The 574,554-nt window shown below is 41.2% G+C and overlaps 13 protein-coding genes, 1 long non-coding RNA gene, 10 other non-coding genes and 1 pseudogene across 34 annotated transcripts; 10 read left to right on the forward strand and 15 right to left on the reverse strand.

Annotated features, from left to right (window-relative positions):
• Nucleotides 1-478: 478 nt before the first annotated feature.
• plcb3 (phospholipase C, beta 3 (phosphatidylinositol-specific)) lies at nucleotides 479-54,767 on the reverse strand. 3 transcript variants are annotated; one of them, XM_026161723.1, is made up of 34 exons: nucleotides 54,100-54,767; nucleotides 37,109-37,195; nucleotides 20,168-20,236; nucleotides 18,941-19,078; nucleotides 18,542-18,621; nucleotides 18,398-18,451; nucleotides 18,110-18,182; nucleotides 16,732-16,832; nucleotides 16,467-16,633; nucleotides 15,893-16,039; nucleotides 15,637-15,794; nucleotides 15,348-15,430; nucleotides 14,993-15,077; nucleotides 12,343-12,490; nucleotides 12,091-12,189; nucleotides 11,935-12,008; nucleotides 11,753-11,849; nucleotides 11,472-11,556; nucleotides 10,790-10,914; nucleotides 8,336-8,490; nucleotides 8,089-8,250; nucleotides 7,900-7,999; nucleotides 7,654-7,758; nucleotides 6,696-6,790; nucleotides 6,454-6,589; nucleotides 5,974-6,015; nucleotides 5,717-5,826; nucleotides 5,511-5,611; nucleotides 5,187-5,343; nucleotides 4,388-4,464; nucleotides 3,712-3,801; nucleotides 3,555-3,612; nucleotides 3,312-3,398; nucleotides 479-2,937 (listed from the first exon to the last, which is right to left on the reverse strand). In XM_026161723.1, exons 1-34 carry the CDS (start codon nucleotides 54,196-54,198, stop codon nucleotides 2,626-2,628), a joined length of 3,756 nt encoding a protein of 1,251 aa, XP_026017508.1. In that variant the 5' UTR covers nucleotides 54,199-54,767; the 3' UTR covers nucleotides 479-2,625. The 3 variants fall into 3 exon arrangements, with proteins under 3 accessions (XP_026017508.1, XP_026017507.1, XP_026017510.1); XM_026161722.1 differs by having other exon boundaries at nucleotides 6,687-6,790; XM_026161725.1 differs by lacking the exon at nucleotides 54,100-54,767 and adding an exon at nucleotides 39,938-40,295 and having other exon boundaries at nucleotides 6,687-6,790.
• An 8,040-nt stretch (nucleotides 54,768-62,807) lies between these two features.
• ppp1r14bb (protein phosphatase 1, regulatory (inhibitor) subunit 14Bb) lies at nucleotides 62,808-84,083 on the forward strand. The gene is made up of 4 exons (XM_026161726.1): nucleotides 62,808-63,485; nucleotides 83,384-83,467; nucleotides 83,554-83,586; nucleotides 83,716-84,083. Exons 1-4 carry the CDS (start codon nucleotides 63,285-63,287, stop codon nucleotides 83,782-83,784), a joined length of 387 nt encoding a protein of 128 aa, XP_026017511.1. The 5' UTR covers nucleotides 62,808-63,284; the 3' UTR covers nucleotides 83,785-84,083.
• A 3,783-nt stretch (nucleotides 84,084-87,866) lies between these two features.
• brms1 (BRMS1 transcriptional repressor and anoikis regulator) lies at nucleotides 87,867-93,937 on the forward strand. Its single transcript, XM_026161727.1, has 11 exons — nucleotides 87,867-88,001; nucleotides 88,742-88,830; nucleotides 90,445-90,679; nucleotides 90,799-90,889; nucleotides 90,995-91,122; nucleotides 92,125-92,204; nucleotides 92,314-92,410; nucleotides 92,541-92,630; nucleotides 93,356-93,420; nucleotides 93,550-93,589; nucleotides 93,671-93,937. The coding sequence occupies exons 3-11, from the start codon at nucleotides 90,457-90,459 to the stop codon at nucleotides 93,676-93,678; spliced, it is 822 nt and encodes a 273-aa protein (XP_026017512.1). The 5' UTR covers nucleotides 87,867-88,001; nucleotides 88,742-88,830; nucleotides 90,445-90,456; the 3' UTR covers nucleotides 93,679-93,937.
• Nucleotides 93,938-98,045: 4,108 nt separating this feature from the next.
• Nucleotides 98,046-102,776, reverse strand: tmem179ba (transmembrane protein 179Ba). The gene is made up of 6 exons (XM_026161728.1): nucleotides 102,564-102,776; nucleotides 102,061-102,196; nucleotides 101,128-101,324; nucleotides 100,388-100,525; nucleotides 99,709-99,787; nucleotides 98,046-99,479 (listed from the first exon to the last, which is right to left on the reverse strand). The coding sequence occupies exons 2-6, from the start codon at nucleotides 102,157-102,159 to the stop codon at nucleotides 99,297-99,299; spliced, it is 696 nt and encodes a 231-aa protein (XP_026017513.1). The 5' UTR covers nucleotides 102,160-102,196; nucleotides 102,564-102,776; the 3' UTR covers nucleotides 98,046-99,296.
• On the forward strand, nucleotides 99,023-99,104 carry trnas-gcu (transfer RNA serine (anticodon GCU)). Its single transcript has one exon. It is a non-coding gene; the product is annotated as a tRNA-Ser (tRNA).
• Nucleotides 102,777-103,592: 816 nt separating the features above from the next.
• On the reverse strand, nucleotides 103,593-116,891 carry prox3 (prospero homeobox 3). Its single transcript, XM_026161729.1, has 6 exons — nucleotides 116,517-116,891; nucleotides 110,969-112,845; nucleotides 110,726-110,833; nucleotides 108,262-108,374; nucleotides 107,595-107,700; nucleotides 103,593-106,038 (listed from the first exon to the last, which is right to left on the reverse strand). Exons 1-6 carry the CDS (start codon nucleotides 116,632-116,634, stop codon nucleotides 105,865-105,867), a joined length of 2,496 nt encoding a protein of 831 aa, XP_026017514.1. The 5' UTR covers nucleotides 116,635-116,891; the 3' UTR covers nucleotides 103,593-105,864.
• trnai-aau (transfer RNA isoleucine (anticodon AAU)) lies at nucleotides 108,972-109,045 on the forward strand. The gene has a single exon. It is a non-coding gene; the product is annotated as a tRNA-Ile (tRNA).
• On the forward strand, nucleotides 109,261-109,334 carry trnai-aau (transfer RNA isoleucine (anticodon AAU)). Its single transcript has one exon. It is a non-coding gene; the product is annotated as a tRNA-Ile (tRNA).
• A 5,752-nt stretch (nucleotides 116,892-122,643) lies between the features above and the next one.
• On the reverse strand, nucleotides 122,644-128,844 carry snx15 (sorting nexin 15). Its single transcript, XM_026161730.1, has 7 exons — nucleotides 128,622-128,844; nucleotides 127,906-128,062; nucleotides 126,194-126,309; nucleotides 125,745-126,024; nucleotides 125,488-125,646; nucleotides 124,946-125,143; nucleotides 122,644-123,253 (listed from the first exon to the last, which is right to left on the reverse strand). The coding sequence occupies exons 1-7, from the start codon at nucleotides 128,718-128,720 to the stop codon at nucleotides 123,120-123,122; spliced, it is 1,143 nt and encodes a 380-aa protein (XP_026017515.1). The 5' UTR covers nucleotides 128,721-128,844; the 3' UTR covers nucleotides 122,644-123,119.
• On the reverse strand, nucleotides 123,773-123,855 carry trnal-aag (transfer RNA leucine (anticodon AAG)). The gene has a single exon. It is a non-coding gene; the product is annotated as a tRNA-Leu (tRNA).
• On the reverse strand, nucleotides 124,097-124,178 carry trnal-aag (transfer RNA leucine (anticodon AAG)). The gene has a single exon. It is a non-coding gene; the product is annotated as a tRNA-Leu (tRNA).
• trnal-aag (transfer RNA leucine (anticodon AAG)) lies at nucleotides 126,851-126,932 on the reverse strand. Its single transcript has one exon. It is a non-coding gene; the product is annotated as a tRNA-Leu (tRNA).
• Nucleotides 127,563-127,644, reverse strand: trnal-aag (transfer RNA leucine (anticodon AAG)). Its single transcript has one exon. It is a non-coding gene; the product is annotated as a tRNA-Leu (tRNA).
• A 3,081-nt stretch (nucleotides 128,845-131,925) lies between the features above and the next one.
• Nucleotides 131,926-131,997, reverse strand: trnam-cau (transfer RNA methionine (anticodon CAU)). Its single transcript has one exon. It is a non-coding gene; the product is annotated as a tRNA-Met (tRNA).
• Nucleotides 131,998-136,478: 4,481 nt separating this feature from the next.
• slc3a2a (solute carrier family 3 member 2a) lies at nucleotides 136,479-141,447 on the forward strand. The gene is made up of 10 exons (XM_026161792.1): nucleotides 136,479-136,585; nucleotides 137,651-137,854; nucleotides 137,937-138,121; nucleotides 138,921-139,094; nucleotides 139,252-139,346; nucleotides 139,540-139,676; nucleotides 139,980-140,089; nucleotides 140,203-140,486; nucleotides 140,574-140,793; nucleotides 140,891-141,447. The coding sequence occupies exons 2-10, from the start codon at nucleotides 137,658-137,660 to the stop codon at nucleotides 141,028-141,030; spliced, it is 1,542 nt and encodes a 513-aa protein (XP_026017577.1). The 5' UTR covers nucleotides 136,479-136,585; nucleotides 137,651-137,657; the 3' UTR covers nucleotides 141,031-141,447.
• A 3,817-nt stretch (nucleotides 141,448-145,264) lies between these two features.
• On the forward strand, nucleotides 145,265-165,730 carry LOC113018603 (transcriptional-regulating factor 1). Of its 4 annotated transcripts, none has more exons than XM_026161752.1 (12): nucleotides 145,265-145,453; nucleotides 145,719-145,786; nucleotides 157,719-159,169; nucleotides 160,488-160,735; nucleotides 161,542-161,750; nucleotides 161,981-162,141; nucleotides 162,351-162,454; nucleotides 162,571-162,631; nucleotides 163,651-163,739; nucleotides 164,336-164,461; nucleotides 164,749-164,849; nucleotides 164,990-165,730. In XM_026161752.1, exons 3-12 carry the CDS (start codon nucleotides 157,747-157,749, stop codon nucleotides 165,516-165,518), a joined length of 3,051 nt encoding a protein of 1,016 aa, XP_026017537.1. In that variant the 5' UTR covers nucleotides 145,265-145,453; nucleotides 145,719-145,786; nucleotides 157,719-157,746; the 3' UTR covers nucleotides 165,519-165,730. The 4 variants fall into 4 exon arrangements, with proteins under 4 accessions (XP_026017537.1, XP_026017540.1, XP_026017538.1 ...); XM_026161755.1 differs by having other exon boundaries at nucleotides 160,488-160,693; XM_026161753.1 differs by having other exon boundaries at nucleotides 145,265-145,396.
• Nucleotides 165,731-171,264: 5,534 nt separating this feature from the next.
• pcxb (pyruvate carboxylase b) lies at nucleotides 171,265-462,708 on the forward strand. Of its 4 annotated transcripts, none has more exons than XM_026161745.1 (27): nucleotides 171,265-171,750; nucleotides 184,431-184,567; nucleotides 186,553-186,646; nucleotides 187,259-187,349; nucleotides 189,137-189,302; nucleotides 190,287-190,432; nucleotides 193,919-194,036; nucleotides 196,613-196,680; nucleotides 199,049-199,132; nucleotides 236,251-236,369; nucleotides 270,675-270,837; nucleotides 316,127-316,309; nucleotides 405,883-406,027; nucleotides 406,594-406,683; nucleotides 411,763-411,984; nucleotides 417,076-417,232; nucleotides 420,416-420,656; nucleotides 421,723-421,890; nucleotides 423,484-423,565; nucleotides 433,800-433,957; nucleotides 434,594-434,680; nucleotides 441,737-441,916; nucleotides 446,048-446,222; nucleotides 447,895-447,968; nucleotides 458,562-458,702; nucleotides 459,184-459,285; nucleotides 459,766-462,708. In XM_026161745.1, coding segments are annotated over exons 1-27 (3,543 nt in total). In that variant the 5' UTR covers nucleotides 171,265-171,748; the 3' UTR covers nucleotides 459,916-462,708. The 4 variants fall into 4 exon arrangements, with proteins under 4 accessions (XP_026017530.1, XP_026017531.1, XP_026017533.1 ...); XM_026161746.1 differs by lacking the exon at nucleotides 171,265-171,750 and adding an exon at nucleotides 182,809-183,019; XM_026161748.1 differs by lacking the exon at nucleotides 171,265-171,750 and adding an exon at nucleotides 182,809-183,001.
• On the forward strand, nucleotides 291,723-291,841 carry LOC113019789 (uncharacterized; annotated as a pseudogene).
• Nucleotides 345,451-383,785, reverse strand: LOC113018602 (leucine-rich repeat and fibronectin type-III domain-containing protein 4). 2 transcript variants are annotated; one of them, XM_026161750.1, is made up of 8 exons: nucleotides 382,043-383,785; nucleotides 380,280-381,092; nucleotides 363,833-364,441; nucleotides 363,583-363,745; nucleotides 361,638-361,808; nucleotides 359,730-359,891; nucleotides 358,369-359,103; nucleotides 345,451-348,690 (listed from the first exon to the last, which is right to left on the reverse strand). In XM_026161750.1, exons 3-8 carry the CDS (start codon nucleotides 364,413-364,415, stop codon nucleotides 347,373-347,375), a joined length of 3,132 nt encoding a protein of 1,043 aa, XP_026017535.1. In that variant the 5' UTR covers nucleotides 364,416-364,441; nucleotides 380,280-381,092; nucleotides 382,043-383,785; the 3' UTR covers nucleotides 345,451-347,372. The 2 variants fall into 2 exon arrangements, with proteins under 2 accessions (XP_026017535.1, XP_026017534.1); XM_026161749.1 differs by having other exon boundaries at nucleotides 363,583-364,441.
• Nucleotides 462,709-489,041: 26,333 nt separating the features above from the next.
• LOC113018604 (uncharacterized protein K02A2.6-like) lies at nucleotides 489,042-493,683 on the reverse strand. The gene is made up of 2 exons (XM_026161756.1): nucleotides 490,786-493,683; nucleotides 489,042-490,686 (listed from the first exon to the last, which is right to left on the reverse strand). Exons 1-2 carry the CDS (start codon nucleotides 492,300-492,302, stop codon nucleotides 489,489-489,491), a joined length of 2,715 nt encoding a protein of 904 aa, XP_026017541.1. The 5' UTR covers nucleotides 492,303-493,683; the 3' UTR covers nucleotides 489,042-489,488.
• A 34,893-nt stretch (nucleotides 493,684-528,576) lies between these two features.
• Nucleotides 528,577-530,179, reverse strand: LOC113018625 (uncharacterized). The gene is made up of 3 exons (XR_003271827.1): nucleotides 529,943-530,179; nucleotides 529,283-529,324; nucleotides 528,577-528,906 (listed from the first exon to the last, which is right to left on the reverse strand). It is a non-coding gene; the product is annotated as an uncharacterized LOC113018625 (long non-coding RNA).
• A 2,836-nt stretch (nucleotides 530,180-533,015) lies between these two features.
• On the reverse strand, nucleotides 533,016-550,747 carry LOC113018609 (transmembrane protein 151A). Its single transcript, XM_026161775.1, has 6 exons — nucleotides 550,140-550,747; nucleotides 541,774-542,094; nucleotides 541,012-541,146; nucleotides 540,602-540,741; nucleotides 540,458-540,497; nucleotides 533,016-540,263 (listed from the first exon to the last, which is right to left on the reverse strand). Exons 1-6 carry the CDS (start codon nucleotides 550,206-550,208, stop codon nucleotides 539,055-539,057), a joined length of 1,914 nt encoding a protein of 637 aa, XP_026017560.1. The 5' UTR covers nucleotides 550,209-550,747; the 3' UTR covers nucleotides 533,016-539,054.
• Nucleotides 550,748-551,017: 270 nt separating this feature from the next.
• On the reverse strand, nucleotides 551,018-570,661 carry spag17 (sperm associated antigen 17). 2 transcript variants are annotated; one of them, XM_026161733.1, is made up of 49 exons: nucleotides 570,379-570,661; nucleotides 569,800-569,940; nucleotides 569,257-569,316; nucleotides 568,997-569,125; nucleotides 568,498-568,624; nucleotides 568,179-568,394; nucleotides 567,897-568,051; nucleotides 567,563-567,706; nucleotides 566,927-566,996; nucleotides 566,691-566,809; nucleotides 566,329-566,529; nucleotides 564,742-564,846; nucleotides 564,456-564,606; nucleotides 564,158-564,352; nucleotides 563,999-564,036; nucleotides 563,783-563,899; nucleotides 563,355-563,509; nucleotides 563,071-563,183; nucleotides 562,909-562,979; nucleotides 562,355-562,615; nucleotides 562,107-562,221; nucleotides 561,662-561,802; nucleotides 561,423-561,533; nucleotides 560,266-560,423; nucleotides 560,035-560,137; nucleotides 559,550-559,698; nucleotides 559,285-559,399; nucleotides 558,994-559,148; nucleotides 558,624-558,768; nucleotides 557,996-558,450; nucleotides 557,677-557,862; nucleotides 557,323-557,462; nucleotides 556,805-556,935; nucleotides 556,448-556,581; nucleotides 556,165-556,353; nucleotides 555,929-556,042; nucleotides 555,717-555,768; nucleotides 555,484-555,592; nucleotides 555,338-555,388; nucleotides 554,958-555,051; nucleotides 554,750-554,861; nucleotides 554,539-554,578; nucleotides 554,359-554,423; nucleotides 553,918-554,045; nucleotides 553,281-553,441; nucleotides 553,017-553,077; nucleotides 552,661-552,808; nucleotides 551,231-551,363; nucleotides 551,018-551,150 (listed from the first exon to the last, which is right to left on the reverse strand). In XM_026161733.1, the coding sequence occupies exons 1-49, from the start codon at nucleotides 570,484-570,486 to the stop codon at nucleotides 551,141-551,143; spliced, it is 6,381 nt and encodes a 2,126-aa protein (XP_026017518.1). In that variant the 5' UTR covers nucleotides 570,487-570,661; the 3' UTR covers nucleotides 551,018-551,140. The 2 variants fall into 2 exon arrangements, with proteins under 2 accessions (XP_026017518.1, XP_026017516.1); XM_026161731.1 differs by having other exon boundaries at nucleotides 558,606-558,768.
• Nucleotides 566,157-566,227, reverse strand: trnag-gcc (transfer RNA glycine (anticodon GCC)). Its single transcript has one exon. It is a non-coding gene; the product is annotated as a tRNA-Gly (tRNA).
• trnam-cau (transfer RNA methionine (anticodon CAU)) lies at nucleotides 567,421-567,492 on the forward strand. Its single transcript has one exon. It is a non-coding gene; the product is annotated as a tRNA-Met (tRNA).
• Nucleotides 570,662-574,554: the final 3,893 nt, after the last annotated feature.

Genomic DNA, 574,554 nt, shown 5'->3' on the forward strand with positions numbered 1-574,554 from the left:
AAGTGCTTAACTCTTTGTTTTTTTTTCCCCTTTAAAATATTATAGAGTTTCGATCTTACTATGTAAAGTGCCCTGAGATGACTTGTGCTGTGATTTGGCACTATAAAAAGTAATTGCTTGGACTAAGCTGACCTTTAAAACAGACGACCTGCGAGGAGTATGTTGATATTTTTGGCAAGTAAAATTATTTGAGACTGGTGAGTTTCACCTCTGAGACCAACGTTGGAAATAAAGGCTCAAATCTATAACACACTACACAAATAAGCATGCACATGTAGGTCTACTCTGTGGAGCATGGCACAGAAAATCATCAGAGCCTGTCGCGGCTATCCTACTGTTGACCTATATGAAAAACCAACCAAAGCAAAACTGTTATTAGTTTCAGAGATTCCCTTTTTGAGAACAAAGAACAGCGCCATTAAATCGTCAGATATATTAAAATGCCAAAAAAAAAATAACACACATACTGAGTCTGTGATGGGGGACTTGATATGAAGGGTTTCATTTTTCAGCAGCCTGAATAGACACAGTCTTTCATCAATAAAGACTTGAATCACAATAAAAGACAAAAGGTTGTATAAAATTCAGTTTCAAAAGATGACAGTTTACATGATGTGTGTGAAGGGGGCAATCAGACAGACAATACAGGCAGCCAGTGCTCATCGAAGGATGGACGCAGGAGAGGACAAGACAGGACTCCCAAAACGTCATCCAATAGTTATTTTCTTTGAGAAAACATTTAAATGAAACCCACGTTTCTCTTCTCAGCCGTTTTTGACCTCTCTCACCTCCATCTTTCACCAGCACTTGTGGTCAGTAGTAAAATTCACATACAGCTAAATACCTACACGGTACCCAAAGAAAGTACCATCGTTTCCCCCTTCGATGAGGACGAGAAAAGAAAACAAAGACCGCTGCTGTTAAACTGACAAAAAAGTAAAGAGGAAAAAATCAAAAGCAAAAATCAAAATATATACAGCCAAACAGGGAGCTCTGCTAGAGACAGAAACTGATATTTAACTTAAATGTACCATTCAGTTTGTACATCACAATGCCACACACCATTTTTGGCTATCCAGTACAGTGAAGGAACCGTGTGGGAAGGGCATATTTAAGCTAACATAAAATGTACATGTACCTTATGTCCATTTAAAAAAAAAAAAAGGAAACATGCAAGTGGTATTTTTGAGGCTTTAGTGAAGTTCAAGCAGCATTAAATAATTAATACCACGCTAATAGAAAGCCTTAATTTAAAAAAAAGAAGAAAAATGAGTGCATTTTTACATTAAGATGTCATAGTGCCGCTCTGTGTCATCATCAGACTGTCGTCTACAGTAATGACACTACTTTAGCTTTTGATGTCTTTCTCCAGTCAAACTAACTGCACCAACAGAAGTGCATACACACCAACTTCTCCCCATTTAGTAGGAAGTATTACTGTCCCCACAAGCAGATGCCTCATCAACAGATTAAGTTCTGGCCACACACACATACACACTCGAATTCCCTTGAGTGTCGTAATCTCTGATATTTGGAAAAAATTATTTTGATTTGTCCCTATTGTGCGTTAAATACGCAGCTATGTGGAGCAGATTGGATGGGATGAGGATTTTAGAGACTTTGGGTTTCTGAACTAATAAACTGTGTATATGTGTCGAGAGAGATGCCCACATGTTTTAGAAAGCGAGTGTTGCGTCACCAAAACCCCTCATAATTTGTAGCCAGATGGATGTGCGCTCATGCCCCCTCCCTCCTCTGCTCCTTCCTCATTGGCTGCAATTTCATGGAGGGTTAAAGGGCAGAGGCTTCATCCCCACCGATGACGCGGCAAATCCAGGTGTGCATGTGCAGGCGTGTGTGTTGGGGTACAGTCTAATAGGATTATCAGGCTGCATGCACAGACAGCTCAAATCACCAATTTAAAAAAAATAAAATGGATAAGGCTGTAGCACCACCTGCTGGTCAGCCACTGTCATTACAGCTAAAAGTTCAGCTGTAATGGAATTTTAAAATCACCCTTTTCCCGTTTTATCCGTCCTGATACTCACATGCTCACATCTGGGATGCATTTTTCTAACCTCATAACAACTGGGAAAAATAAAAATCTCCTTTGGTTGTTTCCTTTTCCCCGTCTTTCTCAAGGAGATAAAGCTGTGAAGAAATAAAGCTGATCAAATTTGTAATGAGAAGTACCCCTTTACCATTACTCTCAGCAGCTGGGAGCTACTTATGTGGTTTATAATTATGTTCCCCCCTCTGCACAGGTTAAAGCTTTCCAGAAACGTCCACAAAAGAGGTTAAAGCCATTATAAGCCTGGGAAAAAGATGACTGACCACACAAAACAATAGGAATGACGGGGGGGCGACATTAAAAACAAGACAAGAAAAGAACAATGAAACAAAACAGCTCTGGTTACGATTCTTATGAATTATTCCAACATAATCCACAATGAGTTTTCTGACAAAAACGGCCAAAATAAAAAATAATATAGCTCTGTAGACAAGACCAAAAAAGGTCAGGATTAAAAAGAAAGAATAAAATTAGTAAATATTCTACATCATTACTATCCCACATTACAATCACTATAGACCCCTGTTGTATATTCCTTTGAACGAGTAAAAGTTTTAATTGAACGACATTTCTGCGTCTGACAAGACGGGCGTGGTGGACGACGAAGTGGAATCGGCCAGAGAGACGGTGCTATTGTCCCGGCTCCTGTGCAAAGTGCTCCGACTGGGCGTTGACGAGTTAGAGGGCGTGGAGCAGTTGGAGGGCGGGCCCGAGCCTGTACTGGGACTGCTATGATTGGACAAGGCGGAGAACAGCGCGTTCTTTTGGAGATTTTTGTTTTGCAGCTCGAGCTGTAGGTGCTGGCAGATCTCCTCGGGAAGGCGGTGATACTCCTCTTCCAGTTTCCGATCCAACTGAGACTTAAGCTGCAGACGACACGGAGGCAAAATGTTAACACATTTTCATTTCAGCTACAACAGGAAATGACTGGAATAAAGAAACTGACTGTATATAAAAGATAGCTGTAACCATCAGTAAACAGCCGATCTCCTATTTGCAACCAGTGGTGCCGCCCCCTACTGGTCACTAGAAACAATGCAGGTTTAAAGAACTTCCGCACTGGTTTCATTTTTGTGATCCTAAAGTGAGAGTTTAAAAATAAACCCCTGGGCTTATCTTTGTCATTTTTTTATTTCTATTTATAGAGATGCCAGCATTGTTGCTACATGTATTTCTAACTTTGGACAAGTTGGAGATTTTTTGCAGATCCAACTTTTTTAGTCTCGCTTCTTTTGCTCACCTGTGGAAGCTCCTCGTCTATGCGTTGTAGGACGTCCCGATGCCTCTGCAGCAGCTTGTCGTCTCTCCTGGTCTGCGCTTCCTCCAGCTGGGATACAGAAAGGAATAAAAAATAAAAACAAAAACAAAGACAGAGGAAGTGCTTTGAAGTTGATATCAATAATAGAAATATGAGCTATAAACAAGAAAAATGGACTGCTGGTGATAAAAGATGAAGTGTGTGTGCGCTAGGGCGAGTACTTACCCCACGGATTAGAGAGACAGAATCTTGAATGTGTTTCCTGTTGATCTCATTCAGTTCCCTAAAGAGAAAAATATAAGGATGAAAAGAAGAGTGAGGAATTCAATTCTTTAAGATAAGGCTGACTTTTTCTTTACTAATGCTTAAAAAAAATTATTACGATTCAGCTTTGTCTTTTTCACGGTTCTTGGCTTCACTGATGCTGTTTAGTCGTTTCCTGTCCAGGATCTTCTGGAGTTCTTTCTTCTCCCTGCAGACACAGTGACACACAGATAGTAGGTCCAAACAAGGACTATCAAATCAATCTTGCAGATAAAGCAAAAATGAAATATACCATAGTAGCTAAAAGGAGATTGTCATCCCCCAAACATCTGATACAAATTCCTTCTGACTCAGCTTTTTCCATTTGATCATTCATGTTAAATTATAATAACATAATAAAAACAAAACAAAAACTAGAAATAAATCTAAAAAAGGAGTGTTCTCTTTTTTTGGTTTCAGTAAGACGTCTGGCTGCTGCATTTTACACTTTGTTGACTCAAACAAGTGTATTATAAAAAATTGGTGCAGAGGTTTTTACAATATTGGTGCTCAGATGTGGTGTTTTCAGTTCGGTAGACACATATGACCCATAAGTCACATTTAGCTGCTGTGGCATCCAGCATTTAATATCCATTTAATAGTCCTTTAATGTACTGATTTCAGGAACGTTGGTGGGATTTTAAAACATTTAAAAAGACATACATCTTCGTCCGTCTAGCAGTGAACATTCACACTATGCCTGCATGATTGACACACGCAACATCCCCCCCAGTGGTAGAAATGGACTGACTTACTTCTCGCATAGTTCCTTGACCTTTTTCACCTGAGCTGCTTGGCATTCACTGGCAATCTCCTTCAACTTCTGGTGGGCCTAGAAACACAGCCCAGAAAAGACGACCTGTTAGCAAATCACTGCACTTTTTACAACATTGCTTCAAATCACTGACATTTGTTTATGCACAGCTCTATTAAGGTAACACCACAGCATTTCAACCAGGTTGAGGTCTGGACTTTGATTGGAGCATTGTGACACAACTACTCAGGCACTCTGTTGTAGGTTGTCTGCTGTGCTTGAGCTCAATGACCTGTTTCGTGACCCAGTTTCAGCCAAGCTTTAGCTTTTGGACAGATGTCCTCACTTTTGTCTATAGAATACTTTGGTGTACAAAGGAGTTCATGGTTAGCTCAGTGACTGCAAGGTACCCAGGTCCTATTGCTGCAAAGCAAACCCAAATCATCCCACCTCCACCACCATGCTGGGTGTGAGTCATAAATTTTAACATTTAACACGCTAACTGAGGTCTGCAGAGCCTGAGATGAAGTTTTGGCAGTTTCTCTGAGCATTCCACGGTTTGAAGATCGTGGCATTGTGTTAACACACACGAGAATGCTCCAGCACAGAAAACTGACAAAGCATTCGCTTTTCTGAAGGTTTTCACAGTACCTGATGATAAATAATCAAGTGCGCTTGATTAGCAGCCTGGCATGTGCTTACCAATTACAATTACCCTTTTAAATCTTATGGAAGTACTAGTAGTTCACAGCACTGTACATGCAAGAGCTGTGCGTGTGCGTTTATGAGAGAGAGATTACCTCTTGCAGGTGTGTTTTTTGCTTCTCTCTTTCGATTGCAAAAAGCTCTTCACGTAGTTTTAGGAGTTGCTGCATGTGAATCTCTTTCAGCTGATTCTTCTGCTTCTCCAGATCATCCAAGGCAGCCAACTCGCTCTGCACCAGTTCCTGGGACTCACTGAGGTACAATTTCAGGTAAGCAATTTCAGTATCTCCTTAACACATTTCATTAGCATTCTTTTGAAAAACTATTTTCCATCACTGGTTCCTTTTTTCATATTTTAGGATTTTTCCCCCCAACATCAGGGGAAAAATTGCCCAGTTACCCCCCATGTCCATCCTTACCTTTTCTTGAAACTGCGTTTGAGTTGTTTCTCAATCTGGCTGCGTTTCCTTTGGGTGTCAGACTGAAGCTGGGTTTTCTGGTCCTTACTTAGATTAGACACCTACACAAACCACAAAAACCAATTTATTTTTGCAGCACAAAGGCAACAAGCAACAAACTGATACTTCAATTACTAGTTTCGATAATTAAATCCGTCTGTGCGTACCTTCTTCAGATGTTTCTTGCGCAGCTCTTTGAGTTCTTTTCTTTGTTTTTTAAGGAGCTTTTCATAATGTTTATTCTGCTGCAGCTCCTCTACAGACTGAACCTTGACATCTGACAAACACACAAACCAGCGTAAATATTGCTGTAAACTTGTCATTTCCATCTTGGCCAGCCTGACCACAAAATAATTTTTGCACACTTAGCTGTGTGTGAGATTTCTGTGAAATGAGTGAAATGAATAAGCTGGGATGACCTTACCTGTTAGGACAGTACCTATGAGGTCCTCCTTCTGAGATTGTACTACGCACAAAGAGAAATAAACACAAGAGGAGACACACACACAGGGCGCATGAAATGGATGATGGACAAATGACTCAGATGCAAATAAACAGAACTTGATGCCACTGCTAGAAAAAAAGGACTGTAAAAGTCTTATTTTGAAAAGCCTGACGCTTTAACTTGTGAAAAACTGACATAGCGGACGTGGATGAATTACACACACAGTGAAAGTAGGTCATTTCACAGCTTTATCAAAGACACATATGTGAACATATTTCGTTAGGTAATTTCAACATATAATAGAGTCTTGGACCAAGACTGCACAGTGCTAATACACAGCAATACAGTTTCAAGATATCACAATTTCTATTACGCTATAGATGCAACTATAACAAGCAAACACATGTGCAGGTCTGTAGAATCTATATACTTAATCATTTAGACAAGGTTTGTGACTACCTGGTGCAGGTAACTTGATGACATCAGGAGGATCTTCCTTTGGGGGGGGATGGGGTGTTGGGGAAGGGGAGGGGATTCCAAATCCTGGACTGAGTTCTCTCTTGTTCTCTCCTTCTTTGGGCTGGTTGGTGAGAGGCTGGGTGAAAATGGCATGTAATGAATTAAAACCTACAATAAAAGTGTGCAGGCGAAAGTAAAAGTAGAGTGTGGGGGAACTAATGTGATCAACATACCTGTCTCACCTCACTGTTGTCTTCTAAGAGACTAGCTAGCTGTGTCTCTCTCTTGTGCTTCTCACTGATATGCTTAATAGGGTTGGTGAGAGCTTCTGCATACTCTGAATACACACACAGATATCCATGAAACAATATACAGGTTAGTGTAACTTATTGTGCTGTAAACATGGCTGACAAAATAATAATATGAGAATAGTTTTCATTTTTAGGGTAGATTCATTTTTTAAATCTGTTTGTGGGAGTCATGCTACCCTTTGCCCTCCATTTTGCCATGCTAAGCTAGGCTAGCTGGTTGCTAACTTTGATACCGCTCATGTCTGTAGAGTAAACAGTTTAATTTCAGGAAAACAGTAAATAAGTGAATTTCAAAACTAACCTTAAACTATTAAAATTGTTCCTTTAAAGCCACATGTTGCCATGTATATCATATCATAACAACTAGCCAACAAACAGAGAAGACAAACATGTTAGCTAAAAGTTAGCTAAAGGTAACAATTTCAATTTCTACTTCTGTTTTTTTAGCTAAAAAGGTATGAGACTTAGAGAAGTAAGTATTTCCACAAAAAGTTATTGCTCAACAGATACAATACATATAAAGAAAATGAAAGTAATTAAAAAATAATAATTAAAAAATCCAGATCCAAACACTGAAGCATGGCTTGACCAAATAATAAAACACCTTCATATGCAAGTGGGCTAGAGACAAAACTATACACAAACATGTGCTGGCTAGTGTCATCTTCAGGGTGGTCAGGTGACCACACAGCTAAATCTGCTACTAATTATTGTTTAAAAGTTGCTTCTTTAAAAGTGTTATCTATAAGCTAGGTCGAGGATATATTTGGCAAACGTTGCTGAATGCAAGAAGAAAAGAGAAATGCCTCAAAGGTTTGTGGATGTAGTTTATTTTTAGCCTGTTTGTGTGACATATTAATCCAGAGTGATGCTTGCATGGTGTCATTACCCTGGTGTTCATTAGGGATGTAGTCCTGAGCTTCAGTATAAACCAGAAGTGACGGCAGCATAAGCGGCTGGTTTAGCTCATTCTTCAGGTTGATGTAATGGTAGCCTAGAAGGAGGAAGAAATAAATAACTGACGTTAGTACAGATGGTAAAAGACCATGTACGATGTTCCCACTGAGTGCAAATAAAGTATCAGTGATGGCCTCTGATAGTGACTGTTTGATGCCAAGAGTGTTTATTTCCTTACCCGGCCTAATAGCCGAAACAGGGAGAATCCGGTGTCCAATGAACTTGCCGTTTTCCTCAAACACAGCTATTCTCAGAGAGGCCAGTGTAGGGAGGACCACCTGGAGAGTGTTGACACCACGAGAGAAGTTTAGAGAGCAAGAGATAAAGGTTTAAAAGATATGCGAACCCTGCTCTGTTCGTCTGTTACCTTGTTAAAGACAAACATTTCATCATCCCACACAGGGTCCAGCGAGTTCCCATTAGATGTTTTGGTTCTGTACTTCCTTTTTGTGTCAGCTGGAAGTCCAAAAATGTCCACTTCCACATACACACCAACCTTCTTATCTGTCAGGAACTGGCCTGAGATCACCTGGTAGATGTTGGGTTACAAATTTGTCATTTTTTCACTCACGGGAGCAACGAAATTGCAAATACTGAACTCAGATATGTCTTACTTTAATTTTGACCGTGTTAGCGACTATGCCGTCTACTATGTTTTCTGTGAAAGGGTCAAAGTGTTTGTCTGTCCTTCTCATGAACTCTGGCTTCAACAGGTAACCGCTCAGGCCATTATACTCAAACACACCCATGTTCAGCTGCATAGGAAGGTCTAAGAGTAAGGAAGAACAAAACAGAGCAGATATTGGTATCAACCAGCATCAGAATTCCAACCTTTAATTGACTAAAGACTTTGAAAGACAACCAAATTAAAACAACTTTACAAATACATAAACCACAGTAATGATAAATGCATATTATTCATAGCTATTAATAATTGTTAGAGCGTTTAGATGGTGCCACCAGGTGTTTGCAGGGTTTATTTAGCATCTTTTCACTCAAAGCTTAATTTTAGGCCGGTTGAATTTGTCACCATTAAGGCCAGTAAAAAATGGGTTGCCCATACTCAGGTGCCAGTTCAATCCAAGCAAACACTACGATGGAGTGGCTTCAGCCTGTGCTGGGGGACAATGTTTGTGTGGCATGAAGATTTGTTGTCCACTCTGAGTCCCATTGCATGTAAAGCATGTAAAAGGGTGGACCATTTACATGGATACACCGTAATAAAATGGGAATGGTTGGTGATATTAAAGTCCTGTTTGTGGCACATTAGTATATGTGAGGGGGCAAACTCCTCAAGATGGGTGGTGACCATGGTGGCCATTTAGAAGTCGGCCATCTTGGATAGAACTTTTGTTTTTTCAATAGGAAGAGGACCATGTGGCACATCAAACTTATTGGTAATGTCACAAGAAAAACAATGGTGTGCTTGGTTTCAATGTAACTTTATTCTTTCATGAGTTATTTACAAGTTTCTCTTTGTTCACAGCCATTGACATGTCAAAGAGGTTAACACGTGAGGAGCGGATCGAAATTGTGTCGATATCTGGTGAACGCAGTAACCGGGTCATTGCAGCAGATTTCAATGCAAGACACCCTACGAGACCACCCATCTCCCATGCTACAGTCAGCAAACTGCTTGCCAAGTTTCGTGAAACTGGTTCAGTGTTGGATTTGCCAAAATGTGGACGCAAGAAAACTGTCACTAATGAAGAAACATCAGTGGCTGTCCTAGCTTCATTCAGCAAGAGCCCACAGCGTAGCACTCGCCGCATGTCACTGGAGAGCGGCATTAGTCGAACATCCCTTCGGCAGATATTAGCTACTCACAAATGGCACCCTTACAAACTCCAGCTACTGCAGCATCTCAACGAGGATGACCCAGATCGGTGCACAGAATTTGCAGAATGGGCAAAACAAAAATTGGAACAGGACCCTCAGTTCACGCAGAAGATTTTTTTCAGTGATGAGGCAAACTTTTATGTGAATGGTGAAGTTAACAAACAAAATCACCGCTATTGGTCTGACACTAACCCACATTGGATGGATCCCTCCAAGACTGTTGGACCAACAAAAGTGATGGTTTGGTGTGGTATATGGGGCACAACGATACTGGGTCCATTCTTCATCAATGGAAACCTCAAGGCCACTGGATATTTGAAATTGCTACATGATGATGTGTTTCCCTCTGTATGCACTGAAGCTGGCACGTTCCCCGAGTTTTCCACAATGATGGTGCACCACCACATTATGGTTGCCAGGTCCGAGCATTCCTAGATGAACAGTTTCCTGGAAAGTGGATTGATCATTGTGGGCCAGTTGAATGGCCCCCAAGGTCTCCCGATCTGACCCCCTTAGACTTTTATCTTTGGGGTCATCTGAAGGCAATTGTCTATGGTGTGAAGATACGAGATGTGCAGCACCTGAAACTACGGATACTGGATGCCTGTGCTGGCATTTCTTCTGCAGTGTTGCTATCAGTGTGTGAAGAGTGGGAGAAGAGGGTTGCATTGACAATCCAACACAATGGGCAGCACATTGAACACATTTTATAAGTGGTCAGAAACTTGTAAATAACTCATGAAAGAATAAAGTTACGTTGAAACCAAGCACACCATTGTTTTTCTTGTGACATTACCAATAAGTTTGATGTGTCACATGGCCCTCTTCCTATTGAAAAAAAAACAAAAGTTGTATCCAAGATGGCCGACTTCTAAATGGCCACCATGGTCATCAACCATCTTGAGGAGTTTGCCCCCTCACATATACTAATGCGCCACAAACAGGACTTTAATATCACCAACCATTCCCATTTTATTACGGTGTATCCATATAAATGGCCCACCCTGTATAAAAGTAGCTCCATGTAGAATGAGGGTAGTTTGAAGTTATAGGACATCATCACTATTTTTTGGGTTAGGGTTTGAATACTTGAGTCTTTTTGGTGTTCCAAGTTAGTCCCAATTTGTTCCATGATGTGAATGCAAAGGGTTTGCTGTCTTACAGTTTAGGCTTAACTTTTAAACACATCCAGTTTCTTTATGTCCAAGACTAAAAGTAGCACAACTTACCAAGTGTCTGGAAGTTTAGCGCCACCATCTGGCATCCGACGTTCCAGAAAAGCTGAGGCATGTAGTTGGAGCTGTCTACTCTTGTTCCTTTAGGATAGATTCGGCTCAGCTGGTTCTTATTGTACCTGGAGGAGTCCTGCTAAGGATTAACACTGTATACAGAGGTAGAGTGTTGCACATGTGCAGAAACTATTTATTTATTACACACTGTAAACTGCACCAGAAAAAAAGAGTCACTGGTGTTTGGTCTAAGGTCGAGATCAAAACCAGATGAGACATTTTCCTCCATCAATAATGTCAAAAACTGTTGAGAAGGACTGACAGCGCAGCTGATATTTAGAGAAACACAGTTGTTTGGTTGATTTTCTACAGTCAGATGAGAAAACTGATACTACTTTCAATGTCCGCTAAAACTGAGGCTACAGTCTGATGGGCGGTTAACTTGAAGCACGAACATTAGAAATGAGGGAGAAAAGCTAGCCCGCCTAACTACACAGACAGGAAAGTATGCCTACCAGCAGTTTTTGTGCGTTTAATCTTTATTCCTAAGATTTGAGAAAGTCAGTACACCCAGTAAATAATAATTCAGCAAGTAAATTCTCATGAAACCATAAATTGTACTTTTTAAACCTTGCCCAAATACTTCTTTTTACCACTTTTAAACTTAAGCTTGCAAGGATACTCAACAAACTCTATAGGGAAGCTCTTCAGGGCATCCATGCCTTTGGTTTCAACAAACGATGACATCTCAAAGAACCTCTTCCTCTCTGTTGAAAGAAATGAGAAGCAAAGGGGGAAAAAAACAAGTCAGAATAACCTGTGACAAGATGATGCTACCTGCGAGTGAGTCTGTTTGGCTAATGAGCTACACCATAAACACGGCTGCTCCTCTCACTCGCAGTTTTTGCCTGATAAAGTGAATGCATCCTTCCTTTTCCGTTAAGCACTCACACACACACTTACTAGCTGCCCATTCAAAGGTCTTAAATTTGACGGGTTCAATGTAGTTGACGAGATTTGACATCTCCTCCGTGGCGTTCGCCTCGCTGCTGGCGGTACCCTGCGGGAGGCAGATACCACTAATCCATAAAGCAGCCTAATACCAGCCAGTCAAACAATCCATCAGTCCTCTTGCTGGCACCTACCTCGTCGGAGTTTGGCTTTTTCAGCTCTGCCACCGACTCGTCCTCCTCCTCCTCCTCGCTCTCTCCTTCACCTCCTGGTAGGGTGTGATTAGAAAAAGTAACTTTACATAAGACAACTTCTACAATGTGCTGGGATCCTTTGTTTCTTCAACCCACCAATGGACTTCCGAGGCTCGGAGTCTTTCACCATCCTTTCAGCCAGCTTTTCCTCTCCATTGGACAGGAGTTGGCTTCCCTCTTCTGTCAGAGGGCAGTCTACACACGCAACAGCAAACTATCAGCTTAACAGGAATTCTTTTGATCGTCTACATCAACTTCGTTTTCAGTTACAATCATTTACCACATTACAAAGGCTAAGTTGATGTTATTATCCCAGCAGGGGAGAACGGGTGATTGCCTGCACTTTACCGTTGTGAGGCGAAGACTGCTCCCCTGGCTCTTTGCGCCTTATGCTGCCACTCTCAGAGGGTCGGTGATGGTGATGTTTCTTCTTGTTTTTGATAAGAATCTTCCCCATCAATTCCTGCGGCGAAGGCAGCAGCTGACCTTCGCTCAGCTAAAATCACAAGGATAACACCATGCTGTCAGAGGGAGGAGAATAATGTAGTCGCATTGACGAGCTTCTTGATATTTAAATATGAGAAGAGGTATTTTAGAGCTACACATATTTGACTAGAAAATACGATTTTTGTGCTCCTTCTTTTCTGCAAGTTTTGCCCTTTTTCTTTATCATATTATATCGTTTTGGTTTTCTTTCAAGCTATTCTACTTTACTTCGAGCTGTTCTACGGTTAACGTTATAGGTGATGTAACACAGTAATTTTCTAGCTTTGGGGATAAATAAAGCATCTTTTCTTATCTTTACTTGACTGAATGAGCTGAGCAATAAAAAGAAGCACATGTGCCTTTATCTGAGATGAATAATGAGTCTGCGCTAAAAGAAGCAAAGCAAACAAGGTCACAGTTTTCAACAGTTTGGTAATGTTAAACTGGCCTCTATGACTCTTGAAACTAGAAATGCATAGGCTAAAATAAGTGTTGAAACTCCTCCAATTTTCTAAGTAAATATATCTCTAAAGGTGCTATTGACGTGAAATTCTCACCAGATGTCAGCAAGTGATGCAAGTGTTGAACGCGCTTACTGAAATGTATTTAATACTGAGCAAAAGCCTCCTGTATGGAGAAACTAGTCGCATGCTTTGCTAAGGTGTGATTTTGGCCCATTCATCCACACAAACACTCTTCAAATCCTGATTTTTTAAATTGGATCCGGGTCAGGTGATTGGCCGGGCCGTTCTAGCAGCTTTATTTTCTTTCTCTAAAACAAATTAAGTTTCTTTGGCTGTGTGTTTGGGATCATTGTCTTGCTGCAACATCAATCCTCATTTCATCATCATCATCATCCTAGCAGATGGCAGCAGATTCTTAATCAAGAATGTCTTGGTACATTTTCCATTCACCCATCCTTCCTTGTTAGCTTCCTTTTATCTGAAGCTTGCCAGTGCTGCTTGCTAGAACAGCCACACCACACCGTGATGTTCACATCTCCAAACTTCACTCTTGGTGGGGTGTTTTCGGGGTGAAATGTAGTCCCTTTAACCTTCAGACATGGTGTGACTTATTGCATCCAAATGGTTCAATTTTGGTCTCATCTGACAAGACTATAGACTCCCAGTATTTCACAGGCTTGTCTAAATGTTGTTCAGCAAACTTTAAACATGCTTCTTCAGCCTTGTATGATGAGCGTGCATACAGGGCATGGCGGTTGACTGCATGATTTATGGTTTTCTTTGAAACAATGGTGCCTGCTGACTGCAGGTCTTTCTGTAGATCTTGTGGGGACCACCTGGTCGTTGCTGGTTTATGGTGAAATGATGTCATTTCCACTTCTGGATTATGGCCTCAACAGTGTTTGCTTGAACCTTCAATAGTTTAGAAATTGTTCTGTAACCAGTGCCATTAGTATGTTTTGCAACAATAAGGTTGTGAGAGAGCTCATTGGCTTTACCCATGATGAGATGTTTCTACCTTGGTAATTACATTTTTTTATAGGCCATCGGTTGGGACTGAACCAGCTGATACTTCTTGTTCGTTTGTTTGTGCGTTGTGAAACCAAAAGCCAAGACGGGTCAGGTCACAAGCTGATCGGCATAAGGAGTGCAATCGTATTTGATGGTTTGTAAATTGAGTAACACCGTGACAGACGAGTAAAAAGATATTAGTGTCTTAATAATTTGCCTTGAGGAACAGCAAATGTAATCATTAAAACTAAAAAAAAAACAAAACTTCAAAGTTGTTATATAAATAAAAAGGGACAAATTGTATATTTTTAGAGAAACAGAGAGACTCAGAAAGAGAGAGAAAGAGTGATCATCTAAAACTAGACTGAAAAAACAAACACATGACCTAAACCCCCCACGCATTCACACCACTGAATGTGGAACTACATGAGGGTGCTGCTAATTATCATTTAAAAACTCATTGTAGCCGTGGAAAAACATCAAAAGCCAACTTCTAGCCTATAGCACCATCAAGTGCAGTATATACCAAGATGATGCTCTATCCTTTTTGCTGATTTGCTTTTATCTGAACCCCCTCGCTGAGCTGATTATAAAACAAGTACATGGCTAAAGATTCAAATCTAGGCTGATCATTGGCTACCTGGTATAAATGGAGGTCTTCAAGTCATGCACTAGAGCTATGTTCAGGCTCGTGGGATGTTACCTTTCATTATAAACCCCATTAAAAAGGCTGAGTACACATGAAACAGCTAGAAGCCTGTTATCTGTCTTTGCTAATACACTGTTCACTGAGTGCAGGGTTTAGAAACTTTGGGTTCTATCTGGGTGAACGGGGGGGAAAAAGCTTCAAGTTTTTCAGCCCAGCAGTGACCCGATCTGTTCAGACATCTGGAGTCATTTGGACTTTTACACTTTTAAGATAAGATAAAACTTTATTAATCCCTCGGGTGGGTTCCTCTGGGAAATTCGGTACTTTTACAAGTGTGGCAGCAGCAAATTGAGGGAAAAGTTCAGCATCCACATCAGAGATGACTTACTGGATATTTCTCCAATGGCTCGATGAGCAGCGCATCTCCAAAGATTGTCCTGCAGTACTCTGCCATCTTAGCCTGCTGCTTTGCTCTGAAAGGACAGAGGAAATGGTTGGTTGGTTGGTTTAGTGTCCTAAAAATCATTAACCCAATAAACCCTTCATTGGTTTAGGAATGTTTTGCACTCTGAACACTGCACATGTTACAGAGCGAGCATTTCCTTCAAAGGATTGGATTTGCATCTGGTCTGGTATTAAATAACCTGAACTCAAGCGTGCTGTGCTTATCCCTAATGCAAAGAGTCTGCAGAAGACCAAATCATCTGAATACTCCTGACAAAACACACAGGCGTGCAACTTACGAATCCACGTGGTTTTCAAAGGACAGGATGACGGGGTATGGCGAGGTCTTGAAAGCACTCTCTGCTATGGCTTCAATCACTTCCTGCAGTCAAGACAAGAATGATAAAAACTCAAAACTGGACACAATCCCTCAGCACAGGTTTTGTTTGTTGAAAATTACTCCACATTAAATTTTTTACAAGAGTAAAAAATGACACAAAACTGCAACTGATCAAGCTGATGAAGAGGAAAACAAAAACGTCAAAGAGAGCAGAATTGTGCCTGTGACATTTCTGCAGCAGCTCCCACCTTAAAGGGGATCTCAGTGGTCATGGTGAACCCGTGGGTGATGTAGGGTTCTTCATCTTGTGGTCGGCCCTTCCAGCAGTCCAGCTCAATACAGCGACAACCGGTGAGCAGCACCTGCCTATACATCTCCACCGAAGAATTCCCGGTCAGCTGGCCCACTAAGATACGAGAAGAGCTATGGGTTCAAAAAGCCAAACCAAAAAGCGCCCAGCAAATGAACCATCACGCTTGCATGCATGCCGTTTACATGTCACACCTGTGAGGTACGTGTTGTGTGACGAGTTGATAAAGTAGTGAGAGAGCGGTTGGTTCATGTCGTCGATGATGTCCAGCCTCTCTGGAGGTACGATGGTGTTTTCCTCTCCCCCCAGATACCGACTGAATGCCTGCAAACTGATTTGGTCTGCAAGAAAGAACGCGATGACAGCGTTTCAAAACAGCCGGAAACATCCCAACAGATCAAAGACTGCTGTTCTTAGGAGAGGCATCAACAGGCGCAGAGGGCAGCCAGATGTGATCGCTGCAGCAGGACAGCCAATCATCTCGCAGATCGCGGACTAACATAGTTATGGCTTTGCTGCTAATTTGTTCACAGGTTTATTAATATAATAACACAGATAAAGAACAGCCTTAGTACTTTACCAACGTTTTTTGGCCTGCTATCGCTTCATCAGGGTCATCAAGAACTATAGTGCATACAGCACTTTAAATAACATGCGTGTTTGAGGAGAAAGACATGAAATTGTAATAGGTCAGTTTTAAAAACAACCAATCATATCCACTGATTCAGCTCTGAATAAAAGCCTGATGCCACACAGAGAGTTACAGACCTCTCTCCAGCTGACTGGTGTTGGTCTCGTATTTCTCCATGATCTGTCGGACTTGGTCTCTTTTCAGTGGGGGGTAGAGCACCTCGTTTAGTCTGGAGTCTCTCTGCCTGCGGTTGATGAAGTCCATTAGCTGGTCCAAAGAGATGAACGGCTTCCTCTTGGAGCCACTGGAGCAGAGACAAAATAAGAGTCCGAGTGTATAACATGTACGCAAGAGTTTTACTAGAAATCCTAAGACTATAGCTAGAGCATCCTTAAAGCGCACCTTTCCTCAAAGATGCTCTGGATCTCAGGTCGAAGACATAAGTTGTCCAGAAGCTTCTGGAAGGCATCCCAGGTGATATCATCTGGCTTTATTCCCTCTGACTGAAGCAAAAAGACAGATTTGATTTTATAAACAGGCTCTGCCTCAAGCACACACATTGATAAGTTAATAAACAACAGACAGCATTACATTACACTGCTATGTGCTGTTGTCTAGAGAGAATATTAACAGGCTTTTATAAGCTGCATTGCTCTGAGTACCCAGCAGGAGGCTCCAGAGTACAGCAATCTACAGAGAAATGCTGACAGCACATTTTGCACAATCTGGTATCTCTTCAAGAAAAAAAAAGTCTTGTGACTTCAAACTGATTTTAGGAAAGATTGCACTGACTCATCAAAAATTTTTTTTAAAAATAAATAAATAAAAAACTAATTTTACCTCAAACCCACAGGGCTGAGGTACTGTACACAGCAGATACAAGCAAAGATTAGCAGAAAGTTGTTTTAGAAAGAGTCTTCGTAGAAAGCATGTTACCATGATTAACATTTTAACCGCAGGCACACTGTCGAGAAAACAAGATTCATGGCAATCTTTAGTTTGCTGTGTAAATTGGTTTATTTCCATTGTTGCTAAAATGAACTTCAAGAGGTTTTTATTGGGTGTGAAAGAAAGTACTGTAAGAGAAAGAGTTGCACTTTGTGTAATAATTAAAAAGTTTAGCAAAACACTACGAGCAAGTTGCAGTAATCAAAGCTAGTCAGTTAGCTAGCTATACTATGTTTAGCTAGCTATATGTAGTAGCTGAAGCAGCCAGTTTACCTGTTCATTTATTAGTTCACCTGTATTTTCAGTGCTTTCACCGCATTATTAAACCGTTTCATCAATTTGTATTTTAGTATGCAGTTATTTTATGTACAACAAAGGATTTACATTTGTATGTTAGCTTGCTAGGTGGTTTTTAACTCAGGGTAACATGTGGCTACAGATAAAAGCTAGAAATGTTAGAAGCTGTGTTTAAAAACTGTGAGGCCAATATTATTTGAATACAAACATGCCTCTAAGAGCAGCATGTTAACTGTTGTGTAAGAGTACAGGCAGCAGCTAGCCTCTCTCTGTAACAAAATCCACAAACAAGCATTTCACGTGTTATGTCTTGTCCTGCAACCCACTGAAATCTTACTATTTTCTGTTATTGCTACTCTTCCACAGGCCTGCCAACTTTTGTTGCCTTCCTTGCACTGCAAAGACACACCAAGAACACAACTATATGCAACGCCTCCGCAGTTCAGTTCATTTCAGCCATTCTCGATGCATACACCAGTTCACCAAACCCATATGTCGACTATCCATGTGATCAGTGATTTTATTGAGTGATTACCTTGTTATTAATGAGGCCACACTGCTCCAGAGCTGTCTCCACTCTCTTTTTATCAGAAAACATCTTGATGACACTAAAAGACAAAGTACAAAATCACATTCAGATCAAATGTTTACAGTGACGCGTGCAAGCAAAAAGAGTCAGAAACCTAAGAAGTGATTGTAAACATAAAAAAAATCAGAGTCACTATAAAAGAGCCGAGAGAGAAAGTGGAAGAGAGACAAAGAAGAGGAAAAGAAAGAAGAAGTGAGGAGCAGTTTAAAAGTGGTTGGCGAGGGTGGTACTCACTTCTTCACTGGAATCTTCCCTTCCTGGTTCACTTGAAGCTTTAACTTCGTGTACCTGACAAAGACAAAGAACAGTCAAGTATGAGTATTTTTTAATCATCGAAAATTCGCAGTATTGTAGGACGGCACGCACACAAACTCTTACGCTTTGTAAAGAAAGGTGTTCCGAGATACATTCTGGGAAAGTATGTTTGTGGACAAAGCGAACAGCTCATCTGTCCAAATCTGGAAACACACAGACATGAAAGGGATAAAAGACGGTTGTTTGACTGTTCACCTCATGTTAAACCTTGGTGAAACAGTTACTATATACAGTGTAGCAGACACACACAGGAATTAATCTCTGTTTTTAGCTACTTAACATACGCACGCCTTTATGTCAAAGTAAAGTAAGCAATCAGCTCAAGGCTTGAGGGAATAAAGTCAGCTGTACAGGTAGGAGTGCAGTGGGGGACATGAGGATGGAAAAGAGGAAAAGAAAAGGAGGAAATACATTAAACTATAAATTATTTGGACAGTTAAGCTAGTTAAGAATTGTGGTTACCTTCGCTACATCCTCTTGCATGGCCTGGAAGTTGAGGAAAGAAACGTTGACCAGGTCATTGCCATAGACGACGGTTAACAGCTTCCCTTCTCCGTTCACCTCCTTAGTAAGGCCCAGCACTTCTTTCACCTTTGCGTCCTGGCACACAAAGATATTTATGCTTTTTCAGGATGTTTCATTACACGGACACGATCTAGCAAATTCAACAACGATCTGAACACTGAGCGGACAGATAAAACTCGTCCGTGTCTCCATCTCCTGAGGATATTAAATGTGATGCATGCGGTGTAGCGCCCTGATCTAATTAACCAAACGACTCTTTCCTCCTTTTTAGCCCACCCCTGTGTTCCCTCCACCAACTCTCTCTAACACTCAATGGCTTTCTGTCAATTATAGATCACTCTTGTGACATCATGTCTCTCTTTCATTTCAGTTAAATACATTAGCCAGGAGCACTCTTTATAGACTGTTTATAGGGAATATAGTGCTAAAGAAACACGCAAAATGCTCAAAGACGGCGTCCATACTACCAATGTTCACATATCAACATATGAAAATACAGAATCTGTAGGTAAGGGGCACAAATTCGAGCAGGATTTGGTTGGAAGCAGGTAAATACTTCACATGGAGACCAAATCAGGAAGTCTCACCCCAGATTGTAAATCTCAAAGGTGTCGTACAGTCGCTGACGGTTTCCTAGATTCACAGATGCTAACATGAGAGAGGAAGTGCAACCATGAATTATGAGAAGGCTCTTTAATAACAGAGATATCATCCACTGATTATAGCAGGTTTAGTCAATATTTCTAATGCACTTTTCATACTATAACCACGGTATGACATAAAAAATAAGACTTTATCTTACCATTTCAAGAACCATTTGTAATAAACACTTTAACGTGCAGAATGAACTCGCCACACATCTGTGTTTGAATTGTTTACCACTAATACGCGCCCATATTTCACACTCTGCCTTGGTCAGATCTAGGCTCTTACACAATGACTTCCTCACTAACAGTCGCTGGTTATATCACTTCCTGTCTGATAGTCCATCTGTCATCAGCCTCATTAGCACTCCGTCACCTTTGCACCATCAGCTGAGAGAGGAAACGCACATGAATCGTTTGGCGACAGTCACATTTGAGCATCACGTTTGTGGTCAGGGGACAAAGTAACAGCTTCTCCCCCCTCTTTTCTCCCACACAGGCATAAACAAATATTACCAACCTTTGGCTGTTTGGCATACTTTCCCGTTCTGGTGTCCCTGATGTAACTGATGTCCAAAATCTCGACATCCTACAGGAGAGGAATATCAAAAGATTTGTGTTATCACAAACACTCAGTGAAAGCGTGTGAGAGCAGGACAACTAATCTTTATCAGTCAGCCTATTAAACGGGTGGGGAAAGAGGAAATTGTGAGGTGTAAGTTCATCTGTTTCTACACAGTGTCATGCACACATATATTGTTTCCCTGACTCTGAGGGCTTCTGATGTGATACATGATTATAAATCAAGAAATACTTGATGGACTCATAGAAATAAATAGAGGAAAAACAGATCTAATACACAGGATCCATGCAGCACAAATAAAAGCCCTTACACTCTCTGTGCAGAGAGCTGGACTGATTAAAATAAAGTGCATCCATTCATCAAAGAGAAATTTGGGTGAAATGATCACATGTGTTTCTGGTGGTTCTGAATCTATTTTTATTAGTTATTAGGAGGTTTTGGGGTGTTTTGGATTATCAAAATCTCGATTAGAAAACGTGCTTTAACCAATAACGGTGGCCGAGCCTCCTTACGCACCACCGCTCTCGTGTCACATACGGGTTTTAAACATATTATTTACTGCTGTTAGCAGTTTATGTAAGACGCAGCGAACAGAAATGCTGATAGAGCAAAAGTCTGCTGCTCTTGCATGGAGCAGTGTGGGAGAAAGAGAAAAAACTTGAATAAAAGCCTGTGCAAGAAATTAATTCCTCAGGCAAAAAGCTCATGCGCCGTCTACCTCGTTCCATTAAAACCTCTTTTATTTATCTTTCATCAGACTCCACCGCTTCTCTAGACACAAGACACAAGCAGTGACATATGAATTGTGCGGGTGACGGAAGACAGAAAATGGCAAGGGACTCTGCACACACACAGGGAGGACAGATCTTTGGAGAACATTTGCATGTTTGATGCTGCGGCACAAATATATACACACACATGAACGCATGCACGCACATGCAAACGAGTGAAAAACGGAGACAGAAACGAGTGAAAAAGAGGTACTCTGTAATAGCGACTGGCAACAATTACACCCTTAGCCTCGAGGTGACGAGGGGAGACAAAAATGGAAGGGTCGGACAGGAGGAGGGGAGCGTGGTCGTAAATCCAGCCATAAACACACGTGAGGATGCATGCATCGCCTTGAGTAAATATTTGTTTAGTCCAACACTCGTTCCCCAAAGCTGTTTTTACTTCATCCATGTCACCAAGTCACTTCTTTTTATCCTCGCTTGCCCTTCTGGGTCTGAGCGGCTTTGCTTTAAAAACCTTATGACTCTGCTTTATGATTTCATCAGTGAAAAATATAAAGCATTTGTGTTTTTTTGCACGAGTCTGCACTCGTTTATGTTGTCAAACATGCCATTTTCATTCCTTTTCCGTGTTCTGCTCACACTGTATGCTCTGTCCAACATAACAGCAAAAACATTTCACAGTATTTAAACTCGTCCCTTCCTGATTCCTATGTCATTATTACACTCGGGTTGTGATTTTACCGCCCTGCAGACTGTCTCCTCCCCCGGGATTGGTTGCGAGTATTAAAGGTCAGAAGTGTTGGACCAATTGGATTAAACTCTGTCTCAAACCTTGTCCTCTGATTGGCCTGTGGAGAATAACTTGCTTCCTGGGGGAATAAACCACTTCTGGGTCTGTAGGACACACATTTATGTGCGCACGCACATGTCTTCTCTCCCACAGGCCATGGTTTCATTCTGCCTTTGCCATGGTGACTCCTTGGAGACCACAGAAATGAGTCTACAAGTTGGTCTGCGGACTGTGTGTGCGCGCGTCCTTAACAGTTAACATTTTTGCACTCTAACACACACACGCACTCAACACCAGTGATAATGCACGCAGACATATCCTTGATGTGCAGGTTGCGACTTGTGAAACATCCTGACCTGTTGAGCAAGACAGGGTGTGTATGTGTGAGTGTGCAAGCGCATGTGTGTCTGTGTGTGGAAGAGCCTTGCAAGTCAGTGCACATTGGATACACAGAACGCGAGAAAACCTTCACGCAGGATGAGTACGAATGTGTCAGCATGTGATCGGCAGAATGTGCCAAATGAAATCTGTGTTTTGCCACTAGGTCGTGTTTCCAAGTGCATGACGTGGTGTGTGAGTCTGTGTGAAGGTCGATCTTCTCTGAAAGCACATTCCTGACATATTCCATCCTTCTGCCCATTTGGCGTGTGTGTGCATCCGTGTGCTTCAGTGTGTAATATTTAAGCTAGTAACGGCAGCTGTAGCGCTCCATTCATCTTTTCTGTGCAAAGACCAAACACAGCTCCCTCTATTTATCACTTCAGACTCAGCTGCGGGCTCATTACTGCTCTGAATGACTCGGGTTATGAGTTTTCCAGGAGCCATGTTGTGATAAAGTGCTATAAATTACTTTAATTTACTGTTTTTGCTGGACCCGAGAAATTTTCCTGCCGTGTGCACTTCTGCTTCAGTTAGCGATTTCCTACATTTCCCAGAATGCACACCCGCTCCTTTTACAGCGATTACTGTGAACTTGTTGCACTCTGCTGTGGATTACATAGGCAGGTGGCTGACAGTGTTCCCACCAAAGAAAAGCTGAGGCGCACCCTTCAGAACAATTCATGTTTTATGTATGTTTCCGCGCTGACGCCAAGGAAGTGATACTAAACTGTCGCTCTTTCGATAAGTGAATTATTTTAATAAACCACAAAAGCACTAATGTAACATACTGCTGCGTAATAGTGGGCTATTATCCGCATTTGTTGCGAGCCATTATGTAAACTAGTGTAAAGACTGCACTAAACATGCAGTACGTTAATGTGACACCGCTTCCTCCGCTGTGTGGGTTTGTTTTTGTGTTGTTTTTACAAGCTCAACAATGAACTGTGAAGTTCAAATTTCAGGCCAACATCAACAACACATCATAAACTTAAAGAAATGACAGCTTAGAAATCTACAGGCACCTGCAAATAAGAATCAAACGATATGATCCAGATCTCAATGTTAAATATTAAACGGACCATTATTACGCCAGTTGTTGTTTAAATAATAAACTTTTAGATAATGCTCAGTGTGCCAGGGAAGCAAGAAGAAGGCTTACCCGGCATCTTGAATCTCACACTCCACCCTAGGGCTGGCTAGAGTCCCGCTCACAGCCACACAACTGATGTTTGAAATGATTCATTACATCACAGGAATACAGTCTGATTTTCGCATCTGGGCCCTCCTGAGCTGCGGAGCTGACATGCCAGAGGGTGAGATGGGAAGCTCTGCAGCTTAAATAGATCAACAAAACTGGGAGGCTGTGTTTGGTGTATGACATGATGACAGCGAGGCATGTCAAGAGTGTATAAAGTAGCGTCGCCGAAAGGATTAAATACAAAACTGTGCAAAGCGACCACCCTCCTGATGCAACGCTCCCCATTTAGCCGGACAGTTGGAGTACACCGACTTGTGACAGCTTCCCCCCTCCCCAGCACATTTCTTTCCCCTCATAATCCAAACCATCATGCCACTCCAGTTCAACAATAAAAGACTTATTATATGGCAACAAGAAAAACAATATACTACAAACAAAAAGTGGGCAAGAAAGAAGAAGCACACAAGCTGAACTCGGTCCATCCAGTGTCTCGGATCTCGCAGGTAGAGTCAGGCCTGTTTTTGGAAGAACAACTCTTCCCATTCTTACCTACAGTAAGAGGAGATGAGTAGTTGTCTGTTTTGTCCACGCAATACAATACAAGCAACGCCCAGGAGCCAATCTGACTGGCACAAACACGGGGAGCAACATAACCTGTCTCGTTTAATCAACAGAAAACATGTAAATCTAAAAGCTGATGTTTCTTTCTTAACTAAAAATTAACCAAAAACTCTTAGGCTTCTCACTTTTTTATGTGGATATCGGTATGCGAAATATAACTTTAAAAGGTGGACGTCGGTTGACTTTCCACACAGAGCTGGGTTAATCATCATTCATAGCTATGGGGGGTGGGGGCTGTAGCTCAGGCTGTGTCTTAATGTTTTATTGTTTGCGTGCAGAGGTGAGTTTGATCCAGCAATAACTAGTAGGTCAGTTTATATTTAGTCACTGAAGTGAGTACAGTAAAACGCTGCCGCGTTGCGATTAGGGCCTTGCTCACTTTCACTCCTTTCCTTCATTTCTTTGATTGACTTCCCGCTTCCCCTAGTCTCTCCTGCCTCGCCGCCGTCCCCCATTCATTTTCTCAAGATTAGAATAATATGAAAGGGCAACTAAACAATCAGGGGAGCGCCGCTCCTTTCCTGTGACGCGCCCAAGTGTGTGTTTGAAAGATCACCGCTGCTAAATACGTCTCAAATGACCAATCACAGCTCCTATCAAATGGCACACAATGACGGCATAAAAGGAAACTGATACCTCCTGAGCGCTCATACATGCACACTAGCAGGGACAGTTAGGCCAGGACGGCGTGCGTATCCACCCTAGACTTTTCTGGCTGGGACCCAACGGGCCAATCAGTGCACAGCAGTGGAGAGGTAACAGACAGAAGAGGACTTTAAAGGACACAGAAACAGCAGAGACGTAAAACAAAGAGAGCTTTAAACTGTTTTATGGCTCTGATGGGAGACTTGGCAAGGTGTTTATAGAAGGAGGAGGGGGGAACACTTAATACCCCTGTGAAGCATGGGACAGCTCTATAACTCTGTCATTTTGTTATATTTTTTCTGTCTATACCAGTTTGATCCCACTCTTCCACTCTGCCCGTAATCCTCTATTAACTTGCTTTCTTCCTCACTCAGCTGTTTCATATTTCTGTCGTCTTCAGAGTGAAAATGAAAAGCCGGCAAACATTAGAGCGAGAACGCGAACGTTCACATTTCAGCCACTTAGCAGGAGATCTGATCCAGAGTGATTTATAATGCGTGTTACTGTAAAATCACCAGAGACGGAGAAAAGATGCTGAATAAATGGAAAAATTAAGACTGAGACAAACAATAAAACATGAAAGAGAGCCGAGGTCCGTCCAAATGGAAAACATCATCGTTTATGGAGACGAAAAACAAGACTGAGAGGGGACTTGAACAAAATGAGCACCGCACAGTGTCTCAAAGTGCAAATAAAAACAGGGTGAACCGGGCTGAACACGCACATGAAAACTCGTAAAACACAAGAACAGTTGGACTAATCATGATTGGTCATGAAACACAAACACGCATGGATCAGTGCCAGGTTGAACAAGGCCCTCGTGTGCAGCCACCCGCAGCCCACGACACACACAAACACACACACTTAAAACTGAGTTTGATACTGAAACTGACATTACAGTCACACTCGTATCCTCAGCTAAACCTGAAACTGTAATCAGCATAAATCATTTTCCTGGGTTTGTCTACTTCACAAAATTTATTGTTTGCGTTGTTTCACAATGAAACCAGAACATCAGTGACATAGAAGCGCGTGCAGTTCACAACCCATCACACTTCACAGGCCTGTAAAACAAGAAATTTGAACTGGACGTTTAGCTCAGTTTGGGTGAAGTGACCATCGTGTGCAAATTTGCAACTAAATTCTCAATGCTGTAAAATCTCAAATAAAAATCTCAAGTAGCCTATAAGCGAGACGGCCGGGTTTAACACTGTTAAGCATTGTTCAGGTGTGTGCTGTGACCAATGTCTGAGATATTTTATATTGCAATTTGAAAGTTCTGTATATTAGCTGCCAGGCATGACTACTGAACAAGAAATTGAGGAAGAGGAACTGCTTTCACTTTGGTCCCTTTCATCATTATAATCCTAGCCAAACCGGTTGTTGGCATGCCATCACATTCAGGCAGATACCTTGGTTTCCAAGTAACTGGTTGGGGAGAAATAGGTCTGAGTAGGGGCAATGACAGACTACGATAGAAACGAAGTCAGGCAAGAACTTTGTCGGGCTAAAGTAGCTTAGCTTAGCCTAACTTAAAGCAGCAACTGTTGAATATATATTTAATGTGTTGATTAATAACCTTGCAGGTATATTCAGACAACAAGATTAAGTATAAACATGCAGGCAAGTAGACACAAACACCTGTATGTCTTCTACCAACTTCGAGCCGGTAGTCTGTATGTCGACAAAAGAAGCAAGTCTTTACAGATACTATGCTAATCAAAATGCATATTTGAGTGGTGTCTCTAAAGAAAGAGAAAATTAAGTACATCTTACAGGCTGTAAATGAGCCAGCAGTTTAACCACATTACCAAATCTGTACCTGCAAGTAAAACAGTGACAGATATACCCTGAGTACCCACAACTACAATTAACAAAGAATGAACTAATTGTTTGGGTTGTGAGTCGTGTTTCTATTTGCATGTGTTTAATGTGACATAACTGATTTTTCCTCAAAATTGACATTTTCTTAGTTTTTATTGTTATTAGAACAGTATTAATAAAATTTTGAGCTTGTTTAAAAAAAAAAAAGAAATTGTACTTGGACAAATCAAATCAAATCACTTTTATTGTCACATCACATGTGCAGGTACATTGGTACAGCACATGTGAGTGAAATTCTTGTGTGCGAGCTTCACAAGCAACAGAGTTGTGCAAAATACAGGGTTAAAGGGTAGGTAGTGGTAGGCTGCTGGGGAAAAAAATAGCAGACGTATATATAGAAGACGGGTTGTTTCAGCTTTCATGAAGCAATAGGTGTTAATTTGACCTTGAAGGTTTATGCAATAAAATTCTGCAGGTGTGCAAACATTTGATTACTTACAAATCCCATTTCTGTACAAAGGCTGTGTTGAAACAATCTGGGTTACTATACCCTCTAAATCTTTACTGGGAAAATGCTGTAGTGCAGAAAAAGGTGCTGTGTTTCACTATCAAATGGTGAGAAAGGAGGAGAGATTGGTCGGTTGGCGGTTCATTTTACAGCAAGATAATGATCTAAAACTTCAGAATAAAAGAACCCGACAGTCGGCATCAAATGACCTCGAAACCCCACTAAAGAGTTTTAGGAGGAACTGGACAGAAGAGTGAAAGCTAAGTACAAGTGAAACACATTTATACAAATGTGTTTGCTCAGCTGTTGAGCGGCTCAAAAGTTTATTTTCTATTTAATATTCAGAGATCTATTTTTTTAAAAGGGCCTTTTCATTTTCACTTCAGAGTCTGAAACATTACGCTGCACAATTCAGGAAACTGCAAAAGACTTGAGCAGTAAAGCCACACATACTGATAGACGCAAACACACAGAGACAGGGTGGCAGTCTCATTAGCTACGCCGAGAGAACGACACGTCTGTCAAACAGAAACGCACACATGCACAAGCATCTGCTCACACAATGGATTCGATACCGTGCAGCGTCTCAGTTCTTCTCGCAGAGAAGAACTGAATTTTGACACTGTGCGTGATTTTTGTCTGTGCGTGCGTGTCTGTGTGTGTGCATTAGTGTCACTATGTTTCCGTCTATACAGGAGTTAATGGGAAGACTCGGTCTGCCATGTGCTCGAGCAGATAATGTCAACAGAAAATAAAACACGGGGAGGAAGCTGTCAAAGTATCGGCCGACACGCTCAACTTCCCCTGTGAACCACTGTGTGTGCGCATGTGTGTGTGTAAAGATGATCAAGAGTGTGTTATGCAAGCCCCCCGCTCCAAGTTAATTCCTCTGGGGATGTCCGACTTGAGCAAGGGAGATAATCTCTATTAGATCTCTACTTATACCTGCCAACAGTCATTTTACTGACAATTCAGTTGGTTCATTTACAGACACACACAGAGCTGTGTAGCTGCAAGAGGCTGTTACTATACTTCCTAGCCTGGCATATCCACACGCATGCATGCACTCACTATTACCCGTTCAGTATACGGTTCTGGTTCATTAACGGCAACGTTATTACCAAATGACCTCTTTAAAGAGATACACACTTATTTAAAATCCCATCTCAGCCTCATCCACTGCCTAATGCTTTTTGTCATGTTGGATTTGCATGGTTCGTATCACTTTCACGCCTCCTGGGTGTTTTTTAAAACTCACACCACACACACACACACAATACCTGACATATCGTTGCAGGTTTTTGTTTGTGGTTTGTGTCCTACACGTCAGTCTGGTGAAGGCGTGCAAAATCACCGACCAAACCGGAAGTCTGAGACACAGGTTACATCCCTCAGGGGGCAAATGTTTATAAGCCCAGGTGGTATCGATATGACACCTTAAAGGAAAGAAGGAAGAAATGACAAGTGGAAGGAGGAAGGACAGAACAAGGGGAATTCAAGAAGAGTAGAAGAAGGGAGGAGGGATGAGGGAAGAGGGGGCAAAAAAAAATTCCCCAGAACCCCCATGCCGCGTCTGAACTACTTCCTGCCCACTTTCCCACGCCAAGAGAGAGAGAGAGTGAGAGATTAGAAGTGCTGTTCCCCCCAAAAAACAAAACAAAAAAGACCAAACACTGGTGAGAACATGTATTCATTGATTAAAATCTAGAGGAAGAACAAGGACAGAAAACCTAGACAGCGAGGTGGAATGCTAAAAGAAATGGAGATCAGAGAGGGAGGAAATGTCATCCTTCAGTTTATATTAGAGGAACATCTTTTGCCTTATCCCTCTGATAGCTACCAGCTGCCCCAAGAGGGAGAGCAACATGGGGAAGGGAAACGGCAGGGAGAGAAGGACAAATTGAAGAAGGATTAGAAGTGTAGACAGAGCTGAAGCCAAACGTGTGAAAGAAAGGACAGGCAGTGTAAAACCGAGCAAACGGGAAGATTAGTCATTGGGCGAGGTGCATTTCACCTCAAACCAGGTGACAGCTGAGGCTGCTCTCCACCAGGATCGAAAGTACAGAACTGAATTGAGGTCAGTTTTATTCATTGGAAATGATCATCCGTGCTAGCACTGTCAGGACTGTTACCAAGCGAAAAACACTAAAGATGTGCGTTGCTGGCATTGGTCTTTAAAACCATATGACTCATCACATCCCGCCATATTCGTTTCCCGTTTCTATTCTGTTTAACCCAGACATTTACTCTGCAGTGAAACAAATGGTAGATGGAAGTTGGATTGACAAGAAGAAATGGGAAAATCTCAGCCACGCTCAGTGGTTGATAAATAAATTAAATTAATATAAATAAATAAATGCTAATAAATCAAGTGCTGATTTATTAGCAGGCTAATCCATCACAGCATTTAAATAACCACAGGACATGCAAGGTGCATGGGTCACAAGCAACATATCAGCAGTATCGGTACATCGGCGCTGGCATCTATAGCAGCCTTTATCAGCTGGGCGCTCGTCCCGAGTTAAACTTTTCTCAGCTTTGCAGAAAGAGATGAATGCAAATACCAGCCAAGGACGCCACTGATAGAATATGGAAGGATGGTAAATACATTACAGTGACTGGAACCTTGAATGTCTACTAGTGACTAGCCAGTAGTCACAAAGCGATGTGCAGTGGTTGAACATACTGGCAGATTTACACAGATTTTGGCTGTCAGTTTAGTATAAAAATAGCAATAGAGGGCGACTATAAGAAAAAGGCGAAAACAGGAGTTTAAGGGGAAACTGGCACCCAGCTTCAATAGGCCTCAGTAGGACTGCAATATAAGATTGCAGGTTCAATGTTTTTTTGTCAGCCGTGTGAGTCGGGCTATAAGTGTCCCTTGCTCCCTCTCATAGGATGATTTCTTACAGCAAAAAATAAAAAAATGCATAGAAACTAAAATGGCAAACAATAAACTTTTGACATTTTTATGTACTTATGGCTGTAGTTTAACATCCATCCAAATATGCTCCATTCGCCTCAACCTTACTGTTCTTTTAACTCCAGTAGCATCTGCATGATACCTAATTTAACCTCCTAAGACCCGAACTCTTTCATAGTATGCATTTTCAATTTCTCTTTGCTATTTGGGCTGATTGGGACCTGATGAATGTAAAAACAAAGAATTACCTGATTTTCTTTTCTTTTTTTTTTACTGATTTTTGCTTCTGAGAAAAATGAGATCCAGATATGAGGACATTCGTTTTAAATTTCGATAGAACAGCGGCAGCATAATGTCCTCGTAAGTGGATATCAGGCCCTTTTAGAGCAAAATTTTGTATTTTGGTCTTGACACCTCAAAATGTGATGTCCACATATGTGGACGACAGGTCCTAGGAGGTTAAGACACAAATATAAAGAGGAGGAAAGTTTGGCCAGAGGACAGCAGAAGGACACGCTGCAGAATTAGCAGGAAGTTGCAAGCATATGTTGTAACAGATGTGTGGGTATGGGATGTGCATGTGGATCTTGTGTAACCCGCGACCACTGGCATGCACTCTGCGTTCAGCATTTAGCCACAGCTATTTACTCAAGTGGGGTCTTTGGGAGTTAAGAATTATGGCAGGTCACAAGCCTTTACTGTTACAGATCTGAAGACGAAACGATGACCGAAAGGGTTTTTTTTTTTTTTTTTCCTCGACAGTGCCAAAGTGCTAAGTTTTTGCTTAAGGGTTGGAGGGCTGCAATGCCTCCTAGAAAGCTCCTCCATACTGGGTTCCTATTGGACCATAGCGGTCTGCTACAACATGCCTTAGGTTAGTTAAGTAAGGTCAAAGAAAACTTGTATTTAGGACGGTTACATTTGCAGTGTGTGCTGAGGCATCTCATCCAACAACATGTTACTCATCATAATGTCATGGGAAAACATTTAATGCCTCCATAAATCCTCAGAAATGACAGGCTGATTACCAAAAAAAAGAGCTTATTTGAACCCAAGCCAGGTTTTTTTAAATAACCATAAAAAAATAAACAAATTTAAAGTTTAAATTAGAAACTTTGCTGAGCTGTTATTTGCTCAAAGCAAATCAAGTAATTTGTTTTGAGGCCAAAATAACAAATGAACATGCAAATGATGTATAAATGCAATACCAAAAGAGTGTAAATAGCGGTTGAAGTGAAGTTGTTCTTTGACTAGACAGAGAAAACTCTTGTTACTGGTCATGTTCCTTTATCTCAGAGGCAAAGAAAGGAGCACAGTGAAGTGAAAGACAGGGGGAAAAACAGTGCAGACCAGTGCACGGTGGGGTGTGTCTGCCCACAACCACTGTGTACAGCGCGTGTGTGTTTGTGTTTCTGTCAGCAACAGTTGGTCGTTATCGGCACTAGCAGAGTTGAGAATGGATAAACCCGCACACCAAACACCTCTCGCAGAAGGATTTATTTAATGTGTGATGTTTCCCAGGACAAAGCTCTTCCACAGAACAACGGAAGACTTATGGGACGTTCTGGGCTCTGAGTATACACTCATACGTCAGAGGTCTCATAAGCCGAACCTCTGGACGTTACACAAAGATGGAGAGAGGGCGATAACAAAGAGAAGGAAGGGGGAGGTGCAGAGGAAGAGATGTGAAAGACTGCTGTAGAAGGATGGAGAAAGAAATTATCAGCAGGAAGAAAATCGCCGTGAAGAAAAAGTGTCAGCAAAGAGACGGAGATAAATGAGACCCTGGAAAAAAAGAAGAGAAAAGTAGAGATATATTTAAAGGGAAATGTTAAACAAAGCGAAGATTGAGACAAAGGTGACACAACGCAGATGGAGATAAGACAGGATGAGGAGAGAATTACCTGGTGAAAAAGGTGAAAAGGCTCAAAGCGACTGAGATAAACCAGATTTCATGAGGAAAAGTTATGTGAAAAGGTGAGAAAAAGGAGGCAGGTAATCCAAATAAAGTCAGCGCGGAATAAAAGGAGGGTAATAGAAGGGTGACGGATGAAGGAAGAGGAAAAGGGATGGAAACATGCTTCCCCTGGGCTGCACGTAGGCCAATATTTAAGTGGTTTGTTAGGGATGCTCTTCTCAACACAAGTTTACTTCTTTTCTTTCTTTCTTTTTTCAAATCAATGGCCCCACTGCATCCTGGGTGGTCAGCTCCTCTTCGAGTTATTCACAACAACATCTTTTCATCCACAGAGTAAATTTATTTCATGTTATGACATTACTGTTGAGCTGCAGCGATTAGAAGAACTATATGCTGGGCGGGAAACGGAAGAGAAACTCCGCTCAAAATGAAATCCAGAGGAGGGGTCGAGCTTTCATGCTTGCGTGCCTGTCCTAAATAAAATGCAATGTCACCTTTGTGGTACAACACATCCTCTTAAGTTGTTAGAAAAGTGCTTTTGACATTTTTGGGTTGCGGACTTTTTCGATGTCCTTCCAGGCCTTTGCTGAGATTCTAAAAATGACTCTAGTGAGTGATCCAGTTCCACTCAGTGACCACGGGCACCCTGAATTAAATGAATCAGGTTGATGCAATAGATCTTGATCAAGTCAACTGGGAAGAATCCTCAAATTAAATCCTCATAGATGACTTTGGTGTAAATCTCTGCTCTTTATCATTTAAATGTCAGAGTGGCAAAAATATAAAAATGCACTGGAGAGCCAATATTTTGGGTGGCTCTATTCAGAGAAATGGGTTTCTTCCAGAATACCCTTGTCATCTGTGTAAAAGCGTATTAACTGTTCTCATTAATGATCGCTGGATATCTGTGTTGCAGTGTCCTCTTTCTTTTCAGCTCTGCTTGGAAATCTCCTGGGGAGTCGCAACGCTGAATTGAAGCTTCACTCTGGTATCGTTGAAATGACTACAGCCACTTTAAATTAGGACTTCTGTAAAGCCCGAGTGCATTTTTATACATTCAGGTGCGCCTATTTTCAACAACACGAGCAACAGGACGTTTGCAAGGAAGATTTCCCCGAGCCCGATTCTCATTTGCTGTTCATTCTGAGAAAAGCTGAAGAAACAAATATAACAGCACTGGCCAGTCATTTTCAACATAACATCCAACATAATGAGCAAACACTATTAGTCACTGCCAGTCTGACCCTATCCATGTCAAGGACACCAGTGTTTCCCTGTAATTAGCCTTGGTGGCCTGAAGGTTTTTAAGGATTTTTCGTGGCCGCGGTCATCAGAGAGCTGGATTCCCGCTACTGAAGTAAGAATGGGGACCACAATCGGCCTTAGTCATGCCAACACTAACAAAGACAAAAGGCAGCAATGAAAGAAAAGTCAAACACTGTGGCACACGAGGCAAATGAGGCGGCACTACCAGCGCTTGCTGCTTGCATTTCCAGTAAGGCAGAGGGGAATCTTCCTCGACTTAGGCATTGGTGTAGTGGAAAGATAAAATCTGATATTATGAAAATCCATTGTTTGCATAACTGGGTTCACGCAAGCAAATGGACTGGAGTCGGCTTGACAGACAGTCCACCTAGATTTCTTTCATCACACTCACAGGGATTAAATCTAATCTGGCATTTAGTGCAACTTTATTTCAAAGGAGGCATTAAACTAATGTTCTTCTTATTTCAAAAAATAAAGAAAGAAAGAAACACCACAACGCAAATGATGTAATAACTAATCAGCCTTTTTCCACACATGGCTGGAGTTTCTCTGCTGTAGATCATCACGATTATAAACACCCTGTTGGGTTTGGGTGAGGGCGCTGCCTTGATAGAGCAAGCAGGAGGGAGGGCACATCTACCCAATTACTGCCCGCTCTATTTTAAATGGGTATAAAACAAGCACAACACCAGCTTGGCACTAGAGAATTGGCCAGTAAAAGACTGGAACTGTCCCACCCACTAAACAATCTCACGTGCAGCTGCATGGTGGTGAAGTCTAGAAAAGTTTCAGGACTACGGAGCATGTGTAGAAGTGTTTAGAGTCAAGCAAATAAGGAATCAGCATGTGTGTAACAGACGGCTGTTTATCATGGAAATGTTGTTTAACTCTGTAAAGCCTGGACCACAAAATAACTGCTGGAAAATTAGATTTTTAAAAAAAAAAAAAAAACTGAAGTGTTTTTATTGAACCTTTTGGCAACTTAGGAAGAACAAAAAGAAATGAAATATAAATTAGCCCATATGAGTTTTTATTTGTACATTTCTGGTACTTCTGGCATTTTTATGCAACTTAATGTTTAAAAATTTACTCAACTTATGCAACTTATTCAGGTTTTAAATCACACTGATGATGTAGAGGTCTCAAAAACTCTTCTAAATGAAGCTCAAGCTCGCATTAATTCAATTGATTAGTAATGTGAAACCGGTCTATTTCACTTTGTGACAGAACAACATGGACTCAATACAATCCGGTCTTCAAGCGATAACATATGAACCTTGCTTCCAGGTCCAAACTACTCTGCAATTATTAAGGCTGTTTTTTTAATGGTTTTAATGCTTTGTATCTTGTTATTTAACCTAAACAAACCCCTAAAAAACGTCAGTGGATGGATTATATCAGTGGCTCTGACTGAAGTTTGGTCCGTTTACAGGATCCTGCCATACAATTGCATTTCTCCAAAACCATCAGGAACCCTCACGTTAACTTTTATTGAGTGTAAAAAGGTTAACGTTCATCCTCCAGCGTCACTGTGCTAATGTGTTTATGTCATGCTAACCATAGCTGTGTAGCTAGCCACCACGTAGCATCATATGCCAGCTAGCCAAACGTCAGTAACCCTACAAACGTGACTGCTGTTTAGTTTTCTGTCTGTCAGTTATATATGAAGTTATAGCAGAGCTGTGAATTTTAATTTTTTCAGAAATCTCTCAGTCACAACATAGTATATTATGTTTAGGTTGAAACTAGCGAGCTAACTTCCTGCTAACTTCGACCTCCGTTAAATTTCATAAATCCTGTTTTCACAGACGCCTGTATTTTAAACTTAATTGTTACACCTGGCAGAGCAGCCAAACTGATCATTTTATTAAAGATTGAACAATTTAGACAGTTTAACTCTCAGTGATGCCGCAGTGTTCGTTTGACGTTGGGACCTGAAGCGGAGTTTGGACCCAGAAACAGCTAATGGCGTCAGACTTAAAGACCGGATGATGTTCTTTCAAAGCGCAACATCAAATCAAATCAAATCAAATCAAATCACTTTTATTGTCACATCACATGTGCAGGCACACTGGCACAGCACATGCGAGTGAAATTCTTGTGTGCGAGCCCCACAAGCAACAGAGATGTGCAAACACAACAACACAAACGAGCAAAATACAAGAATGGCCAACCTGAAACTAATAAATATATGTACAATATATAATAGTGTATGCATTTCTGGATGTGTATACTAAATATTTTCCTACGTGTGTGTGTGTGTGTGTGTGTGTGTGTGTGTGTGTGTGTGTGTGTGTGTGTGTGTATACACATTTTTACAAATTAAATAGTAAAAAAAAAATAATAATAAATAAATAATAATAATAATAATAATAAAATATATAAAATCTACAAACATGTGATAAATCTGTGGGTAGGGAAAGAGTGTCCGGTCCACCTCTCACCTCTGCTTCAGTCTATACGGATCTCTGTCCAAACTACTGGTACAATTGTGTTGTGGGTAATTTAGGCATCAAGCTTGCAAAAAGAAAGTGCATAGAGTGTACCTATTTTGATTTTTTTTCTCTAATGACTCCGAGAAAACTAAAGATGTACACTGTTTAATCAGTGACATTGGAAACAATGTGTTGTCCCTTTCCTCTCTTTCCTCAAATGCTGTCTCAAGTCATCTTTTTGTGAAACTATCTTCAGTCACAGTGAGCAGCTTTACCACCTTGTTGAAAACATTCAATGACTGACAATCTGACTCTTTGCTAAACAGTGTCACAGTTGCACCTCAGGCGACAAATGGCCTATTATCCTAATACCCCACACACACACACACACACACACACACACACACACACACACACACACACACACACACACATACATATAAGTAAGACGTCAGGATAGAATGAGTATTTAAAGCTTGTGTCTGTTATGTGAATGCACAAACACATGCTGACACATGTGCAGGCCGACAGCGTGACGTGTGCTCTGGCCCAGTTATGCGCACACATGCAGTGCATACACATACTGCAAAACACGCAGACAGAACCCAGTGATAATATTGCCTATCAACAGGTCATTCCTTACATGCCTTTTGGATAAACAGACAGCCAGAAATAAAGAGGGAGAAGGTTTGTGCATGCAGAAGAAAGGGAAGGAGAAAAACAAAGTCACTGGGAAAGACTTTTGTTTGTGTGTAAGCGCGTGTGGGAGGGAGTTAATTGAGCTGCCCCTGTAATGTCATTTGATCCAGAAAGCCTTATAAAATGTACAGACCAGACCACCATAACCGAGATATACCGGTTATGTGAAGAGATGAGTAAAAGGATAACAGTGAGATATTGCCTATATCTCACTATATAACAGAAGGGCAGCTTTGTTCACAGGATTTGTTTATGGAAATGTTTATCCATGACAGCAGATTACCATATCCATACTCCAATATCAAAGGAATAACTCATTATGATCCCATACATCTACATACATAACCACAGTCAGAATCACCATCATGCTGCCAATTCCCAGTTTATTGCTGAATGCCTAAAATGCAAAATCCAATATTACTAAACTAATGGCTTAAACGTAACCTCTTAAGTCAAGGAGAGGAAGGACGGATGTTGTGAAGCAATAACACATGAATGGGGGGGGGAAAAGAGATGGAGGATTGCTGATAACCACAAAGACTACAGGGATCAGAGTGAACAGGAGAAAACAGGAGACAAACAAGGCCAGGACAAATTGATGAAACCCATTTTGGTTGAACTAATGGGCCGGTAAAACCACAATAAGTGACACAAAGAGCTGAGGAAGAAACAGCAATTTAGAAAGACAGATGAAATATGTAGGAGAAGTGGGAGCGTAGCTATGTAGTGGTGTTAAAGTAGACAAATAACAAGTGTAATATCCATATTAGCACTCATGATGGTACATTAAAAACCCATTATGGTTAGAGTGGCTCATTTGTATTTGATTGTGTCCGAGTACTTCGGAGATGTGCGACAGTCTATTTGGCCGACTTTGAAGGTAATCAGTTTGTATGTGTGTAACTCTGTGTGTGTAAGACATCGAGTACGTCTCACCTGGCCAGCACCTATGGTCCAGTAGAGGAAGAATCCTTCCGGATCAACTTTCAGGTTTATCAGCGTCGGCTGTGTACTGTTAGGCTCCTAGGCGACAACAGAAATGTAGATGTTAAAAAATTGCAAACACAAAATAAAGGTCCAAGAAGAGAAAAAACACAATGTGCAACTCAAAACAGGAGCCAGTGTTTATTACAATGTGGGTCTTACTTTTTATAGATTTGGCCTTGAATTTGATGGGGTATTATGTTGGAACATTATCACAACACACAGTGAATTAAGGTCTCAAACACTCGCTCTCTGTCATTGTTTGCTAGTAAAAAAGTTTAAATCCTTCAAAAAGCTGAACTATCCACAGGGTAAAGACCTCTAAAGTACATTTCTGAAATGAAAAAGTGAGCCACGCCAGCGATGAAAGAGGATACTGGTATTACATCATGAGGCGTCAGCAGGAAGACTGGGAAACAACTATATTCTGTAATCTAAGATAAGCATGTAGCTTGTACTATAGCAGAATATAGATCATTTCAAAAGCTATGATTAATATTAATACGCTTGCAAGTACCTTGCTAACTAACTAGACATAAGCTGATAAAATAAATAACTCAACAGCATTGTAAAATTTGGTATTTTTGGCCAACTACAGCCAGTTTGTTGGAGTTTCAGCCAGCTGTTCCATAACATAAGGCAATCAGGCCCCACCAATATAGGATTTTAATATTGATACCAATACTGATATTTGGCGATTTCTTAATTTGATAAATAAGCTGAATTATTTTTGTCTATGATAGAAAAAAAACAAACAGATTTGACTAACATTTGTTAAGTCTAGTTATTTATGTTAAACCTTAAATCATCGCAGCCAAATGACTATTTTTAAATGACTTTACTTAAAAATATAAATGTAAGTAAGTGTAAAATCTGTACTTGCATAGCAGAGTGTAGTATTTAGGTCAGTCTCAAATTGCTCTGTAGTATTTTTCATTAGTTTGTTTTTGAATTTTAATTTTACTTTAGCTTTTATTAGCTTCCGTGCTATTTATAGTTGTTGTTTTTGTCATAATATGGGTGCCGTTTGTCAGTGGCACATTAAAGACGTTCTAAACGGGGATCGGAATGTGAACGCTTGAGTCAAACAGAGTCCCAGTATCAAACATGTCTACTGATGCATCCTCAGATTGACTAATCAGACTATATTGAAAAGACTGTAGTCTAAAATTAAAGGCATGTTATATATATTTAATTTTGGGGGGTTTTTTTTGTTTAACAGTTTTAATATAGTTGTAGTTAATTATAAAAAAACAAAAAAAAAACAAAAAAACGTAATGTGTGAAAATAGTGAGAGGTATTTACCATTGATAATTAAAAAAAAACAGTGATTAGGTAAAACACCTGAACTTGGGACTGCTTTCACACTTTAATCATTTACATATTTATTTACGAGGAAAATGCTGTAGAAAAGAAAGTCATCGCACATTTCATGGACTACATAACTCATTTGCTTATTGTTGAACCGGGACAGATACGCTTTGCTAACACTTTTCAAGGAAAATCACGACCCATCTGTATAGTAGCAGAAGAAGCACGGACTCAACAGATGGGAAAATCCTAAATGCTCGCTACTGACTGAAAGTTTGTTGTTACCATCAAAATTATGGCCAACCTACAAAAATAATAAGACCCAGTTAGTATAAAACTCTACTTTGTTTAACTTTATGACATTGTAGATGGACAGAAAGACAAAGGAAAGGACACCGTGTGTTTATGTCACATGTTGCTCAACAGCTGTTTTCAAGCTGGAAACCACAAACTTTAACCAGCATGACGATCTCATTCATGTGCAGCATAATGATGGCACAGAAGCCTGAATCAACATATCATTTGCATCATCATTATGGAGTCGTACGCAAGATACGATGACCACATGCACAAACACAGGCACACAAATACACACACACAGAGCTTCTGGCTGCGTAATTACAGTCACACTCTGGTCCAACAGACAAACACATTGCCAAGACCGCCCGGGAAACAGGGATGTTGATTCAAATTGCTATTAAAGTGACAGACTCACAACACCAAAGCATCAACTTAACAATATACTTCTCATAATCGGATTATAAAGAGAGAGAAGGACCTCCTGGTAACCACATAAAACTTTCTCACTATCAACTTAACAAAGGAAAGAAGCTTTATAATTTCATTAATGTGTGGTGAAAAACATATGCAGCTATCATGCGAGTTCAACAAAGCTGAAACATTAATAACTGCAATTTTAACTCAAACACAAAAATGAAGCGAACAGGAAAAAAGCACTAGAAGGCTTCCACACAAAAAACAGAGTGGGTTGATAAAATAAGTGATGGAGGCAACTGGCAAAGACAGGAAAACTTTATGGGACTCCATAAAGGACTGTAGTCCTTAAGTATACTCTTGTATACTTAAAGTACACAATTTTTCTTTACGTCTATAAAACAGTTATAAAACAGCTAACAACGCTAACAGTTTTCATTTATACTTTATATTCAAAAAAAGGGAATAAATGTGCACCATATTAGTTTAGTGTTTTCATTTAAACCCATGAGCTATCCAAACAACACATATCTTGTGATATATTGTTATCTTTCACCATCTGTTACCTTTGGACAGAGCCTGGCTAGTCGTATTTCCTGTTTTAGCTTTTATGCTAAGCAACAAATTTAGCGTCTAATGCTGGGCTTCTCGTGTTACCAACCCTAAGCAAAAATATTCCCAGTGTTTCCCAAACTCTTAAAATGTTCCCTTATAGACTCCTTGCAAAACATACATTACATTTTAAGCTGAACCTACCTTCATTTTAGGCTCCAAGGTTGGCTAACAGAGAGCGCAGGTTAGCAAGAGAGGTAAATAAAGGAGAAAGACAAAGGTTTAAGAACAGGATAGAAGTAGGTGGATGGGAGCAAGAAAAAAATATTATAATAGAAAATAAAACAAAATGTCAGGAGAGGTAGCTGAAGTTAAATCTAATGCTGTATCTTAAATCAGCCTCATTTTTCTAACTTGACCACGCATAATGTCAGCCATTTTATTGTTGCTATAGTGACTAGCAATGACTGAGTAGACAAGGGGGCGATTTTAGACCCATCATCAGGCCTTAATAAGCAGCAATATGTTCTTTTAAAAGTGAGCTGCGTTAGCTTAGTTAGCAAGAAGCAGCTATAACACAAAAACACAGTCTGAAGCTCCAGCCAGCTCTAGAGATACCAGCAGTTACTGCTTCGCTCTGAACAGAAACTCACTGACAGAATAATTTGAATGCAACTTCAAATCGTGAAGTCAAACGTGCGCTTAATCACTGAACTCGTGACCTCTGCTTACTCACTGGTGCAAATGGAATGCTATACATACCCAATTTCACGCTGTGATTACCATCTTAAGGCTGTGACCTGATGTCATGGCCTCTTTTCAGCCGGTGATTGGTCAGAGCAAATGTCTTGCAGTGAAGCTTGCAAATCTCCAGCCTAGCTTTTGTTTGTGTATCTTATGTCTGCAAGACAACAGAACTGAAAACACAAACTAAAACTTCCATTTGGAAAGTCAGATGTTCCTAGTGCTAAATGACAAGCAAATATAATAAAAACCCAAAAACATTCAAACAAAAAAGCCAGTTTTAAAAGATTATACCAATTGTTGCCTTTAAATTAAAGATTTTGCTAAACTAAGGATCTATTCAACCTCACCAGCTAAAAATGATGACGGCAATAAGTGGAACAATATGACAGACCTGACAATGTTACCTCAGCTTCATGCTCTACTGTCCCTGCAAAGCAAGACTGGATATACAGCTAATCATTGCTAGCCTATGTTGTAATAAAACTGCACACATATTGTTAGTTGAAGACAATCCGGTCGTTAAGTCTGACGTCACTAGCCGTGTCTGGGCCTAAACTCCGCTGCAGGTCCATATATCAAACGATCACTATGGCATTACTGAGAGTTGAAAAACTGTCTAAAGTCTTTTATCTTTAATAAAATGATCAGCGTTCTGCTCTACCAGGTGTAAAAATTGAGTTTAACATCCAGGCATCCATGAAAACGGAATTTATGTAATTTAACGGAGTTAGAAGTTAGCAGGAAGTTAGCTCGCTAGCTTCTATCTAAATACAATATAACATGTCCTGACTGCGGGGTTTTGGAAACAAATTAAAACGTACAGCTCTGTTATCACTTCCAACATAAATGAAGACAGAAAACGAAACAGCAGTGACGTTTGTAGGGTTACTGAAGTTTGGCTAGCTGGTATATAATGATGTGCTACGTGACCGCTAGCGACACAGCTATGTTAGAATAATATAAACAAGCTAACTTTTTTCCACTCGATAAAAGTTAACGTGAGTGTTCTCGGTGGTCAGGAACAAATGTAATCGCATGGCAGGATGCTGTAAAAGGACCAAACTTCAGCCAGGAGAACAACTGAGATAATCCATCCACAATACGAGGTTAGTCATTCATATACTGCTGCATGGGCTGGGCTGTAGTTACATCCTAAGGTTTTAAAAACTGAGCTTAAATAAATGATTAGTGGTAATAAAAGCCGAGGGAGGTCAGCAGTGATCACTGACTGTTTTAGGAGCTTTTTGAGATTAAATAGAAGAAAATACAAAACATTAAACATGTTAACAACACAAAAGCCATATTAAACGCAGACTACTTTAGGCCCGGAAGTAGGATTCGTCACGTCATCACTTAACGACCGGATAGAAAGGTTACTACTTAGTACACTGAAGTGACCCTGTTCTCAATGTATACAACTTAGTATTAACAAACTCTATAGCATGACTACTGTGCACCAGGAATATAATGAGCTGAGAAAACACATAACCAATATTAAATAACAGGCAATAATCCATGAATATGGTCAGGTCAGGTCATGTTTAGCAGAGACAAACAGAGACAGAATAATCAGGTTCACACATACACTGCATCTCAACTGCAAGCACACATTTTGTCATTGTGACTACAGTCATTATCAAGTCCGTATGTTTGAGACTGATGAGTCATCTTCGAAGTCAGTAAAAGCTGCAATGTTATTATTCCTCTAATTGTTAAAAACAGTAATAAAGTAGTAATATAATAGTAGTAAAGTAGCAATAATAAAGATATTTTTAAGCCATGTAGGGGCTTATGTGGTTTAGTTCACTGCCTGCTATCTGCAAACTATTCTATGCATTATATTATAAATGTCATATGTTAGTACCTTCTGTGCAACCTTCAGGAACAACTTGAGAAATTTTTCTGGAATTGAATGAAAGACCTGCAGCTGAAAAATAAGCAGCAGCCTGAAAATTAATGCACAATCGTTTCTAGGAAAACTTGATGCTGTATGCAATTCTGACAGGATTTTCTGATTAGGCAGACCCACCCCTTTTGCACCGAGATCCAGAGAGGGTAGGGAATATTTTAAACCATGCTGGAGACACCAGTGCAACAGGATGATGGAAAGCGGATTTCTTTGTTCACACAAAGAAAAGTACAGGTGCTGCTAATTTACATGCATAAGTGAGAGATGTATAAAGAGACCATCTTTGGTTTAAGCTTGGTTCAGATTGTACTGAAATGGGACTAAATATGAGATTAACTCTAAACCTTACTCGGGTTTTCTTGTTGACACTTGACTATCTACTGACTAATATATGCGCGGTATCTGTGTAATCTAGTGGGGGCAGACACGCAAGCACATACACATGATCTTTAGATTCAGATGACCAGAATTATAACAACATCACTATCAAGCCTACATGCAATACTACAAGTACTGGCTGGAGGATGAACCCAAACACACCCACACACACACACCAGTATTGGTCAAATATATTTGCATTTTAACGTCTGCTGGATTTTACATACCTGTTAGTTGCCTTTACAACTTGAAATACACACAGTTTCTTGTTTCTTTCACGGTTCATCCACTCTGACTCCACGTGAAGTCTGAAATACTTTCACTTAATTCTTTTGTTTAGTTGTTTTTTTCCTCCCTATCACTTAAATCAAGCTCGCATGCCAAACATTCTTTGGCCGTAGCCTCAAAAATGTTCGGATTTGACGCTTGGCTTGATATTTTTTAATCAGCGTACACTGAACGTCTTTGGTTTTGGGATTGTTGGATAGATAAAGTCAGTTATTTGCAGGCTGCAGTTAGGAATTTGTAGACCAAAAGATTAACGGTAGTGACAACAATTTGTCATTTATGCCTCTATTCTTTATCTGAAGGTGTTTTTTTATTTTTACAACACAAAGGCAAAGGTATTTTCCACCTGACATTAAGTGTAAAGGTTACAAAACTAACCAGGAAATCATTAGCACACGGGCGTGAATACACAGACACCATGTTTACTGTAAACACCCTATGATGTGTTGGTGTAAGAGGGGGATGGTGGGTCTATAATTGGACCTCACCCACTCCCTAATTAACCGCCATATGTAGGATCCCTCTGAAGTCTTATTTCCCTCTTTGCATTTTCATCGTCTCCGTGTCAATCGCTGCCTCGCTTTACTCGCTAAGCAACGTTTAAAAACATCTCTTCTTCCTTAATTGATTAAAGACCGTGTCTCCTTCTCCAGACTGCCTCCATATGCCCTGACCCAGTGACAAACACCGTCATTACCTGACCATATAATGTCAAACACACACAGAGTGGAGGGACCACCCCTGGAGCCGATGTCTTACACGGACAAGCTAATGAACACCTCTTGAAAAATCACAATGTGTAACAGCTCAGATGTAGAAAGCCAAATACACGTTATACTGCCTTCACCACAAATTATTGTGTGTGTGTGTAATGCCAGTCAGGAGAAAGCCATTAGTTGGAAACTGATAAAAGTGGCTTCTCCGGCTGCACCTTTGGTCACTGCAACTCTGTGTGTGTGTTTTGTAATAGCTTACGGGAGTGGTGTGTGAAAGAGGGCCAGCGTGCACTTAGTGCGAGTGTGTTTCAGCAGCTGCTTTGGCAACATGGTAAAAGTTGATGACAGTAGGTAACCTTTGGACTCAAGACATAGGAGAGCGAGGAGGGAGAAGTGAAGCCAGAGATGTGAAAGTATGCCATAGGATTAAATATGGAAGGAATGAAATAAGCGGGTCTGTGAAGATTTATTTAGTGTAGGTGTAGATGGCGTCTGATGGGCATACACACATACTAGATCTAAACACTAGATCTTCTCTTGAAGTCTTTTTAATATTTTGGTTAGTGCTACCTTCTTGCACATGCTCAGTACTTTTACGAGCACCGTTTTTCCTGTTTGCAGGTGCTGCACCATTTCATTTCCACGGGGTTCATTTAACTCTCATCTGATTGGGCTGTATAGGCAGCAAATGAACCACTAACCCTTCCGACGACAGAGGCACATTCTGCATACTGAACAATACCCAAGTGTGCACAGGTTTCACTCAGCTAAATAAAGTGCCAAGATCCGTTTTTGTGATTTCCCCCCCTACTGGCACACACACAGGACTGGCACTCTGTAGCAGTTTAATGTTCACTAAAAGAGAAAATTGTTGTTTGAAAGGCACTTGTCTGATCAAAGTGCCCTATGAGAGTAAAGACAAAAGTGTTTGTCGTCGTCAGGAACGACTACAGTCCAGTCTGTGGCACAAAAAAAATTCTTGTTTCTCCTGCAAATGCTCTCCGCTCGACTCGACGGACCTACCGAGCTGAACTGTTTCTCTGCAGAGAACTTGCTTTTAACGCAAGCGCAAAGAATTAAGAGCAACACGAGAAAGCCAACTCCTGCGCTGAACAGATGACAGGCGTCTACATTCAGGGAGCTGATCGGACATGTGCCACAAATACAAAAGCGGCTGAATAATCTGAATGTGGAACAATCACCAGATTTGCACATCACACTATTCAGATTAATGTGCATCAGAGCATAAACAGTTACACCCTCGGCAGTCTTCAATCAGCCAATGTCCATCTCTTTGAATCATCCCTATAACCTGATCCAATTTCAACAGTCTGCTTGTCACAGTGATTTCTAACAGCGCTACGCGGGCCAAGTGTATTTCTATTCCTCGATGAAAACAGCCAAGAAACCTTGCTGCGCAGTAAAATGGTATCACATAGTGATGCTCAACTTTCCTGAAGACTAACATTGATTGGTCAGTTCATCTACAGGAAAGATCCATAGTGGTGATACAAAGTTTTCACATTACAGTGGTTCTAGTACTTTATGTGCTTTATGAGATAAAGGCCATCTAGGACCAAAAACTAATGGTGGACGATTGGATACGGCATGACATCTGACCAGACTCAAAACTCACAAGACACAAGACAGAAAGAGGGAAATACAAGAGGAGGGCAAAGGGGAGACTCGTCTGAAAATTAAGGAAGAGCTTAGGCAAAAGACAGGAAGAAGATAGATGAATAGGAGGAGGAAGAAAGATGGCAATGACAAATGTGCAAGAGATTACATACAAGATAAGAGACGGCAGAAAATGAAGGTAAAATTCGTAACAGAGTCAAAGAGGAGAAGGAGACGAGATGCAGAGTTCAGATGGCGGTCCCAACACTTCACATGTGGCTGTGGTTGACCTTCCACCTTTCTCTCTCCCTCTCCATCCGGCCCTTGTTTCTCACCACTCTGTCAGGATGTCAGCAGCGTTTGTCGACACTGTGTCGGGCCCTTCCCGCGATTCTGCGCATCCGTTCCTCCACTTCTACTCCTTCGCTCCTGCCTTCACTCTAATCTCCCAAACATCTGTCTCATAACGGCAATTTGTGGCGCGCCGCTTCCGCGCATCAATCGAGAGCCAAACCAAGATATCCACTTTGTGAAAATACTGGCACACAGGAGCAATTGGCACAATAGTGAAGCTCATTGTGCTCTCCTATAAAAGGACAGGACGACTCTGCTCGTGAGAGAGATCGGTTTTTCTGGTCTGAAATGTGTTCATTTTAAACACGGCCTTTCACAAACATGTCATTGTGAAACCCTGGTTTGCATCTCCAGCATCGTTAGAATTCAGCGTTGAGACATGAACAGCAAAGGGTCTATTTGAAAACGGAAAGGAAGCGTGGCTCGACAATATCTGATCTTGTTTTCAGAAAGCAAAGATCACCCTAGAATGCTGTGGCAGATATTTCCTATCAGAGCTGCAGCGTGCGACTGGATACGGTCAGGCTGAAATGCAAACCTTTACAAGAAGGTTCAGCTGATAACAGTTTTACTTTCATTTAACATGCTAATACATTTCTTGCTTAATAGATTATGAGTAATGAGCAATTCAGGATACATTAAAAACTAAACTATAAAAACTTCTCTTATCCAACGCAATGGATGCACACTGATTGGGACAATTATTTAGGAAAATGATGGTTGTGTGTTGAAAAAGGTTGACTTTCATTGGCTATAAGGTGAAATTCAAATAAGCCAAAGTGCAGACTATGTGCATTTCTCTTCATTTTTTAAGCTGAAAATACAACTCAGTACTACAAATAGACATCCCATCCCCCCAGTAAGCAACTGAATATCGTCTTGGAGGCAATACCCCCCCTCAGTCACTTCCAATATTGTCTCCATTTGGCACGATCAGCCGTACTGGCATTAGCATATACGAACTTCGCAAAAAAACTCAAACTGTTAGAGCAATTTTTCAGACATTTTTGAAAACGCTTTGATTCCTGATGTTTTGATACAACAGGTTCCAAGTATTTAAAAACTACTCATGTGACATTTCTCACAATATTGTTTTACATGGGTGTTTTACATGGGAGTTCCGCAAGGAAACGTTTTCGGTCAACTGCCTTTTTTTTTTTCTAAAGTTTTTAAGTACTTAAAACCTGAGTAAGTAATTGTTTTATATGTTTTTGATGCAGTGACTTTTTTCTTCTAAAACACACCCTGTTCTTTAGACCTTTAGCAACACAAGTGTTAGAACTCTAATCCCTTGAAAATTATGAACAAAATTTTAAAAAGGAACTCAAAAAACATCTATAACAACATGTCACAACATCTCACCCAGCCTCTGTTAGTTATATAGATGCAACAAATTCCTCCTGCCTCCCATTTTGGTGTCTGGCCTCAAAGGAACTCACTAAACCACTACAGGAGTGTGATTACACCGAGCTCACCTTCCTTCCTCCTCTCTGCCTTTGCTGACTTCCTGTAACATGTCTTGGCATGCTACCACCACCTGCACTACAGCGAAATAGTTTGATGTAATAACCAAAATATGAATCAATCATGCCTGAATCAGTTTTCAGGCATGAACTCCAGGGGAGGGGTGAGACTCGGGCTTGGATGGTGTCCATAGCTGCCCATTTTTCACATGTAGAGCACAACAGAAGACATTCTCACTCCTGGAAATGATATGTAGGGTAGGGCATGCCGGGGGGCAGGACACATGATACTGTCTTGGTTGCTGTGAAATCTCTGGATGATTAGCTGCTCTATCCTCACATGTGCAACTGGACATCATCCAGACTATAGGTAGCTGGCAGCTTGAAGATCAGTCCTTCAGAATGCATCAAAAGTGTGTATTCACACATGCAATCTCTGTTGGGCTATCTCTAAAAAAAAAAAAACCTCAGGAGGGCCACAGTGCATGGATGATTGCAGCTATATAAAAACAGCTCGATAGAGCTAATGGAGGCCAAAAACTTTAAAGTGGTTCTGTTATATTATTTTTTTTATTTTGTCATGTATAGACTAATGTCTGATGTCTAATTAAAAAAAGACTAATGACTATGTCTTTTTTTTTTTTTAAATCCATTTCTTTGTACATAATTTTAATCTCTTGGAAAATCCAGTTGATTGATTGGTCGGTTGATTGGTCTTAGTCAGTGGTAAGATTCATGATTTGATTATCAAATAAAAATGCACTCGACTGCACTCTCAAGCCAGTGGTGTCAGAGCACAAAAAACAGTGCGAGTGCAACATTGGCATGAGTGCCACCGTGCGTCATCCTGGATGCTGCCGCGCATGTTTGAGCTGTTGATGTTGTCTTGGACATCCATGAGCGCATCATGTCTGGTCTGATAGGCTTCTGTGAATATCTGACTGGACAGAGGCAATGTGATGAGGTGCTCCAGCATGTACACCGAACACTATGCCCGTTTCACCAGCACAATGGCCAACGATCAGGAGTTTATCCAGATGATTGCTTGGCCAGCATTTAGTCTCAGTAGGTTTTCTGTTGAACACGCCAGAACATGCTGGGTCATAACCAAGTTTTAGGCTGCACTTATCCAGGAATGGAGAGCAATGCTTCAACAACAGATCCAGACAGTTTTGCAGTCCACGTGCTATCGTCACATGCATAAGAGCCCATGCCTCACATTAAACTTATAGTGTTGGTCTATAAAATCTATTTAAAACACAAACTACAGTTTTCTTTTGACTAGCACATACTGTTGCCATGGTGGGTGCTTATATTAAGCACTTATAGGGGGAGGAATCTACAATGGCTTGTTTCAGACAAAGGACGAGGGGGCTGCACCAAGGTTTCATAGTTTTGCACGAGTAGAAAAACTTTTATTTCGTCAACAAATAAAAATGAGATGAAAACATTCCAGAGAGACGAGATCCAATCTCTCACCAGTAAACCTTTACACTTTATATTTTAGTCAGATGAATCGACTTTAGATCAAGTCTACTATAATTTTATGATATTTAGTTGAGTAAAAATGTAAAATTTAAACAGTTAAATTATGACTGAAACACAATAACATTACAGTCAAAAGACTATGACTTAAAAAATATATAATTATAGTCGGAATTAACACAGATAAGCATTATTTTAAACAACGAATCATGCAAAGCTACTCTGAGAGGTTATTATAATCAGACCAACGCCATTTTCAGTTGATTTTCTAAACTAAGCACTAAACAGCCTGCAGATATGATGGAGGTATTGAGCTCTTGGCAAGTAAGCAAATAAGAATATTTCCAGAATTCAAACTATTGCTTTAACAACCTGAACGGGAATGGGGTATTATAACTGAGCAGACCACGGAGTCATTAAAATTAAACAGACTCACAATCATCCAAATATCATATTTGGCTTTTGATATGATGTTTAACTTTCATGACTTTATCCAAAGCACACAGAAGTGTACTTCAAACTAGATTAGAGTAATGGCAACCGCAGAAAGAAACGCCTAGATGGAATTTCTGAATTGTGAACAAGTGCTGGCTGTCAGTTTGGTTTGCCAGCACGGTCCTGATAAACACAGAGGACAACAGCAGCTTTAAGTTTCTTCAGCTGTCACCAAGATTATAGTTCTGCGCCCCTATAAGTGAACTGCTGTGCAGTATTTCAAGTCTGACAAAATAATCCCAACCAGATTGTGGGAAATGAGCCCAAAAAGCAAGCATTTTATGGTCCAGCGTGCTTCACTCAATTTACAGGGTTTTGAAATGGAGCCAAAACCTGTAATCCCAAAATGATGCCAGGTTCCCAAACCTCTGTACAATTAATGAGCAACTTGTGATTCCATGGGACTTTGTTTACAAGCCCAAGTCTGCTTGTAATTATGCAACGTGAATATAAACAAGTCCACAAATTTCGGAAAAAGTCTACTTGGCCTATTCATTTTGGTAATGACCAAAGCGAACATGGAAGCGTGTGCTCTAAAAACAAGACAGAAAAAAAAAAGAAAAATCGATTGAATGAAACGTGCAAACACTCTGCATAAGAGGCAAATGTTAATGCTGTTAAAGTTATTTCTTTTTTTTCTTTTTTTAATTGACTCTTAAGATTCATATCAGCACACTGACAGCGATCCAAGCAACTCTGTGGACAAACTGTCTGTCTCTGTTTGTTTAATTGGCTGTTTAGGAGGAATTTTAACCAAATTCCAGTTGGAATTTGTCTAAATTGAATTGTGGCCAGGCTGCAGAGGGCAGAGCAGCTGCAATGGTACAGTCAACAGACGGACCAAGGGAGAGTGAAGGAAAATGGTTTGGCTCTGGAGCCTTTACAACAAGCTCAAACAGGAAGTCATTCAACACAAAACGCACACCCATGACAAAACAACCACGCGTGCACACAGAGCACGTGCGCTTGTGTGTGTGCGGACGAGCCCGATCGCAGACGAAAGAGGATCAGTTTGGAACACATTCCTTCCTCCCCCGAGCATGAGTCAGTATTTGTGTGTGTGTGTGTGTGTGTCATTTGATGTGCCTACAGCAGACTTCCTAAAGGCCATTCAGAAACAGAGCTAAAGAAATCTAAAAACAATAAAAGTGGAAGAGAATACAGCAGCTGAATGGGTGACGTGTGTGAAATACAAGAGAGATGAATTAACGGAGGAAAGAAAGAGAGCGAGGCTGAAGCTTGAAGGGATGGTGAGGGAAGAACAGGATAAAAATCAGAGACATGTTGGGGAGGGACAAAGTAATGAGGAAGAGAGGAAAAGAGGGGGGTCGAATGAGGGTTTTTCATATAAACAAACTGTACCGCCCTCAGGCACTTTCTGTATATGTGTGTGTTTCCTAATGCTTATCTCAGTTTGCTAAGTACTTAAAGGAATACACCAAGTCTGTGACAGAGCTGGCTTAAAACTTTGGCGAACATCACTCTGAGAAGAGAAAAATCACATTCAATATTCTTAAATATCGCAGTTAATAAATGACAAGCAACCACCAACAGTTACAAAACTACTGGCTCGCTATTATTTTGGATTCACGCTCAATTTAAAGCAGATGACGTCCAGTTTAAACACACCTCTGAGGCTTTAAATCTGGAAAGCTGCATCGTTCTGTTTCTGTGTCGGAAAAGCAAAAAAACCAACTTTTAAATCAAACACAATCAAATCAAAGCCGCACGCCTACATTTTCTTGTTTCCATTCCTAAACTTTGAAATATATTAATTATCTGACTGAAAATGATTTTTATATTAGTACAATCAGGATGACTGTGTGTTGGGTGGGTCATTTTTGCCTGATTAAATGTTCAAAGACGCTGTGACAAAAGACTTTAAAGCCTTTTTGTTATTTCCCAGTAAAGATGAGGGCGGCTCTTTGTGCGAAAACAAAACATAACAAAAGAAAAAAAGAAGGGAAAATAATTCAACAAAAATACTGATATTTCAAACATTAATTGAAATATCAGTGTCGACTCATAAGCGGTGCATTTCTTCATTTTTTAAAAAGTGTAACCACAGGAAAACTTTGGGGCAACTGCGCCCCGAAGACCTTACTAATCGGAAGGTCGGTGGTTCATTTCCCGGCTCCTCCGGCGTCTGCATGTTGAAGTGTCCCGGGGCAAGTTAATGAACCTCAAATTGCCCCATTGAATCCTTCAGAGTGTGTGTTAGGAAGTACTTAAAGGCATAGAGTACAGCGCAGTGGGAATGGGCTTTGAGCGGTCGGTCAGTGCAGGATTCTGCAGACCTCAGCTGGGCTGCCATGTTCTTTTTAGAGAGAATAAGCTTTCTCCTGGCAACCCTTCCAAACAAAACACACTTCTTCAGTCTTTTTCTAATTGTACTGTAGTGAGCTTTGAACATTTGTAATGCTAACTGAGGCCTGTAGACTCTGAGATGTAACAGAGTTTCTGCATTGCACTGCACAGTCTGACCTTGGGGTGAATTTGCTGGGATGTAGTTTCCTGTGGAGACTGTGTTACCCTTAACGCACACCTAAATGCTCCAGATCACTAAACTGCCAAAGCATCTGCTTTTATTCAAATGAAAATACCACTCCACTAACCATTTTGTCATTTACTAGTCCAAATATGCAAAATGTGCTTCTTCTTGAAGAGTTTCTTGCAATGGATAAATAAAACTCATCTTATCTTGTGTCTGGGACAAATAAAGGCATCAATTTGGAGACAACTGAAAGAAAATGAATGCTGACTAACTGCTTTAAAACTGGTAACCTTCGTTTTTCCAGCTGTTTATTCTCTAAAACATTAGCGAACCGGCGTGTGTGTTATCTGTCCACTCAAGATGCCCATTTTGTCCCACTCGTACGGCAACGATGCCCAATGTACAATAACAGGCAGCTTCAAATCCTGTCATCGTAAAGCTGACACCAGATAATGTTTATATGTTGATTTTGGTGAAATAACTTGCTATAAAACGGCTGTTTGCTTTAGCCCTATATTAAAACGAGAGGAAGGTGCAGCAGCGCAAAACACACACTAACTCTTCGTGTTTTGTTAGAGAACGAACGGAAATCAAAGGGAGTAAGTTCAACAGCAGTTTGTCAGCCTTGAAGTTATTGCTGAAAGAATGCGGAGCTGAAAATATGCACAAAAAATACCAAACTTTTACTTGCTTTAACGCAGCATTTATCGTGCTGTGTGGAAAGGGAGGAAACTGAGATGCTCGTTGACTCTCTGCTGGCTAATTAGAAGCATCTTTTTCACTCACAGTCTGACTGTGTGAAAGAAGCCGACCCGTGTTCCTGAATAAAAGCACCGAGTCTCTCGCTTTCTTTAAATATTAATTCAGTCTGTTTCATGTCTAAGAACCTTTCTGGACACCGACTAGCCGGAGGCTTTAATCTCCAAACTCTCAACCACAGTCTCACTTCGCGATGCCGATTTTAATCCTCAGAGCAAACGTGCAGAGCACTCCTCTGCACGTTTTAGTAGCAACAGGCCCTCTTGCGTCGCCGTAACTCACTTGTTGACAGCGAAGGGAAAAAAAACGGAAAACAGAGAGGAGCGAGAGACAGACAATATTTTTAAGTGTTCACACACTTAATAAGCGGTATAACCATTTCCTGGGAATTCCCTTTGAGAGACAGAGAAACAGAAAGCTAGTGTGTGAGAGAAGGGAAGGAAATCAAAGGGAGTTCAATGTGTTGCGTGACGAGACACTTTCCATGAAGGCCTGAAACATACACACACCATTTTATTGTGATGACATGTTGGGCTGTGTTGCTTATAAGTTGTCTTACTTTCAAACACTCTTGTGGTTCTTTTTCTTTTTTTTCACCCTGTTAAATTGCACTTGGCTGAAAGTTTCTCTGCGTCTTGTGTGTCAACACAACTGCACCATGTCTGCAAAGTGCTGCTATGATAACGGCTTTATTGGAGCTACACACCTGCCCGGCAGCGAGATTGTTGATGACCTGCACCGCACATGGATAAACACACTGTAGTGTACACAGTGCGAGCAGCTGTAATATAAATCCAACACACAGGGCCTGCAGACTGAGCCCTTCAGTCAGCCACTCCGTTAATCATTGATGGACGCCCAGACACATGGACACCCCCCCACCCCACACACACACACACACACAGGTCAGTGACACAGGCTGGTGTGTGTTTAGGTTTCCCCGTACACACTTCAGAAACAAGCAGAAACCAGAGGGGAGAATTAATCACAGAAAGAAAGAAACAAAAACAACATTGATTCCAAATAGATGCAAGTCCTGCAGAGACAGGTGCCTTCTTCCTTAATCCCCTGGGAAAAGGAGGGAAGGTGGTGCAGAGGTGGGAAGGAAGAAGAGGGAGGGGAGTGTGTGTGTGTGTGTGTGTGTGTGTGTGTGTGTGTGTGTGTGTGTGTGTGTGTGTGTGTGTGTGAGAGAGAGAGAGAGAGAGAGAGAGAGAGAGAGAGAGAAGTCTGAGCTGAACCGGAGCCCAGGGGGAAACCGGCTTGACAAGAATTCAGCACAACACTCACATTCAAGCACAGATGCCTGCTGGCGACTACATGGGGAACTTTTTTTTGGCTGGAGTATCTGATTAACGCACACATTTGCAAATAAAGTGCGCTGCTGTGTTGAGCACAGACTGTGCACATACACCTGTAAATACATTATTACATCTGTGTCTACATCTCAGCCACACACGCGCGCACGCACAGGCACGCGCGACAGTGGGCCTACTGTCAAAACTGTCATGTTGTCCCTTGTCGTGTCTTTTTAGTCAAAGCGTGCCGCATCAGGACGGCCGATCGCGCTCGTGTCGCTTCAAGGTCTTTTGCGACACGCAAACATAAATGGCACACTATTATGCGTTTGCTCTGAAGGAAACTTTCAGACATTTCATTCTCACCTCGTCCCACTTGACGAATTTGCCGCCCTTCTTCAGCTCTTCGTGGACGGCCACGGGTTTCAGCTGCAGCGCGTGGACTCCCGGCTTGGCCCCGGCCATGACAAGGGACTCCCAGCCCGGGTGCCAACGCCTAAACCCCGGCTACGGCGACTTGGAACTCCTCGGAAGGAACAGAAGGCTCTTCCTTCCTGCACTTCCAGCCCCAGAGCTTCTTTTACTGTTCTTCTTCTTCTTCTTTTTCCGGGGAGAGGGTTAATTGAAACACCGAGCGAGGAAGGCAGGGAGGGAGGTTCTTAAAAGTCAGGCACTGTCCTTAAAAGTTAGCGAGCCTCCCCGAGAGTTTGAAGAACATGAGTAAAATCCAGACTAAAGACAGGACTCGGGTTGTTTCAGTGCGCACCGCCGCCGCCGTGTCTTGTCCGCGTCCACGCAAAGCGGTGACGCGCCTATAATTCCACTTTTTAAAAATTATAAGCTTTGATTCATATATTTGTTTATTTGTGCAGAATCCTTTAATCACGCACTTGAGCCCTTGGAGAGATCCTTTCCTTCCTTCCTTCCTTCCATCTGGTCGACCCCTCTCTCCTCTCCCTCTCGTTCCACTACCAACTTTCTCTGCTTCCTCTCTCTCTCCCTTGTCGCCTCCGACGCGTTTTTCTTTCTTCTTCTCTCCTCCTCCTCTCCTCCCTGCATGTTTTCTGTAGGAAAAAAAAGAGAGGATTTTTGAGAGGAGAGAGGGACGGCGTCAGATAGCGCTGAGTGAATGAGAATGGGGTGGAGGGAGGGGGGGTGTAGTAAAATGGGTGTGTTTTAATTCAGTTCCTCTGCCTGCTTCTCTGTCTCCTCTGTGCAGCATGCATGCAACAAAAGCTCAGAGAACACGGTCCAGCATATCACATATATGCACGATTGTTCCTGTTCCATGATTCAGCATCTCCAAATCTCCCCAACTCCATTCAATCCTAACTCTGCTTCCATTACACTGGGAGACCTGGAAGTGTCATATTTAAAAAATAATGACCCTTTTTTAGACAGTTTGGTCCCTTATTTGAAGTAAATCTACAAACTTCCCATCGTGCAAATTCAAACTGTCTTCCGTTAACGTTATGCTTTTCCCTACATTTACCTCTAAGTTCATATAAAACATTGCCAAGGTCACGGTAAGGTCATCTCAGGCTCTTCTTGCTTTGAGCAAAGAAGCTCCGCCCAGCTAATGTTCCAAGTTTCTTTTTGCTAGGCTAGGGTAAACCAATCAGAACCCCCAAACCAACCACAGGCAGATGGCCGCCCCTCCCTGAGTCTAGTTTTGCCAGAGGGTTCTCCTTGTTAAAAGGAAGTTTTTCCTTCCCACTGTTGCCAAGTACTTGTTCATAGGGGGTCATTTGGGAGTTTCTCTGTATTACTGTAGGAACGTCTGTTTAGCACTTTGGCTGACACCCTATGTCTTTTAAATGTGCTATACAATTAAAGTTGACTTGATTTGACACTGTGTTGTTAGTGTTTAATGCCGAGCGGAAGACCACACCTATGGCCAATTTAGAATCACCAATTAAAATAGCATGCATGCCTTCAGAGTGTGAGACCGGAGTGATTCGGAAACTTCCCACACAGAAACACGCTAGCCAACCAGCAGCCCAGAATCTTCACCATACGTCACGCCATTCTGCTAATCTTTAAAAATCCTCCAAATAAAACAACATAAAGGGAAAAGAAATCCCTCTTGTTTTCTCCGTGCGTACAGAGAGGACACAAACATTTTCTCTTTTGAGCAAAGACAGAAGAGTGACACAAACTATTGCTCTGAGGCACGGGGCAAGGAAAGCTGGGTACTGACGTAAGAGGAATAAAATATTGTGTAAGGCCGTTTTTCATTAAATATCACAGGCGCACGTAGGTCCCCCATGAAAATATTAGAGACATTTCCTGTAGTTCACTGCAGGGTGCAAAAGCAATCACCAAGTTCTTTTCATTCTGAATTACTCTCGCCTTCGAGTGCTTTAAGTCTGCTTCTTTGTTGACACTGATAGATTGCCTGCACAGTCAGCAGTGTTATTAAAAGACAGTATCACTGTTATTGGAAATGCATAGTAATCAGCTTAAGAGGTGATTTTGGAGCAATGAGTGGTCCTGTAACTCAGGAAGTTGGAATGCGCCATTAAGGACGGGCTCAAGATAACAAATCTGCGTTCCAGAAACAGGAAATAAATCCGAGGACTGGCAGGTGAGGTAACTGAAGATCTTTTCCCCCCTCCCCTCCTCCAGATCAGTGGCAGCGTATCATGTTTAAAGAAGCATGAGAGCAACGGAGGTGGCACAGTTAGAGCACGGGCCTGTCCAAATCCTGCTGCCAAGCAACGTTTGGCTCCTCATAAAAAAGTGCTCCAGAGCAACTGATGTTTTTTAAAATTGTTTCTTTTTTTTGGCAACTATTGACATTTTCAACTCCTCTAACTACGCTGGGCAAGAATGTGAGATATGCTGCAGCTTGCTGACTGACAGCAATTGAGTCTTGTGTGTGCGTTTCCTTGAAATCAAAAATCATGACCCTGAATGAGGCACACTTTCTGTACAGCATCTTGCATGACACCACACAAACACAGGGAGGATTGATGCATGTGCATTCTTTCTGCAGTGCAGCACGCATGCATGAGCACGGGGCCGTGGCACATCTTCTGTGGGTTCACGCAAACAATGTTGGGTTGAGTCCTGCATTTGAAGCGTGGGCACCTGTGCTGTCAATAGGCCTCTCTCCACCTCCCACTCTCTGTTTCACCCAGTTCTCTTCCTCTGGCTGCCCTATCTTCTCCCTGCTAAACAAACTCCCTCTCTCCTCCTCACTATCTCATCTCTCATTCCAACAGGTGTCGCGCTCCCATTGGCTGCTGAGGCTTATCTGCAAAGAAAAAAAAATTAGGTAATGGAATTAGGTAACAAAACATGATAAAAGAGTGAATGCAGACGCTTACTTACATGCTTACATTGCATGTTTTCAAACTGTACCTGGAGTAAGATCAAGATCCTGGAGGGTGCTTCAGCCCTCAGGTCTCTGAAACAAAATCTCTCATGACCTAAAAACCACAAATAATGTGTGTATTGTGTATGAAGTGTGTGTGCGTGTGTCTAAGGTGAGACTAAACCTTAAACCTTTTCCTGTTAAAAGGGTGTTTTTCCTTCCCACTGTCACCATCTGCTTTCACATAGGGGTCACTGTTGGTCTTTATCTTGAGGCAACTGCCGTTGTGATTTGGCGTTATATAAATAAAACTGAAATTAAATTAAATTGCCCATCAACTACTTTAGAGGAAGAATAAAGGAAATTATGCAAAGGAGGACAGGCAAAGCACAAGGAAGTATCATTTGCTAAGAAGCGTGAAAAGGAAGGCGCAGAAATAGTGCGCATTGACTGGAAACGTAACTGCAGTGAGTCCGAGATCTAATCACGCTCAGGCATTTAGTTTTCATGCAACAAGGAAGTCGAAATCTTTATTCTTCCTTACTGTTTGGTTTACCCACAGTTAAACAAAAGAAAGCAAAGTTGAATATTTAGAGAGAAGGAAAATAAAGAAAGTGAAAGATGATCAAAATAGCTTCCTGATAAAGAGGGTTAAGAAAAGAGACCAAAAAAAGGCAACAGGAACAAAATAAGGGACGCATAGAAGAGATGTGGAGAACGGGAAGACCCCACCACCACCACCCAGATCTTTTCCCCTCTCAGTCTAGTAACAGCCAGATCTTTCTCTCCAACGCAAAGCAAAGAACTCACAAAGACACATTGTGCAAAGACACACAGGCATATTCACTGTCTCTCCGCACAGAAGCATATACAGTGCACAGACTAGCTTTAATGGGAAAGGCCTGACTCAGTCAACGGTAGCAGAGAAAACTTGATCAGATTACTGTTAACAGTGTAGCAGAGATTTTGGCCTGAAGATGCTGACGGTTCACTGGAGGCCGGACCCATCTGTCTCCACCACACCGCGGGGTTATTGTCAATGTGTTCTCGAGAAAAGCTATCATGTGGGCGTGTAGGCGATGTGCTGATTACAGTCCCGCCCCCCAACACCCCAAGAGGCATTCAGACATAATGCAGATTCACATTACAAGAACTTTGATTTACCTGTGGTGCAGCTCCATTCATTTGAGTCTACTCTTTCCAAATGAGATGAGAGCTCCCCAATGCCCCCAAGAGCTCCCTATGGGGGAATCCACTCATTTATTATAGATTACTGATCGCGAAGCCCATTTACAACTGCGATCTGATCTTATGATGCCATCTAGTGGCTGCACAGCAACACTACTGTCTCTTTTTGTTCATTGCAAGATTGATTGTGCAATAATTAGGAATGTGGACGTACTAGATCCAGCTATGCCTCACTTGTTAAGAGGATACAGGGCTGATACCTACCTGTGCACACCTCAATCACAGTAGCCTGTGTTAAGCACAGGCGTATTTGCACAGGTGAGTCAACACTGTGTACACAGCATACAGTAGAGGTTGCAAGGTTCTGCTTTGATTTATTACTTTGGCGGAGAGAGAAAAGGGAAAAGAGAGCAAGACTACTCCACAAAATTGCGGCAGTTATTGAAATAAATAGAAAAGCACCTTTTTTGTCGAATATTTATTTATTCAGGCAGTTAGTAAACCCAAAGGAGCTGGTCTGGGACATGTGCATTAAAACAAATAAGTCTTCTTAACCAGAGAGTTTCTCCCTGTGTCTGTCTCTGTGTTGCATCACAAAGCTGACCACACAGGAAAGAGCACGTCAACAGCTCCCCCACGTGGATGTCCTCTTTCAGAATCAGAATCAGAATCAGAAAGGGTTTTATTGCCAAATGTTGAGCAGGTTTACAACATTAGGAAATTGCTGCGGTGCTTAGTGCAAACATACTGTCATAAATAACGCTTAAATAGACATGAGAAAAAAAAATAAGAATAAGAATTAAAAGTGCTAAGTAGATAGATATATACATGAGTGCAGGTGGTGATCAGTGCCAAACATGGAATGATGCAGTGAACACAGCGTAGGGTCATGTGTTAGTGGCGGGGACAGTCATATGGTTATTGTTCATGTGTCCAACAGCAGAGGGGAAGAAACTGTTCTTATGGCGAGAGGTTCTGGTGCGAATGGACCGGAGCCTCCTGCCTGAGGGGAGCAGGTCAAACAGACTGTGTCCAGGGTGAGAAGGGTCAGCTGAGATCCGAGCTGCACGCCCCAGTGTCCTGGAGGTGTACAGGTCCTGCAGAGATGGGAGTCTGCAGCCAATCACCTTCTCAGCAGAGCGCACAACACGCTGCAGTCTCTGTTTGTCCCTGATAGTGGCTCCAGTGTACCACACGGTGATGGAGGAGGTGAGGATGGACTCGATGATTGCAGTGTAGAATTGCATCATCGTCCGTGTTGGCAGGTTGAATTTCTTCAGCTGCCTCAGGAAGTACATCCTCTGCTGGGCTTTCTTGATGACGGAGGTGATGGTGGGCTCCCACTTCAGGTCCTGGGTGATGGTGGTACCCAGGAAGCGGAATGAGTCCACAGAGGTGATGGGGGAGTCAGTCAGGATGATGGTGGGGAGTGGGGCTGTGTGCTTCCACAATAATCTCCACTGTCTTCTGGGCATTCAGCACCAGCTTGTTGTGGCTGCACCAGGACCCCAAACGTTCAACCTCCCTCCTGTAGGCAGACTCATCCCCGTCCGAGATGAGTCCAATAACGGTGGTGTCATCTGCAAACTTGATTAGCTTGACAGACTGGTGGGTGGAGGTGCAGCAGTTAGTATACAGGGAGAAGAGCAGAGGAGAAAGAACACAGCCCTGAGGGGAGCCGGTGCTGATGGTCCGGGAGTCCGAGACATTCTTTCCCAGCCTCACATGCTGCTTCCTGTCCGTCAGGAAGTCAGTGATCCACCGGCAGATGGGATCAGGCACATTCATCTGGGAAAGCTTGCCTCGGAGATGGTCTGGAAGGATGGTGTTGAAGGCAGAGCTGAAGTCCACAAACAGGATCCTGGCGTAGGTTCCTGGGGAGTCCAGATGCTGCAGGATGAAGTGTAGAGCCATGTTGATGGCGTCATCTACAGACCTGTTGGCTCTGTATGCAAACTGCAGGGGGTCCAGGAGGGGGGCCGTGAGGGTCTTGAGATAGGAGAGAACCAGGCGCTCAAATGACTTGATGACCACAGATGTCAGAGCCACAGGTCTGTAGTCATTTAGTCCAGTGATCCTAGGTTTCTTGGGGACAGGGATTATGGTAGAGGACTTGAAGCAGGCAGGCGCATGACATGCCTGCAGTGAGGAGTTGAAAATGCCAGAAAACACTGGGGCCAGCTCGTTTGCACAGTGTCTGAGGGTGGCAGGAGACACACCGTCTGGGCCGGGAGCTTTTCAAGCATTCAGATTCTTAAACTGCTTCCTCACATCTGCTTCATGAATATGAAGAGTTGTGGTGGGAGGAGGTGGTGTGAAATCCTCCTTTGTGTGGGGTGAGGAGGGGGGTGTTGTAGGTGAAGTGTTTGATGGTGGTGATGGCTCTATGGAGGGGGGAGAGGTGGGGGAATGAGTGTCCAAAGTGTCTCTATTGTTGGGGCCGTTGGAGGTGTGAAGGCTGCCTGATGGCTCGTCAAAACGGCAGTAAACAAAGAAACAAAGAAACAAAGCAGATGGCACTGCCTTTCTGGGTGAATTTCTGACTAAATAAGTATAGTTTCAGCTAAAACGTTGCAGCATGTCATTAATTTGTAGTCCTGCATGGAAACATACAGTGGATTTATCTATGTACTTATTTTTTATCACCAGAGTATATGCATATATTCTCTGAGTTGTATCAGATATTGACCTTATGAGACTTTTAATACAGAGCATCAGTATCGGGAACTGTGAAGGTAGGAAAATGTAAAGACATCAGCCTTTAATCTTTTAGCTGCAAACTAATGAACAACCAGGTCAAATTCAGGACGCAAACCAAGTTTAAATCCACCAGCTTGGTTTGTATGCTTGTTATTAGTTCCTGTCATGTTTTTAATGTAAAACAGAAAAGTAACTAAAGGAGACAAAACTGCAATAAAGTGAAAAATTACATTTAATTTACTGAATTAGAATAGAATTAGTATAAAGTTAAGGAAAAACTAAAATACTCAAGTAGCACGTGTACTTCAGGTTTGGAGGTTGTGCAGCCATGGACTGGACGTGACAAAATAATAATAAATAGTGTTGGACAACAAATCTGGGATCCACTGTGAAACACACACACATCCACAGGCCATAATTTTCCACACTTTCCTCTCATTTCAGAAGCTCCTGATCTTTGCAAGTTTGAGATTTGTAGGCCGAATATATAAGGTTTTAACATATTTGTCACACTTTTCACTCTCACCAGTGCAGGCAGAGCTGTAACATTACATACTACGTCATGCTGACCTCCATCTCCACTGGTCTGTTTAACTGGAAGTCATAAAAAGCCATATTTCCCAGCCAGCTTCTACAACTCCAGTTAGCTGGTGTACTGGCGCTCACGCACACAGATAGTTTGGAAATGGATTTTGCTCTTTGACCTGTTGTAGCTCTATTGTTTCCTTCTATAAAAGTGACTGGTGTTTTTCACATGTAAGCGCACATGGATGTTCATGTTAGTGTGTGTACCGTACACGAGCGTGTACGGGCCTGCCTGTGCTTACTCAACTGTAAGTTTCAGACATGCTCGCTGAATAATTCAGGTTTTTCTACGTCTCGTTGCCATGGCTGTCTGTAAAATAGCTGCACACACACGCACGCACATAAACACACTGATGTGAACATGTTGACAGATGTGAACACCCCCATAGTCACACCAACAGAGCAAGCCGGAGACATTATGAATTCGCTCTCCCTCTCCTTACCTCCCCCTTTCACTTCGCGCTCCTGTTATTATTAAAACTCTTGTTATTAAGCAGCCTAGCCAGGGTGTAGGGTTCCCTGCTGTTACGGCACAATGGGCACACTGTGAAGAAATCTGACTGCACTGCGTTCCTATTCGTGGATCACATTCACCAAGTTGATCAGAGATGAAGTTAAATTGCAAAAGCAAACAAGAAGATCCAGCTGCGTTTTGCCCGTGGCACTGATTGCACTCTTGCAAGGGGGAGAAAGTGCATTTTGCAAACATGGGATACAATTATAATTTGCGTGTTGTGAAATAAAAGCTTCTTATTTTCACAAAGAGTGAGGTGTAGGCGTGAAAATGTACCCATATAGCCTAGATTTCACAGATTCTAGAGGAGATATTCTAACAGTTGTGAAGAAACTGAAAAAGGAAGTGTTTGAAGGGAAAAAAATACATTTGTGTGAATGTTTTTTTGTATTGGTTCAACACAATGCATGTGTCCCTACCCTACTGAGAATGCACACAACGATGGAGAACAGGCGATTTAAAAAAGGGCAAACAGGTTGTCAAAAGTTGGGCTGTGGGAGAAATCTTAACAGATCACGTGGGTAAATAACATAAGTCTTTGAAATTGTGAGGAGCACTTATACGGGCATTTTGAAGCGATTTAATAAAAGGAATGTGGACTCCGGGGGATGGGTGGTCACGTGGTAAAGTTGGGAAATACGTTTTAAAAGGAAAAGAAATAAAGTTTAAAAAGTTGGCTGCTTTTGAAAGCGTATGGTAATTAACGTCTCTTTTCTTTATCCGCTTTTTTTTTTTGTTTTTTTTCCCCTGGTACGTCGGATGCGCTCGAGTCCGGTCAGAGAGCGCGCACGCACTCCTCGTGGGGACAGAGAGAAAGAGAGATAGAGGGGGAGAGAGAGAGACGTGTGATTTCTCTTTGTACTGAATGAAGAGTTGAGGCCGGCTCTGCTTCTTCTGCCGTCTCTTTTTATATAAGCGGAGTTTGCATGCTGTAAATAGCCCAGTAAGCCGGTTAGCCTTTACGTTTCTCCGTGGCCGTCGGTCCCCTTTGTGTGGTGGAAGCGAGCAGCCGCTGCGAATGTCCCTTTGAGCGATTTTTGACAACAAAAGCATCAGGTCCATCGTCCGTCCTTCTTCTTCTTCGGGGGATTTTTTTCCAAGTCACAAATTCACCAGCCGGGATTTTTCGTTGCGGAAAAGCGACGAGCCGCACGTCCACAGACCGTTTTCTGCCTTCTTTCTGTCGCTCACTTCACACTTCTGTAGCTCCGGGGGCATTTTTTCTCTTTCCCAAACCAGGCGACAATGGCAGCTGTAACAAGCCCGGAGACGAGCCCTCAACCCCGGGTATATTTCCAGACACCGGCCGGTACCACGGAGGAGCCGGAGACACCAGTTCGGAAGCAGGGACGCGTTACCGTCAAATATGACCGCAAAGAGCTGAGGAAGAGACTGAACCTGGAGGAGTGGATTATCGACCAGCTAACGGACCTCTACGACTGTGAGGTAAAGACCCCAAACAATAACCGGCCTCCAAACCGATCGAAGGTATCGATTAGGCGGCTCTGTTAAGTAATAGGGCTCCGCGGTGTAGCGTAACGGGGGAAAGTCTGTGTGTCTGTCTAATCCAAAGGCAAACTGTTGATAAAGAAACATTAACGGGCCCTTTGTCGGTGCTTTTGGCCTAGCTCCGCTTGTTCTATAGCCCAGAGTATCACGGACACATGTGGATCAGTATGTAAAATAAGGAAGAGCCTCACAGATTAATGTCATACATTTATTAAATCAGCCATGTGGGCAAACTTCATGTTCTCACCCACATGTAGGGCTATAAGTAGCACATGCACTTTTATAGCCTCGTCGCGAAATCGACGGCCGCTGCTCTTTGTTCTGATTGGCTGAAGCGGATTTAAAGCACACCTGTGAATTAATTTAATCCGCTATTAATGTCCGACCGGAAGTAGCGCCAATTCTCCTATTTCATGCCTTTGGTGTGAAATAAACCGTGTAGCTGCTTTTTGGGGACAGTTTTACTTTGAATAAATAAAAGCCACCAGTTTATAAGAATAAAACAGAGGGAAAACTTATTTTTGACCAGCAGTCTCTGGTTTTTATCCACCCAATTTTATTGTCATTCAGACAATAAAGTTTATTTTGTCCTACAACTTTTTAAGTAAGGCAAAACGAGTTTGATCAGGCACAAATAGTGATGGTAAACCAGAGACAGATGAGATGAAAATGTCTGGTTGGTCAAATATCCCATCATGGAGGACCATTTTAATGATTTCCCTGGCCTTAGCGATGCCTGAGTGTAACCATGTATATATCAAACCTGCGGTCATGGTGTCACATGGAGAGTTATAATGTAACTTGCCGGCAGCTGTGGTGTAGCTCTTGGCGGCAGTAGTTGGTAAGCTCATGTCAGCTCACTGAGCTGGCATTGACCCACATTCTATTCCTGGTGTGAGGAATACAGGGACTTAACAGGTTTGCAGAATTCCTAGTAGTAGCTAGCAAGAGGATGGGTAAGAGGTGTAGTAGGCGGATTCAGAAGTTCCCTTCCAGACTTTTTTAAACCAGGAAAACTGGTTCTTTTTATAGTTTGTATTACTGAAGCTTCTCCACCATTGCATAATGTCGCTGTAATGGTTGTTTAGCCATTAAGACTCAAGTGAGCGAAAGGCGTCTGGCTGTTTACAACTGGAAGCCAAAAATCCATTCTTCTGGGAATACATGACTCTAAATAGATATTATACTAAGCCCCAGTTAACCATGAAGATAAATGCACTCAGGGAAAGCCATAAATAGACGAGTCTGTTATTCATTTGATGTCAGAAAACCAGATAGTCCAGCACACCTTTGTTTCCACTACATTATCTCATCCTGTTAACAGAGGATCTCTCATGATGCACACTGTGGCCGGGATATCCTGACACTACAAAGTTACCAAAGCCCGCTGAGGTGATTAACGGACCTAGACGGGATTTTAAAATCAATTTGCTTTGATTGTCTGCCAATAACGGATTAATATGTTATGTGTAGTCATCGCAGAGTCCAAAAAGTCTGAACAAATGAGCTCAGGGGTAAAGCTTTTCAGCACTTTGGTCTAGTGTTACTTTTATAATTAAAACAAAGTGGTTTTTGTGGCTTAGAATCGCCTTAATTTTTAATCCATTATTTGGCCACTATTACGTGGATCACTGCGACCGATACCCAGACAGTCTGTTCAAAGTTAGTAACACCTATTTGTCTTTCTGTGATTCACTCCTTCATTCGCTTATCCCAGTCCATCTTTCATCCCCTAATCCGCTCAGTCATGCATGTTTTAATGCCCTGATGATTCACAGTTAGTCTGCTTTTCAGCTGTAAGTGGGGTCCAAAAAATACACAAATGGATGCACACTGACTTTATCTGTTGTTGTTCATAGTAAAACCTGAGCTCGGTGGAGATTTATTACGCTCAGGTCACAGGCAGATCGTGTTACAGTCACTTAAATGGGACATAAATGATTTAGTTCACATTTCTGGACGCACATCCATCGTTCGTCTCTAATGACGATGCTTATTTTTGGCTTTCGTCCACTGAATTCCTCTCTTTTCATTGTCCTAATCGAGTCCCTGTCTAGGCTGTTAGACAACAAAGAGATTAATTTACAGTCGGTTCACTGATGGAAACACATTGGGCTCATTTAGATGGGTAGATGTGAAGCACGTGCTGCTAAGCAGTGTAACTGGAGAGGCAGCTTTAGCCGGTCAGGGAGCAGAGCGGACACGGGGAGAACCCTCTTCACTGACAAAGGCAGAGAGCATGCTTGGGATTTTCTTCTTTTACCCTAACCTCGCTGTGCCTCCTATTTCCTATAATCCGCATTTTGCCTTTCACCCATCATTATGTCCTATCAATCAACCTCCCCTCTCCTCCTCCTCCTTTTTATTTATGCCCATTTCGACTTTTAATAAAACAGCGTGGAGTTTGTTCAGCAGGGAATTCATTATGAGCTATTTTCCCATTAACATAATCCCTTTAAACATGCTACAAGCAATCAGCCAGTCATTGCTGCCAGCCAGTCTGTCAGATATTCATCCAGCCGCTTAGTCAGCCTATCAGTTAAAGTTGCTATGGGTAATAGAGAGGAGCTGAGCCTTAGTATGATTCCATGGCAACAAGCCTTGTTAAATGTTTATGTTGGTTAACCACACTGTGGAAAAAGGGGCGCCCGTTTAGTCAAATTAAATCCTGTATGAAGAAAAGTCTGTGTTTTTCATTCTTGCATGATATTCACAGGGCTTTGGTGAATACCTGCAGCCGATGTTAATGTGGCATTTGCTTTGCCCAAGAAGTACTCCCTGGTTTTGTTACCCAATAGCGCAGTCCCTCCCAAACATGGCTACTAATACACATTTTTGCATTTGCAAGCGGCTACAGGAAAAGACTGTGACGTCATCTGTTTTACTCAGACTGAAGCTATAAGGACAGCAGTCACACATCTTTACTTTCTTTAATTGAAAATGAAATGATGAAACAAGTGACTATTTCCCCGCCAGTGAGGTTATAAATTAACCACATGATTCAGTGTTTGGGGATTTTTGCTTGACAAAACTTTTGACTGTTTGCTGTTGATTACTAGACTAGGAAGAGACGCCAGTATGTGGCCAACGTCTCTGGGAGGTGTGGCATATGCTAATGTTACGCTGCTCAGCTTTCGCTTTAAGACGCTTGTATTTTATAGGCACGTGCAGCCTTCCAAAGGCAGGACCATCTGTTTGATACTAGTTTGATTTGCAGCTGTTTTTGACGTTGATCTTTTATTACGCATGTTCTGGATGTTGTGTTCGCTTAGTTGTAATGAGCCCCAGTTGCATTTTGTGTGGTTATCTTCAATTATCTCCTGCCTTCTTCTCCAGGTCGCTTTTAGAAAAGACATTTTTAATCTCAAGGAGATTCCCAAGATAAATAAATGATGATATAGAAAAATAGTTACATTATCAGCTTTTACATGTGCTACTTTGACAGCAGTCACCTGTTTTTACTGTAACTGCCGAGCTATAAATATGTGTTGCTAAGAAATTTCCTCAGTAATATTTAAACCTTCATACATGCTTACCAATGGAGCAGTTAACATTTGCTAATATTGCCTGGCCACCTATGAAAAGCAGATTAATAAAATGTCGAAGGGGTTAGGGTTACTTTGTAAACATTTCAGCTTTATTGTTACTTTTTCTGTAACAATAAACTGGGAAAAAATGGAGCTAATTGGTCCACCAATGATTGATAGCACACGCCGGTGGTGATGCTATGGTCTGCCAGTAAAAGACACCAATTGCAGTTTCTTTAATGATGATAATAATAATAAATAAAATTCACATCTGGTTTATTTGTAGTCGATTTAAATTTAACCAGCTAGTTTCATGGTTGATTAGCAAATGTTTGAAGAGGAAACATGGCTGTCTTTTCCACTTGTGCTTTACTGCAAAATTTTCATCTAATTCCTAATAAAATAAAAATATTATGGACGAACGTGTGCACGTCCTTAACACTTATTAGAGAGCAGTGGACTATATTAATGTCAGTGACACTGGTTGATCGTTGTAGCATCAATATATGCCTCAACCCACCTAAAACAACTATGGAGTGATGTGTGTTGGTGCGTGGAGTACTGAAAAAAGCTACCTAGGCCCAAAACAAGACAGAACTTGAAATAATTCAATGTTTTGTAATCAGACAAACGTAGAACAGAGCACTGAAAGTGCATTAAAGTTAGAAGAGAAATATCAACAGCTGGGTAAGACTAATGGTTAAAGAAGTTTGGCTAACATTAACTGAAACACAACAATTTAAAGCATCATGCAGGTTAAAGTCAGTTAAACTTCTCTGGATAATATCAGATTCAGTTGATAAAGCGGACCTAGAGGCCATGTGGTGAGGGCTATGATGGTATGTCCAAAGCGGGGGAAAGGGTGGCAACAGCTGCAACAGTGCCTCCAAATCCCATAACACCCCCGTCACACAGTTTATATTTTAAACTGTGGCAGTCTGAAAGTACAAACCCTTCACTGGGAGTAAAAGTTAGGGTGTCGAGGAGTGTTTCTTCAAACGTTGGTGGTTTTAAACATGGTCTACACTTTCTCAGTTGTTACCGAGTCTTCACTCTATTAATGGCTTTGTGTATATAGTGCTAAGTGAGTTTGAGCGTACTCCGGGGAAAAGAAAAGAGTGGGAACACCAAGAAGGTCCACAGCCCCGCTTTTAGTAAAATAATCAAATTTCACTCCAGCTTTGCTATCATTTCCATGGTAACTGGCCTGTTAACATTTTATTTGTCAATAAAGACTCATTTTCTCTCCTTTTGCGGCGTTATCCCTTTAAATCACAGCGTGGCTGACCAGTCGTTACATGGTTAACACTGGAGCGAGTGGGCGGACCAACCCCCAAACTGCAGGGTCCTACGTGGCTGGCCACACAGATACAAACACACACTCACACACACACAAATACAGATGGGAATACTAGCGGGAACAGAGGCAGGATTGGTGAGCAGGAATGCAATAAACGGGGGAAGAGAAGGGGAAAAAAAGTAGAGGGGATGGCAAACGGAGAAGGAAAATGTAGTAGGAGTGGGCAGGGAAGCTGGAGAATGAGAAAGTGCTTTTGGAACATGTATCCACTGCTACTGCATGATGTATACACTGACAAAAAGCAATGGTTTGTAGTCTCACTGCAGTTTAGATGGGTTTGTCAGGCACTAAAACAGCAGTGCCTGCAGTCACTCCAAATTAAAAGTGCTGGGAAGCAGGAAATGAGTTTATGTAAGTCCTAAGGTAATGCTTATGAATCAGAGAGGAGGGTTCTGAGTTTTTATATTCTGCTTTTATGTTTATTATTGCTTATACTGCACAGCCCAGGGCCACATTTATCACTTCTATCAAGTGATGCGAGCGAGTGGAGCATACACACCCTTTAAAAGCATCTGGTTTTAGTTTGTCGCTTGTAAGCCTATTAGCTGACTACCAGTCAACCTGCTCAGTCCTTAAATCTGACTATATCAGATGAAAATAATTTTGAAGTCATGCTCGAGCATGCAGTTTTTCTAGCTCAGTCTGATGAAATGTAACATTAGGCAATTTTAGGCAGATTTGCCTCTGCTTGCAAACAACATGTAGATTATGTGTTGTGGTGCACGCTAGAAAAAGAGCGCATCCCTTTAATTAAAAGGGATGCATGCAAAAAATATTAAAGTGTTCCAGTTCCATGCGTTCAAGGTAATGACTCTGTGTAAACTGTAAAGCGAAAATACTCGGAAATAAACAAGTCACATGTGACTCTCTTCACATAAAAGTGAACAACAAAAAAGGAAATGCTACCAGCTGACACTTAACTCACCACAATAGTTTCAGTTCTTCCTGTTTCCCTTTTTCTTTAAATAGGTAAAGTCAAAGTTGAAATGCATTTACATGAAAAGAAATCGCACTTTCTGAAATACAGGAATCACTGGTGTTTGTGTGCCCTTCAAAATAAAAGTACCTCTAAAATTTTAATATAGATGTACAGACATTTAAATAACCTCGTGCTTTATTGAGCACAGAAATTGTATATATTGTATCACAAATACATATTATTAGCTATGTTTTCTTTGTTTATTATTTCCTTATTTTGTTAGCTAATTTTCACTTTGAGCGTGTTGTGGTCTCGAACGTGAAAAAAAGTGAGAAGTGAAGGTTGGAGTTAGTTCCAGAAATACACAAAAAAGTGTGTGTGTATGCCCGTGCGTGCGCCTGTGTGTGTGTGTGTCTGCAGGAGAACACTTGTCAGGGAAAGCCAACCTCTTTTATAGCTTTTCCAGTCACGGATTAATTCGGCCTCTTTGACTGACTTCCGACTGTAAAAGGAAACGCACTCGTGCACACAAACACACCCAAAGAGTAGCATCAAACATTTTCTTACACTGTTAACTTGTAAGGTTTGAATACCAATCAGCATTACCCTGTTTCACTCTGTGCAAGAGAGTGACTACAAAGAGTGGTTGTTACACAGCATGAATGAAAGACTCCACTGTGTCATTGTGCCCACTCTCCCACACCAGTGCTCACGTGCACACACATCTGCACAGAGACGGACATACACACATCTACTTATACGTCACACCTGGTTCTACATGTTGAGGAGACTCTGCTTTTCCTAGCGGATATGAGGTGAGTCAGCGTGTGCCGTAGCCTGACCCACTGACTGACTCTGTGGATGTTTTTAAAACGGCAAAGGAACAAATCAGCAGAGTTGGAGAGGTGGAAGAATGCAAAGAATATTGTGAGTGAGGGAGATTAAACGTGTGTTTTGGTTAGTGGGTGAGTACGGTCGGAAGGAAGTTGAGAAAACCGAACGAGGCGTGGATGAAGGAGGAGAGGAATGGAGGGAAAAGAACAAGGGATGTGAGTCATTTAGAGGAATGTTTATATGTTGTCACAGGAAGTGTGAGACAAACTGTGTGTGGAAAAAATAACCAGATTACTTACCACTTTCCCTTTGAAGAAAAAAACCCTGTTTATCTCAGTTTCTCAACAAATTGGGTCTTATAAGAATTGTGTGTGTGTGTGTGTGTGTGTGTGTGTGTGTGTGTGTGTGTGTGTGTGTGTGTGTGTGTGTGTGTGTGTGTGTGTAATACCCTGACTGTATTTGTGTAATAGATGTAAAGTATAGTTTTTGTTATGAAGAATGTCCTTTGAATGTTATCTGCTTGTCTTCTCAGTGTCTCTGAGGTTCAGGTGAGAGTTGAGTTATCACAGTTAACTCAGACAGGACTGCAACAACAGTGTGACTAAGAAATCTAAATACTGTTGAAGTTACAGCGACTTTAGTGCCCGCGCTTCTAAGCGACATCTTTTTTTCTTCAGCGCTCACGTAGCCATCGTTGTTCCCCCAACTAAGAGAACTATTATGTGTGTTTCCAGTTCAGTATTTTTGTTCTTGTGGGATTTTACAGTTCAAAATCATCTTGAATTATCTCATACTGAGCCTTGATGCAGTTCCTGTGTTCAGCCACTGTGCGAAACGAGCTGTTTCGGCTCCCTTCCCCCTCCCTCTGAACTTTCTTATGATTTGTGACACTTGCCAACAGAAGGTTTGAACAGCATGTAGGTGGAGCACTTGGGATGACCATATTAGATATGTATGCTCTCACTGACATCATCCAGAGAAAAGAGGAGAAAAAACTGTCTAAAATGCAGTGATTAGAGTAGCCTAAACTTTTGGATCGCAGGGATTATTTGCACATGCCTCATTTCTTAAAACTTTGGCCATGTTTAAACTGTATTAGGGTAAATATGAAGGATGGCGGGGAAGCACAGTAGCTCCCTTTTAGATACAAACTTCAAAGAATATCTTTACCATGTAATTTAATCAGTATGCCAAAGATTTCTAAGCATCTTGTTAGCACGTGTCAGCTAGAGTAGCCTCTGCATACTGACTAACACCTCTTCAACATTTAAACCCTTAAGCATAGGTAATATAGGTTGGATTTTACCAACCAGTTGCTTGTTTATTGTCGTGAAACAACATAAAAAGATGTAAGATCGTTTTCCATGAACGTCTTTGTGCTATACAAGTGATTGTGTTTCAGATTGTATTTAATAGGCATATCTAAATAGGCTACTCAAGCAGTTAACGTCTTAATAATGAAGCACACGTTGACTTTCCTGCACTTTATTTTAAATGATCTCCAGTGTGCAGTATCAGACACTTTGCTCCTATTGGTCCTTACTAAACTGCTGCTTGCACTTATAGCCTCTTAAGTCTGTAGCTGTTTTGTGAAAGCTCTTGCACCCTTGAGGAGGCTTTTTTTTTAAAGTGAGCATAATGGTGATGGTGCACAGACCTCTGTTATTGCTGTATGTGGCTCCAGAGTGTTGTTTTTACAATAGTGCCTTTTTATTTTTTTGCGGGGGTGATGTGCGTTTATTGGCCTCCGCGCTGAAACTGTATTAAAACAATGGCACAACCAAGACACTGCTCTAACATTTAACAGCAGGGGCTGGGCCTGGCATTGGATGATTTGTTTGGAGCCAGAATCCTCATGAGGTTTCTCCGTGCACAGGTTGAGTGAGGTAACGCAGATCCACTCAGGAGGGTTTTTTAATCCCGGGAGGTGCGTTAGAGCAGACGCCTTTTGAGCTGTTGTTCGGCAGCGCAGAAGAAGCTTTATTATTCACCGTCGCTGACGGTGTATGTGCATAATGTGCATGCACGTGCCTGTTTCATGCCAGTATCCGACTGTGCAGGAGCGCTTCATGTGTGAGGCTTGGGCTTGTGGTTGCACCGTGTCGACATTACCTGACACCTCCTGACCTGTTGTCAGTCTCAGGCAGGCGGCTAGTGATTTCTGCCAAGGTCAGACCGCAGGTGTCGTCCTGACTTCCTCTGTGATGTCACCGCTGTGAAACTCGAACACTTGCGATAATCTGGAGGACAGGTCTGTGACGAGATGGGCTCTGGTTCGGATGTCTTTGGGAACGAATGAAGCAAAGATGTGCGCTCGGATCGACAGACAGGGAAAACAGAGAGATGGTGTTATCAGTCATTTCTGTTACATTATTATTACATAATGGCAAAATTCAGATGCACATATTGGTGTTTCTATAGTATATTACCTTAGTGTGTGCTTTTTGTTGGAGTTTGCTTCAGCAGGAAGGAACAACAGACCATATTTGGTCAGTGTGTTTACAAGTTGCTTATTAACCAGGAAGGGAGACGGCCATATTTGGTTGGATTCCTTTGATGCTCATAGATCATTATTCAGTGCTCACCTGTTTAGGTTACTCATTCTAACACCTGACATGCAACAACAGTTAAAAGTAGTAGAAGAACAAATACATGTAGTGACTTATAGTTGCAGTTATGGGCACCTGTCTGTGACATTATTAAACCCAGAATAGAAACAAGCTCCTTTTGAGGCAACAGAGTAAAAGTTTGCTTGGTTGACGTTGCTTTCTGTACGTTCTGAAACTGATATGGTCAGAGTAACACAATCTTGACGTGACAATCTGGAGACAAACATTGTGTGTTTCACTCGGTAAGCAAAAGCGTCTTTCAAGCTGCTGACTAAAGAGCATCAGGCTGTGCAGCGGACAGTCAGAGCGACAGCTTTGGCGTCTGCCTCTTACTCATTCTTTCCTCTAATGTTTCATCTTAGTGCGTCTCTGGTTATTACAGTCACTCAGGATGCAGCGAGAGGTCACAGAGTTGTACAGTAAGACGTCCTTGTTAAGTAAGACAAAAGTGGAGATACAGCGATACAGCTCCTAGTTTTTGCAGTTTCAGTCTGTTTGTTTTTGGTTCTGCTGCGATAATCTGTTGGAATCGCCTGCGTTGTGAGTTTTTCTCCTGTATCTGATTGAATATGGAAATGAACCAAAGCATTAGCTGATTAGATTACCCACTCTGTTGGCAGCGTTTGAGAGGTCAGAGACTCTGATGACTGATCTGCATAAAAGAATAATAATGTTCCGCAGCTCACTTTGATATCCATATGGATTATATCTCAATATTGGGGCAATGAATCGAGAGGCTTTGCAGATAAACACAGCAGCTCGTGAGCAAAAGTGAATTAAAACTGCAGAAGAGGGGCGGATATTTAAACTGGACCTCCGTGACTTTGAAGTGTACTCATTGTGCTACAAACTAAAACAAAAAAAAAGAACAAGTTACTCAGTGAATGACATGGCAAATGAGCAAGTAAATTCAAAGCCCTTTAGTTTTGTTAGTAGTACTTGCCAACAGTGACATAATGATAATCTGCTGTAATCCTTGTTTGTATGCATTCTTATTTTAATCTGCGCATAATCTCCTCTTTTAGTCCCGTCGTTGTGGTAGTGACTCTTTCGCCTGGTTGAAGAGTTGTGTGTATTTTTGTTTGACACTTGTACGCACACACAGAGCAGGGACTCTCCTAGTATCCATGGGTTTATACGGGACCGTGCTCAGTGCAGCAGAGAGGTGGGCACTTGAGAGTTTTCGGTTCCCTTACTTCTGATGAGGGATTTAGTAATTAGTCAAAGCTGAAGAGGAGAGATGGATGATCTTTGTGTGTTGTGACAGAGAGAAGCTGCGTGAAAATTGCATTTGAAAGTTGAAAGGTTATTTATGAACTTCCTGTCATTCCCAAACTGTCAGCTTTCTCATATTTTCTTTTTTTTTATTTCTACCTAGCTGACAGATGAAGCTTAAATTTGCATAATTTTTTAACACCGCAAGTAACACTTCCCTCTTGATAGTAATGCTGATTTGACAGTTGGTCAATCAGCCTCTTTTGCATGCTATCGTTAACATTATACTGCCTAACCAGAGTCCGTGCACTGCACTTACTGTGATGTTTTCTATTTTTAGGCAACGTTAATGTTTCTGTAGCTTTAGATATAACGACGGTAACACAAAGCAGTCACGGGCAACCTACTGTGACAGCATTGAGTCATGTGTTACTCTGCGATTCCTGCTCCTATATCGAAAAGGCACTTAAACACTTGATGTATTAGTGTGAGCAGATTCATGAATCCACAGGTTAAATCACTCCTGATGCACTGCGTTAAGCAGATGAGCATTGATGTAATTATTTGGGTGGTTTTTTTTTATGTTATTATTATAAAAGAGGTTTGATTTGTAAGGCAGTAGATCTAAACAGCAGTGACAAACTGTGCCCTCGTGTAGTCGTTAGAAAGGGTTACACGGCAGCATAGTTACCAATACAAGTCTACCCGGGGCTGGTTGTGACCCCGAGGGTCCAGCAGACTGTCTCCCTGGAAAAACCGCAACACAGACGTGTTCAGTCAACACACAGAAACCACTGAACCGTTTCAGTCAGGCCAAACAAGCTGACGGGGGAATCATTCAACCGAACAGCGATCAGACATGACTATGGGCAGCTTTTGGGGGGTCAGGTTTGGATGACCTTCTGCACATTCACTGTACAAATAGATTTTTTTTTTTTTGGTGTGTGTGCGTGGGTGTTTAGTCTAAAATGAGAGCTTTACAGTTGAACCAAAGGTTGGCTGGGTGTTAGTTTTGACACGCTATCACAATCCGCTTGTCAAATTATGATAGTGGACAAAAATACAGATTAGTTTGCAGGCATGTTACAAGCGACGATATACAGGAAAATATTCCTTATGTGAAAGCTAAATGGTACGATCCACGTTTTATAGCCATTCCCTTCCCGCTCTTTATTCCATACTACAGTATCTGTCTGTCTTTCTGTTAATGCGACCTCTGTTACCTAATTGCAGTTACAGTGAATACTGCTGTGCCGAAGTCCTAATTATAGCGATGAATGTTTCTTGGCTTCATGTGAGGATTTGTTCTGTGCACTCGGAGCCCGTTTGGTTTGGCTTCCTCCTGCAAAAAAAATCTGAAACAACCCACACAGCACCGGGACTCACATTAGCATGCCCACATCTCTACCACCAGACTCTGGAGGCTCTGCTTCTTTTTACTTTGCATGACAGATCCGTTTGCATTTTATCTGTAGTGAGATAGCAGGAAAAGGCTGACAGGGCTGCAGAGTTAAAGCAGATGGAGGCGCTGGTAGTGCGTGCTAAATGAGGGCTGCGTGTTGTTTTTAGAGTTTTTATAGAACAGTATCATTAAGAAGCTACATGTGTCCTTGCTTCCTAGAGATGCATGCAGCGAAGCGTTAAAGTTTTGTTTTTTTTGTTTTTTTTACATTTATTCTCTTTGTGATACTGTCCTTTATCGGGAGGAGGAAACTGCACTTCCCTGTTTGCAAACTTCTACACGGGGCGAGGAAGAGCAAAGCAAACCCGACTGATGAAATAATATAATCTAGTCTGTGTCCTGGCAGGCTGGGTTATAAACAGGCTTCAGTTGATCTGTGCTGCCTGCAGCTCTTTCTTTCTGCTTTTCATATGATTCAAAACAGGACATCATTTTCTTCCTGAGAGGAAGTACATCCAACTGATTAGACCCGCAATAGAGATGAAAATCAGGCACGCACGGGAAAGTGCACAATAACACACACTTTCGAGATCTTAGGCTGGGTTAAGTATTTTGCATCGATTAGGGACTGCTGTGGTTTATAGTTCAGCAGTCATGTGTGAGGCCACACATTCATTACAACAGCCACTCAGTACTTAAATTAAGTGGACAGACACAAACAGACTTGTGTTTGTGAGTTTGCCCTCTTTAAAGTCTAAGGGATACCCAGCATAGAAACTTCCAACAGATATCTCTACACCTTCCCTTCCCCCAATATCTCCCAAGGTCACATGCTCAAACAGGAAGTGGTTGGCTGCCTTTGTGGTAAAGAAGAGACCCTCAGATGGAAAGCTTTGTGTGTGTGTGTTTTGTTTTTTTTGTTTTTTTTGGTGCAAGAGCGGCGATCCTAAAAAGGAAGTTGACTATAGTACTGTTCTTGTTATTGTTAGACCTGGAGATTCCTGATAAGCAACCATAAGGGTGAGACAGACTCAGATAGTAGGGAGATGGAAAGGAGCAGGCGATGACTGACACAATGCATCCCTAACCACCCCACCCACCCCTCAGTACACCCTCGCTGACCTCTTGTTGACTCCCTCCTCTCTCTTTCTCTCATAAGTGGTTTCATGCCCACAGCAAGATGGCCCGAATGCTACGAACTGGCCAATTACAAACGCGCCAAGGGTGACTCTCTCTGTGTGAGAGCAGGGCAGAGCGGTGATACCAACTCGAGGGGAAGGGCATCAAAGGAGACGTAAAGATAAACGGACGGCGGGAGAGAGTAAGGCAGGAAGCAGGTTGAAGCCCAGTGTTTTTCCGCTCTTCAGATCCTGGCCTCATCCTGTCTGCGTGCGTCTGTTTGTAGTAATCAGATGACCCTAGACAAAATTACCAGATCGGTCACAAGGGTGTCATGAATTACCACCTCAAGACAGCTTCCAGGCAACTTTTTAGCTTGCTTGTTTTCTCTTCTTTTGTAAGTAAGGCTGTACTAACGCCGGTTGCGGCCTTGTTTCTGAATAGGCCAGTTAGTCATGTTGCAATGGCCAGATCGACACACTGGAATTATCCGCATTTACTTCCCCATTATCTGCCAGGATAACCTTAAATTCTCCACTTGACGATTTGTCATTTCCCAGGAACCTAATGTTATGCTCTGGGAGCAAAGAGTGTTTTTATCCCTAGTTTCTGTGTTATACTTTCTGTGTTTGATATTCGTTAGACCCCAGTTCTATTGCATATCCTTCCTTGCTTAATCCTGCAGTGTTTGTTTTACACACACGCCCGCACATGCATACAATATGAGAGTTTGAAGTTGTACTCACCAGTGCATGTGTGGTGCTCTGTGAGCTGTGGTTGCCTGGCAAACCCACTTCCGTAGATCCACAGTTAAATATAATTTAGTAATTAAGCTTCAGTCATTATCCATAACAATGATGGTGTCGAACAATACCGGGTTTCAGCCATTTTACTCCTAGCGCTTCACAATAGACTAAAAGACAAAAGATGACATCACCCATTGTTTTGTGAACTTGCATTTTAAGGCTTGAAGTTTAGCATTGTGGCTGCCACCATTTATTTTTATTGAAGCTAAAAGTGGATCAGCTAATGCTTAAAAGAGTGACTAGAAAAGGGCATCCATATAATCGACAGTCTTCTATTAACATATAGATACAGTAACCAGAACTAGACCATAGACCTTCAACTACCTGCCATTTAAAGCAACCGCACCCCCAATAATGCAGAACTGGAAGCCTTAATGTGTAATAAACTGGTGAATCATAAAAGCATTCACCTCCTGTGGTTTTATTGTTAGAGGTGGGAAGCATCAGACACCACATGATACAATATTATCACAAAACTTCAATCACAATCCAATATTATTGTGACTTTTAGTATTTTGCATATGCTGAGTATTACAAAAACTTATTACAATTTAGCACAGTTGGTATCTGTTTTCTCCAATGAAATAAAGTTATCTCACTTTTTTTTTTTTTTTTGTGCATAATGAGATTGTCAAACATACCAACAAACCTGCCACGAATGTTCCCGTAAGACAGTCACGCTATCAGAGAGCAGCTGAATGGGATCAAGTTGACAATTAAACACAGTCTGTTTCTGATAATAGAGCAATTACTGTGATAAATAATTGAAAATATCATACCTGTTGCTGTTTACATAGAGAGAAATTTACATTTAACAGAAATTCGGGTTTAGCCATTACATGTATGCTCAGCAATCTTCCTGTTCTGTAGGAATATAACAGTAATAATGCTCCTGGCTGTAAAACATTTGCACGTCGGATTCAGTAAAAGCACCTTGCACATCATATCCCACCTATATTTTGCATTTTTTGGCTTTTCAAGCCCAGAGTTTCTGCTTCATCTTGCCCAGTTGATCCTTATTAACTAAAGCTGCTCCGTTAGCAGTGCAGATCTGAGGGTATGGATACCATCTCCTCTCATCTGTGACAACCAAAACACACAGTAGCAGTGAAAGCATTTCAGCGGCCGTGCTCTCATCGCCAACACGAGTGCCTGGAACTCATCACTGTCAGCATTCACACACACGTTTTATACCTGTGTCACCATGCCAAGTCAGGGTAATAGTTTTAATGGAGTGCCACTCTCTTAATGCAAATATACAGTGCGATTTAGTCTGATTTATTACCTTGTGATGGATGCATAAAGTGTGCGTTTGCCAGACAGGTCGCAAAGAAACTGCAGCGGGTGTCATTGTTTACTGCCACGCGGCCTACTTTTCCTACTTCTTCCCTTCCCTCCTTCCTCCATCCCAGCCTCTGTTTTCAACTTCCTTTTTCCGTCTGTCTCTCTTTCCCGTATCATACGCGGCCAAAAACATTGTTTGTGTGTTTTGTAGCAGAATGGGCTGTTGGCCATCCCCGGTTATTTTTATCCTGGTTTGTTACTGAGGCACTAGAAGAGCAAAAGTGGCTGTCTGTTCTGCCTACGTCTTTACATTTTCAGTGATACATAATCACTCTGTCTTCTTTGTTGTTGTTTCTTTCCGCTCTCAGTTTGCCCACATCCTATCAAAGGAATCAGTTACTTTATGCATGAAGTTGTCAAACAAGCCCGTGATAAACATCTACACCGACGTGAAGCTTTCCACGTCGATAAGACATCGACTAGCATCTGCTTTTGCTGCCGTGTCATTATTTCACCCGCTGTATTTCCAGTAGCAATGACGGGCCTTTTTGTTGTTATAATACAAGGACACTGACCCACTTGTAGGTCGTGTTTATGCGAGTGTGCGTGGTACGTTTTTTTTCCAGTGAGGTAGCCTCATACTGTCACATCTCGTTGCGTTGTGAAGGAAGCCTCCAGATGATCTGCGTCTCTCTCGTTTCACCTCGTGGGACTCATATTCGCGAGCTTGTCAGGAAGAGTGTAATTAAGTTTCAAGAACCACGTGTTTGCGGTGTTTTCCCCAGTGATGCTGGTGATATGGGTGGCAAGTAGGGGTGTGGCTAAAGGGAGGTCTAGGGTAGCACAGCCCTACTACAGTATATGATGTTAAAGGAAATAAATTGAAAGCTATTTTTACGTTTTGAAAACTGGACCCCCCTCATTTGCCTCAAAGTGGTCCAAGCCTGCCGTTTCCTAACTCCATTTCCACCAGTTGCCCACTATAGTGTCATGGGGCAGTACCTGTCTATGTTTCTCAGGTGGATTTTTATTCTGAAATATTTTTTGACTTCCTCTTTAAAAATATCCTGGAAACATCGCTTGTTGAGTTATGTTGCTGTTGCGTGTTAGTTGTACATCGTATCCAGTGTTGGGAAGGTTACTTTTAAAATGTATTCCATTACAGAATACATGCCCTAAAATGTATTCTGTAACGTATTCCGTTACGTTACTCAATGACAGTAACGTATTCTGAATACTTTGGATTACTTAATATATTATCATGCTTTTTACAGCAACGTGAATGTATTATTGCTGTGTGATTTATTACTATTACTGAAGGTCCGCGACTCCGAACTGTAGTAAAGGGACCTCTGACTGATACGGCGGGGTCCCTGTCGGCTTGTAGCCAAAAAATAGCTTTACTTTGTTGTGTGGGTCAACTTTTCTTGCGAGAGACAGAGAGAGGAGTTGAAAGGCTGCTTAATGTTTCGGAGGAAAACACGAACACGGTGTACAGTCGAGTCTTAATAGCTTACTTACAACTGGGCTCGTCAGGCACTCTTCTTGGCTGCAGTGGTTATTATTATATTTACATGTTTCCAGCTCCCGTTTTTCCTCGACGACAACTCGTACCTTTCCACTCGCCTTTTTCTCCCTCCTCGCGCTCACAGACCCATAACGTGTATGACAGTCCATTCTCCCTGCAACACGGACTACACTGCCCATGATGCAACATTCTTTAGAGCTATGCTTGTAGCATTCTGCCTGTTAGCTTAGCACAACAACAAGGAAAAGGCGCTCTCTCACCCAGGAAACACACAGCCGCAGAGAGAGAGCGTGTCGCCCTGTAACCATGGCAACCGTAACGCTGCCGCCTGGAACAACAGAACGTAGCTGTCAAACAAAACCCAAACAGTCCTGACCCGCGACAAAATGAAACAGGAAAGTACCGCAGTGTAATCCATTTATTTCAACAAAGTAACTGTATTCTGAATACCACCTTTTTAAACGGTAACTGTAACGGAATACAGTTACTCATATTTTGTATTTTAAATACGTAACGGCGGTACATGTATTCCGTTACTCCCCAACACTGATCGTATCCGAGTGCATGAACCTGTAGGAGACTTTGGAACAACATGTTAGAGCTGCAGGTACCCACGAGTATTGATGCTCTTCTGAAGGCTCGTCAGAATAAAGCAGGCCCTCCTTCCTTTACCTGCACTCTTCTCTGCTCTGCTTTGTTTATAAACCTTCAGTGCTTGTCAATATCTTGTAATCAGCTTTTATTCCACTCCACATCTTCTGCAGCCAGCAGTAAAAAAACAAAAACCTCCAGACTAGTTCAGTAAGTCAGTCTGGAGGATTGTTTTGGAAATCCTCCCTCGTGATTCCCCGCTTTCTTTGTGTCTCCTCTCAGAAGCCTGTCTTCCGGCGTTTTTCAACATCTCCCTCACTCCTTCTCTCTCCCTCCTCGGCTTCTCTCTTTCAGTCTGCTCCACTCAGCTGCTCCCTCGTCTCGATATGCTCCTTAACCTCTTACCTTCCTTCCTCTCGGCGTTCCCTCCCCCCCTCCCCTCTCAGATTTAACAGCGTCTGTTAAATCTTTTTCCATTAAGCCGTATGAAACATTTATGCTTTTCTCCACCTCGTCCTTTACGCTCACCTCACGAGTGTCTCACACAGATACAGAGTTAACAAAAAGGGAGGAAAAGAAAAGACTCATTTAGAAGCACATGGGGGCCACATGTTGTGCAGATCAGTCTTTGTGTCAGACCTTTATGTATGTGTGTGTGTGTGTGTGTGTGTGTGTGTGTGTGTGTGTCTGTCTGCACTGGTGCTTGCAGGATATCTGCATGCTGGTCTGTGTGTCAGTGTGTGTGCGGTTGTGTTGCTCTGCTGACAGTAAGTCTAGCTGTCACCTACAGTCTCTATCTCACACACACAGACTGCCCCAAATTAAATCCTTATACAGCCCCTTTTTATACACACACACACACACACGCGCACTTCAGCTCAGACTTATTAATGCCCTTCCTATAATTCTTTAATCGGTGTGTGCAAGGTGTGTGCGGGACGTTGAGCCATTTTCACTGCCAAAAGAAAACCTACCGCTTTGTTAATGTGCCCACACAGCATGTTTTGCCTGTCCATGTGTGGTTGTGCGTCTGACTGACTTGTGTGTGTTTTGTGTGACGGGATAAGGGGCAGTCAGGCAGGTGCAGAGACAGCTGGTGTGGGCAACTCTAACCGAGGGGGAGGACGAGAGCGAGGGAGAGATTCCTAGAGAACGACATGAATATAGGGGCAGCAATTGAGCTGCAAAAGAGCTCGGGGGGGGCACAGAGTGTTTGTACGAGTGTGCGTGCCTGTGTTCTTGTCGCCAGCGGTGAAGAGCTTGGCTGGAGCACACTGAGCCAGTGTGTGCGAGCGAGGCAGATGGAGAGACGGGGACTAATAAAGCTTTTTAATAGTGCGACAGATTAATCGGAAGAAAGAATTGATTGGATAAGGAGAAACTGAGACGAAGATGAACTCGCCGCGAACTGCTTTCTTTATCCTGAAGACTAATTCGACGTTAGGTGTGAGCCTGATGAAGCTGGGCGATGACTGATTGGCTTATATTAGGTGTATAAATGTGTATTTTAATTTATGTGTTACTTTACTTTAAAGTACAAGTATTCTAAATGTGAATGCAGCTGTAAAAATTACCGATTCAAAGGAGCAGATTTCCCACTTTCAACTGGTTTTTACATGAATACAACATGGGTGGCCATCAGCAGTTAGCACCCTAGCTTTCAGTAATGAGCTGTCTGTAAATAGTAATTATTCTAAAATAAATGTTTCCAGTTTTGCACAACAGATTTGAAGGAGGACTCTTTAAAGACCTGTTAGAAACAGGAACTCGTCTGGATCCTGTGTCTGTAACTGTCTTTCTTCTCAGGTGTCAGCTTTAGGACATGCACCTGTTCTTACTCGATCTCAAACATCCAAGCTATAGATGGATGGATAGCTTTGTTTTGCCCACGTAAACCTGAGAAATGATGGGAAATGAGCTAGCTCGGCCCTCTCCACAGACAATAAAACACTGCAGCGCCTCGCCTTTGTGAATCTTGACACAGTGGACACATGAGATGCCACCTCCTCCTCGCTGTGTTTTTGCTAAACTGAGCTAAATAGCTGGTAGACGAGCACCCCTGTCTCCTCGTGTAACTCGTGGGATGAAAGCCAACTACAAACGTCAGTCCATTCATTTTAATAATTTTGTGTGGCAAAAAGTAAAATACCTTCGCACTGGTGCTTCTAGCCCCCAAACGGTATCATTGCTCTCTGTGTAACAGCAACTAAGCACAGCTTTTAACCAGATTATTAATTCTTTTATTTTTTTAGTTTTCCAACCTTGAAAATAAACTATTTTTTCATTCAAGAAGATTTAAAAAAAAAAAAAATGAAACCTGTCTGTGCTGTTTTTCTTCTCTCTTTGTCTCTCTCTGCCATGTGCTTTGGGCTGATGGAAGCACGCCGCCCTCTAGTGTCCACAGCCGGACACTCATCAATAACTGTACCACGTCATACAGAGAGAGAAATGCTTACGCTTGCTGGTCTATTTGCAGACAACCACATAATATAAACACAGGCACTAAGAATAGACAGGATGAGGATTTCTTTCCATGTGTTCGTGGAAAGAGGTTCTCTAGCATTTTTATAAGGAAGCCTGGTGGATGTTTGGTCTCTGATGGTGCTCTGCTTCTCTCCTTCTTTTGTTACATGTGCTATAGGAAGAGGCCATCCCTGAGCTGGAGATAGATGTGGATGAACTGCTCGACATGCCCAGTGATGTTGAACGGGCAGCCAGGGTCAAGGTAGGACACACGTGCGCACCTGTTTCAGAGCATGAAAGATGGCTGAAAACAGCAGTTATTTCATCCTGTTTTTCCCTGTTTTGTAGGATTTGCTGGTTGACTGTTTTAAACCTACTGAGGTAAAACACAGTCCTTCTTCACTCCCCTGCTCATAAACTCCCTCTGCCTCTTCAAGTGAACGTTTCTGATGTGCATATTTGTCATTCTGAGTCCCCGCATGTGTTTCTGTCCTTGCCCTCTCCCCGTAGGACTTCGTCTCAGAGCTGCTCGACAAGATCCGAGGGATGCAGAAGCTCTCCACGCCTCAGAAGAAATGATGGCATCCTTCCTCCCTCCATCCGACATATTCCCCTCCACCTCAGCCCTCACCTCTCGTCTTCCTACCACAGCTCACGCTATTTTTTTAAAAATCTTTTTTGTCTGTTTTCTTCCATTAAAGTTCATGAAATGTTGCAACTTGTTTCTGCTTCTAGTTAGACCCTCTCTTGTTGTTGCCTGGATCCAGCCCCATATGTCGCTTTTCTCTTTTGTTGTCATGTTGTTGGACTTTCTTCATAAAAACCATCAGCCAAGAAGGGGAGAAAAAAGACAAATTAAAGAGTGAATTAATTCAAAAGCGACTCATTGGTCTTAATCCAGGCATTCTCCTTCCTCCTCTTTTCCTACTCCTACCCCTCTCTCCACCTTTTTTTTTTCTTTTTTTGGCTCTGCTACCCGTTCCCATCCAGCTCTACTTCCTCCCCACCCACTCCTACACCATCTTCCATCTGTCTGAGGAGGAAGAGGAGACGAGTCCCCTAATTACTGCGAGCAGAGTGACCGAGATCGAGAAGAAGAACGAGAGAGCGCAGATGCCAAAAAGACAGCGGAAGGGTGAACGAGGAGGAGGGTTAGAGGAAGGAAGAAGCCAATCAACTCGCTTCTGTCTCACCAATCTTTACGTTGCTGTTTTTGAGGGTTTTAAAGTTGACCCAGCCGCCCATTATAATTCTTTCCATACTTCCCGGTTCAATTTGAGGGCTTCACTTTAGTTTTTTTTAATTAACTCTTTCGGGGATCAGTACAGTCTTTTGCTAGTTATCCCCCTCAATCAGAGGCATTGCTGCAGTGGTGCATTTAGAGACTGTCTTTTTTTTTTGTGCGTGTGTGCGCATATGTGTTTTTGTGTGTTTGAGAAGTCTGCACTATGTCATTTTGAGGGGAAGAAAAATCGGAACCACAAAGAATAATTTATAGTGTATCTTTAGCACGGCAAAGAGGGGAAATTTGAAGCCTGGAAAGGGTCACTGGCTTGTTTTTGGTGGTCACGGGCTTAAAAACACTGATCCTTTGGAAGCAAGTTCTCTTTAGGCTGGATGTCAAAGTAGAAAGTTTCTTTTTCCTCAAATGCGTAGAACAGTCACGAGAGGCTCCTCAGAAGCCGCTGCACATACAAACGTATGTCTGTGTCGCTAAATGCTACGTGTGTGTTGCTACATAATGTACAGCAACATTTGTCATAGGAGTGTTTTTGGGCCTGTATATTCTGCTGTTCTGTATGACAGATTAGATTTTTAGTATAGGACTGGTTCCTGTTTCGTTTGGGGGTTGGGGGGGTTCTGTTTTTGTTTCCTGGATGCATTTTTTTGTCACACGGACACACACTGACAGTCCAACAAGGGGTCCCAAAACAAAGCTGCCTTTTTTTAAATCACTGCCCCTAACCCTTCCATCTCATTCTCACAATTTCTCCTTTTTTCTAAAACATTAGACTAAACCATTATACTTTTTTGAGGGGGGGCGTTCAGAGCAGCCACATCTCTGACATTTGTCCTCTGCCTGACATGCCAGTGGAATCACCGCTAACATTGCTCAAATCAAAGCATGCATTTTCCTTTCTCTGTCACACACACGCACACAGCTTCTCGGGGCGGAGGAAGCGGAAACGCATCGGCAAACACAGCTGCCTCTAGCACAGATGTGCACACACACAAACACCAGGCACAGTCAGAGAGAGAGGGAGACGAGGCCATAGTCCACCGCTGCCCCCCTCCATCCTCCCGGTGCAGCTACCAATCCTCTCAGAGAATAAGCCATCTGTTTCTGATCCTGGGCCAATCAGATCAGAGACCGAAGCCCATTGGTTAACAAGAGAAGCAGCGAGATTTCGCTGTGGTTCCTGTGACCGATTGCTAACACCTGCAGTGACAGCAGACCTTCGCTGTCTGCCTCTTTCTCTGGTAGAGCCAAAAGGCACATGTGTACACACATCCCCCACTTTTCTCTTTTGCCTTCCCTCATCCCATCATCCCACAGTCACCCTTCTCTCCTCCCTCCCTTTTTCCTTTCTTTTTCATTTTTTGTTTTTTTATAAAGAGATGTTGCCTTAGGTATTATTTATGTTACACAAACCAAATAAACAGGAGACATTTTTCTTTTAAAGGGTAATGCAAGCTGCTCCCATGTGTGAGCAGACCTGCAGTGTGTGGGGAAAAATCTTGAATCTTCTGTTGGTCCTTATATACTCTTTCTTCTTTTTCTGGAAAACAAACTGAGATTCTGTTTTTTGATTTGTTGTTTTTTTTAAAGAAGTGAGTGTTTAATACTTAGGCCTTGATACAGTGATTTTTGTTTAGGTAAAAGATGTTCTTTGCATTTACCATTTGAATACTGCTCTGTTTCTATCGTGATCATGACACTTCTTGACACCCGGCCTTGGATTAACACGTAGTTGAACAAAAAGAAAAAATCCACTCAGATGCATTTTGGTGCGATTGCTTTTGCCTTCCCTGCTGGGACATTTTTGATCGGTCAGATTTTACCAGGCAAGTCCAATCAGTAGTTGAAATTTGAGTGGATTTTCATTGCTAAATCCAGGTTTGGATTATTATACCTTCGTAGACTGTTATTGACAAGTCTGTTTTGTGTTTTTTTTTTTTTTTACTGTTGGGGAAAATTGCAAAAAACAATATATATACTGATTATTTTCATTGAGGCTAAATACAAGAGCTAAACCATGCCATTTGGAGGAGTGGTGTTCTTTAGATTTTTTTTTTTTTTTTAAGACTGATTAGACCAACAAACCAACCAACAAATGTAGCAATATCAACAACAGGTCTTGTTTTTGTCCAATTTTGTTACACTTTTATGCAACTTTAATAAAAACATGTAAAATGGACATTTTTCTCTGTGTGGTATTTTATTATAGTACTTGGTACTGTTTGTTAATCCTTCTTCTAGAGCCCTTCTGCCTCACTTTGATGCCATCTTGTGGTTACTTGGTATAACAGCTACATCGTCCACCTGCTGAGAAGGTGAGGATGTCTGGGGATACCTGCAGGAATACCATCATACTTGGAGGATGGTTAATATAAGTTAAGTGAACGAGTGCATCATGCCATTCATAACTTTTCACCAAAGGTTCAGGGAACAACGAGAGCAATGAACAGAACAGGATAAATGATTTGATGTTTTAAACATTGCAAGGACGTTAGGACAGACGTTTAGTTCACGGCTCCAACATTACCCCACCAGCAAAAAAAGGAGAACTTTGGGGAAGAAATTGGGATCCTTCTCCTATGTATGGGGTTTATTTACACCATCACACCCCTGAATTACAGCGTCTTACAAATGCAAACCCAGCCTATTTGACCACACTACCATAATTAAGTATAGGGGTGCCAGAGCAGCTGCACAGTGCTGGCAGTGGAAGAGCAATTGAAAAAGAATAACAAATGGATCGTACAGTACTGCGCCCTGTACACACTATGCTAAGCTACATGTCTATAAGTATTTTATAATTAAATATTTGTCTTAGATCTCGGACTTTAAATTGTATTATCAGATTTGCGCTTCGTGAATGAAAATAAGTTCAATTATAAACCGCATTTTTAGAATCATATATGTAAAATTTTGATTATTTTTTATTTTGTTTTATATTTTAAAAAGCAATTTTCTCCAGTTGTAGCATTAGGTTTTTATATTATATTATATTATATTATATTATATTATATTATATTATATTATATTATATTATATTATATTAAAGCAAAGTCTTAGGTCAAACAGCTCCAAATCCTTGTTGCAAACAACGGGTATGCTGAATTCTATAGTATTCATGAAGAAATATGTTTGTCTTCCTTAAGTGTCCTCTTTAAATAATTACATCTATCTTCATGAAGTTGTACCAAAACACCTTATATCACCGAGACAATGTGTTTCTCACTATTATACGCACTCGCAGTGGGTTATAAGCCATCTTTCTCGCCCAAAGATAAACATTTCTTCATTTTGTGAATAATAAGGAAGACAAACTGGATTATAATTGGCTTACTGGATCTGGTTGCGTATTTCTGATTGGACAAGAGACCTTCGGGTTGATCGCTGCTATTGGACAGTTTAGTGCTCGGTCTCCGCGCTCATTGGCTGAACTTCCGGGCTTCAGAGTCCGGCAAAGTGTGGAACTAAAGAAGACTGGGACGAAGAGGAAGTACTTTTTAAAATGGAAATACAGTAAATCATACTTGAACTTTTCGCAGCGGAACAACAGGACGCGGTGAGCGAGCTTTTCTCTTGACTGTCACATTTATGGAAAGAAGGGTTATTTGTTTACAAACAGCATCGCCTACATCTGTGGACGGATAACGTTATTTGTTAATCCGTACGCTGTAGGAAGGTAGGGTCAGTATGGAAGCCCCTCCGGCGATGCTTCATTGAGTTTGATGGTTGTTTTTCTTCTACGAACCGGCACACACTCTAAGAGAAAACACTTGGCCATTAAATAAGATGAGTATTCGGACAATGTGATGAACAGGCAGTCATTCCGTCGCTGCGGGGTTTCAATTGTTAGCTAGTGTTGCACTTGACTTGTCCGTGGTGTAGTTCCCGCTAATTTTAAAAGAAAATGCAACAAAGGCGTCTCTGTTATTTTGAGGGGAATTACAATTAATTTCGCGTTCAATACAATAGGTTTCAGGCTAATTTGGGCATTTTATTTTACTCTATGCACCGCCGTAGCTGTTATAACGTACACGGTTTTACTTTGACATCCCGGAAGCTAAAAGATCAAGTTAGACCGATTGAGATGGGACTTCCGGTAAGGTAACAAATAAGACCCCCATTAATTGTTGAAGCCAAATTGTGGAGCAACTTTAAAGTGATATTTCAGTTATAAACTTTTTTCTGAAGGTCTGTTTTATGAGGGATAAGCAAGACTGCGTTATTTTAGCTTGTTGTTGCCTGTATGTCTGTGAGGCCGGTCATGTCATTTCCGGTGTTGTGTTGTGTTTTTTGCAGTTCACTTGCAGGTTATGGAGGCCGTACAGTAGCTCGGGGGTCCCACGTCCTCAGTCTGCTGTTAAACCTTATTCCACTCCGTCTACTGAGTAAGCAAAATTTCACTGTTATTAATCCACGGGCAGGTCTTAGTTTTAACAGCACAATGTTTTGCCTTGTTTTATTTTTTACAGACTGTAAAATATGAAATCTGACCCCTGACAATTGATGTTATTTTCAGATGTATTCGTTGTTGTAAACATCCCAGTCAGTGTTTTATATTTTTGAGTTTAATGTTGTTGGGACATTAATTGTGTGCTTATGCAGCTTTTTACATATAATTTATAACATAATTGAATTGTCCACCATATTTTCTGGACAAAAATATGTTTTTGAAGTGTGATTCTTTATAAAGTCTATATTTAGGATGTGCCCTTTGGAGTTGTGTGTAGCGTAAGTCAAGAATAATTCAAACACGGATGTCAATGAAATAAAGTTTAACAGACACTTTGGTAATATATCATTATTACTATTTTCATTATTATTATTTACTTATTTATACAACTTTTTTAGAAAAATTATATATGCACCCAACAAGTAAGACTTAGCTTACATGAAGCATAATTTTCTGGGTTAAATTGCAGTACTTGTAAACGAGCTGGTATTTATAGTGGCTTTCAGCTCAATTAATTTTCTACTGCAAGTCTCATTCATCCAATCACACACACACATTCATACAGTACTTTTCTCTAGCGACTTTCCAATTGGTAGACAACCCGCTCTGCCACCTGAGCCACAGCTGCCCCCACCTACCTGAATGTTTGTTTGTTATGCCGCTTAACACTGACCTATGAATTATTCAAGAAAATTAACCTAACTCAGTTGATGAACCAGTGGTGTGTCTACACATAACAGGAAGCAGGCAAATTTGAATTTTGTTTTGGCTCAAACTGCCTTTATCTTCGAGAGAGGTACAACACCGAGTATGCAGCTGTCTATAAAGCACAGTGGAAATGCGAACACAAAAAGTAGCTTCAGATTTTCAACATTATCCCAATTTTAAAAAAGGTAGCTAAAAGACCTCCAACAAAGCACAATATGCAAGAAAACTGTTTTCCAGCTAAATGTAGAAATAACAGACTTGTTTCATCACTTGAGGCAAAAACACATCATCGAGTACACCCAGGCTACGAGGGAGGAGATACTAGCAGCTGGTGGTGTGTGACCCAAATGTAAGCAAATGACTCCACCGAGCGCAGCTGGAGCACTCGCTGGTCGCACTCCACATGACAGGAAGAGCAAACTGTGGATGGAAATTACAGATGCAGCTACATGTGGCAGAGAAGGGTTTTAAGCAACAGGTTAAAAACTTTGGCCCAACGTACAACATCGCAGGCTGAATGTATTCTTTCATTTTATTATGTGACAATACTGTGCTATATTGTTGAGGCCATATTGCCCACCTCTTCTGCTAATGCAGTACAAACATATCTGGATAGAATTGGCTGTGTTGAGGAATAAATGTGGTCATACTAAATATTTACTTTCAAGCTTGTTAGAATTGTATAAATTCGATTTTTGCACATTTTTTTAAAATAAATCGTTGCATCTATGGGCTCTGGGCTCAAGTTAAACTGCTCTGATGCCAAACTGCATTGCACCTGAATGCTTTAACACAAACAGTCTTTAGTTTTATGTGATATTTTTATTAATGCCGAACATAGTTTCCGGCTTCCATGCCCGCCCAACCCCCTGTGAAGGAGCCGGAGGAGGAGATGGAGGCAGAGGGTGAGTCGCAGCTCCCCGAGGCCAACGGAGAGGTGGAAGAACCCAGAGAGAATGAAGGAACAAGAGGGGGAGGAGCCGAGGAGACCATGGAGGAAAGTACGGAGGAGAGGGAGACCGACTTGGAAGATAGTGACGAGGAGGAAGAGGAGGAAGAGGAAGAAGAGAGCTCAGGTAAAAAATAAAAAAAAAAACAACTCAAAATGCTCCACTAACGTTTATACTGCTTATATAAAAAGAGAGACGCAATGTAATCGACGCCACCTTTTCTTTTTTCTCTTTGTCCTATGTAGAGATGGATGATGAAGACTGCGAGAGGAGAAGAGGAGAATGTCTGGATGAGATGATGGATCTGGAGAAACAATTCCAGGAGCTGAAAGAGAAGTAATTTTTGAAGCAGGGGGAAAAAGGGATTCAACACTTTATCCTTCTCTTTTTTCGATGCCTGAGCCGCCTGTTGTTGAGGCTGATTTCACCGTGTGATTGCAGGTTGTTTCGGGAACGGCTAAACCAGGTGAAAGTCAAGCTGGACGAGGTGCTGACGGGAAAGGCCGGCGAATACAGAGAACCGCTGGCTGCACTACAGAACAGCATGCAGATACGGACACAAGTGGCTGGTACAGAAAAATAAATAGAAAAATAAATAAATAAAATCCTAATCAAGTCCAATACCACTGTAGTGCAAACAACCTTGGCTGCCATTTGTCTGTAGTGAGTGTAGGCTGTCAGGATGCTGTTTACCTAACGATATAACTGACGATATAATTGTGGAAATTGGCCGACATATCCTCAGCATAACCATGTATAATATCCACAAAACTTGAAAAGAGGTTAAAACACACACACACACACACACAACACGGTAATATTATGTTGAAGCACAGTACGTATCACTCCGCGAGGCTAGCAGTAGTGATACGGCCCAGCCCTAAGTAGAGCTAACATTTGTGGACTCGGACACTTGGCGAATAAACTTTCATACAGTGTGATGTGTGATTTTTATAGCAGACTCGAGCCTAACCTTAGATGGCATGATGTTAGTGTCTAATGTCTAATCTGCTGATAATAAGGAATTGCACCAACATCGGGAATAATCAAGAGTGTTTATGCTAGTTTTCATGTGTTTGTGAGTCCTGACTTCCTTTGTGTTCTCACTTTTTTGGTGAAGGCGACACCTGCTCAGATGAAAAGACAGACATTATTCTTGAGTCTGAAGCCATGAATGACACAAAGCTCGTTCCTGTGGATTTTTAGTGGATTTTCATCATTTTAAGTTTTGGATCAGTTCCAGCATCAATTTGTTGGAAGACTTAATTTCACACAAATCAGTGTATATTTATGAGTAATTAATTTTTCCTATTAAATAACCTAAAAAAACAACAACTGACCGTACCTTTAAATCAATAAGGAAAAAGTGTGATGCCTCAAGGTAGTTGTTTACCCAGAATGCATTTCTGGTTCAGGGTCCTATTAAATATTTAGATTGTTTTGGACCCTCCAAATGCAGCACTTACTTATAGAGCATTGCTAATGTGTGTTTAACCAAACAGTAATGGAGTAGCAGTGCACATAATGCCAGTATGACCTCCTCAGACACCTTTGGCTGTCTCTTTGTGCAGGAGTGTACAGGGAGCTGTGTCTGCAGGTCATCAAACACAAGCATGAATGTGAAGTGCAAGGAGCGAGGCAGCACCTGGAGGTAGCGCGCACGTGCACTCTCAACCGCATTCTGCTTTCCTACTGGAGACTTAATATTCTCAACTAAAAGAGAACTAACACGCTTGTTTGTATCTACACGTGTTTTACAGAGTGAGCGAACGCTGCTGTTTGACGCCATGAAGGGCGAGCTACTGGAAAAGATAAGGAGGCTGGAGGAGGACAGGCAGAATATAGACCTCACCTCAGGTACGTGTCAATCGCAAAGCTGTTACGTACACATAAAGTACGCAAAGGTTATAAAACTGAAGTACTGAGTGAAAGTGTTCAAAACAATTCATTTTAGTGGAGTTGTATAAGGTGGATTCTGTCTGTCCAGAGTGGAGCGATGAGCTGAGGGGCAAGAAGTGCAAAAGAAAGAACCTGCTGGGTCGATCTGAGAAGAAAAAGAAAGTAGCTTTGGTTTCAGGTAAGCACCACGTGTGAGGAGCCTCACCAGCGCTGATGTGTACATATACAGATGAGGAGATGAGCTCCCGTCTTATTGTTTAAGTGCTGCTAAACAGAGCGATATATATATTTTTTAACAGTTTTCCATAGCTAGTTTTTACCCAGATTTACTTTTCACATAGAAATTTCACGAGAACTATTATTACTTTATTATTATCTGTTTGTTGTTGTGCTGGAAGCCAAAGCAAAGACTCAGTTTTGCTGCGGACTGCTTGAGGTTTTGCTTCCACTTTGATGAGATTCCCAGTTCCAGACACAGAAGCATCCCCACAGCATAATACTTCCACCACCATGCTTCACTGTGGGGACGGGGTTCTTTGGGTTGTACTTCCTGTTTCCGCCAAAGTGCAGACATTTTTATATGGTGTGTAAATTGGAAGTTAACCCTTTATTACACAATTAAAACATATCGTCGCAGAGCAGTGGTCTGTGCTATAGCTTGATGAAAAGGTCATTTACTTGCAAGCCATTTTTGTCAGATATTTCCATTGGAAATCCTACAGAAGGCAAGAACACAACAACTACGATCAAAAGGCAGAATCATAGTTATTATTATTGGTTATATATCATTTTATATATTGTTTTTAAATTAAGCTTAGATTCAATTAGTTTCCAGAGTGTGTTTTCTTGTTTCTGTTTAGTTTTCAGTCTCAGTCTCTCAATATGACTGCCTCTGTCTCACAGGGCCTTTCATCGTCTACATGCTGAGAGACATCGACATCCTTGAAGACTGGACTGCTATCAAGAAGGTCAGAAATCACTTGTAAAAGTTCCCTTTGACTTCCCAGATTCTTCAGCTGTCAGTCGATAAAGATGCAGCTTCAGGGTGTGTACACCAGCCTGCGTCCGATCGTGTAAACAGCGTCTCTGTTTTTCAGGCGAAAGCAGCTCTGTCGCCACTAAAAAAGAAAGTTGAAAGTAAGTCTGCTCCAATCGTCTTTTATTAACGCAGCAAACTGAAAAGGTTTGGTCTCTAAACGATCCTGTTTTGTCTTTCAGAGCGGTGATGAAAGGCGGATCTGTGCAACAGCGACACCAAACTTAACACACACTCACGTTCCCAGCTATTTCCAGTTCAGGTTTTGTCTCGTTGAAGCCCAGCAGACTGTTGAGTTGTTTTTCTGCGCTTTTGATCCCACCTGCCTACCACCCTACTGCTTGTTTGTTATCTATTGCTATTTAAAAGACGTTCTTAACGATATGACAACCATGTATTTATAGAATGATTTATAATGCTGATTGAAAATCTAATCTTTTAGCACACAACCTTTTTGTCTGTCTTTTTTTTGTGTGTCTGTCGGTGTGAGTCAGAATCACTGAGACATACTCGGCTGTCTTGGATATGTTTGATCATATTGTGTTGTTGCAGTTGTGTGTTGTCTTGCACAAAAGTTGCTGACTGCCTGGAAGCTGGTGGGAGAGGAAGGAAAAGAAGCTTCTGATAAGCAATGTTCACATTGGACACCCAGCGACTGTGCAGAAAACACGCGTATCTGATCAAATGACATGAAACTCACTATCATCACGTGTTAATTACACCAATTAACAAATTCTAAGAGTTCATGAGCAGGACCGAATACACAGGCTGAACCATGTTTTCAGCCATCCTGACCACCGGCACATCTTTACACCATAGAAAAGGTGGCTAAGCAAACTTAAAAACGTCCAGCAGGTGGCAGAATTTATCTTTATTTTTAAAAATCTGATCAGGATCGTGACTGATTGTGAAATAAATAAATAAACTGGTTCTTATGCAGGTGGAAAATCAACATGTTTGAATGTTTCTGCTGAGCATCACCACAGGTGAGCAATTTATGTGAATGAATGCTGGGCAGCCCAGTGTGCATGAGGTTGGATTAATGCAGCTTTAAAATGTCCTCAGTTTGTTTTGGGGGGGGTTTGGAGGAGAAGCAGCAGGAACAGTGGAGAGTCAGCTACAGGTCACTGAAATGGCAGCTCCTGTGGAGGGAGACAGAAGGTTAACTAGCCACAAAACGCACTCAAAGACCAACGGCCTCCTCTCAGACCGCTACTTGCTCCTGCGTGTTCTGGGTTCAGTCTCTCTGGAAATAAAGGATCTTTTGATCTGTAATTACAAGAAGTGCAACTAAAAATAATCTTCAGATTAGTTTCAGCTGATCTTTAGGGCACCAGAGGAAATAAAAGGTGGTGACAGTGAGAAAGCTCACGATGGTGTGGTTGGGGGCAGCAGCCTAAGCAAAAAAGCCCAGAGCTCCCTCTCTGCCTCCGGGTCAGCTGAGACATCTCTCCGGGGTGTCCTGGGTCTATGACCCGACCTGAAGCACCTCAACTCAACTAGTGAATTTTAAAGCGAATACACAAGAAAATCATAAGTTCAAATCATAAATAGCTGGCACATGTAAATGTGCATCGCTTTGAGAAGTCAGTAAGGTGATAGTGAGCTAAAGCATGAGAGAGGTGGCAGGAACCCAGGCTGACCAGGTAAATATGTCCACATTTGAAACAAATACCCAAAACCCTGTTATAAAACGAAACATCTACCAACAAAGAAGAATCTGAGGAGTCAAATATTCACATCCTGGTCTGTGTACAGATCTTTAAAACTATGTCAAAAACATTTCACCTATAAAGAAAATTTTATCTTTCCTCAGTTTTCTGTCGATTCAATACAGACAAAATAATGTTACATAAACTTTCTAAGAAATCGAACTAACATGCTCGTCCATACGTTGTTCCTACTCGTGTCCCTTTGCCTGATCGCAGTCTCTAGATCGAGGGTGTCACAGTGTACTGATGTGAAGTACAACTGGTGCCGGGCTTCATATTCACCTCTGCCCACTGAAATAGGATCATTTCAAATGATCTTTGCTGAAGGTGTGCCGTTCTTTGTCTTCACTCTCAGTCTAATTAACCTAACCTGCACATTTATATGCAGGTTAGTAGATCAAAGAGTTTGCATGAAGCTGAAAAAAACGCTCTAAAGGAGACATGTGGAGACCAGTGTGTCTGGGAATCATTTATTTGATGTGAGAGGAGTGAAGTTCAATTATGTGTTTACAAGGTAAAGACAGAGCTGTAGATAATGACAAAGTGCTTTCCCCCTCTTTCACTAAACTCCAGGTTAAAATCTTTCTTTGTCCTCTGGATTACATTTTTAAGGGTAGCTGTCATAAACATGGGTCTGCTTGAAGTTATACTCTCGGGTTTGTGGGAGATGGATTCAAGTTCCATCTCATTCCTTCATTTTTCCCTTCATTGTCTTGCTGATCCTTTTATCTCTCTCCTTCTTTCTTTTGTCAGACCTTCCTTCCTTTATCTAAGCTGCTGATCGGTTACTTTAAATGGGATGTTGCATCACAGTTCATGACTTCAGCATCTTCCACCTTCCCTCGTTTTTCTCACAGCTGCTTGCTGAGTTTACGCGCCTGCCTCTCCCTTGCTTCAAAGGCAGCCTTGGTGTCTTTCAGCTCTTCCAGCTGCCGGCGGATTAGAGCCATGTCGAGCTGGGTGGCCTCGCACTGCTCCCTCAGGGCGGCCGACTCCGTCCTCAGCTGCACGGCGGCGACGGAGAGCTGCTCGCTGCGTTCACGGCACTGCATCTGCATCCTCTTGGCGTCAGTGAGGAGGGACTCCACGCTCACCGCCACCGAATCGCACTGGTCGCGAGACATGTCCTGAGCGGGGATAGAGGGATGGATGGAGGTCAGGGGTCAAACCTGAATGGATCTGAGTGACGGTAAAGCTGGCGGTTGAAGGGCTCGCTCCTATTTAAATCTGAGATTTAAGGACTCAGCTCTGTTTTACAGATTTTGTGCCGTCTGATTTGGCAGGGGGCTGGAGCTTTCCTGCCAAAAACACAGATAAAGTGAATCAATAGCTGGCTGTTAAAAGTCCAGCACAGATCAACAGGTTTAAAACAGAACATTTGATCTGTGGAAAGTGAAGTAGCTTAAAGAGGCTTATCATGGCTTAGCCTGCAGTGTCCACTGCTCCTCTCTCTGTTTCTCTTTTATCCTTACCCATCTCCAAAACTCGTGCCACTGTTTTGCTCTTTACAAAAACACTGATTTCTAAAATCACAGGTTGTTTTTTCTAATTAGCAGCCAAAGAGTAACAGCAAAGCAACATGTGACGATGTCTTACCACAGACTCCAAAATCAGCTTTATCTCGACCCTTGTGGTTTTCTTCTGAGACTCAGGTTGCAGGCAGGGCTCGCCGTCCTCCAGGGTGCTCTATCCTTCGCTCTTTTTTTGCTGTCAATTACAGATACTTTAAAGAAACCTCCAGCAGACCCTGCTATAGGTGCAGATGGTGGAAGTGGCTGTAGAAGCTCGTTTAACAGGACCACTGGTGATTCTTTTTCCCCTTTGAAATGCCAGTACGCTCTTCACGTCCTTCAGTTTCTGACCTGTGTCCGTCTCTCCAGTGTCTTCCTCCTCTCTTCAGTGAGGATTAGCTGTTACCTCAGGCTCAAGTAAGGTCAGGCAATCCAGAGATTAGATAGTTCAGGGTGACGTGTTGTAAGAGCAGCTCATTGGGTCTATTTTGATCAGGGAAGGGGAAAGTAGCTCATTTAGACGCTCAGCCTGGAATATCAGTTCAAGTTATGCTTTAGTCGGCTGTTGCAAGTCACCAGGAATGATTAGTTTGAGCAGTATTGATAGAATAATGCACTTTTTGAAGGTTTGTATAAAACTAGCTTTTTCAGACAATAAATATTCCCCACAGTGGTCTTAAATGTATGTTTCAGGTCTCTTCTGGATGACTGCCCAGTTTTGTTTTGACACTGATCGAACACAGCCGAGACTTTTCACTGGACCGCTGCTTTACAGAGCCGCTAGCTAGAAATCTTGGAAATGGTTTTGCAGACTTTTAAAATCTGACAGCCGGCTTATGAATCTGCGGGTAGCAACAACCAGGCTGTAGGTTGTACACAGAAACACAAAAACACTATAAACATATCCCTGATAGTGAGAACAGGCGAGATGGTAAAAATGGTAAATGGCCTGTATTTATATAGCGCTTTACTAGTCCCTAAGGACCCCAAAGTGCTTTACATATCCAGTCATCCACCCATTCACACACACATTCACACACTGAGATCATTGGAGCCTCTCTTCCCTCCATCACAGACACCGATCACACCGGCTGCATCTGGAAAGCCACCAGCGTCGTAGAGGACCCCACACACCCCTCACACACACTCTTCACCCTGCTGCCAAGAGATACTGGAGCATCCGGGCCAGACTGTGAAAGTTTGTTTCCCCCAAGCCGTCAAACTCCTCTTGTGTTGATTTTCTGTGACATGTAGCACCATGATCTTGGAGGAGCGCTGTCTCGCTTCACTGTGTACTGTACCACTGCACACGGTTGACAATAAAGCCACATGACTTGGTGCAAGTGAATCTTTATTTATTATTAGCCACTAGAGGGAGACATTATTCAACGTTTCCATATGCCTGTTCCCCACGACAAACATGAGCATGTCCAGAAATGTCACAAATAAAGCGCAGCATTGCAAACACACAGTCAGATGTAAGAAGCACACCTCACTGAACGTCAGGCCCGAGCTTAGAAAAGGTTAGAATTTCAATTTTTTAACGTCTAAACGTTATTTCCAGTGTTCAGCTGCAGCGTGTTTCATCAGACGGTGGCACTGTAAGCTAACTACCTGTGGTCACCAACAAATGTTTCAAGTCAAATCAAAATAATTCATCAAAAAGAAGCATACTGAATCAGTGTGGATGAACCCAGCAGCAGATTTCAGCAGAACAGCCTCAGACGCTTCTTTGGTTAAAGGTTGTAAAAGTCAGTGTCACACAACAATCAACAATCAAAAAACAAACAAACAGTGAAACGTCTTCCTGTTTTTCTTTTTATTTCTTTTTAGTTTCTAATGACATAATCACCACACAGATCAATACTAAGCGATCTTTAAAGCCACGTGTTGACACCTTAAACTTGAAGACAATGCAGTGTTTTAGGATTTTACAGTCAACAAAAATAAAATGTGTTAAAAAAAAGTCTATGGCAGATTCCGGTTTTGTGAAATCAGTAAAAAGAAAAAAGTGTTTTATGTAGAAAATTCTTAGTCTTACTCGTCAAAAGTACATCTGAGCACAGTTAAATTATAAAATCAAACCTTGTGATAAACACCCTCCCGTTCGTTGGCTGTGTAAACAAACCCAACACAAGCTCGCTCTGAATAAAAAACAGATAAGTTTCTGTGGAGTCCACAGACGTAGATGTGACGCGGCGGGTGAGATGTGGGAAATGGGTAAATTCAGTACCAGCGCCTGACAGCGCTTCAGTGTTTCCAGTGTGTCCTGACACAGACAGACAGGCTCTGCATGCTTGTGCATTCAGGTGACGAGGTGGCCGAGTGGTTAAGGCGATGGACTGCTAATCCATTGTGCTCTGCACGCATGGGTTCAAATCCCATCCTCGTCGAGCGGAGTTTTGGTTTTGTGGTGCTTTATACATACTGTTAAACCCAAAATCTAATATCTGCAAAACCTTCCACGTGCATTCTCAAAATGTTGTTCACTGAAATCCTTAAAACACTTCATTTAACCTTTTTCCACACCCGCTCCCACTATTTGGTCTTATGTGCTTTTATAACCCCCTCGCTCACACCCGTTCTCACTGGGGCCTTCCAGGACGGTTGAAAAACGGCTCAGTCTCTTCGGGCGTCACACCCGTCTCCCCGAAAAGGCTTCCAGTTGGTGCGGCTCCAATCAGCTTGGACGCTGAGCCCCGACGCCTCTGGATGATCACCAAAACCCCGATGATGAGCCAGAAGAAGAAGTTGATCCACACTGCCGTCTGAGAAGGAAACAACATGACACGCAAGATGTACTGGAGGCTCTTTTACCTAAATCTGAACACATATGCTATGCTAACTTTGACTACATCTCTTTATTCGTGGGTTTTTGTAGTGTTGCAGGACTCCAGTTCATAATAATGCTTCTTTATGTTAAGCATTACAGGAGCTAGTATGTGTGGACCATGTGACTCCAGCCAAAAGCATAAAATAAGTGAATGAAGTACCGACCTCGGCTTTATGTAGACTGCTGTAGAACCTCTCTCCATCAAGTGGGCTGGCCCATTTTTCAGACTGGGCTTTTTCACAACTTTGCACACAGAAAAACATTGAGCATTAGACAGTTTAAAAGAAATCCGGGGTTATGATTTAATTCATTTTGGATTTGTCTTATATGAATTTAGTCTTGATTATTGGTCACTGATTCTATGAACAAATAGAAAAACTGCAGGCAGTTTTGTCAGAGGAAGCAGTGGAAAGCTGCAGTTACATAACATCAAAGTAAGTGGAGCTCAAAACAAGCAATTAAAAACTAACAACACCATGCACGTCTTTGCTTCTCTTTTAAGTGCTCGCCCTTTCAGAGGATTACAGTGTAGCCAAGGATGAAAAACTGTGTGCTGATGACATTTTTAAAAGGAAAAAGGGCATCCTGAAAGACAGACAAAGGCCAAGAGTAAAATAACTAGATGGTTATAACTAAATCTACCTTCATATGGCTTCATATAGAGCTCTAAGAGAACGTGGGCGGGTGGGTAAAGTGAAGCTTTGGAAAGGAGAAAAAGGGGGAAAAAACAGAAAACACACAAAGTGACGCTCCCTAGCTTTCAAATGTTATTTTCATTTTCATATGCGAGTGTTGACGAAAGCGTTTGGTCCTGTGCCAGGTGTGGATGAGTGCAGGTGTCACCTGGTAGTGTTGGGGACGTTTTTCGTGACAGACGAGCAGAGCGTGTCGCGCCCGATCTTCAACATGCAGCCCGTGACGAGCAGGAAGAACAGGAAAACGCCGGAGACGGCAATAATCACGTTCATCCACACATTCTCCCTGTGAAGGAGGAGAAAAAACAAGCAGATAAGAGCGGGAGAACAGCACTGTGCTCTTTAAAGTGAGGCAAAACAGAAGAAGGATGTCAAACTACAAAATGCAAGCTAATGTGTGATTGTGTCGCCATGCCGTGGTATGGCACATGCATTTCTGCTTCTCTGTATCAGCTCTGCAGCTTATTCTGTGCTACATCGCTACAACTTTAAGTTCAGCTTCAGGAGCTACTTAAATGATGCCAGTTTAAACCTCTGACAAAAATTCAACTTTTTCTAAGTGTATTTGTAGCTTCTTTTGCTTATGTTGGCTACAGAGAACAATGTTTACATGCACACTTATTTTCCTGGGTAATCAATCAGTTTAAACTAAAGAAATCAGCCTAAAAGTGCACGCAGACATCTGTTAAATTCTGTCTACGAGATGCTTAAAATATCCTTTCTTGCAGCTGGCAAATCAAGCTCAAAAGAACGACACAATGACAGAGCAGGCCAGCATTTATGCAATATTTGAAGGAAAACACTGACGATTAAAATTGTTTTTAAACCCACACAAACACTGCAACTCTGTACTTTGTCGTGAAAAACACACACACAGCATGTGGTCACCTTTTGAGTTCCCCTTCGCTGCAGAAAGTGTACACCCAGTACACAGACAGAGAGAAACACACCACTGCCACCATGATTGATATGGCCGACACAAAGTAACACAAAGAGGAGGATGTGGACGACTGGACTCCGATGAGCTTGGACGTGGCGTTATAGCTGACCGCTCCGTACAGCATACAGTGACCTCCGAAATTACCCTGAGTAAAAAAGAGAGACAGAGGTTGGGAGGGGGTCACTAAAAAGCTTGAGTTCCGCTTCACCGTTTCAAGCGCTTTGCAGGATGCTACAATAAGCGCATCAACGGTTGCATCTGACGTCTATAAATGAGCAGCAGGGAGCCAAATTGGGCACGATAGGCGTCTGGGTCACATGATGAGCAAAGCATCGAGGTACAGTTAAAAACCTGCGCGCGCACACGCACGTTCACAATTTCACGTGCATATCACGCATTTCCGAGCGTCTGTTAAGCTAACACAACGAACAGTTGTTGACACACAACAATGCTCGTGTGACACTTCGCTAAAAGTTTGTGGTACATTTTTCGAGAAGTAACTTCTCCGATGTCTAGAGTCCAAAAACATTAAAAATATGGAGAAATTAGAGTTGAAATGCCGAAGGCAATGACAGAGTGGGCAGAACTGGACTGAAAGTGGAAGCGCGTGTCAGTTTTTTAATCCCTCGCGCTGCTTTTAATTACCGTGTAACTGCGCAGCTGTACGAAAACAATTATAGTAGCTTGAAAATATAAATCTGTAACACTGTATGATGAATTATGTTTAAAGGATTTTTCTTCAAAAAATAAAATAAGAAGTTTGTTTCTTTTTTGCTAAACTTTCTGGGATAGACAAACGCACTACAAAGTAAGTCCACCCGGAAGAGGACGCGTACAACATGTAATATATGGAGCAGGTTAGTAAAACTTAGAAAAGTCACCTGGACGATGGTGACAGACGCTGCGGTAACAATCCCGCAGACAAAACAGCTGATGTAGAGACCCCACTCCAGCAACAGTAGCCCCGCTAACGCCATCATCCAGCAGCAGCTTAGTCCGCGTCTGCAGAGAAAAGAGCTGCCGTGAAGGTAGCAATAAAAAGGCAAACAACTTCCGGTTAGTTCCTTCACAATAAAATACCAAGCCTCCAGCAACCACGATTCGCAAATATTAAGAAGACAGTGAGTTGATTAAAAACATGGCAAGGCTAAGTAGTAAACGTGTCCGGGTTAATCAATAAAAAATACATGAAAATGTTTTCCATTAAGATTAACACGTGTCAGTTGTTTGTTTAAATAGACTGTACTCGTATTTAACCGCAGACTCCTAGAACATTGTGGAAAAAATGAATCAAGAAATAAAGAAATGTCTCATATATTTGTCACGACCTTGCCACACGTCTCAAAAACATGATTTAAAATGTTTTAAGCCTGACTTAACTTACCCGTGTGTTCTTCAGCTGGGTTATATTCTGGAGGTCAAACAGTTTGATTTCCGGTGATATTGTATGTTTTTTATTACCTTCACCCGCAGTCAAACAGTCCAAAGTGAAAATCGTACGTCCAAACTCTCTTCTCGATATTAGTTCGAGCAGCAATAGAAGCTTCCTCGGAGTTTCACCGCAGCGCGTGAATGCGTAAAAAACAGCTTACTTGTCACACGTGGACACTGCTTGTCATACAGGCCCTAGATCGTTTCTCTTCGCTCAATCAGTTGGTTTCATCTGATGACCCAGAAAGATAAACTGAAAGTCTACAGCTAGATATATGTGTTAATTCACTCATGTTAACGCCTATATTTATGCAATAATTATTTTTATTATACGGAAGCAAATACTGCATGTTTGCATTGTCTCAAATATGTAGATGGTTCAAGTTAGTCAAAGTCTGAGCTTCTCGAGGGTTATGAGGTATGAAATGCTAGAGTTAGACACGGTGTGTGTTTGTGTGTGTGTGTGTTGCTTCCTTCCCAGAATGCTTAATGAAACCTTGTGACTTTGTGTCCTGTGACCATGTCATTTTTATAGGGTATATGTCAAACATTTTAAGCCTGTCAGATTCACCTCTGCACTAATAATAAGCTTACTAATTCCTGACACATAGCCAGTGTTACATCATTCAAGGCTGACTAGAAATAACTGTTTTCTGTAATAACACGCCACACAATTTCTAATGATATGTCATTAGAAAGGAGCTTCAAAATTATGAATCAGCGCTGTTAGCTTTCATAGGAATTGTTTATGTGATTTACACCACTGGGTTACAAAAGTAAGTAGAAAAACAAATGGTATGTTGCAGAAGGTAATACAAGACAGAAGGTAATAAACTGATGAATGGATTGATAAATAGAAAGAAGTGAGGATTTTTCACAAATAATTCTTAAATGTGGACAAAGAAAGTCTTGCAAAAATACCAAAATAATACTACTATGTTGAGAATGTAACTTCACTTAACTAGGTGACTGGACTCATTGTTGGGGAAAAAAAAAAAGTAGACATGCCAGTGTGAGTTTGTGTGTGTGTGCTGCTGTCTCAGGAGGCGAGACTAAGTGGTGGGCAGAGCCATCACAAAGTATTAGTGTCAGTGAGCATGTGAAGGTGTTTTTAGATTGAAGCCTTAATGCATGCTGGCACAAATGTTGGACCCCAAGACCCAAACACTAGAAAGCTTCCGTTTGTCTATGTGTGTATCCACAAATCATCACACAAGCCTTGTATCTCTTTAATTCATGATAAGTTTAAACATCAAAATTCACCAAAGTCTGAACGAGGCACAGATCTACAGTAAAGAATACACTATGTACAATATAAAATAGAGGGACATAAAAGATTACAACGCAAAACGGAAATGTAGGAAACATGCACTTGATAACACGTCACGGATAGGTCGAGGCTGTCGGTCGACATTTTCTTGAAGAGAAACCCATCTTTCCTCGAGATAAAAGTCATGATATAGAGCGGAGAGAGTGAAAGTTTCCCCCTTTTGGAAAACAAATGTTGATATATACTGTATATAATTATATATACTTATTGTGCAAGTGAACTATTTAGATTAGCAACACTTTAAAAAGAATTCAAAAACATACGTAAATATATCAGCAATAAGAGCACATCAAGGAAAGAACAAAACATTAATTATACTGTTTTAAATTCAATATAATGTCCCTCTTGAAAGAACAGCTGTTTTGATTTGACTGCATGTACAAAAGCTTGATAATAATTTAATACTGAACAGAGAGATGAGAGGCATACACAAGCAGCAGAAACAAAAAAAACCCCAAAACCCACCGACCAGATCGTGCTGTGAAACAAGATCAACTTCATTTTGAAAATCTTAATCTTTTGAACTTCGGATGAAACGTGACGGTACGATGTTGTTGGAGAGAAAATAAAAATGAAAGATAAAATCCTGATGGAGAAGCCCACACACAAGGCAGCGTTAAAAGGTCATTTCATGATGAACGCCCCCTGAGGGAGGGCAGCCCTGAAATGTTTGAGTGTGATTGTTAAGTACTGTTTGTGCGAGATTGTTAATCATCGCACAGCAACATCGCTGCTTTATATTTAAAATGTTTAGCAGCGATTTTCCGAGTAGGAACACTGCTCATTAGTGATGAAGCCAGAGGAGCCGGTTACCTAATCGTAAAAGGTGATGCGCGTTCGGACTGTGTGTCAGAGCGAATCTGAAGCTTTGACTTTTCTGGTTTCCAGCAGTAAGAACAGCATTCTTGCTCAAATTTGGATGTAAAGGTTGTCATTTTTTTTAATGAGACTTTAAAACGTTGTTTTAAACGTAAATATTATTTATGGCAGCATCCTAGAAAGTGGTTCTGGCCCTTAAACCAAACCAACCGGAGATAATTTATCTGAGCGTAACCGCACCTCCAGTTCTCTGTCTATATGTGACCCCCCCATTGCAACTACAAGCTGTTTGTTCTTGTTTTCTTCACTTCTCATTAGTACAGCGGGATTTGCCCGGCCCACGGGTCACTGTCAGTCCCCTCTGAGGCCTTCTCCAAACCACAGCCTCAATTCATCCTCAAGCCATGTTCCATTATCTACCAGAAATGGTGTCAAACCTAAAATGAGGATGTGGTCCCAGCTAATGAAACAGCAACTGAAAAATCAGCGGGGAAAGCAGTGCTGAATTTGAACCCTAACCCTCTTCAGTGAAACTGAAGCTTACGCCAACAACAGACCTGAAGCGTCTTATCATGTACGTTGGTGCTCTTGGAAACTGGAAGCTTTGCTATGTGACTGACTTTTGCGTCAATGTCCACACTAAAAAAAGAAAAGAGTCAATTTGTTCCCATGAACGTGAAGTTCAAAAATTGTATTTTGTGTCTATTTCACAAAACTACTGTGAGAGTGTGCTTTTAATAATAGCTTTAGATTTCATGCAAGCAGCTGGCTGCTGAAGAATGTTTGGAGAAGGAATTCCTGCTCTGTCCATTTTAATTCAATGGTATGGTCACGTTCCTTGATAAGTGCGGTCACAAGACTGCAGCACTGGGGGATTGCTGTTGAGCCTGTATACAAAACCTGCCTGTCAGTATGAGAAAGTGTATGTATTCCTCTGCAAGTCAGTCGAAATTCTGTAATAGTTCTAAATGATCTTTTGGATGGTTACATATCAGTTTGCGATGTCTGAAATGTACCAGTTTCTGAATGATTTATGCCTTGTTTTAGTCAAATTATGTCTGAGCATGCATTTGTGCACACGGACCAGATAAAAGCTGTGCAATCATTAGCCAACTGGACAACCTGGCAGCCTGAATGCATCTGGTAGAGGACTGTCAAGTTTACAGATAATTTTGTATATTCCTTTCTTCCAGCAGGGGTCGCTGTCTCTCCCCGTCCAAATGGCTGAGTAAAACTCTCTCAGAGCCACTTCAGACACCTCGATGAACCTCTCTGGAACCTGCATACAAAAATATGATGTCAAGGAGGAAATGTTTATTAGGAAGTCTTCTGGAAGAGAAAAATCCATTTTCGCTTTAGTTTAGTATCTGAATCTGTCAGTCACATATCTATCTACCTTATCTAAAGGGATTTAAAACTGAGAAACTTGTGTTTTTCAGAGAATGTGAGGTTTTGATTGTCTCTGTACTTTCTAAAAATCTCATAAGCGTTGTTGAGCAGTGAATAGTTTCACAGGAAGAACATTAGAATACCTGTTATTATAATGTGCATTCAGTGCACCCTCACAGGTGTTTTCACCCACTTTGGTAAAATACAGACTGTGACTTTGATTGTCTCTGATTCCACTGTTTGTCTGAACGCGTCTGTCAAAGCAGACAGCTTTATCACAGCACGTAGAGACTTCTCATTGATTATTGTTAATAAGTGGACCTATTCTTTCGCCGCTATGACGGAAAACACGTTAGAAGCGAACACGATCTATTCACAGCTGAACCGCACATAGCTTTAAGCCGAGCTGAGGCTCAATCAAATAATAAACTCACAAAAATTTGTGTATGCGAGAGTGACTTTTCAGACTCGAGCAACCTTGTGACTTTGTTTTTACGATCACAGAGGTGATTCGGTTTTTCAGCGCTGCCTGAACGTTTCCCGGGATACATTGTAGCCATAGTAGTTTTCGCGTTCTCAATACCTTTTTAAATCCAATGACGTCTGACAAATAACAGATCACCTTGGGTGATAAAATTAATCATCATCTGTAGAATTGGAAACTAATGTGCGATGATTGTTTTATGATAGTGTGTGTCCTTCAGCAGGTCAGTGAGATATAACAGTGCTTCATTTTCTGTTTCCTTTTCATGCACAAACTCATACAAGTAAAATAATTTCTCTGCTCACTAAAGGTAATAGCACATTACACGAAATAATAACCCCAAGCTCCAGTGCTTTTCATTTCAGCGGTGTAGTATCTTTTTATTGTATATCTTCATCTTTATGCTATACATGATTTATTGAGGTTTATTTCCTCTTTAGACTTATCGTCTGCTCTGAGCTTACCAATTAATATCAGATCAGGACCTCATTCAGAGTCCAAGCAGCAGCCATATCTGGCACTTTATTGACCTCTGAAGGACAAAACAGCTTGAGTCTTGCCATCCTCACCTGGTTTGCACAAAGTGGGACTTTTATTTGATTTTCAATAAGAATGGCTCAGTACACGCATTAAATGTTTTTAAGAACTGTTTGCTCAAGAAAATCAGCAACGGCTTGCGTTAGGCATGTATGTGAACCTTGAAAAGCATTCCAGATGACAATCTATAAAAGACATCAAAAACAGAGTGCAAGTTATCCTTCAATACATGACCCAAGACCGTGACACTGTAGACAGCACTTTAACTTGATTGGTATTTACTTTTAAACACAGGGGCACTGCATAAAGATCCATAATCCATTAGCGATGTACTTAGGGCTGAGGAGTATTCACATCCCCACCCAAGGACTGAGTCCAGTCGTACAACGGGTAGGCTGAAAGCTGCAACTAGAGCGTCTCCTCACCTGGTAGATGTTGCTTTTATTGTAGTGCATGTTCAGTATGCGGTAAAGCTCCGTATCACGTCCCACTCGCAGCTGACTCTCTCGGCTAATACGAGGCGCACCATCCCTGTGTTACAGAGACAAACAAACTCATTTAAATACACTCACAATAAAAAACAGATAAGAGAACCATGTATAATTTACATAAATGATATTCAGCTTCAGTTTGTTTCTGACTTTTTGCAGTCATGTTTTATGCCCATTGCTATTTGTTTTACTCGCTACCATCATGAGTTCACATCAACATGGCCACAGTGTCTAAACACCTGAGCACTCGCAGAAAAAAAAAATCTATATTTTTATCAATAAGCCTTTCCGACCTCTTAAATCAAGCGATATAAAAAATGCAGACATCTATTTCTCAGCTGCAATGGTTCGTTTGATTATAGCAGAACTGAATATCTGTCATGGAGGAAACCATGATGCTTCATGCGGTTCCAAAGTCAATCATGCGATGTGTGATTCTCTATTTCTAAAAAAGTTATATATGATGTCTGATGTATAAATCAGACTTTACTTCAGCTCGTCTAACAGGAGCAACATGTTCACACTCATAAGGCTCACTGAAACAATGAAAGTACTGCAAATAAAATGAGTTTAACATGAACCAGTGCCAACCCAAACCGACCGGGTGAGAGCCTCGCGGACAGCCTGGCGTGCAAAGCGCTCCATCTGGATGTAGAAGAACTCTCTGAAGTTACTGAACCATTTAATCATCTGGGAGGTCACACAGCGATTAAACTAGACCATGGATGACAGGAGAGGAAGTGAGCAGGTGAGGACAGCAAGAGAACAGTGCTTTTTTAAACACTTACAATGATATGCTAAATTAACCTGACTTGAGCTAACTTAATTGCACTTTGTTTGTTATGTCAAATTACATTCAAAAGACATTGTATGCCCCCCCCCTTTCCCCACCCCTTAGTGGTCATTAAAGTAAATGACCTAATCTAAGGTTTTCTGTTGACACAGACTCCAAGAGGAGAAATAATCTCTGCAACTCCACACTGTTTATGCTTCTAAATCACTGTAAACTTGCAGATTGTATCAGATAATACCACCTTATTAAGAGATACCCTGTAATAATAATTTATCGCAGCATATGCATTTTTAAGTGCAGCATGGATGTGAATTAAAATAGCATTTGTTTTATTCATTGAAACATTTTACTCATATGGAGAAGTAGTTGTAACCAGTAGGTTAGTTAATATTATCATTACGTCAGTAAATGGGGTATCTGCAATCTAACTTCCAGTCTTTTGGAACTTGATTGAAATATGGAAACAAAAACGTCTGGGATGCTGTCGGCAATATGTGACAGTTTTGGCGTTTGCGCATGGCCGGTTAGCTCAGTTGGTTAGAGCGTGGTGCTAATAACGCCAAGGTCGCGGGTTCGATCCCCGTACGGGCCATGTACGTTTTCAAGCAGTTGAGCACCTTTAAACAACTGATTTTCGCTTTATTTGCAGAAGAAAATCTCATTAAAATGAAATGAAAAACACCTTGAGCTTTGAGACCCGACATGTCCAACAGTGACATCAGCTTTTTAACTTATCCACAAAATTTCCAAAAATAACTCGTGAGCTGTGCAGCTCTGGCCGTGCTCCACTAACATACACTGCGACATGGCCGGTTAGCTCAGTTGGTTAGAGCGTGGTGCTAATAACGCCAAGGTCGCGGGTTCGATCCCCGTACGGGCCAGTTCCGGATTTGATGAAGCACCAACCACTACATACGTATAATACACATGTTAGCGCTTGGACATTTTTTCAGAGTAAATATTATATGGACTCTACTGCATCTATACTGATATAATACATCAAATCAAACCACAGCAATATGGGTACATTGGCTACAAGATTCAAGCACTTTTATATACATGTTACACCATCAGTAGTGAGCAGGTTTTTTTTTACTTTGTGTCTCTGTATTATCACTGAAGATTTTATTATATCTGAATACTTGGAGTGCACAAATGTCCTGGTTTCCCCCAGTATATCACTGGTTATTAGGTGATTTAGGTGATGGCCTTACAATAATTGCAGTCTTACAGTCAATTTAAATTTTTTTAGAAGATTGTTCAAACTGTATTTGTTTAGGCTACAGTATGTCTCAAAAGTCATTCAAGGACTACTCATTTCCTTGAAACTCCTAAAAGACCTCACAACTATAACACAACTGAACTTATGTAGTAATGAAAGATTTGAATAAATTCAAGATTCTTCGAAGCAGCAGCATTTGAATACTTTTGGGGGATTCGTGTTATCTGAAGCAGCGCTGCATCATTTCAAATCAAGACCTTAAAGATGTGCCTCATTGTCTTGTTAAAAGAAAACAATGTAGCTACGAAGTGCAAAACAAACACTCGTTAAGTGCTGTCTTCAATTATAAATGAATTGCTAACAGCGTAATCTGAAAACCCCACGTGGTAGCAACCGCACGCACACATCATCTATTCATCTTAGACAAAGGAATTGAGGTTGGAACCCACCACTATCAAATTTGGACTCACCAGACCACAGCCCAGATATCCACTAGTCTAATGCTCATCCTTTGTTATGCTTACTTAATACTAAATTGTAAAAAAAAAATTAAGAAGTACAAAATTCTTTCAGCAATTTGACCCAAACGCCTGATAATTTCCTCAAAACAGCTAATCTTAAGATTCTAGGAAGCAGTGTGGTGGGCACTAATTTTAGGGCTGTTAACTGGAGATTTCAGAAGCTTTTAAGTCTCTGCAGCAGTAATAACTTCTGGTCCTTCTTCCCTCAGTTGTAAACACCACGCCTGTTCGAAGAAACCTTTAAAGTCTTTGTAATATATGGACTCACATTCATGTCTTAAAGAAATGCTGGACAGTCAATTCTCCTTCCTTAGTCATAATATCCAATACTACAGCAGCCAAACTGGCCTAATTGGCATTTCATAGCTGTGACGTCGTCCGTATTGTTTTAACAATGTAGAAAAACCTTCAGTGAGCAGGCGTGTAAAACGCAGTGGCTGATATACTGCCGTGTGACTTTGAGGTGTGTTAAAAAATAATCACTTTGAAGTGAAATTGTCGTTCCAGCACTGAGCTGGTGTACACACACCTTGACATCAGGGAAATATGTCTTGAGCGTGTTGGAGCTGGGATAGCGAGTGTAGAAGAACATGAGCTTGGCTTTCTTCAGATGGCAGGGTGACAAGCCCTCCTGGGTGTACATATGAGGTGAGTTAAGGAGATACATGCACACACACACACACACACACACACACACACACACACACACACACACACACAAACCAACACAGCTCTCATCCTCATTCTTTCAAGCACACTGACAAAAGGATATCCCCCCAGCAGTCAGGTAGAGCTCTCCTCCATCCATCCCTCCTCCTCGCATGCCCCCATCTCCCCTCATCACTCGCTCCCTCTCTCTCCCCCCGTGCGTGTGGCGTGCAAGCGACGGGTCCAGGTGGCCGAGCAAGGGGAGCGGGGGGAAGGAGGGGTGAGACGATGGGTGGGAAGAGAACTCCAAGAAAGGGTCAGAGTTCAGGTAGTCTTTGCGGGATGACGGGAGGTGGGGGAGCTGAGGGTGGTGGAGTGAGCGGGAGAAAAGCTGCTGCATTGAATAGTGGAGCAAGGGGAGAGGGAGAGGAGGGGGCGGAGGCGGGGGAGGAGGGGGAGGCGCAGGGAAAGAAGATGAGGAAGAAGAGGAGGAGGTTGAAGACGGGTGGAAAGAGGAGGAGGAGGAGGGATCCTTGGGCTGAGAGGCTGGAGGCAAGAGGGGAGGGTGAGAAAGGGGAGGAGGACGAGGCAAAGAAGGGTGGTGCAGGGAGAGGTTTGGGTGAGAGGGATTGAGGTGAGTGGGGAGAGGTGGGCCAAGGAGTGGGTAGGCCTTTCGCGTGTCAGGTGACCTTTGAAGAGTCAGTGGCATCGCTAAATCGGACGGTTCAGTCCGACGGGGTGGTCGGGGGGGCAGGGCGCTCCCGTTGCTCATCTTGTGGAGCTGCTTCTCTCTTTCTCCGTCCTGCCCTCTTGTTTTGTCCTCCTTATCGCTCATTGTTTCTTCTCTTCTTCCTCTCGTTAACAGCCCCATCCACACTGCCTTCTCCTTCCCTCCGTCGCTTCCCGGATCAGATGGGAGAAAAGAGATGGCAGCGGGAGGAGAGGAAGGAGCGAAATCGGTCATCTCGGTGTAAAGGCGGAGAACTCGGTCGATGACCCGGGCCACAGCGCTGCCCAACTCCAGCTTCAGCGCCGCGGCAAACTTCTGCCCTCCCTCCTCACTCTCGTCATCTATCCCGCCATCCCAGTCTCCTCTGACCAAACCTCCGCAGTCCAGCCACAACCCCGATCCCTCCATCACACCCTCCAAGTGCAACCCTCCTCCTCCTCTTCCTCTCTCCATCCTTCTTTCTCGGTCTTTTTGCAGCTCCTCTTTCCGTTTGTGGAAGCTGTCGAAAGGGGACTCGGAAAGCAGGGAAAATGATTCCTTTTCCATCTCTCCGCCATCAGTGTCTTCCTCATCGTACATCCCTTCTGTCATGTCCTCCTCCTCTATTAGCCCTACATCCTCTTCTCTCCCATCAACTCCACCGCTGCTTCCGTTTCTGCGCTTCCTTTTCTTCTCATCCTCGGCCATGTGCTTTTCCCCAAAAGCTCTCCACACTTTCTCCTGCAAAGCCTGCAGTCTCTCCCTTGCCTCCTCCAGCTGTTCTTTCAGCTCTTCCCTTTCCCTTCTCCTCTCTTCCCTCCCTCCTTGTTTGCCTCCCTCATCGGCCTCTCCATCCCTCTGTCGGTTCTCCAGCTTCATCCTCTTCACTTTCAGGATGTCTTGATTCCATTCGACTGCGAGAGCCGCGTCATTGTGCCTCTTCTTAACCCCGAGCAAGTCGTCCTTTCCCTCTATCGCCCCCTCATCTCCCCCTTCCATTCTTTGCTCCACGTGTCCATCCCTCTCTCCTTCATCTTCCTCCACATTTCTGTCCTCCAGGTGTCTGTGTGTGCTCAGGCTTGTGTTCAGCAGCCCTCCGATCCTCCTGGGGCCTCCACCCGGCTGGAGGAGATGGTGGATCAGTGGAAAGCCGGGGGGTCTAAAGGCAGGAGTAAGGCGGCCAGCATTAGGCTGAGGATGGATTCCAGCAAGATCTGTGGAGTTGAGAGTTGGAGCAAATGTATGTATCTGGGGAGCAGAATCATCAAAAAGATCTGTGGGTGAATCCATGGCTGTAGAGAGGCAGAAGGGACACAAAGAGACACAATAAGGATTATAATTGCTGCATTTGTGATATTTTGAGTAGTAGCAAGTGTTTTGCAGCCAAATGAAGTTACATACATGAGGTTAAATTTCATACCAATAATTAAGATGACCATAGGTTTGTGTGTAGTGCTCAAAGTGCTACATGCTTTAGTATTTAATTTAATATTTAAAGCTCAAAACAGAAAAGAAACAGTTTTTAATCAGAGTACAGCATTAAATCAGTCAACCTTATTGGATAATGATATTGATTATAGTGGAAATAATAAGATAACCAGCAAAACCAAATCCAGGAGACAGGTAGTTACTCTAGAAGAGCTGGACAGTGCCCTAGAAGGTCTTTAACCCATCTGCAGGACCGGTATCTGCTCCTTTGTGCAAGGAGGAAAAAGATGAGGACTATGAGTACTGCAAGAACTACAAAATGACCTCCAGCAGGCCACTGGTGTGAATCTCTCTGACCACACAATCAGAAACAGACATCACGAGGGTGACCTGAGGGCCTGACATCCTGTAGTGGGCCCTGTGCTCGCTGCCTGGCAGCTTGGAGCTCAATCGTCATTTCCAATAGAATACCAGAATTAGCAGGGCGCCCTGTGGTTTTCACAGATGAGAGCAGATTCACCCTGAGTGTAGGTGATAGATGTGAAAGGGTCTGAAAAGCCGTGGGGAACATTATGCTGCCTGTAACATCATTCAGCATGACGAGTTTGGTGGTGGGTCAGTGATGATCTGGGGAGGCATATCAATGGAGGGATGCAAAGACCTCTGCAGGCTAGGCAACAGCACCCTGACTGCCATTGGGCATGGGGATAAATCCCACAAGCACATGGGGGCCATACAAATGAATTCAGTACTCCGTAGGTTGATCATTTTCACTTACGTCAAACATGGCATCATTCATTTCTAACACATTACCCAGTCGATAACAGTATAGGTATACAGCACGATTGTTTTTGAGCAGTGTACAATTGTGCTGGCGGGGTGTGGTTTCTGGGCTCAGTCACAAGAGGGAGAGTTGAAGCAGTGTGTTTGGGGGAGTAGTGTCTGATGAAGAGAGCAGCAAACCTGTTGGGCATGTCTAATTAACCTCTCCTCTGACAGTAATTGTGGGGCCGGAGACGAGAAAACACAAAACTGTTAGCAGTGAACCCGAGAGGCACACAGAGAGCCAAAGATCGAGTATAAAAAGTGTGTGAATAAAACCGTGTATAAAACACACCTTTCTCGCCCGTCCTTACTGGGGACCCTGTCACCAAAATTTTTACTGTATAAAGACGAAACAGGTCTTACTAAAAAGGTTTGTAGGGCTTTTTTATGTGGATTATCTGCTCTGGTTGCTTTTCATGTTTTTTCCAATGTCATTTTTAGTTCCATTCAATTGTAGCACACTGCAGTAAGGGCAAAAATCTCAGAGGCTGTTTTGGTTGCATAAATATCTGCTAGATAGCAAATGTTTCTGTTTATCTGTGACTACACTTGGTTGACAGTGAATGAGTGCCCATCGCAACAATATGGCTGGAACGTTACCTGGACAGCAAAACAGGTCACTGGTCTATTGCAGGACACAATCACTTTCACTTTAATAGCAAAAAGAAACAACTCCAATGTATTTGTATAGAGCTAAACGTTCATTGTGGCAGTGTTAAAGAGAGTACATTTAGCTAGAAAGCACAGAAAAGATCAGTTTCATCAGTGAGGGAAGCGACATCCTGTGGCACCAACTAAGACCTAATGGAAGGGTTAACATCTGGCTCATGATCTTTGTCACATATCGCCCTCCTCTCTTCAGGCTGTCCTTCCTGTTGTGCTTGAACGTGTGTTGTCTTAGACAGTGCAAGTATCAAAGAAGACTATATGTGAGAAAACTGAGGAAGATAAATGCACATAGATGTGGATCACGCACAATAACAGAAGTTTGGAAAAAAAATACAAAACACTGTATGGTGGAAAATTTAGGTGCTTATTACACTCCCAGGCTAATGCTATATGGCTTGCCTAGAATTCCTGGAAAAGGTTGTAAAGCAGAGACCAGTGAATGCCAGGCTTATAAACGACAGTACATCTCACTGTTTAATCAAGATCAAAAACACACATCCCAGTTCCTATTTTATATCACTGTGTAACCTCATTTCTGCCCCGATACCCCTTTTCCTTCCTCTCCATTCCTCTCTCATCCTCTCTTCCTCCTCTCTCTGTTATCAGTTCAGGCAGCTTGTTAAGCACTGTTTGATCAGAGTGTTTACCGTCAAACACACACATGAACACACAGACACACACACACACTTTTGCACAAAAGCAAAAGAGGCTTGAGAGAGGGCTAACAATGGTCAATGGTCCTTGTGGAGTGAAATAGAGTGAGAGCAGCATGTACGTAGTGTGTGTGCATATGCAAGTGTGTGTGTGTGTGTGCATGTGTGTGTCTGTGTGCCTACGTGTGCATGAGCAGTAGTCCTACTTAGCTTTGATAACACCGCTAATCCACTTCAGATGGATACACTACAGCTCACTGAACAGATGTAAGGACTGACAGAGGTACAGGAAAATACAGAAAATATGAACACACACACAAGGATGCACAAACACACACATCACAAAAAACAATAGCTAGACAAAACAGATAGATAGATAGATAGATAGATAGATAGATAGATAGATAGATAGATAGATAGATAGATAGATAGATAGATAGATAGATAGATAGATAGATAGATAGATAGATAGATAGATGGTGAAACATGAAGAGAATAATCCTCCTATAAATAGCTAAATATCAATTATTCAAATGCCCTCTCCTCTCTACTATAATACAGCCCAGATGGCAAGCCAACCAATGGGCTTATAACAGGGACAGATTAGCTTTTCAAAGCCAGTGCAAGCTGCACAAAATATGAGCAATGACTATGAAAGCCATTAACCACTAGATTAGGCTTAAGAATGGTGCTCTTGGACTGCCGGAGCTGTCACTGGGTAGACTGACAAGAGCGAAAACACACATGAAACAAAGCACAGATAACGCACTGGTATTATATGATCCATTTAAGTATGTTATATTGGAAAATTACATTCAAAAAGTTCATTTTCTAACATTGGAAAATAATAACATATTGGTTACTAAAATGTTCCTAATACTGGGTTGCAACCATACTTGTCGAATGAAATTTCTTTTAATTAGCGTATTTTTAAGCAGAGCTGGATAAATGTAACTCATAACTATGGATTTATAACATACACAATCAAAAATATTAGCTAAGGACTTTTTTATGTTATAAATTATTTGGGTCAGTCATTTTTCGGGGCCATTTCTTTCCCCCGTTCACATAGGTTATATTCTATCTATCTATTTGCGGCGTAATTATATCACTTTGAATAATTAATAGAGTGTTTAAAGCCTCCGCGTGGCAACATCTGCTTTGGCGATTCTGACGCACGAGCGGTCAGTTTGTGCGGGTGCGCGCGCGCGCGTTGTGCGTCCTGTGACTAATTGGCAGCGGCGGACTAATGTCGCAGTATGAAAGAAAATATAAACAGAGCGAGATAGAGGCGAGCAGCTCGAGCAGACGCTGACCTTCGTAGCTCTTTAAACGCCGTAAAATGTCAAATATGTAAGGCAGAGGTTTGAAGTTTAAAATGAACTTACTCTCAGTCACAGAGAAGAGCTCCAGCGGTTCCCCGAAGCCTTCCAACCCCAACGGCCGTTTCTGTGCGCTCTGTCTCGGTTGGTTGTCTCCTGCTGTCACCGGACGGGCCTTGGACATCGGTGCGGGCAGACAGGAACCAGTCAGCAGGAGGATTCCTGCTTTTTCCCGCTTCCCTCTTCTCTGGATTTGTTCCGTAACTCTCTCAGTTTTCCCTCACTCGTCAAACGCCTCCTCTTTACTCTAGTTGTGTCACTGTGCAGGTTTTTCCTCCCTCGCCAATCCATCTATCTCTGGCTGGCATCAACCTCACGCGCTGCACCCGGTGTGGAGTGGCGCGCGGTGGGCGGGCAAGCGGGCTCGAGAGCTGTCCACTTGACAGTCCGGTCCCTCCCATGTTGGCAAGACCCCCAGTATGCACACACATACACACACACATACACGCACTGTGCTGTATTAAATCGTCGCTTCATTTGAAATTAATTGGCTTTTATATAATTCACGTAGCAGTTTGTGACAGAAGGCTACTTATCCACAGACGAGCCCATAAACATGTTAAGGGGAAATTACTCTGACCAAAAACCGAGAAGCATTTTTTCAGTTTGTGTTACAGTAGTGATGCCACAGACCTTCAGCAGCACATTCTCTGCACTGCGAAGGTTTTATTTACCGCCGACTGTCACCCGGTCAGTCATTAACAGTTTTATCTGACCACAGGAATCTGTCTGTGAGATCCAGCACCCCTGAGCATAAAGACAAACACAGCAGAGTATCTAAAGACTCTCTGTCTAAATGCATTCATTTTTAACATGTGGCAGCTTTAATCCGATTTTACACTAATTATGTGAATTTAACAGTGTAAATGTGGATTTATAGGATGCCTTTAAAATGCATAGGTATAATATTTGGAAGCAGCAGTGCAAAGGTACCCATGTTCAGTGGACCATAATGGTCTGTTTTTTTTACAGATGTCCTTGCTCTACTTCAGCTTGCCTGCTTTAATTACACAGACACCCTGATAGCAGGGAAACATTTTGCTTTAACTTCAGCAGCACTTAGTAACCTGTTGCTGGGAATGTCACCCACCCAAACCCACCACTAAACTGTTCGCAGGCTCTCCCAATGAGACCAGGGTCCGCTTTCAAACTGCAATTTTTTTGTGTTAATTTTGTATTTTTTCTTTTCACGGATCACCTAAATCACGCCCCCCCCCCCCCCCCTTACCCCAACACCTCTGCCTCATCCCATCTCTTCCTTTCTCTACTTCTGATTAAAACTGGTTATGCACTGAGTGAAAGGTCGCAGTTGTTATGGAAACAAGGCTTGTAACAAAAGCTGGACACATGGGTGCAGAGGGAGAGAAAGAGGGGAGAAAGATGGAGAGAAAAAGAGGGAGACATATCTGAATAAACATAAACGCACGGAGAGGAGGAGAGGGCAGGAAAGAGAGGTAGGGAGAGGTCTGAATAAATAAAAACATATGCAGAGGGAGGAGGAACGAGAGATGGCGAGGTCATGAAATAATGGCTCCATCTGCAATAATAAATAACAAAAGATAATGCTGGGTTTTTGTCATTCTAGGAAGGCGTTTGAGGAACAAAGGTGTGTGTGTGTGTGTGTGTGTGCTGTGAATGTGCGACCGTGTGTGTGTGTGTGTTTGGACAGAGTGGGAGAATGCAATTGATAGATAACACATGGATCTGGTGCACAAGCTGGAGAATACTAAAAAGCACAAATTGTTCACAGAAAAGCGTACCAAAAAGCCTAAAATTGTGTGTCTGTCTGTGTGTGAGTGCCTGAACGTCATCTCTCTGAGGGCTCATATTATGTTAACCACTTAGACTAACATCAAACACTCTCTCTCACTCTCTCTTACACACACACACACACACACACACACACACACACACACACACACACACACACACTCTGGTAGGAGCGTGAAGGTGCCAGCCATATAAATAGGATATCCCAGAGCGAGAGATAAAAAGGAGAAGAGATTGACAGAGAGAGAGGGATAGAGATTATATATTCAAAGGGGAGAAAGAAAGTGGTGAAAAAAAGGATGGTGGGGGGGAAAGAGTGAGAGAAACGGAGAGGGCAAGAGCAGGAGGGGGTGAGGATAGATAGATACGAAAAGATCAATAAATGGCATAAAGTGTATGTTCATTGATTTAGTCGGAGTGAAAGAGTGATGGCGGGGAGAGACGAAATTAGAGGACAGAAAATGCTGGGAGCAGAGAGGAGGGCAGCGAGTGGGTGGTGAAGGGAGAAATAGATATAAAAATCTAATTAAAGTTGCATTAATCGATACTTTCATGTCAACAGTGGGTCAGATGAGTATTTTCAGCGCAAGAGAAAACCAATCATAGTGACAAAGTAGCAGAAAATGATCACCCAACGCTGCGGCTGCACATCCATTCATTCTCTATCTATCTATCTATCTATCTATCTATCTATCTATCTATCTTGGCGACAGTAGGAAAGAAAAACTCCCTTTTAACAGGTGGGTCAGCAGATATTGCAGAACTCAATATCACTCCTTCTTCACCTTTAAAAAGCCTCAAGGTGCAAATTGGATCATTCTCCTGTTAATAACTTCAGACAGTGTTCCAGCTAACTGGCTGGTAACTCCACTGAATGCACTGACAGCAAAGGTAACACTGGGACTTTGTTTCCTGCAGGGCTGTCCTCATGAGAGACGTTTCATTGTAGCCTTTGATGGTTTTCGGTGCTGCGGTGTGTGTGCGACATGCTTTAAAGTCTGATCGTGTCACTGGGTTGCTTGGTTTTCATAGATTACACCTATTTCTGAAGTAAGCACACATACTAGACTGAATCCTACATTTCCCATAATGCAACTCAATGACATATTTCAATTAAACCCTTCCTGGACGTCCATGCCTTCTTTGCAGTCTGAAGGCAGGCTTTTGGCTCCCCTTGGCTTCTTGGAAACAGAAACAGTTATCACCGGGTGTTATGAGATTCATCAGGATGAAGAAAACTGAATTTTCTGTCTAAAATTGGTGGAGTTGTGCTCAAATGTTGAAACTCTTTCTGCATGCTTTTAGTGATACGCTTTGTCTGACGTTCAGGCTCTGGGTCAAATTGAAAGAGACACAGAGAGGCTGTTAACATATGTCAAGACAGGCATAAACAGAGAGACAGGCAGGCTGGAAAGGGTGAGAGTGAAGCAGACAGACAGAAAGAGAACAAATGGTTGTGCGTGCATGTGTGTGTGTGAGAGAGAGGGAGACAGAGAGAGGAGAGGGAGAACGAGAGGCAGAAGTGTACTCAAATAGCTTAGGGCAAGGTGACAGAGAGAAACGAATGGACAGAAGAATAACAAGCTCACAGAGGGGGGTTAGTGTGTATGTGTGTGTTAGGGAACAAGAGAGAAAAAGGAAGACACAGAGGGCGGAAGGGAAGCGCAATAGAGGAAGTTGAGAGAGCAAAAATAAAAACAGTCAGAGAAAGTGTGTGTGCGTCGTGTGTGTGTGTGTGTGTGTGTGTATAGACACCCAAAGGTGTCACAGTGTGCAGTTTGGCTTGATGATGACCCACTGGGCATGTAGGTCATAACGGTTTGTCTCTCAGAGGCATGACTGTATGCCTGCATGCATCCATTAGTGTGAGCCAGTGCGAGAGAGTGTGTGTAAATAGAAACTCGGCAGACGCGCACACACATGCAAAGTGGGTCTCTTAGAGTGCGCTTAAGAGTGTGTTTGGTCAGGGGTTGGAGAAGCAGTTTTTCTAGTCGCCAGGACTCAAAAAGATACTTAAACATACACACTCATGTCACCCACACATGCTGCAAATCCAGAATGGGTACACACACGCATAGCTGCCCTTTATGTCATACATGCACACGTAATGTACCATGCATGGCACTAAATTATGCACAAATACACACAGGCGCACACCGACACACACATCTCTTTCTTTTGATCTCTCGTGATAACGCACACACACGCACAGGGGGAAGCTATTATGCTCTCAGGCTGGAGTGTTTTGATGGTATAATTGCAGTGACCAGTGAGGAGAAAGAGACGGAGTGAGGGATGGGGATGGAGGGAGAGAGAGAGAGAAAAAAAGAGGAGAGTGCTGACACTCTCAGCATGCTAATGTTGTGAGGCTCTACCCCCCCTGTGATTTCAAACCTCCCACCCTCCCTCCATCTCTTTGTCTCTCCATCTTCCTATCTCACATCCTCTACATTTCACAGGTGGAGCACTAGAACGAGGGGGAGATGGAGAGAAAGGTAGAGAGGTGGAGAGATGAGAGGAAAAGAGGGATGTATAACAGGATGGAGCAATGTTATCTCTTGCTTTCTCTTGCCATCCCTCCATCCACTTCAAGCTCACTACAATGGTCAAAACAAAGCATGCAAAAAGAAAAAAGAGGAGGTATGGTGGAGGGGAGGAAAATAGAGGAAGAGGGAGGGTCCTTTTTTCCCATCCCTTTAACAATGGAGGGATGATCTCTGCTTATCCTCTAATCTCATCCCGTCTTTTTTCCCCTCTCCTCCGTCCTTTCTGTCATGTCTCACACTCTGCAACCCCTCGATGTGGTGGGAGAAAGGGTAGCCTTTTCCTCTCGTTGGCCTCCCTTTTTTTTGTCACCTCTCCATCTGTTTGTCCTTCCAGCGCTCACTCAATCCCTCTCTCCTCTCCAGAGAAGGGATTCTGGTGCTGGCTGTGATCTTTTTTTCTCTTTTCCATCTTTTTTTTTTTTGGCATTTCATCTCTTTCCTCTTAGTCAAACATCCAAAATATCCCCTAACAAAAAGGTAGTCGGTGCGTATCGTGGTTTAGCTTCATTTACATACTTGGTCACAAAAATGCATGAAAAATTGATTTGACTGATCAAGTATATGCAGATATAGTCACAATATTTTTTGGACCATCTTGCCGTTTTTTAAACATCCAACTCGGCATGCAAAAAAGCAAAACCTGTAGCATCAATTTTTCATTAAGTAGTATAGCTGAAGGCAGAAGAGTTCGGCTACAAGTAGGTTTCAGTTTCCTCCCCAGTTCACTGCTTTGTGCTCAAAATTGTTCATCTGGGAAAAACAAATATGACATTTACCTTGATTTTAACATGAACAGGGAGCATGAGTTTCTGCACTACAGCGTTTGTTAGTGATTATAATCCAATAAGTCAACAGTGCCTCTCAGAGGTAATGCCTTGCTACTGCAGACCCACATGCAACGCGATTGTGAGGGACACTGGGAATAGTCTCATTCCTCCAAATAGAAACAGGATGAAGTGAATGCCCTCATAGTCCAAATGCTCAGTATGACCCACCCCCTATGCAGTGCGACAGATAAAACCTTCAGTATCTATGCCTGCAACAGGGAGACACCTGTTTTACAGGTATGACCAGTACTTTTTTGTCACACTGGTCTTAATCATCCAAGCTTACTTAGTTTGAATCAGTGTTTTCAAGGTGGCATGGTTAGCATGACTCCTGGTCAGGCTCCTGCTCCAGCTAGCACATGACGTTACACAGCAGTTGTTGGAACAGTTCCTGAGCCAAACAGTGAAATCAAAGCAGACCACGCAAAACTATTATTCAGCATTTGTAGTTCAAAATGGGCACACTTTTATTTATCTGCTGCTTATATTGAACCGAAAAGACAAATATAAGACCATGAAAGGCCTAAAGACAACATAATCCCCTTAATAATTTATTTGTGTGCCCTTATTAGATTAGATAATAAAAGACAGTTGGATCTGTTAAGGGGCAAAATGATTATTTGCATCTTTACTGAGGAAAACAACCATTCTTTAGGGAGATTTAATGTACTTTTTATATGTTGCCATCGTTTTCAAAATCGGATTTATTCATGTGACTACTGCAATTATGTCACGTGTACTCATTTCAAACAGGTAATTAGAAGATAGAGCTCAGTTTAATTTATTAAAAAATGAGTGATTTATTCCAAATAGCACAAAGGTGTTGACACTGTTTGCACTTTTACTACTTACCTGTAGTAAAACCACATTTATTTTGAATTGATTGACTGATTGTGGACAGCTGTAGTTACAGACTTGGTAACACTGTTGGCTGAAGCAGTGAAGCCAGTGTTTCAAAATGTAGCGAAGAAGCGAAGGAATCTTACTCACTTAAATTAAAATCATATTTATTAACAAAAGATTGTGCAAAAATGTAAATCACTGATACACTTATACATTATTGTGCTCAAGAAGAGGACAATGTAAAGGAAAGACAAAAAGAAGAAGAGATGCATTAATCCAATAAGTTAACAGCTACGTTCAGTTTCTGTATATGTAGATTTTGTGAGTCACAAGTTTTTCAAAACAAAGGCAACTAAAGATCCAGTTTGTACTGTAGTGTGTACCTCAGACGTGTGGGTCTGTATGTTTGTGCCATGTTGTTTCATTTCCACGTGGATGCGGTTGTATTTGGGAATGCCACGGTCCAAATGTCCGTATGTGCACGTATCCGTGAAACTGTTTATCTCTACTTTTCGTCAGTATGCCTTTGCGTGACATGTCCGTGTATGCCACGACCCTGAGCTCCATTGTGTTCCAGCTTCTCTCATATATTGTACATTGTGCGTCAATACACGAACGTGCATCTAGTGGTCCTCTGCATGTGCAGGTGTGTGAGTGTGAGAGGGTGAGGAGTGCCTTTCGACCAACATCTCAGCGTGCTTCAGGTACTGCGCCGTCCTTCGCATCACAGACTCCCTGCGTACTGGATCAGTGTCTCCTGCATAGACACAGTGATAAAAATGATTAGTGTATAATATTGTACATGTGGAGGGTTTATCTGAAAAGTGTAACAGAACAGAGGAGACTGACAAAGACAACAAAAGGGACACGTTATGCTCATTCTTAACTTCGCATTCTTGGACTCAACTAGAATATATGAAAATAATCCTTATTTATTTGTTTGAGACAAGCTATTACAGCTTCCCAACCTCTCCTTTTAATACAGCTTTCTTCTGATTGGCTCCCCCCTCGTAAACAAAAGGCAGAACTCTATGTCTGAGGTGTCCATAACAGGCACAACCAACCTGATGGACATCATACAGAGCTAAGTGTTGGAAACATAGTGTTTGCAGCAGTCTGAGTCCATGAGTCTAAACATGCACTGACCTCATTATCATTTAATATGACCATCTACCATTATATTGCTGTTTGTATGAGAGATAGCATAAAAAAGCATAATACAAATCATTATCAGTGCTTTACAATATACAGATGATTAGGAAAAGGAAAACAACCCTGGCAGCAGTGGGATTCGAACCCACGCCCCCCGAAAAGTCTGGAGCCTTAATCCAGCGCCTTAGACCACTCGGCCACGCTACCTTGCAAAAAACACACCAGCCCACTGTCAGAAGGTTAGCAGAGTTTACCCTCCTGACCACTTGACCACACAGACATGAAAAAGATACAGTACAGCATCTTTGCATTTAAAGAGGTAAGAGCCACAATGGGCACAAATTAGTTCTCACACACTAACCAAAGCTTTGCAAAAAAGAGCAACTCTAAACACAGTTCTTCTTATGAAGCTACTGAACTGTACTTTCCACACCTGAAAAGGTTAAAGTGGCAGTGGTGGGATTTGAACCCACGCCTCCGAAGAGACTGGAGCCTTAATCCAGCGCCTTAGACCGCTCGGCCACACTACCTGCACATCAGGACACACGGTGCGTGTCGACATGCTGAAAGTTGATTCTGGTCCTCTAGACATTGGGGAGCGTCCCCCAGGAGGGTCATAGACCCCCTAATGATCCTCTACACGAGCCAAGGTGTGAAAATGGGTGTAGGTCACAATCCACGCTCCTTAGACCAAGAGTAGAACTGTTGCAAGTGCAACATTTCCCTTTGGCCATAAAGAAACGCACAATTCACCATAGACAACTGATGTCAGAACTTACTTGTCAGTAACACAACAGCTTATAGCAAAATAACAGCTAACGCAGGAGAGTAAAGTTGTTAACGGCGCATTTATCGGCGCGGTAGCAGCACATCGGACAAAGTGCTTGAATATGGTCGGTGAGGCGTCACAGCTGTAAACCTAACCGCACAATTTATTTTTCATTTGGACACGGTGCACCGTCTGGCATTCTGCAGGTTCTGCAGTTGACGAACTGATTTCATGGTCTATTGCCATAGCAACAAAGCTGTTTTAATAATTGACGCAGAAATAGACATGACAGAGAGCATTCGAGTAAAATGCTCCATGTGAAAAAAACATAAAAGGTTTTTGTTGAACTCAGAATGCTCACAGCAGATTAGTAATTCTAATTTTCCACCACTGCGACAACCACCTAGTAGTAGTAGTAAGTAGTAGTAACCACCTCCTCGGCTCCTTCATCAGTATTTTTACCTCTTACAGGAGTATCTCTCTCTTTCTCCACCCACCCACTGATACTTTTGTACACTGAGGGCTCACCTTGTACTCCAGTGATCAGAATATCCACTGCCATCCTGTATCCACAAATGGCAGAACTAATTTCTCCCTCCTTCTCCCTCTCCATGGCAGCTGTCAGCTCCTTGGCAGCTTGGTTTAAGTAACCCCCGTCCTCTCCGTCCACACTGTTTGATGGTAGTGAGAATAACTCTGAGTGGTCGGTGGAAGAATTGGATCTATCTGTAAATCAAAGAAAAAGAGATATTGTAGTAGTAGTGATATTGTCTTTAGTGAACTATGTCTTATGTTTTATTTGTTAGGTTTTAAAAAGTCACTATCTAAAATAAATCACTGATTGTGATGCTTTTAACCAGAAACAGCAGTTAAGTCCTAATAGAGCTCCAGCATAAATGTATAAAGACATTTACACTAGTATATGTTATCAGGAAGCCTCAAAAAACACTGATCACAGACATCTTCTTATCCACTGACACAGTAAGTAAAAGCGTTAATGGATAAGACACATATTCGGGAAGATTAAAATCAGCTTTATATGATTAAATTCACATTTATTTTGGCATCACCTTGTTTATAGCAGGGATCAAAAACAGCCAAGTCATTATCAGATAGTGGAGGAGGAACTTCTTCCTTTGGGGATGGGAGTCCTTCAGCCACAGAGTCAAACAGTGAGTCGAATTCTTCCTGGGTCTCTTTTGATTCGGGGTCCGTGAATGGAGATGGGACTGGAGGGAAAACACGGATCAAAAAAGTGAGAACAACTGTAAGAATATAAGAATTAAATGAGGACATAACAGACCATCACACATTGTGAGATTTCTACCTCGGTCATCCAGCTCTGTGTCGCTAAGCTCCTCTTGCTCTTCTTCTGTTGGAGATCCTCCGATCTCATTGTAGGCTTCAGCTGCCACTTCTGGTTCTCCCACTTCTAAGCTCAGGTTATTGCCCAGATCCTGGGGCAAGGTGGGAGCCTCCCTGCCCTCCTCTTCCTCAGCAGGCTCACAGTCTGATGCCCTACGGTTGGGGAGGGGGATGAGAGGAGGAGGCAGAGGCCCCGCAGAAGAGAGAGGTGTGGCATCCAGAGGCCTTGTTACCTCACCACCCTGAGTAAGGGAAGGGATAGACTGGCAGCATTAGAGAAAAGGGGTCTGGTAATATAACGAATGTTAACCTGGCACACGTTTCGTTTTTCTGTTCTGTCTTTTAATGTTTGTTGAAATTTGAGTAATGGTTGATTTTGATTGTAAGAGTGCCTCTCTGAGTGTGTCTTACTCTGAAGAACTCCTTCAGCTGTGGGCTGTTATACAGAGCAGGAATGCTGGTAGTAAACTGAAGCATGGCCTCTGCTGCTTTTCTCCTTTCCTCTATCACAGCCCCATCAAACCTTCCTAAAGTTACAAGAGACAAAAGGGAAGTGTTACAATTTCTTTTTCACTTCTGAAGCTGCCGTTAGTGTTAGTGTTAAGTAATCGCCATTTGTCGAGGTTAAAACTGCTGCCATCATATTAAGCAGGGCATGAAAAGTTGAATGAACTCATGAATCATGACTGTTTATAGGTATGGCTCAACTGATTTGCTGCGTTTGCAGTTTGATTTTAGTAACCACTGAAAAATGAAGCCAGTTCAGCTCTTTGTGTACCATAACTTTGCTCTTCTCTTCAGCTGGCTGACGGACCAGCATGAGAATGAGGAACAGCGGACCACAGACTGAGTTACCTGACACTGTCTCCATCGACAACAAAACTCTCTGCAGGGAGTCGCACCATTCCCGGAATGTGCTGCTCCTGCTGAACCATATTTACACTTGAGTTTTTACACACAATGTTTCGCAAGGAGGCCAACCCTAAACATGATGCTTCTAATAAAGACAAATAGAGGTGTGTCTTAAACTTCCTTTTTTCTCTCCACTGCCAAATGAAAATGTTTACATGGCAGTGGTGGGATTCGAACCCACGCCCCCGAAGAGACTGGAGCCTTAATCCAGCGCCTTAGACCGCTCGGCCACACTACCTGCTGAAAGGCTACGACTCACTATCCTACCTCATTTTAGCTTTCTCAGAATACATTTGAAGGGAGGACTGTACTCCACAGTTCTGACATGCTAACTGTGAAATTAACTTTGATTGGTCGATGTTGCTGTACACATCACAACAAGGTCCAAAGAGAGTTCAGGTTTGCATAATTGCCACACTACCACAAAACTGCCCACCTCCCATTCAGACTTTTCTCATCAGCATGATCTGATAAAAAATACAGCACAGCTGCTTTTCATTTTCAACACTCATGCAAATAGAGTGCAGGAGGAAGGCAAAGCATCTCTAGAGAACACATACACATGCTCCCCTCGAATGCTTTCAGGAAGGGTCACATTAAAACAAATGGAGCTACCTGCTATAAATAATGAAATTTTAAAAGAGCATATCCAATGCATCTCATTATAACAAATTTAGCACATATAGCACATTTTTGGAAAGGTCTGATCCAACATTTTGAACAGTTCTCAGATAATTAGTTTCATGAGTCACTTCAAGATATTTAAATAGAGACACAAATCCCTCTGGGGTTCTGTCAGGAAGAGTCAGATTAAAATAAATGGCGCTACCTGCTGTAAATAATGACATTTTAAAAGAGCACCTCATGCTGGCAGTGGTGGGATTTGAACCCACGCCTCCGAAGAGACTGGAGCCTTAATCCAGCGCCTTAGACCGCTCGGCCACACTACCACAAGACAACCCTCAGTTCATCAGCAAAAACATACAACACAGCTGCTTTAAAGTAAAGCCCACGATGGGCAAAACTCACAAACCAAAGCAAAAAGACCGACCCTAAACATGTCACTTCTCATAAAGACAAGGAAATCTGACAGGAAATGTCACAAGAATTGTGACGAAAGTCTCAAAACAGGAATGAAAGACATTAAGCACAACAATTGCATGAAAGGCTCCGCAGGAATCTAAAGCATAACACAATCTTTACTCATGTACCAAAAAGTTGTGCTCGGGGAAAAGGTGGAAACTCCTCCTCTCTTCTGAAAAGGTTCCTGTGTGTGTAGGCCAACTCCCCATGGAGCTTCTTCAGCTCTGAGAACCTCCTCCACACAACCACCTCCTTCACATCTTCTGGGTGACGCTTGGACACAAACTGCAGATGATAGAATATAAAGTAAAACTCGCTTAACTGGCTGCATGTTTAACAATGAGACACAGCAAGTTTGCTTTTTGGCAACACTGCAGAGGCCACGATTTAAATGATAAATTTAAGGGAGAGCCATGAGTGCTTGATCCTCTTTGACTTTATACGCATGCCTCTGTAGTCATGCGGGTGCTCATGAACTGGATCACAAGTTCTCTCTGTTTCATTGGGCTGCTCATTGTGCACCACTGCCTCAAATAAAAGGCCCGTTGTATAGTTATTTGTTTATTTATATGAGCTAGCTGCGGGCGCCTGTCACTCTACTTCGTTAGAAATGAACACTACTTATAATAATACCAAGTCACTTACTTTTAACTGATGTAAAAGACCAAAGAGAACAGCGCTAAGCTAACACCTTTGTGCTACGCATTTCAAGTTAAAATACGTTTTGTCAAGTAATAAGCAAAACAGCTAACCACGTAGTCATTAAGCATGATTACACCCGACTCTACGATAGGTTTCAATTAATGACGCTGTAGCTAAGGAGAGATAAACAGTGTAAACTCACCCTCGCCGTCACTTTGTACTCGGTGTGGCCCTTCTCGTGTGTGCGTGGGTCGGCAACGGAGAAAAACCGATAATAGTCTTCTTTGAGTTTCCGTGACATATTTGCTCTCGTCAATAAAAGAAAAACGGCGCTGTGGTTTTAGCGGCACAAAACGCGAACGGTCAAAGGCTCTGTTGTGATTCTTTCGCCCCTCCTCTCCGTGGATGTACTCATTTCCTGGTTGGTGACGTGTACGAATGCGTGATTACGTAGGAGAGACGAGACGTCAAACTATTCAGTTTAATGTTAAACAATTTATTTCCTCCAGTAGGTACATGAAAATAAATTAAACATTTAAAAAAATACTTTTAAAAAATGAGTCCATGGTTTTTACGTACTTTTTTCTTTATTTCTTTGTTATATAAATTAAATCTAAGAAGCTATAATGGATCCAGTCACAGGGATAACACATACAGACAACCATTCACACTCGCATTCACACCTATAGGCAATTTAGAGTTACCAACTAACTTAACCCCACTAACTGCATGTCTTTGGACGGTGGGAGGAAGCCGGAGCACCCAGAGAGACCCCACGCAAACACGGGGCGAACATGCAAACTACACAAAGAAAGGCTCTGGCCATTCAATATGTGGTAGTTTTTTCAAATGTTGTTAAAACTGGAATAGTAAGATGAAATAATATATTAAAAGTATATATAGATATATAAATTTATGTAGCAATAATTTTATGAATATATGAAGATAACAGGACTGGGCCAACCGTATCCATATCCACTGTAACCATAATGTTACTCACTTTACCTTTCTCTGATTTTAATATTGTTGTCGATCAGTCACCGTTGATTAGTCACATTGTCACAGTCATAAAAATGCCCTCCAACTTGTATTAAACATGTAATTATCAGGGAAATACTCCAGGGGGTGCTCTAATGTTTCGTAGTTTTCAACACAGCATAGACACTTAATTTAAACATTTTAAATTAAGATATTCATTTTTATTTGTATGACTTGTTGTGTTTTTCCTCATATAAACCCCCCAAAACTGTGTTTGTGATGCTAAAAGGAAACATATTCTCCATCAAAGATGACGCTAAAAGAAAAAAAAGGCACATAAAAGTGTTGGACATACCCTTTTTGAGACAATAGAACAAAGTGAACAACAACAGACGGTACTGAGGAAGCTCCAGCTGTGCATATTGTCTAACATCCCCTACCACTGTATTCCTAAGCTTTTATCTGTTTCCCATAGGATATAAATGTAATGATCAGAGGCATGTTTAGTTGCTATATCTGATTCACCTATTTACAGCAACACAAAGGCTTTGAAATTGTCAAAATATCCTGAAGATCCTCATATTCAATGGTCCAAAGCCTTCCTCTCAAAGCTTTGAACAAGATTCTGAGTTTAGGCTGACGCTCACAGGTCCGTTGTCATCTTTATTGGTTCTGCTTGTCTCTCTGGCAAATTACCAGCTAAACTATAAGAAAAATGTTTAGCATACCAAATGACAGACTAAGAAACTCAGCTCAGCAGGCTGTAGTCATGCTGCAATGTCATATTCAGGTCCATATAGATCACCTGCATGTCCATTCTGGACGATCTGATATCCTCGTGTTGGCGTTGTTCCCACATCATCATAATTAATGTTTTTCCAGGGTCCACATTACAAGTGACCAATCACCTTCTTGTGACGTCATACTTTTGCGACTTCGAAAAATACCCGCCTTCAAAAACAAATGTTGTTCGAGAAACCGCCTTTTGTCCGCCGATCCAGCAATTTGAATTCCACTCAAGACACTTTTCTTTAATAAACAGTAAGCATTATACATATATTTTCCTTGAAATGGCTGAAATGGATAGCTGTTTGTTTGCTAGTGATAGGCTACTTGCGAACCAGTGTTCTCCAGAGAACTGCGTGTCAATGTATTATAATATATAATAAATGTACAGGTGAATATAGCTGTCATAAAAATGTTGTCAGGCAACATTGCAGTAGCTTCCCTGATCATTTTACAAACATAAGTGAATAGAATTTGAACTAAAAGGCCTAGACTAATGGTTGTGTGAATCAAAATATCACCTGGAAACATAATTAACTGGTCCATAGCTGTGAAACTGGACATGAGTTCTTGATTCCATGGAGATTAACAGTAATCCAGAAATTTACAAATTTGTCCTGGGCCATCGTGTTAATGTTTTAATTACACAGTCTCCCAGGGACAACAATTACACGGTGTCCCTGCAATTTTGCCTGACCCAACCCCCGGGCCACGAAACACCAAAAAAGTTGGGGAACGCTGGTCTAGAGAACACTGGTTAGCTAATGCTGTCGTCAAGTAGCGTATCACTAGCAAACAAACAGCAAGCCAAGTGAGGAACATATGTATAATGCATATAGTTAGGGCTGAAGCAGGTGACCCTGAATCCTCCCTTAGTTATGCTGCAATAGACGTAGGCTGCCGGGGGATTCCCATGATGCATTGAGTTTTTCCTTTCCAGTCACCTTTCTCACTCACTATGTATTAACAGACCTCTCTGCATTGAATCATATCTGTTATTAACCTCTGTCTCTCTTCCACAGCATGTCTTTTATCCTGTCTTCCTTCTCTCACCCCAACCGGTCGCAGCAGATGGCCCCGCCCCTCCCTGAGCCTGGTTCTGCCGGAGGTTTCTTCCTGTTAAAAGGGAGTTTTTCCTTCCCACTGTCGCCAAAGTGCTTGCTCATAGGGGGTCATATGATTGTTGGGTTTTTCTCTGTACCTATGAAGCGCCTTGAGGCGACTTTTGTTGTGATTTGGCGCTATATAAATAAAATTGAATTGAATTGAATTACCGTTTGAAACGTATCCTAAAAGGACTACAAATTCGGCGGACAGGCGGCGGTTTCTCGCAAGTGAAGCGGAGCGCTGGATTGACAGACAGAGGCGGGCACAAGTGAAGAAAAAAAAAAAATATTTTTTTAAACCTTTAATTAAACATCAGTACAATACAAATGGAATTAAACAGTACTACAATAATGGTGTTGTACTTACAAAAGAATTGTATGCATAGATAAACAAATACAAGAACAGTATTCAGAAACAACAATATAAATATGCTAGGGGGAAGAAAATTTGTTTTAATGTGGGTATTTCGAAGTCGCAGAAGGGTGACGTCACAAGAAGGTGATTGGTCACTTGCAATGTTGAACTTGGAACAACATTTATTATGATGATGTGGGAACAACGCCAACACGAGGATATCAGATCGTCCGTGCGGAGTGCAGGATGTCTAATCTCTGTTTGGGTGGAACGAGTAAAAATAGCAGAGGATGGTTTCGATCCATCGACCTCTGGGTTATGGGCCCAGCACGCTTCCGCTGCGCCACTCTGCTCACACAGGAGAAGCTGTCGCAAAGCTCTTCACATGGCTCAGCTGTTTTGCATTCTTATCACAGAAAGGGGGCCTTCTTACATAATTTGCAACCACTGTTTCCTGCTGACAAGAGGAGGTGGTTAGTTATATAGAGAGGGGCTCAACAGAGGGGAGAGGGTTTAGAGAACCGGGCAGAAAAATGCTGTAATGGCAGAGAAGGTGATGGGAATACAAAGGAAGGAATTCTTTTAAATATGTCAAGTATATTTTTCACAGAGCTTAAAAGCAGAAGTCGTGTGTATGTTACAGTATTGTGTGCTCTGTGATTTCAGCAGTGTGTCCCGCATCTGTGTGAGGTGTATTATATTCGATCGTTTATATATATATTTTTTTCTTAATGGTGCATTTTTAAGGAGAACTGACTAATTATCTCCATTCATGCAAAATTAAAGAGAGGGAGGCTTTCCAAACCGAACAGGCTACTCTTTGTCTGTGAGAGGAAACTAGGTCATTCATTCTCATTGTCAGAGGAAGAAGCAGGAGGCGCTGCTTAATGGGCAGAAAAACAATCAGAAGAAGAGAGAGTGTACAAGCAGAAAAGTTACGAAATGTACAGTCGGCAAGATCAGATATCCCCGCTGAGGGACAATATATTAGTTGCATAACTGAGCGCGCTAACGTTAAACAATATGGCTCAAAGTCCACGTGCAGTCTGATTAATTGTATGTTTCGCTCTGTAAGTCATTCTCTGTATCACCAGTGCAGCACATTGGTGGATTCTTCCTTTCCCCTCTATCCAGGACACAAAATGTAGCCGCGCGTGTTCTGTTGGCTGTAGATCCAAAAGACAAACATGCTCATGTTTGTTGAAGAGGTGAACAAATCAATCTGTGAATACACCTTTGCACTTTTTAGATGAGATTAAAGCAGCATTTCCCCGAACTTCATTCGTTCGGTGTGAACTTTGAATGCGAGAGCTCACTGCAGGGAACTTGAAACAATGAGATGAAAGCGTAAGCTCTCGGCCAGACTGGTCTGAACTGGTCTGAACTGCTGATTATTTTCCTTTTTTTCCCTCTCCTCCCAAGCACATGCTGTCTTACTAAATAAACTCTCTCACGGGGATCAGACGATTCTTGGTGTAGCCATATATGTGTGTGTGCATGAATGACTGCATTCAGTGAGATGGTCACTCGAGCCCTGACTGACTGACACTAATCTAAACTTTAAAAATCTAAGCAAGAAGTTTTCACATAGTGCTTCTAATCAGCTCCTAATTTGCCCTACTTTGATCTTGTTACACAATCAGTTACTATGGTAATGTGAACTGTGACCTTGAACCACAGGTACTGTACAGTAATCCCTGTGTTCTTCCCCCCTCCACTGAAAAAACAAACTATGCAGCAACTTTGGCCCTCTTTCCTCTCTGTTATTATGCTGTGGGGGTCTGTGTGCTGGCTTATAGACTCCAGCAGAACATCCCCTCCTCCTCTGCCAAAGGCATAAACAAAGAAGACAAGTCTAGGAGTGAATCAGTCCCTCCGTGTCCTCTGTGAACTTGTTGTGATGATGGCTAATGTTCTTTCGTTCTTGTTTTATTGCCAAGTTGGGATTGATTCGGTTTTCCGAGGATTCAGACGCTGCTTAGGTTTTGACCAATTTATCCTGTAAACTCTGTTTAAGCAGAACTGAAAACCTCACAGGGCTGAGACAACATGTGTGAAAAGGACACTAACTAACACTAACTGACACTAACTCTGTCGCTCTAGGCTTTGCTTCCATTAATACCCCGAGCTGTGCTCCGCTCCAAATTTTTGTTCCAATATATTCCTCACCCTCAGCTCAAAAACATGTTTACACATCCCTGCCCTCTCTCTGCCTGTCTGCTCTTTCCCCTCATTCCTAGTTCTCCTCCCTCCTCCAGTCTCCTGTTTCCTGATCTACTCACTCCTCCTCCCAGTTTTCCCCACATGTTCTGCTGATTTTACAGAAAAACAGAGCATATTCCGCAACTTTTCCTTGTATCCTCAATACTTCCCAGCTGGAAAGCACAGTGTGTCCACATCAGCCAATGCTCAGCAGCTCTGTTACAACCTGACTCTGCCACTTACGCACACATGATCAACAGGCCGAGATAAAAACAGAAACAGATGGCGTGTGTTTGACTTTGATGAAATAGGAGAAGTGAGCATGAGTGCGTCATGTAGATATGCAGCTGCCAAACACTGGTTATAAAGTTAGATTTTATTCTTGGGCATATTTAAATAGTCAGCAGAAGACATTTAGAAAGGTTTTAAAATTAGCGACATCAGGTAGCAAAAGCCTGGCACAATGACTAAGCTGAATAACAGCAGAGTATAAATAGATTTAATGTCACACATCCTAAATTAGACACCCCTCCCTACCACTGGTTAAGGTTTGACGGAGGCATATCCACATGGAGAAGAACATGTACCAGTGGTGAAGTCTGAAAATTAAATAAACAGGCACCACACTGTTTCTGGAAGACATAAAATAGTCCCTGAAGACAAATATGGCATATAAGAAGATCATGGCCTGATCTATAACACAAAAATCTTCTGTATATCTTTCTTTATGTTTTCACTCATATTCGATCTACTTTTTAATGCCGATCATAAAGGCTTTCCGCTTGCCAACAGATAGTCACCACTCTAGTTTATCTTTTGTCTGACTGTATATATTCCAAAGTGGCCTCTTGAACAGGACACAGAGTTCACTGAACTCAAATGATCTCCACAGTCACCAAATCTAAATCCAACAGAGCTCCTTTTGGATGTGGTGGAAAGAGAAACGTATCATGCACGTGCAGCTGACAAATCTGCAGCAACTGAGTGATGCTATCATGTCGATATTGAGCAAAATCTCTGAGGAAAGTTTGTAGCGCCTTGCTGAATCTATATTGCATAGAATTAATGCAGCTCTGAACCCAAAAGGGGGTCCCAACCCAAAACTAGCCAGGTGTACATAAATACTAGTAAGGGTTGCAGTAACGTCACAGGACTCTGAAAGCCCGAGCTGTTGGAGTCAGTGGACTATACTGGACGTATCACTACAAAAAAAACTGATTAAGTAGTCAGATAAAAAAAAGTTTGAAATTAAGTGCCGTAACATGTCACATCTGTGAAGGCAACAAGCACGGAACAAGCATACACATGCAGGGGTTCAGTCACATGAAAATGTTACTAACTGTTTCTGCAGTTACCTGTCACTGCAAGTTGTTTACTTGAACCTGCTTAGCAGAGACAGAAAGAAACAGCACCAGGGTCGTGTAAAGGGCAAAAACACTGTGCAGACATGGAGGAGTAGAGAGCAACAAGCAGCCTGAGAAGACACAGATAACACATCTATCTCACAGACAGCCAGCAAGGTTCTTTGTTATAGTTACACTGTAAGAGCAGAGGGAGAATTGCAAAGTGTAAAATCAAAGTTTGCACCATTGCACTACATGAAACACACACGAGTATGATTCATTTATGCAAACATTTACGGCAACTATAAATCCAAGCATTCTGCCTTCATTCTGTCTAACTTGTATGTCATAATAAATCACATCAGTGTACAGCAAACTGGACAATTAGGGTGAAAAACATGCCCCCACACACATACTCTCTTCCTAGAAGTCTACTGTTACTTCTAGGAAGTAAATTCTGTAGGGTTTGTTTGTAACTTCTCTTACTGTAACTCGATGAAGGTCAACAACAGCTGGAGAAAGATTTAGAGCTCCATCTGGGACAGGAGGATGTTAGTTTTTAGATTGGCTGCGCCCAAATATTGTCTCCAACAGAGATATACATTGTTAGACCTGGCATGAAATAATCTGTCATCGGCATGAGTGTGACCAGCTTTAACCCAGAATCGACACAGAAAATAAAGTCACGGCAGCACGAACCTGACATTTTCAACCAGGCTCCAACAACATATTTTATACCTTTACAGAGAAAAGATGCTCAGTTTTAATCTGTTGCTCAGCTCCCAGGAGAAGCATTGCAAGTACAATTCAACTCAAATGGGATTTTGCTGATTTTGTTGTTTTGGTACTGTAGAGTCAGCGTGATCACAGGAGACTAAGTGGTCAGCTGTTTACACTTAAACACTGCAAACAAGGTCTATATGGTAAAACAAAAACAAGAAGGCGACAGAAAGGCCCTCAGGAGTGAAATTAGATCAGTGAAACACAGAGTGGCAATCTCCACTGATCAGAAGAAGATAATCACATTACCAATCATCTTGCCTGTGAAGCAAACTGGATTATCTTCAGTTTGTATAATAACTGATAAGTGAACAGCATTTTGTAGAGCGCTTCATTTACACCATTATGAAGGAACAGAACAAAGTTTTCTTAGTTTGGAGCATGGAGTTCAGTTTGTTTATTAGTTTGTTTCTTAGGTTTTTTCTTGGAAGAAAGAGAGACAGCAAGCGAAGGAGGGGGAGGGAGAGAGAGGGAGGGATTACCGGCTCCCCCAGTAGGCGGAGAAACGGGCGGGTACAAATACGCGCTCTGATCCTCTCTACGCGCTTAGTAGAGAACAAGGAGTAATCGGCTGTAAACTAAAAGCCAAACCGGGACTATACATTGTATTTTACAGGTAATTTTGATTTACTTCATCAACTTTTCTGCCACTCTGTAACTTCAGACCTGCCGTGTTATCGGCGGGAGTAGTGTTCAGCTCACAGCCGGAGAGACTGCCTCGTGTAGGAGCACATGACGCTAGGGATGGGTTTGATTTCATCATCTTAAAGGAAGATGGAATTATACGATATCACACAGCTTTTGGAGTTGTTATTGCTACCGGGTCGATTTTAACTTGTGTTCGGTGAAAGTTTCATAGACATTTACGGTGTACTTGTTTGAAGAGGTTTTATTTAATGACTGTTGAAGCGAACTGGAACAAACCGGTCAACTACTAAATTTCCGCTTTACACCCCTTTAATCTTAAAGCCATGTGTGTATTATGTTATATTAGACTGTCAGAGAGCTACTTGTTGGGGTTTTTTTGTTTGTTTTTTAACTAACAAATGTTCACTGTCGTTTACTCGTGACATTTGTTTAAATCGTTTTCTTAATAAGTCTATGCTTGCTATTGTTATGCTCTTATTATGAAGGGTAGCTGCAGTATTTCCGTAACTCGAGGCTGACTGCTTAACGTAAGAAGTAGTAATTGTTTCATCAGACACCGGTGGAACATATGAATGGGTCTCAAGAATGGGTCTTCCGTTTATTTGAATGTATTTTTTTACAGCTGATATTTTTGTTGCTAGCGTTTTGAGTGGGTTTTGAAGTGTGACTGACATGAACTAGTTTGTTTGTTTGTAGTTTTTAATGAGCGCTTTGTAAGGAAAAACAAACAAGAGCTTGTGTCTATTTAAGTAGGGAACCGCACCGCCACTCCTGTTTAATTCCTACATAAAAACTGGGTTACCTTAATGAATCTAGTCGTTGCCTGTATGTCCTGTGTAGGGGGGGGATGTGTTACATAAGGGTGGACAAAAGGCGAGGGGATGAGACTTGGCCGGTGCTGCCTTAAAAAAAAACAAAAACTCTACTCCTTTTGGTGGTCTTGTTTTTATTTAGCTCTTGGGTGTTAGCCAATGAGAGTGCTTTTGCAGATACAGTTATTAATTCATAATTTTCCTTTGTGCTCCACCTCCAGTTAAACCATGAATAAAGACACAGAGCTCGACATGAAAGAAGTGGAGCTCAACGAGCTCGACCCAGAGAAGCAGCCCATGACGGGGGACGGTCAGGCTCCAGGCGGGGAGAAAAACGGCAGCGTCAAGCTGAAAGTTCCCGATGATGAGGTTACCTTCACCGGGCTGTCCAAAGAGGAGCTGATGAAGGTTGCTGGCACTCCAGGGTAAGAGCTGCAGCTAAGAGCTGTCTTCCTCTGTGGGCGTTAAAATAAGTGGACATTTTTACATTATTATTTTCTTCCACAGATGGGTGAGGACCCGCTGGGTTCTTCTCGTCCTCTTTTGGTTGGGCTGGATTGGTATGCTTGCTGGAGCCATTGTAATCATAGTCCAGGCTCCTCGCTGCAAGGCTATTCCTGAGATGAACTGGTGGAATGAAGGGCCTGTCTACCAGATCACTGACCTTGAAGCGTTCTCTAGAGGATTGAAAGGTAGACTATTTGTGGAGAGCTTATCAAGCTGATCAAGTGGTTTTATTCTTGCAAGTTAAAAAAAAAAAAAAATTTTTTTTTTTTTTTTTATTGCGCTGCCATGTTTATTCCCAAAATGAGAGTTGGAGGTTGCACTTAAAGTGCCCCAGTCTTGAGTTGGGTAACATGCTCTGACTTGCATGGATAACGTCTTGTGACAGTCTCTTGGCTTTCATTAGTTCTCTGTGGCCTGTGTCAGCTGTCTAGATATCAAATTGCTGACTAGACTGCCAAAGTCTGACTAAAGGTCTTAAGACCATTTAAAAGAAGAAGAAAAAATGAACACGTCATCTGTTTCATATCTCTATTCAGATATGGCCGAGTTGAGCAGCTCTGGAATATATCAAGATGTCGTGATCTGTACATACCAAAAAAAAAATGTTTACTGCAGGCTTTTAAAATCGGGAAGGAAGAACAGTGCTTACTACTGTTCATAAAGTGAACTGGTGGGGAGCACTTGGTTTTAACAGGCTTTGGGTGGAATTCCAAAAACTCCATGTGACTCAGTTTTGTTCTCTTTATCAAAGCCACCCTTGTGCTCAGGCTTCACATGGGCAGCAGAGGGAGTGGCTGGGATCCTTCACATAGTCTTGCAAGCACTGCGGTGCTACAGTCTGAACTATCAACATGTGTCTAAAGCTGTCTGTCCTTTGTCCCTAACCTGCTCACACCCTTGTTTTTCTGCCTTATGTGAAATTTACACTGACCCAGCATTTTATTTACTACCTTTTTTTTTTCTTCTTCTTATTTTTTCTTTCAGGTGTTGAAGAAAAGTTGGATGACATTAACCAGCTAAAGGTGAAAAGCCTGGTAATCGGACCTCTTCATACTGTCCAGGCCAACCAGATGACTGGTCTGAACCTTCAAGAAATTAGTGCAGAGCTTGGAAAAGCTGAAGATCTCGACAGCTTGTTGAAGGCGGCCCACAAAAAGGGTACGTAATTGTCTGATTTCAGATCAGTTACTTGCTAAATCGTTCACACTAAAAGAGTAACTGGTGCTCTGTTCTTTCATTAAGAGTGGTTTCTATTTATTGCTGGATTCTGTACTCTTGAGGGCCAGATGTGAGCAAACATTGCTGTTTCTTTCAGGCATTTCTGTGGTGCTTGACCTGACTCCAAACTACAAAGGAAATCCTGTGTGGTTTGATAAAACAGACCTTACAGAAATAATGGAAAAAGTCAAGGTAAGCACACAGATTTAATTATTTGCAGTAAGAAGGCATATTAAGCAACATCACTATCTTTACATGTGATAAACAAATGGCACATTTTTGACTTTTTGCCCCATGGACAGATGATTAAATTGGACATTATATACTGTGGTGTAGATTCGGGTCTTGCTGCCACTGTAGTTAATTTGAATCGGTTCTCTTCCAGACTGCAGCTGAGTTCTGGCTGAGTAAGGGTGTTGATGGCATCAAGATATCTGACCTTGGCATTGCCTCCATCAGTCCTGAATGGGCCAAACTGCGGATGGCGGTCCAGGGAAATGGCACTGATGACACCAAGAAGAGGTTTGTGTGGCTGCTATGTTCTGACCTTTGATTCAGCACAAGTAAACAATGTTGACCACTAAACGGGGTATTTTATTTTAGATTCTTAACTTTAGCTATTATCCACACAGATAACAAAGTTGTAGGGCTTATCTGTCCTGGAAAAGTCATTTTAAAAGCATCAGTAAAATATCAGGTACAGGATACTTTGTTCTGAGAGAACATGGACATGAAAAATAGTCCCATCAACATTCAAGGAAGTGTTTCAAGATGTATAACAAGTACAAGTTCTAGACTGACCTGATCCTGTTCTCTTTTCTTTAGGGCTCTGATGGGTGTGGTCAACAATATTTCAGCTAATGAGGTGTCTCAGCTAGTCAATGTCTCTGGTGTCGATCTAATCTTGTCTGACCTGCTCAGTAGAAACACGGAAGGTAGGCTGCTACTGTTTGCATAGTAGTGATTATTATTATTATCAGTGACAATAATCCTAAGTAAATGTCAAAAAGGTGCATTGTAGATGATTATGGTACCTGAATATCCGCAGGTAAAGAGCGCATTGAGGTCCTGAAGACCCTCCACTCTGAGCAGAGAAAAATAGGCTGGGGTCTCGGTGCTGCTCAGAAGGACCATCTGTCTAAACGGGCAACGACTTGGGGCCTAATTCGTCTCTACCAGCTTCTGCTCTTCACCTTGCCTGGAACCCCTGTGTTTACCTACGGAGATGAAATTGGCCTTCAGGCAAATCAGATGAGCAACAAAGCAAACCAGACCAGAGAAGCTCCGAAGATGGTTTGGAATGTAGAGAAGGAAGAAACTGACGGTGCTAAGGTAAGTGTGGGTGTGTTCAGTCTGTCACTGATCAAGCGTTTGTTTGCTTTAAGTGCAGTAAAGCATTTTCTTGAATTTCATTTACAGTCTAACCATACTGAATACGCTGAAATAAGGAAGTGGTTCAGATCCCTCAGTGACCTGCGAGGCAAAGAGCGCTCCCTCCTGCACGGCGACTACTATGGTCTCTACAGCTCTGCCAAGTCTCTCTCTTTCCTTCGTGTGTGGGATCAGAGCGAGAGATACATAACAGCTGTAAACTGGGGAGATGGTCTCGAGGAGCTGAAATTAAATCTGGAACCCACAGGCAAGTTACAGTTCAACGGACATGTCTACTGACGATATCTAGCAATATCTATTAACTCTGCTATTTATTTTAAACTTGACGACCTTTGTTTGTGCAGAGGGGGTAGAGCTACCAGAAACGGCCAAGGTGAAGCTGTCAACTGACAAAGACTTTGAGGTGGACTCGACTGTAAACCTGAAAGACCTCAAGCTCAACGCCGGACAAGCACTGCTTCTGCAGTTCCCCTACACGGGCTAAAGATGGCGCCAAAGGATAGGAAAGCTGCATACTGATTAGTGTTGCTCTTAATGCAGTTTCTGAATACATTCTTATGGATTAAAACTGCATTAAGTAGATACATTTCAGTCTGACAGAACATAAATTTAGTGGGTTAAATGAAACATGCAGTTTAAAAATGTTTAAAACATTAGCTAGTGCAATAACACTACATTGTTCAAATGTGTGAAAGACATTCCATTCCTGGTTCTTTGAGCATTTTTCTTAAAGGTTGTGTTGTTTATGGTTTTTAGAAATCTTACATTTTCCTTTTTAGTGACTTTATGAATTTTTGGGGGAGAGTTTTTGTAACTCGCACAGGAAAAAGAAGTAAAGTTTGGATGCATGATGTTCGAGTCTGTCAAGTGAAAAGAATAAACGGCGTTCTGCTCAACCGCATATTCGTGTTTTTGTGTTTGTCTGCAAGGCGCCTTTAAGAGTTGTGTTTACGCTGATAATATCACATAAGATGTTGACGGTGTTTATGCAGGAGATAATATCAAATGAGACGTTCATTGTTTTCACTGCATTACAGGTGTGTATGTGTGAAAGTGTGTCACAGATGTGAACGGAGGAAGTGTTTATTTTATCAACGCCTTGAGATGGGTTTTTATAGACTCAGCAGACACACCTAGGAGTCTCACTAAAGGGGTCACACACCTGTCCATGGCTCTCTTAAAGTAACTATGGACAAAATCCTCTACATTACAGTACACACAGCTTCACATGTGGCAGGCAGATGAAATAACTGGCAGAAATTCAGCAACAAAGAGTTCCTAGTACAGCATGTTTCACGATGGGCTTTGAAATTCATCTTCTAAATAAAGTGGCTTTATGAGCCATTATCTTCCTGATAAATGAATCAGCGATTGATAAAATCAGCTAGACAAATGAGTAGTTGGTTACAAATGTCTACTGTCTGTACGTGCCCCACAGTTATAAACTTATGAAGTCTCATGTAAGTTTAGAGGGGGAAAAAAGTTATAAGTGACTTTTTTTTTTTTAAAGGAACATTTAAGTTATTTCGCTAGAGACTGTAATTCCAAATTCACGAGGCTCATGTTTAGACGGCTTCAATGGGATGAACTTTTTCTTTTCTTTTTTTTGCCCGACCAAATATCAAGTTTAAGCATTGACCTGTCTGATTAGGAAGAATATGTAATATTTATATATTTGTTACCCATTTAATTTATTGATCTTCAACAACAGTCTGTGGTTTCGCCATTTACACTGACATTCATCGTTTGCCTTTTTTTAAAACCACGTTTTCTTGTTACTTGTATATAAAAATATATAACAGCTATAATTAATCCCTTAACTCTGCAGTGTACGATCTGATGTCAGTCCTGAAACCTCCCAAATAGAAAATGTAGGTTTTTAAAAAATTGAAATACAAGAATTAATTATAAAGAGGATTTCATCAGCCAACACAATAGCACATAAAAACAGCTACTATTACTACTAAGCACTGTACTCATGTACACTTATATATATGCACATCTGTGAATATGTTGCTGATAAATGGCAGCGATGTAGCTCAGAGCTTTTATACCAATGATACCAATTTATATCCCGACATGTAGTTAATGTATGAGTACAATGATGTTCTACAATTTCATACATTATATTACTATCTTATTAATACAAACATCTTTTTGTTTGAATATATATTTTACTCTAGTTAACATTTAATTGAATTAATACTATACAATACATATTTATGTCTGTTTCATTTTGTTGCATTAACATATTTTGTTGAATAACCAGTAACTGTGACTGTATGATATGTGAGGTGGGTAAAGACTGCAACATTTGTCTCCACAATGGAGTAAATTAAAAACTTTAAATTAGTACAAATGAATCAAAATGACCTTAAAGTGGTGGCGCTTTTAGTCCAGCACTTAAATGAATGCATAGCTCTATATTGCCGATTATACCTCCGTGCTATAGTTTGAGCAGCAAACTTGAGCCGTTGACGTTTTCTTCTACTCGAATATTTCTCCATAAGGGGTTTTGCTCGTAACTAATTTTACACCAAAACAATGTTGATTCTGTAATGATCCATCTGAAAAACAACAATCACTTTCATATTCTTAAAATCGTCCTATAAATATCACTTTTATCTTAGTTAGAATCATCATAATCCATTGTATGTACGTAATTTTGATCCTTCAGATAGTTACTGAAGCTATTTTAAGATTCAGAGGGGGGGGAAAAAGTCTAGTTTTTGATGTTCAATCATGTTTTGCATTTATCTTTGGGACTGTCAAAATGCTGTGCTTGGTACAAAATCCACATTTGAAAAGCTCAAAATGATGCAGGCTAACTGCACACACTGGCAGTCTGGCTTTCTTTGATATACTGAAAAGCATGAAAAGTGTGCTTTATGAATGGAGAAGCCTTGCTTTGTAATACAATGCCATAAAACGTGTCAATTTCTCATTTAAAAACACTGCTTTAAGCCCACTCTTTTGATAAAAATGTCAAACAATTCCTCTGACACGTGAAACTAAACTCAGTAGAGTTTCGGGGTCTTGATACAATACAGGGCCGCCGTGCTGTGGTATCACAGGGGAGGTTTGAAGATGATGATACCGGGAATCAGAGCCCGTGTCGCACCTATGCTTGCACCCCACGCCGCTGCGAAACCAAACCACCACCATGCACACTCATGACTGACTCTCAGTCTGAGTCTGACAGATACAGATGCACCTTTTACATCACAGTGTCATGAAGATACATGACCTTTCTTCAGCTTTCATGGAACACTGCAGCTAGTGAAATACAGTACTGTAATTTAGTTAGAGTGGAAAGCCAGAAAGCAAAGTGAGTACAAGATATTCTCGTTTCACACAGCAATTACAAAGCCAGTCGCTAATTTATACTAATGAACAATTGAATACACCTCTTGTTTTGGTAATATTCATTCGTATATACAAGAGGATTTATTGCCTAGATATACACACGTTTTAAACTTGTTCCCAGTAAAGACTTTGTGTAAAACAAAGGTGTAAAACTCCTTTTAGTTCATGGGACACATACAGCCCCATTTCACCTGTAAAATCAATACATCACAAACGCCCCTCCAAAATTTCCAATGACTTCAGGTGTAAAGACGTAGATTCTTTAACTCCGACTTGTCCATCGCCAAGATTTTAAAAAGGTATTAAATAATTTTTCTCATTTAATGACCATTTATGAAATGATCCACTGCCTCTCATTTAATGATCACTGAAGATATCTTCAGGGTTTTAAACTGATTTTCAACACACTGATTCTACCATCAACACATACGCATCACAGGTCACAGTGGAAAGATGCAGAACCGTCACACCTATAGATTTTGTAGATAAAGAATACTGGTATTTCACACCTTTATGATTCATCTTATTCTGACCTAAAAATAGTAGTAATTTTCCAAAGGTTTTAACTGGTATTAATGAGCCTGGACAGCATTTTTTAAAGCCATCCAGTGAGCTGAATATGATCTTTTGGCAGGTAGTTCTGGCCCTCTGGCCACAAGTTTCACACTGCTGTTGTAATCACTTTCACTCCATACTTACAGTGAGCCAGGTCACCATATCACCATATATTAGTATAGGAGCAAGAATTTTATTAGAATACAGTAAACTTGTTACATAGTTTAATGCATTTGTTAACACTTTCTAAATATTTGGTACTATTCACCCTGGAGAAGTGAAGTCTTAATTTATTGATGGTAGCTATAGATACAGTGTGTGAAAAGTAACGCTTAGTAAAGTACAAAAACATCCACTCACCAGCCATTTGATTAGTTAGTAGAGTTCGGTAGGAGGGGTTGGACGCCTATTTACCTTCAGACTTGTTTTAATTCTTCATGTCACAGATTAAAAAGGGTGCTGCAAAATTCCCTCTGAGATTTGTCTGTTGTACATCCATGATACTCAACTCCCGTTCCACCAAAAGATGCTCTACTGGATCCAGTTACAGGAGTGTCACGTGGTGTGGTCTTCCGCTGCTGTAGCCCGTTAGCTTTATGTGCTGCTTGACCAGAGATGCCCTTCTGTAAGGATTTTTGCCTTCATGTCACCTCAAAGCAATTTGGCTATTCTCCTCTGACCTCTGACATCAACCAGATAGTCTCACCCAGAGAACTGCCGCTCATTGATATTTTCTCTTTTTTTTTTTAGCGCATCCTCTGTAAACCCTAGAGATGGTTGTGTGGGAAAATCCCAGTACATCAGCAGTTTCTGAAATACTCAGATCAACCTGTCTTGCACCAATAACTACATCACGTTTAAAGTCATTAAATCACTTTTCTCAGCTTGAACGTGTCTTGAACGTGTCTGCGGGCATAACTGCACTTGGTGTGAGTGGCTGATAAGATTTATTTTTTAAGGAGGAATTGTACATAACGAAGTGGCCGGTGAGTGTGTTGTGCATTGTCTTTATTTAGATAAACAGATAAAAACACTGATACCAAACCTATTTCTACAGCAAGCCAGAAGCTAAAGCCAGAAGCTAAATAACTTCAAGTTAACTTAAGCTTAAAACAAAAGTTAAAAATCTCTGTTAAGCTAACAAAGCTCACACAGAACATTTTTTTTCCATTAATAAATACTCTGAGTTTCTCTCCTATTCACTGTTTTTTATCCTTTCCCTTTCTTGTCTTTTTTTCTTCTCTGAGTCAGATTTTATGCCAGCCCTACCTCTCCTGCTAACACCGTTCCCCACTGTGCGGCCTTGAAGCCCGAACAAGGTACGTTCAAGTCAAAAAATATCTAAATATACATTTCTCTTGGAATTGGTAAAAACTTCTTAAAGAAATGTGTGTTCACCCTTTTTTGTTGTGAGACAGAGAACTTTAATACAAACAACAAATAGGTCCGAAAAAATAAATAAATAAAATGCTAGCTTGACTTATTGCCGAGGTAACAAACTAGCTTGCAGCACCTTAGCTAATTAAAATGCTGCATCATCACGGTCTAATTTATCTTATGGCGATATGAACATATTTAGGCGGGTTTTGAATGTCAATCCAAGCTTTATTAGTTTTTTTTTAGCTGATATTTTATCCTATTAATGACAGAAAGATGATTCGCCTTTTTCAAAATGCTTGTAATAAGGCAAAATTACATAATAAGTTCATAATTAAATTGCCATTTATGAGCAACATTACTGATTCCAGGCTTCAATTGTTTCAAATCAGTTTCACAGAAGTAAAGTTTATTAGCCAGGCTATAATTGCACTACTAGGTTCACCTGCAAATCAATTTTGTGTATTTATTAAAGCACTTTTATTTACGTTGTTAGCTTTAGAGGCGCCAATAAGTAGAATTTAGTTCCCTAAGATCTAGCTGCTGCTCCGTGTTCCCGTACTCACTCACTGCTGGCTGCAGACGGCCCATTCATCATAAATGTATGAGAGTTGTTGTGATCTTCTCAGTTAACTGATGGCAAGAGAACAAACAAGCATGTTTCCTCTAATGTATTTAACTTTCCCTTTCGCTTAAACTGAACACCACACCAACATTGATTTTAACTTCCTTGTCTGAGAAAACAAGAGAAACACCATATATTCTGTTGTAATGGCAAATACTTTGACCATACACAGATCGGACCTGGACTCTCTACCAGACTGCAGTATTTAAAAGCTGATTATTCAGTGCATTTGGGTTTCTCTGGGGTCCTGCTTGTGTTTTAGGGTGTGTGTGTTTGGGTGTGTGGCCCTTTAAAAACAAACAGACCAAAAGAAGACCATAAGAAAAAATGAGGGATGAGAGAGGAGAAAAAACACCCACTCAAACTGAAAGTGTGCATATGTATGCATGTATATGTATGTGTGTGTGTGTGAGGTTAAAGCCACACGCCGGGGTGTTTTTTCTTCTCTTTCCAGCATCACTATGACACAGCTCGTAATACACACACACACAGAAATGCATGCACACATACACACACACACATACACGCACGGTGGCGTTATGACAAGGTTGATCAAAGACTGAAAGAGCGACAGGCCGATCATCTTTGGTGAAACTACGTTTCTCTCGCTCACCGTGTCACTCTCCACCCCTTTTCTCACACACATGTCTACCTACCAGCAGACCATACACACATGCATTTCACTGCCACTGGGACAGCTCTCCTCGTGATGACAACTTAACAGGTAAAAAGACGGTTTTTGTTCTAATTTCAGTGTTTTTGTTTCTTTAAACAAAGCACTGTGGGGCAGGACTGTTTTTCAGAATACATTTAGAGAAGATTTAACGGTAAAACCCTGGGTCCCAGCATTAGCACAGTTAGCATACTCACACAGAAATGAAACACACCTGTCCTGTCCAGTCTTAGCTATCATCATTTACCAGTTAATTTAAATTCAGCAAAATTTAAATTCAAGGTGGACTTTTTTTTCTTTTTTTTTTTAAACGATTAGATATTTGTAGATTATGTCTAATCTAGTTCAGTCTAAATTCAAACATACAACATTTATCCATGAAGAATAGGATATATATTCGCAGGAATATGCATTTTATACATTATAAAAGCTGCAAGTCAGTATTAGAAGTGATTCATAATATGTTTGTACAGCTCTTAAACTTTGAGTAATGACCTAAATATGCAGGCGCGTCTCCTCCTTTCGCATTACTTGGACTGTTTTAATAAAAGCATCACTTTTATGCTTCCACTTAATCTCCTGAAAGTCTGACTGGTAGGTTCTGCGTGCATTAAATGTTTTGAGCAGCTGAAAAAGTAACTAGAAAATTCTTTTCTTCTTTTATTTTTTTTCTTTTTATATTTTTCAAGTGACAAACTGCACACTGCTAAGTCTCAACATTACTTGTAGCATTTCAGTGTTGTTAGCCACAACATGTTGGTGTTTACACCAAACATGCTCTTATAGAGAGAGGCTTAAAACCACAAGCTTGACTTTGTTCATTGTGAACATTGTTAAGATGAAATCTGGGCCTCTGCTTATCGCTGACCAGTTACATATAAAGTTGTTGTAGTGTAGGTATTAGCCAGACAAACAGCTGCGTGTATTATGAAGTATTTATTGAATGTGGCATTGTGGGGTAACGGTGTGAAACGGCTCTTAGTCAGCTTTTTAATGTTTCGACGATATTTGTTGAAGCCGTTAACATCGAGGTGTTGGAACTTTTGGATTCTGTACTTTTCTGTTTTAGGAATATTTCGGCGATGTTAATCGTCTCCCAGTTGATTTAAATGAGGTGGACCAAACTTTAGATGAAGAGTTTTCCTTGTTGTTGCTATTTTTGTCTTCCTCCGCTTTTGTGACCTTCTTTGACATCTGCAGACAGAACGGGGGCAACAACTGCCTCTTGTGTTGTTTTTTTTAAAGTTAGGAAGTAAGGCTTCAGCGCCTGTGGCAATGATTAAAAAACATATATACAGAACTTTTTTAAATGCTCGGCTTTAAAACCCGTAGTTGCGAAACCACAATTAAGTAAAGTTATTATCTTTAAATGACTTAATTAACATTACTCTGGCCTTTTACACTCTTTCTAGAAGAGGAGGTGAAATGAGGAAGCCAAAGAAGCTGCAGTACATGCTACTTTCACCCACAGACATAAGGTGTAAAAGGCAAGGACGATTTCCAGAAAAATTCTATCATTTGTTCATATAAGTTCAGGCCACGGTAGGTATTCAAAGCTACCGAGTGAAGTAAAAGACAAAACGAAATTATTGCGCAAGAATACACCGCCGCCGCGTTTAAATGCAGTAAAGTCGCAGACTTTAAAGTCTTATCGTACTCTGTCAACTTTAAGCATTTCGATGCATTCTTACCCCAGTCGGCTTTGCAAAAAGAGCTCATGTCGGGCCTGTGAGTGAACACTGACATTCAATCTTGCAGCACATTTTAGATATGCTCAGTCTTGGCCTCTGCCCTCCACTTACTCTTGACACTGACTTTTTAAATCAGGGAGCGTAGGGTTTTTTTGCTTTGTCGATTTCCCCTTCAAGTATCAAACGCTTTCCAATACTTGCTGCAGAGTCACCTTCCTGAAGCACCATGCTGCTGCTGCACAACTCCGGGTAGGAGCGTGTTGCGTGTTTTTAGTGCGTCTGCCGTAGATTTTAGTCGAACAACCAAAAAGCCCAAATTTGGTTCAGTGACTGAATTTTCTTTCACTTTATTTCCCACACGTGTTCTTACCTGCCATGTGATGTTTTTTTCGACAGCGGTTTTCACTTTGCCATAAAGCTGTGGCAGGTGAAGCATCCGGAAGGCAGTTTTTGTAAGTACAGTGTCTCCCTTCTCAACCATGGAAACCTGTATCTCCCTCTCAGTTGTTGCGGTGGCCTCTCTTACAGTCTGCCTCGCAGGATAACTTGGCCTACGGAAGATTTGCACTTCGCCCTAACAGTTGATTTTACGGAGTCTGATAATCATCACCCATTTTCACATTTCCATATCCTGATTGGTACTTTGTTCAAAGTAACGTATTTGTAAATTGCTATGACTCAGGGTGGGCTGGGTCATCTGCTGATCAGAAGCTTTGTGGGTCAATCGCTGACTTCTCCAGTTCAAACCCTGAAATTTGCAAGATATAGAACCCTAAACTTCGATTGCGAGTACTCATAGTTAAAAAGCGCTTAAAGGCACAGATTAATGTGATATGTGAATTTATATGGGTGAAAACACGATACGTTTGTATCAGTCCAGCTACCAGATTCATTCTTCTTTAGCTGCAAACCTGCTGCAGGAATTACGATAAAGGTGGCGAATACTACAATTCATTATTTTGTTTTATACTAGAAAATAATGTGAATGTGGCCCATTTGGAGAGACTTGTTTTCACCTTGAGTATTTTCTTACAATTTGTTGCGAAAAATTCTAAATTTTTTGCATTCATTTCGTAAAAAAACAAAAGAATAAGACGTGAAAGATTCTGGGCGCCCAAATATTTCTCTCTCATTTAGAGCTGTGTTTTTTGCTCTGCTGCTGTTATTGTATTCATACAGACATCAAAGTCACTGTGTAGCGTAAAACAGGTGTTAGGAATGCTAAAGAGGTGCACAATGAGGATAACAAACAAATAAATTCATCATTTAAGAACAAAGAAACACATCAATACAATTAGCAGCAGAGAGAACATAGGTAGATGCAAGCACAAGGTGCTTTTACTCTCTCATAGTTGATGCTATCTAATATGAATGCACCAGTTACTGCCTAACCACTGCTTGTGACCAGTTTCCAGTGGCCTAGCTGATAATCATCTACAGTTCTTCTCATCGGAGGTACTGTGTGGTTGCACTCATATCCTTTAGTACATAAGGGCACCTTTTTAAGTAGTGGATGACATGATACTCTTAACACCTTTTAAAAATCCTTATGAGCTGTAATTTGTTTCCTCTTAACTGTGTCACAGAAAAGTTTTAAAATTCTTTGTCCACTAGGTTATAGTGTAATATATTACATAGAAAACTGATGATAATGTCAGTGTAATTTGTTTTATTGTGATTGTTTAAAAAAAAAATCTTTTAATATTGTTACATAGTACCACTTTCTTTAATGAAAGCTTAGTTATACTAGGTTATCTTAATGATAATAGTAGATTTAGCATGGGTAAATTAAGGACATTTTATTAAGCATTTCTAGAACTGCAAATCAAAGCCCATTATGAGTTTGATATCTTCAGAGCTCTGTGACAGCTTTCCGCCCTATCCTGAAGGGTAGTTTATAGGAACTGGGCTATACTGGATATTAAAATGCAACCTACACCCATTTCTCCGAGGTATATATTTCAGTCGCATCAGATTTGGTAAAGTTGCAATTTTGTTTGTGGGGGTTCAGTAAGATTAATGTTGAGTCACTGGTAATGTACGAGTTCGGTTAGCCGATGTAAAAGTGTCAGTTTTGTCTTTCTTTTTGGTTTAGTGTTTCAGCTCTCGCTATTACCTGCAATTAGGAAACTGAAGCCGTTTTCACACACAAACTTTTCTAGAGAATTGCAAAATGTTCCGCCTGCGTTGAACGATCGGACATTCAGCTGCAAAACCCGTGCGGTATCTAATGGCTCCGATTTGAGAATAGCTCTGGTGAATTTACAGCTGTTGATGGGTGGTCCCGTGTCCTGCAGTCCGCACGGTCAACAGCAATGTTCGGCTGGGGGGTACATTTGAGAAGAAAGAAGAAAAAAATAATAACAATTTGGACAGCGTCCCTACTTGACCTTCACATTTTCAGCGGTTGTTGTGCGACTTCAGCGTTACTGGTTTTCCAGATTTTCCCGAGAATCGACTATCCACAGATTCCAGCTTTTTAAAATTGACAGTACATTTGTAAAGCTGTACATATAAAAATAAAAAAATTAAATAAAAAAAAACACATTTTTTAAAATGTGCATATGTGAAGACTATGGCTTCCGGTCTAGATCTGGCCTATTGCAAATTTTGATTTGGTCCACATTTGAATTTATGCTTTTTGGCCTGCCTACCTATAGCTGTAACAAATCGGTCTCCACTGCACCTGAAAGCTTACAAACCGGCTGACAAGTTCACGTTAAAGGGCGACAACATTAAGAGAGGTTAGAAATTGAATACTTACCTACGGAGCATCCATTGGCCGATGACGCGTCGATCTCTCTGGCCCAAATCTTGATGGAGCTGTAGAGGCTTCATCGATCAAAGATCTTTGACTTTTAATGAAATTTCCCACACAGCTTGTCACGGTTAGGCTTGTGAAACCAGCGGTGTGAGACTCGAATATCCAAGAACAAAACTAAAGATTCCTTATTTCACTTTAAGTATTTGATTTTAAATGCCATGTACTTAGCAGGAATAACAAGGCTTGTGAAACAGGTCGCTTCCTTGCACAACTGTATTCAGACTTTATTATTTTGATTGACTATGGTAGGTAAGCAGGTTATTTGATGATGTAAGATGGCCATGATGAGACATGCAATCCACAGTTAATCCAAGCCTGTCAAGAAACACTGTCTGCGACTGTGAAACCGTTTGCTTTCACTACTTAAGTTAGAAGTTAAGGGGATAAATTCTTGTATGTTCTGCATTACGTCGATTCTTCTGCTACAGCATCAGTTGACCCCTGTGACCTTCATGCAAATGGATGTAATTTAAAACGGAGAGCTTTGCAGCTGTGTGCTAAATAGGTTTGAGTCATGATTGTTACTAGCTATGATAGTGTAGCTGGTCTCATTTTTTTACCCGGTGACTCGTGTGTGTGTGTGTGTGTGTGTCATGTAGTCCCGGAGACATCGTCTGTAACAGGAACTACCACAAAGCCGCTTGTGAGTACTTTCGCAGGTGTCTGTGCATCTTGATATTGATATTTTGTCAACGATATAGTGTCACAGCAGTGCAAAATGAAGTTACTAAACTTTACAGGTATGCAGCTGAGCTCCTTGCTGAAGCTGGATGTAGTTCAACTCGAGAATACTGAGGACTTGTGTGGCAAAAGTAGTAAATACCACTGATTACTGGCCCAGAAAGCCAAGGTGTTAACAGAAGTTGCAGCTTGTGTTACTAAATGGCTTCTTATTGGAGATTTTATCCAATATCCATGCGTGGGGATAAGACTTTAAATGATTATATTATTTGGATCAAATTAAAGCTCCACATTTAAATATCTATTCACCAGCTCGGCCTTCAGCGAGCATGACCGTAACGTTGTCGTCTGCCTGCACCTATGTACATAAAACATCATGCAGCAGAAAACTCGACGGTTTGAAAAATCTTTCATCATATTCAAACAGGTTTCATGACTTCTGCAGCTTCTGAAAGGCCGAAACAATCTAATGGGAGATTTCTCAACAGTTTTAGGCAGTGTTAGTTTATTAGAGCTCTCCATTAATAAAAAATATTTTCATTTAAACGTTTTTAAATGAAAATAACTTGTCACTTTTATACCAGGCTAAAACCTTTTGCGCTTTCTTTTAAGTCGTTAACTTGTGAAGAAGACGAAGAATCACAAATTTTACATGAAAGAGGTCTGTAGCACCTCGAGTACATTTGCACGCAGCGGGGTCTCTGAACATTTTCTCTTCTGCCCTGTGATCTTGTTTTTAAGTAATAAGCTTCTTTTTTTCCCCTAGTTTGGGGAATGACTAACACACGAAGAGGAAAATATGCCATATTTCCAGCCTTAGAGGTTTTTGCATGAAATACATCAGTTTTCAGTGTAGTGGTTTTAGAACTTTCCTTCCACTCGCTTTACATTTCAACCAAAGCTGTAGACGTCTGGTGTTTCTGCATTCGTATTGCGAGAATAAACATAGTTGCACATATAAATCACTGGTTAGGACCCCAAAGATAGAGCGTCACTGCGCTGGTTCTTAAGTGTGCAACTAATACTTTAAAAATAACAACTTTCTGTCAACACTTCAGCTTTTTGTTATAAGAGTCTAATGTAGGTTTGACATTGTTGTCGATGCGGTGTGTTTCTAAATTGTTAATGAAAGGGAAGCTCTCGACTTACACTTTCTGTACAGAAAATATCTTCTGGTTATTCCGAGACGCTCTCTGCGCATCTTATTATATACTTTAATAAAGGAACGCGTTCCTGTTTTGAAAAACAATCTGTCTCACCTGCTAGTTGTATGCTGAGCAGTTTGGTAGCAGTTTCATTATATACACTGTATGACTTTTTAGGCGATGTTAGATTTTGTCGTAGTAGCACAGAAGATCGACAAGGTTAGTGAGAGGCGCTGTTCAAACGGCATTTTTTTTGTGTGAAATTGTCTGCTTCGTGTTTGTTTCAAGTTCTCTAATCCATTACGTTCCTCTCTTCCCGCTAGTCATCGCTCTTTTTTTTTTTTATAAGTGACGGAAGACAGACAGAGATACGACTCGGAGAGAAAACACGAGAAAAAAAAAGTCCAGAAGTGCTCGACTCTTTCCCCCTCCTCTGCTCCCGCAGGTTTTCAGGGTGAATTCAAGAGAAAACTAGAGAAACGTCTCCCCCGTACATCCTCCTCCGCACTCCCCTTTTATCCTTTCACATTCTTTCATTCACACTTTTTTTTTTTAAATCCGGCTGTTTTCTCAAGGTGAATTTATTTATGCAAACACTCGTTTGCATCAGATTCAGACACAACATAAGAAATCTCTGTAATTAAAGGGTCTTTAGAGCAGTTGAGGTTTTTAAGCCCTGAACGTAATACGTTAGTGAGGTGAAGAACAATTTTAAATTGTAATAATAACAGTAATAATAAAGCTTTTAGTTTACTGCCCTTTTTAATATTGAAATACATGATTCCATACAACTATAATTTTATGTTGGCATGATCATCAAAGTAGTAATGTTAGGTTAGAGATAAAGAGCCTGAGAAACCCACTGTGGTGATTCAAGTTCATCTTTACAAGTAAACTCTGGAGGAGAAGACTCTCCGTGCCAGTTACCAGTTCACTGTACTGCATTTGGTCTTTTGGTATTTGAAAGGCGTCAAAGACAAACATTGAAAAAGATAAAAGATAAAAACAAATAGGGACAGCAATCTCTCAGCACTGTTAGAGAACAGACAGCGTGTGTCGTATTTAAAATCGAGTGTTTAAAATCTGATGAAATGTTTCACTCTGGCCACCACGAAGCCTTGAAAGAACACCTTGTAATTTATAGAAATAAAATATGGGCATTTAACATATATGCTAATGTTGAGGTTGATCTGTCAGACAGTTGAGTAGTTACTGCATTATCTATTATGGATGTTAATACTGAGGTTTCCAGTGTGTAATCGCAGTGTACAAGTGACCTCAGCATTAACATGACCACCTACACACTCAGATACTGATTTTGATTGTTGCTGGATTATTGGATCATTCAATACTTATAACAATTCTTCATTTATTACAAAGTCACCCACCTCTCTAAGGACTGGACTTGAAATATTTCCAAATGTGAGCAGTTGGACAGTAAATGTCCCGGCTAGTGTGGCTATTAATCAAACAGGCATCCCAATTTAACTGTCTAGGATACTTTGATAATGCTCAGTTTGTTCAACTTTGTTTTTGTTCATTTAATATGTAGAAAGAAACTCATGCACCTGAAAAATATGCATGAGTTTAATGTTTACACAGATATTTAAAGTAAGAGAGCACATTGGCACAGGTTATATGTGTACAGCTGGTTCCAGTTTTATGAGCTGTATATAATTGTATATACATGTGACTGCTGACTGTATACACTGTACAGATCTTATATACTTATACTACATGTGTAAATATATATTAGTTCACTACTTTTTTGTCTTGTTGTTTTTAACTGCTCATACTTCCAACCCTTATGTTTTTTATACCAACCACAAAGTATTTTATACCTTAGCACTGCCAGTCAGTTAACCACATAGTATATTTAGATCCTTGGCGGTGATGCAGAAGGCTCATTTTAATTTCACTGTAATATATTTAGGGACTCGAGTCCCTCATGGTCTCGTGTGTGTTAATATGACCGTGTGTGTGTGCGTCTTTGTGGCAAACGTTGCAGCTCACAGAATTGTGGACCTGCCGGTGGTTGTGTCTGAGGTCGTGAGTTGGTGTTTTAAGGTGACTACATGACATAACAAAGGCAGAAAATGACAGATTAGCAGTTAAAGGTGCATACTATGTATGTGTGTGTGTGTGTGTGTGTGGCTGGTGAGTGGGTGGGTAAGTGGGTGGGGCTGCAGTGTTTAGAGGGTTCCCTGAACCTCATCGTTTGTCGCCGTCTTCCTTCCTGTTTCATTCTTTCTCACTTCCTGTCAGCTGACTCAGCCGGAGAATCTTGATCTGGTAAACATGTATGCTACCGCCTCTGCACACGCACTCCTTCTATATCACACGCACACACACACATAAAGTGTACTGTAGCTAGACAATGCATGTACATCCATATATACTGAACCACACCATGTGTACCGGAAAGAAACACAAGTACTTTTAGCACTTGTTACATGGTCAGAGTTGGTTACTGAGCCGTAGAAATAGAGCCCATGTAGCAAACATATAGCTATATGTATATAACATTAAAAACTGTTATTACTCCAGAGTCTGTGATGAACTGCTTTTGAACACACCTCCCCCCTCAAAAAACCCCCAGCATAAACTAAAAAGCTGACAACAAATGAAGGGATAGAAAGAAAAGAAGAGGCAGAGATTAAAAAAAAGGTGGCGAAAGAAGAAAGACGGCATGAGAGACAACAAAGTTGGGCGCTCAGTGAGAAAAGAGAAACAAAAGAGATAAGGCCAGGCGAAGAGGCGGAAAGAGACACAGAGAGATGGAGGAGGGGGGCAGAGAGATAAAGATAGCTGAAAGGAGGGAGATCCGTCAGCGTTTGTTTCCTCAGGATGTGGTTACCACGACGACGAAAAGGCAGCGAGGCAACATCACTACCCCGCTGGTCCTCTTTGACACCTGCAAGTGTGTGTGAGTGTGAAAGGCAGAGTGTGTGCGCGAGTGCGTGTGTGTACATCTGTTTTCAGTGAGTAAGTAAGTCGGTAAATGAGTGTATCGCTGTGAAAAAGACAGACTATAAGAGCTGTCCATTTTGCTTCAAGTGTGACAGACAGTGTGTGCGTGCATGCGTTAATGTATGTGTGTACTGTCAAAGGATGCACAGTAAGGGGAGAGAGAGAGGTAGTAGGAAGGACTGTGTGAGAGGTCGAAAATCTGAAAGGGGAAATAATTAGACGAGCAGTCGAGACGGTGGAGAGGCAGAACGAATGATGACAGCAGTAAGAAGAACAATAAGAATCCGAAAAAATGAACAACAGAAGACAAACTTCTGTGAAAAGGAAATTAAGCGCCAAAGACTGGTAAAAAAAAAAGAAAAGAAAAAAAACCTCAATACGTATACAGTGTATTTGTCGCTTCATCTCATCTTACTTGGTTCTTTCTCTGTCTGACTCACTCAGTGTCCTATTTAGAGCAGAGTGTGGTTTCAAGAAAGAAAGAAGAAAAACCAATGAAGACTTAAAGATTTAATCCAATGTAAATATCTGTACTTGAACAGTATAATGTCAATCACAGTATCAGAAAGAAAAGTGACTGTCATGAAACTGAAGGAGCGTATTAATTTTTCTTTTCAACAGAGCACCGACTGGTAGGAAAATGACTTTCTCTTCAGTCACTTCTCTGGTTTTCGTGCAGCGTTCGTGCATTTTTCTTTAGACTATGTTGCGGACATTTACTATCTCATTGATGATCTGATTAAATAAGGTGCAAAACTGTGTTAGTGTAAATGCTCAACAGGAATGTGAATGATTAGAAAAATGAAAATGGACATTTAAAAGACGTCTCTAATAGTTAAGAACTGCAGCAGTTTGTGTCACGGCGTGAGACTACCGTTGGCTGATTCACGATGCTTTGTTTTAGAAACAGTAGAGTAAGAAATCATCAGGCCATTTAAAAATAAAGTTAAATAACATGTTGCTAGCTTGATGCTGTGGTTACTAAGTTGATGCATGTGTGAGTCTGTAGGCCTGTTTGAATGACCCTGCTATGTTAGTGCTGCTTGCTTGGTTGTTTTGATTGTAACAAGAACACATGTGGCTTTTAGCTAGCTCAGATTTTGATGTCGGCAAAGATAGAAAGCATAACAATACATGGCACAACTGATCTTTCCTATAGGTTAGTTATCACCACACAAGTCATCTACTTTGCACAGACGGCTAATTGGATACTTGTTTATCAAATTTATGTTTTCATACTTAAACTCTGTTTTTGTTACCTTCAGGCACTCTAGCAAAATCCAGAGGCCCATTATGGAGGATCGTTCATCGTCCACCCAGTCTTTCTCCAACCTCAACCACCACCGCCACCGTCCATCATTTTCTCTCACCTTTGCCAACTGCCAAGGCTCTGAAGCGGGATATCTGTCATCTCAGCCTGGCCAGGATCCTCTGGAGCAGTACGAGTGTAGAGGGGAAGAATCCACTGCTTCGTTCCTGACATCAAACGCCTCCTCTGTGACGAGGAAGACGAGTACTGGGGGGGACAGAGTGTTCCTAAGCACGAGTGCCAGCAGTTTGGATGGAGATGCTAGTTTTGGCCACCTTGATGGAGACGGTGCCTTAGGCAGCCATTTTGACGACTCTTGGTATGGCAAAAAGGAAGCTTGGGAGGATAAGGATAGTTGTGAAAGCACCACAGATGGGAAAGGTGATTGTTACAGTAACACAAATGATGTTTTTTACACGATAAACTGTCCGAGTGAGGAAGGAGCGAGGCGTAGAGTCAGAGCACCCTATAATAATTATGCTCACGTAAAGAGTGAGCCTAAAAGTGACACTGTGGTTTACAACAGGGAGGGTAACGTTAGCCACTTTCCTAAACAAACTCCGTCTTGCAACAGAACTGGTACAGTCAGCTTTAATGACAGCAGCGTAGATTATTGTATGATGGACGCAAGAACAAGTGATAATTATTTAGGGAGAGACGACAATTATGGGCCCAGTTGTGGCTCAGGTGAGGTTCAGTTTCAGCCAGCAGAGGCTGAGGGACATTGGCTTAATGTCTCTCCCTCAAGTCAGGGAGAGGCGAGGTGGAGAGCATCAGCGGTCAACCACGCGCTGGCCTCAGGGGCCCTCCCGCAGAGATCGCTTATCGGCATGAACAGCAGGACATACACTCAGAAACTGGATTCCTTCTCTGAGGCCTTTCTCTCCCAGCGAAAGAGAAGATTTCCTGTGATACCCGGTGGAGATCCCTCTGGACAAATCTGGGAATTTGGAGTAGGGAGAGGTGAAACCCCAGGACTGGTCAAGTCAAGGCAAAGCTGTGCTTTTGACTCAGACTCCTATCTGCCTCCCTCTTCCTCTTCTTCTTCTTCCCCTGCTCACCCCTCCTCTCTTCCATCTTTCCCCTCTCCTCCCACATCCTCTCACTTCATGCCTTCTGTTCTTAGCCCTCCTCCCACACCTTTACCTCCTCCACCCCACTCGCCCTCCAAAATGGACTCGCCCAGTGGATACGGGGGCACCGGACATTCAGTCTCTCAGGGAGAATCACTTAGTATGCTCCAGTTTTTTGCCTCCCGCATCTCATCCGCACCTTCTGTCCACTCTTCTGGGATGATATGGAAGCTTCCACTGCTGTCGCACAGCTTTCCACAGTCATCTGGTGACCCCGGCAACATTGAATGCAACGTAAGAGCCTCCCATGGTGACGACTATGGCAACATGACAGGTATCGTATAGCTTTTTTTTTTTTTTTTTTTAATGAAATAATGAAGTAAGAATCCAGAAGAATATATTTCAAGCTTGAAGGATAAAGACCACCCGCAGGGTAAGAGGGGGATTTTTATTATAGTTTATTTGACTGTTTGAGAAAAAAGAATCAGGTTTTTTCCCCTGTAGAGGTCAATTTTTAAGATTTTGTTTTATTTCACTTCTTTAACTTTCAGACTAAAATAAAATATCAAATACACATAATTTTTTAACATTTGTACTTTTGGATATTTATGCAAATTAATGCATATTAAATAAGATAGTGTCTAATTTGCATATATAAACATACAGTTTTAGGAAAAAAACTACTATTAGCTTTGACTTTAAATACTAGTTTTACACTAATATGAAATTTTACAGCACATATATTTAAAAGAAGCTTTTTTAAATTACATTTTTCAGTAGAACTGACTGAATTTTTAGGAGAATTTACTTTAAATTAATTTTCCACTTGTATTCAAGTCTGTAAGGTTTCTATTTAAAATAAGCTGTACACATTCACAGCCTGTTTTATAAAGCATCCTTTTCCCAAGAACTGGCAGGCTGCTGACAGTATTACTGTAGTACTGATTTACTAATTGATAAATGATAAACAAAATCCCCTTAGTCAATACGTTTGAGTCTAATATGACAATGAAATGAACAAACAAAGACCAACTTTTAATCTGGCTTCATATTATGTTCAGACTTGTGTTGTGGAAGGTGGTGTATTTTTAGAAACACAAAGAAAAATTGCCTGAGTCTAAGTAAACAGCGATTTTGTTTTTTTTACCTTCTTCCCATGTTGTGTCCCCTTTAATTACCTTTATTTTCCCCACTTATCAAAAACCACAGGTTAATGCCCACATGTAAATTTACGGGACATGTGGGTTTTTGTAGGTGTGCGTGTTAAGTTTCCCATTTCCCTTATGCAAATCAGGGTTTCACTTTTCACATTTTCACAACCAGAACCATTCGTAATAGATGCATTTCATACATACATTTGAAAACATGCTCGTCAAAAATGAGCAGAGCGAAAATGCGGGTTTTTCTTGAAACTCGATCGTTGTTTTTCTGCGTAACAGAGAGACTTTAGTGTGACTTTCTCACTTTTTTCTCGCTTTTGTTGGTGCACAGATATAATGACTTTTTGATGATTTTGTTTGTGTGTCTGCTTGCCTTGGAATTAGACAGTCAGACAAATCAGTAAATAATAAAGCCCTGGCAGCCTCATTATTTGCGTGCACACCCACTGCACTCCCTTTACTAATTTCTTCCTCCCGATTATGTTTTTCTAGCCGCACGCGACATTCTTCAGTCTCCTGAATCAACCCTGCTTACGCCCTCTTCCCATCGTTTATCCCTTCACCAATCCAGAGCCCTATGCTCCTCCAGTGGTCCATCCCCCAATTCCCCTTTCCATCTTCCCTCTCATCCCCATCATCCGTCTGGGGAACATCACGAGACATCAGAAAAGACGTCTCCTCATGTTCTCACCCAGAAAGTAAGGAATGGACCCGCCAGTCTAAACCAGTCAAATCTGCAGGTATAGCACACTTACCAGTACGTGAAATAATTAGAGACGTTTTAAACTTATGCATTGATACTCAGGGAAATTGTTTCGTTCAGTTTGCTGGGTTTCAGACAACAAAAGCAATATCAGCTTTGTCTTCACATATCCAGGACTGTGAGGTCCAGCTTTGGTCTGCATTAAGACTAATCAGGTTCTCAGGTTGTAGGATTGCATAAAAGATAAAACCTCAGATGATGGATAACCTACATTAGAATATATAATTTTATATATGTTGCTAAATCATACTTGAGAACATCTTTGCATGCATCCGTTACTCTTCCATGGCCCAAACTCAGGAGATCAGTTAGCGAGGAGGCAGGCGAGACTCGCTACAGCTGGAGAGGCGTCGCAGTCAAAGTGGGCGGATGCCTAAATGCTTCTTTGTCAAGAAATTACGTTAGCTCCAACTGCATTACTGCTTCTAAAACCACAGCTTTTTATTTTTAGACATGTTGAGTAGATAAACTGTGTAAACGAGACAGACATGGAAATGGTGATAGGCCTGTTGTTCGCTTTAAGTTAGAGTAGGCTGTTGCTCGGGCACCCTTCATATTTGTCTCGGCGTACATGAGAACACACGTGATCATTCAGCATGCATGTTATAAATTTGATGTTGGCCTTTTCTCTGTATTTGTAGCACAGAAGTATCTCTGATCCCGTCAGCTCTTACACTTAGACCACTGTGCAGATGTTTCTAAAGTCTCGCCCCAAAATGTTAGATTATCGTGCCTTATATCATCAAGGATATCAGTCTCATTTTTTTCCTTGTGTTCTCAAAGCAACAAGACAAGCCAGTCTACACTGGAAAGCCTTTCCCCAGCCTGCTTCGCTCCTGCAGAGGACTGAAGAGGATTTGTTACACTCCTTATCCGCTCCTCAATCCTGCCCGCAGAGGAACTGGGCTCTTCTCCTCCATTTCAGGTCTCCATCACAGAGAGGAAGGAACAGTGTGTGAAGAAGAGGGCGAAGAGGAGTGCAGCGTGTTTCGGTAAGTGCTAAATATCAGAAGACTAGTGGCAGCAACACAACAGTTGTTACTGTACTGCTGGCTAGGATAATAGTTATAGAGAATCAGAGCTACAGATGTTTTGTTAATGAGAAAGCATTAACACATCAACGGATATATATTTAGGTACCTTAAAGTTTATATGGTTGTCTTTTATGTCTGTTTTCATATTTGCGCTCCGTTTGTTTCTCTTTTTGTTCCCCTGCTTCCAGATTTGTCAATGTGGGTCCAGATTTCCAGGCTAATCTTCCTCCATGCTTAGCCGATGGCAAACAGTCAGGGCTGCGGTCACCAGACGAAGAGTCCCTTACGGAACAGTTACTCTGGAAACCATTGGACAAGAAAGAAGAAACTGGTGACTTACCAGGTCAAGGTAAGCAGCACACAAAAATACAGTCCAGCTCAGGACAGTGACTGCACTTTAAAATTTTGTGGAATTCAAGGACTTTCAACATTTTAGGGAAGCTAAAATGTCAGGGCTGAACTCAAAACAAGTTGATATAAGTGAGCAAAATAATAAAGTGTCTCTAAAATGAACTGGTACTGAACTGATTAAAATTTACTGGGTTTATCTGTGCTCAGTGGAGAAGCTGCTGTCCATGTGCAGTTCCAGCTGCCTACCAGGGGGAGGCAGTAACTCCGAGCTGGCTCTGCACTGTCTGCACTCTTGCCAGGGAGACACAATGGTAGGAAGTCTTTCTTCCTTTTCTTTATCCTTTTCTTTTTTCTTTCTTTCTTTCTTGGCAATGTTGCATCCCTCATTTTTTGTTCTCTCCATCTTCCGCCACTCCCTCCTATGCAGGCAACACTGGAGATGCTGTTGTTCTCACAGCCGTCACCAGCAGGAGACTACCATTACTCTGGTAACCTTTGACCTCAGTTTAACTCACCTGCTTACATGACTCTTTGGATTGACAGTGTCTAGTTACCCAGAAAACAGTCGTTTCTCAGAAAAAAATACCATTTACATGGACTAAGCATACCTACTTGTAACATTAAAAACAATAGTTTTTGGTTTTATGAAAATGATATGTTAGTATCATGCTGGCATAAAACTATGGACATTTTAATTGGATCTCCATAAAGTCATGTTGCATGACTTTTTATTCTGTCCACCACTACTCCAACCCAACTTTTTACTTGACGATGATGACGATGATCATTACTATTATTATTAAAAATATTATTGTTTTGCTGTTATGCATATAAAAATGTTCTTGTTGGTGAATGCTTGCCTCTGAGGAAAACAAAAATTGTCTTTGCAACAGCAAAGTCCAATAGTGGTATTACTTGTAGGGGTTTGATTGGAGGGGTTAATGTGTCTATAGCCATCTATATCAGAAGATTAAAAGAAGTCACATGATCTGGACATGGGTCTGTGTTCAGATGGGATACAGTTTTTCTAACTAACTATCTAAATAACAAGGTAACAGCAAAAAGCGGTGAAGCAAAACTAGCTAAAACATGTTGTGATCGTAGGCATTTACCTCTTGTGTTTCTCTGAAACACTAAGCAATGTGAGACAGCAAAGGCGGAACAATTCTCACTGTGCGTACAATGAAGGCATTGTAGCAGCTTAGACTTCTCTCTACCTCAATCACATACCACAGCCCCTCCCCCTTGCCTGGTGCTTTTAAATCCACTAAGAACCATGTAAAGTACAGAATGGACATTGTTTTGCATGGTAGTACCCATGTGTTCCTGTAAATGCAGGCAGTACTGTTCACAGAGACAGACTGCAGATTTATTGTTCATCTATTTGTCTTTCACTGTCAAGTTACTACATGTGGTAGCATTGCTTAATATGTTACTGTGACCCTGTAGTGTTTCCTTTGATTTCTCATGCACCTTTTGTCCCTTCACACTCTCTTGTTGTGCGTAGGCTGTGATCTTTGGACAGATACTGAAAAGACTCTCTTCAGTGACGCTCTCGGGACTTATGGAAAAGACTTTTCACTCATACAGAAAATGGTAAAACACAACAAATGGTTGTTGTTTGTGCAACACGATGACACACGGCACCATAATCAGCCAGCAGTTTACTGAGATAAAAATAATTATTTGTGGGTCAAATCAGCGCATAGAATGAAAAACAGAACATCAGCACCACAAGTATTCTGCTGGTTACTTCAGGGTGAAACAGTATGTTCCTCAGATGCAATTTTCTTCTTCTTCTTGCCTAAACCTGTTCAGTTTTTGGTGTCTCACCACGCATATTACTGGACTGCATCGTCTTCCCCAAAGGGCCTTTTGGCACTTCAAGGATCAAATTACTAACCTTGCTGTTCATACACAAAAGGCAGTGGCTTCACCGCCCGAGCCATCAGCGAGCCAAGTACATGTTGCAACTCGATTCACAAGAGCAGCAGTTTGCACACGAAAAGTCTGGAAGAAATATCTGAATGTGTCAGGTGATTTTTTGCTTCCTGACACATGTCAGTTCATAGGGCCTTTTTAGCCATATTTACAGCTGAAGCATAGACTGATTTTATATTCCTGTGTCACGGTGTAAGACATATGTTATGTGGCAATAAATCGAGATTGGTATGTGTGTGTGTGTGTTTCAGGTGAGGACTAAGACAGTGTGTCAATGTGTCGAGTTTTACTACCTGAGCAAAAAGCTGCAGGACAAGCAGAAGAAACAAAAGGAGGAGGACGAGCGACGAGATGTAGAGCTGGATCAGCAGAAAAGTGTAAGAAACATTAAAAGAAGCCACGAGGAACTTAAAATTGCATTTTTTTCCCCCTTTTGTCAACATGTTCTGTTTATTTCTTTTGCATTTGAATGCCCCGTGTCCAGCTTTCTTTCTCCCTGTTGTTAGTTCCTGTGGTGGTTTGTCTGTTCTCATGATATTATAGATTAGAAGCTAATAGGATACAGGGTATTTGGACTATTCGTGTCGTCTAACATTAAATGCGTCACATAAATGGAGCTCACAAATCAGAGAACGCTAACTCTTAAGTGCTCCTGTTACTTTAGGTGACGCCCATGTGTCAGCCAGTGGACAAACAGTTTGCTCTGGAGGGGGCTGTTCCTGTGACCCCATTGGCTAGCTTCTTTCCCTGCAAGTTGTGTGGCAAGTAAGTAGCACCAGTCATAAGAAAGGAAGCTTGCAACAAACTTTTTTCTGTGTTTGGCATCAGGGCAAACAAACAGATGGTTTTCATTGTCAAGCATTCTTTTAAATTCCGTCGTTCCCTCCCCTCCTTGTTTGCTCCAGAATGTTCTACAAAATCAAGTCCCGTAACGCTCACATGAAGATCCATCGCCAGCCTCAGGAGGACTGGACCGACAGGCGGCTGCAGCACCAGCTCCTCACCCAGCGTCTGGCCCTCAGTCGTCCCACCAACCTCATGCCCACCCCAGCTAGTAATCTGCTCCCAGCCCAAGCTCCGGCTCCAGCATTTACCTCCTCTGATTTTGCCGGAACGAGCAGCAACAGTATTGTAGACAGCGTCCACAATTCTGTGACCAATAACAACCCCGGCGTTCCCAGCAACGCTAACGTCCTAGATCCCAGCACGGTTGTATCTTATAGCAGCATTGCTCCTCCAGACTCTCATGGGATCGCCAGTATTGATGGCAGAGACTCAAATCAAAGCGAGCCCACCACTGTCTTACCCTTCCATCAGTCATGGGGCTCCTTCGGACATCCTCCAGACCAAAGTGCCTTCTACTGCAACACAGGGGGTAAGGAGGATGTTGGAGCTGAGACAGTGGGGGGGAAACAGACAACTAACTGGCAGTAGTGGTCAACTATCCCACAAGCATTACCACCACTAAAGTCTGAAACGTATTCAAACTTTGTGTTTAAGTTCAAACATCGTGTTTTATTCAAACTTAAGTGCTTTTATGAAACATTATCAAAAGATACATTTTTGCTGTAAATCCTGTACTTAAAGGTGTTACATATTTAATTGTTTGATAAGCATTTGATGTTTCAATAAATGTTTAAATTGAGGATTGTTTTTTAATCATTCTGTATTTGTTTAAATGGAATAAATGAAACCTTTTTTTTAGGTGTAAATTTTTATTCTTTTATTCTACAACGGTTTGTCTTATATTGGTACAGTCAGTTGTTAAGCTCCTTGGCGCCTCTCTCGAGACCACCTTTCTGCTGATTGACTGCTCCACATAAAAGGCAGCAGGTGTGTGAAGCTGTGTGCATGAGATGACCACATTAGTGTTATTTTTCTTTCTGACATTATCCAAAACCGAGACCAGAAAATAATTTATTTAGAGTATTGTCAGGTAATTCATCACGTGTCCTTGAGCCACAGTGACTCTCCCCTTATTTCAAAAATACCTTAGATTTGAAGGTTTAAAATTCAAGCAGGGACTGCAAAGGTAGACGTTAGCGAACACAACCACAGACACACAAACACACACACAGAGCACGTTGAAAGGGTTTGATATAACACCATAATGGGCTAATATTGACCTTGAGAGACCATCTTCTCTCTTACAGCCGTCTGAGTGCACACAATTGTCCCGCTGATGGTTAACTACAGTGACTCTGTGTGCATAAGTGTGTGTTTGTGAGGGAGAGAGTGCATGTTGTTTTTCATAGAAACTGACAGGAAAAGAGAAACTGTGCGAGGGTTAAGGATGATATTAAAACTCCTCCATCCAAGGCTGTCTTTTTTGAAAACTGCACAAAAAGACAACTCGGAAAAAGCAGATTTTCATATTTCTTTTCTCTGGCCTCGTGTTTATTTCTCAAGCGACTGGGTCAGCTTTGGTCCACCAGGTGCTGAGTTTTCTTTGGTCCGCTATCTTAGTGAGAACTATTACCATCAACAGAGCGATTAGTGTGTTTACAAAGGGTCCCTGTTTGTTTGTTCGTGGATATATCATTCTGTCCTTCTAGGTGCACTTGTTTAAAACACTTGGGAGCAGGTATTCAGTGATACTGAATATCTTTGTTTTGTTTTTCATGTATTCGTATTGGAGCATTCCATGCTTGACCCTGTTTTTGCCCCTGATAATAGTTAACAAAGGCCTTTGAAGTGAAACGCTCCCTCCTCCTGACAAAAGTCTAACATCTCTGGCACATTTTTGTCTGCCCTTCTTTTGGCATAATGACGTCTAACTACTTTTGGAGTGTGAGCTGCTTCTGCAAGCAGGGTTCTCCTTTCTGTATCTTTTGCACATATCCTCCTGCAGAGACAAAGCATTATCATCGTATTTCTAACATGAAACAGGTTCATATTAAGCTGGGGAGACAAAATGAGCCTTTCGTTCACTCTTATGTCGAGAGGAAGGGGAAGCAGGAGCAACAGTGTTGGCCTTTTTCAATGAGTAAGAGAAAGTGAGAGTGCACAGGCTTGTAGATAATGGGGAGAGGGGGAGCAGACCAATGAGGAGAGAGAAGTGGGACTGAGGAGAGAATAAACAAGTTTCTGAGCAGTATCCATTCACCTATTCATAGCGAGCAGCCCCCACCACGTCGCAGCCGTTCCAGCTTTCTCTCATGTGGCGTGCTTCTATTTTTCCCAGGCCACAATGGAAACGGTGAATAAAAAACAACTTGTTCAGTCACTTTGCTGTTGTGACAGGCATAGAAATGCCTCAGCACTAAAACTGCACGACGTTTCTCATCATACACAGTCTTGTTGACAATCAAGGTGCCAACAATACCAACAGTGTTGGGCAAGTTACTTTGAAAAAGTAATTAATTATAGTTACTAGTTACTTCTTCAAAAAGTAACTGAGTTGGTAACTGAGTTACAAGATTCTAAAAGTAATTAATTACTTGAAAAGTAACTATTGCGTTACTTAAAAAAAAAAAAGTTTAAACCCTCTGGGGTCCAGGATATAATTGGCCATTTTTAACTACTTTTGATGTTTCCTCTACATTTCACCTTTAAAACTTTATTTGCCTTGTTTGGTATCATTCTTTTCAGCACAACGTCACGTGTCTGAATTTACAGTTATGTTTTCATTTTGACAGACTGTATTAACACAATTGATCTAAAATCAAACAAAAAAACATAAAATCTGAGTAGAAAAGGTTATATTTTTTACTGTAATAACCGCAAACATGTTTAATGAATCATATTTCATAACTTTAAATGCAAATATAAATTGTCAATTTTAAAATCCTATGCACAAGTTTTGTAAACAACAAAGTTATTTGCATCCATTTACCTTTTACCCTTTTTTAACCAACCATTCAAACTATTTACAGAACAATCAGCTGTTCTGCATTCAATAAGATGCCACACAAATTATTTGTGCCACTCCAAAGAAATAATTTCTGTCCACTATAAAGGAGAACATCACAGCCTGATACCTGCAGGTCTGACAGCAGCAGGTGTATCACTCCTGTTTCTGCCTGGAGACAGCAGTCCCCTCATTGTTCTGACACACAACACAAAACTATCCACAACAATACACACTAACTACACAAGACAACGCATTAACTACACACTCCAAGCACGCTAAACGTCACAAATCTCTCACATCTCAAAACTCGCTCTCCCTCTTTCTGCTGTCTTTATCTCTCTCGCCGTCACTTCTAAAACTTCCCCCTCTTCCTAAACAATCAGATATCATGTTGCCATATCATTTTTTGATTGGTCGATGGTGCATTTTTCCACCAAAATGAACGGGCTGGTTTTTTTTGGGTTTTTTTTTTTTAATGTTTTGGTCATAAGCAGAGAGTGCTTGCTAGCGCTGTCCTTAGACAGTAAACATGACGAAACTATTGAGGAAAAAACATATTGTTTATCATGACTCTGGTTTTACCTGGCCTATCAACACAATTTAAAAACTGGCATATATCACCACTTTGGACTCGTGAGTGCATTTGAGAAGAAAGATTTAAATAATAAAGTTTTATCACAAGATACAACATGGATGTGCACTCTGTCACTGACACAGTTGGAAAGGGGACTCTATTATGTATTAGCTGGCACAAGCATCACTTTGTAATTAGAAAACCTTCTATTTTACTGTATCAGCTTCTGGCACCACAGGCCTGTCTGTCCTGCAGTGTAACAGTAGGCTGCACCCTCAGCTAACATTTAACATGTTTTACTTTAATCTTTACTTTCTTTATCTGTGGTTGTTTGAATCACTCTGAATAGTTAGCAGCACAAAGTGTAGTAGCTGTCCACCCGGGCTAAAATATCACTTGGATAGTAAGTACTGACACCCTTCATCTGTTCTCTGGCATTTAGGGAAGCTCACAAGTCCACAACATGGCAATAAAATTCATCAAGACCCTTTTATCCCAGAAAAGGACCCCATAAACATTCCTTTGGCTTGGCCCAGTGTGGCCTAGCTACAGCGGCGCTGGTGCTGTTACACTTTGGCTTGCTGTGGTTGCCCAACTTGGAATATCTAAGAGGTGGAGCTCTGTTTGTAAAGGAGATATGATATTAATCACAAACATTAAGAGACTGGCAGAGAGCGGAGATAGAGAGCCCAACAAAACCTGGAATAAATGAAGGATGATCTGTGAGCAGGAATTCTTCAGTATTTACTTCTCTACAGTCCTTTAATGAAATCATTGCTTTGCCCCGCCATAACTCTGGTGGAGTTGTGTGCGTCCTGTCAGGAATGTCATTGACACAGACTCTGTTATCTGAGGCCGATAACAGAGCAAACAAATGTTGAGAAACAAACACGTATGTAATTGCGTCTGTTGTGTGTGTGTGTGTGTGTCTCAACTCCCGTCCTCACATCGATACATGCAAATGCAGACAGGCACAGAAAATCCAACAAATTACAAACTTGTCCTTGAAGAACACATGAAATTGCTATTTTATTCTCATTTTTAGCTAAAGCAATCATTGATATGTCAAGATATCAAAATATCTGTCTTTTAAATTAAGATCAAGGTTTAGATATACTCAGGGTCATAAGTACTGGTACCATTACTTTTGAGACACTGAAAAGGCGATTATGCATAATAACGGCTGTAAATCCTAAACAGCTGATGCTATACTTTTGATGAACACATTTAATTAAAGCTGAAAGTCTGCATTTTAATCAAATCTTGATTATTTGATTTGCAATCCACTGTGGTGCTGTACAGATGCCCTAAAACCACGTTTCATTGCCTAAATATTGCACAAGTCCTGTCTGTGCGTAGTGCATGATGATTGGGATAAAAGCATAGAGGTCTATTGTCCAGTTTATAAAGCAGGAGTACAAAGAACCATTTGGAGAAGCTGTAATCAAATCCGGTCCTTTTCAGCTCTTTCCTCATTCACAAGTTCCCTCCTTACAGGCCAGGTAAGCTCGATCTTTAGAGATCTTTAAAGTCACATAGTGTTTTACACAACTCAAACATACATGTAGTTACTCAGATAATGATGGAAGTTAAACAAAATGTGTAAGCAAAGAACAAACTGGAAATGTCTCAATATAAATTTAGCACAGAAAGTGGAAAGTAAACTTTGTTTGGTTGATTGTTTCTTTCTTGTAACAATGCTTCTTGGAAATAATCTTATAACATTGGAAAACCTTTTTATTTCCCCTTAAATGCTGCCACATTTGTAAAATAACAAATAAAAACAAACACCTTTGAGGGTAGAGCAGCAGAGTTGAGTATGTGTGTTGCACCCATGACTCTCTGCCTCGCCAAACAGGTTATTCTGGTTCTGAACTCGAACTGGAGTAGATGTTTGAAGTCATTTTTCCAGTGAGGGCGAAGTCGCTGCACACCCTCACACTGCCTCCACCAAAACCTGTTATCTTATCAGTGCAGCAGTCTGCACAGTATTCTATGCATCTCCTGCACACTTTAACCCTCAGATCCATTTGCTGTAGACAGAATCTGGACACATCAGGGTCCATACTGGTGTTGCTAATTGGGCACCTAATTGTCAGCTCCTGGGGAACCAGAAACTCAAATTAGCAGAATAAGCTGTTTGGCATTGGCCGAAAAATGCCTGGGGTTTGATAACTAAAGTTCCCACCCTAAAACGGGTGGATTAGATTGAAATCTCTGATTATTCACTCTGAATTACTCTCTACTGCAATAGGTCATCCAATTAATTAGGTTGCTTTAGAGTGTAACATTGTAATGTGTATCTAACTGAATTTAGGTTTGCAAACAGCATATCCCATTAATATTAATTGCTCGGCACTGCTGACATGATCAGGAGCTGAGCCCCCCTAAGAGTCTGAACCTAGAATCGCCCCTGCAGCAAAGAAATAATCGACCAAACAAAAAAAGTCATTACTTTTTGTGCTAAGTTTATATCCTTTGCCCATTATTTATACTCGACCTACTCTCCATTTGCCCAAACTTGAAACTTGTGGCTGCATTCTCCTTTCCTAACACATGAGCTATTCCTGCGTTGATGAGCTGTAAGGGTGCAACGCTGACAGCCCCTTCGTAATTACGTAACCTTACGTAGGGGTCTCCCGGTCTGAGCTCTTTAAACCCTGCCGCTCACTGCGTGCTGTCATATTCCCCTCTGTGATTGGCTGAGAGCAGAGGGGGGCGCGCCTGGTTGCGTCATGTGAAAGAGAGGGATGAACGCTTATGGAAGAGAGAGAGAGGAGAGAGAGGGAGATTAACGGCAGAAGGCAGGCGCAGTAGCAGACTCCATATATCCGCTAGTCGGAGACGGACGGTGTCAGCTGCTAGCTAAGTTAGCTTCAGTAAGCAGTTAGCAACTAGCTTCAGAGTCCTAGCTTCTTCACTACACATAAGAGCCAGTGTGTGTGTGTGTGTGTGAGAGTGTGTATCTAAACGCTTTGAGCGCCAGCTCGGCTGCCCCAAAGTGACTCTGTGTTTGCGTGTGCGGTGCCAGTCTGTGTGTACACACAAGCCAGCCTCTCTGCTCACTCTCTTTCGAGTAGCAGCAGCAGTGTGTCTGTAACTGTGTGAGAGAGGTTAGCACGCAAAGAAGCAGACGCACAACCATAAACACTCTCTGATAGTCGACTGTTTACAGTTGGTGTCCGGTTACTCAGCTGCGGATTCACATCATTTCACTGACACCGTCTGAACGCCAGCATGTGAGTACTGATGGGTTAAAGCGTGTGTGTGAGAGAGAGTATGAATGAGTCTTGTTTGTTCGGCTGTCATTGATTGATTGCATTTGACTTGAGATTGATCGAGAGTGACTGAATGGCCTAATTTTTAAAGTAACTTAAGCGTGGCACGTGTTGCAAGCGTGGTTTAAACCACGGTCTTAGCTGCACAGTTGTGACACAGGTACATGCGCAAGGTGTGCGTGTTTACCTGAAACAGAACATGAAGTACCAACTGCGTTTACGTTTTAATCAGGAGCTTTCTGTTAGTTACACACAGTCACACACTCATAGCTGACTTATAACCGACTCAAATGTGCACACAGAAACTTCAGGCTTGAGATTTCGTTTCACTGGACAGTTGCAGTAGGCGTAGAAAAGTCATCACTGCTAGCATTGCATAGACAGTATAATATAAAACTGCAGGAGTCCTTTAGCAGATGGAGTTCTGTGTAAAGAAAAGAGTAGACATCTGTGTACATGCTGAAACTTGCAGCTTGCACAATGTGTTTGTTTTCGTGTAAGCCACACATAAATGGGAGCTCTGACTTTTTTTCCCTCACAGATTCTGTAATGCAGAAATTTGTTCCCCGTCATATTTGACCTTTGATCCCGTGGATGTTGGACTGTTTGTTCATCCTCAAAACAACCTTTACTCTGCGTCACACTGTGGTACATGCCAACAGCTGTCCCATCCCAGAGCTCAGGGAGACCCAGCAGGAAGTCAGCTAGTTTGATTAGTCATAAGCAGGAAATGCTGTACATCCTTCAGAAGGAACAAATTTCACCTTGATGGTAGTTTTTGGAGCAGTAAAGACAGAGCAACGGGAGGAAAGTGATCCAGAATTTTAAAGTAGCGCATATCTAAATCTTTAAGAACTCTGTTTATAGTTCTTATCTTCCTCCAATAACTGACACCTCCAGCTTCTCAAAAAGACAATTTTGCAGTAAATTGTAGCAACACAGAACCTTTAGAGCTGTTGTGAGTGCAATAAACTGAAAAGGCATGCTACAAAGTCATCTTAGCCCCTTTTGATGAAGACATGCACTTTAGACAACTGTGCCAGCTGACACTCCTGCTTTAACTGTGCTGCGGTGACGGATTTAGGTGATATTTGGAGGTCTCGGATGATCACAGGAGATTATATTTCCAGACGTAAGTCTTTACTGATATGTCGTAGGTATAAGGAGCCTTTTTAAGTACTCTTTTCTGAAATGCTTTCTAATAAATTAAATGGTTCACGAGGAAAAGTGCAGCGAAGACTCAAGCACTTTGCAAAGTGGCATCAACATTCTTCTGTCTCACAGTACATGTTTGTCTACTTCCAGGTTACACAACTGCAATTTGTATTAAATATATTTTTATTGTTGCCATTTTTGCACTGTTGCTTCACAGCATGACAGCCCTGGGTTGCTGGTGACTCTGTGTGGAGTATGTTCTCCCTCCTTCAGTCCACAGTAGGGCTGCCACAAACGATTATTTTGATAGTCGACTAGTCACCGATTATTTTTGCGATTAGTCGACTAATCAGATCCATTGGACATAAAACTACAGCTTATTGCACCAGCAGCATCTGCTCTTATATAACTATCATTAGCTTACAGCTTTAAGTGTTTAAGGTCTGTGCTAACTAAAAATAAAGACAAGATGATAGTTTATTAAATTTTAATGAAATTTGCAGATTGTTTCGGTGAAGTTTAATAAACTCCTTGCTATCTAAAATATACCCCAGAATATGCTCCAGAATATACCCCAGGACACTGGGGTATATTCTGGAGCATCTCACACTTCTGATAATCAGCTGTCTGCTTGAGTTTATTCAGCTGTGTAAAAACTATAACTTTAATCTCAGACAAACTGATTTACTCAGGAACAAATAAAATACAAAAAAAAGCCAAACAATAACATTTTAAGTTATCTAAGTGACTCATATATATTTAACCTGAGTAGCGAAAGACGGTGGTGGGTTTGAAAACGATTTGCGGGGAGTCCGGTGTTCTCGCGGTGCTAGTGAGCCTAGCCCCCAGCTCGCTAACGAGCTAGTGGGTAACAGATGTCTCCGAAAACGTCGGAGCGCTTTTGAAAATATGTGGTGTCCTGATAAACTGAGCAGATATTTGAGGTTTACACAGCTACATTCTCGCCTGAAAATATGTTAAACGTTTATTTTGTGACCCAGAAAGAATAATAAGAGTAACATTAAAACTAACTAGCTGCCGCCATTGTTGGAAACTGCGCTGGGCCGCGCTATGAATTCTGGGACACAGCTGCTTCTTCTTCTTCTTCGGGGTTTAACGGCAGCTGGCATCCTTGTATATGCAATGCTGCCATCTTCTGTTTCAGTCCGTTATTACACTCTTAAATCCTGCCACTTATTCCTGCGTCTTTTGTGATCTTACAAAGCTTCAAACGACGCTTCGACTATTAAATCAGTCGTCGACGATTTTGATAGTCGACGTAATCGTGACTAGTCGACAAATCGTGGCAGCCCTAGTCCACAGGCATGCATGTTTAGTTGAAAGGCAATTCTAAAGACTTACACTTGCACATAGGTGTGAATTTTGGTGTGAATAGTTGTTGCGAGCTGTGGCGAGCTGTCCAAATCGTATTCAACTTTCACCCTATTACAGCTTTGATAGGCTCCAGCCCTAAACTGTAAGTGGAAGAGAATGGATGGGTGGGTAAATATATAAATTGTCAACGTAAATTTTGATGCATTTATAAATTCAAGTGACAATGGATGGGTATTTTTAATGTATGCTGGAAACATGGACACACTTGTGTATTTCAGTATGCATGTGTGCTGACCTGCCTTATCCTCCACACAAGTTTTTCAAGCAGCTAATTGGAGTGCTGACCTGTTGTTGGGGTTTCCATGTAATTGCGAATGGATAACTTGTATTATTCTTATAAAAATACTGGACTTTCTCCTTTAATTGCCGCCAAGGCATCATCCAGTCATTTGCACTTAGCTGAGTCAACAAGCGGTGCCATTAAACTGGCAATCAAAAACTGCCACTCTACAATTTACCCTCTTAGGGAAGTGATATAAAGATGATTTTGTGTGCTTGTTAAAGTTTTCAGTTGTGTTTTGACTGAGCAGATGTGCACAATCACCTGTTGTCTCTCTCTGTGTGAGAAAGAACAACTTCAGACAGTGTCTCAACCTGATCCTCTTGACATTGTCTGGACTTTATGCATGAAAATGGCCATGGAGAGCTTTCATCTAACATTTCTTATTTTGGTTGGTGAGTGTGAAACAGGACTTTGCATAAAAGGGACTTTTTAAAATGGATAGTATGCAGCCTATAGGTTACATCACACTTGACTAGTGTAATATAACCTATAGGCTGTTTTTTACACACTGCCTCTCTACAATTCGAGAGCTTTCTCCTTTGCAGTGTTCATCATTGCTCCCACTGCATCACAGATACCTTTCTTGAGAATAAAATCGACATATAAATGAGAAGTCAGTCCTGAAAAAGCTGAAAATAAATGGCAGGTTCTCAAAAGAGCGTCTAAATTGATCAGTGAAAGTAACGTGAAAATTTAGGATTTATGTGAGAGATCATGTTTCACCAGTACATCGTAGGTCTTCACGGGGCAGCGTGTAGCAGCGGGGGGTCGGACCATCCTGTTGACTCAGCTGGTAAAGTGTCTGAAAGTAAAATGCAGCAGGTTCACATAGCTCACAAGTCTTTTCAGTGCACCACATGTTATACCGTCCATTCTCTTCCGCTTATACTTGTCAGGGTCGCAGGGGGATAACCCAGGGCACACCCTGGACAGGTCGCCACTCTGTCGCAGGGCTAACACATACCCTCGCATTAACACCTATGGCTAATTTAGAGTTACCAATTAACCTAACCCCACTAACCGCATGTATTTGGACTGTGGGAGGAAGCCAGAGTACCCACACAAACACAGGGAAAACATACAAAAACCTTCTTGCTGTGAAGCAACAGTGCTTCATTCAAGTTCGTGTCCTTGATTACACTTTAGCTAAATGTCTGCTTAGTAGTTAATTTAAAGAAGCTTTATGCAGCATTAAAACAAGTTCCAGGTCCACTTAAATGATCACAGGTGTTTCTTGTATCCCAAACTACTTGCGAATTCAAACCCATGATTTACTTTTCCACAAGTTCAGTAATCTAACCTTTATGGTATGAGCCCCACAGAGTCAAACCTTAAGCTTGTTCCTGCTGCGTGACGCTCACGTTGCTGACAATAACTTTGAAGCCTGGTTTACGAGGGCTTGCTGCTCTGATACAGCTGATCTTTATTCTGTGTTATTCTGTCTTGTAAACATTCTTGTTTAAAGAGCCCGGATATGGTTTGTCCCAGTTTACACAAACAGAGTAATCACTTCTGCCTATCAGGTCAGAGGCAGGTGGGGCAGAGATGGAGACTGCCGGGGTGGAAGAAGGAAGAGAGGAGGGAAGGGAGTGCGGTTGAATGCACATCCATTTTCCATTCGGTGTGCATTCTGCCTCTCTCCATCGCGGCTAATGAAAAATAACTTTTTCAGGAATCGTTGGATCGAAGTGAATCTGCTTTATGTCTTCGGGGAAAGATTTGTGTATGTGTGTGTGTGTGTGGGTGTGAGAAAATGTTCTGTTAAAACTTGTTTAGTTCAGTTGTAGCTCACATGATGAAGATGTTGATTGCAGACTGTAAAATAGGTGTTTTTCAGGTGCATTTCAACACAACAGCCTGCAGCTGATTTATTTGTATTAAGCTGGATTCCCGCATATGTTCACACAGCACATCGTGCTTTGTATAAAATATTAAATTCCTGTAAGTAAACAGAATAATTAACTATTGCCTTTTCTTTACATCAGTAAGCTTACTGAGCTGGATTCACATCAGATCAGACATCTAAACACATTCTGACATTAAGTTGTGTTTGGAGGCACACATGCAATAACATGAGGCGCCTGATAAAGAAAGTCTAAATGTATAAAAGCACATCACGACTTGTTATACAAAGTTACAACCATACACACATAGTAGGCTGATAAAGGCATGTATACAGTGCAAAAGTCTTTGATAGCAGAGTAAACAAAAAAGGAGAGACTCTTTCTCAAGGTGGAGAAGTGGATTAACAAACTCGCCACACACTGGGACAGTTTGGGTCGTCGACTGTGAGTGCAGAATACTCCAACTTTATTTTCAGTTTTGGAGTGCTTGGTTTTAGAAGGAGCAGAATAAACTGAAGATTGACCTCCTTTTAGCTCCAAAGAGACATATGGGGGGGGGGGGGGGGGGCTTCCCAAAGTCTGACATGCACATGCCCCAGAATCAGTGTCCTCCTCAGTCACGCTGCTGCTATTGGATTTAACTTGGTGGTTACTGGAGTAACTTATCGGCCATGTGCGTGTTTCACTTTTTCATGACCGAATTGGTGGATTTAATATTTATAACATTTGTAGAAGTATTTATAGCTGATAGCTGAGGGGGACACATCGACCCCATTAAATTTACCTCATAAGTTTGATGCTGGAGCTCAATTTCATAATTGAGTGTGTTTTAGTAGTAAAGTTGGAAAAAGCAAGAATAATTTTTCTGCTTAGGAAGGTAAGGTGTCGGTGGGCTTTACTCCGACTTGGAAGTGGCGTTCCAGCTCAGAGTTCTGACTTGCAGTTCTGAAATTCCGACTTTCGTGGAATGCAACAGTAGAAATGAAACTGGTCAGAGCAGTTTGAAACCTGAGCTTTTGTCTCAGAGAGATTATTTGTACCTGCAGTGACCGAAATATTTTAAATTTAGCCATATTTTTACAGAAAAGAAAAAAGTCTCTTTTGGTAATTACTTAGAATATATCTGGTGACTAAATGCTTATTTTTATGCCTTTCTAACCAGTTTTCATTAGTAGAACTATTAAACTTTCTCCTTGCTGATAGTTTGTAAGTTTCACTGCTAATCAGTTAGCCGCAGCCAATCTTCTGTTCTGCCTGCTGGTTCACTCGTTGCACTGCTTGTTATCAATGCTTCCCAGGGAGTTTCTCACCTCAGAGTTGGATGTACTCCAATTCAACCATCTCGGGCTGCAACTGGTTATCTGCTCTGGAGATCCACTACGATAGCCACTCAAACCTTGCAGGAGGTGGAAAATGGGTTTGCGCGCCACTATGCCGAGCACACTGAGGCTACCTGCTCTGGATTTGAGGAAGGCTCACCGAAAAAGCAGCTGATGCTTTTGCTCAGTTATGTTTATCACAAAGTGCTAAAAAAAGAAAAGAAAACGCAGCTATTTAATATTTATTTAACCTTCTCAAGGCAGGCGTTGCAGATTTGCAACAGTTAAAAGCTAACAACCTGATTACCCCACATACATATTTTATGAGTTTTTTTACTCAGAAGTACCACTGCAGGTATTCTTTTGTGCATTAGCAACAAAAACTTAATTGGAGCCCGAGAGGGTTAAGCGCTGTGAAAGAAGACGCATGGTCATGCATGCCACTTCAGCAGCTGCACATGTACGCACTTTCATTGAGCTTTTTTGATAGTCCTGTTTTTTTTTTTTTGATGAGCCCACAACAGCCAGTGAACATCAACAGAAGTCCATCACGTACAGCACATCCTTTTCTTCTAACGATAACCCTGAATGCTGTAAGCGCCGAAAGGTAGACTGTTTGTTATTGCCCAATTTCTGTTGGATAGCTAGCTCTATGTATTTGCCCCTCGATTACCCAAGCAGGGCAAAGTCGAAACTAGTTATGTGTGTCTGTGTGTCACAACATCACAGACAAGACAGAGCTGAACTTTGATCTCCAAGAAGTTAATGTACGAACCAGAAGTCGCTGCGGTGCTTTAAGCTGCCTAGCACCCAAAGGTTTCACTCAGTAGCCATATAACCTTTCTCTGAGGACAGGATGATGCATGCATGTGGCAACACATTTTTCTTGAACTTATTTTTCTGGGTTTTCCAATATAAAAATTTAAGACCACGTTAGCTATTGACGATGTTTGTGCTTGTGCCTTTTTTTGCTGCTGTAACTACTGAGAGGAAGAGACACAGAGAGAGTTGGAGACTTACAATAGAGAGAAAGAGGTCATGGAGTACATTTGGCATGAAGCTATTATTCCACTTTGGCTTTCCAGCTGGGATTTCTTTTTTTCAGTACTTGTATACGGTCGGGGTTGAGTTAGGGAAAACGTTGATGCTAGAGTTGTTTCAGATGATGTCATACTGCTGTAATGCATCGTGTTTCATCGTGAGGTGTGCTGAATGAAATCAGGAAAAGACAGGAAGCACGTGATACACCTGGAAGAAACCAGCACCATTAAACGCGCTCGATCCGCCTAGATGAAGTGTCTCGTAATGAATGTAGTTCCTCTAACTTGACACAATAAATCCTTTGATGGTTTTTCGCTGCTTTATTTGCAACTTTTCACTGACTGTGTTTTTAGTTTTTGTACTACAGACATTCATACCATAGCAGTCTGCAGGAGTGAGAGGCCTGCAGCTCGTTTGGAGCCTCCACAATGAAACAGCATGCAGAGTTTTGCTTTAAAAATTCTTTGAACCTTGCTCATATCTGAAACTAAAACAATCCCGTGCATTTTTTTTGACTTAGTGAAAGGCGAAGGTCACATTCCTTTGTCTGTGCGCCTGTTAGAGGGCCAGTGGAAAGGGATCTGTTTTTCTTTCTCAGGTATGCTATGAATATTATATTGAAATTACATTTAGAATAATTGAAAATGTAATATTTTTGTATGATTTAAAAAAAAAAAAAAAAAAAGCATTTCTTAATGATATCTAGTACTTTATAAACTGCAAAACAAGATGTATCTGATGTGTCAGTGTTTTGTTAATGTAAGCAGGTTTTTTCCCTGGATAACATGAGTGGTTCTGATCTCTGACTTGGTCGCTATTTACTACAAAAAGGGATCTTGAAAAAAGTTAGCTTTGTATATAAATAAATAGGAAAAAGGGGAAGATACCAGAATGTATGGTTTTTTTTTTTTTGGATCTTCTGTTTTTTGCCCTTCCAGTAGAGTGGAAATTGTAGCTTCTTCAAAACACTTATATGCCGTTTAATCCTGTAAAAGCTCCTGTTGATAAAGCGGATTTTGCCTGGATTCCCTCAGTTAAAGTCATGCGTCAAAGTGCTCTTATTTTGTCCACCTGTTGTGTGTGTATGCACGTCTTGAAGTAGGCGCCATGTTTTGGTCGTTATCATACAAAAATCCATAACAGTCTTTCAGAATATTACATTTCTGAGAGTTAGCTCAACTCCTTCACCTCCTTGAGGCTTTGTCCCTTTCAGGCTTTAGAAGATTGAGCCCACGACAGCAGACTTTGGCCAGTCACGTGCCTCTTTAAACCTGATCAGGTGTTTCGCATAAAGAGTGAAAAAGTCCATGGGGGAAATAAGATGGGGTGGTGTTCTGTGTTAAGTAGGAGAGTTTCAACCTGGGTGAGCTTGGTTAAAATAAACACCCATGTTTGTGTTGTAGAACGTGGCAGAATTTTAAGGCTGATACCAATACTGATATTTGGGGATTGAAAAATCGAATAATCTGATATTAGAGCTGAGAGCTCTAATATTTGTGCAGCTACTTATCCGCTCAGATCAGAATAGAGAGAGGAGAGCTGCAGGAAGACGGCTGTTTATTTTCATACTCTGTAGATGGAGAGGAGCAGCAGAAGTATGCAGAACAACTATACTGATGGTCCTGATTATAAACACTCTATTACACAGTACTATCATGACACTTAATTCATGATACAATGTTATTACAGATAATAATTATGTATTCAATAATAACTGCACATAGACTTATGTCACAAGTTAGCATAACCCTTTCTCTGGTACTCAAACGTCCCTCAACTTGTGCCTCAGCAGAGCCTGGGTACGGCCCTGTCTATGGGGAACCATACCTGGGTTTCACTGCCTCCAATCTGTGACAGACCCTCATTACCCACAGGATTTAATGGGGGTCTTTGGAAGCTTTGTCAAGCTAAGTGTGTCTAATCTTCAGTACTTTTTTTGGTTGAGCGAGAAACTAACAAGCCCGAGCGAGTCATTGCTTTGCCATCATCGGATGGTGGCGTGTGACACTGGCGCTCATGTTCGTAGTATTCCACGACGGTCCTTACAAATCCCGTGAGTCATATCTGTCCCCCGTTGACCTTGTTAAGAAATCCAAAAAGTCCCTGTTTGTCTGTGTTTGACTAGGAAAGAAAACTCATTAGAAGAACCTCGCAGACCATACTAGAAAAAAGGAGCGCCATCCGGTGGATTGAAAGAGAATTTGATTTTATTCTTCTCGTACTAAAAAGTTCATCATTTTTACAGTTGAAATAATAGGATACGTATTTGGTGTAGCAGTGTTGTTACAAAATATTGGATAATATTGCGATACACTGTGTTGAACTGGCTATTCCTTCGTTCTGTCCAGCACAAATTCAGGGGTTTTGTCTTTTATCAGTTTTTGTCTTTTCCAGCTTTAAGTTGTCATGTTTGAGTATAAGGTGGGGTTTGGGTTTCTCAGCACTTCATGATAAAGCAATGCCTGATTGCTGTGTTTCAGACAGTAAGATGGACCGTGATCACACCTCATAATGTTACATCATCTGCTCTTTATATTAGTGCTGACGGATCAAAGAAACGTAGCTAGAGTTGTCTCATAGAGCGCTCGTGCAGCTGTATTTACCCTCATTGTATTCCTTTCTCCAAACACTGCTGCCGAGTGTGTAGCCGGTGAGAACATGCAATGTCTGTGCTGCAAAGACAGCATTTATGAAAAGCTTTGCAAGTTTCAGGAAAAGTACACGTCTGTGCTTTTCCTTTCAGTTTTTTGTTGTGTTTAACTTTGATTCGGGCCTCAGAGTGAACCAAGATTTCCAGCTGTGAGTTCCCACATCCCGGGAACACGAAGCCCCCGGTTTTATTTACCTGCTCATCTTACATTTTTTTAGTATGAACCCAAAGCACCCTTCATAGCACGGACAACTGTATCTGAGTCAGCCTCTGAGCCAAAAATAGCAATATAATTCACGCTCTCCAAAAACCGAAATTGCACTCAGATTTAGTGCGACTGCCGGACTGTCCCAGTATCTCCTCGTCATACCACAGCGCACTTTCTGGGACACATTTGCCATTGTTGGCTGCGTGATCTATTAGTGGAGTGAGATGGGAAGACGGAGAAGTGCAAAGCAGTTTAATAACACCACAGTGGAAAGTTCACGTAATATGACGTCTTTATATATGTTCCCCTGACTAGCTTCATTTTCACAGTCACAGCCTGTTTTCATTGGCTGCTTCCGGTCCATGGTGATGGTTGTCATTAAGGCTTATTTATGGCGTTTAAAGAATTAAAATCTAAAGTTCAAGACTACCTAGAGGTACTACTACAAGGTTCAAGGAAAGGATCCAGTTTTTTTTCAGTCTGTTGTTGTTAGGCCCGCTCAGTATTCAGGGCTTGGGAAACTGAATCTGTTTCTTCAGGTGTGCCTGTTGTTTTTGTGTAGATGCAGTATTTGGTTTCAGGCTGAGTTTCCACTGCATGGTGTCTACAGACGGCTTCAAGACATTAACTTATTGAACGATTCTTGTCTCATTTATTCCTTTTCTAATTCGGCTAAATGCTAATTATTTATAGTGTGTGATAAAAGTATTTCCAAAACAGTAGAACGTGAGTAGAAAACGACTTTTTAAATCTTTATCCAGATCTGTATCTTGGTGCTCTAGTGTCTCAGCACTTTGTCTACATAAGTAGTGCAGTGTGAGAAATGGCATCATATATCTCAGCAGAAACAAACAATTGTCCACAGTAAAGCAGGAAATAACTGTGTAGTGGCATGTGGCTCTGATATGTTTATTGTCAATGCAAAGTTGAATTTTAAGAAATTTTTTATTGAAGATATTTGGATTCACATACAAATAATATTATGGCTTAGGACAAATATGAGACTTGAAGGATGCATTTAAGTCATTACATAATCAGTGCATTTAATAATCAAATGCAGTGATTATTCCCTTTAGTTTGGTTTATTGTTTCATTGGCAAATTGATACTTGTTCTTTCAAGGGGACCTAATTGACTGTAGTTCCGACGTTTGACCACAGTGTGGCAGCAAAGGACTTTTAGTGAAGTGGAGGCTGAGGTCTGGCCTAAAGAAGAAGCCTGGCTGCCTCACTAGCGTTGAACTTCTTCTGCCTGTCTCCTCACATGAACGAGAAGCTCTTCATCAAGCTCTTCATCAAGCTCAGGGAGCTGTGACACGGTTTGCACCTTCACGCACGTGCGTATGGGCGCCTGTGCCATGTGGCGCTCACGCGGCTGTTGTGCTGCTAAACGTTCGTAACAGTCAGTAGCTTAATGCCCATTTAGTTGTGACGACTAGTGGGTTTGTCAGGTTGTGTGTTTGTTACCGGCTGTTAGCTCAGAGGGAACAAAGCTACAAAGCTATAATTATCTTTGTAAGAAATCTTTTGACTTTTTTATATATATATATATATATATATATATATATATATATATATTTTTTTTTTTTTTTTTTTTTTTAAAAATGGGCAGAAAAAGGGAGATCTGTGTGTCTGGTACAAAACATAGTTTATATGGTTGTACTTTTCTAGGTAATTAGTCTTCATCTTTATTGCTGTAATTTGGTAGAGAAACTGCACAAACGCACCAGAAACTCATTGTCGTTAATTGGACACTAGCAGTTGATTGGCTGCTGGCAAGCAGAGCAGCAGCTGATTGGCTTTCCCGCCTCCTCAATTTCCTTTTTTAATGACAGTCTGGCTTCCTGGACGAAGTTATGCTGTAACTAATCAACTAGAGCTTATCCTTTGAGGCTTGTTTTTTTTGTTGTTGTTTTTTTTAAAAATTGTTATTAGTATATATCGATTTGCTTCCGTTTATCCAATTCAGGGTCGCAGGGAGCTAAGGCGAGAAGCACGGTGCAGCCTGGAGTCACGAGGCTAAGGCAGAGCGCCAGGCATCGTCAATTTTTAAATCGCCAGTTAGCTGAACCCCACTAACTGCATGTTTTTTGGACTGTGGGAGGCAGCCAGAGTACCCAAAGCGAGCTTGCACAGTTACAGGGAGCAGAAAGGTCCCAGACTGGAGTTGAACCTCACCCATAGAGGCCATAACCTAACCATGGGCACCACTGTGTCATCCATTATTTGTACTAAAATGGTTACTGTGTCATTGTACAATTCCAAAATATGTTTTAAACATTAAAAAAATGGTCTAGCTTCCATTAAAAATACTGGTCTATCCATTATGTTCTCAGCCACCTTTCCCCAGCAACAGCCATCACATTCACAGGCCTCAACCATTTGCTCATTGTACAGCCTTTCTTTTTTTTTTTTTCCCCTTCCTGAATCCTTCAATAATCCAGGACTGTTTGTAAATATTAGTTCAAGGACAATTTAACACTTCTGAATAAAATGCCATGTTGTGGAGGCTCAGCAGTAGCTTAAGAGGGAGCTTCTGATTTAATTTCTCCAAATGTGGTTCACACATCCTTTGGTGAGAACCACAGATCTCCAAAATACTGTTGTTGTTTTTTTTGTTTTTTTACATTTAAAAAGAGCCTTGTTTCATTGTTCATGTGTTAGATTTATCTTAATATTTTACTCCTGTCTTCTTACTTTGCATTTGTTTTGTTTGTGTAGTTGAACAGTTGTTTTTTTTCCTCTCAGGATGTTTAGGTACACTTTAGCCCGGAGTGGCTTTGGTGTGTTGGCTTTCCGGAGGGCTTATGTTCTCACCCGATTTGCTCACTCTGCCCCGAAGAATGAGTATCGACCAATCAAGAAAGTGATGGTGGCCAATAGAGGTAAGACTGCTTTTCTTTTCTTTCTTTTTTTTTCTTCATACCAGTTATAATTTCCCACTGAAGAAGACAAGCAATTGAAAGCACTGTTAAATTAACTACAGTTTAATGCAGTTTCATTTATAATGTAAGAAAAAAGTTATGACATTTACAGTCTCCCTGAGGCGAGAACAGACTCTTGGATCTGTTAATTTTTAATGCCCAGCATTTAGTTTGCCTTGGCGTATGCTAATATTTAAGCACACATTGTATGTGGGTGGCTGTTGAAGCTAGCTTTGTTTGCTTTAACCTAAAAAAATATTGGATATGAATGTGGAGCTGCTGCCACAGCCGTCATTACTCGGAAGTTGTGCTGTGTACTGGGTCTATGTATTAAAGTGTTTTTGAATTTTCTGCTCTACATACTGTCACAGAGGTACTGTCACTGCCGTTCAAAGCTCAACTAAAATAGACATGAAAGTAAAAAAAAATAATAAAAAAATAAAAATGATCCCGCTCTGGTATCTGAGGTCTGAATAGAAATGTAATTATAGGGAAAACCCGAGTTTCCTGAACACAAAGCAGTCCACAGTACGGTTGTTACAGGCGGGATAAACATCATTGATGTGCTTTGAGAGGCGGCCAGCGTGCAATTAGTTGCTCTGTCAGGTGATGAAGAGTGTTTGAGTGATTAAATAAATAGATTCATGCTTTTTATTCGAATTGCTTTTATTATATTCATTCCTGCAGTCACATTTAAAATGCTTGATTTGCTTCATTGTTTCATTATTCCAGTTTTATTGGTGCATGGGTTTTCAGTACTGTTGGAGGTCTTGAAAGCACGTGGCGCTCTATAGGCCCCCTGTTGCATGCATACATCTCACAAAGGCTCTGTTTAGCTGCTGGAATACATCCATGTGATTCAAATGAGTTGTGGTCTGTCCTTCATGCTCGAACACAGCGGGGCTTTCCGTCCATCCCCCCCCTGCTTCACATCAGCCTGACGCGATAGCAACACCACATAAGATCACATTCTTCACACTGGAGCGCATCGGGCCGTTCTTGGCTGCAGTGTGCGCGCGCCTATGTGGCGATAAGGGCACACCATCATATCATATCAGCCCAGATTCCACTTCACCAAACATATCTCGTCTCTGCCATAGCCTCTCTGCTCTTCTAGCAACTCCTCTCCTTTCTTTTCATTTCTGTTCCCCACTTCCTGTCACAGCGTTTCGTCCTCAAGACAAGCTCGAGTGCCTTTTTTCTTTTTTGCATTGTTCTTTTAAAGTTAACTACATTTTGATCTGTCAGTTTTCCATACATCTCGTCCTCTTCTCTTATCCCTCACGCTTTCATCCCTTTCATGTTCATGCTGTTGCTCTTCTCCAGAAGTTACTCCTTTCATGCTCGTCTACTCTCCTCATATTTTATTTTCTTTTTTTTAAAAGCCGTGCAAATGTTTGAACGCTGTCCTCGCCTTCAAGCAAGAACAACACAGCTTACTTGTTTTCAGCGACTTAACTTTCTCCCTCTAAATGCGTGTTGCTTGAAAAAGTATTTGGCTTTTGTGACAGCAAGATAAAAGTCAGGCAGCGTTTTGCTTGTCTGAAGCTGAGATTTTACGCTGTTCTCTCAAACTTGAGTTAAAAACTGTTGACTTGTTGCAGTGTCTGACGTTTTTTTTTTTTGCATAGGTCTTGTTTTCATGCAATACATTACAAAGTTTGGGCTTCTTTTCTCAGCTGAGGCATTAGATGCAAAACGCTACAGGATGTTGATAAAATGCTATAAAGTCTGTGCTTATAAAACCTAGATGATGAAAGAACTACAGCCTCCCTCTACACACAGTCTCCTAAAAAATAAAGAAACATTTGCATAATAAAGGGAATATATTAAAAGAAAACACAGAGAGGAAGGGAACAGATGGAGCTGGGAGAATGAGATGTGGCAAAGCTAAACCAAACCGCCTTCTGCATTGAGTCATCTCATGTGTTCCTCTCGTCTTTCAGGTGAGATCGCCATCCGTGTGTTCAGAGCCTGCACCGAGCTGGGGATTCGAACCGTGGCCGTGTATTCAGAGCAGGACACTGGACAAATGCACAGGTATTAGTGTGTGCTACATTAGAGTGAGCCGTAGTGTTTTAAATAAAGATGGCTTCTAAATGTCTCGCCTGCCACTGCTGGATATTGATTACAGAATGCTAACAGCTGATTAGAGGTAATAGCAATTGAAAAGGAGTCTTGGGAGCATTTTTCTCCGCTCCAGCGCTTTGGGTGGGTTCTTTGTTTTGCAGTTGATGTTAAGTGGGGACATAAGTATAATTGTATTGACATTACAAACATTCAGGTAATCTCGCAGCTTAGTTTACATGCACACAAACTATTTTGGCTCTTTGTGAGCTTCAAATATAACACGGATACTTTTCTACCTGTTCCTGTTTTTCCTTCCTAATGCGTTTGCTTTTATTCGGCTCCACTTTTATTCCATCATTTTCTATTTCACTCTTTATATGCAGCATTGTACCCAATAAACCCTGATCATGGTAATGTTTTAAGTGTTTATAGTTTACCTGATTTACTGAAGTGCTCCTGTCCAGTATTTATTGAAAGCTGGTGCATATTTGTACATGCAGCCTGATTTTTATACATTTATATTTTGAGCTGGCCACCTTCCGTCTCACTAATGCACGTCTTTGCGTGTTCTCGTCTTCACAGGCAGAAGGCGGATGAGGCTTACCTGATTGGGAAAGGCCTGCCACCTGTTGCAGCATACCTGCACATTCCAGACATCATCAAAGTCGCCAAGGTAACGAGTTTTCACCTTCACAAAAGTAACTCTTCCACTTCACCTGTATGGTGGTTCACATGTCTCAAGAGAAACTTGGAAGAGCTAACAAAGACATAATAAAGCCACTGGGAAGTACAGCTATGTGATAATCAGATTTTTTTTTCACTTATTATTTTGGCTCTCGGTGGAGTTAAATAAACAAAATGAGGCAATTCAGATAAAACGGTTTATTTTCAGATTGATGTTCTGACCAAAATGAAAGCAGTTCAATCGTTTGCCCCTGATTTAAGACCAGCATACTCCATTTCCTTACAGCGCTGTCATGTACAGTGCCCATACGCATCTTAACGGTCCCCTAAATGAAGAATTTGATAAAGCGCTGCTGGCGAGTTATTAATTTTTGTATTGACTGTAATTGAATTTTTGCCTTTGACTGAAATGAAAATCCATGCTATGCAAGTCTCATCTCTTGCTGTCAGTAGTGGAGGAAAAAAAGCTTCTAGCTGGAGACCGGACATGGACTGGAATATGATTCTTTTCTGTTCACTGTGTTACTTGCACAAGAAAAGGGAATATTGTATTACTCTACTCGCACACCCCTGCCCTGTTGTTTTCCTTCGTGGTCAGTATCCGTGTCTAGTGTCCACAGTTTCTTGTTTCTTCCTTTCCTTGCTTCCTTTTCACTTTCATTTCCCATCTCCCTTCCTCTCCTCTTCCCTGTGCCACTTATCTCTGTGTAGATCATATCGGCTCTTTGTTGCATCTTTCCCATCCTCTCTCCACTCCTCCAGGATATGCTGTCAGTTTATTATCATTTTTCTGATCAATCTCTCATGTTTTATACTCTTCTGCGTGGGCATGTGGTCAGCCAGCCAAGTTGGGGAGCCTTTGGCATCAAACTGATTTCTCTAAAATCCGTCTGGCTATCTGAGAGCTCAGCCAGCCCATGCCAGCATTGTGTGTTCCTGTTTTCACCCTTTCATATTTAGTTTGTTTACCTCTTGTTCACAATGTATCTTCACTTAGCCGCTAACAAGCTGATGATTTTCTTTCTTAAAATTGTCCAACATGACAATTAAAACAGTTGTGTTGGACGTGAATGCGTGAGCCCACACGTGCACCCTACTGTATCGTATTAACCTCTGTTAATCTTCATCTGCTGTCCACGTCTTGTTAAATTTGTGGGTTTCTTTCTGTCTTCTTTTACCTGCTTGTGTGCATGCATGGCACTTGCTATGTTTCTGTGTGGCTCAGTGCCTCTTTTGGCCTGCCAGTAACAGCTCCCTTAACAACGGGACAGCCCATAATTATAGTCCGCCTTGTATCCGAGAGCAGATGGCACATACTGATCCAGAGATGGCTCTATCTGTCAGCCTCGGCAGCTACTGTATCTGTCTGCTACCCTTTGGTGTGTGTGTGTGTGTGTGTGTGTGTGTGTACACTTACTCGATACCTTCCCGCTGACCCTCAAATTATCTACGCCTGTCTGTTCACTCAGTCTCCTACTGGTGTCCATTATGATGATGATTAAGGTAATGGTAACTAAGATAAAATGAGAATAAAATGAACTCAGAACCATTTTTAAGTAACACAAATTCTTTGCACTACCATGAGATTGCATGTGTTAAAGCATTTAGGTTAGTGTGTGACACCTCTTTGTTTCTCTCACTATTAGACATCCAAGTGCTAACTGAGGCCCCCAGTGGCTCTCTGTTTAACACAACTCATGCAGCTTAGCTGAGCTATATTTACTTTCTCTGGGATGGGTGAATTTAAAAAAAGTCTATCCATCTGTGCCTACTTAGGACAACGGTGTGGATGCTATCCATCCTGGCTATGGCTTCCTGTCTGAGCGGGCAGAATTTGCTCAGGCCTGTTCGGATGCCGGGGTGATGTTTGTCGGACCATCTCCAGAAACGGTGCGCAAGATGGGTGACAAGGTGGAGGCTCGTTCCTTGGCTATGAATGCAGGTATGATATGACCACCCCAAAATGATGCTCGGTTGCATGTAGGTTTGAGGCTTTTGAGGCTTGCTCATGATAGTGGACCTGTTGTGTTTTTTCTAGATATAGGTGTCTGAAATAATGAAGTCAGTACAGGAAATTTCTATGAGCCAATATCTCAGGCTTCAGACTCCTCCAAATGCCCCTTTCCTGACAGCTTCTTGTAAATATTCCTGGCTTTTAAAAATGGCAAATGTGCTTAATTTGGTCATCTCAGGTGAGCACAGCAGCCTCACAACCCTGCTATTCAAGCCTTCATTCTGCAAGGGCCAGCAAATCAGAAGAAAGTTGGCTCGAAGGGAGAATTGAAACGGCTTGTATCAGAGGATGAACTGAAGCACCAAGGCCCTGCAAAATATGAAGATTGTTTTGAACCTTGAGTCATACAAGGCTGTTGGAGTAAAGAGAAAATATGGAATTGGAAACGTGTATAATAGATTCGTATTATGTGATGGTAGTAGTTGTATACTTACTATGATAAAATGGAAGCGTAGCTGACTGGCAGTGTGCATGTAAAGCTTGTGACGCTATTAGTAATAGTGTGGTTTAAATTTAAATCACTCTGCAAGATGACTCACACCTCCATCTACCTTTCACTCTGCCTTTGCATTTGCTGTCGCTTTAATGCGTGTATTAAATTTGTATTCACTGAGGTGATGAATATTTTAAGAGCATGCTCTTTTTCTTTTATGCAACTGTAGGAAATCTAACAAGCTCTATTTCTATTAATGGGATGCTTTTGTCATTTTGAGCCACTAAATAATTTAGTATTTCAAGACCAAGTGAATCTTAGATTGCGCTGCTGTCTTTAATGGCTGCCAACCTTCTTTGATTATATCAGTAACTGTCATAATTATGGTCCTAGAGTTTTTATTTTCCTTTTTTCCCCTCCTCTGTAACATTTGACATCCTTTTTAAAGTAATGTTTGTCACAAACCCAACCCTGTGTAGGAGTACCTGTGGTCCCAGGAACAGATGCTCCCATCTCAAGTCTGCAGGAGGCGCAGGCGTTTGCCCAGACATACGGCTTCCCCATTATCTTCAAAGCAGCCTATGGTGGAGGTGGTCGTGGCATGAGGGTGGTCAGAGAATATGAGGTGAGCGCTTGTATGGTGTCAGAGGAAGCTGTTTAAACTGCGTCTTGACCGACCAACCTAATGACACTTTTTTTTTTTTCGTTTTTATTCATTCGGTTTGCTTTGAATCGAGTTGAAATTACTTGAAAATCTCAAACTGGGCACCAATCACTCTGGATGTATTGGAATCTGTGCCCTGAAAGTGGCTCGGTCACTTAGTGAAGGAGTCTGAGTGATTTATGTTTGGCTCTTTCTCTTTTCTTTTAAGTGAGTATAATTGGAGGCTGTCCAGCAGGCACAGTTAAAGTATTCTCACGGTTTAAGATAAAAACAGTGATTTCATGCATCTTACCTTTTTGATTTTTTTTTTAAATGATTTTTTTTTTTTTTTGGTCCATAACAGTAAAATGTCTCAACATGTCCTTGATACTAATAACTGAAATATAAACAGTATATAAATAGCAGAAGATTGTCAAAATAGGTAGCATAATCTTATTGTAGGCCCATATTACAAGAGTTGGAATTTTAGATTCATCTGTTGGCTCAAAAGTGTTATCTGGATATAAAATGTAAGATTGGCCGACAGATCGTTTGTTTTTCAGCAAGACTGTATGTAAAACAATGACGCAATCAGGAACAACTGGACTTCCCAATATTTCTGTTTATTATCCCAACTTTAGTGCCTGCAAGTATGTTTCAAAACTCTTGCCACATTCAGAAAAACCCTTTGGCTATGGAGGTGGAAACCTCCGCTCAGTGCAGCCACATGTGCCTGTGCGACCTAGCCAGTTAGCTCAGCAAAATTTGCTCATTTAGTGATGCTGGCGGCTTTTCCCTCCTCAAGCCTGTGGCGATAATGCTGTGTGGTTTCTCATAGGCCTGGTGGAATTTGTATTTGTTTTTTTTTTACCCGGGGCATTTTTGCCTTCATGTGACTGGACAGTGTAAACTTTCTAGAGGGGACAGTTTCTAGACAAACCCAGGCTGCTATATCTCTGGCTTGTTTTGCACTCAGTTGTGCAAAAGTGTTGTCATAATCACCCAGATTTAAACTAAATGTCAAACGTGTCGTCTTTTGTTTAGCGATGTAAAACTCTCACATAACCAAGACTCTGAATCCGAGTCATTGTCGTCACTGACCGAGGTCTGGGATCAGATTTCTCTTTGAATATCCGAATTATCCCAAGCTCCAGCAGTCTGAGCCCGACATGACACAAAATGACCCACAGTGCAGTGATGGCCTGCGTAAATGGTGCTTCTGCAGTTTTATTTCATCTATATTGAGTATGGTGAGCATCTTTTTTTATAACGGTGCTGGTTACAGACCGTTAACCTCGCAAGAGTCCCTTAAAATACATTCATTAAGCTTTTTGGCGTCGCTTGGCTGATGTTTGGTGTTTTGGGAAATGCTTGTGGAGGAGAAAAAATCAGGATAGCTGTACTTTAACCTCATAACCTCAGTTGATTGCTATTGGCGACTTGGCCAAGCGGAGACAGTACAGTTTATCTTGACACTGTTCAATATGAGGGGAATTGTGTTAAGTCATTATTTCTGTTTTATTACATAACATTAGAAATTATAGAGGGTTAAAAAGAAGCCAGAGATGTGATTTTTATTTTACCCTTTACAATTATATATATATTTTTTCTCAAAATGTGTCCCTCAAAGGGGCTTTTATGCCTTTAAACACCAGGAAGTGTCAAGTTATCACCCCTATTTTAGTGCATGCCTCGAGGTTGCTTTGTTTCTAGCGTTAGCAATATCAGGACAGCGGAGGGAGCGTCATTGCTGCCCCTAGATTATAATAATATTCCCTGATGACCCTTTGAGCACTGTAATGTTATCCTTTAAACTGCATTTCTCAAGAATGAGTACCATAAATGGTTTAACGTGTTTACTTGGCCCTCAGATTAACCAGATCGCGCTCTCCTACTTGTATCGTATCATGTCGTTGGGCGGATGTGCTGCCCGAAACATTTACTAAAGCCTGGATCGAGAAACACAAGTTACACTGACAAGTGTCAGTTTAAATGTAAGCCCCGCTTTATTCACTGGCACTATGCTATAGTTTCTGATCTACATGAGTGGTGGCAGTGTTGCGTCCTACTGTAGTCATGCAAGTCGGCAACATATTGGAAAGTGTGACCTTTTCTGAGTCGTACCCCAGTCTAATTAATTAGTTGTTGACATTTCTAGTTATTCAGTTGAGTCACAAGGGCCTCAGCAACTCCAGCAGATACGATGTGAGGAAATTGTAAAGAGGTTTCTCTGTACTGTTGGGACCGCCAGGCAACAATGCGTAGGTTGACTTTTTATTCCATTAAGGCCGGCTCGTAGGTTATTTGTATGCTGAATTAACAGACAGAAGCTAATATTCTCAACATGTTGTAGGATGAGATGTGTATGTTTACTGATAAGCAAGGCTAAGATAAGCTAGTCTGCTAGATTTTAGTATTTCCACCCCTCTAGGATTGATGTGATATGCTTTCCAAAAGAAGTGAAAGAGGACGAGGGAATGGCAAGCGTCAAAGCTCCAGTGGCCAGAGCTGACGATGCACTGAGAAGATGTGGAAGGAGTACAAATGCGATCTTCATAAGTTTCCCAGTCTTTCAAAAGTCCTCTTGCACCTACAGGCTCGTGAATGACAATGTAATTGAGCAACTTTGAAGCATTTTTTTCCCCCCCAAAGTGTTGCATTCAGTCAGACTTGGGAGTCCCTGACAGTAACTAGCAGGTTTTTCTGGTTTCTCAGTTGTGTTAAGTTTGCAGGAATGATGACTGGATGAGATGTAGACGTACTAGCAAAGCAGCTGTTCTTCCTGTGCTCGTAGCACTCGCTTCAGTCCATGATCACCTGATTAAGGGGTGACAAAGCCAGTTGGTGAATACTTGGTTCTAAATCATTTGATTGTCCCCTTATTGGTAGCCGGTGAGTCTGATCAGATATTTAAAGGCTTATTTATGTATTAGTTGTATAATTTCCTGTTCTTTGAAAGTTGTGGCTTCCTTTTGTGCCATCTCTGCCCTTTTCTTTGACACACTGCTTTTAGCAGCGCTGATGACATCTGCAGTTCCCTTGAATGTTGTAGTTGTGCCTCCAAATGCATTTTTTTGTCAAGGCTATGAGATGACAGCTGAGGATGGACTCGAGTTTCCTTTCCTGAGGCTCAGGGGAAGGGCGCGTGGTTGTGATTTGTGTCTTTCCTCCATAGAGGAGACTGAATTGGCTGGCAGAGTTTTGCAGACTGACAAACACAGATGGAGTCGTGACCTTGAACATGGTGGACTGTGATCTTCCAGAGATATTGTGTCCCGTCTTACTCTCTAGGGGAATGTAAACATTTCTGTCGGGACAAATAAAATATTATGTGCAAAAGGGGAACAGCAGTTGTCTAAATAACACGAATAATACCACTCCATACATTTGAAAAGCATTAGTTTGCTGGGACTGTCTCTTGAACGGTTGAACTAACTTGGACATGTATGGATTTCTCTTGTTTGTCAGGAACTTGAGGAGAATTACCAGCGGGCCTACTCTGAAGCCCTGACGGCTTTTGGGAACGGAGCCTTGTTTGTCGAGAAATTTATTGAAAAGCCGAGGCACATCGAAGTACAGATCCTTGGTAAGTGCACTCTGACTTCATTTACGTTTGCCTTTTAACTATTTATCTGGTTTATGTTTATCTGAGTTTCATTAAGAAGGCAAACTGCATTGTAGCCCTTGAAATCTAAGAGTGCTAAGGGAGGAGGTGAAGCAGATGAACAAGGAGAGGGAAGATGATTTATTCTCCAGCCATTACATCTTCTCATTTTAGTGCATGTAACTCTGCAAGCACTCTATTACAGTACTGAAATCCGACACCAACACTTGCAGGAAGTGCCTGTACTGCACAGAGGTGTCTGCATGTTTCCATGGCCACACATACACAAGGTGGCATTCAGAATTTGCCATAGCTAATCACGTGTGCATGCGTGTGCATGTTCACTCTGATTAATTGCTCTCTTTAGGGCTTGCAAAGGATTTTGTGAATTTTCTGAATTACCTGCTAACAGCCATGTCTTTGCCAGCCCTCTGAATTCTGGCAGTCCTTCAGTCTCCACTTTCCTCTCTGGGTCTCCCTTTAATATTCTCTCCTTTTTTCTTGTCTCCTCCCTTTGCCATCCAGTTTCATTTCTTCTTGTATTTATTTTGCGTTTTCTGCCCAGCTTCCATCAATCCTCGCTTCTGTTAGATTGTAAGAACTATTTCAGAGGTATATAACGTTAACTAGTGCGGTTAAACTGTGATAGTTTGTAGTTATTGGACTGTTTTAACTCAACAAATGGCGGTTCGCATGTTTGCTCGTATTCTATTCTGCAAGTTGATTGTGATGACTAACAGTTTAAATGATTATTTGGAAAAGTTGATCTGAAAGGGTTTTGATGGTCCATTAACTGCAGTAATTTTCAGTAAAATTGTTACAGATGAAGAGCTGTAACAACAAAATGGTTCACAACCGTGAGCCACTGAATAGCTTTGGATTTTGAATCATTTGAATAAAAGGAGAAATTTGAAGAAGTCAAATTAAAAAATGTCACTGTTATTGAAGAGAAAAGGACCAATCTAAAAAGTGTTTGGGGAATAAATAAGTGAAGAAAAAGGGCTCTACTGTCTTGACTGCATTGTCTTTTAATGAACTCTTGCACATCAAACCATTTAAGTAGGGCTGTTCGATATAACGATATATATCGGATGACGATATAAAAACGGCTATCGTTTCATTTTACGCTATCGTTTGTTTCATGGTGTCGCAAAATAAACTGTTTACAGTAATTTTTCATCGTTTTGATGGTCACTGTAGTGGCTATATTAATTTCTTAAAGTTCTCTTTCTCTTATATTTTATATAACCACACTATGGACAGACAAGCGGCTGTTTTTATGAGTTGTGGTTAGCAACAACGACGGTAACAGCATCGCGTGTCCGCTTGTTTATGTTCCACATAAACCTTTCAAGCTCAAGATCCTGTTGAGACTTTTCAAAATAAACTGAATCACGTGAAAGAGCAGATTATTTACGGATGAGAAGTAAAAAAGAGCCGCCAGGTGCTAAAAAATAAACCTCAGACTCAAACGTCAGAACAGGCTTTTCCTCGCAGCACGCTGTGTAATAAATACTCACAAAGAAAACGGCGGCCGTTACAACTTATGTCTAAAAATGTAGAGTTTCATGCATCGGTTAAAACACTCGACTCCAGCTACATGATGCGCATCTGGAAACACTTCCCGCAAGACGAGCCACCCGAGATTCACAGAATTTACAGAAAATGTTACATTTTTGTGATTTATATCGTTATCAGGACGATAGAATTCTTATATCGGGATATGAGATTTTGGTCATATCGCACAGCCCTACATTTAAGTAAAATCTGTGGAATTTCATTTAGTTTGCTTCTCAACTATCAGTCTTATCTTTTAGTCCTGTTAAGTAATAATGCCACTAAAAGAAGCCTTGTGTTGTCACATTGACATAAAATGTCTTACTCATCATTTCATGTCATATTCAGTTGTTTAAAAGCTCTTATCTGCAGTAGCAATCGATCAAATCTGATGCTGTAATTGCAGCAAAAAGCTGTTTGTGGTCACTCTAAAGCAGCGGTCCCCAACCTTTTTTTGCAGCACGGACCAGTTTAATGTCCGACAATATTTTCACGGACTCCTTTAAGGTGTTGTGGATAAATACAACAAAATAGCGGTATTGTGTAAATATAATGATAAATGCGAATTCACTGTAATTAGCTTTATTAGCGGTATCCTCTTGAAATGCTCCAACAACATTGAGCGTAACATCCTCCTCTCTGCCCCTTAATGCTCTCTGGTCGCTATGGTAATGTGAAAATATTTTATTTTATTTTTTTTCCAAAATAAGACGCACAACTTCAACATGGCAGAAAGACCCAGGGAAACAGAGTTAATGATGAAAACCATAAATTTTACTCTGGTGGGCCGGTACCAAACGACTCGGTGGGTTGGGGACCGACTCTCGTGCTCCAAAATTGGGTTTGCCTCACGTAGCATCAAGAAAATGTCCTGTCCTTGAACGCAGCCACACTCTTTACACTGCTCTTTGTCCTCATACTGCTGCTTATCTACTTTTTTTTTTATATATACAAATTGCTTCCTCTGTTATTTCCTCACTTGCATCTTTGTCTTTCCTCAGGCGATAAATATGGTAATGTCATCCACCTCTACGAGAGAGACTGCTCCATTCAGCGGAGACACCAGAAGGTGATGCCCTCTTTTTCGTCTTTGTTTTCATTTAAGATTTTATTTGCGGCGTTGCTTCATTAAGTAGATTAATATGAAGTGCCTGATAATGGTGGGTGGGCCTGAAATAAGTCATAAGCATGGATTGGGTGTGCATGCATTGCTGAGAAAATTTACAATAGACTGTAGTGTTTAGTTGTCCTTTTATTTGAGGAAATGGGCTAATTTAGTGGCGTACTCTGTGTGACGTTAATAATCCTTTATAATGGTTAATATAGCACAGGTGGCCCTGAGTGTCATAGAAAGCTCCAAGCTGCAGGGGGTAAGAGGATCTTACTCCAATAAAAATTATCCACTGTTAATCCTGCGTGAATGGGAGTCTTGGCAGTAACTGCATAATCCTCCGACAAATCAACTTGGATCAACAAAAGCAGTTTCTTTGAGAACGTTTAAATTCATTCATATTAATCAGGCGGGCATTCATCGGACAGTTACTGGAGAGAAATGAGGTATTACGCCATCACCTGATTATTAAATTAACAAAAATGACTGAATATCAGATGAAAGGGGGAATAGAAATAGAAATTGCCATCTAATCATTCAATGTAGCAGTGCTTTCATCAGAGGAAGCTGATTAACATGTGTAATATTTCATTACATATTGTCACCTCAGAGCAGTTTTAATCATGTGTTTTCATCACTTTCTTCCTTTCCCCTCTAATCAAATTACAGATGATAATCATATTAGTGGCTCTGTTCATGCTAGAGCTGCTGGTCTTTGATTCTGGCAGCCTTAATCTGCCTTTGCCCTTAATCTAAGATCTCTTTCAATCTCAGAAACAAGAATAGTCGCTTGTTGAAGTAGATTTGGGTTGGCAGAGCGCAGCTGGGATATTTTTAGTTTTCTTTATGTCGCAGAAGTGCTACTCTTACTTGGAGAGAGGCTTCTTTATGGCATTAAGATTTGATAGAGATTTTGAGTTCTAGGGGTTTCACTTTAAAATTTGTGACTGGTCACGTTGCCTTGAACTGAGCTGCCCTGATGGGTTGACTTGTTTGACGCAGTGAAAAGAAATGGATCAGGCTCCAGCGTAGTGATCCCCAGCCACCCAGCAGCCACACTAAACACAAGGCTGTGCATAACCAAGACAATCTGCTCACTCTGTCTCACTAACGCTTAAATGACAAACTATCAAGCGGGGAAAATAAAAAAAACAAATTATAGTGTTGACTAAATGGGTGAAGTAGGTTTATTAGTTTGTCTTATAGTGAAATACAGTGAAATCTGGGGCTTTGGGAGCACTTTTGTAAGCACTATAGAAAAAGCACCATTCCTTATAAACAATAGATTACATTTCTGTGTTACGGGTAAACAGCCACTTCTAGTAATGAACCAATAGACAATTATCTGCCAACTCTGCAGTACCCAGCAGCTCTCTGGAGCATTTAAGCATCTTTAAGCTCATTGTTCTGATTCATCACCCACAGCTTTACTCTCATCAACGCTGTTTACCATGAAAATAAGCCTGCTACACGCTGCCTATCCACCCAAAAAAAGGCTTACAAAGCAGGTCAACATACTGGATGATGATGTGCAGTTATCGTGTTTCATATTTCTAATTTTTAATTATTATTTTTTTAAATGTGGGTACTAGTTGTAGATCCCCCTCAAATAGTGTAAAGTCATCACCATGGCTAATTACTCAGTCATACAACCTTGGTAAGGTTTTAAATTGCTCGTGTCTTTCAGCGCTTCGTTAATAAAGCCATTTGCTTTCGGGCTTATCGAATGCACCACTAATGTCTAAGAGAATTAAGAGGCAAATTTTTATCCTCTGTGTTGGGCTAAATGAATCAGAACTGAGTGTTGTGATTTAGTTGAATCCAGATTCCTCCAGAAGTGTCAGAATGAATTATTAGCATCCGTGTCTCTCAGTGCCTCAAGGGCTGCTAATCTACTAATAATCGAGGTCTACTACAGGCAGTGGATACATCCAGACCCCGCCTCCAGTCCTGTTGTCTTTGTCTGGTGACTGCTCACCTGAGGGTTTAACCCCTGCTTTACATTGGGTTTCTGTCACGCTCCCTTGGTAACGGCTGCCTTTTGTCAATCGGGTTTTCTGCAGTTTCTCCGGATGATTCACTGTCCTACATTTCTGTGGGGAAAGTTATTAATAGATGCTGGGAAAACAAAAGTGCTATCCTCTGTGTGTTTTGAGCCTTCATTTATCCCAGGAGGTTTCAGATTGTGTCATGAAAGCTAGGCTTACAGGGGTCCAATTTAAAGATGCACAATATAGCCAGTACACACTGCAGTCATCATTTACTTTAGATGTTCATTTTCCTCCTGATGTTGGTAATATTGATGGTCCTATTGATTGATTTGAAGGTTGTGGAGATTGCACCGGCGTTCCAGCTGGACCCTCATCTCAGAGATCGTCTTCACGCGGATGCTGTCAACCTTGCCAGACAGGTAAGGATGCTTTACCCATACAGCCCCCCCCCCCCCCCCCGTTGCAGTTGTGTCCTGATGTGAAGACGGCTTCTACATTTGGACGCGCTGTTTGCTCCGCAGACTGTGAAAGCAGGTTTCAGTGTGTCGAATGTGCAGCGTTAAGTTTAGAACACTTGTTATGAAAAGTTGGCAGCCTGGGGAAGAAATGGCTCACTGAAACTGAAAAGGCTTTCCTGGTGAGTACTGTCAACCATCGGGTTGTTTTTAAGAAGCCTGAGCAAATTCCCCATACAATTCACTTTCCTGTCTATAATTGGTCTGCAAGACCACGGGATACTGCCCAAGAATTTTAATGTGCCGACTACCTGTGATTTTTAGAAGGGGATGTTGACGCTTTACCTAACTGTGAAATTGTAATTTGAAAATGGGTGGAAATGGATGTCAGCAGTGTAGACTGAGGATGCAATTGTGAATATGAGTGTTTGAACAGTTTGAGAGCATCTCACCTTGTCTTTAGCCTTCTTTTTTTTTTAAAAAAATCATTGAAAAGTTGGCTCAACTATGACTAAGTCGAGCCTCATCTCTCAGGAGAGATTTCAAGAAATGGCCTTTTCGGGTAATGGTCTAGTTGAGGAATGGATAGGAGCGATGAGGGAGGAGGTTGGAGACGGGGATGGTGATTTGCTGAAGAATGATCTTTGTTACTGATCGTTATGTAAGACAGACTTAGACGGGTGATGTGACCTTGCTCTAGCAGTGAGTTTTTTTTCTCCTTCTCCAGTAATCGTATCAACATCACCCAGCTCGTCTGCCTAAAGTGACAAACCATGTCTCCTTGTGTGTTTAAGAGCAGCAGCGGCGAGCTCTTGACTGCATATTACAGCTTGAAATGAGAGTGATGTCGCTCTGGTGTGAGGATGACAGGTGCCAACAAGAGTACTGCATGCATGCATGCATGCATGCTCATGCACATACCCGTTTTTTTTTGTTTTGTTTTTTTTGTTCCCAGCTGACTTAAATACGACGAAATGTAGTGTCTTCACTCGTCAGTGCAGAAATAGAAATAACCGTAAAATACAAATGGTAAAAAAAGTGTGACAACGTCAATAAAATATATTATATTGCTTTCTCTTTCAATATGTTAGTGATACGCTGGCGCCAAATATATTTTTAGTCAAACAGCAGGTTCTCCTGCCAGTTTACCTCTCCAGAGTCAATACTTTGTCTCCCCACGGTGGCACTTAGAAAATGATTAGGAGACTGGCGACTGATTGGACGTCAGGGCAGGGAAAAAGTCAGTAATCTAATTATTTGATACGTCGTTACAGTTGAAGAATATAATCTATACCAGTGGTCCCTAACCTTTTTTGCCCCACAGACCGGTGTATGTCCGACAATATTTTCAAGGACTGGCCTTGAAGGGGTCGCGGATAAATACAACAAAATAAAACCAGTACCGGTACCAAAAAAGATTTATTCATAACATATGGGAAAAGACCCAGGGAAACAGAGTTAATGATAAAAACGATTAAAAAACAAACAAACAAAAGAAACCGCTAAAACCCCTCAAAACCATAAATTTCACAGCCGAGCCTCAACTCTTGTGGTCCGGTACCAAACGACTCAGTCCGTGGTTGGGGACCGCTGATCTACAGTTTAAGACCTCAGTTACAGGTAATGGTCTTGGTCATAGATGACTTATCTGCAGTGTATCCAGAATTGCTGTATTATGATAGCTTTGGTTGGTGCCTGTCATTGTTGCTGATCTCCTTAAGCTTGTAATAAAGGGATGAGGCATATTGTATTGCTGATTTTTAAAAATGTAACTGGTTAACTTGACAAGATGAACATGTTGTGCTTTTTGTGGGACAGCGGTTGGCACTGATGTCTCACAGCAGGAAGCCTTGAATCTGCTGGCCAGCTGTGGCCTTTACGGTGGATATTGCACGTTCTTCCTGTGCTGGCATGACTTCTCTGTTCTCTACTCAAACTTGCAACCACAGTCCAAATATGACTGCTAGGTTAATTGGTAACTTGAAATTGGCCTTTAGTGTACTGGTCTGTGTCCCCCTCCCCTTCTTCCTCTCTGGGTTCAGGCCAGGTAAGAGGCAACAGGCTCTTTTTAAAAAGATTATTTTACGTTCTTTACTAGTTAAAGTTGTAACAGTAGTCGTATAAATGTTTGGATTTTACCTCTTCTGTTTATTGCATACAGAGCTTGAGTTCTCATCCAGCTTAGTTTTTTGCAAAGTAGAACAAAGGTGAATAGAAAGTCTCACAGACCTGCAGCCTTTGCAGATTATCACCAGGGGTCTCACTTTCTCTCTGCATCACCTTTCATTTTCTTCCTTCCACACTTGCTCCCCCTCCCCCACCACTGTTCTTGCATTTTTCTGCTATGTGTTGTGACTGCATTTCACTTTAAGTCAGTCTCCACAGTGAAGCTTCCACTTCAGAGCTGAGCCCTGCTCTCACCTCGGGTATTGAAACACCCCCTTAGCAATGCTGAGGATGCACTCTGGTGCTTACTTCAGAATTATTAATGGGTGTGTGCATGTGTCACAGCCTGTGCATGCATGTGTGTGAAAGTAAGGTGATGCAAGCTCTTATAACCCACACTGGAATACTCATATTATTTCTACATACCCATGCTTGATTATACTTTCTTTCAGTTCTGGCCTGGAAAGGTAGACATCTTGGTTTCAGTTTTCATTTTGATTGATGTTTTTTCATTTTAATGAGGAACTCACTGAATTTAATAGCATTTTGTATGAGACATTACATTGTTGTTATTATGTCTGTCCTCCTCATTCCTCCTACTCCCAATATCTGGCCAAAAATGCCAAACACACTGTTGTAAACCGTAGTTGGTAGTATAAAGATGTGCTCAGTAAAACCAATTCATCCTCTTGCCGACTCAAACAAGCTCACACATGCAAATCTGATTCTGTGAAAAAGTATAACAGTTTGATTTGTTTACTTTTTGTTTGTGTCAAATCTTCAAACAACTTTTTTTTATTTTTATTTTTTTTATGTGCACATCTGATCAAATGTGAAAATGGAGCCACACATCAAATAACTTCTGGATAGTTTTATTTGTTGTGACATTTCAGAACTTCAAAAAAGGCATAGAGAGCAAGCACAAAGTTTGTAAAATTGAAACGCAAGAGTGTAATTTTTGGCTTGGACAAAATTACAAAGGGCATATTCTTAAAATATGTAAGAAAAGGAGGATTATTAAGCTCTTTGTATGTCTCTAGGGACACATGTCTATGATTAAGGACGATAATAAACCTTCCTGGATGTGATTGTCTGAAATTCTCCAATAGTAAGATGTTAAAGTCGGGCGCCTCTTAGTCAAGACCTGAAATCTGAGGTTTGAAATATCTGAGCGACACTTGCCAAAACTTCAGTCGATGTAAGAACTGAGGTGAAGAACACTGTTAACCCAGTAGGCTGCTGTCACGATACATCTTGATGATGCTCAAACCTTTCAGCAGAGTGCTCTTTCAACCGAGTGGAATGTTAAATTGTCTTGAAATTCCACAAACTCAGACATTATACCGAAGTTAAGCGCACATGTGGCAGCGTTGCTGGGATACTTTGGCTGCTTCAGGGGAAGGTGAAGTGCCACACCTGAGGGGGTAACCTGAATTCTGCTCTACTAGAAAATTCAGAATGAGAATGAAGTTGAGTTGAAGCTGAAGTTAACGGTTGTGAGCGAGAGTTAAAATTAGAATTTGTCAGTGGCCTGCTCAAGATGTGGGTTCAAGAAAGGAACTCTGCAGTGAAGAGTGGGCTGAAATTCCACCACGACATAGTCGGGCAGGCTGATCTGCTATAACCGAAGAGCTTGACTCTAGTTACAGCAACAACTATAGTCAAACTAGCAATGAAGTGTAGGGGGATTATTAGCAGTTAGACTTGCTGTAACTTCAGTGGACTTTACGCTTCCTGAGGGGAAATTTGTGCAAAGTGCCACAATCTGTTTCTGTGTATAAGAATGAGATCATAAAAGCTGCAATCATAAAACCATACATAAAAGAAGAACATTAAAAAGTATTGTCCTCTAACTACACTGTGTGTGTCTATAAAACTACATTCACCAGCCACTTCATTGCTTACACCCTTCTAGCTCTGGCTTGGACCCTGTTTTGCCCTTTAGAGCTGCCTTAATTCTTTGTGCCACAGATTAAACTAGGTGGTTATGGTCCACACTGACATGATGGTATCACATAGATTTGTCACACACATCCATGATGAAAATCTCCCATTTAACCACATACCAAAGGTGTGCTCTAAAGTGGCATTTGTGTACAGTGAACTCATTTTCATGTTCAAGAAATCGGTTAGAGGATATAGAGATGGATGCATGCTTTCATGTTGCGCACACCAATTTCTGACCCTGGGATGGTGCTGTAACTGAATGCTGTAACTCGAGAATGAGGCGACGTGGGATTTTAAATTGATACAATAGTTTTGAGATGTATTTGAGATTTGTAGTCTGTCCTGTTCTTAGCTGTTTTGAAGTGACGTCCAGTGTTGCGTTTATGCTACTGTAGCACATCTGCGTCAGTATTCAAGGTGTGCTCAGAAATGCTCTTCTGCATGACTTGGTTATGACAACTAGGTATGTGTTACTGTTCCCTTATAACTTCAAAGCAGTCTGGCTGTTCTCCTCTGACCTGCGGCTTCAACAAGTAATTTTTGCCCAGAGAGCTGCTGCTCACTGGATGTTTTCTTTTTCCCTGGACATGGTTGTGCAGGAAAATCCTAGCAGATAAGCGGTTTCTCAAATTCTCTGATCAGCCTGTGTCGCACCAACAAACATGGCACGCTCAGAGCCAATTAAATCACCTTTCTTCCCCATTCTTATGCTCTGTTTGAACTTCATCACATAGTCTTGACCATGTCTACATGCTGAAAACAATCAATTTGCGTCAGTCTGATTTGCTGACTGGATAATTGCATTTAGAGTAGCAGAATAGGCGTACTTAATGAAGTATCTGAGTGTATATCCATACATTAATAAAAACACTATTAGGGCTAGAGACACAAAAGCTAAAATCAGTTCAGTCTTTAGTGAGTTCTTGGTTTAATGGAGGCTTGAACAAATGAGGTGATGGTACATATTCAAAGGAGAAGGGATGTTCAGCCATCATTTTGATTGCATGTTTAACTACCTGCTTGAACAGTCCTTGTATGGGCTTGTATTCCTTTAGTCTCTGTATGTACTAGATGCCTGCTTTCTTAGATTTCTGCCAAATTATGCAGCAATACCAGATTTGATGTGGTCTCATTTTTAGTATGACATCAAGAAGAAAGCATCTGACTCGTTGGTCAATCCAGCCTCAACTATTTCTATTGACATGTTTTGATTTTTTTTGTTTTTTGATTTGGGCATTTTATGCTTTCTTGCTTCAACAAGCAGCATTATTTAATTCTTGTATTTACTCTGGATATTTGATGTAACATTTTAGTGGATATGTGACAGTTTAATATCAGATTCCACAATATAAACTCTGAGGATTTGAATCCTAGTTCATAGCATTGTATAAATATTTATCTTTTTTCCCCATTCTCATTCACACACCTGCTGTTTCTCTCTTATCTGGTTTTAATGGTGGCTCCATAGTGTTGCTTTTATATATTTTATTTTATTTTCCCCCTCCCATCATTTTTCCATCTGTACATATCACACATCTTCCATTATCAGCAGCCTCCATCAGTCTTTCAGAGAAACTGTGCAGTCTTTGAACTCGATACAGGTCACATTTCCTGATAGAATGTGCTGGAGAACAAAGTTGCCTGGCAACACTGAGCTCAAACCCTTGTGCTGAGAGCTGGAGTAACTTCCTGCAGCCATTAGAGTCAGGTCTCACAAGAAAATCAGATGTTGTCAAACCATGCCTCTGTGCTCTTATGTGTTATCTGCTGTTCAAACAGCTGATTTTTGTATACGCCTGGAAAAGGATTGGGGGGAGGGGTTCTGGCTTCTGATGTTTTGTCTGTGTTTCAGTGAAAGGTCTACAGCTGACATTTCTTTTTACCCGCCCATGTATATCCCAGCCAGTCCTGATTAGATCTGAGTGATGTGTCTCACTATAGCAGTGTGAGATTTTAATAATCAGTGATGGGCCCACTGATTGGGTGCATCATTGCTCGCTCATTCATCCATGTACTGCTTGGCTTATTTATTTATTTTTTATTTTTTAATACCTCTTGATATGTGATGTGCAGCAGTAGTGTCCTATATCGCTTACTTCTGCAATGAGTTAATAGAGTACAAAATTCCCAGTTTGACCATGAAGTTTTTCGGTTCTTGCAAGTGTGGAACATCTGTGCGCTGATGGGCTGTGGTTTATTGCACATATGCTCGACAGTCCTGTGATAAGTAGACAGACATAAAGTAACATGTCTCAGACACTGCACATTACATTTGACAAATTCTGTTACACTCTAGCATTTCCGGAGCTGCAACGACTGCCCGAAGAGATCTGACTTATTGAGTATAGACTAAGTGGTTGTTGCTGACTGGCTGTGCATAAATCATCTGTTAGATTTACTGTGTTTGACAACAGATTAATTCTGATCTGTTTTTGCTGCATTAATGAACAGTACTGAATATCCTCTCCTTCAAATGTTCAGAAGAGCAGCAGTGTCACGTAAAACAAGAGTGTGGCTCTGTGTAGTGTACGGCAGCGCTGCTTGATTGGGGAAAAACATAGTTCTCATTATTTTGGTCCAGTAACTGTAATCTTGATATCAATGTGACTTTATTATTATATCTTTTTTTTTTTTTTTTTTTTTTTTTTTTGGGAAGAGGAATTTCCCTTAACTTTAACTTTTTTTTTCTTAAATAAAATGTGAAAAACATGAGGTGTTTGAGATGAAACCTGTCTCTGCCAGATGTTTGAAGGTGCAGATGTGGACATGAAGAGGTGAAATGCATCACATCAGTGCAGGGAGTGTCTGTGTCAAACACACATGCACATAGGGTTGTTTCAACAGGTTCTCCTGCAGAAACACTCTTGTTTAGATTTTTTTCTGACTGGCTTTGTTTTAAAAAAATAAAATAAAAGCTCTTCCTGACATCATGGCTCAAGCTGAACAAAACTAAAAGGGAAACTCAGAGGTGCTCTGAATATGAAGGATAGGGTTGTTTGACCACAAAATGAGAGCGCCTAAAATAAATGCAAAATGTTGCAGTTCTTAGACAAATAAGACGAGCTTGAATTTCTGAACTTAAAATCACAACACCAGATATACTGAAAAAAACCAAACCTATTTAAGCTTTGAACTGTCTGACTGATAACCTACTTAGTTACACTTTCCTCATTTTCTACACTGGTACCATCATGGTGGTACTCTCCCCGGTCTGACACCCTGTCATCAAGCTGTTTACAGCCTTTCAGCTTCATGAGATATTGACTGAAAATGAATAACTCCACTCTTGGAGCAGCTATATGATAGTTTTTAGGTGAGACTTGGCTGGGATGTTGCCACCAGACTCTTGGTATTATAAATTACTTTTTGATATCTGGTTTCTATGCATTTTTTTTTTAACCTGTTTTCTTTGGCAGCTATAATTCACCAAGTACTCTTTATTGTAATGATTCTCTTTTATGCTTGTATGTTAAATGAGCTCATTATATTGATCATCCTATATTAAAATGTGATGGTATGAGTAGTCATATGTTGAGGTTTATTGATGTCTGTGTTGTTCTCTTATGGGGAAGTTTGTTTTTCTCTCTTACTGTCCAGATATCTCGATATAACTACATCTGATACACGCTTAATGTTTTCTCTGTATTGTGCTCAGTTGGTTCACCCACACTTTGGGCCTCTTCCAGTGAACTCTTCGAACTGTCTTTGTTACAGTTTGGCAGCAATATCCAACTTTCTTTTCAAACCTCTATATCATGATTGGAATTTGGCAGAGGTAGCTGTTATGAAGGAGCGTAAGCAATGAGAACACAAGCCTATGATCTGCAATGATATTGCATTTTAAGCTGCTGTAATGAATTTGGTTCACTTGATTCCACAGTTTGCCTCGAGACACTGGTGCATTTAGCAGTCAAACTCAGAGTGTGAAGGACAAAACACATCTTGTGTGTTTCAAAATGAGCTGCAGCTAACTGTATAATATGCACACCTGATGTTACTATGCACAGGAGCTCACCATGGGTATCTGTGAGCAACAGAACTGCCTAATTAGCTTAACTGTTGTGGTGGTGGTGGTGAGGAAAAGCAAACAGGTGTGCCTTTGTAGGTAACTTTAATGCCAGCAAAACCTCAGTGCCTGACATTTTTGTTTCATGGTATATTTATCAGTTTAATCTGAAGGCAGAAGGCAAAGTTGCTGTCATACGCTGCATTTTGTGCAGCTGTTTTAGGGAATTCAATTCTGGTACTCGTGTGGTGTGATGATGATGATTGAGGCTGTTGCATTTTAAACTCTGATTCAATCTGTTTTGTTTGGTTTAGTGGCAGGTGGGGGGGGGGGGGGGTTTACTCCCCCCCCCCCCCTCTGCAGAAATGAAGCAGTATTGATTTTTATTTGTACACGAGTGGAAGACGGCAGAAAATTAAAATTTGTTGCAGTGTTTTTTAAGTGTGATGGAGAGAGGAGAACAGGAGCTTGAAATCTGTGTGCATGATGACATGAGAAAAATAATTTAAGTGTAGTGGAGAGAAGGAGAAATAATTTATTTCTATTTAGTATTGTGCCTGTTTGCCTACTCGTCTTTCTGCTGTCTCTTGAGAGAACTGCTGCTCACAATCAAGTATGTCCACAGCTCATCAGCGCCAATCGGGGTAGCCAGCAGGGCTGTATCATACCACTGTAACTTGATGTGATTAAAAATGTAATACTGTGATATAGTGATGCACTGTTTACATACCCTAGTGTCGCAACAAACTAACTTGTTCAACACTTGAAGCACAAACACTCAGCCGAGTCCTACCAGGCTGTGAAGGCGGAGGAAATACTAGAGCCGGTGATGTGCGACTCAAATGTAAACAAATGACTCGAGCGAGTATCGCTGGAGAGCTCGCTAATTGCGCTCCATGTGACAGGAAGAGCAAACGGTGGGTGGAAATTACAGATGCAGGTACACGGTAAAAAAGTGTGGCTTTAAGCTAATGGATAAAAAGCTCGACCCGAGGTACAACATACCAGCTACAAGACTTATTTCAAATTGAGTTTTAATATGCGGCTGTTGTTTAGTTGCTAAAGAGTTAGAAGGTTAAGGTACTTTAGTTATTGTTAAACTCAGGTGTTGTATTTAAAGTTTCTTGGAAAAACACTGCAGGAGCCACTTTTGCGCTAACATTTGATGTTTGCTCTTCCTGTCATTTGGGGTGCAATTAGCGAGCTCTGCAGCGATGCTCTGTCGAGTCATTTGTTTACTTTTGGGTTGCACATCACCAGCTGCTAGGATCTTTTTATAGGCTGGTTAGATTGAACTTAATTTTCTTTCCCTTCTAGTAGTGAAAAGGTTTTCCACATTTAGTTGGATGTTTTCCAAAGTATTGAGTTGTTGGAGGTCTACCCTAGGGCTGCTCAATTAATCGAATTTTAATCACGATTACGATCTGGGCTTTCAACGATCATTAAAAATGACTGAGCCGATTATTAGCCCCTCCCTCATTTATCCGTGACACCTTAAAGGCCGGTCTGTGAAAATATTGTCGGGCATAAACCGGTCCGTGGCGCAAAAAAGGTTGGAGACCGCTGATTAAGAGGACCCGAGGGAAGCTCGGAAAGCTAAGCAGAAGTTATTTGGAGAGTGACTGCCGTTGGTTGAAAAGAGTTAAAAAAAAAAAACTTCAGTGGTGTTGCACACTATTTTATATTATTTTTTTAAAGTCATTGTTAACCCTTTAAAGCCGGTCAGAGCAGCACGCTCCGTTTTGCGTAACTATTGTTAAATCCCTGTAGAACCTGAACCGTGTAAGCTAGCGCAATAATTTGTTTTGCATATGAAACTGGAGGAGTTGTACTTACATCTGATGCCATCAGCTTGTCCTCGGTCACGGTTTCGTTCCACATATAGCTTTGCAAAAATTGCATAAAAAGCGCTTGCAGGAACAAAAACATAATATTCCAGAAACACGCTTTGCCGTTCCTATCAGCTGTTCGTAACACTTCCCACAGTGAAATGATGCACATGCTGTTTTCTTTGCAAATTTGCATCATAGGATTGTTTTTTGTTTTTCCTGCAGTATATAAAAATTGCTGTATCTCCAAAATAAAACTATGAAGACACTCAAAATAAATTTCCTGTGGTGGGAAACTATTTTTTGCAACTTTATTGTATTTAAAGTTTTGAGGGATAAACCTCTTAAATTTCTCCAAGTAGAAATATATGTAAACAAAACAAAAGCGATTTTCAATTTTTTTTTGTAGTTTATTGCACTTTTTTGCAATTTATGTAATTACTATGGATTTAATGCATACATATTATTAAAATATGGGCTATAACAGTTGTATTGATGTATAGCAACTTGAAATGCTCCCAAAAATGGCACTACAGCATGTAAAAAAAAATAATATAAGCTCTGGTGGACTTGGTTCTATAGTAGGTCTTAAAGGGTTAAATAAATATCGTCAAATAATCGTGATCTCAATTTCAGTGAAAATAATCGTGATTATCATTTTTGCCATAATCGAGCAGCCCTAGTCTACCCTGTGCTGAAACCCCTTTCATGCTGCTGGAGTGGCTTCCTTTGTCATCGGAGGCTGACATGCTACGCTCGCTGTCAGACATTTGGGCTTTATGATTTTGTTTTGTGAGCTAGAGAACATAAATGCACAGCCCATCTATATCACAGATGTCTCAATATAACACTTGGACTTCGCTGGTAGCCTATCAGGAGTGGGTGTAGCTCATTGGGAGAGGAGGAAAAATGCCCCTAATTTTGTTTGCACTAATACATGCTGCTGTCTGTAAGCACCATTTCTTTTCTATATCATCATTATCACAAGTTTCTTTGAGTTATTGATATTTTGAAGCTATATCACCCATGACTAATGGCCTCTATGGTTTGTATTATGAAATGTGGAGATAAAGACATCAAAACACTACTATTTTCCCCTCCTTCTTCTTTCCCCAGTGCCTTTTGTCTCCTTTACTCCCCAAGAGCATTGTTTATATCGGTGGTTAGATAAATATGCAAGTGGCTTACACATTTGTGTAGCACAGTTTCACATAACAGCTGGGCGCACTGGTGTTTGTCAAATATTATTCAAATTGGTTAATTGTGGATTTGTTTGCTTTTCAGGGAAAAATTATTGCGCTTACGAGACTGTTTTTAGGTCATTTCACTTTGTTGTGATATGGTACAATAAACTGTTCTCCTGTTACTGAAGTTGAAAACATGATAGTTACAAAGATATTACTGAAGCTCCAAATCAGAACTGTCATGTCGAGGCGCTCTGTAGTGTAGGATAAAAACCTACAGATGTATGCAGAATACATGTTCACTGTAATAAAGGAACACGGAGAACAGAAATGCTGAACAGCAGGTGTGCTTGAAACATCACTGGATGCAATGATTAAAGAATCTGGAGCTCTGCAGTGTGCAAACCATTATTTCTAATAAAGAACACAGAGCAGGATAAACCAGGGTGACTGTGGCACATAGTCTTAGTTTATATGCACAGAAAATGCTTGTTAGTGGTAGTGCTGTAGCTGAACGTTACCCATTTGACTTCATACATATTTATTTGGATTTTATTGAAAGAAAATTTAAGTTTTATATTTCATCCTAAAAACAAGTACGTAGTAAAAGAATTGTAGATGCATATCTTTCACTGTACAGTTTAGTGTTAGGTGGGCAGCAAAAGTCGGATACAATGTGCACGATTGAGGTTTATTGTGTTGCTCCTAACTTGTTGCGCTATTGTGGCACAGCTGTTAAACGACTATCGAATTTCAGAAGTTAAAGTGTTCAATGGTGTAAAGAAGTGATTTACAATAATTTATCCTTGTGCTGACACAAACAGGATGAAGGGAAAAACTGCACAATGAAGCTTTTTTTCCCCTTTGCATCTGTGTAACTGTATTCATGGATGTAATAAACAACCAGAACCACTAGTTTGTAGTAAGATATCATTCTAGTCCATGATTTTGTTTCCTATCAGTCAGAAGAACTAAAGAAAAGAACTGATGTCCTAAAAATAAGAGCAGGTGTTTGTCTGTTGGATGCCAGTTCATTTAAGGAGAAGAAAGGATTCCCATTTCTCCCTCTTTGGTCTTTGTCTTGGATTTTTGGACTCTCAGTGATACTAGTATGCCGCCATTCTTAAATGGCAGCACCTGCTGTGTTTTTTTTCCAAGGATTTAAGGCGGTCTTTTTAGTGACCGATGTTTCGAGTGTCTCTGCCATCTCCTGTGGTTTTTCAGGCCCTTTCCCCTGCCTGTCCTTCTGTAAAGCTGTTTGTGTGTACACACGTCTGTCAATCCAGGGTGTTAAATGCAGAATTAGTTCTGCTGTCAATCACCATGGCGACGGTGAGCGAAGAGACGATGCGCTCTAGCCGAGACGATTCATGTTCCCCGTCGACACGTACGGGAGGGGGCTCGCAAATTCAGACTGACACTTTGTCTCTGGAGCTGGTCAGTGGATTGTAAACATTTTCTCTACCCGCAGACCCACCAACAGTCTGTCAGCATGCTTCTGTGTGTTTACACCCATTTGTGGCTTCAAAACCTTTTTGTCCTCAAAAGCCTGAAAGCATTCTGAAATATTCAACTAGAAAACCCCACCGTGTTTTTCCTTTGTTTTGGTGCTCTTCCGCTCTCTAACCAAAGTTTTTACACCCGATAACCTGCGAGTTCTGCTAGATTATGATCCGGATGAGCTACAGTGTCAGTTCTTTAGCAGTACACGCATTAATGCTGTTAACTTCTTAAAATGGTATAACTAGGCCAACACAATGTTTTGTGTGTGAACTAGAGATGGCACGATACCACTTTTTTATGTCCGATACCGATATCATAAATTTGGATATCTGCCGATACCGATATGAATCCGATATAGTGTTTTTTAATCAACAAAACTGTTTTTTAAATATCTTGCTGCATTTTGTATAAGTTCATACTCAAGTTTAAAACAACAACTACACTAAAGCTATTCTGTTATACCTGTATGCAAAAAAAAAAAAAAAAAATTTCATAGTTCAGCAATACTGATCAATCTAATAAACTCAAACCTACACCATCCTCCCTATTCTGGTATTTTAAAGAGTACTTAGCGTAAATATTAAGCAACCTAACTAATAGGGTTCCAACTCCCAGCAACAACAAAAATAAATAAATAAAAAATAGGGAACCACCCCTCACGCTCCACCTCATGATGCTTAATCGATGTAATCAACCTTAATTTGATGCAGTGTGAAAAAAAATGCACAGAAATCAATTATTTTTCAAGAAATATTAAATAGATTCAACATCTTTCTTCAACAAAATTGCAGACTGCACAGATGGTACCTTCCCAAAGGAAAAAGTACTATAGCTTACTAGGGTATATTAGACTTAACAGTTACTATATGCAGTAATGGACTTCTATACATTTTACATCAGATTAAAACTTTGGGTGTAAGATTCAGATAATTATTTATTAAAAGCTCGACATTTTAAATGAGAATAAGAAAGAAAAGTATGTCTTTGTGCCCCCCTTTTCCCTGTTAATGCCCTATCGGCCCCCGTGGCTAAACTTTGCTAGATCCGCCCCTGCACAGTTACCAGCGTCAGCTACGTAGAAAAAGATCCTCGAGTAGAAAGTAATATTAAATAAATTCTAACAACAGCTGATCAAGCTTAAACGTGCTGCTGTTGTTCAGCCGCTGGTTTCCTCTTTCTGGTGCAACGTGGGCCAAAAGCAAACAAGAGACACGGACTCGCGACAGAAAAGCCGATCAGCTGATCATTAAGCAGTTTCATGATTGAAGTAGCAGCAGGAGAGGCAGTCGCTCGTTAAGCTTAACGCAGGAATGCTTTACAAACATTCAGAGATGGACTTACACACTTGCTTTACTTCTCTCGGGGATAACTTTGTCGGAGATGAAATGCCAGGTTGCTAGCGAAGCTCCAAATGCTATCCAGACCACCGACAGGTTCCGCATGCCACAGCCGCTCTATCACGTGATGCATACTGCTCTGACGTGCTAACGTTCTGAGGTGAGTTACGGCGTGTTGCAAGTTTTGTGAGGTGCTTTCGTGATATTTAATGGATCGGATTACATTTTTTATTTTTCTCCGATATCCGATCCAGTAATTTAGGTCAGTATCGGACCGATACAGATATGTAATATCGGATCGGTCCATCTCTAGTGTGAACCAAATCAAACTATCAGCAACCAAACAAATGGAATAAAAAAAACTTTTATATTTATCCCATATTGTCTCAAGTAATCAAATTAACAATTATAAGTAAATAAACTTGTTCTGCTCATTTCTCTCATTTCCCAGTTATTCAATCTCTGATGAACGATGCTGTAAATGCAGTGTTTAGAAACACTACTCATTGTTTTTAAAAAAAAAAAAAATAATAATGATAGTAAAACTAAATTTCAGAGACTCCCTCCAATAAAATGTTAAAGTAGCACCTGCTCGTTGATTAAGGAGTCTGAATGAAGCGCTCTGCAGAAACACAACAGCATTGATGAAACAAAAGGAAGATAATTGGATGTCTAAGAAGGTGGCTGTAACGACAAGCTAATCTCACGTTTATTGTAAGCACCAATAAGCGGTAAATAATTACTTTCTCTTCTTTCATCCTTTACCACCTCCGTTCGTTCTTTCTTTTTTTCCTTCTCTCTTTCAGTTTGGTCAATAGTTTGTGTGCACAGTGTGCAGAAAGCACAGATGGATTCTGCTGCGGTCTGTGAAATGTAGGATGCATAAAGTGGTGCAGGAGTCTTCCATGTCAGGGTGACATTGGCACTTGTGATTGGATGGGTGCTATTTTGAGTATCGGTGGCTGGCATGTACGTGCAGCAGACCGTGCATGTCTGTGTGGACTGCATGAATTTGTACATTTAAGCTCTGTGTGAGACGGGCAGGGTTGTTTTTGTTGCTGATTAAGAATGGAAGTGTTTTTGTGTTAAGACGAGCATAAAAAGCTTTTTGGAAGTAGAGTCCCACAGAGTTGGCGATCTGAGACATTCTGGGGAGGATAGAAAAATTTGGGAGGGAAGAAGACTTTGGGGCGGGGAGGTGGGGGGGCTTAAGTGAGGTGTTGGGACTGAGACTAGAGGAAGAGAGGTGCTATTGATTGTTTCTGCCAGCTGGGGGGGGGGGATGTTGGGGGGACTCTTGCCAACTGCTTTCTGAAATTACAGCCAAGGGAAAGTTGGATGAATGTCATGGAGGGCGCACTAGAAAATGGTGGGTGAGGGGAGACAATTAGTCATAATGTTCAGTAACGGTGGTTTAAACAAGGCAAACAATAAATGGCCGTGTGTGTGTGTGTGTGTGTGTGTGTGTGGGGGGGGGTACAGAGGCAGAATAACTATTCTGAAACTGCTAAATGAAGCAGCTCTTTAATTTTGCCTTCAGTTGTCAAACCTCTCACCTTGGACCATCTAAACAACAACAAAATGCATCAGATGCTGAACAAAGACATGATTGCAGGTGTTGCAGCAGTGCGTTTGCTCTGTGGTTGGCTCTGACGCCTAAAGCCTGGAAGGGGGAATTCTGAGTTTGGATTTGTGCTTGTATCATAGGCCAGGATCCTCTTTTGTGACGAGAGGCTCTAAATTTGAAGTGTTCCAGATGTGTTTTTTTTTTTTTTTTTTTCCTTGTTTAAAACAAAGTAATATTGATCTAAAGCAGTCTTTAGACTATCCCACCTGTTAATGTTTTAATGCAGTACAGTTGTTATTATCACTTTACACATCCTGTTTATGACAGTTAAGTTAAATAACATTCATATAAAAAATACAATTGTCCTGTATAAACTCTGGTGATAAATAGGCCTATACTACTGCACTTTAATGTCGGTCATAAGGGTGGTACTCCTTGTGAAAAGTTTGAGAACCACTGATGTAGAGCTGGGCGATATGAGATTTTTTCATATCACGATATGTTTTTTTCATTTCAGGCGATAACGATATCTATCACGATATAAGCCAAATAACTATATTTGTAAGATTTAAATGTGCCGTTGCTCACAAGTAAAATGTGAAATAATCAGCAGCTTGTTTTTATTTAAATATTTATTTCCCATAATAAGTTCAGAGTAGATGTATTTAAGGAACACGAGACTTTTTCAGATAAATAAAGGCAAATATTGCAAACTACACAAAAGGCAGCCGCTAAAGCGTTTAAGTTTCAAAATAGAACAAACGAAACAGACTAAATTGTCAATTCCACTTAGAAACAAAATATTAATTCTAAAAATAAATCTTAGTTTGTTTTACAGAAGAACAGACAAAACTGACTAACTTTTGTCAATATCAAATAAACTGAGAACTAAAAGGAAATTCTCAATCTCTCCTTGTTGTATAGCTGAGCTTTTCAAACAGTTTTAACAGTTACTTTAGTCTGACAAAAGCCGAATGACGAATTAGCGCTTCCAGTCAGAGACTGAGGCTACGTCCACACGTACACGGGTATTTTTGAAAACGGAGATTTTCCGTTTTCGTTTTAAAAAATAATCCCGTCCACACATAAAGGCAGAAATGAAGGAAAACGCTGCTAGGAACATGCCAAAGCAGCAGGTGGCGCTAGATTCCTAACCGTGCAGAAATGTTGGCCAATCAGAAGTCTAGAAGCCTCGGTGGGAAAAAGTAAACAAAGCTGCGGCATAGAAGCAGAACCGAGTCGTATGTGTGGAGGGACAGTAACTTTGTGTATATGTAAGCATTTAAACACTGCAGAGAGTAGAATTAACAGTAACAGTATTGTAGAAATTCATTTCACTGAAACAATAACGTGGCGCACAGTGTGACGCATGCACCAGTTTATTGTATTTCCAGACTTGCTTTCGGCACAATTTACAGTGCAGCTACTCTGTTTTTTGTCAGACTTGAAATAGCCGAAATACCTTCACACTACGGAACTTCTATGGCTCTTCCGTTCGACAATCTCTCCGGCGTTGGAACCATCATCTGTTTTCTCTTCGGTCACGCTCGGTTGATTTTTCTAGTCGGCACACTCATTTCCTCCATTACGCGCTGGCTCCATTACCCGCTGGCTGCTTCCCAAACAAACACGTGCGGCTTGGCACTTGTGCTGTACGTAACAAGTCACGCGACGTGACGCTGCGGCTGTGATTGGTTCGGCTCTGCCCTACTTAGTTTGGATTGGCTGACCTTTTATTTATTTATTTATTTATTTATTTATTTATTTATTTATATTTTAAGAGGACAAGAGCGGCGAGGTCTATCGCGATAGCTTAATTTCTCTATCGAGTAAAAGTTATATCGCGATACATATCGTTATCGTTCTATCGCCCAGCTCTACACTGATGTAAAGTATAGAGAAAGAGACCCACATTTTTTTTTTTTTTAAATGTTATTTTATTGCTGCCAAAAACATAATGTGGTTTTATTTTTGGCAGAGTGTGCGTGTCACCATTTTGTCTGGAAACATGATAGTTTGAGAAGTTTTGGATGATTTCTCATAAAACTTTGTAGGGGTGAAGCGGGGTCACGTTCAACAATCCATTAAAATTTGGCTCAACTCCAACTAGGTCTTCAAGGTCAACTTAATGATTTTATTTGTGGAAGATTTGACAGTTTATAATTTAGAAACTGATTCGTACAATAGAAAGTATTGTATAAAGATTTAATATGTCACATTTAACCTTGGACCTCTTCAAGGTCAATAGATTGTGGTGAAGGTCAAAGTGATAATAAGCCTACATAGAGCTATTTAAAACCATTTGTTGCAAATACAAACAATAACGTATAGACATAGATGGATTGCTATATGACAGGGGTAGGCAACTCCAGGTCCTGCAGGTTTTAGATATCATGCTGGGTCAACACACCTGAATCAAATAGTGAGTTCATTACCAGCCTCTGGAGAGCTTCAAGACACGTTGAGGTAATTTAGCCATTTAAACCAGCTGTATTGGATCAAGGACACATCTAAAACCTGCAGGACACCGGCCCTCGAGGCCTGGAGTTGCCTACCCTTGATATGAGGAGTCAAAATATCACATTTATCACTTTGTACATCACAGGAATAACTTTAAACATAAGTGCATTTCCTTGTCATGTAGAAGCGCTGGTCGATACTCATATTAAACATGACATTTGAAGAGAAGTTTCAAATGTCATCATATGTACAAGTAAACCCTTGGAACCAAAACTCAGACGAAAAAATCAAATATGCTCAACGTATCACGAGTTTTTCCACGTAGGGTTGTTAAAATGGCTTTAACGTAACTGGGCTGCCACGATTAGCCGACTAGTCATGACTATCAATATTGTCGACGACTAAATTAATAATTACATCGTTTGAAGCTTTGTAAGATCCTGAGAGATGCAGGAATAAGTAGTAGGATTCAAGAGTGTTAAATTAACCAGCTGTGATACCTGTGACTGTTCTTGGTCAGTTTTTAGTAGCTAAGTAGACTTTTGTTTCTTTAATTTGAGGTCATCACATTTTTATGTTATAAGCAAAAATGGGCCTTTTGTTTTGAAAAACCTCTGTGTGCAACTTATGATTAAAAAAAAAAAAAAAAAAAAAAAAAAGGTTAAAAATAAACATTTCATTCATGGTTGATTTTAATGAGTATACCAGTGCAGGTTTTAGGCACTATATGGTTAAAAATAACATTTGTTTTTGGAGGTTATTTAAACACGCAGCCAAAACGTATTGCAACATTAGATTTTCCTCATACCGCTCAACCCTACGCCAACACCTGGTATAAAATCTCCTTTAATCCAGCTGCGTGTGACATACTGTTTGACATTAAACTGCGTAGTCGGCAAAGTTTGACTATTTTCTATTTGAACTAATGAGGGAAACCTTCCTCCAGAAACACATTAATCCCTCATTTTTGGGCAGAAGCTCCTAAATTACACTTGAGCTTCTAATGAAATCATCAGTCACATTTTGGTGTTTCCTGTTGGGTCTCATTTGGCAGCCCTGATGAGTTTACATTAAATTATTTCTTTGCATCCTAGTAATGCACAGTGTGTCTAAAATGTCTACTGCAGTGCAAAACCACCAGCTTTAATTCCCGTCAGCTCTTATGAGGACTTGAGGAAGAAATGTGAACAATGCACGCAGTCATAATGTGGTGCCACATGCAGTAAAAGCTAAAATCTCTCTCAGAGGTGGAGGAAAAGTAATTTACCTTTGGGAAAATTTAATTTGAAAGATGAGTAGACGTTTCAGTTATTTGAATGAAGAGACGACTATCATTTCACCCCTGCTCTCTTCTTAAGAAAGGCACAGGGCCTTTGGTGCAAACTGGCTGAAGAATGAATGTGGAAATTGTAACCCCTTATAATGGACTGTGGACTATATAATGAAATATGCATGGTTATTGCTCTGCTTCCCCCTTAGTCCTTTTAACTTCTGTTAGTAAGCAAGAACTCGTAATAAAATGAGATTAGACACATGCTCGTTCATACTAGCAGCATCAGCAGTTCAGTGTTTCTTGGTTATGCGTGTTGGATTATGTATTTAAGTCTTGAGTGACCTTGCGTGACCTTCCTGTCTTTGTCTTTTTTTTTTAAATCCTTTACTTGAGTTATAATTTTTTTCCCATCCCCACTATACCATGTCATTGCTCCCCCTGGGGTCTGACTTTTTCTTATTTACATTCTGGGTTTTCTTGCTTTCTTCACCTTATCATTTTTTTAACAGCTTTCTCTGCTGTTTAAACTGTTGTTTTCAGCAGCATTGTAAAGACCCATAAAGTATGCATCCATTTACTAACACCCTCGAGTCTATCCCAGCAGATAACGAGCCAGAGGATTTTCTAGTCAATTAAACTGCTTATTTAAATTAAACTAGTGCAGAGACAATATAGGAAATGTCAAAATTGTGCTTTGTGGAAAAATATATATTTTATATATATTATTTATAGGGCAGATTACTGCCAGCAATGGCACTGACTGTTATTGAGACGAAGGATGAGAGGTGAGTTGGTTTAGACCAGTCATTAGTAATCGTGGTGTCTGTGAATGCCAGTTTAGATGGGTGTATAATGAAAGTTTGAATTTAAGTCAATGCCAGGTAGTTCTACTACGTTATTTATACAAAGCCGAATCACAATAACAAGTGCCTCAAGGCCCTTAAAATCATACCCCGAAACCACAACAAACACATGACCCTCTATGAGCTAGCACTAGAATAGAATGGCCTTTTATTGTCATTGTGTACATGTACTGTAAGGTTGCTTCACACCAGCTGTGCAAGAATATAATATAAATGGCAGACGATAGGAATAAATAACAAACAGGAGAAATGTGTACAGTCAAGGATGTACACAAAAAAGACAGGCACACATTAGAGAGCAGTTGCAAAGTGGTGCAAAGGAAAAAAAGACTTGGCCTGAGTCAGTGTGTGAGGGCCTGAGTGATGAGGGTTACTCAGACCGTGGCTCAGATTGGTGAGGTGAGTGGGCAGGGGTGGGGGGAATAGTCTGAATGGCCCTGGTAAAGAAGCCTTTTGTGTTTGGTGTGGGACCTGATTAACTAGAGAGCAGCTTGTCAAACAGGTGGGGGGGTGCAAGGGGTCACCTGTGATGGCCCTTGTTCTCCTGAGACAAGAGGATCTAACGATGGTCTCCAGGGGTGGCAGAGGGCAGCCAGTGATTTTTATTTTTTTTAATTTTATTTAATTTTTTTTTGGGTTGGTCTTAATTACCCTCTGTGCAGCCTTCCTGTTCTCGGTTGTAACCACTGTGCACCAAATACTCAGGAAGTAGGAGAGTACGCTCTGTACTGAGGAGCGGTAGAAGGCCAACAGCAGCTTCAAGTGGGAAGGAAAAATCCCTTTTAAGAGGAAGTAAGTCCCAGTAGAACTGAGGGAGGGCAAATGTGGGTGATTTTAGCGATTCCTCTGCTCTTCATAGAATTGGGTCATCTATCACTCATTCTCATTAGACATTGTTAATCATGAGACTATTCTACAAATTTGTCTCTGTTGGCTGCAGCAGTAATGGTGACCAAGAATCATTGATTAATACTTTAACTCTCTTGCAGTGCTAGGTGAAGATTCAGCATTTAGACTGGCTCGAGTGGGAAGCCGTTATTTGCTTTATATCCTTTATCTATATGCTGTAAAGTTTGTAGATGGGGACATTGATACTGTGACCATACACTGATCACTCATAACTACACAACTGACAATATGGGAAGAAGGCAAGTGGGTGGAGGCAGTGCGACGCTTTGGGCAATGTTCTGCTGGGAAACTTTGTGTCCTGCCATCCATGTGGATGTTACTTTGACACGTAACGCCTACCTAAGCATTGCTGCACACCGTGTACCTGCACTCATGGAAATGGTATTCCCCGATCTCTGTGGCCTCTTTCAGGAGGATAATGTGCCCTGTGTCATGGTCACTGAACCACTTTGTCTATGTGCGTAAAACATTAATTTTGCATCACTCTAGGCTCAATTGGAGAACTGTGCCACACACACGAGGTGCAAGATATGTGTGTGGTATTACCTGGACAGCTCTGGGCTCACTAGGCAAATGACCGTGCCTCCACTCGCTCAGTCTTTACTTAGGGGGATTTGGGCTAGCTCACGCAGTCTGGTCTTGAGTTGCGGTTTCTCACCCCGTGCTGTGGACAGGTCAGTATTTCATTGACATAAAAATGATCATTTCCAAATAAACAAAAGGAAAGCAAAACACTCAGAGATGCTTAAGTGTCTGCTTACTCAAAACACTTGCATCTCACACCTGCCCAAGTCATTATATTGAGGGCAATTTAGTACACTCTGCCTTTTTACCCACATCCCTCACATCCCAGTGGCCAAATCCTTGAGTGGATGGTACTGTGACACCTGCCACAAAGCAAAAATGAGCCAGGAATACTTTGAGCACAACAACAAGTATTGACTTGGGCTCCAAATTCCCCAAATCTAAATCCAATCCTGCATTTAAGGGATGTTCTGGACAAATGGGTCCAATGCATGGAGGCCCCACGTCGCAACTTACAGGACTTAAAGTATCTGTTGCTAACATCTTGGTGCAAGATACCACAGCACACCTTCAGAGGTGTAGTGCATGCCTCAGTGGGTCAGGACTGTTTTGGCATCAAGAGTGAACAACACACTATTTGTCAAGTGCTCATAATTCTGTACCGATCAGTGCACATCCTACATTTTGCTGACACTAATTGTGATGCATAAAACGTATCAGATTGACACGACACACACGTAGAGCTGGCAGCAAACGATAACAAACCCCCTTCGCTCCTATTTTTCTTGCCGCTGCAGTTTCCTTGTTTCCTGTTTCTTTCCGGTTCACCTCCCTTCAGCTGTGTCAGATGCTGTAGTGTGGGTGTTGTCATCCAGACTACAGCCAAATCTTAGGCTCGCACACAAATGCAGCTGCACTCAGGAGTGTGCACAGAACTGCATCTTTAGGGAGTTGAAAACCCATTTCTGTGTGAGACTGAGGGAGTGGAGAGGAGGAAGGAGTGGGGAAGCAAGTGGATATTAGGGGAAAAATAGTGTTTTAGCCTGAGTTTTCGGTTGCTAAGTTGCTAAACATGCATTTCTGCTGAGAATGGATTGTTTCTGTCTGATTCAGGCCACACGCCAGTCTACATTAGTAAACATTACTCTGTTTGCAGCAGTGTGTTCACTCCGCTTGTATTAGTGTATAGCCATGTGTGTTTGTGCCCTCCTTTGGTCCGGCCTTGTTCTGTTCCCTACCCTTTGATCATTAGACAGCTGCATTCATTCCCACTTCTCATCATTTTATAGACAACAAGCTCATTATGCTTCCATTAACTGCTGACAGAGCGAAGGGTGATTGAGGGCAGAGTGAGAGACAAAGGGGAGTGACTGAGAAATAAAAGCAAAGTGGAAGAGAGGGAGGAGGCGCTAGCTGACCTAACAAAAATGAGAAATGATGCACAACATTAAGATGTGAGGAGAGGCTGACTCAAGAAAGAGGGGAGGTTTGGTGAGGTGAAATGAATGGGGAGCAGTGAAGAAAAATGCAAAGTCTTCAACTTTAGCAGGGTGCAAAACATGAGAAGTGGGATTTGAGGAAAATCTTGTGCGTTCAGTTGAAGGGGTAACAGGAGACTTTGAGAATAAGACTGAACATCTTTGTCCTGCAGTGTGTACCACCATTTGAATTCAGCACACACTCTCACATGCTCTTTTTTTGCTATATAACGCTTAATCTTTTCAAGGTCTGAGGGGATTTCTTCATCCCAGCAAAATCAACATTTAGCAAGCACGATTGGAAATCATTACTGTCAAAATGTGTTTTTACCTTCTGATTGTGTGACTTGATGTCGGTACTTTCTACTTCCCCACTTTAAAAATTTAATTCCAGGTTGAAATGGAGGATATTCTTACCCTGAGGTTTGAAGCAATCTGCTTTTCACTGCAAACATTTGATCGTATTGCAGCTGTAATTAATAACGAACCAAAGCTGCGCGCTATTGAGCTTTGACAGGTCCTTGGCTCTTTCTCTGTGCATGCTGCTCGACTTGCTGCTCGACTTGCTGCCCGTATATCAGAGATTCTTGCAATGTGACTGACCGGTGATGTAAAACGGTTACACGTATACTATGAAAATAATAACTTATTGAAGGCTTAAATGTTTGTATTTGGAGAATTTTTATTAGATTGCTCTTAGACCATCATCATATATTAAACATTAATAATAAAACGATTAAATGCAAACCAAGTAATGGAAGTCGAGATCAAAAACTGCTGATTGTATAAGTCAGTGTCTGCAGTGTAATGTAGCATTTTTCTCCATAAGTTTGTCCTACTGACTGCAAGGATGACTGATTTTGGCTTGACTGCTTACAGTTACAGTGAAGTGATTTGGATGTATACCTGGAACACACATTGATTCTGGTATCTACATACCAGGGGTATGAGTTGCAATCTGAAAAGCAGTCTTCAATTTGCATTCAGCTTTAAACAGTCCCCTCACAAACGGACACAAATGTTAAGAAAAAGGCACTGAGTGCGGGACTAACGGCTCAGCTTTTCCAGGGTGATATGTTTTCATTAGCGTCTTGTATCGTAATGGCATTAAAATACACTTAAAACATCACATTTGCCCTTCAACTTCTCCTATCTTTTCGAGTGTCTATTCTTTCACACGTCTAGCTGACCTATGCTGGTCTCGTCATAATGAGACATCAAGGCTGTGAAAAATAGAAACGTGACCTCTTTTAGGTTTCCTGGTATAAGAGAGTTAAAGCACTGCCTTTTAGAAATGTCATGTTTGGTACAGGGCGCCAAATGGAAGAAAGCTGCATGTCGAATAAAGGTCTCCTATTTTCCTCACGCCCTTGCTGGACCATATTTTGAAACCAGTCCTCCTCTGAAATATGCACTTCCCCACCTGAGAGATGAGAGGAGGGTATACCAGATTTATACCAGATATCAGTGATGTTTCTGAGCGAGTGTTTTTCTGTTTTTCTTTTCAGCTTTTTTTTAAACCTTTTTTTTTTTTTTAGCTTAGAAGAATATAAATAAATTTGATGGGAGGTTTAGTGCTGGTGCTTTCTCATATTCACCTAAGCCAGACTTTCCCAAAGTCTGGGGCCCGCCCCCTAGGGGGGGGGGTGCAGAGCCATTGCAGGGGGGGCGCGGAATGAAAAGGAAAAAAAACCCCAAAACAAAACGCTTGGACACTGCTGGCACGGGGCGCCTCCATAAACGCAAAGCAGGAGATGAAGCATCGCTGAAAAAAACAACTACATGTAAAATAATTACACCATGAGGCCTCTGCCTTTGTAAATGGAGGGACAGTAACTGCGTGTGTAAGCCTGTAAAACCTGAAGATAGTCAGATTAACAGTATTTTGTCTCTATCTGCCATTCTGCAATTCATCTCATGTAAACGATAACGTGGCGCACAGCGTGACGTGAAAAAAAGGCACATACCTTTGACGTTGCATGACGAACTCTGTATTCTTCCTCCACACGTAAAGGCAAAAAAGGAGTTTTTAAAAAATCTGTTTTCGGTGATTGGAAACGCCGTTTACGTTTGGACGACACAGCTGCGTTTTGAAAAATACCTGTGTAGGTGCGGACGTAGCGTAAAAGACTTAGTAGTTTATTTTCTTACTACCTTAATTTATTGCAGATTACTTGTATTTGCTTAATTGTTTACTAAATGTTTGAGGTGTGAAATAAACCGCAGTGGAGCAAAATATGGGTGTGTGTGGTTGGAGGATGTGCGCGCGAACATTTTTCTTGTAAAACAAAGTGGGCCTAGCAAAAAAAGTTTGGGAACCACTGACCTAAGCTGTGGGCGTCTGTCGAAGTAAAGAAGTGCAGAATGCAACTGTGCAGAGCAGTGATGCGATTTCATGTCTGGGGAATTGGAGTCCTCACCTTTCGTAGTGTAGAAATGGCATTCAGTCTAAGTTTTATCTTCATGCATGTATGTTTGGCTTTTCAGAAAGTTAGAATCCATCTTTGAAGGTGAGCTTTTGCTGTTGGATTTTTGGAGTAAGTCTGAAAAGCACTTTTTTAAAATTTTTTTATTTTTATATTTTTTTTTATAACTGTGTTCGTGTACACTCGATTGCTTGGTTTCTTTTCTGTTTAGATTTTGTGCATTAGTTTTTTTTCTAAGCTTGTTGCCAAGAAAGTGCCAGCAGATGTCTTTTAGCGTCTTGTTCATCATAAGTGAGCATTGAGTTTTTCGTCAAATTACCTGCATCAGAGCTTAGACTGTGGACCAGGTATGGTGATGTCTTTTTGAGAAACACTGGGCTGTGTACATTGATATGAGCATGAGAGCAGCACTCGTCTAAAAACTGGCAGAATAAGCAGTGGAAAGAGGAGTAGATTGAGGCAGCGGGGAGGAGACAGATTGAGAGGAGGCCTTTAGAAATAGGGCAGAGGATCAGAAAGACCTGTATAAAATGTTATGGCCTCATATATATTGCAGGCTTCAGCAAGATGGGGGAGAATGCAAGGAAGAAAAATTGAATGGAGAGGGAGCTGGTAGATGTCTTGAGATTAAGGTTCTTTGTTGTTTAAAATAAATATTTTAATATCTATAAATGGGTCTTTGGGTATTATATGGCACCTTACTGTTAATTCCAAGCTGTAGGTTAATCCGATTTTTAGTTATGTTGTATGTTTTCAATAAGATGTATAAAAGTTGGCTGCCTAACATTTTCTAAGGGCCAAAGTTGACGCCATTAGATTTCTACAGGAAAAGATGATCCCCTAGCACATACACATGGTGTAAGATGTATAAAATAGCCTCTCTCTTTTTCTGTATAGCGGTTTATTTTTTGGTGTCATAAAATGTGACAGTGTGTTGCCTTGCTGTCAGCGAATCAGCCTGTAGAATCTTTCTCTGAACCATGCAGTGTTATTTTAGGATGAGTCTGGATTTCTGTGTCTCTGCAGTACAAGTAAAGTTATGGTTATAGTTGGCCTTTTTTTCTTTTTTAAATTAATTGATAGTAAACATCAGGTTTTATGAGCCCACAATGCTGTGTGTCCACCACATGTGGACTGTAAATTCCTGTTAGGTATTGTCTGTAGCTATACTGATTTAAAATCTGTGTGCATTTCTCTCCCTCTTTAAATCCCTTCTTTCTGTGTGCACTTTTTATGAGTCCGTTGCTTCCAGTCTCTGTACACCTCCTATTACACTGTTGGCTGATGGTCTTGCAGCTTCTGCTCTGTTCACACGATCTCGCATTAATGTGAGGGAATATCAAAGGATCAATTTTTATATATTTTTCGTCAACATCATTGATGTGTCATGACTGTGAAATCTGAAAGTTTTTCTGCAGCTACAGAATGACTTTTGTTTATGCAATAGCTACTTGAAAGCACAGAAATAATGCAGGTTGAACAATCTTTCCACATCTTTTAATAAGTGCATCTAAATTCAGTTGTCGTCATATTCACCTCAGCTTTGATTTGTCTCATATCATCATAGGATTTCTTATATTGTCACAACATCCAGCTGTGTGTCATACAGCATCTTTTCTTTTTCTTTTTCCATTCTTCTCTTGGGGGAGCTGCAGGCTATTACAAATTGGGCATAAGAATAAAAAATAGGTCAAAAAAATACGGTAAAGGAAGCATGTGACACGTCCTTTATGCTGTTTATTGAGGCTTCATTGGAGCAGTGCTTTAATCTGCTACTGCTGTAGAAAGCTTTTATAGACTGTCTTACCTAGTCTATGTCCATAAGCAGTGTTTGCACAGTAGTAGCATGTATGTACTTGCAACTTCCAGCCTTTTTGCTTTGCTCATCCCCATAGCCTTTCCTTTCATCAGGCTTATACCACACATTTCAATCGTTATTCATCCCCAAGCCTCTCATTAACACCCTGCCAGGGTCTCTTCCAGCAGATCTACAGGTGTTTAGGCAAAGACGTTGTGAGCAAAATCTGTCTTTAGCTGCATCATTTTTCTCTTACTGTCTGTTCATTGTCCAGCCATCTGCTCCATTCAACATCTACCTTCCCTCATCGCTTCAATACTTTGTTTTTGTGTCCTGTTCATGGTTCTTCTGCCATCTGTCTCCTCCCATAATCACTGACACTTGCTCCGTTTTTTCCCTCTTTCTTATAAAGTAAAGTTTTGTTTCATTTTTGGGATCGTGAAGACTTAATTTCTGAAAGCTTGATAAGCATAAAGGGAAAGGAAAGAGATGAAAGTGGACCACATAGGGGGAGATGATGGTGGGGCAAGTAATGTCTTTTGACTTGTTGCCAAGTAAAGGAAAAGAAAGATGAAGGGAGAAAAGCAAAGGCAGTGATCAGAAGGCAGTGGACAGTGGGGGGGCTGCCAGTGCAAGAGAGTTTACACTTAAGAGAAAAGGAGTTTTATGTACCTGACTTAACTGCCTCTTTCCTTTTTTTCTCCATCCATCCCTAATATTTCTGCTTTTAATTATACATGGGCTGTTTGCCAGCCATCTTCTGATGGCCTGAAGAGTATAAAAAAATCAGAATAATCCATGTTTTCAACAGATGTTTCCATTATTTGTTTAATGTATTATCTCTGAGTCTGCCATTTGTGCGACATTTAATGGCAGGTAATCAAATCTTTGAGGCATTTCATGTCTAAACACCTTTAAAAATCCAGCAGTTTGGTGATTACTGCTAATTAGTAAATGTTGGGATGCAACTGTGGCTGATTGTGGCAAAACAATTGGATCTACTGAACATGATCACAGGAGAGGAGTTTGTCACATAAGACCACAGTAGCAAACAACTCCAAAATAACTGCTACTTCAGTTACAGAGAAATCCCCAGAAAACCCTCTAAACAGAGCAATTGCTATGAGTTTCAGATTTAGCCATTCTTGTATTTTGCCTGTTTATGTTATTGTATTTTGCACAACTCTGTTGCTTGTGAAGCTCGCACACAAAAATTTCCCTCGCATGTGCTGTACCAATGTACCTGCACATGTGATGTGACAATAAAAGTGATTTGATTTGATTTGAGTTTTACTCTTTCATCCCTGCTTTACATATCTGTGACAGTGTTTATACCCACGATACTCTTCCTGAAGTCTGTTTGGTTTTCTGTTGAAGACCAAACAAGTTGTTCGCTTCATGTCTTGCAAATGCCTTGGCATAAAAATGAAGCTGCAAGTGGTTGAAAATGGCTATTGAGAAGATGCGAGAATGATCTGAATCTTAATTACACAAGCGAAGAGTAGAAGTGAGAGTATAGACGGGCATCACTGAGAGAGAAAGAAATAACGAGCAGCTGGAATGAAGGGATGAATTCATGATTTGTAAATGGATGGAGGGCTTCTGGTCAAGCTCCTTTCATTACAGCTGGGATGAATATAAATGTGTGTGCATACAGGGATCTGTTCATTATGTTTTTAGCTTTTTTTTGTGTGTTACTATGTGTTGGTGCCTATGTGTGCTTTTAGGCTGTGCATTGTTTTGGGAGGGTGAGCTGCACCGCTTTGGTAGCTGTCTGCAGCAAAGGGATTAGAGAGGTGGCACCACTGAAATGTAGCTGATCTATTTGAGCGCATGTGCATGTTGGTGTTTTTCTGTGGTTGTATCAGCTGTGAATTGTGTGTGTTGCAAGTCTGAAAGGGAATTGGATCAGATTACAAAAAGTCTTGGCACCAGATTAACTCCAATCCCCACAAGAGAAGAGGGGAAAAATGAGCTGTAGTTAAAGCGAACAGCATAGCGATGTTTAGATGAGGTGTAGAGTGTGACGTATTGTACGATTCATGTAATATTTGCTCCGTGAATCAACTGTGCATTGAAGGTTTGCGTGTCAGCTTATTTTCACATTTTGATTCCCTCATATTATACAAAATGCTGAAAGTGTAGCCTGTATGAGCTTTCATGACATCGACTGTTTCACTGCTTTCAAAATGAGCCTGATGGCAGGACACCTGGGGTTTACTGAAAATTAAGATCAGTGTCATTTAGGAAACAAACCAGTGTTTTACGCCTTTTGCCGTTTAGCAAGTGCTGGACGCTTAGCATATATTTCTGAGAAGAGAACACTTCAGTGCTGCTCCGTAGCGTTACAAGTTTGAAATTTCCAGACCTCCCAAATATTTAAACGCAGTAGATTATGCTCATTATGTTGGATGTTTTACATCAGAGTTGACTTCTGAATAACCGAACTACAGTACATTTTCTCAAATCTTTTCTTTTGCATCTTTTAGCAAACCTATGTGTATTTATAGTTTATTTACTTTTATTTTATTAACTGTGCTGTATTTTATGATTTTAATCTGCGGAATGAACAATGGACGTGAGTGTATTTGTATGCTACTGAAACATAAGCTCTGATTCAGTTTCACTTTACAATGTTAAGTACACCGAATATAAAGGAATCAATCTTTTCTATTCAGGAAAGTTCTGTTCAGGACGTCGACTAAACGTAACGCTAGTACGCTAGTTTTATCCTTTATTTGATGGAACAGTGGAAAAAAGGAAAGCTCAGACTGGGGAAACATACTCTGCGTTAGCTTTACGGCATATGGTCATATGGCTCCCATTCGCAACCCTTTGAACTAAACTGCAGCCCCTGAATTAATCCCACTACTTGTCAGTAAATTTACGAGCAATACACAACAATGTCACCAGACTCACCCATTTAAAGAATCAGTACCATCGATTGTGTGATTGATTTGTTTTGCTAGCTTTGCAATGTACTGCACATCACACATGCAGCTTAGGAGCTTTGTAGCACATTACTATGACTGTCCCTGGGCATTTCATGACCCAGCATGTGTCGATGTCAGTCTGGTGGTTATGGAACATTGGGAGATGGCAGGGGATTGGAAGGATTTGTGTGCAGTGAATTATCAATATTGTTCCTCTGAGGATTTGCATGTTGAGACAGCAATCTGGCAGTGACAACCTTGAGACAATCATTTCTTGTTTTTTAGTCTGAGTGAGTCTGCAGACCTGGTGACAGTGGAGAGTGTTTGTGTGTATATGTTGTGGTGGAATTTAGGAGGATTTTTTTTACTTTTTTCAGGCTGAGTTTGAGGGCTTAATGTAATTGAAAATCTAAGAAATAAATCTTGAAAGCTCTCTTTCTCTATCCCTTCTCTCCATGACTAATCCTAAGCTAGGTTCCTGATTTTTAGTTCAAAGATGAACAGTATTGTTATGCCTTGCACCAGCCTTCATCTGCCAGCATTTTTGTGTGCATGTGCCTGCGCGTTCGTGCGCGTGCATGTCCTTGCAGAAATCAAACGGCAGTAGGCTTCAAAATAAAGTGGGGGCACCACACATAATAGACATTTCTGAAGAGACGTATTTTCTTTTTTTTCCTTTTTTTGATGAGACCAGCTGAACCCAATATTTCTTGGATATGTCAAAAAAAAACCTTCCTGAAAATTGGCAGTGTGCAGTAGATTTGCAGGATTTGGTGCTAGAAACAGTCTCTTTGCAAGTGCCTATTTTGTTCAACAGCTACAATAGTATTTTGACACAAATCTTTGTTTTAATTAGGAATTTGGATATTAACAGTCCCATACACACTGACGATAGCCCCCCCCCCCCCCCCCCCTTTTTTTTTTTTCTGCTGTTGGGATACTGGCAGCCTAGTGAGCCTTTCTGATAAGTGACAGACCATTTATGCTGTTGTCGTAAGCAAATATAAAAATAAACCTAACAAAGTACTTTAGATGTGTAAACCTAGCGAAATGCACACAGAAGCAGACACAATCTGTGAGAAAAGCAAAGTACCTGGACGGGTCTTGACGTCGTCATAGTGGAATCATTTGTACTGCCTCCCAGTTCATGTTTAACTGTTCGTATCGTCCATTCAGGAGTGAATCGGGTGATAACTGTTTAGCAGCATGCAGAGGTGGTGGCAGTGTTCAAAGAACCGATATAAAGGAAAAACACAACTGATTGCGACCGTTTAGTCGGCTGATGAAGTCCTTCGATCGGGTTTGTTTATTCTACACAAAGTGAGCGCTGAACTCAGCCACCCTGTGTGGACTAGAAAAGTTAATAACAAATTGCTCAAAGATAAATTGGTTTCAAAAACAAGAGATCAGTGACATCACCTCTAAATAAAGCTTAGAGGCAGAAGGTAAAAGATGAGTCGGCGTGCAGGGCCATCAGAAGACACGTGACTGTGAAAAAGTACTGTACCAAGCAAACATAACAGCTGATCTGAAAGCTGTTGACTTTTTGGGGTTACAGAAGATGATCATTAAAAACTGTGTTGTGCAAAAGTCTTAATCCAGCCCGCCTTCTGTTTCTAAGGAGACAGACTTTCTTCTAATATTTCTGGCTTTCTGAAGGTTTTTTTTCTTGAACTTTGGCTGCTGCTTCTCTCATTTTCAGTCCAGTCCTCGCATCTGACCATTTATAGAGGAAGTTTTTTCTTTCCTTTTTTAAAGCCACTTAACACTGACCTGTGAATCATTCAGACATAAAACGGCATTTAACTCTAGCCAAACCAGTGCTGTCTCTACACACAACAAATTTTAAATGATATCTTTAGGTACTTTGTTACGTGCATTTTGTCACAAAAACAGTTCATTAAGTGTTGTCCCCATTAAATTAATCTTAAACTTAAGAACGTACGTGTGTCTGTGTGTATTGTCGTTTAATAAAAAAGACTGTTCAAGTGGAGGACAAATGTGTCACGACTTAAAAACAACTCTTTACAACAGATGAGCAGTTTCTGGAAGTCATGTCCTTAAGAAACAGGAAAAAGTCAAACTGCCAGGTAATATAGTTTATCGTCTACTGTTGACAAGTTTCATCGGAAGTGCTCTTAATAGGATGACTGCCAAGAAGCCTTTATTAAGAGAAACGAGGAGAGGATGAGGTATGCCAAATTGCACAAGCACTGCAATGAAAAGCTAGCTGTCATCATTGGAGGAAGATATGTTGAGTTTTTGTCACAATCATTATTGTAAGACATGGAAAAAGTGAGATTCAACTAGAAAAACATGGATAAAGATAAAGCGATGCTAATGATTGTGACCACTGTTTATTTTCTAGAGTTTGTTGGGCTTATAGATCACCAGCAGACTGTGTCCTATAATATATTCCATGGAAATATTTGCCATATTTTACTGTTAAGTGGTTTTATTAAAATAAGGTGGCTTTAGCAATTAGTCATTGTATTGTATCAAGCAGCCGTTCCCAATCCCGGGCCATGGCTGGTACTGGTCCGTGAGTGGTTTGGTGTCGGGCCGCGAGATTTGAGGCTCGGGTGTAAAATTTATGGTTTTTGGGGTTTTTATCCTTTTATCCTTTTCCTGGCTCTCTTCCCGTGTTGTAGTAGTCTTATTTTGAAAGAAATATTTACGCGTTACCATGGCGACCATAGAGGAATAAGGGGCAGAGAGGAGGCTCTTGGCGCATTTCAGGAGGACGCTGCTAATAAAGTTACACAATTACACTAAATTCATGTTTATTGTATTTACCAAATACCACAGTTTGTCTAGGCCGTCATGGTTTGGTGTGTAACTGGTAAAGGTCGAGCTGCTTCTTTCACGATATTGGTTTCATTTTTTACTTTTTTGCCCCCCTTGGATATGATCAAGGTGTTTGGGGCTTCAGTGGGTACTGTGCGTCTGCCAAAGATGACAAGTTCCTGCTGAGTTTAAATTTTGACTTCTTGTTACCAAGTTGTAAATGATTTCAAGGTAAAGTATGTGTAGAGAGGGTAACCAGGGATACGGGCCTCCATCATTTAAGTTTTCTGCTATTTTACCTCTGAATACTTCCTCTAATCTACTTTCACTCTGTCCTGTTTCCACCGTCTCTGAACACTTCCCCCGTCTGTCTTTGTCCTCATTTGATCATCCATCAGTTTTAACTCCAACTCCCCTCCCTCCTTCATCCATTGACACTCAGCACCACGAATCGTTCTTAATGCATTTTGTTTCACACGCTGACTCCGTCTACCTCGTACAATACCTGCTATCCATCTCTGTCACTTTTTATTCAAAGCTATACACCAGTGTCCATTCATCAGTGCTGGGATCATTTAAGCAGAATCAAACACTTGCAGCAGGGAGCTAAATGTGTAAATGCTCCTTATGCTTTTTACAGATGCTTAAAGAAATGTGTGCGCATGCTTTCATGTGCATGCTGGTGACCTCTCCTTGTGCAGTTCATTGACTTGGCTGCCAGACCTTATAAAACGGTGACCGCTCAATCTGTTACATTGGCTGCTACTTCACTGACTCACTGTGTGAGCGCAGGGGGGAAAAAAACACCAGTGCAATATGGAGTCACACACACTGGTACAGTACATGTGGGAATCTGTGTGCACTTGAAGTCAATGGAGGTGTGTGTTTACATGTCTGTTTGAAGGCTGCAGTGTGCTTTCTCATCTCTTTCCATGAGAATTCATCTATTAAGTCTTGGATCAAATAACTGGCTTCATGCAGGAGGTTGAAGCAAAGGTGAATAAAGCTAAAAAATGGCATTCTGGCAATGTGTGTCCACAAAGTAGCCCAGCAGTTGTGCCATCACCAGAGATCAGGACATATAGCTAGTATGCACACATGTTTGCATGTGTTTAACATTGTAAGTTTTCTCTGTGCTTGTGAATGCTTTGAGTCAGTTTTTTGGTAGGATTTGCAAGGTACTTTCATAAATAGGTCTTTTTTTTTTTCTTTGAGAAGAAATCACTACTTTCTGAATTTTGTATTTTTATTTTATTTTTTTTCAGTCAGTATTTGATGCATGAATTTGCATGTGAGTCTGCATATTATACACCTGATCTGTTTACTTGTGAGATGAGTTTTCTGGGGGCTGATGCAACTCTACAAGTTTTGGGATTAATAAGACATTTTAAGCAGGTGTTATTTTACTCAAATGGACAGTTTGATTACAGACCCATGTGCTAGCCTGGTTTTATTTTTCACTCTAACTGCGTTTCCACAACAGCGATGCTCTGTTCAAGTCTTATTTAGTTGCCAGAGTCTAATTGCTGCAATTTAGCTTAGGGCCATCTTTGTCTCTGCAATCAATCTCCGTCTTTTCCTCTGCCCGTTTGAATGTCTTAACATTTATGATCGCCAAATGGAAAGCAAAGCAATCCTAAAGGCATTAAGCTGGTTTAACAATTAAGAACTAAACAAGCATGTTTGTTTAAATACAGGAGAGAAGCAATTTAGGTCCTTAATTTCTCTTGGTGAATTCATCCTAGTCTGATTTAAATAAAAAGCTCAACACTACAAAACAAGATTTGCTTTTCTCTGGTTTGTTTGGACATTTGATTACTTGTGGCCTTTAAATTTTATTCTAACATTTGCGTTTTGCTTTTTACGTTTCTCAAATGCGGTAGATTTCAAATAATGACAAAGCTTTGATTATAGGAATAATCACTGAGATGTTATCTGGGGAACTTGGGCTGGTCTGATTGTTGGTGTACCAACCAATCACATTGCTTTGCTCACATCAGGATTGTAATTTGTGTAAATCTGCCCAGTCTTGAAATTATGGGCACGATAATAAAGGTTATTTATGTAGCATTTATATTCCAATTACACTCTGTATGCAGCTCCCACTGGGTGAAATTAAACTGGTGCTGAGACAATCCAAAGTGGGAGTTTGAAAGATGAATGAATGGAAAGCGCTCGTATTGGCCTGCTAACATGCTAATTTCCATCAGAGGTGTGTTACTCTGAGAGCAGCGATGTACAGCTTTGAGCAGGAAAGCATTTGGAGTCGTGCAATTTCAAAGAATACCAATTACACAAGGTGATTATATAGTTAGATTTTGTTTGGGACAGTTACGATCGGGTGCCAGACTAGTTTCTTTTAGACAGTCATTCCAAAAACTCTAAGGAAGAAACATGAACTATAATAAACAACTAGTTCAAAAAACTGCAAATCCTGCTTGACATTAAAATCAAAGTGGAAATTGAAAAGAACCAGTTGGTGATTCTCCTTAGTGCCTTTTGTTTTCTGGAAAATAAGGTTAAAATGCAATTTTCCATAAAACAAAGCAATTTTATATGGTGGATTTCATAGTTCTGATTAATAGAACATCATAACTGTGCCAAAAAGAGAATATTTGTTGGCTGACTATGTGGAAGTCGTGAGATGTAGTTTGCACTTTCTTTTTCTTTTTTTTTTGAAGGCTGTTGTTAGAAAGTGAGTCACATTAAGACGAAATGTCAAAACCTATTCATCATTAATGACCTATGTGCCTCCAAGGTGCAGTATAAAATCAACATGTTTGTGATCTGCTGAACTGGTAGCTCCATTGTTATACTTTTGCTTCCATGCACTGCACAGGGTTGACTCCACCTGATGTGCACTGTTGTGTGTTCGTTGGTGACGCTACTTCGATGTAGCAGGGGTCTAGCCCTTCAGAACATTGAGACCCACAACGACTAATCAGAAATGGCTTTGCAACACAACAAAAAACAACAAAAACCCAGGGTGTTAAATCATCCTTAGGACTTCTCAGTTTCCAATCTGTTCAGCTGTCAGTGGTATATGCCAGAAGAAGCCCAGCTCGGGGCGGCACTATGGTGCCCACAGGACCCAAAGGTGTCCCTCCAGGTGCTAAACACAACAGGACAATTACTAGATTGCTTGACCATAGCCTGTAGGGTCAGACTTGTGTGAGTGTGAGAGATTTTAGATGCGTAGCTGTATTAGATCCTGGTCTTTTACACTTCTTATTTAACCATCATCCCTTATTTTCTTCATATAAACTTCTCAGACATCTTAATTGAAGATCCCCTTTCCAGTAGAAAGTAGTGATGGGAAAGCAAACTTAATACATTGGCAGTGAGCAGTTATCTGACCCAATGCACAACCAATATTTGTGGAGCTTTTGATGCTATATGTCTCTCTCTATGGATCCCATCTATCATTTTGGGTGTGGAGGTGTTAATATGTAATAAGCCCAGGGTGGAGTCTGTAATTAGCTCACAGTTTGTCATTTGCCCGTTCACATGCAAATGTTGGATCGGCTATAAAAGGAGACACGAGTTTCCCTGCTATGCCCAAGGGCGCTTGGAATAGAGTATGTGGGCAGTACCTGAGCCACAGCTACCCCTTTGTCCACCCCTATTATGCTCTGTTTATGTTTTCCTTGTGGCACTTCTACACTGTGCACATCATTTAAAGGACATTTCAAGATCTCATCCCCAACAGCATCGACACATTGTCGGTATAAAGTACACGACAAGGGTTGTGATTATAATTACAGTGTAGTAGATGAAAGGTGGTAGAGAAAATGGTGTTTGAGATTGAAATAAATCCCTCTTGATTAATGACCTGATTTTGCATTAAGGAAAGATGAAAACTGCCCTAACTTACTTGTTACACTCTAAACAAGTAATGAGGCTGATTCTTTGTGCTTTTATGTAGTCATGTTTGCCTGAAGAGAGTAAGAAGGCCTTTTGTTTTTCTCCTTCATGGCTCAACAGGATGAGTGGGTTTACCTGCTTGATTGTTTACACAACTAATGCTACCAGTACAACTTGGATAATTAAGAGCTATAAAATTGCTCTGATGTGATCTTTTCTTGCTGCAGGTTGGATACGAGAATGCAGGAACTGTGGAGTTCTTGGTGGATAAACACGGCAAACACTACTTCATAGAGGTGAACTCCAGACTGCAGGTTGAACATACGGTCACCGAAGAAATCACAGAGTGAGTAGAAGTTCACCTTTTGTAGATGCTGGGGTCGTTGCATTTTGCATGTGTTTCTTTGGGGTGATTGGTCCATAGACGGGGATTCTCTAGGACCTGCCGATATGCTAAAAAAATCAGGTTGTTGGTTGTGTTTTCTTAATTGTTGAAAAATAAATAAATCAGTGGCTGTCTTGCAAGCTGCACAGAATGCAAAGCTGGGTCACTACTTCAGTCTAGACCTACATCTGTTTAGATAAAGAGAGAAAGTCTTGGTGCTTAATAAATGTACAGTCATGAAAAAATAATTCTCAGTCCTGTAAGAAGCTAAATATACTCTTACTGCTTCTGTAGGTATTAAGAGGGTGAGCAGCAGCGAGGTTCTACTAATTAACTGCTCTTGATTAACTGATCAGCAGCAGGTGTGAGCACACCTATAAAAGCAGGTTTTGGCAGTTTGCTGGGGTGTAAACTCGATGTCAATATCTTCTCACGGGTAAATGTCCCAGCACCCTAAGATCAGACCATTCAATCCTTAAAAATTAAAATAAATTAATCAATTCTTAATGGCATGTTTGGTAAAAAACAAACACCTCAAACTGTCAAGCACGGTTGTGGAAGGGTGGTACTTTTGGCTTGTTTGCAGCTATAGGACCTGGGCAGCTTGCAGTCAATGAGCCAGCTTCTCTGTGTATCAAAGTATTCAAGAGTCACATATGAGGCAATCTAATAGCTACTGTAACTGGGTATTTCAATAGAACAGTGAGCATAGCAGCAAATAAGAATGGCTGTACAGTCAAGGCGTTGCTGTGGTCCAGACCGCGAGCTGCTTAAAATGCTGTGGTAAGAAAAAAACATATGTTGTGCATATGTTATATAAGTAGGTAATAATAATAATAATAATAATACTACATCATGTGAGCATCCAAATATTTAAAGAATGTTTAATCTTCGTCAGGTTTTTTTGTAGGAATAATCAAGCTTCACTTTTGGCAGCATCAATGTAAAAAGCTTCCTGCTCTGAAAATTGTCTCAGGTAAAGGCAGTGAATGTTAGAGGTACATGGAAGAGGAGTGGAGTTTTAAGTACATGAGGAGGCAAAAATGGTCAAAAAGCAAGAAAGAGGGTGAAATGGACAAGACAGAGAAAGAGGAGATTGACAGAAAGCTGACAAGTACAAAGAGATGGCTGCAAGACAGAGGTGATTAAGAAAGAAGAGGACCTGAGCAGGTGGAAGCAGTGAAGAGAGAAGCTGCAAGATGAGGTCAGAGGAGGGTCGAGAGACAACAAGTTTAAATGGGACAGGAGAGAACGAGAGGATAATGAAAGCTATAAATAGCATTCTGCTCTACTGATGACCTGTGAGATTTGCTCAGCTGAAACAACACAGATGAGACACAACATAAGACACAAATGCCAGATAGGTACAGATCCATTGGCACTGGAGTTGCACAAAGACTGACAAATCTTGGTTTTAGCACTAATGTGTGTACACACAGAAAACCACAATTAGACTAATTAATGTAGGATTTTCTGCCTAATTTGCTGCATTAATAAACGGAGCTGACACACTAACCAGTGCTAGTAACACTAAGTTATTGGCAGATGGTGGAAACAAAACATCTGCTGCACATGGCAAACACATGACTGACAACTTGATTTCTTTCTTCTTAATCAGTTTCCACACTCTTGTCTTGCATTAGCTTTTCTTTCTGTTGGTCTTGTTTTTTCTTAAAGGATTGAGGGATTTGCATTGCAGCACAGTTAATAAGCTCTGAGTGGAGGAAAAACATCAATAAATATTTGCTATGGTGATAATTTAGTCAAAGAACTACTAGCATTGGAAAGGTCTTCTGAAACCATTCATTACTCTGCGTTTAAGTGTGTGCCCTTAAATTGTAGGTAATTGCACTAATTATTCGAAAGACGACATTTAAGGTTCGGCATTTCTTATCAGTCCAGATTTTGGTCGTTTAAAGAGAAGTTTGCGTTCAGGGTTGTCTGACTAGGTGAGAGCTTGCTTTATTCAAACCAGAAATGTATCAAGAAGTCTTGTGCCTAAAACTTGGAGCCAGAAAGACTTGAAAGCCACTTTATTAGGTACAAGTTGATAGTTGTACCTAAAAGACGGTCCACTTTCAGTGGTGCTTTATCTTGCTGGAAATCAACAGATGTGTACACTGTATTAAAGGGATCGATGTGATCAGCAACACGTGTGCAGTTTTTGGTGAGCCTGTATTATATCCTTAGTTTCTTGTTCGAGCAAACAGGAGTGGCACCTGGTGTGGGCTTCTGCTGCTGAAGGCCATCAGCTTTAAGGTTTAACGTTTGTTCGGAGATGGCCTACGGGCTTCCAATCAGCTTGAAGCAGTCTGGCCATTCTCCTCTGATTTCTGGCATCAAAAAGGCATTTCTACAGAACTGCTGCTCTCTAGATATTCCCTCGTTTTCTGACCATTCTCTGTAAATCATAGAGCGATTTGTTTAGAAAAATCCCAGTAAAGTCAGTCAGCAGCTGCTGCTCAGTGAAATTCAGAAGGCCATCACGACTGTGTCAACATGCCTAAATGCATTGAGTTGCTGCCATGTGATTGGCTGATTAGATATTTGCTTTAACGAGGAGTTGAACAGGTGTTCCTGGAAAAAGTGGCTGAGTGTATTGCCTTGCCAGTGCCCCTAAGAGGTACAGTTTATTGATTTAAGCCCCTGGATATCCCGTGCCCACACATGCAACATGTTTCGATATTCTTCCATGGACTTGAAGTGGGCCATGTAGTTTTCAAACCCTGTGTGTGTGCAGATTGTTCATCATTAAGTCCTATCAAAAATGTCAAATAGTTTATTTTCAAAAGCGCTTTGCTTTTTTCTTTCCCCCCCTTCCCTGCCTTGGCTAAGCTTAATAGTTTATAGTGTTGTAAATAACTGTAATTGTGCGAAACAAAGGCAGTAACCTTCAGAGGTAAAAAATGAAGCCGCTGTGGAATAGCCATGTCCTTAAATATTCAGTGAGTCATTTCCCAGGCTCTCACATTAAAAATGCCAAGTGTAACAACAGAATTAAATGTTCCATGTATAGCTTTTAAGAGGTTTTGGTCTCCAGCTAGCTTCTCTCTGCATTCACAGCTTTATGGTGGGTCATTTTATGACTCTGGTGTTTTTAAATGGTTTATTATGTGCTTGTTATTGCCCTTATATTTGCATTATTAGGGGTGCAGATGCTTTGGCTTTGCACACGTTGGTAATTTGAGTTACTGAACTGGGCACGTTGGCGGTGTTGGTGTCTTTTGGACTTGAAGTGCAGAGATGTGGTTAGTGTGTCAATAATTGAAACGATTCGTTTGCAGCATGTACATACCAGAAAGAAAAGATGGCAAACATGGGTCTGCTCATAAGAACACTGAAACAAAAACTGCTCAACATAAGACTGATGCACTAATATTAGAAACATTCCTACTGTGCAAAAGGCACCAAAAACCTTTGAGTTTACATAAACATATCTTTAATGTGTTATCTTTTTAAACAAACCAATTCTTAGATCCTGATCTGCTTTTTTCTCCTTTAGTCATGTCGCCGTATGAATGATAGAAACTAAGCAGAGCTATACTGGGATAGTCTTTAGGAAGCAATAATGTTAGAATAAGATGGCATGTATATAATAAGTCGTGCATTTCATATTTGAGGAGCAGATATTGCCGTGATGTAAACACGTACTGCTGTACTGCTATTGAGTGCCGTGCCAAGTCCAATATATTTGAAACTGGAAAGGGACGCCAAAGAACTGTGGCAATATCATACTAACATTTCATCTGCTTTCAACTCAACAAGGACGTCTGTATTATTGCATCATTCTGCATTATTTGTGAACACCAGATATGAGCAATACTTCTACATTGTATATCCATGTTTTTTTTTTTTATCCCGTTATTTCACTGCAGCCTCATCCACCTGTCCCCTGCTTGTATCAGCAAGACAGTAAACTGACACAGTCATTCTCATGTATTACGGATCCCCTCTTATCCGTCCTTGCAGCAGTTTGTCATATTTTGTTCATCCTGCAGAGAAAACCCCATATAGCTGAGGTAATTTGACATTTTGGGGAATTGGGGTCATTTGAATTGGCAGGAGTGCAGTAATTACTTGAATCTGGGCAGCTCTCCCTGTGAAACGTGTTTGAAAGTTTCAGCTGTCACACGCACAGCTTTCATTTCAGGTTTAGCTCAAAGCAGCCAGGGTAGGGTTACTCCCGATGACGGCTGGAAAGAGAACAGTGCCTGAAAAGGTGAAGTTCAGTGTATATTCGTCTTAATTGTAGAGGAAATGTACTTTTGAGACTAACATTGCATTTGCGTGCAAACGACAAGTGAAAACTGTATTAGGGCTTTACTGCGTCCATTCATCTTTGAGCTCTCCGTTTCACTTGACTGCACTTCCAACCTGAGGTGTGAGCACATTAGTTCTTGTTTTCATGTGAAATGCACTCTTATTAACAGACTTGTCAGGGAAATATTTTACCAAGTTCTGAAACTCTCTGCTGAACTCGCCGTTCATTCCCCCGCGCTCTTCCAACATTGTTTTTCACCACTTTAATATCTTCAGTTTAATTCATTCTGTATTCTCTGTTCAATTTAGCTTTCTCCAACCTGGCTGCAGCGGAGTCCTAGTTTAATTTTATACCTTAATCCTCCCTCTGCACGCTCATTCAAAACATTTATGTACGTCCGATGGTCACCATGCCAGTAAGCCCTACAATCATGTAATTGGATTATCTCCCTTAAATTAGTCATTCTTACTCCACATCTTTATTCCTTATCTCTTCTATGTTTGATGTCTGTCACTTTTTGGGTTTTCTAGTTTTCCTCTTTCTGTCGTGTATGTGTGGATTACTGGATGTCCATTATCACCTGTAATCCTTGGCAGGCTTTGCAGGAGTTGATGCTTCATGTAATGGTGCTCATATCATTTCCACTTAAAAACGGCAACATAAGTCCACAGGTGTGGGTTTCTCTTCGTGTATGTAGCTGGATAATGTGGAGAGTTGACAGGAGAGCAGGGTCAAAGAAGTGGCCTGGGGCTGGCTAAAACACAGGCTGCTGCAGTGTCCTTTTGGACTATGCTTCACCCTCAACCATTTGAACTCTTGTCATCCAGTGTAGTTGAAATTTGGCACCAAAAGTACAAGTAGAGTCAGTGGCTTCGAACAAAACAATAACTCTCCCGTGAATCTCTAGAGGTCTCCAAATGTTGGCTTTATCTTGCCTGAACCATCTAGCAGTAAAAATGTTTGTTGACATGAGGTTTGGAGCAGATTTTTCCTCTGTTGCCAGCAGCTATTTAAGAATTTTGGTTCTCAACATTGGGCTGATGTGGAGCTGGGTATTTGTATTTTGATTTTTAAATGTATGAAAACAGTCCCACAAGGCATACTGTGCCCAAATAACAGAGGGAGGCGGGGCTCACAAAAATCCACCTGAACACGGTGCTCCTCAAAGCCCACTCACTCCTCTTTAAAGGAAAAAAAGTACAACCTGCACATGTACATTTCTTATCTTCACTTTCCATCCACACGGGGATACTGGATAAGTAGAGTGCCACTACTTCACCTGACTGCAAACAGGAGTGATCAAACGTTATGCAGATCCCTTATTTCTATACATGTTAGTGTCTCCAGTGAGAAGCTAAGCTGGTAGTAATAGGATGCTATCTGCAGCGAGGGTTAATATAATACGTATACTTTCATGTATCAAAGTTGCCTCCATCTCTCTCTTTAATCCTCCATCGCCTCTTCCTCCATACCATTCTGCCTCTTCTGTCGCTCCTCCCTCAGGCTGTTCCCTTCATCTGTCTTTCCTCAACCAACTTGGCGCATTTATTTCTTGACCTCTGCCCATTTCTCCAGCCCTCCCTTCTCTTTGTCACACCATTGCCTCCTGTTCGCTCTTCCCGTCTCCCTGCACCATCCTTTCAGCCCTGTCAGTTCCTCCCTCCGTATCTACCGCTCTCTGTCAGAGCCGTGACTCCTTCTCTACCCCTCTCCTTGCTCTCCTCCCCCATATCCATCTCTTCTCTGTCATCCTCTCCTCTCATTCGTATTCACCTCAACATCCATTTTCATTCATCTCTCACCATCTCTGTCCTTAAGTTCACCTTTGCCTCATCCATTCTTTGTCCCTTTATGAACTTCTCCTTTTTTTTTTTTGTCCTCAGTCTCTCAGTCTGCTCTCTTATCCTGCTGTCTCATCACTCTGTACCTGCCTGTCTTTCTGGCTCCATTCATTCATGTACTAGTGCAGGCAGCAGACAACATGAAAGATGGTTAAAGAATAGCTTTGAAGTAATGAAGTGACATTGCAAAGGCAGCTTCACACATGATATACTAAGATGCAGCAGTTAACCTGGTATAAATGGCTGAAATCAGGCCTACACAGATGTCTTAAGCATCTTTTATTAAGTGTCCACAGATCTCAAGTCCAATGGAGGAAAAAAAACTTCCTGACCTCGAAAGTCAAAATCTCCAGTCTCATTTTGACTTTCACCTGGACAGACGTGCCACCAGGAAGCACTGATGAGCTGACCTCATACATCGTAGTTATGTGTGAATTTAGAAGTTTGCCAATAAAGGAAGGCGCCTGACATGAAGAGCTGTGGAAGTTGTAATCAGAATCTTCAATTTGACACTGAACTTTATGAGGAGGTGCTGTGGAGAGGACATAATTGCTCTCACATGCGACCTTTGGAAGAATGTTTAAAAGTCACTGGTTAAAATTTGGGCACACTCTTGCTCCCATATTCATAAAGCAGGTCATATATTGGGTGATTATCTATACTGTTTCGTGGGTCAGTGGTTTAGTTAATGCTACATAACTCCATGACAAATATTATGTAGTTAGTCAAGAAACTGAAGAAGTAAGGCCAGGGTTATATCTGCGGACACTACAGATGAATTGTTCTTCTACTCGGGCAGGAGTTTGCTAGCAGGGAAGAATCACTTGAGACCCATTAGCACATAGACCTCACATTGCAGGATGCCTTAACCAATCCAGTGAGACCAGCCCGAGTTCTGTCTCAGTACAAATGAGTGTAAAGACGTTTGCATTAAATAAGCAGTTCTGTACTGTGAGTTTCTTTTCCTGCATTGTCCACTTCCGATAAATCTGTGCAGGTGCAAACACAGTAAGTCTGTAAAGACAAATGGCAATGACACATCTGCTGATATCGCCACAAACCTTAGATTTTTCTTCTTAAACATTCTTCCTATGTTTCCATATGTCCTCCCGCTTGCTCTCCCATAACAGATGCTCTTTTCACTTCTCCTCCACCTTCTCTCCACATTGCTCTGATAGTAGTTGTCTTTTTTGGTTTTCCACAGCTCTGGCGTCTTGACAGGGTGGTGTCTTTTTGACTGAGAAGGCATCCTCTAACTTTTCGCTGCTGCTTTTGCTTTGCTCTTTCTCTCAGCAGTGGTAATGAGCACGTACACAAGTGTCAGTGAGGAGGCGGAATACCACAATCTGTAATCGGAATGAACACACTCGCTCACTTGCACCTCACTCTCATTCATAGATGCACACACAAATACGCCCCCGTAATGAAAGATTTTCAAGTCCAAAGGCATCAACGAAGATGTGCGCACACTCAGAAATACACAGGGAACATTGTGCAAATACCTATTCATCTGTGTTCCTGCTTTCCCGAATTCTTCAACAATGGAGGCAGTTCTGTCTGGGGTGTCTGCGTATGCGACAGACAAAATGTGAGATAAATGTAAGATACATTTTGCCTGGGAGGTATACCCTGTGTGTGAGAGACGCTCGTCTGTCTGAAAGGCACAAGTGTGTTTGTGAAAGACTGCGAGACCGCCTCTGCATTCAGCTCCAGCTCTGTCTTTGAACTTCTCCTCTCTCAAGGTTCAATTTGTCTGTAATTTAGCTGTAAATGATCTTTCCTTTGTACGTTCAGTGTGTGTTTCTGAGTGACTGTGTGCACCAAGTCAGGGTGTATGTGTGTGAGTGTCCACATGCTGTCAAGGGACCCTGCACATTCGGTTGATTGGTGGACAGGAGTCCTTTAGATCCTAAAGTGATATAATTATACCCCCAGGCTCATGCTGGGCTCTGTGTATTCTAAAGAGACAGTGAGCGATTGTGTGGCTGTTGTGGAAAAAGGGGTTTTTAAATTAAATTTTAAATCTTCATACGTCTTCATATAGGCCTCGCAAAGAGTGCACACGAGTTCCTGAACTAGTACATATGTAGTGATGGAAATCGAGAACCAGTTGTAGAAAAGCGGTTCTCAGTCAAATTTCTTGGACTTGTTAGTCTGCCCATCGATCCCGCTTATCGGTTCTTGGACTCTCGCTACAATCAGCTTTCAGTTTGCATGTCAGGGGAAAACGGCGACGTCGTCTACAGCGCGGATATGGACGTTTGTTTTTATTGCACAAAAGGCTGGATGTTTGCAAATGCAAGTCTGCCACTGCTTCTCTTTGTTGTGGAGTACCGCAGGGTTCTGTGTTGGGCCTCATTACGGTTTGCCTTGTACATGTTACCCCTGGGTTCCATCTTTGACAAGTATAGAATGTCCTGTCACTTTTATGCTGATGACATTCAAATCTATTTCAAATTGTCTGATGACCTGCCAGCTCCTTTGAATCACCTGTCTGACTGCTTGAAAGAGGTCAGAGTGGCTGTCGGACAACTCTCTCATTTTAAATGAGAAGAAAACTGAGATCATGTTATTTGATAGTCATACTCCATATGATCAGCTAGCTGCTGGATTTGGTCCTTTTGCTAGCTTTATTACAGACAGTGTAAGTAATCTAGATGTACTCCCAGATAGTTGATTTAAGCTGGAAAAACGGGTTTCCTCTGTGGTTGGTTCTGGCTTTTTTCAATCGCGCCAAATTTCTAAGGTCAAACGGTTAATACTGCGCAAAGACCTTGAAAAAATTATCCATGCCTTCCTGACCCCCAGACTTTATTATTGTAACTCTCTACACTGGACTCCAACTCATTCACCTCCAACAATTTCAACTTGTCCAGAATGCTGCAACTCTCCTCCTAACTGGAACTAGTAAATTCGCCTCCATTACCCCTGTGCTTTCTGATTTACATTGGCTGCCAATTAAATTTCGTATCGATTTCAAAGTACTGTTGCTTACGTTCAAATGCCTATACAGCCTCGTACCAGACTATCTTACTGACCTACTCAGTCTTTATACTAACGGGCGTTCATTGTGATCATCTGGACAGTTACTCCTGGCTCAACCCAGGCAAAGTCTAAAGACTAGTGGCGACCGTCAGGTTGCCTCTCTTGCACCTTACCTCTGGAATAGTCTCCCTGTTACCATTCGTGCCTCTGACTCCATTCAATCCTTTAAAGCACGCTGGAAAAATTACCTATTTAACCTTTTTCCCCTTGTTAATTCTGATTCTTAATCGCTGCATCTTTCCCTAGATTATTATGTATTCTCCCTATCTCTAATCACTAAGGATTTTGTTCTTCGTTTTACTGTTTTTAATTTTTTATTGCTCAGTGTAATCATTTGTCATTTGCTTTGTGAAACACTTTGTGTAACCTGGTTTTAAACGTGCTATATAAATACATTTGTATTGTACTGTATGCTAAGCTAGCTGTTAACCCAGAGTGAAAGCAGCCAGATCCTGAACTTCAACAGGTAACAAGCAGATAAGCATTTAGTCTGCAGCCTCCCCTTTTTGTGCTTGTTTTTATCTTTGCTTTGTGTGGTCAGCTTTGTATTCTAAGTGAAAGAGCTTAGATGTGCATCCTCATTAGCAGTTTCTGTTGGTGTTTGGGGTTGTAGCCTCAGGTTTATGTTAAATGGGGATTATGAGACTGTTTCAGCTATTTTTACAGAGTAACAGAAAAGTAATGTAACGAGTAGTATAACAAATTACTTTCTCCTGGGAATAATTAAGAAACGTACTACATTACTTTAACGAAAAGTGTTCGGTGTAATATATGTAGTAATGACTTTTGAGTGGAGACTCCAAAACTTACCACAACAAAGACGGGAAATGCTTCAACAGACATTTGAACCGATCGTGAATCACTAAATCATCAATTTCCATTCCTACACATGTGTCAAGTCGATATTCAGTTCAGAATAAGAAAGAAATAAGGAAATCGCAATAAGAAATTCTAACAGTTCATTTACAGTTAGCAGAATATTTCCAGTGTGGAAATTGTCCTAACAAATGAAGCTGCTCCACCTTCCAACCATAAATGTTTCTCAGTCAGTGCCTACATCCTCTGTTTGAGTCACCCCATCAAGCTCCATCAATTCAAATCCCTGAAAACAATCACAGGTACACCTCATGTGAACCATATCTCACCTTCAACACTAAAGACGAACAGTCTGATATATGGTACAGAAAGCTCTGGCTTCAGCGTCATATCTGGAAAAACTGCTTTTAGTTATTGTTGCTAGCTTATAAATGACAAATGCAAAATGACTCAGCATTTATTGCTTTGGTAATACCATTAATTATTTTTAATTAACAAACCTCACAAACATGTGAGAGTGGTGGTGTTTGAATGCTAATTTGTTGTAGCACAGGATAAAAGTTGTGGTCAGTAAGGCAAAGTTGCAACAGTTGACTATATGCAGTAATTGTTTAAAGTACAGGTTGAGACTCTATCCTGTCAAAATTCACATACAAAACAAGTATAAATGTCATATAAAGGAAAGTATCTGCTTCATGACAGCCTCTGCAGCTGCTGCGTTTTTTAGATTCTATAAATAGAATGCAAAAAATCTAATATGTGCTCATGTGTATTAAGTTTCAAATGAGTGACATGGCCAGATCTACAAACATGCAGTCCATGCAATATCTGCAGCAGACTTGGACTAAAGAGGGTTTTTTTTCTTGAGTAATAACAGAACTTTGGGAGGAAGCCATTATATTTTGTGCAGCATCTTCATTTCATCGTTGTCTTGCCAGTTGTTTTCCATTCTTGGCAGGAAAAAATGAAGCTTTCCAGGCAGCTTTTAACCCACAAGAAAAGACAGTTAAACCTGTTGTATTGCAAGATGGAAATAAACAACCTGTTGCCACCAACAGTCGGTGTTATGTTGAAAATAAATTTTGCATGGTTACTTAACAAAATCCATCAAATTCATCACTGACATAGCCAATCGACGATTTTTAAACAGTAGCTTGCATGTGAGCTGTACTGACTGTGCGATGTGCTTTTGTGTCACAGTGAAACTGATAAACACGTTCTTGCATTGCTGTGTTCGATGTTAAGTCTAACATTTCAGTTGTTTGGAGTTCTTGCACTGATTAATCTGTGCGGTGATAGAATAGGGTAGGGGTGGGGAATCGTCCAAATGGCCCAGGGGAAGAAGCTGTTAAGTCTGGAGGCGTGGGACCTGAATGACCTGAGTGCTCTGACCAGAGGGTAGCGGATCAAACCAGGTGGTGGTCGGGGTACAAGGGGTCACCTGTGATGGCCCTTGTTTTACTGAGAAGGGAGGATGTGGTGATGGCCTTCAGGAGTGGCAGAGGGCAGCCAATTAGTTTATTGTTACTCTCTGCACAGCCTTCCTGTTCTCAGTTCTGGCCCCTGCATACCAAACACCCAGGAAGTGGGAGAGCACGCTCTCCACTGAGGAGCGGTAGAAGGCCAGAAGCAGCAATCTGGTCCAGGTTGTTCTTCCTGAGGACACGCAAATGCAGCTGCTGCTGAGCCTTCTTTACCAAGGTGATGGTGCTGTGGGTCCAGGTGAGACCAGCTGAGATATGAGTGGCCAGAAAAGGTGGAGACAGGTTTCACCCATTCTCCCTTTATAGGGGAGTGGTCCTGTCTGTGTCTCCTGAAGTCCATTATTAGATTTAAGTATGTTCAGCTTCAGCAACGGTGGGAGCCCAACCATGTTTGTGTCATGGGTTGGTGTGCATACATGTGTATAGGACGTATAGTAGGGGGCTGAGAACGCAGCCCTGTGGGGATCTGGTGCTGAGTGACAGTGGGGGGGGGAGAGGTGAGGCTAGTTGGTGAGGGTAATCTCTTAAAGCTGGTGGTGGTATTTTTTTTATTTTTAAATCCATAATCGTGAGGATTGGCCGTACTAAATGAGTCTTGTATAGTTACATGTGTTGTGATGTGGAGTAACCAGTATCTGCTGTACGATGTTAAGTGTTAATGAGGAAATCAGAACCTGATGTTATCTAATACTTCATGTTTGAGGACTACGGTTTATGACAGTTGAGAAAAAACGAGTACGACTACATAAATGGCCCGCTGTGCCGTTTTGCTCTTTGAAATGGTGAGAGAGACAATAAGAGGCAGTGTTTGAGAGAAATGCCTTCATTACATTTAGCTCTTAATGCAGCAACAGGATGAGCAGATGAAGAGGCTGCCATGGAATATGGCCTTTTTAGAAGTGCTGCAACAAGATTATGATTGTCTATCGAGCAAAAACAAAAGTGTTCTCATGCTTTTATTGCTTCTATTTTGTCAAATTTCCAGACAAAGTTGCAGGAAATTGGATCCTGTGTGTCAGACAAACTGAGTTAACATTATTTTGGGCTTTATTGCTTTTGGTTATGTGTGTGTTCATGTGTACTTGAGAGAAAGTACAGCACCCTTCTTCTAGCCTCTAAATACGTGGATATGCGTGCATGCATTAATATAGCGGCGCTTGAGAGAAAATGTGTGTGCTGCACCTGGTTATTTGTCTGTCTAGGCTTGCTAATTAGTCTGAAATGACCACTCTCAATCATCATCAGGCTGAGAAAGCGTTAGTAGGGAGTAAGAAAGACAGAAAGTAACAAAGCCTCACATCATTTGACAAGAGTCTGACAAACGAGGGGTGGAACTGGAAAAGGGAAAAGGACGCGAGGTGAATTAAAAGACGAATTGAGTGACCCAGAGCCTCTGTAAGAATAAAGCGCAGCAGCCTGCTGGACCAGAGTTCAAAGTCTGCGTCGGTTAGATATGTCTGAGTCTAGAGAATTCCTGCATGAATATGTTTTACTGTAACGCTCTTTGCCATGATGCATAATAACGCCTTTTATCTACCCTTCATTTTCTCGTCAAGCCTCTTTTTCCCTCTTTTTGCTTGTCTTTCATTCTCTCTTTTTTTTTTTAATCGTCTATCTTCCTTTTGTTCTGTCCTTCTTTTTAATTTCCTCCTCATTGAATATTCAGTTCAGCAGCCAGCATCTCCAGCTCTCTGCTCTTGGCTTTGATTTCCTTTCTCAACGTGGGAGTTGAAGAAGTTGCTGCCACATCAGCAATTATCCCCCTCCCTCTTCAGTTCTCTCAACTCTTTGCCTTTCTCGTGTTTCTTGGCACATTAACTATATTAAGATATTAGAGGAAAGGTCAATTCAAAGTCACTGTGCATTTATTTTTAATTAAGATCTCATAAACTACATACAGCCATGCAGTTGACCGCACTGAATTCATTTCCCTCGCTCCATCTGCTGATCAAATTACCTTGATTAAAAAAATATATAAAATATAAAATATATTTTTTAATTGTTCCAGTCATTGCTTCCTCTTGCACTTCCTAACTGAACCACTTTCTTTTGCTTTCTGCTCCCTTCCTCGTTGTTTACGCTTGCCTGTCTCTGTGGTCCTCGGCACCACAAACACACGCCGCAGTAAACAATCCACCTCTTCTCCTCTGGCCACGCAGGGTTTGTTGCGTGCGTGTCCGTAAAATAACCACTGGCAGGCAAATACTACTAAGCAGTGCAGAGGACATGCTTTCCCTTGTAATATGGCAGGTAATGATTGTAGTAATTGTCAGGGTGTGCATGTGTTCTGATAAAACGTGTGTATGTTTATAGTACAGTATGCTTTGGTGTTGGTGTAAAGAATGTGTCTAAGCGGCACATTTTCCAACTGAATCTAGCCATTTTGTGCTGTGTGTGTGATGAAGTGTACTCGTGAGTGTGTGTGTGTGCATGCACTCTGAGGAGTTTGGTTTGGTTTTGTGAGCACGTCATAAAATAATTTTAAGGTGATTATAATTGTGCAGCGAAGCATACAGTGAGTGATTGAGAAGTAAGCATATGAATAAGAATGAGGGATGTAGCTGTGTGTGTGAACGCCAGGGGAGAATCTCATTCATGTGAGTGGGAGAGTGAGTGGAGGCTATTTATGATAACAGGAAGTAAGCTTATCATGATAATCATGACAGCTGCCATTTTTATTTCAGTTTTTATGTACACTAAGGACTGAGGTCTCTGAATAATTTTCTATATTTAGTCAAGTCATCCTGTCTAATAAAAATATATGGATGAGAACATGAAAGCGTTTGGTTATTAATTATGAATGGAGCTGTTGGTAGTAGCCATTAGCATCGAGGCTGTAAGGAGGTGCAAGACAAAAAGGCTTGAGCTTAAAATGTGCCTTACAGGCAGAGTCGCTTCATCACTTACTCAGGCATGTTTGTTTTCATCCCTGTTGTGTTCTTCATATTTTTGTTGTTCATCCGATGTTTACGAATCTGGTAGATCCACTACATTACTGTGCCATTAAACGAATTTATGTCAAAATACTTAACAGACGTGCCAAATGTGGTGGGGTTTTTTTTTTCTGCTACGCATCAATTTGCATATGTACTTTGTGCGCTGATGCTTTTATGCTGTGTCACACGTTGCAGTTGTTTTTGTTGCTACAGGGTTTAGAAGAGAGGTCAGCTCGGGGAACACGTCCTATTACAGATGCATTTTCTAAGACTGCATCAGCAGTGAAAAGTTGAGTCATTTTTGTGTAAGATTAACTGTTATAGCACGACGTGTAGGAGTGAAGGGGCACAGCACCTCCACGCTTTTATGACCCATTGGTCCAGTGGACTGGATGCCACATGTGTGATAAGAATGTGTAGCCGGGTTTAGTGTGAAATCACTTAAAATGTGTTTGTATTTGATATGTTCTTCACAGAAAATGAGCGAGAGGCAAAGGATTTTGCTCATCAACTTACCTTTATGCGTTTGCTTCCATCCTCCCCACAACTCAGACACATAAGCAGATTGTGGGCATATTTCATATTTAGTTGGATCCTAAAAAGAATCTGCTGCTTATATTCTCACTATTAAACTTTACCCGCATATACTAAATGGATATGGATGTAGACTACAATATTAGCAGTTATATGCTATCGGTTTGTATCTTAAAGTAATGCCTGCTTTTGTGTCCTTGTGGTGTTTGTCATGGTTTCTGTCTTTAGATTTTCTTGTTCACATTTAAGAGACAAATTAGAAGTTGCGCTACACTTCCTGCACTATATCACTGTCCTCTACATGTATGAGGACTGCACAGCCATATGAGCGCCACCATTTAAACCCAAGGCTGGAATTATTAGAACTGTATTTGCATGAATTACCATAGCTTAAATGATAAATTAAACTGTAATTTCCATACATTTTGTCCAGTAATCCCCTTTGGATTCATCCAAAGCCTTTCCCCGGGGCTCAGGGCTTCTGAACAAAGTCTTCTAAAACACGTGATGAAGACCAGAGGAGTGCGCATCAGAGGGAGGCATTTAGTGGTTAGGCCTTGGGACAGACATGCGTCTGGGGGATGGGAGCGGGTGGGGACCTGGGGGCCATACGTCAGTCTTCCCCCTAAGCTGGAGATGCAAGTGACTGCTTTTTCTTTCTCCTTGGCTTTAAATGTTGTCTGCCACCAAAGAGGAGCAGCAAAAGCGGCTTGGCTCTCGCTGAAGACTTACTAATGAAGATGTCAGTTTCATTTCTGACTTCACTGCGCAGTCATGAACCACAAGGGATTTGTCAAGCACTGATTCACTTTGTGTGACATACTGTACATTCGACCCGCTGATGCTTGTGTGAAAAGGTGCTGGAGCGTTGTCTGTTTGAACCAGCCAATCGCAGGTCATGTTTGTCAATATTGTTAGGTTGTCACACCCACACACCGACTAGCAAAATAGATGCCAAGCTCTGCTGCTTGCATTCAAATGATTCACCAGCTTGTTAGGCAGAGATCTGTGAGTGGAATATAATGGGCTGAAATGACAGATGAAATCCCTTTCAGCTACACGTAAAGGAAGCTTTGCTGCCTCGCTGTGCTGTCTGGCATACAGCAGGCCTAGCTACTGAGCAGATCATATATTTAATCAGCTTCCACATAAATTGTCTCAAATGCCTCTGCTTGTGTCAAGAAAGATATTTCTTACACGCGAACACAAGAAACATAAATGTCCATACATTAAAAGGAAATTGAGTGTGCTCTGAGCAGTGGGTTTAATTAGAAATATTTCCCTTTTCGCTTCGGTATAGAGAGGAATCCCCTGAGACTTTGTGCGACTGGATTTCATCCTTGATTTGTCTAAAGAAAATTCCACCAGTAAGGTTACCGAATTTCACAAAAATGTCACAGGTCCCTGAATGCATCGATGTATGCGTCTGAGAACCATGTGTGCTTTCTTATTTTTCTGCAGAACTAAAATAATTAGCTGTGGCACTGACGGTAATAACACGAGCTGTATATTAAAAGGATAAGACCAGTGATGCTCCTTTATTCTAAAGACGGACCAAAGGACGTCATTGACAGATCCATCTGATCAGCTTTACCTGTGACATCACTGTTTGCTATAGACATCAATTTGTCAACAAGTAAAATCACATCAGAGAGGAAAATGTTGCGCTGACGTGCTCCTTTGTGATGAGTGTGGACAGTGTAGCTTTGAGTAGCTGCTGTATGCAGCGGCCTGCTTCAATAAACGCTCAGTAGATAATCAAATGCATTTTAATCTGCAGCTCAATAAGAAGAAAGTCTCACGTCTTCATGAGTAAACTCTGGGTTGAGCTTGACTTTTCTTAGTTTTTAGTTAAACCGACCTTTGTTTCTTGTGCTTTCTAAAATTCTCCTTCTAGTCACCATCCTTTTCTTTCCTCATCCTTTTTTGTGACCCTATTGCCTCCGTTTGCTTCTCTGAATGTGCTGCTCACCATTAACTCATCTGCACATAATTCATTTTGTTCTTTCTCTGCCCCGCTCTCCTCATTCTTCTCTTTCACGCTGTATTTATTGCATATCGTTTTTCTAGCCTTTGTACTCTCTCCTTATTGTTGTTGCCTCCATTTTATTCTGCCAAAGCTCATATTTTATACTTATCACGTTATCTGGCTGGTCTGACTCATGGCCCCGTGTCTCGGTGTATATCTATCTCTTTGTCTGTTTGTACGGTTTCATAACTCTGTTTACATGCGCCGTTTGCTCGCTTCCTCTTGGATATCTTTGAGTGTGACACACATGATGGATTTTTAACTACATGTGTATTTAGTATGTTGACTTGCATAGCTGTGGCTGTGATTGCGTGGGTGTTTGAGGGAGGTGGGTTATTTATCTGCGTCTTTCCTCCCTGTCTCGATTTGTGACTTCAACTGTGCAATTTTCCGAGTGAGGGAACTTGGATTGCCTTTTATCAGCCCTGTATGGACTTCTGCATTTTTGTGGTGTTTTTCGTGTGTCTGCTGGTGTGGTTGTGTTGTTTTCCATGTACATCTTTGGAGACTTTAAGAGAAATTTAATTTAAATTTAAGTTCAACCCCTTGAAATGCACTATTCCAGTTTCTTTCTTTTTTTCTTCTTTTTTTTCTTCCTAGGCAGGTAGATATATAATTATATTTTCACCATAATTCTGCAGGGTAGCAGGATACAATTAGGTTGCTGAGCAACTCAAAAGGTGTTAATTGTATAATTTTCATCTATCTAGAAGAAGCTGATTATAGGTGATCCAATATCAAAATATGTTTCTAAATTCCATTAATTAAAACCCCCCAAAAGTGCTTGAAAGTCAGGTTTCATCCATGTCATATTGACGGACTGACTAATTGTACTTGGAAAAATAAGAGTAGAAGACTAGGTTTAACTTTCAAAGGTCTCAAAACACATGTTGCATGATTGCCTTTTGCTTTGAGACGAGGTACCTGGAATACAGATAAGAGTGAAGCACACAGGATAAACATGTTCGAGTGTTGCGTAGGTGTATGAGGGATTTTTCAGGGTTCATGGGGGCTTGTGGGACTTTAGAGGTTTTTTTTGCTGTTTTACCTTCAGGCTCAGTTTTGGGCCCAGTTCAAAGGGAATTTTGCAACTGGCAGAAGCCTACTTGATGATTTCATTGCAGCTTGTGCACTCATTGTAGACCTTGTTGATGGTGATATTTACTTAATGTCACCTTATTTAATGTTTAAGGGTTATTTTAGGATGCAGATTTGCAAATTGAGAGCTTAAAATAAAATTTAGGTCTGCGGGTAGGTTTCATTTCAAACCAGCAGTGTTGAGTTAATATTAAGCTGTGGACACAGACATCAGGTCAATATCCAAGTCTAATCACCTCCACAGTGTCTCAGAGCAGATCAATTTTACACATGAGTCTAGATCTTATGCTCAGAGCTCTTACTCCTGTTAGATCCCGTGAAAGCCTTGAAATGTAGCGCAGTGCAAATATAAAGTTGAGATACAAGTCAAGTGTAAATGAGGACTTGCATGAGTCCATGAGTCTGCTGCTTCCATGCTGTCTCAGAGTTTTAATGATCAGTGATTTCAGATCAGTCTTTGGATAGCTCATGGGTCAAGCAGTAAGATCATGTTGAGTTCATCTTAAGTTAATAAAGCATGTTGTAAGGACAAAGCTGCCATCCCAGCCGTGTTTGTTAGAGATGTTGGATTTCTTGTAGTTAAAAGGGAAACGAAGGAATGTCTGTCTGTTTGCCTTCAAGGCAAAACATCTGCTTGGGCCTGCATAACATTTCATGCATACAATTCAGCAATATAAGCTGTGCAGGCTGACTGTAGTTGGGGGTTGACCTGACTGTTCAGTTTCTCAACTGCAGATACATTAACAACGATTCATTTCATAAAGTGTTAGCTCTTTTCAAAACCTCTGCCATAAGGTGCTGTTTTTAAACTATTTGAATCCACTTTTATTGCTTGCTTTTCCTTTTCATAAAAATGATCCATTTTTCTTTTTCATTGCCGTTTACACAACTCCCTCTTTGACTGAATTACTTCTTGCTTTGTGTAATTAAAAATAAATATATAAATGTCCTGCGGCTTGCCTGGTACAATAATCATATGGACTTTATAAAAAACGACACAAAGCTTGATGACTAAAAGTGAAAATCTCAATCTTGCCTATAACCAGCCACGACATTACGCTGTGTGTCCAACTGTGTGACTGTCGGGGTTGCAGACTAATAAATGAGATGTGGGTGACATTGTTTTCTCAGAGGAATGGGGGAAATAAAAAAACAAAAACAAATTGCTAACAGTATTTGTGATTTATACTTGGGGAGCCTGTTCAAATATAGTCTCTGTGGAAATACTCGTGACAAACTTGACACTCCATTATCGAGACTGACAGTAATCATTACACTCAGTATATCTAACATCGCCAGTTTCCTATTTGCATTATGATGCATGTTTATTTTGTTCTACCTGCACAGGATGGACAGTCTGTTTGCATGACTGAGTTTTGGTGAAAGTAGCCGATGTCTTATTGTTACACCTGTGATGACGCTATTGTGCTGCTCTGGTGATTGAATGGAAGAAGCTAGTGTCATAGGTAGATGGTTGAAGACCATATTGTAGACTGTCTGAAAAAAGCTTTTTAAAAATGTTTTGTTGGCACTTTTGTGTATTTGTTTCTCCCTGTGCCTGTCCTGTGTTTGCAGTTTCTCCCTTTGTCCCTTCTGTTTCTCTCCCCCCCCCCTCCTCTCTCTCCTTTTGGCTTTTCTCCTCTTGCTCCTCGCTGCCTTCTGGACACTAGTTAGTTTGCATTCCCCTCCTCACACTTCCATCTGCTTCATAACAAGGAAAGCAGGAATTAATTAATAGGCTCATAGTGAGACTTGAGAAGGGGGGGAGGGGGTGGTGGTGTATCTAATCAGTCTGGGTGTATTTTATGTGCGGGTGTATGCCATAGCAGCATGTTTGTCCATATTTTGACTCCTTGCCTTATCCTGCTCCACAAACTACATCTTTCTTTTTTCAGTCTCTCCCCTCCTCATTTTTCCTCTTCCTGCATTATTGTGCAATATTTCCTCCCTCTTCCGTGTCCAGCCATGTTGATTGCATTTGAACTGGTCATTTTCTTTCAAAAAACTGCCAGTCAAATTAATGCCAAAACTGCATCCTCCCACCACAGGATTCAAATTCCTCATTTCTTGATCCCCCTCATCTCCTCATTGCTCCTGTCTGTCCATTTCTCACCTCCTGTACTCGAGCTCCGTGTTCTTTTCTTGTTTGCCGTCTAAAAATGTCTAATGAAAATCATACAAACCAAGATGGGAGGCTTGGTGGCTTCATTTCCCTCCTTTTCTGTCTCTTGCTCTTGTTTGCTTTTCTTTGATATTCTCTCTCGCTCCATTTACCTCATCTTTATTGTCCCTTCCATCAGTCCTTCATACTTTTCTCTCTTTGTCCTCATCTTTCTCTCTGTGGATCTCCTTTTCTTTCACGTCCTATTCGTCTTTTCCCCTCCTGATTTCTCTTGTTTCCTTTGTTTGTGTTTATCCCTCGGTCTATTCCCCTGCCATCCATTGCTAACACTTTATCTGTTACACTGTTTTTCAACATTTTTATTCCTGCAGGCCCCACTTGGAAGAATTTTACAGATTTTTTCCCCAGTCATTTAGACATGAGTTGAGGTGTGTGTGTGTTGACAATGTATGCGCATTTAGTAGTCAAGAGTCTGTATTAGTTTTCCTGAAATGAGAAATATATTTCTTGATTTGCGTGTTTTTTAACCGCTTGCCCTGAAGCCATCTTGAAAAATGAATTTACCGGAGACGTGGTTTGTGTGAACATGAACAGATATGCCTAGGAAACATGTGAGTACACCCTGAAATGGTGTGGACAAAAGCTCAGTTTGGCAATGTTTGCTTCAAAAGGGGCAAATGTTTTGCATGTGGCCACATGTGGGAAGGGAAGGGGCAAAAGACAAGAGGATAAAAGAACAGGACAGAAGATGGAAGCAGAAAATTACATCTAAAATATGTTCTATAAAAATGGCAGGATAGTGACGCAGTGGTTGGCACTGCTAAGACACAGCAAGAAGACAATGTGGTCAAATCAACCATCGTTCTGTGGAGTGTTTGTGGATTGTCTCCGGGTACTCCGGCTTCCTCCAACAGGTCAAAGACAGATTTAGTGGGGTTAAGTCAATTGGTGATTTTTGAATTGGCACCAGGCATAAATGAGTATGAATGGTTGTGTGTCTGTATAGCCCTGTGACAGATTGGTGACCTGTCCAAGTTGTGTACCCCACCCCGCCTTCTTGGTATGTAGTATAGGCAGTGCAGTTACCTTTAACAACAATACAAGAACACAAGGGAAATATGGGCCAGATCACAGGTTCTAGATTGTAGGCGCCAACGTTGTCTGACAACAGGGCTCGCACACAATAGGTGTGAACAACAAAAAAGCCTTTATTAACAGTTATCAAAGTTTAGTAGATTGTGCACAGTTAACCAAAAGTGGAGCGCGTTCTTGTAAATAAAATAAACCCACAAATAGTTGAGCCAAGGATTAGGGATGGGTATTGATAAGATTTTCACGATGTCGGTTCTGTTTAACGATTCGATTCTTTAGATTCTTTTTAAAAAAGGAGAACACTAAGGTCGATTAGCTTAGAACTTTGTTTTATATCTTCTCTTTGAACAAGATAGAAATTTAGGAGTAACATGGCCTTACAAACCCAACAGTGAGATCTTAAGAGATCCACAGCCTACGGCTCTTCAATGGGGTGTCGCAGGGTCCCCGGGGAAAAAAATTGTAAATGTAAAATAGTAAAATAAATATTCTTCTGTAGCAATAACAAAGTATAACATAAATTATTCTGTAGCAATTACACAAGAATATCCAGTAATGTCCCTGCCTACAATCGAACACATTCACTTACCGAAAATCAGGGGCATCTGCTGTGGCAAATGGGTGCAAGCCTTTGACCACAAACTTAGACGAATGTCACCGAGCAGTGACTATCCTGGCCTGAAAGGAGATGCTACCGGTAGACTGCAGCGAGAACTGCCAGCATCTGAGCCAGACTCTGTCTGTCTCTCTCATCATGGTCGCCTAAATGCACAGTAATGGCAGGTTTTGTAATAAGGCAGATCGCGCTAACATAATATGCACTGTTAGTTGATTATTTACCTGCCGCATTAACGGGAGAGGACGTGCAAACGTTACCGCTGCTGCTGGGCTGAGATTCATGAGTCCGGAGCGGAATTAAAAACTTCATTTAAGGGTATCACGTGTTTTGTGAGCAAATGCTTTTGCATAGTCGTAGTGTTTCTTCCCTTAAATGAAATATCTACTTTGCAAGTATTGCAAGTTGCCCTGTTGTCATCCGTTCTCGTAAAGTATAACCAAACTTTTGAGCGTTTGAGCCGCTCAGGCACCGTGTTTCCTGCCAGGTAAATGACGCTCCGCAACGTGGCGACTGGAATCGATAAGGGAATCGTTTGCAAAAATGGCAAACAATTCCAAGGAATTGAAACAGTGGGAACCGGTTCTCAACAAGAACCGGGTTTCGATACCCATCCCTACCAAGGATATATTGTCTTTTGTGTCCTTTAAAAGTCAATTTCAGTCTGTCAGTGTTCAATAGTCAGTCTGTGTGTTTGTAACCAGTCGGGTTATAAATCTACCAGTTCATCCGGCTCTTTGGGCTGGGCTCGCCATCCAGTACTGGAAAACGGATCCTCGATTCTTCTCAGGTCCTCGAAACCAATCCAATCCAAATAAGCAAAGGGAAAAAACCTGACCACGTGAAGCAACAAATGCTACACGGGGCTTCACAGTGCTCACGTTGGCTCACGGCCTTCGGAATACACTATCATTATTTCACTGAAAAAGGACTTTTACTATCCAGTTAGCTGCTTCACCGCACGGGTAACGGATCTTTCACCGTCTCTGTCTATGCGTATCTGACTGCTACGCGAAGGCGCACACAGGTGTCTGAGCAGCGCACACAGATTCAGACCAGCCAATGATTGGTTGCTCAGTGGATCTAACGAAAACACTCCGCACCTTTTTTATCCACATATTAGTTAATCTTATGTTTACATGCTTTTTATCAGTATTTATTATATTTAAATGCTTTTATCAATATTTATTCCCATTATGAAATGAGTATTTTAATCAAGAGTTTTAATATTTATGCTTTTAATCCCGTTTTTAACGCTGGGTTGCAGTAGATAATAGGACTCATTTCCTTTCTTACTGTGAATAGATTGCTGCCATTTATCTGTTATGTGTGTAACTGTAGCTCAGAGACCGAGCATAAAGAAACAGCTAGCTTGGTTGATCCCAAATCTGCCAAAGAGCTCCCCAAAGCTAATTTAAATGCTATGTTTGTTTAGTTAGTGTAAGGCAAGGCAAGGCAAATTTATTTGTATAGCACAATTCAACAACAAGGTGATTCAAAGTGCTTTACAGAGACATTAGAAACAAAAACAAATAAAAAGCATGATTTAAAATTGATTAAAGCAAGCAAACAAACAAACAAACTAATTAACAAACAAACAAACAAAACAGTATATAAAATCAAAACAGATAAAATCAGAACAATAGATAAAATCAGTAGTTAAAATGTTAGTTTTGAAATTTAAGCTTAAAAGTGTGGATTTGGTGCTTTATTCAAATGCAGCTGAGAACAGGTGAGTCTTCAACCTGGATTTAAATAAACTGAGTGTTTCAGCTGATCTGAGGCTTTCTGGGAGTTTGTTCCAGATATAAGGAGCATAAAAGCTGAATGCAGCTTCTCCGTGTCTGGTTCTGACTCTGGGAACTGATAAAAGACCGGATCCAGATGACCTGAGGGATCTGGAAGGTTCATACTGGGTCAGGAGGTCACTGATGTATTTTGGTCCTAAACCATTCAGAGCTTTATAGACCAGCATCAGAACTTTAAAGTCTATCTTCTGATGGACAGGCAGCCAGTGTAAAGACCTCAGAGCTGGACTGATGTGGTCCACGTTTTTGGCCTTAGTGAGGACTCGAGCAGCAGAGTAGTTGTCTGACTGATTTTTTAGGTAGACCTGTAAAGATGCTGTTACAGTAATCAAGCCTACTAAAGATGAATGCATGGACTAGTTTTTCCAGGTCCTGTTGAGACATCAGATCTTTTATCCTTGATATAATCTTGAGGTGATAGTAAGCTGACTTTGTTATTGTCTTAATGTGTTTTTCTAAGTTTAGGTCTGCATCCATCACTACACCCAAATTTCTCGCCTGGTTTGTGGTTTTTAGGTGTATAGATTGAAGTTCTCTGGTGACCTGTAATCGTTTTTCTTTGGCGCCAAAGACTATTACCTCAGTTTTGTTTTTGTTTAGCTGGAGAAAATTGTGGCACAACCAGTCATTGATTTCCTCAATGCATTTACCAAGAGCCTGTACAGGGCCTCGGTCTCCTGGTGACATTGTGATATATATTTGTGTGTCATCTGCATAGCTGTGATAGTTTATTTTGTTGTTGTTTATAATCTGTGCCAGTGGGAGCATGTAAGTTTCATATGACCAGACTAGCCGTTTCTCCTTGTTGCTAGGTATGTACGTTGGATGTAAGGGCTGCTGAGCAAACAGACATTACGATGATATAAATCCTTTCCTCTTACACTCGGCTGGAAAACTAATGTATATTTACCTGAAAGTCAAATAATTTAAGCTCGTTTCTTATTTTTCTGCCATGCTTTGATTTTGCAACAAATTCTTTATTAAAGCTTTCCTGCCTTATGCACTGCCACCTCCTCTTTTCCTCCCTGTCTTATCTCCTTCCCTGTTTTACCATTATCTATCCCTCACCCTGAGTCATTCCATTTTACTCACTCCCTCGCTCCCTTCTCAATTCGACATGGACATCCTCCTTCTTATCCCACTCGTTCCACACTCTAATTTATCCATCTTATCCCTCTATCCTTCCTTCCCTCTCCAGTCCCAACTGCCCCCCCCCCCCTACTCCCTCTGCCACCTTCACGTCCTTCCACCTCCTCTTTGCCTTCATTCCTTTTCTTTTGAGCAAGGCCAAATCCAATCTTTTCCACACTCCCACTTTTCCCACTCGTTCTTTCAGTCTTAGTATCCAGCTTTTTATCCTTTACCATACTCCCACTCTTTCTCCTTCCACTCGCTTCATTTCTCACCCTCCTGCCTTAAACATTAGAAATATAGCTGTCATTTTGTCTGGTTTTTAATTTCTTCCATCCGTATGGTTCTTCAGAGTGAAGTTGTGCATTTTCTTTGCCTTTTACTTCCTTGTATTGCTCCTTCCCCGTTTTCTGGTCTCCTATGGCCACAACAAACTGCTTCATCCTCTCGCTATACTATATTCTTTCTATCTTCCACTTTTATTTCCGGGCGCACAGCCACCCCTTTCTCCCCTGCTAACGAGCTCTGAGTGAAGCGACTGAAAATGATATGCAATTAGTACTCAGCCTTCATGGCCTCTGTGTGCGCGCGTGCACATGTGACAGATTGAGACGAAGTTCTCCGCGCTTGCAGCTCGATGCCGTGCTCTCAGGTACAAGAATGAGGCTAATGTACTTTCCACGTGCAATGTGATGATGTAGGAATGTGTTTGGTAAAGGTAAGTAATATGAGTGTGTCCATAATAACAAAAGGGAAAGGCAGAAAAATAATCATATGCTGGCAATGTCCATATAGATTATGAACATATTTAAGAATTTAATGGGGAGAAGTGGGTTTGTCTGTCACAGGTCAGTACATTATACATCCTCTATGATCTCGCTGCACCTTGGCACTGTAACAGAGTGTAACTCAGAGCAGACGTGATGATTCATTTTAATAGAATTACATTTTAATGAAACCTTCATTGTACTCTTGACTCTGGAGATGACCTGCAGTAATTTTAGGATGATATTTAGGATGAGTTTCACGGGAACAAATGTAACAAAACAAATGGCAAAGCAGCCAGATGCATGTAGTTGTGGTGTAACACTAGTAGTGGCATGTAGGACCCGTTAGCGCTACTTTGTGCCTTCTTTGGCACAAAGGGGTGCATGCATAAAAACTGGTCCTTCGTTACGGTCTTTCGCTTCCTCTTTCTACCACCTTAAACTTGAAATTGAAGATAGGAAATGAGTCCTATGTCTACTTTCTTACTGTGAAAAGATTGCTGCCATTGATCTCTGTATAATTACCTTTAACTACAGTAGGAGGCCAGAAGGAAAATATGGGATCAGATGGGTTCTAGATTCGTAGGAGCCAACGGTGTCTGACAACAGAGGACTTGTACACAATAGGAATGGAAAATTCCACAGTATATCAGGTATATATTAGCCTACAGCTATGGCTTGTTAAAGGCTCTAGATCCAAAGTACCAGGCAAATTAATTTAGTCATGTGTCATGAAAACAGGTTAAACTAAATAATTGGGATTTGTTAGTACATAATCTAAAAGTTTCCTGAACCCTTTTATAAGATGTACATGGCCATACTGCACTGATTCAGCATTTCCAGTGCAGGATATCTTGAGGAAAGGAACTGGCTCCATTGTCTTTGAGAATATTTTACTCCATCAAACATGACGTTTAGATAAAAAGACGTTAAAGTCGACTCGGTTAACGGTGATGTCTTGTTAGGCTGCAGCTCTCAGGTTGAGTGTGTTGGACTGATAAGACGTGAGCTAGCTTGGATAAACAATATGCGCACAGTCTTGACCTCGACTTCAGATGAAAGGGTTTACCTCATCTTTGAAGTTTCTCGGAGGGAGACATGGTAAGTTCAATTGGAGTTTAGACTTTTTGCGAAGACTGCAAGAGCCGATTTGTCTTGGTGTCTTTAATGTAGAGCTTTAACGCCGGAGTGTAGAATGCGGATTTGGCTATCAGGACTTTTCCTTCCAAACATAAGGCCAGTGACTCTTTAAAAGTCAATGCTTAGATTCCACAAGAAAATGTGCGTTTAGCCATCAAAGCTGAAATATAACACGGTATGAAGACAGACCTCCATACTTCAGATATTTCTTGGGTGTCTTTGTCCTGGTGAAACACGGTTTATGCTGCTGGTCCCCAAAAAAGCTTTTGTTATACTGAAATCTGACTTGCACTTTGTGATAGTAGCAGTCATTAATGAATCCAGCTAATGCTGGAAATGCCCTATGATTGAACCTTTATGTTGTTCCATAGTTGATAAAGTGTGTGTCTTATTTATATCTCTAGTAGACTGGTGTTTCAGAGTTGGTCTAAGTGTTTACAGGCAACTTAAGTAGCCTTAAGTGAGGTTGTTGCACAATCGTAGAAGTAAAGGCCAAGTAATGTATTTGGCATTTGGGTTCTGACAGCATTTAAAAAAAACAAAAGGCAATTCTGGCAGGGATGATAAATAAACTTGTCAGCTGAAACGGAGCAGAACAGATCCAATATTGGACTGGGTATGTTGAAGGATTTATACATTCTTGGTGTTTTCAGGACAAAAAATATTGGATGTATTGAAGGTATGGCCTTGAAGTCAGAATAATCCGTACTCCAGAATTATTGAAAGAGTTGAGTACAAATAACCATTTAGTAAAAATCTGTGAAAATATTCATGTTTTTAGATGCAAAAATGTACCACGTACACAGATAGTTTGTTATTAATAAAGGTGGAAAGGACTTGCATTTCTACAGCTACAAAGTTTGCTCAAGGTAGAGTTCGTTCCCTCTCGTTGGCTTAGTGTATAAAAGAAAAGAGCAGGCAGCTTTGTATTGCATTGCATTTGTTGTAATCATTTGCTAAACTGGGGAATATGCTGTACTACACCTAAAAACAATTGACAAGTGCCTTAAGGCAGGTGGTGAATAATGTCTGAATGCAGTCTAAAGTTGTTGTACTGTGGTGGGTTCGAGTCTGAACCTTGTCATCATTTTCAGTTTGTTGTGCTTACTTGAAACGAAATAATTTAATCAAATTTCCACCATCTAATTGACAAAGAACAAACCGCAGGGTAGTGCTGCAACTCAGGAGTACCTAGTTTGGTGGGCTCTAGGCGAAATATAATTAAACTGCTATTTGTAGCCTGCCTGCTGTGCTCGGTGCATGAAGAGTACTTGCATTGGAGAGTGCACACACAATATGCAGAAAAGAGGGCGTAGAGGTCAACCACTTGTGTTTTTTTTCTTTCTTTCTTTCTTTTTTTTCTTTTTTAAATTGGCAGACTTTTATAAAATTACATGTTGGCCATGGGTAAATGGATCTGGTCACTTTTTGGCAAAGTTTGCAGTCTTACTAAGCCGAATGTAGTAAAAATGAGTAGATGTGTGAAAAGGCAGTGGCAGCTATCCTTGGCACAGCTGCATTAGTGCAACACATAATACACACGTCACATTAAAGAGAAACGGTCTGAATTTTGCGCTGTCAAAGTATCAGACTTTTGTTTGACAGATAAATTTGTAGAACTTTAAAATATTTATTTTACATGATACATTCATTGTCAATTAGTTTAAAAAAAGATTAGCACCGTAGTGAAGTCGTGCTCCGAGGACGAACAGCAGCATCTCCTGGGCTTCGCTCAAATACCTCAACTGTACTAGTGTGAGTAACTTTTAAAGTGTGTATGTGAGGGGAGGGGGGAGTAGCTGCAGTGTCAGAAAAGTAAATGCTTTTAGTGGCTGTTACCTTACTTTACACTTAGACCCCCGGAGAGCAGTCATTTTGCGTTTCTACCTTTAAAAGCCGGAGAGCAGTCAGTCAAATGCTGGAGTCATTCATATGTATATTAGGTCGTTACCTAGGAATTCTGGAGGGAGGGGAGTGGGGGTGACTGATTGAGGGGGTGGGGGAGTGGAGTGTTTCAGTTTGGTGTGGAGTGGCATACCTGAGTGGTGAATTCATTGCGATCTGTCTGTCTAGTGGATTGAGGAATTTCCCTGCGAATCTTGTTGACTGTGCCGAGGATGGTGGTTTTCCGTCCAAGAAGTTTTTGCACAAGTGAAAGCGATGTGAAGAAATTGTCCGTGGTAACATTTCTGCCCTTGTCTAGGAATGGTTCCATCAGCCTCATTACTACATTTTCAGAAAGTCTCTCCCCAGTGGGACGATTGGGGTCCTTGCCAAGATATGGGAAGACATTGCAAATGTACTTGGATTTTAGGTCGCAGGCCACCCAAAACTTGATCCCAAACTTGTCCGGTTTACTTGCAATATACTGCAGGAAACAGCACCGAGTCTTTGATGGGAAAAGCTGTTCATCAACGGTGATATGTAGACCAGGGTTGTAGCACGTGATGCAGTTGGTGACAAATGATCCCCACACACTGGAAATTGCAGCGAACTTATCAGTCTTTGCTCGATCACTGCGGGTGGACTTGTCATCAAAGCGTAGGTGTTGCATGATGTCTTGGAAGCGGTTTCGTGCCATAGTTCCAATTATCTGTGGGTTTCCCAGGTTTGCTGACCAGCAGTCATTTACCGATGGAACCCTGTAAACCCCCCGCAAGATGACAATTGCAATAAATGCCATTAGTTCAGGGAGGTCCATGAACCAATGAACATGCTCCGTTTGCTGTGCATGTTGAATAGTCCATTCTTGAATGCTATGAAGCATGTCAAGAGTGATGAAACACAGGAAGCTCTGAAGGCGACTCGAGATACTTCTCCTGGCCTTAGCCGTTGGCTCTCCATCTGCAGCGTACGCTTCTATTGGGGTGAAAGGTAGTGTAAATGACTGCTGGTCAGCAAACCTGGGAAACCCACAGATAATTGGAACTACAGGGAGTGCAGAATTATTAGGCAAGTTGTATTTCTGAGGAATAATTTTATTATTGAACAACAACCATGTTCTCAATGAACCCAAAAAACTCATTAATATCAAAGCTGAATGTTTTTGGAAGTAGTTTGTAGTTTGTTTTTAGTTTTAGCTATTTTAGGGGGATATCTGTGTGTGCAGGTGACTATTACTGTGCAGAATTATTAGGCAACTTAACAAAAAACAAATATATACCCATTTCAATTATTTATTTTTAGCAGTGACACCAATATAACATCTCCACATTCACAAATATACATTTCTGACATTCAAAAACAAATCAGCGACCAATATAGCCACCTTTCTTTGCAAGGACACTCAAAAGCCTGCCATCCATGGATTCTGTCAGTGTTTTGATCTGTTCACCATCAACATTGCGTGCAGCAGCAACCACAGCCTCCCAGACACTGTTCAAAGAGGTGTACTGTTTTCCCTCCTTGTAAATCTCACATTTGATGATGGACCACAGGTTTTCAATGGGGTTCAGATCAGGTGAACAAGGCGGCCATGTCATTAGTTTTTCTTCTTTTATACCCTTTCTTGCCAGCCACACTGTGGAGTACTTGGACGCGTGTGATGGAGCATTGTCCTGCATGAAAATCATGTTTTTCTTGAAGGATGCAGACTTCTTCCAGCTCTGAAATATGGCCAAACTGGTGGCAAGTGGCATCTTGGCAGCTGCATGCTTGACTTTTCTCAGTTCATGGGCAGTTATTTTGCGCCTTGGTTTTTCCACACGCTTCTTGCGACCCTGTTGACTATTTTGAATGAAACGCTTGATTGTTCGATGATCACGCTTCAGAAGCTTTGCAATTTTGAGACTGCTGCATCCCTCTGCATCCCCTTCTCATTACAGAGATGCACATCACCTAATATGCTTAGTTGGTAGTAGGCTTTCGAGCCTATACAGCTCCTAGACAAGGGCAGAAATGTTACCACGGACAATTTCTTCACATCGCTTTCACTTGTGCAAAAACTTCTTGGACGGAAAACCACCATCCTCGGCACAGTCAACAAGATTCGCAGGGAAATTCCTCAATCCACTAGACAGACAGATCGCAATGAATTCACCACTCAGGTATGCCACTCCACACCGAGCCCTGGAAAAAGGGCCACGTGTCAGGTCAAACACAGATGCAAAAAAAATCAGGCCACTGTGCGATGTGTTCACTGCTACAGGTACACATGTGGTAAATGCAGACGACAGATACCGTGGCAGTGCCAGGATTGTGAGTGATTGCTGAAAATGTTGAAATGTACTCACTCACTTTTTATCATTATTTGTAAATATGTGTACAAATGGTTGGTTTTTTGTACTGTTTTCATCAATAAATGTCAGCAACAAAGGACATACAAAGGACATGTGTTGATTTCTCCCTAAGATGTCAAACTGAAACACTCCACTCCCCCACCCCCTCAATCACTCACCCCCACTCCCCTCCCTCCAGAATTCCTAGGTAACGACCTAATATACATATGAATGACTAGCCAATTTAGCTTCCACTTCCAGCATTTGACTGCTCTCCGGCTTTTAAAGGTAGAACGGTAGAAGCCTGGAAATCCCAGTGTTTAGCCATGAAGTGTGTCAGTGTAATCTGAGGCTACGCTAAAGTATCAGGTGTAGAAGCAGAGAGCTGCGACGGGCAGCAGAGTGTGTAACCGGGCTGCTTAAGTAGCAGGTCAATTTTTAAACTTTATAATTTTGTTGATGCTGCAATTTCTGGGCTCCGCATACTTTTAGTTGTGTATATAGGAACAGAACATTACTGTACAGAGAACTTCCAGATTATATTTCTCGCATTGAACCATAAAGCACAAACGATGAGATTGAGGAATATTAATAATCCATTTATTAATTATGCATACCCATAACCCATATTTTTTCCAGTTACAAAGTATATATTCAACCTGATTTTATGTCCTAGGCTTGCAAATGAGTCCTGCATTATATATGTAGCATGTATATTATAGTAAAGATGGTTATGAGATTCTTAAACAAGAGAGAAGAGAGAAAGGACACAAAACATCAAATAGTGACGTTTAGACAAACAGCATTTCCATTTGGATATTTCTTGATCTTTCACTCCCTGCTTTAGTCTTATTACCGCAGGTCATTCTCAGACCGTGAGATTATTTGAAAGTGTGGAAATGTGGATCTGTAATCTATTTGAGTCGGAGCTTTCAGGACATATTATACAGCTAGCTGCATCATTCCTAACCTGAAGTTCTTAGCTATCAAACTCTCGTCCCTGCTTATAGTATCCAACTTTGTTTCCGTACAGATGTTTCAGGTCAGTCCTAATAAGTGTGGTTAATCCTGTGTTCTCTACTTTGCCAGAAGTTACAACATGTAGCATTTACTGTCCTCACATTTTTATTGTAGCCGAGCAACAGCTCTTAGGCTGTAGCGCGGCATTTACTTCACTGAAGGCAAATCACCTTCATCCCCTTCTTGCATAGTTGGGCCACATTGTGTAACTTGCTAATGATCCAAATGACTTTTATTCTGTAAATGACTGCGCTGAGGGACAGATGTTGCTGCAGGCGCTTTAATTTGTCGGAGTCAAATTAGTATACAATGAATTTCATAAACCTTCAAGGCGCTTCACTCAATCAGAATAGCCTTATGTTTTCCAGATAAATTATGTACAGAAGGAAATCTAGGTCAGACTTGATCTGTGCAATAAAAAAAGCCAAGCGTTTGACTCTCAACTGAGAAAATGTTTTGTCATCTCGTTTGTCATTGAAATATTTATTTGCATAACACTAAAGAAGTTCAGTAGGAACACAATTTCCATTTTCCATCTCATAAGCCGTATATTAGAATTTCAATAGTTGTCCTTTTGGGTTTGTTTGTTCTTTTTTTCCTTTCTTTTTCTTCTGCATTACTTTTAATGAATATCTGAATGCTCTGCAGATGTCAGTGTGTTTATGTTAAGTGAGCAAGTTGAACTGCTGACAGAAGGCGTTACTGTCAAAATAAATTTGTCTTCACCAATTATTATATGTATTATAGTTTTATCTCAATTATTAGCCTTAATAAAATTGTACACAACACAAGAGAGAGAATAAAAATCCCTGTTCCTGTGTACTGTCGGGCAAAGCTCTATAGCCCTCAGAGGCTAACAGTGTGGATACATAGTGACCAGTTTTTGTTGGTAGTATTCTCAGTCTGGTTTCGAATCTGTATCCTAATTAAAAATAAAATAAAATGCAGAGAAACCGAGAAATTTCCATAACTGCTGTTGGGGGCATATCCCAGTGTGTCTCATTTCATCTTGTTCTTTTGTTATTGGAAGATTTGAGTGGAGCTGTCTAACTTCAAAGTTCCAACTTATTCATGAAAGTGGAACAAAGACATGATGTTGGCGCCTGTCCAACTTATCAAGAGAGAGTTGGTGTCTTCCACCAACACATTTCACAGCAGGCTGATGCATAATCGTCCTTCTGTTTAGCCAGGATGTGGATGCAACAGAAATGAGACATAAAGGAGATGAAAGCCAAAACAGTGACCATGATCTAAGCTTGTGTGCCAAGATGTTTCTCATTCATCCTTCAAGCTGGAGAGGTTGTGTAGTTGTTTGTCTTGGGCAGTGGGTGGGCTGTGTAAGGAATTACATCTCCCCTCACCCACACACTGTGTCTGTCCACAGCTGCATTTAAAATGTGCCCCCATTAAAATAAACAGGAAGAAGTATTTTTATACATTTGGTTGTGTGTTTGACTGCACAAGGTCATGAAGCTTAACCTAGAACACCTCATTGGAGCTTTACATTTAAATAAATGCATTCAGATGAGCCAAAATTGATGTTAAGGGTTACAGCTCATGGAAATGGGAGAAACTCTGTCCCTCTTGCATTTAAATTCCTTCTTATATTGAATAATCACTGAATACAGATTTACATAATGTACTGCTGTTTGTGTGCATGCACTTGCCCCTGAGTGATGATGCATTTCTAGAGTTGTGAATAAAGTGTTTTGCATATGTAAAACAATTTGTATACTTTACGTTTCTGATGTTGTTTGACATGTAACATAATACACAGAGCTGAATGAAACACATGCTGTGAGCATCTACATCTGTGATTGACACATTCAAATTTAATAAATCAAAATAGTAGTGATCTATTCATCTTTGTAGCACCTTAGTATGCCTAAATAATCTCTAATGAACACAAGTTATGTTACCTGTTTATCACTTGGTTAGATTATGTTAAATTGGATTTACTGTGCCCAGCTTGTTTACCCCTCTCTCACTGTCCTGGAGTTATTGTTTCAGCAGCATTAAATTAGTAGTAGGCTATCAAATGCATTGTTTGCTTGTCAAACACTCCAGATTCATTTCCTCAAGTGAGAAATTAAACCCATTTTATCTCCAGACCCTCTCTGCCCCAATTTTATGCCAAGAATAGCTAAAAAAATCTTACATTAAGGGAAAAGTGGTCTTTCTGCTCCCATAAGTCTTGTAAGTGTGGGAAAAAATGTTCTCCACAGTGACATCAAGGGAAATTAAGGGCTATTCAAACCATACTCAGGTTGTCCATAATTCACCTCATCGCCTCTCTCTCTCTGCCACAGCGTGGACCTGGTGCATGCTCAGCTCCATGTGTGCGAGGGCCGCAGCCTGCCAGAACTCGGCCTCAAACAAGACAAGATCAGGGTGAATGGCTGCGCAATCCAGTGTAGAGTGACAACCGAGGACCCATCCAGAGGCTTCCAGCCAGACACGGGAAGGATTGAGGTAGGCTTTATCTACAAGTGCCCTCATTGTGTTCATTTGCTGGTGTAGTGAAGCTATTTGTCTACTAAGAAACCTAATGAAGGTGGCAAAGGCCAAAAGAGGCCAGCTGATTTTACAAAATCAAAAAGCTTTTTTGTGGCGGTTCAGATGGTGTGAACAAGACTGCAAGAGTTAAAAGGTTCTTTCTTTTTGGCCAAAAATGCAGGAATAATATTTAAAATTTCACGTGTACATTTTCCACCAGTATCCTGCGATCTCTAAATTCACTAAATCTGCCAGAGGAGTTGAGTGCACTCTATCAAAAGCCAGTGTTTGCGGCATATCAAATTATTTTAACCTTGTTAGTTTATACTCAAACAATAAGAGCCTTGGAGCCGACCATGCGTGCACCTGCATCGTGATCTTGATTTCTGAAAATAGAGCCAGTGATTCCAAACGAGAACTATTCCCATAGTGATATGATATAATTTTCCTGTTTTAATGAGAGAGGAGTATTCACATCCAGCACGGCCTGGGTGAGGCTGCTGCTACTGACAGGAACTAGAAATGTGAAAGCTTTCACTGATGGGTGCATTTAAACTGTTAGACTGAGTGGGTTCATCATTGTCTGGAGGTGGGGGTGTTGAAAACATTTCTTTTGGTTTACAAGTACTCACCACATTTTGATTAAAAAGAAATGGATTACCAATGACTTCCTGGTCTTACCAATTAATTCTGTTAAAAAGGGGTGAACTAGAAGTTGTTTTGCATATAGATTTAAATTTAATTTGTCATTTCATTTGGCTCCAAGGGGTTTTAGTTTATTAGCGGGATACGTGGCTCAATGATCAGAGTTAATTTAACCTGGACATATCAGCGCATTAAAGGAGCCATCTCAGAATTTTCTTAATTTTAAGTTGTATTATAGTAAGCAGCACATATTCCAGGATCACCTTTAAATTGGCCTTGCAGGACCAAACATCGAATCTGTTTTTAAATACCATCCTCATTAGATGGCATTCTCACGTTCATTACTATTCACCGTGAAAATTATGTGAGAAGAGTGGCCATGAAGGGGCTTGTGACCTTTCCATTTCAAGGACTTTCCACCTTGTTTCTACTCCATATTTTTCCTCTTCAGCTTCCCCCTGCAATTCTCAGAAACCGTCCTCCAACCTACCACTCAGCTTAACAATAATGTACATATTTCACATACCCAGATTCCTTCTTCATAGAGCGCTCACTCTTCTTTTCAGCCATTTTATTAATTTCCTTCTCCATTGGGTTTATTTTGGTCTCTTTACCCGTCATCCTGCACCATTTACCTGTGATTTTGAATGCGGAAACATGATGGACAATAGAGGGAGGCCTCACCACCACCATGCAAGGTGAATGAAATAAACACAATCAATAAAGATGGAGGAATGGGACACCAGGCACTTAATAAATTATTGCTGGATGGCCGTGACTGGTCGGAGGCGGAGCAACAAAGTAAAAGGTGAAGGGCACGAGGATGAAAGTTATAGGTTGTAATTCACTTGAGGTGTCCGAGGAAAGTCGAGTAATTGTCTTTGAGAAATAACGACACTGAAACTTCTGCGCAGGGTCGGATCAGATACAGATAACCCTTCAAACACGATGCTCCGAATATTTGAAACCCACGTGGTTGTAGCACAGAAGGTGATGGATTTTCAGCAGTGCTGTGTTTCAGGAGGAAAGGACTGGAGCCACACACTACTTCCATAAAGCACCAAAATAACTGTCCTTTACTTGGATTAGAAAAAACTTCACGTTAGAACAGCATAAAAATCTGCAAAAATAAAGGTGGGATATTTGATGTTGGAGGTAAAAAGGGAACAGCACCACATCAGAGGCTATTTTTATATCTCATCTGTATGTGAAGAGCAAAGTGATGCAAAATAAAGGTAAATACTTGGCTCACATTTGCAGTGCTGTTCCTTAGTTTTCTGGGGCTGTTCACTGTGCGCGTGTGCGCTAAAGCAAACAAAACAGGGAGGAAAAATTGAACTTTGATAATAGATAGCAAGATTTGAACCTGAACTTCAAAATCAATAGGCAATGTTTTATTTATTATAGGAATGAAGTCATTACTGAGTTTTTCTGGGGCTTCTAGTTACTTTTCTCACCAGTATGGTGCCATACTTGCACCAACACATTCACCCCCAGGCAAGTTTCTGCCCTGAATAGATTTAATAGATGTGTTGCCAGGGAATAATGGATATGTTATATAATGTTAAAACAAATCGCACCCAGAACTACCACAGCTGCATTTTCATTGCAAAAAGTTAAAAAATTATATTGGTACATTTTTTAATAACAGTTAAGTAAATTATGCCTTTTTAGACTTTTTGGAAAACAACAATGAAGTTAAATTTGCTTAAAAACAACTGAATTTCAGTAAATCTTTACAATATTAACCAGCTTCATGCAACACAGCAAGGTTGGTGTTTAATTGGCACAGCGTGGATATACCACAGAGGTCTGCATACACTGAGTGATATTAAAATCTCACAAGTTTGACTTGTATATTTCATGTCTGCTCTTAAATAGGAATTTCCTTAAGGTGTTGACTACCTGCAATATATACAGTTTCCCTAAACTACTGTTTTCTCTTCTTCTCTCGGTTCATATTTTCCATAAGATGCTTTGCTTATGCACCATTAAAACATTGGAGGAAGCAGAATGAAAAATATGCTAATGCCTTAGCTTTAGGGGAGCGTAGCCTGGAGCAAGTAAAATGGTGTTTAGGCATAGGAGGCACAGAGGAGAGGTTCATAGAGGGAGAAATAAAGTAAGGTGTGAGCGAGGGATGAGGAGTGATGGATGCCGTAGTGCAAGCACGGCAGCAGCCCCGTCGACAGAATGACTGGGAGGAATGGACTGCCTGCTTTGGAAGGCGAAGGGCGGAGAGTATTAAAGCAGCACCATGACATTTTGTATTTTAATCTATTTTTCTTCAGAAGCTCTTCACATTCGGTGTGTTTGCGAGTCTTTTGGCACGTAAACGCTGTGATCAGTTTAGCTTTGTGAGATATGAAGGTGATTCTAAGAAGCACAAGTGGAAAAACCTTTACTCCCATAGTGTGATAAGTGGATGATGAAAGACTATTTACTGAACCCTGAAATCACGTTACGGCAGTAAAATAAAGATGGTGGAAATATGGTTTTGTTGTTCACAGCGGGGGAAACAGTGGGGGTGAGTTTGAGCTTGCTTCATAGTATGCTGAGGTATTGAAGCGAATGATTAACATGTGATCTAAGGGAGCAGCGATCACCCTTTTTTCATCTCGTTTATCTGCTGATCCATCTTCAGAGTTGCTCCAATGTGCTCATTTCTTCCTTTCCTCTTAACTCTGTCCTCCTCTCTCCTTGTCAACGGTGCCCTTTTCTCCCAGTTTCCCATTGTTTCCACATTTGCTCTCAATCCATTACATCCAACTATCAATCTTCCCTCATCCTTTCACCTTTAACATCCCTTAACCTTTAACATTACCAACAATCTCTTATCCAATCCTTTTCTCACATTTGTCTTTCCCAGCTTCGTCTCTGCAAGGCCAAGTCCTGCTGTTCTCCTCTCCTCCCAGTGTTCATTTTATTCAACCTCCTTCTCTGTTACTCAGAAACTCATTTTACATCTTCCTTTTCCTCTCACTCACTCTGCCTCCACTCTGTCCTTCCTTCCTCCCTTCCTGCTGTCATGTCCTGCTCGGCGTACTAAACCAGGGGAACAGAAAACCCTTACTGGAGCAATACCAGACTACTTCATCTTCTCCTCCTTCATTCATTGTCCCATTAGTCATAATGTGACGATCAGATGAGGATTTAACTGTCCTCCCATACATCACTTGTCTTTTCTCTTCAACGTGTCAACCAGCATTACTCACATCTGTGTCTCCACTTCCACCCCCCCAACAGCATCCTTCTCTTGTTTGTTTCTTTTAATGGAACACATTTGCATGCGTCACTCAGCGTATTTGATGTGTTTGAAAATGCTTGTGCACGGGTCTGCAGGCCTGTGTGTGCCGGTATGTGTGCATCGTTCATCCGAGGAGCAGTCTTGAGTTTGAAAACAGGTGGAGTCCTAATTAGAGGAAGTGTATTTGTCTTGCCTATCATCATAAAAACACCTTCAGCTGCACACCATAAACAGACCGGCTCGATCTTATTGGCAGTTTCATCACTGGTATCTTTCATTTTCTTCCCTGCCATTAACAGAGCCGCCAGTCAGCGGTGTAATCAACTGGTGACTGAACTTGGTCTGTTATAAGTTTGAACTCCTGCTTAAAAGTTTTGACTGTTGATCGATTTCCTATGTGCTGTTTTTGTTTATTTTTGTGATTTAGGGTTTTTAAAAAGTGGTTAACATAAGAGGAATTTTGACAGTATGTTTTCAAAACTGTGGTCCTGCATTACACTGTGAAAGAAGCTCAGAGTTGGGTCTTTAAAAATGCAGGTATCTCATTGGGTCATCTCATGATGCCTGCTACCATTACCTGCAGTACTGTGAAAGTCTTGGGCAAATGGATGCAGTGAGTTTATTTGAGCATGTAGAAACACAAACGAATACAAGGCAAAAACTCAAAAATTCAAAGTCAATATTTGGTACGACCACCTGCATTCTTCAGGAATGGCTCTACATGCTTGTTGGACATTCAGAGCTCCCCTTTCGATGCTGGGTGCCTTTTTGTTCTGTTCTGTCAGATAATCCACACTCATTCAATAAAGCTGACATTTTAAGGTTTCAGCACCTCATCAGACCTGTTGCCACTGATTGTCAGTCCAGTTCTTGTGTAATTTGGCCCCCTCAGCCTTTTCTCCCTGTTTCCCTGCCTCAAGAATGGCTTCCCGACAGCCACACGTCCACTGAGACGGTTTCTGATGAGGCTTTAGTGAACAGTGGCTGGATCAACTGAAGGGCCAAATGCCTCTCCAGGTCCTGTGTCAAGTCTTTATTGGATTTTTTTCCCCCTTGTTTCTTATGAAAATGACTTAAAGATGCTGTAGATGGCTGGGGTTGTCACTCGCAGGGAACACTGTACCGCTTGCCAGGTTTTGAGTTAATAGATGAATACTTTTATTTTAAGCTTTTGTCTCTAAATTCAGCTAAAGAAATGGAAACAAATGTCATTGTGACAGGCTTTTAGTAACAAAGTGCCTTAAGGTGCAACACTAGTTAATCTCTTGAGTTGGATGCCTTTCATGCTTGAATGAGTCATTGGTCAGTAGCTTATCAAACGAGTAAAAACAAACACTGAAAATGGTCAGCTACAAGGACTGGACTGCACATGTGTGAAGAAGTAGTCAATGTCCAAAGGAACCCTTTGCACAGACTTTTGCACAATACTGTATTCAGACCAACCAGTAGATGTGCATTCAGGAAAACCCAGATGAGTTTTTCGAGAAAAAGCTGCCGTTGAAGAGAACAAGCAAAGGAAATGTGGCTGTTTGTCATAGCTATTTATTAATACTGTGCAGTTAATGTTATTATCGCGCAGTCTATATATGCGTACGCCTGATTTTTGCATCCTTGTTTATTGGATCCAGTGTAGCTTGTATTAAACTTCTGAGACTTCATAATCTTTAGATGCCTTAAGGATGCTATAATGTAATTTCAGCTAGTTTGAAAGTTATTAGTCCAAGTCTGGTGTAGGGCTTTGCAGTCTACTTGTGGCGTGAAAGAAAAACGGACCAATCACAAGGCTGTGTGAGTAAATTAGATTAAACTGCTAAACTAATACCCACAGTGACACGTAATGATGTAACCTTGGCGGTCTGTGCGCTCATAACTCAAGGACTAGCAGTATTTTCCATAATGGTAGTAAAAAGTGTCGAGGTCAGCATTTGTCTATAAAAAGCGGTTTGTCACCATTACTGGTAATGATAATGGTAACCTTATTATTTTATACGCAGATTAAAGTCGTTCCCTCGCAGAGAGACTAACACATTCGGTGCAGTAAACCGTGTCATGCACTTATTAGTCAGCAGGATGTGATTTTCCCACACATACAGTATGTAGATGTGGTGATCTTGCATCATCACATCTACAATCTACTGTCCAGTGCCTTCACGAGAGGAAACATCTCTTTTGGTTTCCGATAGCACTATACAAGGATTACACATAAAGCAAGAAAACGGAGTGAGGGGCACGTTCACATTGCCCCTTGTTAACACCCCCGACCCCTGACCAGAACACCAGACCTGCAGGAGGGCAAACCAGCAGTACTGTGGCTACAGACACACATGCAGTCCTACAAGATGTGATTTCCCAAGAAAAAGGGTTTGACCTTGAAGGTCGTGGGTGGGGTGATTCCTCCCGTGTGAGCAAGGCGGAGTTTGTTGAATCGCTGTGTGAGGAATATGTTTTTATCATATTTATGCTTTTTTTTTTTTTTTACCCTGTTTTTGTATCTCATGCATTGAATGCAGCATTTTCCCATCTTTGCCTCTCATCACCATGGTAATTATAGGCCCATACCAGCCTGTATTTTTACAAAGTGACATTTCTCCCGTTCCTTTATTAGTTTACCCTCGACTGAATTGTCTGCTCATCCATTTGGTGTGCCTCACTCTGCGTTCCTACCTCTTTCTCATCTCTCCTCTTTCCATTTGTATTTTTCACTGCTAATTTTTGTTCATCAAAGCCAAATATTTGCTTATAATGTGCACGGAAATGATCGTGTTTGCAAATCCTTTTAATGATTTGATAAAAACGACTATGGAACATGTTGAGAGACCGTCGGTGTTTGTGTTGAGTCAAGAAAGTCTCAGTGAGCAAAGTTTCTTACTTGGTTGCTGTAGCTCATTCAGGAGAAATCTATTTTCATTCAGAGACCAAAGCTTATTGAAATTGGGGAAATATGCATGAGTGAACATCGTGAAATGCTTTGTCTCCCAATTTTCACTTCAACTGCTCCAGATTCCAGGTGTCAAAGAAAATCCCGACTGTTATGGATAGTCGATGGCATAGATTTTTTTTTTTCTTTTTTTTTTTCTTTTTTTGGAAATCGTTGCCGTTCTTCGGTAGTCTTCAATTTCCAGCGACACAACTCCTCCCAGCAATAAGAGCATTTGTGATTATCTGGTTCTTTTTTAAAATGTTACAATGAGACAAATTGAATAATTCTTGTTAGCAAATTGGTCTGCCGACGAAGTGAGGAGTAAGTGGATACATCTCGGAGGAATAAAAGAAGCAACAAAACAAATGAGTTTTCAGGCATAACTCCCACCACTCAGACATCATTAGGAGTGATGAGAAAACAAAGCACGAATTAAATGCTCAACAAAAGGTGTAGTTTATCAGCAGAGGAATGCACATCTACAAGCTGTTGCCCCTGCTATGCACACAGTGTATTCTAAAAATATTCGGACTTGAGACATGTTGTAGATTTAATTATTGAAACATAAAATTACAATCTTTGCGTCAGTCTTCACTCTGGAGGAGCCCAGGAAGACGAGCTGCTGCCTTTTTATTGTAGCTGTTGGGGATAATGAAGAATTGATAACTGTGAAAACATGTTTTTTTTTGTTTTTTTAAAAGAAAGTTAGTTTTATACGAAGACTCACCAGACACTTCATTAGGTGCGCCTTGCTTGTGCTGGACTGGACACTGTTTTGCCTCATCCCACAGGTGTTTATAGGAGTGAGATCTGTGGAGACTGTATAGAAGCCGTATTGAGTACCGTGAAGTCATTGTCATGTTCAAGAAACCAGTTTGAGATGATTTAGTGTGACTGTAAAGGGATGAACACAGTCAGCAAGAGTACTGAAAGGCTGTGGCATCTCAGCAATGCTCACCTGGTACTAAGATTTAAGTTTTAGCCCATCTTCACATTATGAAGGTATAACACATCAAATCTGCTCCAAGGTTTGTGTTCAGAGATGCTCTTCTACATACCCTGATTGTAATAAGTGGTTACTTGAGTAGGGGTCAAGCCTTCTATCAGCTTGAAGCAGTCTAGCTGTTTTCCTTTGACCTCTGACATTAACAAGACATTTTCTTCCTGCTGCTTACTGAATATTTTCCTTTTCCCCCTGATCATTCTCTGTAACCACAGAGTTGCTCATGTGGGAAAATCCCAGTAGATCAGCAGTTTCTCGAATATTCAGACCAACGCGTTTGGCACCAACAATCATGCCACGTTCAAAGTTAAATCACCTTTCCTGCTGATTCTGATGCTCTGTTTTAACAGGTTGTATTAGCCATGTCTACGTGTCTACATGCATTGACTTGCTGCTATGTGATTTCCCTAATTAGACATTTGCATTAATGAACAGTTGAGCAGGTGTACCTAACAAAATGTCAGGTGAGTGTGTATCCTAACAGAAACCCCAGCTACATTTCTCTCCATATTTTCGACCAGTGTGGTAGTTGCCATCTTTTTCTCCCTTATACTGCATCTTTCTCTGCTCCCACTGTATCTTTTCCCTTCTATTATCCCTTTCACCCTCTCCTGGATCCATTTCCATCTGCCTTCCTCACTTCCCGCTGTCACTATCAGTTTCCCCCTGTTTTCTGCCTCTGTGTTTATGTATGTGATCTAGACTGTACATGCAGGTGTGTGGGAGTGTTGGTGTGCAGCACGTTCAGACGTAGATGTGCTGCATGCACACAGGTGTGTTGTGTCTATAATTGAAATTCCCTGCTGTTGACAAGCCTTCTTGCTGTCTCATATTCCTGTCGTTTATGTTGTTTTTCCAGCTGATCCTCCCTCTCTCCAACTCTCATTTATCATTCCTCCTGTTTTCTATCTACTCTCGCTATCACCCTCCCATCTCCTCTCTTCAGTTTCATATTTATATTTCTTTCTAGTTATTATTCACCCGTTCTCTGTCATTTCTCATTTCCCCCCCTGTGCACCTGCTTCGTGTCTTTTGCTCTTCTGTTAGTTGATTTTTGCAGTTTCATATTTCTTTCAATGTTTTCTTTCACCTTGTCACATTGGTCCCCATCTATTTTTGCCTCTTCCTCTCTCATACCTGATTTCCACCGCCTATTCTTTCTTTTGCACCTCACTGTCATGTCACTCGTTAGTTTTTGCAGATTTCCCCCAGTTTCATCTAATTTTTAAATGCTCGTTCTGTTTATTTTCTTATCCCCCTCTTTTAATTTATTTCTACATCTTTTAAACACTTCTCCTTTCTCTATGCTTCCACTCATTCTCCCTCCTTTCATCCCCTCTATGGAAAGCTTTTCCTTATTTGTCACTTAGTCCCCCGCGCCTCCATCTTGCTTCCTCCTCCTTTACTCGTTTGTCTAAATCGGATTCCTCCCTTTTCTCCCTCCTGCTTTTGTGCACACCTGGTCTCCCATTCACTCTATTCACAGTATACTTCATCTCTTTGCTCTTTAACGCTGCACTATTTGTCATTTTGTTTTTCTTCTCATACCTGGCTGTCATTTTCTCTCTCCTCCTTTTGTTTTCAATGTCTTACTTTGTCTCTGCACCCTGTGTATTCACAGCTCTTATCTGTGTTCTTTCTGTCTTACATTTTCTATGGAGGATGCTTGCATGTGTTCACACATCTAGTATTAATATAATACAATACTGCATGGTTACATCGAGTGCCATGTCTGTACTGCATTATTGAATCAATGCTTCAGGGAATACTTACAGGAAATCAGTACATTAGGAAAGGCTTACCTTTATATTTTTGCTACACAGTGTGCATATTGAAAGTGTTTAATTTGGCAACAAAAATTCGTTTCTCTTTAGTACTTTCCCTTTTTGCGTCGGCTGCGAGGGGATTGGAGTAACTGAAGTACTCTGGAAGTAGTTTTTTGAGATTATTGTTCAGGCACTTTCTCCTGTAGAACTTCGTAATGTTCGAGCTTTCTGATGCTTAACTTCATCTTGTTATTTATTCATTAAAAAAACAGAGTTCCCACAATTTGATGTAATTTGTTCTTTAATCTTCCTGCTGTTACCGTGTAATTGAAAGGCAGATCTGTTTGTTGATTTCAGACAAGCTCATTTGTTTGTGCAGATGAAACATTACTGAAGGATGCTCGAGTTCATTGGGACTAAATTTGAGGAAGTTTCCATTTTTACCGAAAAAGTTGCGACTGACCCTGTAAAAGATGTTTGTTTAAAGACAGATGGAGGCAGTTGAGTTTTTAATGTCTAAAATGGCATCAAATGAGAAATTACACCTACACTCTGTTTTTCAGTGATTATCCATTTCAAATGAGCGTTTCTAGCACCTCAGAAGAAAAGAGGGGCATTAATGTTTCTTTAAGACAGCAATGACCTGAAACTTGAGCTTTTCATTAGAGGATTTTGAAGCTGTATAATGATAAAATACCCAGTCTCCTTCTGAAACATGACTGTTTCTGTCAGTTTTAAATGACAATAAAATCAAGATTGTTCATTTCTTGAGTGCGTAAGAGGTAAAGACAGCTATCAGCTTCAAGTGTGGTGAAGCACATTTATTCATGTTTTGACTGGGGATGCACGGAACAAGTAAAGCAGGTGTCTTCACTAGTCATTTATCACAATGCCTACTTTCAGTTTTCACAGTGGGTCCACATTCACTAAGGCTACGTTCACACTGCAGGTCTTAATGCTCAATTCCCATTTTTTGATCAAATCCGATTTTTTTTGTCTGCTCGTTCACACTACAAATAAAATGCGACAGCAAACGCGCTCTAGTGTGAACGCTCAAAGCGGCCCGCATGCGCAAAAGAAGACGTCACACACAACGAGCTCTGTTTAGATCCAGAGCAAACAGTATTGTTTGACTGGTGGCTCTTAATATAATGACTTTGGACTTCACGTTTCCCAATTTTTGCTTAAAGTTATTTTGTTATTTACATAACAATGTAGATAACCTAATAATGATCCTTATTGCTGTTTTAGAGAGGAGCGGTGCTTCAAAGGATAGTTGCAGATTTCTGTCAGAATCTGCAGATTATACAGTACAAATAAAATGTTCACGTTTCTCCAACGTTGTCTTCCCAACAGTTTCACTAACATCTACACTGGATGGCCAGGAAGCGTTCGCAGTGTCTTCTCCGGCGCTGATAATTGGCGTCTGTGTTGTGTCAGTGACGTAAAAAACGGATTTAATGCGACATGACCGTTCAAACAGCAGTCGCTTTCTAAAACATCAGATATGTATCGGATTCAGTACCACATACGAAAGTGACCCAGATCGGATTTGAAAATATCGGATTTGTGCCGTTCACACTGTCAGACCATGATCGGATATGGGTCGCATAGGGTAAAAAAAAATTGGATTTGATGCGCTTTCACCTGCAGTGTGAACGTAGCCTAATATGTGGATGAAAAAGTTCTTTATGCAAAAAGAAGTGCATGCAAAAAATGACCATAAGTCGTGAAACGTATGTTGGTGAATACCAATCATTAGAAATCAACAGACTTATATGTGCGCACCATTTCTCTATGTAAGGAAGTAAGCCAGGGGTGCCCAATCCCGGTCCTCGAGAGCTACTATCCTGCAGCTTTTAGATGCATCCCTACTCCAACACAGCTGAATCAAATGGTTTGATTACCTCTTCAGCATGCCATCATGTTTGGCAAAGGCCTGATAACAAGCCATTCATTTGATTCAGGTGTGTGGGAACAAGGATGCATCTAAAAGCTGCAGGACGATAGCTGAAGGCACCCCTGAAGTAAGCTAACCGCACAACGCAAATATTGTAAGAGAATCCCAAAAAACAAAAACATGAGAAAGTCCAGCTGAGGAAACGGAAATGGAGGTTTCTGAGGAGGAATGAGCGAGGAGACACGAGACGAGACGGGCTGAAATAACAGACGTTGAACGTTGTTTAACCTTCGATGCTCAAGTGAAAATAGAAAAACTTTGTACATCAAAGCTGATATAATGAAAAGGGATAAGAAGAAACAGGTGGAGGAACAGAACCACCTGATCTGTCAGCCCAAGATAAGAAACTCGAGGCATTATTGGAAAACAACCATATCCTCCAGCATCAGTGGGATTGGAAATGAAAAGCTAGACTTTGTGTGATTATAATAAAGAACAATGGTCATATTTATAAATGAGATAATGCCTGCTAGTGTGTGTTGAAGCCTACATTATGCTTTTGAGGCTGATTTAAAAAAAGATTTTTCTGAAACTGATGAGCAACCAAAAAGAAATCAGAGTATGAACAAATTCTGATAAGATGATATTGATGGACCTCAGGTTTGTACATAACTCACTGTTTGTGAATGAGGCCCAATATTAATCTGACCTCATTTTCTTGGGCAAAGTCACAACTTTTAATTGGTATTGTTGACAGCAGCTGCTTCCTCTGAGAGCGTGGCTACTGAGTTGGACTGGCAGACAAGTGATTCTTTGCATGCTAATTGCAAAGCAGAACAACTGAAGAAGGCTCTCAGGATTATTTTCTCTGGTAGCCATCCTGAAAGTCCCCTGTGTCCTCCAGTGGCCCTGCATTAGCATGACAGGAGTCTGAGCACGCCTTTGTTTCTCAAACATTGAAATGAGCTGGCATATTATAATGCAGAGCCAGTGTCTGTCAGTGCACTGGCTTGCACATCATTCAGTTGCCTTTTCTTTTTTGGGGGCTGAAAAGGAGAATTGCACTGAAATAACGGCGTGTATGTGAGTAGTTGAAGCATGAAACTTCCTCCAGTTAGCTGGAACTGAAATATACCACCGATTTCCCAGAACACATGACATGATTATCACATATCGCTCAGCTTGATTATGAAGATGCTATCTATTAATAATGAATAGATGAGTGTACTGAGTATAGATGTGCATATGTTACTAATGAGCGTAGTTGAATTTTCAGTTCCTCGGACACCAAAACGCTTGAGCTGATCCAGCCATGTAAATCTGGTACAGCAGCTTTTCTTCAGTGTATCCCAGATATCAGATTTGGATGTGCCGACCATCCCGTCAACACCCCCCCTTTCTCTTTACATAATCTGCCCTGCAGGCTGTTCATATCTACTTCTTATATTCATCCCACCTCTCCCACTTGCTGCATTTTTGTCCCCCACTCTTGTTCAGCTTTGCTCTCTTCACACATCCCCATCCTTAGAGTTACTCAAATTCTAGTCCGGTCTTTACTCCACAGCTCTCACCCTGTAGATTTTGAACTTAAAGCATTTACTTTCAGGTCTTTGATTTCTCTGGGCTTATTTTATTCCTCTCCCTCTTGACATGCAGAATATGCGCTAGACTTTTCAGCGCACGTGTCCTACATAACTGCTGCCTGGCTGTTGTCGGTTTGTACACGTCGTCTTGTCGGATGTTGTTTGCTTTTTCCCTTTCCTTTGTGTTCAGTGGAGTGCCAGTGTGTGTGTGCACTCGCAGGTTTAGTGATGCATCAACATCCCTGTATGAGTTTCTCCTTGTTTCTGCATCGGTATGTATGTCTGCGTGTGTGTGCGGGTGGTTTTATCAGCTCTTGCAGATGGCCCCAGTCTCTCATCCATCGTTCCACTGAAATGAAGAGCCCTCTGAAGAGTAAAGGCGGAGAAGAAAGGAATGGACAGACAGACATGGAAAGAGTGAGGGGGCGATGACGCATGGAGTTAGCGGGCGGAATGGTGGAGTGGGGGTGGGGGGGAAACATGTTGAAACAGCAAGAGGTGGAAATGAGAAGAGGATGATCAAAAGATGGACAGATTTGGAGAAGTAATGCAGAGAGTTGGATCACCAGAAGTGGCCATTTACACACCCTACAGTGCTTTGTGTAAAGTGAACATCTAAGAGCGTGTGGTGGTGTGTGTGAGAGCTTATAACATGACTGCATGGATGTGAGTTGTACCCAACTTATTTGATACTGCACCAACAGACTCGTTTGCTTCAAGCTGCATGCGTCTTGGTTTTTTTCCTTCGTGTGGGCCTTTGGAAGTGAATTTTTACTGCCGCTAATGTACAGCTCGCTGTAAAGGCTTGGTCACATAGCTAGAGGTGTGCGTGCACATTTCTGTGTGACAGTTGGCTTGCATTAAAAAGAGGCTCTTGAAATCGCCACGGGGTAAGCAGTGTTTATGATGCGCTACCCGCAGGAGAGAAAATAAACAGAAAAGAGACGGAAAGCCAAGAATAAATAGAATAAACACGCGAGGAGAGATGAGGTGAAGGAAGTGAGTTTGTGCTGCACCGAGAAGCGTGCGGCAAGCATTTGGAAAAGGTGAGCGAGGGACAAAGTCTAAGTCTGGAAACAGACTTTAAAGAGCTTGAAAGAAAAGCAAACAGACTCCAGGGTGGTGAGAGGGGGAAAGAAGCCACAGAAGTGAGGGGAAGGATTGTTGACAGGTCGAGCAAAGAGGTAGTCAAAGGAAGGAATTTTGACCTAGAAGCACAAGGATTATTTTTACTTTTATTTTTATTTTTTGTAAATCGCTTAAGGAACTAACAAGCAAAAGGGGAAAAGAGTAGGAGGTCTGTGTTAGTATGTTGTCCTTTTTTGATTGTTTCTCCCTGTTGGGCTGTGAAATGTCATTCCCGGCAGACCTCCATTTTTATTGGAGAAAAAGACGGCAGTAGCATGCAGAGATGGAGGAAAAGAATATAACAGAATAGAAACAGCCATGAAATACAGAAACAAAACTGAGTATTTTGAAACCCAAGGGTTCTTTCTGAAAGGCATACAAATATGTCTTGTTTTTGGTTTTTTGTTCAAGGTCTTTATCAATTAATATGGCTAGTTTGAGGATTACCAGGAGTAAAGAAAATACCTTCACAAATAAAGCTCCCCTTTGGGTTGGGCTGTTCTTACTTAATGAAATATGAAATACAGACATCTAAGAGGAGATTTATTTTTAAAAGTAGCGTTAGGACAACAATAAAAGCTTCGAACGGTATTAAAATTGGAATAAACGATTTACAGTAATTTTAAGTTAAAGATGTTTGTTGGTGAATATTGAAACTGACGGGGGGGGACATTAAAGACAGAAATCGAATTTAAAAAGATGAAAACATACGGGAGCATTAGTGTTGTAACACATGAAGAACGTCTGACACTATTAAAGGGATGTGGTGCTGATTGAAATTCAACATAGTGAGTTTTTAGAAGAGCAGAGATCAGGTCCTGTACTATGAACAAGTTCAGCATACCCAAAGCAGTTTTTGGGCGTAGCAGCCACATGAAGCTGGTTATCAACTCTAAGGTATTCCACAGTTTCCTCCTGTGCATTCATATGAGGGATGGTGCTGGCAGCATCTGACCAACCACAAAGATGGACTGGTGTGCTTGCAGCAGAGTGGGTGAGTTTTATAAAGGCTGATGAAACTGTAATATTAGAAAAATAAACATTGCATTAATGTGCGCACTTTAGGTGCTGTTGTCACTACACTGGACTAGATCTCTCTTTTTTTAGCCACAGGAGTATCTGATGGATTATCTGGTACGGTGGTGTGGGGAAAAAATCTTTGACCCCTTCCTGATGTCAAATGTGTCATCAATCATCAAATGCAGTTTCTAAATTAAGGTGTTTGTTCTTAAAGGGAAAAAATCCAAACCTGCGCCGCCTTCTGTGGAAAAAATGATTGCTGCAGATATTTGTCCTTTAATAAAAACTGCTGTCCATGCACACAGGGATCTTCCAGAAATAGTGATGCCATTTTCTAGAGAACCAATTGGTCAGTAGGAGATGATTTCATACCTGTTGATCTCTTCTCTCAAACATAACCTGCTCTGGAGGAGCATTAGATGCTGTTGCGATTTACCCCAGTAAAAAACCATCCATAAAACAGTTACCCTGATGTTACATGGGCATCACTGCTTCATAGTGCAGGGCTCTGTCCAGCAGTGGCATGTGCTGACTTGTACAGAAAGGCAAGCAGAGCAGTGAGTGTACTGACTGCATACCTGTGCAGAGCATGCTGCAAAGAAATTGAATATAACTTCTTGCTGCTTTTCCAGTGTTACTTTTAAGCCTTATTGAACTCATAGAAGACTGTGGCCAGTGTGTTTTGACACAAACTTTATACCTTTTCCCTCTATATACAGAAAATGATACCCCTGACTGAAATTGGATTTGCCGTGCCTTAACATAAAAAGCTAAAATATTTCTGCGCTGCTAGCGGATTATATGGTGTAAAATGCTAAATTCACAAGGACTTTGGGAGCTCCTGTAATCTAGGCCAGTTATACCAGTATAAGTAGTATATTGCAGAAGGCAAGCAGTCGTTGTGTATGACAGAAAAGGGGGGAATTAATGGGGAAAATGGAAGATGCTGTAAGAAAAGAGGAATAAAAATAATCTATGAAATGACACATAATCTAACTCATTTTCCATCCCTGTTTGGCTGATCCACAGACGCCACCAGTGGCTGGGCTCTATTAGTTGGACGTAATGAGCGAAAATGTACAGCACTGGCGGGAATGTAATAATTTGTTTCACAGCTGTGGATTAGGACTGTTCATGCTGGTTAAACAGATTTTTCTTTGAATATCGCTGGGATAAAAGCAATTAAATTAAAATTTGACCGAACATTAGCAATTGGGCAAGAATTGGATTGTGACTAAAGCTCTTATCTAGTCCATATGCTATACGTGAAACCATCCGTGTTAATGTGACGTGTAATATGAGAGACTGGGCTAAAGCCAGTGATCCTCATTTAATTCACTGCCACGTACAATGTGCATAAATATACACTCGGCGATCTCGCGTCGTTCCTGTTTTGAGAGCTGCCGTCTGTTCTTGTTTATATGCTGCATTTGTGGTTAAATCCCTCTAACTCATTTTGAATTATGGGCTGTTGCTCCAGGCTCCAGCAAAACCATTGATCAGGCACTTTAAATGTCAGCAATAATGAACTTTACCTGTTGACGCCAGATTAACTCTTCTGTCAGTTAGCCGACATAGGAAATGAGGTTCCTTTTTTAAATTGGGAGATACACACACTCCTACACTCACTGTTCATCTTTTAGTCTTTTTTTATTATTTAGTTAAATAACGTTTAATAAGCCTCCTTGGTTTGAGCTATGTATTCTGTCAGGTAGTTTCGAGTTCACCAAACCCTCTGTGAACCAGACAAGAACTCGATAACAAAATAAAATCGTGTCCTTGTTGAATAGATAGCTGCAGGATTTGGCTCCAGCCCTGCAGCTCGACCATTTCTTCTATTTCCATATTATCCCCATTAGCTCCCATTCACATTCTTGTCTCTACCTGTCTCTGCCAGGTTTGCCTGGATAATGTACTTGCTTCAGGCTCACAGGTTGCAAAGTGTCCATTCCTCATCCCACAGATGTTTTCACTACTTTTCTGGTGTGCCTGTGAAGTAGCGAACTCCCGCTCTTGTTTCGGTGTTTTCTCAGCCTGTGTTTGTGTGATACTTCCCTAGGTCATGTATGAAATGAATGAAACACTTCCACACCTTCTGCAAATGCTTTTCTCGGAAGCCGTTGGAGCCGACGTGCTTTACAGGGTGGTATTTGTAAGCGATAAACCAAATGGAGCCTGATGTTAGGTCATGCTGAAAGCAGCCGATACCTGTGCAGCAGAGGTTTATGGGTAATGCACACAGTAATGGCTGAACGCTGACACGTTACTGCCATGTCGCTGCTTTCATCCAGGAATGAAGTCTGTAAACTGAAAATGTTCCAGCGTTAAATGAACGACGGATTATGGCCGAGAAATGCCGCATTTAGCAGGGTGTTGTTTAATTTCCTTGTTTGCACATTAAAAACTACCAGAATGCTGGAGGTGATGATGTCACATGGGCATTTCTTATTGACATATTTAGGTTGCATAATTTAGCCAATATTAACAGATATAGCTATAGGTTGATATCATGTGAACCTAACTTTTGTTTGGTTTATAATTAGAAACGTTTCCTGCCATAGCATAATTTCGGTTTGAGTCCAGCCAGGTTCTTTTGCCAAAATCCTAAAAATCGACGAGGTGTACTTTGTCCACCAACATGTATTTGGTCTCTTCGTTTCAGTGACATCATTCCCTTTCCTCGCTACTCTTTGCTCTATAGTCTTTTTTTGTTTTGTTTTGTTTAAGAAACTCAGCAGGGAGAGAGGACCTCAGCAGAGACATTATTCTTCAATAAAAATTTCTCTGACCTTTCATTTTTACAATAAAGTAAAACCTCAAGACACCTGAGTTTGCTCAGTGCCCTGTAAGCCCAAAGCCAAAGTGAAGTCGGCTTGATGTCTCTGGTGTGCTGTGACAGTGTGTGGTGCTGAGCTGAATGATGGTGATACTCAGGATAAAAAAAATATATCTTTTTAACTTTTTGAAAAGCCGAGACTCAATCTGAGGTTTCACAATTGTGTTGTTTTAACCAAAGGAAGCTGCGTTCCTCCTCATAGGAATACTGTTACTTTTTAAAACCTGCTTTGCATTTCCATATTTTGTCTAAAAATAATTGCAGGTGAGGGTGACTCAGCAGTAGGCCAGTGCATTTTCTCTTTGGTACGACCACATCATTACCCTTCTCTGATTATTTACTCCTGCTTCATAATTGTGGATAGGGTTGTGCAGGGTTGTGAGTTTAATGGAGAGAGTGTTTGCAGATTTATAAGTTTGATTTGAGCATGTTGCTGATGTGTGGGCTGACATCCTTTGATCTGATTAGAGAGCAAGATTACCTGTGTGCATGGGTTTGTTTGAGCGTTTCATGAAAGAGAATAAATGGAGCTAATGTCATTAATGCCGGTCATGTCGACCCCTCGTGAAGACGGCATGTCTCTGAAAGCCACTCATAAATCTCGCATGCTGCAGAGAGGGAGAGGAGTTGGGGTCAGCGGAGACCAGTGGGGACAGAGGGCAATAAAAGCGTAGAGAGAGAGAAGAGAGAAAATGCGAGATGGATGCTGAGCAGACAGAGGACAGCTTTCCTCTTCTCCCTTTTTCTCCCCAGTGTGGCCATCTGTACAGAGTGTGATTAATCATCCCGTATCCCCAGACATGGCAAGCCGATGCTGTGACACTCAAAGTCTGTGCGTGTGTGTCAGTATTGCACTTGTGTGTCTGTGTGCTTTGTTGTTGTGCGTTTTAATTCTCTCGCCAAGAATTTGCCTGTATGCACATGCCTGTTATATGTTAACAACCATGTTTGTGGCCTGCTCGAGTGCGTTTGCTTGCCAGTGTGTTGGTGCGTGCGAGGAGGGGGGGGAGCCACAGACAACTGGTGTCTGTGTGTGACATTTATGACACATTCTATTTGTTTATCGTTGTGCTGCCACCAGTTACGACTAGTCCCCGTGGCAACCAAGCATCCTTGGTGTTAATTAGCGACATGTCCCAAATGGTCTGCTTGAGAGGAAAGGGAGAGAGACTAATGGAAGTGGTGAAGGTGTGAGAATTTAGGATAGAAGAAAGCATAAAAACAAATGATTTAAAGGAAATGTAATCGTGTCCCCACTACATTTTGTTTTTAAATAAAGATGATAAACAAAAATATTACAAACATCCCATCTGGGTGCAGCTTGTGTTCTGTACACGATCTGCTCCTGGCACACACAGTAATTGTTTTTGCATTTAGGCAAAGAACACTTGGATACAGTTATCAATTATCAATAGCAACTTGCATGCAATCATTATGTGAACTGCTGATAAATATTCTATAAATATGTAATTGAAGCCACAATGTCTGACGCTTAATATAAGCCTGGTAGTGGGTTAATCCAAAATGGGACTTATGGTGCTCCCACAAAACACAAAGCAAAGTTTTGGCATTATACATTTATTTAGACATGTCTCTGTGACGAAGTTATTTGACACCACATTGTACTTGATGTGCAACTTAAATTTTGCGCACGTTCAACATGGGAGAAAAAAATTGATTCATGCAGTTTTTGCAAAATCCCATCATCAGGGGGTCCTGCAGGAAATTTGTGTCATGACTTACAACATTTCCAGAATCCTCTTTTAACCCTACGCCATAACCTTCCACACCAGGTGGCCACTTTGGGTGGCTGTAGCTCAGGAGGTAGAGCAGGCCATCTATTGATCGGACAATTGGTGGTTCAATCCTAGTCTGCATGCCAAGTATCCTTGGGCAAGATATTCACCTATTCACACGAGCACTTTCTATGATTTTAAGTGCTAACTAACATTCACACATTGATTGGAGAGCAATGTAGGGTTAATATGACATGTTGTATTAAGTGCTTAGTAGTATAAGAATCCATTCAGTTACTGTGGGCTGCATCAACCTGATGTGTAGTTTGAACTTTTGAGGGTAGCTGTAACTTTAAGACGGGAAACACAGAGCACTTGGAACAAAGTGAGAGATACTTAAAGTTGGGAGAATGTTTCTGCGTCTTGCTTCCATGTTTCCTGTGGGATTGTATTCAAGTCTAATAACACGAGACAAAGCTTCACTTAAATTCAGCATGGACCACAGTGGCTACATATGCTGTGATATGGGGCGGGAGCTCCACTAATTTTAGCTCCACTCTACATATGCATGCTTCCTGGTCTGGGAGAAAAGATTATTTGATGTGAATATTGGTGAGCAGTGGGTAGACTTGGAGAGGAGGCAGGTTAGTCATAATTAACTATGAGGAATGGTATGATGAAATGGAAAAGAGATAGGGCAGAGGAGAAGAGGGTAATGGAATGGGGAAGTAGTGAAGGATGATGGACAACGAGGAGTAGGCGCCATGGTGAAATGGGCAGAGCAAACATGCTTTGGATGGATAGCGAGTCAAACACATTCAAAGACATAATGTACTTAATTTTGTCTGACCAAAAGAATAAAACCAAATATGTAAACATGACAATACTACTAATAAAGGCCGCAAATGAAAAAAAGGGAAAGAGCATATGGAGAAAACCAAAACATCTAAAGATAAAGATTGGACATAGCGTGCACAGGTTTAGGTTTTGAAGCTAGATCGAAAAGAAATGTATATATATTTTTTTAAAAATAGCTATGCTGTCATGTATAGGCAAAGACTAAAACCTTGGACAGCAGGTTAGGACGATACCACCCTGGTTATGACCGATCTTATCTGAACTTGGAAGCTAAGCAGGGTAGGGCCTGGTCACTACTTGGATGGGAGACCACCTGGGAATACCAGGTGCTGTAAGCCTTTCCTTTCCCTGGCTGTAGCTTTGGAGGTCATCTACTAATCGGAAGGTTGCTGCTCCAGTCGGCAAGATGCTAACCTCAAATTGCTCCCTGCACACTCTGTGTGAATGTTGGATAGAAAGTACTTAAGTGTAGAAAGTGCTGGTATAAATGGGTGTGAATGGGTGAATGACACATGTCATGTCGAATGACACATGTAAAGCGCTTCGAGTGCTCAGAGTAGAAAAATGCTATATAAGAACCAGTCCATTCACCATTTACAAATATTATTCAGGCACTACTAACCCTTTGAGGTCAGAATATGGCAGAGCAGTTACTTTTAGCTGTAACCTGTAGGACAAATGATTCTCTTAACCCTTTAAGACCTACCATAGAACCAACTCCGCCAGAGCTTTTACTTATTTCTACATGCTGTGGAGCCATTTTTGGGAGCATTTCAAGTTGATATACATCAATACAACCATTATAGGCCAAATTTTAATAATATGTATGCATTAAGTGTATAGTAATTACATACATTGCAAAAAAGTGCAATAAACTACAAAAAAATTGAAAATCATTTTTGTTTTTTAACATATATTTCTAGTTAGAGAAATTTAAGAGGCTTATCCCTCAAAACTGTAAATACAAAAAAGTTGCACAAAATAGTTTCCCACCACAGGAAATTTATTTTTAGTGTCTTCATAGTTTTATTTTTGGAATACACCAATTTTTATGTACTGCAGCAAAAACAAAAATATTCTAATGCAAATTTGCAAAAAACGGCATGTGCATCAAAATAAACATAATATGCACTGTTGATTATTTACCTGCCGCATTAACGCGAGAGGACGTGCTGCTGGGTTGAGATTCACGAGTCCGGAGCGGAATTAAAAACACGACATTCATTTAAAATTATCGGGTGTTTTTTGCATATTCGTAGTGTTTCCTCCCTTAAATGAAATATCTACTTTGCAAGTATTGCAAGTTGCCCCGTTGTCATCTGTTCTCATAAAGTATAACCAAACTTTTGAGCGTTTGAGCTGTTTAGGCGCCGTGTTTCCTGCCAGGTAAATGACGTGGTGACGTCATTCGGGGTGACTGGAATCGATAAGGGAATTGTTTGCAAAAATGGCAAACAATTCCAAGGAACTGAAACAGTGGGAACCGGTTCTCAACAAGAACCGGGTTTCGATACCCATCCCCACTCATTAAGGCCCTGATGGTAAAAAACTACATTTCCGCAAAATGACGTCACTTCCGGTTTCGGCAGGTCATGGTGGACATGCGATAGTTCGTGCTGATAGACGTAGGAAGTGTTACAAACAGCTGATCGGATCGGCAAAGCCTGTTTCTGGAATATTATGTTTTTGTTGCTGCAAGTGCTTTTTATGCAATTTTTGCAAAGCTATATGTGGAAGGAAACCGTGACCTAGGACAAGCTGATGGCATAAGATGTAAGTACAACTTCTCTGGTTTTATATGCAAAAAAATTATTGCGCTAGCTTACACGGTTGCAGTGATACCGGCATTTAAAAATAGTTACGCAAACGGAGCATGCCCGCTCCGACCGGCTTTAAAGGGTTAATCTCCCAGAGAAAGTGTCACCGTGTCACTTTTACATCTACTGAAATGGAAAAATAGAAAAACAAGGATATCTTGGCGAGATGGAGACAGTGAAAATGAGCAATGATTGAAATTCATGGAGGAAATGAGATGGTGAAGAAACCAAGTATTATGATGATTACAATGCAAAAAAGAATCAAGCAGGCATTTAAGAACCAGGGTTGAACAAATGGAGCCACAAAAAACTAAAAAATAAACAAAAACTTTTTATAACAGTATAAAGCAGTTGTGACTGTGCGGGTTAGCTGGTGAGGAAGGGGAAAGGCAGAGGAGCCGCAGGAGGCTAAAGAGATATTTTAGGGGTGAATAGAGAAAAGAATCACAAAGGTTTGTCCAATGTCACAAAGATGGCACGGAAAAAAGGACAAGAGGGTGCAACAACAAGAGAGGGAGAAGTGGCAGCAAGGGCGGGATCCGCAGCAACTCACGAGTATCACAATGTTTTTCAACAGCAAAATAGCTCAGGCTGTTATAGCATTAACAAAAGGAAAGAGCACTTGCAAGGACAGAAGTACTTCCATCAACAGATGGATTTCAAATGGGGGGGAAAAGAATGAGCAGAAACTCTTGGGGATAGATGGAGGTGAAAAGAGGCTGGAGTATTTGAGGAAAGAAGAAAACGAGGCCAACGGAGTGATCCTGGAGAGGATGGTGAAGTGGTACCCAGACTAAAAGTGCATGATAGAGGAGGCCTGTGAACTGGAGCTTTCTGGCAAAACTCAAAAGTTGAAGATGAGCTTTACGTTAGATTATAGTTATCTCAAGTAAACTTGAGGGCAAGAATAACTCTTAATATAATGTCTCGTCTTGCCTCGAACGTATTAACAAGGCAGAGGACGGGGCAGCGATTGAGATGGGATGACAGCAACGGATGATGGAAGAAATTGCTTGGATGGTGGAATGATGCTGTGCAGACTGTGAGGGAGATGGTCTGATGAGAGCTCACACTGTTAAATCAGACGCGTGGCAGTTGTGACACTATCTTCAGCCGCTGGCTGAGAGAGACGAGCACGATGAGGAGAGGATGGTAATGAGGATTTGGAGCGTTTGGGAGGAACTAGGAGCCAGAGTGAATGTTTGTCATAATGTCAAGCATTCAAACAGCCATCCTCCTCATGTTGGCACAGAGGAATACAGGTTGGGCTAAGGAGGTGGAGAAGGGAACTGTGGGCAGACATCTTACAGGGATCCGTGGCCTGTTTATGTTTGTGCCCCACATATTAGTACTAATATATTTTAATCAGTCTGAGCCCTGGGGTGTCAGAATACATTTGCTCAGTTTGAGTCTGGGTACAAGACGAATACTAATATATTTTAACGATCCTAAGCCTCGGGGTATTAAGACTGAATTTACTCAATTTGGGGGCTAACTTAACACCCATATATTCCAAGGGACACCTGACATAACAGTTTATTAAACAGAAGCCATGCACTAATACAATTTGTGGCATTGCTATCTATGCTGCAAACATCGGAGCATCCCGGATTGTCCTCAGTTCAGTTTTTAGGTGTTGATTTGTTTTGAATATCAGGGCACCATAAGCATTTTGTGCAACAAAGGTGCACGTTGTGTGTAGTTGTAGAGTAGTGCAAAGATCCCGCAGCGCACAAGTTGGATGTTATATCAGTATTAAAGCAATAAAAAAAGAAAAATCTGGTGTTTTCTGCCACTGTGGTTCCAGAGTCATGTTCACATTGTTCTCTTTAAGGACTTCAGCCTAAACATAGTCATGCTCTTATAATGTCCTTGTTTTGTGCACAGGTGTAACTTGGAAGTATTATGATTTAACACTGTAACACACCAATGTTTACCAGTTTTACTTTTTTTGTAAATTTTTAATCTTATGAGGAAATGAAATGTTTTCATAAAACTTGAAAGTGACATTTTGATGTAGGTATTAAAAATGCCGACAGAATCCCCTAAAATATGTCTACAGCTTAAACACTAATCAGCTAATTAACCTGAATGGGGTAATTGTACTATATTGAGAGGCCATTTGGACCATCTGGACTCTTAGACTTTGTTGCCATCCTAAGTCGGTCTAGCACAAAAGTTCAGCATGCTCGTGTGACCCGTGCCACAAGCTGTCACAGACTAAAATGAGTCATAGCGTGGCAGCAGTGCTAGAGTATAATTTTGAGTTTAAATCCCAGTGTGTCCAGATCTGTACTTACTTTAGATCCCCCACAGTGAGAGCCTCCGTAAGAGCTGTCAACGGTCAGTGAGGCCAGCATTCATTGGATGAGAGCAGTAGCATGTTTTCAAAAAGCTGGCTCCCAGGCTGTCAGAGTGACTGTGTGGCTTAGGTCTCCATGTAACATAAGTATTGTTTTTAATGAATCTGGCCTCCAGAGAGCAACACAATTAACTGTATTTCCAGTCAGCTCATACAGAAATATGCATTTGAACTGAAAGTACTGTCTGAGACTTGGTAATACCAATGGCAGCAACAACTACAAGCATTACAGAAGATGGAGAGGGAGAGGACAAGATAAGTACTGGATAACACACAGGACAGCAGATGTAATCTATGGGATTGTAATCCACTAATGATTTTACAGATGAGTACTCTTTGTAGTTTCAATTTGATTGGTTAACGAAAACAAATGAAGGGACAAATTTTGTGTGGTACCCTTTATCTCTAGATGTTGAAAATGTGTATAAAGTAGCTAATCCAGTCCCTGCAGCTGACATTTTCAGAGGAATGTTTTCTTTTGTTTTTTGGTTTGAGTGCTAAACCACTTAACACTGACCTTTAAATCATTCAAGAATAAAAAAGGCACCTCAATCACGGGATCAGCCAGTGTTTTCTAATCATTTGATTACAACTTTCAAAACAATTTTAAGTTGTGCTGTAGGCGCTTTATTGCAAAGATCCTGCCGCAAAAACACGATTTGCTCAGATTTCTTTAACTGAATGTACAAAAAAGTGTCAGGTCAGAAGCAGAGGTACATCTACAGGCCATCTGTAAAACATGGTGGAGGAGCTGTGATGTTTTGAGGTTGCAGGTCAGATCTTGTTAAAATTGATAGATTTATGAACCAGAAATTTATAGTCAGATTTTGGTCCAACGTAAGGGGCAGAATTACAGTTACAAACCTCACAGCTGCATGTGGATTTGTTTTGTTGCTTCATATATGATTATAAATATTGCTGACAAGTCTCATGCAATATACAATACATTGGACTGACTTGGTCAGAACTAGAGGAATGGATCCGTTTGCAGTTTTGATTAGAGAAAGAAATGCTGCAGAGACTGAGGAAGTCAAAGATAAGGGTGTGTGTGATGCATGATGCATTACTGCAGGGGTAGATCAAGGCTTGGGCATAATAATCAAAGTGCTTTTGTCCTTGTTAGACAAAAAAGACATGCCCACACAGTAAAGACATGCGCACAGACTCGTGCAGAATGACTGCTTTATACTGGTGCTTTTACATTGCAGCACGAATAGCCACTCTTTTCACACACACAAACACACTTTGATTATATTATGCATATCCAGTTTCCTGTTAATCTGTCAGAGTAATTCATCAGTTTCAATGATAAAAATGTAGCTCATTAATTCATTGGTCTTTGTAAAAAGATGGCATGTGAGGGAGAGAGAGAGATGAGGCAGACAGAGGGGTCATAAACAAAATAAGACAGAATGAAAATTAATTTGGATTGCACGTATGCATGCATATAAAGATGGGACGCTTAATAGTTTTCAATTTCAACTGAATATTCTGCTGCGTTTGTGTCCTTTTAAAGGAGGGCAGATGGAAACAGGTCTGCGATGGAGCGTTAGCAGATATTAAAATCCCAATTTTACAGTTGAGCACAAAGCGTGGGTAAGGATATTTAAATAGTACACACCACATACACCTATCAGCTGTGGCGTGTATTTAAAAACTATATTTGCAGTAAGAAACAAACTTGGTTTCAGGCAGAGTTCAAGCTGAAAAAGATGTTGGAGGAATAGACTGAAAGGGCAAGTTGGGAGTGTATTGAGGCAAAAGTCAAAGAAATGGCAAGACCTCACCAGAAGGTTTTGGATGAGAAAGATATAGTGAGTAAAGGAGTTCAGATGAGGGTGGATTAGGAGGGATAAAGCTGTACCTGAGGAGATGGACACAATGGAAAGGGAAATGCCGGATAAAGATGGAACGTGGATGTGAATTTGAGACGTAGGAAAGATTAAAATGTATTTGAACAGTTAGATTTTCCTCTGTTTTCCTCACTTATCTCCATCCTCTTTTCATAAAAACAAATATTTATGCAAGTATTTGCAATATTTTTGTGATGATTTTTGTATTTTAATACCGTTGCAATATATGTTGAATAAGGAAGCTTTGTAGAAACGGCTGTTTGATATGTAGCTTCACCTATTAGGTAGTTGGACAGTTGACTAAAAAGTTGTTTAGGTATAGGTCGTTTGCCTGTTAAATCTTCTCAGAACGATCCTTAATGATGCCATTCTTTTTTTAATTCAATTTTATTTATACAGCACCAAATCACAACATCAGTCGCCTCAGGGTCTACCTGTATGGCAGGGTAGACCCTACAATAATACATGCAGAGTAAAACCCAACTACAACCCTATGAGCAAGCACTTGCTTGTGACAGTGGGAAGAAAAAACTCCCTTTTAAGCAGAACCAGGCTCAGGGAGGGGCGGGGCCATCTGCCGTGACTGGTTGGGATGAGCAAAGGAAGACAGGATAAAAAGACATGCTTTGGAAGAGAGCCAGAGATTAATAACAAGTATGATTCAATGCGGAGAGGTCTGTTAACACATAGTGAGTGAGAAAGGTGACTGAAGAAGAAACACCCAGTGCATCGTGGGAATCCCCCAGCAGCCTACGCCTATTGCAGCATAACTAGGGGAGGATTCGGGGTCACCTGATCCGGCCCTAACTGTACGCTTTATTAAAAAGTTAAGTTTTAAGCCAAATCTTAGGAGACAGACACTATCTGTACTTTTGAGTCCAAACTGGAAGCCCATAGAAGAGGGGCCTCCCATTCAACTTTTAAGTACTCCAGGAGCAACAACTAAGCCTGCAGTGCGAAAGCAAAGTAGTGGAGGCAATGTGATGCATAGGATCCAGTTGCGACAAAAGACAGGAGCAGTTGGATGAATGGTGAAGCGTGCAGGGACATACTGCCCGCTCTAATTTAGTCAAATGCAGCAAGTTCATTGTGACTTTGAAGAATACTTTCACTTTTACATTCAGTCTCTCACTTCATCTTAACCTCCCTATTCTTGAGTTTACTACTGCATATAACACTAAAGGCTAAAAGATCCACCATCTTTTTGATTGGCAGCTGCAAACATGATAAAGGAGGAAATCTATTCTGTTGTCCGTGCTTTCCAACCTTAGTTGTCATGGTCTGACGGGACTTGATGGAAAATTATGCATTTTATTTAAGATTATTTGAAAGACAGGAACGGGTATGCAGTTTGTTGTAAACCCACAGTTGGGTTATTGCTATATTTTTCTTCAAACCCCTTAAATTAATGCTTGGTGTCTGCACTTCACTTGGATGTTGACTGTTTAATTTCAGATCTGATGTTGTGTCATACAGAGAGAAGGTACAGAAAAGTTGTGACTGTCCAAATATTTGTCAAACTCTTTATGTGCTTAGAGATTCAAATGTCTGTGTATATATCTGAATAGTTTTAGGCAACTAAGATAATTTGTTTCCTCAAATTGATGATTTAATTTAATGTTGGTGTTTGTTTGTTTTTTTTAAGTGCAATTTGACTTTAACTGATTTCTACTTTCTTTTGTTGAGCTCTGTGCTGCTGATGCGTTCCTTTACTGTCATTTGCTTTTGTGCCTGGTGTTAGGGAGCTGCAGTGTTTTGTTTCTCTCAGGTTAACGCTTGTAGGCTGAAAGTAATAATTTTTTATTTTATTTTATTTATTTATTTATTTATTTATTTTTGAGCATCTATCTGCATCTCCCTGCTGAACACCGATGTTCTTCTTCACTTTCTGTGACACAGTATGTACAATGCAGGTTTAAAAGTGGTGTTAAAAATAAATCTAGGAGATGGTCTTTTGGCTCAAAGCCCCTGAAGGTTCTTTGGTGAGTCAGGATTGGAAAAAGTTCTCTGCTTCTGAACTTTGCTCTTGATCTATATTTTTCACCAGCTGCTGCTACACCGATTGAACGAAGGACCTGGCAGCCCACCCAAATGTTTTCCCATAAAACTGGCTAACTAATAATCCCTCTTTCCCTCCCTTTTTTAATATCTAGCATTATAACTTCACTTCCCTTAACCTTGGCTTGTCATACCTTAGTTCTTAAGCGGCATCCACACAGGGAGGGCTGTGATTAGTGACCAGAGACGATGTAAAGTCCATGAAATTTAGCAGTTTGAAGCAACGACTGGTTGAGTAACAGTCGGCTCCATGAAGTGACCTGAATTAAACTCAACTATGAGCAGCAGTTGAAGCCACTAACATTGAAAGTAAAGTGCTGATTAATATGATGTCATGGTAAAGACATGAGGTTACCTCATGTCCACCAGTGATCAACCGTGGGCTGAAGAGTGATGCACAGCGAGCACTTTAAGTCGATGAAGCTTCACTTTCACGTTTGTTTTTTTTCTTTTATCATTTAATTGAAATTTGCGTAGCAGCTTTACCTTAATCTCTGGCATTTTCCTCAGCACTCCTGATACTCCCTCTTGCTCTCACCCCACTTCACTCCCACTTTTGCTTCCTAAGCTCCCACTGTTTGCGTTTGACTCGGCTACATCGCACTCTGGCTTTGCCTTCTTTGTCAATTCCCCTTACAGCTCTCCTCCCTCAACTTTGCTCTTTTTCTCTGTCTATCTGTCATGTATTTTTAATGCCTTTGAGACCTTCAAGTCTTTGCTAGTTCAGCTTGACTTCAAAATAAAACAGTTGAGTTCTGTATGTGTTGGATGGGAGGGGATGATGAGAAGGGAAGGTCTGCAATGCATGAGGTGACAGGACCAGGCCTTTATTTTAGACGTGTGGGGTGTTTTTGAGAGAGTGAGGGGAAAAAAGACACGGAGCAGACGATTCATATGAACATTCAGCAGATCATCAAGTACATGAACCAGTTAATGACACAAATATCAGCCTGTACACAAACCTACAGTTTTCTGGTAAACAGAGACCAGTGTATAACACAGTCGATCACATTGGAAGCATTTCAGGAAATAAAAGGGATGGATAGTCTGTGTATTGCTTTTTCTATCTGATAATTTCTTTGTAACAGATGAATTGATGAGTTTTAATTTGTTGACTCATTCTAAATATTATAAAACCAGCTGCTATTTGTTTACCAGATTCCTTATCTTAGAAAGGGCTAATATTCTTTCCTCTTGTTTGGACTAGCTAGCAGTCTACGGTGATGCTCTTGTCTTGTATTTGCTGTAGCATTTAGTGCAACCAGTGCTAATCTCTTATTTGTATGCTTTGAACACACAAGTAGGTCCACTTCATGAATATGTTGTTATTGTTGCATATATAAAATATAAAAGTGACAGAATAATAGCTGAATTCATCTTAAGAATTGGCTGAAAGTTGAATGACTGTAGGAACAAAGTTGGAGCTGGTGGAGAAATGGAGTGAAAATCAGGATGGTGCAATGTAGGGAGGGAAGAAGTAGTTTAAAGTGACCTGCTTAGCAAGAATCAGATGCTTTTTGTTATACTGTATAGAGAGCGTGAGGATAAGAGAGAGAAGTGATTGCCAGTGAATTTTGGATTGTGTTGTTGCTTTGTTGCTATGGTGTTGCATTTCCTAATGCAGACATGAAAATGAAAATGGAGACAGAAACCACACAAAGTAGTCTGTGATCAAATTTTTCTCTTCCATTGAATTTTATCTTATATTTGTCCCTCGGCCATAGAAGGCTGTTGGGGTATTGTCGTCGCCCTGCTGGGCAGGCGCAGTCGGGCAGGCGCAGTCGGGCAGGCGCAGACGGGCAGGCGCAGACGGGCAGGCGCAGACGGGCAGGCGCAGTCGGGCAGGCGCAGTCGGGCAGGCAACGTAGACACGAACGAAGCGACCTAAGAGTTTGAAATTGATACCCTAATCGTATCTACTAAAAATCACAGATGGATTTGAATCTCAGTGATGTTGACTTCTGAAAGTGTTGTGAACATGATAACTTGAAGGAAGTGACCTAGGATTTTGAAATTCATACCATAGGTTGTATCTACTAGGAGGCTGAGGGTTGCCACTGACTGGCGCCAGGATTTTTCTCCCATCAAAGTGCCTTTTCCTCCCTCCTCTCTCTCTCTACATTGTTCCTCAGTTGCCATATTTTCCACCCCCCTCTGTTTTTGTCACATGATTAAAAAGATAAATGTGCAAAAGGTTTCGTAATGTGTTATTGGCACACAGCAGCTTCCTTTTAATCTGTCATCTGTATGTGTTTGCTGATGGTGCTGATTGCATCTGTGACCAGGAACATCATCTTGTGATTTCTGGGTGTTGCTACAGGAATAAAATTTGGATCATAATGTGGGTTTTTTTGGTTTATTTTCTTCTTTTTTTCCTCTTTTTTTTTTTTTTTTTCCTGTCTTGGGTTGCTGCAAAAAGTTTTAAAATTTATCTCTACGCTGCATGGCAGGGTGGCACTGTATAATTTTAGAAAAGAACAAATTGAGATTGATTGTATTGAAGCACACAGAACAGATAAAGGCTGACAAACTGCTCGTGTCTGCAGCTGTCGGTGTTTAATATATAAATAAAATCCACTGTGAATAACATTTATAAAGCAATAAGTGCACAGATACTATTTTAAAAGTTAAATGCAATTTAGCAATGGAAACTGCATTTTGCAGTTTTTTCTTTGTTTGGTGAAATGTTTGCGTGTTATTAAAAGTAGCATTTCATGTCAAATTTGACGTTGAACCACGTAGCAATCTGAGTTAAAAAAAAAAGCACCTTTAACTGTTGTTCTGGTTGTTAATGAACTCTTTATTTGCTGCATAAAAAATACTGCTTTCTGTAACTTTGACAGTTCTATAACAAAATCTCAATGAAAGCCTTTAATTTATTGGACATACTTGCATACACAGAGGAACTTTATATGAAACGCAGGGGTGGCCGATTAATGTGCTGAATTACTCATGTGTCCCTCGGTTTCACACAACTACTGAACATGGACGATTCCTTTTCTTCTTCTTCTTCTTTTTTTTTTTTTACTGTAAAAGAGTACAGAAAAACATATCGGTGTATGTGATAGATTTAAAAAAAAAAAAAAAAAAATGTAGCCGACTTTATGAACCTAAACAGCATGATCCTGCAGGCGCAAGAAATACGTAGCATTGAAGCAACAAGTACATCAAAGATCTGTTGAAGTTGGAATTGACGAGGAAGCACTTGGATATTAGGATGGTATAGGCATAGCCTTAAGATGTGTTCGGCGCCGTCACAGTGAGGAAGATGGGCAGCGCAGATGAAAGCTGATAGATGGTTTGAACTTTTGGGTGAGCCAGAAGAAGATGAGAGAAGTCTCGACAAGCCTGAGTGCCACATGCACACGGAGGGAAAAAAATCCTTTAATATTGCACTAGCAATCAAAAGTAAAGCACACTGGTAGAAAATCCAAATACCTTGACTGGGGATGATGGCGTTTCACATAAAGGTCCCCAACTGTGTTGAGCAGAGCAAGATTTTTAAATCCTGATAAGTTGTGTGTCCAACTAAAACAGCCACAATGAGGTAGTCTTTCATTTGACTTTTACTCAATGTTGCAAAAGACACATTCAGTGGGAACAAGTCGTCATGGATCTTATAGGAGTCAATTATCACCTCAAGGTCAGACCATGCAGTGCTCAAAATAATCAAAGACCTACCTCTCACTCTAACTAGCTAAATGAAGCCTACAAAGTTCATGATGGTACAATCCGAAAAAGACTGAACAAGTGTGGCTTCTTTGGAAGGGCCAGTAGAAAGCCTCTACTCTTTAAAAGAACATGGCAGCACAGCTTAGATTCAAGATTCAAGAGCTTTATTGTCAATACAACAGTATACATGGTATACAGTGTACCCAAATTCTGTTTCACCCCAAGCCCCCCATGGTGCATTATAAGTATATAAAATATATATTTCCAAGAGATATCAAACTAGAAATTACAAATAAATAATGTGCTAAACTTCAGTAAAATTAAGGGATAAAAGGAACTAATTACTAACTAAACAATACTATAATGATAACTATACATTACTAACTGTATGATAAAGACATGACAGACGATACGAAGTGGATTGTGCAGCGGTATTGAATACCAGGTTCAAGTTATGGTCAGGATATTATAGACGAGACATGACAAAGACATGTGCAAATGTAGCATAGTTTAGCTTTACAAAGTTGGAACTTTTTACTGAAAATCGAATTCAGCATATCAGCACAAACACTACATACAAACTGTGAAACACGGCGGTGGAGGGGTGGGCTTGTTTTACAGTCACTAAGACAACCACAGTCCTCTGTATATTAAGGTCTCGTAGAGTCAAATGTGAGGTCATGTGACAGTGACCCAGTGGACCCCATTTAAATCTATAAAGTCATGCTGTTATTTTGACTAACAATTCAGTAATAAACCATTAAACCGGTGCAAACAGTGCAGCTTAGCCAAGAATGAGAACATGCCAACATGTAGCTTCTATGAGCATAAACTGCAATAAAATTTAGGTTGAAAGTAAGGGCAACCTTAATGCTCAGGTTGTAATTGAGCTTTAGATTTGCTTAAATGTAAAAAAGCAGAGAGACACTAGAAAACATTAAGGTGGAATCACACAGGACAGATGTGAACTTTGAAGGTGTTTTCTGAGGACACTCAACAAGATTTCCATATTTAAACATTAGGACCTAAAATCCAACAGCTTCCCTGAGCTGATGAAACTTTGATGGGTCTTGTCTAGGCTGTTGAATTACTATGTTTGAATTTATTCTCCTCAGACACTGTTTGTTTTTATTTTTTGAGTATAAACTTAGACATCACTAGCTCTCTTCAGAATCTCATAGGCATTGACAGGTGGAAACTGTATGTGCAAGATCTGAGGATTTATTTCCATGCAGTACATACGCGTGTAAACATGCATCTTCATAGCAGAAGTCTGCATCTCCTCCTGAACCAACTTATATCTACTGTGGCTGCAAGTCTGTGTAAGTGTGAACTGCTAGTAATTCAAATAAGTGTGTTTGTGTCCATTGAACCTCCGTCCAAACCCCCAAACAGCTTGTAGTGCTGTCAGAGACATCTGGTTGCCACTGACTCTAATGGTCACACGGATGTTAAATACTACATGAGGTGTGTGTGTGTGTGTGTGTGTGTGTGTGTGTGGCATCAAGCATCTCTGCCCCAGTATTTCTTCCTGAGGTTATGCTGGGAGTCACTTTGTTTGGATTTTTGCTTGGTGTTGGACAAAATGTGGACATTTATGGGTACATTTTTAAGGAGCTGTGCGTGATTTTTATTTTTCATATTTTCTCCTCATGATGGTAGTGAGGAATCATGGAACAGTTACTACTGTATGTAATTAGGTGATTAATGGCAATTTTTAATAGAGGAATATATGAAGGAGGGAGGGACGAAATTGTGAAGAGATTAAGAAGGAAGAGGGTTCAAGCAAGGAAGATGGCAGTCGAAGTGAAGTGCTGGGCCACGGGTGTGTGGGGTGGAGCGAAGATGGGAATTACACAGGAGTAGAAAGGAAATAAAAGGAGGAAAGGGGTGAAAATGAGAGGGAGGATGATGAGAATATGAAGAGAGGGGGAAATTAATGTGTTCTGAGGAGTAGAAGCAAGGCAGAATGGGTGATAATTGACAGAAGATTCAGAGCTAAAAAGGGAGAAAATGAAAAGGAAGAAAAACTGTGAAGAAGCAGTCTTCTATTGCTTATTAGGGTCATTACACCTCCGTCTGGAACACACACTCTGAGAGGATTGAAAGGAGAAAGCAGTTCAGTATGAGTATCAAAAAATGGGCTTTTGATAAATGGCAACAAGAATCTGAAAGCAGGGCATGTGTGCTCTGCAGTGTGCACAAACATTTACTGTCAAATTAGTTAGTACTTGGCTATAAATATGTTTTTATTATGAAGGACACAAACACATCTTTGGACTTGGCCTAAAAATGTATCGATGCTGCTGTGAAGTGGTAAATAGAGGGAAACGGAAGGCAGGAGGAAAAATAAACACTGAAAGTCAGAGCAGGGAAGAAAGGAAGAAAAGATTTTAAATGAAGTAAAAGAGGATAAATAAAGCCAGTGATACCCCAGGGAGACATACAGGGAGGAAAGTGAGGTAGGTAATGGTTTTGTGAGATGGTATAAAATAGAACCTGTACTGTACAGGACAGGAAATGAAGGTGAAATTGAAAATATAGGAGTAAAAGTGAAATAAAGTATCGGAGTAGATGTACTTTAAATTCATGCACTTGTACAGCAGCTGTGGATTACAGCCACAGATAATGAAAAATATGCACTAAAAGATTTTCCATTGACAGTGTGACTGGATTATTTGCAGTAGAAGGATCCTCGTGCATGTAAGAGATGACCAGTGCAGGTTTTTTCTTTTCCAAAATTCAAAAATAATTTCAGTGAAAGAAAATGATTTTACAAAAGGCTCCTTTCATGCATCACTGAAAGTCTCCAGTTAACTTTCTGTTAATGAAATGAGAATGTTCATGTCTCCCTGGTTTCAGACTTTGCTAATAACTTGTGAAAGACTGTAGAAAATGCAGAGTAACTTTTAATTGAAGCAAGGAGAAATTGCTTTGCTGTCGTTAGAGTAGCCATGATTCAGCCGAGTCGGATTTATGTAACCAGTGCAGCCATTAATTCTGTGAAAAGGTCTCTGTTTAAAATAAATAAACCTCTAGTGTTTGTCCCTTTGTGTTATAGTGAAGTGTGAGAGGTCCCGCTTATTATCAACATAGGCATTTAAGTTCTCCAGTCAGTGGAGTTCGGTATTAAAGCAGACCAGCGTAAAGCACCTGTAGCTAAAGGCCAGTAGCATCACATGGATGTACTACATACACATAGAACACCATCAATTTAATTTGTAGCAATTTTTTTGCCAAATTTGTTACCCTTCTGTCATTAGCTCTTCGGAATATTAAATACCATAACCATTATGGTGTCAGTGGAGACTGAGCTTATGGCATCTGCCCACTTTCAAAAGTTAACATTTCCCTTGGAATTTCTTTAATTTAGGCTTAAGTGAAATAAAAGGTCAATATTTTAATTGAAAACTGTGGTAAACATACTGGCTCGGGGGGCTTGTGACAGCATACCAAGTGCACATTTTAATTTGGCACGTTGCAGTTACATGATGCAGAAGCTGTGACAGCGAGACACCCAGTTATGAAGGACATCAGTAATTAAATTCAGGAGATGGCCAGATTTTTCCAGGGCTGCACATAAACTGTCACCAAATTCCTTGGGAGTCAACCCACTTACGCATTTAGCAAAAAGAAGAGAAAAGTAGAAAGATGCTTTAGAGACATCGAGTCTTTAAAACTGGTGACAAAGTTGTGAAGTTTGTTTCTGTGTCAAGTGATTGAAAGCTGGATTTATTTCCCCCCTTTGAAGTTGGTGTTCATTTCTGACCTCCCCACAAACTTTGTATAGAGAATTAATTAAAAAGGGTCTTTTTAGGGGTCGTGAAGGACCCTCCGGCCTCATCTGGTAATGCTTGGACACACGATGCAATTCTTAAAACATGTTTGTCTTTTGTTTTGTTTCTTTGAAGTATTGAAATAGGTGTTGGCGAATGACCTTGTTTTTACTTCACTTCCCCCTGTCTCACTTCTTTCCGTCTTCATTCATCCATGCAGCTTGACTTCAAACATTAACATGGAAGATACATTTTCATCTCTCCCCAACTCCATGTGTTATTCTGTCTCGTTCCCTTCATTGCTCTCCTTACCTCTCTGTGTTTCTGCCTCTCCATCTGCTCCTCTCCAACTCTAATTGGTACAATATCAGTTGGAGCTCAGATATTGCCTTCACTTTTGGTCTGTTTCTGGCAGGCAGTGTTGTCTCAATGTTTCCTCTCCATAGATCAGATTCAGGTGCGTTCGTGCTGACTTATAAGTCTATATGTAAGCCTAGGCTGCCAAAATGCAAAAGAGTTTAACCAGGTAGCAGCAGGACTGAGTTTGACGAAGGTGATGAAAGGTTTGAGGTGAAGGGGCTGTGAGTGAGCCTCGGTTGAGGAGTCTGTAAAGTGGGAATTGAGAGTAGAGTGGATAAAAGGGAAAACGGACTTAATGGTAAATGGTTTGGAGAGTGTTTTGAAGAGGTTTCATTGTTATCACAAAAGCAAGCTAACTGTGAAATCTGGAATAGGGTCCACTTACGGAGGCTAAGAAATTGAACCATTTCTGTGTTAAAATCCCTAAATGAGTTGAAGGTATCAAGGATCTTGTTCAGTTGTTTGTTTGAAACTAAGGCCCAAAATCAAAGTCATTTCACGTCTGTTTCTGCACTTTACACTCCCCTGCTGCAATGTACCACGTCTTTAAAAACACAGTATTGTCAACAGCGGGAAGCTGACCAACCGATATTAGTTTATATTACTTTCAATTTTAAAGGAACAGTCGGCCGATTTTGTATTTTTACTTGAAAGTTAGAAGTTGCACTTTTAATTAGTGTGTAAGTATGTCTTCCAACAATCGATGCATTGTTATAAACTCAAAATTAAGCAATTAAAAATGCACAGGTGCGAACGCAGATTTTTTTTGAAGCCGCCATTTGCCCCACCGTCTTTACTTCAGGGGCAGAGGTTCGGCCAGTTGTGTTTATATATGTGGCCACATCCATAGCACTCCTGCTGCGGAGGCAAATGTGAGCTTGGGAGCTACGATTGATCAAACCTGTGACTTTGTTTCCTTTACCAAAGAAGTGAAAACACATTAAATCATGTTTCTGCTTTGGCACTTTTTATAATTAAAATTGTTATTGCTGAAAAAAAAGAGAGCTGTGCAACACAAATGTTTGATGAATATGCTCTTTTTGTATAGTAAAGTGTCTTTTTGTTGTTATTGCTTGAGAGGGATTTCTCCAGTCTCTGAGTTCAGTGGTGTAAAGCTTGTCCACATGATAAATTGCAAAGCTCTCACACTGAAACTCTGTGATCTCCCAACAGTTGGATAAAACCATTTCAGTAAAACCACTGATGTGTTGTTATAGGTGTAGACGTCTTAAATCAATGTTCAAATGGGCTCTCTGGACTCATTTTTTTCGTGCTCTTCACTTATTACTGTTTTAAGGTGGCATATCGACTTGGTCAAGTGAAACTTTTCAGCTCATTTGTTTGTGCCAACCGCACTGTAGTTTTATGACTCAGTTCTCTACAATCTTTACATAAGCTATTGTTGCAATTGAAGAGAAATATACCATTGATCTATGCTTCAGAGTGAATGGAGGATAATCTGAGAGAGGCACTTTGAGCATTTGGAAAAGAAGGTAGAGATCACATTAAAGGATACTTTCTTTCAGAGTTTGCAGTAACGACTGAACAAATTGTGAGGGTAAAAGGAGGGAAGATGGTGAAAAGTGGCATTGTTTGATTGTGGAAATATTATAAGGAAGATAGTATTAAGCAGAAAGCCTTCATTTTAGCTTGTGTGCACATGTGCATTTACTGATTAACAGGAATCCCAAGGAAAACAGGAGGATAAAGCTGGATTATTGCATAAGGAACAAGATGACAGCCCACACAAGTGTACAAGACAACAGAGAACCGTGTGTGTGTGTGTGTGTGTGAGTGAAACCATTTAAGCACTTAAATTATTTGTATGTCTTGTGTGCATCAAAGAAAACGAGTTAAGATGGAGATAAAATGACGTGGTGAAAGAGTGAGAGAATTTTTCCTGTTGTACAGCGCCCTGAGCTGAAAGAAGCTGCCACCTTCGGTTTAATTATTTATGTGGTACTTGGCCTTCCATTCAAATCTGCCTGTATAGTCTCTCATACTTTTTCTTTTTCTGGCTGCAAAATCTTTAGAGATGCTGTTTTTGTTCGAGCCCATGCTGAGCAAGTGGATGGTCTCTGTGGCATTTTGCTTTGGCAAAATTCTGCTGATATTGAAATGCTTGAAGCCACCGTCAATGCAGTGATCACATACTGCGTCTTCATATATTGACAAAGGCACAGCGCGAGAGTTCACAAGCCCTCGTTAACAGATAGCAGACAAAAGTAAATATAGAAATGCCACTACACTGGTTTAATTTGGGAAGGGGGTGGGGGGGCGCAGAGTGGAAATGTTTTGTTTCTGATAGTGTCCTGGAATTTATATTTCCTTTTTTTTTTTCCCCTCTCCCATTTGTATTTTCCCATTTAAACTACTTGCCTGACTGGTTCCAATATCCACTGAGTCGTTTGGCTTCCAGTCCAACTACATATCCCATGTATATATATTTGTTCAGTAAAGTGTAACGGTAAGCATCTGTCTTCCTGCCCATTTGATTAGTCTCCTGACACAGGCAGCGTAGAGTTGTTTACAGTTAAAAAAAAATCTATTTCAAAACAATATTGGTATCAGATTTCTCTGCATGAATGTGTGTTTTTATAGCCGCATTTCTTATTGCTGTCCAGCATATATTAAAGCCTGTAGCAAAGATTTATGTATTCAAACATAAATCTTTTATTAAATACATCAGTGTTTCTTTGTGTGGGTCCAGTTAAGTGAGACTGTGCAGGCAGTCTCCAGTGTTGCAGGAGGCTGCAGCTGTATGGCAAGATTGTTATGACAAATATGTGGTATAATGCTGTGAGGTTACGTGTCTGAACTGGAGAAAATGAACACAGGCAAAGTGTGTAGGTTTGCATGTGAGGCAAAACTGTTTTTAATCTAACTTCCACTTTGATATCCAATCTGGATTTGATGACAATCTGTTGGGGATTTGACCTACTTTGGTACAAATTAAATTGACAGTATCCGAAAAGGGAATTTTGTTGCAGGTGCTGACCAGACCGTTGCCCTCCTTTTCCCTCCTGGTGGCGTTTCGTCCAGGATGGCACATCCGTATGTGGTGTTGCAAGGAGTTTTGATGTGTCTCAAGAGTGTGGAAGAGATGCTGTGAGATGGGCTCTTACATTATGAGAGAGAGAGCGAGACGACTCAGCAGGATGGCCAGTATCTGCTCCTCTTTGTGAGGAGGAACAGAGGGTCCCAGCATGTTTCTGACCACACTATGAGAACTGGACTCCATGAGGTGGCGTGAGGGCCCGGCATCCTGTTGTGGGATCTTAGTTCTGAATTTGCCAGAAAACGCCAAAACTGGCAGGCTCACTACAGGTGCCTCGTTCTCTTCGGAGATCAGAGCAGATTCACACTGAGCATGTATGATAGATGTGAAGGAGTCTGAAGAAGCAGAGTGTGGCTAAAGTCGTGTTATCATCCAGCATGACTGGTTTTGACAGAGGGTTAGAGAGAGCCTGGTGAAGCATATACTTGGAGGATCAAGGACGGTAGCCTGCGTGCTGTTAGGTACCAGGATGAAATTGGAGCTTATGCCGGTTCAAAGGCTTTGGCTTGTGGTGCGCAGAAATATGGTCAGCGTGTATAGGCAGCTCCTGGATGATTACATTGATGTCACTGACTGGCTCTCATGTACCTCTAAGGGGAACCCAAGAATTAGCCTATACAACGTATTGTATCAGTGGACCTGATATTAAAAATCACTGCAGACTGTTAGAGCTCTCTGATGCTCTGATCCAGGTCTGGGAGGAGAGATCCCAGGACACACTCTCACCAGGAGTGTGCTCAGACGTTGAGTGCATACATACTACTGAGCCATATTATGACACAACCTATTTCAGTGTGTGTGTTAATTTTTAAGTTTTTTTGAAGTCTTCTTAGACTCATGTCTTCCCTTTTTCTATTCCAGGAATGTTTAAAAATGGGTTTTAACTTCTGTTTGGACTGGTGCTCTTTGTTGGTACTCGGTAGCTACAGATAAATCTTTTCTTGTGCCAGATTTCTTATGAATCACTTGTATTGTCACTACATGTCATGAGTCTCACTTTGCAGAAAATTACTCCTTCTACTCTTGATCATATTGATATACTGTAGCAGCAAAAACATTGTAACATGCATATGGAGTATTTGCAGTCCTAGTTATCAGAGCTGCATCACCTCTGTGTTTGAGTCATAGCTGTAGTTTGAAAATACATTTTTTTTAATTTTTTTTTTATTCCATGTGCACAAGATTTCGGCTACTTAACAGTTCAGTGGTTTTGGTCCTTAATTCATCAAAATGTTTATGTGGGTGAGCAGTCTGCAGCACTCTTGCATTGCAGCCATGGTATTGTAATATGTGTTGAATGTGTTTTGGGATTGTCTTGCTGAATAAGCAACATTGTCCTTGAAGAAAACTCCACGTGCTCCGTATCTTGCACAGTGCACCAGGCACTGTTACGGGCTGCTCCTACATATAGCTGTCAAATCATCAGATCCTGCTTTTAGATTTAATCCAGTGTGATTTCAGTGGTGGTGCCCTCCTGTGCCTCCTCCTTGGAGATGTCCGTGGTCATCCTGAGATCAGGTTCATCAGCACATGTTGATCCAAATGTGAGACTGTATCGCTGTTCGGTGGCCCTAATAGTTTCAGAAACTTTGAGGTTTTTGCATGCCAACAACAAAGCCAGGATGTCAGGAACAGAATTGGCTTCGAGCTAATTACTGATCCGTCTCCCTCCTTTTCATCTTTTCAACCTCTGTATAAAAGAGTTCGCCAAGTACCGTTCTCATTATGCAGTGGGGTGTTGCTGAAACAGGCCCAGATGCCCAGTGAACCTCTGTGAAGACTATAGCCTGAATAAATCAAAAAGCAGCATCAGTTTGAGCATAAGCAATGCTAAGCGCTTTACTTGCCTCTGGGAGATCTAGCTTTTTGATATTAAATAACAGCGTGCAAGAAAAACCTGGACAGTTATCAGACAGCCAGTCACTTGAACATAGCACTCAGTGCAAACAACTGCATTTGTCTTGTGTGTGTGTGTGTGTGTGTGTGTGTGTGTGTATGCTTGGCCTGCAGCTTTATAGGATGACAGAACAATTTTAAAATATAGCCAGTCCACAATAAGGAAAGATTTAATGAGTAGTGGAAAAGTAAACAGATTGTAGATTTTCCCAGGGGTATTTGCACAGATGAGAGCTGGCAACGGCCTCAAGATGACTGTGGAAACAAACTGCCCTAGAGCCCCATTGGCAATACCGATAAGCCACAGTTGGCAGAGTACAGCCCATCAACAGAACTGTGGGATGGTTTTCTTTTTTCTCTTTGTGAGCAGCAGAAAAAGAAACCTAAGATATATTTGGGTTCGCTTTATTTCTGACTTTCTTTGTCATTTCAATTAGCAGAAAACATCACTGTTCCTGCTTTTTGTGCTTCAGTAAAATATTTCATTTACCACTCACTTTTTTTATTTTTTATTTGGGGGGGGGTAAACAATGCAAACAACACTGTAGAGATTGGACAATTTCAAGTAGATATTCCACGTCTTAATTTATCAGGCACTATTGAGAAGATTTGATCAACTTTTTACACAAGCATGGTTGAAACTTGGTCTAATATGTGCAGAGTAGCTTGTAAATTGTAAAATAAAAGTCTAAACATTTGAGATCTACTTGAGCAACACTTGAAGTGCTGATGACCAGCCCCATATCAAAGGGGAGATCCTTGAAATAGGATATTGCTCTCTGCAGGCAGTCGTTCTCCACTTGGTCTCCAGTTGAGTTGAAACAAATCAAAACTCCTCCTTGGTGGAGGACATCCAATGAATAAGTCATTCTTTGAAATATTAAATTCAAATTGAAAAATGCATCAATACTCATGGTATTTATTTAGTATTCAGCTTGATGATCAGATGTATTGATGTCTAAATTGCAGTTTCACATCTTTTACTTCCCTGCTGCGGCACTTAACTTGGCTTAAATGTTGCTTCTACATGTGCTCATTTGGGCTGATTTGGCTTTTTTTCAGTTTTGACACAGATACTGTGGGTTCTTGTCTGTCTTTCTAAGACGCCGTCCAGTTTATAGTGAACCTGCCTACAACCACAATTTCCATCATCGCCAACTTGTCCTTTTTTTTTTTCTTTTCTTTTTTTTTTAAACTGTTAAATCCATCAAGTGCAAAAATACTTGCACCAAAATGTGCAGTCCTAATTATTCTAGCTGCATCACCTCTTGTGCCAACTCTCATAACGCTTTGTTAGCACTCCTCTTAGCAAATTCTGCAGCGATTAAATGGTTAACTTTGTTCTACCACAAGTCACTGGTAAAGAAATGGCGTACAGATGTGTTGAGACACCCCTCGTTACTTTATATTTTGCTTCCAAGAAGCGTTAGATTTTTTTTAAAAATTTTTTTGTAAGCGAACAGTGCTCAAATTTTCCGAAGGCCTTTCAAAGTTTTTCTTTGAATTTTTAGTTTTCTGTTTATCCACGTAACACTGGAACCTTGTTCATGGGATGAACAGGTCTTGTGTTTATGCATACTACAATTTAATAAAGAGCCAATGTGAAATTCTGTCCTTGGATACACATGATTTGTTCCCATTTCTTTAGTCAAATCTGTAAAAATTGCTATAGCCAATAGTTTTTTAATGCATAAAATAGTATTTTTGCACCAACAGGGTGATTCCCAAAGAACCATTTGCCTAAAAAATGGCACATTTGAACAGACAAACCAGACAAATAGAAGACAAAGTAAGACGTGCCAGGCCTAAAACAAACTATCTACAGCAGATGAAGAGTATCTAAAAGTCACATCCTTGAGAAATGGACACGCCACAGACCTGACACAGGATCTGAGAGCTGCATCAGGCCCGTTAGTTTATCCTTCTGCTGTTCAGTGAAGCCTCAGAAATTGTCTCGGTGGAAGTGTGGCTGTGGAGAAGACTAAAAATTAGTGGCAACAGGTCTTATGGAGCGAGGAATCCAAATTTGAAAGATTTGGTTGAAATCATCATCGGCATGTATGGAGTAGGTCAGGAGGGAGGCACATCAGTGAGGGTCTACAGCCATCTTTAAGACATAGTGGGGGTCAGATGTTCCACCATGCAATATAGTCTAGAAAGGTTAAATGCAGAGAGGATTTTCCCCACAGGGATCAATAAAGTATACATATTACATTATTATTTAAATGCCATCAGTCATGGGTCGACCACCGCAGAGCCCGGACCTCAACATTAGTCTCTGGACAGAGAACAGAAGAAAAGGGAGCCACAGCCTACGAAGAGTTCTGAATGTCCTTTAAGAAGCCTGGAGAACTTTGACTAAAAGCTGCCTAAGAGCTCAGGCCATGTTGAATAAAGATGGTCATACTAAATACTGACTTTCAAGCTTTTCATTATGTTCTGTATTTATGTGTTTGCACATTAAATTGCTGCTCTGATTTTCCACTTCCCATGAAAAACAGAGATGAGGCTTGGCTTGATTTTTTTTTTTTTTTAAACATTACTATCACAAATTTATTTAGTTTTGTTTTTTTTAATGTGGCAGCGAGTTGTTTCACAGGAGAGGGGTCATACTAGATGAAATGTCGAGTTGTGGTGCAAATGATTAATGAAAAAATGTTATTATGAATGTTGACAGCTCTGCACTTCATCTGTTAATATTAGCAGCAGATCACCAGTGTGGCAAAACATTGTTATAATTATAATTTCGACTCCTCTTTCTCCTCCAGCCCTCAAGGGGCTCCATATGCTGTAGTGTTGGACACTCCTCATTCTCCTCTTCACTTCGCCTTCCTCTCTGCTCTCTTGCCAAGTGGTTTGGAACAGTTCAGCCTTTCTCACTCATCTCATGCTCGTTTTCTTCACTCTCATCTCGTTATTTTCCTCTTCTTGTATATCTGGCCTCCATTATTTTCAGTGTATGTTACGTTATGCTGAGGTTTTAGGCACCTGGTAGATGTGATGCTTCAATGTCTGTTGTTTAAATGACAGCCCTGTCAGAAGGAGCAGAATGTTTTAGCTTTTGGTCTTTTAAAGTTAACTTTTATATTTTAAATGAGGGAGTGATGAGAGACATGTGACTAAGCTTGAAAGGCTTCATTTGAATCTAACACACTGTTACATTTCAGTGCACTGAGACACCAGGATACTTTTTCTGCCTGGCTCCTTAATATGCTTTTTTTCAGGGTCTGAATAGATGTGCCTGCACTGGTCATTGATCCCAGCTCAAACAGTGATTGCAGGGACATATACCAGTATTGTCTGTTTCCAAAGTAGTGAAAATACAACCAGTTAATAGCAGTTTCAATAGCAGAAATAACACAAATGTTAGTGCTTCCTGTAAAATATATCGAAGAGGAATAGCTGGGGGGGGAAATGCATTCAGTAGCATTACTAGACCTTGCAGGGTAATACAATAATATCCCTAATGAGAACACTAAATCTTGTATTGGCAAATTATCCAAGTGTATTATCTTGCCAACTGCAGAAAAATCCAATGTAATGAAATCCACAAAAATACTGTGCATATATTGTTTTGCACATTTGTTTATTGTTAATGAACAAATCAGAAATTGCAGAAATTGAGAATTTGTCCTGAGTGTACAGAAAATGTGTTATATATTGATAACAGACTATCAATAATGACCTTTTTTCTATATTAAATGTCTCTCTTGTGCAATGACAGACATTTTCCTTCAAAAATATTAACCTGTGCCGTGTTCTTCCTGCCAGGTCTTCCGAAGCGGCGAGGGCATGGGCATCCGTCTGGACAGCGCCTCAGCCTTCCAGGGTGCCGTCATTTCTCCACACTATGACTCATTACTAGTGAAAGTCATCGCCAGCGGAAAGGACCTGAACACAGCAGCTTCCAAGATGAGCCGAGCTCTGGCTGAGTTCAGAGTGAGAGGGGTTAAGGTAGGACATTCGGCCAAGTGCGCTCCAAAGGGTTCCAACTTTGTGCATGTTTTTCCTGGTTTAATTTGCTTTTCTAGCTGTTGTTTGGCTAGTTGAGCTGATGAGGAAACTCGGGAACTAATGAACATTTTGGCATGGGGATTGATTCTTTCACAGCTCGGATATAAATTGAATTCTACTCTGTGTATTGGTGGCTGGCATGGTAAGAGCCCGTCTAAAACTACTCAGGGTAGTTTAGATTAATGGTGTGATGCATTTAAAGCTGAAAGAGAGCGAGTGTGTACTCAGTTGCTGCAGAGTGCCACAGCTAAGAAGTGGTGCGCTTAGTCTTGGACACTTAGCCTGTGTGACCTTTCTGGCTGATTACATGGTTTATGTTGCTCTTTATTTCTTGGCTTTCCGACTGAAAACACACTCTGCCTGTGTCAGAAGGTGCCAGTTGTTGTTGGCTTATAGCAGTTTTGTCACAACAACTTGCACTTGTTAAGGTAGTGCTATCCACCTTTCATAACACTGCAGCCCATACACAGAAACACAAGTGCATTACTGCTGCTGGTGAGGGAGAAACACAAGCCTGGGAGTTTATTTCCCACTTGCAGAACAAAGAGAAAGATGTAAACGATGTGGGGCGATCGTGGCTCAAAAGTTGGCAGTTTGTCTCGTAATCGGAAGGTTGCTGGTTCGAGCCCCGGCTTGGACGGTCTCGGTCGTTGTGTCCTTGGGCAAGACACTTCACCTGTTGCCTACTGGTGGTGGTCAGAGGGCCCGGTGGCGCTAGTCTCCGGCAGCCTCGTCTCTGTCAGTGCGCCCCAGGGTGGCTGTGGCTACAATGTAGCTTGCCATCGTGTGTGTGTGTGTGTGTGTGTGTGTGGATGACAGGATGTGTAAAGCGCTTTGGGGTCCTTAGGGACTAGTAAAGCGCTATACGGGCTCTTATAGCGCTGTGTGTTTGCATGTGCGCCTCACACGTTTTTATTAAACCGCGGTGAAACAGATGAAATGTGTTTTTAATCCAATTATGACAACTTGCATTTTATTCATTAATAAGAAAACAATTTAAACCCCCTCAATCCATGTGACTGTGATCAGTAACTGCTGAGACGACCATCAAAACATTCCTGTTAAACTTTGTACAATGTTACATTGATAAATGGAAACCTCTATATTTTTTTTATTTATGTGCCAGCATAATAACATTTAGCATTTTATAAACACTAAAAATGGCTAACATGTTATAAAACCAATTAATAGTTGAATTAGACAAGCACAAGATTTTTATTTTTTTTTGTAATTTGGATTTCCTGTTGCTGTCATCATTCACACATTTCACAGCACATTTAAATGTGCAATTTTCTCTCCTCAATTAAAAATTAACACGATGAGTCTAATCCAACATATACATGCAGCTCAAAACATGTGCCTTTTTCTCCACTGAGAGGTAAATGGTGTTTTTAATCTTTAATCTGGCAACAATGTATAACAGTGTATCAGAGAGCCAAGTCTCTGATGTTTTTGTTGTAAGATTAGGTCGGGCAATAGATGCAAATATTCACTGAAGTGAAAAACTTGATTTGAAATCTTTAGGGTTTTGGTAAGTAGACAAAGTCAGCTTCGTGAATAATTCAGTATCAAAATATCTGATCTTAAGCTGTGGGTAAGAGAAAAGATGCTTTCCAGTTTATTTAAGTTAACATAAACAGAAAATGTCATTAATGATTTCAAAGCAAAAAAGGTTGCAAAGTTTCATTACATCCATAAATCCTCTCTGTGGTCTTTTTCCACCGTACAATGAACATGGCTAAATGCAACAAAAGGTTGAAAATAGGTGACTTATTTTAGGATAACAAAGTCTACAAGTTTACATTTTATGAAATTTAAATTGGTTCAAGCAAAAAACAAAAACAAAAATGAAAAATCAATTGTAGTTTGTAATTAACCTGGTTGGAAGACAAAGTGCAGCCTTGCTTTTGTGTAACAGTTAGAAAAGTTGCATCAGCTGTGGAAGATGTAGATGAAGCTGTTGGAGCAGCTGGGTAATGGAAAGATTGCAGAAGTTGTTTGGATATACAGAGATGGGCTGGAGATAAATTTATTTTTGTCATCTTATCCTTGAGTAGTCTCTCTTTCCAAGGTTGAATTCATGCGATGGCTGAAATGCAGAATGTTTCGGAGAGGGTTTCAGACATGCATGTGGCCAATCGGTGGATTTGCTCATGCTGAGGTCTTCAGTATTTCATATTTTGAATCATACTTGAAAAAAATCACTTTTTTCGTGTGTGTGTAAAAGGGTTTAATGGAGGGAAATGTGCAATGCTTAGGAATAGTGTATCTGAGCATGTATATCACACATACTTTGAGGTTTGTCCATTTTGGGTTGTTATACTGAGTATAAGACTGAAGTGCTGATACCTGTGTGTGTTGCAAAAAAGGTGATCTGAATGTACAGGTTGGACCTAGAGCAGGGCGATATGACCACAACTATTTATCACGATATACATTTGAAAATTTGTGATAAAGATATAACTGACGATATAATTGACACTAGAAAAAACACTTTACAACTCCACAACTTTGTTTTTGTTTATTTTGCACTAATAATGTGTTTTCACTTAAACAAGCAGCTGTTTTTTTTTATGTGCATTAAAGTCGCTGACAGTTTAACCAAAAGGCATTTTCAGTGGAAATCGGCCGACATATCCTCAGCATAACCATGTATAATATCCACAAAACTTAAAGAGGTTATACACACGCACAACACGGTAATATTATGTTGAAGCACAGTACGTATCACTCCGCGAGGCTCCTGCCTATGGTAGCCTTAATGCTCTGACAATCCATCAAGCGGTGCGGCTTCGTAGGTTAGCAAAGTCGTACTAAAACATTTGATAGATTTTCGAGCGCCGTGTACGACATAAAATCATTTCGAGGTCAGTAAACACAACCAGAATTCATACATAAGGCACACGGGATTATAAGGGGCACTGTCGATTTTCAGAAAAATCAAAGGATTGATTTTAAGTGTGCCATATTTTCCAAACAACACTTTAATAACGACGGCCCGCTAGCATGTGCTACCAAAAATAGAGCTTTGTTGTGTATCTGACGGACAAAAGCTAAACCAGTTCCACACCACTGAAGTTGCAGCATTTTTACAAACTAATTCTGGTTCATTCGTTTTATTCAACGATCCGCTTTCGCCCTTTTCATTCTCCGTCGCCGCCATACTTTTTCAGCCACGTGCGTATGAACACAAAGGCACCGCGCCTACGTGCTTTACCCATATTCTATTGCGATATTTTGTTTTCTTATCCAACATTATATCGGTATTACCGTGAACGGTATGATATGGCCCAGCCCTAGTTGGACCCCTGGCACAGTGGTGCAGCCAAGTGTGTAAAGTCTTAGGATTGAAACGCTGAATCTGCTGTTAATGCTGGACTGTTTTTGTTATTCCATCTTTCAAGTGGTCCAGTGAAGCCAGAGCTGTGTGGAAATGCCGTTTCTTATGCAGGAATGCCACACATTGATAATAACTCTTATTTATTTATTTAATTTAAGTAATTGTTTGAAAACGGTGCCCAAAACATGCACATAAAAATAAATTATTATGAACAAAAGCTTGGAGTAAATGAAAGCAACACTGAAGCTTGAAGCTTTAGCTTGTTATACTGAGTGTTTAACCTACTTTCAATGGCGATACTTTTTTATAACTAACTTTGATGTAAAACAGAAACAAGGTTATCGGTGTGCAAAGGCTTTTTCTTATGTTGTTAAGAGCTGATGAGGATGGTGTGCGCCACACGTCAGCTACCCAGTGTGACCTTGCTCAGTGCCTTTTACATCTGAGGAGGAATAGCCTTCTTTCTGTTCTGTATCAGCATACTCCTGTAAAAGCTCTGAGCCTCATGGACACCGGCAGAGAATGGGACATTGAACATCACGTAACAAGGCCTGAAATTAAAATTGTTCGTGTAAAGAATGCTGGTGGCGGGCAGGAAACCATGACAACAGTTTTCGTAGAGGTTTTTTGAGGAGAACTGGCAGCTTGCTTTTGCTACCGTTCAGTTTTAGGTTTGCTTGCATGGGTGTTTATGTCCCAGGGTTGAAGAATTCAAGGACTCGTTCCTTTAATTATTTCACAAACAAAAACATTCTTCACCAAAGTGTGAACAAAGACTTGCTTTTTCTTCCATACATTGCTTTTACCTGCGTTTAAGACACTGGTTGTCATTTCTCTGATCTGTGTTTTAGCTGCTGCAGGCTCAAATTGTTCTGCTGTGCCATGTTATCAAGGACTCTTCAAATCTTGCTCTTTGCTGATTTCTAAATCACCTTCTGCAATGACCTCTGTTCTATTTATCCTTCATCCTCTTTTCTAGTTTCATACTGGTGAGTGAAATCACCTTGAATTTTTTTTCTCTTAACATGAAACACACTCACACATGCACAGCCCACATGCTGCAGCAGCACCCACCTGATACCACAAGTACTAATCTGTCTTCATATAGACTTTTACAGTAAAAAACAGCAGCGCTTCAATTCCTGTGAATCTGGGTACTCCACTGTTGTGGTTACAGTAGGTCTCAGCGTAACCGCAGCTATGGCAGTCATAGTAGAGTCTCAGCATGTTAAGAGCACTTTTACCTTGGAAATAAAAGTTAAAACTAGAGAGTGCACTCAACAACAAAGTTTGAGCTGCTCAGTTGAAGCGGCTGCCTGCTGTGCTGCGTTGTGTAGAATTGTGTTTGACATTTCAGATGTGTTTACCTTCTGTTTCTCTATACAGTATGCGTCCACATGTGCGCATGTCTATCAGCATCTCTGTGTATGTGCAATGATTGCGAGCACACAGCTCCCCAAAGAAGAATACGTGTGTTAGGCAGGGAAATGTCACGCATTCAGCGTCAAAAAGGCAAGAGACGGGAAGAAAGATGGATGAAAGCAACAGGACATGAGGCAGGAGGTTGAGGGTGGATGGATAGGAGGAAACATTAAAAGGCCAATCAAGATGGAAAGAGTGCAACATACATTTGGTAAGCTGGGGTCTGTGGACACCCGTGTACTCTGCTAGTCAGTGTCGAGAAGATTTATGGAAAAGTTAAAACCTGTTGCTTTAACCTAACTGTTTGACAACACATTTATTTAAAATTAATTAGGTTTGCGGATTAGTCTATTTATTTTTTAAAGAAAACTTTGAAGGATGCTAACTACAAAAATCTCATCAGTAAAATTAATTCTACCCGTGCTGAAACAGTGCACAGGATTGCAGGAAAGCAGCACATCTTACTGTAATGCACCAAATCTGTCAGTAAACCTCAGCCTTTGAGCAGCAGGAGAGCTTGGGTCTAAAGATGTAAAATGACCCATTTTTAGCATTTATACACTTAAATCACTTGCACTTAATCAATGCATATGAAGTTGGATAGAAATTGGATGTTAGCATTGTGAAATTATCTCCACTATAGTTGAAAATTATAACGTTTGGATATTAGTCATACCAATTTCTCACTCTGAACCAGTGCTTCCCAGCCTTTTGTAACCACAGCACATATTGCACATTAGAGAAATCACCCAGCACACTACCAAACAAAAATGTCACCAAAACAATGTTGATCATTTTTCCCTGCGCACCAGGTATAGCAGAATTGGCTCTGTTCGTCCCCAGTATACCTTTGTTGCTTTTTTTCTGACCACTACTCAAGCTAGGGCCTTCATCTGGATCGTAATTTTCTCCAGGACTCGGGTCAGGATGGCTACTTTATCTATTGCTATTATGTGCTGCATTGTCTAACTCACAGCATGATTATTATGTAATTTCTTCTTCGTCTTCTTCTGTTTTACTGGCAGTTAGCAACCTATTTAATTAGAGCAGGTAGTAGTACTGCCCTCTAGTGGAAGAGAACGTAATTGTTCAGCCAGTACTCACGCCAGTCGCTTAAAGCAGCGGTCCCCAACCTTTTTTGCGCCACGGACCGGTTTATCCGCGACAATATTTTCATGGACCGGCCTTTAAGGTGTCGCGGATAAATACAACAAAATAAAACCAGTACCGGTACCGAAAAAAAGGTTTATTCATAACACACGTGAAAAGACCCAGGAAAACAGAGTAAACGATAAAGACGATGACAAAATAACGCTGAAAACCGATAAAAACCCTGAAAACCATACATTTCACACCTGAGCCTCAACTCTCGCGGCCCGGTACCAAATGACTCACGGACCGGTACCGGTCCGAGGCCCGGGGGTTGGGGACCACTGGCTTAAAGTACTAATCAGGTGGAACCAGATAATCTTGCACGGCACACCTGATCGTTTCTCACGGCACACCTATGTGCCGCAACACAGTGGTTGGGAAACACTGCTCCAAAGTGTAATGGCAAATTTTATTCTATGTATTGATCACATATTTCAACAGTATCACTTTATTAATAGTAAAATCAATTTGTCACTAGTTCTATGCATGTAGGATTTTATCACACCTTCACAGTGGGGCCATTGTATGTGGGTTAGAGACATTCAGGCGCCGTGGGTAAGGGAGGTGATGGTTGGTCGTAATTCTCCTTTGGGGGAGGATGAGCTGATCTGGGAGGTATAGAGCTACGTGATGTACTTTGCAATTTTCTTTGAGTTTGGTCAGGTTGCATAAAAGAGATCAGGGCGGCGGCCATCGTCAGAGACCACTTTGGCGTTTCTCCATGTTGCAACATATTATTAAACCCACCTTAAAAGATGTTCACTGGCATTTGCAGTTTCCACAGCAGAACTTAATGATGACATCAGTGATTTCAGAAGCAAATACACTTTTTTTTTTTTAATGGTTTCTGCGCATGTTCTTGCTAATTCCTGTGTTTTCTGTGACAAAAATTATTACCTAAAGGAGGAGAAAAATAATAGTTAGGGTCAAGTCTGATCTCCAACAATCCAATCAGTCAAGTTTTGTAACTGTGGGGATTTCAATATTGTAAAATTTTCCACTTCTGTTCTTTGGAGGTGACTTTTTTTTTTTTGCCTTTCACAGGTGGTTTTATATCAGTTGATGTTTAACCATGCTCTGTAAGGGTGAGATGACCTCAGTTTCTTGCATCGTTTGTGAGAGACGGATGGAAACTGTTGGGGCAGAACAGTGGGGTTTCTATTCAGAGAGGCTCTTTGAAGAATTTAGTAATGTTTCGCTTCATTATAGTCTGAGAGATCACAGGCTTCATCTCAAGATTGCCTCTGACTTTTCCCTCTGTTCCTTATTTGAATGAAATCTTTAGTTTTGACTTTGTTTTGCATAGATTAGATGGAGTTACTGCAGAATTTTTCACATAAAAACGTGATATACAATATAAAAAACCTTTAACTGGAGTGTTCAAGTGAATTATGGCTACTGTGAATGTCAATGCTCACACTATGCAGTTATCAGTGGAGCAGTTGGCGTGGAGAAATGATAGAAATGAACCAAAACTGTCGTCGTACCTTTCATGTTGACACTGTTTTTCCCCTTTTTTGTGGAGGTTGCTGATAGTGTTGTAGTGACACAGGTTAATTTTAGATATCAGAACACCAGTAATCCATCCTGAAACTGTTTTGTTTCCACGCTGGTTTCATTTTCGCCAGTCTGATCTGTGTGTCGGGGTTTACACAGCATTTCCCAGGGCTTATTCTTTCATATCTTCCTGTTTTATCATACACTTCTTTCTCTGCTTGTAAACAGTCCTTTCACACTTTATTTTATTCTCTTCTGTGATGCTCTCCCCCCTTCTACAACCGTTTGACCTCAGCCTGCTTTCAAGAGCAAACTTATCTTCTTTAGTTTCAGAGTGCTGAGCCTCATAACGGTTCACCGAGTCGGTCACATGAGTTGTTCTTTTTTCCCCCCACATGAGCTTTTGTTTTCTCATATCTCCATTTATTTCTTATACCTTTAGTCTGTCCTCCAAAACCCAAACATTAACCCTTTTTTGTTAGTTATACCGATGAATTGTGACTAGGGCTGAACGATTATGGAAAATAATCTAATTGCGATTTTTTGCCCCAATATTGCGATTGCGATGCGATATGCGATTATTTTTTAAGGTATTTGTCTTCTGTATTATTAAACAAAGACAAGCAATACATCATATAGTATGGCCAATACTATATTACATTAATTTTAAACTGTTCTTTCCTGGAAGACAGACCTCTGTTATGATGACATGAGGTGATGCATGAATTGATGACTGACATTTTTATTTAACTTCTTCAATCACAACAGTATATTTGAACATACACAATAGTTTATTTTTAGCTTACAAACATCTGAGCATAAAGTGCTGACAAGGAACCCTGGTGTAAACATTAAAATGAAAGTCAGTACAATGTGCAGATTGCAGAAATATACATAAAAAAAATCAGTGGCTTTACCACACTCAGTTTTTCGACATCTGTGAACTACTAGACAGTCATTCAATTAAAAAATAATATTAAATAAATAAAACTAATAAATAAAAAATACACACATCTTACTGATCTCTGCAGTCAGTAACATTACACATAAAGTGCAAACATAATAGCAATTGTATAAACACACACACAAACACGCCTTTAAAGTTTAAAGGCGTGAAATTGGACGGTCTAGTTCTGATTAGCGTCACCGCTGTCTCGGTGGAGTTTAATAAACTCGGCCGTCTGCTTCTTGCTATCTAAAATATAACCAGACACTGGCGTAAATTCTCGACTGTCTCATATTTCTGTTTAATAAGTTTTCTGTTTGACGTTTAGTCAGCTGTGTGAAAACCAAGGAGGAACCCACCCGGGGGATTAATAAAGTTTTATTTTATCTAATCTAATAACTTTAATCTCAGCCAAACCGATTTACTCACGAACAAACAAAACACTGAAAAAAGCCCAACAATAACATTTTTAGGTTGTCTAAGTGACATATATTACGTTTAACCCGAGCAGCGAAACTCCGCGGTGATCTGAAAATGATGTGCCGGGAGTTGTGCCGTTCTCGGCCGCATCAGTAACCCTCGAGCTCCCGGCTAGCTGTCGAGCTGGTGGGTAGCAGACGCCTCTGAAAACGTCGAAGCACTTTTGCAAATATGGGATATCTTGATAAACCGAGCAGATATTTGATGTTTACACAACTACTTTCTCGCCTGAAAATATGTTAAAAGTTTATTTTGTGACCCAGAAAGATTAGTATGAGTAATTTTAAAACTTAGTAGCGGCCGCCATTGCTGGAAACTGGAGTTTGGCTGGGCCGCGCTATGAATTCTGGGATATGGTAGTAATTTGGACAGCCTTCGGCGCGTCGCTGTGACGTAATCGGTCTACAAATGCGGCCTCAGGAGGATGCAGCCCATGAATTGTATAATATAATCGCAGTATAATCGCAGCCTTTGCGGTTAGAAAATTGCACTTGATCATGTCGCGATATTATCGCAAATGCGATATATCGTTCAGCCCTAATTGTGACAGATAAAACCCAAATATAGAACTGCAACCTTTGAGCTCATATAAATCAGTAGTCTGGGCTTTTTATGTATAGCAGGTTTTTTTTTACTTCTGAGTTTCAGTGTGCCGCACCATAAATGTAGACGTAAATCCTCTCATATCAAAAGTGTTAAGACCTTTTTTTAAATGAGCATCATGTACAAATGTAAGCATCTCTGTGTGGCTACGTGTTATAAACTACTGGTGAATATATAGCCTGAAAAGTAAAAAAGTAAATACAAATAAGCATTGGAAAGACTGAGATCCCTGTACCAGATAATTTTTCCTATTTATCAGTTATCTCTTCTTTCTTTGCTTTCATGCTGCTGTTTTAGTAGCCTGAAGATCATGTTGACCAGGTAACAGGATGATCCTTTCTTCCATCTGTTGTGGCCCGAAGTTCCTCCAACAACTACACTTCTTTATTTTTTATTTTTTTGATCCGGGATAATTTAAATAGCATCTACGAAGAGCAGAGAGACAGGAAATCCATCTCATCTGACTTTTCAGTAGGAGGAATAAGTGGTTTAGATTCACTGTGAAACACAAACACACACGCTTGCTTTTTGTCACACACAGTCATGCACTCTAAATCTCATATGAAATAACACAGTGTCTCCAGGGGCTGGGTTATCTGTCTATCTCCTCTTCATTTCACACCTCTAAACAACCACTTGCACGGTACTTAATCACATGAATAGCTTTGTAATTGTGTGTGTGTCTTAAACAGCGTGCCTTTCATGTTTTTGTGAATCTTGAACACACTTTTGTTTTATAATTAAGCGCTAGTCCTGAAAAGCCTAATTTGAGGAAATTCAACAAAAGGTCAAGAACATTGAAATCCAATTACTGCATGGGAATAAAGTCGTGGGGAATGTGGGAATGCTGGATGACTTTAAAGATACTGAGAAAAATATTAAATATATTAAAAAATATAAAAGGCCGTGATGGAAAAGAAAAGTGGACACGTGAAACATTTTTAGTGGTTTGACAAAGTGAAAAAGTCTCCAAACAACTTTAAATCCAACTTTCTCTCATTTTACCTGTTTAATGCTATCTATATATTTAAAATCTTTTAAAGGTCGGACGCACAAATCACTTTGAGCATGCTGGACATGGACATATTAAAGAATCTACCGGCAAAGTTGCTAAAGCTGGCCAGAGTTTGGAGCCAGCTGCAAATCAGCAGTGTTGATTTGAGCAAAGGATCACAGCAGTTAGGATGGAGATGAGCGAACGAGAGGTTCTATGTCCTCTTATCTGAATATATAGACAAGCACCTGACATTTGTTATTATTTATAACTCTTTCCAGTAGCAGAGCGCCTCCTTTTAACTTGTTTCAATGAGAGAAAATCCTGTAACTTACTGCAGTTTTGGCGAAATTGGAGGTTGAATAATTTCTCTTATTATGAAAGAAGCATAGTTGATTTTTGTTTGTATTTGTTTGGTCAGTTATAGCTCTTAAAGGATGAGAATCGTCGAAATTTGTATCAACAGGTCACACTCGGTGCATCTCTACTAGCATGTAAACATTGCAGTCCTTTAATAAATCACACCACTACTGTGTAGTTCTTCGGTGGTCATTCAGAAACAAGATAAATGCACCTTCAGTGTAGTAAGTGAAAGCTCTAAGCTGCCTTCTCTCGATTTACAAAGCATAACTACATATTGAGATTATATGCTCGCTAAAACAGCGTTTCAGTTCCAACAGCTAATTAAACAACAGACATGAAACAGATGTGTTTGTAGCCAGAACCCGCATCTTGCTGCCACTCGCCAATATACATCACAGTAAGTTTGAACTGGGTGCTGTCAGCTGGGACTTTGAAGGCGTAACCAGGATTAAACGGCTGGAAATTGGCTGTGACAAAAGGAGAGAAGCATGGTAGGGCTGGAAAGGGAGGAATAACATGGGGCTTTTGCTTCCTTTGATTTTCTCCGCCATTTGTTTTAAAGATGGTAGATGATGGTAGAGTGGTTAACAGAGGTTGTGGGTTTAAACCTACTGTGTGTGGAGACGTTTTCTAGTTTCCTGCCACAATAATTGATGATTCTAAATTAGTCATAGGCGGTCAGATCAATTTGTGCTGGTGCTGCGATGGACTCGCCCGCTTGTCCGGGATTTACTGCACTTCTTGCCTGGCTATTGCATCCTGCGACCCTAGCTGGATGTTGTTAGCAGTAAGAAAACGGATGGATGTTGCTCCATCGCCATTCCCCTGTCACTTTTTCTTTTTCCCTTTTCCCTGTTTGCCTTCCACCGCCTGCTCTTCCTTAACATCACAGCGCACGTTTATCAGCATTCATTTAAAAGAACAAAAACACTTCCTTGATCTTGCTCCCTGCGGTGGTCTGGTCGACTGAATGTTAATTTGTGATAAGAGCGACCGATGAACACTCAAAGAGAAAAGGCAGGAATGACCTTACTGAAGGTGACACTTGATTACACGGGTTAGTAATGTACTCTGGCAGGACACGGGCCGTCTGTCACGGCGTCCGTGGTTTGAGGCAACTTGTTGCAGCATATGTAATTATGTGTTCAGTTCACTAGCACAGAACAAAGGTAAATACTCACAAACTTCGTCTAGCTGTAAATCACTGTGTGTAGGCAGACGGTGAACTGTTCTGGCAGCTGCTGTTCAGCTGTTTTCCAGCGTAACACCTTGAATGGCAAAGAAAGTAGTTATGAATGAGGAGCAATGAATTATAAAGTGTCAATGTGGGCAGTGAGTACAAATGAAAACCAAAGAGCAATTAAAGGCTTGGATTGAGAGTGGGCAGCCGAGCTTCTAAATAGCCGTGCAGACGATGAATATATTCATATGTGGACGGAACATGTTATTTTCACTATGTTTCAAAAGCCTCTGTTGATTGAGCATTGTTTCTAAACTGTTTTTGGTCCCATTAACCTTAGACGCATTCAAAATGTTCATGTTTTTGAGACGAATAAAAGAAAGTGTGTTAGCGGTGTGTCTTTAAAGGTTAGACTTGTGCTGTCAGTGTTTCGCTGACTGAAACCTTTAGAGACGTATTCAGGAGTTTAAATCACACAAGTGTATTTGTGTGCGTTCCCATGCATAGTCATGAATAGTGAGACTTGGTAGAGGTGGCGTGAATATAAATGCGCACACGAGTGGGGTCTAAGTAGTTTTAATTAAGGGTCGGTACACACACTGATGTTTTTACTCTCACACACTTTCAGGAAGCTTTTAGGGTTTAATGATCTATTACTCATACACAAACTCCAGAATCTACTCAACACTCAAGCATAAGTTCCCATTGTATGTAAATCCAACTGATTTATGCATTGCAATAAAGGGTCATATATATATATATATATATCCTTTAAGACTTTGGCATCTTCATTCTTGTGGCACAGGTGCCTCTGATAGCATTAATTGGAAGTAAACATACGGAGTTATCAATCCTCACTGATGTAATCATTGTCCAAGCGCTGCGTTCTAGATGTTTTTCCCTTCGGCTTTTAATTACAAGTTTCTGGAACACAGGGAAGACGTCAGGAGCTCCAGGTTCATTTGTCATCGGATTGGACTCGACGTCATTGGTTTCCTCACATGCTTTCACTGGCACGCAGCCTCGATTTCACAAAAATCGTTGTCATACAATTTTAGCCGCAGTGGCCATGCATCTGTCTCCCTGTCCTTTTCCCAGGGGCTTCTCTTCTTTCCTCAGAAATTTCCAGCTCTAATTGAAAAGGCATAATGGAACACAGAACTCGATTACTCTCGACCGGCTGGGCGCCTGATTATTCCAGCCACACTGACGAAGAGAATGAAATGCTTTCGTTTCATCTTGAGGGCAGCATTAAACGCAGCAGTAGTTTATTTGCAGGGAAATGTGACAACTGCACCTGCGAATGCACGTCTTTATATTTCTTAAATATGTTTGAGAACCTGAAAAACAAACCCCATCCTTCATAAATGTCAGTTTTGCTAATTCTACACAGAACTGCTTTAAAAAAAGAAACAAAACCCCATAATCTAGAAATCTGCTTTTACATTAAGTGTTGGCACATCTCTTTTGGTTTTCTGAGTTATTTAACAGCTGGGTTTGCTTGTTTCCGTTGCAACATCTGGCAGCCCAGTGGCTCTGAGTGTTTTTTTTAAAGAATGAGCCTGCAGTGTACCTGCTCTGTTCTCTCCCTAATATAAAATTCTGTTACAAGGCTGCACTCGCTCAGCGTTGGTTTGAAAGTATCTGTTGTTCCCGTAAAGCTGAATGGTTTGTCTTGCTAACCGTTCAGCACAGTTCATCAATACGTTCTATAAAATTTACCTCTGACCACATCTTCCTTTGTTGTTTTGATCTTTGTGTTTTTGTGCTAAGTGCCGAGTTGAGCTCCACATTACAATTACCCTTTTTCAAAATTGCACTGTGTCCATACAATAGTGTGTATGCACACTCATTGGTCAAATTATAGCGTTGCTCAGGCCTTACCCTTCAATTCCACTTAGACATGGGGAAAAAAAGGACTGCGGACTTCAGGTGCACTTGATTGCAAGATTTGAGACAAAGTAGCGTGTAATGTTCTTGTTGGCTGTAAAACTAGCCTTGCCCTTAACAGTCCTCCAGTTGAGACATTTACAAAAGGCCTTGTTGAGGCCATACAGAGCCAGAAGGCTGGCAGAGGTGACATGTTTACAGCTGTCTTGGACAAAAACCTTTCACAGTGGCATTTCATCACAAAGTCGACACTTCTAGGGGGATCGATACGGAAGGAGAGGGGGAAGAAAGAGCGGGGGGAAAGCCCAAAGCTTTGGTTGCTGTCCTGTGAGACTGCATTATTCATTAAGCTTGGATTTTTAGTGTTGGGAAGAAGAAACAAAATATTGATTAAAAGTTAGCATTTTAAAGCAAGTTGAAGCTGAATATGTGAAGCTTCAGCTTGATGCAAAGGCCACGTGCCACAGAATAGTTTTTAATTTTTTATATATATATATATATATATATATGTATGTATGTATGTATGTATGTATGTATGTATGTATATATGTGTGTATATATATATATGTATATATATATATATATATATATATATATATATATATATATATATATATGGCAAATATTACATTTGCTCCACTTCTACCATTAGATAATACCAGACTCGTTTTTTTAATTACCACATTTAATTACTAGTGAACACAACTAGAGAATTTAGTTATGGTGGTGCTACAGAAAATGTAAAAAGGAGGTCATCAAAAGCATAAGGACTGCTATTCTAGTAGGTGTGAAAAGTCACAGTAATCTATTCTGTAGTATACCATAAATTTGCTGTGCTTTCATTTTTGCCTGCTGTGCAAATGGGCTGTTCTGAGCAGAGGAAATGAGTACCAGTCTGCATTTCACACAGCAGCCCCTTGATCAAAGAACATATTTGCTGAAAGTTGGCGTATTCCTCGGAGGCTTGGGGAAGCTATGTTATGGTAAAGTAAATGTGACAGTCCAGCACAGAGTTTGGCATGGGATTATTTACAATTAGGAATTTCAGGGGGTTTTACACACAGGAAGCCCGTGGGCCACAATGAATCAGCGCAAAAAGTGGAATAACTTTGCAACCGGTCAGAAAGGTACGGTCCTTCCCCGTCCTCGGTAATAAGCTGAAAACCCATTTCTTCCCACATCACCTTCTGTGCACTGAATCATATTCCCTCTGCACATCTGCTGCCTCTAATTTGGTCTTAAGTTAAAAAAAAATTCTCTTATACCTCCATTTCGAAAAACCTTTATCCCCATAATGTTGGTGATCTAAGAACTGAGATTTATTCTACCATTGCCTTCACTCCTAAGTGGCTCTGGGTAAGAGCATCAAATAAATGCCTAAAACATGAAATGAAAAATGTTCCCCAAAATGGTCTGAGGCATCCTTTTACTTTTTTTTCCCCGGTCCAAAGAACCTGCCAGATAGCTGTCAAATAACTAAAATCATCCTTATGTACATAATTGGATAAGTTTCTTGCTCTCCTGAAAGAAAATGATTTAATGGCCTGATTTGATCTCATTAAGTCTGGTAGCAACGGTGCATTTCAGTTATCAGACCTTTCTTTGGGCTTTTATCCTAAGTAATAGTAGTTTACGATGTGTCAAATAAATACACAATACTGAAAAAACTGAAAGATTTTCATCAAGAAACAGTTTTGCATGAATAGAGGAGGATTTGTTTGCCACACACACAAAAAAGAAAAATGGCCATCTGTCGGTTGGGTTTGCCAGTGGCCGTCGAGTGTTTGAACCATAAAACAAGGCTCCTCACCCTGAGAAGAACAAATGGAAAAACACTAAAATCTTGCACTTCTAAACTCATCAGATACACAATGTGTTTCTGTACCGCAGAGCGTTGGTTGCTTGTTGAACTATTTCAGAAGTGAAAAGCCCAACATTAGAAAGAAATGGAGTCCAAAAATCCCGAAAGGTTACAAACAGATTTGCTTGTCTGGAAAAGATGTTGGACTTGAACTCTGTGGAAGAAATTTCCAAAAGCCCATCTGTCCAGTAATTGGAAGAACGGAAATAGAATGAAGTAGAAAGTTGAGGGAAATATCGGAAAAGTGTTAAACCTTGAGGAATACGAGGCGGGGAGGAGAAGCGTTATTAAGAAGCTTGGTAAAAGATTTGAAGTGCTACAGGAGAGGGAGGGGTGGGGAAAGAGAAATTACTTTGGGAAAGCGCCTGGTGTTTTGGCTGCTTTAATGACTGATTGAGAACAAAAGTCTTTTCTAATTCTAATGAGTTTAATTATGGCTTGCCCTTAGCCAGGTGTTTGGATCAGCTAATGTCTGGATTCATTAATTGTCAATTAAAACAGAATCAGGCGCTTGCTCCCAATCTCAGCCACCTCTCACAACAAACATTAAAAAGTAGAATAACTGTTTGCTGTGTTCAGCCATCTGATGACTGTCCAAAATCAGATAAGCCTGGTTGGTAAAGTTCTGATAGGAAATGAAGATATTTAGGATATGCCACTCTCCCCCTTGAAGGAAAATGGCATTTTCTTATCGGTGTTTTCTCTGATGATTTTGGATTGGCACTTTGGATTCTGTAATACAGAATGAGGGAGGGGCTGAGGAAGGATAAAAGGAAGGATGCATGAATAGGCTTTCAGATCGATAGAGGAGCCAGGAGGGAGTGTTAAGAATACAGGCTTTTCCTTCTCGAAGGTTTAAGTAATAAGGTGTGTGTGTTTCCGTGTCTTTGTTTTCACATGTGTGCAGGGCTCGGTGTGCTCTTGTGAGAGAATGCGGAGATTTGTTTCATTTTGAGTAGACAATGCGTTTAAGCTTAATGCTCGGGGCTGCTGCTGAGAAAACAAATGCTTTCAATTCAGGATAGCAATAAGGTATGGTTGGTAGGGGGTTGCAATAAGTAGGCTTAGAGATGAGTGTTAAGTGCAGGCTGCACTTTTTGTTTTTCAGTCATGATCATTTTTTTCTCACCTGCCTTTTCATGTCTTCACTTCCTCTGACACGTCTTAGATTTCTGTCTGGACTGTGCAAAAGCTGAGCATTAAAACGTTCACCAATGTTGGATTTACTGCAGGCCAGCTGCATTACTTTAACTGTGTTCACTCATTCTGACAGCTGAGGGTAATTTGTAATGTGAACATGCCACCCAAACTAGAATTAACTGAGTCTAGAGCGCACCAAGACGCTTAAATGATCACTGCTCTGCATTGTTAAAGAATTTTCACCTGACAGCATTCAAAATGCATCTTAAGTTATGAAATCACCGATTTACTGACACTTTGTAGCAGTTGTTTGTTTATTGCATCTGCAGTAATATTTTCTTACGTTGGATTAAGAAGAGAGGTTAAAGAGCATGTTAAACTTGCTTTTAGGGTGTTGATGGAGAAGTTTGGTGCAACTTCTGAACTTTTCTGTCTTTGTGGATCTAGATTAGGGGTTTCAAATTCGTGACCACTGGCGGCCCACGCCGTATGTTGATGTGAAGAAATATAATGTAATTTGGCACTTGAAGTTACTTTTTTGTTAGGCAGGATTTGTTTGAGTGTAATTTTAAAATAAGTTGTTTAAAAAGCAAAAATAAATACATTTCAATTTTATTTGATAGCCACAGAGAAGAAAGGAAAGGGAAGCGAGGACGGATAGAAGGGGGAAGACATGTGGCAAAGGGTCGCGCCTGAGGCTCGAACCCAAACCCGGGCCCTGAGCTAAACTGGCGCCCATGGATGAGGATGCTTTCAGACTACATTGTGATTTGTAGTGAGAGCAGGTGGAAGAGAGCCTGCAGAGATGGAGGTATGATGTGGAGAGGAGAGGAATGAAAGTCAGTAAAAGCGAAAGAGAATGTGTGTGTGAATGAGAGGGAGACGGGTGTGACAGCGGAGATGCAAGGAGGAGACGTAGTGAAGGTGGACGAGTTCCCATCCTGGGGTCAACCTTTCAAAGCAATAGAAAGTGCGCAAAAGAGGTGAAGAAGTGAGTACAGGCAGGGTGGAGAATGAGTGTCAGGGGTGATATGACACTGATGGTAGTGACCTGTGTGGTTTGGAGATGGTGGCTCTGACAAAAAGACAGCAGGCAAAGGTGGAGATGTTAAGTTTCACTGGGAGTGAGGAGGATGGAGAAGATGGTTTGGACATTTGCAGAAGAAGCATAGTGGATATATTGGACGAAAGATGCTGAGGATTGAGCTGCCAGGCAGGAGGTAAAGAGGATGATGAGGAAAGGAGAAGTAGTAGCCATATTTCAAAGTTATGAGCCGCCACACCAAACAAGTGTGAGGCAGCACTGTAATGTGTTAGGGAGCTGGGAATGCTGTAGGTACGGGTAAAATTTCCTTCTGTTTTTCTGCTGTGTATATATGAGGCTTTTAAAGTGACTATTTTGTTCCAGCAGGACTTTTAAGTGTCCCAGAATAGTGGTGGACTGTGTAAAGAAATGTCAAGCAGTGATACTTGTTTCAAAGGCCAGTGTTAGTTTAGTTTGAGTCTTTTTCTTTTCTTTAAAAGCTTTGTAACCCTGCTGTTCTTATTCTCATGCTTTAAGATTTTCTTTCCCCTTTTATTTACCTTGGCATATCTGTTTTTCACTTCCTTGTTTATTTTTCCTTTATTAGTAAAGGTACTGTGTTTTTTACCACTAAGATTTGCTTGTAACTATGTTTTGTTTTGTTAATATGCAGGTTTGCAAGTGTGTGTGCAGGGTAGTGGTGTTGAGCTTGGTTGACTTGCATGTGTGGCTGAGGTCATGTTGTTTGCATCTTGCACAATTTTATTTGTTTACAATTATGTAAATATCATAGCTTAATTTTGTGTATTCATGTACAGTTCCCTGACAGTGTGTACGCTCTTGCAGAGTATGAAAGCAACAGAGTTGTAAGTGTGGCCGTAAGAGTCCATTATGTTAAGTAAGACTTGCTGCCAGAATTCAAAACCAGCAGAAAGGACGGGGTCATCGGCTTTGCAGGCGTATAACAGTGCCTTCAAGGCTTTGAAACTGAAGCACAAGTGTGGAACTTGTTATTGCCTTGTAAAGAAATAAGCTCCCTGAAGATGTTTGGTGCCCAGCAGTCTCAATTTCTGCATTGTGCAGTAATCATGGCATAACTAGGAGAGGTCATCAGGCCATGGGCGTGCTAGGGTTAAATCTTATTCTGTTTCTTTCTGAGAAATGATCAATGGAGGCAAAGCAGAGGGTGGCAACGGATTCATCTGGAAGCTTTGTGTTTGAGCACAAACATGGCTATCGTAACGTTCTTGTTCCCTTATGGTTCTGTGCAGGTTCTCAGTTATCCAGGTCATTACTGGTGACTCTAGTGACCCGAATCTTTTTCATATGTTGACTTGTAGCACCTCTCACTTAATAGCGAGTTAAAAGTGCTCAGGAACATCTGCTGGGGAACACCCCCCCCTTTAAAGGTTAAATACTAGGTACTAGAGTTCCCCTATGGGCTACACATTTAAGGAAAAATAGAAACTGAACTGAGTCCTTAATTCTTTAGGATAATTTCGGTAAACATCCACTTTTTTGTATTAAAGTTAGAAATGTGATCAATAAGAAAATGGCGAGCATCTTTCACTGCGTCTGGATAGAGTCGTTACCTGTTCCACGCACTGGAGGAAGCTCTAACATCTGTTTTCAGTCACTGCATAAATATTTAATTATTCACATCTTGTCTGAACAATTGCCCACAATAGAACACTGATTAAAGCTCACCCTTTGCTGAACTTTGCATTGGTTTTACAGAATAATCAGTTGGTGTTCATGTAGGTGACTGACCTGAACCTTTTATGCTTTAAATTGTGCTGCTGTCTTTATGACGTTCAATCCAGCCTGTGCATAATAACTAAGAACGCATGAGACCGCTGCAGAATGACTTCATGATTCATTATTTCTTTGCCCACAGACACGAGCGGAGTCATCATTGACAAATTATAGCTGGAGGCTGGTGCCATTTTCTCTCAAATAAAACCATGATCGGAGAAAGTTTTTTAATATCTCAGAGTCCGCTCAAATGGTGATCAATGCCTTAATCTTTTTTAAATAGGTAGCTCTTTTACTGGAGCAAATAAATGTGTTTGATGATCAAATGCTCCAGTGCATATTTTCAAGTGGAGGAAGGGCTGCACATTTGTTTTCTCTCTGTGGTATTAGTGCTTTGTTCCTTCGTTTTGAAATAGATTTTGTGATTCTGTGTTTTTCAAATGCTTCAAAGGTGTTTGTATAACAATGGGAGACTTTTTTTTTTTTTCTTTCTCATCGTCTTAAAGACACTTCATGTCCCAAGACTTCCTCACATTTTCTTATTCCCCCGTCTCAGAAAGTGCTATGAGCGCAGCAGAGCAACATGTCTACGTCTGACATCTCTGTATGCAGTTAAACTGCATTTTCCATGGCAATAATACACTTTCTGCAGTGTCCTCTGCACTGTTGCTCGCAAGCATTTGGGGATATTGTTAAAGCTTCGCTGTTTTCTGTTTATTTCCTTCCAGATGGAACAAAGATTTTAGTAGACAGCGCACCAAGCTCTGTAAAACACTTTCAGTATCTTAAAATAATCATGTCCTGCAACATTGGGCCTTTAGGCACGGGTAGATAAGGGGCAAGGTTAAATGACTTACTGGTTGCTAAGATGCAAAGTCAAAGGACACTTTGAGCCCACTTTCAGCAGTTTAGGTGCTAAAGTTGCAAGTCAGTGTTTGAGGGTATAAGACAATGTTCTTCAATCAGGTCGGTCAGTTTATTATAGTTTATTCTGTGAGTGACTGATTTGGTTACAAGCTGAACGTGGCAGCCGAGAACAGTGCAAGTAAAAGTTGTTGCCTCTGAGAGAAACTCGGCCTGTCACATGTGTCTTTTTATCTACCAGCCCCACCTATTCCACTACTTTCTGTAATATTTCAAACTATGCACTGTTAAAAAAATACAAAAACGATTTTTTGTGGATGCGTTTGCATTGGTGCAAACATGCACATATTTCCATTCCGACTCTTGTTGAATGCTTACAAGCAAATGTTTGGTTTTCATTAGCATCAGTGCAGCATTTATTCTAGGAGTGTTGCCACAGATAGAAATGTTGCATTACCATCAGGCCCTGTGACCATTTCCCAGATGACTTGATTTTTCTTTCTTTCCTAGTCCTTTTTATTGGTTTAACAAAGTTTCTTGGTTTCTAGATGAGGGCTAAAGAAACCTAAAACTTTCCACAGAATCTGTCTTATATTGGCTCTCAGACACAAAGAAATCCTACTGTCAACATCACAGAAAAGAAACTACAGAAGGTCCCAAGATGAGTTTTTACTGCATCTTTCTGATCATGAGTATGAAGGAAACCTGATGTGTCAGAAGAGTAGGTGGTGGCATCGCCATATGGAGGACAAAAGAGACTGAACAGTGGGAAAAATGATGAAGAGAGGCCAGGAAGCTCCCCTTTCATCCTTTGTTCTGGGGAAAAGTGGTGAAGAGATGGGCAGTGGGTGGCATGTTGAGAGATAATGATGAGCTGAGTTCCTGTGGTGAAGCAAGGAAACGGAGGAATGTCGCATCAGGGGCAACGTATGAGAAGATTGTTCAGAAATAAAAGCATACTGAAAGGAAACGCAGAGAAGTTGAGAAACATCAGTGAAGAGGCGTAGTGGTAAACAGAGAAGACGTTGTGGAGACGTAGAGAATAAAACCTACTCCTATTTTTAAGGTACCAGTGAAATGGCACCCTCCTCTAGTTGCAGCAGCGGTCAATCAAACAGGAAGGTGCGGAGATGAAAGAAGGATGGAAGTGAGAGGAAATGGCTGCAACAGCAAGCACTGCTCTGATGAAAGTGGGGGGAAAATGGGACAAACTGAATAAATGGCAAGTTTGAGACTGACTGAAGGTAGTGACCAAGAAAGGGGGTGAGAGGGGAAAGAGGGGGAGGCTGGCAAGATGCAACCAGTAAAATTTAAGGAAAAGAAAGAATCTTACTTGGTTTAGATAAGAAATCAATTATCAAAAATGAAAACTTAGTAGGTGTCCCAGTTTTCTCATTTTAATCTTTATCAAGTACAGTATAGATTCAAATCACTGTTTCCTATTACACTGATTTACAGCCAAAATAAACTTTAAAATCTGGTGAAATTACTAAGTTGTAATATCTGAAATTCAATGTATTGTGTGAAATTGTTATCTGATATGCTATTTGGGCATTTCTAAGAGTGAGTGTCTTCACTGAAACCAGGAATGACCTGAATACTCTTGAACCGTGAAGTTTAAACTGGGTTGGATGCTTATTTTAAATACGACCGCTCTTCCTAAACTATTCATCCAGTTGTATGCTCGTATGCAACACAATTGTCAAATTTTAAATTTGACGATCCCAGTAGCAGGAAATGCTGCAAAAGTTGTTTAAACTTGTTAAAAACATTTAATCTGGGTTTTTCTTTGTGTAAAACTTTTTTAATGTATTGAGGGGGAAAGTGATCCAACAGCTGTTTAAACTGTTATATTGTTGTTGCATGTTACAACTTCAAAAATATTGTCAACTAGTGTTGTACACAGACAATATGGTGTTAAGTGGCTCTGCAGTCTTTAGAGCTTTGTGCAAATTACAAGTTAAAATTCATGGCGACCGTGGCAAACTGAACGGCGACAAAATTTGCAAGGGCGAAGCAGCTAAATGAGAGCGTGTGTAACATTTGACTAAGCTGCTAAAGTACCACGCTGATTTCTGGGTTAATTTTCTTTTCTGCTTTTTAGAGTTTTTGAAACTCCGATTGTGCCGTAATCCAGGGAAAATTCCACATTCAGGGTTTAGTTCTTAATTTAACCTTGAAACATCCTCAGATCTTTATACCCAGTTACCTTTTGCTGTATGTTGCCATACTAAAGTAACCTATTACTACTTTGTTTTTTCTTTTTTAAAGAATGAATAAAGGGGATATTGAGAAATGCAGGCAAATGTGGGAAATGATGCAGAAAATGAACCATAAAGGGAAAACTGAGAGACAAGGACAGAGGGGCAAACATGAAATGCCACAATGTATTTAGGTGAGATAAAAACTGAATGGAGCCGACTATTGTTTTAGCAGTGCAGTACTGCTATAACAATGAAAACTGAGGACCAATAAAAGACTCAAACACTCAGTAGTAGGGCTGAGAATGAGGCAGAGAATATTGTCTTACAGTGAGGAGAACATATTAAAATGAGTGAAAGATTGCCAAAGTGAACTGGCAAAACAATAGAAGAGCCAAGCGATGGCGTAGAAGAGAGCAGGGAGGTCAGAGAGAAGTGGAGATTACGAGTGAATGCAGTGAACAAAGGATTGAATGAGAAGTCAGTGAAGGTGAAGGAGAGCAAATTAGATAGAAGGCTAAATTAAAGATTGTGGAGAGTGTGAGAGAAAGAAGAGAGGAAATGATGCATGAAGGTAACGCCGTGCAGGAGGCTCTGTCTTATATCATTTTAGCACCTCTCTACTTCCAGCATTGGCTCCACTCCTCTTTCCTACCGTTGCCTTCTTTCTCCACGCCTGCTCTTGTATGCTGTGTAGCATAAACTGCTAACTTGATGGAATTAAACACGCCATATGTTTGCCTCATTATCGATGTTTTGCACATTGCCTATCAGCGCTTACATTTGGGTAACACTTTTATTCTATTCGGATGCTCAGCTATCTGTAAGTGTCTAAATAAGGGACTAAGAATGAAATCTGGTTCGCTGTGTCATGCATGGTCAATTAATCTTTCTCCTCCCGATTTGCTACAATACAGGAGGTCTCCTCTACGCTCTCTCCCTTGATCTGTATCTTTCTTTTCTGCAACAACGTCTTCGAGGCTTGCTAATGATATTGTGATTGCAGTAAATGCAAGGGTAAGACTGTTAATACTTTAAATCGGTGCATAAATATTGTCAAGGTTCCTTTAGATATGACTGTAAGGTAATATTTACATGCACGTTCATCAACCTTTGTCATTAGATGTCTCGACAACCTGTATTTATCATTCAGACTGCATTTCCCCTTAGCCTTGTTAACCGTGATTGGAAAATGATTCAATGCTAGACAGAAACGGTGATTAGTGTCTGGCTGGTTTCTATATGTTGAAGGCTCAGGATAGCGTTTTAATTTGAAGAACCAATGAGTAGTGCAGCTTAAAATGGTAAAATTACATCTTTTCACACAGATGAGGATTTTAGGTTTACTGGAAAGGTATTTTTAAGCCATGTTTTTACAAAAATCAGCTTGACTGAACAGCATGATTAAAGTCTACTCACAATAATATGACATGCAGGTGTGGTGAACGAACCATCGTCAGACTGTAGAGCAAAAATTTAGTTAAATCAACTTTGCTTAAATATTTTCAGTGGGGGAAATCATTTGATCCCCTGCTGGATTTGTACATTTGCTCACTTACAAAGTGATGAACAGTTTCTAATTTATGTAGTAGTTTCATCTTAATGGGGAGAGACAAAATATCAACTGTAGATCCTGGAAACCCAGTGAGTTTTATAAAAGATTTAAAAGATGACTTGAAAGAGATGCATGTCATTGATTGAAATATCTATCCTCAAGCAAAAAATAACTCTGTACAGAAACCCCTGTTTGCAAGCCCAGCCGTGTAGTTGGTCACCAGGTTTCTGTACATCTCAGGTGGGATTTAGGCTCTCTGCTCTTTAGCCCTTCAGCTCTCTTCGCAGCTTTTCTACAGGACTGAGGTCACTCCATGACGTTAATGGGCTTCTTCATCAGCCTCACTCTCATGCTGAAAGGCTCATCCACAACCCTTGCGGCACACAGTCCCGTTCATCGGCTGCTCAAGTCCCCAAGTCATGTTGACGCCAGGGAGTTTGATATTGGTTTCGTCCGATCCACACTTTTCTCCCAAGCCGCCTCTGAATCGTTCAGATGATGATCATCCTCACTCCATGAGGCAAGATCTGGCACGGAGCTCAGACTGAGGGCAATTGATGAATTTTATATTTCTTCAAATTTCCGACTAATCATGCAGTTGTCACCTTCTCGTCAAAGCTTATCGCTGATGGTCTTTTAGCCCAGACGATGCAATGTTGTCCCTGATATCCTTTCACAGTTCTTTGGTCTTGCCCATGGTGGTGCACTGATTCTGTGAACAGGTGTTTTATACACAAATCAGATGGCTTAAAGGTGATCAAATACTAGTTCATTCTGTGACATGCAAATCAGTTTATAACTTTTACGTTTTTCTAGATTTCTTTCTTAGACATTTTCTCTCCATTTAAAGGAAAAGATCATGAAAATTAGAGGCTGTTCATTTCTTTGTGAGCAAACTTACAATGATTATTCTGCCAAGTGAGCTTAAGAGAAACAATGCTTTTCTTGTGGACGTTACTTATCGCTGTAAATTAAACTCTCAATCTCACACTTATAGCCACTGTATCCTGTTGACACTTGACGTAAAAGTGACTAATTAGGTGAGAAGCCCCGTGTGATTTCTGCTGCTGCTCCGTACTGCATTCACTGAACGGTGATTTAAAAATGTATTATACTCGTAGGTAAAGCGCAGTATCTGAGAGTAGGGCTGCTCGATTATGGCAAAAATGATAATCACGATTATTTTCACTGAAATTGAGATCACGATTATTTGACGATATTTATTTAACCCTTTAAGACCTACCATAGAACCAAGTCCGCCAGAGCTTATATTATTATTTTTTTTACATGTTGTAGTGCCATTTGTGGGAGCATTTCAAGTTGCTATACATCAATACAACTGTTATAGCCCATATTTTAATAATATGTATGCATTAAGTCCATAGTAATTACATAAATTGCAAAAAAGTGCAATAAACTACAAAAAAAATTGAAAATCGCTTTTGTTTTGTTTACATATATTTCTACTTGGAGAAATTTAAGAGACTTATCCCTCAAAACTTTAAATACAATAAAGTTGCAAAAAATAGTTTCCCACCACAGGAAATTTATTTTGAGTGTCTTCATAGTTTTATTTTGGAGATACAGCAATTTTTATATACTGCAGGAAAAACAAAAAACAATCCTATGATGCAAATTTGCAAAGAAAACAGCATGTGCATCATTTCACTGTGGGAAGTGTTACGAACAGCTGATCGGAACGGCAAAGCGTGTTTCTGGAATATTATGTTTTTGTTCCTGCAAGCACTTTTTATGCAATTTTTGCAAAGCTATATGTGGAACGAAACCGTGACCGAGGACAAGCTGATGGCATGAGATGTAAGTACAACTCCTCCGGTTTCATATGCAAAACAAATTATTGCGCTAGCTTACACGGTTCAGGTTCTACAGGGATTTAACAATAGTTACGCAAAACGGAGCATGCTGCTCTGACCGGCTTTAAAGGGTTAACAATGACTTTAAAATAATAATATAAAATAGTGTGCAACACCACTGAAGTTTTTTTTTTTTTTTAAACTCTCTTTTCAACCAACGGCAGTCACTCTCCAAATAACTTCTGCTTAGCTTTCCGAGCTTCCCTCGGGTCCTCTTAATCAGCGGTCTCCACCCTTTTTTGCGCCACGGACCGGTTTATGCCCGACAATATTTTCACGGACCGGCCTTTAAGGTGTCGCGGATAAATGAGGGAGGGGCTAATAATCGGCTCAGTCATTTTTAATGATCGTTGAAAGCCCAGATCGTAATCGTGATTAAAATTCGATTAATTGAGCAGCCCTATCTGAGAGGGGTTTCCTGTGTGCATATTCTTCTTCATATTTGTAATCTCCAGCTTTACTTAGAACCTCATTTTCAATAGCTTTGTGTAGTCATTTGTCATAATTTCAGGCTGGTGAGACAGCTGCGTAGCACTCATGGAGTGTTGCGGTTGGTAATAACGTTTTCTCAGATGTTCATGGGATGTTTGTCCATTAGACAGATGTCTTGTCTGCTCCTTTTTTGTCAAGGTGTACACTTCAGTATGTTCTATAACTGGTCCAACTGGTATCTAGCACGTTAGCTGCTGACTCTTAAAGCATCCTGAGTAAGCAGTTAGTCAGCACACTGCAGGGAAATGCATCATACCTTTATCATAACTGCAAATGTCAGAGGAAGTTTGGCTGCTGGCAGACACAACCTTTCGGGATGCACCAATAAGACGTGCACACAGAAACATGCAAACGCTGCCAGAAGGTTATCTCGCAGTGCACAGACACACGTTTGTTTGCTGAAAGGTAATTTTGTCTGTGGCTGTGAATGTTTGAATGTAACTCAGCCTTTTTTTTTAAATTGTGTGAAATTGGGACAGGTTTTTGCCATCGGCAAAAAAAAGCCAGGGGGAGAGTTGTGCTGCATTGTTGCTCTTACCTGTCACACTTAAGTGCACCCATGTACATGCAGGCAGACACGCAGTTTTTAAAGGTGACTGTAGCAAAGACTCTGGCCACATTAAAAGGAAGACTCTTATGAGTTTTAAATCAAAACCGTTTTACTCCCCCCTGTCACTGTTGATGGTTTCATATTCGAACACAGTCTGCCACTCTAGCATTGCCTGGTGTCTGATGCTCAAAGCACAAGAGGGAAAAAGACCCTTTTTACCCCATCCCTGACAATTTGCATTACAAAAATAACACACACAGACTTATCACACTGTTTGATTTCGATCTCTTCCTCAAACAGATTTAAAAAAGTGTCTTACTTATGGGCATACTGTGGACACTGAGAGGCACGCAGTGAAAGCCAAACTTCTATCTCTATTTCCTTCACTTTTCCTTATCGTAGTCTGTCTCCAGGTGTTTCAGTAGTCTCTCAGCCGCACCCCTCCCTCCATATCTACATTTTGGCAGCATCTGCATAGGACTCAACAGAAAGTGGAGACAGGAATTTAAAAAAAAAACAAAAATTCATGAAATATAAGACTTTATTCTCAGGTGGGCTGAAAGACTAATTGGAGTAAATATTAAACTGAAGTAAAATAAACAGTTGTGCAGCCCTGTGCAGGAATCAGTTCATTTCAGCTAGGGATGCAATGAATCACAATCTCACTAATGGTTCATGTTGGTTTTTCCTTTCCCCATTTCTATTTTTTGTCTTTGTTTTTTGCCAGGGACACACAGAAATCTTCAAGTCTTAATGCCCTTCATCACAACAACATTTAGCTACTGCATTATTGCTGCGATACAACATTGCCACTGTTGATCTTATTGTCGATGTTTAGTGATGCACCAAATTCAGCCCACTGTTGAAGTGTTTTCTCAGCAACAAAGTGAAATAAGTACGAGAAACTCGGATTGTGCTGGTGGGATAGTTTTCCCCCATCTAACCTCAGAAAACCTCAGAAAAGGGCAGAGACGACTAGATCCGTTCTACCTCCGCTTCAGCTTTTTCCGCTATGACCTGAAAGATGTAAATAATTAACAGAAATGATGTTTTGGTTTGATAGTTCATGTTTGACACTTTTCTTCTTCTCGTATGTTTAAAAGTTTAATTAGTTCTGCTCAGATGCAGATTGCTGCCAGCTCGCTTCGTTTCCAAGTGAGTGTTGATCTCAGCTGCAGATAGCATTGAAAGGAGCTTGTAATGTCTTATATTGAAATACAGAGCCTGTCTGAAACCAGCTAATATTGTTGATAATAACAGAGCATCGGTTTCAGGATCCATTAGCCTGACGTTCTGTCTGTCTGTTGTCACATCAGCGCTCTTTCCTATTCTGTGTCATATCCAATCTGTCCTTTGAAATCTTGTTTACACCTTTTTTCCTTCTAAACCCATTTCTGTCTGTTCCTGAGCTCATTGATCTCCCTTCTCCTACCAGTTTGCTTCTTTTTATGTTCTCTTTTCCTCATGTTTTTTTCTTTACTGTAAGAAATGTTTTTAATTACCATAAGAAATGTTACTTCACCCTTACCTCCTAATCAGCTCCACTGACTGACAAGTAAACAGCTTCATTTTCGCCCCACAGATGTGCGTGTGCGCTGCAGCTTCTTTGACTCACAAGTTTGCCTGGAGCTCAAAACATTTTCACGAGGACTGACTCATCTTCACAATTCTGTCCAAGTGCAAACTAAACCAAAGCAGCATTGGCACTTTTTTTTAAATTAAACTATATCCAATCTAATTTTGCAATAGATTTAAATATAACACTGAAATCTGCTGTTGTAGATGCACCAAAATACACACGATTAATATTCAGATGCAGTGCTTCTTTCTTTTTTCCCCCCACGCATACACAATGTACTTAAGTAGTCAAGCGCACAAACATGACACATGGCCACGCGTTAATGACTCAGTCTCAGTTCCATACATGTAAATTTTATTATTTATATCAAGTCAAGAGAACAATATTGACTTTGGCAAAATGAAATGAGAACAGAAAGGAAACAACACTGATTGTTATTATTGGAATTGGCTTTGTTTAATAGGCATCTGTGTGTGTGTGCTTGCCAGTTTGTGTTTTGTGCTGTGCGCTTATTCTTGTTGTTGTTGTTGTTGTGGTAGTTAATTTAACTGCCTAGTCATAATCATGTTCTTTCCTACTCACGAAGATTTCTTGTCTAAAACAAAAAAATCACACTTTTCATAGTTTGCGTTCGATCCTAGAATCACTCCCCAGAAAACTTTGAAAAACAAACACATGGTGCGACAAGTAACATTATTTTATTTATATACTATATATGTATGTGTTTGTGTGTCTCTCTCTCATAGAGGTTTTTAAGAGTCTTCCAACAGATTTTATAGCGTTTAGTGGCTTCTGCAGCAGTTTGATTCATTTACTGTTTTGTTTTTATTTTTTTTTAAACTGCTTCCTTTCTGAGAACATTCGATTTGGATTTACCATGAACCCATGTGGCACAAAGGAGTTTGAAGTCACACAAATGAATTTGAAATTTTAATTCCCATTTAACAGTTTCCGCTTTCTCACCATGCTACACTGCTGAAAATAAGTTGTACTGGTTGTGGCGTATTTAAACATTTCGCTCTGCTTTCACTCTCAGTGGAGCTCAAGGACGCCTCTCACCTTAATTTTTAGGGGTTTTTTTTTCCTTTCTTTTTTACAGCATATCCAGAAAGCACTAAACATTTTTGAAACATGGAGTCTACTTCACCGGCTCGCCCCCCACCCCACCCCACGAACATTCATATACACACAGGCACACAAATGCATCCTGTCCCTGATCCATAGACGCATGCACACTTGCGCATCCATTAGCATTATTCATCTGTTTGGTCCATTATCATCTGACATCCAATACGATCTCGTCTTTTACAAATGCACACGCTTACACGTTCCATTGTGCACTCCCGTCTCCATTTTGTAATCCATATCAACTCCATTGTAATTCCAGTGTCTTTCTTTTAATAATGTCTGGGCCCCCCTCGCTGTTTCCAGCCTGTATCGATTGATCATGTCCAATGCACCCAGCTCTGTATTTATACTCCCATAATCCGCAGGCGCAGCGAGCCAAAATCATTGTCCAGACACAGAGGACACATAAAAGTCACATTCAGAAAAGAGCTTCAAAATGGCCGGCTGCGTGAAAGCCAAAACAACAGAGTGGCATCCAGACCTTTTCACTGATGCATTTCTGTCACAAGTATTTCTCCAGTATTAACAGTGGTGGTGTTCTTGATCCGGTGTAAAGCCTCATGGTGGTGTGGGAGCTGAGACTGGAGAATTGAGTGGTTGTGTTAGTGTGATCCACACAGGTCACAACATCTCCTCCTCCTCTGCTGTAACCCTTGTTCTGTTTCCTTACTGCTGTTTTCCCTCATTATTTCCTTAATTTACATCCCCCCATGTCCCTCTCACATATTTGTTTTTTCCTTTCACTGCGATGATTGTACTTTCTCTTTCCCCGTTGCCTTGAATTTTTAAAGATTTTTTTTTTTTATTAATTTTTTTTTTGGTCACATTTCTCTGCCATCACTTTCGAGGTTCCTCGAAGAGCCTCTTACAAATCCTGACCTCACTTCTTGGTATCCTCCCTCCTCTCAGCTCACAGGGCAAATCAAGAAGCTGCATTAGTGACACTTGAGTCACCTGCTCTCCTTCCTTCCTCTGAACTGGAAGTTTTTCATCTAAAACAGTTTTGCTTTTGTAATCCCTCCTCACCTCTTTGGCCTTCTTAAATCAGCATCTCATTCAAACTGTCCTCGTACAGAACCCTTTATCCCCCTCCACTTTTTGTAATCCGTGCCCCTATACGACGCTTTCCTCCAGTTCTTCCGCGCTCTTTCCATCCTTTCCTTTTTCCCTACTCCTGTCTTTTCCATTATTTGCTTTCCCGGGAGTAATCCCAGTGTTAGAGTTGGAGTTGGTGGCGTTATAAGCATGAATATATCCCCTTTGGAAATCACAGTGACCCCCGAACCCGCCGCTGCTTTCGCACTCGTCGCTCGTGGTCGACGACGCTGTGCTTGCTGTCGAAGCGCACTGCACCAGCATTCCATGCAGCGACTGGCTCCGCCTTGTCCAGATGACGCTTAGCCGCTTGGCATAACTGACAGCGCCGTAGCGCCTGGCGACACTCGCTGCGGCATCAGTCGCTAGCGCGACCGAGGAGCCCATATCGAGCGAGTGCCTCCGTTTGCTAACTGTTCCACAGGCGGGGCTCAGAGGGGAAACTGGGCTCTGATAAGCCTGTGAGGAGTTCCATTTGTCCCTGCCTCTGGGTGCGACTCTCCAGTCCAACAGCTCCGAGTCTCTCAGGGGTGCCGCGAGAGAAAAACTAGCACGATTGGTCAGCTCTCGCTCCAGTCGGGGCCTTGGGCGCTCCCTCTGACGCGACTGACGGGGAAGGGTTGAGGGGGGAGAAGGGGAGTAGTAGAGGGGCGTTCTGTCACTTTCTGAGGTGTACGGTGGCGCCTTGTCCAACTTTCGCTGTCTCACCACCAGTGCCATCTCACTTCCTGCCCCTGTCGTTGTGGAAACCACGCCTCCAGCTGAAAGAAACTGCTCCAGGTTGACTTTAGGTTTCGGCCTGGGCTTAGGAGGCAGTTTTGGAGGCACAGAAGAGGCTGAATCGGCCTCTTTTTCCTTTTCATTGTCCTTCTCTCCTCCTCTCTTAGAAGGCAGACCATTGGGCAGGACCACCATCATCATGTCTCCAGAACCATTGGATTGGTAGCATCCGCTACCGTTTCCTCCTTTGTCCCCACCTCCTACACTCCCCTGACAGCAGGCCCCGCCTCCTGCCTCGGTATTGCTGCTGTGACACATTATATGGTCCCCGTGATTGCAAACGCGGTGGCGAACCATGAGTGCCACAGTAAACACAAGTAAAGTGACAACAACAACGCCGCCAACCAGTATGGTGAGTGTCCCGCCCAGAAAGTGGGCTTGCAGAGAGCGACATGCAGGGTAAACATCCTTGGTGGAGAAGGTTGTGCAGCCCAGAACCTTTGTCGCAGCTAAAGATGTGATTGTGTCATCAAAAATGGCCAACACGCACAGATTATAGTCCACACCGGAAACCAGGTTCTTCAGCAGGAATCGATCACTGGTTGACGGTAAGATTCTAAAGAGGGAATAAAGGGAAAAGAACATGGGTCAGTTACATAAACATGGACGGTGCACAGAAATGCATAGCGTCTGCTGTAATTTGAAACCTGACCTCGATATTTTGACTAATCCGACCGAATTTAAGAAATAAACGGTTGAAGATTGGGAATACAGGCGGAGGAAATGGGTGTAAAGGGAGGGCTAGAAATGGCACCGGAGTAAATACTGCAGTAGGGGAGTGAGGGGAAAATGAGGCTATTGATGGGGAGCGCGCCTAGGGAACATGAAAAGAGAACTCTGTCTGCTCATTTGGAGAGCAGGAGCGTGTCTACGTATGTGGGGATGTATTCGCATCTTTGCGGGAAGCAAACATCACAGCAAAACTCTACACATTTGGTCGTTTTAGGTTTAATTTCTGAATTAAAGTTAAAGTATAGTTGATGTTTGCTTTTCAGCAGAAGTTATGAAATTAAGACGTGTATATAATCTGGCTTTGGTCTTTTAGAGTGCAGATGTTTTCCTGTGTGTCTGTAATGAGTGAGAGCTTGCGTGGGATAATAAAGAGAGAAGTGCTTTGAATGTGTCCTCATTTTAAGTGTTCGAGCAGCCGTTATAATATATATATAACAAATGGGCGAGAGGTGAACAATAGAGGGATACTGGGGGGTAAAGATGGTGAATCGAGGGAGCAGACGTTACATAAGTTGCATGTGATTTTTTATTTTTTCTGTGTTTGCACCTGGATCTATGTTTGTATTTATGGGATGAGGGAATAAACGTGTGTTTTGATGCCAGTGGGTTTGTGTATGTGACATGCCAGGGTAAAGTGTGTGTGGGAGACTGAAGCGCACCTCAAGTGTCGCTGATGGGTATGACTCTGCCCTCTGCATTTCCAAACCTCTTGTGTGGGCAAGTATGTATTGTAGTTTTGTTTTGCTAACCAGAGTATTTTGTCAGTAGTTCCTTTGTTTTTCCTCTGCATCACGCTGTCCAAGTCCTTTTTTTTCCTCCATTCGCTTTCACGCTACATCAAAGGGCTTATTTGTATCCTACGTTACTAACCATTTCAGCTCCCCTCAGACCTGAGCTACATCCTATAAATGCCATCTAGGATGACTCAGACATCCAGGGAGCTGCTGCAGAAGTCCCCTAACCTTACTCAGTATGTAATGCCTTCAAAATGGAGACCCAGAGACGGCAGCGGTTTGGTCTTGTTTTTCTTCAGTTTTAAATTGGGGATAATTGGCGCCTGTTATATAATGAAGTTTTTCAAATAAAACCAATCTGATAATTCTCACAGCCGTAGTTATATCGATGTTGGTGTAAAGATGGGATTAGTCGTCTTGAATAATGCAGTGCTAGCTGGGAAATGAGAGGGGCCTTCTTGAGGCAAGCTACAGTCCAGAGCAGTGGATCTGGGTTATGGCAAGTAGGAATATTGATCATTTTCATCACCTCCTCAAGGCTTTAAAAGTTAACAAAACCAAATGTTTTCTACAGATGTCCACAATATCAACTTTTGCACTCGTATAATTTAAAAGAAAATTTTTTTTTTTCTTCCTCTCTCTCTTTGCGAATAACAATGTTTCAAACGGTTGCACCGTTTTAGCAAATTGCCTGGGGTGATTTGAATAGCAAGGAAATGCTTCCAAACTTCTAATTTTCAGCAGAAGCTCGGTATGAATTTAACAAGAAATTACAACGTACTGTGTGACACTCCAGGTTCCCAGATAATCTGAGTAGACACATGGGGCATCGTCATTAAAGTCGTCCTCATCCGGCGGTCATTAGGTCGCTATAAAGTCCCTTCTAACACAGTTACAAATCTGCCCGTTAACTCGTGCTGTGCGGTGGAGCAGCTTGGGTTCCAGGTGTATGTTTCCATGGCAAAGGCTCATTATTTGACTCAGCAGTGTAGTAATTATACTAAGAGTACCTCGTCTTCTGATATCCACTCACTAAGCACTCGGGACCAATCAACTTTCCTAGCTTCATTTCCCAGGATATTAGTCATGTCTTATTTTCTGAGAATTGACATAAAATTGCCAAATTTTTCCATAGCAACATCATAAGCACAGCATAAGCTTGAGAGATGCCAATTACAAAAATAAAGCTGTACTTTGATACGCTAAGAAATGTGTATGCTGAAGCTAATTTAATCTTTCTCACAGAACTGTAAAGAAGTGTCAGAGATCTCTGAACTCATGGATATAAACTACAGTGGACAACCTAAACATCAGCAGTAACCAGCACTGACATAAAAAGATGAGAGGTTTTGATTAAGGAGTTTTCATATTCCTACAGCAAAAAGACATCCAGAGAGTGAAAGTGAAACCGAGGATTATGACCAAATATCTCAGGGATGAAAGCTCAAAATAAAACCTCTTGTGCAATCAGTCAAGTCAGAGAATTGTGAATAACTCCTGTGAAGTCCAGTAGTAAAGACAGGGGGTGCTCAATCAGATTTCTAACATGAAATATACAAGAGGCATCGCTCGCTATGCTTCTGTTTCTGAATAAAAAGCCTTTGTCATAGTATAGGCTTATCAAAGCCCCCGAGATTTATCGCAATGGTGTCAGTTCATCCACAGCCTTTATGCATCTATATATAATTGATAGATCCCACAAGACAGCGCGACTTGACCATCATTGGAGTGATTCATGTACTCCAGTGAGTTGCTGCTTCTGTCTATCACAGGCTAATACCCAAATCTCTTTTCTTACTTTGATTCATATTAGTGCATACTGGTTCAGAGTTAGTGTGTTGCTGGATACTGAAAAAGAATGCCTAAATCTTATAAGATGATATTCTAGACCAGCATATTTGCATCTGTCTGGATTAGCCTAACACAACTAAGCTTTCTGGATGAGTCTTTGATTTGGTCCTCCATTGTGACCATGCCTCACACAGTCATGCACACCTTTAGTCATTTTTCTAATCCTACTATTCAGACTCCTCCCTTTTTATTCACTCTGTCCTCCATTCTTCCCTCTATATACTCCTGTAAAGCTCTTTATCAGTCCTCCACCGTCAATGCGGCCAACTTATTTTATTATTTTCCTCCATCAGTCTTACATGACCAGATTTCCTCCGTTTGGGTGATCAGGCTCTCTTATCTCCTCATATCCTATGAGCTTTTCATTGCGGTGCAATCACCCATCCCTCTTTTTCCTTAGCCTAAATCTGCAGTGATGCAGTCATCTTTGGTTCAACCTCTTTTACAACTTCACTCTCCTCCTCTGGTCTAATCCTGTGTATCTTTTACCTCATCTGCTTGCCTCAAATCCTTTGGTATTTTCCACCAGGCTCTACCTGATCTCCCAGCCTCTCTTCCTTTTCAGTCACTCCACTACATCTCTATTAGCCACACCAATAACCATGTACCATGATTGAGCATCCAAGGTCACTCTTCCTCCCCTCTCATCTACCCCTATCTCCTCTGCCATCTCCTTTTTAGGTACCACTGCTCCTCCCTCATCCTCTTACCGCCTCTTTTCCTTTTCACTACCCACCTCACCATTTGTATCCTATATTTCTTTTCCTCTTCCTCTTGCCCACCACCCCTCTCAGTCGTCTTTCCCACCCCGCCACTGCTTCCTCCCTTATGAGATTGTGAATCACCTCTCTAGTTGTTTTTGCTACACTGGGAGCGACAAAAATAGGCAAGCAAATTCACTAAAATATACATGGAAGACCCAGACACATTCACAAACGCATGCATCTTTGATATGCTGATTCGCTAGCACTCGCTGCATTATTCATTTTTTTACCCGTATTTAGCTATGTGGTGTGGGTACACATGAAATAATATCCGGCTAAAACCTCTGCTCGAGACATTATGTTCATGAATACAAAGTGCATCTCGTGTAACTCGGACTGATCGTCGTGGACTACGAAAATTGATTGATTAAACGGCCGTGGTGTTGTCTGTATTTGCGCCGACTCGATCTTTGTGGGCCGGCTTCTAACATACCAAGAGAATTTGCTCCATCCCTGTGCTTCTAATTATGGTTAAAGCCTGCAAAGGCGTGCACATCCACAGATGCAGGAAGAAAGTAATCGAGACAAGGGAGTGCTTTGTTCAAGCCGGTGACACAGAAACGAGTAATTATTAGTACCCGTGAGAGTAAGGCGGAGAGGAAAAGAGAGTGATGGAGGGAATCAAGGAGTGGTGGAGCCCAATTTTTTTTCTTTCTTCTCATCGTACTTCCTGTCTTCTCTTGTTATTCTCGCCGCCTCACGTCTTGCTCCTCTCTGTCAGAGTTACCAAGTCTGGTGGTCTGACACCAGACAAGATTGGGCACAGAGAGAAAGAAAGATGAAGAGGAACAACAAAGCAATTATCTCCTTCTGGCTGACATCTATCCAGCTCTCCTCACCCCCCCCACCCCATGTCCACTCTTTCCTACATACATTTTTAGCCTTGATTCGTCAGACTGTTTATTGCCTTGTTATCTGTCTCTCTCAATTTTGTCTGCTTTCTTCAGTTTTCCATGATCACCCCACCCTCCCCTGTTTTGCTTTCCTTTATCTGGCTTTTCACTTAACTCTTCCTTATTCGGTCTGATTTTATTTTTCCCCCCTCGATGCCTGATTCGGTTGCTTTCTTTCATTATGCGACCTTCTCCTTGTCGTCCTCATCGTTGCTCCCCCTTTCTTCACTTTAACCACCTAGATATTTATAGGAAATTCCCTGTCCATCCTTTGCTACCTGCTTAGCCCGTCCTTTTCCTTCATGTGACTCTACAGAATAATATAACGTGACATATGTATTGAGTGCTGACCCTGTTCTCTTCCCCTTCCTTTTGAAGCCTCTGATATGAGCTGACGCATGTATTGACACAGTAGTTTAACACTTAATTAGCTCTTCCCGTGGGGTAAAACTCTTCACTTCATTTTACCTCATCTCCTTTTCGCTTCCCTCCCTGCCCTCTAACCGCTCAGCTGTCCGGGTCCTTGTTTGTTCATCTTGCTTTCCTCTTTTTCCATCTTTGAAGCCGCATGCCTCGGCATGCCCTGCTCCCTGCCACATCTCTTATTACATCCTTATCAATCCCAGCCTCAGCATTTGCACATATCTTCTTGCTTTTATGATTATTTTTTTTTGTGTTGTAATATGTTGTAATATGACAAAGTGAAACCATGTGAAGATTTTGATGGATTTCTGATTGGACCAGTGGGGAAAATCATTTGCACAGCTCAGTGTGTTGTTTGTTTTTTCCTGTTTTTGTTGGCTGAACACACTGTAGTTTAGATTCTTGTCACTTTTGCTAAGCACATTTAGTTTACATGTAATGAAATATGCTGTATAAATAAAACTGACACATAGTTTGGTGTAGCTATAGTCAGTGCCCTGGGTGAACATTTATAAATACATCCATAGCACAATTCAGTGTTTTCAAATATTAGTCAGATATGGTGGGTAATTTGCAACAGGAAAAATCTTTAATGCCAACACCTAATTTTCAGGATTTTTTATTAAAGCCCTCTCCTTTTGTGACTCATTAGCCGTGTTCTCAGCTCGGTTTCTCAGCACGCTCCTTTCCTGCGGCTTTCAACCTCTCGCTCTGTACTTTTTAACAGTGCGGCCTTTTCTTAGACACAACTTTCATTATTCTCATTATTTCTCAAACTCTGCGTGATTTTTTTCTCCAATGTACTCCCATTGCTCTCCCTGTGATCGTTACTGTTCCCATTAAGTCTTAGCCGAACTTGGCACTTTGAGTGCCCGGCAGAAAGGTCGATCATGTGGTGACTGGGGTGCAATTGTGAAAATTGTCAAAGCCACTCTACGCCTTCCTGCGCACTTTAAAGACTGTTGTTAAACCTAATGAGAAACTTTTGGCTCAGACATATACAAGTGTCATACAGATGCTCTCTCTGACATACCGTATATAGCAGTGATTCATAACTAATTCCCAACTGCTTGCCAGAGGCTAAAAATAGATGGATTTACACGTAAAAAAAATCATGAAGCACAGTGAAACGGCAGATATCTTGTATAATTCTTAGTGAATAATGGATTATACAGAGGTTGGGCTCAGTGAGACTTGTGCTGAACATGGAATCTGTTTCCTGTAAAATGTCTATTTACTACATGTCAGGTAGATTCTGACTGGTAGCGAGGTCATTGTTTACAATCCCAGCTAATTAAATGCTTCTTTCAGCTTTGTGTTCCTGCATACAGTACATGGAATATGTCAATGTGTTAATTCAGTATCACAGCTGCCATTAAAGTTGACGTGCTTCTGATTAAGACGCGACCGAAAAAGCTCCACAAAGCTGTAGTGCCGGCCGATGAGGGTTGACAGCCTTAAACTGTCTATGACTGCATGTTCTTTGTGACTTGCAAGTGCTGACGAAAACGCGCTTTTGAACAGATGGTGCTCCATCGGTTGCTTTAAAGTGCTGGCTCATTAACATGGACTCGTGCTTTCCTGTCCTGTTCTTTGTCCTTCAGGTAGGCCAGTCCCATGCGTGGGCAAAGAACTCATGGTAATTGCTCACATTTACCGGCAACAAGGAAATCTTTGGCAGTTCTTTCGCTGTGCTTTTCAGAATCTGGGTTTCATGTCACACTGAAGGATCAGTGACCGTGTGGTGCTGTTAAAGGGTAGCAGAGCTCCGGGAAGGAAGCTGGCTTAATGTTGTGAGGGAGCACAGCTCAAAGGAAGCCACATCCATGACATTGTACTTGGTACTCTCACAGATGCCAGCAGAATTACAAAGCATGCTAAAATGGAGGTCGGTGTTGTCTAACATACGACTGACCTTTTAAAGGATACAGTGCAGTCTGCTGTTCTCTTGTCTGTATACCACCATCTTACGATGCATTTATTTCTTGTCATTTCTCAACGATTCCTCTTTTCCTGTGTTTCTGTCTTCATTTCTGAATGCCCCTCGTCTCCCCCTCTTCCCATCTTTTGCCCAATTCAGCGAGTGGCTGGTGTTTCCTCCTCCCAAATTCAGCAATAGAATACGAACACAAATCCCAGATAAAAAACCTGAAATCTCACTGACCTGGTCTCACCTTTTGAGTTTCTAAGCCAGACTTGCTTTGGTTGATTCCTTTTTTTCTCGTGTGAAACTTTAGTTGGCACTAGCTCATTGATAGCATGATGGGAAGCCATACTGGAAATGCTCGACAGCGTTGTAGTATGCTGCTTTCCTCCTTCTGTCCTGAGAGACTGAGGGTTGTGCCTCCAGACTTGTCTCCTATTTCAACCTGTTTTCCACACTGACCTGTTAAAATGGCCACTACCCTACTCTGAACAAATCACACCACCAGGAAAACAGAGGGCTGTATGTGTCACAATCTGGCAAAACCTCAGATCGCTTACTCTCCTGTGATCCCAGCTGGTCTGTGACTCATTCTTTCATGCTTATCTCTTCTGTTTTCTTTTGTTTCTCTCACAGCTGAGTGTTTAAGAAAAGCATTTTACTGGTGTCAACCTTTTGCCTTAAAGAGCTACGTTTAGGTGCCCAAAGAAGTCTGTATTTTTATAAAACCACCCTTGAGAAAATACACTTAAATTTTGAGTCAAATTTAATCGAGAAACTAATTAACCTGGTATTGTGTTGTTTGATATCTCTTAGTTTGTGGAGAGTATCTTCTCTTAACCTTTGTTACTAGAGATAACCAGCTTGCTCCCCTGATCTCAGATTATTATCCACTGAGAAATTAACACTAGTGATCAACAAGGAACTCGAGATCTCAGTGAGCTCATTTTAGGTATAACAAGCGTGTCGTGGGAGTCTAAAGAATCTGCATGTTATTTGTTTTGATGTTGCATTCCTGTTGGACATCTCTTTATCTCCATCCTTTCAACTGCACAACCTCCTTTTCAGCAGAGGAGCACTTTGCTTTCACAAAATTGCCTCGTCTCTATTTCTAAACGTTCCTGCTCCCTTGTCACATTATTCCTGTTTGCTTGTTTTTTTTTTCTCGCTGTCTTACGTTTCCGTGGGCTCCATTTTCTCCTTTCTCCCTTATTGCATCAGTTCCCCCAACCTCCCCCTTTCTTTCATACCCAGGTGTATATCTGTGTACACGGTCTTTCTATTTCAGTTATGGATTTAAATACCTTCCCTCCCTCTCTCCACCCTCGGTTCCTTTTTTTGTTTTTGTCTTCCTTTTCCCACGTGGGCCTTCTACTCTCTTGTCCTCCTTACTGTCAGTCTGCTTTCACACATCCTGCTTTTATCTCAATCTCACCTCAAGGTGATTTGGGTAGAACCCATCTTCTCAGTCTCTACAGGTCTCAGTCCACATGTCTAAATTCATCCGCTTTCCCCTTCTAACTGTATCCTTCACTCATAGTATTGCTTTTTACCTCCCCATCCACCCTTTTGCAAACAGCTCAGGTTCCTACTATTTTTACTTTGCTCTCAAACTTTCAGATTATAGCTTTTTTTCTTCACAATCATATTTCCATCTCTGTTCTCTACAGTCTTTGTCATACGAGTTGCTCTACCCCTTACGATACACTTACAGCTTAATCCCTTCTTTATAATACCTGAGGGAAGCCACATTGAACCCCAGCATTACTGCCAGCTAAAATAAAAACCCCACACAAATAATAGCACAGTGGCAGCCCTTGCTCAGCCAGCCCAGTGTCTTATCCCATCTTCCTCACTGTTTCAGCCACTGTAGCAATAACCCCACGCATAATGTCTCATCAGTCTACGCTCATAAATTCAAAAACAGTAAACTTTGACTGTGTACCGCTATAATTCATGAACAGCACCATAGTATTGTACATGTAAGCACACCAAGTAGCTAAAAAAAGCCACACTGTTTTATATTGAAAGACATTAGTCTCGTCCTTTAGCTTTGTTTAGACTGTTTTCTCTCATGGATTCTTATGCAAGCCCAATATTTTAGAAATGCAAATAAAAAAGATGCGATTTTTCAGGATATTGTTTTTGGTCTTCCTTATGTAGAACTTATCTTGTATAGCCACAGCTACATTAGATCTTTGAGGGGGAAAAAGCGGAATTTTCAAATACTTGCAGATGTTTGTTTTTTAGTTTTACCTCCATGTTTTCCAGATCTGTACCCTGTACTTGTATGCCATGGCGTAAATAAGAGCTTTGAATCCTTTAACTACAAATCAACTTTCTAAGTGGTTATTTATCTCCCTCTTAGACTATGATGAGTCATACACTGACATAACTTATGAAAATTAGTGTATTTAGATTAAATACATGTTGCATCACTGTTATCGTGCATTTTTAGATGGACACCGTGGCCTCTTGATGTTTATGTTACGCAGCTCGGTTCAGAAACATCCCCCTCCTTCAAATCCTTTTCCACGTTATCCACATATCCTCCCATTCTGCACTCACCCATATGCACTGGCTACTGCCTATTGAGATTAAGTGTCATAGTGATGGAGATAAATTATTAACACTCTCTCGTCCACTATCCCTTTATTCCGCTCCCCGTTCACTTTTCCCTTAAGCTATCCGCACATCAATATGCAAGATGAACAGTTCGACTACTGAGGTGTCATATTGTAATGGATAAATATTTAAAATGATTAGCATGAAAGAAAAGGGTGGGCATGACCCTGCAAAAATACCTTCTGGAGGAGAAGCTGAGAAAGCAATCATATGGCAAGTGTCTAAGTTTGCCATTAGATAAGCGACAAAAGCTTCTATTATTTGCATTGTGAGTAAAGTTGAACTGACCTGTAAACGAGCGTCTCATCGGCGGTGCAGTTGTACTGTATCTGATACATCCAGACAACGTAAGCTCCAGACAAACGCCCCAAATCCCATCGGACCTGAGCCGATGTCGATGTTACTCCCTGTACGCCAATCATCCTTCCTTCCTCTTCGTCCCCTTCTTCTTCCTCCATGCTTCCTCCATCAGTCCTCTCTCCTTCAGATGCCCTACCGCCGTCACCCTCTTCGTCATCCCCTCCAACTCTTTTCCCATCCTCTGGCTCTCCTCCGCGTCCACCGCCATTGTTAATCCCTCCATTTTTGGCCGTGCTAATATCCGACGAGCCCGGATCGGTCCGTAAAATTCCATTGGTCACGTTCCTGTTGTTCTTGGTGTTAACACTGTTGCTCCCAGCGTTTCCACCTACTCCACCCCGGTGAGGCAGGGGGATTATTTTGAGATCCACAGTGGCAGTTGCTTCACCTGCTGCGTTTATTGCGATACATGTATATGCCCCGTCATCACGGGCTACTGTTACCAAGATATCCAAGGTCCCGTTGCTAAAGGAGCTGGTCCGGGATGAGTTTGCGATGATGCGATCATCTGGTGAAACCCAGTGGACTACTGGCTCGGGGTCACCAATGGCACGGCACTTTAGCGTGGCTCGCTGGCCCTCCAGCACCCACAGCTTGTGCGTGTGGCGAGTGATGAGAGGTGGTTCACATGTGAACTCCTCCTCAGGAATTGACCAGAAATATCTGCAGGCACAGAAAAGAGACAGTGAGAGAGGTGGAGGGAGATGGGTGGAGCAGATTAATTTTGCTATTCTCCACAAATCCCAAATGATCAATTAACCAGATAGCATCTTGCAATGAGTCACGCAAGAATCATATGTGGGACAGGAGCTTAAAATGCGAAGACCAACAGCTTCCTTCTATCAAAGCCTATCATGTTAACATCTGTCCGCATACATATTCAAACTAAGAGACACCAGGATCCTATGATGACAAACTCAAAAATGCTGAAAATGTGAATAATAGCAGACTGATGAGGACAGCAACTCCTTTTCCTCATAAATGCTTCATTTTCAGTGTGGTTTTGACTAGAGTTAGACTAGAAATTTAGAAAAGAGTGATGTAGGAAGTAGAGGTAGTTCAGAGTATCTAATTAGGGGCAAAATATCACGCCAGTGTTCTTAAAACTGGCTGCATGGCGTACCTGTCCTCATGAGTTTGAGCTTGATCTCATTAAGGTAAGAATTAGGTCATTTTAATTCAAAACATTGTTCAGCCTGTAACTTATTACATTGTTGCCCTATGATAGAGGAAACCTTTACTAGTTACAAGAATCAGAATAATCCGTTGACCAGCTGACGATGATTTACCTTCCAGCAAGGTGAGCAGGAGTGGCACACGTCTCCATGTCATCTCCACGGATGAGGCGCCTTAACCACAGCAGTTCACAATTGCAGTGCAGTGGGTTCCCTCCAAAATTTAGGCTTATGACAGCATTGTATGGGGTAGGACTTATTGCACCTGTCTGAGACCTGAATATAATAAAAGAAAAGCAGTCAGTCCATTCACTTAATGATGCCTTGCTGGACTTCGAGGTTATTTAAATGCAGTATTCATAATTGTCTTTTCTCTCATTTTGAAACGAGTACCTGTAGTGAATACAAAAGAGCCTTAAAACTCATGAAGATAATCAATTTGCATTTGGTTAAATTTTTATAAATGATTTACTTTGAACATCTCTCTCTAAGAACAACTTTAGGACGTCTTTCATGAACTTGTCCTTAGACAGGTTGAAGTCAATTTGGTGCAAACCAAATGTGAACATGGTATCTTCACATTTGAACATACCATGTTCAACCTCTCTGCTATTTGCTCCTGACAGAAATCTGAGCTTTGCATGCATCACTGAGTAAAACTTGTCAGTTATACAGTGTGAACGGCTGGTAGATGAGGCTGTCTTTGCTCACCACAAATTTTTAGCTTTGATTCTCATTCTGACAAATGGTTTGGAGACCACTACTTGTTTTCTGAGACCTCTAATGGGCACCGTTGCACAAGTGTTGCAATTTTTGTTTAACAAATTCTTTTGAAGTTAATTGGACAAAGCTTGATAGACGAGGCTCAGCTGTCTGATTGTGTCACTCTATTTTCTGCTTTTAATGTACTTTATACTGATCTGCTCCCGCAAAGCATTTTACAGTTCACAGCCGTTTTTAGAAAAGGGTTAACTGTGACTGTACGTTGATTTATGTGAACATCAAATCCACCTTTGCGTTATCTGAACACATGGATCAGTGGAAGGGAAGCAATTCGTGGAGTTCATTTATTGTGCAAATGTCTGCAATTGTAAAAAATTTTGTTGTGCCATAACTTATTTTCAAATGTTTCTAAAACCTTAAACTTGATAATTGTTCCCAAGTTTCCATTTTAATACCAAGCTGTTATAAGTAATTTTATATGGCATTTAATGACTGGTGTGATCTGTAGAGGGTATGGGAACATGTGAAACTGCAGAATAAACTGGCTGTGTATAGCATGGCTATGTGAGAAGCTCTATTTAGTACAATCAGACTGAACTTTATGTTAAAATATAAAAGATTTAAACACTGGATTGCATAAACTATAGAAGAATACAACTTGTTGTGCAAGCATTCAGGTTTCCCTTTTAAATCTGGATGCAGTTACAGGGGAAGTTATGATTAAAGAGATCATTTTAACTTGTTATTAAAAGGTGGCCTGAGCTGAAATGTCTCTATTACTAATCAAAGCACTGGTCAGTTGTTATGATCTTGCACACTATGGTCTGTCATAGCGTGCAACGTAGTCCTTAGACAGGCGAGTTAGAAATCGTGTCAGTGCAACACCTCATACGGTTGATTTGACAAAAATGTCAGTCCCACTGAGTTCCAGTTGACCAAAGCTGTGTCACAGCTGGACTTTGATTTCCACATTAGTTGGAGCACAGCTGACAGCTTTACAATGAGTGCGTACTTCTATTTATAACCGTCATATAACTCGCCATCACTATTTCAAAACTTGAAATATGTTTGAGTCAGCGAAGTGGTGAGAATTTGTGGTGGCACATAAATAGCATAAAAGTAAATGTTGACTAAAGAATTTACCGAATGCCAGCACACCAGCATTGTCTTTCTTCTTTTTCTGTGCCAGAAAGCACCCTGCTAAAAACACACACACTGGTAGCTTTGTGGCGTCTGCAACAGGATATTTCTACTAAGCTACTTCTGAGGGAAACATAAAAGTTGAAGCTTAAGAGCTACCTTGCAAAGAGAGGATCAGGAGGCAGGGTTCGGAGCCTGTTGGAGGTCATATCCAGCCTTGCAAGCTTATACAGCTCTCCAAAGACTCCTTCCGCTATGTGATCTATCAGGTTATGGTCCAGGTTTAGTGTGTGCAGACTGGCCATGTTCTGAATGGACTCCCATGGTACCCTGTAGATATAAAAAAGAACAACGGCTAATGTGAGATTTATTGAATTGGTAAACTTTGTAGTGAGATTGATCATGCAGTGTGAAGATGGAGTAACAGCAGCTCTAAAGACAGATCCACCTCTTGAGACCACTTTATTAAAGGATGTGATTGTAGCACCGATAGATCCACAGTTCATTTGTTGTTCTCTGGGTAATTTCTTCTTACTCGTCAGAGAACAAATATGCAACGATGAATTAATAGTGACAACAATGGCAGACAACAACAACAGATGCTTGTTTTCCTTCTGAATCTTTTGCTCTATCTGGGTTTCCCCAAGTCCCATCTGTGACCCATTGCTGTAGTCATTTAGTATTCCATTAGTGCTGTCATTCCCTGTTTTGGACCAATTAGTGAATCCAAATGAAATGTCTGGAACTAGCAAAATAGGAAAAATACGAAGCATTTATTTTTTGGCGTCAGTCACACCAGCCCTGCTGATTTTAACCTTTTTTTGTGTCCAGGTTCACCGAACTGAACTTTACAATCACCTTGCTGTTGAGTAATAAAGTTCATTGGGTGCAAAGCATGCTTTTCTTTTTGTAGTTGACTAAATAAACGTATTCAGTGATTTTAATCAGTTACAAAAACAATTTGGTAAACATTGATGGTTACAGCAGGTGGCCTCCATTTATCTGTACAATAGTTTGATTAGACAAAAGGCCTGAAAGAGGAAAGAAGTGCCAGGCATAGTTAATTAGACCATGTTTATGGTTTAGATTATGGTTTTAGAGGTTGGAGAAAGGCCAACGAGCTGCTTTAGAGGAGACAAATGAAACATCTTAATCAGAACTGACAGCCCAATGCTGCTGAATTTATCAGCACAGAGGGACACTAGGAAGAGAATAGAGGTCTAAAAGAGAATATCGTCATTGTTCTGACTTATCATTTAGACCAGAGGAATGGAAAGTAACCCTGAATCCCTATTGTCCTAAATAGACACGAGAAGAATACTGCACCCTGCACTCAGCTGTATAGAGCAGCTATAACAGTGTACACGGTGGCAGTGGAGTGAGCTCAGACCAAGTGAAAGAAAATTAGAACCTCATCAAAATTGACTTTCATTTTTCTTTCCCTTTCTTCTCCTCGTTGCCTCATATGTCAAGTGTTTTCATTGTGCATTTGTGTGTAAATTTTGTGTGCAGGATACACTGACAGAGACGGATGTGTCAGTGTATGCTGGCTCATGAATTAAATTGAGTTTGACACAAAGGATGTCAAACTCAATTTAGTTCATGGGCCACGTTCAGTCCACTGTATGCAGCCTAAGAAAAACAACAGTATATGGTTCTTTTCCCCTTTAAGTTGTGTAGCACAAGGTGTTTTCCTAAAACTTAAACTTGTAACCATAAAGCCATGTGAGATATGTCTTCAAAATGTGCAAAATAAAGTATTCTTGTTAAATACTATCTATTTAAGAATGACCTATTTACAAGGAGGATGAACATCCTGAAATATTGCAAGAAAAATAATCTCATAGTTTATTTTTCTTAATTCATTGAGTTTACCGTCATATGAACAATTGAGAGATCAGTGGAAAGGCACAAAACCTTCACACGTACAAGTTTTTGGAGTAATTTAGTGAGAAACTCTATCAACAACGGACTTCACTGCCGTTTTTAAACGTTGCAAGTCTGGCTCCAGGCCCCATTTTTGATGATTTCTGCTTAAAGAACAATGTCTGTGGCTTGGATGTGCTGTGCACGTGGGTGATACCCAACAAAAGCAAAAACTCACCTCCTGAGGTTATTGTAAGATAAGTCGAGGTCTTCCAGTGTGAGCAAGAAGTCATCGAAAGCCTGCACGGAGACCTTGATCAGCTGGTTGTTGTTGACAATCAGGTGCTGCAGATTGACCAAACCTGCAAGGTCTCTAGGTCCGAGTATTGTCAAGCGATTACCTGGATAAAACAATAAACGGGTAAAAACACGTTTAAGTAGTGTATTTGATTCAAGTCTTGAACACTGAGAATAAAATAACTGCTCACCATCCAGATGCAGAGAGCGTAGACTCTCCAGGTCAGCAAAGGCCATTGGTCTAATAAGGTGGATGGTGTTCCTTGACAGTGTCAGATCAACCAATCCGGTCATGTTGACAAAATCATTTCCGCCCACTTCTGTTATAAAGTTATCGGCCAGTCGCAGCTCAACTGTCCGCCGGTCAACATGCGGTGGGACGAACAGGAGGCCTTTGTCGGCACAGAGCGTGCTCAGTGACTCCGAAAGGTTTCGACACACGCAGTGGAAAGGACAGGCCGAGACCACACCCCACGTCTCCCCTGCTCCAATTAGAGAAGGAAGCAGGCAGCATGTGACCAAAGTCAGCCAGTGAAAGACTGGGAAAGGGACAGAGTTCGGGAGGGTTCTCTTTGCAGTCCTGGGACAGGCGCAGTGGATGAGATGGGAGGAAGTTGACAGAGATGAAACAAAAAGAGGGGACAGAAGAGAGACGGACAGACTGGGCAGAGGGAAGAGGGAGGGGAAGTCGGAGCCCTCTGCTCTGTCTTCGGGGTGGTGTGTGTGGGGTAGGTGTTTTTGTCTGCGGGGATTGAAGGGTGGGGGGACAGGCATGGTAGAACGCCTGGCTGTTCACAGACCTGGAGAGAAAAAGAGAACAGATGGGGGGGAAAAGATTAGACATAGTTTTTAAACTCATACAGTTGGTCGTATTTCTATGTGTGTGTCTGGTTTTTTTGTCTTCCACCTACTCTGACTAGACAGAAGTGAAGCAAGGGCTTGCTTTACACACATCCATACCTGTGTGGGTCAAGGCCTCTTCTAAACAAGTACCACTTCACACTAGTGCCTACATGGTGCTTTGTAGCATTAAAAAAATCTGTATTGAAAAATAGTTGCCTCCCTTGCTGTGTGCTTTTTTTTTTTTTTTTTTTTTTTTTTTTAATTGGCTTACATGTATATTCTGTCCTGTCTACCTCTTTGCCACTGTAGCTTATTGCCTAGCAACAGCATCCCAAAAGACTGAACACAGCCAGTCCCCATAGTAACAGTTACCTAGAAACATGTTAGAGTGGATTATTGTTATATCATAGGACCCTTTCTTAACACTATGGGTCAGGGAATCAAATTGGGTCAGCAGCCCATCAGCCTGGATTCCACAGCAAAGCTCAAATAAAGCACAATGCAGGTGTTGGTAAGCCTGGCATAGTACTAAACACACCAGGGTCCCATTGTAAGTCTCACACATACAGTATGTATGGCAGTACAGTCGTACTAGAAGCAAGTCGTTCTACTCTGCAGCCTTGTTTTTTTTAAATGTATGGAGAGGATCCATAATTCAGTCACTATTTTAAAGCAAAAAAAACCCCAACAAGCTCTGATTCATCAGGTTACACTTGGGCACACACTGTTACAAATACTTGCAAACATGATAAGCATCTCTGGAAAACCCTATCAGAACATATAAACAAATGTCATGCTAATTCTGGTTATTTGTGAATAAAGGCACTCAAAACGTATACACTGTGTCTCTGACATCTGTCAGTGTAACATTATTGGCTCAAATGACTCCCCGTTTGGCTGTTAATTGGCTTTTTGGTTGTAGGGGCGGGTCAGCTGTTTTGTTCGGTGTTAAAAATCTCACTTCTGTTTGTGTTGTGGCTTTGAAATGGCATCCCTCTGCCTTTATCTTGCCAGTAAATGCACACATTGTGGCTTAGTGATAAGGTATAGGAGTGAGTCACAGCCGCTGATTGCCATGCCTAATAGTTGTTATAGCAACTGTAGCCTAGATGCAGAAAGAGTGACAGAGATGGTTGATAACAGTCAGAGATGCGATGAGGGGAGATGAGATGGTGAGTCACGGACGGACACAAAAACATCACTGAAGAACGATGGGGATATTTTCATATGAAGCAATCTGTAAACTGACAGTGCAGAAACTAGAGTGTGATGATTACACGGTGATATACAGTATGTGCAACCCAATACTTTGAGTAATGACCAGGCATAACTATGCATCACGATGGCTTTACAGGTTGACGCAAATTGCGGCTCAATATTTTCCATTAGATTCTGGCTTTACTCTTTCTGCCTGAAACTAGAGGAGCGTTTGCAGTCTAGCTCGGATAGCAAGACTGCTACATGGTAGTTTTGGTCTGCTTCCAAAATGTGAGCTCTATATTAGACCAGGCTACACTGTCTCCTTTTTGAATGATAACTTTGTATTGAGTAAATGAGAAGATGAGAACTCTAGTGCCTGAAATGAATATACTTTTTTTTTTTTTTTAATCTTGGGATCTCAAATGTTCTCGGTAAAAGCTGAGGGGAAGGAATGAAAAAGGTGGTATAGATCACGCAAGAACTACTTTTTTGCTTTATTGAATGGTTCCATTGCTGCTTTAATATCCTGCGTTTCCTGTTGAAGCATGATGCTTGGGCAGCACATTAAACCAATGAGATATTAGTTATCAAGAGCAATGCAGTTTGGGCATGAGCCCGGTTTTCTGCCCATCCCATCAAGCCGTTCAGTTGTACGTCAATAGACTGCAGAGTTAGAAAACATTGCTTTTTGCTACTTGAGTGCCTCTTGGTTGTTCTGGGAAGCTGCAATGACTACCAGGAACTCTGTACCGTTTTCAACCCAGCCTAAAAATAAAACTCCCAAGATGCTCTCCAGCTTAGCAATGATATCAGGGATTGTTATTTCCTTATGTCTAGTGTCATCATTTTCAAAAAAAAGAAAAGGAAGGATGAAAATGCTTGCAGCAGGAGAGAGTGGGATGGTGGGAGTGTGGGGAGGAGGACAAAGGCACGGAAGCCTGCAGTGACAGCCAGTCCCTGGGGCAGGTTGATGCTGGAAGTCGACTGCTCCTGCACTCCTGTGGAGCCATGCATACTAAAATGTGACAATACTCTGGCAAAGTGTAATACTGCATAAAAATGTGTCTTCTCCGCCATGTTCCCTGAAAAGCCCTAATGTCAGGTGGTGTCTTCATACGATCGGCGCTAAACCAGCTTTACCCCACGCTTTGCTAACACTTGGTTTGCCTGCGGCATGCTGAATGTCAGTAATGCTCGTGCAGTCCTCTGTTGTGCGTCCTGCATCTGTCTCCACACCGTCATTTGACCTTTGTCTGTCTCATTCATTTTTTCCTCCTCTACTCTCGTTGCTTAGCTCTTCTCAGTCATCTAATAACTCTCCTGGCCTTACTCTCACTCTGTTTTTAATTTCCACCTTCTGTCTCCTCTTCTCCTTGTGAAAGCCTTCTCCTCGTGTCCTCCCTGCCCACACTGTCCACTCCCACACCTCTCTCTTACTGTACCGCTCCTCTTCTTTCTCTATTTCCAGGGATCGGGCTTTGTTTCCTCATCTTCTATCCTCTCCCTGCAGTTGTCTTCCTTGTTATCTTTGCCTATCCTGTTTCTGCATCCTTGCTCACCTTCCATCTTTCTGCCTCTGGCTATTCTGTAAATTACCACATTTTCTTTCTTTATGTCTCATTCCCTCTTTTTCTTTCTCTCCGTCTTGTCTGCCCTTGAGGCAACCCAAGTACGACAATGTTGTCAGTCACAGCACTACCTCACCACCTTCTCCGGCAGCACTTCCTCTGTCATTTTGTCTCGTCTCCCTATCGCTTGCTGATTCTGCTGCCCTCCATGTCTCCTTGCCAGTGCTGCTCTAACTTTCAGTCACAAACTATCCACACATGCAAACACACACCCTCTGATCCTGCAAACCACACATGATTATATGCTGCACCCTGCCTGTCTCAGAGGCTCCCTCCCTCCCTCCTCGCTATTTCTCTCCTCCCTCCCTTCATTTATCTAACTTTCCCACTCATCTCTTCTCTCCATCTGCTTTCTCTTGATTTCTTTCTTCCCCTCCCAAACTGTCATTTCTCTTTCTTCTTACTCACTCAGCGTCTCACTCTCTCCTTCATTTGGTGCTCTTCCTCTGTTATGGAGGAGATCTCATTTACAACCAGAGCAGTGCAGTATTGAAGCTTTCTGGCACACAAGTTGGATGTAACTGATCTGCTCAGCTGCTGATCGATCAGAGCCAAAGAGATAGATAGCACCCTGTCCCATTCATTTACTCTCGCTCTTTTTCTTTCACTCTTTTCTTCTTCCATGCTCTCATTGCATCTTTTTCCCTCTTTAACAGTGATAAAGATGCAAGTAGTAAACATGTTAATCCAATAAGTAAATACTTTAAGTTTTTTAAATTGTGAGGAGTTTTCTTTAAATTTCATATTTATGCAAAAAATAAAGAGTGACACAGCAGTATGCCTGATGCACTATGGCATTTAATAGCTGCTTCCAGCCTAGGATGAGTGTTTCTTCTGATTCATGTGTTCCCTTTAGTGACAGTCGGTGTAGGACATACAGTTGACTGTATTTGAGAAAGTCTCCTTTGGACCTTAGCCAGTACACCTCTGGTGACCCATTCTTATTTGTGATTCCAAAATCTGCACACAAAAAGGTACCCAGATTACATCTTCAGATGTGAAACTCAACAAATCCTCTTGTTTGAAATGATACAACTCAGATGTTTGCCACAGCTTATAAATCCCTCAAATCAACTTCCTACATTTCTAATCTTACCTGGTTCTATCGGGTAACTGTCACTTGCGTATAATGTAACCTACAGCAATGCCTTAACCTTAACTTTTTCAGTTTTTAACCACTAGTTGAAAATAGCTTTTGCCTGATATTTATCTCTGTTCATCTGTTATACAAATATATAGCTTTTTTTGATTCCAGTTCTTCCCCCCTCTTATCTTTCCTTGTCTCTTTGGTCTGTGTGTGTGACACTCTTGTAACACTGGATTTTCCCCTCTGGGAATCAATAAATTCTTATCTAACGCTTTGTACCGATGCCTCAGAAAGCTATAGTACGGCATGTGTGCGCGTGCAGTAACTGAAATAAGCTAGGTAAGTATCTGCACTTGCTATATACGGTTGTAGACATGAACTCCCACCATGCTTGTCTAGTGCGTGTTCCTGTTTGTGAATTAATGTGACACTTGTCTGCACTTAGGAAGTCTTCTTGTGCTCTTAAGAGTTTGCTGCTGAATTTGCAATAAGCCGGGGACACACTTATGTGTGTCAACACAAACACACCCACACTTTTTTGCACTCTCGCTCAGGCACACGTGCACAGAGAACAAGACATCGCAGTATATAGCAATAAGGACAAAAGCCCACTGGGACAAAGCCTACTTGACACTTTTTGGGACAAAAAAAAAAAGTCAAGGAGGTCAGTCGATAAAAGATTAATGATTAAGAAATAAATCACAGAGAAGAGCACAAAAATGCGCCGGAAACTAGACAAAGAGGAGTATGAACAACAGACTATTAATATGAAGGTACATGTGTATTTGCTAGCTCATCCAAGCTCTTAGGCTTGTGTACCATATCTGTTGTTTGCAGGTGTTTTTGTTTTGTTTTTTTACTCTATTTTGGGAAATCTCTTCTTGCACGACCCTGCGTGAACCCATAGCTGTCCAGAGAGCAGGAAACAGACTGTTGACGAGAGCAAAAAAGGCTGCATAAAGTGAGAGTGAGAACATGAGCTAAAAGCATCTATGGAAGGATCTACTCTGTACCCTCTGCTCTGGAGCACAACTCGGTGCCAAGAGACTGAACCTGACCTCACCCCAACTCCAGCAAGCTTCAGTTTTAACACCCACCACAAGCCCTGGAGGGTGCCGCTTCTCTTAGTGAGGACAAACACTGCTGAATGCGTTGCCACTAATGGCTTTAAAATGATGAATTTTCATTAAGTGTTTTTTCTGTGATACTGTTGAACCCGAACCCATGCAAATTAAAATAAGCTTAAGGCATGACTTGTGGTAAAAGCTCTAATGCGTCTGTTTGAAGTTTGTTTTTCACATGTTGGACCTAATGCACTTGGTCCATTGTTGTCCTTGGTTTCTGTGGATCATTATTAATGTCGGGGCCTTTTAAATGCCAGCCACTATTAATAATGTTAATAAAATCCATGTGTGTCTGTGTGTTTGCACATGTAGGTTTGTGATTATATTTCCAAATCTGCAGATTGGCGTGTGTGCGCGAATCCACTTTGGCACTCGCAAATGCCATTAGCCCATAATCGACTTAGGGAATGTTGCAATGTTTATAAACAAGGGGATTTGTATTTGCTCTCAGAAGCCACTTATCACAAGCACGGTAATCCACAGATCTTATTGGGCTGTGAATAGGTGTCCCAACAGGCTTCAGTCAGAAATCACTGACAGCCAGACATCGCGTTGCCACTAAGCAGTTAATGCTGGACTGCAAGGCGTTTAGTTTGGAGGTAGAAATGAATGGAAAGTTTTAAAGCGGCATCATTTGACTGTCTATTCATATGGCTGGCATGCACTTGAGCTCTGCTGCATTGTTTGATGTTACAGTACGCAAAAGCTCCGCTAGCATAAATGCAGAGATCAAATATGGAGGCAGCCTTTCATTCGCTCGCATTCAAATTCTTTTTCGGTTACACTAAGGCTTTCTAGCATGCACTCTTACTCATAATCCAGGCCCTTCATATTAGGTGAGCACTTGCATACAGAAACAACTGCGAGCATACCAAAACAGTCTTCCCACACAATCATAATTATAGGGAGGCCGACACATAGACACACACTCTCTCTAGGCAAGGAACAAAAGAACACCCACGTAGCCTCTTCTTGCAGCAGTCGTGTGTACTGTAAGCCCACTCATCCTTTTGATACTATCGCTCCTCTGTCGTACTTGGTCCTCTTTAGTATGTATAGAAAGCACAGGGACGGGGTAACGGTATTGGATATGGAAAAAAACAACAAATGCAGAGGTAAGGAGAGACTAAAGCATGAAATACAGTGAAAGTGGGAAGCAAAAAAAAAATGGAGTACATAAGATGGAGGAGGGAAGGGTGCAAGATGGGATAAAATGAAGCCAGTTGTGTGACGAGCGGAGGAAAAGTGGGATGGAAGAGGAGAGTTTGAGGAAAATGGAGAGAAAGGGGGATGAAGTCATTGTGTGTGAATGCGTGTCGTTAAGCGGATGGGCAGAGAAATATGTAAAGGCGATAAACGGGTGAAGGCCGCCATCCATCGCTGTCAGAGAGAGGGATGAGGGAGGGAAGACGGGATTTGATTAGAGGAAGGGAGAGCTGCTAAAAACGACTCTGTATGTCATCGCCGTCACGATAGTGGTGGGAGAAGTGGGAGTGAAAGGCGATGAGGTAAGGAGGAGTGGCGAGGTTAGTGGTCAAGAAAATTACAGATAAGTTGGGATGGGACATTTAAAGCACCACATCTTGAGGTCAGAAAATTAAAAGTAAAGGCCAAGTATGTGAAAGTAGTCTTTTTGTTTCCTCTCTAAATGCTGTTTTGTTGTTGTAGGAGTAGAATTTAGTAACCCAACTAAGCAAACTACGGGCTGCTGTCCCAAAAGAAAATGAGATGATTACAAACGCTCCAACTTTAGATTTGTTTCAGGTCTTTGGCTGACTGAGAAGTGTGAAGATCATTATCTTTCAAACAGGAGTTACAGTGTAATCCTAATCTTTGTGTCAAGCATGGGCCTCTCAAGAAAGAACAAAAACATGCTCGTTTGTGTGGAGTCCTTTTTCGGTCTTTTCATCTTTTTGCCATACAGATGGGGGTACTGATGGGGAGGAAAGAAAGCTCACAGAACCCCTGAGGTAAATAGTAGGAGTGAAAGAAGTGAAGTGTGTTCTCTTTAAAATAAAAAGACTGCAGTCTCTTCACAGTGGCACTCCAAAATAATACACTTCTTATGAAATACTCGACTCAACTAATTCCTCCCAAGCCTCTGTTGTATTTGAAAGAGGAAGAAATGAATGTGTGTGTACGTACTCGTATATTCATCTGTATGCAATACCCACTCTCACTAATTCCTGTTGGAATCCTTCCTGTTTGGAAGATTTCAATAATTGTTTCTATTCCTGGAACGTCTCATAGCCAGATATTTAACGTGTTTTCATTTGGGTTTTTGGTTCAATTATTTGTTTTTTCATTCCTGTGAAATTTCCCATCAGTTTATGTACTAAGTGGCTCATATATTATCCTTGTTTTTGTCTCACTGAGGCACATTTCACAGTTCTTGCATGAAGATCATAAAAACTCTGGTGGTTTTGGCGATTTTTCTTAAGCAGTCTGAAGAGCTTTTACTCTTATTTGTACAAAATTTGAAGACACGAGTGTTTGATCTGAGAGATTCTAGCGTTGTAGGGTGCTTTTGGCTACTGTACCTTATGAAAAGCCAGGAGCTCTTGAAACTATCTAATCTTTAAACATGGCAACACTTAAGAGAAAGCAACCCACTCTGCTTGTTCTCCGCTCACTGTGTTTGGAGTAGGAAAAAAAATGGCAATATTGATGGAGTCTTTGAAGTTTGGCTTTATAAAAGCTGCCACTTCGCATCAGCTTTGCATAGATAAGCAACCCAGTCTTTAATGAACTTGGAGTGGCTTGTTAAAAACTGCTTAAAAAGTCATAAAAGTTGAACCACCTCGGTTACCTGTGATTCTTTTTGAAGTGTGGCTGTCACAGTGGCCAGACCTCCCTTCGTGCAATATGTGGAAGCGCTCGGCTGCAGGATGTGCCAGACATCCCAAAAACCAGGTGTTAACCCTGCTGTTCTGATTTGGCGCTGGCTGTGAATTGGTGAACCACGGAGAGGCTGAGCAGGAAAACCTGACGTGATGAACCACAGCAACGAGTAGGCCTCTACTTGGTGTCACGGCTCACATATGTGCACCTCCATCTGGCTATTTTGTTCCTCATCAATCAAATGAACATATAGCTTTGGAGGCTTTCTTTCCAGTTCTCTAACAGTGTCATTACCATTAAGGTTGTTATAACTGTGGCAGCCAATAACCCATTATTTGCTGAGGGTTTGTAATTTAGTTTCCTCCCCTTGGAAAGCCCACACAACTGCACAGCTTGGGGATTATATTTTCTGGGAGGTAAATTGAATTGGCAAACAACAGAGGTGACAGTGATTTTCTTTGGCACTTCATTGGCACAGAGGGACGGGGAGTGGTGCCGTTATGATTTGTTATGTAACTCTCGTATACACCGCCTGAACTTTCTTCCTACTGGTATTTGTGGCCATTATAGAAGTGTACCAGCACAGCTTGTGTTGTGTGTGCATTTCTTTTCGCCGGGAAGCTTTTCTTAATCGTTGTAATGCTTCATTGTCACTCAGAATGCAAAGCAGGACTTCAACATTATGTTTTGAACATCCTTTTGTAAATGCTAGCAGTCTCTTTCTATACATCTTACAGATGGATTCAGCAGCTGGATCACGGGGACAGCTGAGCAAATAAGGGACATAAAGCACTGAAAATAACTTGGTTACATTGCTGTGCCAGAGTGTCTTTTCTACTTGGAGAGTAATAATTTTTCATTGTGGAGGATAGCTGTCATACTGCTGATAGGGGGAAGCAGCTCAATGCTTTTCTCTTTTGATGACTTCTTACTCCAGATGGCAATAGCATAGTAGGATCTAATTAAATTCCACAATGACAATAAGTAAGCCAATAAAATCATGTAATTAATAGCTGACGCTCTCTGTGTTTCCACATGCTCATTGATGCTATTCCATATTGCGCTGATTGTGAAGGAAATTGTGTTTGCATCAGTTGGCATCCACGAGCCATTCTTTAAGACTTCTCCGTGATTGAATCACACGGACTGCGGGGCGGACACGGTTCTTGTAGCAGAGTGGGTTGGCCACTAATTGCACAGTTGGTTGTTTGAGACATGGCCACATACGCTTTGACAAATGTGACCTTGGGCAAGGCACTGAACTTCAAGATGCATGGAGGTGGGTGAAAGAGAAACGCACTGCAAAGCACTTTGTGCGAGCGTGCCGAGGTTAAAACAAGTGCAGGCTGCTGATGTCACATGACATCAGTGGGGTCGTTAGGGGAAAGGATGGATTAAATGGCTGCATGATGTCAAGAGCCTCGAGCTCAACACATGTGAAACTTGAAAATTAAAGCAGGAGGTTGTGAAATCTTTGCTTTGTTCTGCAGCGACCAAGTTGTCACTTTTAAAGTTCAGAAAGGTGTTTTTAAGGTCTGAAAAACAACATACTGTTCACGTATGTTCACAGGGACGTGAACATACGCATGTTCCTCATTCAACACCTTATTGTAGATGAAAGCAAGTTAAAGATTCTTCAAATTTATTGTGCTCATCTGGCTATCTGCTTCTAAAAAATGCTCCCATATTCTAATTGTGATGTGCTGTTAAATATTAGTGACTTAACCTGTGGTGTGACACCTATTACCCTTAAGTCTGGTACCAGTAGATATTCTCTTTCTTGATTTGTAAGATTTTAGTGAAGGTTGATTGTGTGCATTTGAGTTTGCAGACAGAGGGGTCACCCAGGAGAAACTCTTGCTTCAGTTTCTAATCCTAGTTTATTTTTCTTCAGTCACATTCTTGAACTTCTAAACTTGCACCCACTTAAATATGGTTATGTTTACATCCACAAATTTGCCTGCAGACACACAGTAATGTAAGTGGTGTAAAATAGCTGACCTGCCACTCACCGTGAACATAATGTGCTTGCATTTTCCTGTCCTGTTTTTATTTTTTTTAATCCTTCTGATGCTCTTTCTTCATCTTCGTCTCTCTAACTTTCAAGCTCAGCTTCATTGTCCCTTATTGACCTGTTTTGGCGCTTATTTCTCTATAAGCAGATGACTGCTCGTTATCTGATTGCCTTTCCATCCGAACTCCAACCTAATGTCAGCCTTTCAGCACCATATTATCAATGGATGCTTTTGTGCGTGTGCACCTGTGCGTGTTTACGTCGATAAGGCTAATCAACCACAAATTCAGTACAAATACAAGTCTACAAATGATGTGCCAACACACCACTGCTGATCTGTCAACATCCCCACCAGTCAGACACCCTGCAGCGCCAATTATATGGACCCTGATTGGCTGACGCCACGGGATGCAGCTTGGTGGAAAAGCGCGCGCGCGTGTGTGTATGCATGTGGCAGTTTGGTGATTCAGCAGGCTTTTCAGCTCAGTGAGGGGAAATCCTGAGTAAGAGAACAGTTACCCAATCAGCGTTCTGCATCCAGCACAGTAGGTCAGTGACATGCCAGCCAGGCCTCTGCATCACAGTGATGGATGTATTGATTAATGCTGCACAGACGGGCGCACACACACTTCCACACAGGCGCACACTTCTATAAAAAATAAACTGTCTTCACTAATGTGTTTGTTCCTTTTTCTACCCTTTTTCTATTTTATGTCATTCGATTTTCTATATTGCTCTAGTGGTCACCCATCTTTCTCATGGCCCTCTCTGAACCAAGGGAACTTAAATGAGGAAAGACAAAAGGCCAGTGATAAGAGATGGGTAGCACAAGTAGAATCAGAAGGAGGCATAAATGTAGCATGTAGCATATAAGCGATTCCTTGCTCGAGTCTCGTTAGCATCAGGCGCGTTTGATCTGAAGCCACTTTTAGCTGTTATGAATCACAACTTGCAATGTAACTCACCACAAAGAGCTTTTTTCCCCCCAGTGTGTGATACTAATGCAGACAAAACAAGGCTGCACTGCAATGAGCCTGCAGGGGAAACTGGTTTCCCTTGAGTTTGTTGATTACTGCGTCTCATATTCTAATGCTTAGCAGTGCTGATACATGCAGAAATGCTGCGTGCTTTGCTGTGAGACTTAAGTGTTTCCAACTAAGTACAAGCCGGTTCCTTCTGATAGTCATCACCCACGCTGCATTCTGCACCATGATTCACTTGAACATCTACAACCAACTGCATCTGTTGGTGATATTTGTAATGCAGACAAACACATGTGAACTGAAGACGTAGTGCTGGTTTGGCAGGAAGCTGTTCCCAGCGTGTTTGGCAGAATTGTGGGACATACTTCCAAACTGATGGTCATGATGTTTGCCTTTGTCGGGCTTGGATTTAAACTCGATGTGAAGAATGTGCATCTCAGCAGTCTAAAAGACTCTGACGGTGCTTTAAAAGCCCAGACTTTCTTTTTCAGTTCTTGGTTTTAAACTCATGAAAAGCCTAAAATCAATCATCGAAGAGTAAATGCACCCAGAATATCAGTCAGTGGACCTGACAGATTGAAGGGCACCTTTGATTTGTCTTGGTATGGTATAGTGCTGGGACAATCAACAGTCATTTATCCAGCAAGAATGCCAAACCGCTTAGGCTTTGGAAGTATGACCCCATATTTCCTACTCTTTTTCTGCCTTTTTACAGACTGAACATGCGATAAAAGGTTTAAATGGGGTCATAACATCTTGCATTTTAGGCTCGTTGGAGAAAAGTTTTGATGGGATTGAACACATCAAAGTTTTGTGCTGTTCCTGTAAATCCATCTGCTCTCTTCCTCCATCTCTAGAGGGGGTTTTCACAAAGCAGGATTAGCAAGTTAGCCTGATAAGTTTAAAAGTACTCTGTGAAATTTTGTTAGCAATTCTCAGTCTGCATAGCTGAATCACATTACATAAACCTAATTTTCTCATTTAGTTTCATAGATTTGGATCAGTATTAGCTAGAGTGGACTAATCTTTCACAGATATGCGGGTTAATTCCTAATCTTAATTTGCAAAATTCTGCTGGGACTCATTGGATCTAGTTCTAGGTGTTTATAAAACGCTGCAGAAACCATAAATTTTATTATTGTTTTCTAATTCGTGTTTCTCCTTTGTGTGTGTCCTTTATGTGATTTTTGAGCTGACCCTTCTCTTTGTTGCTCACTGTTTTGGTCAGGACTAAATGGGTCAGGCCTGATGGAGCTTGTTGGAGCACACTGACACTGACCATCTTATATTTGCAGTGTGTTTTGCCACTACAAAGGACATCAAGTTCAGCGTAGCTGCTTTTTGATAATGGAGGTGTGCTCATCATGTTCTCTAATCTCTAGAAGGATAAGAGATCGTTCTGTGGCAGAATAAAACACAGAACTGGATGAAGAGAGCACAGATAACAGTGTTCGTCTCTAGCTGTAGTTTCTACTTCTCTTTAAATACGATTGCTGCGTGAAGTCTTAATTTCCACCACATCTCCGACCCCACACTTAACCCCTCCCCCAAGTTTCCTCACGTTCACACTCGACTTTCCCCCATTTCTCCCATCTCCTGGATATCTCCGTCCCCAAAACCCACCCCTCCATCTGTCTCCAGTGGTTGCCGTGGTTACGGTTTGTTCTGCTCATCAGGCACCTGCTGTGCCTAAACAGACTGTCAACAGTTTAATTACTCATACTTTCATCCCCGTGTCTTTCCTTACTTTCTGTACAGCACGTTTGCTCGCTCCTTCCACCTCTTTACGGGTAACCTCTTGGTAACTTTCTTTTGCTCCTTCAATCATTCTCTACTTTTATCTTCACACTTCCTTCCGTCATTTGACATCTTTTGACTTTCATCCTTTTTTTTTGTCATCCTTTCGTTGCTATCATTACATCCTACAAATCTACGTTCGACTACCAACTGTCTAATTACTCAATCTTTTATCATTCAGTCCCATCGGATTGATTCCATTCGTTCACACACACCCCCTCCTCCTTGTGTCTCTGTTTTATTAGTGCAGTTTTTCTTCTCAGACATTGTTATTCCTCTATTCCCTTATCCCCACGCTCTCTTATCATCCACCTCTCAAGTGTCATCGCTCGCCTTTTCATTCTTCATTACTCAGTCTCTCTACATCCTCCGAGTGTTCCTCCCTATCTTAAACAGTGTTGTAATTACGCCTCTTCATCACACTATCGTTCTGTACCTCTCTGTCCATCATCTGCCGCTCTGATCCCTGATCCCGACAGCGGCCTGATGCCTCATCCTTTGATCCTCCCACTATTCCTTAACAGCTCAGCTTTTCACGTCTCTCCCTTCACCGTTTGTCTTCCCCTCTTTCGTCCATTCATCCATCAAGTGCCATCCTCCTGACAGTAACCGTGTTTCCCTTGTTTCAGGGTTTCAAACTTTCCACTTCTCTCCTTGATGGAAAGTTGGTTAAATCAAGCAGGTGTGGGACATCCTACATCCATCATAGGTTATGATCTTTGATGTTTAATCGTGCCTTTTTTTTTTTTGTTTCATGTAATTATCATTAATGTTCATGACTTTTCCACTTATTTGGGTCCCTCATCCTCCTTTTGGCTCTTTGTTCATTAATCAGCTGTTCAGTGAGGCCTCGCCCCGCGACCAGCTACTGTCCTGTCACCATAACCAAGTTTGACTTTTTGCTATATTGAAGTGGTGTGCATAAGTATTTAGTAATGGGCTCTAATCTACGTTTAGCTGGCTTTTCTGGGGTATTTTTACCATTTCTAAAGATTAAAAAATGCATGAGAGCAAGTTTAATGTAATTATTAGCAAATCAGACTTGTAGTATGCTAGTATAATTATAATCACCCAGCCTAGTCTTAATTCACAGGCCAGATGCAGTTCATACTGCAAAAATGTCTGGATTTGCATGTTGTTTGAGCTAGATCACACTAACTAGCACACAACCAACACTGCCCGGTAACCCATCAGTTAATAAATATATATAATATAATATATACACACATTTGGTTTGTTTATCTTGGCAAGTCTTGTATTTTGAACAGCAAGTGCCCCATCTGTTCACCTGCCTTACTGTTGCCTGAGAATGACGGGCAGGCACCATCGGTAACAAGAAGCCACGTGGAGCATTAACAACATAATTGAGAAATTGTTCTTTTATTCTGCTTTTATTTCACTGTTTGAGTCAAATGACACTCACCTGCTCTGTATTCTTATGAAACTCAGTAGCAGGAGAGCAGAGCCAATTATAGATTGATGATTTGCTTAATAGAAACCAAACAGCCTCTTTGTTGCACTTCAAAAGGAGTTAGTCGTCATTTCTTCTGCATTAGCTGTGCCCCCGTTCAAAGCGGGAGTCAAAACTGTAAACTATCAACGGAGCAAATAATGAGCCCTGTCTTGGTTATTCAGAAAGCTTATTGTTCACATGTGCCGTATTGTTTTAAGCTGAATCTCGTTTGTTTCTGGGATAATTAATGTTCCTCTAAGGTAGATTTTTCACTTCCTATAAGCCGGTACTCGATAATTGGCTCGTCTTTTTACATGGAAAAGCCCTATGGTACGTTGTATTCCCCTCCTAGTTATATCTCCAAATAGTTCATTACTGGTGTTAGTGATCTTTAACAGAGTTTTTGGGGCCATGCAAGGCTAATTGTAGCCAATGGTAACAGTAGAAAGCAACATAATGATGACCATCTGTCACTGTTAATTATTTCTTCTCATCTGTTTTTCTATTTTTAATTCCTACCCAGTCAATCCTCATTCATGTATTCTAGCCTGGATGTGTCTCTTTCTAACTTTATTATCTAGTCACTCATCTCAGGTCTTTTTTCCCCCCACTGCCTTCATTTTAATGTAGTTTCTTGCTTCTGAAATCTCGATTATACAACACTGTGCTCATCTTGATCCTTCCATTTCTTTGCTTTTTCACTGTTACCATAAGACCTTCATCACGTCACTGTGTATCCTTCCCTACTTCTTCCACTCATTGTTTTTTCCTTGTCACATGACAGTCTGTCACTGATTATAACTCACCCTCTGCCATCCTTCCATCTGACCTCTCTTAGCCTTCAATACCCACCACCACTATCATGTGCCACCCCTCCCTTTCCTTTTTCCATCTCCGCACATCACTATTTACCCTCTCTCCCTTCTCCGTTTCTTTCTCATCGCCCTCTTATCCTTGTCTGTCCAGTCTGTCTGATCTCCCGTGTCAGTGTGCCAAATCTGCGCGTTTGTGTGCGCACGCAGGCAAAGCTTACGTAAAAAGCCCCAAACGAAGGGAGGTTAGTACGGATCTGTGCTGCTTAGGCTGCTGCTGCTGACACCACAGACACACAGTCAACCCCACAGACACACACAGCACGCCAGGTGAGATTACATAAAGGCAAGGTGATGAAAGCCAAGCTGAGACACACCTAGTAGGTAATGTGATGCAAGACGGCTGGCTGACACTCAGACACACACAGATTCTCAATGGGAGGGTAGAGTGAAAAAGGATGTGAAAAGAATACAAGGATGATAAGAAAAGTTTAAAATTGGTGCCAAGTGGTAGATTTGACACTACTTCTAACTTCTGAATGCACTTTTGTTCATTTTGTAGTCGTGTGTGTGTGTGTGTGTGTGTGTGTGTGTGTGTGTGTGTGTGTGTGTGTGTGTGTGTGTGTGTGTGTGTGTGTGTGTGTGTGTGTGTGTGTGTGTGTGTGTGTGTGTGTGTGTGTGTGTGTGTGTGTGTGTGTGTGTGTGAGAGGGGCACAGAGCTCTGAGTTCCCAGTTCAGTGAGTGCTGGTGTGCACTGCATTGATTTACTCAATGATTCAGCACAAGAGAGCTGGCCATGCAGATATAGATTTTCCGTGTGTGTGTGTGTGTGTGTGTGGAATTGCATGGACATTACCTTTTCCGTCTGTGCGGCTCTATAATCCGAATCAGCTCCACATGTTATCCTGGTTTGAGGGTGTGTGTGTGTTTGTGTGTGTGTATGTTGCACAGATCTTGCCCCAGGTGTTTCTACTTATTCTGAGCCAGCACAGGGGGGTGGGAGGTTATTGTGTGCTTGCACTGAAACCTGTCCTACTCCACTCCACACTCACACATCCCCACACACATCAAAAGGAGACGGATATAGGTCAGTGTCAGACAACCAGAGAGTTGGAGAAATTCCAATCCCACGATATCCTCTTAGGCTTCTATAGATGAAGAAAACCTGGGAAATCCTGAATTACTCGCTCAATCCTGGCGCGGTATTCCGAAAAAGAGACTCGGGTTTGGAAAAAAATCCAGGAATCCACTTTGCTTAAAATCCTATTTATGGCATCTTGATACGATTTCCTCATGGCTGGGTTCAACTTTTCTGTCTCAAGCAGTTCAGTCAAGTAAGAATCCAAGCAGTAGTCTTCACCTCCCCTTCTCACCACCTCTCTCCTCCATCACCCTCCCTTTGCTCCTTTTTTTGCCTCCACTCTCAGCTCCCCTTTTCTTTTATTCATTCATCTGGTCCTTTCTTCGTTCTTGTACACGCTCGGTTTTGATTCTTTTCACGCCTTCCTCTTGTCCCTCACTTCCCGGAGCGGTCTCCGGTGTGTCTCGGGGCTCTTCTACACTCGCTGCTGCATTTGTTCTCCCACGCTGAATTAGCCGTTTGTTGATGACCTTGGAGGCAAGTGCAGAAAAGGTGGTTTGGGAGTAACCTGGGAGATGGCTGGAAAACCTAAAACGAGAGAGACGTAGTGTAAATGCAGTGTGTACTGTGCATGTGCTCCATTTTGAAAACTCCTTTTGTGTGCATCATAAATTATAAATCAGCCTTTCGCTGCTCCACCCTGCTGACCTCCCTTTTCCCTCTGATGCCTCCACACCTCCCTGTTTCCACAACTTCTGTCACTCACCCCTCTCTTACGGCCCCCTCCTCAACTTGCCACCCCTCATTTCTTTCTCCCTCGGTTTCCCACACTCCCTCTCTATCTCTCACCTGTCAGTCAGAGGGAATCGATAGCTCCGAGACCCTCTTAGCACTTCTCGGTAGGCTGCAATGGATGATTTTTGCGCTCACAAATGCACTCAGCACGCACACAGTCGTGCAACACATTTACACATGCTGGCGCACGCATCCAAGTAGCCATGCAGCGATACTCTCTGCAAGCACGCACAGCCTCTGCATCTCTCCGTTCACTTGCTCTGTCTTCGAATCTCACGCACAGACACACACTGAGCCTAATAAAACAACTGGTCTATTGATCAGTGGCACGAATGTCAGACGGTTCAAAAGTCCACCCGCCTCCACTCTCTGGCCTGTCAATCAAACCGGCACCTTTTAAGAAAGCAATCTCATTATCGTGCTTTAAATCTTTGCACTCTGTCAGTGTCTCTCGGCGAGTGTGTTCCTTTCAGTGTGCATCTATATGTTAGTGCCGCAGCTACATGTATGTTACAAGCCCACTGGATTTTTTTTTTTTTTTTACATTTAATTTTTATTATCTGCAATTCATTTCTTTTCGTTCCAGTTTCTCCCTCTTCTCCTCCTGTGCGCACTTTGCTACTTCAAAAGCACAGTAGAGCTATTTTTCTGTTTTTCGAGTCGTCTCATTGTTCTTTCATCTTCATCTAGCATCTTTCACCCCTGTTTTGCCCTCTGTGAGAAAAAAAGATGTATTTACTAACCTCGTTTTCCGGATCATTCCACCACCATGACTCCTGAAGCCGTCACATTTCTCCGTCTCCGCGGCTTTCGCTCTCTCAGCTCCGTGGAAAAACACCCATCTCTCTCTCTCTCTCTCTCTCTCTCGTCGGTATCTCTCTCTTCGTCTGCCTCTCTCTCTCCCGTTGGTCGTCCCCTCACTCGGTCGACAGCTGCAGCGCTCTGTCTGCCTCCTCTGTCGCTCTTCCGTCAGGGCTGTAGGCTGATTGAATTTTAAGTCATGTTAATCCCACAGAACAGGTACTGAATGAAGGAGGGGACAAAGAAGGGAGAGAGAAAATAACAGAATGCAGAGAGTAAGCTGGCTTGTATTTTTAGAAATCTCCTCTCTCCTCAGGAAGGGATCTTTCTTTTACTTGTCCTGCTTCCACAGAGTCACTTGACTCTTGATTTTGTTTTTTCCCATTTGTCTGCATCTCATCTTCTTTTCTTTTGTCCTTATCTGGGGAAGAAGTGTGGGTTTCTCATCGAGCAGCAAAGGAAAGCGCTGTGATCGGTCTCCGGCAGCGTCAAGCATCAGACTGAGAGAGTGTGTGCACAAGAGAGAGGCATGTAGATGAGGAGCAGGACAAATACAGGGCTGAGGTGTAGAGGGGTGGGGGGAGAGGAAGGAGGAAAAGAGACGGAAGATGTGCTATAGGAGGAGGAAGAGCCAAGATGAGGAGTTGGGGATGGAGAATGTGGGAGACTAACAATGAGGAAGAAGAGTGATGACAACGACCTACACTGGCTCAATGTAGTTAATTTAAAATAAGTAAAAGGATGCACTTTCAGAAAAATGTGTGCTCAGATGTAGATGTGGCACCGTGTTGTTTTTAGTCCATTGGTGGGATTTGTTATTCTATATATAGGAAATGCACAGAATAAGGATTTGGCACGCATTGCCCCCTCCCACCAGTTAGGTATCTGTACTGGACCCCGTCTTTGTTATAAAGCCAAAGGTCAAAGAGCACTAATGAGGCGGTTTACTACTAATATGATTAAAATTGAGATACTTTAATATTAGTCTTCTGTTTCATTACATTTCACAGAGTTGGAGTTTACTGGCCCCATTGTTCCTTTATAGCTGCCCAATTCTTCACAGCTTAGATTTTTAAAAAAGTGCTGGAAACGTCCCTCAGAGATTTTACGTCTATATTGACATGATGACATCACACAGTAGCTGCAGATTTGTCAGCTGCACATCCATGTTGGGGAATCTCCAGCTCCAGTTTTAGATGACTTGAGTTTGTGACCGTGTCTCTTCCTACTGGGAGCGGCGTCAGAAGATAGGTGCACTGATCATAAGGGATGGACATGATCAGCAAAGGTACTCAGGTGGGCTGTAGTGTTTAAACAATGCTCAGTTACAGCAGCAGCCTGAACCGCTGGTACAAAGCAGGATGGATCCATGCTTTTCTTTCTGTTTATGTCCAAGTGTGACCCGACCATCCAAATGTCACAGCTGATTGAGGCTCATGAACATTTTTACACTCTTTTGTTGTCCAATTTTGGTGAGTCCATGTAAATAATAGCCTCAATTTCCTGTTCTCACCTTAAGAGTGTCGCCCATCGTCGTTTTTTTGCTGCTGCTTTAGCCGATCTGCTTCAACCTTCCACATGTTGTGTTCAGAGACGCTCTTCTGCATTTGTTATGCTTGTTTACAGCCTTGGTTATAATGAGCTGATACTTAAGTTACTGTTGCCTTCTCATCAGCTAAGATAGTCTGGCCATTCTCCTCTGACCTCTGGAATCAACAAGGCATTTTTGCCCAGAGAACTGCTGCTCACCGGATATTTTCTCCTTTTCCGACCATCCTCCGTAAATCCTAGAGATGGTTGTGTGGGGAAAATCCCAGTAGTTCAGCAGTTTCTGAAATCCTCAGACCAACCTGTCTGGCACCAGCACTATGGCACACTGATAGCCACTTAAATCACATTTCTTCCTCATTCTGACGCTCGGGTTGAACTTGATCAGCTCTTCATGTTCACATTTTCTAAATGCATTCAGCTGCTATCATGGGATTAGATATTTCACATACCTTTAGATATTTGCATTAGCGAGTGAATGTACACAGACAGACGGAGATGTATCGAGATATTTCTCTCTCGATATATCTGTCATAGATATCTATAGATAGAGCTCTATTTATCTATAGATATCTCGATATATATCTATATACAGAGAGATGGATATCGAGATATTGATACAGAGAGATGGACATCGAGATATTGCGATATCTAATGCATGTTATCTACTCTCACATTTACATTTCTACATGCAAGCCTAGAAAACCTTTTTCTCTATATCTCACTTCAGCATGCTGGAAAGAATAAGGAGAAGTTCTCCCAGGTTTCTCTTTTCCACAGTGTGCACAGTTATTCATTTTGGCCTTCCAGGTATGAAGCTCTTACTGAGTTCCGGGATTTTTTTTTTTTATTTCTTTTTAATATATTTTTTTTTTTACTTTGCAAAATTGAGAAAAAAGTAGCCATGGGGTTAAACTAACTACATGCAGGTGTGTTTGCAAAGTGTTTCTTGCTGAGAAAGGAAATACAAGGAGTGAATTGCACAAATGGGGGCAATAATGCACATTTTCAGATGGTCTCCATGCAAATGCAAGCATAATTAGCACTTAATTGTATACATAAAAGTGACATAAGTAGTTGTGTGACAAAATAAGAGACCTTAGGAGAGAAGCTAAGGTTCCGCATGCTGCGTCTCTTTGGTTTGCTATAGATTGAAGCATACAATGAGGCCCGATCACCTTCTGTTAAAAAACAGGCCTGAAAGATTGTGGTGCAGTCATATATAGAGAAGTACTGATAAAACATATTTCGGATATAATATCTCCAAACTGCAATTGCAGGATTTCGTAGTTGTAGGGGTATTTTTACACAAAATGTGATGGAGGGTTGGGTGGACAGAAGGAAGGAGAGATGGAGGAGGGGGAGGAAAAAAAGACGGCTGGTGTGACAAGGGGAAGCGAAGTTTTTACCGCCTCGAGCAATTCTCAGTCGGACCAGGATGAGAGCGGGAGCAGACGATGATGATTAAGAGAGAGAGGACGGGGACGTAGGGAAGGGGCCAAAGATCTCTGAGGGCATAAAGGAGATAAGTGAGGAAGAGAGGGGTTACTGAGAGATAGAAGAGAGGGCTGGATGGAGTGATAGGAAGGCGATAGGAGAGAGTGCAGCTGATACTACTTCAAACGGTGGTCGAGGGCTTGATTTCCCTGCCGCGCTGATAGCTGCTGGGAACGGCCGTGAAATGGAAACCATCTTCGGGCGCGTGTATGTGTGTCTGTGTGTGTCCCATTACTAAGGCAGGACCTAAAACATCAGAGCTATTGGATGTTGGAATTAAGTCACTCCCAAATTTCACATAAGCGCAGTTCTGTTTTGCAACAAAATCTCACACTGGAGATGAAACTTCAGAGAGAGATGGTAGGAACGAGATGAGGGATGGAGATGTGGTTCTGTTATGGGTGAATTGGTTTTTCGTGTATCTAAATTTCAACCCAAGACTCAATTTTTTTGTTCATCTTTTCACAATTTATGGCCCCCTTCTTGTTTATCTCCTTTCTTCATTTCCATTTCAAGCATTTGACTCCCCATCATTCATTTTTTTTCTTTCTTATATCTGTCGCTCCTTGATCTCTCCCTCTTGACTTTTTATTTATTTTTTTTCCCTGCTGCTTTGGGCCAACATATTTTTAACTTTGTAAGCCAAACCTCCCTCAAAGGAAGGTCCAGCAAGGGGATGTTTGATATATTATTTCATCCAGTCATTTAGAGCGGCCAGTTGATGGCCCGTTGATTCACAATTAATCAAACCTCTAGTGTTGTAGCACCCAGTTCTCTTCCCGGAGCGAGCGACCTTGCTGAACGAAATAAATGACATGACCTAATGCTGGCTAACGGATCAAGTGAGTCAGGAGAAACTCTCATTACTGGCACAGAAGTTGGTTTATATACATCCCACAATCAGTGCACTTATGAATAAAATACAATGCATTTTCACATAAAGTAGGGCGAAGGTGCATCCTAAGCAGATCATCTGCTTCTACAGCTCAATCTGGTTAAAGTAAAGCACACAAGGGGAAAGTCTTTTTTTCCTTCGGACTGAGAACTAAGCAGAAAGATTGGCAGGATGTGAAGTTCACTCTGAGTAGCACTGCACTTAATCAGAAAGAGGCCAGACCTGTTCTGGTTTGGTCAGGCCAAATTAGCCCTCAAAGTGAAAACGGTTGCAGGGGAGTCGGCCTACTGACCCGCCGCTGAACACATCCATCGATGTCTCGCTTTTGGTTCAGTGGTCAACTCACTAGTGGTGTGTGCCATCAGTTGCATATTTGTTTCTGACGGGAAATTAAAGCAGCATGTTGGATTTAGCAAAGGAGTTTGTATTTGAACATCCACACCTCTCCAAAATTGACAGAAAGCAATGAGCTGTGAAGAAGACGAACAAAATCTAATGTAGATGCGAGCACCATAAAGCTAAATAAGACTTTCCTGTTTTTACTTTCTGCTCTTTTCCTGTGTTCAAAGATTTGGTCAGTACTTCTCACAGTGCAATAAAAAAAAAAAAACAGAGCAGTGTCCCTGCCTAGAGGTTATGCATATTCGTGCTTGCTACCATCTCTTTATAGAGATGAGCAAGTAGCTGCCACTGCTGACTCAGAGCAGCCCACAGTCTTTGCTGTTTTCAGAGATGCGACTGCCATCTGACCACAATGATTTCTCCCTTGTAAAGGTTGCTCAGGTCCCCATCTGCTAATTCATCCTGCATCCAAATACACAGAGTGTTAGAACAGACTTAAAAGGATTTTGCTGAATGGCTCTTCTTAAACAATTGAGTAGATGTGGGCTACCATCAAAGAGAAAAGGTGAAGTTTGGTCAGCACTGTGCAGCTTGAATCAAATATGGAACCTTGACAGCAGCTGCAGAACACGTCCTTGCCGGCAGCAAGTATATAGGTGTGTTTTTGAATGAGATGGGGGGGGGGGGAACTGAAAGCCATTTTCACCCTTGATGATTTAGATTTTGTAGTATTTCACACTATGGTGCAAAGGTTTTATGCATTTCACATGTTTAGGTTCTTTTTCTCAATGCAGCCTTAAGTCTTAAATACATTCTTCTGTAGACTGTGAGTCATACTGCCGGCATTCTTAAGCACTTTAAAATAAGCTGGATCTAAGCGATCTGTTCCTCTACAGGACACAGCAGCAGGAAATTGCTCATCATTTTGCCTGGACAGCAAGGAGTGGCAGCACTGTAATGCAAAGAGCCTGTCAGAGGCGCACACAGTGGCTGAGATGAGGCAAAGCGAGAGGAACTAGGAAGTTCATTTTGCTCTTTCAGGTTATTCCACTGAGAGAGTACTGAAACATGCTTGACTTGACTCGTATGCAGCATTGACAGATCCCTTACTACAATCTGTAATTATTGGACACAAGTGGACAGATCAGGTAAACGGGTAACATGTTAATAAATTGTAATATCTCAAAAAATCAGTGTTTCTTAGGCCAGCTTGAAATACCTGCGGTGATTGCCTTATCAGTGCACCCACCGCCAATCCAGTCAATTCAAGATGCTTGTGTCTTTTCTTCCAGGTCAACAAATATGCCACCACATATATTGTGGATTTCACATACTTGTACTTAATCCTCTTATTAAATAAGTTCAGGAATTTTTCTTTAAATCAGCTCCTGCTTTCTGCTTGTGATACACACTGAAAATTGTGAGACACAGTGACTAAATATACGCAGCACTGAAACCCACAAACGAGTGCGCTCATTGAGCACCACTGTGCACAAACATGTCGCGCATAATCACCAGTGTGGTAAATGCTTCTGTTCACACACACAAGCGTTGCACCTACATCCAGAGAACATCCGTGACTGAATGCACACCTTCACCCACAGATTGAAATGACCGTGCGATATCACAACACACAAACGGACTCTGTGGCAAACACAGCATTGGTGTTAGACACACACACCTCTCACAAGGCTAAATGAAACATGCACACAGAAACCCACATGGCACACTTGCTCAGCTGTGATGTGAGGGTAAATGGTGTAGAGGTTTAGATCGAAGGGCAAGATCCCCTCTATTTGTCTCAATCTGGGGATAATGAGAGAGAAGGACAGATCCATACACACACACACACACACACACACACACACACACACACACACACACACAGTCGCACAACATCATCTTCTAATTTTGCTCTGGAGCCGTTTGCATGTCATTTTTCTTTTATTTATTTCACCTGCATTAGTAATAGTGTCTCCAAATGATTTCCAAGTTGCTCCTGGTCGACAGTTTACCAGCAATGAGCCGCAGTAAATGCAGTGTGAGGGAGGAAAAACATGCTGGTCCTCATTTGTCTATAATGCTTCATGCGTACAACCCTGACAAATGCACTCAGACGTACAGGCACAGGACAGAAATGACTTTAGGAACGAATTGGTGAGAGAAAAGAATCGCACATTCGAGCTGAATATTTCCAAGAGTGTGTTGCTTTAATGAAGTGTGCTGCTGCAGTTTACAAGTGGAAATTACAAACTGTGGTTAAGAGGCAACTATTAACTTTGTGTGTGCGGGGGAACTACACAAATGGGTCTGTACAGAAATGCAGCGAGCTGTTAGAAAAGGCTGTTAAATGTCAAAATACAAAGCTGGGAGGTGCAAATGAAAATAATGCAAATGAGATTTTGTTTGTTGATTGTTTCCCCTGAAATAAGCTGCAGTTTCTTGGCATTAGTTCTGTGTTAGAAACGTAGGCGCGTGTGTGTGTGTGTCTGAGTGTATTGTGGATACATTTGTGAACCCCTTGGACTCATTAAATGCTGCGTGATTGTCTCCTATGTCACAGTTATAGGCAAACGCCATCTAAAATAGGAACACAACAGTAGACTTTTCATGTCTTTACTGAACACATGCCGTAATTACCCAGCGCTGGCTGGATAAGGTCATCTCTTCAATTAAATGACTCGCAGCACTTCCTTCATCAGCATCAGCCACAACATAAGATGTCTCCTGTAGATGTTTGCACTGAATCTTGGAAGAGTTTTAGATGATTTCTCCCTACAAAACAAGTTGGAGTTCATCAGTATTTCTGGGACGTCTTGAACAGTCTGCCTCAGGTCATGCCACAGCATCTGAATTCGTTTGGGGTCACAACTCTTACTTAGCCATTCCAAAACATGAACTTTATTTTTTTTTTAATATATCAACTATTCTGTTCAGCTGAGCCGCTGCTCGACACTCTCCTGTAGTAGCTGTTGTGATTTGGAATCCATTGTTCTCTCAATGGTGGCAAGACATCCAGGCCCCAAGCTGTGGTACTCCCTGTACCTCTGTTAGTGTGCAGCACAGCCTTTTCCCCCCAAAGAAATTGTGTATTTGTGTCTAAAAGTCATCTCCACAGTGTGGTGGTTTACACATTCGCCTAACGAGCAAAAGATCCCCGGGTTGATCCATGTAGGTGGGTTTGTGTCAGGGAGTGCATCTGGTGTATGTATAAATAAATAGAAATAAAATAAATACTATTAATAAAAAAATCTGCTAAATCATATGTGGAGCTACCCACTGTGGCGGGCCTTTGTGAAAAAGAGAGCAGCCCAAAGTATTTTTGTCAGAAAGTTTGACTTTGGTAAGTATTGTAACTTAAGAGTGCTCGAGTGTGTTCTTGGAGAAATGGGTTCATCATCTACCTTTTTACACGTTTTACAAGGTCTCTCGCTGTTACCATTTAGTTCTTTTAACCTGTTTGAGGATTGCACATTGTTCTCTTTGTGTAGTCTTTGAAGGATGCCCCTTCCTAGGGAGAATACCAATAGCAGCCTAATTTCCTTCATTTGTAGACAATTTGTCTAAATGTGGATTGATGGACATTCAAGTCTTTAGAAATGCTTTGTAGCTTTTTCCCAGAGCTTCTATGTCTTCCATTTTTCTTTTTTCCTGTTTATTCAGATCATAGTTTGGTCCATGCATGGCGTAGATAAATCATAAGTAGTGAGGTAGACGTAATGATAAGTCATTACTTCTATTGGATTTATACAGTGGGGCAAAACAGTATTTAGTCAGCCACCGATTGTGCGAGTTCCCCCACCTAAAATGATGACAGAGGTCAGTAATTTGCACCAGAGGTACACTTCAACTGTGAGAGACAGAATGTGAAAAAAAAAATCCATGAATCCACATGGTAGGATTTGTAAAGAATTTATTCGTAAATCAGGGTGGAAAATAAGTATTTGGTCAATAACAAAAATACAACTCAATACTTTGTAACATAACCTTTGTTGGCAATAACAGAGGTCAAACGTTTACTATAGGTCTTTACCAGGTTTGCACACACAGTAGCTGGTATTTTGGCCCATTCCTCCATGCAGATCTTCTCGAGAGCAGTGATGTTTTGGGGCTGTCGCCGAGCAACACGGACTTTCAACTCCCGCCACAGATTTTCTATGGGGTTGAGGTCTGGAGACTGGCTAGGCCACTCCAGGACTTTCAAATGCTTCTTACGGAGCCACTCCTTTGTTGCCCGGGCGGTGTGTTTTGGATCATTGTCATGTTGGAAGACCCAGCCTCGTTTCATCTTCAAAGTTCTCACTGATGGAAGGAGGCTTTGGCTCAAAATCTCACGATACATGGCCCCATTCATTCTGTCCTTAACACGGATCAGTCGTCCTGTCCCCTTGGCAGAAAAACAGCCCCATAGCATGATGTTTCCACCCCCATGCTTCACAGTAGGTATGGTGTTCTTGGGATGCAACTCAGTATTCTTCTTCCTCCAAACACGACGAGTTGAGTTTATACCAAAAAGTTCTACTTTGGTTTCACCACATGACATTCTCCCAATCCTCTGCTGTATCATCCATGTGCTCTCTGGCAAACTTCAGACGGGCCTGGACATGCACTGGCTTCAGCAGCGGAACACGTCTGGCACTGCGGGATTTGATTCCCTGCCGTTGTAGTGTGTTACTGATGGTGACCTTTGTTACTTTGGTCCCAGCTCTCTGCAGGTCATTCACCAGGTCCCCCCGTGTGGTTCTGGGATCTTTGCTCACCGTTCTCATGATCATTTTGACCCCACGGGATGAGATCTTGCGTGGAGCCCCAGATGGAGGGAGATTATCAGTGGTCTTGTATGTCTTCCATTTTCTGATGATTGCTCCCACAGTTGATTTTTTTCACACCAAGCTGCTTGCCTATCGTAGATTCACTCTTCCCAGTCTGGTGCAGGTCTACAATACTTTTCCTGGTGTCCTTCGAAAGCTCTTTGGTCTTGGCCATGGCAGAGTTTGGAGTCTGACTGTTTGAGGCTGTGGACAGGTGTCTTTTATACAGATGAGTTCACACAGGTGCCATTCATACAGGTAACGAGTGGGGGACAGAAAAGCTTCTTACAGAAGACGTTACAGGTCTGTGAGAGCCAGAGATTTTCCTTGTTTGAGGTGACCAAATACTTATTTTCCACCCTGATTTACGAATAAATTCTTTACAAATCCTACCATGTGGATTCATGGATTTTTTTTTTTCACATTCTGTCTCTCACAGTTGGAGTGTACCTCTGGTGCAAATTACTGACCTCTGTCATCATTTTAAGTGGGGGAACTTGCACAATCGGTGGCTGACTAAATACTTTTTTGCCCCACTGTATAACCACATGTTAATCACAGCGTACAGTAACATGTTCCATTTATAGTTATCACATTGTGGCACAAAATCACTAAAGTATTAAGAAAAATCCTGATAAATTGTTTAACCCTTTCACGCATAGTGGTCACTACAGTGGGCAGCTATTCAAAGGCGGTTGTCTTGTGTTTGTGTCAGTGTTGATGGTTTACTTGCAGATAAACAACAACATTGGACACTGATGTGTCACTCGATACCAAATTCATAAGTCAAAAAAACTCTTTGAAAAGTACATGTTTTAAAAAAATTAAGTTCAAAAATCTTTTTTCATGCCTAAAGATGAATAAAAATACGTAAGAAAAAAAATCCTGATTGAGGTTGTCATAATTCATGCATGAAAGGGTTACTGCTCTTATTTGTGTGCTACTTGGGTTAACACTGTGATTACACCTGTGGCTGGTAAATGTACTGCACCAGTCCTAGTGTTTACAGGGCGTGGCTACATTATTATTACAGTCTTAGTTTGTGAGATGATGACATTTCGGCTTTTTTTTATTACCATGTTTTAGTGGTAAAGCTCTCCTTTTTTAGATGTGCTCACCAAAGAATGAAGCACTGAGGGTTTCTTTGACTCGGTGAATGCCTCAAGATAATAAACTGAAGGAAAAATGCAGTTAAGCCTCCAGTACAGAGTCAAAGTTTGATTAAGATATTTACATTTTTTAAACTCATTTTTTAAATATTGAAGCTAAAACTGCACATAACTTCTGATTATGAGAATATATCAGCGTTTAGGAAAAGCAGAGCGTTGTTGTTTACATGGGCTCTACCTCAGCCGCATTACAGGATTAATCACATTATGATTGGTTTATTGGCTGTGCAAGTAAACATTACTAATAGACTTTTCTCACAGTAGGACATTTTGATTTGTTAAATGCTTGTGTAACTAATAACATTAATAAATGTCTGCACAGAGTTTAGCGCTGCCACTGCCAGAGCCCTGTTGTTGTTCCTGCTGGCTCACTAGCACAGCTAAATAAAACAGATCCATGTTTCACCTGTGCCTCCCCTGCTGTTCAGGCTAATAAAAGTCTGTAACTTTGCGAGTTACTGCTGCCAGAAAGCCATTTCAGAACCACGGTCAGTGCACATGAGCTGTACACACACTCTGATAACAACACACACACCTGTGTGTGTAGTCACAGGAACTAAAGGAAGAGGAAGGAGCTCGGCTTTAAAAAAAACTGAAGACCCAAATGTCAAAACCTATAAATACTAACTAGAAAATCCAGCAACCATGATAAGGCTATAAAAATATTCAAATAAATAATGTGTGATGTTCTGTGCTGAGGAAAAACTAGACTGTTATAGTACATTCTGTAAATAAGAGGCGGCTGTTAGTCATTTGGTGTTCTGGGCTCCCCTAGTCCCTCAAAATAGAGACTGTGAATGTTGTAGCATTAAAGGCAGCATGCTGAGCAGTAGATGAAGAGGAAGGACTAAATATGGGCTTGACTGTTGAGTCAAGAATTTCCATTTTGGTTTGTTTTTATTTTAAAATAAAAGTCCTGCTCTGACAGCTTAATATTTATTAGTGCAGAAACTCGATGACTCACTATCACTACTGACAGGAGTCATCAATACAGGTCCACATGAAATGGGAGGCATTACTCCCAGCAGTACAATACTGAGGCTTCTTTGGGATAGGGGAGATGCATATTGCTTTACTTTGATCTCTAGAAAGCGACGTGCGACTCACTGAATCCTGTTTTCCGTGCTCTTGCTGTCTTAGTCTGTCGCTGTAATTATAACACATCGTCTGCTGTTATGGAAGTTGATGAAGTGGTGGGATAGTAACGACATCAAACACATGACTGCTGAATTGGGGTTCCACGAAGTGCACAATAAATTGTGGGCCTAACTAGTTATTTCTCATTCAATTATATGTATGTGCTTTCATGGCATACTTGGAACTGCTTTCTAAGAATGTACTCGGGTTTCTATGATTAATTGTTATCAGTTACCTTGGAGACACTCATGAGTCACTTGATGGATACTTTGTAGTCTGGACAGCTTGAACCTGACGTGGAAATGGGTTTGAAGCGATACAATGTATCACCTGAGTGTTCAGTCATTACTCACTAATTAGACTGTTAAAGGTGGTTCAGTGTTCAGCTACAGTATTTCTTTGGGATTTGAAATTGAAGGTCACAACTTAATAACTTCAATACTGTTGCAAACAAGTATGAGGGAAGTATAATCTGTGTACATATCATTTTTCAGGAAATTCCTAGCACTAATTTAATGTTTTATACATGTAAACCTAAAAGTTGTGTAAAAAAAAAGTATTTTGTGGATCTAAGTGTTCATTGTAGCATTATTCTCTAAATGAGTGGTCACTGCTGCTTTTAATATTGACTGAGTGGAATTGAAATGGGCAATTATTTCAAATGAAATGATGGTTAAGTGAAGTAAAAACATTTTGTTTCAGGTTTTCCTTAACAAGACACATTTGGGTGTTATGCAGCCCTGGGACTGCACACGCCGAAGTCTCACAGCAAGACTTCAAATTTAATGTTTCAGTCTGACATTTGGGAAGAATTACAAAAACTTTAATCTGTCCAAGCGTGCTGTGAACTTGTTCATTATAAACACGTTAACATTCGGGGCACAGCGTCGAAGCCTTCTGAGCTGGTACTAGAGAAGATGTTAAATTACACATCAACCTTAAAAGAAAGACTACATCTCGCTTCTGACAGGTCAACAAGATTCACTGACATGTGCAGAAGTCTACCAACAGAGCTACCATCAGAAGGTGCTTTCATCAAAACCCCAGTGCCTGAAACTGCTGGCTGTAATCTAAAATAGTGGACAAAAATGATTCAACATGTATATCCAAATTAAATTCATCACACTGCCAGTAGTTTAGAGGCTGAAAGTGCTTCTCACCCTGTTAAGATAATCTGCTCTTTGGTTCAGCTTTCATGCCTGCAGGGGCCAAGAGCTCAGAGTCTAAACTTCAATACAGCTGCGAACCCAATGATAGAATCCTAAAGTCATTAAAGGCAATTCTTTTAACACAATCACTTTTAGCGTTACTGTGTTAAAAGGTCCTGACGTAGTTATGCTGGCTACTGTAGATGCTCTGCTGGCTCTAATTTAAAACAACTGTCATATAAAATTAGTAGGCACCATTATTGTGTATGGAACTGAGGTTGCCAAATAAACACAAGTATAGCAGTTACTGAGTCTTTGCAGTACAATATCTATTTACACTTTACCTTTAGCCATATAGGCTCCAATTCTGCTACTGCTGGCTCCCTATGTGAGACGGTTTGTAATGAGTTTTATTGAGCTAGGATCCCAGGGTGAAACTATGAATTTCTGATGTTTTCTACAGGCACTAAAAGATCCCTGCTGCTTTATGTTATATCAAAACTCTCGGAAGGGGCCGCGGTTCAGTGGACAGGAGTGTTTGAGGGGAGTTGTTAATTTTTATAAACATTAAATTGACATAAGAGGTGTATGTGTACATTTTTTGTCATTTTAGTTAGGGCCACCTTTTTTTTTCCTTCTCTGTTTGAAGGGATCATGAGATAATCATTCCCACGTTCAAGTATAATTAACACAAAAGGCCAGACACCTGCTGGCAGAGTCTGAGACAACATGCCCTGTGGGTTTGAAGTACATCATGAGTCTTTCGGTGCGTCACAGACTGCTTAAGGATTCCCAAAATACCACTAAGCGGCAATCTGTTTTAATAAACTTGCGTCTCAGAGTGTCTGAAAGAGTTTAAGAAGTCATTCTTTTAGCCAGTTCAGCACTTCATTTTTTTTATACCGGATGAGCCACGCCGCTTAAGGAAAACTCACCAGATATTATTTATAATTCTTGGCGAATATGGTTTTCCCTGGTGGTCGTGAATTGGTCATCCTGCATGATTACTTTAGGAATGTTTCAAAACTCATGTGTAGGAAATTTGTGATGTCCAGACGCATTCACTGGGTTGTTTTGTGTCCGTTATTAGCTTTTGCTGTATCAGCCTTCACCATCTCATCTGTTTTAGCCTGTAATTTCCTGCATTTGCCAGAATCACTATTACTGTCGCTCAAAAAAGAAAAAGGGAAACAAACAGCTGTAAATTTGCTGTGATTGATGTGCAAGTTTGTAAATATCGAGCGAACTGATAAGCTCGTGTTTTGATAGTAATTCATCCTCTGTGTGGGCTTGAACACTGTCACAGAACACAACTTAGGCAGCGTATTGTCGTCTGCAGAAGTTTTCACTTGGATTTTAAACTTGTTGTTTATGCCACTGTAGGGAGATCCTAAGAACAAAAGCGCAATAGCTCTTACCCAATTTTGTCCAGGATGCCTGTGATTTCAGCACCACGGATAGCTGCAATTTCAGCACTATGGACAAGAGCGTCTCAGAGAGGCAGCCAACACACTGTATTAGGAATAAGTTGAAAATAAACCAGCATGTGTCAGATCCATCTGTAAGCTTTAGATTACTTTTCCTCCTCCTTTTACGTAGTTCTATGAAGTGTTCAGCCGCTTCATAAAGCCTCAGGTACACAAATGATCACAGATGCCCACGGAAAACTTTAATCCTAGAAATAACCATTCTCTATCTGTTTATTTATTCATATTTTGGTAGATTATTTCCCCCCCCCCATACCCCATGGGCTGATTTACAGTGGAGATATTTCTGTCGTCATCTCCTCCTGTGACTACAAAGTAAAAATTGCTCTGCCGTGACGTGGTGATAGGGTTTATTACTGGAAAGATCGCCAATCAGACTTTTTATTTCACTGAGGAAAGAGCCTCATAGCAAATGTCAAATGCAGATTCTAGATTTAATTTGTAGATATGGCCATGAAAATGGTCATGAACAAATTTGTTAGCTTGACAGGGGTGAGGAGTGTGTGTGTGTGTGACTGCAGACTGCTCCTTTTTTCTTTAATATTTTTAGAGGATATTTCAGGGCTGTAAAGGATGCTGGATTTGGATAAGGATGCTTGGCCTGATGAACATTTACTGATTACTTTTAGCACGAAGACAAGATGTGAGAAATAGGATGGATGTAAAGAGGAAATGGAGGGCAGAGCATTAAGGCATCGCTATTGAGTTAAAGAAGTAGAGGGGGGGAGGGCATGGACACAGAATGTGCCCATCAGTGTGGAGTTAATGACAAGAATAAGAGCTAACACATGCATCTGACCTTTTACACACCAGTCAGAATATGTCATCAGCAGCACGGGGAGTTTCTGGTAGCACTTTTCTCCCCTTTCGTCCACCTGCATGTCACTGTAACTGTAAATATTTGCTTAATGTCGTGGGTCCTTGTTGGATTCTTTAAAAGCCAGAGCTCTGTGTGTGTGTGTTTTGTTTGTCTTGACTGCTTGAGTAAATCTGTAGCGCGTGTGTGGGGTCCTCTTCGTGTCTGTGTAAGCGTGCACGTCGACTCCTCGAGGGTGTGTGTGTTGATCTTGTTTATGTGTCCAGGCCAGTGGTTAAGGCATGACGGATGGGGATAGGGGAGACAGAGGAGGAGAGGAGAGGAAAGACGAATGACCTGACAGCTCCCCTATTCAACTCCTAATCACTGCATGAGCATGGAGGCTGTCTATGACAGGGGGAGCCGGTGTACGCGTTGGGAGAAGACAGAGATGAGGTGTCTGTGTTGTGCATTTGGTTGAAATGCAGAGCGCAGTTTTAAATTTTTAAAAGTCTGCACCAGTAGTGTCTTTGATACTTTGTCGTTGCAGTTTTTGCATAAATTTCCTCAGTTTGTCACAAAACATGAACCGATTTACTCTGAAGGTCTTACTGCTGTCTACTTTATGTAAAAGACAAAATATTTGGCAAGTTTTCCAAAGTAGGAAACATTATGTGGTGTGAAATATTTAAAGCGTAATGGTGTCGGCTCAGTTGCGTTTTTAAAAAGCAGGTTTGTAGTCTGTAATTAGAGATGCCCATAGTCTGATGTTCACAAGGTCTTTTTTTTTTTTTTTTGCTTGTGTCCCTGCCTCAAAACTGAATTTCACAGAGCTAAATCTTGACTTTATAGCTGAACACTGGAATTTGAAAACAAATGCATGCTGATTAAGGGACTCAGTGGAGCAAGTGACATTTCAAATTTGTGGCTTCAATTAGACAAGTGTGCCATATTTATCGCATCTCTGTGGATGCTTCGGCTTGTAGTTGTGGTGATCTGTGACTAATGCAAAGAGGAGTGCCTCAAAACAAGAAGCTAACTAGCGAATGAACTTTGTAGTTTGCATTTAACTGGCATTTTTGTTTGTTTGGATACAGCGCTGCACTGTTTAGTTGTTTAAACTTGTATTGATTAAGTGAGTTAACACAGGACGTTTGCCACCCGGAGGCTCTTTTAAGTTCATCTGTCTGAAGAACTAATGAGCTCATCCACACTTCATAAGAGTCGCCACTCCTTCTAGATGAGTTGGTCATTTAATACAACTTAGACACAATGATCACCAAATGAGTCTTAACCCAAAGTGGGCTGAAGGTCAGAATTATCATTTTACTGGAATTAACTTGTGAATTTGGATCCTGAGCTGGATGAGCAGCTATGTCACTGGTTTCATGTTGCAGGTAAATGCCTCGGAGGCAGAGTAACCTTTCTGCTTTGTCTTAGTTCTTCAAGCGAATGTCAAGCCAGTTTTATTTATGTAGCACATTTAAAACAACAGAAGTTGACCCATTGTGGTTTCCAGGCAAACTCATTTACATTCCCAGGTCTCCAACAAAACCAATTTTCAAAACACAAACCTCACATGGTCAAACAACACTGTTAAAAATGAAAATAGAGCAAAAACTACAAGAATGGTAGAAATATAAATAAAATAGTATTTAAAAACTATAAAAAGGAGTCAAAAATCAGATAATTTTTAAATGAGATTTTACATCAGAAACACCAGCTAAAATTCACAGTGGACCAAACCTTGTGGCACCTCAGATTTGATGAAAACAAACAGAAAATAGGTTGTTGGGGGGTTTTTTTTGGTTTGTTTTTTTCTGTTGGATGGCAGATTATTCCACAACCTGCAAAATAATAGGGGTGGGGGAAAAAATCGATACTGTGTAGTATCGTGATATTTTGTTTGCTAATAATGTATCGATACAGGGACAGCAGAAATTGATATTTTGTTACAAAAAAAGTTTTTGTGGACTGGAACTCTGACTTCAGAACATTTTGATCCTTTTTCTGAGCAAGAATCCTGACATTCCTTCACTGTCCAAATGTGTTTAACTTTCTTTTTGGCAGCAATAAACATGACAGTTTACTTATTTTAATTTAAGACATGTTTTATTTTAATTAAGTTTAAAACTTTTTTATTTAATGTAAAATTATATTTTGTTTTAATTTACTGTCAAATTCTTCAGTTGCTGAATGGGCTGCATAGTTTTCATAAATTGCATAGTTCAGAATAGCTATAATTGTACCAGATGGTTGCATTCAGTTAAGTTGGACTAGACTGTAATACAAACCGTTCACTTTGTCAACAATAAAACTGACTGAAATGAGAGAAAGACTGAGTGCGAGACTTTGATATTAGATAAAATGAATATTGATAAAGTTTAACTTTATGTGCAGAATAATATCGTATCGTGCGTTAAGTATCGTGATAATATTGTATCGTGGGATATATGGTGATTCCCACCTCTACAAAATAACGGATTAAAATATCTGATACCAATGATGTGTAGCCAACGTAGGGATTTAAAAAAAACATACGGTACTTAAATTTGACATTTCACAGGTTTTATCTAAAACTGAAGTGGGTCGTTGTGCCAGCTAGAAGTCAAGCAGCTGCATTTTGAATCTTCGGTGTTATAATGGTCAACCAAGATGTGATAAAAGCATGGATGAATGTTTAAGTCCTTTAGAGACCAAATTAGCTTTCATTTAGCAATAGATTGTAGTTGGTAAAGCTGCTGTTTATAACACTGATTTAATTGTTAAAAATCAATGAGCTATCCATTAAAAACACCAAGATTTCAAATGGAATTTGAACATAAGTGAGGATATTTGTGGAGCTTAAGGGGGACCAAATAAAATATTTTTCAGTTCTAGTTGAAGTTTTTTCCCCATCCAGGTTTTTGGATGATTCACTGTCTCTTTGTAGGAGTCCTTAGCAAGTAGATAAAACTAAGTGTCATCCACATAGCAGTGATATGAGTTTCTGAATGATGGTGATGCGGTGGGTCATTATATAATTACATTTGCTGACATTTTAAAAACATCTGGAGCACAAAGCTGTTTTGCAGAGTCAAGTTTCACACTGGTTTTCCTGCATCTGAAAGACAACCTTTACTGCCCAAGAAAAGGAAACCATTCTTCATCTCTAGGTCTAATAAATGTGGCATCCCTCAAGGACCCAGTTTAGGTCCTGTTCAGTGTCAAATAGCTGCACTGAGATCCAAAAATCAAATCAAATCAAATCACTTTTATTGTCACATCACATGTTCAGGTACATTGGTACAGCACATGTGAGTGAAATTCTTGTGTGCGAGCTTCACAAGCAACAGAGTTGTGCAAAATACAATAATGTAAACAAGCAAAATACAAGAATGGCTACATCTGAAACTAATAAATATATGTACAATATATAATAGTATATGCATTTCTGGATGTGTATACTAAATATTTTTCTGTGTGTGTGTGTGTGTGTGCACATATTTTACAAATTAAATAGAGTAAACAATAAATAAAATATATAAAAATATACAGAGTTGAGACATGTGCAAAACAGTGGCGTTACTGTACAGTATGGAGTGCATAATGTTAAAGTTCCAGTAGTGAAGCTGAGGTGTCTATGACGTGTTCAGCAGTCTGATGGCCTGGTGGAAGAAGCTGTCTCTCAGTCTGCTGGTACGGGACCGGATGCTGCAGAACCTCCTTCCTGATGGAAGCAGTCTGAACAGTTTATGGCTGGGGTGACTGGAGTCCTTGATGATCCTCCCCGCTTTCCTCAGGCAGCGCTTCCTGTAGATGTCTTGGAGGGAGGGAAGCTCACCTCCAATTATCCGTTCAGAGCACCACACTACTCGCTGGAGAGCTTTGCAGTTGTAGGCAGTGCTGTTGCCATACCAGGTGGTGATGCATCCAGTGAGGATGCTCTCAATGGCACAGCGATAGAAGGTCCTGAGGATGCGGGGGCTCATGCCGAATCTTTTCAGTCTCCTGAGAAAGAAGAGGCGCTGCTGTGCCTTCTTCACTGTTTTGTGTGTACTGACCACGTAAGATCCTCAGCCAGATGTACACCAAGGAACCGGAAGCTGCTCACTCTCTCCACAGCAGCGCCGTTGATGGTGATGGGGGTGTGTACTTCTCTGCACCTCCGGAAGTCCACTATCAACTCCTTTGTCTTTGCGACGTTGAGGGTGAGATGGTTGTCTTGACACCAGTGGGTCAGGGCGCTGACCTCCTCCCTGTAAGCTGTCTCATCACCATTGGTGATAAGACCCACCACTGTAGTGTCGTCCGCAAACTTCACAATGATGTTGGTGTTGTTAGTGGCTGTGCAAGACTAGAAGGGTGACAGGAACCAGAATCAACAGATAAAATGATATCACTTTACACATTTAACAGAGCAGGTTTTATACTTTGCAGGTGTCTGTTTCAGTTGGTATTTTAGCAAACGTAGGACCGCATAATACAGCAGACGTCTCTTGCAACCTGTTGGATTCTTTTGTTTCACCCAGAAATTGATGTCAGCATAACTAATTCTCAGTTTGCTAATATGATTAAAATATTTTTAAAATCATCTAAAAAAAAAAAAACATCTAGGGAATCTGTGAGGAAATGGGAAAGAGCTGGCTCTATCTCGGGTGTTCGTTGCAGGAGTATAAGGCAACAGGACAGCTTTGTCTAAATAGATTACTGTCTGTTTACTTTAGGCTTGAATATAAACAAGGCAATAACACAAGTAGACATGTGACTCCCAAAAATATGATTTTTACCATGATGGTGAAAAAATGTCAGCTGCAAATTGCACTCCGAATATGATCTGATCTGTGAAAACACCTTTGCATTATTGTCACTGATTCTTTCTCCATCTATGTGTAAACACCATCCCTTCTGTGTGACCCCCTGCTATTTTACAGTTATAAATTATTTATAGGATATAAATAAGGAGCAGTCTGGACTGTAACACTGTAACACCTGCATTTTTTTCCCCTCACTCCACCTACTCACCTGCTAGTGAAAAATGACATCCAATCTTGGTGCAGACAGATTGCAGACAACGAGAATGCATAAACTAGCAGGTGATACGATTTATTTTCCTCCCTGAGATATCCAGACTGCATTTTACCGTCACGTCTAAATTATATCTGGATTAACATATGGCTTCTCCTCATTCATTATGAGGCAAATAATTGCAAGAAAGGTACATTGCCATATTTTCTCCAAAAATCTAAGTTAAATTGGTAATAACTGAACGTTATGTTTAGCCTACGGAAAAGTGTTGCAAAGTAGTGATGGAGCTGACTTGTGTGCAGTTGTGCCAACAGGCTGCGACGTCAATACTTGGCTCACAATGCTGCTTTGACAATCACCGGTAAAGCTGATTGCAACAAGAGTAATAACGACGGGCTGTGAGCAGAGTAGCAATAAAACAGACACTCTTGTGGTGATAAACAAAGCGCTCCAAGGGTAAAAGTTGGGCGAGGACGCAGCCAGATGTCATCTTTTGCCGGGGGGAAAAGTGCCTGTTATTTAGTATGTAGCCAAAAAAAAGGCAGGGATTTCTTTTTTGGTTTTTCCTCAGGAGGCATGTATGTGAGAGTTTAAGTATTCCATGTTGGAGGGAGCCTGAATTCAACATGAATTCAGCTCTACAGTACATGTGTTCACTAAAAACTAATACTGTACTCAAAGGTGTGTGTGTGTGTGTGTGTGTGTGTGTGTGTGTGTGTGTGTGTGTGTGTGTGTGTGTGTGTGTGTGTGTGTGCGCTAAAGAATATGCAAAGCATTTGGGAACTCAAGCCGCTATCATCACTTGCAGGAAAGTGTGTGTGAGCACTCGTGTTTTGCATGCTGTGCGCATAGCTCTGAAAGCTGGAGCTCAGCGGTTGTGTCGGGGCATCCAAATCAGGAAGGGGCCTCTGAGTGTTTGTGTGAGACGTTACTGAGATGAAGACGTGTTGAAAAGGAGACAAAGTGGTAGGTAGGGAGAGCCCAAGTGTTTGTGTGTTTTGTCCTTTTTCTTTTTTTTTTGAGTGTGCATTAAAAATCATTAGGGGAAATGGAGTGAAGGGACTGCTTGTGCATCTGTGTGTGTGAGTGAGTGTGATGGCCACAGGCATACTGAGCAGCCTCATAATGAACACATTGATCTAGTACAGCAGAGGAAAAGGACGACCCTCCATGCATTAATAGTGACGTTAATCTTCTCCTCCATTATTTCCGAGTCTTTCATTAGATACGACCGTTGGTGTTATTTCTCTCGTGTCTCTGCCTCGTCACATTTCTTTTTTTTATTTCAACTTTTTGATTGCACCCTCCACCTATTAAGTTTGTTTACACGTATAAATAATAGATGTGGATGTCGAGAAAATATTCTAAACTTGTCCAGGTGAAACAAAAATATCCCAAGGCCCTTTATTTAAAAAAAATAAAAGACGACTCCTGTGTACTAATAAAATCCTGCTTGTCATAAACTGAGTTTAGATTCTAAACATAAGATGATATTTTTAGTTTTAGAGTAAAAGTAATAATTGGGAAAACGGTTTATTTTTTCTTTTTTGGCCAAAATTGGATGACATGTTTGTAACAGAAAATGAAGATTCAAATAGATGGCCAGTGAGACTGACTGGAAATTGAGGGAAATGTTTTTCTGCCCCTTTAAAGTAAATCAAGATTAGACAAACCCCGCAGGTGTGGAGTTGGTTTTAGGTCAGGGGTGGGCAACTCCAGGCCTCGAGGGCCGGTGTCCTGCAGGTTTTAGATGTGTCCTTGAACCAACACAGCTGATGTAAATGGCTAAATTAGCTCCTCAACATGTCCTGAAGTTCTCCAGAGGCTTGGTAACGAACTAATCATGTGATTCAGGTGTGTTGACCCAGGGTGAGATCTAAAACCTGCTGGAATTGCGTCACAGTTACAAGTGTTACTAAACTGCCTAGATGTGAGTTTCTCCTGTTTTACCTTTCTGCTAAGCTGCTACTGATGGTAGCATCGTAACGTACCATCTGCACTTTCCCAAAGTGAACCCTTTAATGGCGTGAAACACATCGCTTCTTTAGCTAATATGTTTTGTTTTTAATCAAACGCACTGGGTTTGCCAGTCTTCATTTGGCTGGCCTGTAGCTTTGATTTTGATCCAATAAAAATGTATTACATAACCATATCCAGCTTTCGCAAAGCTGCTTGGAGACTGGTATGTGAGGCAGCAGCATATGATCTAGTTTAATGCAGTTATTGTTGGCAGATTCTGTAAATGGAAGAGGAAAAAAAGGTCCACAGGTTTTTGAAGTCTTACTGCAGCGATAGCATTGGGCAAAAATCCCTTTTTGTTTTGGTCCACAGCTTGTAGCCCAAGGCTTGGCAGTGCAGCACAGCCATGTGAATCCTACAGCTCCTGTCGCTTTTGCTCTCCAGCTCCTCTCCCAGTAGTAGACGGCTAAGACTGCAGTGTCATCTTGTGTTTGTGCCCGTATCCCTCGGAAAACAAACCCTCTTTTCCCCTCACTAGGGATGTGATCAATGGGCAAACGTGGAGTTTTCCCACATTTTCACTTCGTATTTTGAAAGAACTAACGGTCTCATTCATAGAATTATTTAAAAAAAACTAGTTTTTGCTTTTTCTCTTGCATTCAACTCCATCTTTGCCTTTTATTAGTATGACTAGCATGAGCTTTAATATGCCCAGGCACATTGATCTCTCCCCTACATCCCTCCTCTCTCTCAGCACTGCATGTGGGGCATGCATCTGTGTGTGTTTATTCCCCAACTGCCTTCTCCCAATTACATGATTTCTGAGTAATTGTGCTGTTGCAATCATTTGAAGTCAATCTGGTTTTGACCGTCATCCAAATGCCCAAATTATGGTTGGTTGTTAGGTCAATTGGGTCCATATGTGGGTTACGTTTAATGGGGGCATATGCTTAAAGGTAGTTTGCCTACGTGTGTGTGAGACGGAGACATTCATCTATAAACTGCAGAGATAACTGAGTGGATCGGACATTTATGGGCTCAAGTTTCGTCACACAGAATACTGGGGTGGTCCTCTGGGGTTCAGTTTGCGTGTGTTGGTTCTGTATACTTGTGTGGATGAGGTTTTCTTTTTAAATGTCACTTCAGAGTCCACATCGGGCTGCATGCAAAGACACTTTTGACAGACTTGGAGAAATTCTTTCACACAGTTTATACCCCACCGCCCTTCCTTTGGGACATTAAACAGTGATGAACACATTTAAAGCTGCTTCAAGAATATATTAACGCATACTTTCACTCAGTCCCTCCAACTCTCTGCTCTTTTGTGCTTTTCCTTCTACTAATCGCTCTCCTATTCCTCCCCCCCATCACTTTCTGTGGCTCCTACAACAATTCAAAGCAGTCTAGTCACATTAAGTCAGGCTTGCAACAGTGGAGGGAAAAACAGGCAACAAATCAAGTAATGAAATCAACTCCAACAATTAAATATTTCTCCTGTATGTTCTCCCTTGTTCACGCTCCCTCTCTTGGCTAATTTAGAGAGCTTAATTGGCGCTGTAATACGTTGGAGGCAGGCAAACACCAGCAACATAGAAATAAAATGTAATTAGTTTTACAGTTGACTTTTCTCCCTGTTCCTCACACACGTGTGCTTATCTATTGAAGCTGGGACTGTTTGAAGTACTGCGTTATTAAAATTTTGAGTTTTTTGTGACATTACAACTTGTTTACTGATGTGACGGTAGCGCGTATGCTTTGTATCCTTAACTGTTTAACACTGAGCTCTTACTCGAGACGCTTTCTTCAAAAAAGCTGGAGCTTTTTTTTTTTCTTCAAGTGATTAAATTGCAGAACAGAGCGGCAGCATGATTGTGGTCTTGACTCGCTTGCTTTCATATACTGTGTGTGAGTTTGTGAAAACGAAGCCTTTGTTAATTCAGCGTTTTTACTGACACACGTTCTCCTTTTTTTTCTCTCCATCTCTAGACCAACATCCCGTTCCTCCAGAACGTTCTGTCCAACCACCAGTTCCTGCACTCCACAGTGGACACCCAGTTCATTGACGAGAACCAAGAGCTCTTCAACCTCAAACCCACTCAGAACAGAGCCCAGAAACTCCTGCACTACCTTGGTCAGTGCAGAAACGATACATTGTAACACTTAAAGGTGGAAAACAAATCAATTTACATGATCCATACTGACTGAGCACTGTCACCATTGATTGTTGGGCTTAGGTTTATTGCCCATCAAAACTGTAGCACTTTTCCACAAAGCTAAGCTTATCTAAGACGAGGCTATTAAGAAAGATTAATAGCTTGGCAACCAACTATATCGAGCAGAGCTGCTTGTTTCTGTAGCTACTAAGAGTTGGGAAAATGATAACATTTCAGGTGCTAAAGACCTTTAGATTAGGTGCTACTCTACGAAGGAGGTCCAACTTACTGATAAGACCAGTAAAGTTAAATATTCTTATCTCAGGCTTTCACCAAACCTTGGGTTTAAAAAGACAAAGCTCAATTCTGTGCAAAAGGGAGATAACCTGGATGTCTAATGTGCAGAAAACCTCTCGCACACAAATGTAGCAGGACACATGTGACACACAAGTCCTATAATCCATACCCTCTTGTTTTTCAGGTTTGCTGGATGTCTTCTAGGCTCAATCTGATTTGTATTCTCTATTTTTATGCTCGTATCCAGGTCATGTGATGGTGAATGGACCAACAACACCCATCCCAGTCAAAGCTAAGCCCTCTTCCACAGACCCCGTCGTTCCTCCCGTCACCATGGGTACGTCAATCCAAAGGCAGTTTCACCAGTCATTGCACACAGTTTTCCCTCACAAATTATTCAGTAAACTCCGATGGCAGCTCGCCCTCCCAGTCAAAAATCAATAACACATTGTCCCAAACCGTAAAAGCATTTGGCTTAACGAAGCTTGGGCCTGAGCTTCAGTCAACAAAATGTTATAAGGAAAAAAAAAAGTTAAAATAAAAGACAGGTTGTGACCCACAAGACGAGTGTCCAGGACTGTTATCATAAAAATATCAAAATGCATCATCCCACATTGAATTTATTACATTTGGACTCATTTAGCAAGGTACTGCCACAGCAAGTGTCACAGGTTCCTCTTTCTCCTGGGGCAGCGTTGCTAAAAATGTAAACACTTGTGTATCCATAGGGCACTTTGGATAAAAGCACCTGCCGAATGACGAATGGTCTGTCGAACGCTCTGATAGCTGTAGGCGGAAAGGCCTTCCTAAATGGCTCCGTTTAGCACTTGGGGAGGTAAAGGGTTTTAGCCCAGAGTGCTCTGCTGAGCTGTGAGTACAGTCGGGGAGAGGTGCAGCTCATTGTTTCTGAAAGCAGAAGTTCTCCGCTTCTCACCCCGCTGTGTGCACGACTCCCTTGTTAGTCTTAAAGGAAAGGCCAAGGGCCAAGCTGGGCTCTTTGATGAGCTGCTTTGGGTCTCTGGAGTGAAGCCACCCCCTTCCCCCCTCAAGGCTAACTACAGTGTTAAAGTACATTTTGTGAAGAACAACAAGGCTGTTTAAATATGTATTTTTAAAGTTACGTGTTCTTAGTTTTACTCCTAAATATGTCTTAAAGTTATTGAAACAAAGGACTTATGCGAATTAATCTGGTCTCCGGGGTCATTTTGCAGTGGTTTGCTTTTTCTCCTTTCTCACTTCTCTGTCAGGTGTAAATGTATTCCATGCACAAACCGCATGAATTTATGCAGCTGTTCCCTTTTGACAGCAACGAAATAGTCAGCCGTAATAATCTGACATGTTTATCAGCACCCCGTTCTGCCTCAGCACATACCACAGCATGCCTAGTAAACATGAATTTATAGCAAAATAATGTGAATATTACGAATCATAATGAGGCATAACTAATCAAATCTGACATCTAAAACCCGTGCACAGTGGAACGGAATGGAGCAGAATAGGAGCGAATGATCTGCGGCGTTTGTGCACGTCTGAGTGTGCATTTCCCCATGCATGCCCTCCACTGTTTTCATTTAGGCAAATTTTCTGTTGAAGGCCATCATTGCCTGTCTCTTGTTGCAGGAGAGCAAACACACATGCACATGTGCATTAAATCACACAAACCTGACATATGCTGCACCAAATGCTGCAGACAGAGTCCCTTTGTGTACACACACTGCACATACCTACTGTAAGCAGCTGATGAGATAGGTGCATGCAGCACAGGGACGCACAGAGGCATACCTAAAGCCTAGTAATGAGATTTGTAATGTGCTTATATCCTTTCTTTCATTCAACAGAGGGATTGAGAGAAGAGAGGGATTAGGCCTGTATTATCACACTCTGTGGAGAGAGGGATGGAGGGAGTGACAGGGCTATGGAAGGAGAAAGGGGTTATGAAAGGAGGACAGAAGGCTCGGGCAGCATATAATCCCTGTATATGGAGAAAATGGTCAAACGGGTGTGGTGACAGGTGAGACACAGATAAATTGATCAAGATATTGGCGAGAAGGGACAATGGGGAAGATATTTAAAGGATTATTGCTATGTAACACTCTCTGATAAGAGAAAAGCAAAGGTCAGTCACATTGGGATATCTCAATTTCACTTTTAAAGATAAGCAGTAAGCAGTTTGGGTCCCACCACACTGAGGAAAGATGGGATGGAAAGTATTCCTGAAAGACATGGCGAGGGTGTTCTGACAGAGCCTGTTAAGTACTCAGAGGCCATTATTTTCTAATTAGGATTTGTAGTCTGAAACGTTCCTTCTGAAGGCTGATTGCTGGTGGTTCATCCATGTTGTAGAAGTACACCTTGTTCCAATTATTATCTGGATTTATTTAATGGAGGACATCTAGAGGTTAATGACCAGATGCCTGTGAGCCCGCTCTAGGAAGGATGACTAATAAAAATGACAGACTATTTTCAAACTCCCCATCGTGCACTGTATTTCCATTTTTGGAATAAAGTGTAGAAGTAGTTTGTTGTACAATATTGTGTTATAGTATACAGGAAAAAACAGAAACATGGGCTTAAATCCTTAAAATCCCCTTTTTGTTTTCCTCTGCTTGTTTTTTAACCCGTTTTTATTACCAATCTTCAAACAAAAATGGCTTTCGCTGCTTTTGCTTCTGTTTTAGAGCATTATAATTGGTCTTTGTGAAATTTGAAGATACCTTAGGTGTTGTGTGTATATAGCAAAGTAACTTTATTCACTGGCCATGCAGCTGGTTTTAGGGGGGAAAATGCTTTTCCTGAACTTTACTTCCAGTCAAGTTTTTAACCAGGCTGTGTGTTTATGAATTATTTATAGACAATAATTTGACAGTTACAGCATACCTGACTTTAGTAAAGCACTAATTAGTAGTCCCACCGGATCTGTCAATTAAAATGTTCCGAAACGCAAACAAACACACACAACAGATTTTTTTTTTGTAGAGAGATGTCAACTTGGAACAAAGGTATGGCATACTGGTTTTATTTTAATTAGGTAATAGTGATGCTCGGGGCACTGTAGCTCAGTCTTATCAGGTCATATTAGCTGCTGTTGTGGAGCAGGAGAAGAATATAAAGGGTACGAGGTATGAAATAACATCAGCCTGAGCAACAGAGAAGGCAAGAAAGCCGGGAACCAGGAGTGAGGTGTTTTCAGTGCAGATGACTGGGTATGTTCGTGTGCAGATTGGTCAAAATCAAGCACAGCAACCCGGGAATTGTATCTCTCTAATAGTTTTTGCACTTGTGTGTGTGTGTGTGTGTGTGTGTGTGTGTGTGTGTGTGTGTAAAATCTACTCCAGAGCCAAATGTTTTCTAGGAAACTGTGGCATGCTATAAGCTCTGCAGTCCCAGAGCACACGCCCTCATTTTCTCACTGTTCTTTAGATGCGAGGACGTCACAGGTGGTTAAAAACAAAGTTTCTAAGATTTCATTTTTTGTGACAAATGCAACTTTGACAATGAATCATCCAGGCTCCCTTATTCATAGATCTTGATCAGTTCAAACGTCTGTTTTCTGCTTCAGCAGCATGACTTCACAGAGCTCGTCTACTCTGCCAGTGTGAGCTCATTTTGTGTTTCTACGTTAATGTGTTGCTGTGCGTGTGAACAAATGTATTTGTGCTGCTGTGTGTGCATGTGTGTTGCCCATTTTACTTGTGCAGGCCTTAGAGACAATTATAGCACAGATCATTTGTTTTCGGAGATGAGGTACAACAATAAAAGGTCAAGAGCAAGGATAGAGTGAGAGTGAGAGAAGCAAGGTTGGAGGACATCTAAGCTGGCAGAAAGTACCTCATTAACGAGTGTTTTTGATTGATGATTGTACACAGCACAGCAAAAATAGGTCCAAATTGTGCTTCCAGTATTTTAATACCTTGGGTTGTGCCTGTGTTTAATTGCAAAGCAAAGAGAAAAAGATTAGGATAGAAGGTTGGTTATAGCGGCGTAGAGCCAGGGCTATGTGATGTTTGTTTTGAGGACCACTAAGCTGTAATAAACTGGAAATGCCAGCATTTGTCTGGGGGATTCCACATCAATTTTTATCTCTCCTTGTGGATGATTTTAGCAGTTGTGTTATGTTTCAATGCTGTATGTGACATTATAGTCTTGTGAGCTAACCAGAAACACTTAAACACTGCCAGCATGTCCAACAGTCTTCATCTCGGGTCCCTCTGGGATTAGACCGTGCAAGATTTAAAAAGCACTCTTAATGGATGTGATGCTGTTTTCCTGTTAAGAGTTCATCTGTTAGCTGGAATTTCTGTGTCCCGAAAGACTGAAATATCTCAGTTAATAGATGAGTCACCATCAAAGTCATTGGTGGTACCAAGAGAAGTATACAAACCAAAATTAACCTCAAACTCATTTATGAACACATACTAATTACAAACTGTTAGATGCTCACAAACAAGCCTCAGGCATTAAACATGGTACACGATATACTTGTTAAACATTTATAGCTATTTAGCAAGTATATTGTGGCAGGGAGACACGGTACAGCCTGTACAGGCTGCAAGTCAGGGCTAAATATTGACTGCATTGTCAAATTTGCAAAAGCAGAATTTGCTTTTTTGATCCGAGACCTAAAATCAGGGGCACATTCCAGAAAACGAAGGACTGAGAAGGAGGAGACGTGACGGGCAAACTAGGAACCATCCTAGAAGTTAACTCTAAGCTGGCAGCATGTTGTACGAAGCTCTGTCACTTCTGTTTTACTTAAGGTAGCATCTTAGTTTCTATATAAAACCATAGCCGTAGGAATCACTGTCAGCAAGAGCAAACCATTTTCACAAATTGGTGGGTGGTGTGTCTAATAAGCCAGCTGCTGAGCTTATATTCGTGAATTCTTTTATAGCTGATCTCCTGAGCTGTGGGTGATAGGCGCAGCATTGAGAGATGCCATTACCTCATTAGTAGACGTTATGACAACTGCCAGACCTGCTAATGGCACAACTTAAGAGAAAACTCCATGTTCATAGAGTACATGTGCAAACTGTTTACTTGTTAAACGGGTGTAAATCTGTTAACTTGCCACATACTGTCTGTTTTTTTAAAGTCGATACACAAAGACTAAAAAGGGGTGCTTACACGTTGTGTCTTTACCCTGTTTGAATCAAATGAAACCCTCTTTGCTCTGCACTGCTATAAGTGCAACCCTGTGATGTGTAAATAATTTTTATTTTACATTTTTCATTACATCAATCCATTTTCAGTTCATAGACGTATTTGCACGACCTTGTGTGGTGGAATAAAAAAAATCTTCAAACATCTGATTAATATTCATCACATAGAGCTATATTATCATTAAAGCTTTTCCTTTTGCCTTCTCTTCAGTGTTGCTCTCCTCATTAACGTGCTCTTTCCCTTTCCCCACTATCAGGTGACCCTCCTGTAGGTTTCCGTGACGTGCTGTTGCGTGATGGTCCTGAAGGATTTGCCAAGGCTGTCCGTGCCCACAAAGGCCTCCTGCTGATGGACACCACATTCAGGGACGCTCACCAGTCTCTCCTGGCTACCAGGGTTCGGACCCATGACCTGAAGAAGATCTCGCCATTTGTCAGCCACAACTTTAGCAACCTTTTTAGCTTGGAGAACTGGGGAGGTAAGCTTCCTGGTCGTCACGTTACGATAAACTCGTCCACTTTTGTTGCCCTTTTCGCCCCTAAAAATGTCCTTTGTATGACGCTGAATGAAGTTAAAAATAACTGAGCTGTAATGTTTGATCTCCCATAGGCAGTAGTGGTTTGCTGGCTATCTAGTTAAACAAAACCTTTCGACCTGCTATTTTATTGCATCTCGTCATCAGTGCCTCTCCTTTCTATTCTCCCCGCACTCCTGCTGTGATCGTCATTCATTGCGTCTCGTACTTTTTCCGGTTTGACCTGTGAAACTTGTGTCACTGAAAACAATCTAATTCTTCCACCTGTTCTTCCAAAACGGAGTCCCCAGCAAGTTCCCTCAATAGACAGTGATTGTACCTTTTGCCTACTCTTCAATGAATAGAGAAAATCACACGTTATTGAAACTTCTTGAAGCGTGCGCAGTCCAATAGTGTCCCTGTATAATATGCAATTACTCTGAAATTGAAGCAAAAATGCGAGCAGCATGTTTGAACAGCTGGCTACATGACCAATTATCAGCACTTCTTGATAACGGTCCTGTGTGAAGTGCAATTGTTACGAACTGGTTTCAAAGAGTACATTCACCCGTTAGAACACTTAGGGCACACACATTCACAGGAAGGATATGCCCAGAGAAGCTCTCGAGGTTGAAACATTCAATTTAATGCTAAATTATATAGAAAACGACCGTGATTGAGGAGATCAGAAGAACAAAGAAGTAAACAACAAATGCCTTTCGCTATTTCAGGTCCTGTTTTAGTGGCCGGTTGGCTAAATGCTGGTTGAACAGAATGAGGTGGGAAAAAAAGACATGAAAGAGTCTCTGGTGAAAACTCTTTGGAGTTATAAACCCTTTCTGAGATTAAATTCCTCTTGGAAACTGATCATGGTGCACCAGTTAAGGGAAAAGCAATATATTTCATTACTGTGGGAGAGCGCTTTGAGCTGATCTCACATTAAGCAACTGTCTACTTACTTCATGTTTGGACAGATAAAAAGGCTATAGCAAAAGTCAATTACTGAGTAGATATTTCAATAAAAAGGGCTTAAATGCTTCCTGGCTTCCATCACCCGGAATATTGTGGTGTTATTATGAGACTGACCGAAGAAAGAGGATATAAATTCAGTTTGGCTGTGTTTGAGCGGCGCGTTAAACCAAATCTTTAAACAGACTCTGGAAGCTTGTAGCAAACTTGGTTTTTCACTGTGAAGCAAATTGTTGGATAGGTGCCAGAGAAGCCTCCTGTCTGCATGTGTCTCATTACACGGTGAAGCTGCTCTTGTGAAGGCACGTAACAACCTTCTTTTTTTTTCTTTATTTAATGTCATTTTTCTGTATTTGGCAACTCAAAGTACATCCACGTTTCCAGCAGAGGCCGTACAAAAATGCTTTTGAGCATCATTTGCAAACATAGCTTTGCTTCTGATGATCCCAACACTATAATGCAGTCGGTTTCTCACTGTGGTTGTGCACAGCCTCGTGGGGCAGTTGTCAAGCCTTTCAGAAGCTCTGGTAAATCCTTTTTTTTAGAAATGGCTTGGACGCGTCTGCACAGAACGTTTCGTGTTCCAGAAATGAGGACGATGTCAAACAGTTGAAAAGAGAAAAGACACAGCATGCTTTGAGGCCATTTTTATGGTCAAACATCGAAGAGAACATCCTTTTCTGAGCAGACAGTTAATGTGGGCTTTAAAAGTCTAAAACATTGACCCATTGGACTGTTTCAAAGCAAGCTGAAGAGCGGAAAGTCTTTGTATAGGTTGAATAGTGTGATGTACATTTAAAAAAGGCCTGGCTACAGCAGTGGCAATTCAAACAATATAGTAAGATCATATAAAGATGTCATTTCCATTTTACACATTGGTTTATTTAGAATGTAGTGATTCTTAAAGGTAGAGTGTGTAATTATGTCTTCCATAAATTAATGCATTCTCATAAATTTAGAATAAATCAGTTAAAAATGCACACAGCAGCAAATCACATCAACAGTTGGCTCTATTATAAGGTAAAGCCCCTACAAAACAGAGAAAACCCCAACAATCAGACGACCCCCTTTGAGGAAGTGCTTTGGCGACAGGGGGAAGGAAAAACTCCCTTTTAACAGGAAGAAACCTCAAACCACAGATCTGTAATAGCAGATCGCTGAAGTCGGAGGTTGAATGTGGGCTGGGAAAGTTTACACAACTACTGATATTCTGTCAATAAGCTGATATTATGAGCTGAGGAGCGTAAGATTGATTTCTCTCTGTTAAGAAAACTTTTGGCAATCACGTGAATTGGAAGAGAAAGGTAATCTGCTAGTGGGTCCTCTTGAGGCCTCAGTGCTTCCTGCGTGATATGGTTATGAGTCAGAGAAAACTGCACGGTACTTTCTCATAATTATTTAAACACTTAAAGGCAGATTTCATTCTAAAAAGAGACACTCCCCTGAAAGCTTCCTGTAACTTCACCGAGTGTCATCTTCTCCATATTAATTAATGTTGATTAAGCCAGTTTTGCAGTAACGACACAGCATTTAGAGCGCAATGAAGAATCCGTCACCAAATATTTTGACACAAGATGTTCAGTTTGGTGCTTTTGCTCGAGAGGGGTCAGTGTTGGTTTCAAACCCAACATCAGGATCTTTATTTTTTATTTATTTATTAATTTTTTTCCCCACAGCTTTTCGTTTGAATGCCTCTAAAAATGTGAAACCTCAAAACAAACCTTAAACTGCAGTGATATTTTACTGAGAATTAAGCGACGACTTTACAACCACCTTCGACCACAGCGCTCCTTTTTCGTAGTCAGTCTCATCTTTTGCCATTGAAACCTTTTTCTGATTTGGGGCGGCGATGCCATCCTTTATATGTGCGAGAGGAAAGCAGCGGTAAGACGGCAGCTAGGTGAAAGCTTTCAGGATGGTATCCTCTACCCACCCGTTCATGAAAGGGCGGATACTTCCCAGGACACAGCAGTACAACAAAATACAAATGACTACAGATGGCAATAACAATCCTGTTTTAGCTAAAGTGGTCCTGACTGAAAAGATCTCTGAGGTCACATAAGACTTTATAGAAGCAAGTCACTCACAGGCCAAAGTAGTGCGTGCCAAGATGAGTGGATTTCTCTTCAGATAAAATATGTTGCACCTTTTCATCCTCACTGTTTTTAAAATCCAAAGTTCCCAGACTGACTAGTTGCCAGCCTTGTTTCCTCACCTCATATCGATTTAGGGTGGAAAACAAATTGGACTACGTGCAGTTAAAAGGTTGGCTCTAGCACCCACCATCCCACAGCGGCCGCTTGTAAAAGTACCTCTAAACAGCTCCTCGTAAATCACTTAATAACCACTGGAGAAATGACGACCAGGCCTGCCTTAAGAAGGCGTCCCTGTACAGTGCACTTTTGTTACAGAGAGATCAGAGGTGAAAAATATTACTCATCTATGCTAAAGCGAGACGATCGTGTGAATATTGAATTCTCTTACCCTTACTTAATGTCCCTATGTAGGAATGTTTTTGTTTTTTTTAACACAGTGGTCTTAGATGGGGAATATTGCTTTCACATGTTTCAGCTGCTTAGAGGCAGAATGAATCATTGAAGAGATTAAGCCTGTGAAAGCCCTTTGAGGATTAAGTCCTTTCCTGATATAGCGTTCCTCCCCACACCAGCAAAGATGCAGTAAAATGAACTGGGTCACATAATGCGTCTATATGGTTTCCTCAACTATTTTACACTTGGGAAATTTATCAGATGGGGACACAAAAAAGTAGATTCTTAATTGCTCTATGCCATCATGCTGCTATTTGGATCTTGTTCATTACACAAGCAGTTGTGTAATCAGGCGTCTCGCAGGTTTTCAGGTATGCAAGCAGTTTGTCGGTACGAGCGGGAGAGAGTTGACTGCACAAAGGTGGCTCGAGCAAACTACAGTAACAAAGTGGAATCTCAGAGGACGTAAAAACTGAATCAATGTTACATCAAGGCCGTATTGCGCGCGCAGGCAAAAACGATAAATGCTGACATTGGTTTATGTAACTCAGTAATTCACATGGATATTAATCATCCTTATGTATAGTTGGATCTATTGGTATTTAAACAATGGTACTTTATTTCCTCTGTATGCCACCACAGTGGATTTTAAATCAGACAATGAAGAAGTGATTGAAGTGCAGACTTTCAGCTTTAATTCAGGGTACTGTAGTACTACAAGAATTTTGATAGAGGGCTTTTTTCTATCTTTTTTTTTTGTTTGTTTTTGTTTGGTTTTTTTGGGCACACATTCAACTCTGAGTGAAAGCCTTTCTTTCCAAAATACAACCCAAAACAGGCAGGCTGCAACATTTTCCTGCCTAACGTCCTGCGTGTGAGACCAGCTGTCAGTCTTCATTTGCGTTATCAAATTATCAGAGTACATTCTGCCGTCCCAGATGAATTGCTCACCCAGCATCATGTCTTGCTATCTCACGTGCAATGAAACATTCATACTAGTATGTTTAACATCACAGGATTGCTTGAAGTCATTTCCACTCCAAGCTATTGGTTTAAGAGATGCTGACATTGGTTAAAATCCCCCCCCATCCCAAATCTCTTTAAAAATTATGAAGAGGCGGGTTTTTCCTTGGCAATCCTTACATCTTAGAGTAAGGAACAAGCAGTTATACTTGGTATTCTCTCCGTGTCTAAACATATGAGTGTTCAGAAAATGAAATTTAATGATGACAGTGTTGGATCAGCAGAATATCACTGGAGGCTTCAATATTTCTGGCTGATATGATAAACGGGTATGAGATTCGCTAATCTACTCCCCCAGAAAGGGAAATGAGCGGATTGCTATCTCTCCTTTTTGCGTCTACCACTGCAACATTTCTTAGATTTTTAAAGTGACTTAAAAAAAAATGAATATGTTTGAATGAACAGTATGTGAAGCTATCATCGGATATTTCATCTGAGCAGCCATTACTGTTTTAAATCTGCATGTGTTTGTGGGTAATGGGAGAAGTTTGAAATATAATTTTTTTGATTTTGAGATCAAAGTCGGGGTGAAAGATGAGAGCTGACGTAAAGTGTAACCTGTGCGTGTCTGTAGGTGCTACCTTTGACGTGGCCATGCGATTCCTATCGGAGTGTCCCTGGAAGAGGCTGCAGGAGCTGAGGGCTTTGATCCCAAATGTCCCGTTTCAGATGCTGCTGAGAGGAGCCAACGCCGTGGGCTACACCAACTACCCTGACAACGCGGTCTTTAAGTGAGTGACGTGCACATTTTCAGATTATTCAGGTTTACTATGAATATGTGTATTCTGAATCCAAATATGTCCATTAATCCAGTGATGAATGCCCCCGACATGCACGCATGTCCAGCTTAAGTTGCATTGCCAAAGAGATCTAATGACTATTACAAACCACTGGTGTAGTTTTCAGTATTCAGTCAGTATCCGGTCATCCAGCTTTGGACAGCTCAGCTGACACTTCGTAACACTGGAGCGGCTTTATCGTTTTCCCCATCTGGCTTTTTTTGTTTCTTTCAGCTGTGTTGGAAACTGTTTTTATTGATTTGTTGAAAAACATGAATTTAATCAGATTTTCTTAAAGCCACCTGCTGCTCCTTCTGCTTTGTCTGTCATTGTGACATTATTTCAGAAATTTTCTGTCGTTTCTATGGGAACAACATTGTTAACTGTCAGGTTCATGCATGCACTTTTTGTTAAATTATTGAAAATGAAATGTATTGTTGTTCTTGAATAATATCACGCGGAGGTGTTTATTTCTAAGCAAAAAGTACAGCAGAAAGCATTTCTACTCCAGACTTCAAATTTGGATTAAACCCTCCGTCAGACCTGTTCTCACTGATTGTTCAGTGGCATACGTCAGCCTTTTCTTACAGTTTCCCTTCCTTAAGAATGGCTTCTTGACAGCTGCCCTTCCTTTAAGACCATTTCTGTTGAGGCTTCATCAAAAAGTCATTTGACAAACTGATGCGTGTCTCGGTCTTGTCAGGTCTTTGCTGGATTCTTTCCCCCAGTTCTTCAGGACATGACTCTCACATGTTCAGTTGCTGTAGACGATCTTTTAGGAGACTTATTCTTATGCTGTCTGCTTATCCAGTTTCATTAAAATTTTTAAGGCAAGGTGTGCAGACACAACACCAGTTCCTCCCTAAAGTTCCTGTGAAATGGTACGGTCCGAAGACTGAACTGAAAATAAGTAAAAAATCAAAACGATGTCCAACGACAAACTTTCAAAGACCTTCAAAAAGGCTGGAGAAATATTATTAAAGAACATTTTAGAAAGGTGTCTGCTTCTTTGGAGGAAGACATTTTAATCATATTCACATATTTTTCATTCTTTTCTGCTCATGATGTAGTTTGGAATTGAGAAATGATTTCAAAATAACAAAATGTGTTTTCTGTAAACCTTTTGTGAGTTTTGGTTACATCCTTTTGTTACAGAATCATCTTTGTAGATTTTGTTTTGTACACTTGCACAGCCTTTTCCACTCTTTTCCACCTCTGAAAAGTGAATATACTCCCCAATGCTCATATAAAATTTGCACAGCACTCTTACACCACATTGGCTTTTTAAATTTTTAAGAACAGTTGCCTAAGTGTCATATATAATTTAGATTTCCCATATCGATAAAAATTAATCAACATACGATGACACTGTTTCTGACAGCTTTATGAGACGAGCTTCATATTTCATGCTGTTTTCCAACCTTTTCAGCAGTTAGCTTCTTGAAGCTCAAGTTAATGACATTAGGGATGTTTTATAGCTACTTGTGTTTGTAATAATTATGTTATAGCATCTACCCAGCAGTAGTGCGCCTACAAAATAAAAGCTGGACATGTCCAACCTAGCCTTCCAGCACAGTTGCTTCTCCTCTTGATATATCTAATTAGATGCACCGTACGGTGGCTAGCCACAAACCACACAATTTACTCACATTTAATCAGGTCAGTTGGTTGATGTGTTCCTGTTGTCTCTCGGCATGCTTACCGAGGTACACATCATTGATACAGCTGTATATTAGTAATGCACTTAGGGCCATGAATATTGCACTACCTCCACACATGCACCGACACGCCTGCAGTTCTTTTCCAGATGGATTGACAAGCTTACTTTGTTGATGTGCATGAGTAATATATATACAAGCTTACACACCTGCAGTGCATACACAAATATTAGAGCCTGGATCACACAACTACCCTATCCTTACACATCTACTCTAACCCTCCTTTCCATACACCAATCATTTATCCCCACTCATAACTCCCATTTTTATGCTTCCATTCGTCTCCCTGCATAATACACTTCTTACCTTCCTTTTAACTCCCCCTTTCTTTCTGTTCCTCCTGGTCCTCGTCTCCCTCTTCAGTCTGCGTCCCATAGGGAGAGTGCCATCGAAAATTTGCACATCATTGTGATTAATGACTTTGATCTGTTTGCCCGGCTCCCTTTCCATCCCGCTTACACGCTCACTCCCTCACCCGCAATGTTTTCAGTGCAGCGGCTAACAGCCAAGTGACCTAAGCGTCTTCATTAGCTAAATCAAATCAAAAGAGTAATTCCGTTCTATTTAATTGATTTAAATTCTTTTACAGGGTCATAGTACACTTTGGAGGGAGAGGGATGTGAAATGTTTGCGGCCTAAAGAAATGAAGGGGTCATATGATTGCTTACTAGATTAGGACTTTATGAACTTCTTAACAACAAAACTTATCCTCCTGCATTGCATGAATGATGATCACTTCAGCTCTGAGTTGGATATCTAGGGCAATGCAGTGTTTTTTTTCCATTTGGTGCCAGATAGCATAGACTAGACAGCGCTTGTATACATTGTACTGTATTTCTAAATAAAGACTGGACACAGACGTTTGACAGCTAATCCTCTTGTGGCACAAATGAACACACAATGCGTATTTGTTTATTTGCCAAAATAAAAGCTCTCAGTCTGTGTAAATACTGCATTCACAGTAGCACAGCTACAGTACGTACTCACCCCGTTTATGAAAAACCTGATTAAGATACCGAGGCCAAGGCAATAATAGGAGGGATTTACCACTAGCAGCTCGGATAATGAGGCGGCTATACATTTCTCTCCAGTCATTGTGAGCTCCTGTGGGCTGTGTAAGCGTACTTTTAATGAAAATAGTGGGAATATTGTATTTACTCAGGTACAGCAATATTTATGAGTGCCGATATGGAGACGGATATAAACAGCTTATCCCTACCCGGATGTGCACCATTATCTGGAGTACACTGTGCATGAAGACGAACTCATTATGTACGTGTGAGTGAGACTGTGTGATAATCTCACCGTGTACAGGCAGTCCTGACAGCATCCATGACCTGATTACAATTAACATTTAAAAACACTACAGTTTGTGTGGGTCGACTAACACGATCGCCTCTCCCGCTCCCACCATAAGGTTCTGCGAGGTGGCCAAGGAGAACGGCATGGACATCTTCCGTGTCTTCGATTCTCTGAACTACCTGCCTAACATGGTGCTGGGTATGGAGGCTGCTGGAGCAGCAGGTGGCGTAGTTGAAGCTGCCATCTCCTACACAGGTGACGTGTCTGACCCAATGAGGCAGAAGTACTCTCTGGAATACTATGTCAAACTGGCAGATGAGCTTGTCAAAGCTGGAACTCACATCCTATCTATCAAGGTAAGTAAATAAAAATAAAAAAAAGACCTGGGAGCGGTTTAGTGCTACTCAACTTTGGCAGCTGCACAGGCCATCTTTTCCTTCCCTCTGGAAAATCTAAAGTTTTTGGAACTTGCTTTGCTCCTGTGTGGAAATCCTTGCCAGTTTGCTTCCAGACATAAATAACATAAATAGTATCAGGTGAAGAGCTTTTATGAAGGCTTTCATCTTCAGATGCACACATGCTCTCTTCTTACACCAGCAGTTGTATGTGTAAGTTCTGTACATCATGATTGGAGCTTAAACTACAAACTAAACCTTGTCTAGCTGTATAACATGGGTGGTGTACAGTTCAACTAGCACTTGAATGCAAATATCTTTTGTGTTAATGGTAAAGCTCCTTTGGCTTGACTAATTCGAGAACTTGAAAACTGACCAATATTTCATCATGTGAGCAAACTGTAATATTCTGCATCTACAGTACTGATCTTTTTCTGATGCTGTTACATTTGGTGCCATTAGTATGGAAATTAATGTTTAATATCCAGCCATCAATAACCAGTGTCCACGGCATACACACCTCGCACATGGATTTAAAGTGACACATTGAGTTACTCTCACAAGTGAACTGTTGAACGCAGCTGAAGGTTTTCAGCTTGCTTCAATTAAATTAACTTGTATATTTGAGCTTCTTATCTAAATGAATAGACTGATAATGCTCACAATGAATTAATTTCTTCATTCAGGCATGACCGAATATTTTTAAACGTGAAATGATAAACTCGCACTCTGCCACAGTGTGCACCATCACACGCAGCTGTGACAATCTCATAAAAAGCTGGCAGAGCTAATGAGGTTAACTTTTAAAGGAGGAAACCGGCATGTATAATAATTTCTTGAAGTGCAATGATCATCAAAGGGAGCACAACTAAACATCTAAGCTCTGCCTGCGATTTGTATTAATATCAGTTATAATTTAAACTTCATAATGAGTGTAGAAAATGTGACTCTTCGTTCTGTTGTGCTAATGAGTGCGTTGCATGTATTCCTCAGACCTATAACCTTTCTCCCCTCCATCTCCCACCAGGATATGGCCGGCCTGCTGAAGCCAGAAGCCAGTAAGCTTCTGATCAGCGCTCTGAGGGACCGCTTCCCAGACGTACCCATCCATGTGCACACGCACGACACAGCTGGAGCTGGTGTTGCTGCCATGCTGGCCTGCGCTGAAGCTGGTGCTGATGTAGTTGATGTGGCGGTACGTATTTAACGTGTTTCTTCTATGAGACTTAATAAAGTGGGACTTCTCCATAACTTTGATTTAAAATTGATATCAGGGTCATTATAGGATGCTTGCCATATGGCGAGTGCTAACTGCTATTCGACAAATAATGAGAAAATAATTATTTCAGTCTACACGCCAGTTATCCTCACAACATGAACAAACATTAATTTTCTACCAGTTCCTGCAGTTTGCATTGTGAAATGTCACTGAAATTAAGATGGAACTGTTGCTGAAGCCAGGATCATTTTCCTTACTGCGATCACTGACGCATGCTGCCAGCATGGGCAGATTCATTATAACAATTGGCTACTATTTGCTGTTTGTGCTGTTCAGTTCTTTGTAACACCGTATGCAACAACTGATTGCCCACCATGGATCGGTTAAACGCCCACTCAGCATTTGTATTCATTGGTTTATCTGTCAATTGCAATAAAGTGTGCTAAAATTACTTTTTCTTTGTGCTTTCATCAGGCATAACGTTTTGACCACTGATAGGGGAAGTGAATAAATCTGATTATCTCTTCATTACGGCCACTGTAGGTGGATGGAATATATTACAGAACAAGTGAAAATTTTTTCCTCTAAGTTGATGTTAGAAGCATAAAAAATGGACAAGCATAAGGAGTTGATTTAGTTTGACAAGGACTGAAGTGTGATGGCTAGACTGGGTGTTGACTCGGTCAGAGCATCTCCAAAACTGCAGCTCTTGTGGGATGGTCCCGGTCTGCAGTTGTTAGTATCTATCAGAAAGGAAGCAACTGTGGTGACGGACGGTCAAGGCTTAGTGATGCACGTGGGGATTGGCCCATGTGGTTCGATCCAACAGATGAGCTCAAAGTGCTGAAGAAGTTAATGTTGGTTCTGATAGAAATGTAGAATACAACATGAGCAGAGGAGCATCAGTACTGTACCATGGAGCAATGAAACGGTTTGGTTTAATGACTCGCGTTTTCTTTTACATCACATGGATGGACCCGGTGCTTGTGTCACTTACATGGGGAACACCTGACACCAGGATAGACTATGGGAAGAAGTCAAGCTGGCAGTGTGATGCTTCAGGCAATATTCACATGGAAAACTTTTGGTCCAGCCATTCATTATGGATCTTACTTTGATACATGCAACCTAGCTAAGTGTTGCTGTAGGCATGTACACCCTGATGGCTGAGGCTAATGTGCACTGCTGCAAAGCAAAAAATGGTTCGGCAACAGTTTGAGGAGTACAACAGAGTTTGAGGCGTTGACTTGGCCTCCAAATTCTCAAGATCTCAGTCCAGTCGAGCATCTGTGGGATGTGCTGGACAAACTAGTCCAATCCATAGAGGCTTGACAGCTTACACGACCACAGCACACCTTCAGAGGTCCAGTGGAGTCCGTGCCTCAACAGCTCAGGGCTGTTTTGGCAGCAAAACTGGGGTCAATACAATATTGGTCAGGTGGCCATAACGCTGCCTGGTCAGTGTAATTAGCTGAAGACTTTGGGAAGGACTACATGTACAGGCGATCTACAAAGGTCATGAATTAGGTTTTCGGTCAAACAGTATTCATATTGATTGTTTCTCTCTAGGTTGACTCCATGGCTGGGATGACCTCCCAGCCCAGCATGGGAGCCATGGTTGCCTGCACCAAGGGGACCAAGCTTGACACTGGTATGTCACACACTCATTAGCCTCTCAGGTCAGTTGTTTAAAAAAAAATAAAGTCATATAAAGAATTACAATTATTTTTGGCCAAAGGAGCACTAGTAAGTATTGCGATGAGTAACTAAATGTTTAAAACTACACCTGCAGCTTGGAATTGTTAATGAGATCAAGCTCAGAATACATTTTTGAGTGTCCTGCTTCAGAGGAGGAAAGGCATTGATCAACAAATCGATGCATGAGTCAAAGTCAGGCAGACCTGTGTGTTCTGCTCAGTGATAATGTACAGTACACAGTCGATTGTTAGAGGGCGATGTGAAGAAAAGGAGACAGCAAATAGAAGGAAACCACTGTGGTCAATAAAAAACTCCTCCTCTGATCCATAAGATAAATGGTTCACATGGTTTCATAAACAATATCAGCAGTAGCCATTATTAAGGTGGTCGTATTTCATAAGTTTGCTAAAAGTTGAAACCTGATGTGCAGCACAAGCACATCAGGAGCATCCTTGGAGCGTTTCAAGGGTTTAAGGTTCTCTGAAAATGTCTTAATGTCACACTTAGTGACTGATTTGCTTTCCCAAACAGCATCGTACCAGATATCTTGTTGTTGGCCTTTGTATTGTGCATTATGTTATATTCTCCCACACCTCTGATCAGCGACTGGGCTCGGTGACCTCCCACAGCGAGGGCAGCAGAAAAGATGTGTTAGCGCACTCAGTCGTAAAACTTCTGTTTAAAAATTGAAGGGAAACGAATCGGGTTAAAGGAATTAAAAGTGATATGGAGTTTGCTGCTCAGTTATGTGGAGTAATGCTGTTGGGAATACTGACTCAGCTCTGCTAACCAGATGTGATAGCTCATTTCCATTACTCAGAACCTTAAAATGCCCAGCTAATTTTGTTTACATGATATGCATACTGCACACTGTCAGCTGTCCTTAACATAAGAAGTTTGGCACTGTAGGGTAAATTATTGGCGATTATGTTTTAAATAGACTGGCGTAGTCGCCCTGATATTCTGTGACACACTATTTTCTATCGCCTGTTTTTTGCCGTGTGGTGATTGTCCTTAGTTTTATCATTGATCGCTTGGCATAGACTCTTATGTAGCCCCATTGCAGTTATCCTCAAGCACAGACTCCTCAGTCTGTGGTGATACACACATGTGCATCCCTGCTTTGCATATTTATTGGTGTATTCTATTCTCAGACGTGGTCTGAAGAGGGTTCTGCAGTTCCTGTCGTGAATAAAATCACTTTTTGTTAAACTGATGCAGAATCTAGCAAGCCTTAGTTTGTTTTACATGGTTACATCAGTGCTTAACATTTAAAGTAATTAACCCGTACATGAGAAAAATCCCACCTTAAACTGTTAGTTTAGAAAATGTATTAGACCATATCATAAAACCATGAAAGCATAAATATAGAAAAATAGTTTAAAACTTAAAAACATATTATTTATTAGGGCAATAACAGGCTTGGTTCACATTTTTACACCCAAACTCGAGTCGGCACGCTGGACCTTAATCAAGCATAACATTTACTAAAGCACATTTTTCTTATTTTTCTATTGAGAAATGCAAGTAAATGACTGTCACTTGGCATCTTAATCAGAAGTAGTAATGTGCTTTTTCCATTTTTTCCATTTTAGAAATTTGTAACACATTTTGAAAACTGATAGAAAACAATAATTATAATAATTTCAGCCATAAAAATATAATTTCAGTTAACGAACTTGCACATTCTGGTGGATTAACCATTAGAGAAACATCAAAAACTAAATTTGTATATCGTGGTGATATCACATCACAGTACTTCTGTAGTGCTGGGCAGATTAGGCTGGGTTAAAGCACAAGTCATTTCCACTTTTGAGAGACTAAAAAACGTCTTAAGCGTAATTACAGTGCAGCTGCAGTGGTTTCAGAAAATGATGGTGAACCACGGGTGTTGGTGGTGTTTGTACCTGAAGGAGTCCTTCAAAGTGAATGAGCTGCTTTGCTTGGCTTATTGTTTCTGCAGCAAAATGCAACGATCACTCACATTTAAAACCCTTTCATAGAAGAGGAAGTGATTTTTGTTCATAAAGCAACGTAGTAGCAGAGCCATTTGGACGTGCTGTGTTCGCAGCATAATGTGTGGCTTGAGCCATGAAGGAAAATCTGTTTGCATCGTTGCTGCTCACTCAGTACTCATTTAACCCACAGCTGGATGCAACAGGTTCTTGGACTCGAGTAGGAAACATTGTAGAGCACGACATAAATGTTTCAGTGAAAGAAATTTTGTTGCAGTCCGGTTTAATGACACAATATCAATTTGTGAGCATAAAGTACCAAAAAAATGGGAACAGAAAGACAAGGTCATTACTCAAAAGCCAGAATTTTTCAAGTCTCTCAGGTTATTCATGGAATTTCAATTTGCAGACTGTCTCACACACATTTGTGCATACTTGTGCTCTATCCTGTATCCTGGGGTGACCCTGGTAAATGCATTATGCATACAGCTCCCTCTCACATCCAGCTTCTTTTATACCTGTCATCTTGGCCTCGTGTCTTCTTTTCATCACCGCGTGATTTTTGTGCCTCTCTCCCTTTCCCTCTCTGTTTGCCCATCTTACTACATTTGTAATCAAGAAAAGCACTGTCTGACACTTCCATACCTCACTGACCCTAGTCTGTTTACTGCTTCTCTCCCAGCTTTCTTCCATCTCTCTTTCAAAGCAATAATCAGTGCAGTGTAGTGTGCGCTGCCTATTCGATCTCCCACCCTCTCTCTGCTCTTATGCCTTTTCCTATTACTCCCCCTGCTTTTACATTGTCTTCCCTCGTCATCCTCCTCTTCCTTCTTTCTCAATCTGCGACAAACCAATTAACTGCACTTTCCATGCCTCCAACTCCCCCTCTGCTTGTCCTTTCCCTTTGTCTCCCTCAAAATCTCTCTTGGTATCTCCTTCTCCCAGAGAAATGGCAAAGCATTGGCTCTGTGGTTAATTTGTTTGTCTTCATGCTGTCTCTTTGTTTATGCAGTAAGCCGTGACGTGCGTACATACCCATGCGTTTTAAAAGTCATACATATTCACACATAGTTATGCAGCTGAATGATGACACATATTAAAATAGTCCTCATGTTTATTTGACACTGCATTTACTGCCTTCTCTTGTGCATCATGCTTGGATTTAATTGATAAAATATTTAGTAACAAATGACAGACGCTCTGCTCAGAGGTTATACGTTAACTGTGTAGACGGTCAAACCCTACACACTCACAGCTGAACCCAGACAAACGTTTGAGCAGAGGCATTAAATGTATCCAACCTGTTACATCTACCCTTGTATTTGGGTTTTTTCTCCCACAATGTTATTGTGTCTTCGTCTCATCAGCCTCTGGTGTGTGCGTGCTACAACTGTATATGTGTGTCAGTCTACAAAACGTGTGTATAGATTAATGAAAGCAGAAGTATGCGTCTGTCTGTTTGTATCCTCTGTTAGTGATTTTGTGCTGCTAATGAGCTGAATATTGATGGCAGTTCGTCACTACCAAGCAGCCATCTGTGTGAGTGATCTATGGACATGTGTGTTCCCATGGGTGCCTAAAAGGGGGGAACAAGTGAAGCAAACGAGTCCACACTATTCAATTATGGAAAAAGCTTGTCCTATCATCCTTTGTGTTCTAATTATAGATTTATCGTCATACGGTTGCGTGTGTGTCGGATTTATTTACAAGGATCTGTGTACAAAAGGAGCAAGGGGTGAGCAGATGAAGATTTGTGTCTGATTCTCAGTTTACTATTGAATAAAATTAATTGCAAAGTTAATCTTAGATTGAATGTTTATTATTTCAGACTAATTCAAAGTCATTTAGACTTTCAGACCATTTTTTTTCCTTAATTGTCTTTAGAGTACCAGGGGCATTAGTTTGATCATACGGCAGCTGAAGCTGGTTGTTTGCTTGCTATTGAAGTCGCAGGCTGGCTTGAGTTAGAGCACCTCTCTCCAGGTTAGGCAGTCATCATTGGGACTTTTACTGGGAATGAAGCACATCTGCAGATTTCAATTTGTAGGGGTCTTTTAGACAGTCTGGCTGGAGTCGACTGAGCAGGTTCTGCAGGACAGAGACAGATGATGTTGGCACACAGCAGGAAGCAGCTGCTGCTGCTGTTGATTTAGACTCCGAATTGTTTTATTTGAACTACACCAGGCTTCAGAAATGTAACTTATTCCAAAATACACAAAAGATTTAGGTGCCGCATTAAGCAAAAATTAAACTAGATGAAGAAATCTTGATTAACTTAAACCTGGTAAGTCCAAATAAAGTCAATTGTGTGAATAAAATGCTTTAAAGTAGTTGAAGAAAAATGGTATTACTATGGGAAGAAGGCAAGCTGGCTAAAGTATTAACAGTAAAAGCGAGAGAGTGCGAAGTAGGAGCTAAGATAACAAAAGAATAATATGATATAAGAGAGGGAGCAAGTCGGTCGTGATCAATTGTTTTATCACACCGGTCTGGTTGAAGTGTGTTTCAAATCAAATCAAATCAAATCACTTTTTATTGTCACATCACATGTGCAGGCACACTGGCACAGCACATGCGAGTGAAATTCTTGTGTGCGAGCCCCACAAGCAACAGAGATGTGCAAACACAACAACACAAACGAGCAAAATACAAGAATGGCCAACCTGAAACTAATAAATATATGTACAATATATAATAGTGTATGCATTTCTGGATGTGTATACTAAATATTTTCCTGTGTGTGTGTGTGTGTGTGTGTGTGTGTGTGTATACACATTTTTACAAATTAAATAGTAAAAAAAAAAAAAATAATAATAATAATAAAATATATAAAATATACAGAGTTGAATATGTGCAAAACAAGTGGCATTTATATACAGTGTGGAGTGCATAATGTTAAAGTTCCAGTAGTGAAGCTGAGGTGTCTATGAAGTGTTCAGCAGTCTGATGGCCTGGTGGAAGAAGCTGTCTCTCAGTCTGCTGGTACGGGACCGGATGCTGCAGAACCTCCTTCCTGATGGAAGTAGTCTGAACAGTTTATGGCTGGGGTGACTGGAGTCCTTGATGATCCTCCCCGCTTTCCTCAGGCACCGCTTCCTGTAGATGTCTTGGAGGGAGGGAAGCTCACCTCCAATTATCCGTTCAGAGCACCGCACTACTCGCTGGAGAGCTTTGCGGTTGTAGGCGGTGCTGTTGCCATACCAGGTGGTGATGCATCCAGTGAGGATGCTCTCAATGGCACAGTGATAGAAGGTCCTGAGGATGCGGGGGCTCATGCCGAATCTTTTCAGTCTCCTGAGAAAGAAGAGGCGCTGCTGGGCCTTCTTCACTGTTTTGTTTGTGTGTACTGACCACGTAAGATCCTCAGCCAGATGTACACCAAGGAACCGGAAGCTGCTCACTCTCTCCACAGCAGCGCCGTTGATGGTGATGGGGGTGTGTACTTCTCTGCACCTCCGGAAGTCCACTATCAACTCCTTTGTCTTTGCGACGTTGAGGGTGAGATGGTTGTCTTGACACCAGTGGGTCAGGGTGCTGACCTCCTCCCTGTAAGCCGTCTCATCACCGTTGGTGATAAGACCCACCACTGTAGTGTCGTCCGCAAACTTCACAATGATGTTGGAGTTGTTAGTGGCTGTGCAGTCGTAGGTGTAGAGTGAGTACAGGAGAGGGCTCAGTACACACCCCTGTGGAGCACCAGTGTTCAGTGTGATGGGGGATGAGGTGATGCTGCCCAGTCTGACCACCTGGCGTCTGTCAGACAGGAAGCTAAGGATCCAGCTGCAGAGGGAGCTGCTCAGTCCTAGATCCTGCAGTTTCCTGTCCAGCTTCGAGGGAACGATGGTATTGAATGCTGAGCTGTAATCTACAAACAGCATCCTCACATACGTGTCTCTCTTCTCCAGGTGTGACAGGGCAGTGTGTAGTGTCAGGGCTATGGCATCATCAGTGGACCTGTTGTGGCGGTATGCAAACTGTAGAGGGTCCAGTGAGTCGGGTAGTGCAGAGCAGATGAAGTCCCTGACCAGCTTCTCGAAGCATTTGCTTACGATGGGGGTCAGGGCTACAGGTCGCCAGTCGTTCAATGAGGAGATGGTGGAGGATTTGGGTACAGGGACGACGGTGGCCATTTTGAAGCAGGCTGGGACTACAGACGGAGAGAGGGAAAGGTTGAAGATGTGCGTGAACACTCCAGCCAGCTGAGCCGCGCATGACCTGAGGACGCGGCCGGGAATCCCGTCCGGACCAGGGGTTTTGCACCGTTGTTGGACTTGACACCCTGAATCCTTTCAGAAATATCTTTTTTTTTCTATTATTAGTTTAATTCTGTTTAGAATAAACCACAGTGTTGACCAAAGAAACTGAAAGGCCAGTGACATAGTGTAATTCAGTCATTGTGTTACTTACTGACTGAATGTGTCATGCAATGTGTCATGTAATGTGTCATGTGTTCAGCTGTGGCTCGCCAGTCGGCCTTGTTAGACCATTTAATAATTTGTGAGCTCCTGTTCCTTACAAATAAATATAGAGGGACAACAGAAGAGCAATCAAATCATCATAGTTTTGTCAATGTGGAAATGAGTTTCCTCAGATATGGCAGACCGTTGTCCTTTTTTTGCACACAGCTTCGGTTTATCTTATTCCAAGATTATAAGACTGAACACCTTCCGCAGTCTTTCACTTAATGGACATGACCTCTTGTGCATGAGTAAATTTTTTTTAAAGTCGCTGATGATATGTTTTGTTTTGGATATGTTTAATTAAAGACGGGACTCATCACACCATTTATTAAAACCATCAAGGACTGGGCCATGGGTGGTCTCGTTATCCTGAAGCTGTCTAACAATAACAGTCATGTGCATACTTTTAAAAGGGTCCCGTTTTCATACCTTTTAGGCAAGCAAATGGTTACAGATGCCAAATTAACCGCTTTTATAGGAAAATTAGCGTTTTCTTCAGTAAAGTAAATGCAGGTTTATGGCAGCGGGGTGAGAGAGGGGGGTGTGTGAGAGTGAGACAAAGACGTGTAGAAGATCTTCAAAACATCTCCAGAGTTGTTGAAGATGTTTTCAAGAACTGTAGAAATGACACACAAGATTCTCTTATATTGAATGGTTCATTCTCGTTGAATATGACGCCACTAAGATGTTCTTAGTTCTTTAAATGTTTTGCAACAAACGGTGTCATTGTTCAACTCTTACTGCAGATTATCTTCATCCCCCCCCAAATTCCACTGAGACTCGGATTCGGCGTGTGTAAACCTGTCCACTTGCTGACACTTTAAATGAAATGTTAGCTTGTAAGATGATGTTTTGACCTTTCATTATCTCCTTATTTCAGCTTATAACTCAGTCACATATCATTTGTTTATTTTTAAACAATATCAAGTGTCACACCGTGTTTGGGAATTAATTCAAACCAGTTTAAAAAATCGTTTTCAATCACTATTTGAGTTGATTAGGTCAAAGCCTTAGTAGTCAAACATCATTCTTTGGCGGTCACAGTCTGTTAATCCCCTGCAGTGTGACAGAAGTGAGAAATGTGCCATTTAGCATAATTGCAATTAAGACTTGGAAAAAGAGCAGACGGGCTAACACGTGCATTAACTTGCTTGGTGTAGAGTGGCCTACCAGACTTTAGGTTAGCTGAGATTACAATTCTACTGTTGGTTAAATACTAAACCAGTTAAATCAGTGTTAGCTGAGTTTGCTCACTGAGTCTTATTTAATAAAACATGATGTTAATTATGTGCATTGTGGTTACATTCATGTCAGAAGTTATGATAAAGGAGGTTATGTTTTGGGGTCATAGCCCTTACCCATGACCTCCGGTTCCAAAAAGCTAAGAGCTCAGGGACCCCCTCTCTTCTCACGCCCAGATCTCACACTGACAGGAAGTGATTGAATTACCATGGTTACAGGGCATTCCTCTTTGATGTATCCACCGTTTTAAATCGGTGGACTTAAAATTAGGTGGTTTAAAGTTGCAAATGTCTCTTTGTCCATCAGCTAAAAGCCCCCACACATATAAAGTTGAGTGTGGCGGCTCAGCTGCAGCTGATTTTAGGGAGGAGCTAAAGATTCGCCCACGGTGACCTTTGAATCACACTCAGCTGCCGAACATGCCCCCACACTGTATTAATCCAAACTATAATTTCACAACGGAAGCATAAATGAAAGATTAAAAATAAGTGTTCACAAACAGAGAAGAAAATGGACCCAATTACTGCCTGACTTGGCAGACGGTTGAATTTGAGGAGCAACAACATGCACATTAATATCACATTAATTTCACAGTAGCTCCATTTACCCGCCAAGATCAGTGGAGGCACGCAAACACTTTGGAGTATGTACTCCTTCAATCTAAAAAGTACAAGCTTGTCTCTGTTATTGAAGTAATAAGTTTGGCTCGTTAATATGGCGTTAATTTTGTCATCATTAGCCAAAAGCTCAGTGTACTGCCATTTCTGTCATGGTATTAAAGCAGTTGCAAGGTAAGCTGCTTTAACACACCTTAAGTGGCAGCAACAAATGCTGTTTTAGTTTTTTTTTTAAAGATCTCAAAATATCCGAGGGATTTAACAAGCAGCTTTGATGTAGCAAAGACTAGATTAAAATACAGAGTGACTTTTCCAGCATGCTTACAGGCTCAGAGTACAATTTACACAATAGGTAAACTAGATATTATCCTGTAATACACCTTCCAGAAGACATGAGCTGCTGCTTGTGCTGCAGACTAGTTTGTTGAAAGTACATTATAAAAACTACAGGCTGATACTGTGTTATTGATAGAGGAGGGAAAGAGACTACATAGAAACCTACCAAGCAGGCACATCTCCTCTTCACACGATGTTCTCTATTTGATGGTACTCTGCTGTATGTGATGCAGACAGCTGAGAGTAGGAATCGGCACACTGTGGTGTCATTGGAGATGTATTCAAACATACCTGATTGGTGTGTGTTAACAACAGTTTAGCACACTGCTCAGTTTAACATGCTGCTTATTTTTTTTGCATTAGCATCAGCATCATAAGCCCACAATTGACTAGTTGGCACAGTGCGCATGTTGTCAATATGACTAATTCAGATAAATGGCAGGCTCCCATGGCTTCACTAACGGTTCATCTGTATTTATAGACCGTATCACAATGTAAGCTAAATCTGGTGATTGCTACTTTACATGAAGACAACAGTATTGTCGTTTAATGCTGAATGCATTTAATCCCATCAGCCAATTCATATGCTGTGCTATTACTGGGTTGGACGTGATCACACAGATTTGTCAGCGATATATATTCATGATGGGAATCTCCTGTTCCAGCACATCTTAAAGGTGCTCTGAGATCTATGACTCTGGAGGCTATTTGAGAGTATTGTGACAATCCACCGTATCCTGCTAAAAGGAGTCATCAGGAGATGGTCAGTAGCAATGCTCGGGTAGGCTGTGGCATTTAAAAAGATCATCCATTGCTTTTCATATCTTCTGTTTGGTGACTCTGCTGAGAATTGTAGCCTCTGTTTCCTATACTGAGCTGATACAAGTTTCTGTTGCCGTAGCCCATCTGCTTTGAGGTTCAACATGTTGTGCACTCGGAGATGCCCTTCTACATACCTCGGTTATAACAAGTGGTTATTTGAGTTTGTTTCCTTCCTATCAGCTCAAAGCAGTCTGGCCCTTCTCCTGACCTCTGCCATCAACAAAACATTTTCACCCAGAGAACTGCTGCTTGCCGGATATTTGCTTTTTTTCCAGACAGTTCTGTGTAAACCCTAGAAAAAGGTGATAGTTTGACAAAATTTCAGTAGAAATCCAGTTTGTGAAATGCTCACATCAGTCTGACACCAACAACCATAGCACATTCAAAGTCGCTGAACTCACCTTGTTGCCATTCTGATGCTCCGTTTGAACTTTGACACTTTGGTCTGAGTGCATTTAAGTGCTGCCTTGTGATCTGCTGATTAGATATTTGCATTAACATATAGTTTAACAGGTTTAGATGGGGCAGGCGAGTGTAAGTAACCCCTAAGATTACAAACTCAAATTTCTGCTCAGGGTCTCTATCTCTAGTGACATGCTTTAGTTTTCTATATTAAAAGACCTCAAACATCAAAATATCTTTGCTTTTGTTTTTGCCCCATGTGACATTTAAGTGTAAAGTAATTTTCAGTTCAAGTCACATAACTGTGTGCACTGAGCACAGATTTGATGTCAGTTTATTGTCCTGTTTTGCAGGCATCGCTCTGGAGAAGGTGTTTGACTACAGTGAATACTGGGAAGTAGCCAGAGGCTTGTATGCTCCGTTTGATTGCACTGCCACCATGAAATCTGGCAATGCCGACGTGTATGAGAATGAGATACCCGGGGGACAGTACACCAACCTTCACTTCCAGGTACAGTTAAATGCTGCTGTTTTGTTTTTGCCTGTCAGTGGATTATTTCGAGGCTAAAAACATTAGGTTACTGCATTGTACGAATCCAATTCCAAAATTTGCGACTGGTACGATGAACTGCGTTCACGCTGTGCCTGTTTTCTAATGCGCTGACACCTGAGGTCCCAAAGATCACACGTATCCAGTACTGATTTTCAGCCCTTGCATTCTGTTGTCATTTACATTTTACACAGCGTCCCAGTGTTTTGTAACTGGGTTTGTATCTGGTTAACTTAAAATGGAGAAACAGGTTCTCTGTGTCTATTAGCTCAATAAAACATCATCTGTTTCAGTCACTGTTGTTAACATGGTTGTGCTTAAAGTTCAAAGCTCAGAAACTTGAGTAAAAGCTGCTTATTCCAGTGTTTGTGAATGCTGTGCCAAAATACAAGCAAGACTCTGCAGCGTTTGTGCTGTTAGAGTCACACTGAAAAATTTAAGAGATCATTTCAAAGTGATTTAAACCGCAGGACCGTCGCTGTAGAATTCTTCCCAAGTGTTCAGCTGCAGGACTGGCTTGTCCAGCATTCCTTGATTTTTCTCTTAAATTGGTTGTAATGAAAAGAAAAGCTTACTCGGTTCATTGGTCTATTGCAGGCTCACAGTATGGGACTGGGCAACAAGTTCAAGGAGGTGAAGAAGGCCTACGCAGAGGCCAACAAACTACTTGGAGACCTTATTAAGGTGAGACATGGACACGGAGCGTCCCAGCTTGCTCTTTATTTTCATGAGCAAGCTTTAATTTAGTTTACCAGCACAACAAAGATGCATTTGGAGTCAGTGATGATAGTGGCCTCAACACCCAGCTGCAGTAACTGATGCCAGAAAGTCCTAATTTAACTTGGCAGATAAGAGTATATTAGAAAGTCCTTGATTTAGGAGCATCAGCTGTGTTGGTTTACATTATCTTCTTAAACAGAGCCGTATAAATGGGTTTGGGGAAATGAGTAGAATGCACAAGGTCGGGCACATTTGCAGCGTTAATGATGTTTTACTTTGTAATATTATGTCTGACTTGGGTCACGTGAATTTCCTGCTGAAAGCACAATTAGAAATGAGTTTTCCATATTCTTTCATCAGCCTGGCTCTCACTGACTCAGTCTGCCAAGCCGCCCCTCTTTCCTGGCTTGGCTGAGCAAAACAATCCCAGATTAAGTTAGGTGCGTTCACTGTTCTGTGCAGTCTGAATTCACTTTCAGTGCAGCAGTATATTTGGCTTTCCTCAGCTCCCTTTTCCTCCGAGTAATTTTGTTGTGTGCCTAACTTTTTATAGCTTTGTCACTTCCCTTGCTAGACTTGCTTATCTTTTCCCGGCTAGTCTACATTAGGCTCATTTATCCTCTCATTAACCAGGTGGATTTAACGTAACTTCAGCCATCACTAATTGTAGTCACGGACAGGGAGCTCTGCTGGAACGCTGTCATTCTGTGCCTAGGCTGACCTCCTGCCTGCTTCTTGTTTATCTTTCATTAATTACTATGTTTTTCACATTTCTTTTTCTCTCCCTGTAATTATTTTGTTCTTTCTTTTGCATTTTCTTTCATTATCGAGCCACCCTCTCACGTTCCTTCTGTTCTCCATTCCACATGCTGCTTTCTGCATTTATTCTCAGCCATCTCTTTATTTTGCTTTTTCTTACCTTAGACATGCTCCCATGGATTCCCCATTATTTTATCACCACCTTCTCTCTTTCTTTAGGTCTCTCAATTTTCCCTCTCTGGTCCCTTCTCCCTAATTTTCTCTCCCCCTTTATGTTTTCCTCATCAATCCCCTACCCCTCTGCCCATGCCTCTCTATCAATTCAATTAAGACTCTGTGGGCTTCACTGCACAAGCCAATGTTGGCTTAATGTGCCTACGGGCCCTGCTATGCTCTCCGTTGTATCCTGTTAGCTCGACAATGGCTGTGTCTCTCACACTGCTGGTTTGTCGATAAGGGAGAAGGAGTGCGCTTGTCAGATATAGACATGGAGTACACACACCACATACTGCACTGGCAGTAAGCAGTGCACCTAAAGTATATGCCCACACGCACCACGGCGAAGCCCATATCTTTGAAGTTTAGTGCCGTCAGTGAAGGATAAATGGGGATACTTTCCTCATTTTAATCAAGAACACAGCTCTAATTATTTCAGATTAAAAAACAAAGTTAAATGTCTAATCGTCTTCAAAGCATTTACATAAAAGTGATTTGCATTAAAGGGATTGTTTACTTCACAGAGTCTATTAATTCATGTTTTCTTGCAGTGGGTGTCATGTTCTGAATTAAGAAATCAAGATATTTGTACTGGATGTCTCAACTTACAAAACTGCATCATTACTTAAGCTCATGGGCCTCTCACTCAGTACCAGACAACATCAAACTCGACACGGGAATCTGGGAGATTTTCATAAAATGCTTATAAGCCTGACAGTTTCATAGCTTAATATTAATTCCAGATGTGCAGCTGAATATAATCATTACGTTGCTTGCTGAGTATCCTGTACCAGTTCTGTAAATCTGCCTTAATCCACAGACTTGATTTACAATTATAAACAGGTATAAAACTACCTCATTAGTTTTCCTTCGCATTAGTGACCATGAAGTTCAGAAAGATCAGATTGAATCTGTTAATGATCGTGGACCAGCCGTTCGTTTGCATGCAGAGCATTTGAACTATGACTATTTAATGACCCAAGCTACAATGACTCTACTAAATATGACACCTGCAGTAGGATTAGGATTGTGCTCTGTTTTCATGTATGTATCACATACAGTTTAATTAGGTTTAAAAGCATGCATGTGGTAAAATGTAGTGCTGGGAATGCTAAGCTGAAAAGAACCATTGATGATATGACCTTGAAACTGGTGAGCAGCTATAGAATAGAGACACAAGATTTGTTTCCCTTTTCCACAACACATCATGTACGCTGCGTGTTTTGGTTGATGTCAGTCTCCTTTGCCCTCCTGTCAGCCTACTGGTCACATAGTGCATAGTATATGTACAGTATCACTACTGAGCCGACAAACCTTGTCTGGAAGATAAGAAGGGCTCTTGTCTCGTTCTAAATCTACTCGTTACTGGTTGGAAGACTCGAGTGAGAAACCCCCACACACGAACAGATGGCTCCAGTGTTTGTGTCAGTGATATGAACTGAAAATGCACATAAAGCAACGAGCATTTCTAAAGTTAATTTTTATCTACGCAAATGTCAGCGCAACATGCATTGCAGCAAAAGCTGCTGGGTTAATTGGCAATGACTTGCATATTGCTTGAGCATAAGTTGTCAAACTCACCAGGGCCTCCCTTCCTCGATTTCCCTGCTTTTAACTTGTTTTGCTATCAACTTCCAGTCTCCTCCTCTCTCTCAGCTACATCTGTCTCAGAGCTTGTCGGTATAAAGAGGACAGCTTGTATATGCATTTGTGAGTGTGCTCTGTCTTCTTCCCTTACCCTGTCACTTTCCTCTTGCAATTACAAGCACGTATCCACTCACCTCCCCATCTCAAAACACACTCGGTCTCATACTTCGAGGTGGACCACCTCCTTGTATTGCCCGTGGGGCTGCAGATGTCTACTGCTCTTCTCTGTTTGCTTCTGTCTCTCCTCCCCTCGGTTAATCTGTCCATCCCTTTATTTCTCCCTCTTAGTCTTCCTGCCTCACTCTTCATCACCCCGTCTGCAGTCTCTCCCCACTCTCACTCTCCAGTTTCATTTGGTCTCATCTCCTCCTCCATCACCGCCTCCCACCTTCCCTCATTTCGATTACTTCCTTCATGTATCTCTAATCTTTCTATCGTTCCTCCCCTCCCCCTCTTCTCTAAGCCTCTCGTTATCGCTCCTCTCTCGTCTCCTCCCCTCGTGACAGGTACCATTCTTCACTCTGCTCCTAGCTTGGCTGGCTGGGCAGGGCGTGTATGTGTTTTCGTTACATTTGCCTTCTCCCTGAAACAGTCGCGCACACACTGATCTGGATGATATAATCCTACACTCTTTAGGGCAGTTCAGGTTTGGATAGTTGCATTTCGAGCAAAGTACACAGATGCACACACAAAATCCACCGGCATGCCGCACACTCAAACGTGCCATTGTGCCACATTTCTGCTGCCAGGGGTGCGAAGTCACGCAGGACCACTTAGTGAGGACTGCACATTAGTTGAAGAGAAAGATGGACAGAGGGTGGAAGAGCAGTGTGAGAGAAAAGGAAGACGGAGGTGGTGGGAACAGAAAGAGCCGCTGGAGGTGGGTGAGGGTGGAACAGGGCTCGTGTCTCAGATGTGATAATGAGAGCTTTAATTTGGATTAATCGGCATTAATTCCTGATAAAAAGCATTTATGGGAGAGAGGCAGAAATGACAGGAGCTAATTTAATCTCCCTATTCAGTCTCCAAAGTAGCTTTGGGTAACAGAATGTAAAATATGTCCAGTGTAAATTATTTAGCACTGTATCTATACAACGGTAAACATGTGCGTAGATGTTTATTTTTATGTTCAGCCTTGCCAAAGTGTGACTCGATGAATGGCAATGTCAGTAAGTGGGTCAGTTTCTCTGCCATCTCAGCTACTGAAAGGATCAACATGAACATTTACAGAGAAACTTCTGCTCCCCAGGACAAAGACTGTTAGTTTTTTCCTTTTTCTGTTTTAGTGACGCTCTGAAATTGAACGCAGGACCTTCAATTGATCAGATTTCTCTCTGCGCGTCTCAACATCTCAGAGCAGATTGTTACAAATTTTATATCCAATCTGGTCCCAGTATGTCTTTCCCAGAGGGAATCCAGCGACTCTCCTCAAGGTTTCTGGCTGAATAAGATGTAGATGTAACACGGTGCACTGTCAACCTTTTAGCGGGGCTTAACACCCGGTTTCTTGGTCTTGTCAGGGGGAAAAGATAACAGCAGGCGTTTTCTACTGCAGTGCATTTTGTTCAGAGGCTCAAGAAGCTGATTACTTATGTCAGTCCAGTCAAAAGCTAAACTCCCCTCTAAAGTAGTGGCATAAAGACACCATCTTATCAGTAAGACGGAGAGCGATCAGCAGCCAAGAGTCTGAGCTCGGCTTCGCGCAGGAACAGAGGAAATCAGATTTTTCTAACCCGACCACAATGTGATTTTCCTCACTCCTCGTCTAAAAATATAGGAAAGCTCACACATCATATATAGCTCATACACCGCTGAAAATATGATTTCTCTTTTTCCCCGTGTGTGAGGCATCCGGAGAGAGTTGGAGGTGGGTGATTCATCAACAGAGATTGATAATGAGAGTAACACTCGTGATGTTACTGTGGATCAAGCAAAAAGAAATATTTGGCAGACGGACTAGAGAGAAGAGGGATGGGAACGGGACCAAGTTGATTCATGAAGAGTAAAAATCCAACATGTTGGCTTTTAGTGTAAAGACAAAGGTCAAGATAGTGAGTGAGGGATGAAGTAAGAAGGCTGTTCTGTGAAGATGGGTAATAAAGATGGAAAGATGTAACACCTGTGCAGTGAAAGGAGGAGAAACATGAACTCCAGACGCAGAGAAAACTAAGCAACATTGAGCTTTGCTGTGTTTTGATCGATTTTAAGTAACTCAGCAGTATGCTTTTGTTTGACATCTCCACAGTTTGTATTAACAACCGGCTCAAATCTCTCAAGGTTTTTTGCAGTCGTTCATTGTGTAAAAGCAGGGTGTCATTATAGCCTCTACTCACAAACCCCGTCAACCTGAACTACAGGTGTTGTAGCCGACAATGCTGAAGGGAGATGCATTTCTTCTATCTTGTTTCTTGTCTCGCTGCGTAATCACTTGCACTTGTCCTTTGAACATAGTCCAAATGGTTTTGGACTTTAGCAGGCATCCTGGGGCTGTTCTTGACACTTTGCTTCTGATTGCACAGAAACAAGTTTCAAAAGAACTGATCTGATCGTGTTGATGTTTGTTAAAATGCAGTTGCACAGTGGGAGGAACCGTTTGAGACACTTTCATTATTTTTGTCACTTAAGTATTGTTTTTTTTAACCAAAGATGTTATAATGCTGTATCAGGATTTGCTCTGTTGATCTGACAGTGTAGCTTAAATCGTTTATACTGTTGCTTCCACTGATGGCATTTTCTATTTTTACAGCAGCTTGACATGAAAAAAGTCAGTATTGCTATGTCTAAACACAAAAAGCGCTTACACACATTCTCGTTTTGCAATCTTAGTGAGGACATCTAGTTCACATAATGCTGCTTACCTTACCCCTAACCATCAAAAATGAATGCCTAACCATAACTTAATTGTAACCCTGGCATTAAAACCACATTTTGAACCTGAAAATGCCTTCAAACTCGTGAGGACTGGTGTGCATGTCCTCTCTTGGTCCCCACAAGTATAGTAGAATGCCAGTTTCTGGTCCTCACAAAGATGCCTAAACAGGAACACACACACACACACGGGGCTGTAGTTGTTGAAAGACTGAAGTGATCCCACGAGTTCAGATAGCCTAACAAGCACCCAAATCCCAGGAGGTTGTAGTAATCCCAGAGGGATGTGTGTGCTTTATTTCTTCCTCACAATAATTTGGTGTCGCTTCTTTGAGAAATAGGTGTCAAGGTCTTTGTTTGGGGATTCCTCAGGGAATGTCAGCTTAATCTATATTTGTTCATCCATTTTCTCTCCTTGCTCTCTCTCCTTTTGAGTGCTCTAATTGCCTTGGAAATAGACTTTGTGTAAAACGTGGACCCGCTTCCTGCATGCGCTGCTCCTTCAGCTGTCAGTTCTTACATTTACAGACGATGCATCGGGGTTGAAAACAACCCCAAAAACCAAAATGTGAAAATGGTTTTTAAATTTAGAAGAGGTTAAATCTGGAAAGTGAAACTAACAGCATCTTTTCTGTTTTATTCCCCCTTGGCTCTCTCTTTCTAACAGATAATAAAATGTTAAGGACTGAGTACAAACCGTAGTGTTTGTTTATGAGATTGGAAGTTGGTGAGTCATATTAATTGACCCCTTTCTCACTTTAATGGTCCAAGCACCAGATGGAAGTCAACAGGAAAGCCTTAAATTTGCGTCTCCAATCATTACAATAAGAGTAATGTGTGCAACTGATATTTGCACCAGTGTCCTGTTCAGTCTGAAGTGACTCTACCTATCACCATTATGCTAATAGGGATCGCTATTACCATAATGATATGCCATTATAAATAATGAAAGAGTGAATACGTGTGATTTTAATGAATGTTTTCTGCACCCTTTTTTCTTCCCTCCTCGTTTTCAGGTTCATTCTGTTTTCACGGAGCAGACCAAATCAGATGATTAAAGAGGCTGTGTCGATGTAAACATCTTTTCATTTCCCTTCCTCCGGGTCTCTCTGTGCTTAATCTTTGTAGACAGCATCTTCATTAAAACAAACACTCTGTGACCACTTCTCTTTTGCTGAAATCACCGCGGATGTGCAGAAATACCTGTGCTCTGCAAACGGGAGGACTTGGCGTGGAAGAATGCTGTGGCCTGACAGACAAACTGCAGCAACTTCTACTCTAACATTACCCAACTAAAAAGATGCTCGATTTTCTCTTAATACTTTATTTTTTCCTCTATAAATATGTGGATATATATATTTTTTTTTTCTGTCAGCTTAAAGGCCACAGTGAATAACAGCGGCTCTCCTTGTCCTAAGCAAACTGTGATAAGTATCCAACTGAAGGGTACATCAGGCTAATAGTAACTTTCTTTATCCAGAAATGGGTTTAACACTCCCAAAGTGCTCAGACTTTTTTCCTCTTTGCTAGGTGACTCCTTCCTCAAAGATCGTGGGTGACCTGGCCCAGTTCATGGTGCAGAACAACCTGACCAGAGCAGAGGTGGAGGAGAGAGCGGACGAGTTGTCCTTCCCCCTCTCTGTCGTCGAGTTCCTTCAGGGATACGTTGGGATACCACACGGAGGATTCCCTGAGCCGTTCAGATCTAAGGTACTCATATTGGAGTCTTTGTATATAATTCCAATAAGGATTTGTACAAAAGCATTCATTTATTTATTTAAAAACCATTTAACTTCCAATCTGCTGGAATTAATGGACACGGCTATTTAGATCACAAAATACTCGCTCAACATTTGTCCTTCACGTCCTTCACTTGTGCCTTTTTGTAACAAACACGGGCCAGAGAGCTTCATTAAAGGTGTTACACACATGCAAACACTCAAGTTGTGTTTCATGCTTTATCTCATCTGGCACAAGCTGAAAACAGTTTCTTTGCCTCTGCTCTTCTTTTCTCGTCTCCTCACGAGTGCATACAGCGAGGGCGACCGCTATGCGCATCAGGGGGCCACCAGCATGACGTCTCCTTGGGAGTTACAAGAACACACAGAGGATTTAAAAAATGTCACAATTTCCCCAATGTTTCTAACATAGTGGCTAGTTGACATTTCTGAAAAGTTTTTTTTTTCAGTATTTCCTTTTCCATCTAATATATTGAGCAGTGTAAGTGTGTAGATGTACAGTTAAAGGGACTTTTTAATACTTTAATGTATTCCCCCACTGGTCAAGTCATTTTTAAAGCCTCAGTTCATAGCTTAGTTTTATCTTAAACGATCTGTTGGTTTGTTTTTGTCGTCATTTGGCTCCCGTCCTTCCCTTTCTTTGTTTGTTTGAAACATCGCTTGTCCTCCTGCCACTTTTCTTCTTCCTCAACCATAATCAGATGTTTTTTATTTAGTTGTGATGGTATATTGGTGTGTCTTATGTTTTTAAATACTTTGTCTGGTGAGTCATTACCATTTTAAAAAGCGCAGATAGCTGCTGTGTTCATTCCGGTCATCAGGTTTGGTTTATGTGGTTTTCTGTTAAGTCAGCATTCACGCTGCAAGATGCTAAAGTGTCACTGTTTTCTTTTTTCATTTAACTTGTTATTTAAGTGGATATTTGCATTCCAAATAATGCAAAAAAGTCACCAGGCTTTTTTAAAAAACAACTATCAGAGCTGCAGGTTGCATCGTAGTGTGTACTCCGAGTAAATACTTCATACGAAATCCTCTCATCTCAGCCAGAACATCTGACTAAATCTCTCGATATTCAGACACCGACAGCCCGTCAGCACCGAGGGGCAGTTGAGCGCACAGCATAACTTCAGTCGTTCATTCAGTTAAATGATGACTACCACAGTTTACTTTTGCTTTGATTTCATTGTGTTTTAATTTGTGTGCTATTGTGTTTGCCTATGTCGACACGGAAGCCGCACAGCTGAGACCTAAATCTGATATTCACTCTCACACACCATGTATCAGCATGACTGATTTACATAACCTCGGCTCAGACGTGAAAAGACACGAGAGGAATTTTGTTTAACGGAAAGAAAGTAAAACATTTATCACATTATCTTTAGAAAGCACAGCTAGCTTGTGACTACTTTGCCTTCAGTCATTGACCTTTAGTTGCTGCTGTGTCGCTCATCTTTATTAATGCATATAAGCACACACATGAAATAACCCCAGCTGTACGCTGTAGCTTAAGGTTATATTCGTACACTATCAGCAAAGAAGCAGCAGTGTTTCCTTAATGGTGCTTCGGTGGTGTTAATTAGCTGGTGAACAGGCGTTCCATAATTATATCACATTCATTCATTTCTCAAAGGCTGTCGCAAAGTTACTTTCATTCCTTTGAATCATAAAGTGGTAACTGAGTTGTTTCCTCGTCTGGTGCGGGTGGAAAAAACACAATGGACAAGGGAAAAAGATGGGGGACAAGGTGGGAATGTGGATTGTGAGACTGAGGAAAGAGAAGTGTATTAGACCATCAGAAATGAAACGAGCTAATGAAATGAGTGTCATTAAAAATGCAGCATATCCCTCAGAGGAGCATACTTGAAAAGAAAGGAAAGGGGAAAACTGAGTGCGTGTGATGTTTAGGATTTCCCACAGAAATGTGGAGAGTCACCAAATAACCTTGGAGGAAGTTTCCTTTATTTGTTAATGGAAACAGACACACACACGGAGTCACTGTCTGTGTCTCACACTTAAACAATCAAGCATTTAGGTGTAAGGCCATCCTCAGAGGAGACTGTGCTAATGAGCAGGGACTCCAGTGAACCTGCTATCTTTGAAGTGCCTTTCTCGCACACGCACAAATGAGTAAGCTATCTTTGAACGGTTAGCTCTGTGACTAATAGAATTGCACTGGGCCCTTTCTCTAGAGATTTCTGCAGGGTGCACACACACGCTTGATGATGTTATGAAGATGCAAAGCAGCACACAAATTAGTAAACATAACAAATGTATACAGTTGTGGTAGAAAGTACGCCCTTTTTCAGTTCCAAGGTTTTACTTTTATCAGGATGCAATAAAAATCATCTGGTCCTCAGCAGGTCTTAAGTTAGGTCATTATAACCTCAGATAAACTGTAAAACATAACTGATTTCACTGTTATTAACAAAATAAGCTGATAAACAAATACAATCAATGAACTGATCATCAGCAAGTGTGTGTGCACCTCTGCATGTATTATCACAATGCCAAGGAGGAAAGACTAAAAGCAACGACTTGGAGAAGCAACCGTTGCTGTCCATCAATTTGAGAAGGGTTGAAAGTTTACAAACAATTTGATGTCCATCATTCTACAGTGAGAAAGATTATTCACGAGTGGAAAATATTCAAGACAGCTGCCAATCTTCCCAGGAGTGAACATCCCAGCAAATTCTCCCCCGAGGTCAGATTGTGCAACGCTCTGACCAGAAACTGCAAAAAAATACAAATATAACATCTCTGACTTTACTGGCGTCAGTTGGCGTGTTAAGAGTGAACAAGTATCACTTGTGTGGGAGGGTGGCTAGCCGGGAAGCCTCTTATCTAAAAAGAACATGGGTCTACAAAGTTGCATCTCAACTAAAGCCACAATACTTCTGGAACAACGTCCTTTGGAGAGACAAGACCAAAGTGGAGGAAACGAAACAGCAGAGCAGCACAAACACCTCATAGCAACTATCAAGCAAGGTGGAGGAGGGGTCACCTCACCATGACCCCCTCTGTATATTGCAATATTGTGTGACGATCTTCTGACAACTAAAGCTTGTCTAAAACTGGACCAGGACAGTGAAATCTGTAACAGAATGGCCCAATCAAAGAACAGATCTCAAACTGATTGAAACCTTAACAGATGCACACAAACAACAATGACCTGAAGCAGCATTTGTAAGAAGAATGGGCCAGAATTCCTCCACAGCATGTGAGAAACTGATGAATTGCTTTGTGTACGACTTTAAGTTGTTGAAGGTGCTTCTATGACCTACTGAGTCATGGGATGTGCTTAGTTTTTCACACTATAACATAGACCACAAAGGTCAGCACCAAAGACACGAGTGAAAACGCAAAGTCTTCCAGTAGCTTCCTCCTTTTGCATGTTTCAGGAGACAAAACAAGGGTTCCTACTCTTTACAGCAGCCTTTAGATGAATTGACACTTCTCAACATGATCTCCTCAGCGCACATTATTATTAGCCCCAGATCAATTGTCTCTTTCAGACACCAGCAACTGTGTGGGCAGATAAAATGTCATATCATTGGTCTTAAAGCAGTGTCTGTATATTGCTTCTGAACAGTTTCTTTGAATTGTCATTTATTTTTGTCACGTGTAACGCTGCAGTCATGTTTGATGGGCTGATAGTAGCTTACTGGCTGAAATGAGGGAGATGGAGAGAACTAAAGTAGAAACCACCGCAGAGCTTGACATGACAGTGCTGCTGTTTTTATGTAAATGTAAAAAAAAAATAACTTAAGTTTCCATTCTGTTTCTACTGCTTCTCTCCTCCTTTGTGCCTCAAAGCATTCAGTGCATCTGTCTTCCTCTTCCTCTCACTCTGTGTCAATTTAGTGTTTTTGACAGGTTCAAGTTTTTATGTAAAGCTGTGAAGTACAATGTGAAGGTTTTACCATCACTTTAGATATTTCACATGCTTCCACCTCCCATGGGGACGTTATGAAGAAAATCCAGAAAGACTGTATGACTTTATAAAGTTTTAGTAAATAGTTTGTTCGGGACCCTCTTTTGCTTATTTTTTCCCCTCTCATTTCATCTTCATTTCCTCCTTTTCCGTTTCAACATCCTATTTCAGGTGCTGAAGTCTCTTCCCCGCATTGACGGTCGACCTGGTGCCTCTCTGCCACCTATGGACTTCAAGTCCCTGGAAGAGGGCCTGCGAGCCACACACGGGGATGACATCACCCCTGAGGATGTGATGTCAGCAGCCATGTACCCCAAGGTGTTCCAGGAGTTTAAGGAGTTTACTGGTGAGTGGACCGACTGGAAATAAACTGTAGGGTTTATGAGACTTCTTTTTTTTCTGTTTCAATTTTTGTAATTTAACTGCTGTGTGAAATGTGTGTTTAATCACACTGCATTCGTGTGATTAAACAAGTCTTAGTTTGTGGTATGTTGTTCTCATTTGTGTTACTACTGGGGCTTGAAATTGGTACCAGCCAAACTTGGGTCAGGAACGCAGAGTATAAAGTTGACCCATTTGGTGCAAATATTTTTGTGTTTGGAGAGAGAAATCATCGTAATTCCAACTTGGTCTAAAGGCACAAGCTTGGAGCAAGAAATGACTAATGTAGCAAATTCAACAATAAAGGTTACATATGAATCAGATTTGACTGGAAGCAGTTTGAAGCTGCTGCCTGGATTGACCTGAGTTTAATTATTCTTTGTGGAGTTAGGACGTTGTTAGTTGTTAGTCTGGCGTTGGCTCTATGTGAAGGTTTTTAATTAATGTGCAGTTGTTCCTTCAATAGCGGGCTAGGCTCTATACAACCCTTAATCTAATGTGAACACTCATTCTTTTATGAGTGTTTCATATTTACAATATTTACCAAAACAAGCCATTTTTTAAAGCTGGATATTCTGCAGTTTCTCCCGTGTGGTGTGATGAAAATGAGCTATTATGCATCAGCATATGGGAAGTTTGGTGGGAGTTTAATAAAAGGCACATATCCGGGGCCTGTTCTCCATATCTAAGTTTATATTTTAGTCTAATCAAGCTGATAGGAGTTTGGCTTGATCCCAGATCATCCAGTGGATGTAAAGTCAATCCTACACGGCAGCGAGTTTAATTACGCAAACAAGATTAAATGATTAAACTGAAGCTGTGGGATTCTTCCTGGACAGCATTTCAGGGAATCAGAAAGGAAAATCCTTTTTCCTTTCTGATTCTTTAACTTGAGAGATTAATTTAAGTTGGAGGGACCTGGTTGTGGCTAATTTGCCAACATCTGGGGGAAAATGTGGGATTTCCTCCCTCTGCCCATCAACAGTTGTGGATGAGTTGCAGTAATTACAGCGAGGGACCTGTGATGTGACGGAACATCTGATGAACTTAAAATCAAGTCACTGCTGCTGCACCATGTCAGGGGCTCAGAGGTGGAGATCCTGCCTTCATCGTGCTCTAAACAAATCAGGATAGAAGATCTTTGTTCTGTTGACCTGTAGTTCTTGAAAGTACAAAGGTGTTTGCATTTTTACTTTGTGACTGACTTTTATGACGCGTAAGCATAAAGGCATGATGTAATGCAGTTATTTCTATTTCTTTTTCACATTTTAGATCAGACGTTTTTTTGATTTTATTTTTTTTTTAAACTCCTCTTTTCTTATTTCTGTTGAAGTTTTCACTGTCAGTGTGAATTATCTCAGTAAGTTCCTGATAGAATCATAGATTTGCTGGTCGTGGTTTCCAGTGTCGATATGTTTCCCATTTGAATGACCACAAGAGTACACCATCAGTTCGGATGATTGAATTCGGCCTGGATAATCTAATTCTCTTGTGGCTCTGAAGAACCATACAAGCGTTATCAAGATTACTGATCCTGGATCAGAGAGCTGATCTCTGAACTTTTTTAACTGATGTGCAGAGAACTGGCGCCGACACTGTTTCTAACAAAAACGGCACTTCCTGTTTTCTTTTTTCAGCCAACTTTGGCCCAGTGGATTGTCTCAGCACCAGGCTGTTCTTGGATGGACCCAAGATTGCGGAAGAGTTTGAGGTAAGTAACCACTTACACCATTCTCACTGTTTTTACATCACTAATCTAATTGTTTTTCCTGCCACGGCTTTGTTAGCTTGTTACGCTCACAATATCATCTTTAACATGCATGAATCACCACACGGACACGTAAACGAGGTTAAAAACTTCCCCCTATTAAAGCAGGATTTTAACTGAGTAAATGTTCTTGGATTCAGTTAGCTGATGAGAAATGACTTGAGTTAAGTAGAGTTCATTAAATGAGTTGTTTTCAGCCTAATTCTTGTGCATTCAAAGCCAACCTTCATAGGATATTAAAGGAGATTAAATAAATAAATGCTAACAATGCACAAAAACCCCTGCTGTCTGTGGACACCTCTTTTATCATTTGCTTTTTTTTGGAGGGAAGTGGGGTGAAGAAAAGTGCACGTTATTGTTAAGCAACTGTCACTAATTGTATCATAATACATTTAATCTTAATTCCTCTAATGGCCCAATTTTATCTTTAATTAACTCTGATGTTTTAACAGTTTAATAAAGAAAAGACGTTATCTGCAGGAAATGATCTTTCCGTCAGTGCGGATGACTGAGGTTTGATTCGGTTTGGTGCAGTCACAGTGAAGTGCTGATAACAGTGGGAGGACGGAGATATTAGCAATTTACCAGGGGAACAACAAACAGGATTTCTGATCCCTGTGGCCAGCAGATTGGCCTTCCTGCACTGAAATAGCAGATTAATTTAGTTGTATGATGTTTGAGACGAGGCTTGTGAAAACTACTGGGACCAACATGTCGTGCCAAAAATTTTAACTGGTGCTGACTTATAAAGATTATAGTGTTCGCTTAATCTGCAGCAGAGAGGCAGCTGAACAGTGCAGTCAGAAGAAGCAAAACACATGAGTTGAATCATTTTGCATGTAAGTACAGGTAATAACTGGCTGTCACCTAGTTTCTGCCACTTTCATAATGTTACACGAGTAGAAGCAGCAGGATGGAGAAGAGTTTAAACTTTAATAAATATGCAGTCAGCAGAAATAATGTCAGGTATTTGCCGTGCTTATTAAACAGTTCTCTATGAAAAGGAGACGGCACGTTTAAGGACACTCGTTTGTTTTTTATAATTTTTTTCCCATTACTCATTAACACTTTGAGTAAAACTTAGCCTAAAATGATTGTTAAAGTTCAGATTGAAGAGCAGATTGGAGTGTGATGTAGCTGCTGACAGAAACTTTTGCTACAAATGTCACAGTCGCGTCTGATCACAGAGAAACGTTTTCAGATGGATTTGGTCTGTTAACGTAATAAAACTGTATTAATAACCTTTTGTTTTCCTTCAAAATCTATCCTGTAATTTTACATGAGGTTAGACATGATTTTGGTCTGTTTAATGCCAGATCATGTAGGAAGATGAGCGACTCGGTATTGAGGGAATACAAATGGTACTCTATTAGATTTCTCTGTCCCTAAAGAGTAAACTCACTCGGATACAAACAAAACTATTATTAGTTGTAGTTTAGTAATGGACTAGAATAGTAAGAGACTTCAGTTTGGGTGAAGAGGTGTGGTTGTACCTCTGACCAGATGGCATCAGTACAAAACAAGTGAGCAGGAGGTGAGGCAGGGCAGAGATGTCTGTGACATTTTTTTCTTTTTTAACTTCACAAGGTCTGAAGTGACCTTGTGAAGTATTTTTGTTGCTGCTTTTTTATGACTTCTATAAAAGGATGATTAAGATTTGCAGCCCTTCCTGTGTTTTTGTTCTTTAACTTAACTAAACCTACACGCGTGACAATTACATGTTAACCTTGTGAAGTGTAAAATGAAGCTGATTATAACAACATCATGAAACTGAACTGATTCCTGTCACCTTGATAAATTGAGGAAACCTGAAAACCTGCTGCCTTTGGTGTCACTGTACACTGTAACTAAAATGTTACAGTAACACTAACTAAAATGTTACAGGAACACTAACTAAAATGTTACAGTGTAACTAAAATGTTACAGTGTAACTAAAATGTTACAGTGTAACTAAAATGTTACAGTGTAACTAAAATGTTACAGGAACACTAACTAAAATGTTACAGTGTAACTAAAATGTTACAGTAACACTAACTAAAATGTTACAGTGTAACTAAAATGTTACAGTAACACTAACTAAAATGTTACAGTGTAACTAAAATGTTACAGTGTAACTAAAATGTTACAGGAACACTAACTAAAATGTTACAGTAACACTAACTAAAATGTTACAGGAACACTAACTAAAATGTTACAGTGTAACTAAAATGTTACAGTGTAACTAAAATGTTACAGTAACACTAACTAAAATGTTACAGGAACACTAACTAAAATGTTACAGTGTAACTAAAATGTTACAGTAACACTAACTAAAATGTTACAGTAACACTAACTAAAATGTTACAGTAACACTAACTAAAATGTTACAGTAATACTAACATTTTAGTTAGTGTTAAATGTAAAATGTTACACTGTAACACTGTAACTAAAATGTTACAGTCTACAGTAACTCCACCCTAATCTCAGCCATTAGTTCGACTACTATTCTGAAGCCTTAAGTTTGGTATTTTTAGCTGTCACCTTGTTGGTTTTTTGGATTCATGTAGAAACCAGGGACCATTCATGGAATTATGGTGGTGACTTATCTCTCACAAGAAAGCTACATTATGGCTTATTGAGTTCTTTGTCTGCTTTGCTAGCGGCCATAATTCCCCAAAAGAACACTAGAATTAAAGATTGTATTAAAGAATTAAAACAAACAAGAATATACTGATTAGGAAATGTTTACTGAGGTCTGAAATAATAAAAATACAAGTGTGCCGTATGCATTTTCTCATAATGGACTGGTACTAAGGATCGCTCACCTAATCACACACCTTCATACAAGCTCTTTTTTTCTGCGCTACCCTCCTGCTATATTATATAACAATCACACATACTCATCAGTTCGACCCGCTCTACCACCTGAGCCACAGCTACATCATAAACTTCTATACAATTAAATTTGCCGTTGCAGCTGGAGGAGTTGCCATCTGCTGTCTGTGCAAGCATTTGGCGTACAGGATCTATACTAAAAGATTTTTTTTTGATCCCCTAAATGTGCCTCAATTTGAATATTTCAAATTAAATATAACTATGAAATCTTAAACTACATGGACAAAATATAGCCAGCTAACTAAATCAGCAGTCAGTTCGTCGGTACTTGCAGTCGCCCTGCAAAATGAGTCACTGAAAACCTTTAAATCCATAAACACATTATTTTAACTCATTTTACATATTTTTTTCTCTCTAAATATGAAAAAACCTCCAGTTCTCTTGTAGAGATTGTGTGTGTTCAGCCTCCTGTTGCTGTTTTGGTTGAATGTAGTTGGAGGCTTTTCAGAAGTATTCATGCTCATAAATATGGGTGTGTTGTAGAGAAACCCCACAGATTTATTTTCCATGGTGTCTTAAAATCTACTTTTTAAGTCTTGTGCATTGAGAGTGTGTGATATTCTGCTGCAAGCTCAGTGAGTAATCGGCCTACTCTCCCCTCAGCCTTCATACATCGTCCTTATTTTGTTTTCATATGTTAAACTAATTGTCTATATAGTACATATTTCTTTCATAAGGGTTCTTTTCTGTACTCTACGTCAAACTCTCTAATCTTTTGACGAGTATTAAAATTCCAGTATATTCCTAACAGCCTTCATACATTATAAATCATCTGATCCTCCTGCATCTTTTTCTTCCTTTCAGAAATTGCTCTTCATTCCCTCAGTATGACTGCCGCACACGGATCCGACTGACAGTGATTCAGAGCAGTGAAAGGCAACCATGTTTAATTACGGCTTCATTTCAGTGCAGCAAAATGTTTCCAGGCTGGTGTTAATTGATTTTTATATTACCGGAGACATAGGAAGCACTACTACCCTCCTGCTGTATTATTAGGAAAAATCCACTGTGCTCATTTAGTATTGACCCTAAAGACTCGCAGCTCCACCTCATCCACCCAAATCATTTGATGCCTCGAGTTAGAATTCTGTAAGGGGACCCATACCCAGACCCCTAACCACAGATCAGAATAAAACCTTCAAACATTTGATTAAGCCTAAGCAGTTTTAGCATGTAATTATTTGCTTTGAATTTGCAGTTTGGGATACATTGTTCAGCTCCTTTCACACTCGGCAACATACTAAATAGTCAGTGTGAATAGCAAGAAAAAAAATCTGCAATTTTAGAGGAAGAAAAGCAAAAAGTATCAATAATCAGTCTTGCCTATTGCTGTATCGACTTTCCTTCCATTTAAAATGATTTCCTAACTGTCCTTCCTTTAAACTGAAGACTTCATATACACAGCCCGTCTTACCTTTCAATGATTCTGTTTGCATTTTCCCTGCCTAAGTGTCTGTCATTCACACTTACCGAGTGCACTGATGTTTCTTTCCAACCTCAGCTGTCACCTCGTCTTGCTGCTGTTTATCTAATCTCCTCTCCGTCAGAGCTATTGTCGTTTTTTTTTTTTTTTTTTTTTTTTTACTTTCACTCAGTTTTGTGCTCAACATCAGTCTTTGCCACAGAAACGAGCCTGCCCCTGTTGTCATGACGATGGGCACTTTCATCAGATCGGATCCGATTAGCGGTGCCGAGCAAACCGTGGAATGAAAACATGTCAAAGAGTGACCCGTCGTAAGGAGAGTGAGTCACCTCACGGAGGCTAAAAGACTAGAACGACTGATTTCAGTTGTCTCATTGCTGTTTCACTGAATTTAAGCGTGAATTGTTACTATTGTAACTGGAGTTCTCTGGAGTTGGCATGGTTTTATATTGCGCGTATCGACGGTGAGACATTGTGCTATCGGCTATATTCGCTTTTTTCTTCCTATATTCTTCAGGACATACCGTCTGATACATAATGCATTAGTTTCCTTAGGTGCCGCGTGCCTTTATGTTTGAAAGCCAGAGTTATCACCAGTGAAATATTAATAACCTGGCAGTCGAGCACCTATCAAAGCACCACTGACAACGTTAACAGACAGGCAGCCGTCACTGGGGGGAGTTTTGAGTTGCATGAGTTCCGGGCGAATTGACTTTTTGGCCATGTGAGATGTTGCATTTGATGAGACTCTGACAGCTTGAGTGTGAAGTTGGAGATGGACTGCGTGGTGGCCAAATGAGTGACGGCAACAAAAAAAAGTCCAGTGCGCAGAAGAGTAGGTAGCATCGTGTCAGTTTGTGACAGTTATCAATTGGTGTTTGTAGCTTTGGCCGTACTGACTAGTTTGTAGAATTACAGTAAGTTTTGTGAAAGCAGAGAAAAGCCCAGAAAAACAGGAAATGGTTAGTTTCTAGCTGGAGCTTTGTAGGTGCTTCTGACAAATCCGAGGTGATAGCTGTCAATACACGTGACTTTTGCAGTGCAGATGCATTATTAACTGTGTTCTTGTAACTGACAGTGTTTATGAGCTTTTGGCAGATAGTCTGTAAAAGACACAAAGTCTTGATCAAAAATGATTTAGCCAGCACATCTTTTAGAGCTCAGCGCTGGACCCAAAGCCTGCAGCAGCTGATGTTGTGGGAATCGGATATAAAGGCTTTCACTGTAATCATATATTGTTCCGCACTTCCCATCAAGGTTGTTGGAAATCTAGCGAATAGGCCAAGAAAGGAAAGCGAGCCTCAAACATTTGTTCTGAATATTGTAGAGAACTATGATCGGATTTGTATTTATTTTTATGAATCCTGCTGAGTCCTGCTGCGCTGGCCATTTACACATGTCCCTCTTATAAGAGAAGTTACCACTTTGGAGAAAAACAAACATCTGATGCCTTTTTTAATGTCCACACATACATAAATATACACCTACTCACGGGTTACTGGTCAGTCCATAGCAGTCATGCACCCACACATGCATACAGCACTAAAAAGAGGCGGAGGACGACATCGCCTTACGTGTATCTGGCATGTGCTGATGATTCAGTGTGCTATTAATCATGTTTGACAGAAATATAAACACAGATTTTCACAAACACGGAGTCATTTATTTACCGACCATCACCGCTAATGTGCGCAGACACCGACACATAATCTCATTACTGTCACGGGCGACACAAGTCATTAATAAAGTCGCATCAAAGACATCGTGTTAAGCAGAAAGGGAAACTTGTTTAACGCAGGGATATGATAAACAAAAATGGCTAAGCAGGTGAGTCTGACAGGAGGCTGGTGCGTAAAGGCGAGAAGAGCACTAATGTGTCGCTGGGTTAGAAGAGATTCATGATGTGTGTATGTGAGACACAAAAAAACAGTATAGTGGTAAGAAACCAAAGCAGGAAGCAGCTGAGTGTTTGGTCTAAAAGTATTTTATTGGCTTTGAAACCATCAATGTAGTTTATCTGATGTTGTTAAGTGCAGAAGAATTTGTTATACATACTAATTCTAAGAAGGTCCTAAGTCTGAGGTGTGCAGTTGTTTTAGTAGGTATACTGACTTTAAATAACTTCTCTTGCTTATCTGTGGGGCTCAGAACCTGAAGACTGTAGGTGGTTAACTGTGAAACAATAGAAGAGGTGTAATGTAGAGAAGCTTATGCAACAAAGGTGGCGGCTGCAGACAGCACACAGAAGTGTTGGATTTTATAGTTGCTTATACATTCACATCTCTAACAAAATAATCAAAAGATTCCTAAATGGTTAGAAACTCTTCTTATATGCAGTTAGTGTTTTATATAGGAACGCCTGAGAGGAGATGTAGTGTAGAAGACACACAGATGGAAAAAGGTAGGCAGCTGTGTTTTTTGCAAAGCGCTGTCAAGGGCCTAACAAAACAGCATCAGCTGCAGAGAAGTTTAGTGTAAAGGAATGTGAAGAAGAGAGAGAGAAGGCAAAAGCTTGCAAAGAACGAGTCGGAGCACCCAGAGAAAGAGAATAAAATTAAGATCAATACATATCTGCAGCATCGTGTATTTTTGTCTTTGCGCTGAGGTTTAGTTTGGAATATCAATGGATACTCAGCAGCTCAGATGGCAGTGTGGGGTACGAAGGGAAGCATAAACAAAGTAGGAGACGCGGAGAGCTACACAACAGATAAGAGAAGCCGAAAGAGGCAGATGATGGAAATTAATAATGGCATGAGAGTCGCAGTGGCCCCAGAAATAGGTAACAAAATAACAATACAAAATAGAAAGCCGTGACACACGGGAGGACTGACAAAGAGCGAGATTGAAAGCCAGAGAGAAAAAGTTGGACAAATAGAAAGACGGGGAAAAATGAGTTTCCACCCAGTGAGATGAGAGATTTGAGAAGGGCTGTGAGATAAATGAAGAAGTAGAGCGGCTGGTGTCGAGGGGAAGACCGGCAAGCCAGAAAGCACGACTGACCAGAATTGATATGAGAAGGTGGTCGACCTGCTTGTGCTTCAGAGATGAGGCGCGTCTGTCTTAAGACACACAGGTAGCAAACAACAGAGTGAACAGCTGTGCAAAAGACAGGAAGCATTTTTCGCCTCCTCTGGCCCGCTGTCATGTCTCTGTCATTCCCCCTGCCTGCCTCTTTATTTCTCTAATTGTCATTCTGTCTATACCACGTCTCCTCTATTTGATGTCTGAATTGACATGTCTGGTAAAAGTAAAAACCGATTCAGTTTCTAGCCTCAGAGGACATGTGCAGAATGAATATGGCTGTATGTATATGTATATACAGCAGATGGAAACCCACATTTAAATATATAAATGAATGAATGAATAAATAAATTATATTTTTCTGCATCACTCCCAAAACATGAATTTTGGGCCAAAATGGAAACTTTTGGTGAACAGAATTAATTCTACCACACACACAGACGACACAGTGGTGTGATCTCAGTCAGTAGCAGCGCAGCATTTCCTCCTCCTGCTCTTATAGCACTAGAAGCAGATTGACAACCACCCAGGAGCCTGCTGGAGAAAAGGGGCCAGAGTACAATAATAGGTTTTTGTTTTAAAAAGAAAAACAAAAAAAACCTCACAGCTAATCATTTGAGTCGCTCATGTTTTCTGAGGTCATTTGAGAGGTTGTCAGTTAACCTTATGAATCTGATTTTCAGTGAAAGAAAAATGACTCCTTAAATGATTCGAAAACACACAGGCGTGTGTGACATGTTTTTAATGTGCAGACAGATTTGACCGAGTTGAAATACGAGCTATTCAAGTCACAAAAGAGCACAGAAGCGTGGCTCTATATGCAAGTTGACTCAGCGGGGGATGGTGTCGCATGAGAAAAGTTTATCTGCAGGAGAAAAAATATTGGACGTGTATGCAGAACACCAGAGTGCATTATATAACTGCCACCTGGCGCCTGGGATTTGAGTTTTCTTTGACATAAATAGGCACAAACTGGTGTATGAATATTCAAAAGACTGGAGAAAATGAACTTGAATCAAACGGCTTACAGACTGTAGGCCAAACACGGACTCTCCTCATAGTTGTCAGCTGTGTTTTATTTGCAGGTCAGTGGGCAAAGAACAGGAGTCATCAAATTGGGGTTCCCTGGGTCAGATTTGGAGCTAGATTATAGAAATGCACCGCTTCTCTTGATTGAATCAACAGTTGCTTTCTATTAAGTACTCTGTGGTTCTGTCACATTTGACAGACAGAGGCAAAATTGCAGCACTGCTTACAGACCACAGACTTTAAGAGGTGTAAAAAAGAAATACTTACAGGACTTAAATTATTTACAGCCGTTCTTTTTCAAGGTCAGATGAGCCCTGCTCCATTTTTATTCTATGATAGAGAAGGCAGGTAGAAGATTCAGAGTTGATCTCAAGTGTTGCACTTGCACATGGTAGGTGTTCACTGGAACTCTCAATGTAAGGTGCAGAAAGATGTTGATGCAAGTAAAGGGTGGTCATCATCAAGCAAAAAACAAACAAAATAAAAGTATCACAGAGGAAAAAAGGAGCCAAATCGGCTATGTAGTGCATTCTTAGAAAATTAGGAATGCACTGGCCAGCTCAGATTGAGCCAAATGCTGCACAACCGATTGGACAACGTTTCACAGTGCCGAGTTTTTGGGGCGAAGAAATGTGATATTCTTCAACGGTCATGTCAGTCACCTGATCACAAACCAGCAGAGGATGCTCTTTAGTGCATGAAGACAAAACTGAGCAGTAACTCGATGCAGGTGCAGTGAAGGCCTGGCCGAGCATCTCAAGGGGAGAAAAACACCATGTGGTGATGTCCACAAGTTCTTGGCTGCAAAGGATTTTTTTGAAAACCAGGGCAGTGCAGCGGTGTGGCGGTTAGCACTGTCACCTCACAGTGAGAACGTCCTGGGTTTGAATGCAGCCGGTGTGCCTGTTTTGTTATGTCTGCATGGGTTCTTTCTGGGTGTTCTGGTTTCCTCCCACAGTCCAGGGACTGGGTTAATTGTCGAGTGCAAGCGGAAGAAAATGGATGGATAGACGGCATTTAAAATGATCCTTTGTGTATTTTCACAATAGTGTTTATGTCTGAAATGTCTAAAATGACTAAGCTTTCAAAGCTTCCAGTTCTGACCAACACGTACAGCATGAAAGAGCCTGCATTTGTCCCGCAGTTAGGAAACTCACATTATTACAAAAGCAAAGTGAATTAAAAACACTGTAATTATATGTGCATACAGTACATTAGTCCTCCTCACAAACCATTGCATCATTGCTTAGTTGTGTTTTCTTCTTTATAGACGTAATTATTGATGTTTCCTATTGTTATAGCTAACAAGTTTAAAAAAATATTGCAGAGACTTTGAACTAAATGGGAACGTTTTTATGCTTACGGCCTATTTGTGTGGTTTAAAGTGCTTGCACACTTGGTTCAGTTAATTTGAAGGGACACTGCCTGCAGTGTGAACTAAAAACACAGATTGAATCTATCAAAAAATTTACATTTGATGATTCTCTGATAGCAGAAAGCGATTTTAGCAGCAATTTAAACTCCAAACTGCCGTTCAAAGAAGTGTCACACAAAGCGTGTTTTAGGCTGTGATTAAGAAATTTGCATAAGCCTGTTTTTTTTGTTTTTTTTAACCCCACTACACTATTATGTTAAGAGCAGTATTAACCCACAGCCCCTAGTCTAAATGGTTGGCACTTAGTGGTTTGAGCTCAGCGCTTCCCAAACACATACACCACATTAGCAACAGAGCTAACATGTAAGGTGCTTCCTGTAAACGGGGGCAATTCTTTGTTCGCCGTCTTACGCAAACACACTTCAGCACACGCAGGTTAAGTAAAAAGCACCGAGGTAAAATAGATACAGGAAATTAACTGGATGTGGTGACATTAAAAACCGCTTTAAAAAAAAAAACGCTCTTATTGAGTGTCAAATAAAAATTCTCACAGACATAGGATGTCTTGTTGCTTTCAGCCCACCCTAAAAGCAATAAGAACTCAGGAAGAGGAGGAAATATTGTCTGCCTAAGTTAACTTTTTCTCCTCCAACAGGCTCTGCAGTCTTTTATTGCTGCAGCTGGACTTGTGAACTGAGTATCCATGTGTTAATTTCAGTCTTCTAATGCAATATAATCGCCGTCGCTTCCTCCTGCACACCGTCCCCTCTTTAATTTTTCTTGCCTTCTTCTCATCTTCTCTGTTGTGTTTCAGGTGGAGCTGGAGAGAGGGAAGATCCTCCACATCAAGGCCTTGGCACTGGGTGACCTGAACAAGGCCGGGCAGAGAGAGGTCTTTTTTGAGCTCAACGGACAGCTGAGATCTGTGCTTGTTAAAGACACAGTCGCCATGAAGGTACGCAGGAAATGTTTGGGGAGAGACGTGAGATACAGCTGGGAAAGTGGACGGGTTGATGACGTTGCAGAGAAATTAATACTTTTAATCAAAGGACAAACTTGCGAGTTGGTAAATGATGAATAACCGTTAGACTGGATAGTTTGAGTGAAAGATGGATATCCTTGAATTATAATTGTATAAAGCATGCAAGGGAAGATTCTTGAAAATTGTTTGGCACGTTGAAGTCGGATTTGAAAAGAAAAACAGATTTCGTGACAGACAGTCTATCCCTAGTGATTTTTATTCATAGAAACAGATGGTTGTGAAGTGTAGAAGGGGACTCAGCAGGGAGGAACATTTCAATGGGCAGTTATGACTATATGGATAGATCACTGCCTGGATGAGTGGATAAATGGCGACAGGCGTGTGTGGGGGTACTTGGAAGAGTGACTGACCAGACAGATGGATGCGTTATTTTTTGTCTTGTCTCTTCACCCAGGAAATGAAGTTCCATCCCAAAGCTCAGAAGTCCATCCGGGGTCAGGTGGGAGCACCGATGCCTGGAAAGGTCCTAGAGGTCAAAGTAAAAGTTGGATCCAAGGTCAGTCGATTTAGGGTTTTTACAGTTTTTCCCTCATCATGTGATCTCTCATTTCAATTAAAGTACTTCTGCTTTTTGTAATTGCTCTCAATGTTCTAACATTTGGATACTTGATCTGATCCCGTTGAGTCAATACAAGTCCTTTTTTCAAAGATTGTCTCTTTGGCCTCAGCAGCGAAATTCTTTTCTGTAAATAAATAGCAAGACAGTGGGAATAAATAACAAACAGGACAAATGTGTTCAAAGCGAGAGAAGGGCACATTGGAGAACAAAGTGCTTGGAAGTAGTGCACGCTGAACCTGAGACATCGTCAGAAGAGTCTTGTGCGCACTAAAGAGAAAAACCTCAGACATTGCTGTAGTAGAATCTAAATTTCAGAGTTTCATGAGACATAAACATCCAAATTTAAACCAGCTAGTTTTGTTCATCGATCTGTACATTTGACATTTTTTTATTGAGCTGTGCTTGCACTTCTTACAGGTGGAGAAAGGTCAACCGCTGTGTGTCCTCTCTGCCATGAAGATGGAGACTGTGGTCAACTCCCCAATGGCTGGGACCATTAAGGCTATTCATGTCACACCCGATGCTTCCCTGGAGGGAGATGACCTGATACTGGAAATTGAAGAATAGAGCGGAGGGGGGGAGTGGCAGTAGGCAGGCGTTCAGACGATATGATCCCGGAAATGGTGGCAGCTGGAGAAACGGGGAGAGAAATGAGGAGGAAGAGGAAGACGGGCGTTTGTGGCCCTAGATATGTACATATTCCTTTGGGTGCACTGGGGGATGCACAGTGAGGCCGTATTCATATCCAGATACCTGATGGGAGCAAAAATGTACGACAGTCCAAAACGGTGTATTGATTAGAAGAAATTTACTGAGTCCCCTGTTAAAGTAATTCCATAGTTGTGGTATTTAACTCAAATAATGGCATCTTTGCGCACATCCGTCAACTTGTGGAAAATAGCATTAAATATTTTAGAGTAAGATCATATATTTGAAGTGTGATACATTCCACTGCTGAAGTCTTAATCTAGTCTTAATGTGAGCTAAACATATCTAACGCTAACAGGGTTTTAACTACTTGCATTGCTGTTGCCTCACACATTCAACGTGAGTAGATTGAACTTTTTGTCTCTGACTGCTCGGTGATTTCATACTTTGCTGGTTTCAAAAGAGAAGAATAGATTTGTGGATGTATTACACAGTCGCTGTTGTTCGTATGGGAACAATCTTCATTGTTTTTCTTTGTTCACGGTGCATTCTGGGAATGTGTAATCACTGTAGCATTTAGGCACAACCCCCCCTCCCCAACATTTCCTTAGAAATGACAGCACAGTACACTGAGGGGCTGAAGAATGAAATCACATTTGGTCCATCTGGTTTTTAGACCATATTTTTGTATGGGGTTTTATTGCAAGAAGAGAAGCACAATAAAGATGGCTTGTTGACAAGGGCGCACCAGAAACATCTCATGTCGAAGGCCAGTGAAAGTAAGTGGTTTCCTTTTTTTAAACGATCTCTGCAGGTGTTTTCTTACTCATGTCTGATTTTAACCCCCACCCACCCTCAAAATGTGGATATATGCAAATCGGATTAGCGTTGGTTTGAACATGGCTCTTAATTCAAAGCGTATCTGTATGAATATTTAGAGGTATGTCGACACAGACGTGGCGTTTGAGGTCTTTTTAGAGTGTCTGGTTTGTGTGATGTTGGAAAAGTTGTCAGAGAAGCAGTTTGACGGTCTCTTCAGAACCAGAGATTATGGCGGATGGTCTGTCTGCATGGGGATTTTCAATGCTAGGTGTAAATGGGATTACATGGTGCTGTAATGGAGCCATGTGATGTTATTTTCTGAGGCTCTGCTGATTAATTTATGGATTAATTCTCTGTCAAATGATGTTAAATTAGCCGGACTAATAAGGGACTCTGGAGACTCCCAGCAGCAGCAGCACTCTGCTTTATACATCTATGTGGGTGTGTTTGTACCAATGAGTCAATGTGCACGCGTATGAGAGCAAATTCAGCCCCTCCCCCATAACACACCAGCTGATATTTAAATGTATTCACATGCACACCATACTCTGATGCAAAATATCCAAACTAGCCCCTAAGTGCTGTCTGGATCACAGCAAATAAATCTAATCTAGTGCAGAGGACTGTGGTTTTAGCTCTATAATGACTGTCCAGCACATTTAAAAACCAGTGAGAATAAACAAAAATTAGACTCAGTTTTGCCCCAGTGTTTCCTGCAGGCCTTTCACCCTAAAAAGCGATGACTGAATGTTGAATTACTCTGACCGGTGACAGAACAATCACACATCATCTGCAGAAAGTGTCAATGTTTCCTCATAAGGCAGTGAAGCATGCAGTGTTTGGGACAGCGAGCCAGGAGAGAGATCACAGCAGATTCCTTTCCCCAGATCATCTGTGCTCCTTCACAGAATACACTGATTGGGGGACAAAATTAAAATATCACTTTGTACTGCACTGGATTATTTCCAGCAGTTTTGCTCCATTACCTCTGAGAATGAATCCGCTTTCGAACCGTGCATCAATACTGAGCAGCGACGCCGTAGTTAATTGGGACTCTGTCTCCTCGCTCTCCCAGGCCACTGCAGTGCCTCGCTGTATCTCCTGGTTTATCATGTTTGACTCTTTTCAAAGAGACAAACTTGTATTGGTGGGATTTTTTTTATGAATAAGTGTTTCTGACAAGCTGTTGCGCAGTAATGTTAAAGTTCCTGCCTCCTCTTCTGGTTAGCGATCCTCGCTTACCTGCTTTCTCTGCCTCATCTACCCAACCACCTTTTCATTTATCCCTCCATCCCCCTGTCGCTTCCCTCTGTGTATATTTGCACATGTTAGATGATAACAGCAGTTCATGCAATAAAGTTTCAATGCTTCTCTTTGTCTTAGCCAGCAATCATTCTAACAGACATGCTTATGACAATGTACTACTGCTCAGTGTCTTGGGGAAAGAAGAATAAATTGGAGAAAAAGTACACACAGATGGAAAATGTTATTTGTTTCAGACAAGGGGATATAATGTCAGCCTATTCTGGAGCTCATGCTATCTACAGCTGAGCTGTCAGAATATGAAAATAGGGTCTGTGACATTTCCATTTTCCTTGTATCACGTCTTTTTTTTTTATGAAACAAAGCTGTTTATTTAGCAGAAATACTGCCTGCTGATTTCTTTCTCCATTACACCAAATGTTCACATTTATCAAGGGTCTTCTAAATCTACATTTCTTTCTAGTTTACTGTTGTAGTTTACATTTACCTGTTCTCAGTATGTTTGGGTCCTTTGAGAGACTGAGCTGGATTGCAAAAGAAGGAAAACGGATTGCATCTCAAAAATAAAAATAAAGTGATATATGTTCTCTGTACTTACAAATAAAGTTAGCTCTAACTAAATCTGAATCGTGTTGGTGTGCCTTGTATATTCTACACGATACATGTTATTATACCACAACACTGAAACTATTGACAGGTGCGTAACATCAGTGATCTTGTTATGATGTGATGTCCTTCCGGCAAATCCTGGGTCCTTGATTCATTTCTTTGACACGTCAGAAACGCCATGTTGCAGACCAAGCACCCACCCTGACAGCAGCAGCAGCAGGGAGATGGTCTCCACACACAGTTTAAGGAACACAGCAAAGAGCCAAAGTCTCCAAACTCCTGAGTCGAGCATCCACAGGTTGCCCTCTAACAAGATTGAGTCCTGTGGGTCATCAAGGGTCTCCGTGGATCAAAAGCTCTGCTGCTACCTGCTAGACACCTGCAGACGTCCCACGTCCCTGCCTGGGTCAGAGCAGTTTTCTCAGTGCACCTTCCCATTATTAGGCGATTATTTTGTGGCTAATTTTAGTAAAACCATAAGCACCGAAAGAAAAGCACAAAAGGCTCGAGTGGAGGGCAGCTTTGGTCTTTAAGAACTAATAATCTCAGAGTCCTTCGGTCAAAGTTTCCCTACAAACGTCGCGCTGATCTTCTCAGCTGGAGCAAAATGTGTATTTTATCTGAAAGCTGGAGTCGTGCAATTCATATGAAGCTGTCAAATCACAGCCCTTTCAGAACAATGTGTCCCACCAGTAATTAGATTTCACCAAGTGGGGAAAAAAACTTGGCATATACTGAAATCCTGCTGATCAATGCAAGAAAATTATACTCTCCGGTTTTCTCACCTTTGTTGCTGGAATGTGACAGGATCTGTTGGTGTGCTGGAGGCAGGCTGTTTGGGTTATTTTACATAAGTAGGTTCATGTTGTTTTCTCAGCCCACCCCTGCCTCTTATTAGCATTCAATCCGGGTGTGGTTGCGTTGAAGGATTTTTTTTTTCTTGATACTTTTCCAAATAACTTGATTCGTGTGTGGCAGGTTATGCATCTCCTCTGACACCCTGCTGTCTTTAAAGGGGTTCAATAGATCTGATTATCTACTTATTAACCGCACCGAATCACTCAAGTTTGTAGTTCAACTGGCATTATTGATCATGCTTCACTTACTCTGTGCATGCTTGCTGGGTGGATGCTGGCAGCTGACGCTGGTTGACATTCTCAAACTCCTCCATGGATCTAGTGACTCGGAGCGTCGCTAAGCCATGCGCAGTTGGCTTGCATCCACTCGGTAAAGTAGGTTAACTGAAGGTGGTGAGGGAGGAAATGGTGCCAGGATGGAAGAATAGCTTGGTGCTTAATTGTCGTCAGATTAAATCGCAGAGGTAATTTTGTGATAAGATGGATGTTGTGACCCACTTTTCAGCTGATTTGAGTGACGGCCTTGATTAATAATAACTTAATCAAATTTGCATATGTGGAAAAACAGAGATGGATGATAACAGTCGGCTATGACCTTGATTGGTTTCCTGATGTCGCGTGAAACAAACATGGTAAACTGTTTGAAACGGTCCTACAGCAGCTGCCTAAAATTAACCAATGTCAGCTGAAGGGAAGTTCAGTGTGGGTAAAGTCTTTACCTGAAGGACTCCAACTCAACACTAACCTTTCTAAATGTTACTGTATTACCCAGATGGGGGGGGGCGCTCTCATTTTCAAACTTCCAGCACATTTATGAATCGCTTCCTGTAGCTTTCATGTGCTCAGGATGCCAGCTATTGATGACTGGTAAGTATAAAACATTTAAACGCATTTACAACAAGTTTATTCTTAATTAGGTCTCTGCTGACTTTCTTGCGGTCAGAGCAATCATTTGTGTGTCAGCTGAATATTTATGGGGTGCTGATGATCACATTTATGAAAGGCCTAGTAATCTGCAATAACATTAATGGGTTCCCGTGGCAACAGAAATGTAATGCACGTTGTGTTACTGTGAATATTTCATTTTTCACGTGCGGAGCAAAACTTCAATTTGCTCTTAAAAATGAGGCTAAACAGACTAAAGCTCTTACTCCCTGTTAGGGCCACACCAAAGGCATGAGCTGTTGCCTTGTATATAATCAACTACTCGCTAGCTAAATAAAGCACTGGAGTTTAGGCAGATGGTATGTATCAAAGTAACATTCACATCGATGGCAGGACTCGAAGCTTCCCAGCAGAACATTGTCCAAAGCATCAAACTGCCTCTGCCAGTTTGTTTTTCCCCTGTAGTGCATCCTGCTGTCAGGTGTTCCACAGATAGGCGATGCACATGCACCTGGCCATCCATGTGATTTATCAGATCACGTCACCACCTGGTTCTCCATTGTTGGTGCTTTCAGTGGTGAACAGGGGTCAGCATGGGCGCCCTGTGGCTTTGCACACACATACAGAATAAAACTTTGATGCTGTGTATTCTGACACCTTTCCATTAGAACCAGCATTAACCATTTTGACAATTTGAGCTATAATTGGATCCCCATTATCCTGTCGTTCGTTTGCCACTGTTGCTTCCCATTTTGATGGATACTGACCATTGCAGACTGGGAACATCCCACAGGAGCTGCAGTTTTGGAGATGTTCTGTCTTTCCATCACAGTTTAGTCCTTGTCAAATTCGCTCAAATCCTTACAGTTGTCTATTTTTCCTGCTTCTAACATTGAGGATGTTTTGTCTAATCAGTGTATATGTAGAAAGACTTTTACTAACAAGCTTCCCAGAGATTTTCCCCATAATAATAGAAGGGGATGATTTTTGCTACCACTCCTTTAACTCATTTTTCTAAAAAGTTTTAACACATTTCATTCAGACAAAGTTGGCGAGATTTCTTTTTAAAAGAAAAAAATCCTTTACTTATACCTCGGATTCATCTCCAGCAGTCGCTTTCATAAATTTAACATTATTCATGACCACCTACAGGATGGAAAAAAAGCGCACGTCCTAATCCCCCATCTTTAATGTGCATTTCAGCAGGATGTCTCAAAATGGTCAAATCATATCTAACTCACCTAGCACAGTAAAAGTAATTTTTAAAAACGCAGTTGGACATCGTGCGTTTAACTTCAGCACCGTTTGCTGTTGAAATGAACATTGTTTCCAAAAATGTATTTTTAGTAATTGTACATTTTCATCTTCCCATTCTACCAAAATGTTCCCTAGAGAGCTAGAGACCACGATCTCTACCTCACAGGTGTCCTGTAGACCTTTTGTATGGAAAGACTTTCAAATATCAGAAGGGGACTGATGATGCCCGTGTCTCCGTAAACCGTGTTGAACCAGCATGCACAAAAGCAGGACCCCCACCCGAGTGGAATGTGGCCATCATTAAGACGCCTGCGCTTTCCAAACCTCTTTAAAAGGATCCATCTGAGGGCGGTCTGGTGATTAGGGTAAATGGGCTAGCTCTTACAGTACGCAGCACTTCTCTGCTCCAGCTTTCTATACTACAAACCTCACTCCTCCGTTCATACAGTGAACACATCAGGAGCAACTCAGGCTTCAGTATCTTGCCCAAGGATACCGTACAGCAACAAGGGATTGAACCACCAACCTTTCAAAAAGTGGACAGACACCCCAAGGCTGTGACGTATTATTCATGTTACATGCCCGGCAGCTGGAAATGCAGGATTGAAAGGTTTCCCAGGATAAATGTGAGCAATAAACAGTTGTGTGGATACTCGGTCACCCTTGCTTCTGAGGGAACTACTACAGTGCTGTGCAAAAGTCTTGAGCCCCTCATTTCTTTATTTTGCTTCGAGGGAGACACTTTCTTGCTTTTTCTTTGTTTTTTTAAGTGGTCTTGAGCAACAGTTCTCAGAGTTTTTCAAAGATGGTCTTTGGACATTGCCTGCTTTTTCACTTGGGGGTTTTTATGTTAAAACACTTGACCTATTCAAGCACCTAACTAAAGGGATGAACCAACATTGTGTTTACACATAACGGCAAAGACTGATTTGAAATGAGCTCTTTGGTACTTTGTTACTAGCAGGCTGTTGGAAAAACACATCATTTGTTCCCAATTGTTTATCTGAATGCATAAAACATTAGATAACAGTTTGATGGGCTTAAAATAGTATTTCTGACCCAACAAGATGTTTCCAAAGAGCCACCAGACCCAAAATATGCCAGCCGACTGACTAATGCTTTCATCTTTGCTTAATGTAAGCAGACAAAAGCAGCTGCAGCAACATGTCACTACTGAGAAGCCAAAGCATGTTGTTCCTGTGCTGCTTAATAACTAAACTTACCACAATGAGTTTCTGCTGGTTTCACAAAAGGCCGATACATTAGCAGGACTGAACCTTCAGAGAGCTTTTCTTGTTAAAGCCTGTGTTGTTTACACCAACTTGAGGGCTTATTCTTCTTTTACTCGAGCACTGCTGCCTTCTATGCCTTTAATTATCTCGCTTGGCCACTCATAAATGGCAGGAATGGCGCTACTATATTAAGCATTTCTCTAAAGTGCGAGTGAAATACCCTCAACTCTGAAATTTTAAGTGGAACACTCAATCGAACCCATAAAGCAATAATGGTTCGTCTCGTCACATCACAGCTAAATCTGCTGTAAGACGTTCAGATTTTACTGAAATACAGGAAAAGGTAGGTTTTGCCCACAGTGGGCAGCTTTTCCTTCTGTAGGTCAAAGCCCTGCTTTGATGAGGTCTGAGCATCACAAGGAAGGCAGATGATTTCATTTCGTTTGGTCTTGAGGTCGCACGTGAAATTTCTCATTTGGATCCCCAGCTGAAACTACGACCGAGCGCTAGAGTTCAAGTCCCTTTGATGTATCCCTTTTGTGTCTTTTCACCGTCCAAACAGCCAGCTAATGCTTACAGGGTAGAGCTGTGAAGTCTTGGCAACTCTGCGTGTCAAACACCTTCTGAAGAATATCTCTAGTTTTGGCAGACGGTGTGGCAGCAGCTGTCCGTGGAGCCAGCTTTCTAACCCGTGCGTGAGTCTTTTACATGGGCCACGGGGGTCCGCTGCTCTGTTGAGGTGCAACTTTCCCTTCTAATCCCTTTGCTGCTGTTCGATAATCCCTTCACTGCTTGCTTTGCTGCTTTCTTTGCTGTAATCCCTCTGCTTGAATAAAAAGAGAATAGACAAGGAGGATGGGGTACACAGTGTCTCAGACAGATGGGATTGATGGCTCTGTCACTCACTGAGCCTCCTGTCAATCAGCACAGCTGGGATTTGATCCATCCAGCCACTGATGCTGCCCAGTTGCTGCCGTTTCTGAGCGCTCCAAGAGCCAGCTCAGATAACAAAGTGAATGATTTTAATCAGTGAAAATAAGCCCGAGATATGAAATGCATGCTAAAAAGCACACGTATATACAGCTGATGAAAGCTCGGTCGGTGAAACAGCAGCAGTGGATACACCATCATACGTGGGCTACTTTCAAATGAGGGATTTCATCAAGCGCTCCCCCGGCAGGTGTGGTCCACTGCCATCTCCATTTCGTTTCCATTACTCCCTCTTCAAAGATTGCTTGTGGGGACAATTTTACACCTGTCTGAGAACCGTCAGCCAGGGTGCACGCGGGGCAGTATAAACATCCCACCCTACATGTTCCCAGAGAAATGTCCCAGTCGGCGTGATGGTGACATCCAATTTGCCCACAAACGATGGGATCATCGTTTGCAAGGTGCAAGCCACTGAACACTTGGGATGCAGACTGGGTTCCAGTCTGCATCCCAAACTATCTTCCCAGAAGTCTCCTGCTCCAGCTTCAGTTGCTTCATTAGACATTAACAACACAGCAGTGCATCACAAAGCCACGGGCGACCCTCACGAGTGACGACTTAACAATGCACACATCAATTAAGCAGGCGGATCGATGCGGCGTGCTGACCACACTGACAAGTTCAATTTCTGGTGAACGCCATCAAATGATGGCCAGTAGCCGGCCACGACAGGGATCGCTTCCGATCACCTCCTGAGTCACTCTGTGTCAAGCACTTGTGATGCGACAGCTTAGTGACACCCTGCGCTGATGGTGCGGGTAAAGATGTGTGTCAGTGTGTGACAGAGAGTGGGAAATGGAGTGTTTATGCAGCATGTGTGTATGTGATGAGACATCTCATTAAGTGCTAACACCGCTCCACAGAACCCGCTTAGCCTCAGGTGTCACAGAGAGCACACAGACACACACAACTGCTCCTCGCTGCAACACATCACTGTTTTTAAAGTGTGTGTTCCAGTGTGAGTTGGTGCATGTGCAAAAGTGTGTGAAAGTGTGACCTCTCTTTGCCACTGTGGCTTTAAAACGCTCCGGCTTGAATCAAAGCACTGCAGCAAACACAAGAGAGGAGCTGAAGAGCAGAAACAGAGGCGCGCGCGCACACACACACGCAGCCAGACGGGGAGGATTCAATGCGACAGAGCCAGAGAGCAGGCAGAGAAAGGGAGGAGAGCGGCTCAGACTGCGACACGGAGCCGAGACGGGATTTAAGGAATGAAAAAAAGCAACGAGAGCGAAGCAGATCAAACGAGGAGAGCCAAATCGCTCCTCATTTCTTTTTATTCACGTGCGTCAGAGACACTGTGCCGATCATTAGATGTCTTTTTGCGCCGCTACATCATCCTCCACCTTGGTGTCAGAAATATTACTGTTACCGTGGCAACTGGTGTGTTCAGGGCGTAAGACTGCCACGCTGTAAAAGAATAAACAGTCCAAGCGGGCTCTTTATCACTCCCATCTTCTCTTGAGCACATACACGTCCGTGCACCTTCTGTCCGGCGTGTTACCGAGGAGAACAGGAGCAGATCACGGCAAGCTCGCGCACTCTAACATAGACCAAACACAGACAGCTCGTCTGTTGTTCGAGCGAGTGATGCACGGTAGCTTTGACTTAGAGCTGGTGTGAGGAGGCTCGGCGTGTGAGGAGGCTCAGCTGAGCTGGCAGCCTGAGAGCTCCACCTGTGGCAAATGTCACTTCCTACAAGATCAGACTCCAGGCCAGAGGCTCCACCTGAAAACACTGCTCCACTGTTGTCACCAAGCTGGCAGCTTTTCCTCACAGAGAGGGTGTTGTGTGAAGGCAGGGCTGATTTATAGTCAGCCTTTCGATGCACTAAATCATACATTTGAGTGACTGCTCGGCCTTGTTTTGTGCAAGCTGTGTCATCGCAGTACATCTTACTTTGTAATTTCATGTTAATTAACTGCTGTCTAGCAAGGTCATTCTGTATAAAGTAGGGATTTCCCAGCAGTTAAATATCAGACAAAGACTCATAAAAAATATTAATATTGTCCATACAGATATTGCGAGTGTTATTAAGAGCTATTTGAAACTGTTAATCATGACCGATAATTATGTGATGCTTTGCAGGATGTGTAATATTACACACACACACACACACACACACACACACACACAGTGTCAGAGTTTGCTTGTGCAGGTCTCATCTGTTTACTTTTCACTTTGCATGTTTACAACTTCCAATCACAGAGAGAAGGAGAGGCCGCCATCTGCCTGGGCTTCCTCTGCAGCTACTGGATTCATAACATGTTTGGACCAGCAGTTAACCAGCAATGCATGTTAATAAAATATGAATAGTTAGTTTAACCATCTAGTATTTGTGGTACTGATTAGTGGCAGGGGCAGTGGTGTTTAAATGTCCTGTGGACACATTCCCAGGAAAAATCCTAGTTAGTTTTCTTTTTTCCCCCCAAGAGTATTAACTGAGAAGAACACCATGACCGGACTGAAATCCATAAAAGTCTTTAAATAAATATTGCACACTGTTAAACAGCAAGCAGTACTAATTATTGAGCATCCACTCGTGCTCATGTAGCCAGAGTGGCTCCTGTCAAGCTGTTGAACCATAAAGGCCTGATGGAGTGCTCTCATCTCTGCAGAGGACTTTTTAAACTCAGAGTAAGAGTTGGATCCTTAATCACCTTACTTGCTTTATTTGGCAGGACAGTATGGAGAAACTTCTTTCATTTCATAATGACGTGCAGGAGGTGATATGCACAGCTGTGTCTAAACTACGTTTGCAGATGGATCCTCCCACAGTTTGGAGTGCTAGGGCAACAGTCTCTTTAGTAAATGAGAGGATTCAGTTTTTGATTTTGACCAATCAGGAGCGTTTCTGAGAGCGCCTGAGTGTTGCGGGATACAGGGTGTATGTTTGTGGAGGAAAATGTCCGTTTAAAGTTACAGCTACATCACTACACGGTGTACAAAAAGTAAAGAGGACTGAATGCTTCCCAGCAGACGATGTCATTCTGTACCGTCAATAGTAAGTGTCGAGTTGAACAGCAGCATTTTTCATCAGTAATGTGCCAGCCTTTGTTTTAGGGTGTCCAGAACAGAGCAGTGTACATGCTGTTGATGGTTTTCCCATTTTTATAATTAAATTCAATACCGTTTTTCTGCTTAATTGAATTTTATATTGCGCCAAATCACAACAGCAGTTGCCTCAAGGTGCTTTATATTGTAAGCACACACTTGGTGACAGTGAGAAGGAAAAACTCCCTTTTGACAGGAAGGAACCTTCGGCAGAACCAGACTCAGAAGTGGTCGGTGGTGAGGGGAGGAAGGCAGGACAATAAACACAAACACTGAAGAAATGTGAGTGAAGAAGAAACAGCCCCAGCAGCCCGGGGCGAATGCAGCGCAACCAAAAGGAGGATTCGTGGATTTCCCAATAAGCTAAGTGTCTCTCACACAGGGCTGGATTTCATACACATGTTCATGTGTTCTTATCGTGCTGTCAGTAAGAGCTCAATCTTGGATAAGCAGGAGGTGACAGCAGGTTTAACCTGATGGGAATGAGGGGAGGAATAAGGACAGTGTGTTAGTACAAATGGGCAAAAGTGTTAAATTGGAGCTATTTCTCTTTTATTTAGAAACTAAATGACAGTTTGATTCTTTATTATTCTCAAATATTATTAGAATCGGCTGTAATAAGAAAGTGAAAGCCTATACATATACCAGGGGAACTATTAAACACACACACGCCTGAGCACTCAACCTCTTAACTGCTTCCAGTTCACTTTAGGTGGTACAGCTGTCTTGTTCCCCGGCATGGGGCACGTGTAATCCCTTAGTCATCGCTCTTAGAGAGCAATAAAATACCTCCTAGTCAGGTATTCAACTACAAATGTACCTCACAATCAGACTTTTTGTGTACTCCTCTGCGTGTACTTACATTTAACAATCAGCAGCTCCAGTACCATAGAAAGTAAAGCAGACTAAAGGCAGGCTGTGCTGTGAGTGCTGCTCTATTTTGGAGGGGGGTGTCTCAAGCTATCACTGTGCTATTCATCCACAGCTGGGTGGAAGAAGTAACTGCTCCCTGAGAGCTGTCAGAAGTCATCCTGGGAAATCAGCAGCTTAAGTAGAAGCAGGTGAAGCATAAGTGGATACGAATAAATAAATAAAATAGAAATCACTGTAAATTACAACACTTCATTGCAAAATGACTCCAAGAAGGCGTCATCACAGACAGATGATGTGCAGCTCTTCAGTGAAGGAGCCCTTCACGAAGACAGACGTGCCGACGGAAAAAGTGAGATTAGTTTGGTTATTATAGCTAAATTATGGCTGCCACATCTAAACTGAGCACGGACCTCGTTTGAATGACTCGAGTCGATTCTGGTAAGTACGGCAAGCGTGATCTAAAATTCACGTCCTGCTGGCCTTTCACATTTACTCGTTACTTACTCTTAAATTAAACTCGGAGTAATTTTTAGATTCCTGTCTGTAATTTAATTAATTGGGTTCACAGCCGGTCTTACAGTTTCATGGCATTTTCACCTAAATGAACAAGCTGAATCCACACACACACACACACAAAAAAATGCACACAACTTTCAGATTATTATGCGCTCAAGCTGCCAGACTGGCCAAGCGTGTGCAACACTTGATAACCCGTGTTACTGCAGCATGATTTAACTACGCCAAAGAGCTTCTTGTGAAGCTTTGAAGGGTCAAGATCTAGATTTGAATCCTGTTTTACTCTCAGCAGTGTGCTGCGAAATGCACTGTACCGACTGTTGATGTAGTGCAGCGATAATAAAGGTGACGAATAACATCACAGATCGCACACAGACATATGCACCGGCCTTATCTGCCTCATCCCTACGCACACTCACACAAACACACACTATGGCACAGAAGTTAATTTTCTCTCTGATCTCCTGGTGTCACTAGTGTTGAATACTTGTATAAATTAGGATAATACTGAGGCGATGCTCAGAAAGAAATGAGTGAGTTTAAGGTTTTTTGTTACGATAATTGATGGGCTTTGATATCTGACGGGAAAAAGTTTCTACTAAAAAACTGGAACACGAAATTAGAAAGTAGAAGTGTCTAATTTTCTCCAACGCTGGTTCTTATTAGCAACTACGACATAGTAATGCCCACGGTGGAGACACAGGAACAGACACTGCAGCAGATGTGCGTTTGTGCGCGTTCACATTCATTAATGACATTTCTTCTCAGTCTGTAGCCTTAACATTAATTGGTTATTTTATTGTTTGTTCGTTTTTTAAAATGGAGCATATACGGAGTACAAACTTTGTTCAGACTCTTTTAAAAAAAAAAAAAAAAGAAGTGTGCCATAAGAACAGAGCAAATATCTGAGTCTTGGCTCAGATGCTTGTAGAAGTTGTTCCACGAGCAGCACACTGCCTCAGCTGGTTCTCCTTCCGCCTTAAATTCAGACTTTGTGCAGAGCCGTCCTGTGTAATTCAAAGACTTAAGAGAGCACACTGGCCGGGATGGAGTTAGGTTAGTAATGTAGCGAGGGGCTAAACCATGAAATACTTGAAAATAATCTAAAAAAATCAGATAAAACACCAAAAACCAGAGTTGGGAGTACAAACTAACATCAGCAGCACACTAAACACAGAAAGACTGAAGCATACAAATTGGCCTCTTCAAACACCAAAACTGCAGACAGATATAATAACAAAGAAGAATAAACTAAGGCGTTTGTCAGTCAGTGTGACTGTCCCTCTTTTTCCACTTTCCCCACATCTACCTCCTAAGTTTAAACAAGTCTTCTGTTTATAGATCCTTCAGAACCGTTGTAGCGATCTAAAATGTTATGTTATCATTTACAGACTTATATGTAGGGATGGGTACCAGTATCCAGTGCCATTATGGCACCGGATACTGGTGCCGGATACTGGTTCTGACATAAACGGTAGTAACCAGACCGAAAAGCAGCGCACATTTCGGTGCTTTATTTCGGTGCTTTTTTTTCCTGAGCTGTGACACACTTCTAGCCAATCATTTTACGTTTCTGAGGATAGTAGGCGAGGCCAGGTACGTACGTTCTTTTAGAGCAGAGCTACAGATTAAAAATGCCCAAGGCGAAGCGGTCAAAAGTCTGGCTGTACTTCACAGCAAAATATGCAAACTCAGCAGCCTGCAACAAGTGCTTTAAGCTGATACTGTGATACTGTCAAAGGAGGTAACTCCTCAAATCCGATGAAACACCTGGCGACGCATAGCGGTTTTTTTTAAAGCCCAGAAATGCGCCGTATTTGATAGCTTGCTGCGAGACCTCACACCGAGCACATCTACTGCGGGTGTGGTGCCTGTTATCGGGCCCGGAGTTAGCAACATCCCCCAAAAACCCGAAGAGGAGAGTCCTGGCCCCTAGCCAGCGGCTGTCCTCTTGTTTGATGGCAGATACTCCCTTCACCCTGGCCAAAAAGGCTAAAATGACCAAAGAAAAAGTGGAAAACAGCTAAACATGAGAGGTTTTGGACAAAGTTTGTGTTTTCCATTGATTAAGCACTGCTTCCAGCCAAGAGTGATGCCATATATGCCCTATAGCTGCAGAAAAGGCTAACATTGTTATCTTTTTACAAAAAAACCCAAAAAAACAAACAAACAGCTGAACATGAGAGGCTTTTGGACCAATTTTGTGTTCTCCATTTTTTAAGCACCGGCACCGTTTCAAAAGTACCGGTTTGGCACCGGTATCGGATAAAACCTAAACAATACCCATCCCTACTTATATGTTACATATCTAACATTTGTGCTAAACTTGTACTAAATAATTAATCTTACTTTAGTTATAAGGATTTCCTTCTCAAATTAAAATATTAAACTTGCAGTTTCAGGACCTTTTGACCATTTTGCTCTTCGATGCAGCTTCCTCCAGCAACTGTAACATTTTCCAGTGAACACAAGCTAAGCTGATACAAATGTGAGATGCAGAATGAGTGTGTTTGTTAAATATTGTAGTGTTTTGCTGACGCCCTCGACATATAACAGCCTTCCATATAGCATACGCGAGTCTTTTAGATTCTCTCTTTTGATCAGATGTGAACTTCACACTGAAAAGTTGAAGTCAAGTTCACTGAAAATCCAACTTTCATTCACACCGGCGGGAGATGACGTCAGCAAATGTCGATGGCATTTCCAGCGTGTGAACCGCTAGCACGTGCGATGCGAGCGCACGTGTTCAATGAGAGTGAGCGAGAGCTCAAACGCACATCGGTGGTTAAAGACTAGTATTGACTGTGGTAAATTAAACACCCTCATTAAGATGGCCTCGTGACCCAGTAAACAAAGCTGTGGTGTGTGTGTGTCCGCACACAACACGTTTAAGTGATCGTGCTGCATGACTCAGTGAATCACAAGGTGGGGTGGCCTAAGTATCTACAGTATAGCAGTCTGGATGCAGAGCTCAGATATTTCACACTTTACTCCCACTCTGAGCTGAAAGATTTTATTGTAACAAAGTCGGATGATTAAAGCTCTATTATGTGATATTTTGGATTCTTGAGATTAATAAAATGCCTCAGTTTAATGTGAAAGGGGCTGCTTGTGCCAGCCCTCCTAAGAATTAACCTTTTACTCAACTGGAGCTCTGAGTAGCTTTTAACCACATGAAGCACCATTGTCTGGCTGCTGCACAGACCACACTGTGGAGCCTTTAATAACACTCTGCAGCCGTTTCCAGCACGCACAAATCACACGATTGATGATGTTCTGTCGCTCTCTTCTCTCACCACTCACCCCCAACCAATCACAGCACACGGCTGCACCTCAATCAGCCCGCTTCTGCCTTTTCTCTAAAAATAGGTGTTTTCCTTCCCACTGTCGCCAAGTGCTTGCTCATAGGATTGTTTGGGTTTCTTTCTTATTTCTTATCTTATTGCAGGGTCTTTGCTTTACAGTAAAAAAGCCTTGACGTGACTGTTGCTGGGAATTGGCACAACATCAATCATACTGAACTGAATTAAAAATATCAATAAATAATACACTACACGATGACGCAGTGAACAAAACGAGCACACATACCCGTCTTTCTATTGAAAGCCTGGTGAGCAGTGTCTATGCCCTTCAGTTGAGTTTGCTGACACTTGGTTTGATGTAGACAGTCCTCGTTCACAGGAAGAGTCAAGCAAGGCCAAGATATTTACTATAGCTTAAAAAATCTACTTAAATATTCCAGGTTCGGACTGGAGTTAACCTTCAAAGTGCCAACATCTCTGCAGCTAAATGTGAAGACTAACCCCCAGTTTAAAAGATGTCAGTTACATAAACAATGGACTGCTGATGGATTCAACACCAAGCGTGCACATGTCCCACAATTTAGCTGCTCACTTGAACGCCTCCCCCATCTCAACGCATACAAAATGATAGCCTTTTACACAATCTGCCCATTTTACATCACTCTTTTCAGCCATACAATTCATGAGACATGAATTCAATGCAGCATACAAAGTATGAAAGCACCTCTTTCGCTGTGTAACCTCCACCCGTGGGAGGAGTGACAGGTATTGTTTATCAGACCATCGATGGGCCAATCAAAGCATATATTCAGCGTGCCTCTCCCAGTTCACGGACGACTCCTGAACCAAAGACTCGTCTCGATAACTCGTCAGATTGTGAACTGGAGGATCCGTTTGGTGAATGCACCTACTGTCAGAACAGCTGCAGGGCAAGAGGCCACAAACCTCACAGCACCGACACGTCTGCAAAAGTGTGGATGAATTCAGAAGCATTTTACACAGCGGCACATGTTTAAGTTGCTGCAGTTTAAGACTTTAGGGGAAAATAAACACTCAACTACAACAACAACAGCCTGAGACAATAAAGCTGGCATTTCAGGGGGTCCGAGCATTTCAGGCTTTCACTGAGAAGACGTCTATTGTCCTTTAAAATCTGTACCCAATTTGCCGAACCATCTCAATTTTCCTCAGCATTTACAAACCTTTTACATTTAGAGGATTACATTTGAATTCAGTGTTAAATCCATTAGAAAGATGCTGATGAATCAAGGTCTGTAACAAACAGCATCAATATTGAAGCAGCCTTGTGTCGCCGTGTTCATATTTGATTGCAAGCGTACCTCAGGGAGTCTGGCACTTACCCAAAACAAAACATGTCACGCTAATGTCTAACGAATTATTGAAGTGGTTTTTCAGTCTCATAAGCGCCAGCGTTTCCTCTTTTTCTCAAGGACCGACTTAAAGTCGTCATCAACGATGCAAATACTTCTCATATCTGCAGGTCTAAAAATGGCTTTTGTGACGTTCTGTACATGTGACATACAACAAATAAATTGTGTTTGAAAAGAAGCGCTCCTTTAGCCATCTTTCTTATCGCAACATTCCCAATTTACTTATCCGAAACAAAGCACAGAGAGACAAAAGCTTCTTTATGTTGGAACACACCACAGCGCGAGGAACTGAACCCATGTTGTGTGCACACGTGTGCAGAGAGACATGAGGTGCTAACTCGGTGATGCCGCTTTATTTTAAACTCGCTCCTCCTTATTAAAAATTACACCTGCGTGCATCAGTTTCATAATGCGCACAGCTCACCGTTTAAAAAGACGCATGCATACAAAAATACATGCATGCACACACACGTAGATATTTTAAATATTTTCTCTTTTCCAGCTGTTCCTTGGTAATTAAACAGTTAAAAAAGTAAAGTCTCTTACTCACTGCTCTCAGTCACACACACACACACACACACACACACACACACACACACACACACCCCCCCCAGTGGTAGAAGCACCTTCCTATAGCCAGATGTCTACTGTCAAATTGCTGCTTTGCTGCTACAGAAAATTACGCAATGTTCCTGAATACCATACGGCAGGTAGCTCTGTCCTTTGTGTCAGTGCCAAAAGCTGCAGTTTTATGAAGAGCCGCTTGAGGCTGCCTCTAAAAGCTACTCAATATTCTCGGCTCTCCAATCCCTCATGTTAAAATTTATAACCACACAATGGAATTAAATGTGTTTGCAGCACCGTTTACATCTTTGTTTCCCAATTTTATGACAAATGAGCAACTTACAGTTATACATTGCCAGGGGCTGTTTTCTGTCCAGCATTGTGTTATATTAAAAGCCTCTGAAAAAACAAAGGTTTAGTTTACTTAGAAGCCAAGGATTAGTATTATGATCATGTTTGAGAGGGTGTCCACTATTTGTAATCAATTTTTTATTGACTTTGTCGAACCTGGCTTATAGTAATATTAGGCTTAAACTGGTGCAGCTGTAAATCTCATCTTTTCTGCAGAAAACTTTAATTTGACTGCAACAATAAGTACAAATACAGAGAACTGTGGAATTTGCCGTTTTCTCTCATCCCTTTGTGGCCCAGCAAACATAATCTGACAGGTATTTTAAACTTATCTAACAGAACTCCAGTCTTTTGAGCCCACTAATGCACTCAGCCTTTTTGTTGCATTGCATTGGGAATACTTAAACAGCACAAAACACAACTAAAAACATTTCTTTCTGTGCAGATTTACTCAGGAACAGCGACTCCTTCCCTGCCGCACTTACTTTTTTTGGTTTGTATCTACAAATTTGAACACGACTTCGTGAGATCAGCTCCAAGCGACAACCCGCCTGCCAGAAGTTGCCACATGAGAGGCGTTATCCCATTGGTTTCCCGATGCCAGGGAAGATCAGTGGAGCACAGATAAGTGCTATCGATGTTGAATTACACCCAGCTGGAAAACAAACGTAGCACGAGTCTCTTGTCAACCACGGAGCGAGGAAGAGAATAGCACGGAGGATGTGAGTTAAACCTCCTCTGAAATCCGGGCTGAAACCCTGCAACAGCCATATTAGATGAATCTCAATGAAGCCAATCCGCTGATGCAGAATACATCCAGTTAGAATGAAAGCAGGCATGAAGGCCCAGTCAGCCCACTGGGGTATAAGTGATACTAAAGCCATTATTAAATTCTCACTCTGCAAATTTTCTTGACATGGATACTTGGATGTTTTAAGCCAGCGGCCCAGATTTTGGCGACCTGGAACGTCTCCCGGCTTAACGTGTCTCTCAGATCTTGGAGCTTCCAAATGGTCAGTCACATTTATTTATTTATTTTTTTAAATCTATCGCTGAAACGTAAGAGTCAGGGTAAATGGATCAATTTTTCAGCAGACAGCTCCCATCAGTCTGTGTCATCATTGATTACAATTTATTTCAGGAAGGATAATGTCTTACCTTGACAGTCTCAAATGCCCCGCTTTGGCATAACGTTGCTCTATGGAGCGAGTAACTGATTACAGCATAGAAACATTTATTTCCGCCTGTCGCTTTTTGAAAAGAAAGGGACATGCTGCTATCCTTTGTATCGGGGCCTGTTTGAACAGCTTGTACCTGATGCACCGGTCTACCGGCAGGCACATTCACCAAAAGGAGAGAACACATAAAACAAAACAGAACAACAACAAGGGGATGGAACAACACGCACTTCTGCTCTGCATGAGGACAGCAACCGAGTCCAGTCTTAGGTGGGAAAGCAGAGGAGAGCCATTTGTTTTCAGACGGGGTTTTTAAAAATGTCTTAAATCTGAATCTGTTTCAAATGTGTTCAAATCTATTTAGAGCAGCTGTTAAGTGACTGAAGGTAAAAATGGTAAAAACTCAGATTATTGTGAAACTGATATAACCTGATCAGCTATGTTATCTTTGTTTAAACTTAAAAGAAAAAGGCAAAAAGTAATGTCTGGCTGTTCTAACAAGATAGATTTGATTTGATGGCTTTTTCATTTGTACCAGAAGGAAATCTGATCTCAAATGGAACCAAGAAGCTCAAGTATAAAATAGCTGTGATATATCCTATATCTGCAACTCAGTTTGAAGGTTGAATCTTCACTCTGAACTCAGTGGCAGCTGGGAGTGCTGCTGTCAAAGATCCTCCTCGCTTCCTTGTTAAAAATTTATTAACAGACAGCAAGGGACACTGAAAGAATCATGAAGCTTATAAACAGTGTTTACACAGGCCTAGTTTTGTTCTAAAGTGAACAAAACTTTAACTTACAAAAACCCACAACTGAATGTGGCAGCAGCGCGGTGACTCGTGATGCTCGCTCTGTCTGAACCATCCATCCAGGAGCTGGACCTTATCCCGGCTGCAAAAGGTGGGCAGGGGTACGCCCAGGACAGGTCGCCAGTCTATCGAGGGGCCAAAACAGAAAGACAAACAGCCACGTGGTCTCACATCTGCAGAATATTTAGAATCACAAATTAACATAACAAGCCTTTTTCTTCTTTTTTTTTTTTTTGACTCGTCTTGAAGTGCGTTTAAAAATTTGTTATGATCTTTGTGTTTGTTCACTTCTGTAGAAAAGGGCCTTAGACAAAGGCTTATGGTGCTGGACCAATATGTGCACGTGAAACAGGAAGTTGCATTTTTACCCGGGTCAGGTGTGGCTCAGGAGACAGAGCGGGTTATTTCCCACTCAGAAGTTTGGTGGATCGATTCGCCAGCTGATCTGGTCTGCATGTCAAAGTATCTTTGGGCACGACACGCTGCTGGATGAATGCGATTGGTCAGATTAGTAGCAAAAAGCAAAGAGTACCAGTCCAGTCTCCCTCTTCTAATGTGTCTGGTTACTCAAAAAGTGGGGCACACACCATCCTACAGAAAGATGTTCCTTTATTTGTTGATACTGGAACGGCACCAATACGTCACTCTAAAATCTGTTCATCCAGGTTGGGATCTGGAAACAGCAAATGCCACAGATATGACTCACGTCACACTGCCTTGTGCAGACGGATTTGCATTTGTCAAGCCTCCATTCATTTCCTCGGGGTTTCACTTTAAATCGTCCCCCAGCTGCATGGCGGACATTTAGTCCAGGCTGCACTTGTGTTTGTCTTTCTGTTCGACCTGCTGAGCCTCGAGGTGCTTCATTGTAACCTTTCGTAAATGAGATGCAGGGGGGCGCTTTAAGGGAGGCTTAGCTCTGCTGACAGCCTGCTTGTTACAGTTGTCAGCCAGCTGAGGTAGTTTGACACCTGTAATCTCGGTTGCTACGGTTCTGGGCCAGTTTCTGTCGGCAGGGCTCATACTGCCCAGCCAAGCAAAAAAGGGAAAAAGTGACAACTGACTTGACCGCTGAATTGTGTAAAAGTGGTATCATCAACTTAATACACACCTTGAAGGAGTTTCGCCTCCTCGAGAAAAAGCTCATCTGTCTGTCAGCGCACGACAATCACTCGCACGAGTTATTAGCCGTTCTGTTTTACTTTGCAAGTTTTGCGTTTGCGCACTCATCTGCAGACATCCAATTTAAAAAAAACTCACATCTACTTTTAATATATTTCATGCAAAGCACAGGAAGTAACACAAAAAAGATTGACAGGCCCAAATTTCAGCAAACTAAAGTGATTTTTCTTCGGGTGTCCTTTTGACAAATAATGTTATTGCATTCAAAATGTCTCATTGCCAAACCCAGAGTTTCATATTTGGAAACAGACATCTCTATCTTTGTGCCGAGCACAGAAACAAGTCTCTGAGCCCTCTCGTGTGTTTTGGCTGGTGCGTGGGTGCTGTTGCGGCGTGTTGTTTAGCAGCAGATTGTGCCTTTAGTTTAGAATCAACAGTGCATGCAGTGGGTATTATTTGTTAAGGCCTTAGCCAAGCACTGAAGTGCACTTAATGCTATTAAGTTGAACCCAGCAGTGCGTGTCCTGCAGTATGTTGTGTGTCTAACATACTGGAGGAGGAGATGAGCATTTGATGTGGTCAGGCAATTAAACAGCAAGTTAATATTTATGCTCCTCCTCTGAGCGCACAACATCATCTTTTCTCCTCAGCTGTGAGAACGTGTCCTTGACTGCAAGCCTAAACATACATATTATTCCCATTATATTAGCACTGCGTGTGTGTGCATGCATGCTGCATTAATAAGCACGGTAATGAAAGGGGACAGTTTTCAGTTGCCGTGGTAATGAAGCAGTGGACCGTTGCCAGGCACAACGACAAAGAGGGGACGTAACTGTATTACTGCAAACACAAACAGCGGACAATGATTGGATTAAGGCAGAAGGGAGATGGATGGACAGATAGATGCAAAAAAACAACAAAATAAGTAGACAGCTGCAGCATGGGACAACTTTGCATGTCAAAATAGAGGTCTGTGTTTATGAGAGAGACTAATGGATGGTCTTGTCTCTACATCCAGAGGTGTACAAGGAGGAGTGAAGAGAGAGATGTGTATGTCGCTAGGGGACACGGACGGGATGATGTGATCGATATGACTGGGCCCGTGTCCCCCGAAGAGAGACAGGCAGAGATTCAGATGGATGGACAGAAACAGAGATGCAGCAGAGGAGGGGTCGGCTTGACAGACAGATAGATCAAATGAAAGGGATGCAGGGAGGCGACAGACAGAGTGAGATGATAAGCAGCGTTACGAAAGACAGCAAGATTAATATAGAGGTAGATGGTGAAATTATGTGAGAGAGGAGAGGTCGGGCCGGGTCGATGGCGAGACATACCCTCTGGAATCTTTGGTGAAGAAAAGAGGCAGAGTGCACAGATGATTTTCTTATGACCTTGAAGCGGTGTGGTTTAAATGAAGTTAAGAGTAAGTACCTTCCAAAGCCAGAAAAAATTTCGAGAGTCTCTTCTCCACCATGTGACGCTGTATAGAGCTGTCAGTTCGCTGACAGTCAAAGACACGGGGTCACATTTCACGGTTCAGATGCTTTTGCATTGCAGAGGAGAGACACTCAAAAGAAAAGGACAGAGGTGAATGGTTTCAGTAATGTGTTTCTTTCTTTCAGATCTCTCCTTCAGACATGCACAATAACAGGGTTTTATTGAGTGCAAGTCTTTAAACCCCGTTATAGGCTCAGCCTTCGGTGTGTTTTTTGTATTCTGTCTTCTGAAGCTGCGTATTCAATAAAGTGCTACATCACCATTTCTAGGGCAACATTCATCCTTTGATTGTTAAATCTCAACAACTGTTTGACTGATTCTCATAAACTTTGCATCTTAGCTTGCTTAAGATGAGTTCAGATTCATCTAATGATCCACTGAGTTTTCATCCTTTTCTTTTGGCTCTCGGAGGAGACGGACACACTTGTTCTCCTCTCCCCTATCTTCCCTGCTTAGTTCTTATGTCCTTGTCTAGTCTTGTGTTTTTTGTATTACTTTCCCTGGAACACTTTCTCACAATCTGTTTCAAAAACCTAAAAGAGGATTATGGATTTGATCAACTGGTCTCTGAATGCTATTGACACCCTTTTCTCAACGAGAAGTCTGGAGGGACTTTCCCTGCCGTATACACGATGGACGGGTGGCAGACATGGAGGGTCGTGTGCCTGGTGGGACTGTCGATCGAGGACGCTGAAGATATCTACCTATTGGGAACCATGACAACAGGGCTCTTGCTGATCGGAGCTGGCTTGGCCCTGGCTTATCGGAGAATTAAGAAAGCGGAACCGGCTGTTCAAACCCCCCAAGGCTGCCCGCTGGGATTGAAACGATGGGACGAGGCGCGACTTCTCAGGAAGGGCTCACTGAGTGCAGCATGGTTAAGAGCTTGGAGGAGCTTATGGCTGCAGTGAATACTCAGAATAACACCTCTGAGCGTATATTGGGTTACATCAAGGAAAAGTCCACTCAGAACAACACCTCTGAGTGGAAGTTGGATTACATCTTGGAACAGCTGACTGCAGTCGTGAGTTCTCAGAATCAGCTCTCTGAGCAAAAGAATGACAAGACCACAGAACTGAAGGTTGATAACATCATGGAGAAGCTCGCGGCTCTCCAACAGGAGATTGAGAGACCAGTGTCGGAGTGTTAAAGAACAGCTTGAAATTCTCATGAGCTGTTGCAAAAGAAAAATCACCAACATAATCCGGCTACCCCTTCGGCGCCAGCTGTGGGCTCAAGGCTGGAGCCGAACAAAAACTCCCTGATAACGACTGTGTTGAGTCTGTTCCTTCCCATTCCATGCAAGGCCACCTGGGTTGGCTGGAAGACTGTTTACTTAGCCTGGCAGGGCGAAGGACACTGTCTCAGCTGAACTATGGACACGCACACACATACATATACTGATACTGATAAGCACTCATTGACGCATCACCCTCCCTACCCCAGATCCAACGCCACCTCCAACGCTTACCTCCCCTCTGATGTGGACATTGGGTCAGCTGGAGGCGCAGTTGAAGATTGCAGCGGTCCCAGATCAGATGTACACACTGGAACTCTTTCCCATGTTGCTTGTCTGTGTTTATTGTGCTATGGTGTGCTGATATTCAATTCAATTTAATTTTATTTATATAGCGCCAAATCACAACAAAAGTCGCCTCAAGGCGCTTCATAGATACAGAGAAAAACCCAACAATCATATGACCCCCTATGAGCAAGCACTTTGGCGACAGTGTGAAGGAAAAACTCCCTTTTAACAGGAAGAAACCTCCGGCAGAACCAGGCTCAGGGAGGGGCGGGGCCATCTGCTGCGACCAGTTGGGGGACATCTGTGCATTCCTGTATTATCCTTCTGTGTTACACATTTCGATGTTTTTTCCTCGCTACCTGGCCTAACCTGTCTCCCCAATGTGATGTTTATGTATTGTATGTGCGGTCGGCAAGGTCTGTCATCTCGGTTGTGGGCAAAAGACCTGCAACTGACAAATAAAGGCCATCTCATCTCATCTCGTCTCATTTAGTCTCTTTAAGTCTGTTTTTTTGAGTATTTATTATACCTGCTGTTTAGACAGGAGCAGCTAACCCCCTCCTGGCTGTTATGCTACAAAAATCTTTACATGCAGGTATTCATCCATTACATGCATTCATTAGTGTTACAAATTGCCCACGTTTCATAAATTGTTGTGTGTAACTATGTTTGTCCTGTTACACCACATGAGTGGGAATCAGTCAGCACAGATCCCCATTATCATGCTCCACAGCACTTCTGGCAGCAAATAATATGTTACGCAGTACCAGTCAATGAGTGAGTGCCCAGACTCTTGACTGGTGTATTTTGGACCTTTGACACACATACACAGGGGGCCATCTCAGCCAAAGCGGTGACATTTGAAAATTCATTTCATTAATGGAATCCTGACCAGCGTACTGCATGATACCGATGCAGTATTATGCCCTGTAGCTCAGATTAAATTAACAAAATGATTCATTAATGCAACCTGTCGCGAAAAGTCCAAAAACCATGCCCACATGACTGGAAACTCTGCTGGGCCACCGAACTGATGACTGAAGTCGTCGTTGTGCTGCGTTGTCGGTTTTGTAAATATATGCTGTGGTTTGTGCTTCTTTTGCTACATGATGTCTCTCAGAGATGCAAAAAGAAGTTGTTGTTTGTGTTCTCTGTTTATATGCGTCTTCTTATGAGTATGCATGCGTGGATCAGTAACTGCTGCGCGCTGACATTACACGATTTATGTGTAGGTATGTTGTTCAGGTTTTCTGCGTAGTCTCGTCTGAAGTCGTTGTGCACAGTGAGCGTTCCTGAACAGTTTGAAGTGACTAGTATTAGGATAGCTGGCATGTTTCCAGGCACACATGCGTGCAATATACAAAGTAAGACTGCTGAAATCTTAAACTGGCGCACACCTTGTGTGCTTTTCAAAATGTCCTCCTACACCTTAACTCCCACACTTTAAACACAGAGATGATTTCTACACAGACTTATCAGCCACCAGACTGCTCCCACTCCACTCTCACCTACATCTCTTCAGTCTGTTCACTTTTTGTGCGTGACACTAAAAGAGTCAACAGAAAAATCCAGTCCAGTTCACACTTTGCTATTCATTGCTGGATGCCTGGATAAAGCAGTCGGCAAGCTAAACAAATCAAGGGTTTAAGCGGTAAAGACATCATAAAGATAAACGCTACACGATCGTGTGTAGCATGTTCTTACTCCACATGTTCCCATTAAATTGCAGTCATTGGTTTGATGTGTTTGCATTTCCCTACTCCCTGTAACACTCATATAAGCTGCTCATTAATTGGAAATCGGGGGAAAAGCCAATCATTATGAATAAGGTCACACATCTACCACCAGCTTGGTCACAGACTGAAATGAAGCTTGGGCTGCTGAGCACGACTCGAAAGCTGTGACAGCAAAATCAAGATAGCTGTCAGACTGACCAAAGCCACCTTACTATATCTTACCAGTGGCATGATCACAACATAACCCTTTAACTTATAGTCTAAGATAATTCAGAGGGAAGTCTGTTAAGGTAAAAATGTCGTCACGATTTTTCTTCATAACTTTAAAACCATGTAACTATTTTAATTGTTTTCCTCTTCATAATAAAATAAAAAGGGCAATGAATAATGTAAGGTGTCTATCTTTGAAGTTATGCTAATGTGATTAGACCTAATTTCCTGTGATTGAAAGTGCTCCTAAGGTCTAAAAATCACGTGACTAAACTATGATTAATTACATAATCGGGTAAATAAATGCATAAAATGAATAATATATATAAACAACCAATGACTGACTCGCTTCCACCAAGCAAAGGAGGAAGAAGCTTTTTCCACTTCCAATATCAGCACTACCTTGGCGTAGTGTCAGCTGAGGTATGCTATGTTAAATTAATAAGTTGTATTCCTTACTGTGGAAAAACATACTGGGAACATACAGAAAAAATTCTGGTAACATTTGCAGTCTCCTCCAAATGGCCCTGTTAAATCACACAACAGGTTGCTCCATTATACCTGGTAGCAGACCCCACTGCGGATGCAACTTTACACACAAAACAGACACATGGGAGAGCTGTATATCGTCACAAGAGAGAACAGGTGGAAATAATCGCCTGACTCATTAACCCATATCCTACGCTATCTTGGCAAACATTATATAAGCATCTGCAAACTCTGCTTCTGTCACTGGCAATAATTGCAAGAATTTTCAATAAATTCAGAAGATACCATCTCCACCCATGGAAGCACAGATACAATATTCATAGTTCTGACAAACACAAATACACGCCGCCACAGCAGCTGACAAGCCATTATATTACCATCTGGCGATACTTCGCTTATTTCATACCATTTCAACAAATTAGGAGGTCCATGTTGAAAGGCTAGTATAAAAACAAGTAAGACAGTGTGAGTGGGAGCTTGTTTTTTCAGAATAATGGGCTCAATTATCGCTTCTGCCGCCTCTTTACTTCTGCTCAGCACGGACAGCAACTTTCCTGAAATGTGCAATCTACAGTACTTCATTGCCTCTATAAAAAGTTAAACTTACGGGATTTAAGAGCAAGCAAAGCTATAATGATTTGTGCCAATATCCATGTTTAATTTAGTCCAAATCAATGCTGAAAATCCCAAATGATCAGACGGGCTCAACGTTTCCTCCAGCAGTCTGTTCTTACCAGGATGGACTGGAACACAATTTGTGAGTTTACCTAAACCTCCTTTTTAATTACTCGACTTCCGTACTGTAGCGTCGCGGTCTATTAAATCTATACTGTATCTATTGAATGGACCAAAGTAATCATGGCTGCAGCAGTGGTCATGCAAGCTCGCCTTCCCTCTTAATTGTTACACTATGCTGCAATAGGATTATTCAACTTTGCAAAAAGGTCAGTAATACATAATTTTCCTGTTTTGTTTCACCAGTTTCACCAGTTCGGGTCAGTGTCAAATGTATAATTAGATAAAAACAGATTGCTAGAGTTAATGGTGCAACCTGAGGCATTCTGTGCGTTTATTTTTTAAAAAAGAAAATTGTGGATGAATCACAAAGAACTTAATGAGAACTAGATCAGCAGTATAGCTCATGAAAGGTAAAGAAGCAGCTGAACTACATCAGTGTAGTGTAATCTGAAGCATTTAGAGAGGTGTCTGGTTGGTTTAACACTAAAAAGAAATGCATATTGCATTCCGCCACTGATATCTCCACTTGTCGACTGAAAGATTTCGGCAATATTAGTCTGTTGTGTGTATGTGCATAAGTGCGTATTTATCTGCACAAGTGCGTATTTATCTGCACATGTATATTCTGCTTTTAAGTTGTTCCTATCATCCAGCCCTCTAAGTTTTAAAAAATTAAGCCTGTCTTATTTTTATTTTATTTTTTAATTCCAATCCACCATCAGCATCTTTGCAACAACTTAGAAATATGCCAAACTCAGCCTGATGCCCATCATCATGTTACATTAGCATAGGAGTTATGTTTGCAGCACCTTGTACAAACACAGCATCAAGCTAACAACTAAAGCTGGAAGTCTGAGTCCTATTAGAGATATGTATCCTTGTCCTCTGAATTCTTCAGTGCTGCTGTAAGAGGCTGATACCTCTCCTCAGACAGTGACTGAACAGCTAACTCATTCTCTGTCTGCATAGATACCAGACAAAGAATCTCCTCATCAGAGAAACTCTGCAGAGAGCGAAGCTTGAGAAACTCAAACAAGCCAATTAGAGTTCTGGAAGCCGAAAGAAAAAGAGGTTTGGAGTCCTTTAAGTTGTCAATAAAAGTTTCTAAAAAAAAAAAAAAAAAAAAAAAGAAAAGAAAAGCACCAGGAAGTCAACTAAGAAATAAATAAATTGATGTTGTGACACAGACATCCTTTTGCTCAGAAAATGATGTAAGGGAACACTGGAATGACAAAGAGAGGCGTTTTGCTGAAAGATAAAAATCCATCAAACCACCCGGGGTGGTGGAATGATAGAATTGTTCGAGGATACACCTGCATTTAGGACCAAAATCTCATATCCCGATATAAGAACTCTATCGTCTGATAACGATATAAATCACAAAAATGTAACATTTTCTGTAAATTCTGTGAATCTCAGGCAGCTCGACCTGCGTGAAGTGTTTCCAGCTGCGCGTCATGTAGCTGGAGTCGAGTGTTTTAACCGATGCATGAAACGATACATTTTTAGACATAAGTTGTAACAGCCGCCGTTTTCTTTGTGAGTATTTATTACACGGCGTGCTGCGGGGAAAAGCCTGTTCTAACGTTTGAGTCTAAGGTTTATTTTTTAGCACCTGGCGGCTCTTTTTTACTTCTCATCCGTAAATAATCTGCTCTTTCACGTGATTCGGTTTATTTTGAAAAGTCTCAACAGGCTCTTGAGCTTTATTGTGAAAGGTTTATGTGGAACATAAATGTTGTATGTTCACCAGTATGATAATGATGAAGCAGTAATCTCAGTTAACGTGGTTTTATTAACCAGCACAGCAGCAGAGAACTTACATGCTTGGATTCAATAACGGAATGGCGCCTATACCACTCAAAACATACACACACCTACACGGAGGTACGGCAAACGGATTAGGACAAAATACCAAACTAACAGCAGGTTATCTACATCCCCCTTCTTTAGTACATCCCCAACCGGACATAAAGTTTAATGCATACTGAATAATAATAATCACAGCATAAAAGGTGACATACGCTGACCCTTAGGAACATTTAAATTTGCAACCAGATGAAAGAAATAAACATGACAAGAATATCATTTTGCTGTATAAAGTTAAATATGATTACTACTGAAAATCACCTCAAACAGAATTTAACTTGAAGCATTGACATCAGTTACTGATGGCTCAAACATCAAACCTGAAAATGTTCTGTGTTTTAACTAGTACCCAATTAATCCTTATATCTTGGATTTGGTTTGCACACACGACCAAAGCGTGTCCTGTAAACACCATCACTCTTGGAAGGTCTTGGAGAATGCAAAACATCAGAAGAGCTCTCAACATGAGTGCTGTCTTTAAACTGTTCTACATCATTGTTTTCACCCACAACCTGCAGTCCATCATAATGATGATGATCAGTGTCTTTCTGAACAGTAACAGGCTCAGACACAGGCAATATGTGTCTGCGATTTCTCCTGTAAGTGTTTCCATCTGACTGTACCAGGTAGGATCTAGGTTCTTTACAAAGTTCCTTTACCACACCTGTGCGGTCATAACCCTGTGGGGTCTGTAACCTCACTACTTGTCCTTCGTTGAGAGGTGGAAGTGGTCGGCTGGATCTGTCATAACAGACCTTCTGAGTCAGTCTCTTGTTGAGTAGTTGGGCTTTCACTCTCTCAGATTCAAGGTGTTGTGGTTCGAGCAGTTTCGTTGTGATTGGGAGCGTAGTTCGAGTCTGTCTGGATAGAAGTCGTTCTGCAGAGGAACCCAGGTTCACATCACGTGGAACATTCCTGAGGTTCAGCAGGTTGAGAAATACATCAGTGCCATCTCTGTGTGACTTCTCCATCAGCTGTTTAGCACTGCGCACTGCTCTCTCAGCAAGCCCATTGGATTGAGGATACTCTGGACTGCTGGTGACATGTTGAAAGTCCCACTGTGAAGCAAAGTCTTTGAAACGCTGGCTTGTAAACTGCCTGCCATTGTCTGAGATCAGAGTGTGTGGAGCACCATGAACTGAGAAGTGTCTTTTCAGCTTTTTGATGACTGTCGCTGATGTCAAATCCTTTAGCAGGTCAATCTCAAACCAGCCTGAGTATGAGTCGACTACTACTAAATAGTGCTGACAGTGCCACTCAAAGATATCTGTAGCCACAGTTGACCAAGGAAGCTCTGGAACTTCATGCAGATGAAGGGGCTCTTTTTGTTGATGAGGTTTAGTGCTGTTACACACCGAGCAGGAAGTAACTGTTTGTTCAATATCTCTTGACATGAACGGCCAGAAGACGATCCCCCGTGCTCTCCGCTTGGTAGCTTCTACGCCGGGATGTCCTCTGTGCATGATGGTGATGTAGTCTCCTTGCAGTGATTTTGGGATCACAGCTTTGGAACCTTTAAGAATGATGCCATCATCCACAATCAGCTCATCCCTGAAAGGAAAATATGGATGAACTGCTGTGGGAAGGTTGTGGAGTCGTTGTGGCCAACCATGTTTGATGAACGAGCTGAGCGCTTGCAGTGTCTCATACTCAGCTGTGTGTCCTTTAAGTTCCTCCAGGCGTGAAGAAGAGATGCAGCTCACCGTCATGACATCAAAGTTGTCCTCTTCTTCAGGCTGCTGGAAAGTGGAGCTGTTGGGAGCACGAGACAGTGTGTCAGCCAGATACATGTGTTTTCCACATTTATATGTGAGGGTGATGTTGTATTTTTGGAGCCTTAACAACATCCTCTGTAATCTGGCTGGTGCAGCGTGAATAGGTTTCTTTAGTATGGTGACCAGTGGCTGATGGTCTGTTTCTACGACCACAGGCTTGCCATATATGTAGTCATGAAACTTTGTACATGCGAAAACAACAGCCAGCAGCTCCTTTTCTATCTGAGCATATCTGGTTTCAGTGTCTGTCAGAGTACGTGAAGCATATGCCACAGGTCGCCCTTCCTGTAAGCAAGCTGCACCAAGACCATACTGTGATGCATCGCACGTTAGTGTCACAGGTTTGCTGACATCATAATATGACAGAACAGGTGGATTAGACATGTGCTCTTTAAGTGCTTTGAACGCAGTCTGATGCTGTGTGTCCCACATCCACTCGCTGTCCTTGTGTGTGAGCTGTCGCAGAGGAGCTGACAGATGGCTGAAGTTTGGAATGAATTTTCCAAGATAATTGACCATCCCCAGGAACCTCTGCAGGGCTTGGACATCTGTTGGAACTGGCATCTCTCTGATTGCGGCTGTTTTGGAAGGGTCTGCTTTAAGCCCCTCGCTTGTGAAAATGTGTCCGACATAACTGACCTGATTCAGCCGGAATTTGCACTTTAATGGGTTTAGTCGCAGGTTTACTTCTCTGGCACGATCAAGGACTTTTCTCAGGTTGTCGTCATGTTCTTTCATGGTTCTTCCGCCGATGAGTATATCATCAACAATGATGGCACATGGATACCCAGCGAATATCTGCTCCATGGCTCTCTGAAACACCTCGCTGGCAGCGTTAAGACCAAAAGGCATTCTGAGGAACCTGAAACGACCAAAACAAGTGCTGAAGGTGGTTAGCATGGATGATTTTTGATCCAATGACACCTGCCAAAAAGAGTTCTTAGCATCCAAAACAGAGAACACAGTAGCGTTTGACATTATTGCAGCCACTTCTTCTACTGTGCGCATGGGATGGTGTGGTCTTTTCAGAGCAGTGTTTAAATCTCGAGGATTTATGCATATCCTGATTTCATCTTTGCCCTTCTTGTTGGTGGCTACCATGGAAGACACCCAGTCCGTCGGCTCTGAGACGGGAGTAATGACGCCTAATTTCTCCATCCTGACCAGCTCTGCCTTGACCCTGTCTTTCATGGCCAAAGGGATGCGATGTGCTGGGCGAACAACTGGTTTCACATCTGGGTTCAGTGTCATGCGATAGGTGACTGGCAACCTCCCAAGCTCATCAGAAAATAAGTCGCTGTATTCTGTGATAAGCTGTTGTGACAGGTCATCTGCAGACATGCTCAATTGGTGGACGTCATTGCTGAATGATACATTTCTCTGCATGCACATAGTCCAAGTATTGGCTGAACATCTTCATTAATAACAAAGAATGATAGCACATGTGGCTGTCCATGCAGAAAACACTGCAGCTTAATTACACCTGAGGTTGGAATCTTGCTGCCTCCAAATGCTACTAGGTTAACGGACTTGGGGTGTGCTTTCATTTGTTTATCTGCTCTTATAATGTTAACCGTTTTCTTGGGAAGCACATTACATTTAGCACCTGTGTCCACCTTCATTTCAACAGGAATCCCATTAATCTGCACGGTGACAAAAACTTCCTCTTTGTGTTCCACATCCACATCAGTCGCATGGATTGCATATTGCAGATTTACACCATCAACGTAGAATGTGTCGTCTCCGCTGTCATCAGCTTGGTCTGGTTCCACATGATGAACTGACTTTCTGTGTCTTGCTACGTTTTGGGTAGGCTGAACAGCTCTGCACCGTTTCTTAAAGTGATTCCACTTTTTGCATGCATGACACTGCTGCCCAAAAGCTGGACATTTGCTCTTTTTTGCAGCATGAGCACCCCCACAGTTAGTACAGTTAGTGACATGCTGTGTTTCAGACCTGTCTCCTTGTATTTTCTTTTTATCTCCTCTGTGCTTTCTCGTAAATGTGGGCTGGAGCACATCAACATTTGATGCAGATTGTTGAGGAAAAGCAAGTGTTTTATTATGCTCTTCAGTCATTTCATGAATCTGGCAGACAGATATGGCTTTTGCTAGCGTTAAATCACTATCACGCAGTAGCACTTTCCTTAAATTGTCATTGTTGATGCCACAAACTAGTCTGTCTCTTATTAGTTCTTCACTCAGATCACCAAATCTGCAGCTTTTTGCTTTAATCCGTAAATCACTTACATAGGATTCAACAGTCTCGCCAGTCCTCTGATTCCGCGTGTTGAACTTGTGTCTTTCCATCGTGACATTGGTTTGAGGGCTGCACGTTTCTCTGAATTTCCTTTTGAGGCACTCAGGATCCTCCTTCGATTCTGCAGGAATGAGAACTCGTCCTCCCTCGCCGGGCTCTCTCACTTCTGGCGCGTAAACAAAAGACCGCTCCCGTTCTATAGCTTCGGGACCTGCTAAGTTGAGCAATATGTAGGCTTGTGTGCGCGCTGGCTTGTCAGAGTGTGCCGCCGCTATAAAAATGTCATACTCTTGCTCAAAAATGCGCCAATTTTCAGCAACATTACCATCGAAAACAAGCGGGTCGGGCCTCCTGAATCCTTCCACCATGTTGTCTGCAGTCCGGATACAAAAAACGCACCCACAAAATAGACTTGAGACGGGGAAAAAAAAAAACACCGTCAACTACGAAGTACGTGTTCCGTCGCTTCTGACACCATGTTGTATGTTCACCAGTATGATAATGATGAAGCAGTAATCTCAGTTAATGTGGTTTTATTAACCAGCACAGCAGCAGAGAACTTACATGCTTGGATTCAATAACGGAATGGCGCCTATACCACTCAAAACATACACACACCTACACGGAGGTACGGCAAACGGATTAGGACAAAATACCAAACTAACAGCAGGTTATCTACAATAAACAAGCGGACACGCGATGGTGTTACCATCGTTGTTGCTAACCACAACTCATAAAAACAGCCGCTTGTCTGTCTGTAGTGTGGTTATATAAAATATAAGAGAAAGAGAACTTTAAGAAATTAATATAGCCACTACAGTGACCATCAAAAAGGATGAAAAAATATTGCCGTAAACAGCTTATTTTGCGAAACCACGAAACAAATGATAGCGTAAAATGAAACGATAGACGTTTTTATATCGTCATCCAATATATATTGTTATACCGAACAGCCCTACCTGCATTGGTGTTATTGGACAATATAAAAAAAAAAAACAACCTGCTGCTGTGTTGTTGTGCAACACCAACTAAGTCCAGTGAAAGCTTTTTGGTGACTCACAATCAGAGATGGGCAGTAACGCGTTACTTGTAATGCGTTACTGTAATCCGATTACTTTTTTCAAGTAACGAGTAAAGTAAGGGATTACTATTGCAAAAACAGTAATTAGATAACCGTTACTTTCCCGTAGGAACGCTGCGTTACTGCATTACTAAAACCGTGATTTTATGCAAGAATGTCTCACGACAGTGAGCCGTTAGTGACAACAGCTGTGTGCAGATCAACAGTGGATCACATATCGAGTGTGGGAGAGAGTATGAGCGTGCAGCGTTTAAAGCGTGGAAGCACTGACCTTACTTTGAGTTTGATTCCATAAAAAGTGACAAAAATATTAGCGTCCATTGTGCGTGGGAAGAAAACTTTTTTACAGCGAAAAAAAACCCCTAAACTTCCAAGCAACGTGCGCAATGAGGTAATGGGAAACTCACAGAGAAACTCGCGGATTCTTCAACTGACCGCGGCACACCTGCACCAGGGTAAACCTCCGCCTACCCAACTCCTGCTTTACAGGTGAAAATAGAGCAACAGGACCGCTGAGTCTTTGACTTTATTTATTTTCTGCTGTGTTTTACTTGCATCTATTTGAAAGAATGAGTGTAAACACAAAAAATATTTTATTTTATGTGCTGGAATGTGCAGAAAATAGGTTTCAATGTTAAACTAATTTATTCAAGTCAGAATGTTGCATATAATTAAATTTTTGCTTGATGCATAAAGTTAAAAGATTAAAACTAATAAAACAAGTTTTAAAAAGAGACTTTTCCATTTGATTACATTTTGTATGATGGATTATGCAGAAAAAGTAGAATTGGGCTGAAAGATCTATCACTTTATCACCTACTCAGGTTGTAAATCGTGTTTTTAAAAACTAAGCAACTAAGTAACTAAGTAATTAATTACTTTTGAAAATAAGTAATCAGTAAAGTAACGGGATTACTTTGGGGGAAGTAATCAGTAATTAGTCACCGATTACTTTTTTCAAGTAACTTGACCAACACTGCTCACAATCAGCTCCACTCTTCTCACTTTTCTTTCTTTTTTGTCTCTGCCAACAGTCTGCTTGTTATAACTCATTATATACTAAGACAAGCACTACAGAAGCTCAAGATTTTGATTTTATACCTAGTCATGGCTAAGCATAAGTTTTATGTCCAGCAGTAACAAGAAGACCGTCACATAGCTTCATTCACAAAAGACAGCTTCATACCTCTGAATATCAACCACATCTTAAGATAACTGCTGACCTCTTGGGCCATTTCAGCAATAATTCATTAGGCTGCATGAAGATATTAAAGGAATCAATATGTCAGTGATTAATAGCCATTTCTTTAATGCACTCAGGCAAATACCTCGCCCCCTTTGGTTTTATGGTTATTTCCTCACAGCCATTTTCATTCATTTCTACATGCCTCCCTCAATCATGTCCAGACGCTTCACTCACGCTTATTCTCATAAAAGCAAAAGATTTTTAAAAAGCAGACTCAGTGCTCATCTACCAATCAGAAGGTTTGTAGTTAGGTCCCCAACTTCTCCAGTCTGCATCCTGGAGTATCCTTGGATATGGTACTGAACCCTGAGGATCCATTGGACTGCGTGTGTGTGTGAGAATGCTAGACAAGGCACTTAGGTTTACATGAAGAAGAAAAGTTCTTGTTTGAATGTGAGTGACTGGGTGAATGAGGCTCTGAGTAGTCAGTTAACATAGAAAACCGCTTATAGAAGCCGGATGGTGCGTGTCAAGAAGGACATTTGATGTCAATTTTTTGTCAAATCAAACATGTGGATCCATCAACTGTAGTGCTGTGACCCCTTGTGAAAAAGAGAGCAGTTGAAAGTAATGGTAAATGGTAAATGGCCTGTATTTGTATAGCGCTTTTCTAGTCCCTAAGGACCCCAAAGCGCTTTACACAACCTGTCATCCACCCATTCACACACACACATCCACACACTGGTGATGGCAAGCTACAATGTAGCCACAGCCACCCTGGGGCGCACTGACAGAGGCGAGGCTGCCGGACACTGGCGCCACCGGGCCCTCTGACCACCACCAGTAGGCAACGGGTGAAGTGTCTTGCCCAAGGACACAACGACCGAGACTGTCCAAGCCGGGGCTCGAACCGGCAACCTTCCGATTACAAGGCGAACTCCCAACTCTTGAGCCACGATCGCCACGAAAGTAGCTTTCTAAGTAGTTTCTGATAAAGTGTGTTGATGCATGCTCAATCATCCAGGTAAGGAAATCTCATAAAGTTGATTCTGGTTATCCGGACATAACTTTTTCCTTGGGAGATAACGTGTTTCCTCACAGTCTGGAGAAAACATCATTATGTGTTGGATAAAATGTGATTTTATGGATTTTTGCAGATTTCGGTCATCAAACCAGCCACTACAGCCTAATGTCTCACTTTATGCTGATGATCTGTTGCTCTTGTCTCAAAAACAGGGACCTCAGTGCCTTCTTCTTTACTGCTGCTCTATTTGTTCAATTTTCCAGATGCAAAGAAATCCTTTTCATAAAGATGAATGCAGGAAAACGTGCAGTTTTTCACTGACTACATCAAACCATCTGTTCAGGATTTTCTTTCAGTGATGGCACAGGAGACGTATGCTTCAACGATCTATATATAGTCAACACTCTGGCATCATTTGAGTAGTAAAGAAAAAAAAAAAAGTTATCCTAAATCATTTTTCCCGAGGTGCACTGCTGTCTACATGCTAGTCATCATTTTCTTAATTGTCCACCGACAGATGTTGATACAGTCTGTGCAGCTTGTTGGAAACGAGGCTGCACATCACACATCCCAGCTCTGAAATCTCAAACAGAATATAAGGAGCCATGACACTCGCACGATCTCGAACACTGATCTGAAAAGATGGAGGAAAGTTAAAAATGGACTCCCTGCCGTCTTTATGTAGCTTGACTGGACAATCTGGGACAAGTTCTCAACTGGAACCAGATGAATACACAAGTGAAGACGCTCAGAGCACTACACTTAATGCTGATGATTCTGTTCATCTGGATGTGGCGTTTTCAGTGGGAGAAGTGACTGCTTCAGTCTCCATAGTTAAGCTCATTCTTGTCATTACCCCAGTCAGTTTAAAGCAGCACACATGGCTCATATTTCAAAAGAAAAAGAAAAATGTTTTATTCATTTTGAGTTCCTCATTGTGACAAATACAAATGTATCATAGCCCATCCTCTCTCTATATTCCAGTCCTGTCAGCCCCGTCTATTACTGTCAAGTAATAGACGGAGAGCTTTTACACCCTCTCTCAGACACTAAATGTCAAATTGAAACCAGATACTCCAGCTGCTTTGTTTGCGGTCATTTGAAAGGAGGCCCAATTAACTGTGAAAAAATACATGGGTTATCTGTTGTCTCCCTTCTGCTTCAGCTAACCACACTGTGGGAGCACAGCAGGCCTCAGACACACACAAAGGTTACTGAATATCACATCTCTTTAAACCTGTGGAAGGGTGGCCAATGCAAACTTAAACCTCAAGAAAGTGAGACAGTCACTTCCTTTATAATACGTCGGGCGCCTGGCTACAAAGTGCAGCTTGACTATGTTACACATCATTTACTCGTACAGTGCAAGTATTTGCTGTGACAGACAGATATTAGTATGCATAACTCGCTCTCGGTGACTGAGTCTGTTTTTGTTGTATACACAGGGTATCTTCAGTGCTGTTTGGTGTTTGTGTGTGCGTGCGTTTCTGTTGTTTTATGACACACTTGCATTAGTGTCAGATACTATTGTGATACATTCATTTGTCTCTCACTTAAAAAGCTAAATGGTGCATTTCTGTTATGCCTTAGATTTTCTTTTTCTCTTGTTTTTAATGTTTGCACATTATGTGTGTGGGGGAAATATCTTATTATTTAATCAAAATTCCTATATACACCACATATCACATATCGTACTTAAAATCCAAAATACGAGTAGCTATTCTGATACAGTTACCACTGAAATAAATTGATTACACAGCGGTCTTTTCCTGTTTCATATGTTAGGCTATCTCCTCTCTATCCCCTCTCTAATTTTGGTAATACCACGCATTGCTGGAAACCCAAACAAAACACGCAATAAGAGGCTCTAATGTAAGCGTCCTGTTAATGTTGGTAGTGTCAGTTACACAATGGACCCAGAGCCAGCACAACAGAGCCAGCAGTGCATGGGCGGGAATGCATTTCTTAATTGGAAAATTCTGACAGCACTTCATATTAAACCTCCTAAGACCCGAACTCTTTCATGGCAAGAATTTTTAATTTCTCTTTGCTATTTGAGCTGATTGGGACCTGATGAATGTAAAAGCAAAGAATTACATGATTTTTATTTATTTTTTTACCTGATTTTGGTTTCTGAGAACAATGAGATCCACATATGAGGACATTCGCTTTATATTTCAATAGGACAGCGGCAGCTCCCTGCTTGGCTGCTCCAGTTTTCTCCTCACTCATGTTGCCCACCAGTGATTTCTAGCTGCCCACCCAGGCAGCAGGCTAGAATATGCGCTGAGCCTCAGCACCCAATACTTGGACATGTTTTCTTTATTAAATAATGAACCAGACCCCAAAAAGTAAACAGCTGTTATTGCTAGGCAACAGAGCAGCATTTGGCGATGCAGCACCTGACATTCCTGACCATGTGGGCGGAGCATGCATGGAATGGAATGTTTAATAGAACTGTGCAACACAAGCACTTAGTTCCAGCATGTTTCATTGTATCCAGACACAGCTAGAGACACATCTACAGCAGCATCTCTGTGGAGGACAAACGACAGCTGACGAAGAAAACATTGAAAACTTCACTTCACTCCTCTACAATACGTTGGTTCCTTTGTTTAAAAGGCCAAAATGAATCGAGGGAGAACGAGAAGAGGATCACCATACAATACAGTACAGCTGATTAACCTGCAAGAAGAATTTCAAATGATACAGACTGAAAATGTCAAATTAAAAGAAGAGGCAGAAAAATCAAGAGAAGAAGCTAAAAATTCAAAGTTTGAAACTGAAGTAATATTGCAGGAATTACTGCATGTGGGTCTCAAACTTAAAGGAGAGAAGATGAGAAAACAACAGGCAGAAAACGAGAATGAAAACATGAAGAAAGAGCTGTTGGAAGCTCAAAAAGCATTGGAGGAAGAGAAAAGCACAGCACAAGAAGCCAAAAATAAATATCAAACTGCAAAGAAGGAGGCAGGAAATGTGATACAGGAATTACAGGAGGTGCAGGAAGCTTTTGAAGAGGGAAAAAGGAAAATGCAGTTGGCAACACAAGAAGCTGCAAATGTTATGGCTGAAGCTGAAAAACTAGGGAAGGAATTACTGCATGTAAAGCACCGACTTCAAGAGGAGAAAAAACGCAAACACGAGGCAGAAAATGAGATTGAAAATATGAAGAAAGAATTGTTGGAAGCTCAAAAAGTGTTGGAGGAAGAGAAAATTAAAATACAGGAAGCAAAGAAAGAAATTGAAGATACAAAGAGTTACACTCAAAACATGAAGAAGGAACTCATGAAAGTGCAAGAAGAACTTGCAGAAGAGAAAATTGAGGTGAAGGCATTCAAGAAAGAAATGACCGGCTCTGCGGTGACCAAGAAAGACTGCAAAGACGCACTTAAAGAAATACGAAAGCACAAAAAGGAAGCTAAAGAGCTCCTCAAACACAAAGTGAAACTGGCCAAACAGCAGCTGAAACAAAAATTTAAAGATGCCGAGGAGCAGCTCAACAAAACCTTAAAAGAACTGAAGGCAAAAGAAAAGCAAGCCGAGGACAGGAGGGGATTCTGGAGCAGACTGCTGAGAGAGAACTGACCCAGCAGCATCGAGTTTGAGGAGATCAATAGTTTCTTCCTCCTCTCTCCACCTTTCTTTCACCCCATCCTTCTTCTTGGGACGTTTGTTTTTTTAAAAACTCTAATCTAAATACATGTACTGAAATACACAAATAAAATTGCCATAACTTGACCTAATGTTGCCTGCTTCTTTTCTTGTGTGTCTGTGGATGTAAAACAGTAACACACCTCCTGCTCTGTGTCTTTAATTGTAAATAAATGCCATATGTTTTCATTTTAAAATGCAGTGCAAAAAACTTCTGCTCTAAATCTTTTTTTCTTAGCAAAAAGCTTTTTTTTTTTGCCTATTGTGGAAGTTTTCCATTTAAATAAAGCCTGCAGACGAGCAGTGAGCGGTAGCTAACATTCTTTAATCCAAACACAGACAAGCAAGCTTGATGAAGTCCCTGCATGACCGCGGGACAGACGATCAGAGTCTCCCTGAGCCTAGCATGGTTCTCAGTTAAATACCTTCTCCAGGAACAAAAGGCAGTACACAGCTGTTTCACACCTCAAGGTTCACACGCCCTTGCTACCTTCCAGAGTCCTCGAAGAGACAAAAGACTTCCTGTGGAGTTGTCTGCTTCCCCCAACTTCCTTACTAGACCCCCACCATTTGTCTTACTGTATGAGTGTGAGACATGTTAAGTATATGTGGCCCGGTCATGGGGAATGAGACAGGAGACAGGAAATACTCTTGTGGGCTTTTTTATTCTCCGACTGTACTCGGAGGAGCACAGTTTTAATTCTGTAGTTTTGAGTGAAACGGCAAAATTTAACTATTTCACTGGCTCAGCCTAAAACTGCCTTTCAGGGTCTGAGACAACAGTAACTATCATATGTACATGTTAAATTCAAACAGTATAGACAACAGTAGTGACCTGTCAAGAAACAAATACAACGAAAAAAGAGAAAACAAAACAAATAAACACATTGTTTACATCCCACAACTTTGCAGGTCAACTGGCAATAAAGTGCACTGTAAACTCTCTTTTAAACATACATTTCTATGGGAGAACATCATGAACTCACTTCGGTTTCTCCACACAGCTACTGTGCTAGGACAAGTACACACGCAGGAATCACACAGCAAGTGATCTCCCCTCTGAATCAAACAGAAACATACAGAGTTATGCAAAGTGAATAACAGTATAAACTTAACAACTTTGAAATCTGTTAGGACACTGTCACTACTCATGCCAACCCGCTCTTCAGTCCCTTTCACAGCACGTGACCATTAAACATGCACCCGTCGCACGTTAAGAGCTCTACAGAAATGGTCACAAACATGGAGTCATTGCTAAAGAAACGTAGCTAATTACAGCCTACTCCAACACTGGTGACAATATTTTGCAGTATGCTACACTTTTTAGCACATTTACCTCTTGTGTAGCTAGCCACAGAATCTTTTGCAGTGCTCTGGCTCACGGTGTCTCTTAAAGGGACAGTATACCCCCAAAATGCGAGGTCTAGTCATCACCATGACAACTCTACAACAGACCTCTGGTAGACAGGCAATCAGTCAAAAACACAATCCCCTCTTTTTAAACCCTTTCCATGCGTAGTATTAGTTCACTTGGCTACATTCTCCCCTGCTACGAGTCAACGTCCTCAGTGACCCCCTGCTCATTCACCATTCCCCTGAGTTTGGTGGTGTAGAGAACCATACCGGCTAACACCTGGGAGAGTACATCTGGACTGAAGGATACTGCATTGCATGCTGTCCTAGGTAGATTAAATGGGTTTGTGTGGACCCCTGCAGTTTCTCTCCTACTCCTGCGTGTAGCAGGTGTGGGTGGACCTGCCTCCGCTTTCTCTCTTTTTCCTTTCCTAGGAGCTGGAACAGGTTTCGCCACCGGTTCTTCGCTGGAGAATCCAATGCTTCCTGGTCCAGGTGGAAGGTAAGCTGCTGGCTCCACCTCGAGGTCATCAGGGTTGTCACTGCTCTCCTGCCTAGTAGATCCTCACCCACATTTTCAGTTCCATTCTCCAATTGGTCTCCAGGCTCGTCGACCGTCGGAACCAAGTTCCCAGGTCCCTGAGCCACTGGCAGCTCCATGGGGTACTGGACCTTCTCCGTCAAGGCAAACTCTGGATGCTCAACCTCCGTATCAGACACTTGGTGCTCATCTGCAGAACTGACTTCCTGGTCACGTAGCCTTGGCTTGGGTGCAGGTATAGACCCCACGCATGGCCTCAAGTTAGATCTGTGGACTCTTTCCACCGGCCCTCCTTCTAGTGGCACTACTGTGTATGTTGTCCCTTGGATATCAACCACTTTATACACAGGGGCTGCCCAGGCATCTTGAATTTTATTCCTTCCTGGTGGTCGGTAACGGAGATACACAAACTGTCCGATGTCAACAGGTGGACAGAACACCTTTCCTTGTTGCTGAACCACTCTCTCTGCAGCCTTCCGTTCGGCAAATTCTCTGGCTCTGGCGTGTGCATCCTGGAGACGCTCCTGATGCACTAATAACCAGTCTAGTTTGTCATCTTTTACTTCCTCCCGGCCCAACAATGCATCAATGGGTAGATGTGGGTGGACCCCAAACAGCAGGTAATGGGGAGAATACCCTGTGGTCGAGTGCGGCGTGACATTGTAAGCATACACCAGCTCTGACAGATGCTCGGGCCAGCGCTGCTTCTTCTCAGGGGGAAGCGTAAGCAAGAGGTTGTGCAAAGTCCTGTTGAACCTCTCACAATGTGGGTTACCCTGAGGGTGGTGGGGTGTTGTATGAGTTTTCCTCACTCCATACAGTTTGCATAGCTCAGCAATCACTGCGCTTTCAAAATTCCTGTCCTGGGGCCCGTTCTTCGTACCTCGCTAAGTAGGTTAGCCGGATTAGATTGTTGACGATTTCGCGTGATCCTGGATCAGTCGGTTCCCCGAAGCTCATCCGGGACTTGCTGTCATAGCAACAGAGCCGTAAGCGTAAACCTGCTCGGGAGCAGGTTTACTTTATGTAAACAGGATTAGATTGCGGCCACGCAGGTATGTCCGCTTCATTTATACGAAAGCAACAGCGATATTTTTCCACTGTTTCACCATAAATAAATATTATCAATGTAACTAAAGATAATGCAGCACTTGATCCTTTTATTGATGTCACACAGATACATACAGGTCATTTCCTAAAAAAGGGAAATGAACTATTAACATTCTATTACATGTATGTGATTATTACAGATGTAATTCATATTTCAGAGTAGTAATTGTAAATTACTTCGTGTAATCAAGATGAGAGACCACGGCTATAAAAGCGAAGGTGGATTTGGGAAGCCTGTCGCAGCCATGTCCTGTCCGTATACGCGACCAACCCATTGCGGAAGGTGCAAGATTGATAAGGAGAGTCCTCAGAATTCAGCGTATATTGCGGGATAGACAGGATCCTTTAGCTCAGCGCGACAGTGTGCTCATAGAGAGATATCGATATTCCCGTGAGGGTATTATTTACTTAACCAACTTGTTGACGAGGGGGTGCAGGACCACCACCTGTCTTTTTTTCCTCTGCCCTTTTCTTGGTTGCTGTTATGAACAAACTAACAGAGTATTACAGGCCAGTATTACCTTGCCAAGAGACGCAAAGCAATCTAAGAGATAAATATTACCATTCTGTAGAATACTCCTGTATTCCACTTTTACTTGTTCCCATGTTCTTGTGGGTCCTGTTGTGGCTCTAATGTGAAAGGGGATATAATATAACATATTATAATATAATATAATGCCATATGATATTGGACAATATAGTGTCATATGATAGATCTACCCTACCGCCTACTGGTGTTGGCCAGAGGGGCCGATGGCGCGATATGGCAGCCTGGCTACAACCGTAGCTGCCTCCACCAGTGTGTGAATGTGGGAGTGAATGAATAGTGGTATCGTAAAGCGCTTTGGGTGCCTTGGAAAGCGCTATATAAATCCAATCCATTATTATTATTATTATTATTAAATTACCTACGAGTTTGATTTGTCAGCAACTTTCTGCCAGCCCTCTCTCCTTGCTTTTGCAGCCTTTGCAGTGTTCTCTTGCGTTTTAATTAAACTCTGAAACTCCTGAAATCCCTCACTCATGAGTTCTTGCTCTGCTGCCGGAAAATACCGAGCACGCCCCTTCGACATTTTCGCCGACCAATCAGCGGGTTGCCGATCAATGTTTCTACTATCGATGCGTAGCCCCTTTTACGACACCCAGTGATCTCACATTCCTGCGTCCAGCTGTAGTAATCGTCAACAGCAGGTGTGTTCGGGGAACCGGATTAGCGAGCTCACGGTTAGCGCGATGATTTGATCTTGGATGTGTCATTTGATCTTGGATGTAGTAAGCGACGTACGAAGAACGGGCCCCAGGTCTGAGTGCAGGCGCTCTGGTACCCCATATTTCATGAACCACTCTTTCAGGATAATCTTAGCTGTGGTATCTGCTTTTTGATCTCATGTGGCAAATGCCTGACTGAACTTGGTGAACACATCAGTCATTACAAGAATGTTTTCACGACCATCTGTAGCCCGCTCAAGGGTGGTATAATCAACAGCAACAACTTCAAGTGGGCGGGTAGCCAAAAAAGGAGCGTGGGGTGCCTGAACTTTGGGTTTAGGCTTCTTTGTTAACACACACCTCTGACATTTCTTCACCCAGTGCTCAACAACTTCAAACATGCCCCCCCAGAAACATCTTTGTTTCAACAAACCCAGTGTGCGTTCGATTCCCTGGTGTCCCATGTGATCATGCACACTCCTGAGCACTTTTTCTTTAAGGCAGGGAGGTAGTAGCAGCCGAGGGCACTGTCCAAGGTGAGCATCCTCAATCACACGGTATAGCAGTCCATCCTTTTCTCTGATCCGAGGCCACTGCTTCAGTAGAGAACGTACCGGTTTAGACAGACCCCCTCTCTCTCTGTAGGTAGGTCTCTTCTGTCTGCTCCAAAACTCTCTCAAGACACCAATTGTTGGGTCTGACACTTGGAAGCGACAGAGTTCTGCATTGGAATAACTAGGCATCGTTGGGGTGTTGCCCAGCACAACCTCACTGACTGCTTCCTCATCTGGTTCGGAGGCCTGCAGCAGTCTGATCCTACAAGCCTCAACTCCCGCCATGACAAGATCTGAGCCTAGACTTGTACCTGCCCTTAGCACATTACATATGGCTACAGAGCCATCATATTCTGCATCCTCACTGTCAGGTTCTGCCGTGTCAACTGTTGGTTGCCGAGAGAGGGCATCAGCGGCAGTGTTGCAGCGGCCAGGGCGATACTTAACATCGAAGTCAAACACAGACAGCTGAGCTACCCACCTCTGTTGAATGGCTCCTAAATTAGCAGTGGGCAGGTGACACAGGGGATTGTTATCCGTTATGATTGTGAACTTGGACCCCAGCAGATAACTCCTAAATTTTTCTGAGACTGCTCACTTTAATGCTAGGAGTTCGAGCTTCGTGCTGCTAAAGTTTTGATCATTCTTCTCAGCCCCTCTGAGCCTCCTACTAGCATAAGCTATGACTTTATTCCTTCCCCCCTGCTTCTGAGACAGGACAGCGCCTAATCCAAGACTGCTAGCATCCGTTTCCAGCGTGAAAGGGAGACTGAAGTCAGCATAGCCTAGAACAGGGGCACTAGTCAACTTTTCCTTAAGCAACTCAAAAGCTTGTAATGTCCTCGTACGTAGTATTTTGGTCTAGACAACCCAAAATGTGATGTCCATATATGTGGACACCAGGTCCTAGGAGGATATAGAAGAAAGGGATGGGTGAAATCTGACCATGCAATGCAAACTGTTTGCCAGCAACCAAGCTGCTCTCAGTGTCAAAAGACTCCACCTCCGACCTAAACAAACATCTTGAAATAAGTTCTTTTTAAAACTAAAGCTGGGCATACACTGCGATTTTTGGTCCATTGTGAGACGATTTTTCACTTGTGCGACCATTTTGGGGATCGGCCTGAGTTTTGCCTTAATCGTGTGTTATGCATCGTGTAGTTTTACATGGGGTAATGAGAAGCGATTAACATCTCACGACCAGCTCCCGATCAGCAATCGTATGGTCACAAGAAAATCAAACCTGTTTTGAAATCCGAACTTCTAACCCCTGTGATTCAGTCTTACAGTTTGAGCAGGAGCTGAATAACGCAACTGAAAAAAATCGTGCATAAAGTGCATGCCCAACTAACTTGTTTTAGTTGTGGTAACTACCTGGGTTATGTGCCACTTCAGTATCTTCGATGTACTATTGCTGTGTGATTTATTACTATTACTGAAGGCTGCATTACAACTTGCTAGCTGCAAATAATCCTGTGAAAGAAAACATATTACTGATACAGACATAGTTTTCTATACGAGATCACTGTAAAAAGTGCAGCCTTACCTAATGTCCACCCTGCTGTTACCAAATCTTGTTGGTATTGCTTTCAGAACTGCACATCATTATTTGCAGCTAGCAGGTTGTTAATACTATCCATCAAGTCTAACAGTCTGCAGTCTATGAACTAACCTCAGCTAACAATGTTAGCTCGGTGATGAGTAGCCTTCAGTAATAGTAATAAATCACACAGCAATAGTACATTCATATAGTTGTAAAAAGCATGATGATATATCAAGTAATCCAGAGTATTCACATTGAGTAACCTAACCGCATACATTACAAAATACATGTTGGGCCATGTATTCTGTAATCTAAAGTAACCTTCCCAACACTGTACATGGTTATGAACAAGGAATGCTACAAGAGACTCGCTCTTACTGCACTGTAGCTAAACTTTAACCTTATTTCTGGCCACATAAACACTGAATATCACATCACACAACATCTAAAGTCTAAACAGCCTAATAGAAATTACATGATGACAACATTATCAAACAAATTATTTTAACTAAAACATAATCCAATGAGTCTCTATGCTCCACATAAAACCAGTATAAAAGGCGAATAGTGCAGGAAAATTCAAATGAAAAGACTAGTATAAATAAGTTAAATGCACCATTTACTCTAAGTAAGAGCATTGCTTACATTTACAGTGCAGAGCAGCTTCATATTTAGTTTGTATTTCCCTTTATCTCACTAAGCCCCAGGTGCAGATGTAGCTCATTTAGTTAATTACTGTCATTTCCGCTTGGTTAGTGCTCACAAAAATGTTAACCCACACATACACGGACACATTCACTGTAAAGTGCAGACTGTAAAAATACACGTGACGCTCACACATGTGATGCAAATGAAGCTCAGTGTTCACCTCAGAAACACTTTGCTTCGTATTTATGCCAACGCATAAAAACGTTAGTCTTAAATCAAGCTGTAATTGGCAGCATTTGATGGAAGGATGCACACATACTGTATACACACACACACACACACACACACACACACAACACACACTAGTTAGCTACTGCACAGAAACCACTGGCAGGTGAAGACGGTAACAGTGACTCTGAATGTTCACACTTGTTAATACGTGGGATTTATGAGGCAGCGAGTGGAAAGTCAGTTCTTGAACTTGATGTCTTGATAGCTGGAAAAATAAGGAAGTGTAAGGATCTCAACAATACCGGGATAAATTCTGACGGCTCACTGAGTCAGTGAACCTCCCAAACACCAAGTCTAGATACGTGCTCCCAGTATGCAGTGGTTATACGGGTTAGTTTGTTTTTTCCAAAGAACAAGGGAGTGTAATGCTGACTGTGGTGAAAAGGTCTATGTACCACATCATGCTGCAAATGGGTTGTGTGACTGCTGACTGGTCACATGCTGACCTCTTACATCATGGGAACTAGAGATCGTGTGTCACTTTCATGAGGAAGAGATAGCAGCAGAATGCACTCAGAAGAGTCCCACAGAAGCTGTGTGTTGCTCTCAGAAATGGTCTGCTGGGAAACCTTGGGTCCTCCCATTGATGTGAATGTTACTTAAAACACTGGTGTACATCCCTTAACAGCAACAGTACTCCTAATAAAGTACCCTGCCTCACAAACACTGTTCAGAAGATGTGGCCCCCAGATATCTCCTTATATCTCAATGAAGCTGAGCATCTAAGGAAGCTTAGCTCACTGTTTGAAGCCAAAAGTCTGCTGTCCGTGGTGCTGAATGGACCCTCTGCACCACTTACTGGACAGGCAGCAGAGCACCTTCTTTAACAGGCAGATTCAGCTCTCATGCCTTTCACTTAAACTGATGCAAAAATATTGCAAATATGGAATCTTATTTCCGGGATGAGCTGGAAAAACAAGCCAAATCCTTGAAGGCGCCACCTCACCCCCAGGTTAATGCTGGTTTCTGACACCACAGAGAACATTCAGAGATGTGGTCTATGCCCTGACATCTCACAGCTGGCGGCATTTTGGGAAACATACACAGTATTGGGGAAGAATGTCGTGTCTGCTCCATCTGTCTGTCCAATATAACTGCAAATCTATATTGTGAGCAAAATGATGAAATATTTCCTCTGTTTACAACTTTTCAATCACTTTTTTTTTTTTTTATCTCGGCTGAGAAAAAAAAAAAAGCACCTTGACAAGCAAGCACGGCAAAAAACAGAGCATGATTGTGACGTCTTCAGCCGCCACTCCTGCAGTCGGCCTAATTATCCCGCTACATAAACAGCATTTCTAGTTTTTGGCTTTGGAGCAGATTTTTATCTGTTATGTGCAATTAATTACCAGCACAGCTATTACTGCCGTCACTGCAATCAATACAAAACTGTCAAATGATGATGTCTATGGTAAAACACTGCTATAACACACAGGCATGTTACTGAAAACACTACCGAGTTGGCTCTCACACCTTTTCAGGTGTGTTTTAACCGCTTTCCTGGAAGGCTGTGCTTGACAACACAGTGACTCAGCAGGTGTTACTTTACTAAAAGAATAGAGGAAGCATCTTGAGACATGATGGTAACTAACTGAGGGGAAAATGTCATTAAGGTCATTCAATGATTTAAAATGATGCTCCATTTAAAGGAATTTTCACATTATAAAATATTGAGGGTGGAGAGACATGAAATGACAAATCGTATTCTGTTCAAGCCTGCTGATTAAGACACCCAAAACAGAGTTGAGCACGTATATTTTCTGATGAAGCTAAAAAAAAACAACTAATCACTGAAAATCCACCAATCAATGCAAATACGCTTAAGGACGGTATCTGACTTGCCACATTAGCACAGCTTTATATTTCACACATAATGCAACTGCACAAACAGAAATCCATCTAAACCATTACTTCGGCTCCAAAACACTGAATAAATATTGTTTCCATGTGACATCCAGCGAAGCTGAGCCTGACGCAACTCAGAATGATGAAACTGTGCAGGAAGGCAGAATTTGCTCATTTATCTGCCCTGGAAAGTAACTTTTATGTGCACTGGTGCTGCTTTAAACTGAGCTCTGTTGCTGTGCTTGTAGTGCTTTTTTCTCTCAGAGGATCAATCAGACAAGGATTTATATTCACCTTTCGCTTCAGGACACTCCCCAACCTTCCAAAAACATCAGAGCTTTGAGTCAGTCTGGATCAAATGTTCTCTCCAGCTATGACTTAAAATTTGTTAGCAATCATTACCCAGCAGCTAACTAAATATATAATCAGATCAATTAATACAACAGGCATGGCTGTTTTATATTGCTTGGCTTGAGCAGCTGCCAGAGCATATGCTGGAAGCAACACCTTGATGAAAAATCAGCGGCTTGTCTGCCTTTTGTTATTACAAACCAACATCCTATCAGGCAGGTTTTGGACCCATTATGCAAGACTCGAAATACAGTTTTATTGCAGGTGACGTTTCAACATCCCAAAAGCACAAAGTAGATGGAATACTAAACACTGGGAAACAAGGGAAAATTGAGGTGCTAGGGCACATATAACACAGAACAAGGAACACACACCAATAACAGTAGGACGTGATGAAGAGCAGCTGGAGATGAAGACATTAAATACACAGCAGGTGATTAGGCAAAGGGAAGACAGGTGGGAAACATGGCAGGAACAAATCAGGGGAAGACAGAGGAAGCAAAACTGAACATAATACATACAAGACTAGGGACCACCAAAATAAAACAGGAAGTAACTAATACCAGAACTAAGGTGTTGTGGAAATTTTAACAACAACCTGCAACACACCCACTGAGCGTGATTTGGAGTGGGTTTAATAAACACACGACAAAGGCCAGGACTAACATGCACAAGCTTGACACAAACAAAATGCTGAACAAACATGGAGACATGATTGACTAGCACAGGGAGACCAGAAAGACACCTGAACAGGGGTTACTCAACATAGACTAGACGGGGACACAAAGGAACACAGAAGGGAACAAAACAGGAATGACGAGACAACGGGACCTGAACTACACATGGAAGCACGGGAAACACGTGACTACTTAAGTACAAGAGAACGTAACAAAATATGGAATCGCAAACAGACTAAAACTAGACAAAGCTGCGTCCAAACCCTAACATGTAAATTTTAGTAAATTCCCTGGTATATGTACGTTCATTTACATCCATTTTTAGCAGACCAGACACAATATATTTGAATGGTTTAACGGTACATAAATGCATTAACTTTGTTTACATGTGTCAACATGAGTATTTGCTCTTTGGCTTTAATTAAACATTTTGCAGTTGTTTATTTTAGGAAGAACGTTTATGGACATGTTCTGAGCTCTGGCAAATTGCAACAGGCCATCACTGTTTGACATTTTATAGACCGAGTAAATGATCATTTTAATAAGAGGAAAGCTGATATATTAACCCATAAAGTTAGAATTACATTCAGAAAATTTTTTTTACAGCTGAGCCAGAGACGAGTTTTGGCAAGGAACCAAACGCAGTGAATCCACATTAACATTGTCACCACATTTTCTTAACAGAGAAGTAGTATCTGCTATTTAAATGTATTCCACATCTATGGTTGGTCTAACAGCATTCTTTTAATTTTTGTACTCAGTATTTTGCATTGTGTCTTCATTTGCTTTCATCTCATTACCATTTGTTGTTGCTCAGCATTGGGGGTTTAATATGATTTGACAGCTTGCATGAATTAAGCAGAACAGATCTAATTTGTTATAGAAATATTTGGAACATTAATAAAAGAATAACTGGTTTTCCTGGTTTCATATTTCTGCCTAATTTCTAGCTGTGTTTAGATCTGCTGCTTATGCTATTGCTTATTATCACAGTCTAATTATAGGAGAGCAGAACCAGCTTTGCAAAATAATGTACAGATTGTTTACGTCTTGTGGCTTTTCAAAAGAAAAGAAAAACCACGTTGCTCCTGTCTGTTCCATTACTTTGGAAAATCTGTGTTAATTTTGTACTGGATCTCTTGTTAACTCCGCATGACCACAGTTGGGTTTAGTGTGAATTGCAAAATGTCAAACCCATCACACAAACATCAGCAACAAGCATAAATGTCACTCCGAACTCCTGTGAATGATTAGTTTTTCCAGTCACGGCTAAATGTTTGTACCCACATCAGAGTAAACGGCACAGTGTCTTTAAAACATCGTGTTTTATACCCTACAGAGTGTATTTATTTCAGGTGACTGGCTGTGAGCACTTCTGTTAGAAACAGGTATCATTAAAAAAGGAAAGAAAACTTTTAAATTGTGTCTATTAAAGTTAAGAGACAGACAATTGCAGTTGATTATTAAACATTTCTGGATGTTCCTACCTACAGAGCATCAATATATTTGTTTTTCTTTTACTAAAATTTTTGTATTGCACTTTTATACTATGTCCTACTACTCTGTCCCGTTACTTCATTAGGCATGACCTGCTGAAGTTCAAATTGAGCATCAGAATGGGGAAGAAATGCGATTGAAACGACTGTTTGGTACCACATGAGTTGTTTTGAGTATTATAGAAACGGACGATCTGTTGGGATTTTCCTGCATAGCCATGTGTAGTTTTTACAGTGGTGTGAAAGAGAGAGAATATCCAGTAAGCACCAGTTCTCTGGGGGAAAATGCCTTAGTGATGCTTTAAAGCTGATGGAAATAATAACAGTTATTCAAATAACTACTAGTTATAACCAAGGTATGCAGAAGAGCATCTCTGAATACATAACAGACTGAACCTTGAAGCAGATGGGCTACAGCAGCAGAAGACCACTCCTGTCATTTAAGAACAGGAAACTGAGACTAAAATTCACAAAAGCTCATCACAATTGGTCAATGTAAGACTAGAAATGTTGGGTGGTCTCATGATTCTGTTTCTGCTGCTCATTCACGTGGTAGGGTCAGAATTCGGCATAAAAAATACGAAAACATGCTTTATACTTCCTTGCATCAACAGCCCAGACTACTGGGGGTGGTATAATAGTGTGGGGGATATTTTTTGGCATACTTTAGGCCCCTTAGAAACAACTGAATATCATTATGTAGCATAGCCATTGTCCATCCTTTTATAACTTCAGCATCCATCTTCTGATGACTGCAGTATAATAAGACATGTCACAACACTCACATCATCTCAAACTGGTTTCTTGAACATGACATGACACAGTACTCGATTGGCCTCTATAGTCACCAGATCTCAATGCAGTAGCGCATCAACAGAGCTGGATTTACAGCAGACAACTCTGCAGCAACTGTGATGCTATCATATATCATATATGGACCAAAATCTCTGAGGAATGTTTCCAGCTGCTTGTTGAATCTATGCAACAAGGCACCTCTGAAGACAAAAGGGGCTCAAACTGGTACTAACAAAGTACAAGTAACAAAGTGGCCCGTGAGAATATACTTACTATATACTAAGTAGAGTATATACTTGATATCCCCTCCATTTTGTAAATATTTTCCACCCTCCACTAGCACACTAGGGCCTACTCAAAGATTTATGCCAGTAGGAAAGCTGTTGAATTTTGACACATGACTCACACAACACACACACACTAAATGAAGCACTCCTCTTTAAGCTGGGTCAGGGCTTTTGTGTTAATTATATGCATTTATTCCACATACACGCCAATGCAACAGTGCTGGATTTATCAAGATGTTGACAACAATCATTCCAAACCACTGATTTTGTACATATGCTGTATACAGTTGACAGAACAAAGAGGAACAGGAAAGACGTCTGGAAGCAGTAGAAAGACGGTGAGGGCAAAAACAAGTGTCAAAGTGGGCGAAAACAGTTATTTTTCCAGAGCAGCTTCTGTTGTGGTCATTAAGATGAAGTCTTTGGCTCAGATTTCATAAATTGAGCTTCTTCTCTAAAACAGGTGTATCACTTTGATTGGGCAATTGTTCATCCTGAATCATTAGCACGCACAGTTGTGCATGTTGTGTATATCTACCTGAACTGAAGTCTGCTGAAGTGACGTGGTTTGAACATCTTTGCAAGCAGCATATTACATTTTTCATTTCCTTTAAAACCAACTGATTTCATGAACTGATCCCTCACTGAGCACAACATAAAAGTGACTCTCTTTTTCAAAAACGGCCAGTGTTGCAGTCCAAACACAGCTGACTTATTTAGCAGTGCGGGCAGAACAGATGTCAGGGTGAGCAAAACAACAAAACAGCCTGGAATATTTATAACTAACTTATCACAAAAGAATATATAAGAAGACACAGGCATCTTACCTGCCTCCCGAAACATAAACAAGAAACAAACACAGAAAGAATAAAAGAAAAACCTTCTCACCCACGCAGCGACTGGCCTAGTATATAAAGCAGTTTTGGTTTCTATCTATTCATGATAACAATGGATAGGTTAATAGATGGATAGATATGAAGCTTGTGCTCAAACTTAATTAATTTCACTGTTTTAGTGAAATTAATTATTACTTAGAACTAATTATCAGGTTGCACTAAATGTACCAATCTATTTTTAAGCATCGCTATACCAGCGAACAAAACAAACCCACGTATCAGCCGTTTAACGTTCTTATTCACATTTCTAATAATATTAGCCATAATGTGTTACTGCAAGCCAACAGGTGTTTTTGCTGATGACAGAATAATTTATGCTACAAACTTTAGAAGAGTGAGTACAAGTGGTGGATGCATCAAAGGTTCTGCACAGTGCTGCTGTGGAAATAATGATGATAATGAGCCATATGTTAACTCTGTTTAACAAACAGCTGCAACAAAAAGTTTCATTACATGTTACAGAAAAGTATAATAGGAAGCCTGTAAAGGATTGACTCCAAATACCATATATTTATTTCTTATTAATGGAGCCTATGAGTCGATTTTAAGTTTTGATTACTTTTTAAGTATTTTATACTCTATATGTTCAATATATTTTAAACTTTGATAAATGAGATGATGGCAGATAATCCAGTGAGACCCTAGAATTGTGTTTGTCTGGTTTAATTAAATGTTAGAAAGACAAGAAAGCTCCACCTTTAAAGAACATAGTGCATCTTAACAATGCTTCATAATCCATTTCAACTGTTCTCCTGTCTGATAACACACATGAGCCTGATCAGTGTTTTAGAATATGGACTTTCCAAACCATGGCATTACCTTGGTATCATTTTACAACGTTAGAAAGATCAGTTATAAAACCAAAGTAAACTCTTACTCCTTTAGAAAATGAAAAGTCTGTCAACCCCAATGGCTGGAAATTTCTATGAGAAAGTGACTTTAATCTCCTCAATTTCCAGCTGAACTTTCATTCTGAATGAAATCAATGCAATGGAACAATGGATACATGTCCTTAACTAAAAGATGATTGTTATTCAAAGATCCAAGAGTCTTGTCTGAGTTCTCTGCATATTATTTTTGTAATATTAGACAGAAATTCTTCACATTGGCTTTAAACAAACATGTAAATGAAATTCAGAAACTCTCCCTAGAAAAACACAGGATTTCTCTAATATAGAAGAGAAGACTGAGTAAAACACCAGATTTAGACTACTACAGATAGAAGCATAGGAGAGCTTCAAGGAGGTGGTTGTTTGGCAATATTGTCTAGTTAGGAAAATAGTAATTGGACTCAACTGTGTGTGCAGACTGTGGTATTTGTAGGTTTTCGTTGTGTCCAGCTACACATGCTAATCATAGTTTTAAACAATGACTGTTTTTGGTGCAGGTTTAACAAAATTAAGCAAAAAGTATAAAAGTAATTTAATTGACTGACAAATAGCTTTATGTTCTTTCATAATTCCATGACAAATCAATCAGATAGAAGAGCTGGAGCTTAGTGTTAAATTTGCATTTGGTATCTTTTCACTGAAGTTCCCAATGTGAAGTTCAAAGCTATGCCAATGCCAAAGTAAAGGAGGCCATCAATAAACTGAAAATTCCCAATAAACCTATCAGAGAGGTAGGAAACAAAAGTTTAAAGTTGTTCGAATACACAATAAAACACCCAAAGTGCAGAAAGATCAAAAAGACAACTAAAGTGGATAATTCTGTAGATATATAATTGTCAACAGGGAGTGCAGAATTACTAGGCAAATGAGTATTTTGTCCACATCATCCTCTTCATGCATGTTGTCTTATTCCAAGCTGTATAGGCTCGAAAGCCTACTATCAATTAAGCATATTAGGTGATGTGCATCGCTGTAATGAGAAGGGGTGTGGTCTAATGACATCAACACCTATATCAGGTGTGCATAATTATTAGGCAACTTACTTTCCTTTGGCAAAATGGGTCAAAAGAAGGACTTGACAGGCTCAGAAAAGTCAAAAATAGTGAGATATCTTGCAGAGGGATGCAGCAGTCTCAAAATTGCAAAGCTTCTGAAGCGTGATCATCGAACAATCAAGCGTTTCATTCAAAATAGTTAACAGCGTCGCAAGAAGCGTGTGGAAAAACCAAGGCGCAAAATAACTGCCCATGAACTGAGAAAAGTCAAGCGTGCAGCTGCCAAGATGCCACTTGCCACCAGTTTGGCCATATTTCAGAGCTGCAACATCACTGGAGTGCCCAAAAGCACAAGGTGTGCAATACTCAGAGACATGGCCAAGGTAAGAAAGGCTGAAAGACGACCACCACTGAACAAGACACACAAGCTGAAACGTCAAGACTGGGCCAAGAAATATCTCAAGACTGGTTTTTCTAAGGTTTTATGGACTGATGAAATGAGAGTGAGTCTTGATGGGCCAGATGGATGGGCCCGTGCTGGATTGGTAAAGGGCAGAGAGCTCCAGTCCGACTCAGACGCCAGCAAGGTGGAGTACTGGTTTGGGCTGGTATCATCAAAGATGAGCTTGTGGGGCCTTTTCGGGTTGAGGATGGAGTCAAGCTCAACTCCCAGTCCTACTGCCAGTTTCTGGAAGACACCTTCTTCAAGCAGTGGTACAGGAAGAAGTCTGCATCCTTCAAGAAAAACATGATTTTCATGCAGGACAATGCTCCATCACACGCGTCCAAGTACTCCACAGAGTGGCTGGCAAGAAAGGGTATAAAAGAAGAAAAACTAATGACATGGCCTCCTTGTTCACCTGATCTGAACCCCATTGAGAACCTGTGGTCCATCATCAAATGTGAGATTTATATGGAGGGAAAACAGTACACCTCTCTGAACAGTGTCTGGGAGGCTGTGGTTGCTGCTGCACGCAATGTTGATGGTGAACAGATCAAAACACTGACAGAATCCATGGATGGCAGGCTTTTGAGTGTCCTTGCAAAGAAAGGTGGCTATATTGGTCGCTGATTTGTTTTTGTTTTGTTTTTGAATGTCAGAAATGTATATTTGTGAATGTGGAGATGTTATATTGGTTTCACTGGTAAAAATAAATAATTGAAATGGGTATATATTTGTTTTTTGTTAAGTTGCCTAATAATTATGCACAGTAATAGTCACCTGCACACACAGATATCCCCCTAAAATAGCTAAAACTAAAAACAAACTAAAAACTACTTCCAAAAACATTCAGCTTTGATATTAATGAGTTTTTTGGGTTCATTGAGAACATGGTTGTTGTTCAATAATAAAATTATTCCTCAAAAATACAACTTGCCTAATAATTCTGCACTCCCTGTATATCTACATTGTAGGTATATCATTGCAACAAAGTGTAAACAACAAGTTAACCCTCTAAATGCAGAGGGTTAACAACAAGGTGCAAACTACTGGTTACACTCAAGGACGAGAAGGACAGATTAAGAGTTTGCTAGAAAACATCTTTTGTTCTTTAAAAAAAAAAAAAAATTCTTGATTGGGAGAGAAAAGTACAGAGACAAAAGAAGCATACAGCATCATCTGTCAAACATGACGGAGGTGACATGGGCATGTAGAGCAAGTGGCTCCAAGTCACTAGTATTATGTTACTGCTGATAGAAACAGCAGACTAGACTCTGCTCAGGTTCAAATGCTACAAAATTGATCAGACAGTGTTTAACAGTACAAACAGATAATAAGACAAAGCATGCTGCAAAAGCAACTCAATATTTCAGTGCATTGAGGCAACTGCTGTTGCGATTTGGGACTATATAAGTAAAACTGAATTGAAATTAAATTGAATTGAGTTTCCCACTGTAAAGAAATGGGATATTTTTAATGCCCAAGTCAGTCATCTGAGCTAAACCCAGTAGAGTAAGCTTTTCATTAACTGAAGATGCAACTCAAGGTGCAGCCCCACAAGCAAGCAGCAACCGAAAGCAGCTGCAGTGAAGTCCTGGCTGAAGATCTCAAGGGAGGAAACCCAGTGATGTTCATGGGTTCTGTCTAGTATGGCTCATATGACTTAAGTCTGATTGAGATGCTTTGGTATGACCTTAAAAAGGACATTCATGCTGGAAAATCCTCAAGTGTGGCAGAATTAAAACAATTCTGGAAAGAGGACCGGGCCACAGTTCCTCCACAGCCACGTGAAAGACTCATTGGCAGTTATCACAAATGCTTAATTGCAATTCTAGCAGCCAAGGGTGGCACAACCAGTCGTTAGGTTTAAGGGGCAGTTACTTTTCCACAAAGATCCAGGTAGATTTGAATAACTTTTTTCCTTTAATAAATTAAATCATCATATAAAATCATTTAAAAAAATACTCTACCCCTCAGCCCAGCTGCACCTTAGTTGTTCTTTTCTATATTTCTCCCTCTGTCTCTGACAGTTTCATTGTGTGCAGAGTTTATTGTTACTGTTTTCACTTAAGGTTCCTCTGTGTCCTTAAAATACCTTACATACAGCACTATATTGAAATCTATACTAAATCTGAAACACATTTTGTTTTAATTGTGTTTCAGTTATTATCTATTGTTCTTCTTTTAAGGATGATCCTGCTGTTCTTCAAGGCACTTCATGCCGAGTTTGGATCGAAACATCGTACACAGTGTTATTCTCTACTTCATCTCTGCCTGCTTGTTGCTTTAAAAGCTATTATTTCTTCAAACTCCATTGCCCATTGGAGCTAGCATCCAAAGGAAAAAAAAGAAAAGAAAGAAAAATCTCTTTTCCCCCTTCTTTTACTTCCAATATGATCACTAATGTGTCACAAGCTCCTCTTTTTTTATCAAATACATATTACTGATATGTTTTTGCTCACTGCAAAAAACTTCTTGTAAAGACAAATTATTATTAAATGTTTCTAGTACAGTCAGTCTTTAGGTATGCTTTTGTCTTTTTTTTTTTTTTAATGCTATAAGAAGACAGAGCAGTTAAAATGAAATTGTCAAAGAAGCAATAAAATAGCCAATGAAAAATAGTTTTAGACAGTTTTACAGTTCATATTTGAGATTGATGTCAGGACTCAGAGCTGAATTTTATGCATTTTAATTGTGAATATATTTTACAGAGTATTCAATCGCAGGATTCAGATGTTGCTTTCACTGTAAAACTAAAAATTAATGCTGAAAAGAAACTACATTATAAACAAGTTTAATGTAAATTTGAAGAACAACGTTAAATTAAAGTCTCCTGACACTGACCTTGTTTCAGAAAAAGGTTGAATGAGCTGGTTTTAGTTTTCCCACACAGGCAAACCGTGATTTAATCAGTGAAAGTGCCAACACGGCAACATTTAATTCCATCTCTTCTTCTGAATACTGTTCGGACTTTACAGTCTGAGGATGCAGTTTATTTGATGTTTTTCATTAAGATTTTATGGGATTCAGTGGACAGTACTGTGCAAAAGTCCTCAGCCATTCCTTATTTATATTTTACCATTTCTACAGTGGTGTGAAAAAGTGTTTGACCCCTTCCTGATTTTTTGGTATGTTGAACACTTAAATGTTTCCGATCATCTAACAAATTTTAATATTAGACAAAGATAACACAAGTAAACACAAAATGTAAGTTGTAAATAAAAGGGTTTATTATTAAGGGGGGGAAAGACTTCAAAGCCACATGGCCCTGTTTGAAAAAGTGATTGCCCCTTAAACCTAATAACTGGTTGGGCCACTTTCAGGAGCTACAACTGTGATCAAGGATTTGTGATAACTTGCAAGGAGTCTTTTACAGTCCTGTAAAGGAATTTTGGCTCACTCATCTTTGCAGAACTGCTGTAATTCAGCCACCTTGGGGGGTTTTGAGCATGAACTGGCTTTTTAAGGTCATGCCACAGCATCTCAATCGGATGATGGTGTGATTTGGATCATTGTCCTGCTGCAGAACTTAAGCGTGCTTCAGCTTGAGGTCCCAAACAGATGACAGACATTCTCCTTCAGGATTTTTTGGTAGACGGCAGAATTCATGCTTCCATTTACCACAGCAAGTCTTCCTGGTCATGGGACAGCAAAACACCCTCAGACCATCACACTACCACCACCATATTTACTGTTGGTATGATGTTCCTTTTCTGAAATGCTGTGTTACGCCAGATGTAATGAGACTCAAACCTTCCAAAGGGTTTGCCTCGTCAGTCTCATCAGAGTATTTTCCCAAAAGTCATCAAGATATTTTTTAGCAAATGTGATTCGAGCCTTTGTGTTCTTTTTGGTCAGCAGTGGTTTTCTCGTTGAACTCTCATGGATCCCATTTTTGCCCAGTCTCTTTCTTATCGTTGAATCATGAACTCTGACATTAACTGAGACATGACCTCCTGGATGAGTCATCGATGTGCTCTTAGAGTAATTTTGGAGGGCCAGTCACTCCTTTAAAGTTTTCTCCAGTTGTGTAAAATGGCTCTCACCGGGGTTCACTGGAGTCTGAAAGACTCAGAAATAGCTTTGTAATCCTTTCCAGATTGGTAGATATCAGTGACTTTGTTTCTCAGGGGTTTCTTTAGATCATGGGGTGATGTTTTGCTTTTTGAGATCTTTTAGCCTGCTTCACTTTGTGAGACAGGTGCTATTGAAGTGATTCTTCATTCAACAGGTTTGCCAGTAATCAGAGTGTGTTTAGTGAAACTCAGTTTTCCAAAAATGTGATCAATCACAGTTAATTCACGATTTAACGGGAGGAGAAATTACTTTTTCACGGGGGTTTGGTTAGTAGGTAGGTTTGGATGGTTTTCTCCCTTATTGAATCAAATTGTCATTTACAACCTGCATGTTGTATTTACTCTGGTTATTTTTTGTCTTATGTTGAATGACCTAAAACTTTTTACACCACTGTAAGACATTTGAATTCTTAAATACATATGGAATGTAATGACTTGGACAAGAAATTCCAAGTTTGGATTCATCACTTCATAAGACCTGTTGCCACTGATTTTCAGTCTTCTTGACAGCCACTCTTCTACTCAGGCCATTTCTGATGAGGCTTAAGTGAACAGTAGACAGGCTGAAGGGTCAGATTTATCTCTTATGTCTTTACTTATTGTTTTCTATTTCTTAAAAACATGGCATGCTGCACACCATGCTAACATTAACAGTCTTTTAACTTATAGTGTTTTGAGAATTACCCTGCTGGTGTAAGAAACACTATTTTATGGCTGTCAAATCATGTAATCTTTGGCATTTTTCATAAAGAAATGGTGCCAAGTATGTTTTTTTGCGACAGGCTGATAATAAAAAGTGAATAATACAGAATAATTACAGCCAGACAATTTTACCAAACAAATGCTGCCTCCTCGTAACACTAAATTAATGGAATTATGACAACCAATTAACAACAAAATAATCAACAACACTCAAATAAACGCTGTGTAAACTGCAACTGCTGAGTTTTTCGCTTTTGTTATGATAATCAATAGCTGTATTCCTTGTGTTCATTCACACATTAGCAGGCAAAGTTAGGGACAAAGTGATCAACTTGTGTTAACCCAGTCGCCGTTAAACTTCATCACTCACTGCAACCATGCACCCAGCAGAGCACAGCAAAGGTTGGAAACCCCACAAACCAGGAAAACTTAGATTACATCCTGCAGGCAGATGTGATATTCAAAGCTTAAAGCTGGCTGGCTGGGGAATGTTATGAAATTTCATAAGCACGGCAAAGACTTCAGGTGAGGAGGGCACCGTCATAGGTTGCAGGAGAGTTTTGTTATTACAGAACATCATAAATGTGTGCTGTAACGTGCAGAACCGGTCTGCTCGAATGAGGTCACCACGTTTCATACAGTGAAAGCAAAAACTGTTCAGAATTTCAAACTAATTTAACCACTCATATAATCCGTCTGCACCCAGTCCCTCCACTCGAAGGACGCACCTGAAGACTTAACCAATTCCAGCATTGCAAAGATCAGTGACTGACGTATCCAATTTATATATAACAGGCTATGACACATTAGAAGGGCAATGCAGACCACATAAATGCAGCATCTGTGCTTCGACACAAAGCTGGGGGGCCTAGGCAGAATGTCATGTCCTCTTTCTCCCTGTTTCCCGTCAATCATTGCACTAAATGTCAGAGGCAAAATGATTAGTCTTCTAAGAAAAAGACAGACAATTTTGCCAGTATCTGGCAGTTTGGGTGAAAATATGCCAACAGAAAAATCTGGTTTTAAAGCATAAACAACAATTTTAATACTGGAAAAAAGTCATCTTGTGTATTCCTGTATCGTCTTGTACCTTGTTGGCTTACACATATGCCCAATGAATGACCGCTGCACAGCATAATTATTATTATTAATCCTTTATTTATCCAGGTAAAAAAATCTCATTGAGATTAAAAATCTCATTTCCAAGAGAGACCTGGCATCATAGCAACAAAAGTCACATACCACATAGGTATATAACATTTAAAACAAATGCAATATCCCATACAAACAGTGTGGGAAACAAACACATATAAAGTGTAAATTTTATATTTTACAGTGTGTCATTCCTTATCAAATTTTATGTGGGAGCAAAGAATGGCAAGTGCAGCTAAGCATGAGACAAACAGTAGAAAGTACACAAGGACCGCAACAAGAAGGTTGTGTAACAAAGGGATATATTAGTTTAATATGGAATTCTTTTTAATTCTTTAGGTCTTAGGGCAATATTATAGACTGCTGCTATTATCAGTTTAGATTAGGGCTAAACAACCAGCTCAATTAAAAAAAAAAGAGATGAACCATATGACACAAAAATGTATCTGTACTTAACCCAAAGAACTGAAGGGAACAAATATCAAGTTTCCACAGTTATGAATATGAAAGCGAAATAAGGTATTGATATTAATATTCAAGTGTTTTTTTTAAATATATTCGTACAATGTAACAATAAAAGTTGCCTCATGAATAAACATTAAATTAAAAACATAAGTGAACATTGGACTCCAACAAAAAGAAAAAAACTGACTGAAGGAGTATTGTGTGCTTATAGAACTGGCTAAAATACCCTTAATTTTAGTCTTCATCAGTGTGGTGCAATTCGTCAACAGTCTCCCTGATGAGGCTTTCCTGAATGTGTTTACCGAGTTGTGTGATGTTTACATGGCTGTGAGTCAACTGGCTCTGCAAAGTATTGTGTTTGTATTGTAACACCAATTCTGAACTTCTTAATTCTGACAAATATCCTCCATAGTACAATAACTTAAAAAGACAATCAAATTAAGGCTGAAAATAATGAAAACTAAACTAAACTGAACTAAGAACAAAAAATTGAAATGAAACAAAAAAGAAATAGCAAACTTTTATAATTCTGGCATTTTAGCACACTAACTAGCTCGTATAGATAGATACATAGATGATAGATGTTTACAGATTGTACAATGTTTGAAATTAGTTGTACTTACCTACAGGAAATAGTGGTTCCACGACTCAGTTTTATCCAGGGAGCGCCACATCTGGTACAGAAAAAAAAAAGTCTGCTTCAAAATGTGCATTTCCAAAAACAATATACAGACAGCAACGGACTGTGACGACAACAACAACAAAATTCTTTGCGGAAGCCGGAGTGTGACATTATCAAATCCTGCTCGGAGTGACTACACCTCCTTTACTACATCAACATCAGCTGTGGCCAACAGCCGACAATTACAGCAGCGTTTACAGGTGTGCGCAGCTGGCAAGCACCAGCAAGTGAATGTGGCGACTTCAATAAGCCATCCCATTTCAAATGGTGATTTTCATATATGTTACAGCCAATGTTCTCTCTAAGCTGCGTGCGTGCGCAATTGTTTTCAGACCCCTTAGCGACTTTGTTTTCTAAAGAAAGTCGCTAAAAAAAAGACGTGAAAGCGCGTATCGTTTTTACTCTCAACAAGCAGCAGGTGCTGTAACGCAGTCAGTTCTTCTTTTACTCTAATGCTGTTTTGTGGATCACAAGGTTTAAAACTACTTATAAACACACACACACACACAAAGTAACTCCACCAGAGTGCCTATTTCGGGTCACTTGCCGGTCCAAGCCCGGGTAAAGGAGCAGGGTTGGAATTATGACATTAAAAAAAACAATAATTGCTAAAAGAAATTTAATTTGTAGTTCTAAATAAACTCTAAAGCATTTAGGACATTTTTTACTCACTTTGTCTCTTCCACAATGTTATTTCTCTCTCCAACAACATAGGTTACAATTAGATTAGCATGATCAATTATGCAAATTAGGCGATGACGTCATTTAGCGACTTCTAGCGACTTTTAGGACAACCAATAGCGATTTTCCTTACTGAGGAGTTGGCAACACTGCTGGCACGGTCTCTGCGCACAGAAAATCTGCGTTGCGCACAAAAAAAACATTAACCTGAATTGAAATTAAAATTAATACGTTAACAATTCTGTTTTGCAGTTAGTCAGTAAGTGACTGGCTGTTTCAGCTGCTGGGATTAGAACGATGCCACCTTATCCCATAGTCCAGCCAATCACGCAATTTACATTCCTTATGTGCTGACACCGGTGTTTTAGCTGGCAAAGCGGCGTGGCTGATGTGGAGTGAAGCCAAGTTGATGACAACGTGTACAACCATTGGAGATGTGAGCAGGACAGACGGTGTTCAACTGATGGAAAAAGTGTGGACTTTATACCAGTTTTTAAATTGTGTTGATAGGCCACGTAAAACCGGAGTTATGATAAAAAATAAAAATGCAATGAATACTATCGTTGTTTATATTTACTGCGGGAAGAAACGGTAAAAACTGCGTTTTATAAGGAAAACGCTCAAAAGCACTCTCTGCCTGTGAGCAAAACCAAAAAAACCCACCCTTTCCCATTGGTCGAAAAAAGTACCATGTCGACCAATCAAAAAAAATAATATGGCAACATGGCATTTAGTGGTTTAGGAAGGGGGAAATTTTAGGCGTGACGGCGGTGTTTTGAGATGTGAGAGATTTTCGACGTTTAGCGCAAATCTTGTGTAGTTAGTGTGTAGTGTAGTCAATAGTTTTGTTGTGTGTGTCAGAACAATGAGGCGACTGCTGAATGTTACAGGTGTTACAGGAGTGATACATCTCCTGTTGTCAGGCCTGCAGGTATCAGGCTGTTGTTCTCCTTTATCTCATAGTGGACAGAAATTATTTTTTGGAGTGGCTCAAATAATTTGTGTGGCATCAAATTTGATGCAGAACAGCTGATTGTTCTGTAAATAGTTTAAAATGTTTATTTTTAAAAAATGCCTTGGCTGCATTTTTAGGTAAACAGCTGCAAAAAACTTTGTTGTTTGCATAACTCAGTTAGTTTTTTGAAGAAGTAACCATATCATTAACTGCCCAACATTGGTCATTATGTACTGTATTTTGCAGACAGAGTTACAGACTCTCTCCCAGACCACAGACTCATACTCATAATACAAGTCAGAAGAAAAAAAGAAAGTTGTGTTTTCAAAATTGGAGTTCAAGTTATTTTTACTTCCAATAGTGTTAACATACTACACAGGTCATGAACAAGATTTTTATTAATTTTCATTGTAAGTGGGCTAAAGCAGTTAATTAAAAGTAGTCTAACATAAATGTAAATGCTGTAATTTGATTATTTTTAATAAACCATGTAGCTTGGATGGATTTGATGCTGGCGTGACCACAGTTGTAGATCTGGTGACTGCGAAGACCAAGTGAGGATGGTGAACTCAATGTCATGTTCAAGAAAGCCGTTAGAGATCATGTGAGCTTTGTGATGTACTCTTCTGCATACCAGGGTTGTAACAAGTGGTTATTAGATATCATATTGCTTTCTTATGAGCTTAAAACTGTCTAGCCATTCCCTTCTGACCTCTGGTGTTTTTTCCAGAGAACTACCGCTCACTGGACATTTGATTCTTTTTCATACCTCTGTAAAACCTAGAGATCAGTTTGTAAAACACTCACACCAATCCATCTGGCACCGACAACCATGCCACACTCAAAGACACTTAAATCCTATTTTTACTTTTGTTTGAACTTCAGCAGATCTACATGCTTAACTTCACAGCATTCCTGCCATGTGCTGATTGGATATTTGAATTAAAGAGGAGTTGAATAGGTGTATCCAATAAAGAGGTTGGTGAATGTCTGTCACTGTGTGCTCAAAATTATGGCTCAGTTGTGTTAGTTGGTGGTCTGAATAAATTTGAGCGTATATTTTTGAGTAACCTGTTCTTAAACAGGCTAAACGAAATGCAGATTAAAGGTTATGAGTTAAACAGTGCAGAAATATTGTCAAAATCTTAGATTAAAGAAGGGTTGGTGTTAGGTGCTATTTGGTGCCCAACCTGCATTTTCAAAATGTCAGAAAGTAACCTACGTGTAAGGTGCTCTTTATAGAATCCATAGCAATAAAGAGTAGTCTCATTAGTCTCATTACCCAGTGATGGGCAGCAGGCTTAGCCTCAGATCCTGCAGCTTACTATATCCCAAACAAGTACTGAGGCATCATTAACAAAGGAAATCTTCTATTCCCTGTCGCACTTTATTTTGGTGCTTCTATCATGTTTGTCACTGCACGCCTGTGTTGATCTAAGAGCCCATCTGTTTGTCTGCATGCCTGTCTAATTGCGTAAGAAGGAAGGCATCTTACCGCTCTTCCTGTTGTTCTGGGTCTGCTGGGTTCTTTCATATTCTACCTGGGTGCAGTAATGAGGTTCACACGGCAACACAGAGAATTTATCCAGAAAATCTCTCAAGCTTTCATCTTTGCGTCTGCCTCTGTGTGTGCATGTGAGAGTGTGTGCAAGCATGTGTGTGTGTGTGTCTGTGGGATGCAAGAAAACTGCAATAATGCAAAGCTAACCTTTATGTATGAAGCAGACAAACACGGAGGCAAGTGAGCAAGGAACATGAGCACGTGTAGACGTCTGAAAAGGAACGCACACATCAGCAGATACATGCACGGACACAGACTGAGCACGAGCAGAAACATAACGAGGCAGGCTTGGAGAGTTTGGAGAAAAAAGCAGACACAGTAAGAATGTGAAAATAACAGCCTGCACAGGAAAATGAATTAACAAAAGGAGGGGGGGGGGCATACAAGAAGGGGAGGTGTGTGACAGAACGACAGAGAAAGAAAGAGAGTGATAGAAGTTGGGCGTGGAGTTAAGGACCTCGTACTCGTGAAAGCTAAAAGAGGTGGCCTACGCAAACAGGAGACAAACAGAGAGAAGAAGAAGAGTGATGAGGATGAAAGGAGCCAAGACACGGCAACGAGTGGGAGGGGAGTGGAAGAGGATCACATGTTCACACTGTGTCTGCACCACATCCAGAAACAAGAGGAGGGAGGGAAAAGGAGAGGAGAAGAAGGGGTGGAGGAAATGGGGGAGGAAATCAAGGAGAAGGGTGAGATAACACTAAGACAAAGAGCATATGGAACGAGAGGGGAATGAGAAATGTGATAAAGGGAAGTGGGAGATGGAAGGGAGGTGAGAAAGACTGCATACCAGCGATGGGTGGTGTTGGTGCAGCATCGGAGGGACGGAGAAGCAAATGACGAGCTGCTGCGAGCAAGACGCACTCAGAGCACATTATGGATATTATTAGAAAGGGAAGAGAGGTAGCCTGGTGGGGGTCTGCAGTGAGAGATGCAGGGGGAAGTGTTTGAGAGCAGCGAGCTTGAGGATGAAAAGAAACTAAAAAAAAAAATGTCAGCATTCAAAAAAAAAAAAAGACAGAAAGCATGAGGTAAAGGAAAACTTAAAGGAACACAGGAATGGTGGTGAAGTGAGCAACGAAGGGGGAAGTTGTATGGGAGGAGGGTGGGGGTGAAAACAAAATCTTTTGTAAACAAACCTGACGGGCGAAGCAGACAGACGGGCTAAAAAAAAAAAGAAAGATCTGTGTATTATTGCGGGGTGACTCAAAGCATGTCCCAATATGTCACTTCAGATTTGCTACATTTCCTCACTCACCCCACCCCGCAATGCCACACTACACCACCACCCCCTCACGCCTCAATCCTTCACTCCTTCCTTCCACCTCATCCTTCGCTCCACTGACTTTAGCCTTACCCTGCAAGCCACTCCACGGCAGGCGGCCACTGCCACACTGTGTGTGTGTGTGTGTATATAAATGCATGGAACTAAAAGTACACCTCTCCATCCAACGCCCCTCTTTTCCTCTCCATTGCCCCATCTCTCTCTTCTCTCGCCTCTTTCCAGAACTGACTGTTACTTTGTGACTCCTGACTAATTTCCCTGCCACCTTCTGACAGACTCCGAATGTGTTTTTTGTGTTTTTTTGTGCTGAGGGAGAATGTTCAAGAAAGAATGCAAAAAATATAGGGATTGAAAACACTTTAACTTTTTCCCCCTTGGAGACAGCTAGGGGGTAACGCTTGGTACTCTTTTCTGAATTGAGTGATTTTTGTCATAGTTCTTATTTCTGTTTTCAGAACAGAATGACTGGGTGTTCTGAAAAATCCAGAACCTGTTCTAATCCTCATCAAACCAAGTCTTTATTGATACGTATCAAATGTTGGTAGGGTGCCAAATGTTGCCTTCGTCTATGGTCTATAACAGGGGTGGGAAACTCCAGGCCCCGAGGGCCGGTGTCCTGCAGGTTTTAGATCTCACCTCACTGTTGGTCCCCACAAGTATAGTGAAATGCCAATTTTCTGTCCTCACAAAGACGTCTAAACATGTACACACACACACTTTCTTCCCTGCACAGAATGAGAGCTGCACCCGGCCTGTGCAATGGGGCTTTATATTTTACCAATTATAAGTGAGCTTTGTTCAAATAAACTTTTCCAAATGTTTGCTAATCCCATTTTGTCTTTTGGGTACTTTGGACAAAATCAAGAGCTGTAGCCCTGATGTGGAGCTCCACTGGTATTCTTGGTTTTTGTCTCAGATTAGATTTGATGGTTAGAAGGAGAGGTTTGCTGTAAAACTGTGGAACTACAGTGTCACCAAGTGGTCACAGCAGCACCCCTGCCCCCCCTTCGGCTGTAATGAAAAACTGTTGCATCCACTTATTGAGAAACTTACCCCAATTTGGATTCTAATTGGAATCTAGTGTACTTTTAGTGTACGCTACTTTGTGTGCTTCTTCAGCCATATACTTCTTTACTAGTATCTGTTTACTCAGTCCCTTCCAGAAGGCTTTACCTCCAGTTGCTGTCAAACAGTAAACAAATTTTGCCTACCCCCCTCCGCACTGTTCCTTTCAGCCCAATAGGAGGAGCTGGGCAAACAGCCGCCGGTGCAGCCAGGAGCTCCGTGCGGTACAGACAACAAAGCCAGGTCTGTGGGGGAAAATCAAGCGTCAGAATGACTGGCAATGCTGGCAGCCGATAGCTGCGAATGGAAGGGAAACATACGGCTGCAAGCAGACACAGATAACAGTGCCACGGAAGAAATGTGGGGGCTGTGGTTGTCGATCCAGTGAATTACTCTAACAGCTGACATCAAGTATTATTTCCTATTTATTGGTCAAATCAATCCTGCAGGCCGGCTAGCTTGCCAGAAACAGCGAGCAATATGTTTCCATGTATTTCCCCAGACATTCAGTCTCTTTGCAGAATTTGAATGCTCAATCTTAAAGAGCCTACACACAAGCTATTATGATCGGTCTGCAAATAATCTGTGCGCAGAAGGCCTCAATAAATAAGCAATACTTACAGAGTAGTTGCAGAGCTACAGAATATGAGACGCTTCTTCAGCCTGAAAAAACACAAAAGCACAATGCATGCGTTACACAAGTGATGCAAGAGGTTTGTGTTAAAGTAAGAAAACATACACTTCTTTACTAGGACGATAAACAATTTATGGTATATACTTAAAGATCCCCTCCAGACAAGACCATTTAAACCACTTTACTTTGAATTCAAATTTATCTCATTTTCCACTGATGTACATTAAAAAAACTAATCAATAAGCTACAGTTGTTTTAAGTATAATGTTTCCAACTCAAGTAGATTCTTCATTTTCCATGTAAGCGATGTGGCAGTTTCTATATCACTCTGCTGGAGCATAGTTGGCTTCCAGTTTAATTGTAGTGTCATATAATCATGCTGTGAGAACAGCCATAGGTATGAAAACATATCTGTGGCTGTTCCACATGCATTACCATGCACGTCTTTGAAATGGAGGACGATTTGAAATTCTGCTCACATGCCTAACATCCAAACGGAGAAACACGATGCAAAGGCTCTGCTGGCCTCTAGTGTCTGACTCAACAGCTTGCACTGTGCAGTCAGCGTTAACCACGCACAGTTTTACTGCAACTCTGATATACAGTGGTTTAAAAAAAAATATGAAAGAATATGAATTTTGGCTTACTTTTGAAGCAATTCGTGTCTGATGTATCGATCCGGAGCTCAACCGCTGACTTCATAAACATCGAACAGAGTCATTCTTAGATGAAAAACCTGATGAAAACAAACAAGTGGATCTTGGAGACATTCCCCTGGGATGGGAAACCTGTAATGAAATTTCCTATCTCCCGACTCTGTGCATTACTGATCTGACAAAAGCTTTTGTCGAAAGTACTTTGATGTCTAAACCTATGGAAAACAAGTCGGATGACAAATGTATGACTACACCTCAAGCTGTGCAGTTTCAGAAAATCAAAACAAAACAGAAGCTTCACGTACAGCAGAATGGTGCTGTGATCTTACAGTGATGTGAGACTACAGAGAGGGAAAAACACAGTTCACAATCGCTTTAACATGATGGGAACAAAGCCCATTCAAAGGAAGCGTAAGTGCGCTTTTGCCAACGTGATCAATATGTTCCAGCTTGTTGTGCTCAGCCTGTGAATGATGCAGAAATGGAAATAACCTTTGTGAATATTTTATGCGAACGTAAGTGTGTCTTTTGCACACTACCGGGCCTCTCCTACATCAATAACGCAGCTTTTCATCTATTATACAGCGAGTCGATTTAAACAGAGGAATGTGAGCAAGCAGCTAGTCATTATTAATCCTGATTTATTTACTGAGCCTGGCTTTTCTGAACTGATATGAAAATGACAGAAACTACAAATGCAGCCATCAACTCTGTTTCAAAATACTGAGATAAAAGAAAGATTAACGCCGTGGACCCTTTTTTTGTGCATGTCAATATAATACAGTAAACAACTGATATTCAGGTTTCCTTGAAGACACCTCCACAGATTTAGAAGTGGGAGATCAAAACAAAATTACTGTTTTGGTCTCAACTCTGGAGTCGAACTCCAGAAGAACTGGGCCACCTCCCAGTATGCAGTGTTGAGGAGTAGTGTGACCTACATGTAATACTACATTTTGCAGTATTTTTCTGGTAGTTCTACTTTCTTATGTTAAAAGCAGTTCAAGCAGAAATACTCTTGTATTTTTCGTGTTATTTATTTACTATGGAAGGAGGTATGGTGGCACAGTGGTTAGCACTGTTGCCTCACAGCAAGACGGTCCTGAGTTCAATTCCACCATCAAGCTGGGGTCTTTCTTTTTGAGTTTTTTCATGTTCTCCCTGTGTTTGCGTGGGTTCTCCCCAGGTACTCCAGCTTCCTCCCACAGTCCAAAGACATGCACTTAGTAGGGATAGGTTAATTGATAACTCTAAATTGCCCATAGGCGTGAATGCGGGAGTGAATGTCAGTGTGAATGGTTGTCTCTGTCTACGCGTTAGCCCTGCGACAGACTGGCGACCTGTCCAGGGTGTACCCTGCCTCTCGCCCTAAGACAGCTGGGATAGGCTCCAGCCCCCCCGCGACCCTGAAAAAGGATAAGCGGAAGCGAATGGATGGATAGAAGGAAAAAAGTGATAATAATGGTAGTAATGTAAAGGTAATGGCTCGCCTGGTAGCTCGCATTGCTGTTTCACAGAAAGTGGGCTCTGGGTCTGAATCCACCAGCCAGGTGTAGTTTGCATGTTCTGTCCCTGTGCGGACCTCAGTTTAGTTCAAAGGTTGTATTAACATGAGTTTCTGAAAACACTACTGACAAAGAATCAAAATACAGTTTATAAAATAACAACTATATATATATATATCATGCCAATGTTGTCAATAAACAACATTTATTCATTAGGAGTATTTTAAATTTTCAGAGACCCTTCAGTTCGGTGAAATTTAGTACTTTTGGTTAAGGTAAGAGTGGACTTGGCCAGAATGTTTGTCTACTTTCTGTCCCTGACATTTAGGTGATATTCTGCCAATACATAATCTGTTTATGGTCTGCTTTGGTGATTGCGTTCTTCTTTCCAGTGTTCTAAAAAGGTCCCTTTGCAATGGGGCATTATATGATTCACTCTGATCAGTGTTTGCGGTGCTGTTGTGAGACTGGACAGGGAGTTAGAGAGAGGGCAGTTAGTGTCAGCAATAATTTATGTAGGGGAGAGCTGGGAGGTTGTGTCTTGGAGGCTGGATTTAAGATGATTAAAATTTAAAATTGAGTTTCAGTGGGTCCCGTACCTACGGGCAGCAGGGTGTTGTGGTGGTTAGCACCGTCGCCTCACAGCAACAATGTCCTGGGTACAAATCCACCTGGCTGGGGCCTTTCTGTGTGGAGCATATTCTCTGCGTGGGTTCTCTGGCTTCCTCGCACAGTCCAAAGACATGAAGATAGTGTGGTTAGGTTAATTGGTGAGTCTTTGGTTGGTTATCTGTCTCTCTGTAATAACTCTATGACAGACTGGCAACCCCCCTCAATTAATTAGCTAAGCAGAAGAAAATGGATGGATATGGATCTACTGCTGCTCAGCAGGTATTTGTTGATGTTTGCCTGTGTACATGTAAAAATGTATCTGCAGAATTGTGCATGCAGACATGACTGAGTGGACCCCATACTTCACCAACATACAATGCAAAGGGCAGAATGAAACTATCAAATATTTTACTACTTAGAAGCCTTTCAGCTGTTGAGCTAAGATCAATTTTTCTCTTAATTACACAATCTAAAGACATTCATGGTTTTTGGACTTGCTATCACACATATCGGGAAACGTCTCTCTTGACTAGTCCTAAAACAAACTGATGATGTGTGCAGAGTGTACTATGCCTCTTACCCTGAGCCCAGTTCTGTTGGAGGTTTCTTCCTGTTAAAAGGGAGTTTTTTTTCCGTCTCTCCGTGCTTGCACAACTGAATTACCCTATCAAAGCTAAGACAGGCTGCAGATAGTTTCACTGACACTGATGTTTTGATCATTTAAAATGAGAAAGGAGATTAAATCACAAGTCGTTTTCATTATAAACTGTTAGAACTTAGACTCTTTACACTTACACTGGGGAGATTATTCCATTTTCGGAATTGAATCAAATAAGACCTGAATATCTTAAACAAACAAAAAAGAAAGAAACACTTCAGTACAAGAACTGGTCTATTCAAATGACAGAGATGTGATTGGGATAATAATCTCACAAGATAAACTTTGGTATATCAAGCAGACTGACTTTATTTGTAACTTCCAACTTCCATTGTAATTAATCATCATTAATCATCACCGGGATCACATCAGTTAACAGTGTTATTGCCGCCGTCTCTATTACCTTCACAGTCACCATCCGCTCAAATAATGAAATTACATTATCTTAAACAGGCCGGTGACGAACGCTTTAATCTGCTGTGATATTGACAATCTCATTATCAGTTACATAGTAAGTAGCTTAAATACTGAGGACATTTTGCTCGACGGTGCTTGAACAGAAAGCCCGGTCTCGGCTTCACACGTCACTGTGTAAGACAATAATGCGCTGTATGTGACATTATTGTTTCAAACCCATAGAGGCTGCATGTACATTACAACTACACTGTGGTGACAATCCGTTTGTTTGACATTCGATCACACGCAATCCAGCAGCATGAAATATTCAGCAGGAAAGGAAATGTGAACTGAAATGCGAAGTTAGCGCCGAGACAGCGAGAGAGCTTGCGTACAGGGCAGCGGCAAAGCGGACTAAATAACGTCAGGCGACACAGTCGACGTTTGCTGCGTCTTTAACCCGTATCAACACATTTTTAAACTCAGCCTGACTCTAATGTGACCTCAATCATACAATCAGCCTTTAACCAGACACTGTGTATCTGCAGGATAATTATATATTGCTTTAAACTTCAGAGGAGGACACGTAAATACAGCGAGACGACAGTGATGTGATTATATGCGTTTGAGCTTTTACACGCGACCATTTTTTGTGCTATTGATTATCGTCTTTCGTGTCGGAGCGGCAGACTGACTGCCTTAAGGTGGTGACACATCGTTGCATCAGCGACACACAGCTGCTCTTTATTGCAGTGCAAAAACAAAGGGCACGGATACTGTATCACCGCGGACACAGGGCTCGTTAGACGTATGCTTTTTCACGTTCCCAAAAGAGCGTGAACAGAACATTGCTGTTGTAATTGCTGTTATCAGGGAGACTTAATGCAACTCACGCTGTTGTGTTTGAGGTCAAAGGTCAAAATGCTTGTTAGTATGTATGAATGTTACAATTATTGTCTGTATACGCAGCAATTTCAGCTGCATTTCGACAGTCCAACATGTACAGAGTCAAAGAAATCCATTTGTGACACCTGGTCACACTTTTGTATTTGTTTAGCCAGCAAGGTATTTATGAAAATGAAGGCTCATCATGCAGCTGGAATCCACGTGACTTCAAGTCAAACCATTTAACTTTTTTTTTTAAATTGTTTTTTACGGTGTTTGACAAACTTGGTATGACTACTCGACTCACCCCATGACCACGAGAAAAACAGTAACAGTATTGACAACAATACATCGGTCATAATTGCTAGAGCATTTTATAAGATATTCAAGTGGTGACGTTGGTGAAACGGTGGAAAATGAGAGCAGGATTTTGTGTCTGAGCGAAGAAAGAAAAGCGTGTATGAGAAAGGAAACCGTCGTGCATTCGACTGCTCTAAGAGGAGTGTTGAACACAGTCCAACTTCCTCCGTGTCGCTTTGTGTCGTGCAGCGCAAAACGGCCAGACGATAAGTTGTTTGTGTAGGTGAAATGGAAGCTAGGTCACAAAATGTTAAAAATGTCTTTGTCTAATAGTGTAGCGCCCACTGCTTGTGGTTATACGTTCAGAAAGCCGCTTAGCAACACATACAAGTCCAGCCAGAAGCAGGGGCATGAGCAATACTGCTCGGCAACACATTCAGTCACAGTTAAAGGAAAAGAATAAAATCAGCAGAGGCTGAGATGATTAAAGCACAATCAGATCAGACACAAGCGACGTCAACCAGTGATGTCACAGCATGTGCTTTAAAAATAAATAAATCAATTAAAAAAAAAAAAAGGAAAATCTGCAGCTAAACAAATCACCTGGTTTCACATCACCAGCTGGTGTGTACAGATGCTTAAGTCTCAAACCCACAAAGCATGGGACAGCAGCTGTTTTCTACACTGGGTCGCTGTTGGTGGTTTATCCCCATTAACCTTCATATATATAAGGCTCTGCTGCCATCTGGTGGATGAAAGTCACGTGCCAGGTTCTATCAGGCAAACCACCAAGTATTAAAAACATTCTAGGTGGATTTACACGTGAACAGCACCTCAGCTATGAAACAATTAACAAACATTTGTAAGAAACAAAAATGTGCATGTTGATGATGAAGTTTAGTCGCTTCATGTAAATGTTTGCTTCTGCCCCACAGTCCACGAGCACAGATCACACTGTTGCACATTGTGTGGATCTGGTGAAGCCACCTGTGTGAGCTGTTAATGTGCATGTATATAAGCGCAGGCATTCTCTGTAAGTTTTTTACTTTTTTTTTTGCTTTGGCATGTTGATGGATTTATGAAGAAAAGCTTTTGTTGTCCCAGGAACGCAGCAATTAACTGAAATCCTGAGCAGAAAACGTTGGCAACACAAAGGCAGCGTAGCAGGAAAGTTCCATGCTTTCAGTGTGTGTGTACGTGCGCGCATGTTTGTGTTTGGAGACTGCATGTGTGCGGTGATTATGGGTTTTGGGATGAATGCCACTCTAGTCTAAAACAAGCTGTAGTAATGGCCGCTTTACTGCTGTGACTAAACATGCAAGCGCGAGTGTGAGTGTGTGTTTGTGTAAGACATCATGGGCACAAAGATCTCTTGGCACACCTGAAGTGGCTGACACACTTTTGACACACTCAGAGATACTAAAACATGATATAAATATCCAGTAACAACAAGTATTAGTGTAATACACTTATTTAAGATGAACAAATGAGCAAATAAGACTTGTAAGCAAGTATAACTGCATCCAAACCACAACTTGAGGCTCATCAACCCAAGCTGACTGGGCCAGGAGCATTGTCAGTTTTACAAAAATAACAAAAATAATAATAAAAACCAGCAAAGATAAGTGTAAGCTTACAAAAGCATCTGGATCACTTAAACAACCTGAAAAACGTCTACAAATGTAGATGATATAAAAGTAGCAAATCACTGACTGAACTGACAGATTCAGGTTTTCAGTTAGAGCTCGTTACTTTTCACCGCGAAGATCAAAAACACATACTGAACAGTAGCCACGTTATTACAGTGAAACAAAAGTCCGAGAATTAGTGAGAACAATGCGATTATACAAATAAATGAACACAGGAGTGTGTTCGGTGCTTTTTCCAGTGCTTCTTTTTGTTTAGGGACATGAATGGAGTCAGTTTTATCCACAGGTCAATAGACTGAGATAATGACTGATTATGTAAAAATAATTGTCATTTTAATCTCACATTTTCAGCATTTTTCCACTTCTTCGCTCCTCGACAGTTTTGCTTCCCCTCATTATTTGCGCCGATTCCCTCCCAAAAGCTACACAAGATCCAGTGTGTGTGAATGTGTGTCAGAGTGTGCGTGCATGTATGTGTCCCCTACGCCAAAACCAGGTCAGCAGTCATGCTCCACTTTCTCTCTCCAGAAAGTTGCGATGAGAGAACTTTTCCCCGTTGTCTCTGCTCGATCCACATCCGTGTCTGCGTGCGGTAAACGTGTCCGTTTACTGCCATCGCTCGCAAAGTTGATCCAGCATTGTTTCTGCCTCGTGGCTCTTTACTCGGCTCTTTCCGTGTGCTTTTCATTCCCTTGTGAACAGGAAGCAGAGAGAGAGAGAACGAGGGAGACGCTTCCGACATCAGATAGTGGCTGGAGTGACCTCTGAAGGGCGCTATGCAGGAAAGGTCAACAAATGTTCATCGAACTACTTTAGCGTGTTTAGTGTGCTTTGGAAAGTATCAGCATCAAAGCACTGAAGGTCTCACTGTCTGTGCCGATTGCCTCTCCTGGGCTGAGACGTGACAACGCAGGAAGTAGGACACAGCTATCCATGCCCTTGTCTACATACGTCTAAAATATCTGAATCGGTGCAGATTGTTCATCGATCGCTACTTTTTGGCACTGCGTTTTGCAACGATAGCCATATTTGCTACACAGCTATTAGTAGCTAACATGCATCTCTATGCCAGCAAACGTTTACACATTTTATGCTGAGGCGATGTTTTTCAGAGAGCACTGTTTCTTATTTGCAGATGATTCTCAGAGAGTAGGAGGTAGCAGAGTTAGGGCCACAGTTCTTTCACAGGGCTGATAATGACAGATCGTTAGTGGGAGTTAACCTCATACTGTATTTCCTCATTCGCAATTTTGTTGTCTGTGCGATAAAAAAGGAAGCAATTAAATCTCTGATTGCTGCTTACTGTAAGTGTTACTTCCCATGCAGTCCAATCTTATGGACATAAATGAGATAAAGAGGTCATTTTCCATGCCTAACCACATGTAGTACTACATAGTATATTGATAAGGAGGAGGGTTTTGGGGTTATTGCGTTTTCTTAGTAGCATGCAGGCCTATCTTTGGGAACAAATGTGTTAATCTATAGCACAACTACACTGGCATCACTGGGGAAATTTAAAGCTCATGTGAGAATCAAACCTTTCAGCTGTTACTTTTTCGGTGAAGTCACTTATATCACGGTGCCCACATAATTTGCTTTTTCCCCTTTCAAATGCACAGGCGTAAAGGTCACAATAACGTTACACAAGTGGGGGGAAAATCCAGTTTATAAAATATGGTCACTGAGAGGAAACCTCAGCCTCGGGGAGATGTGATATGTGAAAATGCGATCTCGTCGCCTACAGGAGCGAGGAGGGTGTCATATATCAACCGCTTGAAAAAAAAAATAAAAGGAGGAGCAGAAGGATGGAGTGGGGTGAGAGGATGGGGGAGTTCACTGTGTTAATGCAACATTTGCTTCTTCCAAATATATGATGCTCCTCACTAGTTTTTTAGCAATAGAAAGAAGAAAGACAGGACATGTGATAAAATGGACAGAGGGGAGAAGACGGGCAGGGCAGCGCTGAGAAGTAGAGGAAGCGACTGCTCTACTTTTATGGAGTTTTTTTCCTATCGGCTCTATAACAGTAATGGATAGAGTGGTGGGGAAGCTAATGGTGAAATAAGACGTAATACAGCATGACGAGACGGGGAGGAAATCAATGCTTCTCCTCTTTTATTGTTACTGCCTTCTGTTAGAGGTGCCGTGTGAGGTCATAACGGTGAATCTGACTGAATCTTCTCACCTGTTCGAATGATATTTGGATTTCCTGATTAGATTCAAGGTCAGGATTGTTGTTCAGAGGTTGTTGTGTCTGTGATCAGTCCTACATCTCCCCCCTCCTCCTCCTTTTGTGATTATCTTTTGGATAATTTTATTTTCTAGCTTTTAAGAATCTGTCAAATGGAAAAATGAGATTTAGGGTAATCTGGTCTGTGTCCATTTTGGATTCTTCTTAGCCTGCGTGTCCTGCATGCTGATGTCTTTTGCTCTACTTTACTACGCTGTATTTTACATGATCTATTTATTCCCACATCTGAATTATTTATAACCTCTTATCAATTTTGATTCTTTAAATTGGCCCGATTCTCAGTTCCTCTCTCTATATATTATTCTTTAAATTCCCTTTTTGTAGCCTTTCATTTGTGTTAAAGAAAGATTAGACAACAACAAACTCCACTACCTCTCAGCTGGTTTGGTGTCTCTCCACTGCCTCTCCAAGCTGCTATCTTTAGACTTGTTACCCCTCCCACTCCTGCTCCGATATAGCTGAAGATAGACATTTCTAACTTTGCAGTCTTCCAAATTATCCAATCCGTCACCTAAAATTGCAAAGATTTTCTTGCCCTTGCTCCTTGTCTTAGACTCTATCTCACCTCGCTGCTGCACTCTCTATCAGCTCTCTTCTTCTGATCTAGTGGGTTTACTGACTTTTTACAGTATGCACTGTATTTGTCATATCTCCTTTGTTTGCTTTCCCAGTTCCTCTGACAGTATCTTCTCTTTTACCTACATCTCTCCTGTTTTGTCTTTCTTACCTCTCTCACTGTGTTCTGTCTGAATCCTTTCTTCTCTCTATGCATCCTTCCTCTCTTCTTTCATCTCCCTCAGCCTGTGCCTGTACATTCTCGCTCTCAGTGTTTTTATTTTTCTCTTCATCACATGTCGTCTCCGGCATGGCAGCTCTCCTCGCCGTGTATAATGAGGACGGGGAAGAAGAACGCATCCTGATAGGATGGAGGCCGATCCCTCTCACCCTCTCTCGCCTCTCCTCCCCCTGCGTTGTCTTGCTCTGCCTCCTCATCCCTCTCTCTCCTTCCTCTTCCTCTATCTTCCCTCCTCCTCTGCTCCTGCTCTTCTTCCTCGTCATCGTCACCTTCCCCTTCAAGCACTCCTCTGGTCTCCTCGTTGTTCTGTCTTGAACCTAACCCAAGGAATCCTCCACCACCTCCACCCCCTCCACCACTTACCCCTCCTCCTCCTCCATCTTCCCTACTTCCTCCCAGCCCACCCCCCATGCTTCTTGAATGAAACAGGCTGTTCTGGCGACCACCTCCAAGTCTCCCGAGAGAGAACCCGCTCCGACTGAGCACCAGTCTCCCTCCCATACCCCCACCTCCTTGCCCTGCTGCTCTGATCCCTGCCACTGTAGCGTTCAGGAGGGCTGTGGTTCCCATTGAAGCCCTTAGCCTGGATGGAAGACTGGCACTCGATGTGGTCCGCCGGCATCGGGGGCAGCTCTGAAGGAGGTAAGCCGAGTTGAACACCACAGGCAAAGCCAGAGGAGGGGGGTTGGTCCCCTGGCTGGGAGTGATGCCTTGAGGCCCAGAGATAGGTGTGGAGGCTGTAGGGTTTGTCCCCCCACTCGTTTCTAAGTCCATAAGGAGGGCTTCAGAGTAGCTCGGGACCATCTGTTGGTTACAGCGAATGTGCCACTCCAATTCTGTCATGTCCACCGTGTTGACACGAGAGATGGCTCTGTAGCTTGTCCCATTCACACCAATGCCAATCGAAATTCCTCCTGGGTGGATTCCATTCTCAGTCCCTCCTTCAACGCCGTCCCCTCTTCCACCTCCGCCTGGCCCTCCTCCACCGACTCCCCCAACGGTATCCTCGTCCTCCCCGAACAGCTTCTCCACGTGGTAGTGGACATACGCTGTGCGGTATTCCGACACAACTCGCAGCGGCCACGACAGGAGGAAAGCTGAAGCCAGCCAGAACACCTTGTGCCTGGAGAACCACGGCTGGTGAGCCGGATCGGAGAATGCTAGGATGTGTTCGCGGAAATCCACGTTTTTAAGGTGCATTCCCTCCCTGGCCTCCATGTAGTCATCAAGCCCCTCGTTCTCCCCAAAGAAGCGTGCTCGCTTGCAATTACAGAGAAAAAAATCAAAAAGTAAAACACTGTATAAGATTTAATGCTAAATTATTACCAATATTTAAGAAATTTACTGATTCAAATGCTTCGTATTTTTGATTTAAAATGAAAATGGACATTTGTTTAAGCTTAAAAAAAATAAAGAACAAAATGAATCGCATTCATTGATCCCTCACATCTTACCTGGGTGAGGTAGGCAGCTTCAGCACGTGCACTTGAAAAGCTAAAGAACACAAAAATGAGTCACTATCTATTTCACCTTAAAAAGAAGGTAAACCTTTTAACAATCAAAGTCATACAGGTTTAAATTTGATGTCTCGCTGATACCTGAAACACTTTGTGAAACGCAGGCGAACAGCAGGGTGTTGCTGCAGGTCCAACAGCTCCTTTGACACGTCTTTGACACCATAGCGGGCGTAGTCAAACTCAGAACTTGAGGCATGAGTGTTCACCCGCTCATGGTAGACCTGAAGAAGAAAAAAGCAGGGCACGGACAAAGAGGTCGAATAATGATGAAGAAAAAAGGAGAGGAGGAAGGAAAGCAGGATGTGTGATACTAGAGGGACATTTTTATTTTCAAAATATGTTCCAGCACGAATAAAACTCAGCTGTATGGAATTTTTTGCCTTCTGTGAACAGCTGTTTGTCACAGCTCAACAACATTCACTATATCAAAAGCAGTCAGGATAACAGGAAGGGTGAAACGTGAGTGTGTAGAACCAGAAAAGTGTCCTCACCTGTGTGGTCGTATATGCATCTCCATTGCGGTATCTTGTCACCTGTCTGGTCCTCCTCACGTAGTGATAGCTGATGGCCTTCCACCAAATACAGGGTGTGGCCTGCTGAAGTCTCTGCACACGCTCGTATACTTCCTGTGTAAAACAATGAGGTAAAACAAGGCTGCTTTAAAACATGTCACAATGTTTTACACTTTCTACAACCAACTTGCTGCCTGATGTGTTAAAAACGAGATAAAGACATAACATTGCCTAAAACGTGCAATCACAGCAGAAGCAGAAAGAGTTGTTTTACTATCTGCATACAGTTTAAAGCTGTGCAGGCTGGTGATGGTTTGGTTATTGTGGGATTATTTTTGTCCTTCTATCGTTTCCTTCTTAGTAGAGACAGACAAACAGCTCTACGTTTGGAGACAGACAAAGGACAGGCCAGAACAAACCAAAAAACAGCAAAACCCTCGGTCAGCTAATTTCCACATGTAGGGAAGGAAGCTGTATAATGACGCTCCTCATGAAATATTACAAATTTAATTCAGGCTTCCTTGAAGTGAGGATTTTCTTTTTTTAATCATTATTTTTACTGGTTTAACCATTTTAAGGATTCCAGACACAAAAAACAATCACTAAGTGAACAGATTTGTTTTTTTAATAACAGGTCTTTCTAGATTTCTCTTTCAGCGTCTTTCTGTTTCGTGCTGGAATCACCTCACTCGAGCCCATTACACCCACCTTCAAAATACAGGCTATAACTTTGACACATACCTGGAATTCAGCATGAGCCAACATGGCCGTCTTGGAGAAGCAGTGCCAACACTCCACCAGGTAAACCACATACAGCATGGCCAGGAAGGCCAGTGGGATGTACACGTAACCACTAGAACACGGACTTTCCAAATGCTGGATGTAATAGGCCGCCGAGGTGCCGTCAGCAGATACGGAGGAGGAGCCCAGAACGGGTACGCGACAGAGAGCGCACCAGGCCAGCGTGGCAAAACAGCCGTACATGAGGAGGGTCAGGAGGAGGCACTTCCAGTGGGACTCCCGACAAAGGGAAGAGGCCAGAGACTGTTGGACTGGCCGTTGCTGTGGAGGCACAGAGAGGAAAAAAACAGCTGAGCCACAAGACTACACACATTGGCAGCCACGAGAGTGATAAACAACGCAACATGCCTCTAAATATGCCTCATTAATAAAGCCAGACAGGTGACAATCAATGCTGCTGAACACAAAATGTTTGTAAAGGACGCAACACAGGTTTTCTGTACCTGCTGAGGTTTTAATAACCACATTCTTCCTGTTTGGTAAACAGTGTCACATTACAGAGAAAGTGTGTAAGCTGAGGTCTTCACCAAAGGAATGCATTACGCTGCCCCACTCCCATCACAGGATAAGTGCTGCATATTAGGAACACACACACACTGCTTATGCCACTCTCTAAGTGCACACAGCCTGACTTGCACTGTGGAGACATCATATTACAGCGCACTCAAACACACACATATACGTACGCACACACATTTGAGATATACAGACATAGATGGTCTAATGTGCCTCATTCTTTTCAGTCTTGCTATCTCTATCCATACTCATGCCAGCATGCACGTTTCTCAGCACTGTAATGCAGCCAGCGGAGAGTATGTGAATAATTTAGATGAGAACGATGCTTCTAGACGGTTCTCTAGCCAACTGACTCCGCTCCAACATCAGGAGCATATCAGCATTGCTGCAGTTTGTGTGTGTGTGAATGAAGGGCAGAAAGACAGACTGCTTGTGCCAAAAGGAAAAAAAAACAAACATACCTCATTTTTATGCATACCTCATAAAAACGTGATGAGAAAGGAACACATTTAACACACACCTGAACTGTTTCATGTGACAAAGGGTGCTTATTTGTGTCTGCGTTGATGTCTCCCCTGTGGTGAAGGCGACAAGGCGAAAGAGCAACAAAGCAGATGACGAAAAGAAGGAAAAAAAAGATGGGATGACACCATTGTCCTTTCCTCCTCTCAGTCAAGTCTGCTCGTCCTGTCAGCACATCACGCCCTCCATTTATCTCACACACTGGCCCCTCTCCTCCCTCCTTCTACAGTATATCACTCACACACACACTCTCATATCCTTCACTTTCTCCCTGCGCACCACAACAGAGCCTCAATTTGCTATTTGCTATATTTGCTAGCAGATCTTGGTGGATGCACAGCACACAAACACGCACAAATGTGCACCCATGATTTCAGAGGACATTTGCGCGTCTTGCCTGAAACATATACCAATGTTACTGCAAATCTTACCTTATCCTCAGCTGATAATATGTCTGTACCTTAACCTTTAATGATTTACTTTTTGTGTCTATACGTGACTGTGCAAACAGACTCAGGCTCACATTAACTGTACACACACACACAGACATTTTTCACTACTGTACGTCAAGGGCGAGCAGTGAAAGGCAGAGAGAAGGGCATCTACACTCCACCAGTCTGTTATCACTCTGCAAAAGCTGCCAAAAAGCATCCAAGTGCAGGCCTTAAGATTCTAAAAATAGGTTTGCTGCCTTTAAGAAAATGAAAATGATCCGTGGTACCAACTTCATATCATATTTAATGCTTCTCGTATTCACATCTTCTTTCATTTGTTTATTCTTATGCAATCTCTTTTTCCTCCTCCTCCCCCAAATCTACTCCCCGAGCTCCTAAGCATTTTGTACCCACCAATCAGAACTTTTACCTCGCCTCACTCTGTCCTCGCCTGCCAACCCCACCCTCCATGTCTCCTCTGTTACATCCTCTTTCAAAGTCTGTCTCTAAGTGGATTGATTGGGCTAAGAGTGTAGCGTAGGGGGAGGGGATGAGGAGTGTGAGGGGAGACAGAGAAACGGTCATGAACTTTTCATGAATGCAAGTATGAAAGGAAGCTAAATAAGAAGAGGAGGATGAGGAGAGAGGGAGAGAAGCTAAAGAGCCAGCAGCAGTGACAGAGTGCACCTCTCTCCAGAGAACTCCACTGCCAAAATCCATCCTTTTCCACCGTCTCCCTCCCTCTTGTGCCCTTATTTTGTCCTTCTGGCACCAAACCTCTTTTGTCGTTTACCTATTACCCAAAAGAAGAAGAAAATACTCCAGCAGTACCAAAAAAAATGTGTCAAGCATTTTCAACAAGAATCTGCAGCCGTGATGCCAGTGTGGGTACAATCAGCCCAAGACAGGAGTCAGATTATTCCTGTAAGCACTTATCCCAGTCAGCTTTTGTCAGTATGAGCCATTCTCTGTCCCACAGGTGAAGAAACCTGAGTGCCAGAGCTTTAGCACGACTTAGTGAGCATAGTCAAATAAACCAGTGCCGTAAGTCACCACACAAATTCCAGTGAAAGATGAAACATCAGAGCACTCTGTCAACCATCAACTCTGCATGACGCCAGCTATTTACAGTAATGGGAATTATACACCATATATGGGACTGAGAGGCCATTTTAATTATTACACAGCCACTAATGGAGGGTCAAATTCCAAATCCAGCAACAATGCACACAAGTAGTTGTCTTCAGAAAACTGAAAGTCTTTAGTGGAGTAGAAGTAACTTCAAAGGAGGAAAAGCTCCTACTAACACCTCCTTAGTAATTATAATTCTACCAGGATATTTGAGCCTACAACAAATAAAAAAAAAAAAAAAACCAGAGTGTGCAACTATGTGGACCAGAAAATATTTTTAGGTGAGGCAAAGGATTGCTGAAAGAACTGATTTAGAAAAAACAAACAAAGATTTTGTACTACAAAAATAGCAAAAAAGAAAACTTTACTGAAAACCAAAAAAGCTTTAATACTAAAAACAGTAATACTAGCAGGGGATTTGGAAGGCTATTGTCAATATTCAGCCCAATTCATGAATAATTATCAGCAGCAGAAACCAGGCGTGTTGCATTTGTGGGTCCTTAATTATTGTTGACTTATTATTCTCATCGTAACCATGTGACAGCTTAAAACGACAGCTTGACAACTTAGGTGAGATTTACAGCATGAACGGGAGCCACAGCTCAGTGTCCTCTGAAAGCATGCAGATTCAGTCATAGACTGTAGGTAAAAGATGGTCGGAGATTGCAGGTCTAAAAGCTGAAGCAAAATTGAGTATTTTGGTCTAAATAACCCAAAATGTGATGTCCACACATGTGGACGCCACGTCCTAGGAGGTTAAAGAGGTCAAGTCAGAAAGCTGTTATACACCTTTTCGCAGTCACAGCTACGGAAAGGTACATCCAACATTTATACTGTATTTGTTTGCAAAAAGACCTCAAGTTGTCCAGAAGTCTGTGGAGAACGAACTAGGGCTGCCACGATTGCGTCGACTATTAAAAACGTCGACGACTGATTTAATAGTCGATGCGTCGTTTGAAGCTTTGTAAGATCACAAAAGACGCAGGAATAAGTACCGGTAGTAGGATTTAAGAGTGTAATAACGGACTGAAACAGAAGATGGCAGCACTGCATGTACAAGGATGCCAGCTGCCGTTAAACCCCGAAGAAGAAGAAACGGTGTCCCATATTTCATAGTGCAGCCTAGCGTAGTTTTCAATGATGGCGGCCGCTAGTTAGTTTTAATATTACTCTTATTATTCTTTCTGGGTCACAAAATAAAGTTTAACATATTTTCAGGTGAGAATGTAGCTGTGTAAACCTCAAATATCTGCTCGGTTTATCAAGATACCACATATTTTTAAAAGCGCTCCGACGTTTTCGGAGATGTCTGTTTCACCGAAACAATCTGCAAATGTCATTAAAATTTAATAAACTATCATCTTGTCGTTATTTTTAGTTAGCACATACCTTAAACACTTCAAGCTGTAAGCTAATGATAGTTATATAAGAGCAGATGCTGCTGGTGCAATAAGCTGTACGTTTTACGTCCAATGGATGCATGATCTGATTAGTCGACTAATCGCAAAAATAATCGGTGACTAGTCAAAATAATCGTTTGTGGCAGCCCTAGAACGAACAATGATCTATGACATCAGTAAACGCTTTCTTTGCTACTGAATGAACACAATCAGATGTTGTATTCACTGCAGAGTAAGGTTAACTATGTTGAATAGACTCCACTAACTTTTAGCAACGCTGATCTTTCATATATCATCTTCAGAGGAATGTTTTTTGTTTGTTTACTTAACACTGATCTGTGAATCGTTCAGGCATAAAAAGGCACCTAACTCAAAAGATGAACCAGTGTTGTGTCTACACTAAAACAAACAACAGTATTGAACAGTATCTGAAATTAACGTTAAGAAACAAGAGAAAAAGTCTAGCAAAGACCTGACACAGGACCTGAGAGAGGCTGAACCTTCAGTTGATCCATCTGCTGTACACTGAAGCCTCATCAGAAACAGTCTCAGTGGACGGGTGGCTGTCAGGAAGTCATTTTTAATGAAGGGAAATGGAGCAGAGGCTGAGGTATACCAAATTACACAAGAAATGGACTGGATATCTGTGACAACAGGACGTATGGAGTGATGAATCCAAATGTGAAGATGCTGGTTCAAATAGTTTTCACGTATGTATGGATGGAGAAGGTCAGAGGAATTACACTGTGGGCGTCTACAGCCCTTTGTAAAACACAGTTTGGCTCTGTCATGGTTTGGAGCTGCTTTCAGCCACTGGTGTTGGAGATCTTGTCAAAATTGATGGAATTACAAAGGCAGAAAAGTGCCAACAGATTTTCATCTTACCCCACTAAAATATTTACTTTCACGCTTGTTCAAATTGTACAAATCTGTTTTCCCTTACATACTGCAAGAAATGAGGGGTGACTCAAGACTTTTGCCCACCACCGACCTCCTGAAGGACTGACCAACAATCAACACTTTTGTCTATAAAAACAACTCTGGCTGCAACAGATCAAAATGAAATCTCAGTTTCCTTGACACCATTATGCAAAGAAATCTATATAGCCCAGCCTGGAGGGTGTCATCTTTCCTATTTCATACTGAAAGTCTGAACTGCTCTCCTTAGAAGCTCTTTTGAAGAGGGCGAGTGGCTCTGACACGACATATTCTGTTGCATTAATGGCATCGTTTCAGGGTTAAATATGCATAAAACATACTACTTGACAAAGTTTTGCTGGGCTCAAAACGCAGACACTTTGACACAATCTACATTCGAGAAGCATCCCGAGCACCCACAATGACTGCAGATGGCTGTTTTTTTATATCTTGGACCAGCTTGATCTGTGAACAAGATTTTAAAGAAGTAATTTTGAACATCCTGAGCAAACATCCGATACATCCTGCTTCTACTAACTAAAACACTCACAGGCCTTTCCCCGTTAACCGTGTTTGTGCGCTTCGCACGAAAGGATCGTACAACCCTCTCTCCGTATTAAGGTGTCTAATAGAAAACGTGTGCTGCTCTCCCGTCCTTCCGTGCTTCAGCTCATACTGATTCAGCTGGTTAGGTGTGACTGGAGCAGCTATAATTAGCAATCCTAGCGTGTGGGTGGCAAATGAAGTGAGGGAGCGAAGAAAGGAAAATGTGCTGCTGATGCTTACAGTGCTCTGCTAAAAATTATGTCATTTCAACACAACTGGAGGGAGTCATTTGGAGATGTCAGGTTTCTACTAACTGTTCGGTGGCAGCAAACAAATTATTACCACTTGATGTGGCAGCAGTGTGTCATCATACACTCATAACGCTATCATCATTATTGCTCCGTGTTGGAGTGTGCTCAGTGGAGACTACAGACCAAACAATGACATCTCCTATTCATAAATTAAATATCAGTGAAGGCAGAGGTTGGCCTATACGTGAGCCTGAATCCATGTTAGTTACAATACTGTAGATCCGAATGGTGGATGCTAAAAGTTTTCACAGAAACCTCTCAGTATAAGTCTAGTCTCCATCTGTATGTAGAAGGTCATTGCTTGCTAATATATAACTGTTATTGTAGCAAATGACAACAACAGTATCAACAAGATACTATCACAGGCATGAAGAAATAAAGAAAAATCATGTTTAATATCAAACATAATGACTGAATACAAACATTCAAACAAAGAATTGAGAGCATTGCTTGTGTGTTAATTTTAGAAAAAGCTATTCTTGTTTGTCTCTCAGCGAGTTGTAACGTTTCTCTTTGTCGAGTCAGGTTTTGTGGCTGTTGACACATTTCGTTTCTATTCTTGTTAAGTTTACATGCTTTTTTCAGCTCCTCTGGCTCTTTTCACATGACAGTTTTCCCTCGCCCTCCTGATGATGAGCGGCGTCTCATGTGGTGGAATGTAGTTTTCATGATTCGCGAGTGAAACTTAGAAGGAAATTAGAAACGCCTGCTTTGATGTGACGAACCTTCCCGCTAATGGAAATATGGCACGAGTGTTTGTATGTATGGAAGAGTATGAGCTACAATTTTAAATCTTAATCATTCAATTCTGCTTCATTTGTAGCAATGCCTGCATAAGAGTGCATATATGTATGCATTCCCATGTGGCGCAAAGTGAATGCAATTGAGGGAAATATGAGTGTGGAAACGCTTGAGTGGGAGAGTCGAGTACGATGGGGGATAGGAGGACGAGGCTGTAAACTCCACTGGGCAAAAAAACAGGAAGGAAACCAGGAGGGGAAGATGAAAAGAGTAATGGAGGCAGAGAAGAGATGCAGGTTGAAATCATTGCATTACACTGCACTGTCTGCACTGCAGGAACGGATACAGACAGAGGACTGTAAGTGAAAGGTATCTTTTAACAGGCGTTCCTAGTCCACACATTACATCCATTGGTTTATGAATTATCACTTCTCAGGTGCCAAACGCTTAATTTATCTCTTATTTTCAGTTTTATTAGTCCTTATTTGTAAGTACTGTGTATTTCAAAGTATTTGGACAATTAATACACTTACTCTGCTTGCCACCCAGCCAAGGTATTTAAAGCCCAATAAAACCAAAGTAGTCTTTTAATGGACTACTCACTTGAGAGATGAATGACGTGCCTCTCATTTTCTCTTCAGTTAATCTGTCACTGCAATTTTTATTTGAATGTTTCCAGATATGTAATTCAAATAAGCAAAAAAGGGCTTTTATTTAATGGACAACTAACATAATAGTAGCAGCCTTATAGCATCCATACATGTGACCAAGAGGCTTGCCATAAGACTGGGAGCCTTGTACTGCCTCACCTGACCACCAAGTGTGACACAAGCATATTGCCACTGGCAGGCTGCTTGCATTACAACACACCCCACCTTTGTCTTCAAATCGTTCAGTGGGAATGCGTTAGTAGCCTCTGTCACGCTAGTAAACTTGTCATAAACTCCACTGGTAAATTACATTAATAATATTATTATATTTTTTTCATGATAAAGTGCGTTTAAGTGGATGATGCTGATTGTTCTAAGTCTGGTAATATAGTAATCACACAGTGATTCAAGGCAAGATGTAAACATAAACATTTGAGCCCTGTGTGAGGACTTTCAGCAGCAGGAGGCAGGCTTCAGTAGTTAGGGATGTGTGTAATAAGGACAAGGATATCTGCTAATGAGCTTTGTATGTGTTCGTAAAATTAGCTGAAAATCAGAAGAAAACACACTGCTGAGTAGGTACACTGTAACATATTGTAACTCCCGGGGTGAAAATCCTGACATACTGCTAGGGTTTTCCGTGATTTCACATTACGTGTCCTTGTGTAATTCTGGCTGTAAGGTGGGTGTGTGGCTAAACTGTGATGTCACCCTCTTGCATCTCTGTGGTGACAGCTGGCAGGTAGACGTGGTCTACTATACAGAAAAGACCATCCATCCCAAGAGTAACACATCACGCAGCCCTGTCAGACATATCGCATCAATACTAAGCCCCCTACCACCCCTATCTGTTTACTAAAGCCACAGCCTGATCTCCATTCACACTAAACCAAGCTCCTCCGTGTCCTTGCGTGAGGCATCACGGAGGAAACAACGGCAAAGACATGTTTTGTCAATGAAAGAGCACACTGATAAGCGTATAAAAGCATGTACTATACATGGAGACGGCAGGCTGTTTGGGACACAGAAATTGTGTCATTGATAGTTCTTCTGTGAGCGAAAACACATCCACCTTTAGGTAAACTGGACCCTTGTTTGAAATGTAAACCCCAAGGAGACAGGAAAAAATGTCCTTACCTGCTCTCTTCCCGACCCTTCCTCCAAAATGGGCTCTTCTGCGGCGGCCGTCTCCTCCTCCGTCTGCATTTTCTTTCCTGCCACTCCTTCCCTTCCTCAGAACGGGGCACAGGCAGCTCCCTCCCCGGTAACCTCCGAAGGCAGGGACCTCCCCGGCGGAGCAGGGAGCTCGGTCACCCCATCCGCCGCAAGTCGGTATATAATTTCACGATGGCGGGGCCTGCGGCAAATAGGCATCATCTACTCCTGGTTTATAGGTAGCCCGTGCCTCCTGTCCGCATCCTCTCGCGCTGGCCCCGCTTACTGCTTTGGTTCCACCTGCTCCATCCTCCGGCTCCGCGCTCACAGAAAGACGGCACGAAGCAGCCAAAGTCAAAGCCCCGTCACCCTCCGTAACAACCGTCTCCGCTGACGCCACCTCCAGTGATGCTCGAGCTACACAAGCGTGTGTATGTGCACGTGGGAGCGCGTGACCGACAGCGCAAGGGGGTGGGGGGGCAACCGGAGTCAAGGATTTCTCCAGCTACACCCCACCGATTTTTAGAATTTTTGCGCAAAGGTGAAGAGGAGAAACGGGCAGCATCGAAGTACGGCAACCAAAACACGAATGTCCGTCTCCGTTTAACTTTATTCGGTCGTGTTTGCACCTTGCTCTGGGTCCCCATTGACGTCATATACCAACAACCCCGCCCCATCTATTCACCTGATCACGTGCACCAGCGCGAGTCTCCCCCGTAGAGCTAGACACGCGCCCACACTCAGGAGGCACGCTCTAACTCGTACAGTACGAGCCAAATTACATTAGGTAGCGCAGGTATTTATCATAATGTGTTACAAGCAGACATGGTCACACATAAGAATTCAATTGCCTCAATTACTTAGGTTAATATTTTTATTTCACATCAAACATCACAATTTATCAGAAATAATCAAACGTGAGATGGTTATAATGTGATGAAGGCTTAAAAGGTGTGAAATCTGACTGAGAGAAGCTGGAGTCCTTAATATGTCCTGAAAACAAAACGGTTTTATCAGTGACTTATCCTCTGTCTGAATCTTAAAGATGTTATTTCATGGTGTAAGACACTAACCTGCGTTTACTGCGGGACTGATCAGGACGCTTCCCTGCCCAGCTGGAAGCCTGGAAGACCTTGGAGATGTTCTTTTTATGGACCCTGCTATGGTCCTTAAGCCAAATTTCATATAATCCCTCAGGAAGGATAGGTGAAGTTAGTTAAGGACCAACATCACTTCTTTCAACACACACGCCATGAATCTTCATTCATCTTCATGAAATTTCATATCAGCAGTAACTTTGAATCTTAGTTACACAAGAAAATCTTTTTTTAACATAAAATTGAGGCTGGAATAATAACCTAGGCAACAACAAATCCTTCATCCTTCTCTTGGCTCTTGACGGAGGCGGTCGTACTTTCTCCCTCTCCCTTATCTTTCCTGCTTGGCTTCTCATGTCAGTTGTATAGTCTGGCTTATTCTTTAACCCTAAGATAGTCTCCCAGACTTGTTCTCTAAAAACCTAAAGAAGAATTATGGATTTTATCAACTGGTCCCTTAATGAAACTGACAACTCCTGGGCTTGGGAGAGCCTGATTGTCCTGCGGAGACGTTTGCTGCCGGATACTCGATGGGCAGGGCTGTGAGTACTCAGACTGTGTTTTTTGAACACAGTATGGATAAGATCTTGGAGAAGCTCATGGCTCTGCAATTTGGGGAAGATCTGGAAGAAGAACAACGGGAATTGAGAGACCTGATGGCCAGTGATGGACTTTAGACCTACTGTAAAATTGGAAGCAGTTTGTTCGCACTAACCAAAACAACTACCACTTATCCAACACTTATCCATGTCACCATGTAACACACTCGCATTACGCTTGCCTAAGTGTGGGGTTTGGCACATCCTGATTCAAAGAATGAGCAGCTGCCTCACAGCCCACCAATTTTATGTATTTCCTAGAATTAAAGCACTCCTGGCATCTGTGGAGCTAAAACCCAGTGGATTACTTTTATTTTTTATAGTAATGTCATCACAACAAAAGAAAAAACAAAAAAACAAAAACGTAGTATTACCACATGTGATTGTCGATTGTGAAACCAGTGAATGTAGGCTGGCTGAGGTCTACTCTATTTTCATTTTGCATTTTGTGCTAAACTCAGATGGATTTGTTGCTAGCATTTACCAATAACAGGTAAAAATGATGCGAATAAAAGCAATTTCAGAGATGAAATTGCCATTGCTTGAAAATACCATTCACTGTGTAGCAAAAGAAAGCTGCAACAGTCCTTTTCTTTTTGTTATTTTGGGTTTGATTCTGTTTCAGACGTGTATGTTTGACATTTTGGTGTTGGTTACTCACTAAGTCTGGGCAGATCTCTTATACACAACTTTTCTCTCACTTGTTTCGGAAGTCAGAAGAGAAGTTTTTGTTTTTTTAAACACTGTTTTCTAGTAAGAAAATTAAAAGCTAAACTGAATGTGTTTCTTTAGGTGCTCAAAGGATATTAGCAGTGACTGGCAGACAGAGGATGTCTTTCTCAGTAGGAATGATAATTTCCTGGGAGATTAACTTCTTTGGCTCTACTTCCCCTGCTTGGACAGCACACATTGCAAACAGCTGAACCTTCAGTTCGACCTGCAGACCTGCGGCCACCTAGTAAAACAAGACACCACATATGCCTATGAGACGTTGAAGGAAGTAGAATTTAACCCTTTAACAAACAAAAAATGTCAGCTGTTTTGAACATTTATACAATGAATTCAATAGCATTAAAGTAGAAACGCAGTGGCTGGAACATTAATATAAATATTATATTACATTAAATTTTTATTTCATATTAAACATCAAAATGAAAACTTACAGGGCCAGGGCTGTAGATGACCCGGAGGCCTGTAGCTGGAGGAGGCTGTTTCACATGGAACCTGGCAGCGACAGAGTGAAATAAACCACAAATAGTTAGGTCAGAGTTTTCCCTTTGGACTTGAAGGTGACCCATAAATTGCCTCCACCTAACAGTCCTCATTTCTTTCTGAGGTACTAAAAGACAATTGAAACAAGACCTAAGACTACAAAAATAACCCCCAAAAACCTAAAATCCCTTGTCTCTATCTGTCTGGTGGTTTACCTGCATATGTCAAAACCAACATTCTTCATCACAACAATAATGGTGGAGGAGGTGCCCTCCTTCAGCGTGCCAAAGTCTACGCTCGATGGGATGAGCTGGAAGCCCTTCACAATGGCACCTGTTTGGCACTTCCTCCTCACTTGCTCCTCCGCCTGCAGGAGCTTCAACAGAGGACATAGACAAAGAAAAGTTAACAATGAAAAACTGGCAGCTTGATACTACCGTGATAAAAATATAGGGTAAAGTATGTGTACAAATGGTATTATAGGAACATCTTTTTTTAACACTCCCAATTTGATAGGATATCAGCGATAAAAAGGCTCACTCCATCATCAGTGGGATTTAATCACCCCACTGATGATGAAGAGAGGAGAAAAATCCTTCAGGTTATGAAATAATAATGGCACAAACGTATAGATCCTCTAAAGGTCCCTTCAAGGGCCATTTTACTTTTCACAAACAAACAAACAAACAAAAAATGAACTACTGGAATGTAAGTTCAAAGTTTCTCTTAATAAACATTGAGCCCATAGGTGGTAATACTATTAACCAATAGCAAGTTTAATACTAGGGAACCACCCAAAACAAAAACTCGACCAGCACATTTTTGGCAAAAAAAACAAAAATGATTTTGTACCGGTGCACTGCAGGATTTAGAGCCGAGGACAGAGGATGGTAGGGTGACTGTAGTCTGTCTGGGCTTTCCACTCACATCTAACTGTGGTGACTTGCATTTCCTAGAAGAATCCCTCCAACTGCTTTCACCTGGACGTGTACACGCACACAGACACACACAGGATAATTCATAAGTTTGCATAGAAGTGTAAATCATATACAGTATTATTTGTCTTTGTACTGAGCCATCAAGTCCTGGCAGAGATTCAACGATCTAAATAAATGTAAATAAAATTCTGCCTCTGTCCTCACAGAGTGCAGTTTCTGACTGATCATACTGCTCCATGTCTGTATGTTCACAGTGGCTTTACGTCATTTCTGTCCTAAAAAATATTTGATGCATTATTGGTGAGGTTTCCAGGAATTAATAGTAATATAAAACATGAGAAGGTTAGAAACAAACCAGCAGACTGAGGTGTGGGGTTGGTGGGTCTCTTTTCTAGCACCCTGCTACTTCTTGCTGAATGACTAAAAGAAAAAACACAGATTAAGCCCTGATGATGACAGTTTTGTAAGTGGCTAAATCACAGAGTGAAAAATTAAACAGGAGAAACAGTTCAAAACATAATTTGCTCATTATTACCTTGCAGACTGAGACGGTGTTGGGTTTAAAGGCCTTGGAGCTGCAGTGCCAAACACAAATGTAGTTTAATAAACAGCTTCATGTCACTGAAGTCACCATTAAGACTCATTTATTCTGTTGTTTTGTTTTTTTTGGGAAGATTCCAATCAAAAAAACATCTTTAAAACAAGTTATACCTCTAGTAAATACTCACAAAGGTATCATAACTTACTGTCCTCCTGTGGCGCATCTTTCAGGAAGCCCTCAGTACTGTCCGACTTGGGAAATGGTGGGAGAGCCATTGACAAACTCCTCATGTCAGGTATTTGTTGCTGTAGCAGACTCTGAGAAAACCAGAAACGGTGCTTCGTATTTTTATACACTGCACAGAGAAAAATCGACTGGGAATCCTTTAAGATGATGTTAAGCGAATATAGTACCTCGTACAGGGGAATATTTTCTGGGTGGAAAAAGGGAACAACGCTCCTCTTCCTCATAGCCTCTCTGTAGATCTTCTCTTCACGCATCTCCTGCCTAAAATACACACACAAGAATAGAAAAATAGTACAAACTTTAACGGTGGCAGTACTTCTTTTTATCTTTCTGTTAGTAGTACTGAAAGTATTGCAGTAGCTCTAGTTCTGTTCATAAAACCCACTCAGGAAAAGAGAGATGAAAAGTCATTTCTACAATTACTACAAACCAATGTGACTGACAAATGTCCAGATTAAGTCCTATACAAGTCCTAAAAAAGGCTAAGATGCAAAGGCTGCTTTGTTATATTAAGGTTATTACTCACAATCAGTAATAATGTTTTTACCTGTACTGTGTAAGTTTTTCAGTCCATGTTGTATCCTTGTCTTTGGTACAACTGGAAAGAAAAAGAGCATTTCAAAAGCATATTTACACAGATTAAAACCTAGAACTTTCACCTTAGTGAAGATGAGATTATTTTAGCACACGTACCGGTTTAATTTCTCCAAGCTGTCACTTTGTACCGTGGCAAAGTCTTGAGAAACATCTGACTGTTCAGCTGGGCTACAGATTCCTTGGCTGTACAGACTGGCTACGTCCTCTGTGGACACATACAACAAAAGGTGTACTTTCCCCTCAGTATTCTGACACCAAACCAGGACTAAATCAGGTACAAGTCAACTCTAAAAACCAAATGAACTGGTTTATAGATTTGTCTTACCAACCTGAAATCCTCCTATCAATGGTGTGACTGGCATCATCTTCCTCTGGAAAAGACTACAAAGTGCAATATAAGTCAGCTTTTGTCCTTTATGTTATAGTACAAGGTTTACTTTTAGAAGCCAGTATGTAGTAGAGGGAAAGAGCCACACAATGTTCCCTATAACTATAAACATTATCATTGTTATACTCAATATGTGTATGTGTGTGTGCTTACCAAAATCAGATTGATGAGATCACTGGCATGGGCAGTCTCCTCCTCAGAGCGAGGGTCTTTAACTTTCATCTTTTCTGACCGTTGCTCTCTTTCCATCAAACTCTCGATGTATTCCTGCAGTAAAAGCCACATTTCTAGATATGTCTGAAGTCACATTAACGAGATGATTTATATCTTTCTCAAATGTTTTAACACAAACTCCAGTTTTGGGGACAAATGATAAAGAATAATTTTACCTTTAATCGTGAGTCTATAGTATTTTTGAGTGGTGTGGTGAATGGTCGGTGCTGGTATAGTTCTCTCAGCTCCAGGACCTTAGGGCAGCTCCTGACAGGCCGATGATGTACTGCAGAACCTGCAGGCCTCATTCTCAGACCCAAATTATACACTACGTCAGTACCAAATGGAGGACCTGGACTCTTCTTCTGGATTTGAGAGGAACGCAAAAATAGTAAAATGGATTTCAAGTGCTGTTTCTGTGTGTGTGTGTGTGATATGTGTAAGCATGTATAGACATACTTCTACTGCGGGGAAGTCATGCCAGCTGCGGTTTCTGAGGTTGGGAGGGGTAATTTCAGGGTTCTGTTTGTTAAGCAACCACTGAGACCACACACTCTGGTGGCTGGGCTTTAGGATAGTGATGCCAAACTCATCTGGAACAGACACACCCACAAACCTCACATTACTTCCTGGTTAACTGAATAGTTTCTTTTATCCATCTCCTGATGTAACAGAATGACAAAAGTACACTCAACATTAGAGACAGTTAACTGTCATTATACACTATGTGGAAGTTTTTTGAGGGACATTCTTTAACAAAAACCATAGAACAATTTTATTCAGTCCAGTTGTTTCTTGATTTAGGAGACATTAAACCTTGTGTGTTTGCCAATTGTTCCTTCAACAGTGCTATGGTAGGGTCCAAGTACGCCTGGCAGAGCAGCTCCTTTACAGTTTGAGAGCTCAGCAGTTCAGTGCCTGAGCCATCCCCATGCACCAGAAACAACCTGGAAGACAAAATACGTTTGCAGACTGTGAGTAACAATTCCGGACATCAGTTTAGTTATTTGGCATTCATTTCTGCTACCTTTCTTTTAGAGAGTTAAAAAACATAACAAATACAGTTTATAAGAGTTTTCTTACTAAATGCCCTGTGAATTGTCTTTTCTTTGATCTTGTGGACAATTAAAAACAATTGAAATACGAGTGGATGTTGCTGACATTTTGACATACAAGTTCTCAGTAGTCACTACAACTTTATTACATAATGGCTGTTTCATGTAAACACAGAAATAATAGTCAAAAGGGCATTTTTAGGTTGCTTAAGTTTCTCCAGAATTGCATTTTTCCATGGTGACACACACACACAACATACACACAATCAGCCAAGCTACCTGGGACACTGCTCTCTGGGTTTTTCACGAGGCCCATCCGTTTCACTGTCCTCTTCCTTTTCTAGCTCTTCCTCCGTTTGTTTAAGCGTGCTAGTAGCAGGTCTCAAGTTTAGCACAGATATCTGCCCATCCTCCATAACCTGCAACAAAGTTCAGCATGTTACCGAAACTAAAAATAATACGAGCTTAATGAATTTCTATATTTTTTCCCATCATAGGTCTTTCTTTGAGACTTTAAGAATATAGCAAACTATTTCATTGATCCAAATTCCCACATTCCTCCTATGCTAACCACCTTAAAAAAAGACCTGCACAGCAACATAGGCTCACTATCTTGTGATCAGAGAAACTGACCTGGAAATGGTTCCCATCAGGGTCTGTAATTTCACAGGCCACTTTGCCCATATGACTCATAGTGTAAATTCCTGTCTGTTCAGTGGGAGTAGACCCCTTTGGACTTGGAGTTACGAGTGGGTCTGAGGAGTACACGCATGTTCCATCGCTTCTGATGGACAGGACTCCTACACTGGATGGGAACACCTTGGGTACAAAGCACAAATATGGATCAACGGTTCTGCAAACAAGTGTCAAAGTGCAGCCTTATCCATGTCTTAAAGTCATAGTTCCAAGTTTTTATTTAAGTTTTGGTGCCATCTGCTGGCAAATCACGCACCTCGTATTCTCTTTGATTGTTTCCAGTGACGACCGTTCCATCGGCTAAAAAGATATGAGCCGTTTGACGCTCTGGGTACATCACTACTGTGGCGCAGCCCTCCTTCTCTACCAACACCATCCGCTCTTTAGCAGACATCCTTGATTCATCCTTCCCACACCCTTTAGTCTCAACATTCTGAGTCTCTTTGGCAAACACACCATGTTCACTATTCATATGCACACTACTTTCAGTACTTTCTTTTTCTTCACACATACAACCGCACTGATTCAGATTTGTGCACACATGAACAGCTCCCTCCCGGTCACATGCATTCCCTGCACTGTTCCTGCTGATGTCTCCATTGAGACAAGTGTCCTTGACATCCATGTCCCCAGCAATGCTTTCCACACACTCAGTGCAGTCGCTTGCACTTTGAGAGGCTGATTTAAGGGTTACACTCCCTGGCTGCTGTCCTGGAAAAGTAAATGTCACAGGAACATAAATCAGATATAAAAATCTGCTTAGAGATTATAATGTATTTTAATGGTGATAGCATGTATACTGCATATATTTGTGTAGTCATCTGTAAGTGCAGATCTACTGCTGAGTATGGATTTGATCAATGTACTGTGTGCCTGCTGGTCACCAGTGCGCAGCAAACAGTGTGGATTTGCATTCATTGGCCTTTCTTGCAAGAGGCTGGTAATCCTGGTTCCATCTGCATGCTCTACAACTACAGACCCATCTGGGTTCTGGACAGAAACCACCAGATCCTCGCGGTTCAGCATCACCTAACACAAGAAACCAGAGTCAGCGAGCTAAGTTAGCGATGAAAAGCATAAGACGATTTCAGAATGAGTCTCATTTCTCTCTATATATCATATACTTCAAGGTACTCTGAAATGAAATTTCTGCCCCCAAGCACCGTGAGGATTTTTTAACTCTCACATTTTTATTATGGACTTAATTGCAATGTTGGTAGCCTGTATAATTTAGAAGAAATAGTACTTTCTTGCCTGATGGGTGATGGGGTCAGTAGCCTTGTAAGTGAGAAGGGACGTGGTTGGCATGTTTTTGTGTGTGGTCCCAACAGTACAGATGCGATCTCCACATGGAGTTGTAGTTAACCAACACCCTCTGTGATCCTTAGTCCCCTCCTTTGAGCCCTGTTCTGCAGAGACACAAGACATGCAAAGAGAGTATAACTGTACCACTGAAAATTAATTATCTTCCCAGCAAGCGCCCCGTCACACTCATTACGAGACAGAAGAAGCGCTGTTTTGTATTCAGTGGTACACCAGTCTAACCTTTCTTGCTGTCCTCAGATTCCTGATCAGAGTTTTGCTCCTGAACCTCAGAGTCAGGGACCCACACTGGACCAGAATCCTGACTGAAACTGACTGAGCCATCAGCAAACAGCACCTGCAGTACAAAAAAATAAGAGAAGCCAGAAAAAACGGGCATGATTCTTCACCGTTTTCATGTAACAATTTGTGCAGCTATTCAAGAACTACCTGCCTGGAGTCAGTTGTATATTTATTTCAATATGTGCCTCAGTATGAATGAGTGTACCTCTGTGGATCCATCTCTCATGTAACGGATCACAGCTCCCTGGCTGGTGATAATACGGGACAATTCCTTGGAGAGGGATGTGTCCTGAAGATGTCTTGCCTTTCCTTTGCCATGTAGAGGAAAGCTTTGTCTCACCATAATACCTCCTTCTTTACATGGACACAAAAACACACACAAATCATGTCATATATATTTGAGTATGACTCTTTAGCATATGCAGATGGTTAATGGGATTATAGTAGATGCAGAAAGTTGTGCTAAAACTTCATGAAAGACACATTCATTAAATTCAAGCTATTTGTAGATAGGCCACCAAAATGTGGCACTAGTCTCGGCACATAAGCGGGTAAGCAGGTGGATTTGAGCACAGAAGATATACAGATGAGTCTCTACGAGCACGAACAGGGTCCTACTTGCACCAAGGACGGGAGTCTGCAAAATTGACTGCATAGGTACTATAAATTCTAAACACATCCGTTACTGACCTTGTGTATCTTCTCGCAGATATTGCAGCATGAGGCCATTAGGAATAGAGAGGCTGAGACCGCTGAACGAATTTGATTGCTCTGCTGGTTGACCTTCACAACCCTTAGACATACATTACATATTTAGTCTAATGACAGAACATATTTTATGGCTAAAAACCTATGTGTACACGTACATATAGTCTACATTAATCTACATTATTTTCTGTAAACATGTAAATGTGTGTTAACCTGGGCCTCTGGAGGTCTGAACTGACTGGATGTGGTTTGTGTCTTTGAGGGAACTGACGCTGCATCTTTTTCCTTGGAGCAGTGGATGGAGGCAGATAGATGAATGGGGTCTGCGATAGATGTCTCTGCTACTTTGCCTTTGGTTTCCTGGGAAATTACTATAATAATAATAACTTTATTTTAAAAAGTACTTTAATAACACGTAAGGGATTTTCACATCACAAAGAAGACTATAAATCAAACAGAGACAAACTAACTCAACATGGGACATTAAACAGAAACTGCTCACAACAAGTGAGATCAGTGCAGTAAAAAGGAAATATATAATATGTAGACCATCAGCAAGGCACTAAGCTGTAGCAATTCAAGCCAAGCAACAAAGTGCTTTCTTCTGCTCATCCGATTCAGGCTTGTGAGGAAGCTGGAGCCTATCCCGTTTAAAGTTAAATGGGATTAAAAATATTAAAGTCAATCTTAAAACTTTAATTGTAACCAGTATAAGGAGGCCTAAACACAAGATACTGTTTTGAAATTTAAAAAAAGTGTTTTGAACTAATTGCAGGTGTTAAAAATTCTGTTCATTTGTCTGTCTGTGTTCTTTTCTACAATCCATTTTCCAAAGTCCAGACAGGATGAAATAAATGCACATATACCCTCCTCAATGTCAGAGCGAGTGTGGAAGCACTGAAAGTTTTGAAATGTGTCCAGAAGGAAGCATTACTGGACAGTGATTTAACCTGACCCACAGTGAAGATAGACTGACATTTGTGGAAGCTACTGAAAAGCATCTCCATCACCTGATGTATCCTGCCCTCTTTCATTGTCTTTCACTAGGGCGTAGAAATGGATGCCATCTGCATAATCTTAAAAAAGAATACTGAGTTTGCAGATAAAATGCAAATAGAGAAGAAAAAGAAGAAGAGCCAAGGATGGATCGATAACTGGGCAAAGGGGTTACTAAAGTGCAGGTCTGACCAAACAAAAACACTACGCTACCCGTACAGTCAAGGCCTTTTAAACTTGATGCTCCAGGCTTAATAAATGTCAGATGCACTGAGTTTATTAACTATTCAGTACTGTATTTAACCCGTTTGCAACTTTAAGTATAAAAAAAGACTTTCTTTTATAAATATGTACTGTATGTCTGAGTGTAATACCTGTGCGCTCTCCCGTGGGACCGTAGAAACTGTATGAAAGACGAATTCTATTGTCAAGCACAGCTGAGAAGGAGCCCTGCTTCACTGTTTTTATCGCCGCAGGTTCTGCCCCTGAAAGAGACCGCAAACACACACGCACACTAAATGAGTCTATAAATCACATATCATTCACAATAACTGTGGTATTTACACAGGTGTATAAAAAAGTAACCTAAAAATACAACAGGTAGCATCTTTACCTCTACAGTCCTTTTCCGGTTCAATGTTTTTATTGTCTTGGTTATGAGGGAGACATTTTGCAGGATCAACAAGAAATTGGTTGATGTGTGTGTAGAAATGATGTCCATCCTTCTTCACAACGACTTTCATTTGGCTGGAACCTGGAGGAAAAACTATGTGTTACTGAGGAATATTTGACCTTTGCTTTATTTATGTTTTTCATTGATTTATGGTGTCATTTGTCTAATAATGGAACTAAGCTCATAAATACTTCAACATTTTTTTCATTCTTAGGGAAATATAGCTGCAGGAGGGGGAGAAAAACTGTACGAATGGTTTAACTTTTTATGTTATCTTAAGATATAACACATGTTTGTAGTTTTCTATACTGTCTAAGTAAGCTGTTTGTGAGTTTGTAGTTGAAGGTCTGCTTAGATTCATGAAGAACACAGACAGATCCCGTACCTTGAACAAAGCTGACTGTCTCCACAGTGACACGTCCTCCATCGGAGGGGAAAAGGTACTGGAGACAACCTGACACATGGATCAATTTTCCATCCATGATGTAGCCAGTGAAACCCTAAACATTGGACACACACATCATATGCATGGAGTCATTTATTACTTAACCTGAACGAAGCTGTTTCACTTATCAAGACCTTAACCAAAACACGAGTTTAGTTCTGTAATGGGTTCTAGGTGTGTGCGCTCACATTGAAAGGTTCCTCTGCATGCTGTACTTCTACAACTTCATCCACAGGGGGCGCTGTTGTGATAGCTGACTCTGTGGGAGGGTTGGCTGAGCTGCCTTCCGACCCTGGCCTGCTCTTCTTGTCATCAGATGACGTTTTCTTTTTCTTGTTGTCGGTTGACTTATCCTCCTTTTTCTGCTGCTTATCTTTCGGCAAATCCTCTTTCTTTGACTTTTTGGGTATCTCCTCTTCCTTCTGACGCTCCTGCTCCAACTTCCAGGCCTGTAACACCATAATACTGTAACCATGTAACACTTTGGTGACTCTAAAGTAGTTTAATGTGGCTGTGTTCTAGCCTGAGATAATGAGAAATCTTATTTTATCTCTAGACGTACTTTACACATAAAATACTGAAAACTGGAACTATTAGAACTGGATCATGAATTTGAACTCATGAATTTATTACTTAACTGCTCTGTGAAAAAGCATCTGAGGGATATAAGAAATGAGACTGCTCTATGAAATTCTCCATGTCAGATTCAGGTGTGTGTACTTGTGTGTTAGCCTGTACTGACTTTAAGGGAGCCTTTTCTGATGAAGACTTCCATTCTCTCATCCTCCTTGGAAGAACAAACAGTATTGTCATCTAGTCCAGGAAGAAATCACATATTATATGTATACAGAGGTAAGCAAGGTTAAATCGGTAGAGCCACATATTGATCACTATAGTACGATACCTTTTGGAGAATCAGATTCTGGAGTGTCGTTTCCGACTTGCGTTGTGTCTCTCTTTGATTCCTCCTGTCTCGTCCACTGTGAAACAGTATCTGCCACATGCTCAAAGTAACTCCTGTACAGACAGACAGGACAATGTAGAGTGAGCTGCAGATTACGCTCTTTAATGAATCCAGGAGTGAGTACTCGGTTCCAACACATTGCTATGACACAGACATGTACATCCATGAAAGCAATCAGCAAAAGATTTCTTACTATTCCTCTTGTAACAAGCATCATTTCACACCTGAACTTGACATCGGTGTGAAGAGCCACATGCCAGAACTCCCTGGACTGGCGTTGAGGACTCATGGGATTATGGCAAAAAACGTATAGGATGTTGTTATGGCTTCCTCTGAAGGTGTCCAAGCAGCAGTATTCCTCTGATGCTAACTGGAGCAACTACACAAAAGAAGGAAGTCAAAATATCCAAGCAAATGCCTCAAACTGTAAAAACACATAAAGAACGGTGCTGTTTTCTGCTTTTCTGCAGGATGTACATAATACTGCTGCAGAGTATAGCCTCAACTTTGTTTAGTTTGCTCATTAAGCCCATTTCATCTCTTGCATTTTACATTTAAAGCTTCAGAGTAGAGGAGACTTAACGTGTAGTAACCACAGTACGTCTAATGTGACACCCCTAACACATTTAACAAGATAAAACAGATATATCACCTGAGGCAGGACGGTGGCATTGTGGTGCTCAGCATAGCGCCAGTGAAACAGAGATCTCAACCTACAGCTCTGTATGTCAGGTAAGTCCAGGTGGCTACACACTCTACCACTCTGCTCCTGGGGGAAAAATACAGGATCCATTGCTGTTTTCTTTTTTTTTAAATTAAAGCAAGCTAAAAAAATAAATAAATAAAGAGATAAATATAAGAATAATACCTCTCTGTTAGAAGGCTCGTCAGTAAGAAATGTTGGATCTATAGTAAAGTAAAGCAGTGATGTAGGGTGTTTCATGAGTGAGTTGTAAAATGTAACATACTGCATGTAAGCAAGTGTCATAACATAACAGTAAGTGAATTAACTAATATAACATCAGACCTTTGTTCCTCATGTTATAAAGCTGCTGTTTAGCAAAGGATAACGGGTCATCCCAGGGGATTACTATTGATGTCTGCTGCTGTGCTGGGTCTGCTATTCCACGTAACACACCCTGCTGATCCACCCCGGACAGCGGCATAGCCTCCAAGACGCTCTGATGAAAAAAACGCTCCACCTCCGGCCATGACACATCATCTGTAGGAAGCCGATGAATCAAGAACTTTATTACAAGATTCACCAACATATACTGTAAGCAGGTACAGTGAGTTGACCCGAGGCCTTAAGCACAGGTTCTGACCATCTGTGCAGTAGTGCTGTAGCTGTTGTTTGATGGACATCCAACAAGATTTTCTGTTTTTCTGCTGAGTGACTGACTCGATCATCTCCCACACCGGAGACAGTCTCATCATGGACAACTCCACCTCTGTCGGATCGAAATCCTGAACCACCTAAGAGGGTCACGTGCATGTACACAAATACACAGCAGCTCTTGTTAAACCAGGCAGTCATTTTCTTAATATCATGTAAAAATCACACACAGACAACATAAAAACTTGATTTTAAAATACAATAAAATTACTTACACTGATGTCTCTCAAGCGCTGGGCCCGCTCATCATGGTGTCTGATAACCAGAGGTTGCTCAGTCTTCCTGTCAGTTTCCCTTGCTCCAAATTTCGCCACTAGCCTCTAGCACAGATAAACAAAGATAATAAAATTGAGAAACATTAATAAATTGTACACTGTGCTCTAAGCGTACCTGAGAACCCAGAACTCATTGTTAAACTGGAGCTTATAAACCTTTTCTGATAGAAGTTAACAACATTATTTGCAGTTAGTTTCTGATCAAGTTTTTCACTTAAGCAGGAGATAAAATTTCTCTTTGCTGGTATGAGCAACAGATCCTAGTAAGAATTTGTTAAAATGTCAAAAATGTCAAATATATTAAATAAGAGTCTTGTTAACCTGACCTAGAGTTGTGATTCTGAGTGAGGGAACACTTATCATAAACATGCAAAGTGTTTGGAGTATTTTTAAGGCCTCAGTGAAAATCTCCCAACTAAAGCAATGTAAACTGTGTTTTTGTGCTTTCTGTGGGGTTTGTGGAACAATGCTGGTGCTGTAATGTGAATTTCCTGTATGCAGGAATAAAAAGCCAGCTTAATGCATATGCATATGTTCATAAAGTAGCAGCTTCAAGCTGTTTTCATGATTAGAGTGAATGTTTAAAAGGAGCTTATGGAAAATCTTAGAAGCAAAGTCATATTTAAAGGAATCCTGTCCTACCCTCCAAAATCTTTCTTCCTTTGAGCTCATGGCTGGTTTCTTAGTATTAGTATTTATTAGACATATATACAGAAAACCTCAATATTTCTGCTAAAGTTACACATTGAATATAGCGCCATCTGCTGGTGGTCCACTGGTATGTATTTGTAGCATGGTTACTCAGTGCTGTACGTGTTATTTCAGCATTACGCAGCTCTGATTAATCTCTACAATAAGGATTAATAAGGACGTGTTAAGCATTATTATATTGGAGTATTTCTTGAAGAATCCATATCTGATTCATTTTGATGAATTAGATTTGGAATTGGATTCTTCTATTAATGCATACATGTGACTGAGTTATGACTTAAATGTGAGTTTGAGTTCATTAAAAATACAATTGTTTTGAATACCAAAACCTTTTGTTCTGTAAAAATGAAAAAAAGTTTTCATGCATAAACAGCATGAAATAGATGACATGGTTTTCCTGTCACATGTTCAGGAAACCGAGTGTTTTACCCCACCCATCCCCCATACGTCACAACCAAGCCCATCCTACTTAGGGAATGTTGCCGCAAGTGCTCTATTATCATAACACAAGAGCTTGTGGGGATTTGCTATTCAGCTTTAAGTGTCTGACACTAATCCTGTCCACAGAAATATGACCTTATCTTCCTGTGAGTCGGCGCCTTCTGTTTAAAAGAAGAAGGGGAAAAAAAGAAAAAAAAAGCTGCTGCATTGGCCGGGAATCGAACCCGGGCCTCCCGCGTGGCAGGCGAGAATTCTACCACTGAACCACCAATGCTTCACATACTAGGCTGGAGGCTTAGCGATTTTTTGTGGTCTTCTCAGCACGTGTTCTTTGGATTTATCTAGGTGTGTATTGTTATGCAGTGGTACCTATACCTTCTTATCCTCTTCATTCTGTACTGTGTTTAGGAGGTTGTTTAATACATAGAGTCTCTCCTCTTCTTTTTGTACTAGTGGCAAGAAGTTTTGGAGCATATAGCTGACCAGCTGGTGGTCTAACCAGGGGCTGCTGAGAGGTTTGGAGTCCTCAGCCACATGGGGGTGGGCAGACAAGGACTGCTCTGCAGAAATCACCACCTAGAGACACAAATTGTACAAATTCTAATATGTCCTCATTTTAGCTATTCATTAATCAGTCACACAACATTTTCCCATCAACCATATTTGGAAATGCTTCTTTCACACACAGTAAGAGACAGAGCAAAACTGCACATTCACAAAACCAAATGCACACATACCTGTTCCAACATACAGTGCAGGATCAAAGGCACAGAGCAGGCCTCAGGAGCAACCAGGTCCAGCAGGTTGTTATAGTAACACATGTCCACATCTAGAGAGAGAGGAAGGAGCCTGTTCTCTGTCCACCAAGAAGAAACCATTAAAAAGAGAAAGGATTAGGAGGTTTTAATTCAAAATGCCAAACAAGACTATACCAAAATAGTCCAGATGAACATTAACAATAACAAAATTTCACCTTGGTCTCCTGGGGCTTCCTCCTGACCTGACTTCTTCTTGGAGAGTGGGGTTGGAGCTGCTGACACAACCTGGCACAAGGAACAGAAAAATCATCTCCATTCTGACAAATATCAACAAATAAAGAGAAAGAAAAACAATGATGTCAGTGTAGAGGTTCAGGACCAGTGCTGTGGGTCATATCTGGAGTGTTGTTTTTAGATAAAAAGCTATGTTGTCTGATTGTGAGAGGATTCATTTCAGACTAGATCTATCCTCCTCAATATACTCTTGAAAAAAACCCACACATTTACCAACCAGAATATCAACACTTTTATTTTGATAGTGTGATTGACAATCTTTTTTGTATTTTGTTTTGATAAAGCCAAAAACGGAGGGTTAAGTGCAGGTTAGGGAACACTGGTTTGTACCTAGTGGGTTAAAACCAGTGCATGAAGCCTAATGGATAGGCTTCTTAAGCCAGGGATTGTGGGTTTGAGTCACATCACAAGCGTAAGCAGAGTGGCGCAGCGGAAGCGTGCTGGGCCCATAACCCAGAGGTCGATGGATCGAAACCATCCTCTGCTACAAGCCTATTTTATAAAATAAATCCATTCAAGAAAACTACCGGTGTCTAACTGTATCTACATATATTTACCTCCACAGGCTCTGAGTGCTTCACAACAGCAGGCACACTGATGAATTTAACATTGTTCCGGTATTGCTGATACTGCCTTCTGACGTCTAGGCAGTCATAGATAAGACTGGCCACACCGTCAAAGATTTGGCTTCCCAACTCCAGCTGGACACACAGCATAGACACACAGACACGGATTTCAAGTAAAAAGCAGGTCACGTCATGTGATGCTTAAACAAAACAAAGCAGATATGTAATATATAATTCAAACTGGATAACAGAAAAACAAAATAATGTGCAATATTCTAATAAACTCAAAAATGAGACCAGATATGTTAAACACTTATCTACTCACCACAGTTTCAGGGTCCCGCGCGTCAAAGGGAAGCAAGAAGTGAGGAACAGTGTAGCTGAGCTGAACCACATCATGGAGCCTGGAGTCTGGTGGCCCGCTGTCCAAAACTGATCTCAGACCTGACCAGAATTCATTCAACTTCCTTTCCTGCACAGCTTTTGTACACGCAGAAAAAATGATGATGCAGTGTAAACATACATGTCTTATACTTCTCTTATAACAGACAATAAATCTACTATTTACTGAAGATAGCAAACAGAAGATTTACTGTTTACTCCTTACCTGCATCAAAAACCGGCGAAGCTCTGAGACTCTGTTCATTTCCCTCACAGCTGTCTTGGTGATCCTGCTGCTCCTCCATATTTTGGGAGAACTCCAAACACAATTTGATGACATTAGACACATGAACACCTATGGCATCAAGTCCCGCTATCAGTTGCGGCTGGTAGAATCCCAGGATTAGAATATAGTGCTGAGGACCCCACTCTGGCTCATCGTCTATGACCAAGACACAAAATCAGTGCGCACAAGATTTTAAAGCACGAAACAACCTGAACAAGTATATTAATCTTTACCACTTTAGCTTTTCATCAGCTTTTACCTTTGAAAGTAGGTGGCTCAACATCACCCCTGCGCTTCAGCTTGGTCTTCTTCTCCTTGGGTGGTATCACCGGTGTATGAGGACCCTTTCCCTTTTTATCAGAGACTGTTGTCTTTCCCTCCTCAGCCTTAAACATAAAACAGTTTTAAAAATATGACTCTGAGGAACATCTCAAATGTTTTGTGGGTTTTTTTGTACCTACAACTCAGAATTATATCACTGGTGGTACAAAAGCTGTCTTGAATGAAACAATACTTGACCATTAACCAAGTATAGGCCATGTACCCATGACATGTGAAACACAAACGAAGAATGTAATATTACAGGGGTATGATGAATACAAAAATACAAAGAATTTGGAGTTACAATAAATCTTTTTTAAAAACAACTAGATGTTAGTAGTGTTAGTAAGATAACACTGAAAGTGAAATTTCACGCCCTGTCAACACCTTAATTAATTATAAAGGAATAAGAATCACTTAAATAACAAGTCATTTACCTGGTTAGCATCTGACCTCTGCTGATAACAGGCTTTGATAAGTAGCAGCTGGAACTTCAATATTTTTGCCATCGGGTCACAGGGAATCCCCTCTCCTGCATCGAGCAGCAGTTTAGCTGGCTCTGTAACCTACACAAAACACAGACACTTGTAAATACACACACAACAATGACTGTTACACTGAAACACGTCACATAAAAACAACATTATTCTTTGGCATGGTGCACAAAGTCACTCCTGTAAAAATTTCCAAAGCATACCTGATAGAACATGGGGGCATCGTCGGGTTTTTTTGCTTTGGGATTCCCCAGCTCATGGATCTGCAAAGAGGAAGGATTTTACTTTACAATATATATCATGAATGGTACATTACTAAGCTATAAGCTATTAAGCAATATTAAACACAGCTCTGGAAGGTCCATCCCAGTTTTAAGCGCAACTGTCAAGTCAACTCTGTATAGGAGCCAGTCAAATACGACGACTACCACATGCTCACCTAAAAGGGATGCCCTTTGAAATGTGGGAGAAACCTTGAGCATCCAGAAAGAAAGCCAGGTAGGTTCAAACACCCACCCAAAGGGCTCATCCTGCTGATGGATTCGAACCACGACCTTCTTGCTGGTAGGCGTTAGTATCATGACGCAGTCACTAACACCGCCATGCATCATTTGAGACAAAGTAGGCTCATTTTTAAGTGTAAATGATGTAAAGCAAGTCTAGTAGAGTCAACAATAAAATATAAAATGTGTTATATCAACACCACAGGTCCCTTTAATATAAAGGAAGTAACAAAGTTAGAGTACCTTTGCAAGCGTGTCGTCCCAAGTTAGCAAGGTGAAAAGTTTGCGTTGCGGTTCCTGTACAGCCAAGGCCAGCGCCTGGATCAGTTCCTCCTCCTGCGGACCTCTCCCAACCACAAAAGACACACATGCCTGCCACGAATCCTGGGAAGGGCAATACGTTTTACGATATACCACTGCAATACACCCCAGTCACAGGCTACATTATTTCATATCATATTTATACATATTTGCTTTGCAGTATATGACAGCTCGCTTTAGGCTCAGTGATGGCGCAATTTATGCTAAGACAAATGAAAAAAAAATTACGTTAAAGAAAAAAAAAAGAATAAAAAGCTTTTAAGAAGCATAACAACGTTTACTAATAACATTTAGGGATGTCGAAATTATAACTTCCGGTCTGAAAAATCGAAGCTGCCTGATCTGGCTAATCGCGCGCGCGCACCCATTAACCTGCCCTTAGACTCGGCTAACGCCTTATGAGAAAACTGCGAGATTCACTCAGTGTGAAGAGGATATAAATGTTTCCAACAAACTATTTAAGTTCAGCCAAAAAAAAAAGTGGTCAGTGAGACGACAAACCTCTTCAAACTCTGCTTTGATGAGACCAGTCTCCCAGTTCTTGTTTACTGCGCCTCCATCAGTACTGGACTTTTTAGCAGAGCCCTTTTTAGCTCCCTTTGGTGGCATTTCCGCTTAGTGGTAATTCAACAACACAGAGCAGTGAAAACAGTAATGCAATTTTCGAGTTAGAGATCAACTTTAGATTACTAACTGTGAGTTGTCATCTGGTGCTCATGTTGCCCCTGGTAACCGCAAGGGCACGAGTGTCAAGTAATGTTTTCAGAGTGGGACTTCCCGTAGACTTTCAGAACAAAAGCTTGACGGAACGCGCCTTCCTGTTTACAAATTCGCTGTTTCGTCGTGTTAGACTTTAGTAGTAAAAAGGTACGAAAACAAGAATTAGAATATAATAAAATCTGCTTCGTTTTTAAAGACACAACCTTTTAGTCCAATGTTGCTGTCGTTTGCTGTCTCCACTAGGTGGCCGTATTATACTTTGTCTGCAGCTGCGCTTTCACAGCAGAGTCACAACCCATCGTGAATCAAAACTTTACAAACCAAATCCAGGTCGTTGCTTACACAGTTTCAGTGATTGTTATATCTATAGTAGTACATGGTAATCAGTTCTTAAGTTCAAAGCATTTGGCTTTGTAAACCTAACCAAAAAAAGAGCTCCCATTTACCAGTTGAATAGATTCAAACCTGAGCAATATTGTCACTGTGCCCAGACAGTGAACACTGAAAACAGCTGATTAATTTCTGTGATAGAAACAGTGATCCAGAGCAACTGAGAATAGATAATGACGGCACATACACTTTTTAAAATCCCTATAAAGCAGTGGTTCCCAAACTTTTTTTGCTGGGCTCCCCTTTGTTTTACAAGAATGTTGTTCGCCCTGTTTCGTCCACACGTAAACGGCGTTTCCAATCACCGAAAACGGAGATTTTTTTAAAACTCCTTTTTCGTCTTTACGTGTCGAAGAGGAATACAGAGTTCATCACGCAACGTTAAAGGTATGTGCCTTTTTTCACGTCACGCTGTGCACCACGTTATTGTTTACATGAGAGGAATTGCAGAATGGCAGATTAACAGTATTTTGTCTCTATCTTCAGGTTTTACACGCTTACACACGCAGTTACTGTCCCTCCATTTAGAAAGGCAGAGGCCTCACGGTGTAATTATTTTACATGTAGTTGTTTTTTCCCTGTGTAATAATATTCAACATTGCTATCAATACATTTAAAAAAAAAGCCTCTCTGTGCAAAATGGGTTTAAAAACATAAACAGCTGTTGGATGCTGTTTGTCCGTGATTTGAACGGGGAACAAATCGTGGCAGGATCAGTCTGATATTATTTGTATCCCGCTGTAACTTTAGTGTATAAAGAGCCAACATCTCCAAAATGTCAGGAGTAGTTAGTCATTACAAGTGTTTGTAAACCACAAATCAAGAATGTGGGATACTGTTTGTCCGTGATTTGGAGAGCCCAGCGCTGCTCCCGACGAAGGGAAAATTAATTTTGCAGGGGGAGACCTACCTCAGCACTTGTGTGAAACCAAAGGGCAGATATGCTTCACCATATTTTCTAGTCTTTGGCTTAGAATGAAGTTGGTTTGGAAACATGTTCAGCTATGCTTCATCTCCTGCTTTGCGTTTGTGTGGGAGCCCCCTGCTAGCAGTGTCCAAGCATTGTTTTTTGTTTTTTTCCCTTTTCATACCGCCCCCCCCCCCCAGGGGGCGGGGCCCACACTTTGGGAAGGTCTGCTATAAAGGATGGTGAAACAGTTGTTCTACAATATGAGCCAAGCAACAAGATAAAGGTTAAATATAGCAGCCATGGACAAGAGCCTTCAGTTCAACGTTCATATATTCATTATTTTCAATCGTAATGCAGTCAGTGTTGAAAAAAGAAACCAGCCTTGGCAAGGTTTTATTTTACAACAAGACTTTAAATGCTAATCAGGTGAATACACAGATTTAATAAATCTAAAGAGGTTGTGACCACTTTACCACCCCAACACACTCTCAGACAGTAATTAGCAATTCATGATAATATTATTTATATTCTTTTTAATCGGTCTGCTTGATGTTGATGTTCTTTTTAAAAAGAATAGGATACTCTCATCTGTTTTAAGTAAACCAGTGCATTCATATTATTGATTTTGTCCACTGAAACATCATTTAAACTACTTCTCATATACTTTGGCATAAACTTTGCTTTACTAATCTTTAACTTTATTTTTTTAAGGAAGGTGACAAAACATGAAAATCAGTGATGCCAAAAGCATTTCCTGTTTAATTTCAGCGCAACCCATCCATAACCCATAATTTCTAGTGAAAAACACGAGAGACGCTCCCCAACTCCTGTGGGTCAGACTGCCTGTTTAGTTCTGGTTTCCGAGGTATTTTTATTCTTGGCACATATCCTCACAAAATATTTATATTGCACACATTACTCTGGCTTTGTATGTTAAAAGCAAAAAAAAAATGCTTTGTGTAAAATGAAGGCTTATATATCTACTGGGCATCTGTTAATGGGCACACATTCAGTTATTCAGTTGAATCTTCCTTGCTCTGTTCATATTACAAACAATTTCATGCATCTCTACATCTTTGTTCCCAAGCACATCCATTAGTTATGGAGGAACTGCCATCTCCAAACCTTCCAGAGGCAGTGTCCTACAAAGGTCACACATAGCCGCCACATAAACACTGTAGTGACACTTATATAACAGTCCGCATACTGAAAATAGCATAGCAACATCTCAAAATATCCATTTCTTTTAGTCCTGCACTGCTATTAAACTTGTTCATCATGTGCCTGCAGGGGCTATTTCATTACGTCCAAGACCAGTCATAAGAGTTTATTTAAAATCTCAGTTCACTCACTACTCAAAATAATGCACATTGCACAACTAAATATCAAATATCTCAGTAGGAAGGAAATATGACGTCACATGGGAAGGTACTACCTGTACGTTAGTCACAGTTTATTACACCCTCGAGGTACAAATTGTAAATCACGTATTTATAACCTGTTTAACATCATTCAGAGGCTAAGCTTTCGACACATATTCACTAGTTCAGCTGCAGCTCATAAGCACCTTCATGCAACTGTGGAAGGAGTGTTACAGACTCATGGCAATGGAGGAAAAGTGAGCATAAAATAACCCAAAACAGAAATGCATTCATTTTAATGCAACCCATCAAATCGGTCCTACCATACATACTGTCCTTAAAAGTTAAAATTACTTTTCTCACCAGGCATTTTCTACATTTAGATCTACATTACATGTCCAATAAATTTTTATGGCACAAGGTGCATGGAGAAGACAAAGATCTGATGACGTGAAGACAGTTTAAGTATTAGGGAAACTGTCGCTGGAGTCTTCACGTCATCCTACATTTGATACTGTGTCATGGATTGTAAGTTTCTTAAAATTGAAGCCCCCTCGGATACATCAGAAAAAGATGATTAGGATATTACGCTAGGCGGGACTCGTACTAAATAAACATATCTCATGCCACACAGCGCTGGTAAGAAATGTCTACTTTTAATCCAAAAAGAAAGCGCTGCAAACGTTGGTGTTTTTCCACGGTCACTGTACTATCTTCTTACTTTTAAGGCTAAATTAAGCTCGGCACAGCACATCCTACAGCCACTGAAACTTTGCAGGCCAAAGCAGATTTAACATCTCCCTCTTGAACATCACATGCTGCCTGCTCCAATGGCAGCAAGAGTCAAGTGTTTTAAAGATATGTATTTTGATACCCAAACATCATGTGATGAAACTCGTAAACATGAGCTTGAACACTCAACCACCTAACGCCTTCTTCTTCTTTCTTCGGATGGAGGGCTCATTTTTTCTCTTTTGTGCAAACAAAGCTGAAAATAAAGTGACGTTTTTTTCAAATTAAGTTTTATCGTCTAACTTTCAAGAATTTTATTGTTTCCTGGTGTGAGATAAAGATCGCGGCATCACAGGGCAGCTGATCCAGAATCACTTATTACCTAATTCCAAATGGGGATACTGACCAATGTAAGAAGGGCCTCCTGTTTTTTTGTTTGGTTGGGTTTTTTTCTATGTTTATGCTATGAACTGACATACCCAAAAGATGATGAGGCAATAGGGAAAAGTTTTTGTTTACTTAGAACATAAACAAACAATCAGATAAACATATCTGCATTACAAG

Source organism: Astatotilapia calliptera, chromosome 3, assembly GCF_900246225.1.
Source record: "Astatotilapia calliptera chromosome 3, fAstCal1.2, whole genome shotgun sequence".
In the NCBI taxonomy this organism is placed as follows: Eukaryota; Metazoa; Chordata; class Actinopteri; order Cichliformes; family Cichlidae; genus Astatotilapia; species Astatotilapia calliptera.

Coding starts and splice junctions, on each gene's coding strand:
- LOC113018603 (XM_026161752.1), top strand. CDS start 157,747: ATGGAGGATCGTTCATCGTCCACCCAGTCTTTCTCCAACCTCAACCAC. Junction 159,170..160,487: donor CGACTATGGCAACATGACAG/GTATCGTATAGC, acceptor ATGTTTTTCTAG/CCGCACGCGACATTCTTCAG. Junction 161,751..161,980: donor GAGGAGTGCAGCGTGTTTCG/GTAAGTGCTAAA, acceptor CCCTGCTTCCAG/ATTTGTCAATGTGGGTCCAG.
- brms1 (XM_026161727.1), top strand. CDS start 90,457: ATGCCCGCCCAACCCCCTGTGAAGGAGCCGGAGGAGGAGATGGAGGCA. Junction 91,123..92,124: donor GATACGGACACAAGTGGCTG/GTACAGAAAAAT, acceptor CTCTTTGTGCAG/GAGTGTACAGGGAGCTGTGT. Junction 92,411..92,540: donor GAATATAGACCTCACCTCAG/GTACGTGTCAAT, acceptor CTGTCTGTCCAG/AGTGGAGCGATGAGCTGAGG.
- plcb3 (XM_026161722.1), bottom strand. CDS start 54,198: ATGGCCGGGGCCAAGCCGGGAGTCCACGCGCTGCAGCTGAAACCCGTG. Junction 11,557..11,752: donor GACCTTTGAATGGGCAGCTA/GTAAGTGTGTGT, acceptor TTCTTTCAACAG/AGAGGAAGAGGTTCTTTGAG. Junction 8,000..8,088: donor AAATGTTTGTCTTTAACAAG/GTAACAGACGAA, acceptor AACACTCTCCAG/GTGGTCCTCCCTACACTGGC.
- ppp1r14bb (XM_026161726.1), top strand. CDS start 63,285: ATGGCAGCTGTAACAAGCCCGGAGACGAGCCCTCAACCCCGGGTATAT. Junction 63,486..83,383: donor CGGACCTCTACGACTGTGAG/GTAAAGACCCCA, acceptor CATGTGCTATAG/GAAGAGGCCATCCCTGAGCT. Junction 83,587..83,715: donor ACTGTTTTAAACCTACTGAG/GTAAAACACAGT, acceptor CTCTCCCCGTAG/GACTTCGTCTCAGAGCTGCT.
- LOC113018609 (XM_026161775.1), bottom strand. CDS start 550,208: ATGCAGACGGAGGAGGAGACGGCCGCCGCAGAAGAGCCCATTTTGGAG. Junction 540,498..540,601: donor CGTTTCACAAAGTGTTTCAG/GTATCAGCGAGA, acceptor TGTGTTCTTTAG/CTTTTCAAGTGCACGTGCTG. Junction 540,264..540,457: donor AAGCTGCCTACCTCACCCAG/GTAAGATGTGAG, acceptor TGTAATTGCAAG/CGAGCACGCTTCTTTGGGGA.
- snx15 (XM_026161730.1), bottom strand. CDS start 128,720: ATGTCACGGAAACTCAAAGAAGACTATTATCGGTTTTTCTCCGTTGCC. Junction 128,063..128,621: donor AGTACAAAGTGACGGCGAGG/GTGAGTTTACAC, acceptor TATCATCTGCAG/TTTGTGTCCAAGCGTCACCC. Junction 126,310..127,905: donor TCCCCGAGCACAACTTTTTG/GTACATGAGTAA, acceptor TTGTAACTTTAG/GAAGGTTTGATGGGGCTGTG.
- LOC113018604 (XM_026161756.1), bottom strand. CDS start 492,302: ATGTGCATGCAGAGAAATGTATCATTCAGCAATGACGTCCACCAATTG. Junction 490,687..490,785: donor CTTAAAGGACACACAGCTGA/GTATGAGACACT, acceptor TTTTCCTTTCAG/GGATGAGCTGATTGTGGATG.
- pcxb (XM_026161745.1), top strand. Junction 184,568..186,552: donor AGTGATGGTGGCCAATAGAG/GTAAGACTGCTT, acceptor CTCGTCTTTCAG/GTGAGATCGCCATCCGTGTG. Junction 434,681..441,736: donor TACTTGGAGACCTTATTAAG/GTGAGACATGGA, acceptor CCTCTTTGCTAG/GTGACTCCTTCCTCAAAGAT.
- prox3 (XM_026161729.1), bottom strand. CDS start 116,634: ATGTCCAAGGCCCGTCCGGTGACAGCAGGAGACAACCAACCGAGACAG. Junction 107,701..108,261: donor GTCCGCGAGGCTCTCACCCG/GTCGGTTTGGGT, acceptor TCTGTAACACAG/GGATGGTGCGCCTCGTATTA. Junction 106,039..107,594: donor ATAAAAGCAACATCTACCAG/GTGAGGAGACGC, acceptor TTTTGTATGCAG/GTTCCAGAGAGGTTCATCGA.
- slc3a2a (XM_026161792.1), top strand. CDS start 137,658: ATGAATAAAGACACAGAGCTCGACATGAAAGAAGTGGAGCTCAACGAG. Junction 139,095..139,251: donor GAAGGCGGCCCACAAAAAGG/GTACGTAATTGT, acceptor TGTTTCTTTCAG/GCATTTCTGTGGTGCTTGAC. Junction 140,090..140,202: donor GCTCAGTAGAAACACGGAAG/GTAGGCTGCTAC, acceptor GAATATCCGCAG/GTAAAGAGCGCATTGAGGTC.
- LOC113018602 (XM_026161749.1), bottom strand. CDS start 364,415: ATGCCTGTCCCCCCACCCTTCAATCCCCGCAGACAAAAACACCTACCC. Junction 361,809..363,582: donor TCTTACAATAACCTCAGGAG/GTGAGTTTTTGC, acceptor TTATATCTACAG/GGTACCATGGGAGTCCATTC. Junction 348,691..358,368: donor GATGAGACGCTCGTTTACAG/GTCAGTTCAACT, acceptor TTCCCTCTTTAG/AATCTTACCGTCAACCAGTG.
- tmem179ba (XM_026161728.1), bottom strand. CDS start 102,159: ATGATGGCGTTAGCGGGGCTACTGTTGCTGGAGTGGGGTCTCTACATC. Junction 101,325..102,060: donor CGTCTGTCACCATCGTCCAG/GTGACTTTTCTA, acceptor TTTTTTACTCAG/GGTAATTTCGGAGGTCACTG. Junction 99,788..100,387: donor AACGTCCCCAACACTACCAG/GTGACACCTGCA, acceptor CTGTGTGCAAAG/TTGTGAAAAAGCCCAGTCTG.
- spag17 (XM_026161731.1), bottom strand. CDS start 570,486: ATGCCACCAAAGGGAGCTAAAAAGGGCTCTGCTAAAAAGTCCAGTACT. Junction 568,052..568,178: donor TTCGCCGGTTTTTGATGCAG/GTAAGGAGTAAA, acceptor CGTGTACAAAAG/CTGTGCAGGAAAGGAAGTTG. Junction 554,424..554,538: donor ACACCGTCTCAGTCTGCAAG/GTAATAATGAGC, acceptor TTTTTCTTTTAG/TCATTCAGCAAGAAGTAGCA.